General features: G+C 32.7%; 15 protein-coding genes across 20 annotated transcripts; 10 read left to right on the forward strand and 5 right to left on the reverse strand.

The window, feature by feature from the left end:
- Positions 1–12,089: 12,089 nt before the first annotated feature.
- Positions 12,090–14,935, forward strand: LOC129945050 (uncharacterized). Its single transcript, XM_056054711.1, has 2 exons — positions 12,090–14,789; positions 14,924–14,935. The coding sequence occupies exons 1-2, from the start codon at positions 12,090–12,092 to the stop codon at positions 14,933–14,935; spliced, it is 2,712 nt and encodes a 903-aa protein (XP_055910686.1).
- Positions 14,936–19,554: 4,619 nt separating this feature from the next.
- LOC129945694 (tyrosine--tRNA ligase, mitochondrial) lies at positions 19,555–21,460 on the reverse strand. Its single transcript, XM_056055553.1, has 6 exons — positions 21,348–21,460; positions 21,139–21,282; positions 20,717–21,049; positions 20,082–20,656; positions 19,832–20,020; positions 19,555–19,777 (listed from the first exon to the last, which is right to left on the reverse strand). Exons 2-6 carry the CDS (start codon positions 21,267–21,269, stop codon positions 19,614–19,616), a joined length of 1,392 nt encoding a protein of 463 aa, XP_055911528.1. The 5' UTR covers positions 21,270–21,282; positions 21,348–21,460; the 3' UTR covers positions 19,555–19,613.
- Positions 21,461–28,469: 7,009 nt separating this feature from the next.
- Positions 28,470–45,567, forward strand: LOC129945503 (N-acetylgalactosaminyltransferase 7). The gene is made up of 2 exons (XM_056055288.1): positions 28,470–28,964; positions 41,520–45,567. The coding sequence occupies exons 1-2, from the start codon at positions 28,781–28,783 to the stop codon at positions 43,088–43,090; spliced, it is 1,755 nt and encodes a 584-aa protein (XP_055911263.1). The 5' UTR covers positions 28,470–28,780; the 3' UTR covers positions 43,091–45,567.
- Positions 45,568–66,078: 20,511 nt separating this feature from the next.
- Positions 66,079–70,429, forward strand: LOC129948454 (uncharacterized). The gene is made up of 2 exons (XM_056059457.1): positions 66,079–66,470; positions 70,025–70,429. Exons 1-2 carry the CDS (start codon positions 66,251–66,253, stop codon positions 70,288–70,290), a joined length of 486 nt encoding a protein of 161 aa, XP_055915432.1. The 5' UTR covers positions 66,079–66,250; the 3' UTR covers positions 70,291–70,429.
- A 7,754-nt stretch (positions 70,430–78,183) lies between these two features.
- Positions 78,184–78,801, reverse strand: LOC129946598 (uncharacterized). The gene is made up of 2 exons (XM_056056847.1): positions 78,613–78,801; positions 78,184–78,499 (listed from the first exon to the last, which is right to left on the reverse strand). The coding sequence occupies exons 1-2, from the start codon at positions 78,743–78,745 to the stop codon at positions 78,240–78,242; spliced, it is 393 nt and encodes a 130-aa protein (XP_055912822.1). The 5' UTR covers positions 78,746–78,801; the 3' UTR covers positions 78,184–78,239.
- Positions 78,802–79,129: 328 nt separating this feature from the next.
- LOC129946599 (uncharacterized) lies at positions 79,130–79,674 on the forward strand. Its single transcript, XM_056056848.1, has 2 exons — positions 79,130–79,287; positions 79,341–79,674. Exons 1-2 carry the CDS (start codon positions 79,191–79,193, stop codon positions 79,607–79,609), a joined length of 366 nt encoding a protein of 121 aa, XP_055912823.1. The 5' UTR covers positions 79,130–79,190; the 3' UTR covers positions 79,610–79,674.
- A 9,560-nt stretch (positions 79,675–89,234) lies between these two features.
- Positions 89,235–89,758, forward strand: LOC129947837 (uncharacterized). Its single transcript, XM_056058565.1, has 2 exons — positions 89,235–89,392; positions 89,461–89,758. The coding sequence occupies exons 1-2, from the start codon at positions 89,287–89,289 to the stop codon at positions 89,724–89,726; spliced, it is 372 nt and encodes a 123-aa protein (XP_055914540.1). The 5' UTR covers positions 89,235–89,286; the 3' UTR covers positions 89,727–89,758.
- Positions 89,759–108,037: 18,279 nt separating this feature from the next.
- Positions 108,038–174,564, forward strand: LOC129945051 (uncharacterized). The gene is made up of 13 exons (XM_056054712.1): positions 108,038–108,549; positions 112,920–113,139; positions 113,294–113,367; positions 119,289–119,581; positions 119,644–119,827; positions 119,895–120,222; positions 145,778–146,031; positions 166,580–166,802; positions 166,989–167,831; positions 172,233–172,309; positions 173,393–173,682; positions 173,936–174,119; positions 174,186–174,564. The coding sequence occupies exons 1-13, from the start codon at positions 108,438–108,440 to the stop codon at positions 174,509–174,511; spliced, it is 3,408 nt and encodes a 1,135-aa protein (XP_055910687.1). The 5' UTR covers positions 108,038–108,437; the 3' UTR covers positions 174,512–174,564.
- Positions 174,565–178,568: 4,004 nt separating this feature from the next.
- On the forward strand, positions 178,569–197,522 carry LOC129947772 (serine protease persephone-like). The gene is made up of 6 exons (XM_056058463.1): positions 178,569–179,043; positions 195,687–195,930; positions 196,243–196,322; positions 196,485–196,774; positions 196,842–197,025; positions 197,088–197,522. The coding sequence occupies exons 1-6, from the start codon at positions 178,908–178,910 to the stop codon at positions 197,411–197,413; spliced, it is 1,260 nt and encodes a 419-aa protein (XP_055914438.1). The 5' UTR covers positions 178,569–178,907; the 3' UTR covers positions 197,414–197,522.
- A 7,190-nt stretch (positions 197,523–204,712) lies between these two features.
- On the forward strand, positions 204,713–357,025 carry LOC129946533 (uncharacterized). 3 transcript variants are annotated; one of them, XM_056056754.1, is made up of 9 exons: positions 204,713–204,984; positions 205,041–205,171; positions 313,998–314,084; positions 314,136–314,494; positions 320,447–320,626; positions 337,118–337,209; positions 339,746–339,871; positions 349,566–349,907; positions 354,735–357,025. In XM_056056754.1, the coding sequence occupies exons 3-9, from the start codon at positions 314,015–314,017 to the stop codon at positions 356,065–356,067; spliced, it is 2,502 nt and encodes an 833-aa protein (XP_055912729.1). In that variant the 5' UTR covers positions 204,713–204,984; positions 205,041–205,171; positions 313,998–314,014; the 3' UTR covers positions 356,068–357,025. The 3 variants fall into 3 exon arrangements, with proteins under 3 accessions (XP_055912729.1, XP_055912728.1, XP_055912730.1); XM_056056753.1 differs by having other exon boundaries at positions 204,713–205,171; XM_056056755.1 differs by having other exon boundaries at positions 204,713–205,171; positions 314,145–314,494.
- Positions 357,026–374,471: 17,446 nt separating this feature from the next.
- Positions 374,472–391,466, reverse strand: LOC129946236 (general transcriptional corepressor trfA). Of its 2 annotated transcripts, none has more exons than XM_056056359.1 (3): positions 391,320–391,466; positions 390,925–391,193; positions 374,472–375,176 (listed from the first exon to the last, which is right to left on the reverse strand). In XM_056056359.1, the coding sequence occupies exons 2-3, from the start codon at positions 391,171–391,173 to the stop codon at positions 374,613–374,615; spliced, it is 813 nt and encodes a 270-aa protein (XP_055912334.1). In that variant the 5' UTR covers positions 391,174–391,193; positions 391,320–391,466; the 3' UTR covers positions 374,472–374,612. The 2 variants fall into 2 exon arrangements, with proteins under 2 accessions (XP_055912334.1, XP_055912333.1); XM_056056358.1 differs by having other exon boundaries at positions 374,473–375,176; positions 390,925–391,213; positions 391,320–391,450.
- Positions 375,513–376,555, forward strand: LOC129946238 (uncharacterized). The gene is made up of 2 exons (XM_056056361.1): positions 375,513–375,673; positions 375,897–376,555. The coding sequence occupies exons 1-2, from the start codon at positions 375,587–375,589 to the stop codon at positions 376,485–376,487; spliced, it is 678 nt and encodes a 225-aa protein (XP_055912336.1). The 5' UTR covers positions 375,513–375,586; the 3' UTR covers positions 376,488–376,555.
- LOC129946237 (uncharacterized) lies at positions 379,262–386,139 on the forward strand. Its single transcript, XM_056056360.1, has 2 exons — positions 379,262–379,914; positions 385,286–386,139. The coding sequence occupies exons 1-2, from the start codon at positions 379,870–379,872 to the stop codon at positions 385,940–385,942; spliced, it is 702 nt and encodes a 233-aa protein (XP_055912335.1). The 5' UTR covers positions 379,262–379,869; the 3' UTR covers positions 385,943–386,139.
- Positions 391,467–452,500: 61,034 nt separating the features above from the next.
- Positions 452,501–460,130, reverse strand: LOC129948159 (uncharacterized). Of its 2 annotated transcripts, none has more exons than XM_056059037.1 (10): positions 460,040–460,130; positions 459,706–459,926; positions 459,449–459,608; positions 454,957–455,195; positions 454,760–454,892; positions 454,511–454,691; positions 454,218–454,451; positions 453,078–453,450; positions 452,876–453,007; positions 452,501–452,792 (listed from the first exon to the last, which is right to left on the reverse strand). In XM_056059037.1, the coding sequence occupies exons 1-10, from the start codon at positions 460,068–460,070 to the stop codon at positions 452,628–452,630; spliced, it is 1,869 nt and encodes a 622-aa protein (XP_055915012.1). In that variant the 5' UTR covers positions 460,071–460,130; the 3' UTR covers positions 452,501–452,627. The 2 variants fall into 2 exon arrangements, with proteins under 2 accessions (XP_055915012.1, XP_055915011.1); XM_056059036.1 differs by having other exon boundaries at positions 452,501–452,815.
- Positions 460,131–472,321: 12,191 nt separating this feature from the next.
- Positions 472,322–489,965, reverse strand: LOC129948120 (cuticle protein 16.5). 2 transcript variants are annotated; one of them, XM_056058970.1, is made up of 6 exons: positions 489,812–489,965; positions 477,082–477,204; positions 476,781–476,904; positions 476,178–476,552; positions 472,793–472,892; positions 472,322–472,627 (listed from the first exon to the last, which is right to left on the reverse strand). In XM_056058970.1, the coding sequence occupies exons 1-6, from the start codon at positions 489,821–489,823 to the stop codon at positions 472,567–472,569; spliced, it is 795 nt and encodes a 264-aa protein (XP_055914945.1). In that variant the 5' UTR covers positions 489,824–489,965; the 3' UTR covers positions 472,322–472,566. The 2 variants fall into 2 exon arrangements, with proteins under 2 accessions (XP_055914945.1, XP_055914944.1); XM_056058969.1 differs by having other exon boundaries at positions 476,178–476,591.
- Between the last annotated feature and the right edge of the window lie 71,068 nt (positions 489,966–561,033).

Here is a 561,033-nt window from a genome sequence, read left to right on the forward strand (position 1 = left end):
GAAATTTCCTTTGTAGGTTCCTCTGTTAAGTCCTAAGAGTTCGCATCTTGCTTTAAAAATTAAGGAGATTTCGTTGAAGCTCTGTGAGTCTTTGAAGCAATTTCCTTGATTTAAGCTCATATGGAGTTGGGAGTACAACACCCTACTGAGGGACTCGCGAGCAGTAGCTTTAAAACAATCCTGAACAGAGTTTTCGTGCTTTCCAATTATGCGATAGAGCTGCTCCTTAAAATCAACCAAGTTTCTTTCTTCCATCAAAACTTCTTCATCAAAACTGATTGCCATATTTTTCCATTTCCTCATCCACCAATCCTCATATCTTATTTCGTAACGCAGCATTTTTTTGGATAGGCGCTCATCTGGTTGATTAAAAATTTTTACGATATAATCCGCCTGAGTCTTTAATGTACTAGTAAACAGTTTAGGAAGACCTGTTTCCATGTATAAAGCATAGCTTGGAGTTTTCAGAGGCAGCTTAAAAAGTTTTTTAAAAAAATTTCGGTGTAATTTTCCAATTGCTTCGTATTCTTCCATATCCCATACTTGAGTAGCATAGCAAAGTGTAGTCTTCACAATACCGTCAAAATTTTTGTATTTAGCAGAGAGTGGGACTCGTTTGTTTGAGAAAACATTTTTCCATGATATATTTAGCATACTTTGGCAACTATTGGTTTTCTCAACTAAATGTTCGTCAAAGTGTATCTTCGTATTAAGTTTCACTCCTAAGTATTTATATTCGTTAACCACTTCCAGGAGGTTACCATTGAAGTACCAATTATAACGAATCTGACTCCTAGAAGATCTGGAAAATACCATGATCTTGGATTTATCAATGTTTATAAGAAGATCCCATTTGCAGCAATATTTCTGATAGACGATTTATCATCAGTTGTAAAACATCGGGTGACTCTGAAAGTAAAACCAAATCGTCGGCATACAACAGTACATTTATTGACATTCCAGTCATTGATGAAAAGTGAAAACAAAAGGACACTGAGGAGACATCCTTGTTTGACACCATTGTCTGTTGGAAACATTTTGAATAAACTGACCCATCCAAGACAGATTCTTGAGAATCAAAATACATTTCTTTAATAACATGGATTAGTTGAAATACCTATTTGCGAGAGCTTATAGAAGAGAGCATTATGATTCACCAAGTCAAAAGCTGATTTAAAATCTAGAAAGAATGCGTAGACCTTCTTGTTCCTGGCTTGGAAAGCTTTGACAATCGAAGTTATTGAGAAAATGTGGTCGGTGGTTGAATAGTTTTTCCTAAAACCAGCTTGAAATTTGGAAAGGATATTGTTGACGTCGACCCATGATTACAATCTGCCATTTAAAGTATTATTTAATTTATAAATCCATTTCCATTTTTTTTAATGTTGAAATTTCATTTAACTGAACAGCCTGCCAAAAGCCAAAAAGATTCCGTTTTGTTATACTGTTGGGGTTCCAATCACATTATAAACATTCTACCTGAGCGTCGAACTTTCGAGTTGTAGAAGCTGAGTAAGGTCAATGATTCTCGGGAATTATTTCTCCAGAAGAGCCCTGAAAATAAAGGTCGCTCGCCCCTTCCCTTCCCAATCCTTACCACCTCCTACGTCGGCTTTGTGCTACTATGCTGGCTGATGGCTCCTTATTCCCTGACCTGGGACGCTTATGGCTTAGTTGCTGTTCGTCTCTCCTTTTTCCAATACATATCCCTCCCTTCAACTTCCCAATTGGGCTGGATCTAAGGTGTTATACGACCCGTGCCGATGATCAGCCAAGCTGAGGGCCCAATTTCTAAAAATAGCTCAGTCGTTAACGGAGTATCCGGATACCAGGCGACCTCCGGATTAGCTAGCCTTATTTGTGTAAGCGAATCTCTGCACAGATGGACCCTGACTTTTACTTCGCCTACTCGTGGGAATCCAAATGTACAAACAAAAACAAAAACTAAACCCGAAGCAAAAATATCAAACCGGTACCGGTACTCCAGCTACACCGGGCCGAACTGCCGGCGGCAACGTTGGCTGTCGTTGCACCTGTGCCAAACATCGGAGAAGGGATTGTGCCAAGTCACTGCCTTTCTTCGTGTGCGGTACCCTCTTGTTCAAATGACATTAGTACAATGATCAGGATCAGCAACCCGAACCTCCCTTGTCACGACTGGAAGATCGCGAAACTGGAGGAGCCAAAGGGTCTTTATCGAAGTGCGATTATCGTAATCAATAAAGACTCTGTGGCTTCTCTGGCGCGAGATAAGATAAGATATGGTTTCGAGTCAATCACGCTCCGAGTATATAAAAAAGATGAGGCAGACGCTTCATGCGAGCCTCCACAACCTTCTTCGAAGGCTGTGTCGCCAGACGTAGGGGGTGCCATTGCTGCTATCACCTTCTCATCCTTGGATGTTGTTGATGATCTACCTGGGCCCTCTTCTGTCGCAGTACAGTCTTCTTCCGAAGCTGTGCAGCAAGGCGTAGGTGTTCCCAGTGCTATCATCATCCTCCCATCATTGGATGTGGATAAGTATGTGGCGGGGCCCTTTTCTGTCGCAGCACAGTCTTCTCCTGAAAACGTCAAAAGTTTATCCCTAATGGAGACCGATGACTCGATCGACAAAGCTCTTCCCAGTGAGGAAGAAGATGAAATATTAGGTTCCTCTTCGTCTGATCTGGATGAGTTGGATTTAACAGTGGTGGAGGTTGTTCTGCCTATATGTAGCCAAAATGCTGCAAATACTACAGATTAACCTCCAACACTCTAAAACGGCTTCGGCCTCCCTTTTTCTCCGCCTCACAAAAATTGGAGAAGATGTCGTTCTCATCCAAGAACCTTGGATTGTGAAATCCCTGGTTCGAGGATTGAGAACTCCTGACGTGCTATATGTAACAGGAAAAGGTAACCCAAGGTCCTGCATACTAGTAAAACGTAATCTAAATGTATTTTTACTCCCTAATTTCAGACGTCCCCACAGTCAGTATGGTAATAGACAACTATACCTACTGGCTGGTATCAGCATATTTGGGCCACGTTCACCAGGGTCCACTGCCTGGTACCATTCTTGAGAAGACGGTCGCTGAATCAACAAGACAGAAAACAAACCTAATTATCGGTTGTGATGCCAATGCGCACCATACTACATGGGGTAGTACCGATATAAATAACAGAGGTGAGTCTCTTTTTGATTATATTCCAACAAGTAATCTGGTAGTAAGTAATGTAGGTAGTGAACCAACCTTTGTCACAAAAAATCGACAAGAAGTTTTAGATTTGACTCTTGTCTCGTTAATAATAAAATATTGAATTGGAGAGTATCAAAGGAGAACTCGTTCTCCGATCATAGATACATCCAATTCTCACTTATTGAAGGAACCCCAAAACCGATCCAATTCCGGAATTATAGGAAAACAGATTGGCCAAAATATAGGGCGACTCTGAAAAATCTAATTAAACTAGAAGCCCTTGTGCGCTCTTGAACTCGATCAAAAGGTCGATGAGCTTACAGCAGCCCTCAATAAAGCCATAGAAACTGCAGTGCGGGGAAAGAAGAAACCATATTGGTGGGCTGCTGAACTAGATATACTCAGGAAAGGTTGTAGAAGGCTTTCCAATCGAACAAAAAAGACTAGACATCCCCAAGATTGGGACTCCTATAAAGAAAGTATAAACTAGAATTGAGAATAGCCAAACGATCCTCATGGAGATCCTTCTGTAATTCCATAGAAGAATCCTCGGAGGCATCAAGGATAAGGAAGATTCTCTCGACAAATCCAACCATGCCTAGTTGTCTTATAAACTTAGATGGTACATGGACTAACTCTTGCGAAGAAACGCTAAACCTGCTATTTGACACCCACTTCCCGGATAGCTCCCAATCCGTTAATACAACAAACAGTCCTGGGTCGGGTATTAACTTAATTTTTCCTCAAGGTCTGGTTACAAAAGAAAAATTGACATGGGCTCTGAATAGTTTCAAACCTTACAAATCTCCAGGTCCAGATCAGATCGTACCAGCTGAGCTACAATATACCATTGATATAACTTCGCCCATCATTGAGATGATCTTCAAAAGTTGTATAAATTTGTGTCTATATACCTCAGCGAATGCGGGATGTAAAGGTAGTTTTCATTCCCAAGGCGGGCAAATGCTCGTATGTCAACCCTTAGGACCTAAGACCTATTAGCCTATCATCTTTCATTCTCAAAACTCTGGAACGATTGATCGATATCCATATACGTAACAACATTGAGAAAAGACTATCAATGTCTCAGCATGCTTACTGCAAAGGGAAATCGGTAGAAATAGCCTTGCACACTCTGGTAAGAACTATCGAATACTCCCTAGATAAAAAGGAATACACTATGGTGGCCTTCTTGGATATTGAGGGCGCTTTCAACAACGTTGACACATCCGCTATCACTTCTGCTATGACGACCTTAAACGTCGAATACTCAATCTGTGAGTTGATTAATCTAATGCTAAACAGCAGGATCATCAACTCCAGTTTGGGAGATTTTTGCACAAAAAGGTCTGTCAGTAGAGGCACTCCGAAAGGTTGTGTTCTGTCCCCTCTCCTGTGGAACATAGTGGTTAACCAACTACTAATATCCCTTGAGAGGGAAGGCTACAGAGTGGTTGCGTATGCCGACGATGTTGCTATCGCTGTCACAGGGGAACATCCTAATACACTGAGAGACCTCCTCCAAAATGCACTCAATATGCTCACTAGACGGGCTGATAACTGCGGACTTAGTATTAATCCTCAAAAAACAGACCTCGTCCTTTTCACACGGAAATACAAATTCAATAAAAGGTATACCACTAATTTTTACCAATAAAGCCAAATACCTTGGTCTGATATTGGACAAAAAATTAAGTTCGAAATCCAATATACAGGAAAGAGTTAAAAAAGCTACAGTAGCTCTTTTCCTTTGCAAGAAAGTTATAGGAAGCAAATGGGGTTTTCAACCTCGCATAACCTACTGGCTATACACATCGGTCATCCGACCAATACTTATGTACGGGATTGCAGTATGGTGGACTGCACTAGAGAAAGTCACATACTGCGACATATTCAGGAGAGTTCAGCGCCCTGCATGTCTCTGTATAATCAGGGCATTGAGAACCACACCCTCAGCAGCGTTAGACACTCTTCTCCATCTGACACCCCTTGACATCTTCAGTAGACAAGTGGTAACGACTACAGCGATAAGACTCGACGCCTCATCTCAATGGACAAACAACAATGTGGGGCACTCCATCATTTTGAACCTCTTTGGTTCTATACCAAAGTACATAGGCTACACTATTCCTAAAACCCTATTTGGAAAAAACTTTCAGGTATCCATTTCATCCAGAGATGAATGGAAAGACAAACAACTCCTGGATAACGAAAGTATTCATTTTTATACAGATGGATGCAAGACAAATAAGGGAGTTGGTAGTGGTGTGTACTAAGAAAAGCTTAATCGAATCATCTCATTCCGCCTCCCTAATCATTGTAGCGTCTTCCAAGCGGAAATTTTAGCGATCAAAGATGTTCTCTCCTGGCTTAGAGAAAACGTGATTTCAACTTCTGATATCCGCATCTTCTCTGACAGTCAGGCTGCTTTCAAATCCCTTGACGGTGTCTCAACCAAATCTTTAACGACCCTCGATTATCGATCGTCTCTTATGGAGATGGCGCAGCAGTTTAACATTCACCTCTGTTGGGTGCCGGGCCACAGAGACATCACAGGTAATTGTAGAGCCGATGACCTCGCTAAAAATGGAACCGTCATACCTATTTCACCTGAAAGGGAGAAGATAATTATACCGATAGCTACATGTAAACTTATGCTAAAAGAAACAGCTTTTGCGATAGGAAATTCTAGGTGGCACAACTTACCAACATGCGCAGCCACAAAACTCATATGGCGTTCACTGGACCTAAAGCGCTCTAAGGACTTGTTATCTCAAAGCAGACTTCATATTAGCTCCCTAATAGGTGTCCTTACGGGACACTGTCTTATACGCAGACACGCAATACGACTTGGTGTAGCCTCAAATGACTTCTGTAGGAGATGTATGGACGAAGAAGAAGAGGAAACAATCTCTCATCTCCTATGCACTTGCCCTGCTCTTTCACTCAGACGCAAACTTCATCTGGGGGACTACTCTTTTGATAATCCCAGTGAACTAGCTAAAAAGGATATCAAATCACTTCTTCGCTCAAAATGGTTCGACTAGTAAGAAAGTAATTCTCTAGATTCATGTGGAATCACAATGGGCCTTTCTCTTGGCCTAAGTGTGTGGATTTTTAATCCGCAGCCACGTTAGCCTAACCTAACCTAACCTTATCTTGATGGCTGGGTCATGTAGAGTCATCAGCTCTTTAGCCCGAAAGGTCTTCGAATCTAATCACGAGGGACGACGCAGGTGGGAGAGAACCTCAAACAACTTGGTGTGCGAAACTGGGGACTGGGGACATCTTTGCCTCAATATACTTACCATTAAACAAATGTAAACATAAACATTGAGCTGAACAAAAATCGAGAGCCGTTCATGTTAAATTCATTGTGTGTAGGGCCCTTATGGGTCTTCATTTGACCGATTCTAGCTATATGTATTCAAACTCAATAAAAACCGTTTTCAACATTATTTTTATATTTTTTTCAACATATGCAAAAATTTGATGTTATAACCTTAAGACTAGGGAAAACAGTGTTTCTGTTAAGAACAGTTTTAGCTTAAAGTGTTCTTTTCCCTACCTATACCGTACTAGTATCGGTTCTCTAAGGTATGGCAGGTGAAGTTTAACGAATTTTATTAAAAGCAAAACTATTTCATAAATTAACATAGCACCTTAAAAACCTGGCGTGATAGATTCATTTTGAAGTGGGACTCGAACTAAAGACATCACCTTAGAAAAAGTATATTTTGAATGTCATCTACATTACCTTGTTGAACTTATTAGGTAAGTAACTCTAAAGAGCGAGTGGCTGTAAGAAATTACTTACAAAAACCCATACAAAAATAAATCAAGTTTCAAAAACTTGGTACACATTTTAACCTACCACTAGGAATCTTAGCTAGGCACCAATTATACTTATTCTACTTACATTTTAATTTTTTATAATTGGACCTTTTTAAATCAATATGGCTTTACTCTTTTCTAAGCTTTGAAATTAATAAAGGTGAAAGAATGTTGTTTTGTTTTATTTGGAAAAATCAAACTTAATAAATACAAATCTTTCAAGTATTGAAAAGGCATTTTCGGTTTCCGAGCACTGAAAGTTGATTAGTTTCCTGGATGCAAGTGCCACTCATGGATAGTGGCAGGAGACAACATTTAGTTTTTGAAGCATTACATTCTAGGACAACTCCAACCCGTCAAATCTTCGGTCGATAAGTCGATGGTATTAATCAAAACAACAATGCACAGGTGCTGTTCTGGTTGATTTGGGAAAGGCCTTTGACACCGTATGGTTAGAGGGTCTTTACCTAAAACTGAGCAGACTTGGCATAAGCAAGCCATTGTAGCATATACTTTATGATATGCTTAACGGTAGATAGTTTGTTGTCAAAAGTGGCAATGTAACTTCTACCACAACATTTACAATTAAAAATGGTCTTCGACAGGGAGCGGTGAATTCGCCGATTCTCTTCAGCATTTACACCAGCGATCTGATAGGTAGTCTTACAAAGGCAATTGCGTACGCCGACGATCTAATTGCGTACAGAACGGCCCGAAAGGTTGAGGTTATTAGAATCCTCTTGCAGCGTGATTTCGACAAGATTCAGCGATATTGCGACGACTGGAAAATAAATGTCCAGAAGTCGGAGACAATTCTGTTTCGGACTCCGTTGGCTAGGGCCACGAGGGATACGTGCAAGAATTGGCGCAAGATGGTCATCGTTGATCTTCATGGGCAGCCATTAGCAAGCAAAAGTGTAGTGAAGTACCTCGGTATCTGGTTAGATCAGTATTTATATTTCGACAGACATATAAATGGTGCTCTGACCAGGGCCAGAGGAGCCTTTGCTCTGACGAAACGGCTGTTTTTTAGCAGTCGGCTTGACCCCAGAGTGAAGGTAATTTGCTACATGGCCCTCATACGGCCAATAATCGTTTATGGTTGTCCTGTGTGGTTCAACGTTGCCCCTTCCCAGATGGAGAAGTTTCGGGTGTTCGAGCGGCAGTGTTTAAGACGCTGTACCGGCTTATATCGAACAGCCGAATCTTCTTATGTGCATTACTATTCAAACGAGGTCCTATACAACGGGGCTCGAATCAACAGAATTGACAATTTCGTGATAAAACTCGTTCGAGGTCACATTGCAAGAGCTATGTCTTCGACCAACAATTTAATTTTCGGGGCGTTCTATCCGAACGACGAGTATTTAGAGAGTGCACGCTTGAGCGGCTTCATTCCACCAGAGGCATTCCTCTTTTTAGACAAATGCGGTCTGATACAGGATAGATTGGCAGTTCCGTTAATCTACCACGTCAGACGAAGAACCGTGGATAGGCGACTCCTGTACAATCGGCACTTCATGGCACAAGGCGGAGCAGAGCTCCTTCGGTTCAGTAGGGCGGTGTCCAGTTTTGGTGGCTTCAATCGGCACTTAATAGTGGGTAGTCGGGATGGGGTTTTAAGCCTTGGCCGGCTTACATACTTGTTTTATAGTTTTAGGGTTTAGTTTTAAGTAGAATAGGCATGGTGGCACACAAAAAAAAAAAACACAAAAAAAAATTAAAATTAAACAAAAAAAAAAAAAAACCATGGAATATAAAAAAATAAAAAAAAAAAAAAAAAAAAAATAAAAAAAAAATATATAAAAAAGACAATCTATACTTCTATACTATTATATAAAAGCGAAACCATTTAAAAGTTTGTAACGCATGATCTCAGAAAGTAGTCAACCGATTTATTTGAAATATATTTTATTATTTTCTTTATTGTTATGAGATTATTTATGGCTTTAATTTTTTTTCATTAATTATTTGTCAAACTTAAATATTATTAATTTTACATTTTTTGTCCATTTTTTTTCATTAGTTGACTTATACAACCACTCATATCTTAAAACCTATACAATAATCGACAAAGATTAGCATTGCTTCATAAAGTCAATATTGTTGCGCAAATTTTAAGCCTAAAATCACTTCTAAGTTAAACATACAACCTGAGAAATAAATAAAAACATATTATAAAATTATAAACTTTTTGAATTTATTTTATTTATGAAATTAGATTTCATCACAATCGCGAGGTCGCTGCTTTGTTTCATTTCATTATCATTCCAACATTTTTAATTTTCTTTTCTTCCTTCTCTCTTAAAATGTGTTCCATTCAATAGTTACGTTTTTTCTCTTACCTACCTACCTACATATTCAATTTTTCTGTATTGTCTTTGTATATATATTTGAATAGTACTATTATGAGGAAGGAACGCTCGACCTGACATATTCTTACGACTTCCTAAACAATTCGTTCCACATGTTTTGCATGTGGAATCTATTGAGGTGGGGGCAAAAATGAGTGAGAATTCCAATATAAAATAATAAATTTCCAGATTATTAAAAAAACAGAAGATAGAGAAGAATGTATACAAATTCAGTGAAAGTTCGAGGGAGTCAATAAAAATAAATTCTTGTTATAATTTATTTTTTATATTTTGTATAATTTGTTTTTTTGATTGTTTGATTGGCAATGAAATCATTTAAAAAAAAAACACACACAGAACAAAAAATAGAAGAAAAATTAGAATATAAACTTTTTGTGGTTGCCAATTAGAAAAATTAAGGTTTTCCCTATTTTTTTCGAATCATTTTCATATGAGACAAATATTTTTAAACCATGTTAATAATAGTGCGGACATTTTAAAATTAATATAGGAAGTTATTGTAATGGGTCCGATTTGTCAAATTGAAAATGTTGACATTTCTCGACGTTTGAAGGTCCCTAGAGTCGAAATAAAAGTTTTTAGAGAGTTGTCTGTGTACGTGTGTACGTTCGCGACGTTTTTTCGTCGTCCATAGCTCAAGAACCAGTAGAGATATGGACTTGAAATAAATTTTGTTATACAGATAATAATGTAGAAAGATGCAAAAAGGGCTCTCAAGAAAATTGCGTGGGTGGTTTTTCTGACAGTTATTTGAAAAAAGGGTAAATATTTTGGTAAATCCTAAATATCTCACGAACGATACCAAACAAGTATATTTTTTGGAAAAATTCCAATTAACGTTTTTTTATAATACGAACAAACTAAAACTGAACTCTCCTTTTTCCTAAGAACGCAAGAATTAAGAAGAAGATAGTGTAGTAATCTTTAGCTATTTGTCCGTTTTGAAACAACCAAAATGAGGGTAAGGAAAATAGTAGGTTCTTAAACTAATTTTGTTACCTTTTTGGTTAAATATATTTTTATTTAACTTCCTTAAATTTTTATCTACGCAACAACCTGCCAACCTAAACAAATACTATCGTACTTATTCATATACCTATTTTAACTCCAAAAGGATAAATATAGAAAAATATGTTTTACAATAGGTAAACATGCATAAATTCTCATTTTTTCCAATTTTAACACAGTTGTTTCGCACTGCAAAATATTAAAGAAAAAAGTCTGAAGCTACTATTAGAAGGTCAACGTAAACGGCAACGCGTTGACACTTTGACGTAAAATAGACGTCATTTGCAGATCTACAATAATTAAAAACCACACAATAATTACGTAATATGCTTACACTGTACCAATTTTAACATTCTTTCACACCCTAATATGAAAAAAAAAATAAAAATAACGTTGGCTTAAATAAATATTATTTTGTCTAATCGTGTGATAATCAACATCTTAAGCATTGACGCTGTGAACGTTGACGGTGCGTGCGTTGATACAGAATATTTGCATGGTTTTATGACGTCACAGAGCCAACGCGTTGGCCCTTTAAGTTGATTGTTTAATTCTAGCTTGAGCCATCATCATCAATTCCAATTACGAAACGACTTAAGTCCTAACAATGCAGCTTAATACACACCAACCTCCTTAATACTTAGCTTTCTACATACCTACATAACCCACCCACTCCTTAACATTACATTACAATAAAAAAAAAAAAACAAATTTAAAAAATACCTACATCGAATGTATTTGCTATGGAAAAATTCAAAATATGGCAACGTAGCATTGTATCAAAACTTAAATTTGAAAACGTTGCTTTTAAATTTTCAGATTTCACAAAATTAGAAAATCTAAAATCAAATCAATACAATTTTCGGCTAGCAAATCTAAAACACATACAACTAAATGTATTGTATATGCATATCTTCTATACATTGATAGGTATGAATAAAACAAATCTCAGGAAACGTTGGCAACGACTGATTTTTGTTTACATTTGAGTAATTTATTTCAATATTTTTATACTTCCAGTCGCTCTTAGATTCCACACCAAATTTCCGTACACACAGCGCCCTCATGGTCCGCCTTTCGTACCAAAATTTTGGGTTCCATGATAATACTATTCAGTTTATATACAAAGTGCATAGGCATTCCAACAATTTTTCCTGCAACCGGTCAAATCAATTTAAATAAAACTGTTTCGTGCATGCAATTTTACTCCTATAGATTTATGGTGAGGGATAATGAAACAAATTTTCTGCTTTTATTTCGCAAGCTTTTCAGTCAGTTTGTTGTTGATATGGCCGCCAAAATGATATCAGAGAGACTTAATTTCATAAGAACACATCAGACAACTCTAAGAGCTGAAAATTATATTCACTTAAGAGATGCTGTTAACAATGACGCTAACGTCAACCCTCGGAATTTAGGTCAACAAATAATTTTACCATCTACTTTTACTGGATCGCCAAGATATTTGCACGAAAAAAATCAAGACGCAATGACATATGTGAGAAAACATGGCCGTCCAGATCTCTTCATCACGATGACCTGCAATCCAGAGTGGCAGGATATTAAAACTGAGCTTTTTTCGAGACAGAAATCTGTTGATAGACATGACATCGTTGCAAGAGTATTTCACCTAAAATATAACAAACTGATGGAATTTATTCACAAAAATCATATTTTTGGCGAGACAAAATGCTACATGTTGACCATTGAATGGCAAAAACGAGGTTTGCCACATGCCCATATACTGATTTGGCTTGCAAGTAAAATTCAGCCTGATGAGATTGATTCTATTATAAGAGCTGAGATACCTAATAAGGACGAGGATCCATTGTTATACGAAATTGTTTGCAAGCACATGATACATGGACCCTGTGGTGACCTTAATCCCCAATCTCCATGCATGGCTGATGGTAAATGTACGAAACGGTACCCACGGTCGTTGATACACAACACACAAACAGGTGATGATGGCTACCCACAATACCGTCGACGTTCCTTGGAGAAAGGTGGTGAAGTTGCTGTCATTGGTACAAAGGAAATAAATAATAGTTGGGTTGTGCCATATTCTCCTATTTTAAGTAGATGTTTTTCAGCGCATATCAATGTAGAATATTGCCACTCTGTAAAGGCTATAAAATATTTAACAAAATACATAAACAAGGGAAGTGACCAAGCTACTTTTGCAATAGAAGATCCAAAGAATGAGGTAGAAAAATACTTAAATGGTCGCTACTTGAGCACTTCAGAAGCGTTCTGGCGAATATTTAAATTTCCTATTCATGACCACTATCCTGCTGTGTATCATTTAGCTGTGCACTTAGAAAACGGCCAACGAGTTACCTTCAACGATGCTAACTTTCAACAAATATCACAGAACCCACCTGCAACGACGCTAACAGAATTTTTTAAACTTTGTAGGAATGATAATTTTGCAAAAACTCTTTTATATTGCGATGTACCCTCTTACTATACCTGGAAAAACAAACAATTTTACCGTCGTAAGCAAGGAAAAGTGGTTCCAGAATATCCAGGAATAAAACGAGACGATACTCTTGGCCGAGTATACACAATTCACCCCAATTCCGGTGAATGCTTTTTTTTGCGGATTCTGCTTCACAATGTTCGTGGTCCAGTTTCTTTTGAAATGATCAGAACTGTTAACGGCGAAATCCAACCAACATACCAAGCTGCGTGCAAAAAGTTGGGACTTCTCGAAGATGATGAACACTGGAAATACGCTTTGGTTGATGCCTCCGCAACACAGTCACCACGACAGATTAGAGATTTGTTTGCGATCTTGCTTATGTTCTGTCAGCCAACTGAACCAAAAAGTTTGTGGGAAGAATTTAAAGAAAGTATGTGTGAAGATATTTTATATCAAGCACGTTCTGAGCAAAGAAATAACGAGCTCCTATTTTCTGATGACATTTTCAATCAAGGTTTAATTTTGATCGAAGATAAACTTTTAATGTTAAGTGATAAGCGAATTGATGAGTATGGACTTCCAAAACCAACAAGGATTAACCAAATGGACTTACAGCATCAATATACAAGAGAAATCCAATACGACAAACAAAATCTACATCAGTACGTGCAGGAAAATTTACCAAAACTGAATTCGGAACAAAAACTTGCTTTCAGCCAAATAAAAGAAAGTGTAGATTTACATAAAGGAAAACTTTTTTTCATAGACGCGCCTGGAGGTACTGGTAAAACCTTTTTGATTAATCTTTTACTAGCGAAATATAGATCAGAAGGTAAGATTGTTCTTGCCGTCGCCTCTTCTGGGATTGCAGCAACATTGCTTAGTGGAGGCAGAACTGCTCACTCTACGTTCAAGCTGCCAATTAACATCATTGCCCATGAAGAAGCAACATGCTCTATTTCAAAAACCACTTCCATTGCAAAAGTATTCCAAAAAGCGGACCTTATCATTTGGGATGAATGTACGATGAGTAATCAAGCTCATATTGAGGCTGTGAATCGACTCCTTAAAGATTTAAGATCATCGTCAAGACTTATGGGTGGAGTCACAATGGTTTTTTCTGGGGATTTTAGACAGATAATGCCAGTGATTCCCAAGGGTACTCGAGCCGATATTATCAAATCTTGCGTTAAGTCGTCTTCTATTTGGCGATATGTACAAAAACTTCAACTTAAAATCATTATGAGAGTAAAGCTTACTAACAACACTGATACTTCTGAGTTCGCGTCTCTACTTCTAAGAATTGGTGATGGAAAACATACTTTCATGGGTCCAAATACAATTGAATTAAACGAAAGCTTCGGAAAAATTGTGTATAGCACAGAACAACTTATTCAGTGTGTGTATGGAGACCTGAACGCGTTAGAATCAAGACCATTTTCTTGGTTTTGCGAAAGAGCTATCGTGTCACCAAAAAACTGTTCAGTGGATGAAATAAACAGATACGTGCTTCAGAATCTTAAAACGGAGTCGCATAAATACAATGCAATTGACACTGTGGTTGATGATAATGATAGTGTGCACTACCCTCAGTTTTTAAATTCACTCAACCCAGCAGGCCTGCCGCCATATCAACTTAATTTAAAAATTGGTACACCAATTATTCTAATAAGAAATCTCAATCCTCCGAATCTGTGCAATGGCACACGACTCCAAATCAAAAAGCTATTAAAAAATATAATACAAGTTCAAATTTTTACCGGACCCGCAGTAGGAAAATATGCCCTGATTCCCCGGATACCAATGATACCAACAGATCTCCCTTTTCAATTTAAACGTGTGCAATTTCCCATTAAACCATGCTTTTGTATGACAATTAACAAGGCTCAGGGTCAATCGTTTAAATATATTGGAGTCGACCTTAGGGAAAATGTCTTCTCTCATGGTCAGCTTTATGTTGCTCTTTCCAGGGTAGGCTCAAAAAGCAACCAATGCATACTTCTTCCTCGCAGTAATATAACTGCAAATATTGTTTATCCGGAGGCTTTGAAATAAAAAAATATTTATAATATGCACAAACATGAACAAACTCTTTTTTTTTCAAGTGTGAAATCTAATTAGATACGGTACGTATATACATATAAACTAAAATTAATATTATTGTAGAAAATATGCTCAGTCCCATTGAGAAATTTTTCATATGCTAATACTAATATTCAAAAAATGTTCGTGGTTACAATTTGCGAAGCAACGCGAGCACGGGTCAGCTAGTAAAATATAAAAACAAAAAACATTAGATTTGCTGCTGTGGTTGTTCTAGTTTTAAGTAGTTTGTAGGTAGAATAGGTAGTTTAAGTTAGCTTTATGTTTTATATTAAGGACCTTATTTTAAGTATTTTTTAAGTAAAAATGAAAAAGGACCTTGATATTAGTTTTTTGTCATAATTTTCTAATAAATACAAAATAAATAAAATTTAAATTGAAGTTAAATAGATCTTAGGGCCGAAAGGCATTAGTAGTTAGTGTTATAGTTTAACTTAGAGTGTCCGTATGGGACCATTAAGTTAGTTGTAAGTTATGGATAGTTAGGCTAGTTTTATGAATTTTTGTCTAGCTTTAAGATAAGTTTAAGATTGAATAAATAAAAATGAATTATAGAAAAAAAAGTGTGTTGTCATTCCAGAGGTCTTGGGTTCGATCCCTGCCTTTTCCATCTAAAGTTTTTTCACGGGTACTGCCTCTTGCGAGGAATTGACAAATTCTCTAAGAGTAATTCTTGTCATGAAAAGTGCTTTCTCAAATTTGCTGTTCGGATTCGACTTAAAGCTATAGGCCCCCTCCATCCCTGACAACAGTACACGCAAACAGGAAAGGTTGAGAGTTGTAAGTCGCTAGGCCCTAGTTCTCAACGGACTGTTGCGCCACCCAATTTATTTTTTGTATTTACAAGAGATTTCAGCTTAGAATTAAGTATATAAAGTTATATAAGTTCTTATAAATGGAACTTCCAAATCCATATGACTTTGCTCCAGAGCCGGATTTAGGGGAGGGCAACCGGGCGAAAGCTCCACAAACGGGGGTCCCTACAAAAGAGGCTTGGAAAATTCAAATTCCAACTAATAAACACTAGTAAACATCATGATATCTTTTTTTTGCTCTTTTACCTTTACCTACAGTCTGCAGTACTTCGTACATGTATACATGATTATTTAATTATATTCATCTTAAATAACAGAAACCATTGATCTTTATTTGTTCACTCCAATCAGGCAATCAGTGAAATATCAAAATCTCAAATGGAAGCACTTCCAATTCACTACCCATCTTGGTGAGTGGGGTGGTACTTGCATGCAACCTCGGAGTTTGGGTATTCGATTCCGTGTCTCGGCAATTTTTCCATCGGCTGTTCGGTTCTTCGATTTCGTGCAGAATTTGTGCACGTTTTTCACAGCCAGTACAGAGCGGCATCGAATTCTGGTTGAGAAATTATCGGAGAAGAAAAGCGGCCAGTTTTTAGTCTTGAAAAAGCTCAGCGACACTCGTTATTCTTGTCGAGCTGAAGCTATTAAAGCCTTAGTCATCGGCTATTCGGAAATCAAAGAACCTCTCACAAGTATATCTTTCAATAAAGAGCAAAAAGGCAACGTGAGAAAAGAAGCAACGCACCTTCCACATAAGTTGGGTGGTCTCGAAATCGCTTTGTTTGCGACATTTTTGAACACTAGGACCATGGAACAAATTAAACGCCGGAACTATTTTACTACTAAATTTTCGAAAATCAAAATTTCAGAGCTACATTCCCAAACCTCGAAATTGCATTGAGAACGTATTTGGTTTTGATGGTAACAAATTGCACATCGAACCACGATGGGACAAAACCGTCTATCGAAGCTTTCTCTCCTGACCATTGAAAGCGATTTACTCCGAGTACTGGATTTCAACTAAATCAACAACGATTTTTCGGCGAAAAAATCTTGAAAGTTTCCGTTCATTAACCCTAAAATTTAATTTTTGATAATTCTTTTTTCCGTTTGTATTTATGTATACATACAGTCCCTGGCCATATTATTAGACGCACTGCAGAATTTTTGTAGGTACTAGATTATATACACAATATTTTTAACGTTCAAGAATGGATGTTGGGTTATATTTGTATGCAAGATGGAGCTCCATGCCACACAGCTTGGTTTATAAAAACTTATTTGAGGGAAGAAAACATCCTCTGTTGGACTGGCTGGAAACAACCCTAATGTGAACGCAATTGAAAGCATGTGGAAGCTGATGAAGAGGGAAGTAGCTAAAGATGCGGTCACTTATTGAAAGAGTAATTCACGTGTGGAATCACCACCCACAATTGAAAGAAACAGTCAAATCATGCATTGAAAGTATGCCACGCAGAATTGAGATTATTATTAAAGCAAAAGGAGGTTCAACAAAATATTGAAAATATTAATTTTAAAAAAAAAAATCTTTAAATCTGTTGCTTTATTTCTAGGAAGTAGTTCATATTATGCATACAAAATAATTTAAATGCAATACAATATTCGAAAACCTGATTAAAATAACTGGAGATTAAGATTTTGCATAAAATCTAAATTACGTCTAATAATATGGCCTGGGACTGTATATGTTTGTTCAATACTAAAGTAATCTACTTGGTTTCACAATAAATTATAATTATAGAATAAAAAATGGTTTACATTATTTTGAAAATAATTCGTGCTAGGGGTTCTCCGCTTCTTCATTACCCCGAGGCCTCTGGACCTCTAAATCCGGGGCTGCTTTGCTTAGTATTAGTAAAAATAGAGGTTGTATAAACATACTGTAATACTAACAATATGGAAAAATCAAACTGATAAGTTAAAAATCTTTCAAGTATTGAAAAGTGTCCTAGAAAATTGGTTAAACGTTTTTCAAAATGAAAATAATTTCCTGGATACTTTAAGAGTAAAATATTTGGCAATGTTAGAATTATTTCCAAGTCGTAATCAGTCGTATTTATTAGAAATCGTTTAAAAAACTCTCAACGGGGATATTGTTCGGTAAGTTATTTTCGCACTAGCCTACAAAAACGGTTATATAACTTAACCTTACTTACTTAAGGTGGCGCTACAGTCCTGTGTGAACTAGGGTCTCACCCAACAAACTTCTCCATCTAGCTGGGTCCCTAGCTAGATGTCTTCAATTTCGCGCTCCAAGTTGGGTGAGGTCAAATTCCACTTGTGCGCGCCACCTGATCCGCGGTCTTCCTCTACTGCGCTGCCCTGTGGGTGCGGATTCGAAGACTGCTGCTCTTGGGTTTTTTCCAGGATCTGCAGTAATGTGAATATTTGATCAAATGTGGACTTTCCTGGTCTAAAACCACACTGATAAGGGTCTATCAGGTTGTTGACGATGGGCTTTAGATGTTCACATATTACGGCAGAGGAGATTTTATAGACAATGTTAAGTAGACGTATTCCTCTATAGTTGGTGCAGTTTAGAGGGTCTCCTTTTTTCAGGATCGGGCAAACAATACTGAGGTTCCATTCATCGGGCATGCTTTCTTCCGACCATATCTTACAGATAAGTTGGTGCATGCTCCTAACCAACTTATATATAGCTGCTTTAAAGAGCTCGGCATTCAAGCCATCCACTCCAGCGGCTTTATTAGACTTCAGCTTACTTCGTCTAAGTTGGGAGGACGGGATTGTTAGCTTTCGTCGTCTATGTTGAATGGATCATCCTGCCTGACAGCGGAATTCAGTTCTTCGTCGCCGTTATACATTCTGCAAAAGTGGTTCTTCCATATCCTCAGCATCGACTGCGGTTTCACTATGATGTTTCCACTTTCGTCTTTGCAACCTTCGGTTCTAGGTTTATGTACCTGTGAATTTCGTTTCACCTGTTTATAAAACTTTCGAACTTCATTCCTGCTTTTAAACCTCTCAAGACCTTCGACCACACGCTTCTCATGCCCTCTCTTTTTCCTTCTGAGAAGTCGGCGTTCCTCTCGCCTCTTCTGCTCATACAGCTGATGAGCAGCTCTCGTCCTTTTATGCAGTTCCGCTTTGCGTGCCTGTTGTTTGGCTGCATTTGCCTGCCGACATTCCTCATCAAACCAGGGGTTCCTTGTTGGAGGCTGTTAGAAACCCAGCACATCAGAGGCGGCTTCTCTGATTGCATCTTGGCAATGTTGCCACTGGTTTTCGACTCGGTCGGAAAAGGATTTGGCGAGCTCTGGCGATTGTAGCCGTTCGACATTGTACCTTCTTGCAGCACCTCCCTGTTTTGTCTTGGGTCCGGAAATCCGAAGTGCTACCTTGGCTACGACGAGGTAGTGGTCCGAGTCGATGTTAGCTCCTCGGAAAGTTCGTACATCCATAATGCTGGAAGCGTGTCTGTCGTCGATCGCAATTTGGTCAATCTGGTTGACGGTAGATTGATCTGGAGAAGTCCAAGTTCCTTTGTGGATGTTGAGGTGTGGAAAACGAGTACTGGCTACCATGACGTTTCGCACCGCAGCAAAATCTATGAGCCTGAATCCATTGTCGGAAGTATATAACTTAACCGCTTTCTTCAATAATAACATGACTAGCAAACTTAATTAAGACTACATTTACTTTTAAAATGGGCTATTTTCGATTATTTTTGACTTAAAAAGTCTAATGCACTTTCGCAAAAAAATCCTATTAAAGCATCCATATCATTGCACATGGAGACTTCTAATTTTTGTTATAAAACCAAACTCATTCAATTCGAAAACAACATAACAAATTTATTGAATCTCTAACACAGCATCTGAAAGCATTTTGTTTACTTTAACCACTTAACAATATAAAAATTCCTTTTTCCGACCCTAAGCAATGAGAGGCCATTTTTAAGAACATGAATGCCATTCGTAATAACTTCGGAGAAGTTTTGCGTTCGCTTTTGATTGATGTAGAACCCTCCAGCTGTGATGATTCTCATGGCATCAGCTGTCAAGAGATTGTTAATTTTAAAATAAATTATCTATAATGCTTTTCACTTACTCTCTGTTGTAAAACATTTGGCTTTTAGTGCCAGATCAAGTATGGAAAGTCCAGGCTCTGAAAGAATCTCAACGACGGAAGCTCCAGAAAAAGTCTGTCGGATTTCGTTGTAATTTAATTCACCTAGTCCCTCAACATTGCCCTTATAGAGCGCTTCTGTGACTTTTTCAGCTTGTTTAAGACCCGCCTCTGGAACAAAAAAAACTTAAATAGCTAAAAGGGATGATTTGTTTTGTTTATTTAAAATCACCTCCATGGACTAGAAGCGTCACATCTTCAGCTAGAATCGTTTGTGCTTTTCTCTTTTCTGGTGATTTTTTGTGTTCTTCCATGAGAAATGCAATTTCTTTTAGTGGAATAAAAGTGAACAGCTTGAGAAGCTTCTCGACTTCAGAATCTGGCATTCTCAAAAAGAACTGATAGAGAGAAAATGGCGAAGTTTTTTCTTCATCCAGCCAAATAGCATTTCCTGCAGATTTTCCGAACTTATCTCCCTCTTCGTTGGTAACAAGAGGCAGTGTCATTCCAAATACTGATTTCTTTTTCTCTACCCTACTAATGAGTTCGTGACCAGTCATCAAGTTGCCCATTTGATCACTGCCTCCCATTTGGAAGCTGCAATCGTATTTCTGAAGCAAATGCAACCAGTCATAAGCTTGGAAAATTTGATATGTAAATTCGGTAAAGCTCATTCCAGCTTCACTCTCCAGCCGCGACTGGACTGATGATCTTGAGAGCATTGATCCCATGCGAAAGTGTCTTCCCATGTTGGCAACAAAGTCCACTACATTTAGATTTTCGTACCATGATGCATTGTTGACGACTCTGAAAGAAAGAATATCAAAACGATTTAGTTTTTAAAGCGCATGAGGTTTCTACTATTACCTAATAGGAGATAGGTCACTTTTGTTTTTATTAGTGTCCCAAAGTACATCCTGATGATTCTGAAATATTCGCTTAAGCTGTTTCTCTATAGCAATTAGATTTGTCTCAATGACCGACGACCCTAGTTGATTCCGTTCGGTTTTTTTGCCACTAGGATCACCGATGAGACCCGTAGCTCCTCCAACTAACGCAATTGGATTGTGTCCTTCTCGCTGGCAATGAAGGAGTCCCATTATTACCAGGAGGTTGCCAACGTGCAGACTATCGGCAGTTGGATCAAAGCCGGCGTAGATCGTTTGTTGTTTAGTTGTGAAGAGTTTTGTCATTTCCGGACTACCATTTCAATATAAACAGAATATCACAAATTTTTAGATAGATTAGATGGATAGATTTTATAAGCATACAAAAGAGTTATAACTTACCCAGCGGTGTCTGGAAAGAGATCCTGAAAAAATCCTCTATCAGCTAGAGCCAATAAATTTCGCTGGGAAATACTTCTTTGGATGTAATGAAGGCACGTTTTAGTTCGATGAAAAAAATGACTTCGGATCATTTTGTATAAAATCCTTTATAAAATATAGATAAAACAGTTATTAAGGAGTATTATTAACAACTTTGTATAATTTGTTACTTTTAAAATAAATGAATTAAGTTATTTCCAATTTGAGGTGTTTTTTTGTAAAAACATTTAATTACAAAACCACCAAGTTATTTTTAACTGTCAAAATGTCAGTTTACTTAAAGTCTGTGGAACAAAATGAAATTAAGACACTTTTAGATCACAGTAAAGTTATGTCAAGTTCACAATAGACAATAAATTGTCTCTTTTTATTTGAGTAGAAGGAAACCGTGTTTAATTCGGTAGTTCTGATTTGTTGGTTACTTTTTTATGATGTTAGCCTAATTATTGTTCCAAGTTTCCGACCCCGAGTGCAAAACACCAGATTTCCAAAAATTTCAAAGACAAAAATTAATTCTTGTAGTAACTTAGTAAAAAACGTTCCCTAGTTGTCAAACGGACTGTTGCGCCACCCTATTTATTTATTTATTTTAGTAATTAATGCCCTAAGATGGCTCAGCACTTCGTTGAGAACTAGGGCCTAGTGACTTACAACTTTCCTTGTGCGAGTAAAGTTGTCAGACATTTTTGTATAATAAGCTCACAATGAAGTTGATATTGAATATTGCAATGATTTGGAAAAGCACAGTGTGGTAAAGTAATTCACATTCGCGTAGTACGGTTTAGGAACGAATCTCTGTATTGGCAGTACGATGGAAGTAAGGCTCGAGGGTACACTGATGAATTCAAAAAATCGAATTCTCGATTTAGTCGTTTCTTCTGACGCTATTAGTACTCTTGTTCTAGAATCTAGATCAGCAATTACTAATATTGACAAATATCACCCCCTTTTTAGATTTCAGAAGAGCCAACTTCCAGCAGTAATCTGAAGAAATAACCATTTCTGGAATTGCTGATACACTAGCATTTTCTAACATTGACGAAGCTGTTTCAACATTTTATGGGATCCTTAATTATTGTTTTGAAAAAATGTACCGATAAAGAAATCAAGAAATACAAACTTTAGCCATCCTTGGTACACGAAAGAATTGCGTTTACTGCGTAACAAAAGAAATAAGGCATGGAAAACGTATCTCAAAACTCTGTCTCCAGTCAACTTCTCTTTTTATGTTGAACTCTTTAACGAATTTCAATCTCTTTCTAATTTTTTATATGCTTGTTATGTTACCGATATGGTCACCTCTTCGAAAGAGAATCCTAAAAAATTTTGGAATTTAGTAAACTCAAAGAAAAAATCAGATGGCTTTCCAGTTAAATTCACTTACAAGAACCTTTCGTTAGATGAAACTTTTGATATCTGTAACGCTTTCACAACAAATTTCCGTAAGTTATTTGTTAATAGCCCTTAAGAAGTTGATGAAGTATATTTTCATAATCTTCACCCCTTATCGCAAACTAGCTGTAGTCACATACCTGTGCTACAGACTACGGTCCTTGATCTTTTATCTGCGTTGAATGATAACTGCTCAGCCGGTTCCAATGGTATTCCCCCGATAGTACTTAAAAAGTGTATCAATGCTTTAGTTGAACCCCTTACGTTTTTATTCAAACATTCTCTAAAAACAGGCAAATTTCCCAGTATATGGAAGAAGTCAACAAGTTGGATATAAGCAACTACAGGCCCAATGCAAAGTTTTCATGCATTCCTAAAGTATTTGAACAAGTTGTTTGTAGTGTAGCATTTTTTAGTAAAAATATCATTTGCGAACAGCAACATGGTTTTGTGAAAAAAGATCAACCGTTACCAATCTCCTCACATTCTCCAACATATGTTCAAACGCTTTAGAACAAGGTTATGAAGTTGACTGTGTATACACTGACTTTTCTAAAGCTTTTGACGAACTAAGCCATGGAATTATTTTATTTAAACTTAAGGATCTTGGTTTTCCACCATTTTTCTTAGCTTGGATTAAGTCATACCGTGAAAACAGAGGTAAAATTTAGAAATTGTCATTCTGAACCTTTTGTTGCTCAATCTGGTGTTCCCCAGGGAAGCCACCTTGGCCCTTTTCTATTCATCCTGTCTATTAACGATGTATCGTCATGTCTAAGTTCAAGTGAAGTTCTCAGTTTTGCTGATGACATGATAATTTTTATGATTATAAAGTCCACCCATGATCGTATCCTTTTACAAGCCGACATTGCCTTGCTGGTAAAGGAGTTTAATGATCCCTATGTTACTCTTTTTTTGTACAGTTGCCATGTTTGTCCTCATCTTGAATATGCATCGCAAGTATGGACTCCTTATTACGAAATTTATAGAAAACGTATTGAATCAATTCAACATAATTTCATTTGCTTTGTCTTCCTTGGGAATATCCTTATGATCTGCTTTCCTATGAACATCGTATTCTGCTTCTTCAAATGCAGTCTCTCCATCAAACGCGTGTTAATAATGACTAAGTATTTTTTCATCAACTCATTAATGGTGAAATTGATGCACCTCATTTGCTACATTTGAACTACCGGGCGGAACTCATCACCTGCGCACATTTGATTTTATACATATTGACTTAAATAGAACTAGCTATGGGAAGAATGAAGCTTTAAGTCGGATGAGCATTTTATATAACTTAAGCTGTTCATCTTTTGATTTAAATTTAAATAAGGTGGGATTAAAATCATCGTTTGGAAACAGTGCCCCGCTATCGTAAACGTCCTTATTTTATATTGTTTCTACTGTAATAATTCATGTTAAATGTTAATAATTATTATGTTTTGTATTTTATGCGTGTGTTAGGCTATAATATGTATTATTTTCTTACTAACAACTAACACATGCATTTATGATGAGCCTCTGATCGTAGTTTGACGCTTGCTATAAGCTTACTACTCTTTGAAAATTCTGAAGTGTAAAAAAAAAGTTTTCACACTCCAGAGTTATGATTTATTTTATAGCAACATTTTGTTTGCTATTTTATTTTTGGTAAAAAGCGTATTTCATCTCATTTTTGAAAACCATTTCATTTTCAGGCACAGTTTGAAGTAAATTTATTTTCCCTAAGAACGTTGAATATGATTTTATTCAAAAAAATCTTAAAGCTTAGAAATACCAATAAGCTATTTTTGATCATTTTGCGTTCGGCACTTGAGGCCGAAAGCTGGAAACTTGGATTATTAATTAGGCCAACGTCTGTTTTATGTATATTCTTAGTTACTCAATTACTTTTAATAATCCAAAATACTATTTTCCCATTGCCAAGGAAAACAAAGTCTATTTACTTCACGATTGGTTTGAATCACCACTGTCATTCATTTCATGGTAAGTTTTATTAATAATAACGTGTTATTCGATTGTCAAACATTCAACTAACATCATACCACTTCATATGACATCTAAGGTTGACATTTATATCAAATTTCAGCGCTGATAACTTTAAACCACGAAATGAATCACCATACAAATTCAGAAACACATATTTTATAATACGTAGTTCTGGTGGTGTGTGTCAAACCCATTTTCCCACTTAAGCGCACAATACACAGTTCAATTCAAATGTCAAGTGAATCAAATCAATTGTAGAACAACCTGTGTGTGGCGTTGTCTTTTCATCGATTTGACAGTTGAGTGGTTGGTTGAAGAAAAATCACAAGATTTTGATTTTTTGAAGTTGAATATAAAGTCCTTCAACTGAATTGAACTGCATGTGGACGTTGATTTACTGTTAAAACAGCGTCAGTCGAATTTTTGAATTTAAAGCAAGTTGATCTATTGCTAAAAATGACCCTTAACGCGAACGTGAATATTTGGAAAGAAATTTTCCAAATATAAATAAAATAAAAGCGCCAAATATCGGAATAAAATGAAGAAATGGTATTTAATTTAAGAGAAGTATAAAGGATCTGACCCTGACGATAACATGGCCATAATTAAAAACAAAATAACTAATATCAGAACGTTCTACTGTGTCGATAGCTTAAAAAAGAAGCCGATTCTCTAAAATCTGGAGCTGGGAAGAAAATGTTTATATTTCCTCGTTATGGTATTTTTACGAGATGAATTTTCTTCGAGACCAAGAAGAGGCTTCCGAAAGAGTCTTAACAGTAGATTTCGATGTTGAGTCGTTCTAGGTAAATATTTGTAATTTAAGAATTTTTCAAATACAAATTCAAATTTGTTTTAGGACATTCGGCCTTACCGCAGCAAGAACAATCCAAAACAAGATTTTCTGCATAAAGCCTGCGCCCAACTGGAGTCTATAAACAAAAATGACGATGTAGATGATGCAACCATCCATGCAAAGTACTGGACATGTTCCTTCAGAAAACTTCACACTTACCAACGTCTTTATGCAAAAAAAATGCAGTTCATTACCACGAAAATACGTCTATTTGACCCAACAAAGAATTTTAAAAGTTGCACCCAGAAAATTTTTAATTTGCGATCAAAATTCATTGAAAACTCGATAAGGAAGACAAAACAATATTCAGGATTCATTACCCTAAAGCAAAGAAGACGAATATTCCAGCATTTCGGAACTATTTGAAGGCAGATAATTTTGTTACATTTACACTTTACACTGTCTTTGTCGCTTTTTCGGATCCCAAATTAATGGGCTTGAAAACTGTGAGCAAGAATACCAAAAGCATTTTCTACACGAACTCTTGTTGACCTAAGGCATTTGTTTAAATTCAGCTCTTGAGGAGATAATTGAGGACCTGAATACGGCATTATTATATACTCTTTTAATGGGAAAGCTTCCTCTGTCACGAGGAGGGTTATGGAGAGTCGCGATTCTGGCGATATTGCGTCCCTAATAAAAGTCGATTGGTGCACTTATTTTCATAAATCTTACGACTCTTTCATTTGAAAATTCTTTTTATTTTTTAACCAATTCCTTGTACAAATTGTACGTTTTTTAACACTTTCTTTTTCTTCATGTGTAATACACTCTGTAATGATCATTAATACTAATAGTTTGCTTTTTTCAATTATTCGTCACTTTAAAAAAAAAACACAAAGCCCTCACAAAGACAATACCGTTTCTACGACACGAATTGCTTTTTTGACAGTAGCAGCAATGCGTTTCAACTCAATCTATACAGTGTGTGCTCGAACATAAGGTTAGGTTAGGATAGGTTACAGTGGCTGTCCAAGATGGAAACGGACACACTTAGACCAGTTTAATGGCCCATTGTGATACCACATGAATCTTGAGGCTTCCTCCTAAGCTCAATGGAACCAGCTTGAGTCAGAAGCAGTTTACAAGTAGCGATTGGTATGCCAGTACTTGCCAAACGTGGTAGGATGGGCTTTACTGTACCGTTCCTGGCGAGTTCATCTGCCTTACAGTTACCTGGAATGTTTCTATGGCCCGGCACCCAGCAAAAGTGAATATTAAACTGTTGCTCCATCTCCATTAGAGATGATCGACAGTTATGGACTGTTATAGAGTTTGTAGAGACAGAGTCCAGAGATTTGATAGCGGCCTGGCTATCAGAAAAAATACGGATATCAGATGTTGATATCACGTTTTCTTTGAGCCAAGACAAGACTTCTTTTATCGCCAAAATTTCCACCTGGAACACGCTGCAATGATTGGGAATTCGGAATGAGAGACTTAATTTCAGTAGTAATGGATTGACTCATCCTTCAAGAATGTCCTATCCTCCCAAAAAGATCTGGTAGGTATAGAAATTTGGAAGTTTCTGTCGAATTGTAGTTGGGGGATGGTGTAGTCTGTGTGCTTTGGAATTGATTCTAAGGACCTTAGAATTACGGAGTGGCCAATGTTGTTGTTAGTCCACTGCGACGAAGCATTGAGGCGAATAGCAGAGCTTGCAGGTATGTGTTTACTAAATATGTCAAGAGATGTAAGGTAGAGCAAGGTGTCCAGTGCCGCAGACGGGGTCGTGTGAAGCGATCCGATTATACATAGGCAGGCTGAACGTTGGACTTTATTTAACTTATCCCTGTTTATTCCTTTCTCTAAAGCAGTCCACCATACTGCCACACCTTACGTTAAAATCGGTCTGATTACCGATGTGTATAGCCAATGCGTGATTCTGGGCTGTAAGCCCCATTTATTACCAATAGCTTTTTTGCAAGAAAAGAGAGCTACAGTAGCTTTTTTGACTCTTTCCTGTACGTTGCGTTTCCAATTTAGTTTTTTGTGTAAAACATGACCCAGGTATTTAGCCTCGTCTGAGAAATTAATTGGATTCCTTTAACAAATGGAATTTTGTATCTCCTCGAAAATAAGACCAGATCGGTTTTGTGTGGGTTAACACACAGTCCACACCGATCAGCCCAAAGTATTAGTCTGTCTAAGGCATTTTGTAAGAGTTCTTTAAGGATATTAAGATGCTTTCCTGAAACTGCTATAGCAACGTCGTCCGCATAAGCTATCACTCTGAAACCCTCCGCATCCAGACTAGTTAGGATTTCATTCACCACTAGGTTCCAGAGGAGAGGGGATAGAACACCACCTTGCGGTGTCCCTCTACTAACGAATCGTCTGCTAGAAGAGTTGCCCAGTTTTGAGTAAATTATTCTGCTAGTAAGCATTAAATGAATTAACTCCCGAAGCGAACTCTCTACATTTAGAGATGTTAGTGCAGATGTGATTGCAGATGTGTCCACGTTGTTAAAGGCACCTTCGATGTCAAGGAAAGCAACCATAGTGAACTCTTTATGATGGAGGGAATATTGGATGGTGCGTACTAAAGTATGTAACGCTGTTTCCACTGTTTTTCCTTTACAGTAGGCATGTTGAGATGAAGACAGAAGTCTTGTATCGATACGTGCCCTTAAATGGATATCAATCAATCTTTCAAATGTCTTAAGAAGGAATGATGATAGACTTATAGGTCGTAGATCTTTAGGATTGACTTGGGAGCATTTGCCTGCTTTAGGTATAAAAGCAACTTTAACTTCTCTTCATGCTCGAACACAAACCTCAGTTTACAATCGAGTTGCAATTTGTATTGGCCACTTAAGTTTTTTCATCCAAAATTTATTTCGAATTGACTTAAGGAATCAAATCTCACATCAAAACCCCACGTGTAACTCTAGTAAAATTTTAAATGAATAAAAATATATCATCAGTTCACAATAATAACTTTATTTCTCCTCCAACACACTCTGTTTCATTTCCCACAAAATTCCGATTCAAACAACAAATCTGATACCTGTCAAAATTTCCAAAACAAATGAAATTTCTCTCGCTCACTCTACTTCGTTTGGCTGCATTTTGGTTCTTCACTTTTGTTTATTCAGTTTGTGTATCATTACTGGATTGTGCTGCTTTTAAATCACAAAGTTAAATAGAAAAAAGAAACAAGTGCGGTTTGGTTGGACCGACACGTCGACAAAAGATTTTCTTAAAGCGTTTTTTCGTATCAAGCAACTCAAATTATTTATTACCGTCAAATAAACAAGAAGCACAATTTGAACTAAATCTCGGTGTTCATATTACACAAACAAACTCTAGTAACAGTTTGTAAATTCGTCTCGAGGAGCAACATCTCAAACAAAATAAAATATGCGTTTGACAAATTTTCGGAGCGGAAGAATAATCCGATTGATTCTTTGCGCTCTGACCATCCTGCCGCTGATCTACATCCTCGCAACATGGTCCGATGGTCACAAGAAGGTCCGGGAGGTCTACAACTCGGCCAAGCAGTCGGCGCTTCGAAAAACTGGTGAAGTACCAGTCCTAGTCACAGGTAAGAACTCGCCACCTACCGGCTGGCGGCTAGTGTAGTCAGAATTAGTAGACTTACAAGAGGTCATCGACTAGCCTTGACATTCCCAAAGAAATGTTCATAGACCGCACTACAGTATGACGGTATACCTGGTGAAAGCTTACTCGGTGTCTTTGATGCTCCATTTTTCTGTGACAAAACCCGTTCTCGATGAGATTCATCTAGAATATTTGTTTAGATATAAAATGAAAAAACTTGTCTTTTGTTCTTTCTTTATCTGCTTTATGGCGGAGCCAGCACACCGCCACGCAAGACCACCTTTGATAACAATATTTGTACACGTTGGAAATAAGATGTTGCCTAATTTTTTGTGAGGGAGTTATCTCTGTTGTCGACGTAGCCTAATGTTGGCAGGTATCTAAAAGCTAACTAACTTTGTGTATTCTTTTTACAGGTACCTGTTAACATCCTTCTTAGTTTTTAATGGGGCTAAAGATTCTCCTCTTTAACTTTCGCATTCATTGAACTCTTTCCAGTGAAAAATGACTGATTAGCCATCAATATATCAACAGAAAAGGCGACTTTTCTTTGTTTGCCGGTCATTAACAAGTTTGATAAAAAAAAATAAGTAACGAAGGCTTTAAGTCGTCATCACTTTAATTGCTAGTTTAACCTTTTCTGAGTGTAGATTAATAGGAATAGGTGTGATTAGAAAAACAAAACATTCAAGTGAAAAAACTGTTTACATTATTTCTATTGCCTTGCTTTTACTTTCAACTTGGTTGGTAATTAGTGAGCGGATAGCTTCGGCTTTCTATTTGCATTTGAATTTTGGGACTTAAAAAACATTTAATCTTATAAATAATGCAACTATCTTGAGTGTAAGAAAAGTAAATATACACAAATGGATAAAAAGTATTGCCACAGCTATGATTTGTACAACTAAATTGTTTCTAATTAATTTGATTACAAAATCATCTTTTTGCCGTTTCCCGCACAAAAGCTTTTAATTGAAAATTGCACATCCTATAATTACTTACTTAAGGTAGCGCCGGTATGGACCTGGGCCTTAACCAACATGCGTCTCTAGCCAGCTCGGTCCCTAGCTAGCTGTACCCTATTTCACACGCCCAGTTGGTTGAGGTCCTCTCCCAATTGCGTGCGCCACCTTAGTCGTGGTCTTCTTCTACTTCGCTGTTCCTCTGGAGTGGATTCGAAAACCTTTCGGGATGGTGGGTTGATATCCATTCGCTCTATAACACCCAGCCATGTAAGTCGTTGGGCTTGTCGCTGTACAGCCCGAAAAGTTCTTCGTTGTATCTTCTCCTCCACTCTCCATCTATGCAGACGGGACCAAATATTACCTAACGAATTTTTCTCTCCAAGACAGTTTCATCTTTCTTTGATAGGGTCCAAACGTCATAAATGATAACCGGGATGATATGCGTGTTATAGATGGTGATTTTAGATGCTCGAGAGAGGACTTTACTACTCAATTTCCTTCTAAGTCCAAGGAAGAAGCGATTTGCAAGAGTTATTCTCCGTTTGATTTCAGCGCTGGTGTCGTTGTCTGTGTTAATAGCGGTGTCCCTAACTACCTCAAAGCTATAGCCGCCCATGGTGACCTGTCCAAGATGTCGTGGTTAAATGTCGTTTTTTGATGACAGTGTATACTTAGTCTTGACCATTGATCACTAAATCCACCTTTTCTGCTTCCATCGCAATGCTCACGAATTCTCCACAGACATCACGCTTTGATGTTTCAATTATGTCTATATCATCAGCGAATCCGAGTAATTGAATGGACCTTTGAAAGATTGTGCCTCTAGTGTTGACGGTTGAGTTTTGACAAAACATTTCAAGAACGATGTTGAAGATATTTGACATCAAATGCATCGGTGAGATATTTTCCAAACTTGATAGAGCAGCGTGCATTAAGTGAGCAAAATAAAGCGTATGTAATTTGCAAAAGCTTTCAAAAGCGTCAACTAGGGATCCAACTGTTAGGATAAAGATATAATTTCCGCCGAAATACAATTTAGTATCTTTCAGAATGATATTTGAGAGTTCCTATGGCAAAAACCAAACACTGTTCTTAACAAACAAAATGTTGCTTCCAATGGTCAAGTAAGTAAGTAATTCATTTATTAACAGTTTGTAAAATAACAACAAACATTTGTTTTCGAATTTAAAAGCTGTGGCTTTGCCGTCAGCTCGACTAGCAACTTAAATTTTGTCTTACATTGGTCAACTTTGTTTTAAATTTCAGTTTTAATTATATTTTGATTGTTACATACAGTTGTGTTCAAAAAAATAGTAGTGCCGGTCCTTTTAGATTAAATCGTGACTCAAAAGTTGTATAATTTTTTTAAATTTATTTTTTCTTTTGTACAAAATAGGTAATCCAGTCTTTTATTATTATGCTTAAAGACTACTTTGTTTAAAACAATTAAGGTAGTAAAAACATGAATTTTGTCAAAATAAAGCCAAAACGAATTGTTCAAAATAATAGGAGTGAACAAAATAAAGTATAAAAAACTAAAAAAAATGTTCAATATTAAGATTTTTTTGTCAGTGTTTTGTGGAAAATCCTTGTTTTTTATAATTGCTGCACATCTGCGTGGCAACGCTCAACTGGAATTTGGTTTCATGTTTCCTCGAATGCGTCCCACAACTGCCTCGAATTCAAGGGTCTTCGTTGAGAAACACCCATTTTCACATCTGCCCATAAATTTTCGCCGATTGAGGTCAGGCGACTTAGCTGGCCAGTCTATGACCTCAACCCTATTGACCCGAAACCATTCCTTGGCAGACTTACTGGTGTGTTTCGGGTCGTTGTCTTGTTGAAATACCCATTTAACCGTCATATTCCAACTCGCATAAGGCAGCATTACACTGGACATTATATGCACATAAACGCGCTAGTCCATCGTGCCAATGATTTGATGTATGGGGCCAACACCAGCATATGAGAAACTGCCCCATGCCATCACTTTAGCACCTCCATGCTTTACCGTTTTAATGGTGTACCGAGGCTTAAACTCGGAATTTTCTGGACGTCGGACGTATTGCCTTCAGCCAGTTCCACCGAATAAAACAATTTTGGTCTCCTCAGTCCACAAAATGTTTCGCCATTTCTCTGCAGGCCAATTAGCATGGCTTCTTGCAAATTTCAAACGAGCGGCTACATGTTTTTTTGTAAGCATAGGCACTTTTCGTGGACTGCGAGCGATTGTATTCCAACAATCGCCTTCTTATTGTTACGCTACTTACTTCCAGTCCTAGATCTTCCTGGATCATCTTAGAGAATGTAAAAGGATTCTTTCGGCTGTAGCGAACAATACGTCGATCGTCATTTTCACTCGTTTACGTCCCCGAGTTTCGACTTTTTTTTCATATTTTACAGCATTGGCGATCATTTGGTCAGAGCACCCCAACATCAACTTTATATCCTTATAAGTTTTTCCTTCATTTCGCAACTTTTTTATGATTTCCCGTTTTTCGTCGGTGCAGTGCTTTCCTCGGCCCACTAAATAACCAAACTTGTTTAGATATTCGATATTCCAACTATTTAATATTTCTATTTTAATTTAGTTACTTACTGTTTATTTTTTTTTAATTTTTGATTTTTTTTTTACGTACAATATAACTCACACCCCTATTATTTTGAATAGACTGATTGAGAGTAAAGATCATTTGATCTCTGGTTACAAATGTAAACGGTTATGAATTCGAAACCAGTTCATTGTTTTATCATCTTTAATGTCCCGTTATACTTACCGGTAGAGAAATGGGCTGATTACCAGTATACACATGGTAAAAAAAACACTTGAGCAAATTTTGTAAAAGCACTCCTATTATTTTGAACACAGCTGTACATACAGGGTGTCCCATAAGTAATGGTCCAAACTATATATGATGAATGGTCAAGTCATGACCTACCAGAATTTGGTAACTTGTCTATACCGAATCCCAACGGTTTTCGAGTAATGGCTGTTTTAATGAAACTTTCAAAAACACCTACTTTTAGTCAGTTTTTCAATCACCTTGTCCACAAATAATTTTTGTTTTTACTATTCGCTAATATTTTACAATTCTATTTTTTTTCCGGCACTATTTCGTTAAATATTAATAGTTAAAATCATATATTTATCAAACTTAATTTTTTACATCGAACTTTGAGACAGTTTTATTTAAAAAAAAATATTACAAAATACTGGTTATTGTTTTTAAAAACTTGCTTGATTTTTTAGCTTATCAAAAAAATATACAACATTACGAAGCTAGCTTTCGTTTAAAAGTTATAAGCATTTCAATTTAATAAGTTACGATTTAAAAACCAAATATAAAAAGAAACAAAATGTGTTTCTGTTAGAATTTGTTATTACATACGTCACTAGAGACATCTTGTTTCCAATTCATTGGATACAATATGAACAATTTTCACAATTGGCAGGAAGAAAATCCACATTTAATACGAGAAGGAAGATATCAATACCAATTTAAAATTAATTTGTGGTGTGGAATTTTAAATGGACACATCATAGGACCCTTTGAATTGCCCGACACACTAAATAGTGATAATTATTTAGAATTTTTGGAAAACAGAATCTGTTTATTATTAGGTGATATTCCCTGCTGCAGACCATGTGGTTTAGCAAGATGGATGTCCCATCCATTATGGAAAAAATGTCAGAAGTTTTTTCGATAGAACTTTCTCCGAGCGATGGATCGGTCGTGGTGGAACAATAACATGACCCCCTAGGACACCGGCCTTGAATCCATTAAATTTTTGTATTGGGGTTGCCTAAAAGAGAAAGTTTTTGACCATCCAATGCGTAGTGTTATTAAACTTAGGCAGAAAATTGAAACTGCGGCCGAGGAAATAAGAAGTTTAGGACATGCCAGACGTTTGACAGCTTTTAAAACGTTGTCGAGTATGTTTAAATGCAGAAGTAGGTCATTTCGAACAATTGCTATACAAAAAATATGCGTAGAGATACACATCTTTTTTAACTTCCGAACAAAATTAAACACATTCCTACCTTTTATGATCATGCTATTCCAAAATTCTGGCATCTTACAAAATTTAAATCCCTTTTTTCAAAATGAAATAAATAGTTTTATAAATTGCATTCAACCATTTCTGTGCGGGAGTAATGTTTTCAGGGATAATGGCAACCTTCAGTTTAATTTGAATTTGAACGGCTACTTTTAAAAAGCACTTTCATGTCTACAATTACTCTTCGAGGATTTGTTAATTCCCCGCAAAAGACAGTACCCGTGAAAAAAAGTAACATAGGTAAACAATTGAACCCATACCACGAGTACTACAATAGTTTTTATTGCAAAACTGATATTGATAGATTTTTGGGTGAGCCATATAAGAAAGAACTTGGCTAAATATATCCGCTTAGTAAGTATTAATTTTGTAAATACCAGATAGAAATCCGAATCTTTTACATACGCTCCTTCGTGACGTTTAAGGAATTTTTAGTTATTTTCTTAAATTATTTCTTCTTTATAAAATAAATAAAGTACTGCACTATTATAGCTTAACAACTTCATTGGTTTAAAAACGGCGATAATACAAACAGCCATATTATTTCCGGTTAAAATTATAAAAGCGTTAGTACATGTACAAGACGTAGTAGTAGTCGTTAAGAATCGTTCCTTGATAAGGAAAAAGATCGCCATTGTTGCTTGTACTAAACTAATCAAATCACATTAAGACCCTTAAAAAACTGACTAAAAGTAGGTGTTTTTGAAAATTTCATTTCTGGTAGGTTATAACTTGACCATTCATCATATTCAGTTTGGACCATTACTTATGGGACACGCTGTATATACATCTACTAGTTGAATCATATTCTCTCATAATCATTTTTCTAAATCTGCAAATTTCCTTCAGATAGTTGACAAGATTTGTCCAATTTGGTCCATTCAATATTGGAATTGTTTCTTGTAGAGTGAGAGAGAATTTTTTAAAAAGATAAGAATCTCTTGTATTTGAAAATTTGACATACGCTTATAAAATGGAAGCAGTCTTCTTTGGATTTCTATTATTGCAGAGTGTACAGAACTGGTTGAAACTCCCATTGTATGGTCTATCGTTGAGACATAAGACTTCGCAAATAGCTTTGAAAATTAAAAAAAATATCATTGTAGCTCAAAGATTCATTGAAATAGTTATTGTTACTCAGATTAAATTTTAATATTCGACTTTCTGATTCAAAAGCTGTTTTAAATTGATTCCGAACCGAGTCTTCATTAAGCTGAATAATTGTATACATTTTTTCCTTAACATCAAGAATTTTACTTGTATCAATTTGCATATCTTCACCAAATGAAGTTGCAATTCGTTAACATTTGTCATACCATCAGTCTTTGTTCCTTATTTTGTAAAGCAATATCGTTTTGCTCTCTCGCTCATCTGGGAAACCTAAGACTTTAATAATATAATCCGCTTGTAGCTTCAAAGTGCTAGTAAATAATATTAGTAAGCCAGTTTCTAAGTAGATCGCATAGTTCGGCGTGTTGATTGGTAGGTTGAAGAATTTTTTGATGAAACTCCTCTAAAATTTCTCAATTTCCTCATACTCTTCCATTCCCCAAACTTGAGCTGCATAACATAATGTTTGCGATGTTTTGGCTTTAATGTCAAGGTGTTTACTAAAATTCAGTCCTGGGTTTCATGTTCACTCCAATGTATTCGTTTGTCACTTCCAAACTTCTTTCATTGTCCTTCCATTTACTTCCAGCTTCAATCCGATTCGCGAAACAACACTGATCTTGGCAATACAATAATTTTTAATCCCAATGGGTTTTGATGGCCTTAATTCAAATCCTACTTCAAAATGAATGTAGCACGTCAAGTTTTTGATATATTAGTTTTAAAATAAAAAAAAAACACGTATTTCTAAATTTATGAAATAGTTTTTTTCAATAACATCCATGATGGTTTTCCAAATCTATCATTCATTTTTTCAATATTCAATTGAAATTTAAACATAATTTGATATTTGAAAAATCTTTTCAAGTTGTTAAATTTGAATTGTCTTCCAACAATCTGAAAGAAACCATTTATGCTAAAATGCCTTTCAACAGAAAAAGGTTCTTGTAACAATTCTGTTGTCTAAACAATGATGTATATTATATCAAGTTTTTAAAATATATATTAAGAAATATACAAATAATGTTGAACATGGGTATTTTAAAAACTTGAAAAAGTAAGGTATTCATTCATTAATTTTCAAAACGATAATCGTCAAGAGATGATTGTTCATTATTCTGATACTGTAACATGAATGTCAAAATGAAAGATACTGCTTGTTCGAATAACTTTAAAACGTAAACAAGTTTCCAAAACTCGTTGTTTTTTCTATGGAAAATTGTGAAAATTTGCAAAAAAAATTCCTGTTACAAAACATACCAACTATTTTGTGTTTTTCTTTCTTGCCACCAAACGATATAATCAGAATTTTAAAATGTTAGCTATTTATGTCTGATATTATTTTACATTAATTGTAAAATTGGAAAATTCTTTTTAATTTCTATTTTTAATATTTTTTTCTTACGAATACATAAAAAGACATTACAACAATAAACAAAATGTAATATTAAAAAACAATTAATTATCTCAACATTTCATCGCACAAAAATCAAGCGTATACTTTGTATTTATGCTTCTTAAATCAAATTTTCAAAAAATGCACTGCTATATTGTTTTTTTTTTTTTAATTGATTTTGAAACCAATGTTCGTCGTAGAAATAATAAAAGACGTACGAATAATTTTAGGAAAATTTGAGGTAAACCTCAAAACGAGTTTACCAAACTGGGAGGCTAAAATGGTGACACTTATTGAAAGACTATTTTCAACCGAAACTGTTCGTCGCCTTCTTCGGAATAATGATTTTAACGGCAGAGTTACTCGGAAAGAACTTCTTATCCCAAAGTTTCTGGAACGATGTTTTGTTCTCGGACGAGACCAAAATTAACTTATTTGGGTCTGACGGAAAGCAAATTCTTTGAAGAAAGCTCAGTACTCAGTTCAAGACAGAGAATTGGCTTGCCACTGTTAAGCATGGGAGACGAAATGTTATGCTATGGGGGCAATGGTGGAAAATGGGACTGGGAACATTTAATTTATTGACACAATCATAGACAAGTGGACATTTATGGACGTTCTTAAAAGAAATATGCGTCAGTCTACAGAAAAACTGAATTTATCAGAAACCTTTTACTTCCAACAAGATAACGATACAAAACCACACATCGTTTTTTGTGAAGGAATGGTTCCTGTATAATGCCAGAAACCAGCACAAGACCCCACCTCAGTCATCGGACTTCAATTCCATCGATCATTTGTGGGAAAAATAAAGCGAAGGTTTGCAGAATTGCAACCCAACCAACAAAAGTCAATTGAAAGCGTAGATCACGGAATTTTGGGAAAATATAGCCTCGCTACTATTTGAAATTACTCACTATTTGAAATTTATGATTTTTCTTAATATTTGTTCTATTTACCGTCTCCTATTGAATATTTTTGATAAAATCGTTGCTTTATTTCTGAATTACCCTAGAATGACTCCACTTTATCTACAGGGGACATAACTTCGCTTCCATTATTTGAGGTGATGTGCTTTGTAAAAAACCGAGTAGAAAATCGTTGCCTGTAAAAGTGTAAAGCAAATGTCTGTCAAGATTATTGTTTCCAGTATCATGAAATCCAAGATGTATTACTTTTGTACATATTTATGAATATATTGGTTGAAAAAGATAGAGAGGGTCTAATTCGTCTCTTGAAAAAAAGGAAACTTTATTTTAAAATTGACTGGAAAAATTACGCCTTCAAATTTGTACTTCAATTTGCTTAGTTAACATTTGGAAACTAATGGCAGACGAAACCAATTTAGCTATCGTACAAAACGCTATTGTTTTGACGATATCATTTGGACGAATATCGTCTTACGTGAAGTGAGACAATCGTCAACACGCTATCGTCTTACGATAATCGTTTTACGGAATGACCCCCAGCACTAAAAATGAAAATCCAAAACGTTGTTTTCAAAACTATGAAAGTATTAAATCCAAGGTTTAAGCAAATAAAGACTCATAGTCATAACTAATGAGAATTTCCGGAAACTAAATAAGATACTAAAATGATTTAAATTGTAACTAGAAGAGAAAGATTTGTACTTTGTAAAATTTTCATTTAATTTAGGCTTAAAAACGACGTTTTTGATTGTATTGTTTTTTTTTTTTTTTAATTCACAAGCACTCAAGGATTTATTAGTCCCCTTTATATATTTTTATTTAGGGAATGATTTAAAAGGAGATACCGGTGCACATTGGTGTTAAAGTTCTGAACATTAAAATGGGAGGGAAAAACAGAGTTGGCCAAAGCATTCCACATTGTCGATGTGCGATTTAAGAAAGAATCTCTATACTTGACAGTACGCCCGTAATTGAGCTCAAAGGTAACCTGATGAGCATTCCTAGAAGTGCGAGTATTACGGCTGAATTGTTTAAGGGGCGGAATGCAACTGGCTAATTCGACAGAACATTGTTTGTAAAAATATCTATAAAATAACGAAAGGCATGAAACATTGCGACGGTGTTCTAGCGACGGTGTTCTAGCTTTGTAGATTATAGCCAGATCAAAAGGGGTGAAAATTTTTTTGTATCGTCGGAGAAGTCCTAAGCACCTGGCAGCATTTTTGGCGATATCGAATATGAGATCATTTCATAAGAAGTGATCTGTGATATTCATACCGAGTACTGAAAGTTGATTAGTTTCCTGGATGCAAGTGCCGCTCATGGATAGCGGCATCGGGGGTGGGTTACGCTTTAACGACAGGATACAGCATTGAGTTTTCGAAGCATTAAATTCTACACGGTTTTTGATTCCCCATTGGACAATGCTGTCAAGATCAGAATTTAATGCGCTTATCACACGCTGTCGTTGAAATTCCACATCCGAAAGACAAGGATGTGAATCTTGAAACGAATATGAAAAGCTGAGGGTACTGTCGTCGGCGAAACAGTTTAATGGATTAGAAGTGACAGACAAAAGATCTTTTATGAATATAAGGAAGAGAGTCGGAAACAAAACGGAGCCCTGGGGGACATCAGCATTTATTTTATGAATTTTAGACTTAAAACCATCCAATACAACTTGTATTGAACGGTTAGAAAGGTAATTTCTAATCCAACGAAGAAGAGATTCATCAATACCAAAAGCACGCATTTTCGATAAGAGAGCTTGGTGCCAAACTCTACCAAATGCTTTTGAAATATCAAGTTTACTTTCTCCAACACGATGTAAAGATTTGTTCCACTGTTCGGTGAGATGAACCATGAGATCACCAGTGGACCTATTGCTACGAAAGCCATACTGTCGGTCATTAAGAAGCTTCCGTTCTTCAAGATATTTCTTAAGCTGAAAATTAATCAGCGTATCCATGACCTTAGAAAGAAGGGACGTAAGTGCAATTGAACGATAGTTTGAGGGAGAGGAGGATTCGCCTTTTTTAGGGAGGCTGGACAAATGCAGTTTTCCATCCACTCGGGAAGAGACATGTAGAATAGGACAGGTGGAAAAGCTTATGCAGTGGTTTTTCCAGTGTTGAAGAACACCTCTTCAGAACAATAGGGGGAATACTATCCAAGCCAGCGGATTTGTGTATGTCAAGGTCTTTCACTACTCTTTCGACTGCACAAGTGCGAAAGAAGATTCGTCCCATACGCTCTCAAGTACAGGAGGACTCATGACACTATCCGGTAGCGTCGAATTAACAGCAAAATGTGCTGCAAGCAAATTATCTTTATCAATTGAGCTTACATAGGGAGTGTCATTGTGGACGAGCGTTGGAACCGAGAACGACGTGGTGTTTCGTACGTTTTTTACAAATGACCAGAAATTTTGACTACCTTTGGGACATTGTAGTATTTTTTGCCTTAATTCCTGATCATGCAAAAATTTGGTTCGTCGAATATGACCATTGCAGGTCTTTCTAGCTTGTTTGAACTTATTCCGGTTTTCCTTAGTCGGGTTGGCTTTATAAAACGGAAACTTACATCTCTGAACCTAATAACTTCTTTACAGCTCGAATGAAACCATGAGTACTCTTTGGGTTTGATAGATTTCACCCTATTCGGGATAAAATTTCTCATTCCACAAAGAATTAAATTTGTTACCATTTCTGCGCTGGAATCCACGTCACTATCGAGGAAGCATAGTGACCAGTTAAAGTTCCTGAAGAATTCATTGAGACCGTCCCAGTTGGCTTTCTCATATTGCCAAACGGTTCTCATAGAAGTTTTTTCTTTAACTGGGTTTTTTCGACACTTGAATTTTGCAGATACGATACAATGGTCTGATGTGCCTAGAGGCGCTAACACTATAATTGTGTATTTATTAGGGTCAGAGGTAAAAAACAAGTCTAGGGTGTTGGTGGATTGACGTCAAGGATTCGAGTTGGCTCATCGACATGATCGACATCGACAGATCTCAACAAATCTGTTGTTTGTGGACCACTGATATAAGATAGAATTTTAAGACCAAAAAACAATAATTTATGTACATTTATTTATATGTGGCATTTCATCCAAACACACGCAAATTGGAGACAAAATAATGACGTTATAAGAGTCTGCTATAACAGTTTCTTTATAAACCTTTGACGTAGTTTTTATATGAAACTAAAAACAAAAATAGTGTCAAATTCTTCCTGACTTCGAAAAAAGTATGCACGTACTTTTATTATGTTTGCAAATAAAATATACAGGAATGTCTGTTTTTACGTGTGTTATTTGTTAACAAATAAAAAAACACACGCCATAAACCAAACTTCAAAGCTGTGCAAGCTCATTAGTCATAACTATATTATCCAACCATTATTGACAATCATTTTTGTTTACATTAATATCTTTCGAAATCTTAAAGTCGAATTGTTTGTTTGATGCCGTGGCGTAACAAATATGAACCATTTTTGAAACTAAATATTTCTTATTCAAATGATTCTACAATTTTATAGGTTTTAAGTTTCTTAAATGTTGGTTAAAGCATTCAATTTTTGTGTACACACAAATATTGCATTTTATCTATAGTCGTCATAATGATACTTGAATTCTTTGACTTATTTTTACATAATGCTTATTGAATTGCTTTTCATTGCTACTTTAATAACAACAATTTAATTTGAATTAAAGAAATTATATATTTGCTCAACATTCTTAAGTGTCAAGGGCACTTAGTTTAACTAAATGCAGTGTGAAGTAAGTAAAGAGAATAAAATAAACATCTTGAGAATAATTGACTTAGAATTTTGAACTTCTCCTTTTGTACGCGTGTCTTGACAAAAAGTAGAGACATCTTAAATTGTTTGCCTATGAGCTATAAGAAAAATGATCTTACGCTGCAATTGTTGTGATAGGATTTAAAAGTTGTGTATGGTCAAAACTTGGACAATTTTCTAATACATGCATAGAATATAAATAATATTGATTTACGAAAGTTTTGTAATAGAGGACAGCTTTTGAATACTGACAATAATATCATATTTTTATTCTAGGCTTGGGCAACTTTGAGCCACGTGATCTTCCCAAACGAACTGGACCAGGTGAAGATGGCGAAGCTTACATTCTTCCCCCGGAGAAAAAGAACCTAGCCGAAGACTCAGAAATGGAATATGGAATGAATATTGCATGTTCCAACGAAATATCTATGCATCGTTCAGTTCGCGATACTCGTTTGGAAGAATGCATGCACTGGGATTATCCATATGACTTGCCAAAAACATCCGTAATCATTGTATTCCATAACGAAGGTTTCTCCGTTCTAATGCGAACCGTCCATTCGGTCATTGATCGTTCACCAAAACACATTCTCCATGAAATCGTATTGGTTGATGACTTTTCCGATAAAGCTGATTTAAAAGACAAACTTGACACTTACTTAGAACAATTCAACGGACTTGTTCGGTTAATAAGAAACCCCGAGAGAGAAGGTCTGATTCGAACGAGATCTAGAGGTGCTAAAGAGGCAACTGGAGAGGTTATTGTTTTCCTCGATGCTCATTGTGAAGTGAACTTAAATTGGTTGCCACCACTTCTGGCTCCTATCTATCGTGATCGAACTGTAATGACTGTGCCAATTATCGACGGAATCGACCACAAAACCTTTGAATACCGTCCTGTTTATGGCAATGGTCATCATTATCGTGGGATTTTCGAATGGGGTATGTTGTACAAGGAAAACGAAGTGCCCAAAAAGGAGAAAAAACGACGAGCACACAACAGTGAACCCTACCGCTCGCCAACACACGCTGGTGGACTGTTTGCCATCAACCGTGAATACTTCTTGGAGCTGGGTGCCTATGACCCTGGCCTGCTTGTTTGGGGTGGGGAGAATTTCGAATTGAGTTTCAAAATCTGGCAATGCGGCGGTAGTATTGAATGGGTACCCTGTTCTAAAGTTGGACATGTCTACCGTGGTTTTATGCCGTATAACTTTGGAAAACTGGGACAGCAAAAGAAGGGACCACTCATTACAATTAACTATAAGCGAGTTATTGAGACATGGTTTGACGATACACATAAAGAATATTTCTACACGAGAGAACCACTTGCCAGGTTCTTGGATATGGGAGACATCAGTGACCAATTGGCTTTGAAGGATCGTCTTAAGTGCAAGAGTTTCCAATGGTTTATGGATAATGTAGCGTATGATGTGTACGACAAGTTCCCAGCTCTTCCTGCCAACTTACACTGGGGTGAACTACGTTCAATAGCCACAGATAACTGCCTAGATTCAATGGGTCAGCAGCCACCAGCCATCATGGGCTTGCAGCACTGTCACGGAGCTGGCAACAACCAGCTAATACGACTGAACGCCGCAGGCCAACTTGGTGTGGGTGAACGTTGTGTGGAAGCCGATAGACAAGGAGTGAAGTTAGCAGTTTGCAGATTGGGAACTGTCGATGGCCCATGGCAGTACAATGAAGAAACACGACACCTCCTGCACAGGGTGAATAAAAAATGCATGGCATTGCATCCGCAGACATCACAATTAATGCTCAGTCATTGCGATGTCAATGACGGTTATCAACAATGGCGGTTTAAACCCATCAAGCCAAGATGGTAAAAAATTACTAAGTATTTAGATTTATTATCGAAGAAATGATTTTTTATTAAAAAAAAAAGAAAAACAAAAACGTCCTAAAATTATATAAAAATAATTTAAACAAAAAGCAATGCACTTTCTCTTGGAAAAATTATTTTGTTTAAAACGCTCGAAGGTTCTTCAATATTCTTAAATATTTTATATTTTAATTTTTGTTATTAGTTTGTAAGTAAGGTATTTAATATAATTAATGATTATATTTCGCTCTTAAATTTAACAAGAAAAATAACTTTAAATGAAAAACAAAACAAAAAAACTTTTTTATGTGATAAAATCATTCATGTTGTTCTTTAAAAGTTAAAAAAAATTAAATTACGACGATTCCGATAATGTTGGGGTTTATTTTTATTGAAAAGAATGCGAATGATATATAATCGTAAAGAAGTAAAATTAAATGAAATTATCTGAGATTTCCAGAACCTTTTAAGATTCAATCATCAATTTGACGAAAGGTGAATTTGAGGCTTTTTAATTTACTTTAGGTCGTTTCAGGAGTTGTTTTCTTAGTTTAAGGAAGTATTTTTTGACAAGCAGATATTCCTACATATTTAAAGGAGTCAAACAAATGTTCATGTACCAATGAAAAGCCTTCATCACAGCTTAATCTTGTCAAGTCCTTGATGAAAACAACAAATACTGCATTTCATTTGAAATCGTCCAATATTTATAAGGATATTACCGAAAAATATGTTGTAGCTAACTGTTACCGATGACCAAATCCTGCCATTTTCTTAGTAAGCTTTAATCATACTCCAAGTTATTATCGTCGTTGGTTTATAGACTGCCCAAAAAAGGATTATTTCTAATCGATTCATTCGAATAAGTGACAAATGGGTAAAGTTTAGAAAAATGTATTGAAAAGTCTTCATTTCACCACTTCACAATCTTACTGCCACAGGACGGAAGCGATGGTTGACTACTCGTGGGTCAAAAGCCTTTATTTTTTGTTTTTAAATGTGTGTCCTTAAATGCGGCATCATACTAAGGTTTTTTTGGGACAGCATATCTATAGGCAGAGACCCACCTAATCTTAATGAAGGCTACTTTTTTAGCATTACTTAATGGTTTCATTTTTGACTGAATAACTAACTTTTTTTAAACTATGCCTAATGTCATCGGAATCTTAATTAAAATATATTATAATAATATTATTTAGTTGTAAGAAAAGTATTCAGAAAAGCAATAAAATCTGCAAAATTAGTTAAAATGGTTAAAATAACAAAAATAAAACAGAAAACTTAACTTTAGTTGTGTATGTACAATTGATTAGTTTTAATTTATAATCAATTTTAAGCTGTTATATATATATACATATATATATATATCTATATCTACCCATCACACAATTTTTTATTTTAAAGATGCAATATTCTCAACTGCGAATATAAAGACAATCATAAAACAGTGAATAAATAATAATAATATATAAAACAAAACAAATGATCGTATTTCTTTTTCAATTTAAAAAACAATACCTACACATGTATGTATATTATATAATTATAGACTTGTGTAGGTGTACATCAAATTTTCCATTTTTTGAAGTCATTTAGGGTTGGATATTAATTTATTTAAAACACAATAATCTCTCAAAAAAAACTAACTAAATAAAACAAAAATAGTAAATTTTAAATTAACTTACGTTTTTGTTTGGTCTTTAATAAAATATTTATTAAACTGAAATGGGAATTATTATTAAACGTTTATAGTGTTAGACGATCTTTTATTTTTTACAAATATTTTACATTTTATTTTGGTATCTGAACTTTTACCGAGAAAACGATTGAAATTCGATAGAATTGAGGTATCAACTTTATTTTAACAACTGAATTCTTCTAATTTTGAGACTAAAATACTGATATGAGTGATAATTTCAAAGACAGAAGATTTAAAAAGTCATTTCAATCAAACTTAAATGATATATTCACATTAGTTTAAGGTATCGATGTAGTTTGTGAATTTCTTTAAGGGATTTTAGGCTTGGCGACCCAAGACATCAAAAATGGTGCAAGAGATGAAAAGAAACACAACACTGTGGACCTTAGTGCAACATTAAAACATTTGAACAAGCTTTATTTGAGGTTTAGTTGTTGGGGCATCTAATAAAGCCTTATCTTCTCTCCATCTCTCTCTCTATTTAGTGTTTGACCTCAAGTTGAGGAATTTTGGACTAACTTTCTCAATTTTTTGATAATGAATCACTTTCAGTTTTTTTTTTAAATTCTTTTAAAACCTTAATTTTGTACAAAACATACATTTTCTTTGCTCAAATTATAACAATATAATTTTTCATTTACTAGTTTATGGATGAATTTGTGGATACATTATTTTAAATTTAACATCAAGATTATTATCAATATCATAAACACCAATTGAGTAATTGTATTTAATTCATTCAACTGTGCCTTTCTCTAATTATATATTATTTTAAAACAAAAAGATGAATAAAAATAGCTAAATACATATGAATAACTCAATATAGACGATAATTTATTTAAAACGTTATTTATTAATTTAAAGAAAAGCTGAAAAACTTTTTAAACAAGGTTGAAGACACTTTTTGTTTATGTTAACTGATTGTTTTCAAAAACATAAAAGTGATGGTGATCGAAAAGCAATGAAACGAAAAAAATAAGTGAATGATACATACATAATATAATACTCAATGCATGTATAATCGTATAGATTTAAGTACTTATGTTTTACTTTAATTATTTTAACATGTAAATCATTTTAAGTTGCAATAAATCATAATTTATAAATGTGAATCCATGTTTTTTAAATCTATAGATTGTTAACACAACACATATTCAAAAAAGTCTTCGTATAGCAGCAATTTTCTTTGAGCAATCCAAACTTTTTGAAATTTGTACGATTTTATTTAAAAAATAAGAAATTTAAAAAGAAATCGTAGCTATACGAATTCTCATTTATCCATATCAGGGACATTCTCCGCTAGAAGAATCTCAGCACTCATATCTCAAAGGCAAGTCTACAAAGATGGCTGCATGAGGTTGTGCATACCATTCTGAAGACAATTCATTATAAGGAATATACTCTTGCCTTAATAGACATAGAAGGTGTATCCAATAACGTGCTTACTTAATCGATACACAAATCATTTACTCACTTTAGGGTAGAGGTTTTTGTTCAAGAATGGATAATTTCTATGCTTAGTTATAGAAGGATTTGTTAGGTAGCGCAATTTCTTTTAAACATGTGAATAGAGGAACATCCCAGGGCGGTGTTCTCTTCCCGCCCTTATGAATTTTAGCCATGAATAAAATACTCATAAAGTTAAAAGTTGTGGAGTGAAGGCGGTAGGTTATACTAATAAGCTGGTTTTACTGGTGTCGGGAAAGTCACAGTGATAAGCGAAATCACGGAGATGGCTCTATAAAAAGTAAGCTGCTGGGTTACGAACAGAGGACTTCCTTTAACGACTGTAGAAAAACTTTTAGTAAAAAGTGGGGTCTTCAATCGAAGATGATTTTTAGGACATACACAGCTGTTGTAAGTGCTACTTAGTTTCATGAATCGATTGTGTGGTGGCCTGCACTTAACAAGAAATGCAATATCGAGAAACTAAGGAAGTTCCAAAGAATAACTAGTTTCGGTACTGCAGGAGTCCTTCGATCCTCCCCAACAGATGCTTTAAATGTTATTCTGCACCTCCTTATATCCACCAGCAGTAGATCTACACATTAAAGGTTTAGTATCGTGCAAGATTTAGTATCAAACTATTTTCAGACCGTATGAGCATGTCAACACTAACGAACTGATTCCAGCTGATATTTTTGTGAAAGGCTATTGCGCCCCTGCTTGCCTTGAACCTTGAAGATTTTAAAGTCATCTTTCCTGCCAGAAAGGTTTGGGAGGATTGCATAGTTCCGAAAGACTTCTATGCCACTATCTTTACTGACGGGTCAAAGATGGATTGGGTCGGAAATCTTCTCCTTAGATGTCTAAAAGTAGTTTTGGATAACCTGATTGTGACTGTGGAATTAATAGCAATCAGAGAAGCATGTAAAATACTCAAATCAAACTCAAACCAAAAGATTAACACGACTATCTGCATTGACGGCAAGGCGGCTGTTATGGCTATCAATTCGGTCACAACATCCCCCATACTGGTCCAACAATATCGGGGTTAACTATCCAGCCTTAACAGCAACCTCCTTGTCATTCTTAGTGGTACTAATTTAAATGACTAGCTTATGAGTTGAACCGGCGAGGAGCGGATCTTCATAACTTACTCGCGGAAAGGGTAATTTTCCTCTTGGATCTTTGAAGACTAGCATTTCTCATTTTTTCTGACAGAAATCAGAATGCAACCTACCTTCAAAGGAAGGTAGACCATATCTCCCTTAATAACAAAAACCGTTATATAGAACTTTTATACACACCCAGGCATAATATAACCAGGATCACTGCAATATGTATTGGCCGATAGGAGAGCATGCAGCAAAGCTGAGCATACCTTACAATGTTCACTGCCGAAGCGGAAACTTACTCTATAAATGTTCTGCCCTTGCCATTTCCAGAATGATAAGCTTCGTTAGGACATTCCTTAAAGATCTTGATGAACTTTCTGAGATAAAAATCAAAGACCTGATATCCTTTCTTAATGCGAAGTAATGACTCGAGAATCGCTTATTTTGCCAATATAAATCCGTTGTAATATAATTTTTTTTATTTTGTTTTTCAATGCATAGGTCCAAGCGAGTTTATAGTTCCAAAACGGCTTTTTCCAGCGCTAATTGAATGGGCTGTTTGTGACTGCCATCTCTATGCTCTGAAGAAAGAGAATACTTTTATGCTAAAGTATTTCCGTTTCAGCTTAATATATCAAGCAAAAATAGTCAACGTGCAAAATAACATTAAGCTTTCAGCAACGCAAAACGCTTAAGATCTCGGCAACAGGAGGTTACCAACAGCAGATTGGTGTAGACAGGAATGGAGGGCTCACAACAAAAACAGTGTCCAAAATATTGAAGGCCGTACAAAGCTTTCAAAATGTCTTATCTTTAAAAAGTCAGGAATACCTGGAGTAATCGGAGCAGTAGATGGTGCGCATATCCAGATAGAGCAACTGATTTTAGGTGATCAGCTCCTCTATTTTAACCGCGTTGAAACGCAGCATTAACGCTTTGGTTGCAAGTTCTCAAAAATAGATATATTTTTAATTCGAAAATGATTTTTTTTGTAAATGGTCATAAGAGCAATTACTCAGTTACTGAGATTTTACATCCTGGCTTTTAGCTAAACTGGTATTCAATATGATTGGAGAACCAGGTTGTAGGCATAACCTTTTTTTATAAAATTCTGGGTACCTTTTAGTTCCTTGGATTAGGATTCCGTACCGAGATTCAGCTTAACGATCGTCTGAATTAAAATTAAATGAAACGTTTTCCATCGCATGATCAATAATTATTGAAAGAGCTTTTGGAATTCAAATTTTGTTGTGCACTTCACAAGCAACATTTTTATGAAATGCAGAATCGACTTCAGTGTTCCTTTAGAATACGTAGTTTTGGAAAATACTTCTCCTCGATGAATGTGAGGGATTTATGTTTTCATGGATCAAACTCAATTCCAGATAACTTTTCTTAATTTTTTTTGAAGTTTTCTTTTAGTGTTAGCTTTTAAATCTTTTTTTTAATATGGGAATATCACTTATGCTGAAATTTGTTTAACAATTTTCTACCTTAATACTTCACGCCCTGCGGTGCACCTTCAACGTTTAAATCATTTATTAAAACCGTCCATAAATATCTTTCTCATATATTGGAGCATAATATCAAATTGCAATGCCTTAGAATCGAATTATATAGTTGGGCTTCTTAAATACAAGTAGGTCTTCCTTTTTTCTTGATCACATCCTGCAATCTGTGTCTCATCGAATTCGCAGGGTTGGCCGTCGTATACAAATTTATCAATGGTGTTTTCCATGAGTACTTGAGGTGTTCAACGCCTGAAGATGGCTTACACCCCAACGTCATGACGTTGCCACCGCTCTGCTTCACAGTAGGTATCAAGTTTTTTGAGTTTAGAGTATAAGGGCGTTCACCACATCATACAGCGTAAATCTGAACTAAAGATCTCGTATTTACTGTCGTCAGTAAATATGACTTGATCCCTGGATCCAATTCTTTCTCTAAGCGTGGGATAGCATGCTGCAGGTAAGCTTTTTTTGGCTTTCGAATGAAAGGCTTCTTTTGGCTTACTTGACCATGGAAACCATTTCTAGTTTAAAGGTTTCTATTGGTTTGTGTTGAAACATCAATCCCTTGGTAAATTCTAAATTTGTCTGAGAGAACTGGACACTTTGCTTGGGATCCTCTACTATTTTCCTCAATAAATTGTACGAATGATGGACTAAGTAAACTTGAAATTTTAATTAAGTGCTATCGTTACAAAAATATTGAAAGTTGGACCTTGAGTCTCCTACTTATATTGAGTAGCTGCAAAATGTACTGCTAAAAGCAGTGTGGGGTCTGAATTAAATTAAATTAAATTGACGATTTCTAATAAGAGGTTTCATTTTAAGCATCCTATTAACTGGGTAGTTGTCAATTTAAAGCTTTCTTGTTTTGACATGTAATGAGTTAAGTCTAAATCTTACTTAAAATGGGAATATTTCATACAACGCAATGCGCTGAAATTGTTAGAATTGACTCCAAAAATAATGGATCGTAATTTGAATCTTTATTAGTGAAACTAAATCATTTACTCATCCAAGATAAGTAAAGATGGAAGACAAATTTGAGCTGATGGGACAAATTAGTAACGTAAAAACTCAAACGCTTCAATGATCTTTGGAAATAGTCACTAAGCAAATAATCGTATTTTGCACTAAGACATATGCCTCAAGGCTTTTATAGTTCTGTTAATGCAATAACTTTAAACGGTCGTTCATCACCAATGTCTGGTTTAAGTATGTACAATTTTAAAATTTAGGTCTTGAAGATCCAAAAAAATGTGTGTTGAAAATTTTTCAGTTTTTTAATTGTGATTGAACCTTATTTATTCGAAAATTACGACCGGTGCAACTGTTTCCTTTATTCTACCGAGCTATGATAAATTAATTTTAACCCGAAATTTTGAAGATTTTGATGTGGAAGGAAAATTTCGTGACAGTATTATTTTTGGTGATTTCAATTGGCTACCGAAATATCGTGAATTAACACCTTATCCTGTAGGCCAAGTTAAAACAGTGCATTAGGTAAGTTGGTAGTTGCTCTAAAAAGTTGAACATTTATAAGGAACAGAATATTTAAGTTAACTTAAACAATTTGCACACAATTCTTCTTTTGAAATACTTCTAGTTTCTGAGTATAGTTGGCGTCTAAACCGTCCCGTAATAAAATAAGCACTCCTAGCACTATAACATAAATTAAAAACTTTTGATTCGCAATAAATAATTAAAAATAATAACAACAGATACACAAATTACTAAATATCGAAGACAAAAATGTTACGTATACGCCCAAGTGAACCATATAAAACGTGCCCTATTTCAATTTTTGTTAGTGTTTTTTTTTTCAAGGTAAGTGCATATATCACTGATATATTCAAAGACAAAGGACTGTGATCTAGGAGTTTAAAAAGGCTTTCAAAACATAAGTCCCTGAGATTATTTTAATATACAGAAACAAATATGATATAATAAAATATTGCATCTATTTCAAATTAATAATTTCAACGTAATATTTGCTATATGGCTCAGTTTTATGAACGATAGATATAAATATTGACACTCTAATTTTTGTTTGCCTCTTACACTATTCCTAATAATATAATCTTAACTAATAAAAACGAAGTCATACCCGTAATTGACTGCTTTCTTTTTAAGAAACATACACTTCAAGACACTATAAAAGTAATACTTCCCATCCGCGCTTATAATAATAAATATAAATGAAAACAAAAATAAAATACTTCAAGAATTACCGAATAAAAGTGGCCATTAATATTGTTAATATTCTTTATTATTGCAAGAATCTACTACTATGAGTTACCTGCCGGAAAAACAAATACCTAAGGATTAATTTAATAACGCTCATATACATCGTCGTCGTCTCTTACGTGAGCCTCAGGTGATTTTCTTTTATTATTGTTCAATTAATTTTCATGACCTCAAGAATTTGTGATATTTGGATTATTGCAAACACTTTTCTTTCTCATGCAGCCTGCTAAGTTTCTAAATTGTCAAGGGAAATTACGTATTGAAATTGTTAATAAATTATTATAATACTATATTAATAAATTACTACTTATTTACAGTATATAGTCAAAAATGTAAAAATAATAAGTTGGAAAAAATTGATTGTGTGTAAATTTAATTATTGTGCCAATAAAAATATATTGTGATTAAATAAATTGAACCGAAAATTAAATATTATGAAATGAAAAAGTAAATATATCTAGTTTATTTTCTTTAATTATAATATTTTATTATTTATTGCGTTATATATATGTAGGCGCTGCACAAAAGGACCAGGGCGAGATCTACAAGGAGAAGTGGAAAGAGGTGCACCATCTCCTCAGAAGGTATAAAGGGAGCATGATAAGCATGCAATCGAGAAGATAGAGGAATTTTATAACAGAAATGAGGTTCGTAAGTTTTAAAAAAGGGCTTAAAAACTTCCTGAAGTTACCAGTCTTTAATCGAATGTAGCGACGATCAGGGGAACATCGTAGTAGAACCGCAGTCTATGCTGTGAATATGGATAGACCACTTATCCAAATTGTAAAACAATTCCGCCGACCCGACCTAGACAAAGTGGAGTTAGCTATATCTGAAGTTCCACAAAGCTGCTAGGGCTGACGGCCGCAGCATCGCTGCCTAATTATCCAAAGCTACAGGTGATAACTTGGAACGGAGCATGCACAAACACATCTACAAAATAGTTTTGGAAAAAAGCATTCACTATAAGCGGAATCTAAGCATAGTTCGCCCAATACACAAGAAAGGAGTTCGTCTCAATTGCTACTACAGATGCATCAGTCTCCTGAAAATCGCATATAACATCCATTCTGCCGTGTTTTGTGAACGTTTAAAGCTGTTGGTCAACAACCTGATAGATACTTATCAGTTTGGTCTCATACTAGGAAAGTTCACCATTGAGCAAATATTTAAATTACGGCAGATCTTGAATTTTGAACCATTGAACCCACGGATTTAAAGTCGATTATGACAGTATACGAGTATATAGGAAAGAGCTTTACAGAGCAATATCTAATTTTGGTATCCCTGTCAAACTTATCCGTTTGTGCAGAGTGAAGATGGAGAATGTACGCTGATTTATCAAAGTCGGAAAAGGTATCAACAATGATGTCAGAAAAGGCAAAACGAAGAATAGGGCAATTGAAGTCACCATCTATAAGACGCTTATCATCCCAATTTTCAGTTATAGCTCTTAGGGTTGGACTTTGTCAAAGAAAGATGAGAGCTTGGGATGCTTCGAGAGAAAAATTCTTTGGTGATTTTTGGCCAAACGCATAGATAGAGAATGGAGGGGAAGAAACAACGATGAACTGTTCTTGATGTACAGCGATACTGATTTGGTTGGAGACGCATGTTGTTTGAGGCACAGATCCGTTCCGGGCTGTAACACCACCTTAAGAAAGTAAGTAAGTGCACATAGCAGAAGCATTTTAAGTTCTTTGCTTTTCGAATAAATTTGCTTCAGGTTATTCTTCCCATAAACACCGCAGACTCAAACAGAAAAAAAAACGAACGAACAAATAAACTAAAAGCAAGCTCGAAGTTTGAAAATAATTAATTTTGTTTATGTCATAAAAATTATTGTAATTTGTAATAACTCTTTCATTTCTGGAGCTATAATTATATATGATCATCAGATTGTTAAATTAGTTTGATAAGTCAGTGAGCTGAAAATAGCTGCTAATAACCTGAAAAAAGCTACCTAAATACCTTTCAATGGGTGTGTTCAATTTTATTTGGGATATGCTATTCTGCATATGTACATAGGTGAATTTTTAAATAGTTAAATTGAGATAACTATCAAAAATTGAACAAAAATTTCAGACGTTCGAAAAAAGGACACAAACATTTAGGTTTCGAGTTCCAAAAATTAGTGTAAAAATATAAACATTTAAAACCATGTGCCTTCAAATTAAACCACATATTGATTCAGCTTTTCTAACCAACAGACATTTTTTGATAGCTGGCTTTGATTTCTTTTTTCACCAAGCCGTTTTTTATCAGCTTTATTTTGTATACACTTAAACCACTAAGGCACTAACAAAAAATCGATGAAAAATTGTCGGTTAACAGTTTATAATTTTTAGTCTGCAAAATTTATTATCAGAAGGTTAATTGAGTTAATTTCGCATTTTCGCTGAAGTCTGAAAATGGCTGAAAATAGCATTCCTGATCATATTGCCAGTCAAATTAAGGAAGGAAATTTGGGATAATTCTCTCATTGACAGATCTGAAATAATTACAAGATCTGTCAATGTCAAAGATATATTACTAATGAACAAACAACTATTTTGTGTGTTTACACGGTTGGTACAAACTGCCTAATAAATTTTCAGATAGTTGGCTGATTATTAATTAATAAATTGTAAAATATTGGTAAATTTTCTACTAATCATGTAAGAATTTAACTTAATTATTCAGACAATTTTAAGATAATTGTCTCATTGTCATTAACGTCAGAAATATCAGAAAGTACATTTTGTGTGTGTACGATTATCAAATGCAATTTTTCAATAATTACAAATAATTGTAACATAAGTTGTTGGTGAAAGTCCAGGAACATCACACATTTCAAACTTGACTAAAACACATAACTTAAAGATGACAACACTATTTTTCAGTTGTCATGTTTAGTTTGGAATTTCAACATGAAAAGACTGACGGAACGTTTCCAAATTGTGCAAATTTATATCTATAACCCTTTCGTGGTACACATGTGTATACCATCTAAAGTTCAAACATGCCTAACATTTCACAGGGCCCCCATAATCAAACCAAATTTGTACCAGATCGTTCGTGAGTATTTCGCGAACAAAATATAATGGCTGTTCTGAAATTTCAGTTAGGTACTGAACATTATTTTATTCCAAAGTTTTTACTCGCACAGAAACTCGAGCTTGTGTTCTTTTTTTGTAGTTTAGTGCATACAAATTAAGTATTTTGGGTAAAAACTGTGATTACATACATCATAAATTTATAAAATCTGATAATATTATAAAAGGTAAGTGATTTAGATCAAAATAGAACAATAATCATCAAATAAAAGTGGATGGTACAATAGTGTACCATTCTTCCTGTATGTTGGTACTTATAAGTTACGCCCGGAACTTTAGGCTACTGCATTATACTACTTTCATTCTTAGACTTTAATGGACCATGAAGAAATTGAAAGATTATTGAATGATGAAGGAGAAAATTCGAGTGGAGCAGACTTTTCTTCTGATAGTGATAATTCATTTCGACCAGATCCAAGTGATAAATCGTAAACAGAAGACAACCAGGATTCAAGCTCTGGAGAAGGTTTAGATGAAGATATATCTCTGTTCCTGAAATCGGTAATAACAATCTTCATGAAGACGTATGATTTTAACATTTACAGAGGAAAAGAGTAAGAAGCACTTGAGGGATCTTTGGGCTAGAAAATCGTTAATAAATTGGCTGGCACGATAAATGAAGTACATACATAGATGTAAACCTATAATTTGACCGTTTTTTCACATCGGTCAAATTATTTAAATCTATTGGATATCCATCGGTGGAAACCATTATGTCCAATCGAAAAAACGTTGCCAAATTTGGAAGAAAATTGCAGAGGGGTGAGCCTGAGTTCAAAGAATCTTCAGGTGGGCTTTTAAGCGTGAAATGGCTAGATACCAAAGAGGTTCTAGTGCTTAGCAACTGCCTAACAATGATATGGAAGTTGTTACAAGAACCTAGAAGACCGGTGAAAAAATTCAAGTTCCTTGCCCGAAAATGATTAAGTTTTATAGAGAGATTAATGGAAGGAGTTGCCATTCAAACCTTTTTTGGTAAATTTATCAGAGGCTTTGGTTGCTCAAAGACTCGAAAAAAGAGCGGTACGAAGATCGTGGTCGTCAGCCAGCGAAAAGAGTAGGATCTCGACATTTTCCAATCGAGGGCACTTCGAGACAGCCCCCAAAATTCTGAAAAAAAAATGTCTCTAACTTTATCACCTGAATAATCATATGTATTATGTTTAGAGATGGAGCTCACTTTTGGTTAAACAACCATGATGTGTTAGGGTTTCAACAAGAAGGCGATCGTATCGCCATTAATTTATTGAAGGAAAGGTTTAGTAACCGCATTGTTTCACGTTACGAATCCATGAACTGTCCTTCGACGTCTTGAGATGTAATGCCGCCTGACTATTTTCTTTGGAAATACGTGAAGTTACTAGTCAACGCCTAAACACCCGAAATAATAGATCACTTACAGAACAACAATTTTAAAAAAGTAACCGAAAATTGTTCCTTCAAATTAAACTACATCAGAAATTATATTTAAATTATAATACACAAAAATCATTTCTTGATAAAAAGTAAATTTTAGATCAAATAAAAAGAAACTCATATCTATTCAATTGCAAAGTTTTACACCTCTAAAAACACCCTTTATTTATATTATCATCGAAATATGTTTATATTTGTCAGAGAGTTCTTTTTTATAAAGTTGTAGACTCTATACTTCACAATATATCCATTTTATTTCTCTATTTTCATTCTTCTTAATAATTTTGATCAATGCATCAAAATATTAATAATACAATAATAATAACACAATATTCTTATTTTACTAGTTTTTATCGGTTTAATAAAAATGTAAGTAAAACAATGCACGTTTCAATTTAAATAAGAATATTCTTTTGTGCCTGGAATCACTGAATTGATTATACATTTTTGTATGTCTTTAAGATGTAAATAATTAACTTATATAAATTGTTATTTTAACATCAAGGAATTTTTTTTTTTATAATAAGCGCACACTCAAATGGATAACTACCCTTATTATGTAGACACAGTGTGAGCACTAGGAAAAGGAGAGAAGGGTTGAAAGGGGGTGTCAGCGCACATTGGTTTTTAATTCCTGAATATTGCAATAGCTGGGGAAGACAGAGTGTGGCAAGGCATTCCACATTCGCATAGTTCGGCTAAAGAACGAATCTCTGTACTTGACAGTACGAACGAAGTTGGGCTCGAGGGTATATTGATGAGCATTCGTAGAAGCGCGAGTATTACGGTTGAACTGTTTAAGGGGAGGAATGCAGCTAGTTATTTCTCTAGAGCATACAAAATTAAAATAACGGTAAAAGAGGGTGAGACAAGAAACATTTCTACGATGTTCAAGTGACGTAAATAATCTTATGATGGTAATATCACCAATCAATCTAAATGCTCTACGTTCAATACTATCCAAGAGGCTTAAGTAAGTTGCAGGAGCACCAGCTCATAAGTCTTGTAAATAACAGCCAGATCAGAGGGGGAGAAAAACTTCTTGCATCGCCTTAGAAAACCAAACATCTTGCGGCATTTTTGGCGACATCGCGTATGTGATCGTTCCACAAAAGGTGGTTGGTGATACACATACCGAGAACATCGAGATGTTCAGTTTCCTCGATGCAAGTGCCATTTATGGATAATGGCAAGGGGGGTATACTTCTCTTTAACGATACAAGACAGCATTGCGTTTTCGAAGCATTAAATTCCACGCGGTTTCTTATTCCCCATTGTACAATGCTGTTTAGGTCGGCATTTAATGAGCTTATAATATTTTGTCGTTGCAGTTCCACATCCGAAGAAGAGGGGTGTGAATCTGAAAACGAATATGAAAAGCTAAGAGTACTGTCGTCAGCGAAACAATGTATTGGATTAGATGTTGCAGACAGGAGATCATTAATAAAAATGAGAAAGAGTGTTGGAGATAGAACAGAGCCCTGGGGCACACCAGCATTTATTTTGTGGGTGTAAGACTTGAATCCATCCAATACAACTTGTATTGAACGATTTGAAAGGTAATTACTAATCCAATGAAGGAAAGGAGGGATTCATGCAAACTGAAAGCACGCATTTTCGGTAAGAGAGCCTGATGCCAAACCCTATGAAATGCTTTTGAAATATCAAGTGCAATAATCTTACTTTCTCCAAAACTATGTAAAGATTTGTTCCACTGTTCGGTGAGATGAACCATGAGATCACCAGTGGACCTATTGCTACGAAAGCCATACTGTCGGTCATTAAGAAGCTTCCGTTCTTTAAGATATTTCTTGAGCTGATAATTTATCAGCGTTTCCATGACCTTGGAAAGATGGGACGTAAGTGCAATCGGTCGATAATTAGACGGTGAGGAAGATTCGCCTTTTTTGGGAATAGGCTGGACAAATGCGGTTTTCCATCCGCTCGGAACGAGACCTGAGGAGTAGGACAGATGAAAAAGCTTACACTCGGTTTTTCCAGCGATGAAGAACACCTTTTCAGAACAATAGCGGGGATACCATCCGGACCAGCAGATTTGTGTATGTTAAGATCTTTTAGGACTCTCACTACAGTACGAGTGCGAAAAAAGATTTGCCCCATAGAATCATTAATTCGCTCAAGTACAGGCGGAGTCATAACACTCACTGGCAGAGTTGAATTGGTAGCGAGCTGCCTAGCAAAGAGATTTGCTTTCTCTAAAGAGCTAACAAATGGAGTGTCATTCACAACGAGCGTTGGAACCGAGGAAGAGGAAGAATTCCTCATATTTTTTACAAATGACGAAAAATTTTTAATGCCTTTGGGACATTGCAGTATTTCTTGCCGTAATTTTTGGTCATGTAAAAATTTGGCCCGTCGAATATAGGCGTTGCAGGCCTTCCTGGCTTGCTTGAACTTATTTCGGTTTTACTCAGTTGGATTGGCTTTAAAACAACGGAAACTTACCTTCTTGACCCTAAAAACATATTTACAGCTCGCATCAAACCATGCGTTTTCCTTAGGTCTGATCCCTATTCGGGATAAAAGTTCTCATTCCCAGGAGAATCAAACTTGTGATTATATCAGCGCTGGCGTCAACGTCACTATCGAGGAAGCATAGTGACCAGTTAAAGATCCTAAAATAATTATTGAGACCGTCCCAGTTGGCTTTCTCGTATTGCCAAACGGTTCTCTTAGGAGCTCTTTCTTTAACTGGAGAATTTTTACACGAGAAATTTGCTGATATGACACAATGGTCAGATGAGCCTAGAGGAGATAGAACACTAATAATGTACTTACCAGGGTCAGACGTAAGAAACAAGTCAAAAGTGTTTTCTGCTCGACCTACCACGTCCGATATTCGAGTGGGATCGTTGACCAGCCGAGTTAGGTGGTTTAATTCAGCGAAGATCTCAGCACACACTCCTTCTGGTGTTGACTGGCCCGAATGTTGAAGCCATGAAGAATTGTGTACATTGAAATCGCCCGTTACAACGATTTCAGTGCCAGGATAGGACGAAACAATTCTTTGGATGGAATTAGACAAAGCATCAAATTTACGAGGAGTTGACACTATGTCTAGATTGGGGCTTCGATTTAGGAAGCAATAGTGAATGATTTGCTTATTCACGGAAAATTTAAACCACATAAAATTGAAAAAAGAATTGGTGCAGAGACCATATTGGCAAAAACTGATAAGCAACATCATTCCTAATGTATATGGCGAGACCATGGTGGGAAAAGAATAATGGCACCAAGTTATACCCTTGAATAAAGAATGCAGCGGGATCGGAATCCTCACCCACTTGGGTTTCACTTAGTGCCAATACAGCTGGCCTGTTTAAAGCAGTATGGGAGTACGCAGAAAGAAAATTCGATCTAAGCCCACGAATATTACAAAAATAATAATAATTTGAGTTCCATTTCAGGAACTAGGCAACGGCCTAGCCACTGATAAAGCTTCGGTTCCCATCGATCACCGAGATCAAGCATCAGTGAGCGTGGTTAGTAGAAAGATGGGGGACCGTCTCGAAACCTACTGCGTGCTGTTGTCATGTGTTCGTTCTTTCTTTCTGTTGTTCTTTCTCTTCTGTCCTTCTGTCTTGTATTAATGTCTTGTGTTGTTATCACCTTACATAGCCTAGTTGCTCAAGGTGCTGTGTTCTCTAGTCTGCACATTTATGTGCAGAGTAGTGTGAAATGTAATGTAATGTAATGTAAAATAATTATAGAAGCAGTTTTTAATTCCAGGTTTTATCAAAAATTAAAGAAAACACATTAAATTTCTTGTGTATCAAAATCTCACTGATACTTTAAAGGTGGGGCTTAATTTTGTTTTTAGACATTTAAACTAATAATGGAATTATTTTTGTTTTCTTGATATAAACAAAGAAAGCTGAAATCAATACTTTTAATCTCTTCACAAATAAAAATAACCATAACTATTTTTAAACGTCTATTTATGGAATGGAATATTTTATACTAGCGTTTGATTTTGTTGATATATGGGTTACAATATTACTACTGATAAAAATGTATAAATGTTTTCTTATTGATGTTAATCGAGCTGATCAAAACAAGGAATTAAAAATTAAAAACTAAATATTATCAAAGTACCGAATTAGTTTTGAACGAGCGACGCGACGCCAAACTCATAGACAACAGATTTATATCTTATCAAAATAAAAGTCGGCTATTGTTTGCTAAAATAATTAAAAAAAAAAAACAAATACGCAAAGCCTACAACTTACGCTATTCATACGATCTAAAAGTTATTAATAAATTAAAAGAAAAAAAAGAATTCTAATATTAATAATATTTTGCTTTACGATGACATTTATTAATTTTAGTATCATTTCCTTGGTTTGACGCAGGTTCTTAATACGTTGTATTTGGTTTCGTTAAATTAGTTATTAGATACATAAAATATAGATTGCAAATCTAAAAGTTTCATTAGCAAACAGTGTTATCTGTTTAGTATGTTATGACACAGCTTATATGAAGTTGTTTTTTCTATAGGCTGCTATATGTAGTTCTTGCTCTTGGTTTAGTTGTCTTATGTGTCAATGCAAATCATGATAAGAAAATAACTCTTAACCATTTAAATCCTCTTAGAAAGGTCGAAAATAAATTGCTTAAAATTTGGAATAAACACATTTTAAAAATAGAGCTATGCATAAACATTTACGAGTATGTTAATTAACATTTTGTATTAATTTATCTTTATCATCTTACATAGTTTTTAAATAATTTCCGAAAAAAAATCAAATAAATGTTAACTTATCCAAAAAAATATCTACTCGTATGTGATGTTAGGAACTCTGGAATATATTTCTCAAGGGATCAGTCTACCTTTGCGGTTAAAAAAAAAAACGATTTTCTTGTTTGCATATTTCTAATGTAGACATAACTTAAAACATGCTCTGTAAAGGGTTTGACCAAAAGCATGCTGGTTTACGAGATATCGAGCATCAAACAAAGTTCTGTCAATCATGTTTAATTGAAACATTTATTTTTAAACACGTTTTCCTAAAAGTAGTGTTTTTCAAAACTGTTCGCACGATTTGACGAAACAGTAGACGATATCCTAATTCTGTAAAGCTTTACTCGCTAGGTCTAGATACAAGCTTTTTCCATTTTTTGTTCCGTTTTTTTACAAGCTAATTTAGATTGAAAAACATGGTCAAAAATGCAATTTCCTTAACTTTATAAAAACGTTTAGAACTTTAGTATTTCTTCACATCTAATCATTTTTAAATCCATTTTTGAGTATTAGGAATTTTAAATCTCGGTAAATGTACACAAGTACGTACATGCATATATATATTTATGTATATTTATAAGAAATTGGTTTCGTGTGCTGCAATCTATGATATCATGCATGCAATTTAAATTATACGAAGTATTTAATTGAACAGTTTCAAGATATCGTGTGTTTAATGGATTCAATCAAAAGAATATTATCGAGATGAAATATGCAATATTGACAAAAGTTTAGTATTTTTAACTATTTCTTCGAATGCATATGAAACACGGTAAATACGGACGTTTTGACAGACCATGCGAATATTGACTATTTTAAGTTGGATATTTTTTCTCGGCATAATTTGAACAGCTCTTGTGTCTATCTGTGCTGGCACAATAATGGTGGTTATTATAAACGTTAATCTGTATCACGTTCTCTCACCCATGATTGCGAAACATATGTAAAATAAAAATAAAGGGTTTAATGTTCAATGGGTTTAAATGCATACGTAACTTTAACGCTTTATGAAACTGTCAGCGTCTACGACATTTTAAACTATGTATCCTCTATTTATGAAAACTGTTTATGTTTATATATTTTGTAAAACTACTTTATTATTGCGCGTAAAAAACCTTGAAGTCTGAAATTTAATCCAAAACCGGAATGAATCTAAAACTAGGCCTTTCGAAAGAAGTTAAAATATTGCTAACCCAAGTTCTAATATCCTACACCCCATATTTAAATCCTTATAAATCGAAGTTCTATCTCAAACTGAGATCTAAATCAGAGTTCTAACGCATGAGCACTTAATGAAGAAATGACTTAAAACTCAATTAAGTTTTAAGACTAGAACTTTAGAGACTAGGACTTTGTCAAAAAAACTGGCCGTCGAAATATTGTTTTAAAACTAATCTGTCACTCAAGCATTTTTTATTTCAGCTCTGTTTGGACTAAGACTAAGATATGATAAAATTATCAAGACACTCTTAAACTAATAAAACACGAATCACATACTCTCCAAATTATTTAAAATGTAAGATTTAAAATGTAAGACTCAAAAACTTTGCTCCTTTACTTAACTGCATTCAACTTTGACAAACCTTGTTTTGAAAGTAGAAACATTAAATACAATATAAGAATATCGTCAATTCTACATAGTTTCAGAATATAATATAAATATTTTTTTAAAATCGAATCAGATAAACGTAAAGAAAAACAGGATGCAATTTTAAAATAGCTATCACTAAGTAATATGGTCAAAAGTTATAGGTACGCACTTTTCATTTATAATTGCTTTTATATTTTAAAAAACATTTTTTTTATAAAATAAAGTTAAACAAAAATTACAAACCACATTTCGAAAACCATGTCATTTGAATTTTTCTAAAACATCAACTTTAAACTACCAAACAATATTTTGCTTATGATTAAATGGTTAAATTTCAAAATAAATTTTAGTTAATGTGATTTTGAGTCGAAACACAATTTTTACCAATTTTATAAGAATTTCTTGAACTTTTTTATTTGATATGTAAACAAATACAGATTGGATTTTTCTTAAAACAATATCATCATTTTGAAGTGAATGCCTTCAATTATTCAAAAAATATGAAGAATCGAAAATCAATTACTTATTACTAATTTTATGAAAAATATTTGTGTCGAATTTTAATTATAATTTTACTGAATGTCAAAAACAATATTTTCTATAAAATGGAATTAGTTTGAAGCCAATATTTTCAATTTTTTAAAAGCTGTTTGAGGCAAAAATTAATTTTTATGAAGTTTTATTTTCAGTTTTTTGATTTATAAAAAAACCGTCAAAAATTGAACGTCAGTCAATTTTTTCAAAATTACATCAGTTTGGAATCATGTAACAATATATGTATGATATAATATATTTTATTCAAGTCGCTAGCGTTATTGGTTCGTGAGATATTTTGGGTTAACCAACAATTTCAATTTGTTTTTAAATTGCAGTGGAAAAAAGCACACATTCAATATTTTTGAAAGTCTTTTCTGCATCTTTCTAAATCATTATCTGTATAACAAAATGTATTTGAAGTCGATATCTCTACTGGTTCTTGAGTCTTGGACGCCGAAAAAATCTTCCCAAGCGTACGTAGATTCGAGGGACTTTGAAACGTCAAAAAATGTCAACAATTTTAAATTCGACAAACCGTATCGATTACAAATTTTTTCATCGGTTTAATATACAATACCAAAATCTACATTATAAAATGGCATCTTAGCAGACTTTTTGTTAAAATACCTGTGTTACACATTAACAGTGTTTTGTTGGAAAATCTATCAATATTAAAGTATGATTTTATACGAATAACAAAAACAATGTCCGCACTATGAAAGTTAAAGTAGAATATTACTACGGATGGGTTTTTGACATTTATACAAGTCTCGAATGGGTCTTATACGGTTTCGTTCTCTAATGTTGGTACGATTGATATTGTATTTGTATCTCGATGGCTGTGTTCGTTGAGTAGTTGTGCATTTGGAATCATGTGTTTTCCATTGGCGAACAAATCAATCTGTTGCTGTTGATATTACTTAGTTTTGTTAATGAAAATAGACAAACTGGGCTTATTTTGCAAGAATAGAAAAGATAATTAAGTTTTGCTATGTTTCCACTAAAGGATTATATCTTTTTGTTGTTTCCACCGGACAAGAAGATTTAAAAATGATTAAGTTTGACAACACTTTCTAAAATGCAAACGGTGTTTCGATGTTTCTTATGAAGTGCAAGTGAGAAAGCTTGATTCGTGTTAAACAATGAAGAACTGAATAGTTCAGCACCATATAAGAATATGCTACCTACTGAACGTGCATTTCTTATTAATTCGATGAAAACAAAACTGTATTTTTTGTACACAAACATGCAAAAAAGACCAAAATGCATTATCCGTAAAACCAACTCCTCCACACTTGTTTTTCTTCAGAAATTTTGACTTGACACCGATTCCCGACCGGAATCGAGTCGAATAAAGTTCATTTCAACTCGATTCAGGTATATAAAGAATTGAGGTGAACTTCAAGCTCGCTTCAACACCACATGTTACTGTAGTAGTCTACGAACAAACCCGCTTGTTGAAGTTTTTATTTTATGTCAAAGCTGCAATTGTTAAATGATTTTTTTTATAGAATCTCAATTTCCAGATTTTTTCTTCCCATTTCTTCTTGAAAATTAACCATTTCATTAGTTTTAGTTAGTTTTTTTGCTGAAGTTAATTTCAACTTTTGATTTTCACCAAACTTTCTTGTAGTTTTGTTTTTTTTTTTAATTATTATTCTGACAGATCTTTTTTCAGTAGTACCAATTTTTAAATACAAAAATCTGGATACTGCCGATGCATTTTCTTGGGAACTTTCTACTATACTATATAGAATGACAAAAAACACGGGCATTATATTAAAATTAATAATAATAATATCTTACAACTGATCCGCGAACACAGTCTTATCTTATTCTAAAAATTATAAATATTTTTATTCTATTCATGCATTTAGTCCATGAGCAACAATTTATCGAGTAATAACTGGAAGATGCTCACGAAAATCACTTGACAACAGAATCATGCCCCCACCACGAAGTTGTCATGAAGATCTTTCAACGTTCTGTCCAGCGACTCCGTGATCTTTTATGGGCCATTATTCATTCATTCCAAACAATCAATTTGCTTTCCTGTAAGATCTTGGCCATTGCGCTATTTTAGATGATGTTGCAAATTGGTGTTTAGTTGATTTGCATGTTTAGTTGTAATTTCAAGGCAGAATGTGCATGTTCGCCCGCCTTCTTGCATAGTTGCAGCTATTACACATGCAACCCATGCAAAAGCTCCATCATTTTCAGATTTGATCGTCACTGAAATCAATCAATCTAAGAGCGTTTTTCCCGTTTTCCGGAAGCATTAAGGAAATAAATTATACCAGTTTCACTATTGATAGCTTCTATCAAAGTACTCGTATCGTATGCTATTTTTTGTTACTGATCTTATTGTGGAACATTTGTACGAACTGTTTCGGCCAATGCTTTAGTGTCGTACTGGCGTTCTCTTTGCAACTCGTGGTTAAATGCATATTAATATTATTTTCTAATTAATTCACTTTTTAAACCTTCTCTGAACTTCCACGTTTTATAAAAACAACAATGGTTCTTGAGGCTACTTCGACTATAATTGGAAGGTGGGTAAAGAAGAAATAGAAAATCCATGTTTATTTTTCATTTGAATACCAACTATCGTTTTTAAAAGCTGTGTCATTTTGCTGACCTCTTAATAATAGGATACCCAACATAATCTTACGCAGCCTCTAACCTGCGTTTATAAAGGTTTTCCATACGAAAAATAGAATTGTGTGGTAGATTAAAAGTTAATTTATTTGATTTGTACGTTGAAATTAGACGAATAAATTATTCGAGTGCATTTTTTGTATAAAGTAATTTTTCCAAAAATGAAAGTATTATAATCTGTGGATCGCCTTTTGAGGATTCTGTTCTGTGAAATGGAGTAAACAACAACAACTAAACCCAAAATACCTTAAACCAGCTTTACAAATGGATACATATTTAAAATGTAGATCAGTAATTTTATTTGAATAAATAAGTTCAACAAAAGTCTTACTTTCAATTCAATTATAAACTTGACTATCAAGTTTTAACGCTAAAACATAGCTCATCGAGTGATTTAAAATGACTGACTCAGGGATCAAATATTAAATTATATCTTATACCTTTCTATTAAAAAAATGCCAATTTTAATTTCATTATCAAATTCGCTGTCTCAGTAACTTTTTTAAATGAAATTCCCGAATCTCGTATATTAGTCTATAAATGAATGGTATTTTGATTAGAGATATTGCAAACGAAAAAAACCCATCGAAATACCAAAATAATTATTATTACTTTCATTATTTCAGAGATCACCACAAACTGGACTATGGATACAATTATAATAACAATAATTAAAAATATCAAATAATTCACAAGTTATTTCGCTAATACATACTTATACCTATACATACACATAAAATACATAAACAAACCTCATAAAATACATTTTTCTAGAAGAAGCTTTTGAAAGAAATATTTTCGAAATCTTATCTATAGAATAAGGTGCAAAAAGAGGAGCTTATAATAATAATTGTTTCGCAAAACTATAATCAAAATTCGATTATGATCGAATATGTGATATCTTTGAAATTTAAAGGCCAAGTGATTCGTAAATAGCCAACAATTGGACACTTGTAAAGGGAGTTACTATTAGTCCGTCATACCATACGGAACCTCTCGCTCGGTGGCATATTTCATACATTTTTTCATTTAATTGAGAACGGTTGATATTTCGTTCCAAAATAAAAATATAGAAATAAAAAACAAAATAAATATGGCGCGTTTATTGTGGACAACTGTTGCGATCAACAGTGTTGTACTGATCGCAGTGATAATTTCAGCTAATTGCACGGAATTGGAATATTCGGATATTAAAGTTATTGGACAAAATAATTCTTATCAGTCATTGAATCCTCAGGCAAAATTTGATCTTTTCAATAAGATCCGTCATGTTAAAGGAAATATTATATTTTCGAAAGGACAAAGGATTGCTGGTAAGTTTGTGTGTGTGTTAATGATAATAACGAAAAGACTGCATCTTAGAAATTAATGAAAAGTGTAATTGTTTATTCTTCACCTGCAAATCACGATGAGTATAGCGACGGGACTGAAAATTTCAAATAAGTGTTTACTTTAAAAAACAACCAACGCGGCGGCAATTGCAAATGCAAACTCAAAACCGCCGTCGCCCCCTGTTTTTGGGGCGGTTCAAATTAGTAGTGAGATTATACTTTACCCTTTTTTAATTTTAATTCGTTAAAAAAGACCCAATACCTTCGTTTCGATTATTTGCTTATTTCAGAACTTTATAATATTTCTGATAAAATTTCAATAATATCTAGTTTAAAAAAGAAAAAACGTATCTGTACTGACATAAATCTTGAAAAAATGCACCTACTAGACTAGAAAGTATTGAACGTCTGTCGATTTTCTAAAACTGTGAAAAATATTAATTAATATTAACAATATTTCGTATAATATACAAACAAAATTGAAGTCAATATCTTTCTTTGTTCTCATAAAACTTGCGTCGAAAACGATTTCTTCTCAGACATTTACTCAAAGTTATTAACATTTTTATGAAAGAATAAGCTTGATTTTTATATCTGTTTTTGTTAAAGATAGTTTTAGTATAATTTTTATCAATTTTAAAACTTCTTATTTCTTATAAAATAAATACGGATTGGATATTTTTTAAGAACATTATTTTACATTAACAACAACATTTTGCATATAATGAAATAATTTTGAAGTCTATACCATTATCCATTCTTGAAATATTTGAATCGAATATCAGTTTTACCAACTTTGCGAAGTAATTTTGGAAGATTCTTATTTTTATAAATATACAAAACTATGGGGCAAATTCATAATCATATCTTAAACCCAAGTCTAATTGAACTAGAGCCTAAATTTAACAGCCAGTGAAGACATTCCTATTCATATAGAATTTTGCAGCTCTGTTTAGTTAGAAACTCGTTTAAGGAATAATAAACTACAATTCTAGTACAATTTTATTTTAACCAACCAGTAGAACCGATTTCTTTGAAATCCTTAAAATATTCTGCTGGTTTTTGATTAAAAAATGTCATGAAAGTCTTCAAAGTTATATTCCTTATGTCACTTTGGTAAATATTCTGAGCGAAAAAGACTTGAAAATTCGCAGTTGTTGGCAAAATCATTAAAATTCAATCTTCAATGTTTACAAGGTTAATAATAAACTTGGCAATTTTTGTTATAGAATGGATACCTTTTATAGAAATCGTCGTCATCCGTTTCAAATGGATTAAAAATAAAAAGAATGCAATATGTTTTTTTTTTTAAATAAAATCATTGGGCAATATTGAAAGTTCTTTGATAAGTTCTGATTTTGTCTTTGCTAAACTAAATTCCAATTTATGTTATTCATAGACAATTTAAACGAATTTTAAATTTAGTTTGGAGTCTAAAAATAAACACGACAGAACCTACATATGTTTAAGATGTTTTTAAATCTATAAAACGTCAAAAATAAAGAAACTAATTGATAAATTAAATTAAAATGAAAATGTTAGTAGACTTAAGCATCGATCAAGATGTTTTTATATGTTGGAATGCTACCACCGAATAGAAAACGAAAGCTGTACTTAACCCGAATTAGATGACGACAGTTTCTATCAAAGGTATCCATCCATTAGCTTAAAAAAAACTGCCAAATTTTGTATTGACCTTCGTAATATTGAATATCAAAATTTAATTAAATGTTTGTCATCAAAGTGGCATAAGAAATTTTATGTACGCCACAATAAATAAATATTTTGACGAGCATGAAATTTCTCAACAAACAGTAAGCAGAATAATTTCAAGGATTTCAAAGACTGGGTTTAAGTGAAACTGAAGTAAAATATACCTTAAAGATGTTTCTTCAGTTCTTCAAACAGACTCAGGTTTAAAATGTGACTATGAATATAAGATATTAATTAATTCTCAGATATTGAAGTCGAAAATAATTTTTTTCTGGTCCGTAAAGCTTGAAACACCACAAATTTTAGGCACTTTTTGTGCTTGACGTCAAGCTGGAAACACCACACCTTTAAGTTTATAATTTCAAAAAAATTTAAGATGAGGGAATTTAGGGTTTTTTTTTGGGCTCCTAAGTTAGTGAAACCCAATTTGGCATCTCAAGCCCTTATCCCCTTAATCACGTCGCACGGTTGACATTTTTGGAGACTTTCTAAACCAAACCAAATTTTAAAAATCTAATGATGGGGTAATTTAGGGCTCATTTTATTCTAATTAAGTGCTTTTATTCCGGTTTGGTTGAAAAATCCTTCCTCTATAAAAATTATTTCAAAAGTTCAAATAATTTTGTATTGCAATACCTTAAAAAAACAATTGGAGTTCCGCGAACTAAGGAGCTCTAAAATAGCACTTAATGAACCATCATTAGTTTTTTTAAATTTTGTTTGGCTTAGAAAGTCTCCAAAAATTTCAACTTTGCGACTCAATTTAGAGGAAGATACTAATTTGGAGGCCAAAAAGAGCCCTGAATTCCCTTATCACCAGTTTTTTGAAATTTTAAACCTAAAGGTGTGGACGAAGGGATTTTTGAACCAAGAGCACTAAATTAGCACAAAAAGAGCCCTACATTTCTACATCTTTAGAATTTCGAAATTCGATTATGGTGTTTTCAGCTTTACGGACCTAATTTTTCTTCGTAAAATATTTAAGGTGACACAAAATTTGTTCAGTCTTTTTTTGATTTATACTAAAGCCGTTGACAGATTTTTTTTCAAATTTTTTGGTATTATGTCACATTTTATAATATAGAATTAATTCAAGTCGCCGTGTTGGGTTCGTGATACATTTTTAGTCAAGCGATATTTCGACGAAACAATTCAAACTCTAAAAATCTTTGATTTAGATCTTGATCGAGAAATGTCAACATATTCAATTCGACAAATCGAACCAATTACAATAACTTGCTTAAGATATTTAAATAAATAAGTTATGAGTAAATGATTGTATTGTATTGTATTGTATTGTACATTTGATATGGTTGCCCTCATTTCAAAGTTCATTATTTTTAGGATGAGATGTCTTATTTCAAAATTTTTGTAGTATATTCCAACTCCATTTGCATTAGATGTTTGTTTTAGAACCAACAGTGCACTAAATTGAAGATTTCCGCCAGAAAGGAAAACATTCCTGAAAGTGGTCAATATTGGTTTAACTAAATGATTGTCTCAAGTGCTAGTGCCTTTTATTGTAATAGAATCTCAGAGAGATAAGGAATTTATTGATTTAAATTAAGATAAGAGAACATCATCATCAAATCTTCAATTTGTCACTAATTTCGCACTAATTAGATGTATAACAATTTCAAACTCAAAATCAAATATTTTGATAAAAATACTATAAAACAATTGATATATTATGGAGTTTTTCACCCCCAATTATGTGCTTTTCTTATTTTTATTTTTATTTTTGTAGTCTGGAAAAACAAAGCAAAATATTATATGGTCATAATTTATTTTCAATATAATAAAATTTGTTCTTTTATTTACAGGTGATCGTTTACTATCAAACCATCTAGACTCCGAACAATTCAGTAAACCTGAAGATGTTGAAGTTTTACTTCACTATCCCGCTGCTGGTGAAGGCAATACCATCACATTTGTTGAAGTTCTAGCAGATCCTGATGTAAGTGCTGAAGATGCAAATACTGGATTTATCCAAGGAACAGGAGGCATCAATAATAAAACATTTAAAATGTTAGTTCAATGTAAACGCACAGAACATTTTGCTTACGAAGTTTTTATCTATGGATATTAAACAGAAAAGCTGGGAATTGCATCTTGATTCTAGGAGGAACATTATTACATTTTTGATAATTCCTTAAATGCTTAAAAACATACATACTTGAGGCAAAAAAAACACTAATGAAATTCATTAAAAGAAGTCAAATCTGTGATCTGTTTATATTTTACTGTAGCTTTAAAATTTTATAAGTTTAATATTTATTTGAAAAAAGAAAAGAAAACAAAATATATTATGTGTATATATTTACATGAGTTAAATTTAGAAGTTTTTCAGCACGGCTATTTCTATTATTGAATTCGTTGCGATTAGTGGCCAACAGAAAACTATACTTCCACTAATCACAACTATTACACAAATTGGTCAATAAATTAACTCTATTATAAAATTCTTTATTATCTAATGAAAGTTCGATAGAAATTTGCATAGGCTTTGAAAGAAACAAAGAATATTTTGCGAATCGGTTTTAGTCACTTAGAAAAAAAATGATTTCGAAAGCATACTGCAAATTCGTAAGAAATTATAGTTGACCTCAACCACAATTTTTCTTTATTCGTTTAAAGTGACTTAAGACTTGACATAAATATAGAGAATGTTTTTAAAGGAAAATATAAATGGTAAGCTCTATTCCGTTCTATATTCTTAATGTCGAATTTCCTCTAAGCTATTTTAAAAAAATATGTTGTCAATAAGGTTTTATGTATTAATGTTCAAATTAATAACAAACTTATTTCTTGTTTTGTTTTATTTGAAGATTGCAAAGAATTAGGTATTGCGCTCCTTTATAAAGAATCGATTAGATTTGACCATTAATCTTATCGTACTCGCATTTCTTTTTAAGTTTTTATTTTCTGATAAGATATTTTCAAAAGGGTAACTCATTGTTGTGTAGGTTAAATTTTATTTAAGGTGGTAGGTTTCAAAATCATAATCTTGACATTGCATTTGAAATTCTTACTTTATAGATTAAAACAAAAACAATGAGAAAGCTTTTTGCTTGAGATTTGAGATTTGATTTATTCGAAAGTCTACATTGACACACGGATCTTGAAAAAGTAAATCGGGCCATGATACATAGTTCAGATAAAGTTAAATTATAAACTACTACTACTACTCCATAAAGGTTAGAGATAGAAATATTGAAAGATTTTTAATACGAGTTGTATGTAAAATGTCAATATATTCTTGAGATTTTCAAAATTTCATCATTTTATGAAATTAAGTATGTATGTACAATGAACATATGTATGTGATAAAGACGAATTTAGTGATCTGAATTTCGTATCGAATTTAAAATAAAATTTATATCATCACTTCCGAAAAGCTATTTTAAAGTTTGGATTTGAAAAAAATGATACACAATATAGTACCTCTCTGTCAGGATTTGCTAAAAAAACAAAAACGAAAGTGCGATTTTGCCTCATTCAGGCCTTAAGGGGAGGGGGGAGTATAGAAAAAATAAGGTAATAAGGCACTAAAAGGACTGCAATTCTTACAGAGGAGGTTTAACCAAGATAAGTATCAACCAAAGCCACAAGCATAGAAAGATCATTTGATGCAAGTCTATATGTGGAATCGTTAAATTTGAACTTGCTTCAATGTTAATAAAAAAGTTTTAAAACTTTTAATGTAAACATTACATATCACTTTAATAGTTAATATACATCAAAAATTATGAATATGATACATTTTTCTATATACAGGGTAGTCCACGGGAAAAGGGGCAAAAAAAACATATCTCATGATGTTTTAGACGTAGAATTATTTAACAAATATTTTATCATACACAAATAAGTGGTTTTTAGGTTTTAAAAAGAACATCGAAGAAAGAAGGTCCAGCAAATTTGAGTGCAGGCGTTGAAGCAAGTTTTCGCCTATTAATGCATTTCCCGTTTTTATTGCATCTTTTAATGTACGAGGTTTTGACTTGTAAATGTTGGACTTCACATAACCCCAAAGGCAAAAAGAGACTGGAATGCGACTCACTCTGATAACTTCCCATCCTGTCAGTCGATTTTTATTGTTTAAAAGTTTGTAGGTTTTCGTGTTGGGTTAAAAAAGTTGTCAGTTGAATTATTCTTAAAAATATTACAATTACTTACTTACTTACTTAAGGTGGCGCTACAGTTCTGTGTGAACTAGGGCCTCACACAACAAACTTCTCCATCTAGCTCGGTCCCTAGCTAGATGTATCCAGTTTCGCCGGAGCATTGGTTACCATACGCTCTACGTGACCCAGCCATTTCAGTCGTTGGACTTTTACCCTTCTGGCTAAGTCTACGTCGCTGTACAGCCCGTACAGCTCCTCGTTCCATCTTTTCCTCCACTCCCTTTCGATGCATACGAGACCGTAGATCACACGAAGAACTTTTCTCTCCAAGCGACTCAAGGTGCTTTCATCCGCTTTTGTCATAGTCCATGCTTCTGCACCGTATAGCAGGACGGGGATGATAAGGGTCTTATATAGCAACACTTTGGTCCCTCGAGAGAGGACTTTACCACTCAATTGCTTTCTCAGTCCAAAGAAACAGCGGTTAGCAAGAGTTATTCTGCGTTTGATCTCAGCGCTGGAGCTTAGGTAGACGAAGTCCTTGACTACCTTAAAGTTACGTCTGTCGATGGTGACGTTTTGACCAAGACGTCGGTGTTGTTTGTCCTTTCTTGACGACGGCATGCACTTTGTTTTGCCCTCATTAACCGTTAAACCCATTTTTGCCGCCTCTGCCTCAATACTCATAAAAGCCCCATTGACATCAAGCTGAGTTCTTCCGATTATGTCAATGTCATCAGCATATGCCAGTAATTGGACAGACTTTTGAAAGATAGTGCCTCTAGTGTTGAAGTGTGAGCTCTGCACTATTCTTTCAAGCACGTTGTTAAAAAAAATCACATGACAGCGCATCACCTTGTCTAAAACCTTTTTTGACATCGAAGGGTCTGTTAAGTTGTTTCCTGCACAAACGGACTAGTTTGGCAGGGATGCCAAAACTAGACATGGCTCTATACAGTTCGTCCCTGTAAATGCTGTCATATGCGGCCTTGAAATCGATGAAAAGATGGTGGGTGTCGATTTGGTGTTCTTGAGTTTTTTCCAGGATCTGCCGTAATGTGAATATTTGATCAACTGTGGACTTTCCTGGTCTAAAACCACACTGATAAGGGCCTATCAGGTTGTTGACGATGGGCTTTAGACGTTCACATATTACGGCAGAGGAGATTTTATAGGCGATGTTAAGTAGACTTATTCCTCTATAGTTGGTGCAGTTTAGAGGGTCTCCTTTTTTCAGGATCGGGCAAACAATACTGAGGTTCCATTCATCGGGCATGCTTTCTTCCGACCATATCTTACAGAAAAGTTGGTACATGCTCCTAACCAACTTATCTCCAGCTGCTTTAAAGAGCTCGGCATTCAAGCCATCTGCTCCAGCGGCTTTATTAGACTTCAACTTAGATATGGCAATCTTTACTTCGTCTAAGTCGGGAGGACGGGATTGTTGGCTTTCGTCGTCTATATTGAATGGATCATCCTGCCTGACAGCGGAATTCAGTTCTTCGTCGCCGTTATACAGTCTGCAGAAGTGGTCCTTCCATATCCTCAGCATTGACTACGGTTCCACTATGATGTTTCCACTTTCGTCTTTGCAGCCTTCGGTTCTAGGTTTATGTACCTGTGAATTTCGTTTCACCTGTTCATAAAACTTTCGAACCTCATTCCTGCTTTTATACTTCTCAACATCTTCAACCGCACGCTTCTCATGCCCTCTCTTTTTCCTTCTGAAAAGTCGGCGTTCCTCTCGCCTCTTCTGCTCATAGAGCTCACGAGCAGCTCTCGTCCTTTTATGCAGCGCCGCTTTGCGTGCCTGTTGTTGGCTGCATTTGCCTGCCGACATTCCTCATCAAACAAGGGGTTCCTTGTTGGTGGCTGTTTGAAACCCAGAACATCAGAGGCGGCTTCTCTGATTGCATCTTGGCAATGTTGCCACTGGTTTTCGATACATTGTGTTAACGGCAGAGAACTTCGAGAGAGGTTACTTGTAACTCGGTCGGAAAAGGATTTGGCGATCTCTGGCGATTGTAGCCGTTCGACGTTGTATCTTCTCCCAGCACCTCCCTGTTTTGCCTTGGGTCTGGAAATCCGAAGTGCTACCTTGGCTACAACGAGGTAGTGGTCCGAGTCGATGTTAGCTCCTCGGAAAGTTCGTACATCCAAAATGCTGGAAGCGTGTCTGGCGTCGATCGCAATATGGTCAATCTGGTTGACGGTAGATTGATCTGGAGAGGTCCAAGTTCCTTTGTGGATGTTGAAGTGTGGATTGTGGAAAACGCGTAAGTTAAGATTAACTTAGCAAAAAAACTAACTAAAACTAATAAAATGGAAAATTTTCAAGAAGTCGGGCCAAAATTTGCGAACTGCGTTTTGGTGCATGTTTGTGTACAAAAAATACAGTTTTGTTTAAATCAAAGTAAAAAAAAATTGCGCATGAGTTAGGTATCATAATCTTATACGTTTTTCATTGTTTAACATGAATCAAACTATCTCACATGCACTTCATAAAAAACATCGAAAGACCATTTGCATTTTAGAGCGTGCTGTCAACCTTAATCATTTTTAAATCTTCTTGTGCGGTGGAAACACCGTAAAGATTTATTTAATCTAAACTTAGATAAACCTTTGGTGGAAACATAGAAAAACTTAATTATGTTTTCTATTGTTTTCTCTTGCAAAATAAGCCCAGTTAGTAAAGTAGTCCATAGTAAAGTAGCATAGTGAGAAAAACACCGATAAAAGTTAGAGTAGAATCTCACTATGGATAGGTTTTTGACATTTACATATACGCGCCTCAAATTGATCTTATGTGATTTCGTTCTCAAATGTTGGTACGATTGATATTGCATTTGTATCTCGATGGCTGTGTTCGTTGAGTAGTTCTGCATTTGAATTCATGTGTGTTTTCCATTAAGGAAAAAACGAATCTATTACTGTTGATATTATTTTGTTTTGTTAGTGAAAATGGACTAACTGGGCTTATTTTGCAAGAAAAAACAATATAAAAGATATTTATGTTTTGCTATGTTTCCAAAATAGGGTTATCTCAGTTTAGAATAGATAAATCTCAACTCGATTCAGGTATATAAAGAATTGAGGAGAGCTCCAAGCTCGGTTCAACACCACATGTTAATGTAGTAGTCTACGAACATTCAACCATTCCTGTGTGTGAGTATTGTTGTCAGAGATGAAAGGGACTTACAGTTTATATGCCAAATCCGAACGGCTAATTTGAAAAAGCACTTTTCATGACAAGAATTTCAGGATTTGTCAATTCCTGAAAAAAGTTAGATGACACAGGCAGTGACAGTCCAACGCACTACCCATCACGGTACGTGTACTACTCTGTGCTGGTCAATGACTTAAATATATTTTAAACTCTGTAACTTTGTCTTTGCCAATAAAATAAAATGTCTATCTAAAACATTTCCACTTTACAAATATTTATTTGTATCCCTATTCCCGTCAACCACCTTGTATATACGAATTAATAGCTGTTTGTTAAACTCGCTAAAATTTGAGAACGGCTAATTTTAGTCTTGAAGTGCACAAAACGTTTAGAAGGTGAATAAATTAGAACTACCTTTGCTTCAGATGGTCTGGGGTCGATGAATAATGGTTGTTGTTTGTGAACGTGGTCCGATATCGTTTAAACAACTGTGTAACTTACCGTGAGTCAACTATTAATTTACTTGAAATCTTGAAACAAATCGCACTGAGAATCTCATAGATTCCGATTCCCCTCAAATCCATATGTCATATGTCATTTTGATTAAAGCATTAGTTAAAACAAGTGGTATAAATATTGAACACTTAAATCGACAGCAAAGAATTGCGTTCGACACTTTGATAGACGCTGTAAACAGTGGATTTGGTAGAATTTATTTCCGACTTTGTTAGAAGGCAGGTGAACTACACATTCTCTCTAGAAATTACCATTAAACATGGCAATTAACGAAACACAAATTTGTAACATCGCAAAAAATAGCTTTTTGACCAAGATTTTACAGTTATACAAAGTAATTGTTTGGGATTTAAGACCTTCGTGACAACCAGAATATTTTTGGCGGGAGCTTAATGCTGTTGTCAGGTGATTTTCGTTTGACTCTTCCAGTTATTTCCGCGATCAAGTGTTCCTGATGAACTATACGGAGGCCTAAATTTATCATATTTGTGGCGGTTAGTTAAGACACTCTAATTAACCACTAACGTGTGAGTATTCTTGCAACAAGATGAAACTGCAAGTGGTTAGACATTGGAAAAAATTAGGTCGTTTCCACAGATTTCTGTCACAGGTCAGACTCAAAAGATGATCTTATTCAGCATGTTTTCCAAGACATAGCGTAACAGTTCAATAACTTAATTAGAGTGGGGGGTAAACGAGCAATATTAGTGACGAAAAATAAGATGTTGAGGACCTGAATGCTGCCATTCAGAATTTTCTTCCGGGTCAGTTGGTTTTCACATTTAAATCAGTTGACATCGTAATAAACCAGGATGACGAAGTCAACTAGAATTGCCTGGATTACCACCTCACAATTTAAACAGTTAAAAGTAGGATAAGTTGTCATCATCCTGCTTACCATTAATCAACCTCGACTTCGCAATGGAATAAGACTAGCTTTCAAAGTAGGGTTGAATAACATCATTAAGGCAACAATCATAAAGGGAAAATACAAAGTAGAGGATGTCATGATCTTACGCATACCGATGATTTCAACGGATTTACTTTTCGATTTTGAATGTTTAAAATTTTAAGTACGCCTTACCTTTGCGATGACCATAAATAAATTGCAATAAATACTTGTAACCGCAAGTATTTTGCGAACGAAAAATGATTTCTGCAACAAAATAGTTTATGCAACAAAGAATAACAAAGAAATAATCTGCTATAATTTATGAAAAATCGAACCTACAGTAATTTTTTACAATGTTCGCTTCTCGATATGTCGTGAATAAATGAAAGTATTGAATTCATAATTAATTGTGTGCTAAATTTTGTTGTTACCAGAAAATAATGGTATTATTAAAAACTTTAAAAATGCTACTAAAATTGGTAGAAATTGAATTTCGATTAAAGATCTCGTTAAAAAACAGATAATGAAATTAAATGTATGTTATCATATTCAAAATGTTATTGCTAACTTTAAGTTAATGTTTTTTTAAAAGTCAATTGACAATTTTTTTTTTTAAACATACGAATCTACAAAGACAACAAAAAACAAACTGATTAGATATATTTCTCGACTCAAGCGTTATGAGAACAAAGAAAGATATTGACTTTAAATTGTGTATTAACACAAAATATTGTTATTAATATTTTGTTAAATGTAGAAAAATCAACGGACGGGAAAGGATGGGAAGTTATCAGTGTGAGTCGCATCCCATATTTTTGTATTCATATCCATTGACACTTCATCATCGAATTTAAAACTTTTACTCGAATGTAAATATATGAATCATGGAAAATGTTCCATTTACAGCGCTCTTAAAACCGCTGAATATTCCAAAAAATATAAAAACAAATTTAAGGCTACATACAAACTGTCTTAAGAAAAGATAGAACACGCAAAAGTAAGTTGTTCGTTTTATGATGAGGTCAAAAACTCTTCTGTGCCGGACATGAGGCACTCTAAATATTTTGAAAGAAATACTTTTCGTGAAGAAAGAAAGGAGTTATTTGATGGTGTATAAAAATCTTGCTTTATGATTCACACAGAAAAACTTAGATAATTTTAGATAAAGACCTATTATTCAGATATCTATATACCAAATTCTAGAAGCCGTGTATCTTAGACCAAAGATGCAACTCCATAATGGTATAATATAAAAACACATATTTTTCTATCTAAATAAGTAAATAGTTTTTTCTAGGTTTTGCTATCAATTTTTATTTAAAAAAAATCAATTATGGACTTCACTTTCCATAAATTGCAATATTGTAAGTGATTCTATGAGCTCCATTTGTGACAATTTTCAAATCGACATTCTTCTGCCCAACTCCACCACCTTGAATTGAAAATTGTGAGCTTCCTGAATCCAACATTGTGGTTGCTGAAATTTGCGTAATAGCGGCATTATTAATTTTTCCGTACTCTGGGAATGGTAATTCCATCGTAATAGCCCTGGCAAAATCAATTACTTGGTTTCCCTTTCCTGCCCAAATTAGTTTATCGCCTTAATGAACAAAAATAATTATTTACTAAATTATTCTTGTCTATGTGTACATTATAATGTACATAGGTTATTATTGGATTATAATATAGTTTCTTAAAACAAAATGACCTTACCAGGTTGCCTTTTGCCAGCATTGAAACTTTGAAGGCCACCATTGGATCGTTGGTGTTGTTGTGGAGTATCAGCGACTTGCTCAATGGCAAGGACCGAAAGGACCAAACAGAATAAACCAACAATTCTCAACATGATTATTTTAATGTTGTGTGTTAGACAGTGCAGCGTTTAACTTTGAAACTAATTTCAACTTACAAATAAATTACCTTTTATAGCTAAGCGAGTAAAGGTTTATCTGTTTGAGACAGCTCTTAAGTGAAGAGCTTTCATCAATTCAATATCGAGATGAATTCAAGTGCAACTATTTGTTTAGTTTATCTTGCAATTATTTGCTCACGTTCTACAAAATACTCATATACAAAACAACAGAACAATAAAACACCTGTCTAATTTAATTTGGATTGCATTGTTTGCTAAGAAGGGCGTTTTTTTAGTTGAAGTTCCACAATTTTTAAAGAGCTCTTGACAACATGTCATAAGAAATGTTAAAATCGTGAATAATTCACTTGTAGCACGAAAGTATAAAAGGTTTTCCAGAATAGCTTAATTCTCAAAATCATCGTAGTATCACCCAACCATGTTTCGTTTAGTGTTTGTGGCTTTTCTTGCACTTGCTGCAGCAAAACCTCATGCTGAGCCAGCTGAGTTTACAAACTATAGCTCCCGAGTCCCTGGTGAGTAGTTTATTATATTTTGCATTTCTAATCTAATTTGGATTTTCAAAAAGGTGATCAACTCATTTGGCAGTCTTCAAATGGCAGACAAAATTTGAATTTCTTTGGAAAATCGACTTTTGAAATTGATTATCCACAAAATGGTTCACGTTCACCTTACATTATAACACATATCAACATTTTGGCGCTTAGGGAAAATACAGGATTGATGGAAACAAGTTTGTACGGCGGAATTGGAACTGATTTTATGAGACTTAAACTCATTGCAAATAGTGTTCTTGATGGAGATTATAAAATTTCAGTTTATGGCAAAAAGAAGTGAATACATTAACACTCTAAAGATATGTGTTAATTTTAAATAAAATGGATTTAAAATTCAAAAAAGTATGTTTTTGTTTCAATTCGGTTGCGGTTTATGATGTGTTCGAAAAAGGATTCATTAACTTTTTATTTAAATCTTAAAGTTTTCCTTATGAACACAATACATTTATTTCACACTTTATTAATATTTTAATTTGTAAAGGGTGATTTTTAAGCTATTATCTTTTTGGCAATACTGGTTTAAGCAATTGACGTACGTTTCGTGTTTTGTTTCATTGTCAAACATCTTCAGTTTTTTCTATAATTTAACCATGAATCTTCTAACAAACCATCTTCAACAAATTAATGAATTTTATTATCAAAATGCGTGCTATCTTAAGAAAGTTCGAAGATCCACTTTTTTACCGAAAAATTGTGTTCAGCGACGAAGTTCATTTTTGTTTCAATAAGCAGAATTGTCGATTTTGGAGGGAATATCAGCCAGAAGATTGCAAGAGCTAAAAGGAAGGAAGAAAGGATAAATTCAAGCATTATATGGGTTTTATGAAACCAGGTCTATTAAATACAAAAATTGTAGACCAAGTCATAAATTCTTTCAAAACATCAAACAAACCAAAACCGTAACAGAGATTTCGATTCTATTGCACTTTTGGAAAGCCATAGTTATAGAGTTGGGTGGATTTTCTTACAAACTACTGAGCACTTTGCATATTTCCAAAAACAAAACTAAATAAAATGCACAACTGGGTCACACGAACTTGCTGTTATATCCAAAGAGTTCGTTTATAAATATTAGTTGTATTTTAAAATTTAAAAACGTACCTACGAAAAAGTTTGTTTTCAAAAATTTAAATGCTATTTGATTTCTCAAATAAAATTATTTGTCAAAATGTTTATAGTTTCGTTTTGCAGTAACTTAGAGCTTATTAATAAATGGTTTACGTTTTAATTTCGTAACAAAGTGATGAACCATTTTCGAGATATCGAATTTCAACAAAAAGTATTTATTATTTAAAAAAAAATCAAAAATAAAAACAATGACATTTTTGATCATCAAATATTTTTGAGTCAGTAGAGGAACTTGTGCAGACAAAGTTATCGAAATCGATTGATTAGTTTTTGAGAGAAGGTAAAAAGAAGCTGACATTGGAAAACATTAACAACAATATTTCTATGGCATGGCAGAACTTGGAAGTAAGTATCTTCTTTAGTACATTTTATTATTTTGTTTTGTTTCAGGATTTTGTTTTATAAAATGAAAAGAGTTTGACCTCAATCGTCAAAAATCAATTTTTACCAGTTCTAAGTTGTCAATCGAATGAATTTTCCAATATTAAAAAAGTGGTTGTGAATCTGAAAACTTTAACAAAGTGTTCATAACAATATCTTTCTATGTTCTTCTAATAATTGGATTGACAACTATTTCTTATCACTTTTTTGTTAATGGTTTAAGTTCCCTTAAAATCTAACAATTTGTATCTTAGTTAAATAAACTTAAAAACTGTTACATTATTTTTTTACTTTTAAATTATTAGTACGTGACATAGAGTTCTTAGTGCCTACTTATTTATCGATTTCTTGTATACATACTAAATAATATTTCATTTTTAGTACAATTAATTACTATTTACATTCGTATTGTTGTTAACTGTGTTTTTTCCATATTAAAGGAAAATGGGATTTAAAAAAAAAAAAACCTTTTGAAATCTTTATTTTTAATTTTTTTCTTAAAACTAATTCTTAAAAATACTTAAAAAACTAACTTACCTTGAAGGTGTCCTGTTATATGATCTCTAACCTTTCGAGATATAAGATCGACAATTGTTTCCAATTATCTAGCTTGCCTTCTCGACTGATCAGAAACCAAATATCAGAACTTCATGGTAAAAGGGATTACGCGTCTGCAACGACACACAAGCCACCAATATCTTAAGCGATTATAACGTTCCAAATTTTGTTCTTCTCTACTAATTCATAAGGTTCATATAGTATTCTTTTATCTGTAGCTCTTCTTGCCATATGGTATATTATCGGTACGTTCGTTGAGTCGGACAAATAGCCATGTGCACCCAGAAACAAGCCTCGGGAGGTATAAATCCACTCGTAAGTGTGTTTTTGAAGTATTCGGGGTTAAAATAGAATAACCCAGAAACAAGATCTTTCTCAACAACGTCTGCCGACCTCAGAATGACATTGTCAATTCTGGACACATTGGAAGTATCCAAAAGTTTCTTCTCGAAACGTAATGCAGAGAGTAAGAACGTGACCTTCTGTATATTTGCATGCAAGTTCTATCGAACTTAGGAATCTTTTCCATATACAAAGGATTAATATTCCACCATACTGCACTAGTAAGTCAGAATTGGACCATTTATACGTCCATTGATAGCAAATAATCTTCACATCGGTTCTGAGATAGTTGGAGAAGAAATGGCGTTTAAGCGACTCAAATGCCGCTCTTGCCTTTTGCAATTGATTGAAAGAACAAAAATTTGTTCAAAAGAACACCCAGGTACTTCACAAAAGTCTTTGATTCTATAGGGAGACCCGCCGAGTTTGTTATTTTCAGGCTTTTCCATTTTCGTCTCAAATTTCAATTTATGCGTCTTATTGGGCTGCGGAAACAGTATCGTTTCACACTTAGTATTGTTTATTTTAAGCTTCCACTCCGAGCAGAATGATTGCAGCTTATCAAATTGTCTTTGCAGTTCTGTTTGAATATCTGCAATTCTTGATCCACTTGCACACAAAGTGGTATCGTCAGCAAACGCTATCGAGTAATCGATTTCATTTAATATGTCAGAATCATATAAACTAAACAAGTGAGGTGCCGACACAGTGCCCTGTGGCAAACCATTCGTGATACTAAAAATCTTGGTTATAGTGTTTTGTCTATCGGTTACAACAAATTTCTTAAGTTTCACCGTAGATGAAATTACTTTAACAAGATTGGTTGTAAATTCGTACCGTATGAGTTTAAATAAAAGCCCGCTGATCCAAACTGTGTCGAAGGCTTTTTCGATATCTACTAAGCAGATAGCTGTACATCTCTTTGCGTCCAGATTCCAGTTTACATCTGACATCAGTTTTGAACTGCGTGCACTGCTGGGTGATTTCTCTTGAACCCAAAAGGGTTTCACGGTATGAACTCCTTTTCTTCGCACACGTACTGTATGGACTTACAAAAAACTATTTCAAAAATCTTCCCGATATTAGACAGAAGACTTATTGGTCTATAGCTAGAAGGATCAGAAGGATACTTTTTCTTTTTACTTGCGACATATAGGAACTATATGGCAAGTTTTGCATTCGTGCAAAATTTCGAACTCGAGATTTTAATCAAACATGATATTACGATGGTAGACAAGTCGAAAAAAGTGGGTCCCGCGATTCCGTCCGGTCGGTTTTGTCTGTCTGTCCACGCTCCTACAGCCTAAACCATTGGGTCGATTGAGTTCAAACTTGGAAGTTAAGGTTTTGAGCAGATTCGCGTTAGGCGTTTTTTTCATTTTTTTTTTAAGATCAAAACTAACAGTGGCCACCATACAATATTTTTGGTCAAAAAACGAAAATTCGAATTTTCTCAAAAACAAACCGATAGATTTTCTTTAAATTTTCTATAAAATTTTATTTTTTAACTTGGCTTTTTTCAATAAGAAAAACAAATTTTTGTATTGCTCAGGAAAGGTACCGCTCATAGAACCGTTATTTTGTTTTTTAATTTTCTCAGCAATTTATAAACCGATTTCAATAATTTTTTTTCTGAATAAGCTCTTATATTGCTTTAACAATATTTGATTATCAAAAGTGCAATTTTTTATTGTTTGGATTTTTAAAAAAATATTGAATTTTATTTTTTCAAAATTCGATATCTCAAAAACGGGTCAACATTTTTTTACGAAATTCAAACGTTTAGCGTATATTACCAATCTCTAAACAACTGCGTACCAAAAATATTTTAAAAACTAAATTGAAAAATTTTATATATAAAAATTTAATTTAAAAAAAAACCGCTCTAACGATTTTCAAAAAAAAAAAATTTCAAAAATCAAATGTTTTTTTATTTATAAAATGGCATTTAAATTTTTGAAGACAAACTTTTTTTTCGGGTGAAATTTTGAATCTTAAAATAGTTTTTTTTTTTAATATTTTAACTGATGAGCCCCAAAGAGCGCATTATTTTATCAAAATTGTAATTACATTCCTAGCTTTTATCTAAATTAGAGCATTTGGTACATCTTTATGTATTTTTATAACTAAAATTATTTTAAATACCAACGATATGGCCGCCCATGCAGCGAAACTGTATCGGATATGATATATTTAATCAACAATCTATTTTAAAGTGTCTATCAAGAAGTAATATCTTGGTAACTTTGTATATGTGATTTTAAAATATTATTCTTTACGAATAAGGTTGTTTCACACATGATTAACTTTCCTTCACCTATATAAAAGAATAAATACTTAGTACAAGTTAAAGAAACAGGCCAGAAAGAGTATATGTATTTTCTATTAAAATCACTTTTTCCAACCAATAGGCGATCGCTTTACAATTTAAACATTCATGGTCTGCCTCTTTCTTATCTTATTTATATTCCATCCTGGTTCTTCTAATATGAAATTACAATAAAGCTATCTAAAGGAAAAAAGCTTTCAAGGAACAAATTGAATCTATATGAATCTTATCGATAGAATAGAAACCATTTTTCATATACAAAGATCGTGCGGTTTTTTTGTCAAATCAAATGGCATTTATATCTTTGAAGACAAACTTATTTTACAGTTATGTTTTTAAATATTATAGAAGTACTTTTTTAAACAGACTCTTAGCATACAGGAGCAAGTTCGTGCGACCCAGTCGTGCATTTTATTATTGTTAAGCTTACGAAATATTTGTGTCAGTTCATTTTGTGTTATGAAGTAGTGCATGGTCCGTTGTACTGTAAGTTCATTTGCCTTAAGATTATCCGTAAATCTTAGCTGTGTCGGTATTTCGCTACTGTAAAATCTTGGCAATTTGCTATTGACCTCGTCAGTTTTGGTGCTAGGAAGTTCTCTAGCATAATTTAGCTCAAAGTGAGATCCTTTTAGAATGAGTTTATCTGCTTCAACATCTACGATAAAAGATTCATCGATGATTGGGCATTGTTGACTATCAATCCCAGCTTGAGAAAGTAGTTTTTGCGATGATAAGGTATTTTGACCTTATGCATTTTAACATTGTTACATTGTTTGTAAATCTGTTTTATTTTTGGAAACATGTTTCTTGAATTAGATCCATCTGTTTGACTGTCTGTTTTTTGTTAATATTTCAAAGTTAAGGTAATGCTTTTTGTTTTCAAGACTGAAAATAACAGTAATCCCCACAAAAAGTTGTTGGTCAAAAATCGAGATTCTTCAAACGAACAAATAGATTTTTAATAAAACCCTTTACGGAAATCAAATTTAAAAAAGGTTTTAACTCGATGTTTTGTTAATAAATTAAGCTTTTTTTTTTATACAATGGGATGTTAATTTTTGAAAACAAACTTATTAGGTCTCAAGTTGGGAATCCAAAAGGTTGCAGCGCTTCGTCATTGCTCAAGAGGACATAAGGGTGTTGTAATCCATCAAATTTCTTTTGATAGTATTGCAACGTCTAATTTTGTGGCTAAATCTTTCATGTTATCTTTGATTGTAACACAGAGAAAAGCTGGTTTTTGTAGTTGTGGAATGGTCTGTGTTGTGTGTTTTTTACTACCACTGTTGTGTTCAGGTGAAGTATCAGATAGGTATTCTTCTTTTGTTCTTCATAAGAAAATCCCAAAGTGCCGCATAATGAACATTTAAAATTGATGAAATTGTATGATGACTACAAAACACTTTTTAATTTGTTGTCAAATTTTTATTCTTTACTTAGAACCAAATTTAGACTATACCTTTCACAAATAATTCAGGGGAAAGTCAATCCTAACATTATTGAATTGCATGATCTTCACGTTGCCGAAATATAAAATAACGCGACCAGAAAACATCTCATGGAATGCAAATAATATTGTTCTTTGTATTCATTTTCTTATGAATGACTTTTAAGAGTATATTTTTGGTTGTTATTTGCTATGATTATTGAAATATTGTAAAGTATCATCATAAATATACATAATTTTTTCCTCACATGATGTTGCTATAAAGATTCAAGTCGTACAATTTTATTACCAAAAAGTCAATGATATTGTTTTTTTTTTTTTTTTATCCGATGGAAATCTTCAAAAGACACTCGGTAAGAATCGGTACCGAGTAGTGTGGGACACTTACCGCACTAAAACCACCGGTGAATCAGGACCAATCTATGAAAGATCGTCAAATGATTTTTATTTCTTAATTTTTAAATCGCAGGGGGGGGGAGTTTAAGGTTATAACACTTTCCCGTAGCTTTTAGCCCATCAGCTCATGAGGCTTGGTTCTTCTTGATCTCCGAACATTTTCTCGTACATTTAATACGGTGTCCATTTCAGAGTTAGTATGACTTTGCAGTCGCTAATTGTGTGATACAGCGTGTTTCTTAACCACTTCTGTAACCATTTCAATTTGAAGGTCACGATGTAGATCGCTATTTCTTATATACCAAGGGGCATTTATTATTCCACAAAGAACCTTGCTTTGGAATTTTTGGATGGGTTCAGCATTTGTTTTCTTTGTACAGCCCTATAGTTGGATGCCATATGTCCAAACGGGTTTCAATACTTGCTTATATTTATATAACATTAGTTTGTTCTGGATAGATAGGTCAGAGTTCTTTCCTATTAACCAGTACATTTTTCTGTACTTCAAGTTTAGTTCTTCTCTTTTCTTTTTGATGTGTTCTTTCCATTTAAGCTTTGCATCCAAATTCATTCCAAGGTATTTGGCGGTATTGGAGTAAGGTACTTCTGTACTGTTTATAAAAATTGGAACATTGTTTATGTTTTTGTTTGTAAAGTTTATATGCGTCGATTTTGTTTCGTATAATTTGATACGCCATTTGTGCGTCCAATCACTAATTTTATCGACTGCATTTTGCAAATTTTTGTGTAGCCTTCGTAACGGATTTATCTGGCACCAATATTGCAGTATCATCAGCAAAGGTGGCCATGATAGCGTTGATGTCCACTGGAATATCCCTTGTATATAACAGATATAGGGTTGGTCCTAGGACACTTCCTTGTGGTACACCGGCTTCAATTTTCTTAAGTTCCGAGTAATTTTGGTCGTACCGTACTCTAAAGAGTCGGTTCGTAACGTAGGATTTCAGTATTTCGTAGTACTGCCTGGGGAAGTCCCTATGCAGTTTGTACTCAAGTCCCAAGTGCCAAACCTTATCAAAAGCTTGAGCAACATCTAAGAATACAGACGAGCATACTTGTTTTTCTTCAAGTGCCCTTTCCACAACATCCGTAATTCGATGCACTTGGTCTATCGTGGAATGTTTATTTCTAAATCCAAACCGATGGCTCGGAATTAGTCTTCTTTCTTCAATTATTTTGCTTAGCCTTATCAGTAGCAGTTTTCCAAAAACTTTTGCCATGATTGGTATAAGCGATATCGGTCTGTAAGATGTAACTTCTGTTGGTGGCTTACCTTGTTTAGGTATAACAATGACTTCCGCAATTTTCCAATGTTGTGGCACATATCTTAGTTTAAGGCATGCGTTTATTATAAATTGGAGTTTCTTGAAGGCTATAAGAGGCATTTCTTTCAGAACCTGAGCAGTTATAAGATCGTACCCTGGTGATTTTTTGTTTGACAACTTATGTTGACACATGCTTCTTACTTCTTTGAGCGTGACAAAAGGTATTTCACATTCGTCGTTTCTGTCAACAAACTGTAAGGGATCTGTAGCTGTGCTTGCTGGGAATGGCTTGAAAACATTCGCGAATTGTTCAGCGAAGAGATCAGTCTTTTGTTTCGGGTTTCCGATCCATTTACCATCTTGAGATTTTATCGGCGGGTTTTGTGTCTGAGGTCTTTTTAGGAGCTTAGTTGCTTTCCATAAGGAGTATTCTGTAGAAGCATCTGTCTATTGTGCGCACAGAATTTTTAAATACAGTAGAAACAAAAAGTAAAAAAAAAACATTTTTTTTTTAAATTACTCTTTTTTAATTTGTTTCTTTACTATTTAATAACGATTTTCGTAACAGAATTTTCTTTGAAATATATTTTTCCTATTAAATTTTTAAATTTCCCTGCTTTATCTAAATCTAATACGTATTTTATAGCTTTTCAAAAAAGAAGCTCCTTCAGCTTTCTAAATGAAAAAAAAATTACGTTTCGATATTGATCAAATCAAAACAATGATTACACATAATGGAAATCACCTTGTTACCGAAACCCAATAATTTCCTTCAGGTATTTGAATTTATTTGAATGTAAAAAAGCAACTCAAGAGCGATTTTTGCTATCGCATCCTGATTCTCCTTACTGATCGAAAAACACATTTCTTAAGAAACTATATAACTATAAAACAATACTTACTAAAAATTTTAAGATGTCCCAAACTCGGTTTTATTCAGGTTTTAAAAATTTGCTCCTTTAAAAATGCTAAAAATAATCAAAAACTTCTTATTCAAGGCTCAGTTAAAACTCAAAATACCTCTTAACAATAAATTACATATTGACTTTGCAAAAAAGAACAAATCTTTCTCTTCTAGATCAAATTTAAACTAGAATGTTACTTAGCTTCTTGAAACTCTTATTAGTAATGGGTCTTTACTTGATTCTATATGAATTTAAAACTTATATGGTTTAAAAAACTACGATTTTGACTTAATTTTTAGTGCTGTTTTCCAATCCAAACTTTAACTTTAACTATTTGCTGAAGTTTTAAAGATAACCGTTTCGACATTATTTTATATCATATTTCTTAATATATTTCTAAAGATTGACATAATAGAATTGTTTAGACAACAGATTCATTTCAAGAACAAAACTTATTTCCAAACTGTTCTGCCTTTTTTATTGCATACTGTTTTAGCATAAATTGTTTAGCGTTTTTTTCGCATTTTTGTAAGACAGGCGAAATCTAACAATTTATGCAGATTATCAAATTTGGAAAACCTTCACGGATTTAATTGAAAAAAAGCTACTTCATAAATTAAGATTGCCTGAAAAAGGCTTGAGTATATCTGTTTTTCGAATTTTAAAAAGGAGTAACTATCTCAAAAACCTTACGTGATACATTCATTTTAAAGACAGATTTAAACTAAGGCCACCAAAACCCATTGAAAAAGTGTGTTTTTTTTTTAATAGTGCTCCCAAAATCCCAAATTCATACATGCCATATTTGTTCTTACCATGTGAATACTACGATAAATGAATTCCGTAAAAATCACCACCAGAAAACATTCTTCAGATAAATTGTGTAGGGTTCTTTATACTGTTGACAGGTGGAGCATCACTTCAAAACAAGCACAAATAATTAAAACATTTTTCCTGCCACGCGATGGACGAGACAGAACAGAAGAGAAGATAAATAAACCACTTAACTTCTTTTAGAGTGTTTTATAATTAAATTTGAATGAACTCTTATAATAATTTAATCTTAAGAAACCCCATTTTACGGCAGGCCAATTGTCTGATAAGCTCGTTTATAGCATTCTATAAAAACAATAGACCGAATTTTAAAAATACCAATATTCAACTGTAAGAAGTTGCACCAAAATGAGTCAAACAGTTTTGAAAATTTGTATTCTGGCTTTTGTGATAATTTCACAAACTGAAGCCAAATTCTATAACGATAATTTGAGTATCAACAGTAGAGTGCCCGGTAAGCGTTTTTAACATTCAATGAATTTTATTATGTGAGCTGATAAATTCCTCGTTTTTTTTTTGCAGGAGATCAAGAGATTTTACGATCAAATGCCGTTCAAAATCTTAATTTTTACGCAAAGGTATCCATTGAAGCACGTTATCCGGAGGAGCTTCCACATTCGGGTTATACATTGAGTCATGTTTATTTGACAGGACAAGATGATACTGGCTATATCGATGCTAGATTTGATCAAGGCGGCCCAGGTGAAGATTATATGAGAATGAAGATCTTTTTCAATTCCATTCAAAATGGAAAATTCCAATTATTCCTTTATGGAAAAAAGAAATAAATTGATGTTCTTAACTATTTTGTGAAAATTTATCAACAATTGTTTTATTTTTGTAACATGAGTGCAAAAATGGTCAATATTGAAATGATTTAACCTTTGAAATGTGAACAAGGTTTTTATTTAATATAATCAATTAATTAAAAAGTAAACGGGTTTAACTGTGAGTACGTCAGAGTTTTGTTTAAGAAACAATCAAAATACACGTTCTAGGTCTCGAAGTCAAGAATAAATATTTCGGTTAATGCTACCTTTGTGCAAGCGGTTTAGTGCAACAAGTTTCGGGAACAAAATAATATTATTTTTATCTAATTTTAGACCAAGTGTCACCAATTGAGCAAACTTAATTAATTTTCCAGTTTGTTTTGTTTGCATTTTATTGCAATGTTATTAAACTTTTTACCTCGTAAATTTATAAAAAATATAATCTATCAAAATATGACGATGAAATTAGTTTGTTTTTAAGAAAATTTAATTGTTATTGTTTATAATCTTACTATTTTTTTTGTATATCTATCATAATATTTGTGTTTTTAAGTGGCCGGTTGTTATTATACAACTATTTACTAGCTATGCGTTTCTGATTAAATTTGTTAATTATTCTTAATGATGATGAAGATATTTAAAAGAATAAATGTTTCATTGGAAAATTCAAAAGAAAAATATAATTTTCACAAGAAATGTGAAGAAATTTGAGGAAAAAACCAAGCAAGAGAATGTCAATAATAAATTAGACACATGGTTTCAAAACTTGAAAACTTTTCTTTATCGTGTTGAGTCCGCAAAAAGTCTCAAAGGTTAGTTAAAGAGTTGTCTTTACCATATAAAGCAAACTGATAAATACTTAAACATATGTAGATATGTTTGCATGTACATTAAAGCAAAGTCATTCAAAAAATTTTTCAAAAATTAGTTTTAAAATTGTAGCTTGTATTTAATATGTATTTAATATATTTCAAAAAACTCAGATCGACAACCTAGGTAAAATACTATTTACTTTTCTGCCTAATAGATCAAAAAGTCCAAAATTGAGGGTAACTACACTAAAGGTAGATCCACTACGACTAACTTAATTGAATCTATATCCAAAGTTTTGTCAGCCCTCGAGAATGGCAATGAAGTTGATGTTGTACACACTGATTACTGCAAAGTCTTTGATAAAATATCCCATAAGATAATTTATCTAAAACTAAGAGCTCTGGGATTCCCATCTATATTTATAAACTGGATAAGCTCCTATCTTGCGAATAGAACTTATAGAGTCCTTTCCGTAACTCAGTCTCCAGTCCTATGCATGCAACTTCTGGAGTACCACAAGGTAGTCACCTTGGCCCCCTTTTCTTCGTCTTATCTGTTAACGATGTCTGTCTTAAATTAAAATACTCAGACATCCTTATGTTTGCGGATGATAAGAACATTTTTAAAATTATCTGAACTCCATCTGATTCCTTACTTTTACAAAATGGTCTTCTTTTTTGTTTGGTACATGCATAATTTCCTAGAGTTAAATGTAGGTAAATGTAAACAATGACCTTTTCGCACAAACAAATCCCAACTCATAGAAATTACTACTTCCTTAATGACGCCGTCAACGTGGTCGATTCTATTAGAGATCTTGGCAAACACCTGAATTTCCATTCGCATTTTGACCAAGCCAATAGATATCTCGGTTTTATTAAGAGATGGTCAAAAGAATTTTCCAATCCCTAACTAAAGCGCTTTATATTTCCCTAGTCCATCCTCATCTTGAATATGCATGCTAAGTATGGTCTCCCTTTTATAAAAACCATTCACTCAGAATTGAAAATGTTCAAAGACGTTGCGTTCACTTTGCCTTACGTGTCCTCCCCTGGGATGATACATCTAACTTGCCTCCTTATGCCGATCGACTAAAACTGATAGGTTTGCAGCCCTTATATATTAGAAGCAAAAACGCTGGTATATTATTTGCTCACCAATTGTTAATGGGCAGTATAGATTCCCCGGCACTCCTGGGTGATATTCATCTTAACACCAACCCTCGAAATCTACGATCTGTCTTTGTAATTACGGCGACTTTGAACCAATGTCCAGAATTCTTCGTCACTGCAACGCTGCTATGCTAGTCTTCGACTTTAACATTTCCAAATCAAATGTACGATATATTTTAATTTTTGCCTTTTTGAGTCCGAATTACTTGTCCCTTTTAATTTTAAGTCTAATAAAATCAAAACTGTTAGTTCTTGTACATTAAAGATCTTTTTTAACACATGAATTAATGTTGACAACTGATAACAAGAACTTAAAAAAAAACTTGTTAAGTTAAGTTCTGTTAAGCTATAGCTTATATTAAGCTGAATGAATAAATAAATAAATAATTTTTTGCTTCAAATAAATAAGAAATTATATAATTTGAGCAAAAATATTTCAAGAGGATCATGGTCAAAATTTAAATTTTGAATTTATTTTTGTCGAAAATGTTGAGAGTTTTAAAAGCTTCTGCTGAAGTTCGAAAGTTCTATGAGCAGGTGAAACCGAAGGCTGCAAAGACAAAAGTGGAATCATCTTAGTGGAACCGCAGTCAACGCTGAGGATATGGAAGGGCCATTACTGCTATCAGGCAGAATGATCCATTCAATACAGACAACGAAAGCCAACAATTCCGTTTTCCTGACTTAGACGAAGTAAAAAATTACCATATTTAAGCTGGAGTCTCAATAAGCAGCTGTATTAGATGACTTGAATGCCAAGCTCTTCAAAGCAGATAATTTGGTCAGGAGTATGCACCAACTTATCTCTAAGAGACCCTCTAAACTGCACCAATTACAGGGCATCAGATTACTTAACATCGCTTACAAAGTCTTATCTGCCTTAATGTGAACGCTTAAAGCCCATTGTCAACAGCATGATAGGTACTTATCAGTGTGGTTTTAGACCAGGAAAGTCCACAGTTGATCAAATATTCCTGGATCCTGGAAAAAAAACCCAAGAACATCAAATTGACATCCACTATCTTATCATCGATTTCAAGGCCGCATATTAAAGCACCTACAGGGACGGGCTGTATTGAGCCATGCCTAGTTTTGGCATCTCCACCAAACTCGTCCATTTGTGCAAGATAACTATGGAGAATTCGCGTTTCCCCATAAAGGTTGGAAACTTTAGACAAATTGATGTACTGTCATGCGATTTCTTCAATATCGTCTTTGGAAGAATAGTGGTCCACTTGTTGATGACATTGACGTAATTGAAAGAACTCAGGGTGATGTCAATGGAGCTTTTGCTAATATTAAAGCAAATGCGTCAAAAATGATTTTAACGGTTAAGGAGGGCAAAACAAAGTACATGATGTCGTCAAGAAAGGACCTACAATATCATTACCACCATCGTCACCAGTTAATGACTTTGTCTACCTAGGCGCTGAGATCAAACGAAGGATTACTTTTGGTAACTTATGTTTCCTTGGACTAAGAAAGCAATTGAGCCCTCTTTCCAGCTACCAAAGTGTCTCTATATAAGACACTTATCATCCTGGTCCTGCTATACGGTGCAGAAGCATGGACAAAAGCGGATAAAAGCATCTTGGGTCGATTTGAAAGACAAGTTCTTCGCGTGATCTACGGTCCCGTGTGCATGGAAGCTTAGAGGAGGAGAAGAAAGAGGGACGAGCTGTACGGGTTTACAGCAACGTAGAACTAACCAGAAGGGTAAAAGTCCAACGACTGAGATGGTCACATAGAACGCATGGAATCCAATGTTCCGGCCAAGAAAGTCTTTACAGGCCAGCGCAGTAGAAGAAAACCCCGAATCAGGTGGAGGGCCCAAGTGGAAAGTGACCTCACTCAACTTGGAGTGCGCAACTGGAGGCATCTAGCTAGTGACCGAGCTGGATAGATTTCATATGTTATGGTTTCACAAATTATTTTTTATTTTCAACTTTCTATAGAAAGTTATTTTAATCCGTCTGATTTGTCGAATTGAACATTTTAACATGCATCGACGTTTCAAGGTCCCTAGAATCTAAAGAAAAGTGTAAAACTTGACTTGAAACAAAAATAGATTTTCAAATTAAACTTATGTTATCATATGGAAAATATTGTTGCTAATTTTTAGTTATTTTTTTAGTTTTTGTAAACATTATTATTTTAAAAAACCGATAAGAAATGGCTTTCGCTCAAGTATCAGGAGAACAAAGATCGAGGAAAAATGTTCATATCTTACACAAAATATTCTTATTATTATTTTGTTAAATTAAACAATGGACAGGAAGGCACGGATCGGAACTTATTAGTGTGGGACTCAGGTTCGTGAGTATACCAACAAAAGTTCGTTAATATATCATAGGAATATCTATAACAGTGACGTAATAATCAGGCGCGGGGCCCGGAGCAAGTTTTTTCAAAGAGGACTCCTTGATCTGCTTTAAGTTCGGAAGTATAAAGTCCTAAAAAACACTTCAATACTCAATTCTCAATACGTTTATTTGCTATCTTGAAATGACTATAGGCGCTGTTAGTACAAAAAGACTGAAATGAGATTTTCTGGCAATTAAGAATTATTTTGAAATGCAACTTACAATCGAAAACTGATGATTCTTTTTAGTACATATTTCAAAGTTAAGATTTAATACAAAGTATATTATAGTTTTAGGAATAACTCATGTTATATCTCATCAATAGTGTTCTTTAAATAATGTTTATATTTTATATTTATTTATCTGTTTCCTTATTATTTTTTAAACTTTTAAAAAGTAACTTTTCTAGATTTCATGTGGGTGAATTGAGAAATAATACTATTCGTATCAATTTCTCTGAGCAAAACTTGTTCTATGTATATTCATCAAAGAGAGATAATTCATAAGTTTTTGTGTCATAGTGTTTCTTGACTCATTTTGTATGCTTTTTAATGTCGAAAATGAACGTTCGTCACTGCAATGATGATCATGAGAGATGAATACATTCACAAAACAATTTATAAATTGGGGAAACATGATTATAATGAATTATCCATTAGGAATGTATAATATTGAATATCTAGAGCTTCGTTTTTCCTACAGTCAATCGCACCAGCCACATCCGTTTTGAGCATCTCAGCAAACTGCATTAATTTGCTTTCAAGGCTATCTTCCAAGTCATTTTCATAAGCACTGACTATAATTCTTGTTTTTTTTTTTAAACCTCTTCTGCTGTAATAGATTTTAACTGTCGAAATATTTCAAAAACACTAGTTAGTTTTTGATATGCTTTCATGCGTTTGTCTAAACACCTCAGTTTCAAACTGTTTTCCAAGTTTGCGTGTTTTCACTAATACATTCTTTCCATTAAATTTGATTTTTTTGAAAAAAAGGTGAGTAAATTGATATGTTCACAGAAGGTTGTACAAACATTGTAACATTAGGTAAGTAAAACCCAAAGTAAGAGTGACGGTAATAGAAATTGTTCATAAAACTGAAACACTATAAATCAAATTTATGAATTTTCCGGTAAAGTAAAAATAATATTTCTCGTTCATCCATACCAACAATTTAAATGTTTTAGTATTTTTATTTTCCAATACTGAGGCGTGGAGCTGAAAGGGTTTTTAACTTTTGTTTTTTACTTTTTGTATGAAGCAATGTATTAAAAAGTGTATAAAAATAAAAAATAAAAAGAGGCTGGGATGCGACCCACACTGATAACTTCCCATCCCGCCTGTCGATTTGTCTTGCTTAAAAGTTTGTCTTTATGTACTCGTATTAATTTTTACCAAATTTGCGTACTCTTTTTGTAGATTTTATTTTTTATATGAAAAAACGGACTGTTGGATTTTTATATAAAAATTACTGAATATCGAAAACAATATTTTCTGTGAAATAAAATAAGTTTCAAGCCAATATTTTTAAGTTTTGAAAAGCTATTTGAGTCGAAAGTAAATTTTTACCAAGTTTTAGTATTGTTTTTATTTTAGAGTTTTATTTTTTGTAAAAAAAACTGTCAATTCGATTTTTTAAAAATTTTACCAACAATATTTCTTATGAGATAAAATTAATTTAAAGCCAATACTTAAAATTTTTAAAGAGATATTTAAGTCGAAAATCAATTTTTACCAACTTTTATACATTTTTTTAGGTTTTTATTTTTTGTAAAAAAACTGTCAATTCGATTTTTTCAAACTTTAACTGAATGTTCACAGCAAGATTTTTTGAAAGATAAAAGTAAATTAAAGCCAATATCTCAAAGTTTTGAAAAGATATTTGAGTCGAAAATCAATTTTTACCAACTTTTATAAATTTTTTGTTTAGGTTTTTATTTTTTGTAAAAAAAAACTGTCCATTCGATTTTTCTCAAAATTTTTCAGAAAGTTGAAAACAATATTTCTTATAAGATAAAATAAAATTGAAGCCTTAATTTTAAGTTTTTGAAAAGATATTTTAATCGATATTCAATTTTTACGAACTTTGAGTAATGTTTTTTTTTTAGATTTTTATTTTTTATAAAAAAAAACTGTCAATTAGATTTTTTCAAAATTTTATCAGATGTCAAAAACATTATTCTTCGTTGCACAAAATTGTTTTAGAGATAAAATCATATTTCAGTCGTAAAATTTTGGAGGTGAAAATTTTTTTTTTAGTTTTATTGATTTAAAAAAAATACCGTTATATTGATTTTTTTCAAAAAATATACTTGTTTGGTATTACGTTACAATCTATTATATACAATTTAATTCAAGTCTCTAGCGTTTTTGGTTCGTAAGATATTTAGGGTTAACCAAAATTTTCACCTTTTTTTTAAACTGCTATGGTAAAAAAACCACCCACGCAATTTTCTTGAGAGCCCTTTCTGCACCTTTCTGCCTTATTATCTGTATAACAAAATTTATTTGAAGTCGATATCTCTTCTGGTTCTTGAGCTATGGACGATGAAAAAAATGTCGCGAACGTACGGTCGTACGGACGTACAAACGTACGTACACACGCACGCACAGACATCTTTCTAAAAATCTTTTAATTCGACTCTAGGGACCTTGAAACGTCGAGAAATTTAAAAATTTTCAATTTGACAAATCGGACCCATTACAATAACTTCTTATGGGAAGTTAAAAATGACCTTCTTCTACTTGTTTTTGGAAACGATCTCACGGCCACTTATGACACGTTTAAAAAAAAAATTAATATGAAACTGAAAACTTTTTCGGGTCATTTATGTTAGTTTTAATTGTTAATTACAAAAAAAAAGAAAAAAATGAAATCTACATATTATTTATGTTAACTTTTTTCACTTCTTGAATCAGACAAGAATATTATAAAACAAGAACAGCAACCCCGTTTGCCTTTTTGAGTATTTTTTTCTATTTTTCAAGAGCAATAAATAAAATATAATGAAACCAACCTGATGTCTCCTAAATTCAATTTTTAAACATTTAAATGTGTTTCAGTATTTAAAAATACCTAAATGTAAAAAAATAAGTCTTCGGTCTAAGGTTTCGGAACGCATCCAAAATCATAACTTCTAGGATTTTCGTGGTGAGTTTAAGAAAAACGTGTTAGAAAATTTCAAAATTCAGTCTGATCAATAGTTTAAAAAAACACCAGAGAGAATATTTTGTCAAGAATTTGAATTTCTTTGGTTCTGGAAATAGTTTATTCAATGCATTGCTTTTTATAAATGATCGTACTATATCAGGATTCCGACATGGTTACGATAAATTCAAGTGGAAGAAATCTCTTTTAAATTAATAAAATATTTTTTTTACTCATAACTTCTATAACTCAATACACTAATATTCTAGAAAATAGATTGTTGGTATATGGTTATTAAATTATACTAAAAATAATGTAGACGTTAATCTTACAAATATTTATATAATTTTAACAATTTAAATCTAGCCATTTTCTGCTATACATCTACACTAAGTGTCGGTAAGAGTGCTTGCATAAGTCCTGCTTTTGGTAGAGCTGATTATCAGGCTGACTAAAATGCTACACGTTTATAAAAGCAACTTTTTGTAGAACTTGTGTGTTTATTTACTCCAAGTAAATAGTCGGGTACCGAGTGTCTGACGCGGATTGTCTTAGTAGTTTCACGCAAGAAATGACGCTCAAGCAGATATAAGTGGGTTTGAATATGCGAGACCCTTTTGCGTGGGAGGCCCGTAGCAGTTGCTACTCTTGTTACGTGGTTAATCCGGCACTGATCCATAATAATGTTTGTAGGGCTGTGTCATCTAAAAGATTTGCTTTGGGGTAGAGTCAGCTAGCGAGGAATTGTCTTATCCTTCAAGATATATTCTTATCATGATAAGTGCTTCTTAAATAAGTCGTCCAAATAAAAGCTTACAAACGATAGCATTTTGTTTAGACATTCGATAGAAAATACTACGTCAAGTTTTCAGATAGATATGAAAAAAGGATTTCGGTTGTAAACAAAAAATATTTTATTCACGTGACAAATAGTTAATTAAAAGTAAATTAAATCCCTAATTTATTCAATTTACTCAAAGACTTGAACTTCAATCACCAATCATCATTCGTCATTAAAAAGACTGCAATAGTTTTGTATATGAGTTCTAGTTTGAACCCTTCAATAATATCCCAACTCAGATTTGAATAATGTGTATCGCATCAATCGAAATATGTAGGTCCTTGAAAAGTGAGCTTTGAACCTATTGCAGATTAGACATTAATAGATTTCATTGAAATACATGCGTTCTTAATATAATATATAATTACGCAAATGTATCTACATACATCCATAATCATGTGCATATTATAATTTCATAATAATAATTGACGTTTGACAACTGTATCGACTGTAAATATCAACTAGACCATAACAAGAATTCACAAATAAATCATCAATCACCAGCACGAGTAAGCCTTTTATTAATTCCTTAATGTCACTCGTGTGTATCATGTCTTCACAAATTAATATTAACATTTATAGACTCATTTTTGTTTTGCTTTAATTAACCATTTATTTTGCAAATAAGTTAAAAAGAATTAAGAAAAAAACCCGGTAAAACAAAGTAAAAACTCCGAAGAATATTGGGTATTTTTTTGTTTCATGAAAAAGCCGGTTAAACATCAACAGAGTACAGTTCGGTTCATTTCATTAGGTATTGACGATTTCAAAATATTTTTAGATAACATCCATGGCTTTATTACGTCATAAAATAGTGTATCGAATGTTGGCGCTTCTAAATGAAGGAAAGGTGTTTGATTCCACGAAAAAGTCCATTTTTTTAAATTATCGGTTTACGAAAACTTTGGCATGACTTGGGGTTTTTCGAACCACGTTTCCTTCAAAATTCCTGAATTGAAATGGCACAAAGAATGAAAACGAAACAAAAAAGCATTGTTAACTTCCCATAGGAAGTTATTGTAATGGGTCCGATTTGGCAAATTGAAAATTTTGACATTTCTCGACGTTTCAAGGTCCCTAGAGTCGAAATAAAAGATTTTTAGAAAGATGTCTGTGCGTGCGTGTGTACGTACGTTCGTACGTCCGTACGTTCGTGACGTTTTTTTCGTCGTCCATAGCTCAAGAACCAGAAGAGACATCGACTTCAAATAAATTTTGTTATGCAGATAATAAGGCAGAAAGATGCAGAAAGGGCTCTCAAGAAAATTGCGTGGGTGGTTTTTTTACCATAGCAGTTTAAAAAAAAGGTGAAAATTTTGGTTAACCCTAAATATCTTACGAACCAAAAACGCTAGAGACTTGAATTAAATTGTATATAATAGATTGTAACGTAATACCAAACAAGTATATTTTTTGAAAAAAATCAATATAACGGTATTTTTTTTAAATCAATAAAACTAAAAAAAAAATTTTCACCTCCAAAATTTTACGACTGAAATATGATTTTATCTCTAAAACAATTTTGTGCAACGAAGAATAATGTTTTTGACATCTGATAAAATTTTGAAAAAATCTAATTGACAGTTTTTTTTTATAAAAAATAAAAATCTAAAAAAAAAACATTACTCAAAGTTCGTAAAAATTGAATATCGATTAAAATATCTTTTCAAAAACTTAAAATTTAGGCTTCAAGCTTATTTTATCTTATAAGAAATATTGTTTTCAACATTCAGTAAAATTTTGAGGAAAATAGAATTGACAGTTTTTTTTACAAAAAATAAAAACCTAAAAAAAAATGAATAAAAGTTGGCAAAAATTGATTTTCGACTCAAATATATTTTCAAAACTTTGAGATATTGGCTTTTATTTACTTTTATCTTTCAAAAAATATTGTTGTAAACATTCAGTAAAATTTTGAACAAAATCGAATTGACAGTTTTTTTATAAAAAATTAAAAACCGAAAAAAAAATTAACATAAGTTGGTAAAAATTGAATATAGATTCAAATATCTTTTCAAAAACTTGAAAGTTAGACTTCAAACTTATTTTATCTTATAAGAAATATTGTTTTAAGCATTCTGAAAGATGTTTAGAAAAATCGAATTGACAGTTTTTTTACAAAAAATAAAAACCTTAAAAAAAAATTTATAAAAGTTGGTAAAAATTGATTTTCGACTCAAATATCTTTTCAAAAATTGTAGATATTGGCTTTGAACTGCTTTTATCTTTCAAAAAATATTGTTGTTAACATTTAGTAAAATTTTGAAAAAAATCGAATTGATAGTTTTTGTACAAAAAATTAAATACCTAAAAAAAATTTAACAAAAGTTGGTAAAAATTGATTTTCGACTCAAATATCTTTTCAAAACTATACAATATTGGCTTCAAACTAATTTTATCTGATAGAAAATATTGTTTTCAACATTCGATAGAATTTTGAAGAAAATCGAATTGACGGTTTTTTTACAAAAAATAAAACTCTTAAAAAAACAATACTAAAACTTGGTAAAAATAGCTTTTCAAAAATTAAAAATATTGGCTTCAAACTTATTTTATTTTACAGAAAATATTGTTTTCGATATTCAGTGATTTCTATATATAAAAATCCAACAGTCCGTTTTTCATAAAAAATTAAATCTATAAAAAATAGTATACGCAAATCTGGTAAAATTGATACTACTACATATAGACAAACTTTTAAGCAAGAGAAATCGACAGACGGGATGGGAAGTTATCAGTGTGGGTCGCATCCCAGCCTCTTTTTTTAAAATGTATTTCCAAATGGTGCTAGTGGATTATAAAACTTTTTTTTGTTTTAATTAAGTCTATATACTAATACTATAAATAAGAAAAGTAAGTTTGTTCGTTTGTTTGTCCATCCTTCACTTCACAGCGGAGTAATATTATGACATTATTTTTCGTGTGGTTGTAGTTATGGGGCTAGATATTGTTTTAAGCTACATTTTACCGCGGTAAAATAAATATCTCATTCACATTACAAATTCAATGTAGGTGCTACCTGCTTTTAAACTTATCATCATTGGTTATAATTAAACGTTTTTATCTTAGCGTTAGAATTCCCTGGAATTTAAGGGCCTACTATGGATCACAATTCAACTTTTTTAACTTCCCATAGGAAGTTATTATAATGGGTCTGATTTGTCAAATTGAAAATTTTGACATTTCTCGGCGTTTCAAGGACCCTAGAGTCGAAATAAAAGATTTTTAGAAAGATGTCTGTGCGTGGTGTTTTGGTTAACTCTAAATATCTTACGAACCAAAAACGCTAGAGACTTGAATTAAATTTTATATAATATATTGTAACGTGATACCAAACAGGCATATTTTTTGAAAAAAATCAATATAACGGTTTTTTTTATAAATCAATAAAACTGAAAAAAAATGTGTCACCTCCAAAATTTTACGACTGAAATATGATTTCATCTCTAAAACAATTTTGTGCAACGAAGAATATGGTTTTTGACATCTGATAAAATTTTGAAAAAAATCTAATTGACAGTTTTTTTTATAAAAAAATAAAAATCTAAAAAAACATTACTCAAAGTTCGTAAAAATTGAACATCGATTCAAATATCTTTTCAAAAACTTGAAATTTAGGCTTCAAGCTTATTTTATCTTATAAAAAATATTGTTTTCAACATTAGGACAAATTTTGAGAAAAATCGAATTGACAGTTTTTTTACAAAAATTAAAAACCTAAAAAAAATGTATAAAAGTTGGTAAAAATTGATTTTCGACTCAAATATCTCTTCAAAAAGTTTAAATATTGGCTTCAAACTAATTTTATCTTATAAGAAATATTGTTTTCAACATTTGTTAAAGTTTTTAAGAAATTCGAATTGACAGTTTTTTACAAAAAATAAAACTCTAAAAAAAAACAATACTAAAACTTGGTAAAAATTTACTTTCGGCTCAAATAGCTTTTCAAAAATTAAAAATATTGGCTTAAAAGTAATTTTATTTCACAGAAAATATTGTTTTCGATATTCAGTAATTTTTATATAAAAATCCAATAGTCCGTTTTTTCATAAAAAATAGAAAATAGTACGCAAATTTGGTAAAAAATTGATACGAGTACATATAGACAAATTTTTAAGCAAGACAAATCAACAGATGGGATGGGAAGTTATCAGTGTGGGTCGCATCCCAGCCTCTTTTTTTTATAATAAGCGCACACTCAAAGGGATAATACTATCCTTATTATTTAGACCACTGTGTCACTGTGAGCACTAAGAAAGGAGAGAGGGGTTGAAAGGAGATGTCGGTGCACATTGGTTTGGAATTCCTGAATATTGCACTGGCTGGGAAAGACAGAGTGTGGCAAGGTATTCCACATTCGCATAGTACGGCTAAAGAACAAATCTCTAAACTTGACAGTACCACCGAAGTTGGGCTCGATGGTATATTGATGAGCATTCCTAGAAGCGCGAGTATTACGGTTGAACTGTTTAGGGGAGGAATGCAGTTGGCTATTTCTCTAGAGCATAAACCATTAAAATAACGTTAAAAGAGGGTGAGACAAGAAACATTTCGACGATATTCAAGTGACGTAAATGATCTTATGATGGTAACATCACCAATCAATCTATATGCTCTACGTTCAATACTATTTAAGAGGCTTAAGTAAGTTGCAGGAGCACCAAGTGCCATTTATGGATAAGGTCAAGCATCAAATTCACGAGAAGTTGACACTCTGTCTAGATTAGGGCTTCGATAAAGGAAGCAATAGTGAATGATTTGTTTATTCACAAAATTTAAACCACAAGAAATTGAAAAATGAATTGGTGCAGAGACCATATTGGCAAAAACTGATAAGCAACATCATTCATAATGTATATGGTGAGACCATGGTGGGAAAATAATGATGGCACCAAGTTATACCCTTACATTAGTTGAGTTGTAATTAAGACAACTCAATTTGAAGACAACTACCATTATTATGGGAGACAGCTTTTTTCAGTTGAGTAGACCAAATACGTTGCCTACTTTTATGTGCTTGTTTTGTGTCAAAATCAGCTGTGTAAAGTAAAATACGTAGGAATTTCAAAATTTTGAATTCAGTGCAAAATTTTATAAAAATGACAAAATAATAAGAAATGGAGAGTTCTATTGATTTGTTTCTTGGAAATTCGGAAGAAGAATATCCCCTGAATGTTGTCTGAAGAGAAAAAATATTCGAGATCACTCCAATCCATTGAAACTTCCAAACAAAAAGTATTATTTATAAACAAATTCTTTGATGAGTGTTGATTTTAATGTCTTCGTTTTGTTTCAGATTCATAAGCTATTTTAGACTCAACAAAGACACATTTGTTTATGTGCTAAATGAAATCAAAGATCATTTGAAACAACCACAGCGTTCCTCCGCAATCCCACCAACTCTCAAGCTCTGCACTGCCATACCCTTCATTACAGAAAGAAGTTACCAAAATTGCAGTGGTAATGATTTTAATTAAGGCCTTGCTCAGCCTACAGTTTCGGTAGTATTAAAAGAAGTGGTAGACGTAGTAGAAGTAGAAGTAGAAGTAGAAGTAGAAGGTAGTACCCGTAGCATGATGGTGAGTGCGTTGGACTGTCATGAAAGGGGTCTTGGGTTCAATCCCTGCCTGTGCCACCTTAATTTAAAAAAATAATTTTCGCTGGTACTGCCTCTTGCGAGGAATTGACAAATCCTTCAAGAGTAATTCTTGTCATGAAAAAGTGCTTTCTCAAACTAGCCGTTCGGAATCGGCCCAAAATTGTAGGTCCCTTCCATTCCTGACAACAGTACTCGCACACAGGAATGGTTGAGAGTTGTAAGTCACTAGGCCCTGGTTCACAACGGACTGTTGCGCCACCCCATTTGATTTGATTTTGAGACGTAGTAGTAGTAGAAGAACGTATTGGGATGAATTTATCGAATATTCATTTTTACCAGAAAACCAGATTTCCTGGAGTAAGGCTCATACTGTTTAGTGTTTAGTAGTAGTAATTTAATTCATTAAAAAGCAGTTTGTCTGTCAAAAACAACGAATACATTTGTAATAATCTTAGGCAAATTTTGTTCGGTCAAAGTTGAATACAACTTGAGGATTTTGTTTTTCTTCACTCTTATTCTTATTCAGTTTATGTTTTCGACTGTCGATTTCCAACTTTAAAGTCAAGCAACAAAAACTTTAGAGTCAATCCAAACAAATTTAAGTTAAGAAGCATATTTGGGGTTTGACATGGACTTATTGACTTTTTTTTGTTCATTTTGGTGTACATAAATAAGACTAGAATTTTGTTTTAACATATCTGAAGTAAAGTTTGCTTATTTTAATTTTATTTAAAAGAAAATGAGCGGAAACACTTATTTTTCTAAAAACAAATGCAGTTTGTGACTTTCATTATCTACAGACATTTGAACAAACTTTTTGGAATCCCAAGGTTCCGTAATACTTATAAAAGCGTTTGCCTTTTCAATTGAACATAAAAGTCGGAAATTAAGTGCTTCCCAAAATGTTTACTTGGCTTCAATAAACAAAAAAGTTTAAAATAGAAAGTTTTCAGACATTTTGTAAAAAGACTGAAAATGAAATTCCGTTAAAAGAAACTAAATCAGAAAATTTTTTTTGTTAGATTGATTTTTCTGGCAAATGTTCTCATTTTCTGGCCTTTTGCATTTGTACTTTTTTAGCGTTTTTTTGCATTTATATACACCCATTGACAGCTAAGTAGAAACGATTTTGTGTTAAAATAAAAACATAGATTTTCTCATTCAATTCTTCAAATATTGACTTTTATTTATTATGATCATAAAATTTTAAATATTTTTTGTGAAATATAACCGTATTTTTCAAATTACCACAGGGACATATTGTTTTAAAAATATTTGTAAATTTAAACCTCTGATTTGGCTGAAACAACTAATTAGAAACTTAGAAAAATGTCAAACAAAAAGGAAGAAAACAAAAAATTCGGTTGGGTTTTTTGATTTTAAAGGGTTAATATTTTTTTTTGTCGGGTAGTACCCGTGGCATGATGGTTAGTGCGTTGAACTGTCATGTGCTTTCTTAAATTCACCGTTCGGATTCGGTCCAAAATTGTAGGTCCCTTTCATTTAACAGTATTTGGTTGAGAATTGTAAGTCACTAGGCCCTGGTTCACAACGGACTGTTGCGCCACCCAATTTTTTTTTTTAATATTTTGTCGGAAATCCTCTCGATTAGGTCTTGGCATCTTTTAACTGGAATCGCATACCAGGCTACCAGGCAGTATCCAAATTTTGAATGTTTTGAGTGCTTTTTGACTTCATCCCATAGATGCTCGATAGGATTTAAATTAGGACTTGACGATGGCCAGTCAAGTACTCGCATAGAATTTTGATCAAAAAAATGTTTTGTGAGTTTTGTAGTATGCTTCGGATCATTGTCTTGTTGAAAAGAGCAAATGACCGGCATATTTTCTTCAGCCCACGGTAGCATTATGTTTTTTTTTTTATTTATATTCACAAGCACTCAAGGGGTTATTAGTACCCTTTATATGTTTATATTTAAACACAGTGCGAGCGTTATTAAAATAGGGAAGGATTTAAAAGGAGACACCGGTATAAAGTTCTGAAATTGAGCTTAAGTGTAAACTGATGAGCATTCCTAGAAGTGCGAGTATTACGGCTGAATTGTTTAAGGGGTGGAATGCAACTGGCTAATTCAACAGAACATTGTTTGTAAAAATATCTATAAAACAACGAAAAGCATGAAACATTGCGACGGTGTTCTAGCGATATAGTTCTGTCGCCTATCGTTTTTAAAGCCCTTTTTTGAATTCTATCCAAGATATTTAAACTTGTTTTGGGGGCACCTGCCCAGATATGCGAATTATATTCAAGATTTGGACGGATAAAAGCTTTGTAGATTATAGCCAGATCAGAAGGGGTGGAAAATTTATTGCATCTTCGGAGAAATTCTAACCACCTGGCAGCATTTTTGGCGATATCGTATATGTGATCATTCCATAAGAAGCGATCTGTGATATTCATAACGAGTACTGAAAGTTGATTAGTTTCCTGGATGCAAGTGCCGCTCATGGATAGCGGCATCGTGGGTGGGTTACTCTTTAACGACAGGAGACAGCATTGAGTTTTCGAAGCATTAAATTCTACACGAGTTTTGATTCCCCATTGGAAAATGCTGTCAAGATCAGAATTTAATGAGCTTATCATACGCTTCCGTTTAAATTCCACATCCGAAGGACAAGGACGTGAATCTAGAAACGACAACAACTTGTATTGAACGGTTAGAAAGGTAATTTCTAATCCAACGAAGACGAGATTCATCAATGCCAAAAGCACGCATTTTCGATAAGAGAGCTTGGTGCCAAACTCTATCAAATGCTTTTGAAATATCAAGTTCAATAATCTTACTTTCTCCAACCTCTCTCTCTGAACCATGAGATCACCAGTGGACCTATTGCTACGAAAGCCATACTGTCGGTCATTAAGAAGCTTCCGTTCTTCAAGATATTTCTTAAGCTGAAAATAAATCAGCGTTTCCATGACCTAAGAAAGAATGGACGTAAGTGCAATTGGGCGATAGTTTGAGGGAGAGGAGCATTCGCCTTTTTAGGGACAGGCTGGACAAATGCAGTTTTCCATCCACTCAGGAAGAGACCTGTAGACAGGTGGAAAAGCTTACGCAGTGGTTTTGCCAGCGTTGAAGAACACCTCTTCAGAACAATAGTGGGAATACTATCCGGGCCAGCGGATTTTTGTATGTCAAGGTCTTTCAGTATCTTTCGACTGCACGAGTGCGAAAAAAATTCGTCCCATAGAATCATTTACGCTCTCAAGAACAGGAGGACTCATGACACTATCCGGTAGCGTCGAATTAACAGCAAAATGTGCTGTAAGCAAATTGGCTTTATCAATCGAGCTTACATAGGGAGTGTCATTGTGGACGAGCGTTGGAACCGAGGATGACGTGGTGTTTCGTACGTTTTTTACAAATGACCAGAAATTTTTACTACCTTTGGGACATTGTAGTATTTTTTTGCCGTAATTCATGCAAAAATTTGGTTCGTCGAATATGACCATTACAGGTCTTTCTAGCTTTTCCGGTTTTCCTCAGTCGGGTTGGCTTTAAAACAACGGAAACTTACATCTCTGATCCTAATAACCTCTTTACAGCTCGAATCAAACCATGAGTTCTCTTTGGGTTTGATAGATTTCACCCTATTCGGGATAAAATTTCTCATTCCACAAAGAATAAAATTTGTTACCATTTCTGCGCTGGAATCCACGTCACTATCGAGGAAGCATAGTGACCAGTTAAAGTTCCTGAAGAATTCATTGAGACCGTCCCAGTTGGCTTTCTCATATTGCCAAACGGTACTCATAGGAGTTTTTCTTTAACTGGGTTTTTCGATATGAGAATTTTGCAGATACGATACAATGGTCTGATGTGCCTAGATTGCTGTTAAACAGTGTTCTAAAAGAGTCTAAAAACTAAAATTGTCGCTTTAACCATTGAAATGTATAAATATATATATGTGTATTTAGTTTTTACACATTTTTGCATAGAGTTTTTACCTCTTCATATCTTTATATTCCAAGTTTTAATGGTAATGAGCAAACAATTATTTATTTGTTGTGTCTAAGCAAATAAACCGCAGTGTAGAAACAACTTATCCCTAACCAGTTGCTCTTGAAACATCTAAACTCTAATTATAAACCAACAACCAGCAGCAGAGTAATTTCTGATTCTTAGTATGCCTTGACTATGCGTCACAAACTTAGTTGGAACATTGGTGTAGAACCACATCATCCTTAGATCGTTCCAATAATTATTATTATTCGATGTTTGGGTGAGTTGAGAAGAGTTCAAGCTTCATACACACTACAGATTCCGAGGTTTCCAGATTCCGACTTCAAATAAACCAACAAAAACTTGATCCGATTTCAATGTTCCATGTACATATGTCTCGTAATATTTTCATCTTCACCAGAATCAGTTATCACCAACAAGCAACAAGTCTTTTGAGAAGTTTCCCATTCATAATTTTTCTTATTTAAATCCAATGCTGTGATCTTTGCAAGTTCAGTGGTCATCGGTAGCTTATCAAACTTGCACATGTTCGGTTCCGAAATTAAAAATTTAGTCTTTTTTTAGAGCTTATAGTTATGCGCCAACGCCGTCGCTGCTGCTGCTCTCAAATTATTTATTAATAATTTATTTTATTATTAATAAAAATAAATTAATAAATAAAAAGAATCTTAAGATACAGTTCAGTATATAAACGGGTACCTGTTTTATTTATTGCATTGAGCCGTTTCTGGTTTTGACTTTGAGTGCGTTTGGTTCGGTACAGTTTTTGGATTTATTTTTATACTTTTTTGAATTGCGTTAATAAGGCAAAAATGTGGCTAAAGAATACTTTCTGGGCGTTATTGTCGGTATTCCTGATGGTTCTTGGTAGCATTGAGGTTATGGCTGACTGGCAGTTTGATAAACAAGAAATCGGATTAAGATGTAAGTTTTCTTTGTTAAGGTGATCAGTTTGAATAAGTGCTTAACTCTACTTCTGTAATGTATATGTATATCTTAGAGTTTGGTGGTATTTCGTAAATACACATTTTTGTGCAATGAAAACTATTAAATTGCTTTATTTAAAAAAAAAACAAGCTAACATAGTTTTTCATTAATAATAATCTCGTGCACACAATACTCAATAGTTGTAAATTTGTATTGTATCTCTTTGGGATTTTGTTGTATTACCTTTATTGATAGTCTGCTGGCATGACGTATCTTTTGATAGAAAATATACATAAATTAATTTGAAGTAGAGAGACAATAATTGTGATGCATCTAATTGTTCTTGTCATTTATTTAATTAGCTTCACGAGTGATTCGCATGAAATAATTGCGTATTTTTATAATTTCAATAACGAATTCTGGTTTATTTAGAATTCATTTAATGCACATTTTTAAAAAAAACTAAAACTAATGTTAGACAAGGATATTTTCTGAATCATTTCTGTTATCTTTATTATTTACATGAAGGTCCATATAATTAGATACAATATTTTCAACCAATATACATTCCTAACTGTTAATATCATCCTTTATTTTGTTTACATGTGTTGATTAAAAGAGTCGACGACCTACTGCAAACCTGCAAACGTGCATTAATGAATGCCAGGCAGTGTTGCCACCTAAACAAAAATATAAAACATCAACTGCATTGAGTGTAGAAACTTTATATTCTTAATCAAAATAACTTGAGAAAAAATGCATACAAAATGGATAATTATTTTGGGCTCAGTAGGAAAGTTAAGCAATCCCACCGGACTAAAAACTTTAGACTAGTAGTTCGGCATTGTTTTATTGTTATTTAACAAGATTTAAAGGAGGTTTGGATGCGACCGACACTGATAACTTCCCATCCCGTCTGTACATTTGTCTTGCTAAAAAGGTTTGTAGGTTTTCGTCTTTTGTAAAAAAAAGTTATCAGTTAAGTAATTCTAAAAAGTTTTAAAATTACCAACAATATTTTGCATATTATAATAAAAGAGTTTGATTTCAAAATCTATTTTGGTTAACGAGATTTTTATTCGAAAACTAATTTTTACTAATTTTAGTAACATTTCTTAAAAGTTTTAATGTAAACAAATTATCATTATTAAACAAATATAAATTGGATGAGTGAAATTAATTTAAGGCCAATTAAATTTTCTATTAATCACGAGATATCGGGAATCGAACATCAATTTTTACCAATTTTGGGTTCTATTTTTTGTAGATTTTAATTTTGTATGTAAAAACTTACTGTTAGATTTTTATAAAAGAATTAATGAATGTTGAAAACAATAGAATTAATTTGAAGCCTATATTTTTAATTTTTAAAAAGATATTTGAGTCGAAAATCAATTTTTACTAACTTTTATTACTTTTGTAGGTATTATTTTTTTGTTAAAAAACTGTCAATTCTATTTTTCTCAAAATATAATCGAATGTTCAAAAAAAATTTCTTATAAGATAAAATTAGTTTGAAGCTAATATTTTTAATTTTTGAAAAGATAATTAAGTCGAAAATCTGTTTTTTACCAACTTTTATTAATTTTGTTTATGTTTTAATTTTGTTTGTAAAAAAACAGTCCAATCGATTTTTCTCAAAATGTCACTGAATGTTGACAATGATATTTTTCATAAGATAAAATTAGTATAAAGCCAATATCTCAAAGTTTAGAAAAGATGTTTGCGTCGAAAATCAATTTTTAAAAAGTAGATGTTTTTTTGAGTTTATTTTTCATAAAAAAAACTGTCAGTTTAATTTTTCTTAAAATCTTACCTGATATTAAAAACGTTATTCTTTGTTGCACGAAATTGTGTTGGAGATAAAACCATTTTTTATTCGTAAAATTTGCAAGGTGACATTTTTTTAATTTTTTTTTTGATTTATAAAAAAAAAAAACATTTAGTTGGATTTTTTTTCCAAAAATATACTTGTTTGGTATCACATTTTAATATGTTCTATACAATTTAATTCAAGTCTCTAGCATTATTGGTTCGTGAAATATTTAGGGTTAACCAAAATGTTCACCTTTTTTTTAAACTGCCTACCATGGCAGTAAACCATAAACAATAAACCACCTACGTAATTTTCTTGAGAGCCCTTTCTGCATCTTTCAGCATTATTATCTTTATAACAAAATTTATTATAAGTCGATATCTTTTCTGTTTCTTGAGCTACGGACGACGAAAAAACATCGTGAGCGTACAAAAGGAGGCACCGACATCTTTCTAAAAACCTTTATTTCGACTCTAGGAACCTTGAAACTTCGAAAAATGACAAAATTTTCAATTCGACAAAGCGGACCCATTAAAAACCAAAAGAAATATGGCCTCTCTGTGGTTAGACAAATTGAAGTGTGATGAGAAGCTTAGAGATTACCAAGAACTGCCATTCGACTTTGTGACTTATTTAAACTCTGTATACCCTCTATTTACTTTTAATATTGAATGTGATCTAAAAATATACCTACATGTGTTTTGGAGATACGATAACAATTAATGTAAATTTGACGGATATCCAGCTAGTATGAACTTTCAAAACATGTTTGCAGATTATCTTAAGACTGCCTTTGAAGATTTTTCTTCCACAAGTAAATCTTCTCCTATTTCTGCCAACATACAAGAATACAGTCACATTAAAACAATGAATTTTTCGTTTTCTGAAGCCTCTAAATGTGACAATATTTTAAAGCTGAATGAATGTCTCAGTTCTGGTCGTGAATACCATTATTTATGTTGACAAAATGTATGTCTTATGTTTCCTATCCATTGTTTCTTCTTTTAAACGAGTTTCTGAAATGGTCTTAGTCCCCAAATCTTTTGAAATATTTATTCCTAAGTCCTTACAAATTTTCTAAACATTTAGTTACAAATCATAGTTCCTAAATTGTTTGAATCCTTTGCCGGTGACATTCATCTGTTTTATTTAAAAATCAACAATTCCTAATTTATTACAACTCTCTGCTTTTTGTTGGGATGCATTCAAAAAAACAATCGCAAGTCGATTGCATCTTTACAGACCTTAGTAAAACATTTTACAGATTAAGTCCTTAAATTCTTCCTTATAAATTAACTGAAATTATCTTAAAGAAAGATACTATAGCGGCATGTTCAGGAGTAACAACATTTCAATTTAAAGTCAATTCTGGTGTACCTTAAGGGAGTCACCTTGGTCCACTGCTGTTTATTTTATTTGTAAATTATTTGACTTCTGTTTTAAATAATTCTATATCGCTAATCGACGAAGATGATGTTTAAATTTTTGGAGTTATTAACTTCATCGTTAAGAGCTACAAGGAAATGATGCAATAAAAACGTTTGATTTAAATATTGTCAAATATAAGACCATGTGTTTTACACGTTAACGGACTATAAGAAATTATGACTTTATGTTCAACTTGTCACGTTTGAAGAGAGATTTCAGTTTTTCTGACCTTAGTATTGTTCTAAAATCAAAATTAACGTTTAACTATAACAAAGCTTACAAAATACTTGGTTTCCCGTGAGTTTCGTGATCCATACGTTTTAAAAATTGCGTAAGTTTCTTTTGTTCGGTCCAACTCTTGAACACGCTTGGGTTGTATGGACGCCATACTATTCCATTCATTGAATAGAAAGTATTTAAACTAGATTTCTAATGGTTCTATTACATCCAAAGACTTCTTTCGATAAATCTCCCACTTCTTTTTGGTAACAGATAGTAATTGCAGTTCTGTTCTATAGCTGGTGTATTGAAGGGAACGATATTCTTTGTCTTTTGTATTTTATTCTGAGTCAGGATAGCTTAAGAAGAAAATAACCCCTTGGAACTATTTTTAGCATACCGAACTATGGCGCTAACAGTCCTCACAATCAATTAATCAATAAATTTAACAAATTCTCTATAATCATTGGTCTTACAAATGACAATTTCAAATCTACAAGCTTAAGATTTAATTTATGTTCCTATAAGTAGTTTAATTTATGTTAGTTTTAAGTTTATATTTAAGTAAATATTAGAAACTTAACGTTCGCATTTAACGTATTTAACAAATGTATCAACGTTTAAAAACTTTAGGTTTCTTGTCTTTCAAAAACTAATAGTGATGTAGAAAAGTTACAATTCATACGTCATTTGATAACGTTAATTAGATAACCTAATTTCTAAACACATCATACTAGAAAAACTAGTATTGTGTTAATACTTTGCGTTTAGGGCCAAAATGACGTTATACAAATTTGCCAAAACTGTATTTTTATGTGTGACAAAATTTGATTCCGAATTTAATTTTTACAAAATCAACAAAAAAACATACAAATTTTTTAATATAATTTCTTTTAAATTTTAGCCACACTGGAGGAAGGAGAAACCTGTCAAATAAAAACCGGGGAAGCAGGGATCTGTAAAAGACTTTCATCCTGTGAAGTATACTATGATGGATTAAAGCGGAAAACTATTCCATATAGTTTCCTTGTCCGGTGCTCATTCATTGATGTAGATGAAGTTATTTGTTGTCCACTTAATAATACAAGGCCAATAAATCTTGAAGAACCAGTCACAGCAATAGGGTAAGATAAAATTGATTCATAAATTATAATTTGTTTCGGTTAAAATATCATTCCTTAAAAAATTTGACAACTTGAAAATTTAATCAAATTCTTAATTGTGGTCTCATGTGTCATAAAAATTAAACAAAACTTGATTTTACTAATTTTTCAACAGAATTTCAAGAGCCACGAGATCACCACCTACTGAACCGCCCCGAAGGAATGGAGGCGAACGACCTTCTCAAGCAGGTAATATTCACTTCAAATATTTAAAGTAAATTAAATGGCTTGCAGTCATTGGAGATGATTCTTCTTATTTATATAAAACTTCAATATAAGACTTTAAAGATACGTATTTAATAATTGACAGAAAAGAAGGATGGAAGGGTTTTTTGTTCAATAATGTCAAAAATTTGTCTGTGTCCTTTTAAATCAACAGCTTGAGAAGTGACACATTTTTATTTCATAAGAATACATACGTAAGTGCCACAATTTTTCAGGAGAATAAAAGGAACTGGTTTTATTTTCACCTTGTTTGTTTTTATGTTTAAATAATTAATTATCAATAATTAAAAGATGCCTGTTGCAGTTGACTAATGTAGTTCCAAGAAAAGTGCCTTACTGCATTTTTTTATATTTTGTTGGTATAGCTGCCAGCTGCCAATTTAAATACAATTTTGCTCTACAATGTATTCTTTCTGAGAAATAGTGGCGCAACATTCTAAACAATTAAGAAAAATGTTAAGGCCATTTTTATTAATTTAAACGATTTTAACATCTCCTAACATAAAGTATGGTTAAAATCAGGGAATGGCTTTTTTTTTAACTTTTAGCAATTTGCTAAATCCATATGACATCTGTACAATTAATCTCATAATAGCAGTGGTTGGAAATGTCTAATCTACAGTTTTCAATTCTAATTTTAAGCTTTTTATTTCAACTATTTGTTTTTTAATAAAAAGGAATTAGAAAAATTACTAGTACGCAAAACGAAAAGAAAGGTTTAAAATTTTTGATTCCCTTAGTATATTATTAAACGTTTAGAAAATTTGATATACAATAAGGTAGCTTTCCTCGTGAAAGAACATATCTCACCATTTCAACACGGTTTCGTATCAGGAAGGTCAACAACCACCAATCTTTCTATTTTCTCTAATTTCATCTTAAATAAAGGTCAACAACCACCAATCTTTCTATTTTCTCTAATTTCATCTTAAATAATGGTCAACAACCACCAATCGTTCTATTTTCTCCAATTTCATTTTAAATAAACTCGAAAAAGGTCACCAAATTTACACAGATTTAGCGTAAGCTTTTGATAGAGTAAAACAATCAATTTTGTTGAGAAAATTAATTTCTTTTGGTTTTCATTCAAATCTTTTGAAATGGTTGGACTCTTACCTTAAGTATCGTATTCAATATTTAGAATTGAAAATATGGTTTCAAGTCCAGTTTTGGTAATCTTAGATGTTCTCCAAGGTAGCCACCTTGGGCCACTTCTCTTCCTAATTTTTATCAATTACTTACCTTATACTTTAAAAAATTCTGTTCAACTTCTATTTGCTGATAACTTGAAGTTTATAAGATGCATAAGGTCCATTACGATTGTAATCTGTTAGAAAATGATCTTGGCAAAATTTTCGGAATGGTGCTCTGTAAACCAATTATAATTATATATTTTGTCGTAACTTTTGCCAAATTCTCTTCGAATATAAGATAAATTGAGTAAATAATTGATTAATTCTTGATAGAGTTTGTGAAAAGGAAGATCTTGGCGTAATTTTCCACTCAAAATTAAACTTTTTCAAGCATTCTATAACATCCATTCAAACTGAATTGAAATGCTTCAAACTAAATTTACTAGGTTCGCAATTCGGAAATTAGGTTTGAACATGGACACTCCATCATATACTACCAGATGTCAACTTTTAGGTATGCAGTCAGTTGCAAATAGACGAAAAATGTATTCAGTTATGTTTATAAGTGGTATTTCTAATATATTGCTCTATCGCGACAACTGAGAGTACGTTCTTTATTTCGTGAAGATGATCATAAAGTTAACTTTGCAAAAAATGAACCTATAACCCGCTGGCGCTGTGTCAGTGAAACTAATTTTATTGTGTCTCATATTGAATTTGACTGTCATCTGAGTAGATCTTCTTTAAAAAAAGATTGGTATTGTATTGTCAATTTAATTGATATTTAATTTTACAATATGATTTTACAGTTGTCAAATTGTTAATGTTTATTTTTATTTTATTGTAAGTAATATGCTAATAGTCAATCTCGATGAATTAGCATGTATTCGAACTCGGTAGTCTACTTGTAGATTTAAAATCTTTAAATTAGTAAAATGTTAAATCCTTGACAATAGGAGTTTTAAAATTTTACGACAGTGTAAAAAAAAAATTTTTAATATTTATGGGCAATTCATTGTTAAAATTCCGATTCCAGAATTTTTGGAAGAACTAAGAAGATTGAAGTAGAAGTCACAGAACAGCTGGCGATGCGATATAGTGATATTTGAAAAGTGGGGATTGGGGGTTTGGGTTTTGAAAGAAGGCATACTGATGTGGTATATGAAGATGGGACTAGTTAAGCTAGGATGAAAGCAAGTAATTACACTGGTCGACAAGGTTTTTTTATTGGGAATAAAATTGCACCTTTCCCAAGGGTTTTTGGTGGCTTTAAATTAAATCCGACTTCAAAATGAGTGTATTATGTCAGATTTTTGAGATTCATATTTTTGAAATTTGAAAAACACGTAGGTATATAAAGCTTTTGAGATTACCTAAATTTCAGCACTAAAAATAAAGTCCTCATCGTATTTTTCAGAACTATGAAAGCAATTTAAGGTTTTCTCAAAACTGTAGCAAAACTAGTTAGCAAAAGAAAAGTTTACAATTTTCGAGTCACTTAGTTGTCTTAAATAATTAAATAAGGTGGCGCAATAGTCCGTTGGGAACTAGGGCCTAGTGACTTACAACTCTCAACCATTCCTGCGTAAATAAATAAATTGGGTGGCGCAACAGTCCGTTGTCACTAGGGTCTAGTGACTTACAACTCTCAACCATTCCTGTGTGCGAGTAATGTTGTCTGGAATGGATGGGACCTACAGTTTATATGCCGAATCCGCACGGCTTATTTGAGAAAGCACTTTTTCATGATAAGAGTTACTCTTGGAGAATTTGTCAATTCCTCGCAAGAGGCAGTACCCGTGAAAAAACTTAAGATGGCATAAGCAGGGATCGAACCCAAGACCTCTGGCATGCAAGTCCAACGCACTAACTATCATGCCACTGCGGTACTAAAACCATTCCTGTGTGCGAGTTATGATGTTAGGGATGGAGGGGACCTACAGTTTTAAGCCGAATTCAAACGGCTAATTTGATAAAGCACCTTTCATGACAAAAATTACTCTTTGAAGATTTGTGTTTTCTTCGCAAGAGGCAGTACTCGTGAAAAAAACTGTAGATGGAACTGGCAGGGATTGAACCCAAAACCTCTGGAGTGATAGTCATAAAGTTGTGTTCCTGAGAATAGAATTGCGTTTTTCCAATTTGTGTTGCTGCTTTCAAACTCGACTTCGAAATTCGTATATTACATCAGATTTTTGAGATATTGATTTTTAAAATTCTAAAAACACTTTTTAGTCTACCTTAATTTATAAAGTGACTTTTTTTAATATAATTCTTGATGGTTTTAAAAATGTATAAATCTTTTCTTCAATATTCAGTTGAAATATTTATATTTTTCATATAATATTCGAGAAATCTTCAATGTACTTCACAAGTTTCATAATAATATGAAAGAAACGTTCAACTATTTATGCTCAAACGGTTTTCAACACAAAAAGGACAAAGGTTTGAAAATTTACATAGCACAAATTATCAAATATAAAAACAGACAAATACCTAACCTTGAAAGTAATGATGAAGTTATTTATCAGAACTTAGATAAAGCCAGTATCTTTGCAACAACCTTTCTGAAAAATCATAGTGCATCTCAACACCTTAGTGATGATCCAACTAAAATGCTAGTAAGTGAAACAGCAAATACAGTTCACTCGCAAATCACTGAAACTCCTATGGATCAGTTTATATCCAGGAAGGATGTCAAATACATCGTTTCAAACATAAAAGTAAAAAAAATCTGATGAACTAGACAACATTAAAAACAGATATATCTTAAAAAAATTTCTTATATTTTTGATAAACGCGTTTTCAAAAACGCAATATTTTCAATTGAATTGGAAATATGCAAAAGTAATACCGATTTTTGAACCTGGAAAACCATCAAGATCTCAACAAGCTATCGACCAATAAGTTTGCTTAGTTGTATAAGCACGTTTTCGAATAAATTTTGAAATGTAAGATATTACGCATCGTTGATGAGCTTCAGATGTTTCGGAATGAACAATTTGGATTCAGAACGCATCACAGTACTACTCAACAGGTATTAAGAGTCTGTGAACATATTAAGAAAAATCTCTACTGAGCTTATTCTACTTGATACAGAAAAGGCATTTGACTGAGTTTGACACGATGGAGTTATGCACAAGATGGCATATTTCAGGTTTCCTTCGTATCTTGTAAAAATTACCCAAAGTTTTTTGTCCAATCGTTACTTTAGTGTTTTCGTCAACAACTGTTCGTCTAACTGTTAACAAGTCAAGTAAACTATGGTGTCCCGCAAGGATCAGTATTAGGTCCTTTACTGTACAATATTTATACTTCTGATATTCATAGATTACCAGGCTGTCAGATAGGCATATTTACGGATGATACAGGCATGTTTTCATCCCATGAATTTGGTCTTACCATTGAGAAAAATTTGAAAAATGCGATAGAATTGGTGAGTGGTGACTAATTACTACACTAAATGAAAAATAAAACTGAATGCTGGCTAGCTACAAGCCATATTTTTCAGCAGAAAAAGAAAATCTTGTTACTTACCAAGCAATGAATTGTATTGTTTACAATAAAGAAATACTTACCAAGCAATGAACTTAACGTTAATTGTGTAAATGTCAAATTTGAACCAAGTGTGAAATATCTTTACTAAGCCAAAAACTAAATTTCAGAGATCATATTGTCAGAACTCTGCAAAAAGTTAGCATTTCTATAAATATTTTATATCCTTTTATAAAAAGAAAGTCCTGTCTTAGCAAAGACAATAAAATGATAATTCAAAAAGTAGTATTCTAAGCAATACTTCTGTATGGATGCCAGGTTTGGGGGAAATGTGCGTAATGTCATTTTTAAAAATTACAAATATCACAAAACAAGCTTCTAAAAATGATGCTTTACCTTCCACCATAGACTTACATGAGAAAGCGAATGTTGAATTGATATCTCTAAAAATCAATAAACTGACTAACACCTTGTAAATTGTGAAATCTCTGAAAATCCGCTTATAAACCAATTGATTCAAAATGAGTCAAAATTAAGCTGCCTTTTCAATTTGAGTTGAAGGTTTTGTTTGTATTTTCCTTCAAAATTATTACTTTAATTATTATTATCTAAGTTCTATATACAAATTAATATACTTGTTCAACAGAAGGATATCATATAAAAATATCAAATCTCTGTATGTAAACTGTGCTTTAGCTTACCAAATGTAACTGTTAATACGAAAATAAAAAATATCTATCTCTGCATCTAACTTTTGTATGTATTTAAAAAAAATGATGAAAACGTTTGTTCTTGAGAAGATTAAATTCGAAATCAGCACTAAAAATTAAGTCCAAAACATGTTTTTTAAAGCTTCGAAAATATAAAATTTAAGGTTTTCCCAAAAAGAGTCAAATAAAGAATGATAAATAACGATAATTTCCAGAAACTAAGAAATCATCATACAATTTTTTTCTAAGAAATATTTTGAGTTTTAACTTAGTGTAAAGACCCCAGTTCTGGTTGTTTTTAACATGTTTAAGGGCATATATTATAAGAACCTGATGCGAGAGTAAAAATTAGATGCAAGATTTGAATGTATGATATCTTAATCCTTCAAAAACGTGTTGTTTTGTTAGTGTTATTTTTACTATCAAAGTTTAAGAGCTTCAGTAGCGATTTTTTCTTCATCAGACATGTTAAACATATTTATTTAAGTTCTATTTTGAAACTGAATCGTAAAATTAAAAAATGTTCCACATAAATATTACTTTTTAGCTTGTCGGAGATACAGTGGTGCTATTCTTGGTTTCCATATCTTAGATGGCCTCCCGGTGTCACCTGGTGAATATCCCCATATGGGAGGTTTGATAGTTCCTCTTGGTGGTGGAAATACGGTTGACAATCGATGTGGATCTTCGCTGATATCGGAGCGATATGTCCTAACTGCTGCTCATTGTGTTAATGATCCGCTAGCGCAGCCAACATTTGTGCGCTTAGGTGTAGTTGTATGGAATGCCACAGACGATGACAATAGTGACGGTATCCTTCCTGTTGATGTTGAAATTGAGGTAAATAATAATACGAAATAATTTAATTAATATGTAAATAAAAATTATTCTTGGTTTTTCAGAACATAACAATGCACTGGCAATACCAATCACACTTGCGTTACCATGACATAGCTCTAATTAGACTTCGCAAGGATGTTGAATTGTCACCTTTCATTCGTCCAGCCTGTCTATACACAGATTCTAAGGATATAGATTCGTCAACTCCACTCGTAGTCATCGGTTGGGGTGTTACAAATGTCCAGAGTGAGTAAAGAATAAAATATAATAAATAATACATTATTCATCATTTTGTACTACCATCAAATTTTAGCTCGTGTTCGGTCTGAAGTCCTTCTTCAAACTAATGTGACAACGGTTCCGATTAGAGATTGTAATGCAACACACATATCCTATGGTACATCCCGTGGCTATCGAAATGGCCTCAGCGATGGACACTATTGTGCTTACGACCCAGAACTGAGAAAAGATTCATGCGAAGCAGATTCTGGTGGTCCTTTGCAATTGGTCCGTAATCGAGAATCGACAATTGTTGGAATTGTGTCATTTGGACTCTCATGTGGAAGTGCCATTCCATCAGTGTACACAAGAGTAGCGCATTACTTAGATTGGATCGAAAGTATTGTTTGGCCATCTTCAGTGTGATTCAGTAACATTAATTGTTTGAATTAATAATTTATCTAATTTATGATCATTTTATGTTTGTTTTTATGTCATCACCCGATTTTGGATACTTATTTAATAAAACATTACGTTGTTAAGTTATTTATAGTGTTAGAAAACTTAAAAATAAAAGTTAGTCTGAAATGTTTTTAAGTATATAATTATATTTATATAGTAAATTTAGTTTTTTTCATTAATTTAATTCTTTTAATAAATCGGATAAGTAATATCAATTACTGTAGTCAATAATTACTTAGTGTCATATTTGATTCTTAGGTGTTTGCTAGGCAACATCATACCCTTAAGATGGAATATCTACTCATGTGTAAAAGAGATACCATTAAATTTGTTGTTTAAGGCGGGACATTTTAATAAAAAAACCCACATTCAATAACTGTTTTAACTCTATGCAAATCAAATCAATCTTTGAAAATGTATTTTTTGACAGGTGAGCAGGGATCAACTGAAGAACATTGCGTTCTCCTGGTATTTTAGAGAAGGGACCACAGAATGTTATTTTATCCCAAAAAATAGTAAATTTACTAAACAATAATTCAATAAAAAACTATTATTTTTTTAAAGTTAAACACCAATGTATACATATTTCGGTAGCATTTTATTAAAGTTTGTATTTTTATATAAATAAAATGCACAACTATATCGCGCTAGTATTCAAAGAGTCTGTAAAATAAATGTATTGACAAAAAAATTCAAATGCCATTTTTTTTTTTTATTGTTAAAATGGTTTTTTTATATAAATTTTTTCAATTTTTCTTAAAAAATATTCTTGCAAATGGAGTTATTTGGAATATTTTAATATAAATTTTATTTTTGATTTTTGTAAAATAAATTGAACCGTTTTCGAGACATAGAGTTTTTAAAAAAAGCTTAATTTTTAAAAAAAATCCAAACAAATTTTTTTTGACAGAAGGAAATCTTTAAAAGACACTTGGCAGTATTCGACACCAAGTAGTGTGGGACTCTTAACCACTAAAACCACCTCTTCATCAGGGCCAATCTTGAAGGATCGACTTTCGACTTTTCTTTCTTAACTTTGTACAATCACTTTTGGGAAAGTTTAAACTTTTAATACTTTTCCATGTTTTTTTTCGAGAAGAGGAGAACCAAGCCTATTTAGAAAATAGGCTTGGTTCTCCTTCATCTCCTTACATGGTTTCTTATATTCAAGACGGACTCTATTTCAGAATTAGTATGACTTTGCAGTCTCTGGTTGTGCGATACAGCGTATTTTTTAACAACTTATGTAACCATTTCTATTTGTAAATCACCAAGGTGCATTAACTATTCCACGAAGGACTTTGTATTGGAATGTTTGGATGATTTCGGTATTTGTTTTCTTTGTACAGCCCCATAATTGGATTCTATAGGTCCAAACAGGCTTAAGTACTTGATTATACAGCATTATTTTGTTTTAGATTGATAAATCAGAGTTGTCACCAAGTAACCAGTGATTTTTTCTTTATTTCAAGTTTAGTTCTTCTCTTTTCTTTTTGATGTGCTCTTTCCACTTTAGCATTGCATCCAAAGTCATTCCAAGATATTTGGCCGTATTGGCGTAAGGTACAGCTTGATTATTAATGATTATTGGAATATTGTTTATCTTTTTATTTATAAAGTTCATATGTTAATATTTAGTTTCATTGAGTTTGATACGCCATTTTTCGGTCCAGGCTCTCACTGTGTCGACGGCGCAGCATTTTGTAGTTCTACTACTGCCTTAGAGAAACATTTTTCGGATACCAATATTGCGGTATCATCTGCAAAAGTAGCCATTATGGAGTGATTACCAACTGCAATATCCTTTGTGTATAGTAAATACAGGGTAGGACCTAGGACGCTTCCTTGTGGTACACTGGCTTCTATTTTCCTCAATTCCGAGTATTCTTGATCGTACCTTACTCTAAACAATCGGTCTGAGATGTACGATTTTAATATTTCAAAGTATTGCCTGGGAAGATCCCTTTGCAGTTTGTACTCAAGTCCCTAATGCCAAACCTTGTCAAAAGCTTGAGCAATATCTGAGAAAATACCTGAACATACTTTATTTTTTTTTTCTAATGCTTTTTCTATTACATCCGATATTCTATGAACTTGGTCTATCGTGGAATGTTTATTTCTAAAGCCAAACTGTTGGTTTGGGATTAACCCTCTTTCTTCTATGATTTTGCTAAGTCTCTTCAGAAGCAGTTTTTCAAAAATTTTTGTCATAATTGGTATAAGCGATATTGGTCTGTAAGCCGTCATTTCTGTAGGTGGTTTTCCTTGCTTTGGTATGACAATTACTTTAATGGTGCGGGACATACCGGTGCTTAAGACATGCATTTATTATATGTTGGAGTTATATGAGGGCTTTCAATGGCATTTCTTTCATAACCTGAGCAGTAATTAGATCGTAACCTGGTGATTTTTAATTTGATAGTTGATGTAAACACAAGCTTTTTATTTCTTTAAGTCTTACAATTGGTATTTCACTTTCATCTATCTTATCAACAAACTGTAAGCTATTTTTAGCCGCGTTTGATGAGTATGGCTTAAAAACATTTGCAAGATGTTCAGCAAAAAGGTTAGCTTTTTATTTCGGGTTACCGAGCATGGCAAACACCCATCTTGAGAATTCAAGGGCGAGTTTTGTAACTGCGGTCTTTTCAGGCAGTTGGCTGCTTTCCATAGCGAAAAATAGCTTCAAGCATCATTCGTTAATTGAGATGCTCTTTAAAAGCTGTGTAAATCTTGTCTATATACCTCAGCGATGGAGAGATGTAAAGGCAGTTTTCAGGTGGGCAAATGCTCGCATGTCAACCCTAAGGACCTAAGATCTATTAGCCTATCATCTTTCATTCTCAAAACTCTGGAACGATTGATCGATATCCATATACGTAACAACATTGAGAAGAGACTATCAATGTCTCAACATGCTTACTGCAAAGGGAAATCGGTAAGAACAGCGTTGCACACTCTGGTAAGAAGTATCGAATACTCCCTAGAGAAAAAGGAATACACTATGGTGGCCTTCTTGGATATTGGGGGCGCTTTCAACAACGTTGACACATCCGCTATCACTTCTGCTATGACGACCTTAAACGTCGAATACTCAATCTGTGAGTTGATTAATCTAATGCTAAAAAACAGGATCATCAACTCTAGTTTGGGAGATTTTTGCACAAAAAAGTCTGTCAGTAGAGGCACTCCGCAAGGTGGTGTTCTGTCCCCTCTCCTGCGGAACATAGTGGTTAACCAACTACTAATATCCCTTGAGAGGAAAGGCTACAGAGTGGTTGCGTATGCCGATGATGTTGCTATCGCTGTCACAGGGGAACATCCTAATACACTGAGAGACCTCCTCCAAAATGCACTCAATATGCTCACTAGATGGGCTGATAACTGCGGACTTAGTATTAATCCTCAAAAAACAGACCTCGTCGTTTTCACACGGAAATACAAGTTCCCAGTAATTGTACCTCCTTCAATAAAAGGTATACCACTAATTTTTACCAATGAAGCCAAATACCTCGGTCTGATATTGGACAAAAAATTAAGTTGGAAATCCAATATACAGGAAAGAGTTAAAGAACCTACAGTAGCTCTTTTCCTTTGCAAGAAAGCCATAGGTATCCATTCCATCCAGATATGAATGGGAAGACAAAAAAACTCCTGGATAACAAAAGTATTCATTTTTATACAGATGGATCCAAGACAAATGAGGGAGTTGGTAGTGGTGTGTACTCAACTCATAAAAGCTTAATCTAAGCATCTCATTCCGCCTCCCTAATCATTGTAGCGTCTTTCAAGCGGAAATTTTAGCGATCAAAGAGGTTCTCTCCTGGCTAAGAGAAAACGAGATATCAACTTCTGATATCCGCATCTTTATTGACAGTCAAGCTGCTATCAAATCCCTTCACGGTGTCTCGACCAAATCTTTAACGGCCAAAACTAATATGGCCTTCACTGGACCTAAAGTGCTTTAAGGACTTGTTATCTCAAAGCAGACTTCATATTAGCTCCCTAATAGGTATCCTTACGGGACACTGTCTTATAGGCAGACACGCAATACGACTTGGCGTAGCCTCAAATGACTTCTGTAGGAGCTGTATGGACGAAGAAGAAGAGGAAACAATCTCTCATCTCTTATGCCCTTGCCCTGCTCTTTCACTCAGACGCAAACTTCATCTGGGGACTACTCTTTTGATAATTCCAGTGAACTAGCTAAAAAGGATATCAAATATCTTCTTCGCTTTATAAAAAGCTCAAAATGGTTAGACTAGTTAGAAGTAATTCTCTAGATTCATGTGGTATCACAACGGGCCTTTCTTTGCCATTGTCAACTCTCTTATCTCTAAAGGATATTTTATTTCATTCTGAAAATGTTGGAGTACTTTCTTCAGCTGCCTGTTGCACATCAGCAATAAATTGTTCCACTTCATGGTCAATTTGCTCGATTGTATCCATGGGAGATCTTAAATTTATAAAACTTAAAAGCCTTTCTCTAAAATCATTCCAGTTTGTTTTCTTATTTACAAGCTTTGGATTACTTTTTTCGAGTACTTCTGATTCACTTAGTGATAGAATCACTGGAGTATGATCTGATGACAGGTCATAATTACCTTCGACAGTAATGTGATTTCGTTTGATTCTTTTAGCTACGAAAAAGTCAATACCGTCTGGTATTTTGTTAGTATCGGAAGGCCAGTTAGTTGGCGACCTAGACGAATAGAATTCGTAATTGTATTTACGGCCTGCTCGGAAAAGTCTTTTGCCTTTTGTTGATATAAGTCTTGAACTCCAATGGGTGAATAGATCTGTATAGTCATCTTCTGTCGGGGAGCATCTTGGTGGTCAGTATATAGCTGCTATCTTAAACTCTTTCTTTTTCATACCAATACTAATAGTTGTCACTTGCATATTTTCACTAGTAACCTTGGTTACTTCATAATGTTTTAAGCTTTTTTTTATAAGAATCACCGATCCACCTTGTTACCTTGAACGTGAAGCGTTGTAACATGAATAGTTTTCTATAACATTACCTAGACTTTGCCTATGGGAGAAATGAGTTTCGGACGCCAGGCAAATATCGATATGTTCTAGATCTAAAAAGATTTTTAATTCGGATGAATGTTGTATAAGACCGTTTGCATTACAGGTAGCGATTTTAAGTGTTCTGTCCATCATCGTTTTTTAAGAGCGATTTTTTCGCTTAGCTGTTTGATATTCAAATCCTGTTTATCAATTTTTTGAAGAATAAGTTGTAGCATTTCTTTTATGGAAGTCTCTTCATTCTTCCGCACATTTTTAACAATCTGAGAATAGGCTTAATTTTTATCGCTTTTACTTTGAACAGCCTTTTTAGGCGGGTTGCTTTTTAGTATTGTTTTCAGCAGTTAAATCGGTGTTTACTGTGTTTCTGGGTTTGTCTATAGCAGATGTATTTTTGCTTCTGAACTCTTGGAATTTGTTGGCAACTGGGCAGCCTCTATAGCTTGCCGGGTGATTACTCTGGCAGTTCACACATTTTGCTTTCTGATCTTTGCTCATAGGACAATTTTTAGTTGCATATTTTCCTTCGCACTTTACACAAGCAAATTCTCGGTTGCAGTACTTTTGGGCATGACCAAAAGCTTGGCAACGTTTACACTGCGGAACAACTTTAGATTTTCGAAGTGGTTCAATTTTAACAGCTTTACCCAAGATTGATCTTACTTTATAAATCTCCTCGAGACTTTGTTTGCTGTCAAAAGTAAGCATGAATAAAGGTAGTAGGTACTTGTCATCGATTCTCCAGAGGATTCTCCAGAGGAGTTTTTAATTGTCTCATTCTTAAATAGATTAACTGCAACAAGGGCTTGTAAGCCTTGTTGTGCAGGATCTTCTACTACTTCCTCGGGAGAGCACGAGGAATGAAGACCTCTGGCTACTACTTTTATTGGCCTTGTAGCTTTGTTCTCATATGAGTGCCATTGTATTTGGTCTTTGCTCAGTTCTTCAGTGACAAATCTATACTCGTAAGCTTCTTCGACTGTGACTTTCCAGTTGCCTTTGTTGTACGATGTGCATTTGCAAGCTTTTTTAGTACATTTTTCTATTGTTTTCTTAACACGTTGAATGACACATGACCCACCGGTGGGTCATGAAAATTATTCCCGTGAGGCCACATGTACCACCGGTGGGTCATGCTCTATATGTTTTTTTTACAGCATTATTTCAGTGGTACAAGAGTAAAACATTATTTTTTCTTTCTGGGCACCTAGTTTAAAGTCAGTTATGTTACAATAAGAAACAAAAAGTCTGATATCTCGAAAATTTTGGATGTTATTGGCACTTGTAACGGAAGCCCCATCAAATATATTGATGAAGTCTAATCTCACCCAACAACCAGCGATGGTCTGCCTTTTTCCTATCAACACATCCAAGACCACAGGATTCCCTGGATGATATGCGGAATGTTAGGTGAGGTGTTCGATCAACAAGGTACGGTTCGGCATGCTTGCACCGCCATTGGTAGCTCGTCGGTGGGGTGGGTACTTGTACCTGTTATCGAACCGCCGTACATTTTTTTTCATGCCGAAATAAAATAAAGGGTGTTAAATAAAAATCTTATGACGTAGTTTTCGCGCTAGATATTAATAGTTCTTAGAAATTTGTGTTGGCAACCCTAGGTGTTAACAGGTGCCTGAGTATAACCCTCCCTCCGTCTACATTATAATGAGACTCCATGGCCATTGAGTCACTCAATGATTTCAGTTCAATGACCCCTGATCAAAGATGAAGTTTAAAAATTAAACTACAATATTCCTCTTCCCCATCATCCCTTCCTTTCCTTTCCCACGCACTCAAAACAAAAAAACTCAATAGCTCATCATTTGAGCGATTTACCTTTCAAACAAAAGTGACACTGAAAATGAGAACATACTGATTTGCCGTACGTTATAATAAGTATTTTTATTAAGGTAGTGATATCTACTTTATACAATGCGCTATGATAATTATAGTGATAAATCTATATTAATTCCATAATCATATTGATTATTATTAGAATTTAAAAAAATTAAATTGTTTTTCATTGTTTCAAAAAAATTTAAATAAAAAAAAATATATATAATAAAACCATTTAATAAAATAAAACAAATTCACAAAAGTTAATCATATGTTGTTTTACCCTATGATTCGAGCAAGTTAGTTTGTGAACACTTGTCACTCATTGAAAAAAAATTTTAGTACGAAACTTCCCGAGGTACATGAATTACTCAATACTTAACTATTTCTCATTTGTCACTTTTATGATTTTATGTATGTATGTGATTATTGTAAGATCAATCAAATTTTCTTTGGACTTACCCCACAGTAAAGATGTTGTGCACAGCAGCTTTGTTGTGTTGTATAAGTTGTATGTTTTGTTTATGTCATATAAATTTGAATTTTAAAGTGAGTGTAATGGAAATCTGTAGTGTGTAATGCATGCAAGTTTAAATGTGTAACAGTGTGCACGTATGAAAGTGTATATGTTTAATTTTGAGAATGATTTAGTATATGTATGTGTGACGTTTAGATTTTTAATATTTAACTAATAAAAAAAATAGCAAATATAATAATTAACGATAAAATTTAGTCAATGCATGAATCTAAATGCAATAATTTTTGTATGTGTGAATGTTTTGAATTATGAATGTGAGAATATATGAATTGAATTAATGTGTGATTGCATGAATGTAAAAGAATTTTTCATTAGGGTACATATTTATCTATTCATTAATTTTTTTTTTTTTTTTTTCCTTTTTTTTATATATGTACTTTTTTTGTTTTATTAGTTTTCTCGTTTGTTTTTGTTAATTCTGTGATACAAATTTTTTTATATACACATATAATTATTGCGTTTTAATTGATAACAAAATAAAGTTTGATTTTACATAAACTTTTCTTCGTTTATGTCTGCTATACATATTTTTTCTCGGTTTGTCACCTCCACGGTGTTTTTTTCGGGATCGAAGACGTCACTGTTAGAAAAATGACTGGATGGAAGACAGGTGGTTGCACCTGTTTCAGCCTCTAGGCGTCCGAATGGATGGATGTGTGTATGGATAACAGGTGATTGCCCCTGTTCCAGCCGTAAGACGTTTTTGGCAACGAGTGTATTTACTCTGGAGCCTTTCTTTGTATTATCACCTTATTATTATTTGTTGATAATTTTCTTTCTTTTTACGTTTTATTTTATTTTTATTTTCTTTTCTATTCTTTAGTTGTAAAAAAAAATTTAATTAAACTAATAACAACAATTTTTTTTTCTTTGATTAAGTTAGGGCTGACCTCTCTGTCTGAAGGTTGAAGCGAAAAAGAAAGAATTTCTGCTTAGCGGAAATCAAGATGGCTACCTTGGCCTTCTGGGAACTTGCCAAGTTTCTAAAACGAGAATCGATAACTTATAATCGATATCGATGAATGCGTTCAGCAGTTATTAATTTTGCAATTCGATTAGTTCGCGTTCTATTTATTGAATAAATATTTGTTTTGTTCCTCTTCCTTTTTTTTTTTGCCAAGTGGTCCACACACAACATTGCAAATTCATGTCAACATTGACATGAAAATGGAATGTAAAAGGACAACTTTTGAATTTTACCAAAAAAAGTAAGCATACGCCACAGTGATTGAAAAGTATATTTTTGTTGTTCTTCAGAATAATTTAGAAAATAGATTGAAATTAAGTTCGTATATCTTTAGCATGCACCATTCCTAATGATTTTCCGTCAAGGTCTTCTAATTCATAGAGATTGTTGCTGACAATTTTCTTAATTTTGGCTTGAATAAATTTTGGACACAATTTGGAGTTCCGATTTTTAGACTTATCGCTCAACACAAAGTTTCTTTTAAAAACTAATTGGCCAACCGAATAACGACATGTTTTGCTACGAGTGTTGTACGTTTTCTCATATAACTTATGAGCTTGTGCTAAGGACTCCTTGATGCGGTTGTGTAGCATGTTCATTTTAACAGCTTTTGGCAAGATATTGATTTCGGAATTGTTTAAAATATTTAGCTTCCGAAGCAGAGCATAGTCCGAGCCATGTTCTACTTTTGATTGCCCGAATAAGGCTTCAAAAGGAGACATGCCGATCGCTGAATGCACCGTGGATCTCAAAGCACTCAAGATTGAAACAAGACATTTATCCCAATTAGATTGTTCTGCACTTACGTATGCTCTTATAGCAGCTAGTATAGAGCGATTTACACGCTCACTCGCATTAGCTTGAGGAGCGTATGAAGCAGTTCGTATGTGTTTTGTCCCATATGACTCTAAGAACTTGGAGAACTCTTTGCTGACGAATTGCTTTCCATTGTCCGATAGGAGAGACTCTGGTACACCAAATAACGAAAATACATTTGTCTCTAAAAATTCTATAGCTGAATCGGAGGTTGCTTTTCTCAAAAGTTTTGCTAGGACGAATTTGGTGAATTGATCTAAGCAAACTATAATATATATGTTTCCCTTCTTTGACCTTGGATAAGGACCCAAAAAGTCTACGTATATATGTTGGAAAGGCTTATCCACAATGAATGATTGGCCCATAGGTGGTCTAAGTATGGAATTCGGAGCCTTGGTAGTTTTACAGACGATGCAGTCCCCTATAAATGATTTTACTTGAACCGCCATATTAGGCCAGTAAAATCGGTCTCTGAGGCGATACAATGTTTTCGTAAATCCACCATGCGAAGCTAGGGGTGGATCATGAGCTAGTCGGATAAGATGGTTGGTCAGCGCAGTTGGAATCCACAATTTCCAGGTACGATCATCTTCAATTGGATTTCCCGTTGAATGTTTAACCTTCTTGTACACATAGTTCTCCGAAACTTGGAGATCAGGTAACTGATTCTGGTTTTGTTGAATTGTGTCGATCAACTTCAGGTACTCTTTTGATTTAAATGAAGGATCCGACAAATCGATTTGTAGAACTTCGGAATTATTAACGTCGCTCTTTGAAATTGCTGCGAGTTCATCGGCTGCAAACACCCTAGAAAGAGCGTCTAGTGCAACATTTTGCGAGCCCTTTCGATGCTCGATTACAAAAGAAAATCGTTGTAACCTTAAACTCCAACGCGCTAACCTCCCACATAAATCTTTCTGGTTCATGAGCCATCTAAGACTCGAATGGTCAGTGATAATAGTAAAATGATGGCCTTCAACATACGGTCGAAACTTTTCTACCCCCAAAACAGCAGCCAAACATTCAAGTTCAGTAACACTATAGTTACGCTGTGCTTGGTTAAGTTTGTAGGAATAGTAGTAAATTGGTCTTTCCAACTCATTATCATCCAACTGACTGAGGACGCAACCTACGCCAGTTGAGGACGCATCACATGATATAATGAAGGGCTTGTTAAAGTCTGGATTGACTAAGACTGGAGCGGTAGTCAACGCCGTTTTCAACTTTTCGAAAGCCTCCATAGCTTCATTAGGAAATTCAAAGTTCTTATGTTTTTTTAAGGTGTCTGTTATTGGTGCAGCTAAGGAAGAATAATTAGGGACGAAACGTCTATACCAACCTGATAAACCTAGAAATCTTCTTACTTGTTTAGGTGTTTTCGGTATCGGGAAGTGTTTTATAGCCGAAACCTTGTCCGGATCAGTTTTAATACATCCTCCACCAACTATAAATCCTAAGTAACGAAGTTCCTTAAAACAGAACTTGGACTTTTGTATATTAATAGTAAGACCAGCTTTACGTAAGAGTGATGCTAATGCACGTAATATAGTAATATGCTTATCAAACGTTTCTGAAACCACCAAAAGATCATCCAAATAAACAAAGATGAATTGTTTCAATTCGTTAGGTACCACTTTGTCCATTAGTCTACAAAGGCGCTGGGCAGCATTGCATAAGCCAAAGGGCATGACTTTGAATTGATATAAGGGTCTACCGGGCACAGAAAACGCAGTTTTCTCTCGTGACTCTTCCGAAAGAGGAATTTGCCAGAAAGCGTCTTTTAGATCCACACTACTAATGTAATGTGTATCTGCTTGACGACTTAAAAGATTCTCTACGTTGGGAAAAGGATAGGCGTCATTTTTCGTTGCTTTATTGAGCTTCCTGGAATCGAGACACAAGCGGTTTTTTCCTGGCTTACGTACTAGAACCACTGGAGAGCTCCAAGCACTTTCACTTTCTTCAATTACATCTAACGCCAACATTCTATCCAGTTCCTCGTACATTAGTTTTTGAATCGCAGGAGACACGGGATAATGACGTTGTTTAATCGGCTCGATATCGCCTGTGTTTATTGTGTGTTTTTCGAGTGTTGTCCGTCCTAGCCCTTCTTTGGCATTAGACGGAAACAAACTTATAACCTGTTCCAATGCTTTGGTTTGATCATTTGACAGTTCGTGAGCGTTTGGATCACTTATTCTATATGACGACAACGGACAAATTTCCGATATTATCTGTGGAGCAATTTGGAATAGTTTCCAGAAGTTTATGCCAAGATATAATGGTTGTTCGAGAGATGGAACTAAGTACACCTTCATCTTCTTGGTTTCTTGTTTGTAGGTTATCTCGATTGTTAGCTCCCCTATAATTTGTTGCATCTGTCCACTCGCGGTCTTAACAATAGATTTAAAGTTTTTGTAGGGTAATCCTAAATTTTGAATAAGTTCTAAGCACCCTGTACCTAGACAACTAATACTAGCACCGCTATCTAATAGACCAAGCATTGGCTTTCCAAAAATTGACACATTTGCATATGGTCTTGGGTCTTCACTATTACAAATTATACTAGAACAGATTTCTTTATGAATTTTTCTTTTATTCTTAAAACGATCTCTCAACTTTGTTATTTTCTTAGAAATAGGGATCATAATTCGATTACGAGCTTCGTAATAATATCTTATCCTTTCATGAAGCGGTATGATATTTCTAGATGAACAAGAGTTTTGAATATTTTCGGCGAAAGGTCGTTTAAGAATTTTAAAATGTGTATTTTTGGATTCGGAATTATTAGAGAAATCAAGTGTTTTCGTCTGGTCAAGTGTTTTTTTAATTACAGGTTGATTGTTAATAGAAGGTATTTTTGAAGGTTGATTCGAAAAATCAAGAGTTTTTGAACCTTCCAATTCATTGGTCAATTCAGGTAAAGATAAGTCAGTTATATTATTAGGATTTGTTGTAAATTTTGAAAATGAATTATCTTCGTTTATTTTGGATCCGGATGTGTTCTCGCAGGACAAAACGCTCCGGTGGTCGTATTGCCCTGTTTCGGTTTTCCCGAACAGTGAGAACAGTTGGGGGTTGTTACGTTTTCCAGGCCGCATTTATAACAGAATAGATTCCGTTGAGGATCTGGGCACTGAACGAACGAATGACCCTTATTCTTGCAGTTCCAACAAGTGTACTTTGCTAAATTTGAATTCGAAATGTTTAAAGCATCAATTTCAAATGCCTCTTCTGAAACGGTTTCAATTTCACTGACTTGTTTTTTTATACTGTTTTGTAAAAATGGTTTCTGTCGAAAGTTTTCATTTTGCGTTTGGGCATGCTTTTCTATTGATCTACATACGTAAACCATTTCTGCCAAACTCTGGGTTGAGAATGTAATAAGAAGCTCTCCTGTCCTTCTTCTCACATTTTGTTTAATTAGATCGATTAGCTCTTTTCTCGATTTTGGAGAGTGAAGACGAGCATTCATTATTAGAATAGCATTATAAAATTCGTCAAAACTTTCATTGGGGCCTTGACGTCTGTCGAACATCTTTCTTGACAATTCTGAATCCGTCTCTATGCTTCTGTATTGCTCTATCAGAGCGAACTCTAGGCTCTGCCAGTTAGCGTCTGGATTAGTTTTCAGAAATGCCCAAAACCAACTTTCAACAGGTCCAGTTACAAAGAGGTGGAAGTGAAGAAAAATTTCTTCCCAGGAAGCGTTGTAGCTAGTCTTTAATCTTTTCAAACGGATTAGGAAATCATCAATCGTCATTCTAACGTTATCAAATTTCAAACCCCATTTGTGAAATGCCACCGCTCGAAACGAACCGTGAGATGAAAGTGCATTACCTGGACTAGGCGTTGGAGCATTCAAATTAAGATTGTTCAACTGGCTCAAAAAGTTTTCAGCATTTTCGCTTAAATGAGGATGCTCCACATTTTCATCTGAACTCCTACCTGGACGAACAGTACTGTGATTCTCGGGATGAGATAAATCAGGAAAAGGTCGCGAACGCGGAGCAGAAGTTGCAGCTCTCAAAGTATCCCGAATAGTATTTACGATTTCTTCGCGCATTTTTGTTCTCTCTACTTCGTATTCAGCCTGTCTAGTTCTCAAATCTTCTGCTCTACTTAAACCAATTGTCGCATTTGCTATATTGGTTATGTATCTTTGCAAACTTTCATTAAAATTAATTGGTTCATGAGCTTCAGTTTGTTCTGAATGATCATTGTTTTGACCATCATCGACAGGGTTTGGTTCTTGACCATGGTGACTCTGGTTTTCATCAACAGCGCTAGTTGATGGAGTCCTATTTGAGGATCCTGGTTCTGAGTTAAGCCCTATACGAGTACGTGAACTAGTGCTTGTTTTTTCTTTCGCTTTATCTTTCGATTTGTCTTTAGACTTATCGCGAGAAGGTGCCATTTTTTATTTTATAAATCAACAAAAGAAATTTAACGCAAATACCAAGAAAAGAAGTAAAATTCTTTTTACAAAAATAATAAAAATGTAACTAAAAAAACGTTTAAAGAAAATCGAATAAAAACGAAATTTTAATCAAGTAAAACTGAAGACTTGCAATACCAAATCAAGTTCAAATCAAATTTAAAATGTCAAAAAAATTCAGTACAAAAATCAAATGTAAAGATGTATGAATATATATGTGTATGTATTGTTGTGTATTTTATTCGTGCTGGGAAAAGTTAAAAAGGATGATGGTACACAAAAAAAATTTCTAAGAAATTAACGCTTATTGAATTCAAAATAAATAGATTATATGCACTACATATATTATCGCAACTAAGATGAACGTTAAAAACAACTTCTTCATTCTTAGGCCGTTAATATATATAAAGATATATTTCGCTGGATATTATGGCTTCATTATGTATGTATAAATATATATATCTTCGTCGATTCCTTTCAACATCAAGTGGGACTGTATGTTTTGTGTCGATTAAAGTTGCTTCGTTTGATAAGAACCTTGGGCGCAACAGTCGGATACGTGTTAACTTGAACTGCGTAATCCCGGTCGTCCATGATTATTGCTATCAAACAGATGTACAAAGCGTAAAGTAAAAATCTAAAAGGTCTATGCAACGGACAGAGATTTCGTAAACAAAGTACCTTAAAACTCTCGGACATAAAGCTTTTCGACTAGAACTCATTTAAAAAAAATTTTCTTTTTGTTTTCGGTAAGTTGAAACACTGCTCAAAGTAAAGCTTACTTATATAGCCGAAACTAAGGGATGTACCAACGTACGAAAAGTAAATAAATTTGAAAACAAACATTACAATAAAACTTTAGCACAAGCAATTGCAATCGATTTTAACTGGAAGAGATATCAAATGTACAAATAAAGTGATCTATACTTCTTGATCTGTTGGACCATGTAGGTCATATGCTTTCAGATTTTCATAAATGATATCCTTCGGGCAGTCGAGCCTCACTCGTTGGGCGCCACCTGTGTAACGGAAACCCCATCAAATAAATTGATGAAGTCTAATCTCACCCAACAACCAGCGATGGTCTGCCTTTTTCCTATCAACACATCCAAGACCACAGGATTCCCTGGATGATATGCGGAATGTTAGGTGAGGTGTTCGATCAACAAGGTACGGTTCGGCATGCTTGCACCGCCATTGGTAGCTCGTCGGTGGGGTGGGTACTTGTACCTGTTATCGAACCGCCGTACATTTTTTTTCATGCCGAAATAAAATAAAGGGTGTTAAATAAAAATCTTATGACGTAGTTTTCGCGCTAGATATTAATAGTTCTTAGAAATTTGTGTTGGCAACCCTAGGTGTTAACAGGTGCCTGAGTATAACCCTCCCTCCGTCTACATTATAATGAGACTCCATGGCCATTGAGTCACTCAATGATTTCAGTTCAATGACCCCTGATCAAAGATGAAGTTTAAAAATTAAACTACAATATTCCTCTTCCCCATCATCCCTTCCTTTCCTTTCCCACGCACTCAAAACAAAAAAACTCAATAGCTCATCATTTGAGCGATTTACCTTTCAAACAAAAGTGACACTGAAAATGAGAACATACTGATTTGCCGTACGTTATAATAAGTATTTTTATTAAGGTAGTGATATCTACTTTATACAATGCGCTATGATAATTATAGTGATAAATCTATATTAATTCCATAATCATATTGATTATTATTAGAATTTAAAAAAATTAAATTGTTTTTCATTGTTTCAAAAAAATTTAAATAAAAAAAAATATATATAATAAAACCATTTAATAAAATAAAACAAATTCACAAAAGTTAATCATATGTTGTTTTACCCTATGATTCGAGCAAGTTAGTTTGTGAACACTTGTCACTCATTGAAAAAAAATTTTAGTACGAAACTTCCCGAGGTACATGAATTACTCAATACTTAACTATTTCTCATTTGTCACTTTTATGATTTTATGTATGTATGTGATTATTGTAAGATCAATCAAATTTTCTTTGGACTTACCCCACAGTAAAGATGTTGTGCACAGCAGCTTTGTTGTGTTGTATAAGTTGTATGTTTTGTTTATGTCATATAAATTTGAATTTTAAAGTGAGTGTAATGGAAATCTGTAGTGTGTAATGCATGCAAGTTTAAATGTGTAACAGTGTGCACGTATGAAAGTGTATATGTTTAATTTTGAGAATGATTTAGTATATGTATGTGTGACGTTTAGATTTTTAATATTTAAGTAATAAAAAAAATAGCAAATATAATAATTAACGATAAAATTTAGTCAATGCATGAATCTAAATGCAATAATTTTTGTATGTGTGAATGTTTTGAATTATGAATGTGAGAATATATGAATTGAATTAATGTGTGATTGCATGAATGTAAAAGAATTTTTCATTAGGGTACATATTTATCTATTCATTAATTTTTTTTTTTTTTTTTTCCTTTTTTTTATATATGTACTTTTTTTGTTTTATTAGTTTTCTCGTTTGTTTTTGTTAATTCTGTGATACAAATTTTTTTATATACACATATAATTATTGCGTTTTAATTGATAACAAAATAAAGTTTGATTTTACATAAACTTTTCTTCGTTTATGTCTGCTATACATATTTTTTCTCGGTTTGTCACCTCCACGGTGTTTTTTTCGGGATCGAAGACGTCACTGTTAGAAAAATGACTGGATGGAAGACAGGTGGTTGCACCTGTTTCAGCCTCTAGGCGTCCGAATGGATGGATGTGTGTATGGATAACAGGTGATTGCCCCTGTTCCAGCCGTAAGACGTTTTTGGCAACGAGTGTATTTACTCTGGAGCCTTTCTTTGTATTATCACCTTATTATTATTTGTTGATAATTTTCTTTCTTTTTACGTTTTATTTTATTTTTATTTTCTTTTCTATTCTTTAGTTGTAAAAAAAAATTTAATTAAACTAATAACAACAATTTTTTTTTCTTTGATTAAGTTAGGGCTGACCTCTCTGTCTGAAGGTTGAAGCGAAAAAGAAAGAATTTCTGCTTAGCGGAAATCAAGATGGCTACCTTGGCCTTCTGGGAACTTGCCAAGTTTCTAAAACGAGAATCGATAACTTATAATCGATATCGATGAATGCGTTCAGCAGTTATTAATTTTGCAATTCGATTAGTTCGCGTTCTATTTATTGAATAAATATTTGTTTTGTTCCTCTTCCTTTTTTTTTTTGCCAAGTGGTCCACACACACTTTTATTTAAAAAAAATTAAAAACAATTCATAAATAACTGAATTACTTGGACTTTTATGCAAAAAATAAAAAAATAAATACTTTAACTCTTAGAAACATAATATAAGGCATAAGAATACATTGAAATTAATGTTTTTTGTTGAAGCATTCCAAACAAAGTAATGGTTTTCCTTCACAGGTATTGCAGAAAGTTGAAACTTTTTTGCTTCATTCCATTTCATAGTTTTTGACAACTCCTCGTAGAAGTTCGAACAACGTTTTCTGAGTTTGCGGTTGCTTAGGTCTCTTGTTTTGAATTCTTCGAGGGCATGAGAAGAAGAACGTTGTTGTTCCACGCGTACGTTGTTGCTTCTTTGGTCACACAATGGTTCACAAATTGATTTCCGAAATTCGACGATTCGTATGTTATTTTTCGTCTTTTCCTTGTAAGTTACTACAGATGTTGACAACAAATATTCGAATGCAATTTTGTGGTACCATCTTACTGTTTTTCTCAACGGAGAGAAATAGCATGCCATTTGGTCAGAGATGTCTATTCCTTGTTTGGCGTGGTTATATTCGACTATTACTTTTAGTTTTTTTATGACTTCATTATTTCGGTTCCTTTTTCCGGTAGGTATCACCTCAAGATCATGCTTTGTGCTCAGCATCAGAACTTCCCGCTTATCTCCTTATTTAGCTACTACCACAGATGTATTTTCCCGTCCGATAATATATCCTTTCTTTAGCTTTGCCATTGTTACGTCCATCGGATTTTTACGCAGGGTTCCAATCAAATGCGTCTTACAGGCAAGGAGAATTCTTGCTTATGCGACAGAAGTATACAAATTGTCAATCGCTATAGTTCTGCCTTTGTCCAGATAGCACTCCGCTAAATCTATAACTATTTGGGTACTATGCGATGTTGATTCCGATGCTACACCTCGTTGATTGAAACCGTTATTTTTCCAGCATATACGGAACTTGTAAAAGTGTAACCAGTAAGTCACATAGTTTGTAGATTTTGACCCCGTATTTTTGCGACTTACCAGGTTTATTGGTGGAAATGAAGCCTTCCGCGCAAGAGTATCATTGATTCATCCAATATATCCAGGAGACCGCTGACTTTACCCAGACGATTGTTTCCAACTGTTGAATTGTTGGAAAAGTAAATAAATCTCAAAATTAGTTGAAAGCGGTTTCAGGGCATAACTTGGGGGACAAATGAATTTTTGTAAAATGGATCCTTGTTCCAATAATCCTTTATACATGGATATTTGACGATACCCATGTAAATGACAAGTCCCAGGAACTTTTTTATTTCAGTGACGTCCGTATCGACCCATTTCTTCAGCCGTGAATTCCGCGTTATTGTTCTGCTGGCCAAAGTATTTTGAGCATTTTTTTTTGTTTTGAACAATCAGCTTCTTGGGTCACCATAAGAGAAAAAAAACATAGGGTTCTTTTCTATCACTGAAATCTACAACAGACTCTGAAGTCTCCTCGAAATGAAAATTTTTCAACGATTCTCCATGAACAGGTGTCCAAATATCAGCAATAGACACCTCCTGTTCCTCCTGTTCATCTTCATTCGAATCAATTTCAGATGGTACCATTGCGTTGCAGTCTCTGGAAGGTTCATTGGAATCAGTTGGCATATACTTATCATCTGAGTCCGATCCTTCAAAGTCCACATCGCTTTCTTCATTTGAGGCTGCGTTAGCAGAAGAAGAACCGTCAAATCTTTTAGTATCCATTTTTCAAATCCTAAAAGAAAAAAAAAATATCAAAAACAAAAAAAAAACATAAAGACCACCGCTGGGTCATGAGGCACTGTACACATCAATATAATTGTCAAGTGATGCCTTAAGCGTGAGATATTGATTAAAAATGTGTCTCAATCAAAAAATACCAATCTGATTTTTCTAAGACCATGCAAAATACACCATAATGTGCCTTACGACAGTCCTAATTTCTGAGAACCATGAGAAATCGACACACTCGGGTCTTCGGCGACACTCTCACTTAGACTAGCGATATTTTCCGTGATACGAGCGAAACGATGATGCACAGGTGTTGCAATCCAGTGTCTTAAAATTTGTTCACAATTTTCCCAATTGCTTGATTAGTTGGACGATTATGTAATACATATAATCTCTTCTTAAAGCACGGTATGTGTCTTTAGTAGAATCACCCTTTTTACTTGCGACATAGGTATAGGATCTACACATATGGAAGTTTTGCATTCGTGCAAAATTTCGAACTCGAGATTTTAATCAAACATGATATTACGATAGTAGACAAGTCGAAAAAGGAAGTCCCGCGATTCCGCATGCTCCTACAGCCTAAACCATTGGGTCGATTGAGCTCAAACTTGGATGTTAAGGTTTTGAGAAGAAAAGATAGATTTTTTCTTAAATTTTCTCTAAAATTGTATTTTTTATCTTGGCTTCTTCTTATAAGAAAAAAATATTTTTGTATTGCTCAGCAAAGGTACCGCTCATGGAATCGTTGTTTTGTTTTTTATTTTTTTTTAATTTTCTCAGCAACCTATGAACTGATTTCAATCATTTATTTTTTGAAAAAGCTCTTATGTTGCCTTAACAATATTTGATTATCAAAAGTGCAATTTTTTATTGTTTGGATTAAAAAAAAATATTGAATTTTTATTTTTTTAAATTCTATATCCCAAAAACGTGTCAATATTTTTTTACGAAATTCAATTGTACGGCATATATTTACAATTTTTTGATTATTTTAACTGTGCGAGAGCCCGCCTTATTTTTCAAAATTTGTTCCGTATGAGAGCCGAAAAAGCGAGACATGCTCACGAAATAATATATATGATGATTCGTCCAGACTAAATTTCTATTCAATTACTAAACAACTGCATTACAAAAATATTTTAAAAAAAAATGAAATTTTTTATATATAAAAATATTAATTTAAATAAAACCAGTCTAACGATTTTCAAACAAATATTAAATAGGTACTTTTTTAAACAGACTCTTTGCATAAAGGAACAAGTTCGTGTGATCCATTCGTGCATTTTATTTAAGTAATTTTTTAACAATTTGTATGCATGTTTTATATGCCATAGTTTTGCACACCATTTTCGTAAATGTCAGTTTTTCAAATGAAAAAAAAAAAATTGTTTTAACATCTTAGTTTAACAGACGTCGAATTCCAGCCATAAACTTTTGAAACCGGTAACTTTCTATCCTGTCTGTCGATTTGTCTTGAATAGAACCTTAACAAAATATTAATTTATTGAAAGCTTTTATTTCTCATAAAACAAAATACAGATTGGATTGTTCTAAGACCATTATCTTACGTTAATAACAAAATTGTTTTTGAATTGTAGTGATTTTGAAGCTTCGATAAATTTCAAATCGGATGGATTATAATAACTTCCTATGGAAAGTAAACATGATTAATTTTAAAACATATTTCCACAATTTTGTTTAGAAGTCAAAAGTTCTATACAGTTTTAAAAACATACCTTACAATTTTTATGGGTCTCCCCCAAACTTAACAAACAGCTTAATAATAACTTTTGGAATATTAGCAATGTTAATTATGCAGTATGTAGACCTGGAGAATCAACTGAAAGTACTGCAATGAAATTGTTTGAAAATCTTTAAAACAAAAATATAAGGAATCTATTTCTGGCAACATTTTTTTTGTGTTGGAGTTTTTCAAATTATCTAAAATACTGTTTAATTTTTTAGCCATGAAAACCTTGTGAGTGAAGACTACGTTCTTATGTTTAGATCTTTACAAAAATAAATAAGTAAGAAAATCCTCTACAAAACAGAAATAGAGCCACTGCTTTCTACTTTAAGTTGTTTCAAATTGAACACCCCTTACTTTTAAGCCAATTTAGGCTTATGCAAAATGTATTTAATTTTCAAACTCTCATCGAACTAAATTTCAATTATTTTCAAAATTATTGTCTACATGTTATCAATACCTAAATATTTCAATTCATTATTTATTAAAAAATATACCTGCATATAACTATCTCGTACCCAATTTGAATGGCGTTTATCATATTTGTCATAGAATTCAAATGCTTGAATGTAGTTTTTTGCTATCTAAAATTTTGATATCCAACAATTTCATATTTTAACTAAGCTAATCCCATTCTCGTGTTAATCAATACACTTTTTTATTTATTTACAAAAAATAAAATCAGTAAAAAATATACAAACACGCGAACTCTCAACAAAGCGATGATATTTTATTTAAAAATAAAAAGCCGGTTAAACAACCATTAAACCTACCTAAAAATATAACATGTAGATTAAACTCATCACTGACTACCTGTCCGGTTTCTCTAGACTGAGACTAATTATAAAACATGCCAGCAGCGATCTTTCTGAGCTGAGGTATATGAGCGTTTGTCACTGCTTTAAGAGTCCGAAAGCAAGTGTTGCATTTTAGATTAGTCGCTTTAAAAAAATAAGACGATAAGGGTTTTTCAATAAGAGGTTTCATTGTGATATTGAACAGAAAAATGAAGGGATATTCGTTTCGTTGTAGATAGTAATATGGCTTTCCATGAGTAAAAAAAATCAATTTATTTTTAATCTAGATCAGTCAAAACACAACAGTTGACTGTTTTTGCATTTCATGGGGCAAAATAAATTGATTTATTTTTGATTTAAGATCAAATCAGCAGTTCTGGACTTTTCAGTAGATTTAGCCCTCTTTGCATCAATACTAATAGAATTTTTGAAAAATGTTTAGCTGGGAATTTGACAGTTCTATTAAACTCGTTAGAACTCACACGAAATTACTCTGATACAATAAGAAAAAGAAAAACAATTCCAATCTTGTGGAACATCAGGAGGGCCAGGAATTTTTTAAAGAAATCTAAATTTACTCGTGGATATAGTTTTAACAATTTAAAATGTCATATGTCAAATTACTGTTACTGCTACGGTTGCAGCCCTTTACCTATAATTTTCCATGACTAAGTTTCATATTTGCCACTGGACAACTTTAAAAATTCATGAATTTTTTAGAACAATGGCAAAGATTAAATTTCACACTTGTCTTTAAAGAAACAAATTCTGATGGTTTTAAATCACAAGATCTTGGTGGTCTCATTAAAGAATAACATGGTCATCAAAAGGCGATTGATTCATGCAACTTCAATTCGTTCTTGAAGCATTGTAGTCTTACTTGTCAAAGGTTAACTGATGACAGCTGCCCAAATTGCAGGCTATTCAAATGAAAGCCTTTGTTGGATTTAATTTTAAATTTTGAAAACTATTTTTAACTTCTTATATTAAGTTATTGTAGGTGGTATGATTTGTCGAATTGAAAATTTTGATATTTGTCGACGTTTCAAGGTGCCTAGAATCAAAATTAAAGATTTTTAAAGAGATGTCTGTGTGTGCGTGTGTACGTGCTCTCGGGAAGTTTTTGCGCCGTCCATATCTCAAAAGCAAATGGAGATATAAATTTTGCTATACGAGTATAACAATGTAGACAGATTCAAGAAGGACCCTCAACAAAGAACGAACCAGTAGTCCTACCGATTTGAATTAAACTGCATATAACACTTCGTGCCACATAAATAGGGACAAGCTTTTTGCGTTTTTTATTTGCCGATATGTCTTAAACCCTTAGGCTTTTAAAACTAAAATGTGAAATGAATCAGGTATGTAAAGGATGTCCTAAAATTAACGCAAGATTTGAATTTGCCGCCATTTGTGCAGTGAAGTGTTGGCAACCCTGAAAAAAAAGAAAGTTGACAGCTAACAGTATAGGGTTATTAAAAATGGAGCGTTACACGATAGAACAACGTGTCTTCATTATTAAAGAATATTTCAAAAATAGTGAAAGCTTGGCGGCTGCAGTTCGAAAATTGTATACAAAATGTGGTCGGAATAGTGTTTTAACTTCGTCAGCTGTGAAGAGATTAATTGAAAAATTCATGGAGACTGGATCCGTTGGAGACGCCAAACACACTGGTCGTCCAAAAACAAGCCGTTCAAATGTGAATGTCGAAGCAGTGTGTGAGAGTGTTGCTGACAATCCAGGAACCTTAATTCGACGTCGTGGACAAGAATTGCAAATTTCAAGAACCTCTCTATAGCGTATACTCACCAAAGATCTGTGTCTTCATGCTTAAAAAATTCAATTAACACAACAATTGAAGCCTAATGACCATGGACAGAGAAGAGAATTCGTTGAATGGATTATTGAACATTAACAAATGGACCCTGATTTTTCGAGCAAAATCATCCTAAGCGATGAAGCACATTTTCATCTTGATGGCTTTGTCAATCGCCAAAATTGCCGCATTTGGGGTTCGGAGAACCCACATGTGATTGTCGAAAAACAAATGCATCCACAACGCGTGACTCTATGGGGTGGATTTTGGGCTGGAGGCATAATTGGGCCATATTTTTTTGAAAATGATGCTGGTCAAGCAGTGACTGTTGCTGGTGCTCGATATCGCAACATGATTACACAGTTCTTTCTGCCAAAATTGGATGATATTGATGTGTCCAATATGTGGTTTCAACAAGACGGTGCCACATGTCATACAGCCCGTGAAACAATTCAATTACTGCATGAGACATTTCCAGGTGGTGTACTCTCTCGTTTCGGTGATAAAAATTGGCCTACTAGATCGTGTGATTTAACACCATTAGACTTCTTTTTATGGGGTTATTTGAAATCACAAATCTATGTCAACAAGCCCACAACCACCCGTGCATTAAAGGAGGAGATTCAACGCTGCATCAACGAAATTCAGCCACATTTATGCAGAATGGTCATGGAAAATTTCAACAAAAGAGTGCGCATGTGCATGCAAAGCCGTGGAGGCCATTTGTCCGATGTGTTATTCCATACATAACCCTATCCTATGTACTTTACGAGTCAATAAAAATATAACTATCAAAAGACTAAAAACGGCGTTTTCTATTTAATTCAAATCTTGCGTTAATTTTGGGACACCCTTTATTAACTATTAAGATTATATTGCAAGCAAAAAAGTTTGAATTAAGTTCATAAATACAAGTTCTATGACGATTTTTCCGAAGAAGGCCATGAAAAGTACCTGTTTTTAGTGTAACATAAATAGGGACAAGATCGCAATGTACCTATTATTGTATTTAAAATCAGATGAAAGGATATTGTGATACTTTCGAACTTAGTACGTCTATCAATTTGATAGAATCAAGAAGTTTGGATAGATGTTAGGGTCTAACCAAGGAGGAAATAAGCCAAATCTGAGCTTACCGGGATCTCGGTTTTATAGCAAGAAGAAATTCAAATTTTGTATACAACTACCTCAAGGGTCTAGAGAGGTATGGAAAAAACACAAAGGTAAGTAAAAAACGAAAATAGTTTATCCCTATTCATGTGACACGATATGTATATGTTGTGACGTGATACCAAATAAATAAAATTCAACTAACGTTTTTCACATCGGTCAAAATTTTGAGACAAATTGAATTGAAGGTTTTTTTTTTTTAAAAACATTACTGAATGTTGATAAAAATTGATTCTCGACTTAAATATCTTCTTAAAAATTAACGATATTTACTTTAAACTTACTTCATCTTATAAAAAGTGTAGTTTTTGAGATTTCGTAATATTTTGAGAAAAATCGAACTGACTGATAAAAAATGGGCTTCGACACAACTATTTAGAGAATAAAGAAAGATGTTGACGTCGAATAATTTATCTCACACAAAATATTGAAATATGAATATTTTAAGCAAGACAAATCGACCGACGAAATGGGAAGTTACCAGTGTGGGTTGCATCCGAGCCTCTATATTATGTATTTTTTGCCTGTTGTATCACACATTTTTGAAGATATCAAGATACATGAATAACTCCGAAAAGTATACTAATATAGGCTATTTCGGAGTCGGTTATTATCATTAGTTGACAACTTAACTTCCTATACTATGTCGTTACTACTAATAATAAAACATCTTCAATTGGTGCAAATAATATTCCAATTCTCTCGCAATCAGCAATCTGTAAACAAATAAGCATAGGAAGAAACACCTAAACCATTGAAGCAACTTTCATAAAATACACTACTTGATTCGATTCCACAATTCCGTGTAATGAAGTATGGAATAATCTCTTGCAACCAGAATAAGTCATCAGGTCTGAGAAAAGCTTTCAATTCATGATTTTTTTCTTATTTAAAACCGATTGTCTGGGATCTGGGGCTTCCCATGCCAGTGGTCAGCCAGTTGCTAATTAAACGTGTACGTGTTCGGATCCCAATAAAATTCAGAACGCCAACAAACCTGCGAAAACGTGGAATTTGTATAGTTTATATTGTTTTTAATTAAATTGGATTTGTTGAATGTTTACACAAAAAGGTTAACATTTTTTCTGCCCGCTATCCCTGGAGTACTAATAATCAATTTGTTTTAAGCGAAACCCTTTGAGCAATATAAGAATACGATAAAATATCTCAATTTAATTAAAGACCTGTGGCAGTTAGACGGCCTGCGGTGCGGCGGGCGGCAGCGGCGGAAGAGTGTGTATTATTGGTATTAAATTGTGTTCGCACGTAATCAAAAAAATCACCAGCTTACTGAAGATAACTATAATTTAAATTAATGACTGTTTTGGTTTATAGTGCAGTTTAGTTTTTTTAAATTATATTTAAAAATCTTTACGGATATCTTGTGTCTGCAGTGACTAACATATTTCGAATTTATTTCGTGAGTGAGAATTGTTTAACCGCAACGCAAGTGAGAGGCCTCATTCATTCAAAAACAATGTTGTTGACCTTCGTCGTGGTGGATAAGAAGTCTATGTTGTGGTCTTCAACAATGACGCTTAAATTCCTGGTACTGATGTTGAGTGTTTTATTGGCCAGCGTCAACGGATGGGAATATGATGACACTGACTCGAAAAGTAAGTTGAATAGATTCTTGAAGGACGTTTGTTTTGGTTTTATTTTTAAGGTTCATCAACTTTATCAATATTAGTCATAGTAATTTTCAGGCTTAACATTTATGGGCGTACTTTTTAACTGAATTAAGAAAAAGATAATCCATGATTTGAATGTAATTTGATTAGAAATCTATCAGGGAAAATTTCTACAATCTATGTACACAAATTGAAAATTCATATTTTTTAATTCATTCAAACAATTTTTGTTTACGTAGTTTGTGGTTTTTATAGTGGAAATGTATTTTAACATGAGTAACATGATATGTTTAATTGCATGTAATTATTATTCGACAACAAAGAAGCAAAAACATAGATTATCTTTATGATTTATTCAATAGTAAGAATGTTTTTAAATCTGTTATTGTAACTTCATAACTATACTAACTTTTATTTTATTGAATCACTTATATTGTTGTGAAATGAAATAAAGGTTGTAAACAATTTATATTTTATTCTAGAATTTATTAGAAACAAGTTAAACATTTCGTTTTTGCACAAAACTTGTGTGGTACACAATTTTTCACAGTTGAAATCAACAACATTGAAAGAACATAATGTGTATCTTACATATTTTAAGGGCTAGAGTGACAATATAAGAATCTTAAAGAAAATTGCAAGGTATGATCTAACTATAAGGTGATTTTTTAAAAGCTATAGGAAAGTTTTTAAAAAAGAACACATTAAATTCAGAAAAATGCATGCAATTTTTTATTTGAAACGCACCAAACTGTGACTGTTTCCGGATGCATTGGTAGCTCTTGCAATGCTTCTGGCTGATTATCACTCCAAAATTTAGTTACAATAGCCCGAATAGCCGCTTCAGTGGGTTGATTAAAATGACCATAAAATGGAAGAAGCGCGCGATGAACTTTCTTGACAGATCACGCATTTTGATAGTAAAATTCAATAATTTCAAGCGGTGCTCGTTTGTAAGACGGTTCATGGTTAAATTATAGACCAAACTGAAGATGTTTGACAGTAAAACAAATCAAGAAACGTACTTCAGATGTTGAAAGCAGTGTTGCCAAAAAGGTAATAGCTAAAAAATCGCCCTTTATTTAATTTGGACGACTCCGTACAAATTAATGTATTCCAAGATTCCATAACAGTTTTCTAAATATAAACTATTTAAGAGCTTACATTAATAAGTTGAGAGGGGTTTTGAGCGCATTTCCTGCAGAAATGTTAGAATGTTGAAACGCAGCTTTATTCCAAAAATAATAAATTTTGTTCTTGTTGTCACTTCTATAAATGCGAAGAACGATTCAAAATCAAGATGCAAAAACCAGAAAATGAGAAAGTTTGCTAGAATAATTTAATCTTTTTGTCTAGGAAAATAAAACAGGGGTGGATTCGGCTAAGGTGATTTTTCATGAATGAAAATAAAAATTACTAATTTTTTTTCTATGTAAGGTGATAGTCAAATTGATAGCTAAGAACCTATTTTTCTTAATAGTGAAAACAGATTCTTAAACATTAAATCACTTTATTATTTTCTCCAGTTACTTTTTCGTTGAAAACAAAATATTCTTGTGACTTTCTAACGTAACTATATTCGACGAAAAAAAATTGATATTTTTATAGGACACACTCTAAAATTTTACCAATGAATTTTGACAATTCAAATCTAAAATTGTTTAATCGAATTGAATTGAGTTGAATCATCTGACAACGACAGAAAGCTCGGTGAAAGTCATTTTGACTTTCGAAAATGTGACAGCCATTTATCACCTTAGCCGATTTTACCCCAACATTTCCAAGTTTGTAGAAATTTCAGACTGTTTTTGGCATATTTTCTTCTGAGGCCATTGTCGAGAGTATATTATTACTATCGTAAGAAGACAAATTCTTGAAAAGTTATTGTTTTGCGTGAACTTTTTAGAAATATACAAAATAATAAACTTAAAAATTGGAGAAAAAAAATGTTTGTTTTATGATTTTAGTGAAATGGGCGCATTTTAGTAAATAATTTCTCTTAATATTAAAAACAAACAAACTAATGTGAACAAATAAGTTCGGATGAAACTTTAGAGTGGCACTCAAAAATTACGGTGGCAGAATGTTTTCTTTCTTCAATTCTCGAGAAATTCAAATTTTCTATATATTACATTAGATTGACGTCAGTATCACTTTTCTGTTTTTGGGATATTTACTCGAATGTTCTTGAATTTCATGTTCAAATCTTATTTTTAGAGCATCTAAAGCGAATTTAAAAAGTAGATTTTTTAAATTTATGAAGACATGAATAAGTATATAGAAAAATAAATAAACAAATAAATAATTTTAGTTCCAATTTTACGAACATTGATATTATTGACTTACTAAATTTTGTATTAACATAAAGGGTGCCCAAAATTAACGCAAGATTTGAATTAAATAGAAAACGCCGTTTTTAGTCTTTTGATAGTTATATTTTTATTGACTCGTAAAGTACATAGGATAGGGTTATGTATGGAATAACACATCGGACAAATGGCCTCCACGGCTTTGCATGCACATGCGCACTCTTTTGTTGAAATTTTCCATGACCATTCTGCATAAATGTGGCTGAATTTCGTTGATGCAGCGTTGAATCTCCTCCTTTAATGCACGGGTGGTTGTGGGCTTGTTGGCATACACTTGTGATTTCAAATAACCCCATAAAAAGAAGTCTAATGGTGTTAAATCACACGATCTAGGAGGCCAATTTTGATCACCGAAACGAGAGAGTACACTACCTGGAAATGTCTCATGCAGTAATTTAATTGTTTCACGGGCTGTATGACATGTGGCACCGTCTTGTTGAAACCACATATTGGACACATCAATATCATCCAATTTTGGCAAAAAGAACTGTGTAATCATGTCACGATATCGAGCACCAGTAACAGTCACTGCTTGACCAGCATCATTTTCAAAAAAATATGGCCCAATTATGCCTCCAGCCTAAAATCACGCGTTGTGGATGCATTTGTTTTTCGACAATCACATGTGGGTTCTCCGAACCCCAAATGCGTCAATTTTGGCGATTGACAAAGCCATCAAGATGAAAATGTGCTTCATCGCTTAGGATGATTTTGCTCGAAAAATCAGGGTCCATTTGTTGATGTTCAATAATCCATTCAATGTTACTTGAATTTTGTAAGCATGAAGACACAGATCTTTGGTGAGTATACGCTGTAGAGAGTTTCTTGAAATTTGCAATTCATGTCCACGACGTCGAATTGAGGTTCCTGGATTGTCAGCAACACTCTCACGCACTGCTTCGACATTCACCTTTGAACGGCTTGTTTTTGGACGACCAGTGTGTTTGGCGTCTCCAACGGATCCAATCTCCATGAATTTTTCAATTAATCTCTTCACAGTTGACGAAGTTAAAACACTATTCCGACCATATTTTGTATGAAATTTTCGAACTGCAGCCGCCAAGCTTTCACTATTTTTGAAATATTCTTTAATAATGAAGACACGTTGTTCTATCGTGTAACGCTCCATTTTTAATAATCCTATACTGTTAGCTGTCAAATTGCTTTTTTTTCAGGGTTGCCAACACTTCACTGCACATATGCCGGCAAATTCAAATCTTGCGTTAATCTTGGGACACTCTTTATTATTTGAATCAATACATCTTAGAAAAAATCTTTGGTTAAGAGCTTACATTTTTCTTGCAACTAGATGAACTCCAGTTTGTTAGTGTGAAAGTTGGGTGGAAAATGCCAAGGTAAATTTGCCATCATTTTAAACGCTTTGTTCTGAGAAACTTGTAACTTTTTAAAGTGCGTTTTTGCAAAAGTTACCCATACTGGGCATGCATAAACAATAATAGCTTGGAAAATTACTTTACAGATAATAATCTTATTGAATTTACTCAGCGGTGATTTCCTACTCATAAGTGGGTATATTACATATATATATAGTATATTTCAAAAATTGTATTAAATTATTTTGTATACATAAAATTTTTCAATTTTGGTTTAAAAATATTTGTGGTATGCAGTTATTTAGAGCTTACGTTTTTATATACGTTTTACAAACAATGAAATTTTTGATCATCAAATAATAATAAAATTATTGGAATCGTTAAATGAGTTCATAAGAAAACCTAAAATCAAAATAACGGTTCTATGGGGGGTTTCCTTCTATAGTAATACAAAAATATTTGTTTTTATACAGAAAATTAAAAAAAATCAATCGGTTTGTTTTTAGAAAGTTCGAATTTACAATTTTTTTAAAAAGAAAAACTATTTTAGAGAAAATTAAAAAAAAAATCAATTAGTTTGTTTTTAGAAGGTTCGAATTTTCGATTTTTGACCAAATTTGTATAGGAACTATTGTTATTTTTAGTCTTAAAAAAACCTTTACTTCTGCTTTGGGCTGTAGGGGACCGTACAGATACACAGGCCTACTGACAGTCGGAATCGGATGTCTACTTTTTTTGACTTCTCTACCATCGTAGTGTCATATTTGATTAAAATCTGGAGTTAGAAATTTGTACGAATGCAAAACTTGCAGCATGTCGCAAGTAAAAATAAGATTGAATTAAAGACGAGTTTCGGTAATTTAAAGGCAACTTTCGTTTGTGTTAAGAAAATAAAAAATGATATTTTCTCAGAGTATATGAAATTGAAGATCCATTTTTTTGGGTTGACTGTGCTAAGTTTTCTTCACGGGTACTCCTCTTGCGATGATTTGACTTATTCTTGTCATGAAAAGTGCTTTCTCAAATAAGCATTTCGGATTGGGCTTAAAACTGAAGGTCCCCTCCATTCCTGACAACATTACTCGCAAAGATATTGGGAGATATTTTAAGGGAAGCCGTTGAGTTAATGGAGGTAATAAAACTCTATGAGGCCAGGAAAAAAAAGAAGACAAAATCTACGTTTCTACGTGTAACACTTTCCATTCTATCAATAAATGAAATAGTATGGCACCCATAAAACGCAAGCGTATTCAATACATTGGCTAAACAAAAAAACACAGAATTTCAATAACATAGGGATAACGGAATTCTCGGGAATATCTTCTGAAGAAATCAAGTAAGCTTTTTTTATAGTTAAACGTTAGTTTTGAGTCTAAAACAACACCAAGGTTAGAAAAATTGGATTGTTTAAATTATATTATATTACGTTTTGAAAATATTTAAATTAAACGATTTTAATGGCACCATTCCCAAAGTTGACGAAGTTCTTGTTGTAGATCCTTACGATTTAGTTAGTAATAAGATTCATTTTAACATATCGTCTCCATAGATTAGTACATATAATTATTTAAAACAAAAGAAAAAACTTAACAATCTTCTTAGCTCAGCCGATTTTGAATTAAGATCCCTCCAATTAACAGTTGAGTCCCTTACAAATTGGTTTTATTTGATTCTTTCGTACTGTATTGAAGAATCAGTACCGTTCTCTCGTAGAAAAGATTTCACCTCTGCTCCCCCTTGGTACAACAGAGAGCTCCGTAGCCTAAGAAATACCCGTAACAAGCTTTGGAAGATCTTTTTACAGTCCAAATCTGATACTGATCACAACAACTATCTTCTCGCCTATAATTCTTTCTCTGAATTAAGGGAATCCCTTTATAACCATTACCTTAACCAAATGGAAAATAACCTTCTTTCTGATGCAAGGAAATTTTTCAAGTTTATAAATGTCAAACGAAAATCTGATGAGTTTCCACCTTCAATGAGATTCTCCAACATAATCTCCTCTGATCCAACAACCATATCAAATCTATTTGCTAATTACTTTAGCAAATCGTATACTGAACATCTGCATGATCCTGATCCACACTACTTTAGTTATTTAGATGGTTGCACTCAAACCTCCCTTTCATCGTTTACAATAACTGAAGAAATGGTACTTGCCAAAATCGTAAGCCTCAAAGAAAACTTTAGCCCTGGTCCTGATGGCGTCCCATCAGTTGTTCTAAAAAAATGTATGCATTCCCTGTCAAAGCCTCTAACTGTACTCTTTGAACTCTCTCTTTCCCAAGGTGTGTTTCCTCATATATGGAAAGATTCATTTATACTTCCCATTCATAAACAAGGCAATAAAACTGAAATTAACAATTATAGACCTATTGCTAAACTTTCATGCATTCCAAAACTTTTTGAAAGCTTAGTTTATGATTCCGTTTATTTCCATTGCAAGCCTTTATTCTCCCCCACTCAACATGGTTTTCTTAAAGGTAGATCCACTACGACTAACTTAATTGAATTTATATCCAAAGTTTTGTCAGCCCTTGAGAATGGCAAAGAAGTTGATGTCGTATACACTGATTACAGCAAAGCCTTTGATAAAATATCCCATAACATAATTTATCTCAAACTAAGAGCTCTAGGCTTTCCATCTATATTTATAAACTGGATAAGCTCCTATCTTGTGAATAGAACTTATAGAGTCCTTTTCCGTAACTCAGTCTCTAGTCCTATACATGCAACTTCTGGAGTCCCACAAGGTAGTCACCTTGCCCCCCTTCTCTTCGTCTTATCTGTTAACGATGTCTGTCTTAAATTAAAAAACTCAGATATTCTAATGTTTGCGGATGATAAGAAAATTTTTAAGGTTATCTCTACTCCATCTGATTCCTTAATTTTACAAAATGATCTTAATATCTTTTTTGTTTGGTGCATGCATAATTTCCTAGAGTTAAATGTAGGTAAATGTACACAAATGACCTTTTCGCGCAAACAAATCATATCTCATAGAGTATACTACTTCCTTAATGACGCCGTCAACGTAGTCGATTCTATTAGAGATCTTGGTATTATGTGTGACAAACACCTGAATTTCCATTCCCATTTTGACCAAATTATTAATAAAGCTAATAGATCTCTCGGTTTTATTAAGAGATGGTCAAAAGAATTTTCCAACCCCTATGTAACTAAAGCGCTTTACATTTCCCTAGTCCGTCCTCATCTTGAATATGCATGCCAAGTATGGTCTCCCTTTTATGAAAACCATTCACTCCGAATTGAAAATGTTCAACGACGTTTCGTCGGATTTGCCTTACGTGGCCTCCCCTGGGATGATACATCCAACTTGCCTCCTTATGCTGATCGACTAAAACTGATAGGTTTGCAGCCCCTATATATTAGACGCAAAAACGCTGATATATTATTTGCTCACCAATTGTTAATGGGCAATATAGATTCCCCGGCACTCCTGAGTGACATTCATCTTAACACTAACCCTCGAAATCTGCGATCTGTTTCCCTTTTCTATATCCCTCATCACCGCACTAATTACGGGCACTTTGAACCAATGTCCAGAATTCTTCGTCACTGCAACGCTGCTATGGTAGTTTTCGATTTCAACATTTCCAAATCCCATCTGAAAGATACCCTTTACTTTTTCCCTTTTTGAGTCCGAATTCCCCCTCCCCTGTAATTTTAAGTTAAGTAAAATCAAAATTGTTAGTTCTTGTACATTAAAGAGGTTTTATGTGGGCCTTAGGGCCCACATGAATTAATGTTGAAAACTGATAACAAGAACTGAAAAAAAAAAATTAAAAAAAAAAAAAAAATGTTAAGCTAGTTTTAAAGTTAAGTTAAGTTATGATAGCTTGTATTAAGCTAAATAAATAAATAAAAAATAATGATTTAATAAAATCAACAGCAATGGATCAAGTTAACTCCTTTAAGGTACATCCCAATTGACTTTAAATTCACATGAAGGGTTACTCCTCGCAAGTTAACGTGACGTTAAGTCCAATCTTAATAAAATTTACTTGGACGAATTTCCTGACTTAATTTGTCAAATGCCTTGCTTAAGTCTATAAATATGCAATTGACTTGAGAGTGTTTTTGGAAAGTATCGAAGCATAAAGCAATCATTTGTAAATTATTAGTAATTGAGGACTTTTTCAAAGGCCCATCTTGATTATCACATAGACCAGAAGAACAATTTAAAGAAATTATGTCACAGAAAAGGGATTCAAACAATTTAATAATAGCAGACAATCTTCGTGTTAGGACTTTAATTTGTAACTACATGTTTAGAACTTTTCTTATGGACACGTTAGGTATGAATATTTCTAAAGATCTGGGAACTTAGAACATAGTTGAAAGGGAGAAAAAATTATTTATTTTTTTGTTTTTGTTTTGATTTCACAGTTATAGCATTGGCTTTTGCCGTCAGCCAAAAGAAAGAGTATAATCTAAACAAGTGCAATATAAATAGAATTGTTAATACTTTCAAGTTGTATTAAGTTAATAAACTAAAGAAATTTGTATCAAGATTCATTATGTTCGTTTTGCAGGGTGGATTTCAGGTGCGTTCAGAAGGCTTCGTTCAGGATTTGGTATCTGTATTTTAGCGCTGTTTTGACGTAATTGCTCAACACGTTCCACTCCTGACCATTTAGGATTCCTTTGGCTTTATCTAAAGTTAAGACGCTCTTTCCCCAGTGTCCTCCTCTGATTGCAGCAAGAAAAGGACACACTGCTGGGAAGTGTAGTACGTCTTCTCTAGCCCTGTGCTTGCATAGGGTACACTCTGTGTTTTCATCCGCACAATATGGTCGGTAATTCAGATGTAGTAACTCTCCTCTCGTTTTAAAGATAGTAGGGATTGTCTCCAACGTGTAGCGGTCATCAAAATAGTTGCTGGCGTGGAGGTTGTGCTGCAGACCCTTGTACATACTTCGCGTGGTGCTTCGTTCTGCCATCTCGGTGAACTTACAATCCTTGCGAGTAGTGTAACAGTTCCAAGCATCGGTCCCACTTTCTAGCAATTCAATATTATGTGACTGCTCTAGGAGCATCCACTCTCTACAAAACTGCGGTTTTCGGTTAAGAAGATGCAGGGCAATGATCCTGGATAGACGATGACTTGGCAGAGCCATTACTTTCAAAATGTAGTTAAAATGCATTTTAAGAGTAAAGATGTACAACGGAGAAAGTCCAGTCTCTAGATGTAGCATGTAGTTAGCGGTGTTTTCTGGAAGCCAGAATATTTTTTTGTTGAAGTATCTCAAAAGTTTTTCTACTTGGTCATATTGAAGAAATCCCCTAGGGCAGCGTAGCACATTACCGATCTCATCACCGCTTTAAAGAGCTTATATTTGGCGCTCGGGGCTACATATTTTTTGCTGAGAACCTCCTTCCAATTGTAATTGATAGCTTTTTTTCGATTCTGTTAGTTTTGCATTGAAATGTTGGTTGAATGAAAGCTTTGGTGTTATAGTAACTCCAAGATACTTATACTCCTTAACCAACTCTAAGTGCACATTTTCCCATTTCCACTTTTCATATCTTGCGAATCTGCCTGGGCCATTTCTAAAGATCATGAATTTTTGATTTATTTGTATTAATGGTGAGGCTCCAGAGACGACAATATGCTTGTAGTTTATTTATCATTATTTGCATCAATTGCAAAATTAATTCCACCTGGCTGAGCTGATGTCAAATCATCTAGGAAGATAGAAAACAGAAGCGGGCTTAAAAGGCAGCCTTGCTTAACCCTCGATGTTTTATTGTTTTCGTACAGGCATTTTATTATTTTAAACATTTTTGTGGATATTCCCATGCAACTGAGCTTGTAGAACAATGCATCCCTATTGATTGAATCAAAAACTACTTTAAAATCAATAAAGAAAGCATATAATTTCGTTTCCTTATCCAGATAAGATCTTCCTATGCACGTTAGTAAAAAGACGTTGTCAACTGTCGAATAATCTTTCCTGAAGCCGGCTTGAAACTCACTCAAAAGGTTTTTACTTTTTAAAGGCTGTGAGCCTGTCTAGAATGCCGCCAGTGAATATTTTCATTATGGTGTTCAGAAATGATATGCCCTGATTATTTTTTGTATCGTTATTATCACCTTTTTAAATATACCCTACACCAAATAAGTAATTATATGCATCTGTAAGTTTTTCAATAAAGTTTAACAATGCGTTTTTGAGAAATTCATACGGTGCACGGTCTCCGCCTGGAGCTTTGTAGGGTTTCCATCTGTGTATCACATCCAGGACTTCTTGTACGGTGAAGACATGGTCCTAGCTTTCATATTCCGAATGTGGAGAAGCGTGAAGCATCAACTGGTTGGGGTTTGTTGGTTTGCTAAACAAGTTTTCAAAATGTTGTGCTAGGATGTTTATATCAATTTTTATGTTTTGGATGAAGGGTTACCATTGAGAGAGCGATCTATTTTCCAGAACGAGGTGCTGTTATTTACCTTTGATAATTTGCGCATTAGCTCCAGAGAGCATTTGCTTTGTTTCTCTTTGCACGTGATTTTGAAGACTTTATTAGCTTCTTGGTACATGCATTTTGCAAGGTTAGAGTTTGTTGCTCTTAGCAGTTTTAGATATCGAAAAGATTTTTTCCCTGCAGCTTCGCATTCTCTATCAAACCATGGATCTTTCCATTTTTGATTTTGAGCAAATTGGAATGGCTGAGCTACCTGGTTTATTCACGAAACCAAGATGTATGTGTTCCAGATCTCGTTGTTAGAGACGGAGGCCACCAAACTGTCTAGCTTCTTTTTGTATCGGTCCAAATGCGAATTTTTCCACTTAAGTTTTGGCAACAATTTCATGTCTCTGTTATTGCTGGATGATTCGTCTGTACGCCATATACAAGTAACGATAAACGGTAAATGTTCTGAATAGACTAGTTCATCGATTTTTAAATCTTCTACGACCTCCAGCCATTTTAAACGTACGAGGCAGTAATCTATTACGGAACAAGCCGTTTCTCTTATGTATGTTAAATGTCCATCCGGATCACTACTTGTTCGCCCATTCAACAATGTGAGCCAAATCGTTTCACACATTTCTGTGACTCTTCTTTCGTTGGCGTCAATTTTCAGATCTCTTGATGCCCTAATCTTCTCAGGGATGAACTCAGATTCCAGTTGTAAAAGCTGTAAAAGCTGTAAGTCTCCTACCGTTGCGTTGCAGTCTCCAATATCCATAATGTTTTCTTGTTGGAATTCGTGTAGAAAGTTCTGCAAGCCAGAGAAATCTTCTTCTTCTATTACAATTTATATAAACTATATAAACTGGAACTATATATAATTTTTCACTCATAAACGCCATTTCAATCAAAGTTCTGTTCATTTCATTTACAAATCGGAATTTTGTTGTTTTACTCGACGATGCAGTCTTAAAATAATCTGCAACATGTTCGAAATTGAACCGTCCTTTGTTCAAATTAAATTGACATCTTTAACTACCATTTAATTATAATACTTACTTTTTCCAAAATCACTGAAACTTTATTTTTTGATAAAATTAGGCAGTAAGTGGATTTGAGTTTCTTCAAAACTAGTGTTTCGGCAAAATTATTTTTACAAAGGTTTAGAGTTTTTAGTTTATACAAAATTGATTTGAACGTCAATCCAATTATTATTATTCAAATAATTCAAAAAAACTTAAAACTCAATAGTAATATATATTCTGAAAGTTAATTTTTGTTGTTACACTATTTCGAAACGTTTTGACATTTTGCGAACTCCGTACTTTTCTGAAAATGTACTAATTTACATTAACTTTGTTGTTAAAAATTACTATAATATCGACATTTAGTTGTGCTTGGTACGACCTATACGTAGGACATAAGTTAGGATTATAATTATCCTGTTTATATAAATGTTGACCTTTCACAAGACAGTGAATAATAATACAATCAAATTTAATCGTAAGCAAATCCAGTTTAAACAATATGCAAATTATTTAAAATTCAATTTAATTGTTGCTATTTATCTGAATATATTATATAAAATGAAAAAATATTCAGAACACTTGAATGCATGTTGGTTTGTTCACATTTTTTAGTATTGAACAAGAATACTCGTATACACGGTATATGTAGATTTAAAAATAAGTCAATTATTTGTATTACTTTTATTTTTTTTAATCGCAGTTCTTAGCTGATTTTAGGTCAGCTAAAAATAAGTCAAGCAGTTTATTAACCATTATTGATTACAATTTTGTACACAATTTTATTTTATTCGTAGAAGACCAATATTTTTATTGAATTTTGGTTTATTTTTTTCTTATTGGATATATCATAAGTAATTAAAATTTTATTTATAAACCTTAAAATTGTTTTGAAACTATTACAATCGCTTTGAAACGAGTCATGTAGTAATTTTCACTATCACATTACGCCACAAACGTAGGTACGTACATATGAATTGAACCGATCTGAACGTTAAATATATGTAAGTTAATATAATGTCTGTTTATGTTTTTTAACTTTTACATTAACATATTATTTATTTATTTACATTTGCTTGCGCCTGTAAAAAGTGTGCTTCTATTTCGTACAGAAAATAAGTCCCTGACCGGTATATTTTAAAATAAAATGTTTTTTTTTCTATTTCTTTGAGAATATTTTATTTAATGAATTGATAAGAAGTTCAATAAGTTGAAATTGATATTGAAAACCTCCAGATTAGAAGATATTTTTTTTCATTCGAAAGACAACGACTTTATCAATTATTATTAAAGTATGTGCAAGTGATAAGATGGGTTTAAGAAAGTGTTCGAACAAATTTACTCATTTCTTTTGATATTATAGTAGGTCACTGCGATAAACACTTTTACAAATTTGAAGGACATGCATCAAGAAATTGTCTGACATTTCTTTATATTTAAACTTCACATAAAAATAAAGACAATATGACACAGGCAAATAAAGTAAATTAAAAGTTTTTTCATTCCAAAATTGTAAACTCACTTACAACCTAATAATTAAGTCGCATTTCAGAAACAAAAAATTTAATCTTCTTTGAAATGGGTGATTTCATGAATTACAACAATCAAACTTAGAAACGAACGAAACTTATAGTTATTTTACTCACTTAAAACGGCAACAAATTATTAGTTTTTTAATTGATATTTTCTGAAACTGTAACCACTTTTTTTTTATTGAACAAGACTTGCTTCGTGCAATGGCGGATCCAGGGGTAGGTCGTAGAGGTCATAACCCCTCGCTGGGAATTTTTTTTAAATTTTCGTAGGAATTCTTTCAATACAAATCTAATCGTATTGCGTTATTCGATTAGATATGAATTATGTATATTTTAAATCATTTATTTTTTACATTTAAGAATATAATTTGTATTTTATGTTCTTTCCACTTTGTGGCAAAATGAATCAACTTTTGACAAATAGAAGAATAGAAGGGGTCATATGAGTAAAAATGATTATAAACAGTTTATTCGTATTAGCAAAGATTTCATTTAAAAATGTTCTTAGAAATTATTTAATGTTTTTTACTGCGACATATAGGAACTTTATGCAAGTTTTAAATTCGTAAACAAATTACATTACTATAATAGAGAAAACAAAAGAACTTGAACTTTGTTTTCCAAAAGTACTACTTTAAAAAGAGGACTGGATCAAGAACATAATATGAATCGGAAATTCAGCCCTCTTCCAATAACTCAGCACAAATTCATCAACTTTTGACCAATGGACGATCCAGGGGGGGCATATAAGCCAAAAAGCTTATGCGTTTAACTTGTATAAATAAATATTTCATATAAAGATTTGTTAGTAATTTAACTACATTTTCCAAAAAGCAGTTTGCTGTCAAAAACAACTAAAATTTTTGTTTCACTCAATTTAGAATTTGGAAAAACCTTAGCAAAGCTTTAAATTATTTTCATTAAATATGTTTCTAAGAAAAAGAGCAAATATTCAGGTTCTTAAAAAAAAGCCTTGAATAAGAGATCGTCGAATTGATAATAAGTTTCCTTTAAATACTGAACCTCGCCTTCAATTACGTATCGAAAATTCGTAATTCGTACAAAATTTCGAACTCGAGCTTCTAATCAAACATGACATTACGATTATAGAAGATCCATTTTTTAATACGAAAATTCGAATCTTTCTAATTTTTTTCCTTAATTTGGCTTCTTTCTACAAGAAAAACATATTTCGATATTGATCCAGAAAAGTACCCTTCATAAAACCGTTATTAACTTCCCATAGGATGTTATTGTAATGGGTCCGATTTATCAAATTGAAAATTTTGACATTTCTTGACGCTTCAAGTTCAATAGATTCGAAACACTAGAGACTTGAATTAAATTTTATATACTTAATTGTAACGTGATATTAAAGGAGTATATTTTTTGAAACAAATCCATTTAACGGTTTTTCTTATAAATCAAAAAAACTGAAAAAAAAATTGTCACCTCCAAAATTTTACGACTAAAATATGATTTCATTTTCAAAACAATTTTGTGCAACAAGGAATAATGTTTTTGACATGTGATAAAATTTTGAGAAAAAAAAATTAACAAAAGTTGGTAAAAAATGATTTTAGACTCAAATATCTTTTCAAAAATTGTAGATATTGGCTTTAATTTACTTTTATCTTTCTAAAAATATTTCACAGAAAATATTGTTTTCGATATTCAGTCATTTTTGTTTATATAAAAATCCAACAGTCCGTTTTTTTATAAAAAATAAAATCTACAAAAAATAGTACGCAAATTTACTAAAAATTGATACGAGACAAACTTTTAAGCAAGAGACATCGACAGACAGGATGGGAAGTTATCAGTTAGGGTCGCATCCCAGCCTCTTTTTTTTAAAAGATTTTTAAGATTTAAAATGAAATTATTGATTTTTTTTAACAATGCTCGATATCTCAGAAAGGGCCACCATGTAATATTTATATTTTTATAAGCACACAATTTAAAAATTGTATATGTAAAAATCAATAAAGAAACCACTCTATTGATTTTCCAAACAAAAATAAGTTGATCTAAGAAAATGACATTTAAATTTTTGAGAAAATCTTATTTTGCAGATACATTTTTAAACCTTAAAATATAATAAATATTTTTAAATAGACTTTTTGGAAGTTCTAGCGACATTTTCGTGCATTTGATTTAATGTCCCAAAAACAGCAAAAGTCACATTTTTGTTAAAATAATGGCAAATTGAAAAACAGAATGAACGTTTTATATCTATTGATATAAAGGCTTCGAATGTCTTGGGATTTGAAGTTAAAACAGATTCTGAAACGTGTAATTTGTGAGTGCCACATAAAAGTTTCTTCCCAACTTATTTGTTTAATTTGTTTTTGTTCAATTTTTAGAGAAATTATGTACTTAAATGCACCTATATCCTTAAATTCAAGAACTAAACATTTTTTTCTCTACAATTTTAAAGTTTTGTTGACTCCTTTAAGTTACAAATATTTACTATCATCTACGAGTTAGCAGACTGATAGCGATAATAATAAAATAATAGACTCCCGAAAATTGAATTCGAAAAAACTACGTCAGAAAATTAAGTAAATTATTCATATCAGATCTTTTCTCATTTTATTGGGTTTTGAATTTTTGTAGCGTTCTTCGTAGTATTAGAAATGGAAACAAGAAAAGTTTATATTATTTTTAAAAAAAAAAGGAAAGTTTCAAAACAATTTGTTACATTTCTGCGTGAAATGCACCAAAAACCCTCTTAACTATTGAGTTTTAGCTTTTGAATATGGCATATTTACAAAACTGTTGGAATGTTGGAATGCTTTCATATGTATTAAATTGCCCAAATTAAAAAAAAATTGACCATACCTTAATATTATTTTATACTAAAGTTGGCACTTCAGCCCTTGAAATGTGTAAATGTAAGGTTAAGATGCACACTATGTTATTTTAATTTTGTCATTTTTCTCAAAAAAAAACATTTAGATTTTTTTAAATTTTTGCTTTAATTTCTTTGCTTAATTTGGCTTCTTTTAATAAGGTTAAAATATGTTTGTATTGCTCCACATTGTCATTGTTGTTATTTAAAAAAAAAATATGATTTTTTTTCGAAATTCTATACCTTGAAAACAGATCTTAAATGAGTTCAAAATTGAAATGTTAAACGTATATTACTAATTTCTGATCAACTGCATTTTGAAAATATTTTAAAATAAAATAAAAACATAAACAAACAAATTAATAAAAGTTGATAAAAATTGGTTTTCGGCTGAAATATCATTTAGAAGCTTTGAGATATTGGCTTTACATTACTTTTATCTTTTGAAAAATATTGTTGTCAACATTCAGTAAAATTTTGAGAACAAATTTTTTTTCAAAAAATAAAAACCTAACAAGAAAACATTACTAAAACCTGGTAAAAATTTACTTTCGATTCAAATAGCTTTTCAAAAACTAAAAATATTGTCTTCAAACTTTTTTTATTTCACAGAAAATATTGTTTTCGATATTAAGTAGTTTTTTTTATAAAATTCCAACAGTCCGTTTTTCCATAGGAAAAATAAAATCTACAAAAAATAGTACACAAATTTGGTAAAAATTGATGGTCGATTCCTGATATCTCCCAAATTAATTTCATTCATCCAATTTATAAAAATTTAAGAACTAAATAAATTTAATTAAGTGGCGTAACAGTCCATTGAGAACTAGGGCCTAGTGTATATAGGTAGGTAGAAATGGTGATCTCAAGGCAACCTAGCCTGAGGTCCAATTAGTGGAGTAGTGCGCCGTTTTGATACCAAAAATTCGTTTGTCCTGTGATAGAAAGGGAAAGATTTATAGAGAAGCTTCATAGTGATTATGTTAGAGCCATTTTGCCGCATTGAGAAAAAAGATTAGGTCTCTAATCTTTGTCTCAGATAGCTCATCAAGTTCTTGAAAGAATACTTTTCCAAAGTATTTCATTCTAGTGTTTTCCAAAGCAGGACATTTGCAGAGGAAATGGATTATCGTTTCACTTTCTCTTTGGTCACTAACTACGGCAAAAGGTGTTGTAAGATTTACCTAACTTCTCTGCATAAACTTACTAGTAACTTACTATACTCTCAACCATTCCTGTGTGTGAGTAATGTTATCAGGGATGGACGGGTTCTACAGTTTAAAGTCGAATCCGAACGGTTATTTTGAGAAAGCACTTTTCATGACAAGAACTACTCTTGGAAGAATTGCCTATTCCTCGAAAGAGGCAGTACCCGTGAAGAAAACTTTAGATGGCACAGGCAGGAATCGAACCCAGGACCTCTGGCATGACAGTCCAACGCACTTTCTGTTTTTTTTTTTTAATTCATTTTTATTAATTCATTCTTAAACCTATCTTAAAGCTAGACAAAAATTCATAAAACTAGCCTAATTATCCATAACTTACAACTACCTTAATGGTCCCATTAGGACACTCTAAGTCAAACTATGACACTAACTACTAATGCCTTTCGGCCCTAAGATCTATTTTACTTCAATTTAAATTTCATTAAATTTTGTATTTATTAAAAAATTTTGAAAAAAAAAACTAAACCCTAAAACTTTAAAACAAGTATGTAAGCCGGCCAAGGCTTAAAACCCCATCCCGACTACCCAATATCAAGTGCCGATTGAAGCCACCAAAACTATTTCTCCTGCTTCACCCTATCAGGTCCCGTTCGGACACAGCCCTACTGAACCGAAGGAGCTCTGCTACGCCTTCTGCCATGACGTCCCGATTGTATAGGAGTCGCCTATCCACGGTTCTTCGTCTGACGTGGTAGATTAACGGAACTGCCAATCTATCCTGTATTAGACCGCATTTGTCTAAAAAGAGGAATGCCTCTGGTGGAATGAAGCCGCTCAAGTGTGCACTTTCAAAATACTCGTCGTTCGGATAGATCGTCGGCGTACGCAATTGCCTTTGTATGACTACATATCAGATCGCTGGTGTAAATGCTGAAGAGAATCGGCGAATTCACCGCTCCCTGTTGAAGACCATTTTTAATTGAGAATGTTGTGGTAGAAGTTACATTGCCACTTTTGACAACTAACTTTCTACCGTTAAGCATATCATAAAGTATATACAACAATGGCTTGCTTATGCCAAGCCTGCTCAGTTTTAGGTAAAGACCCTCTAACCATACGGTGTCAAAGGCCTTTTCCAAATCAACCAGAACAGCACCTGTGCATTGTTGTTTTGATTTATTCCATTGGATATCAGAAACGAGTTTAGACGCAGCATGAATTGTGTCATGACCCGCCTTGAACCCGAACTGATTATCCGGAATTATTTTGTTGTCCGCAGCCCACTTAGTCAGAGCCCTATTAATGATTTTTTCGAAAACTTTGCTGATGCTTGGAAGAAGACTTATCGACCGAAGATTTGACGGGTTGGAGTTGTCCTTTCCCTTTTTCGGGAGAGGATGAACCACAGCGGTCTTCCAATGCATTGGATAATATGCATTATTTAGTGCATTGTTGAAGAGTGTGGTGTAAATGTCAATTGCTTCCATCGGTAAATGTCTTAGTACAACGTTGGATATACCATCGACACCTGCTGACTTTTTATTTTTTATTAACTTCCCATAGGAAGTTATTGTAATGGGTCCGATTTGTAAAATTGAAAATTTTGACATTTCTCGACGTTTCAAGGTCCCTAGAGTCGAAATAAAAGATTTTTAGAAAGATGTCTGTGCGTGCGTGTGTACGTACGTTTGTACGTCCGTACGTCCGTACGTTCGCGACGTTTTTTCGTCGTCCATAGACCAAGAACCAGAAGAGATATCGACTTCAAATAAATTTTATTATACAGATAATAAGGCAGAAAGATGCAGAAGGGGCTCTCAAGAATATTGCGTGGGTGGTTTTTTTACTATAGCAGTTTAAAAAAAAGGTGAAAATTTTGGTTAACCCTAAATATCTTACGAACCAAAAACGCTAGAGACTTGAATTAAATTTTATATGATATATTGTAACATGATACCAAACAGGTATATTTTTTGAAAAAAATCAATATAACGGTTTTTTTTTAAAATCAATAAAACTGAAAAAAAATTTGTCACCTCCAAAATTTTACGACTGAAATATAATTTCTGTCTAAAACAATTTTTTGCAACGAAGAATAATGTTTTTGACATCTGATAAAATTTTGAGAAAAATCTAATTGACAGTTTTTTTATAAAAAATAAAAATCTAAAAAAAAACATTACTCAAAGTTGGTAAAAATTGAATATCGATTCAAATATCTTTTCAAAAACTTGAAATTTAGGCTTCAAACTTATTTTATCTTATAAGAAATATTGTTTTCAACATTTTGAAGAATGTTGAGAAAAATCAAATTGACAGTTTGTTTACAAAAAATAAAAACCTAAAAAAAAAATTATAAAAGTTGGTAAAAATTGATTTTCGATTCAAATATCTTTACAAAACTTTGAGATATTGGCTTTAATTTACTTTTATCTTTCAAAACATCTTGTTGTCAGCATTCAGTTAAAGTTTGAAAAAAATCGAATTGACAGTTTTTTTACAAAAAATAAAAACCTTAAAAAAAAAAAATTTATTAAAGTGGGTAAAAATTGATTTTCGACTCAAATATCTTTTCAAAACTTTGAGATATTGGGTTTAATTTACTTTTATCTTTCAAAACATCTTGTTGTCAACATTCAGTTAAAGTTTAAAAAATACAATTGACAGTTTTTTTACAAAAAATAAAAACCTAAAAAAAATGTATAAAAGTTGGTAAAAATTGATTTTCGACTCAAATATCTTTTAAAAAATTTTAAATATTGGCTTCAAAGTAATTTTATCTCATAAGAAATATTGTTTTCAACATTTGGTAAAATTTTTAAAAAATCGAATTGACAGTTTTTTTTACAAAAAATAAAACTCTAAAAAAAAACAATACTAAAACTTGGTAAAAATTTACTTTCGACTCAAATAGCTTTTCAAAATTTAAAAATATTGGCTTGAAACTTATTTTATTTCACAGAAAATATTGTTTTCCATATTCAGTAATTTTTATATAAAAATCCAATAGTCCGTTTTTTTCATAAAAAATAAAATCTTAAAAAAATAGTACGCAAATTTGGTAAAAATTGATACGAGTACATATAGACAAACTTTTAAGCAAGACAAATCGACAGACGGGATGGGAAGTTATCAGTGTGGGTCGCATCCCAGCCTCTTTTTGAATTGAAGATGAGCTGGAGCTCGACCTTCGCCACTAACAACAGTCCAACGCACTAACCATCATGCTGCGGGCACTACAAACAAATTTAAGAAATGCTACTTAAATTGTTCAAAATTTGTTTTCGACTAAAAATCTATTTAACAAAACTAGATTTTCAAACTGAACTATTTCTTTATATGAAAAATATTGTTGGTTATTTTAAAATTTTTAAGAATAATTCGATTAAAAACTTTGCTACCCCAACACGAAAACCTACAAACTTTTAAGCAACACAAATCGAAAGACGGAATTTGAAGTTATTAGTGTGGGCCCTATTCAAGCCTTTTTTTTCTCTGACTTTATTTAACGAGACCCTTATAGCTGTTCAGTAATTCTCCCATTTTCTTTTGAAATTGAATAAATTTACAAATTTATAGTAGAAAGAAATGTGCACTATTAGTGTGTGTGAACATCTAAACAAATCTTTCATAACAAACCCCAACCACAATAAGCTTCCAACACAGCATAACTTAAGACTAAGACTCAAATAAAACTTAAAACACCGTTTAAAAATATTGAAATTTAATGTTTGTTGATATGTACCATAATTACGATAGTGCTCCTATGACCAATATGAAATTTAACCTTAATACAAAATGTTTTATCATTTCAGCAACGTTAGAAGAAGGGGATAATTGCAGAACCAAAACCCGTGAACCAGGTATTTGCAGAAGGCTTACATCATGTGGAGTTTATTATGAAGGCTTGAAACAGAAAACCATAAAATATAGTTTTCTTGTTCGTTGCTCATTCATCGATGCTGAAGAAGTTATCTGTTGTCCACTTGAAGACAACCAAGTACCAGGTCCTGAAACCACAACAGGAACATCTGTGGGGTAGGTTTAAAATTAATTAATTTATCATCTACTATTTTGTGTAAAACACATACTGTATAAACATTAAATGTAAATATTGACCTCTACTTATCATTTCCCATTCTACTCTTTTTTTCCTGTTTCCCACTTAAATTTTGTAAATATAAAACGTTCCAATAATTTTATGTTAATACAATATGTACTTAGTTGGGGAAAATTTGTAGTGACTACAGAAAAATTATCAGCAAAAACAACTACAACTATGAAACCGATTGTGGTTAATGGAAAAACCATAACAGGTAATGAGCCATTTTTGGATTTATCGAAATTACTAAAAAGTACAACCACAAAGAGACCGCAACAAAATAGACTAAATCCTGAAAATTTTGTAATCAATAATAATGGTCGTGATGGTCGACCAGTTCAGCAAGGTTTTAACACAGCGGGAGCAGCTCAAAACCCTTGGATTGTATCCGGTAATATAAATAATCAATGGCTAAACCAAAGACCACCTCAAAATCAGGAAAGACCATTGATTCAACAAAATAAAGTACGTTTTCCGACAGAACCTACAATATGGAAGCAATCCCAAATAATGCCATTAGTAGTTGATCCAGATGTAGAGGTTTTCAATACAATCGACACAAACAAGGACTCATCATCAGCTAAGCTTGTTCAATTTCCTGGTCAAATGACGCTGTCGACTTCGCCATTACAAAATTCACCTCCAAAAGCCGAAACAATAATTGCCCAGCATAATGATGTTTTCGAACAGTTCAAATTCCGTCCTAGTGTTGAGGATACAAATGTGGTAGAGAATACTGGAAAGGCTTGGGGCTGGTCAACTTCAAATAAAAATTTAAATTCACAAAGACCTGAGGTAACAACATCCCGAAGGACAACGTCAACCACTACGACGACGACCACTTCAGCACCGATTCTTGCTGATTGGATGATAGATGCTTTGAAACAAGCATCCGCTGCAACAACGACATCAACTGCGAGGCCTTCACCATCACTGACACCGGTGACCGTCATTCCCTTTACAACGTAAGGTGGTGGGTTTCTGTTGGCTTTGAGTTGTGTTCCAAGCATTTTTTTGTGTACATTTATGTAGTCAAAGTAGTTTTCTTTTAAAAATAATTAAAATCATTTATTTTATACAATCATTTATATTAGGGTATTTTTTTGAAACCAGTTTTTGAAATATCGAATTTGAAAAAATATTAATGCATTCCTGAGAACATTTAAATACCCGTTTCTGATACAGGGAGTACCCCTCTAGTGCAATGCAAAAATATATTTCTTATATTGAGATGAGCTAAGTTAAGACAAAAATGTATCATCTACAAATTTATCGTGCAATTTTTTAAAAAAATTGAATTTCGATATACGACTAAACATTTTGTATGTAAAATACTGTTACAAAAATCTGCTTAAAACTTTAGTTTTCAAAATTGAATTCAATCAATCTAATGGCTTAGGCTGGACTAACTTTTTTCGACTTCTGTACCATCACAGTACTTGCTACGTTAGTTCCTATATGTCGCAAGTGATATAATTTGGTCAATCCCTAATATTTCTCGAATCTATAATATTGTGTTTACAAATTGTGACATCATACAGAATTAGTATAGATTCCCAAAAGAGATCAGAAAACAGAATCAAATTTTCATTTTAACTGAAAATGAAATCAAAAGTGAAAAACAATTAAACATTAACGCTACTGAATTATCGTCTTTAAATATGTGGAAATTGTGAAATGCTCTATTGATTGAATGACTTAACGAAGTTTTTAAAATCAATTGAAATGTTTAAACAAAGTTAAAAAAATTTAAAACAAAAATGACAGTTTAACAAAATATTACAACTTATCAAAAATACTACTTTGAACTTTGAACTTTGATTTCTTTTTAAAGTTCTGTTTTGAAACAAATATCGTTTTTTGAATGCAAAGTTAAATTTCAAAATAAACAATAAATTATATGATGATTCTGTAAAGTGCAAATGTAATAATGTAGATACAATTTTAATCATTTAAGTATCTTATTTTGTTTGTAGAAATTATCATAAGTTTTGAGTCTTTACTTGACTCGAATAGAAGTTCTAAGCAAACCTTGAGTTTAATACTTTCAAAGTTTTGAAAAATACGTTTTTAACTTAATTTTTAGTGCTGATTTCGAATCCAAACTTTAATTTTGACTATTTGCTCAAGTTTTAAAAATTCCAATTCGAAATTATTTAATATATTTTAAAAACTTCAAATAATGGAATTGTGCAGACAATAGATTCGCTACAAGGAAAAAACTAACTTTCAATCCGTTTTATCTTTTTGTTTTGTGTTGAAAACCGTTTAACATAAATGGTTTAGGATTTTTTTTAGATTTTTGTAAGCCAGGTGGAATCTAAGAGCTTTTAAAGATTTTTCAATTATAATATGAAATAATATAAATCCATCCCTGACAACAGTACTCGCACCAGGAATGGTTGAGAGTTGTGAGTCACTATGACCTAGTTATCAACGGACTGTTGCGCCACCCAATTTATTTATTAATATAAATATTTCAGCTAAATATTGAAAAGAAGGATCATAGAAAAGAAAAAACCTGCTTCATACATTTAGATAGCCTCAAAAAGCCTTATATATGTGAGTGTTTTTTTTTTCGAATTTTAAAAAGTAATAATTCAAAAACCTGATTATTAATTTTGAGGTCGGATTTGAATTAAGGATATCAAAACCGATTGAAAAAGTTATATTTTTTTGCCAGAAAATCCTTGCTGACCAGTGATAAGAAGAGTATATCGAGTCAGCGTAGGTCGCATCCAAGCCTCATTTTGAAACATTAATTTGTATGTATCCAAACTAGTTTTACAAAAATTGTTTCCTATTTTGCAGACTTTCATATAGTAACATCTTTAAACTTTAAAAAGCCCGTAAAATTCTATTAAATAAGATTTTGTCTTTGAAAATTAAAAGGAAAAGCAAATTTAATTACTATAGCTACAACTCTTAGAAAATCTTAGATCGATTTATTTTTGTGCATGTTTTTCGTTTTATAGTATGTTGTAAGCATCTTGTACGATATTTTTAAGTTTTCATTGTAAATCTTTCATTTTTATATAAAAAATGGTTTTCCAAAAATTTAAGCCTACAACTACCAACCTTGTTTAAATAGTGTCCTCTACGCTATCGGTGCTTGAAAATAGAAATGGAGTTGGTATAATCTCCACTGGCAAAGCCTCCGACAAAATTTCCTACAAATTTATATTCTTTAAGTTTTATATCATTGGCTTTGAATAGATTCCTTCTTTTCTTCTTTAGATACGCTCTCTCCCAACTCTCTCTTGCTTCCTCTAGCGCACCACAAGTTAACCACTAAGGTCCTCTTATTTTTATCCTCACAATTAATTATATGGATTGGTTTTCGAAATATTCCAATATCTCACATTCAGCTGACGATATAAAACTTTGATAGTCCAATACGTCGATACATTAAAACTTTTGTCAAAATATATTCCAAGAATTGAGAGCCTAAGTGTGTCCGATTCCATCATGGACAGCCACTTTCCTAGCCTAACCTAAGACTCTGGAAAAACGTTGACAGATATCTGATATGTTTATCTTTCGTCTGTTTTCTGGCTCTATTAACTGGCCTTACGTTTCCACCCATCAAACCTCTTATGGTTCAAATGAACCCATTACTCTCATGGCAATACAGAATATCAATTTGAATGAATTTTTTTAAATTCTTTTAGGTACACTTCTTGCTTAAGAAATTGACTCCAAAGCTGTCCCTTCCTCCTTTCTAGGGATCAGTTAAGTTTAGTTTATAACTTAAACAAGTCAGATAAATGAAGGTGTCCCCTAATTATTAAGTCGTAACACAAGTTTGAGAGATAAGAAGTTGCATATTTGCTAGCTATTGTTTTTTTTGACCTGGTACCGGTTACCAGATTTACCGCTAAACTTATCCAGAAAAAGTGTTTTTTAGATTCCTATCAGGCGTATTTTTCGAAGAATTCCTGGTAAAATACACCAGAATATACCAGGGATGTACCAACATTCTGGGGAATGTTTTCGACTGGTAAAAATTCACCAAAGTTCTGGTAAAATATATCAGGACATTTTTTTTTCCTTGTGCCAGTAATCTGGTGGGATATACGCGAAATATTTGATTTGATGGTAAAAATGTACCAGAATTCTGGTAGAATATACCAGTATTTTTTTTACACAATAGCTGAATTCTGGTAGAATATTAAGCTCTTCCCGATAAATTATAGTAAGCGCCTTATGAATTATGCATAGCATATATTTAATTGTATTCTTCCTATTCCTTCTAAAAAGAACACATAAGATATAGGTTATATTCCTAAAGAAAACATTCACTACAACATCGTTTCTAAGAAAAAACGAATAAAGATATTTCTCTAAACTAAATTATCGGAATAACCATGTAGTTTACGACAATTCGGAGGGAAGGGCTTGATAGGTATACCCGGAATATTTTTTTTCTGTACTAAAATTTGCTGGTAAATGTTCCAGAAGTATGGTTTTAACTACGAAGAAAATATATACTGGACAATGAAATTAGTGGTTTTATTTACCCAGAATTTCTGGTATTAAGTACCAGAAAACTGGTTTTATCTACCAGGAAAAAATACATATATACGATAAATGTCCCGTTTCTATTTATTAGATTCCAGATAATCTTCATTTTAGCTGGAAAAAAAAACTTTTACCAGGACGCTGGTAATATTTACCAGAAAATTTTCTGTCACCAATTTTACCAGGAAACCAGATTTCTGGTAAATGAAGCCAGATTTCTTTTTACTACGATATCTGGACTATTGTACCAGTTTTTTGGCTAGCATTTTCTACCAGATTTTGTGTACCAGGAACATTTTTTGAATGTAAGGTTCATAATACTCAGACCATGCCAAAAATCAGTTCCAGAAATATTTTAATAATTGAACGCTTTTTTCTAATTCTAATTATAGCACATTTACGCCTGGTGCTGTTTATGAGAACTGTTTGTTCCTTTAACAAAATTTAGAAACTGTATTCATGCAAATTATGTATCATTAGCAACTTTACCATAAACATGTAACTCATATTCTTTTGTTAATTTTTTATAAAAAAATCAAGTTCATTTCCACCTCTAAAATATTAACTCATTTCATATTTATGTATATCGTTCATTACTTTCAAAATTATGTACATTAATATTTTCAAACGTTGAAGAAAAACACTTTAAAGTTCAGAAAAATGCTTCGAATTCAACTTGAAACTTTACAGTATAAGACCTTTTAGTTCTTTCGTCCTACTCTTTGCATGAATTTCATTCCTAAATGTATAACGTACTAACTCTTATGTTGCATGTCAAAAAAGAATTACTTTTTTATTCAATATTAATTGACGAAAATTGTGTGTTTTTTTAATATTATTTTTAGACCGATTGTAGTAACAAGGTCACCTCCTGTCGAAACAGTAACCAGAGGTAATCGAGCTGAAAGACCCTCACAAGCCGGTAAGTTGAACGTCTAAAACGAAATAATGTAATGTTTTAAACAACTCAATAAAATGTTAAAAAGATTTTAGTTTGTCCCTAAAGCTTAAAATTTATGTTTGATAATTTTAAATGATTTTGGAATATTACTACTCTAAAAATTGTATGATAGATAAAATCACAACACCGTTATTTTAAAATTAAGTAATTTGTTAAAACGATGTAACTTTTGATATTTCGAATTAAAAGGTCCGTTCCACAGTTTCAGGTTTTTTTAACTTCCCATAAGGAATTATAGTAATTGGTGCGATTTTTCGCACATTTGACATTTCACTACGTTTCAAAGTCCTTAGGATCTTTTGAATTTTGAAAACATATTTAATTAAATTTAATTTAAGAAAATCATTTTTTTACCACCAACAAATTATTAATACAACGAAAAATAACATTTTTAAAATAAAATAAAATTTTGAAAAAATATGAGTAACGTCTTTTTTACAAATTTTACAAAAAATTAGCAAACAATTGTAAAAAATGATTTTCGACTTTTCATCTTATAAAAATATTGTTTTCAACATTCAGTTAAAAAATTTACAAAAATCCAGCCAGTTTTTTCATAAAAATTGAAATCTACAAAATTGGTAAAAATTGATGTTCGATTCTTGATATCTCTGGAATTAATGAAGGTATTGATTTTAAAATGTTAACATAAGATAATGGTCTTAGAAAAATCCAATCTCCATTTATTTATGTTAGAAATCAAAAAATTGAACAAAATGCCTCTAAAATTGGTTTTCGACTAAAAACGTCTGGTACAAAAACAGATTTTAAAATCATACTTTTTTTATAATACCCTTTTTACAAAACACGAAAACCTAAAAAAAAACAACAACAAAATGATAAGAAAAGGGCATTGACAAAAAAGATTTTGACTTCAAATATTGACTTAAATTTTTCTTGTCATTGAAGACGTGTTGAACCGTTTTTGTAAAGGTAAAGTGTAAAATATTAAGAAAACTGCTAACAAGTAAAATCCTAAGCCTTTAACGATAGGTTCTAAAATTTTGTACTAATCGTAATTTAAAACACTTACTTTATTTATAGCATGTCAAACTTTCAGCGAGGTTAATCCAGCCGGTCTAACTTTCCACATCTTAGATGGACTTCCTGTTGCACCCGGTGAATTTCCTCATATTGGAGGTTTGATTTTTCCACAGGGAGGTGGCACTGATGTCGATAATCGATGTGGGTCATCATTAATATCCGAGAGATATGTCTTGACCGCTGCTCATTGTGTTAATGATCCATTAGCGCTGCCAACAGTTGTACGGTTGGGTGTTGTTGTATGGAATTCCAAAGATGAAGATTATCCTCCGTTGGACGCAGAAATCGAGGTATTTACACATTCGTTTGTTATTCAAGATAAATTACATTAAATATAAAATTGACGGTTCTGAACGTACTTCACAACAGCAAATTAAATTACGCATTCGAATAAAAGTAGTTATGTGCATATTCAGTATTTTTACCGCATCAATTTAGCAAAATTATATTAATCCTGTTTAATTATTGTGAACATAATTTGTCTATTAATTAGGAAAACCAATTAAGAAATACCAATTGTATCCTTATTGTTTTTGATTTCAGAATATAATTGTGCACCCTGAATACCGATCCCACCTGCGTTACCATGACATCGCCCTTATTAAGCTTCGCAATGACGTTAAATTTACCGCTTTCATTCGACCAGCCTGCCTCAACTCAGATCTGCGGGATTTGGATTCCAACACTCGACTCGTGGTTATTGGTTGGGGTGTAACAAATGTCCAGAGTAAGATAGCAACTCTTAAAAATCTAAACAATATTTTTTTAATATTGATTATTTCCTGTTTTACAGCTCGTGCCCGTTCCGAAATTCTTCTAATGACCAATGTAACAACAGTTGCTCTACAGGAATGCAATGCCACCCACATTGCATACGGTACGTCCCGATCCTATCGAAGTGGACTTAATGAAGGACACTTATGTGCATACGATCCGGAATTGAAAAAGGATGCATGTCAATCGGATTCTGGTGGTCCATTGCAATTGGTTCGTAACAAGCAATCGACTATTGTTGGAATTGTGTCATTTGGACTGTCATGTGGAAGTTCTGTTCCGTCGGTTTATACAAGAGTGGCCTTCTACCTGGACTGGATTGAAAGTATTGTTTGGCCATCGTAATTCAGTGTCAATTGTTTGCAAATAAATGTGTAAACTACAGTCAAACCTTCTTACTTGAAATTTTTTTTTGTATACTCGTAATCTGATACAAAACCCACATTTTGCGTTAGATTGGTATTTCTATTCGGAAAATTTTGATAAAATTTAACTTTAATTTAAGAACACTATTTTATGAACAAGGACGCTAATTTGAATTGAAGAGTATGTAAAAGTTCGCTTGTTCATTTTAATATTATTGCTCACCACACTTAACTTTATTGAAATCTTAAAGTCATAATTTTAAAATGGAGTCTTCTTGCGTGGTTTTTCCTGTTATAAGATCAATCAAATAATGTTTAATTAAGTTTATATAAGTAGGTTTTACTGTAAAAAAAGAAGACTTATACGAACATATTTCTCAGTTTTTGATATTAATTTTAGATATTAAACCAATTTTGTGTTAATAAATTATTTATAGAAAATATGTAGGTAATAAATAAAGCGTAAAAAGTAAAAACTAGAAGTTTCCTGTTTATTTTCGAAAAAAAGTATTTAATTTTGTATTTAGTTTTACATAAATATCTATGACCAAAATAAGAGGAACTACTTGTTTAAATTAAAAAAATTAATATTTTCTTAATGTATTATTTTTAAAATTTGTTTAAATATGTAAAATTTGTTATCGAATTTTCTCAGTCCGTTCAGGTTTAAACTTAAAAAAACAATATGCATACATAAAAAGTGTCACTTTATTTTCTTAAAAAAAGTATTCAATATTTATTTCAATAGCTTTTAAAATCTTTTTTAAGACACCATTAATTCTATTTAATTTTTTAAAATTCGATTTCTAACAGTCATTTTGTACGGATGTGTTTTGGTTTCTTTGGAGTTTTTATTTTTAAAATATCATTGCATAACATTCCAGTAAGGCACTTCTCCTTATCCAGACGTTAGCGAAGGAAGTTTCAGTTATGTACGTTGAACTTTACTTTACAAAATATTTGGAGCCCAAACCCATAAGGAGCACTTGATCCGGCTCCCCGTTCTAGGCTTCGAGTTTGGGGTTGTGTCATCGGGGTGACTTCCTTACCACATTTGTTACGAAGCACCAATAAGTCTCAGATAAAGAAGGATTTACTGATGACGAACCAAGGAAATGAAATAAGGGCAACGAACTTCGGATATGTACGTGGAATGTTATGTCCCTTAATGAACCACGTGCAGCCGAACAGTTAGCGAAAGCCCTAAGCTGCTGCAAGGCAAATATTACCGCCATCTAAGAAGTGGGATGGGATAGACAGGGCAAACGCAAATTAAAAAACTTCGATGTACACTACGGCTACAGCTACTGAGAGCAAAGGCAGCGTCTATTTCGGTGTGGATTTCTTGTATGAACTAGACTCAGTGTTGAGTTTCAAAAGTGTGAGTGAGTACATCATGTCAATCCGCATCGAAGGTAATTTCGTCAGCTTAAGCCAAATAAATGCCCCAACAGAGGAGAAAGGTAAAGACATCAAAGAGCTATTGGGCAATACATATGGGCCTAGCTATGACATTAAAATTGTCTTAGGAGATTTTAACTGCAAGCTAAGAAAGAACGCATGATGAATGGAATTTTAGCATAGGAGGCTCTCTGAATTGTGCCAACTAGAGATGCATCAGTCTCCTAAACATTGGCTATAAGATTCTTTCTGCCGCATTATGTGAACGTCTGAAGCTGTTTGTCAACAAACTCATAGGCCCTTATCAGTGTGGCTTCAGAAGAAGGAAGTCCACATTTGACCAAATGTTCAAATTACAAGATCTTGGAAAAAAAACCAGGAACTTCAAATCAAATCCTCTTTATCGAATTTAAAACCGTCTATGACTACATCTATAGCTTCTTTACATGGTTTTGGTGCCCCTATAAAACTCATCCCTTTGTGCAGATTAACGATGAATAATGCACGCTGTTCTATCAAGGTCCGAAAAGAATTCACCGATACATTTGATGTCAAAAAGGGTTTTAGACAAGGCGATGCACTGCATGCGAATTCTTTAAAATCGTCCTGCAAAGAATTGCGTGAAACTCAACCGCCAACATTATCTCGAAAACTATTTGTTGTATCAAAAAATGTTGTTTCACAAAACTAAAGCTCATTAAATTTCATAAAAAAAAGCTTCCATGATTAGTTTTGGTTTAGGTTTTGTTCTTGATACTATGAAGCTCAGTTGTTAGAGACATCAAGTTTTAGCCACACGCGACCAGATTCTAGCGGTACATTTAACCAATTAGTAAAGGAATCGTTGTCGCAGCTTCCTCTGGGTCCCATCTATCAATAGTAGTCAGATTGGGTGGATTTCACCTGTTAATGTCCTATATTGTTCCAATAGGTTTTCTGATAAGTGAAAGTGAAATGCAAGAGTTATAAAATACTATATACGCCCCCGTTTCTGACGTTGAAAAGATGCTGCAAGGAAAAGCTTTCGTTAGAGCAGTTTGTGTTTTAGTACGGCTACAGGCATCTTTAGCCAATGTAATAATGGAACAAGTCGACATAAGTCAACATGAATTAGGGCAAATCCAAAATCTCATGAACAATTTTCTTGATGAGTCTCCTTCTGTAAACAACCTAAACAACCTTTATTTGATCCAATAGTGAGAAACTATAAACCAATCTTAAGAAACTGAAATCTAATGGCCTGACTGCTACTCATGAAATTTTCTCATCATTCCAAGAATTCACTGGCGTTTCCTTTTCTACTAGTGAGAATCAAGAAGATTTTGGGGAGGCACGTAAAATTAGAGATAATACAAATATTGCAAAGCTGTCAAATTGGTTCCAAAGTCATACTAAATATTCAGTTACAAATGAAATCATGTCAATAGCGAATGGCATCTTTTGAGTAGATAAATTAACTTGCTACAATGAATACTCTCTAGGCATGCAGGCAATGAGCCATTCAGTGGGCCAACGAGTTTCAGAAGCAAAAAGGGACATACAAATTGAATACTAAATTTTTTTTGTTGACAATTACTGACACGTGTAAAAAAAACACATGCTTTCCTTAAACGCCTATAGAGTTATTTTACAAACTAAAACTAGTACAAGCTTTAAGTAAAAGATTATTTTTGATACGACCAATAGTTTCTAAGATAAAACCCAGTTTCTCTTAACTGCCGCTAGAGCTCACGTCGGATTCTTGAGGACTTTTTTTGGGTCATCAACAGTCATGCCTTAGTAAGTGTGCCAAATTGTTGGTTTTTTTTGGAGTGGAAACTTTTATTAACTTGACTATAGCGCATACAAGTGGAAAAGGACCTTAACCAACTTCATTTTTCCACAAAAAATCCAGCTATTGAAGTAGTTTAAAGTTTAAAACATTATGGTATAACTTTTGAAGTATTTTTTTACTTTCGATATTTTTATGAAACAGATAAAACTTACCATGATGATTGAAAGTATATGGTGAAAAAATACTCTGATATTATTCATCATTTCCGAGACATTAAAACAAAAAGTTACACTCTCCAAAAATGCATTGTTGCAACATAAAGTTTATATTTTATTACTAAAGCACATGAACAGAACAACAATTATTAAATAAATAATAAAAGCCTATATACGAGTAAGTCATTATTAGAAGTAAAGTTGAAAAAAAAACTTACATATTTTTATTTGTTTAACAGAAGTTCAAGCTTTGAATATAATACTAGTAGGATATTCTTTATTCATACAATTGCATACTTTATTTAATATAAAGAAATTAAATATACATAAATTTAAATAACTTCTGATTATATTCCTTTGAGAGAAGAAGGAACTTTTTAACAATCGGGTTCAATCGCTTAGGTCATAGTTTGTAGTTTCCTTTATGTAAATAATAAAAATAAGTTCCTCATTGTTCGGATTTAGTCTGAAAATGTGCTCTTAGCTTTCTCTGTGTTTATAACAAGTTTTTGATTCATCAAAATCGCTTAGAATCCACAGTTCAGGTGTTATTCATTTAATCTCTTGTCTAGAATCAGTCTGAGAAAAGCTTTCAATTCATAATTACAATTATCTCTAGGTTTTTCCTATGGGAATTCTAACGATACCAACATCAGTTGGTAATCAAGTGTCTATAAGTTCGGATCAGAATTGAAGTATACTTATAAGTAGGCGTGTTAAACAGTGCAAAGAATGACTTCGAGCAAGTCAAAATATTAAGCCAAGAAGATATTTCAAACCATCTTATACCTAGTTAGTTAAAAAGTGTCCATGTTCTTTGAGATATATACGCATACATATATCAAATTATCTTAAATTTTGAATATCTTAAAATTCAAGATATTGGAATACAAAATATATAGTTTTGTAAAATCTGTTTTAAGTCATTGAATTTCTTGACAGTGAGTGAAGTTCATACAGGTGTAGAGAGGTGTTATTAAAAAACAATGCTGGTGACCTTCATGAACAAAATGTCTGTTTTTTTGTCTTCATCAATGACTGTAAGATTTCTGGTACTGCAAATCTTAATATTCGAAATTGTAAACGGATGGGAGATCGATGAAAAAGGTCGTGGGGTTTCGGGTAAGTTATGTGTTATTGGTGCATATTTAAAAATTAATGTTTTAGATTCTTTCGAAACTCTACTTAATAACATATTCAATTTTTAATCATGTTTTTAATTAAAACAAATTCTTCGTTCTTTTAGTATCACAAAATTCGGTAGACGTATCTAGTTTGTCTTTAAAAGTAGGCACCTGTTTTTCTAAATATTTTATATATTTGTATTTTTGTTTTGAAACAATAAAGTTATTCTTTTTTGTATCGTTACATCAAAAAACAATTGCTTAACATAATATTACTTGCGACAAAGCACAAATCAATTACTTGTAGAGATTAGCATAAACTAGAATCAGAAACTAGTTGTGATATTTTATTACAGGTATGTAAAAAATATTTGTAATTAATTAGCAATGATCAAGTTGATTTTCATTCTGTAATTTGAGATTTTTTATCTTGTTTGTTTGAAGTCTTTTATGTACAGTATAATCGATTGAAATGAATGTTTGTAGGTGTTAAAGTCTTTATTATAAGATACACACGAGGTATATTAGTAAGAGGCGTTAAGATGTTAATTGGTCATATTCCCGGCGGTATTTCCCTCCAAATGATGTAAAGTTTTTTTTTATTTAAAATTTAATAAATTATAAAAAGTAATTGCAAGCTGAAAATGTTGAATGTTAGAAGGTCCAATAACGCCAAGATCAAGAAACGTTAATTGTACTAATGATTGAAAGAGAAGAGAACAGAAGAGTTTAACTTGAAAACTACGATAAAAAAGTATCACACAATTAATGGAAAAATAGGCTGGGATGCTATCCCCATATGTACCCGCTAGAAATTTTCAAATGGTATTTTTCTGTAACAAAGCAATTTTATTATTAAGAAAAATTGAAAGAGTATTTTAAAATCAAATATTTAAGTTTAGGCGTTTTATGTGGAGATACATGCGAGGAGTTAAATCAGCTAAATCTATAGAAATAATCTATTTTTCCTTTTTAATAGAAGCTAAGATTCTTATTTGATTATAAGTTATTTTGCGCTTTTCTGCAAAAACAAAACACATTGCGCAAAATAGTGAAATAGATTTATGTTGCACTTCAAATGAAATGGGGTGGCGCAACAGTCCGTTGTGAACCAGGGCCTAGTGACTGACAACTCTCAATCATTCCTGTGTGCGAGTACTGTTGTCAGGAATGGAAGGGACCTACAATTTTAGGCTGAATCCGAACGGCTAGTTTGAGAAAGCACTTTTTCATGACACTTTTTTTTTGTTTAAATTAAGGTGGCACAGGCAGGAATTGAACCCAAGACCCCTTGCATGACAGTCCAACGCACTAACCATCATGCCACGGGTACTACTTTATGCTGCATTTAATTTTCTTTTTTATTTCAACGATTTTTCTCAATCAAAATTCATTTCATGTATTAACAAGAAAATAAGAACAAAAATTCAACGTTTAGATATTATGGGCTTGGCGTTTATATATGTACAGTGCCGCTCACTTGAATAGCACCCCCCCTTTAATTCGAGTTTAAAGCTCAATATCTTTAAAACAAGTAATGAAAATGACTCTTTTTTTTCTTTTAAATCAAGTTTATTAAGTTCTGTAAAAAAGGGAAAGAATGGAATGTATATTTACAGTGGTTATTTTTATATTCATTTTAAAGTGATGTGACTCAAAAAATTTTAATCGAATTTTAGCTCACTTGAATAGCACCTCTTCATTTAAAATTAATTTATTAATATTTTCAAACTTTTAAACAAATTTAAATTATAAGGAACACAATTATTAACATTAATTTTATGAATAAAAACAAAAATTAGTAATGGGTGGTCCTGCCTTGATTATAAATAACCTCATACATCCTGTTCGGTAGGGAATCATACAAGTTTTTGATATAGGACAGTGAAATCGAGGCCCAGCTACACTTAATGGCTTCTATTAGCTCATCATTACTACCATATTGTTTCCCAGATTCATATACTTTTCGAGTAAGCCACCCCCAAACATTTTCGATAATGTTTAGGTCTGGCGAATATGGTAGCCAATCTAACAATGAGACATTTTGGCGCTCTAGAAATAGTTTTACTACTCTTTCATTGTGAATGGGTGCGTTATCCTGCTGCAATTTCCATGAGAAGTCACCAAACAATTCCTTAATCGAAGGAAAAACCTCCTCGAGTACCTCAATGTATGATTGCGCATTCATACGAGGAGTCAAAAACTGCAACTCCAAAGTTCCATAATAAGTAATGGCTCCCCAAACCATAACACAGCCCACTCGGCTGTGTAAACGATCCAAATGATGTTCCTCTTTCCGCAAATCATGGAAGTAATAGTTAAATCCATCAGGCCCCTCTAAATTAAATTTTTTTTTCGTCAGAGAAAACAACACGGTACCATTCCTTGCTCCATGTCATGTTAGCTCGACAGAAACTAAGGCGTTGCTCTTTACGGGACGGGTAAAGCGGTGGCTTTTTCTTAAGCTTTAATCTTTTTAAATGTGTAGCATTAGAAATTACCCGTTTTACGGTAGATACACTTGCTTTGACACCACTTTTTTCTTTTATTTTGGGGGCAGAATCATGCGAATTTGACGCGAGTCGCAGGACTGCTCTTTTGTCAGCAGCGCTAACGACACTAGACGTTCGGCCTTTCATATTTTTACCATAGCTGGACTCGTTCCGTAAAAATATGGATATAACTTTGCGGCTTCGTTGCGTTTTTTTAGCTATTTGGTGAATAGACAGGCCACACTCGCGATAAGCTTTAATTTTAGATTTCTCGTTCTCTGCCAATGATTTACCACGACCCATTTTGACTGAAATTATCTAAAAGAAATGGAAAAATATTTTTTAATAACTATCTGGCTTGTAATCCACGCGAAAACTGATAATATAGGGGGTGGTGCTATTCAAGTGAACCTAAATAAAACCACGTTTTTCACAGTAGTTAGTTAAAGTTAACAAAAACTATATTTAACGGAACATTTCCAATGTATGAATTCGGTCACAGAGAGAGCAATTTAAGAGATAATTAAAATACACAAATATTGCAACGGTATACTGACTCGGAGACCCGAATTCTATACAGTTACATATTGCATAGTGGGGGCGCTATTCAAGTGAGCGGCACTGTATTTAAATTTTGTATTTTTGATTTATTTTTTTCTATAAAGATTTTATACGAATTCTTATTTACAAAAAATTCAAATTTTTGCTTTTTTGTCAGCGAACTCTCGGACTAGACTGGAGAAATTTATATTTTCTGCAATTTAATTTTCAATCGACAGTAAAGTCAAGCCTTGTTTGAGATATACTAGATAGTTTTGAGACCTAGATTAGTTTGTTGCCTTTCTATAGACACGTTAACAGCAAATTTTCATCCAAGAATGGCTGAGATGTGGACGGATCTCAAATTCTAAGAGCTGATTTTGCGGGTAATGGGTTCAGCTATGAACCGAAACATTACGTGATGGCAGTCGAACCTCTTTACTATGCTTACACTGCACTAAATAATGGCGTTTTTAATTAACAATCTGGTAGTTAAAAAAAGCATTCCTAATGCGTTTAATTGGGCAAAAGTGACTATTCTGATTTTTAAAAAAGAGAATTCCCCTCTGATTTTAAAACCAGAATGTTTTTTTTTATTCCATTATTGCCGATTAAAAACTCTTTACGATTGATTTTGCTGAAAAAAATATTAAAGTTCACACTCACCGAAAGTAAAACTTTATTCACATTCATGAAACTCAATTTAGACACTTTAACCTCTTTTTTTAGATCCAATTTTTAATTGCACTTTGATGAAATAATCAATCACTACATTAAGATCTGTTCAAATTATAAAATGTTTAAGACAAACACCCCTGATCCAGGTCAATCAAGCACTCAAACTGTAGCGATGTCAGGGAAGGTGGTTTTTTCAACGATGCAGAGTACGGGTTTATTTTCATATGTTTTCCATAATGTTCAAGTGGAGTTTCTCTGGAAAAAAGTGGGGGAAGCTATCCAGAAAACCTACTACGTTGATATGAAACTCATTGAAAATATCATCGGGAATGTCCAAATCTATTTCTTCTTTAAATTCTTTGAGCATTGTTAAGCTGTTTAGGTTTCGATTTTTCATAGATTCAGTCCAATACTGGATTTTATTTTAAATGCTTCTATTTTGTCACCGGCATCACCGGCATCGAAAACAGATCTTGACTTTCCTTAAAGTGATACACTCATATCATTTTTTTTTAATATATCTGACAGATACGCCAATTTCAATAACCAACGCTCATTACACAACATGTCCCCCAAAACAAAGTTGTAGTCAATGAGGAAGGTTCTAACTTCAGCTATCATTTTGAAAAGCCGCTTCAGTGTTTTTCCGCAAGAAAGCCACCTAACTTCCATGAGAAGAAGTAAAGACGTATGTAGACTACGTATGTCATCATAAGTAGGCTTGTATCTTTTGGTCGTGTTTTAATAAATTTGATTATTTTAACGCTTTCATCTAACGCCTTTTAATGAAGACCGGCATTTTTTTTCATTGCGAGGGCATGGGGTGGGGATGTAGAACGCAATGGCTCCTATACTAATTTGCTTTATTCTTCCCACGAAACCGGACGCTTTTCCAGTCATGGCCTTGGCACCGTCCGTGTATACATCCACGTAGTTAACCCATGGTATATGTTATTTGCAATTTGTCAATCAAATTAAAAATTTCAGCACCAGTTGTAGTAATTGTCAACGGCTTGCAGAAGAGCAGATCTTTTTGAAAGTATTGTAGATATTGATAGCGCACAAATACTATGAAAATAGCCAACCCTGCAACATCCGTTGATTCATCTATTTGCAGCGCAAATTTTGTGACTTTTATTCGTAAAAGGAAAGTAGCTTTCACATTCTCCGCTAACATTGCACTGTTTGACAACACTTTACTGCAATTAACGAATTGAGGTTTGTTCCTTTTAACTGATTTTACTAGTCAAACTATCAAACTCAAAACCTTCAGAAATCTCTAACACCTCTGTGTCTTTTGCGAAAATTTCCGCAAATCATTGAAATCATTTTGTACGGTTAAATTCTTTAAAAGCAGAAGTTATTAACCGGGGACTACTATTTTACGTACATGAATTATGATTTTGTTCGGAGATACTCGTCAGTTGGTGATTCTTCGGCAGCTTTATATTAACTTCACCGTTTTACGTTTAAGAGTTTGCATTAACTGACCAAAAACTGTTTTTATATCAATCGTCACTCTCACTAGTCTTCGTAGATGCTAAAGTGTTTCTAACAACTACAAAATTATACTTCTTTTTGTTGAAAAAACAAAAAAATAATTGAAATTTGTTTGTTGTAACTTATGCTTATTTTTTTTTAAATGAGAATTTCAATTCGACTGCTGCGATCAAAATTACAAGATCAGATGGCCAAGACTAACTATGTAGTTACTAGCCCGTCTTAGAATTTGTATGTTTTTTTCAAATATTTTAGCGGAGTACTTGGATATTCTTCACTTTAACTTTGGGAAACCCGACTATAGAGTGATACTTTAAATGTACACTCTTATGAAAAAATATGTACTTCAAATTTTAAAATGAAGATCTTAAACCGATTCGAAATTACTCTTCGGTCACTCAATGAGCGTGCATTTCGCCTAGCTTATTAGTTGTAAATCGCGTTCCTACTTTTAGATCTATAATAAGATTGAGAAACCGTAGATTTGGTGCACCCCATAAATCGCCAGAGGGAAAATAATGGTGAAATTCATATTAAAAGCTTCTCAGATATCCAAATGGATTTTGGCAATATTTTCGTATTTAGTACCGTCTTTTGATTTGCTGTTGGAAAAAGTTTAACTAAAATTAAAAAGATCAAAGCAAGCAATTAATCCAGAACAACGGCTGAATCCAAACGGATTCATGTCGTCTGTCGATTTGTCTTACTTTAAAGTTTGTCTATATGTACTCGTATCAATTTTTACCAAATTTGCGTACTATTTTTTGTAGATTTTATTTTTTAAGAAAAAACGGACTGAAATTTTATATAAAAATTACTGAATATCGAAAACAATATTTTCTGTGAAATAAAATAAGTTTGAAGCCAATATTTTTAATTTTTGAAAAGATATTTGAGTCGAAAGTAAATTTTTAACAAGTTTTAGTATTGTTTTTTTTAGGTTTTTATTTTTTGTAAAAAAAACTGTCAATTCGATTTTTCTCAACATTTTTCAGAATGTTGAAAACAATATTTCTTATAAATAAAAATTAGTTTAAAGCTACTATCTCAAATTTTTGAAAAGATATTTGAGTCGAAAATCATTTTTTAACAACTTTTGTTAATTTGTTTTCGGTTTTTAATTTTTTGTAAAATATTGTCAATTTGATATTTTTCAAAACTTTACTGAATGTTGATAACAATATTTTTTGATAGATAAAAGTAGATTAAAGCCAATACCTCAAAGTTTTGAAAAGATATTTGAGTCGAAAATAAATTTTTACCAACTTTTATTAATTTTTTTTGGTTTTTATTATTGTAAGAAAACTGTCAATTCGATTTTTCTTAAAATTTTTCAGAGTGTCGGAAACAATATTTCTTATAAGATAAAATAAGTTTGAAGCCTAAATTTCAAGTTTTTGAAAAGATATTTGAATCGATATTAAATTTTTACCAACTTTGAGAAATTTTTTTTTAGATTTTTATTTTTTATAAAATAAACTATCAATTCGATTTTTCTCAAAATTTTATCAGATGTCAAAAACATTATTTTTCGTTGCACAAAATTATTTTGGAGATTTTGAAGGTGACAAATTTTTTGTTACTTTTTTTGATTTATAAAAAAAACCGTTAAATGATTTTTTTGAAAAAATATACTTCTTTGATATCACGTTACAATATATTAAATAAAATTTAATTCAAGTCTCTAGCGTTTTTGGTTCGTAAGATATTTAGGGTTAACCAAAATGTTCACCTTTTTTTCAAACTGCTATGGTAAAAAAAAACACCCACGCAATTTTCTTGAGAGCCCTTTCTGCATCTTTCTGCCTTATTATCTGTGTAACAAAATTTATTTGAAATCGATATCTCTTCTGGTTTTCAGCTATGGACGACGAAAAAACGTCGCTAACGTACGGACGGATTGAATTCAAATTAATTTCATTCATCCAATTTGTATTGGTTTATATACGAAATATTATTATATGCATACATACATACATACATACATACATTAATACATATTATTTGCTTGCCTATGTTATCATTCCCTAATACAATTCTCAAATCATCAAAAATATAAAATCTCAACCAAGAATATAAAATTCCTACACGAAATCGCAATTCTCCTGCTTTTGGCTTATAATCTTTGTATAGAAAGTCTACCATTTTGCGTATGGAAAAAAATAACCAAACCAAAATACAAACACAAGGAAACAAATATTTATTCCTCTCGCACTCAGATTTTCGTTAATTCACTATAGTCTTTCTCTATTTCAAATTATAACATTTAAAAGTCTCCCGACTGCAATGGATTTTTCCATGAATGTCTTCGCTAGACGTTCCACAAAAAATATGTAAATGCCGCCCTATTCGACTTCCACCATGAGAGTACTATGGTTTTTAAATACAAAGGCATAATATTTTCCGAGTATTTCATACTTTTATTATAATAAAAAGTTAAGTTTTTTTAACAAATTATAAACTAATGTGCAATAAAGCACAATTAGCATAGTCTACTAAAAATTCTCTTTGTTTTGGCACTTTATTTGTTAGAATTAGTTCCGTATGAGAGCTAAAAAAGGGAGACATGGTAACGAAATAATATATAAGTTAACGACAACAATATCAAAATAAAGATGACAACAAACACCTCACATGAGTCGTCTGAAAATGCAAACAAGTCGGAAAACTAACACCGTTCGTGGGAACAGCATTGCAACAATATTTGCCGCGTCGTCAAATTCCATCACGTTCGCGATGTTACCTGTGGGAACCATCAGCAGGGAAAATAGTATTTAAGCTCTAGTTTTAAGAATAAATTTGTCAATTGTATTCAAATCAGCGGAAGCGCTGCCCAAATTAAAAATAAAGTTTTTTTTAATAAAAATAATTAAATAAATTATTTACTGGCGCCCGAGCAGGGACCGGGAAGTGCAGCCACAAACACTAGTGAAGAAAAAATATATCGCCTCAAGAAGCCGTTAACTACTAGTAAAACATAATACATATTAAGTAGCCGTTAACTACTAGTAAAAACTTAACGCTGTCACTAACCAGTCACACCCATCCCAAAAGAAAAAGTGCAAAGTGCAAATAAAAGAAACAAAATATAAACAGTGCTATTTTAGAGTGTGGAGAAACTAAAGGGCCCCTAAGTAGCCGTCGTTAGCTGATAACTCAACAACGGAAGAAAAGGAAGCTTAAAATCAAGCTAGCCGCTCCACCAAATTTACATAAATTTTTCGCCGATGGATTTCATCGTTTTAATTTTGTAAGTTTATAAAAATTGAAAACATTTTATTTTAGTAGTACCTACCTACAAGTCAAAGAAAAAATCATAAATTGAATTCATATAATTATTAGATAAGGAATACAAATAAAATAATTGAAATTGAACATAGTGAGAAAAAAAAGAGAAGTAAAAATTGTCTTAATTTTGTAAGAAAAATTTAAAAAACTTTTTAATTTAAAAGTGTAGGTCAAGAAAAATTCATAAACCAAATTCATAATTATTAGATACAAAAAAAAAAACAAAATAAAAGAAAAATTATAATCTTAAAAAGCTAATAGCAAACAAATTTTTTTTTGCCGATCTTTAAATTTAGAAAATAAAATCAATAATAAATGTCAAAAGACGATATTAATTCAGTTGAAAATCTTTTAAAAAATATGTCTCTTAAATCAAATGAACTAACGGGTAATACAAGAGCCCAAACATCCTCTTCCAATCCACAAAACCAACTACCCCCTGACCTAACAAAACAAATAAGTGAATTAGTCATAAGTACAATTAAAAAATTAAATAATCCTTTTATCGACTCAGAAGACGTAGAACAACCTATTGACTTTTCAACGAACACAAACGACATTGACAAAGTACCGGACATAGTGAAATGCCTAAGAGAATTTTCAGGAAAACCAGGCGAGTTTAATTCATTTAGGAAAACTGTCAAACGCATCTTTACAATGTACGACAGTTTAAGGGGTACCTCTAAATATTATGCAATGCTCCATATGGTTCGCCATAAAATAGTAGGAGAAGCAGATACTGCTCTAGAATCCTACAGGACACCACTAGATTGGGGCAAAATTAAGCAATGCTTAATGATGCACTATTTTGATAAGCGTGATATCGGTACACTGGAATACCAACTAACCAGTCTTGCACAACGCAACCAGTCCATTACGGACTTTTACCAACAAGTTTACCAACATCTTTCGTTGATATTGCATAAAATCGCTTGTTTGGATTTAGGTGATGATTCTTTAAGGGCAATGACTAATGCATACCGTGACAAAGCGCTTGACACATTTATCAGAGGACTAAACGGGGATTTACCTCGATTATTGAGTATAAGAGAACCAACTTCCTTGCCTCAGGCCCTACATGTGTGTCTCAAACTCGATAATATGACTTACCGAATGCATTACGCCCATAATAGTCTAGGAAATTTCAAACGATTAGCTAACACACCAACACCCCAACTAAACCCGCTGCAAAGCCAAACAAAATTTTATCCCGAATTAGCACACGTATCTTATCCTCAACGACAAAATTTCCAACAATATCATTACCAAAACCGGCAACCCCAACAGTCTCACCAATACCAAGCACCTAACTACAACCGTGTTCCGCTTCCTCCCAAGCCACAACAACAACCAAAGGTAACACCAATGGAACTGGGATCATCTACACAATCACGTAATATCAATTACCGAAATAGACCAACATTCCAACCAAACTATCAACAAAACTACCAAAGAAACTATCAGCAAAATAATCAACAACCACCTTACGCACAAAAACGACTGGCATCCCAACAAACGCACACACCAAACAAGGTCCAACGTACTTTTTACACAGAAACAAATCCCGTACCCATCGAAGGTGATAACGCTTCTCTTGAAAAATATGACCCAGATCAACATGATGATGTCAATGGAATCGAAGAAAACCTTGTCGGTTACATTGCACCAACAGAAGGAGAAGAAATTGAGTATGGTGACAATTTCGACAATATTAATTTTTTAGATTAAACTGCTCTTCAATCCCATACTTTCAATATAGGATGAAGAGCGGAAAAATTCTTAAATTTCTCCTAGACACAGGATCAAATAAAAATTACGTGAAGGCTTGTTACATTCGTAATCCCATTAAAAACACTAAAGAATTTTTTGCTCACTCAGTAGGCGGGAAAGTTAAAATTACACACCATGCAAGAATAGATATTTTTGGTTCTCAAATTGGAAAATTACAGTTTTTCATCCTCCCTGGACTAGAAACTTTTGATGGCATTGTCGGAAACGACAGCCTGAAAGAACTCGGTGCAATCATTTATACCGAAAAGAACCTCTTCACCTTAAAAGATAAATATAAGTTTCCCCTACAACAATTAGAAATAGAATCAGTAAACAACCTCAATATTAGATGCTCTCACTTATCCCAAACTCAAAATTTTCGATTAAAACAAATGTTAAGATCATACCCAAATCTATTCGCTGACCCTGATAAAAAACTCACTTTCACTACGAACGTGAAAGGAGAGATACGAACATCGACTGACAACCCAATTTATACAAAATCGTACCCATACCCTATGGCCTTGAAAGCCGAAATCTCGCCATAGAATTCTCCTGTGTGGATAGTCAGTAAGAAAGAGGATCCCAATGGTATAAGGAAATACCGTATGGTAATCGACTATAGGAAATTAAATACGGTAACAATAGCCGATCGCTACCCTATACCCGAGATAAATTAAGTTCTCTATAACCTAGGGAAAAATAAGTTTTTCACCACTTTGGACTTAAAAAGCGGATTCCATCAGATTTTATTAAAAGAATGAGATAGAGAAAAAACCGCATTTTCAATAAATAACGGAAAATACGAGTTTACTCGTCTTCCCTTTGGGCTGAAAAATGCCCCTTCTATTTTTCAACGAGCTCTTGATGACGTACTCCGTCAACACATTGGTCATCGATGTTATGTTTATATCGATGATATTATAATTTTCGGAAAAACTGAGGAAGAACATTTCCAAAACCTTGAAATAATTATTTTAAGAACACTCGAAAAAGCAAACCTAAAGGTACAAGTAGATAAGTGTGAATTCTTACAAACAGAGGTCGAATTCTTGGGATTTATCATCTCCCAAGAAGGCATAAAGACGAATCCAAAAAAGGTTAAAGCAATTCTGGAACTTCCACCACCAAGAACTTTAAAGGACTTGAGGTCCTTCCTTGGTATGTCGGGGTATTATCGCAGGTTCATACGTGATTATGCAAAAATAGCCAAGCCCCTTACATCTCTTCTTAGAGGGGAAAACGGACGTTTGTCAAAACACATATCTAAAAATCAATCAATCGATGAAGCAAAAGATGCATGGAACAAAAACAAAAATGCCCTAGTATCAAAAGAAGTATTACTTTCCTATCCAGACTTTACAAAAACTTTCGAGCTTGCAACAGACGCCTCCAATTTCGCCTTGGGAGCGGTCCTATCCCAGGAAAACAAACCTATCGCATTCTTATCACGAAGCCTTAACAAAACCGAAGATGATACGCGACCAACGAGAAAGAGATGCTCGCTATTATTTGGGCACTCACTTCGCTCAGAATGTTTCTTTACGGATCAAAGAAGGTCAAAATTACTACAGACCATCAGCCGCTCACGCACGCACTCAGTAACAAAAACTCAAACTCCAAAATGAAACGCTGGAAAGCGATTTTGGAAGAGTACAATTATGAACTTTATTACAAACCAGGCACTTCCAACATATTTGCAGACTCCTTATCGCGTCCACCGAACAATCAAATTTTTTCATTAACCCCTACTGAACATAGCGACGAAAGTTCGTCGCAAAATTTAATACCAATAGTCGAAGCCCCCATCAATGTTTTTAAGAGTCAAATATTTCTTAATTTATCTGAATCCTCTAGCTACCAATTTAAAACAGTCTTTCCAGGATACCACCAACACATTATTAACGAACCCGAGTTCAATAAAGAAACTCTTACAGCTATTCTAAAAAAATATCTTAACCCTTCAGTAATTAATGGGATAAAAACAGGAGAAAGAATCATGGGTCTTATTCAAGAAGTTTTCCCACTACATTTCAATAACTATAAAATAAGATTCACACAACAAGAAGTTAAAAACATAGACAACGAGCAAGACCAAGAAAACTTGATAATTGAAACCCACAATAGAGCTCACAGGAATCCACAGGAAAACCGACTACAAATCTTAGAAAAATATTATTTTCCCGGTATGGCAGGCAAAATTAAAAGAATCGTAAACATCTGTACAGTGTGTAAACAAAATAAATATGAAAGACATCCAAATGATCCAGAACTAAATAAGACACCTATGCCAAACTTTCCTGGACATACAGTCCACATTGATATTTTCTCTACGGAGAAAAAACTAGTTATGACTGCGTTAGACAAATTCACAAAATATGTACAGACAAAAATAATTAAAAGTAAGTCGACAGAGGACGTCAGACGTCCACTTAGAGACATAGTATTTTTCTTTGGCGTTCCGAAGTCCATCGTTATTGACAATGAACGATCACTAAACTCTGCATCAATATTATTTATGTTGAAAGACGAACTAGGCATACATGTTTATACAACACCTCCATACAGGAGTGAAGCTAATGGGCAAATCGAAAGGTTCCATTCAACCCTATCAGAAATAATGAGATGCATTAAAGATAATGGAACACATAAAGACGTCGAGGAACTTTTAGAAAAATCGGTGAATGAGTACAATCACAGTATTCACTCTACAACAGGCAAAAAGCCTGTCGACTTATTCTTTGGCCGTAATGTAGAATTTGGACCTGACGATTATGACAAGACTCGACAGAACAATTTACAGAAACTTTTACATAAACAACAAGCTGACCTGAAACAACAGAACAAGACGAGACATAAAATTAAACAGTATCTGCCCGGACAAATAGTTTACGTAAGACAAAATAAGCGACTAGGGACAAAACTTTCCAAAAGATTTAAAGAAGAAATTGTGAAAGAAAATTGAAACACAACAATACTAACGGAATCTGTGAAAATCGTCTACAAGGGGCATATTCGCAACTAAAAATTTATCCTTTAATTTCAGATCTTTCCTAACCCTCACCTTGAGCAACGGGGAAATCCAAATACTAGACTATACTAACTCACAAATGATAACATTAGGAACGGGGACGGCAAAACTACAAACTGGGACTTTTAAAATAATCCATACTATAGACCTTAGCCTATACCAAAAATTGATTGATGACATACGACTGATTATTAACCAAAACATTAGCACTAGCGAAACCCTCTATCCATACCTTTCCCATGAAATTTCAATAATCCAATATCACCTAACTCGATTGAAACCAACAACGAAAACTAAACGTTTAATTGACTTTATAGGAAGCGCATGGAAGTGGATTGCTTGTAATCCAAACCATGAAGACTTCCAAATAATTAGTAGTAAAATAAATAATGTTCTAGAAAATAATAATAAGCAAATTGTAATAAATAAATTGTCTTTCGAGAAAATTAATCAAATTACTAATGTCACGAATGAAATTTTAAAGAAACTAAGAACAAGCGAAATTGTTAAAAATGAATTAATATCTAATATTAAATATAAGATCAAGATCATAAAAGAGGAGATTATTAATATTGATTATGCTATCCACTGGGCTAAAGCCGGTGTAGTAAACTCCTACATTTTAACAAATACAGAAATTAATGTAACAAAAGAAATTTTAGAGAAAGAAAATATGCCTTATGTAAATCTTGAAGAAGCACTAGAATTTGGTGACGTTAAAATTGCATCTGATCTTTCTACAATTATTTATATTTTAACTTTACCAACAACAGAACTTGAAACATGTGAAACAATTCTCTTAAAACCTGTAAAAAGGGTAATTTTATAAATAAAATTCCATATGAACATGTACTGAAATGTAAACAATAAAAATCAAACTGTAAAAAATTGTACAATCTTTCAATTTGTAGTCATAAGAACCTTATTAACATAAGTAATTCAACTTGCATTACGAACTTATTAAGAAGCCAGCCACCTATTTGCACCAGAATAAATAACCAGCACGTTCCCACAGTTGAAGAAATTTCTAACGGAATATTACTCTTAAATCAGTATAACAGCAGCATTTTGATCGAGAATGAAGAAATAAAACTTACCGGCACTTTCATCATTCAACACCACAATCAAACCATTACAATAAATAACCAAACCTATGTTTCAAAGGAAGAACCACCAAACCCTTACCCGCGATAATGCAACCGTTTTCAAAAAATGGAACATTTAAAGAACTCTTATCCCTAGAGATGATAAAAGAGCTGCACACAAATAACATTAACGACATATAATTACTGGAGTACAAAAACAAAATAAATTTATCAAGTAATATTGGCCTATCAACGTTAATAGTCATACTTATCCTGTTCATTTTCTGTAAATCTTGCCTTAAAAAGAAACAACAACCCATCAAAATTAATACAGTACTCGAAACAAAACCAATAATTTTGGATGAAACACGCTTTAATAAAACAACAAAACCATCATCACCAAAGGTTTCCAGCATTAACCAAATTCCGTTATTTTAAAAAAAGACCAATCGAACGAGGACGTCCGATTTTTAACGGCGGAGGAGTTAACGACAACAATATCAAAATAAAGATGACAACAAACACCTCACATGAGTCGTCTGAAAGTGCAAACAAGTCGGAAAACTAACACCGTTCGTGGGAACAGCATTGCAACAATATTTGCCGCGTCGCCAAATTCCATCACGTTCGCGATGTTACCTGTGGGAACCATCAGCAGGGAAAATAGTATTTAAGCTCTAGTTTTAAGAATAAATTTGTCAATTGTATTCAAATCAGCGAAAGCGCTGCCCAAATTAAAAATAAAGTTTTTTTTAATAAAAATAATTAAATAAATTATTTACTTATATGATGATGTTACGTCCAGACTAAATTTCTATTCTTGAAACAAAATTTCCCTCCGCCAGAAGCGTACTATTTGCTTTTGCACCCGAAAAATATATACTTCAGGCCCATTTAAATACTGTAATTTTTTGGTGAAAAAAATCATTTCTTATATTTTTTAATCTTATACAGGTACTTTTTTAAACAGACTCTTTGCATACATACGACACAGTCGTGCATTTTATTTAATATAACAAACAAGAAATGTTAAAAAAAATGCTGCTTAAGTTGGCAAACATGGGTTTTCAACTTAAATCGATGATCATATGCAAAATATTGTTTCTAACTTTAAGTTAATTGTTTTTTTTTGGAAAAGTTAATGTGGATAATTTTTTTACAAAACACGAAAACCACAAAAAATTGTTAAGAAATGATTTTGGACTCAGGTATTATGAGAACAAGAAAAGACATTCACTTACATTTATTTTATACAACACAAAATGTTGTTATTAATATTTTGTTGAACTTTAAGACAAGTCGACAGATAGTCACGTTATCAGTTATCAGTGTAGGACCTCTATTCCAGCCACTTTTTATATATTAATATATAAGAAAGATATTTCGCTTAAGATTTCGAAGACTTTAATCCACACAATGAGACTTCCTAAGTTATTTCGATTGATTAAGGAATTTTCTGTTAATTCAACGCTACCTGAAAATTTCCTGAGTCCTGTTTTTGAGATCGTAAATGATTTTATGGGGGGAATCTTCTTTTGCACTCTCGCAGTTGCAAGAGAAGTGAACGACCTTAAAATACGTAAATTCGCTGGCCCGGATAGTAGTGGAACAAATCTTTACATCGTTTTGGAGACAGTAAGATTGATATTTGATATTTCAAAAGCAATTGATAAAGTTTGGCACAAATCTCTCTTTTCGTAACTGCGTGCTTTTGATATTGATGAATCCCTTTTTCGTTTGATTGGAAACTATCTTTCGGGCCACCCTTCACAGAATTAAGAGTACTCTTACTTCCAGAAATTCTCATCAGTTTACCCTTAAGCTCAATTTCGGACGTACTGTCAAGTATAGAGATTCTTTTTTAAACCGCACATCGAGAAAATTTAATGCTTTGGCCAATTCTGTTTTTCCCTCCTATTTCGAAGTTTAGATATACGCCGGTATTTCCTCTTAAATTCTTCCCTATATTCCTAGCGCTCGCAATGTGTTTTAATGTAAACATATAAAGGGTACGTATAACCCCTTAAGTGCCTGCAAATTATGAAAGTAAAAAGCAATGTGGAATTATTTTAAGTTAAAATACGTATGTTACTGCCGAGGTTATGTCTAATTTTTCTGAAAATATTTATGTATGTTTCTATATATTCTTGCATCCAATGACTTATACGAGTATTTATGTTTTATAATAATAAAAGAATATTTTTGTTTTGTTTTTGTTTTAATAAATTGATTTAATTTCTATTTATTCCAATTTTAGTGCATAAAAAGGAAGGAGAAAACTGTAATATTAAAACTGGTGAATCAGGAATCTGTACGAAAATCTCATCGTGTGAGGTTTATTATGAAGGCTTGAAACAGAAGACTATAGTTTACAATGAACTTGTTCTCTGTACATTCAAAGATTCAGAAGAAGTTGTTTGTTGTCCACTTAAAGCATCAGTAAGCCCACAAATATCAACAACACAAAATGCAAACGAAACAACGAATAGGGTATCCGATGGGTGAGTTTAAACTAAATTCTATAATTTATTAAAAAAATACCATTTTACGGCTTTTATTTACATAGCTATTAGCACAATTCAAATCAAGTCAAATATGTTTCTCTTTGTCAGAGACATTTCAATATATTTTCAACTTAAATATTGCTGTTCCTTTACTCTGAAGACACTGTTTCTTTCTATATTTCTTTAAATTGAGAGCAAACATTTTTGAAATAAGGAAGACTTCAGTAATATTTTATTTAGTGTAACCAAAGACTGAAATTAAGTATATTTTTTGTAACTTTCATTTCGCATTTCGGATTCTATTTCCAGAACACCTAACGAATTACCATCATCAATTAATTCGAAACAAGGCCAAACTACAAGTGATAGTGAGAGACCGTCACAAGTTGGTATGTATGTTGTATGTTAGGTCTCACTAAAAAATAGTATCCTTTTTGAAAGGTTGAAGTTCCCTAAATTTATCAAATAAAATTAATGCTATACAAAAATGTATTACTTTGATAAAATAAGTTATAAACTTATTTACTCCCTGTTTTTCATAATTGCTCTAGCTTGTCAAAAATATAGGGCAATCAATCCGGCTGTACTTGCGTTTCATATCATAGGTGGAGTTTCCGTAAGTCCTGGAGAATATCCTCATGTGGGAGCTATGATCTATGAACTCGGGGGTGGTAATGATCTTGAAACTCGATGTGGATCATCTTTGATATCCGAGAGATATGCCTTGACTGCTGCACATTGTATTAAAAATCCACTCTTACAGCCGATTTTTATTAGGTTTGGCGTGGTCGACTGGAAGTCTGTTGATGATGATTTAACTCCGGTTGATGCAGGAATTGAGGTTAGACTCAACTAAATTGCTTACTTAATTCTTAACAAATAATTGTATTCTTTTACTTTACCAACAGGAAGTTATAATCCATCCCGAATATCGCGGTCACTTACGTTACCATGACATTGCCCTTATAAAGCTAAAAAATGATTTAAAATTTACACCTTTTGTTCGTCCAGCATGTCTGTATTCTGATCTCGGTGACCTTGACCCAGACACTCAGCTTGTGACTCTCGGTTGGGGTTTCACAGACGTCCAGAGTAAGTGTCACATATTTTAATAATGTGATTTTGAGATTGTATTAATTTAAATCGCATCGCAGCTAAGGCCCGCTCCGATGTGCTTCTTATGGCCAATGTAACAACAGTTGATTTAAAGGAATGCAATGCCACACACATTAAAATGGGTACAGATCGGAAATTTCGTAGTGGCCTTGACGAAGGGCAGTATTGTGCTTATGATAAGGATTTGAATATGGATTCTTGTGAGGCAGATTCTGGTGGTCCATTGGAATTGGTTCGCAATAAAAAATCAACTATTGTTGGAGTAACGTCATTTGGACGTTCATGTGCAACTACAACTCCGTCAGTTTATGTTAGAGTAGCACATTACTTGGATTGGATTGAAAGCATTGTTTGGCCATCATAATTTTAAAAAATATGAAAAATTTTGATTTTGATACATGTACAATTAATTCTATTTTTTTTTTAACAAACATTCATATTTTACTTTTGAAATAAATGCAAATCGAAATTCGTCCAATATTGTTATTCCAAACTCGTGTTGTGCGGGTTAAAAAAGAATCTCTGTACGTATATGTACGTAGTTCGGAATTAGTCTCAAGGGTAAACTGATGAGCATTCCTGGAGAGCGGATATTACGATTGAATTGTTGAGGAATGCAATTGGCTATTTTAATAGAGCATTGTTTATACACGTTGCAGCTGTGTTTAAGAGCAGTTTTAGAGCCCTTTTTTGATTATGTCCAAAAGACTTAATGTGTCATTGCCGCACTAGCCCAACTTTTCAAGTTTTGGACGAATAAAAGCCATATAAATTATAGCCAGGTGAGAAGGGGTACAAATGCTTGCATCGTCGGTCGGAGAAAACATAAACACTTAGCAGTATTTTTGAAGATATCACAAAAGATGGTTTGTGGTGCGCATACCTAGAACTGAAAGCTGTTAAGTCTTCCCGAAGCAAGTACCACCCATATAGTGCCATTGCTGAAGTTTTACGATTTTGCGACAGTAGACAGTATTGAGATTTGAAAGCGTTAAATTCTACACTGTTTTTTATTTCCCAATGCTGTTCAGATCAGAATTTAATGAGCTTGTCATGCGCTCCCGTTAGATCCGAGGGACAAGGATAAGAATCGAAACAAATAGGAAAGTTGAGGGTACGAAATTATAAAGTCCGTTAGAAGTTAGTTTCAAACAATAGATCATACATTATATGAAAATAAGTAAGAATGTTGGAGAATTATCGAATCCCTGAGGCACACCAGTATTTGTTTTGTGGATATCAAAATTTAACCCGTTATATGTATAATTTTGAAATAATTAGTCTGAAAGGTCATTTTTATCCCAACAACTATTCATTGTTCAATATACATAATGTATGTATGTAAAAAGAATGTGCTTTTGATAAAACTTAATGCCAAGCTCTATCAAATCTATTGACAATTATATATCAAATTTCTGAAAAAAAAAAAATTAAAACTGGAAACGTATTTAAACTAGGTATATCGTCAGACGAGTCTTAAAGAAGCATCACAAAATGGTCATAAGAGCATCAATGACCCTATTACAGTACGCGAGGTAAAATGATTTCAACCCTTAATAAGTTCATTTTGAAGGTACTTATGTGAGGTATGAATATTTCCAAAGATATGGAAACATTAGAACATTTCAGAGATTCTTTGAGAAGAAGGAACAATTGATAGGAAACATAAATGATGGTATTCATGACCAGGGTTGAAACATTCATTAAGTTTTTAAATATTCAAAGGCAGCCTTAAAATAAACTGCAAACATATTCTTCTCCACACTTAGTATTATGCCTTTCCAGCATGGCTTTGTGTCGGGCAGGTCGACAAATACTAACCTTTCTATTTTCACAAACTACGTTCTACTTAAAATTGAGGCAGGGTATCTGGTTGACGTCATCTATACTGACTTTGCAATGGCCTTTGATAGAGTCAGCCACACTACTCTACTGAACAAACTATCAAGAATTATTTTGTATTAAAATATTTTGCAATGGTTGAGATATTATGTTATAGAACGCATTTAATTCAATTTGTTTCCATTCGTAATTTTCTCTCTACTCCTGTACATGTGTCATCAGAGGTCACTCAAGGTTGTCACCTTGGACCCTTACTTTTCCTATTTTTATTAATGACATGCCAGATATTTTTCATAATTCCCTTAGACTTTTATTTGCTAACGAAATTAAGTTATATAGATGTATAAAACAAACTGTTGATTGCCTCCTCTTGCAAGATTATCTTAACATGCCTATTGAATGGTAAAGAAAAATCAATTATCTTTAAACGTTTCAAAATGTCAATGTTTTTCATTCTATTGTTCTTACTATCCTTCTTTCTTCTAATATAAAATTGGTAGTAGTGTTCTTAAAACAGCTAACTCCATGCTTGGTTTTATTAAGATAAATTTATCAGACTTTTCAGATCTTTATACTATTAAATCTCTTTTTTTTGCAAACGTAAGATCTATTTTAGAATATTGTTGTATGGTTTGTGAACCCAAACTGTAGGATTCATTCATTTAGAATTGAAAGAGTCCAAAAGAATTTCACTAGGTTTGTTGTATGGAAACTTGGATGGAATATTGAAAATCCTTCTTATGGTACGATATGCAAAAAAATCGGTTTTATTTATTCGATATTCCGTCGCATCATATCAACGGCCCATAAGACTTATCTTTATTTGAGTTAAATATACCTTCTCGTCAACTAAGAGATTATCATCCATTCCACGTAAGTTACCATAATATTAATTACGCAGTTAATGAACCTATAACTCGCTGTGTTAGGGAAACCAGTTCTGCCTTTAATATAACTGAACTTTATTTATTATTTATTTATTTTTTTTCTTCGTTTGAATATTAATTTAATTGTTATTTTTAATTTTAAGTAGTTTGGATAGTTAATGCATTCTCTGTTTGATAACTAAACTAAACTAAACGAAATGAATTGAGAGTACACAACGTGTTGAAAAAGAGACTCGGGTGCGACCTACTTTGATAACTTTTCATCCCGTCTGCCGACTTCTTAAGAATGTTTTGTATGGGATAAATAATTTAAATACATAAGATGACTAAAAAAAATTATTTAATACTTGAGTCGAAACTAATTTCATATAATTTTTTGTTAGTTTTTCTTTTTTTTAAAGTTGTTTTCATATGATGAAATACTTAGTTTGATTTCAAAATCCATGTTGTTAGTGGAAAACCAATTTTAGTAGCATTTGTATTCTCACATAAAAAATACAGGCTGGATTTTTCTGAGAACACGTTACGTTAATGAAAAACTTTAGCACAAAATGAAATCATTTGAAGTCATATATTTTGAGTAATATTTTTGTAGATTTTAATTTTTATGAAAAAAACTGATTCTTGGATTGTCAAAAAAAATTACTAAATTAGTTTGAAGCCAATATTTTCAATTCTTGAAAATATATTTGAGTCGAAAATCATTTTTTAGCACCTTTCAGTAGTGATTTTTTTAGGTTTTTATTTTTTGTATAACAAACTGTCAATTCGATTTTTAACAACATTTTATTAGATGTCAAAAACTTTATTCTTCGTTGCATACAATGATTTTTTGTGGTGTTCCGAAAAAACCGAATCGAGAAAATATCCGATACTGTGAAAATATCGAATCGTGTGAACGGGCTCTTAAGTGTAATCGAGAGAGATTCGGCATCCTATGTCTATGGCAGGGGTCTGACCGGAAAAGTAGTGTCTAATGTGACAATACCAATGCCGCACTTCAACTGGGCTCATATTGCTTTTTCTAACGGGGCTCCAACGACTCCAAGAAATTCGGACGATAAGTCAGAAAACGAAAATGTGCTCAAGGAGCTTCTTTCAAATGACAAGGACATGTATTCCAGAATGATTGCTCGAAAGTGAATGCAAGTCGTTCCAGACAATGTAGCGAACAAAATTGTTGTTGAGCTAAACACCTCAAAAATCACTTTGCTGTTCTGGAGGGGGAGAACGATGAAAATAAGAAAAGTTCCTTAGGTACCCCAACGGCCAAGAATTTCAACTTTGCTGCTAATGTCTCGGCGGGCGCATGCAAGGATGGAAACAACAAAAAAGACGACAGCAACAACTGGTACTCACCAGTCTTCACAAAAAGCGTTTCATCGAAAACTCTAATGGATTTCTTAAGTAAGACTAAGTTTAGTTTACACAATATTCAGTTTATTTCAACGGGTTTTATTAAATTAAAAATATGTGTAAGGGATGTTAAGTTATATTCCATTTTAATAAAACGCTGCACAAAGTTTAAGATTGAAGCGTTCTCCTTCACGCCTAAGCAAATCAATAAACATATCGTTATTTTGAAAGTATTATCAGGAAATTTCTCTCCTCTTGAAGTTTGAGAAAAGTACATAAAGTAGGACCCCTACTTAATATGCTTGTTAAAAAATTTGAGACAAAATGGTCAAAAGAAAATGTCTTTCCTCTTGACATTTTCCAGTGTGTCCTGGAGTATAAGGAAAGTTTTAAAAAGTAAAAACTTTCATGGTGTTGTTCAGACAAAGCATCAAATGGGACTCAATTAGAAATTCGGGCACAATTCAATGCTACAAGTGTCAACGTTAGGGCACATATATGAGTACTGTTCGTTCGCATCTATATTCGTAAAGTGTTTGAACGACCACAAACGTGGAAAGTATGAGTTAGACGCAAAAAAAGAAAACGACACGGTAACTTGCTAGCTATAAAGGCTGCCCAAAAAGATTAGATTAGATGCAATTGTGAGCTTGGTTAATCAAAGTGTCCAAACATTCTTTCTCTTATGCTCACGTAATTAGATGTGGTTAGGTTTCTGCTCCGGTTGTGCAGGTGCTCACTGACTTAAACGCTTAAATAGAAGTGTGATGTCTAATTTTGTTGAAGAATCTCAAAAACTGTTTGTTGTACCCATTCTCCAATTAATTTCAAAAAATTAGAGAATTCTGGCCTAATTACTTAAAGCTAGAAGAACACAAAAAACCAGGTGCTTACCTGTGTTTTATTGCCTCCCTCAACCCCCTTCACAATGAATTTAAATTTGATATTTCATATTTCATCCGACAAATAATTAAGTTATCCCAACCAGCTGGTTAAAAGAAGAATTTCAGCTATCCAACATCATGACAACTCAACAGTATATATCCCGAAGGATAGACATATTTTCGGAAAACACAAATGTCTCTATTGACAATAGATTCTTTTTATTACCAATTTGCATTTTGAATGAAGGTTCCAACCTTGAACTCCATTTTCAAGGAAACGCTCAATCAATAACTATGATGGCTAATAATTATGCTCAACATCCCAAAAAAAATATATGTGAACTGTAATAGTATTTTACGTATTTAATTATACATAACAAAAAAAAAAAAAATTAAATACTTGTACCTTAGACGTGTCTCCGCTTTGAATGATGAATGCTCAGTCAGTCCCGATGGTATTCCCCCGATAGTATTAAAAACGTGTAGAAATGCTTTAGTTGAACTCCTTACGTTCTTATTCTATAAAAACAAGCAAATTTCCCAGTATATGGAAAAAGATTTCTGACACTAATTATCAAGAAACGTAACAGGGTGGATAAAACAAACTACAGGCCCACTTTTGCATTCCTAAATTAGTTGAACAAGTTGTTTGTGAAAGTGTAGCATTTTTTAGTAAAAATTTAATTTGCGAACAGTAACATGGTTTTGTGAAAAAAGCTCAACCGTTACTAATCTCCTTACATTCTTAAACATATATTTAAACGCTTTAGAACAAGTTTATGAAGTTGACTGTGTATACACTGACTTTTCTAAAGCCTTTGACCAAATTACAAAAGTTCTTTTTATTTTTTAAATTTAATAAGCTATTGATTTTCCACCATTTTCTTAGCTCGGATCAAATCATACCTTGAAAACTGATCCTATGAGGTAAAATTTAGAAATTGCCAATCAGAACCTTTTGTGGCTCAACCTGGTGCTCCCCAGGCAAGCCATCTTGGCCCTTTACTATTCATCCTTTCTATTAACGACGTATCGTCATGTCTACGCTCAAGTGAAGTTCTTATTTTTGCTGATGACATTAACAGTTTTAAGATAATAAAGTCCACCCATGATCGTATTCTTTTACAAGCCGACATAGATAGTTTCACATTTTGGTGTGGGAAAAAAAGCCTTACCTTCAACCCTTTAAAATGCCAAACGATAACTTTTACTAGAGACTAATCAGTGGCGTATTTGACTACTGTATATCACAGCAAAAACTTTGTCGCGTCTCCATATTTAAAGATCTAGGTGTTTATTTCTGTTCCAACTTAGAGTTTACACATCACATTAATTTTATCGTTAAAAAGGCTTGGTTTTATAAAACGCTGGGCAAAGGAATTCAATGATCCTTATGTTAATCTTTCTGTGTATAATTGCCATGTTCGTCCTCATCTTGAACATGCTTCGCAGGTATGGAGTCCTTATTACGAAATCAAATTCAACATAATTTCATTCGCTTTGCCCTAAAGGGTCTTCCTTGGGAAGATCTGGATAAGGGGACTGTAGGTCGCCTTAATCCCTGACATGAATCGAATTCAGGAATGGTTGAGAATTGTAGACTAGTTCCTAGCTCTCTGGTTCCTGGTACGACTACAATTTGCCCCAAAAATCTTTATTCAAAACTGCACCGTCCATTTCCGTCTTTAATTTTAAAACTTCCATAAAAATTAAGTTTATATTTTTAACCAAATTATTCCTTTACATAATCATAACCATAACCTCTTTTTATTTTATGGTCGGTAATAATAACGTTGTCTTCATAATCATGAAACGAAAAAAAAAAAGAAAATAACAAAATCATAAATCAAAAATTCATAAAGTCCATCAATCTAGAAAAAAAGGGAAAAAAGTCTCAAACCACAAGGAAATTCAGAAATCAACCGAGATAAAAAAGTGATAGCCTAGTACACGACTTGTTTATAAATTTCCAAACAAGAATTTAATTCAGTTCATGGCTCTCAAAGTTTAAGTTATGGAACCATTAACAAAAAACAACACAACACGGGTATACAAAAGCAATTTTCTTTAACTTTCGAAAATATTATAGACTTATTGCGCCTTTGGTCAAAGAAAATATTTAAGGACTCAAACACATTTGACAGATAAATTCCCAGAAGCAATTTGTCCTTCATTCCTTGTCAACATAAAAGTGAAAAGTCTTTTGAAAGTTTTAAGCTATCTCGAAAGGACATATCCTCCCAGTCCAGTTAGGGTTTTATGTTTTCTTTTAAAATTCTTGTTCCTTTTGCAAGGATATTCGACCAAACTACTTTGATCAACTGGGCTTACCTACCAACAAACTCAAAACCGATAACTGTAACTACCTACTATCTCGTTGTTGTGTGTTATTAGGTATTTGTGTTATCTGAATTTTGAAACACAACCAGCCGATTAAGGTATCCATATCCTAAAGGCTGTAGCTCGCCTCATACCTTCTTCGGTCCCTGTCCTAGGCTAAGGCAGAGCAACATGTGTGACACAGTAAACAACAAATAGATGACATGCGCCATTTTGTTTCCCCTCAAATGAAAGTTTCTCTACGGCATTGCCAGCATAGAGCTTTTTGAATGTAGGTTAATGCAGCCGGCTCGAAAAGTCTTTCGATGACCGAGAGTGCTTATAATCAACCTAAATTCGCTGCATGACTTTCAGTCCATCGTGATACTTCGAACGGTAACAAACTAGTCGTCGTCGTTTCGTCGGGAATAACGGATATTGAGTGCCCGTTTTATAACAGTTCATTCTAAATAATCAAACATATTTTGTGCAGAAAAAGAAAAAAGTTATTGTGAGTGAAGTGCTTTAGAAAAAAAAATCTAGACCCCCCAAAACCTATTAACCAAAAGTCCTTAAAATGGGCTGATAAAAAATTATTGTCTGCTACTTCTCCGCCCCTTTGAATGCAAAGTTCTTGTTCATAAGAGGTTTCCTTGTTTTCCTGAGAGTTTGAAGTTTTATTTTAACAACTGTTTTTTAAAAGGAACCACTCCTTTCGGATTACCATCATAAGATTGTTAGGAAAATTAAAGGATAACTCCACTCCTACATCAGAAATAAGGATACGATTTGCTGCACTACACATTACACGCCAAAAAGGATTAGCACATTGCCGTAAGTTGTGTTGATTTAAAACTTTCATCTTTAGAGAAAGGAACAATTATGTACATACATATATACGAAATCCAGGTGTGAGTTATCCCAAAACCGTGCACATCAAAGCTTAACGAGACACTCTTGTTTATCTGTTTACTGTTATTACAGAAGTATACTCAACCCAGCTCTTCATACCCCCCTTATTGTGTTATATGGTGGAGTGTGGTTGTGGTATAGAATCATATGGAAGTTATAATTATGAGCAATGGTTTCTGGCACATTTATTAGGTGCAGTCGAGGGTTGGGAGGAAACATAGGGATCTGTTCTCTGTGGACTGAGGGATTTGTGCCCAGGTTTTATATTGTTGTTCACAAAGTCTATTCTTTATGGATTTTAAGCTAGGTTAAATATTTTGATTCTAAATGGTGTTCTTATGGATAACCATTCGGGGTGTTATGTTTAAGTTACCGTTAATTACACTCAGGAAGCTTGATTTAAGATTTCATAAAACTTAATGGAATTAAAATTAAAAAAGTATTTCAGAAAAAGACTCCCACTGCCAAAAATTCTAGCCAGGTTAGGTCTAGGTACCCAAAACCTACCTATCATAGGTAGTTATACGAAGGTTGGTCAGGTGAAGTATGTCTTATGTTTGTATAGATATACGTATTATCTATACAACATCATGAGAAAAGTAGGTGTGTGTGGTATCGATTTTATTTTCCAACAAATTAATATTTTATATAATTTCTTTCAACAAAGTGGTAAATTGATATACCTAAGATATCTTATAATATGTTTTATTATTTTTTCTTGTTTACTCATAGAACTTGGATTGTCGTTGTTTATATGTCCTCTTGAGTAAGAAGAATTAAATTGTACTAAATTTTTATTTTAAAAACTAATTAAGTATAATTATTTTGAGAAATCAATTTTTGTTTATTATAAGAAAATATTATTCGATTTTCGCAGCTTAACGAAACTACCTTTCAAAATAGATTTATATAATCCCGGGTTTTAATTACTACCAGTATGAACAACTCATAGGAAGTTATTGTAATCGATCCGAGTTTCCAAAATCTATAGAATCCAAATCAAAGATTTTTAGTTAGAGAGATGTCAGTGTGTGTGTGTGTATCTACAATTTTACGTCCGTACATTCGGGATACAATTTTTTGTCTTCCATATCTCAAGAACCAATAGAGATATCGACTTTAAATAATTTTTAAAACAGATAACAACACAGAACGGGTGACTTTTTTTACTACAGCTGTAAACATTTTTGACCCCAAAATATCTCACGAACCTCTAACGCTAGCTACTTCAAACTTTTATTTTGTAAATTGTGACGTGATACCAAAATAGAATAGTTTAAAAAAATCAATTAACGTTTTGTTTTGTTTTTATAAATCAAAAAAATTGAAAAAAATATATTTTTTACAAATATTTTACTACCAAAAAATGATTTTACCCCAAGGTGATCGAAGAATAACGTTTTTGACATCTAGTAAAATTTTGAGAAAAATCGAATTGACAGCTTCTTAACATAAAATAAATACCTTAAAAAATTAATAAAAGTTGGTCAACATTTATTTTCGGCTCAAATATCTTTTCAAACATTTTTTAAATCCATCTTATAATAAATGTTGTTTTGAACATTCAGTAAACTTTTTATAAAAATCCATCAGTCAATTTTTTCATCAAAATTTAAATCTGGAAATGACGTCCATAAATGATGGTATTGAGTTCAAAATATCATTTCATTCAATGCTAAATTCTTTTTTCAACGGAACGTAATGGTATTAGAAAAATGCAATCTGTATTTTTTATAAAAAAAATAAAAGCTTGAAAACAAAATGCTACTAAAGTTCATTGCATTAGGCGAAAAGGACTTAAGTCAGAAATAGGTCACACCTTCTGGATGAACCTAAGACGTTAATATCAAAACAAAAAAGAATTTGTCCGTCTTATTGTCTAAGGACGAAATTAATACGATATTTAGCATTTGTTCTACGCTCAAGTTGTAAGTATTAAACGCAAGAGAAAAAAATGGCTGTTATACGAAATTCAAAACATGATTTATACATTTTTTACTGAAGACCATTTTAACTTTTGCCAACAAATTGGTTTTCGACTAAAAATCTCGTTAAATTAAAATCAAACTTAGTACTTATTTCTTTTCTAGAAAATTTTAAACAACAAGGGAATTCATTGTATTAAAATTTGTGTGCATCTAACACAAAATATTGTTATTAATATATGAAATTTTATCTTTGTGGGTCGCAACCCAGCCTCTTTTCGTCGAAGGTGAAAGTCAAGACAAAATTACAAATTTTTTGGAGTTTTTTTTTATTATAAACAATAATAACATAGAAAAAGTGAAGTTGTTAACCTATTTTAAATCTATTGAAGTCTTCTATGCGATAATTTATTTTATCCAAGTTCTTTTTGTATATAGAACTTGTGCATTGTTCAAGGCTGGATAGCAATAAAGCCACATAGTTATCGATGAAAAAAGTTGAAAAAAAAACTTACCTCGTAAAATAAAGATTCGATGGAAACAGTTTCCTTTATGAATATTTTTTTCCAAAAGTGACTCTAAGAGTCATCTTTTTTGCCACTAAAAATAGTTAAATTTCTCCTCTAGCCTTTAAAAAAGGCATATCTCTGACAAATTGAAATCAAATCAATTATGACACCTAACACTCGGTGTTAATGGTGGACGTACGGATGCATATACATGCATTGCACAGACGTATTCTTTGATCGTATGTAGAAATATTGATTTTTGATAAAAGCATCGTTTTTTTGAACACACTATAGCAAAGAAGAACTTAAATTTTCTTGCTCACTTTGTTTTCTTTTTTTGGCTATTTTTTAAGTTTTAAGCATTGTCCTACAACAATTATTTTCATTCCATTTGACGAAAATTAGTGTTATGAGGGCAAAATTGCTTAACATTTATACGAAGGTCAAACTGTGGAGAAAGGTGACATAAATGTAGCCGAGATTTATAGAGGAATTTCCTGAACTGTTCATTAAAGATTTTTTCATAAGTTCTTTTCAAAAGACTTACAACATGGGCTTAAAGAGAGAACCTGCTTACTGATTTTCAGGCTGGATCTAAGCAGAATCATTCAACCATCGACCAAATTTGCACTCTAATGAATATTACGCAATGGTTCCAGGAACAACATTGGAAACTGTATACTTTTTACGTCGATTTTAAAGCAGCTTTTGATTCTATCGATAGAAGGTCACTATTTTACAAATTTTCATTGATGGGAATGTCCACAAAGATGCTAAATATTCTAAAACTCTTGTACGCGGATACACAATTAGCAGTTTGGAATTTAAAGATACTTTCGGAATGGTTTCCAACGAACATGGGAGTAAAACAGGGGTGTGTTCTAAGTACTCTTTGGTTCATTCTATTTATTGACGACCTGAATGATGTACTTTGCTATGGAATTTTGTGGGCTGGAAGGAGAATTAAAGTGCTTATGTATGCTGATGAAATAGTTCTTTTATCGGACACGACTCAAGGACTAAGTCGCATTATTTTGGACATTGAAGAATACTGCGCAAAATGGAATCTCACGGTGAATTTGAAGTAAGTCCAAAATAATGATATTTCGAAAGGCCGGTGGGCGGTATGCCCAAAAAAGTGGACATTTGTTGGTGAAGGTATTAAAATCGTCAAATAGAACGAATATCTTGGCATGAAAATATCATCAAAAATATATTTTTGAAAAGTCATCTTTCCAACATGCTTCAGCTAGCTAAAACGGCACTGAACTCTAAGTGGAAATCCTGCATTAATTCGAATACACTCAGTTAAAGTATAAAGATAAACTTTTTGATGCGACTTTTAAATCAGTCATGTCTTACGCTGCTCAGGTTTTGGGTTACGAAGAAAGTGAAGAAAATGAAAAATTACTTACATTTTTTCTCAAGAGATTGTTCAAACTCCCTTCGAACTGGCCAAATTATATATTTAATTATATTATATTTTTATTAGAAACGGGATTGTCACCATTATTTACTGCATTCTTGAAGCTTCACTTCGATTATATGTATAATGAAAGCAATGTCGCAGCCCTTTAGCCTTCTGACTAGGCTTGTTGTAACGCATGCTACATCTTTTGGTAATAAGATACAACCTGGATCTAAATGTTAATTACGACTTAAATGGATCCAATTATTTTCGGGATGAAAATAGTACATTCAACATATAAACCATTTTTAGAGCAAGAGGACGACTGCTCAACATGAATTTCAAAACACACAGGGATGATCTTCCCTTATTTTGCACTTTATGTAACCTTGGATCTCGAGAGGATGTATCCCATTTTAAAGCAATATTCCCGGTTCTCAGTGAGAGAAGAAGGGTTTTTTGCGACAGCTCGAAAATAACATTAGAGAGAACAACAAATATTTTAAATGGATGTGAAGGATAGAAGGCGCTTGCTGCATTTTGTAAGGAAGTTGCTAGCTACAAACCAAAATAATAGTAGAGGAATTTTAAAAAAAGTTTACCACAAACAAAAAAAAAAAAACAATCCATGTACTAAATATTTATTTAAAAACAAAAATTGTTTCTTTGAAAAAAAAAAAAACGTAATATTATAAATTGTTTTAGAAAATGTTATTTTACTTGCCATCCTTAACCTTAAAACTATTGTACGCTAAATAATTAATGTTAAATATGTAATCAAAATTACTTTAAATTAAATAAATCAACAAATAAATTATGGAGAAAAATAAATACGTGTTTTCAATTTTGCACTTTATTATACAAAATATGTAAGTACATTTTTGAACAACTTGAATTACATCGACACAAACATTTTTTTAAAAATAATGTTAAATATTTAAAAAAATTAAAATGATATTAAGCATTCGTTATTCAAATTATCATAAGCCATTTTTTAGTTTTAATGCTGTCAGAAAATGAAAAAAAAATCTGCTAAAAACCAATCTAATGCTATCATTTCCAAGAAAACTTTTAAAATCATTATTTGATTAAAAAAGTGTACATAGTAATTAATTATTTATTTTTAGAGTTCTTAAGTTAAGAAGATGAAGTTTAAAGATACAAAATGTAAAGAACAATTTTTTAGGTATTATAAAACCTTGATAAAAGAAGGAACTTTCGCCAATAGTGTATTTTTACTCGAACATAATATTCTTTATATTTATTAGATACATTAAGTACTAACATTAAGTTTACAATATTTACTTAATTCTAAACTTAAAACTATTATCATCTCAACAACTTATAGCAGTGAAAATGTTAACTTACAGAATTGAAAAAATCATTTGTAAAGTAAATGAGTAAAGAAAAATTGTTCAATTTACTATAATTAAGAGGACTGTTAGCGCCATATTTCAATCTGCTAAAAATAGTTCCAGTGATGAATTTCTTCTTAAGATAGCCTGACTTAGATTGAAATACAAACGACAAAGAATAGATGGATATAAAATCGTTCCATTCAATACACTAATTGTAATTAAAAAGAGATTTTAAATTTATCAAGGGAAGCCTTTGAGTGCTGAACATCTTTAAAATACGCGTTAAATACTTTCTAATTCATCAATATAAACGGCATAGCATGACGCCCATACAATCCAATCGTGTTCAAAAATTGGCCTAAAAGAAGAAACATACACAATTTAAATAACATATCTCTTTTGGCGAAATCATGTGTTTTGTAAGCTTCTTTTTATAGTAAACGTTAATTTATTATATTACGTTAGCGTGTAAAAAAAAATTGTCTTAAATATTGTTCAATATTAAAATCAATGGATTTTTACTGCACCATTCCCAGAATTGAATTAGATCGTCTTGTAGCTCTTTTTACAAAAGGCAAATCATTAACAAATTAAATAAACAGCAATAGACCAAGGCGACTCCCTTAAGGTACACCAGAATTGACTTTAAATTTACTTGAGGGGTACTCCCGAACATAAAGTTTAGTCCAATTTTACTTAATTTGTTATATTCTTATTTTTCTATATCATGGCTAAATTTGTCACATATCTTGGTAAAGCCTGTAAAGATGCAATCGGCTTGAGAGTGATTTTTGAATGCATCCCAACAAAAAGTAGAGAATTGTAATAAATTAATAATTGAAGATTTGTTTCAGTTTGACATAAAATAGAAGAACAAATGAAAAATTATGTAACAGGATTCGAACAATTTTGGAGAAGGGAGAGGATTTCGCTTTAGGACCACAATTCGTAACTAAATTTTTAAAACCTTTTTTATGAACTGGCGTTAGGTACGAATATTTTCAAAGATCTTAAGACTTAGAACATTTCAGAGATTCATTGAAAAGAAGAAATAATGAATAGGAAACATAAGAAACACATCAGGACCAGGACTGAAACATTAATTTAGCTTTGAAATATTGTCAAGTATAGAGCCTTCAGAAATCGAAAAATTGATTACTGTATTCTTGTTTAATAGAAGAACTAAGAGAAAAGGTGCTTGCAAAAGAAAAATCTGCAAAGAAAGTTTTTAAAAAAATCTGCAAACATGTTCGACATTAGCTCTGGAAGATGGCTTAGAGAATCTTGAAAGCTCATGGTAACTGGATATCTGTCAAATGTACGTTTAATATTAACGTATATTGTTTATAATTTTATTAGACATGGTTTTTAAAAGGCTTTCCATTTTATTTTCAATGGTAAGAAAAAGCAACAAAATTATTATGTTAAAAAGTTATTTTTTACAAACAAAAAGAGATAAAGTATTTTTGAAATGAAGGCTATAACAAGTTACATGGCTATGTTTTTTTTTCCATGTTTATCTTGCTTATATTATTTTATGAAAATATTTTATTCTCGTATAAAATTTATTCTTTTAAATATGATTCACCTCTAGAGTTCAGATTGAGCATACAGAGAATATTCTGGAGTTCATGCGAGTGAATTTTAAGATAACCTTTATGTATGCTGTTCCTGTTTACTTTACATTCGATAAAAAACAATATTCAAAATCTTTAAAACAAAATGTGTATGTAAATATAAAGTATAATAATTAATTTTTTTAATGTTTAAGGAAGTGCAAAGTTTGCAACCTGTGCGAAGAGCAAACATTATAACCCTTTGAATTCTATTGTGAATTTTGTGAAGTTTTTGAAGAAAATAGATACAAAATACAAGTCACAAACGCCGTTTTTTTTAGATTTTTTGTTTGTTTAATCAGTGGTGACAATATTTGTTCTGCCTGTTTGTTTTTTTTTTAATTTCCATTTTGATTCCAGCTGCAAAATAAGAGCATTCACAAATTCTTTTCATATCATCAGAATCAATCTACAAAACAGTGTGAAAATTCTCTTGGAACAATGTGAAATCAGTGTTATGCTTATGAAAAAGCTTTCTCTGTTCAAGTTTCATGAGTAAATTATGGACAATGGAATTTCAAAATGGATACAAAATTCTTTAAACATGTTTTTCTTTCAAAATACCCATTTAACAATTTCATGAATACTTGTATAGAATTTATATAAAATTCTTGCTGCAAACTCTCAATGCTTTATAATTTATCTACATTTTATTCTTTATTTTCTATTCGCTGCATATTGATAGTTTTCTTGAAACTTGTAGCTTCACATTTTCGTAAAATATATGAAGAAAGGAATTGAAGTTAAGGCTTTTGGTAGAAATTGAAAAGATTTTTTATAAAATGACGAATTTTTAGGTAAAACATTGTTTTACTTACTGATATGTGTTTTTTGAATTTCAATCAGAGAATACCATGGAATTTAAGGTTTTTAAGGCACAACGTTGCAAATTTTTTATTTCAAAACCATTCATAAGTGAAAGTTCTTTTTAGTTCTGAAAATCATGTAATTCAAACACTCTGAAACTCCGATTTCTTTTTTGTATAAAAAATCGGGATATATTTGAACTTATGAAATATGTGACGTTGAAGTAAATAAGAACAATTGCTTAAACGTTCTAGATATACAAACGCTTGTACATTTCTTCGAATTTATTTATTCGAAATTAGGCTTACGATTCTAGCTCCCAAGAGTGAACCAACCCCTACCGTTAAATTGCCGACACAGGTTAATGATTTTACATACCCAGTTTTATTAAAAGGCAAGATCCTGTGGTGCCACATTTGGAAGTTACATGTCATTCAAATATGTCAAGTAATTGGTCATTGATTTTACTGGTCGACAAAATTCCTTTTTTTTTCCATCCCACAAACAAAACAATACTTTTTAAATGATTGAAATTTGTTCTATCACATAAAGTTTTCAAAATATGTATCTTTAAAACAATTTAAACAACCAAAAATGGGGTTTTAACGCGGGGGGTTCGATCCCTGCCTATACATACCACGGGTACTGCCTCTTGCGAGGAATCGAAAAATTGACATCCATACAAAAACGAAAAACAAAACTAAAAAACACTGCAAAATTGTGTTTGAGAATAAAAATATAATTTTTACCAAAAGTGCTTTCTCAAATCAGCCGTTCGGATTCGCCCTTAAACTGTAGGTGACCTCCTTCCATGATAAACAGTACTCGCACACAGGAATGGTTGAGAGTTTTCAGTCACTAGGCCCTAGTTCTCAATGGACTGTTGCGCCAAGCAATTTATTTTTTTTTTATGAAGTTTTGAGCAAACCTTGAATTTTATTTTAATTTTCGCTATATTAGCTCAAGTTTTAAAAATATGTACTCGTTTTCAACATTATGTTGGGATTTTTTTTAACATTTCAAAAAACTTGATATAAAAGAATTTCCTAGACGTCAAACTCGTTAGAAGAACAAAACTTACTTTTAAAACCGTTTTTCCTTTTCGTGTTTAAACTGTTTAAGTATAAACGATTTAGGGTTTCTTTGAGATTTTTGTATAAATATTTCAACAGAATATTGAAATAAAAGGATTACAGATTTGGAAAACCATCACGGATTCAGTTGATTTTTTCCAATTTTAAAATGTATTAGGAATCTCAAAAATCTAAAGTGATACGTAAAATTTGAAGTTGGGGATGAATTAAAGAATGAAACCCCATTAGAAAAGTTTTTTTTAGAAACAAAAATTGCAACGGTCCCTTAATTGCTGTCATCGAATTCAACTTTTAGCCAAAAATTATAACTGATTGTAAACGCCATTTTTTTTAATGTTTTGACACAAAATGTTTGATTATTGGTTTAAGTGTCTATTCTCAGTAGAAGTCTAAAGTTTTGTAGCCCTTTTAATGGAAAAATAAATTATTTAGAAAACCATGGTAACAGATTAGTACATTATATTGTTCCATGCATTCGTAAAAAACAATCAAGTCAACTAATTTTCTATTTCATAAAAACAAACTTTTGAAAAATGTTTTTTAAAATGAGTTCAAGAAGATAGGTCTTCATTAAAATCAAACAACTGTTCAGAACAAGCATTGCACCAAAAGAATAAATACAATTTTAAAATAAATATAAGAATTCACGTTTCAAAATATTCACTGCAGGAACTTCAACTCTTATATACATACCTACATTTGTACATAAACTGCTTTTGTTTACAAAATAAATGAAAACAAATAAAAATAAACAATTTTCATAGACTTGTTCTAGGTATGTAAGTTGACAAGATGAAATTGCAATCCTTCTCTTTTCGAACATCTATATATTTATGTACAACCATTCCAGAACTTGCTTTATAGAGTCTTAAAATGCACGAAATCAAATAAGAGAAAAAAAATAGGAACAACAAAGCTTATATTTTTAGAGTAGGTATAGAACAGAGAAAATACCTAATGAACAGTTAAACGTGACTGGATTTACTTAGTAGACGTCCCAGCGACAAATTTCCACTTTCATATTTTTATCACATAATGGACACGTTTTTGATTTTTCTTAAATAAAAAAATAAATATTTAACTTATTGGAGTTTTTTAAGGAGAAAAAAACATAAATTTATTAGGCTTTAAATGGGGTGATTTAAAAAAGGCCTTGTTTTATTTTTTTTAAAACAATTTTTTAGACTTATGAATTGTTCGTGGCCCTGCAGATGGTCTTTTTACCTAATATATTTTTCCTGCTATTATAAAAAAGTACGTATACGCCAAGATATACCATCTTGATTTACTGTCGTCGTTCGGGCTTAGTGGTTTTTAAAATAATGTTTATGGAGCAAGGGTGATTTATACATTTTTCTAAGCAGTAAATAGCCCTTATCGTGAGCGAAATTTTCGATAAAAACAGAAAATAATTTATGAATGTATTTTCGTACCACTTGAAGTTAGGAAACTTGTTGTCATAGTTTGGTTAAGGTACTGTTAATAATATCCAATACTGACTTTAGGCACAAGAAGTTTCATGGACCAGCTCTGAACTTTTGATAGATTCCTTACAAAACCAGTTTTTTGTTGGCGTTTATAGTTTTGATGTGTCTATTCAGGATTCGTAACTCTTATCTCGTGATTTAAGCCAGACTTGATTTAATCAGAACATTGCTTTCTAAAATAAGTCGATCTTGTTACTTGTTGAGAGTTATAATATTTTTATTTTGCAAAATATTGCTCCACTTTTACCAACTATCTTTTTAATTCTCGGTAAGACAGAAGGTCTATACAATTCTTTACTATCTAATATCTCCAGAGTCTGTGACCAATGTGTTTAAAAATATAATTGGTATGAAATAGAAAGTACCTAAGGTGGAATATGTTTTTGTGTGTCAATTGTTTCCAAAATTTCTTTCTTGAGCTTTTGGAAATATTTTTTTTTGAACTAGGTTCACTCAAAAAAGGTTGTTACTTCTTTTATCACGCGAAAATTCACTTGGAAAATGTGTCTTATAAATTTATATGGATTAAGAGGCCACTTATAGCTATCATTGGTTTTCATCATTGAAACTAATCATTGGATTTTTGTGGACAGGTCGTTTCTCGCGTCATAAAGATAATTGAAATTTTCTGTCATTTTTCAAATTTCCTGACTAAAATCAATTGGAAATTATTTTCTGACAGATTTCGGAATTTCACAATGTAGGATATTGAAAAACAGATCAATAAAACGTTTTTTTTTACACTTTTGGACACACTTTCGCAATACACTTATAACAAATTATAACTGTACTTGTTTTTGTTTGTAATTAAATTACTTATTGAAAAAAACTATGCTTGATCCTATTCTTTTTCCACTGTGGCACGATAAATGAAATTAGAAACAAAGAGATGGGTAAGGTTAAGAAAAAAGGGAAAAAATCATCTCACAAAAATATTTGGAAATTGTATTATAACGAATATATTTTGATATAAATGGAATGAATGTAGCACAAAACTTTGACATTAGGTTTATCACGCATACCTTGGATTAGATTCAATGCAGTATTCGTGTTATCCCGTTCTTGAATCTTGTTAAATAAACTGTATCGAGACGTTATTGGAAAAATGGGCAGAAAGTCTAAAGACACAACCGTGGAAGAGAGAAAAATTATTTTTAAAATGCGTGATGACGGTAAAACATTAAAAGATATTGCTGTTTGTGTAAATAGAAGCATATCAAGCGTTCATAGCACTTTACAAAGAAATTCTTTCCAAAATTTACATCGTTCTGGTAGACGAGAAAAATTAACATATAGAAATAAATCAGTGATAATATGAAAAGTGAAAGAAAAACCGCGTACCTCTTCAACAGAAATCAATAATGATCTCGCTGAAAACTATGGAGTTCATGTAAGTGCCGAAAATATTCGAAAAACGCTTAGAAGTTATAATGGGAGAACTCCACGAGTTAAACCCTTTATAAGCAAAGTGAATCGTAAAAAACGTTTAGAATTTGCAAATAATTATTTAAACTGCACTGAAGAATTTTGGTCAACTGTTATATTTAGTGATGAGCCTAAATTTACCATTTTTGGTCCTGATTGTGGAAATAAGGTTTGGCGAAAGAAAAATACTGAGTGGAATCCTAAAAATACGAGATCATCACTCAAATATGGGGGTGACAATGTGATGTTGTGGGGGTGTATGAATGCAAGTGAAGCTGGTAATATGCAATTTATTACAGATGAAATGAATCATTAACAGTATATCCAAATTTTAAAAGATAATTTGGGGATAGGTGCCGAAAAATATGGTTTTTCGAGCCGTTATCGATTTCAACAAGATAATGACCCAAAGTACATTATGCATAATACAAGGCTTTGAATTCTTTTTAATACACCAGACACTTTAAAAACACCCTAGATCTTAACCCTGTCGAACATTGAACGGTCGATTAGTAAGCACCCGATCTTATCAAAATATACTCTAAAAAGAGCCATTGTGGAAGAATGGAACAAAGTTTCTTAAGAAAGAACACGTAAGCTAGTTTTATCGATGCCCAATCGAGTAAGGGAAGTCATACGACTGAAAGGATATGCCACAAGATAATAAACCATTCGCAACACATGGAGATTATATCGACATAGAAACTGAATTCCGAATAATTGTTTATTTTGTTTTATGTAACTTCTTTAAACCATAATTAAATTTTTTTTGTTGTACTTTTTTCTTTATAATTTTATTTCTATTTGTGTTGAAATATTATGAAGTTATTAATTTTAAAGTTATGATGAATAAAAACCCCTTAACATAAAAGAAAATTCACGATCTATTGATATTGCGTTTATTAGCTGTTAGGAAAATAATTTTCCGTTGAAGAAAAGAAAAATACATTTTTAACAAAAAAATATTGGGAACCAAACATTTTTACACAAAACTTTTTGTTAGTGATTTCCAACCGATCAGTATATAATTTGCATTTCAATCAAAAGGAAAAAACATTTAAATGTCTATTCCCAAATTTTTCAATTTCAATGATAGCTATGTGGTGGTCTTGGATGTTTACAAATAACGCTATCAACTCAAATCAAGTTTTATTTTACACTTTAAAACATTATATTTAATTAATATGAAAACGCAAAAAGAGGCTGATAACTTTCAATCTGTGGCCGTCTGTAAATATTTCTCAAAGTTTTATAGAAAACGATTTCTTTGCCAGCTTCTTGTTGTTTCTGTAGGTTTGTTAAAAATGTTCTCAATTAAATTTTTCTAAAAAAACTGAAAGTTGGCAACCCCCTTTTCCATATAACAAACTATATTTGACTTCAAAATGTGTTTTATTAACGAGATTTTTGTTCAAAAACTATTTTTTACCGATTTTGGTAGCATTTTTTGGAAGTTTTTATTTCTTTTTTTAATTTTTAAAATTTTGCATATTATGAAATCATTGTGAAGTCAATAGCTTCATTTATTGAAGTGATATCGAAAATCAAAGACGCGTTATGTGTAGTTTTTAATTTTATTAAAAAAACTGATAGTTAGATTAAATAAAAAAAATACTGAACATTATAAACACTATTTTCTATAAGATTAAAATAGGTTAAAGCCAATATCTTAAATTTTGAAAAATGTATTTGAGTCGAAAATCACTTTTGGTAAACTGTCACTTCGATTTTCCTCAAAATTTTACTGAATGTGAAAAACTGTACAATATAAAATAAGTTTGAATTTAATATCATTAATCTTTGAAAATTGAGTCGAAACTTAACTTTTACCAAATTTTAGTAATGTTTATTTAGATTTTGTATTTTTAACTATTGTCAATTCGATTTTGCTCAACATTTAATGAGATTAAAAAAATATTTTTCTTTGTTGCACACAACTATTTTGGAGGTAAGATCATTTATTGTTTGTTAACAATTCAAGGCGACAAATATTTTATTTGCAGTTATTTTAATTTATGAAAAAATTGGTTAATTGATTTCTATTTTTCAAAATTATACTAGTTTGGAATTGTTTCGTGAAATATTTTGGGTGAACCAAAATTTGTACTACTTTTTAACTTTTCATAGAAGATTTTAAGGGAGATATCTCTGTGTGCGTTTGTACGTACGTTCGTACGTCCGTACGATCGCAAAGTTTTTTCATCGTCCATAGCTGAAGAAGCAATAGAGATATCGACTTAAAATAAATGTTGTTATACTGATAATAATGAGAAAGATGCAGAAAGGACTCTCAAAGAAATTGCGTGGGTTGGGTTAAAATAGTTGTTAGTTGAATTATTCTTAAAAAAATTAAAATTACCAACAATATTGTTGATATAAAGAAATGTTTTAGTTTGAAAATCTAGTTTTGTTAAATAGATTTTTAGCTAAAAACAAATATTTACTAATTTAAGTAGCATTTCTTAAATTTTTACAAATTGGATGAATGAAATTAATGAATATCAATTTTAACTAAATTTGCGTAGATACTATTTCGTTCAGATTTTATTTTTTTTTTATAAAAAAACGGACCGTTGGGTTCTTATAAAAACTACTGAATATCGAAAACAATATTTACTGTGAAATAAAAAAAGTTTGAAGACAATATTTTTAATTTTTGAAAAGCTATTTGAGCCGAAAGTAATTTTTTACCAGTTTTAGTATTGTGTTTTTCTTATGGTTTTATTTTTTTGTAAAAAACTGTCAATCGATTTTTCTCAAAATGGTACTGAATATTAACAACAATATGTTTTAAAAGACAGAAGTTGTGTTAAGCCAATATCTCAAAGTTTTGAAAAGAAATTTGGGTCTAAAATCAATTTTTACCAACTTTTGTTTAATTTTCTATTAAGTTTTTATTAAAAAAAAACTGTCAATTCGATTTTTCTCAAAATTTGTGCGAATGTTGAAAACAATATTTCTTATAAGTTAAAATTAGTTGAAAGCCATAATCACAAATTTTTTAAAAGATATTTGAGTCAAAATTCAGTTTTTATCAACTTTTAGTAATATTTTTTTTTAAGTTTTTATTTTTTATAAAAAAAAACTGTCCATTAGATTTTTGTTCATAATTTTACCAGATGTCAAAAACATTATTCTTTGTTATTCAAAGTTGTTTTGGAGATACAATCATATTTTAGTCGTTAAATTTTCTAGGTGACAAATTTTGTTTTCAGTTATATTGATTTATAAAAAAACGTTAATTGGGTTTGTTTCCAAAATATACTTGTTTGGTATCACGTTACAGTATATACTATACAATTTAATTCAAGTCTCTAGCGTTGTTGGTTCGTGACATATTAAGGGTTAACCAAACTGTTCACCTTTTTTTAACTGCTATGGCAAAAAATCCATCACGAATTTTTTTTGGAAGTCCTTTCTGCATTTTGCTGCATTACTAGCTGTATAACAAAATTTATTTTAAGTCGATATCTCTTCTGGTTTTTGAGCTATGGACGACAAAAAAAACGTAGAGAACGTACATACATCTTTCTAAAAAATTTTTATTTCAACTCTGTGGACCTTGAAACGTTCGAGAAATGTCAAAATTTTAAATTTGACAAATCGGACCCATTACAATAACTTCCTGTGGAAAGTTAATAAGAATCTATAAAAATATTACTAAAAGTTGGTAAAAATTGATTTTCGATTCAAATATCTTTCCAAAAATTAAAAATATTAACTTTAAATTAATTTTATTTCACAGTTTTGATTGTTTTCAACATTAAGTAATTTTTTAATTAAAAATACAACAGTCAGTTTTTTTTTATGAAAAATAAAATCTACAAAAAAGCACGCGAATTTGGTAAAAAATTAATGTTCGGTGCTTGATATTTCTCAAATTAAGTTCATTCATCCAATTTTTGTTTGTTTATATAAGAAATAGAAATATATAGCTTTGCTTCTAAAATTGGTAAGAATTTGTTTTCGACTAAAAATCTCGTTGACAAAAATAGATTTTGACATTTCATTAAATGCAAAATATTTTTTCAATTTTTGAATTTAAAAAAAAATTTAATGCGATAATTCAAACTGATTACAATAACTTTATAAGGAAATTAACCTTTAAAAATAGTAGAAGCTCTTTTTTGGGATCGAAAATCTAATTAAAATAGTAACTGCAAACCGATTTCGCTTTTAACAAAATATTTTTCTTGAGAACAGGTAATTTTTTTCAGAAAATTTGTTTTATTTTATAATAAAAAAACATTATTCGAATTGGAATTTTCGTCTATATTTGTATTCCCTCATTGATTTTACATAATTTTTAATTTCGAAAAATGTTCTAAGAACGGTCGGGTACCAAAAATAGTTTGGTTTTTATTTAGATGTGTGCCAAAATTTATATTTGGTGTTAAAGTTTCTGCTTCTTTTTAATGACAAAGCAGTTCTAAATGGTTTTATTATAACTTAACCAAATAATTCATCAATTAACTATTCTTTAACGCATTATTATCCATTTAGCTTCAAAGATATAAGCAATTTATGACTCATTGAACTTTTTTAACATCAATTAAACTTTGAAAAATTTGCTCTTCAAAATTTTATTTATATCATCCATTCTTTAGAAAATAGAAAATGATACATAACTGGCCTTGAAACTTTGTTCCTATCACAATCACTTTTTTAACTTTATACATTTTTCTTGGAATCAATATTCATATTCAACCTTCCAACCAGCAGCGCTCGTGTCATCACAATCCTCTAACACCATACCACCGACCAAACTGATAAAAGTTCGGAATTGTATAACTTTCACCTGCCATTTTCAAATTTGTTTCACTTTGCATCATCGCCATGCAATACTGCATGCAAGGTAAAGTTGAAACCACACTCTTGAAGTGTTCACATTCATTTTTTTGTATAAAGAAATAACCACTTCTCTCAAATACCTGCGTTGTTTGTACATTATTTTGGTTCTGTTACGTGTATAGTATATTTAACCTATTTAATATTAAGTACCACATTGGAACATTTTGATTGATTTTAAATCAAAATTTTACTTTAAACTTTAAGTTTAAGTTGTACGATGCGCCGTATGGTACGTAGTATATCGTATAGATTTTATATCCTGTAATATTGAGGATGTCAATATGTATGTTTGTATGTTTTTATAAAAAAAACCCTTTCCTTTCCTTGAATTTTAATGGTTAGATAAATTAAAACTAGATAACCTTTTAATATTAACAAAATAAGATTGAATGTTGGGTGTACTAAACAAAAACATTTAAAGTTATTTAACTTTACTTAAGGAAGCTTGTATAATCAATTTAAATTCTTGGTTATGGTATCAAAGACGCAATTGACTGACATTTTCAAAAAAACCTTTTCACATTTTAATAGGCAGGTTCTTTGTACCACCAATGTATAGATGGGTAAAAATAGAAATGTCTATTTGAGAGTACTTTCCGTATAGAGGACTTCTCAAAGCTATCTAACCTTTCTAAACTAAACTACTGCTATTGCTACTAGTAGACTAGTTTAAATGTAATTTCCACTTTAATCGAAACGTGCCTTGATAGAATAAAAGCTTCATATGTATAAAATGTACACATCTATAATAAATTTAATGTATTCTATTTATATTATATACGTATTAAATGCAAATTGGAAAACAAATCAAAAGAAATGTTTGCACAATTTTTCTGACAAATTGACTAAATTAATAGTAAATTAGATTACTGTCACACGTTGTGGCTTATTTATTGTTAAGTCGCAAAATAGAGTGACAGGCTAACAAAAGCCAGAAACAACCCCCAATAGTGTTGTTGAAAAATTATTAAATTATTTATGCACTACATATGTGTGTATGTAGATTTTAAAATATTTTATATTGTTCGCTAGTATTGAATTTGGACCATACCAACTTAACTCGCTTTTTCAATGAATAATTTATTATCTTGTATTGAATGATTTCTGCTCATTTTATAGTTTAGTTAAATGATGGATGTAAAATTATAATTATATAAGATATGTTTAAGTTTTATTTATTACTTTCATTTGTTAATTGCCATCACCCACGTATTTATTGCCATTTTCAAAGAAATACTTATAATTCTCTTAAAGTGGTGAAATTTAGCAGAGACAAAGTGGTAGTGGTAGGTTAGGTAGGGTGAGTACGACACATTAAGGCCAGTTTATTGGCTCATTGTGTGATTCTTGAGGTTTTTTACGTAACTTGAAAGACTCGTTATGTTAATATGAATAAGATCGTTATAGAAGAATTGTTCTAGGTAAGCCTTGAGTTTTTAAGCTAGAGCAGGGCACAGTGAAAATTGTTTTTTCCTCATAGCTTCTTCAAAAGTCATTTGAGAATACGCCTAGTCGCGTGGCGTTCTTTCGCATTAGACAGTGCCCGGTTATGACACCGATTATCGACCTTATATGCTATATGTTTAGAAACAGCAATCCGTACGCCAAAGATTTTTCTTGACCCGACCCGTTGTGAGGTTATTCCACCTGATGTTTGCCTTCCTCATAGTGTCTTGCATTAGCAATAGTTTATGTGTAGCGATTGGTATGCCAGCATTTGAAGAACGGGGTAGAATAGGTGGTACCATTTCTGTACTATTTCTGGCAAGTTCATCTGCTTTACAATTTTGCGGAATGTCTCTTAGGAACGGCACTAAAAAAAGTTGAATAGTTAATTGTTGTGGCATCTCCATTAAAGATGACCGATATGGACTGTTATAGATTTTGTAGATACCGTTTCCAGAGATTCGGAGAAAGTCCGGATATCAGATGTTGATATCACGTGGACAAGACTTCTTTTATCGTTATGGGTTGACTCGTCATCCAGGAATGCCTTATCCTCCAAGAACAATCTGGAAGTTATAGGAATCTGTATTTTTTTGCGAACTGCAGTTGGGGAATGGTGTAGTCTGTGTTTTTTAGAATTGATTCTAAATTCTGATCAGCTCAAGGTACAAGTTTGTCTAAGGCGTTTTGTAAGAGCTTTTAGGGTGTAAAAATGCTTTCCTGAGTCCGCTTAGCAACGTAAACCCCATATTCAATCACTCTGAAACCCTACGCATCAACACCAGTTAGGACTTCAATTACCACCAGGTTCCAGAGGAGACTGGATAGAATACCACCTTGCAGTGTCCCTCTACCAACGAATTTTATAGCAGAAAAGTTGCATAGTTTTGAGTTAATTATTTTCCTAGTCAGCATTAAATCAATTAACTTCAAAAGCAAACTCTCTAAGTTCAGAGATGTACATAAGTGTAATTTCCACGTTGTTAAAAGCACCTTCGATGTCAAGCAAATTAACTCTCTATGATGGAGGGAGTATTCTATGGTGCGTATTAAGATGTGTAACGCCTCCGTTTCCACCGATTTACCTTTAAAGAAGGCATGAGAGTTGAGACGTAGACAAAAGTCTTGTATCAATACTTGCCCTTGATTGGATATCAATCAATATTTCTAAGGTTTTAAGAAGGAATGAAGATAGACTTATAGGTTTGCAGATCGTTAAGGTTTCCCTGCTTCAGGTATAAAAACAACTTTCAATTCTCTGCATGCTGAGGGAATATGGACCAGATGGAGACAGCTATTAAAAATTGCCTCAAGGATTGGTGCAATTATGTATGAGACTTTTTGTAGTTCGGCCGGTATAATACCATCTGGGGCAACGGATTGTAACAGTTTGAAGCTGTTGAGAGCCTAGTATAGCTTATCTCTTGTGACCTTGTGGATATTTTACATTGGAACTTGAAAGGATATAATTGTTACAAGTTGCGATTAGAGAGCTACAAAGAAAGTGAGTTACCAATGGTAAGTTTAGCGATTCTTCAGTTCAAAGTATACAGGAGCAAGCTGCATTTTTCAGACAGTTTGACATCGTTGGACTTGTTGAAAGTATTTTTCGTAGAGAAGAGGTCTCGGGTCGCGGTTTTCGTGTTTTGTTAAGAAACTTATCAATTGAATTATTCTAAAAAATTAAAAATTAATAACAATATTTTGCATATGATGAAATAGTATGGTTTCAAAATCCATTTTTGTTAACGAGATTTTTTAGTCGTTAATCAAGTGTTACCAATTAAGTAGCATTTCTTAAAAGCTTTTATTTCTGATAGATTTTATTTTGTTTTGAAAAATTCACTGAATGCCAAAAATAATATTTCATGTGAAATAACATAAGTTTGAAACCAATATTTTTAATTTTTGAAAAGAAAATTAATTTTTACGAACTTTAAGAAATGGTTTTTTAGGTTTTTATTTTTTGTAAAAAAAACTTTTAATTCGATTTTTCAAAAAAAATTACCGAATGTTCAAAACAATATTTCCCATAAGATAAAACTATATTCAAGCCAAAATCTCAAAGTTTTGAAAAGATATTTGAGTCAAAATTAAATTTTTACCAACTTTGAGTAATGTTTTTTTAGGTTTTTAGTTTTTGTAAGAAAACTGTGTATTCGATTTTTATCAAGTCAATATCTCTATTGGTTCTTGAGCTATGGACGACGAAAAAACGTAGCGAACGTATAGACGTACGAACCTACGTACACACGCACGCACAGACAACTTTCTAAACCTTGAAACGTCGAGAAATGTCAGAATTTTCAATTTGAAAAATCTGGCCCATTAAAATAACTTCCTATGGCAAGTTAATAATCTGAAATTATAAGTCTTGGTATCTTTCCACTTTTATAAGAGCAATGCTGTCAATTGAAACACATGACATGTTCTGTACAGTGATGTGGTCTTGTATGCAAACATATTCGAAAACTTAATATTTAGTATTCTTGGAGGTGCGAGTTTCTCTGCAGTAAGTAGTTAAACCACACCAAAAACATAAAAGTTATAAAGAAGAGCCGAGTTCTTCAGTAAATAATTGTGCACTTGAATATAATGAGACCTAAAAATGTTCAAAATTTTAAATTTAATAAGGTGGAATAGAGCTTTTAATATTTAATAAAATATGTATGTGTACGTTAATACGCTGCAGCAGAAATATAAAGTTAATCAATACCTGAGAATATAACATTTGGCCCTTTAATTTTGTCTTACACAACACGCACAATACAAGTTGTTTTGGACGGACTCAAGTCAGATAGCACAAATATAAATGCTGATGTCCCAAAGAGCTCAAGAACCAAAAACCAGAAAAGTCCACAGTTGATCAAATATTCACATTACGGCAGATCCTGAAAAGAACTCAAGAACAATAAATCGACACCCACCACCTTTTCATCGATTTCAAGGCCGCATATGACAGCATCTACAGGGACGAGCTGTATAGAGCCATGTCTAGTTTTGGCATCCCTGCCAAACTTGTCCGTTTGTGCAGGATGACCATGGAGTATTCACGCTGCTCCATAGAGGTTGGAAACAACTTAACAGAACTTTTCGATGTCAAAAAAGGTTTTAGACAAGGTGATGCGCTGTCATGCGATTTTTTAAACATCGTGCTTGAAAGAATAGTGCAGAGCTCACACGTCAACACTAGAGACACTATCTTTCAAAAGTCTGTCCAATTACTGGCATATGCTGATCACATTGACATAATCGGAAGAACTCAGCGTGATGTCAATGGGGCTTTTTGTGAGTATTGAGGCAGAGGCGGCAAAAATGGGTTTAACGGTTAATGAGGGAAAAACAAAGTACATGCTGTCGTCTAGAAAGGACATACAACACCGACGTTTTGGTCAAAACGTTACAATCGACAGGCGTAACTTTGAGGTAGTCAAGGACTTCGTCTACCTAGGCTCCGCTGTAAACGCAGAAAACAACACCAGCGCTGAGATCAAACGCAGAATAACTTTTGCTAACCGCTGTTTCTTTGGACTAAGAAAGCAATTAAGTGGTAAAGTCCTCTCTCGAGTGACCAAAGTGTTGTTATATAAGACCCTTATCATCCCCGTCCTGCTATACTGTGCAGAATCATGGACCATGACAAAAGCGGATGAAAGCACCTTGGGTCGCTTCGAGACAAAAGTTCTTCGTGTAATCTACGGTCCCGTATACATCGAAGGGGAGTAAAGGCGAAGATGGAACGACGAACTGTACGGGCTGTACAGCGACGTAGACGTAGCCAGAAGAGTAAAAGTCCAACGACTAAGATGGCTGGGTCACGTAGAGCGCATGGAAACCAATGCTCCGGCCCGGAAAGTCTTTGAATCCGCACCCACAGGACAGCGCAGTAGAGGAAGACCGCGGATCTGGTGGCGCGCACAAGAGGAAGGTGACCTCACCCAACTTGGAGCGCGAAACTGGAGACATCTAGCTAGGGACCGAGCTTGATGGCGAAGTTTGTTGTGTGAGGCCCTTGTTCACTCAGGACTGTAGCGTCACCTTAAGTAAGTAAGTAAGTCAACGTTTGGTAAAATTTTGAAAAAAATCGAAATGATAGTTTTCTAACAAAAAATAAAAACTTAAAATAAAATTTAACAAAAGTTGGTAAAAATTGATTTTCGACTCAAATATCTTTTCAAAAATGTTTGACTATGGATTCCAACTAATTTAAACTTATAAGAAATATTGTTTTCACCACATGGAAATATTTTTAGAAAAATCGAATTGACAGTTTTTTTACAATAATAAAATCCTGAACAAAAAAATTAATAAAAGATAGAACAAAAACATTTTTCGACTCAAATATCTTTTCAAAAATTTGAGATTTACTTATAAGAATTATTGTTTTCACCATTCTGAAAAAATTTGAGAAAAATTAAATTGACAGTTGGTAAAAATTGATATTTGGTTCTTGATATCTCTCCAATTGATTTCATTCGTCCAATTTGTTAAAATTTAAGAAATGCTACTAAAATTGGTAAACATTTGTTTTTGACTAAAATCTATTTAAAAAAACTAGATTTTCAAACTAAACTATTTCCTTATATGAAAAATATTGTTGATACTTTAAACAATTTTAAGAGTAATTCAACTGACAACTTTTTTAACCCAACACGAAAACCTACAAACTTTTAAGCAAGACAAATCGACAAACGGGATATGAAGTTATCAGTGTGGGTCGGATGCCAGCCTCTTTTTTATATAGAATTGCAACGATAAAATATGATACGCTCATTAAACCCCTCAATATTTTCCTTAATTAGTTGTGCGCTAAATAAAAAAAGTATTCAAACATTTCATCTATTTTTGAGGAATAAAGAATAACAATCCACACACAGTTATGACCTTGCAATTAAATATAGTTCCAAAATTAAATTCTGTTAAAAAAGCATTGTGTTGTATTTTTAAATTCGAAACCAAAAAACTCCAAGAAAAACAAAACAACAATGTATTGAAATTGCGAATAATAAATTTTAAAAGTTTTATTATTACAATCATGAGAACTTGAAACCTGCAATTTCTATAGCCTTTTATTTTATCTTGAATTGAACGATGTATGTATCCCTATCTGCGTGGTACGAGTTTAATATTCTCTTTCCCTCTGTTGACGTTAGCAACACAAAAGTCCTGAGTGGAGTGCTGAAAAAGTACCAACTGCTATTATTTCCATAAAAAAACTGATATTCATACATGCATTAGGGTGGTCATCATTTTGACAAATTTTTAAATTCTTATGAGCAAAAATATAGGCGAAAAATTGTCTAACAATTTTAAATTTCTATCTTGATATCAGACATCAATCCATGAGAGTTTGCAACGGAATATTCTCCAGGAAAGTGCCTATTAGCTTTTGAAACAAAATTTATTTAATCTTAACAAACATGTTATGTTTAAAAACTATGAGTCTTACTAAATCCCATACAAACACCAGCTTAAAAGTCATTCCACCTCTTTAGCTATGTCTGCCACGGAAATAGGTTTAGCGGAAAAGATTATAATTAATTTTTAAAATCCGTCTTGTTTCCTTGTGTTAATTTTCTTCTTTTTTTAAAAAGCTAAGGACATCTTTTATAAAATAGTTTGATAAAATAAACTAAAAAAGGACCTTAAAGAATAGATGATATTTACGCGAAGTTGGCTACAAACAATATTAGACTTTTAGTGAAAAATAACCAATATTTCTCGAAGTTTTTTCAAAAGTTTGTGTTCCTTAAGTTTGAAGAAATAGCTATAAATCTAAAAAAGCTTTTTTTTTAAATAATAACCACCCAAAGATACACTTATTGATATTGATATGTATGTTTATGTATATACAAAACAATGTATCAAATGGCAGGTTAATATTCGATTTGTTTTGCTAAAATAGCTCCTAGCCATATATGAATATGGTTATCCTTATCAGAACTCTATCACGAAGGGGAGCACATTTAACGAACAGGCTAATTGAAATAGATGGCTTACACTACACATGATTTATATAACTAATATACTCAGGTAAATATTTATCTATTCACATTACATATGTACAATGCAAATGTTATGAGGAGTTCAGAGATTAGGAGTTGTTTACTTCAGCAATATGTTAGAAAGGTTATAAATCTGTGGGATTTCAACGTTAATTTTGTTTTTTCATAAAATTGTCTACGTTATGCATAAATTTATAGCTTTTCTATTTTTAGAATTATGGGTTTTAACAAGACACAGAAGTGAAATCAGTTTATGGAAAAATATTTCCGACACTGGTTGTGTACAAGGTTTTTTTTGTTAGGAATGCTTTCACCCACAACCACAGCAAACTTTGGTAAGATTACTCATAGTTTTTCATTAGAAAAACTCCATAAATGCAAGGAATTCTAAAATTCCTTCATTTTAAACCCTTTTCGTGGGCATTAAAACATAGATTAGTTGGAATTATAAAGGATTTAGGGTTTCCTTTGAAGTGTTTATGTATTATACATAAATTTATTACACTAGATGAACATCAAAACAAGAACATATGGGAGACACATATAAAGGTTGATTTTTTCTAGAAACGTGGGTTTCAACCGGGTAACATTTTTTCGGAGACACTCTTTTTGACAGCTGTCACTTGATATATTCGCAGTTTGGTTTGACATTTCAGAATATACCTACTTAGACACAATTGACGAAGAGAGAATTCGACTTCTTGATATAGGTCCCGAATTGCTGTAAAAAAAGTTGAAAACTCCTAAAATTATTTTGAAAACATAATGTCAAATGTCTTATCTTTATAATAAATGTATGTGTTTGACCGTAACAACAACATTTCTAGCTAGCATATACATATTTGCATTATACAATATACATATGTAAGTTTTAAGCTCGAAAGGTCTGAAAACTAAAATATCTGGGATTACATACTTATTTAAAACAAAACCGTTATACCTACAGCTGAAAATGGTCATTATCATAGTCAAAATAGGGAATGAAGCGGTATATGTTTTAGGATAGAATCATAAGAATTTAAAATCCATTACCGTCAACTATCTGTTCCAGGTGAGTTATTAAACAGACATTTCACACGCTGCGCTGTCTAGTATTGGTCTAAGTTTTTTTTTTAAATATTTGACTCGAAACATCAAACTTTAAAAATGATAGTTGCTCAGAAATAGAATGATGAGAAATCTATTTTGTTACAAGTTGCTAAACGTCTAGGTACCAAAACTGCCAGCACCAGATTCTCGTAATTGTGTTTCAATAAGATTCATTGTCATAAGTTATAAGTCAAACGTGCGAAGTGAAGTTCGGCAAAAATATTCTTCCTGAATAAGAACGAATAATATATGTATGCTATCTTCTAGTTTTCTCGCCACTTTGCCGAGAATGTCAACAAATATTAAATCAAGCTAAGTTTTCCATAGCTTACTTCCATACGAAGATGTGGAAAGAATAGGCTGAAGCGTCCATTCAATTCGTGAAAAGTTGCTGCTCTGTTATTATTCCTAAGGGTTCTCGTATACATTATTATTCTATTTTTCTAAAATCTTATTAATTTCCCATAGGAATTAATTGTAATCAGTCCGATTTAACAATTTCAAATTATGAATTTCTTGACTTTTCAAGGTATCTAGAATCTGAATTAAAGATTTTTAGGGAAATGTATGTGTTTGCGTGTGTACTTAAGTTCAGGATACCATTTATTATCTTCCAAATCTCAAGAACCAGTACATACACCGACTTTACAGATGTGTATTAACACAGAAAGATGCAGAAAGGACTTTAAGACAAAAACTGACGCAAAGTATTTCACAAACCAATACAAATCAATTATCGGTTCTTTTGTCACGTCAAATATTTTACGAACTAATTGTTTTTCGTCAAAAATAACGTTTTTGACATTTATTACAATTTTGAGAAAAATCAAATTGGCAGTTTTTTCACAAAAACTAAAAACCTAAAAAAATTTCTAAAAATTGAAAAATTGATATGAAAAATATCTTTTTGAAAACTAAAGTTATTGGCTTAAAACTAATTTCATCTTAAAAAAAAAGACTGGGATATGACCCACACTGATAACTTCCCATCCTGGCTGTTGACTTGTGTTGCTTAAAAGATTTGTAGGTTTTCGTGTTTTAATAGAAAGTCGTCAGTTAAATTTTTCTATAAAAAATAAAAATTACCAACAATATTTTGGATATGATAAAAGAGTTTGATTGAATCTATTTTGATCAACGAGACTTTTATAGGAAAACCAATTTAAATAGCATTTTTAAACATTTTTATTTCTTCTGTATACAAATAATTAAAATTAAATTGGATGAATCAAATTAATTTAAAGTCAATATCTTCTTTTATTCACGATATATTGAGAAGCGTACTATTTTTGTAGATTTTATTTTTTGTAAAAAAAACTTTGGATTCGATTTTTATCTAAATTTTACCAGATGTCAAAAACGTTATTTTACGTTGCACAAATTATTTAAGAGATAAAAGCAATTTTTTTTGGTAAAATATTGGAGGTTTTCAGTTTTTTTTTTATTTATAAAAACATCGAGAACTTTCAACATTTTCAATTCGACATATCGGACCAATTAGAATAGCTTCCTAATTTAAGTTAAGAATATGTTCTTTTCAATACTCATTCAAATTTTTATTGAAATCCAACAATTCAACTAAAGGTCCCGTTAACAAAAACTTAAACTTATTTTATCACATGAACAATATTGGTGCTAACTTTAAGTTATTTAAAACCGAAAAAATGAATTAACAGCTCTTTTACAAAACACGAAAACTTTCAAAAACAACATAAATCTGATAAGAAATCATTCTCTAAATAAATTTACTAAAAATAGTTTCATTTCAAAATCTATCTTTGCTAACAAGATTTTAGTCAAAATAAATTCTTACTAATATTAGTAGAATTACTTGAAACAACTACTAATTGGATGTTTATAAAAAAAAACTTTAATTATATTTTTTTCGAAATTGTCAAGTCTGTAAATCGGACCTATAATAATAACTTCCACTGGGTATTTATTTGATAATAATTTAAGATGGAGTTTTATAAAATAGAGTGTTTTCTCCATACCAGCATTTTGATAGAATACATTCCTATTTTATTTAGAACTATGTTTAAGCATTACTTTACAAAATTGTGTTTATTCAACTTGGACCAGCACCCATTTAATGGAGGTACACTCTTAAAATATCCATACCATCTCCATTGAGGATTTTTACTTGCGACATATGGGAGCTATATGGCAAGTTCTGCATTCGTGCAAAATTTCGAATTCGAGATTTTAATCCAAGATGATATTACGATGGTAAAGAAGTCGAAAAAAGTGGGTCCGGTATGTCCTGTCTGTCCACGCTCCTACAGCCTAAGCCAATGGGTCGACTGAGTTCAAATTGGAAGTTAAGGTTTTGAGCAGATTCGCCACGGCCACGCTTTGAGCGAGCGGCGAAACACAATTTGGAGCGCCGTTCAGCAACCAAACCTGTTTTAATTTTTAGTAAAGTTCTGAGCGGCAAGAAGTAAAGATGGCCAAACTAAACATTGAGTTGTTAATTTCGTGTGTGCAATCTCAACCAAATTTATAGCAAGATAGAAATGCCAATTTTAAAAATAAAAATATTGCCAAACTCCGATCTTAATCAGCTAATCAAATGAACACCAAGTTGTCTTCTTTTTTGTATACGTTTAAGTAATTTTTACACATACAAACGATTTTCCGACAATTAAATACGGCGAACTGTTCTTGACAACGGCATTTTAACTGAGGCCCAGGCCTTAGGCGTTTTTAAAGATCAAAACTAATAGAGGCCCAATGCAATTTTTGTTTAAAAAAAAAAAAAAAATTCAAATTTTTTCACAAGCAAACCGATATATTTTTATTTTAAATATTTATTACGAAAAATATATTTTTGTATTGCTAAGAAAAAAACCAAAAATGGTTCAACATTTTTTTACGAAATTTAAATGTAGAGCGTATATTTATAATTACTAAACGACTGCATTCCAAAAATATTTTTAGAACAAAATTGATAAATTTTATATGTATATAAAAAATTAGTAAAAAAAAAAACGATCTAACAATTTTCAAAAGAAAAATTGAAAAATCAAGGGTTTTTTTGATTTATAAAATGGCATTTAAATTTGTAAAGACAAACTTATTTTTCAGGTAAAATTTTGAATCTAAAATCAGTTTTTTTATTAAATTATTTTCCTTGTAATGTAATCATCTCACCTGATTAAATCTTGTGCATGATTCCTGAAAGTGCGCATTATTTCGACAAAATGTTGATTCTATAAATATTATAAATACCAACTATGGCCACGTAGTGCCACCGCATCGAATTAACGAATGTGATATGTTTAATCAACAAGTTTTTTTTTAAAGTGTCTATCAAGAAGAAGTATCTTATTTCCTTTGTATATATGGTTTTAAAATATTATTCTTTAAGAATAAGGTTGTTTCACACATATTTTACTTGCCTGCGCCTAGATAAAAAATGAATACTTAGTACCAGTTAAAGAAACGGGCGAGAAGGAGTATTTTATTTTCTATTATAATCACTTTTTTAACGCATAAACATTATACTAAGTGTAACCAGTACAACTACTGCTTACGTGTCACTTCATAACTAAATTCCAAAATGCAGAAGACTCTGACTGTAAACAACACTTGAATAGCAACTTCTTGTACCTGTTAGTATGCTTGTTTTTTTAACTTTAACAAAAAATAGCTGAACGTAATAACCCCATGTTTGCGCTGAAAACTTGAAGGAAGAAGGAATGTGATTGGATTGTAATAAGCCTAAGTACCTTCTACCTACTAATAACATCCATTCATTATCATCATAAAGCATGCCATTAAACGATTCTTTATCCGTTGTATATACACCTACATAACTACACAACCAATAAACGATCGCTTTACAATTTAAACATTCATGTTCTTCCTCTTTCTTATCTTCACATAATTTATTTTGCATCCTGGTTCTTCTAATATGAAATTAAAATAAAGCTATCCAAAGGAAAAACCTTTGAACTAACTAGTTGAATACACAAACAATTGTTTTTGTTAAGTATGCTTACAAGTATTTTTCATTTCAGGTATGAGTTGTGTCTTGGGATGAAACTAGCTTACCGACAAAAAATGGTGTGTTTTCGATAATTTCATTCAAATACACAAATCATTTCCCTTATAATAACATTTTATATTTTTATTAAAGTAAAAAGTTAAGTTTTTTTTCAAAAAAATTACAAATTAATATTCAATAAAATACAATTGGCATGGTATACGGAAAATTCTCATTGTTTTGACACTTTATTTGTTGAAATTAGTTCCGTATGCATTCATATCTTTGAATACAAACTTTTATTACAGGTGTATTTTCAAATCATATATAGGTACCTACTTTTTTTAAACAGACTCTTTGCATACAGAAGGAAGTTCATGGGACCCAGTCGTGGATTTTATCTCTAAAAATGTTTAATTAAAAGGACATCATATTTTCTATATTCGTGAATTTCGTTTACATTTGTTAATGATTTCAATTTAAAACAGATTTTCAAAATCCAGCCTATAAATATGTATATGTAATCAATTCAAAAAGTTCTCCTCCTTTTTAATTTAATGCTTCACATTACTTCTGTCTGGTATAGTTTCATACCTAAATATTCTTTTAAGTTCATTATTCTGACATAACATACGCTAAGAAGCTTTTCTTCAATATCTATGTACAAGTACATATACATAACTTCTAAGGAATTTTATCAGGGGTTAAGTAAAATTAATTGAAAGGCATCATGTTTTTATTAAGATAAAACGTAATGTTCCCCATTGAAGCAATCTTCATTTAACTAATGAAAGCCTTCAAACTAAAGTCGCATATAGCCCAAATAGGTTGGCTAAATATTTAGCTTCTCTCTCGGGGTTAATGAAAGCATTAAATTAATATCAAAAATTATAATCATACTACTTTTGGTGCGTAGATATTAATGAGAAGTATTTAACAAAATTGAATGTTTTCCCTTTTCTTTTATAGTTAAAGGAAACGTAATATAAATAATGGCAAGAAGGAGTATTTATTTTGTAATTTAGGTGAAAACGAGCTGAAGATGTTTAAAGCCTTTTCTTAAATATAGAACATCTAGAAATAAAAGCAGTGTCCTATGAGGTGGCTTTGGCATTTTCAGAATCTTTAAACATTTGTTTGGGTTCTTTATTTTTTAAAATATACAAAGTCTGGCATATTTCATTCCTCAAAGTAGTATATATAGTCTTTAATTTCTTAAATTCAAACCATTTGTATCTGAGGCCCATTCAGAAGATTGGAATGATATTAAAATTGTCGAAAAATTTTAAAAGTCATTTCGTTAAAGCCAACACAATACTTTGGTCCAAGCAATCGATAATACCATAATAGTTTTCTGTTGAGGAAACAGTATTTATTTTACTAGAAAGCTTTAGCGTTAAGAGTTTTATTTTGTCTAAGATTCAAAAAATTTGAAAATTGTGTTGAGAAGTTGTTCGCTTTAAGAAATACAATTTCAAAGGTATGAAAGAGTTAAATGGGGAATTAAATGATATGGTTTTCAGTCCACGACATCACATAAATACACAAAAAAGTTTTAAATGTTGTCTAATTCTTATTTGAGTATTCCTGTTATAAATTTCTTAAATGTTTGGGCATCACAAAAATCAAACTTACAAAGAAATTTAAAGCAAAAAATAACAACAATTAAAAATTAAAAACTGATAACTTTCCATAACGTCTGTCTTGCTTAAAAGTTTGTCTATATGTAGGTACTCATATCAATTTTTACCAAATTTGCGTACTATTTTTTGTAGATTTTATTTTTTATGAAAAAACGGACAGTTGGATTTTTATATAAAAATTACTGAATATCGAAAACAATATTTTCTGTGCGATAAAATAAGTTTGAAGCCAATATTTTTAATTTTTCAAAAGCTATTTGAGTCGAAAGTAATTTTTTACCAAGTTTTAGTATTGTGTTTTTGTTAGGGTTTTATTTTTTGAAAAATAACTGTCAATTCGATTTTTTTCAAAATTTTACAGAATGTTGAAAACAATATTTCTTATAAGATAAAATTAGTTTAAAGCCAATACTTCAAATTTTTGAAAAGATATTTGAGTCGAAAATCATTTTTTACCAACTTTTGTTATTTTTTTTTGTCGGTTTTTAATTTTTTGTAAAAAAACTGTCAATTTGATTTTTCTCAAAATTTTATCAGATGTCAAAAACATTATTCTTCGTTGCATAAAATTGATTTGTAGATGAAATCATATTTTAGTCGTAAAATTTGGAAACAAATTTGTTTTGATTTATAAAAATACCGTTAGTCTTTAATATCACGTTACAATATATTACATAAAATTTAATTCAAGTCTCTACCGTTTTTTGTTCGTAAGATATTTAGGGTTAATCAAAATGTTCACCTTTTTTTCAAACTGGCATGGTAAAAAAACACCCACGCAATTTTCTTGAGAGCCCTTTCTGCATCTTTCTGCTTATTATCTGTATTACAAACTTCATTAAAATCGATATGTCTTCTGGTTCTTGAGCTATGGACGACGAAAAAAACGTCGCGAATGTACTGATGTACGGACGTACGAACGTACGTGCACACGCACCTTTAAAAGAACAATTCCAAAGGAAAAAGAAATACATGTTTGTATAATTTTAAGAAATTAAGTAGTAAGAGTGGATTTAAAAGATCCCCTTAGGACGGTGCCTCTTGTGGTGAGTTGTTTTTAAAGACAGGATTTGTTTAATAGTAGTCAACATTTAATTTTAGTTTTTTTCTACAATAGTTTTTAGAACATTTATTAACTTCGCATAGGAAGTTTTTATTTATAAGACTCCAACAGTCCGATTTTTCATAAAAATATAAAATCTAGAAAAAATTGTACGCAAATTTACTAAAAATTGATTTTCGGTTATTAATATCTCTCAAATTAATTTCATTCATCCAATTTGCAAAAATTTAAGAAATGCTACCAAAATTAGTAAAAATTTGTCTTCGACTTAAAATCTTTTTAATAATCGGTCAGATTTGTAAAATTAAAAATTTTGATATTTCTTGAAGTTTGAAGGCCCACAGAAACCAAATCCAAGATTTTTAGAGAGATGTCTGTCTGTGCGATTGTACGTCGGGGTAACATTTTTCGTCGTCTATATCTGAAGAACTAGTAAACATCAACTCAATTTTGTTTTACTAATAATAACATCGATACATTCAAAAACCAGTTATACTTACTTTTTCCCTCAAATTTTATATTGTAAAATGTGACGTGATACCAACCTAGTGACATTTTGGGAAAAAAATCAATGAGCGGTTTTTAAATAACCGAAAAAAAAAACGGAAAAAGAACAAGTATTTTTCATCTCGGATATTTTACGAACAAATAATGTCATTTTTCCAAAATAATTTTAGGAAACGAAGAATAACGTTCTTGAAATTCTATAGGATGTTGACAAAAATCAAAATATCAGTGTTTTTACGAAAAAAACCTAAAAAGTTGCAGAACTAGATGTTGGTAAAAATTGATTTGCGAATTGAATTAAGACGCAACGTTAAAAGATGTTGGCTTCAAACTTATTTCATTTTATGAAACATATTGATTGCAAATAGACACTTGTGTTATAAAAATTCAAAATATATAAAGAATACTACGCGAAATTAATAAAAACTTATGTTTAATTTGAACTTTTCGAGAATTAATGAAGGTGTTGACTGCAAAATTCTTTCATTCCATGCAAAATTTGAGTGTTGTCAACGGAAGTTAATGTTCTTAGAAAAATCCAATCTGAATTTTTTAGATAAAAATAAAAACTTTCAAAAATGCGGATAAAATTGGTTTTCGACCAAAGTGTAGGAAACGAAGACAAATATTAAAATTAACCTTATTTTGTTACATTCAAAATATTAGTGCTGAGTTTCAGTTAATTTAAAAGAAAATCAATTGATAACTTTTTTTATATGTAAAATACGAAAACCTACAGAAAACTGGTTGGAAATGGTTTTCGACACAAGTAGAAGTATTTTTATTATGAATTACACGAGTTTCCTAGAACCGACATTTTGTTCTAAAGTTGTTAGGGTAGACACATTTTTTCTGTCATATTTTCACATTCATTGGATTTTGAAAAAAAAAAATACATTTTCAAAAAACAATATTATTTCATAGATGTTATTTTAAACGATTTTTTTAATACATTAAATTTTTAGAAATTGGCATTGGTAAAGTATAAATATGGTTTTATCGACATAAATGTTATGTTAAGTTAACTTTTTGTTGAAATTATTAATTTTGATATTATAAATTTACTAAGCCATGAAGTATCCTTGAAGCTTGAATATATTGCCCTTCTTCCTATTCTTAACAGAGTCACTAATATGTACCTTGATTTTATTTGACTCTTTACGGGTTTTAATGACAATAAAATACACATCCATAGATAAAAAAATTGCTTTAAATTTTGTAATATGTAGATAACATAAGTCGAGGATTTATAAAAGGATTAAGTGAGTGCTTCGTTGATGTCACCATGAATTCCTATGATATTGTCAGTTTTGTTTTTATTTTTGAGGAACAAATATTTATATAATTTCTGTGTTCAAAAGGTAAAAGCTTTTAAGCTTTGTTATAAAATATCTTAAGTTAACAAAAGCGATTTTACTTTTTATGTTTGGCTTGTAAATATACATACGTAATTATATATATAACACAGACGATATAAGGATGTTTTGAAAACGAATGAAGTATTCGAAATGGCAGAGAGATGTTTGTAAAATTAACACAGCTCATTGACATTTTTTTAAAAATTGTATTAAGTAATCAATGTTTTCCAAAAAGTTTATTTATAGTCACACAATGGTGAAATTATGACAGTTTAAAATTTTTGGAGAACATTGTACACTTAAACAACAAAAAGGATTTTGAGTAAAAGTACAATACCTTGTCATAAGGTTATTAAAAATGTCAATGTACTTTGATGGTTAACAATAAATATTTACTATAGACAAGTTGAATGGTTGTTTTTCTTTTCGATTCTGTGTAGAAAATAAGTTGCATTCTAATCCTAAAAAATTCACCCGTAGTACTCGCACTTCCAAGTATGCTCCACAGTTCACTCTTTAGCTCATTTTTGGGCGTACTGTTAAGTTTAGAGATTCTTTCTTAAATCGCACACCAAGAATGTAGAATGCTCTGGTGAACTTTTTTTTCCTTCAAATTTTGATGTTTTTTGTATTTTTTTCTTTCTAGTCTAATCTTGTGGCGCATGATGTCAAAGTATTTTTGAGCACAAAATAGAAATAATCCAAAAATCATTTTGAATTGATGATAGAAACTAAGACTTTTATAAATACATAGCAGTTGCTTCCAATAAAAGCTTTTGCTTAATTTGTTTTAATTAAATGTATAATATAGTTATTCGTCAGCACGCCATACACTTTTTAATATTGCTTTCGTAATTATTGAATTTAAAAGGAAATCATTTTCACTAAAAGACCAACAAATTGCACATACGAAGTTTTGACTGTTCAATATTCGACTTCCACGTTGCTTGATATCAGACAAAAGGCAAAATATCCCTTCGAAAAAAAAAACAGAACTAAATTATTCATAAATATAATGATACCCTCTGTATTATTCAGGACATATTTTTCTTTGTCATATTCTCAACCAACAGGAGTCAAACTATGCATATTTAACTTATATGAGGCCGCAAAATAGATACACATCCTCTCATCTAAATCAATCTACATCCATACCGTTGATAGGTATATGGTAGAAAATATCCTTTGTGTGGGTTTTTTTTCTTTATTATTCTTTTACCCCTATATTATATGGAGCCTGGAATCCCTTGATGAAATCTTATCTTGAGGATATTGCTCTCGTTTACGGTTCTACACTTTTATGTGTGTTGATTTATTAAATGCAAGCTCTAAAATTATGATAAAATTTTATTTAATATTTTAGATTCATTCACCTTTTGTATCCTTTGTTTCAATTCTTAGAAGGACATGAGTAGTGAGTAGTGTAGTGTAAAAGTTTTCTCTCCTTTTATGGTTTAAGCCTTGAAGATTCAAAAGTATATGAGTATCTTGTTACATTGTTTCCAAAGTATATTGCTCTACACCATCAACCTTTTACTACCTTTACTTTTATGTCTTGAGGTTGAGGTATAAATTGTGGGAACCAATTATTTTGCTTCTTTTGTGAAAGGGCTGTAGCTCTAACAAACCTTGCCTTTTTAAGTTGCAAAGAAAAGGTAAGTTAAATTGGTTGCCATATAAAAGTTTTGAAATTTTAGATGTGCTTAATTTAGCTGACACTGCTGCAAGGTATAAAAGTGAGTTTTGTTATATGCTGGGTTAATGAACCAAATTTAGGATTCCTTGATTAAATTAGTTTTAGTTTAGATGAAGGATTGATTAAAAATTCTTGCATAGGAGGAAGTTTTATGATATTCTTTTTATTTCAATACATCGTTCAGATCAAAAAGACATATCGGCTCAGAAAAATCAGCATATTGGCGAAATTGGTACATGCACTGAAGAAATTGCTGCTATCAGTAGTGACAAAAATGCTCCAAAAGTCCCAAGTGACCATAAGAAACAATTAATGTTTTTTTTTTTGTAAAAAATGTCAGCTTTTAAGCTGTAAATTTTGAACGATAAATGTTACAAAATAGTTTTTGAGCAAGAGTTTGTAGATCATGAGATGTACTGCAATATAACTTGAATAATACTTTTATATTACGAACATGCTTTTAGAAGTTACAGTGTTTTCAGAGTTTTCAAAACATTTTTCCAAATAAGTAACACAACAAAGTTTGCTATGCGAAATGGCCTACAGCTTCTTAACAGTTCTCTTCATTGATTTTTTTTCTTGGCAGTTTTCTTTAATTTTATTTAGTCGAATTGATTCGAAAAATGTTCGTACTTATTGAATTTGTTCAAAACTAAAATAAAAGAGTTTTATTTTTTGTTCATAAAATGTCTATTTGCTATCATCAACGAACTAATGTGACCATTTTTTCATTTGAGCTAAAATTAAGAATAAAAAGTACGTATACGCCTGAGTATACCATTTTAACTAAAAGAAGTCCAGTAGAAAATATTTGTGTACCATTTATAAATTATTTTAAGTATTTATAGCTTAAAACAGAAATTTTGGAAAAATAAGTCCTTACTAACTACTTATGCCCACTTTAGGGACTTTTTTGTCACTTTTAATTAACGGTGTCCCCAGTGTTTACCCAATTTTTATCGATATGCGAATAATTGCAAAGTTTGACGAATTTCATATCTATTTTGAGTGAACTATATGGGAGATTTCTTATTATTATTTCTTTAAAAGCGAAAAGGCTAGCAAATTTGAAAAAAAGTTAAACTTTTGGTTAAGCCAGGATATCTCACGAACCAATTGCACCAGAGACTTGAATTAAATTTAATATTATATATTGTAACGTGATACCAAACAAGTATTTTTTTTGGAAAAAACTCAATTACGGTTTTTTCATAAATAAAAAAAAACTGAACAAAAAAAAATCGAACTGAAAGTTTTGGTACAAAAAATCAAAAAGCTTAAAAAAAATTAATAAAAGTTGGAAAAATTCGACTAAAATATCTTTTTAAAACTTTGAGTTATTGGCTTTAAACCCATTGTTTTCAGTATTATGTTACATACAAAAGAACCTAAACAAAACATTTCTAAAAGTTGGTAAAAATTGAGGATTAAGTAATTTTCGAATTCAGTTTCAGTTTATTTATTTATAACGCTTACACAGTAAGATAATAGATATTTTATAAATTTGTGAAAGCCTATGAGTTGACTTCATATAACAATTCATTTTTTTTAAAATACGGTAAGAAAATAATATAAAATTAAATTATATACAAAAAAGAAAATAACAATAATTTATAAATAAAATATTAATTGACGTTAAAATAGAAATAATAGAAATAGAAGAAGGAAAAGTTAAGTTAGTTAAAGTTAAGAAGAGAAGTTAAGTTAGTTGCTTTGGTTCGAAAAGAATATTTTATTACTTTTTTGGAAAATATGTATATCACTTATATCCGCAAATGAGTTGGAAGTGAGTTCCAGAGGCGACATGCAGCGATGAAAGATTTCCTTTCTGAGGTCAAACACGAAAAGCATGTCAAAATTACCGATGTCGATCTATTCGATGTTGACATTCTGATTTTTACTAACAGATAAGCTGGTTGGCGTGTTTTCAAGATTTTAAAAACAGTATCAATGTTCGAAGCTTCATGAATTCATTAAAAGGCATATTAAGCAGAATCTCTTGCAAATGTGAAATATGGTCGTATGGTCGCAGTTGTAAAAAATTTCGCATCCATGAGTGAGAACAGGTATTACAAGGGTCCTTGCAAGCATTAGTCTGGTTTTAAATGGAGTGATATTTTGGACGGTCCACAGCGTTCTAAGCGTTCCATAAGTTTTACCTACTAATTGGTTAATGTGGTCATTCCAGGTCAATGTTTTATTGAAGATTACTCCTAGATTTTTACTGGAATTACGAATTCTAATTCTTTTCTTGATATAATCAGGCATTTGCATTTGTTTGCGTTGAGAACCAACCCATTGCACGACGCCCAGTAGGATATCTTTTCTAGTTCTTGGTTCAGGGTGAAAGCGCAGTCGTCAATCAAACCCAAAGGACAGCTTTTGTAAATTTGAATGTCATCGGCATAAAAATGTTTTGATACTTCATTTATAATGAAACCGATTTCATTCACATATAATGAGAATAGAAGGGGGGATAAGATTGATCCTTGAGGAACTCCTTGTTGAACCTGAAGAAAACCGGAGAGATTTCCATTTAAGAAAACGGCTTGTATTCTATCATTCAAAAAGGAAGAAAGTAGTTTAATAGCTTCTGAAGACATGTTGAACCTGTGACGCAGTTTATTCAGAAGTATCGAGTGATTCACATGTCGAATGCTTTTGAAAAGTCTAATAGGACTAAAAAAGTTACATTATTTTAGTCTTCAATTATTTTAGTTAGTGCCGTTGCACAGCTATGGTGCGAACGAAAACCTGATTGAACATCGACTAAAAGGTTGTTGCGACTGACGAAGTTGCTTAATTGTTTTTGCATTATCCTTTCACATACCTTAGACAGAAATGGAAGTATTGAAATTGGTCTAAATTCATTGCAGAGCGAGTTTTTGGGGATGGGAATTATTTTTGCTTTTTTCCATTGATGTGGGAAAATGCCAGTCGTAAGGATTGAATTTATTACATGTCTAAAATAGGGTAGAAGCAAAGGAAGAATAGCTTTAATGAAAATAGGATTCAAATCATCAGCACCAGTGGCATTGGACTTTATACTTATACAATTTTCAAATATGTCTACGGCGTTCACACAATCGAAATTGAACAGAGTGTCTGTAGAAGGTGGAGGTATGGTATAAAGAGATACATGGTCTCTTAGAGTTATTATAGGTGTAGAAACAAATTTACTGTTTAGCTCATAAATATTCAATTCAGCTGGAAAATTATTTCTTTCTTTGCCTATTCCTAGCTTGCGGAGGTTGTTCCATATCCGATTTTAGTTCTAGACGTTTAGAGTAGAACTGTAATTTTGCGTGTCTTACCTCTTGAACTACTTTATTTTGCAATGATTTATACAAATTACCGAGCTCGTAAACACGGAACCGTTTCCAGCGTCGGTATACTAGATCACTGTGATTTATAAGTTCTTTAATACTACTAGTAAACTATTGTTTATTTTCGCGTATTCTAGTTTGTGCTTTCAATGGAACGTGTCCATCAAATAAAATATTAATATTTGTGTATAGAAACTCGACTTGGTCATTTGGTCAAGGCATTAGGAAAATGTCATTCCATGCTATCATGGTTATATCATTTTCAAGATGTGTTTTATTGATATTCTTAAAATCTCTAAACTGAATTCTAGAAATCACTTGGCTTACACTTTAATTAAAATCGTAGGTCAAAAAAATAAGATCATGTCTAGAAAAAACTGGTGTTTCAAGCTGATCATTTAACAGTACTCTATCTTTTTCACTTACATAGTAGTGGTCTAGTAGCGTACTGGGAAAAGTGGGTAAGTTGAGTATTGTTCACTGAGTGCAAGATGTTTTCAATTAACCTTTTGTCAGTTAAATGGTCACAGTTAAAGTCACCGCATATAAAAACGTTTGAAGAGGTAACAGTAATTTCTTCAATAAGTCTATTGATTTGTTCCAAATCGATATACCTATTAGGTCTATAGATAGTTCCCAAGAGAAGATTATCTTCACTGCCTTTAGCCTCCAAAAACAAATACTCACAAGAAGAGCTGGGTGACGAATAGTATAACTTCTTACAGATAAAGTTTTCCTTAACATATATAGCAACACCTCCTCCGCGGTTGCACCTATCAGAACGGAAGATATTATATCCACTAAGAGAGTATGTTGCATCTTTCACATGTGCAGAGAACCACGTTTCTGAAACACAGATCGCGTCGATATGTGAATCTTCAAAAAGTAATCTAAATTCATCAATCTTTTTCATCAAACTCTGAGCATTGATATGAACAACCTTGAAACCGTCACGTCGACAACTCAAAATTTTTAACATAGTTCGCAATATAACATCACTGGTGTATCCTATTGAGCCCACCAATTGCTCATTCAACTCTGCAACGAGTAGTTATAAGGTGAGATCTAAGTAACATACATATAATATGATGGGGAACAAAGCAACAACTTTTACAAAAGGGTTTCCATATGGTAGCAATAATAAATATAACAAGGAAAATAAGATAGAGCATAAAAAGAGGAAAAATAGAAAAAGTGAAAGGTAATAGTAATAGTAAAAGAAATAATATTTCATACAATAAAAATTGGTTCATCATGTTGAGTGCTGGTGAAATTCTTCTTCTTCTTGACTGTCTGTCACAGCAGAGGCAGCGAGTATAGTTTTCAAAGTTGTATCGTTGTTGATGTGTATTCAAATCAAATATTGTTTCAAAATTTGAGATATGGCATGAGATTAATTTTATTTTGAAGAAGTATTGTTTTTAACATTCGGTAAAATTTTAAGACAAATTGAATCCACACAAAAAAATACTAAAACTTTTTAAAAAACTACTTTCGACTGAAATATCTTTTCAAAATTTTAAATCATTGGCTTCAAGCAATTTTTATCTCACAGAAAATACTGTTCTCGACATTCAGTAAAATTTTAATAAAAATCCAAAAATCAGTTTTTTCATACAAAACTAAAATCTACGAAAAATAGTACGCAAATGCTACTAAAATTGTTGAAAATTGGTTTTCAAGTCTCGTTAACAAAAATTTCACTATATGCAAAATATTGTTCGTAGTTTTCAATATTTTTAGAATAATTCAAACGACAACATTTTTAACAAAACACATAAAACATACAAACCTTTTAAGCACGACAAATCCACAGACGGGATGGGAAGTTATCAGTGTGGGTCGCATCCCAGTTTCTTTTTCATTTTTAATTCAGAAATTAAAAGAATCGCAAAAGATTTAACTCCTATTATCAAATTGATTGTTAGCTTTTTTTGAACTTGGGAATACTTTTCCATAGTAGCATCTGTATTGAAGCCTTGCCTTGTATTGAAGGTTACCGATATTAAATAGATTTAAAATGCAACTGCTGATCAGTGCACTGATTATTAAACAGCTTTTCCTTGAGGACGTTATTTTGAGATTATAAAACGAAAAATTACAAAAAACTGCGTAATAGTTTATATTCAGGAAAAGCTACTGTTTACTTTTTCCAATTCTTATTCTTATGATTATTTTAATACATTTAAATTTTCAGTCAACCAAACAAGATTATTTTTATGAAGGTCTGCTTCAATATCAAAACTTTTTCTCAAAACTCGATTTTGATCCAAATTGCACAGCACACCCTCTTATACCTTCATTAGATCATTAAGTGATACTGTTTTTTAGTGTATCACTTGAAATAACTATTGCGAAATATTGGTTACTGTTTGCTGAGAAGGTTGTGTTTAGTATCAGTTAGACATTTATATGTTTAGAGAATTAGTATACTTCAAATGTTTCAAAAACAAAAACCAATACCAATTTATGTTCCACATAGTACGACAGTTCTTAAATTATACCCTCAAATGCCAAATTCACATAAGATTGTGATTTAGCACCATTTGTAATTTAAGTAACGCAGCGTCTGAGAAACCCCAAAAATTCATTTTATTTTATAAAATTAAGGCAACGTGTGGTTGAAAACGAAACCTTTATATCCTAATTTAGGTAGCTCGTAAAAAGAAACGTAAACGAACAAAATGTTCGTGTTTTATATTTTGAGAGGAGTTCAATATAATAAAACAAAAAAAATCAAACCCTGTGTTTCATGAAAAGGTTCAAAAATAAAAATGTAAGTAAACAAAATCTCATATAAGTTTGTTAGTCATTGAGTTTGAAAGGAAAATGTATTGCCAAAAAAGGGTAAGATAAATAAAATGAATCGCAAGAAATAAGTTTTTCGTAAAATACAAACTCACAAAAGGACTGAAATGTATATACTTGTATAGTCTGAAGAAGATACAAAAGCATCGTGTTGAAATATCTTAAGGCTTTTGTGCAAACATTTATTGAATTTAACTTGCAAATATTTATTTTTTTGGGGTGTTTTATACTTTTATAGTTCACATAAATTGTGTATGTATATATTTGATGCAAATTTATCCCAGATATTTAATTAAACAGTTCTAATAGAACTTGATGAATGAATAAATGGAGTTTCAATAGACAGCAGTGAGAAGTCATTAATAATTTTTCTTTTCTTCCATTGATTAATTAATGGAATCTTTCAATCAGCATTTCTGTAATTTTAGTAGAATTTTAAGAAGCCTATTAAGTTTTTGAAGTACGAATTCTCGTAGTTATAATTATTTTATCGTAATTTATAATTCTAGGTTAATAGAAGTAAAATGAAAGTGTTTTTTTTTTCAAAGTATTTTAAAGCATTTAAAAAGGGTTTAAGGATTAGATGTTCGAAAGTTAAAATTCGGGACCAAAACCTTCTATCTCATTGTAAGTGCACAGTCTCTCGCAGAAATGTTTCCAGGAGTGAACAAAGATTATAACAAAAAGAAGAAAGAAGCAAGAGTTACTAAAAAAAACATCAACTTGACAAAACAAAGCAGGACAATTTTTAACAATACTCAAAAAGTTGTTAATAGTCCAGTTTAAACTAGGTAAGGAAAATGGCCTAACATCGAATAAATTGTTGAAACAAGACTCATTTTAGAGGTGATTCAGAGCAAAATAAAAAAAGGGTTTTTTGTATTAGCCAAAGTAAGAAAGGTAGTTGAAATTCCATAGACAATTTTTTTTAAATATACTTTGAACCACTATAACTTGCGAACGAATTGATGTACTTCTTTAAAAATGGTGGCATTTCCAAACTGGTTCACTCTAAAGTGCTCGATTTTAATAGAAAAATTCTTTTTTTTAGAAGCCCAAAAATAAAAATAATTCTACTCGCAAACATAATGAAACTACATTATTCGCCGAAATATGCTGCATCTTAATACTTTTGACAGTTTCTCTCCAATCCTTCAATTGCATGAACAAAATTGTTTGCAATGTAACAGCAGTTTCATTTTTATAAAATAACTCAGCACCCAATTTTATTTGCAACTGGAAATTAAAGGTTTAAGGTTCAAATATCTGTAGGCTGGAAAAGCCAACTAACTTAAAAAAAGTACACACGATTCTATGATCTTCCAATACTGACCGAACTGTCAAAAGACTTCAAATTATGTAGGTGACAATTGTCATTTACTATGAACTATAAGTTGTCTATTTATACAGTTGGTTAATTTTATCTAAATATTTGACAATTTGTTTTAAGAAAATCGGATATGATGACTTTGGTCAATCGAGGGAGTGCTTTTCTACTCAATTGCTTTTCTAGCCCAAAGAAAAACGGTTATCAAGAGTTATCCTTCAATTGATTTCAGCGCTAGTGTCGTTTTCTGCGTTTATAGCGGAGCCTAGGTAGACGCAGTTCTTGACTATTTTAAAGTTACGTCTGACGATGGTGACGTTTTGACCAAGAAGTCGGTGTTGTAGGTCCTTTCTTGTTGACAGCATGAACCGCTAAGAACATTTTTACCGCCTCTGGCTCAATACTCACAAAAGCCCTATTGACATCACAATGAGTTCTTTCAATTATGTCAATGTCATCCGAATTTGCTAGTAATTGACAGGGTTTTAAAAGATGGTGCTTCTAGTATTGATCTGGGAGCTCTACTCTATACTTTGAGGTTCGATGTAAAAGAAATCGCACGACAGCGCATCACCTTGTCTAAAGCCTTTTTTGTCATCGAAAGATTCTGTTAAGTTGTTTACAACGTTTATGGAGCATCGCGAATTCTCCATGGTCATCCTCCACAAACAGCCGAGTTTGGCAGGGATGTCAAAAGTAGACATGGCTCTATACAGCTCGTTCATGTAGATACTGTCATATGCGGCCTTAGGTTTAGATTAAATGTTTCTGGTTTTTTTACAGGATCTGTCTTAATGTGAATATTTGATCGACTGTGGACTTTCCTGGTCAAAAATCACAATGATAATGACCTATCAAGTTGTTGACGATGGGCTTAAGGTGTACACATAATACGGCAGAGAAGATTTCGTAAGCGATGTTTGCTAGACTGATGCCTCTATAGTTGGTGCAGCTTAGAGGGTCTTCTTTTTACAATCGAACAGCTTCTGCAAAAATCATTTCCAGCAACTTGAAGACTACCTTTTAGGCTGTGTCCATTCCAATTTACCAAGGCAAATGAGTTGCTTTGAGCGTTTAGTATCAAGTTTTGGTCAAATTAATTTGTATGCATATAAGTGGTTTTGAATTCTTGAATATTGTAATAACTGGAAAAAACAGAGTGTGGTAAGACATTCTACATTCGCCTTGTACGGCTTAGGAAAGAATCTCTGTATTTGATAGTACGATCGAAGTTGGTTTTTGGCGACATCGCTTGTGTGATTCCACAAGACTTATATTGAAAATATCAATATGCTCAGTCTCATTAATGAAGGTACCATCAATGGATAATGGAAAGGGGGTAAATCTCGTTTTAACGATACAAATCATCATTATGTTTTTGAAGCATTCAGTTCCACTTGGTTTTCTATTCCCCACTGAAAATTGCTGTTTATGCCGGAATTGAATAAGCTTATCATATTTTGTGGTTGCAGTACCACATCCGAAGAAAAGGGAAGTGAGTTTAAAAACGAATATAAAAAGCTAAGAGTGCTACCAATGTATTTGATTAGAAGTTGCATTCGAAAGATCATTGACAAAAATGAAAAAGAGTGTTGGGCCCTGGGGAATACCAGCTTTTGTTTTGTGTTTATTATATTAGAATTCTTTTAATGTAGGACGTCGTCTAAATTAAATAGTAAGAGTAAGCCTTGTAGCCAATAGTGTTCTTGAAGAATCTAATAACAAAACTGTTAAGATCATAATCAACTAAAGAAATCTGCATTGGTGTTAATTGGTTTTGAATTCTTGAATATTTCGATGACTGGGAAAGGCAGAGTGTAGTAAGGCTTCTCACATTTGCCTTGTACGGCTTAGGAAGGAATCTCTGTATTTGAAAGTACGACCGAAGTAAGGCTTAAGAGTATACTGATATATACAAATTTAAGTACTAGAACATACTAACCGGTGCCCTAGAAGTTTATGTGAAGTGTGTGATTCCCCCATCTAATCAAACGTCTCAAGATTTCCGTCAAAGTTCAAAGGTATATGGAGTCCTAAATGGCTGCGGTGAAGGGTGCACTTACCCCTACTTTCTTGGTAATGAAACAATTTCTTTATATAATTATTTAACTGAAAAATATTTTCATATTACTTTTCTCAGTCTATGTTTTTTAACAAATAAGCTTCACGTTATTTAAGTTTCTCTAGTTGTAGTAAATGAATACGACTTGTTTCATATTAGTTCAGTTTTATATATGTATTTACAAAATTTCTTCAAGAATAACATTGTTCACATGGGTTTCACTTTTTGTTATAATGCCTTTTTTAAATACTACACGGACCGCTTTGATCCTATTGTTTTCCTAGAAAGTACAAGTTATTGTTTCTGATTCACAACTAATAAATATATATTTAAATTAAGCACATCAAACAAATTTTAAGTTATTTTCAAATAAAAACAACCTTAACATAAATATTTTAAAAACCTTAATATATAGAATATGTGTACTGTTTCAAATACAAACAAAAATAAAACCTACCTTTTTTATCTCATCTTTGCAAACATAACGAATTATATTATTTATGGTATTGACCTTTTATATCATAAGAACGTTTCATATATAACATAAAAAATACCTATTATTTGTTTTTTGTATAAAAAAAAGTCTTCCTCCTAAGTTCAAATTTAATATTCAAGGGTTCGATGGAGTATTTACAGATATAAAATATGTAAGAGTTCCTAACCTATTCCCTTATATAGCATTTATATAGCTTTTAGCATTAAATTTAATCTTATCAGCCATCAATTTCAATTAATATATACTTCTGAAAGAACAACTGTGTTAAACATATTTATCAAGAATGATCCTTTTTTACTAGATATACTCGTATATACACAAGGATACAAGGCTCGGATGTGTTTGCTAAAACTGTATTCCTGTGATTTATTGTATTTTTTGTTTACTCAATTCGGAAGATTTTCTTCTTTAAGATTAAGTGTTAAGCTCGAGAACAGATATTGCCGCTTAACATGGTTTGATTAGGTTAGGTTATATGTACATTATGCAAGTTGTAGTCTAACAGGAAATTATGTTACAAAATCCAAGATGAAAGTTTTGAGGCAATTTATTTTCATAGTAAATTTATTTGTTTGGTCTGAATTAATATGTTATTCTATAGTTCACTATACAATTTATAATGCAGTTATAATTATTTTTAAGATTCAATCACTAAAATAAGTTTCAAGTATAAGGTTATTCAAAAATATGAATAAAAAGAAACATCTTTAGAACTTATATCAAAGCAAGTCTTAAACGACGCTGTTTTTAAACTGCTAATTTTATACTTGAAATGTTTTTTCAAATTTTAGTTCAGTTTCTATAGGTATACATAAGGCAATCCGTCAAATCCAGTAGTTCTGATTTTTTTGTTACCTGTCTTATTGAATGAATAATAATCCAAGTTTTCAACCTAATCGAATTAAAAAAAAAAACATATTTTCTTAACGTTTTTATTGTTGGTTTTATCATGAAGAATAATTTAGTTTTCAAAATAAATTTGTTAAAATACGATTTTTACAAAAATTGGAAAACAATAAGATAACATAAATTTACGCCTAAGGTTGTGTCTGTAGATTTAACGGTTTTCAAAATGCATTTGTTAAAATTAAGTTAAAATACTGATAATTTCCTATCCCGTCTGTTGATTTGTTTTGCATAAAACTTTTACAAAATATTCATAACAATATTTTGTATGAAATAAATAATTTGAAGTCAATGTGTTTTTTGTTATCCTAACTTCCTTCTCCTTTAGTAGTTTTCAAGTTTTGTTAAGAAAGTTGTCAGTTGAATTTGTTCTAAAAAAAGGCTAAAAATTAAAAATTAATTTGCAAATGATAAAAAAAGTTTGCTTTCGAAATCTGTTTTTGTTCCCGAGATTTTAAGTCAAAAACCAGTTTTTACCAATTAGTAGAATTTCTTGAACATTTTTATTTCTTATGTAAACAAATACATATTCCTTTTATCTAAAAACAATATACATACTTCATTAACAAGAAGATTTAATGAATTCATTCCTTCATTTATTCAGAAAAAATCGACAGTCGAACATTAATTTTTACCAATTTTTTGTATATTTTTACTGTACTGAATGTCGAAAAATATATTTTTTTTAAGCCTAGTACGCAGCTGAAGTGAAACGAATTTTTTCGGCGGTCTCCAAGTGCAGAGCAAAATGAAAACGAAAACCACTGCGAAAAAATATTTGTGGAGAGTTCTGTCAGCTGTCAAAAACAATTGACAAGTTCTGACATTCAGCTGCTAGTAAATAAAAGTTAAAAAGAATTATGTTTATTGGCATTTTGTTGAGCAGCTTGTACATGTTTTTTTCATTTCTGCAGCTATATTACTCCAGAGGCTCGCAACGGCTGAATTATTTTTGTGAAGCCCATGCTCCAACTTCCAAACAGCTTCACTGTCTTCGACCAACGAAGCCGGTTTCTTTTTACTTGCGACATATAGAAACTATAGGTTTTGCATTCGTGCAAAATTTCTAACTCGAGATTTTAATCAAAAATGATATTACGATGGTAGACAAGTCGAAAAAAGTGTGTCCCGCGATTTCGTCCGGTCGGTTTTGTCTGTCTGTCCACGCTCCTACAGCCTAAACCATTGTGTCGATTGAGTTCAAACTTGGAAGTTAAGGTTTTGAGCAGATTCGCGTTAGGCGTTTTTTTCATTTCTTTTTTTAAGATCAAAACTAACAGTGGCCACCGTACAATTTTTTTGGTCAAAAAACGAAAATTCGAATCTTCTCAAAAACAAACCGATAGATTTTCTTTAAATTTTCTCTAAAATTTTATTTTTTAACTTGGCTTCTTTTAATAAGAAAAACTATTTTTGTATTGCTCAGGAATGGTACCGCCCATAGAACCGTTATTTTGTTTTTTAATTTTCCCAGCAACTTATGAACCGATTTCAATAATTTTTGTTCTGAATAAGCTCTTATATTGTTTGAACAATATTTCATTATCAAAAGTGCATTTTTGTATTGTTTGGATTTTTAAAACATATTGAAATTTTTTTTTTTTAAAATTCGATATCTCAAAAACGATATCTCAAATGCATAGCGTATATTTTTAATTTTTAAGCAACTGCATACCAAAAATATTTTTAGAACAATTGAAAAATTTTATATATACAAAATTAATTTAAAAAAAAACCGCTCTAACGATTTCCAAAAAAAAATTTGAAAAATCAACGGTTTTTTTATTTATAAAATGGCATTTAAATTTTTGAAAACAAATTAATTTTTCAGTTAAAATTTTGAATCTTAAAATATTCTTTTTAATTATTTTTATTTTTAGTAAATTATTTTGACAAAATTTTAATTACATTCCTATCTTTTATCCAAATTAATGCATTTGGTACAATTTATGTATTTTTATAACTATAACTATTGTAAATAATACCAACTATGGCCGTGAAACGATTATGATATGTTTAATCAACAATCTATTTTAAATTGTCTATCAAGAAGTATTATCTTGGTACTTTTGTATATTAGATTTTAAAATATTATTCTTTAAGAATAAGGTAGTTTAACACATATTTTACTTGCTTTCGATAATAAATACTTAGTACTAGTTAAGGAAACGTACAACCTCTACAACTACACCGTGTCACTTTATAACTAAAATCCAAAACGCACAAGAGCCTGACTGTAACCAACACATGAATACCAATTTCTTGAACTTCAACGAAAAAAATAAACTGAACGGAATAACTCCATGTTGGCGCTGAAAACTTGTAGGAAAGAAGGATACCTACCAATGACATTCTTTCACTATCATCATAAACATGTCATTATCTATCTATCTGCATAAAGCTGAGCACGCGAAGTGAACTATTTTATGTTCGTTTTAGACATCTACTTAACTACACAATCAATAGGCGATCGCTTTACAATTTAAAAATACATATTCTTCCTCTTTCTAATCTTCAGATTATTTACTTTCCATCCTGGTTCTTCTAACATGAAATTAAAATAAGGCTATCCAATTGAACGAAATAGTTGAATACATAAACAATTGTTTTCAATAAGTACGGTTACAAGTATATTTCAATTGCGGGATGAAATGTCCTAGGATGAGTTGTGTGGATGAATTGCTGTTTTTTTTTGACAAATCAAATGGCATTTATATATTTGAAGACAAACTTATTTTACAGATATATATTAAAATCTTATATAAGTACTTTTTTAAACAGACTTTTTGCATACAGTAGCAAGTTCGTGCGACCCAGTCGTGCATTTTATTTTTTCTTCGGTTCATTTTTTTGAAATTGAAGTTCACTGCTCGTCTTCATCATTTCCTGCACATCACCAATAAAATTGTTAACATCCTGACCTTCCGATTCAGAAATGTATTGTTGGAACATATCAGACAAATCCATTTTATTTTAAATTTTTAATTAAATAAAAACCAAAGTCAAAACACCGAAAGTCACGAGTAAACAATTTTTTTCAATACAAAAATTAAAGCAATTAATATATCGGACAATTAAATTGAGAACGGAAAGAGTGGAGAATTGTACTCAGAAATCTAGTACAGCTTTCCACTCAAATGACACATTTCGTCGTTTAGCAGCGTACTAAAAAATGAAAAGCCCAGCGAAATTTTTCGTTTCAGCACCGTACTAGGTTTTAAGATGAAATTAGTTTTGAGCCCATATCATTAATTTTTAAAAAGATATTTAAGTCGAAAAAAAAACTAACCAACTTTAAGTAATGTTTCTTTAGGTTTTTATATTTGATGTGAGAAAACTGTCAATTTGATTTTTTCAATATTGGACGGATTACAATAACTTCTTATTTGAAGTTAAAAAGTGAAAATTTAGTTCGACGCAAAATATATCTCACGAACTCGACATTTCAAGGTCTCTAGAGTCGAAATGAAAGGTCCAAACACTCTAATTAAATTTTATATTATATATTGTAACGTGATAACAAGTATATTTTTGGAAAAAAACAACTAACGATTTTTAATAGATCAAACAAAACTCAAGAAAAAAAAATTAATCGACACCTCTTATATTTTTGGAACAAAAAATGGTTTTATCTCGAAAAGTGTTTTGTGTAACGGAGAACAACGTTGTTAACATCTGGTAAAATTTAGAGAAAAAACTGAATTGATATTTTTTTTTATAAAAATTAAAACCTAAAGAAAGAATTACTAAAAGTTAATAAAAATCAAATTGACAACACTAAAACTTGGTTAACTTTACTTTCGACTTAAATATCTTTTCTAAAATTTAAAATACTGGCTTAAAACTTATTTTATCTCATACGTATTTTCATACAGAAAATAAAATCTGCGCAGTACGCAAATTTGTTAAAAATTGATGTTCAGTTTTCGATATCTAGACACACAAAACAAATAAGAGCAATAAATTCTAAAGTAAAAACAATAGTAGATAATCTTGATGTATTGAAAAATTACACTTTAAACCTTTTTTCAACTTTTTTTTATTAAAATTTTAATTTAAAGTTACTTTTTTCAAAAACAACACATAGTTTTGTCTTGATTTCAAAACTGGCTAATAAAACACGACAACCTAAAAACTTTTAGTCAAGTCAAATCGACAGACGAGATGGGAAGCTATGTGTCCTATGATAGGTTTCTTTTAAATTGATATAATAAAAAATTAATCAGCTTAAATTTAAAAAAAAAAGTTTTACTAGGGTTCAATTGTCCTTGAGACGCAGAAAAACATTAATTGGCCAACTAATCCACCTCAGTGGCTTTGAATGTGCAAACTAAAAAAAACCATCACGTTATCAAAGTTTGTAAGAATCTTGAGCTTTATGTTCAACGAATTCAAAACTTGTTATATGACATTAACATTAAAAAAGGTTAGTAGAATCAAATGTTGGGCGTTATAAACTTGTACAGTGTAAAATGTTTTCTAGGAAAAATATTCAAAGCTTCAGTGAAGATTCAGTTATGAGCACTTTTAGAATTTGCATCTAATTCAATTTTATTGCAAACAAGCTCAGTATAAAACAAAAGTAAAAAACATTTCACTTGAAAGTTTGCTGTTCTTGCTTTACTAAGACAAAAACTCTTACCCAAATCTTTTAAAACGATATTCAATTTGTTTCAAAGTTTCAATTTATTTTGAGCTGGTGTCTAGGAAGATATTTGTATGTACATTGTACACATGTCTTATCTTTTTTCAAATTTTATTTCCTCACAGCGTACACAAGAATTCTAATAACAAAATCTTAAACAATGCGATAAAAAGGTACGATATATTTTATTTGACTCAAAAACCAAAAGATTATATGCAAATGAATGACCCTGTTGTATTCAATCCTGTTTTGAATGACGTATGTAAATCAAAAAACTTTTTATTCACGAAAACTTAACTTAACTTCTGCTTCCTCAATACATTTTTTCAAGGAATATTTTTGTAATAATTTTGTATTCTCATTTTCATAAATAAATTAAAGTCGAAACAAACAAAGTTTCTTTTTTGTTGGATTACTTGCTAGAAATGATAAATGATTGAAGAAGTAATTCTGTTAAATGTTGACGCTTGGAATACCTTCAGGGAGATAAAGAAGATAAATTATACTTTTATATCCGACTATGAAATCAAAAATTAGTGGAAAACTGATGGAAAGCTCTAATCGAAAATGACACACAAGGGAATTACACACACAAAATTGAAATTAAATTTAAAACAAATTTATCAACCTTTCTGACAGATGAGCCACAAAACTTACATGTATGTAAATTATACACAAAAATGGGATGTACTACAAATTAAATTATTGATTTCATGGTCGAAATTATATGATTTTCAATAATTTCACTCCATTAATCACTAAAGTGAAACAATTTCACATATTTTACAACTATAACATGTTAATTGATTTGTTGTCAAAAGCAGGAAGCAAAAACAGAGCATAAATTTGATCAGACAATAAAATAAAACGTTCATGGATTTTAATATCAATATACATCTTTTTGTTTCTTTAATATTTCACATTTAAATAAAATTCAAGAAACACAACTTTGGTTTCTGATTTACTAGCTTTTTTCCTTTCTCTCTACGAAGACTTCATCAATGAATAATTTACATAGAAGAAAATTCAATTTCTATATAATTTGTAGCGTATATAGAGAGACGAAGGGGAGGGATAGTTTTAATTACATTACTTCGATAAAATTGAAACGGAAAATGTCAGGTAAAACTCGTGTACTAAATTGTCTTGGTAGATAACTATAGGGTATGTCTCGCGTTCCTGTTAGTAGCCTTTTTTCTTAAATTGACAGTTGAAGGTTAAATTGTTTCGACTAAGTATTGATTTGCAAGAAACTATTTTACAAATTAAAAGGGTGGCATAGACATTTAATTTTTTAATGGTTTCCCATAACTTCCCTGACTAAATAATAAGTGAAAGAAAAATCAGAACATTTCTTATAAATGGTTTTCCATAATAAGTTTTTTTATTTTGGGGAGCCCGTAGTTTTAGATAGCTGCTTCTACGCCATTACTAAAAATAGAACAATCAATAAAGCATTGAATTTTTAAAAATTGTTAGCCATTTTCTTGTATTAGCAGGATGTCGGGTGGCAAACGTTTTAAACAGTTGATTCAATTCGACGCAAGCCTTTGGATGACATGATGTAAAGAAATTGAAATCCACATTATAAGTCGGTTGTTTATAAAAAAATAAATTGTGTGGCGCAACAGTCCGTTGAAAACTTTGGCCTAGTGACTTACGAGTCTCAATCATTCCTCTGTGCGAGTAATGTTGTCAGGAATGGAGGGGACCTACAATTTATATGCCGTATCCGAACGGCTTATTTGATAAATCACTTTTTCATGACAAGAGTTACTCTTGGAGAATTCGTCTGTTCCTCGCAAGAGGCAGTAGGTACCAGTGAAAAGACTTAAGATGGCACAGGCAGGGATCGAACCCAAGACAGTCCAACGCACTAACCATCATGCCACGGGTCGGTTGTTTAATATATCAAATAAAACAGTATAACAAATAGATTTTTGAATTCAGTTTTGAAAATTTAAATCTGAAGCCAGACAACCTGCATATCATTTTTGCATTTGTTAATAACATTAATTCTTCTTTTTTATTAACTCTTTAAGAATTCTCGTGTTTTGAAATATTAAAATAAAACCTCTGCTTGGGAAAGCTCAACCTTAAATTAAGACGTGCCCACTTATAAATTAATACACATAATGTTTATTTTGTTGACTTATTTTAAGAGGCAACTTGGTCAAGAAGTTAAAGAAACTTCTATCAATGAAGAGTGTTTTACACTTTTTTAATTTACAACTAAACTAGTAATAACTTAAAACATTCTTTTATTAGCTAAGACGAATTTATTTGACGTAAAACTAACTATAAGCATACCTATAAGTATAAACATAAAATTTCTATTTTACTGCTTTCTGCTTTGAGGCAAAAAGAGTTACTTTTAACTGAGGACTGCCCCAAGAACACAATATGTTGAGTTAAGCAATCCATCTCTGCTGACTTATAGCAGAAAAATAACTAAGCTCCAAGAAGTGAAGGTTCTTTATAATAGGAGTGCCATTGTATTACTCAATAAAGACTCAATTGTTCCTCTAGCGCTGACCAAATATTCGATCAATTATGGATTTAGAACGATTAGCAATCCTAGAAAAAAGATGAGGCTGTTGAATATAGAGGGACTTTAGAAACACTCGAAAGTGAACTCGCGGTTGGAAGACCTGAACCGTCGCCTTCCCTTCCACCAGTAATTGGTGGTGTACTTTTGCCCCTTTCGATTAAGACTCGACCATCTACTAATGTCGACAACAGCCATACCTCTATGGGGACTGGGGACTACCTTTATATGATTTTTGTTGTGAGGACAAAACACATAGTCAGACTAAGAATATCAAAACATATGACCGTGGCGTAGGTTGACCTGACTAATAGGAGCCAAAACGCTGCAGTTAGTACAGATTAATCTCGAAATCTTTACATTGCTTTGGAGAAGGAAAGATTACTGAAATGATTGAAAACCTCAAAATAAGTGCTAGTACCCCAGGGCTCTGTACTACCTCCAACACTCTCTCTCATTATTATTAATGATCTCTTGTCTGCAAATTCTTATCCAATTTCGCTATTCCCGGTATGTGCGTCATCAACCGACTCTTGTGCAACGATCACATACGCGATGTCGCTAAAAATGTCACAAGATGGTTTTCAAAGGCGATGCAAGAAGTTTGTCTCCCCCTCTGATCCGGCTATTATCTACAAGACTTATACACATCCAATGCTTCAGTATAGCTCCCATATTTGGGCTGATGCCCCATAAGTCATAAGTTCATTTACGCCGCTTGAACATCGTCTTAGTTTCTTGGTTTATTCTTTAGAGAAAAGGCCAGCTGCATTCTTCCCCTTAAACACTTCAATCGTTATACTCGCTCTTCTATTAATACGCATTAGTATACCGTCGAGTCCAATATCGCAGTCAAATACAGAGATTCGTTCTTCTTCCGTATTACGGGAATGAGGAATACTTTACCACACTCTGTCTTTCCAAGTCATTGCAATATGTAAAAATTCAAAAAATTCCCGACATATCCTTTCAAACCCTCTCTCCTCTTTCACTGTGTCTCTGCATAACAAGGCTAGTAATATCCCCTTTAGTGTGTGCTCTCATAAAAAAAATGAGCAGAAAAGGGGGTCCAATGGCCATGAATTGTGAGATCCATTGTTCGAGGACTCAAGACTCCCTCGGTACTACACACAGACTTCTTTTTATAAAAATATTTGCAAACGGTCCAAGCAAACAATAATTTTTTAAAATATGTCTTTTAGCATCAGCTCCAATCTAAGAGTAAGCAGACTGAAAATGATAGTGGTAATAGACTTTCGAAAATGGCTTGAAAAAAATATCAATTTTGCTTTTTGGTTATAAATTTGTAATTGTTGCGTTTTTCGCATTTAAGAAAAGACAACAGGAACAGAATAAAGTCATTATTTTTGGAAAAAAAACTAACTTTTAACTTCTTCCTCATTAAAGGTGTGGATCCGCTCTTGAAACTAATAGGTATAAAATCAATATCAACATGTTTTGATCAATCACCCTAAAAGCGAAATAATAATTCAGTTGTTCCCATGATTATATTCTCTATATTCAAAGTTTTGATTGTTTCACCACAATTATTAAGACAGATTGTCAATAACTTTGTTCTTAGGAAATCAAGCAACAACAAGTGATTTCACTTCAACTATAACGCAAAACTCTCAAAGAATATAAAATCAAACTCAGAACATTCGTAAAACCAGCAGACATTATGTAAAATTTCTTATGCAAATTACTTATAGCCTGCAAAGTTATAAATTTTTAAATCCCATAATCACCATAACAATTGATTTGAATTTTAATGATACGTATGGTTCTTTACAATTCAAAGTCAAAAAGGACCTTAAGTTTCTGTGTACTTATATGTGGTCGCTGTTTGTATTTTGTATATAATATATGTAAATCCTTGAACTTTCCAACAGTACGAGTAATTTTCCAGCATTTTGAGTTGGAATATAATATTTTAGTATCCATTCATTTGTGTTCCTCATAATTGTGTGAAAAAGTTTCTTGAAAACATCTGGTGTATATATCGGTAAGATATGAGTTGATAGTTCGAAAAAGTAGCGATTCAGGGTTAATTCCTTAACAAGTTAACCCATAAAGTTCACTTACATATCTTCATGGAGGTAAATTTGAAAATATGTAAAGTAAGCAAACGTATGGACTTTTGGATTTTGTTTCAGAAGTACTTTTCTTTTTCGACCTTAATAATGCACAAAAACTTTGAAGATTTTGATAATAACTGACGGCTTAATACCAAACACAAAATAATCAAGAAACTTTTTCCTGGGCAAGTCTATGTGTGGAAGCTACAAGTAAGTGCCTTAATGCAGAAACACTGTTTGAATGTATGTTATGAGCACTTAGAAATGTAGCCATAATTACATTAATCAGACAGATGAGAGATGAGAGTTTTGGGTTCCATAGGGTATTCTACTTTTGAACTATGGTTACCGTAACTTTATTTTTTGAAAAAAGTTTTATATAAAAAAAAATGTTAAATGATTGGTAAAGATAATTTGTGGTTCTAGTTTCGTTCGTGAATTCAAGTCTCAAAATTTTCTAGAAGTCGAGGATTTCATGTCACAATCATGGTTTTATCAAAGTTAAAAATCAACATTAATTATAATAACTGAAGCTATTTTTTCGACACATAGAATTTATATGGGAAGTATTGTATTTGTAAACAAATTTTAACAATATTTTAATCAAAAATGACGTTACGATGGAAGATAAGTCAAAAAAACGGGGCGATTCCGTCAATCTATCTATCTGTTCAGGCAAAGAAATTGGGTCGACTGAGTTGGAACTGAGAAATTAAGGTTTTAAGCAGATTAGCGTTACGTGTTTTTGTTTATTTTTTTAAGACTTAAAATGTTTGGTCAAAAATTAAAAATACGCTAGATTTTTATTAATTTTTTTTAAAGTTTGGCTTCTTTCAATACAAAAACTATTTTTGTACACCACAAAGTTTTCCCATAGAAAGGTTATTTTGTTTTAAAGTTTTCTTAAGAACTGACAAATTTCAATGATTTTTTTCTGCACAAGCTTTTATGGTTAGGTTAGGTCAAAGTGGCTGCCCGTGATGGAGGACACACTAAGGCCAATTTAATGCCCATTCTGCTACCAAATGAATCTTGAGGCGTTCTTCTAAGCTCAATGAAACCAGTTTCAGTCCCTTAAATAACGTGAGAGGCTGAATATGTAAATATGATTGAGATGGTTCTAGACAAATTTTTCCAGGTTAATTTTTGTGTTTTTGAGCTAGAGCAGGGCATGTACAAAGGAGGTGAAAAACTGTTTGCTGATCTTTCTCATCTATACAGCTTCTGCAAAAGTCATTTGAGAATACGCCTAGCATAGTGGCGTATTTTCATTTTAGATGTTTTTTGTGATCATTTGGTGATGTTATTCCATCTGATGTTTACCTTCTTTATAAAGTCTGGCATTAAGTAAAAGTAGCCAGGATTAGAGAAACGTGGCAGAATGGGTTGTATTGTACCATTTCGGTCGAGTTGATCTGCCTAACAATTTCCTGGAACGTCCCTAAGGCACCGCACTCAGAAAAGTTAAAGATTAAACTTCGGATGTTGATATCACGTTTTCTTTAAGTCAGAACAAGACTTTTTTTATAGTTAAAAACTCCGCCTAGCATACGATACAAATTAAAGATTTAATTTCAGTCGGTCAGAGTATACACCTCCACCAACCTCTTTATTTGTTTTCGATACATCTGTATAAAAGGGCACTGAGTTGTCTTTCAGGAATGAATTATCCTCCCATAAAGAACTGAAAAGTATAGAAATCTGTAAGTTTCTATTGAATTGCAGTTGAAGGATGGTGTAGTCTGTCTTCTTTGAAATTTATCCTAGTTACCTAAGAATAACGGATTAGCCAATGTTGTTGTTAATCCATTGCGACGAAGCCTTGAGGCGAATAGAAGAGCTTGAAGCTATTTGTTTGCTTGATAAATCAGGAAGTGTTAGTTAGAGTAGGGTGTCCTGTGCCACAGATGGGATCGTGCAAAGCAATCCGCTTTAAAAAAGAAAGCAGCAGCAGGTTTATTGTTTTTTCTAAAGCAATAAACCATTTCGCCACACCGTAGGTTAAAATCAGTCTGATTACCGATGTGTATATACCAATGCGTAATTCGGATCTGTAAGCCAAATGAAAGAAAAAAGAGCTACAGTAACCATAATTTATCGAACCTTTGGTAAGTGCTAGAGGAGCAAGGGATTTTTGTATTGAGTACCACAATGGCACTCCTATAAAGACCCCACTTTACCTCTTCGAGCTTGGTTACCTTCCAATTAAGAGATGGACTGCACACCTTGATTATTTTGAGAGTGTTGTCGATACCAGGAGGTTCTTTTGGAATCCCAATACTGGCTTTCGGTTTACTAGGACTATTTCCTTAGCAACTCCTTTGAGTTTCGCCCTTGGCCAAACTGCACCTAACCGGCTGAGAGCATTTATACATGTCATAAGACCTCTTATCACTACAAATCATGAGTTTGGCATGACCTGGTGCCAACACTCGTTCCTTACAGAAGGAAGTGGTCCTGGAAGCTCTCTCAAAATGGTTAAAGATCCACTTAGAGCTTTTCTTTGACCGACCTCCAAAGATCGGACGAAATTGTGACATTAGCATCGCTTTTGTTTATGACCGTAATCAGGGCTTTGTCTTGGTAACGTTATTGAAACTTTCCCCAGAGACATTTCAAACTTATAGGTAGAGCCTATCCTGGTATTTGCTGCAACAAGCTCGTATACTATCTGCACAATGTTTAAAAATAAAATAAATTAGAGGACCCAACAGTCCGTCGAGAACTTTAGCCTTGTGGCTTACAACTCGCAACCATTCCTGTGTGCCAGTAATGTTTTTAGGGATGGAAGGGACCTACAGTTTAAAGCCAAATCCAAAAAGCTAATTTGAGAAAGCGCTTTTCATGACAAAAATTACTCTTAGAGGAATTATCCAATGTGATAAAAAATTTAGATGGCAAAGGCAGGGATCAAACCCAAAACCTCTAACATACATGAAAGTCAATTAGGGTCATAATAAATTGAAAAAAATGTACTTTTTGAAGTAAACTGCTCTAGAATTGATATTTAAACATGAAATTCACGAATACAAATGTCCTAAACATAGAAATTATCTTCTAGCATTAGCTCCAATCTATGAGATAGTAGACTAAAGTAATGGTAGTAATAATAGACTTATTTTCTGGCTTTTTGTATTTAAATTTATATCTTAGCATTGTTTCCATTTTTTGGAAATAGCAACAGGAATGGAAAATACAAATAATTTTATCGCAAAAGCTACGTTTAAACACAATTTCTAACATTTCTGCATAAAATGATCGCAAAACCTTCAAACCCTATTGTATTGTAGGTCCTAAATGGGGCATATTTAGAAAACAACTGGAATCTTGAAACGCTCTCATAAATAGTCGTAGTTATCGCATGCCTTGCTGGACAACAGTGACTTTAAAAATCTGATGATTACAGTTCTAACTTTAGACCTTGAAATGTGTAAATAGAATGTTTAGATACACAAAGTTATTTTAATTTTGTCAGTCTCTTTTCCAAAATATAGACGCCTTTTAAGCCTTGCCCAAAAACTCGTCTCAATGTTATGTGTGCGACCACCTCTTGATTAAAAGTCTGGATTCACCTCTGCTTTTTTGATTTTTTTATTTCAAGAACTAATAGTCGCAAACTATTAAAGGCAGTGTGAGTAGTATCGCAATTTTTTTTTTAAGTAACTTGCTTATAACTCTGATGATAGGTGGGTAATGGGTATACTACATACATACATACACCCTTCGGCTCCTAATTTTGTCTTACGCAAATGAAAGAGCAAACAAAGCTCTATTTCATCAATAATTAAGGTAAACATATGCCATACATAAACACACAACACCAGACAACTCCCTGCCATTTCGTATATTGTAACTTAACTCCTTCGACAGGACTCATCTTACAAATACTAAAAGTGTACTATATACCTACATATATAAGCTTCTGGTGCTTTATCATTCTTGATGTTCACTTTTCTTTTTTATTTAATTTCCCATACTGATCGGTTTGTGATTATAAGTTGAGAGCACTCAAAAAATCGTTTCATTTTATACATGTCCAACTGACCCAGCATACTTGACCGAATCAACTTCGAATCCTTTATGCAGAAACGAAAAAAAGAAAAATGTGTGTCCTCCATTAACTTTTATGGTGCAATTGCCTGTCCTAGCCTGGCCTGGCCTGGCAGCCTACAGCAAACACCACCCTTTCAAATAATATCCCGTTTCAAAAAAAACATCGATAGAGAGATAATGACGGCAAATCTAGGGCATATACAGTAGGTACCTATAAAAAAAGGAGACCCACATTCGGCAAGGATTCCACAAACATACAGAACAATGTGCTGTATACATAGATTGAAATTTATCGTGTTTCGTTTAGGCCATAGTGTACCATTGTACCCTACGAACGAACAATGAACTGAACATTGTATTCACATCAAAATCAATAAGTAGGTGTCTTTGTACAGGACATGTACGAGGAGATGTACTTTATTATAAACATGTAAGAAAAAGGAACAATTTATTCGGAATTTGTACACTGTTCTACAGTGTACCATACATCGGCTCTTATGTGTGTTTTATTTTTATACATTGTCAAGCCAACACCATTTTAATCTTTATCTTTGAAATATTGCTCTCGTTTTCATTGTACAAGCCTTCTGGCGAGGGTGTTATTAAACCAGCCTTTATGTTATAAATGTTTGTATAGATATTGAAGTATTACAGCCTGCAGGTTCGTTCACCTTTGTCATTAAATTCGATTGGCAAGGATATTTTTGTTGTTGTTATTTTGTTATGAAAGGTTTTGTAAAAATGTTTTTGGTGTATGGTTAATCCTGTCAGGACTGACAACACGTTCGAGTAAACAATTTTTATGATGATTTTATTGGTTTGAGTGAGTTGAATTAATAAGCCTTTCTACCTATGTATGTGTGTGTGTATTGTGCTTTGTCGCCTTCGCACCTCAACCAACCGCCCATTTTTCCACTTTTTTAACGATGATTTTGAGCTATTATAAAGGCTTTTAATATTCTGAACACGTTGTTCTTTTGGATGACTGAGCAATCTTATGCAAACGAAAAAATAAAGCTTATCCTTTTCTTTATGAAAATCATAGAAGAAAAGAAAGAAGGTGAGGTTTTGGTTATTGGCGTTGTGTTGTTGAAAATAATGAACACAAGGATAAGAAACCATAAGCCATTTTCACTTGTGTTGAACTTAAATTAACTTAGTTTAGAAGCAGGACTTATGTAGGTTATTTGCATTCAAGGTGCGAGCTTGGAATTTTAAATAAAATGCAGAAAGGTAGGTACCTAACCTATAGCGAACAAGAATTAAGGACTAAAGAAAGGTTTTCGTCATTTTAAATTTATTTAATTTTGCGAGCGTTTGGGATCAAAACGATAACACCTTCCTTTTTGAAAGGGTCGAACTTTAGCAATCAAGCTGTCAAGTCCTCCATCAATATTTGAACCCGTAGCACTTAAAGATTTTTACATAAGGTGAGTAGGTAAATGTAATTTATTACTCATTCGTGATGGAGGTTTCACTGACACATCAGATAAAAAAAAGTAAAAAAATGGATTTATTACGAAATAGGGAACAATTAAAATAAAAAGTGGTTGTGATGCGACCCACACTGATAACTTCCAATCCGTGCTCGTCTGTCGATTTTTCTAAAACTCTAAAAAAATGTTATTAGGAAAATTTTGTGTAAGATACAAATATTTGCAGTCAATGTCTTTCGTTGTTATCATAACTACTTACTTACTTAAGGTAGCGTAGTGTGAACTAGGACCTCACACAACAAAACTTCTTTATCTAGCTTGATGTCTTCAATTTCGAGCTCCAAATTGGGAGAGGTCACTTTCCACTTGTGCGCGCCACCTGATTCGTGGTCTTCCTCTACTGCGCTGTCCTGTGGATGTAGATTCGAAGACTTTTCGTTGGATGCGCAGCAGCGCATCACCTTGTTTAAGGGCTTTTATGGCATCGAAAGGTTGTGTGACCAACGTGAATTCTCCATAGAAATTCTGCACAAATGGACGAGTTTGGTTTCAGAATCCGGCAAACAATACTGAGGTTCCATTTATCGGACAAGCTTTTTTTTCGACTATATCTTCAAGATAAGTTATTGCATGCTCCTAACAAAATTATCTCCATCTACTTTGAAGAACTCGGTACACAAGCCATCTGATCCAGGGGCATTGTTAGCTTAGATATGGCAATCTTTACTTGCGTCTAAGTCGGAAAGACGGATTTTCGTCTATATTGAATCGACCATTCTGCCTGACAGCGGAATGCGGTTCGTGGCCGCCGTTATACAGTCTGCAGAAGTGGTCCTTCCATATCCTCAGCATTGACTGCGGTTCCACTATGATGTTTCCACTTTTGTCTTAGCAGCCTTCGGTTCTGGGTTTATGTACTTGTGAATTTTGTTTCACCTGCTCATATAACTTTCGAACTTCATTCCTGCTTTTAAACCTCTTAACATTTCGACCGCACCGCACTTCCTTCTGGAAAGTCCGTGTTCCTCCTCCTCACACAGCTTGAGAGCAGCTCTCGTCTTTCAATGCAACGTCACCACTTTGCGTGCCTGTTGTTTGGCTGCATTTGCCTGCTGACATTCCTCATCAAACCAGGAGTTCCTTGTTGGTGGCTGTTTGGGACCCAGCCCGTCAGAGGCGGCTTATCTGATTGGATTTAGGTAGAACTTCGAAAGAAGTTACTTGTAACTCGGTCGTTGTATCTTTTCCCAGCATGGCCCTGTTTTGCCTTGGGTCTGGAAACTCCAAGTGTTACTTTGGCTACAACGAGGTAGTGGATCAAATCGATGTTAATTCTTGGGAAAGTTCTAGCATCCATGATGCTGGAAGCGTGTTTAGCGTTGATTGCAATATGGTCAATGTTGGCGAATGTTGACGAATGACCAGATGGTCATGAGGCGCTCGTTGATGCACCTATAACTCAAAACAAGTTGCCTAAGTATCGCTCCAATGACAAAGCCGCATCCAAACAAGTGTTGTTGGTTTTCTCGTTTTTCACAATAGAAAATATCGCAGTTTTTCATCCTCTTTTTGCCCGGCCCATCCCATCGTATTTCCTGGATGGCGGTGATGTCTGCTTTATAGCAGTCTAGGGCATCGGCTGCTGTAGAGCGAATAGACATTAACGCTCCAGGCCAGAAGGTGTTCGAATCAAATCCCGAGGAACAGCGGAGTAGAGGAAGACCGCGACTCAGGTGGCGCACTGAGGTGAGTGAAGACCTCAACCAACTTGGCGTGCGAAACTGGAGACAGCTACCTATATGGATTGAGCTGGCTGGAGACACATGTTGGTTGAGGCTCAGGTCCGCCCCTGATTTTAGCGCCACCTTAAGTGAGTAAGTAAGTAAGGGCCTTGGCTGGATGTGGTCTGTTAATGGACCTAACTTTCCACGTGCATATCTGAAGTTCGTCGTCCTTAATTCGATTGCGTGGGTTGTAAACTGTATCGTAGCCCAGCTTACCTTTTATAAAACAGAAACCTTCGAAATCAAAAGTAAAACACAATGCTTTTTAGAGTGGAAAAATATATAAAAAACCACTATCCATCTTTATTCAATTGAAACCTGCGACCGTCCTTTTTGCAACTTATATTAAGACTAACTCAAAAACTTATAGAAACGTTTTTAAGAGCTTTCGTTCACAGAACGAACACTTCCCCTTCGTTAAGTTATTTACAATATTTACATAAGTTTTATTTACCTTCTATTTGTTTCTGGAACCATCGACTGCTGAGGTTGTAAATCTCATGCAGTTCGATACATAAACAGTAAATCCATCCGTATCCGAGGCTTGTCGGTGCTTCGAAACTAGTTTTCCTTTATGTGGTCAGGAAGTCACCTTGACGCAAGACCTTTAACCTTAAAGACCAGGACCTTGTTTTAACTCCAAAGGCGAGACCCGGCATACACGCTTCTTACATGCCTAGGCTTCGAATATGTTGTAGTAGCTTTATAAGGTGTTTACTAAGTAGTTCAGCCTAAATGGAACTGTAGACGCCACCGTTGACTCCAACTTCGGAGGGGTGCCCAAGTGGAAAACACTTCTCTCCCCTTTCTTGTTTTGCTACTCCCAACAACTTTCCACTGCGGTTGGAACCCAATCTCCTGTTGAGGTACTAGACACCCAATATTCACCACGGGGAGGTGAGAGTAAGAGTTGATAGACAGAGGTGGGTTTTGAGAAAAACCTGTGGGTCCTTGGGTCCTCTTAAATGCACATGGGTACCATTTGAACATTTTTTGTCGTTCTCATTACACTCAAGTCGAAAACCATTTCTTATAAATTGTTTGTTGTTTTTGTAGGTTTTCGTGTTTTATTAAAAAATATTTAATTTTTCATCAATTGTATGAGGATTTTTTGAAAGTTTTTATTTCTTATAAAAAAATACTACCTAATTGGAATTTTGTGCAAGAATTATCTTACGCCAACTAAAATATTAAGTATAGAATGAAATAATTTTAAAGTCAATATCTTTTTCTATTCACGAAGTATTGAGAATCGAAATACCAATTGTGTGTAGTATTTTACGCATATTTTAATTTTTATAAAAAAAACTGACTGTTCGATATGTTTGCATAAATTACATTAGTTTTTACAAAATAAAGTTAATTCGAAGCCAATATTTTCAGTTTGAGCAGAAAATCATTTTTTAATAACTTGTGATGTTCTTATCTAATAAAAATATTTATTTGAAGTCGATAACTCTACTGGTTCCTGAGATATGAACGACGGAAAATGGTACCCCGAACGTATACGAAGGCAATTTGATTCCAAAAATTACCTTAATGTTCAAAAGTTCACAAGCTTTATTAAAACGAAAACTTCAATGTATAAACACACTCATGAACATATTCCTATCAAATACTTTCTTAATCTGTCTGTTACTGGTAACTGATACAACTTATAAGTTAAAACCGCACTAAAATTCCGCTCAAGGCCACAGTACTTACTAATTTGCAAACCTCTTTCCCTAAACAAAATATCGTATACAAGATAGTATATCTTTGAATTTGTGAAATTTTGACGCTGTGAAAGTATATCGTCTCGAGAAAACTTTTCCAATTATATCCTCACAGTTTGAGTGCTTGGGTTTAAATTTGCATTCTTATAAGACTTTTGCGTACGATAATCTGCTGCTGATGCTGCATAACTCTGCATAGTTCTGGATAATGTATTTATTTGAAAGTTCACGGAAGACAGCAACTTTGAATGTAACCATATTTGTGTGGAAAATATAATATTTGTTAGAATATTTGCGATAAGCCGAGAACATTTTCGGAATACCTATAGACATCTTAAAGTAAGGTGAATTTCAGCAATGCATAATGGTTTCTTTTTTGGTAAATTAAGTGAAAAGAAAAATTTAACCAAAATAAGGTTCATACTTTGAAAGTTATATTTTAATTTTGTATCCCGGTGGCTTTAAACGTTCAGGATTACATATGAGGCACATAAGTGAACCATTATTTTTAAGCTGAAAATAAAAATAGTTTTTTAGTCCTATTTTTTAAATAAGGGAATTTAAAAAAAATACAAGAATAATCTCGTTGATGAAATTCATATTATTCAAAATGTTCTCTAATGTTCATATTTATAAATAAAATATTTTCACTGTTCATTTTAAAATACATCTTAGTCATTAGCGGTTTAACTCGAGAGATACCTGGAAGACGCAAACACTGACTGATGAAAATTAATTTAGATATTTTATAGAAAAACATCGCTGTCAAATCCAAAAACTGTGCATATTTTCACCCATTAAGAAATTACATGTACATACATAAATACAAATTTAGGGTTTCAGATAAAAACGGATATTGCCTCTAATGAGTACGTCAAGCCTTTTGCTTATATACACTTCCAAAATTTCAAGTCTCTATGACAGTGGCATATCTTGATTAGAAATATCTTAATTAGAATTTTTGTCTGATATTATTAGAGAGATACATCAAATTATTATATATATGTACATGTACAGGTATGTACATATTCGTACGTAAGTAAGTCTTCTATAGCACGTTTAATGTTAATTACTAATCCCAGATAAAATAATTATGTACACGGAAAAAGGAAATCTGTGAGTGGTAATTTCATACGATGTATGTACATTGTACATGTGCTCGTATGTACATAGATAAATATGTATAAACGTTTTAGTTTTCGAAATTATGCTCAAACTTTTGGCAGCAAATACATACATACACAACAACATGTGTATAACATAATTTAATCAAACCGAGGTGACATATTTTTCATTACACTGTTAAAATATTTCGTAGTAATTAAATTAAAGCTTCTAAATATCCTAACACAAGGATGCATGGCATGATTCTTGGTAAATTGCCTTTGATGACAAATGACACATTAACTTCAACAATTTCATCCAATGGTGGATCTAGGGTGAAGTACCACACTTACACCCTTAACCCCTGGAAGACTCATTTTTTTTAATTTCGTCGGAATTCCTTTGAATTCAGTGTTAGTAAGGATATTCCAGGAAGTCCAATTTTATAAATCAGAAGAAAATGTAATTCAACAAAATTTAACAAAATGTGTTCCATAGAAAAAAATATGTTCGAATAAAAATAAACTGAAAAATATCAAAGTTCAATATTGTTCGATATTAAAACTATAAATATTCAAATCACAAGTGTTTTATAGTAAAGTTTTTTATATACAAATAAGTAATTATGTATGTATATAATAACAGCCCTTGTTAACTTCACCGTTCTTAGTTAGACCAGCCAGGAGTGCTAATCTTGATTGTTTAATATTCTGTAATGGTTTCCTAAGAATGTCTGCTATCATTTCTTCAGTTGAATTTAACTTCTTTAGATTTTTTAATACTACGAAGAAGCTAGTACTTCACATCTGTATGTTTAGTTCGAGGATTTATCTTCTCTGAATCCAGTAGTTTTAAACAACTTCGATTGTCTTCGAATTGATTGTAACAACTTCTAAATCAACTTGTAGGTTTTGAAATAATTTTCTTATCCAAATTAGTTCTTGAGTTACTTCTGCTAAAGCGACAAGCTCTGCCCCAGTTGATGATAGTGCAATTAATCCTTGCTTTTTACTTGCTTAACTGATTGTAGCTTCTCCAAATTTGAATACGTATCCGCTTGTGGATTTTTGTCCTTTAACGTCTGTAGTCCAATTTGCATCGGCATATCCAACAAGTTTTGAATTTCTATTAAGTCCAACACAAAACTGTAGCTGTTGAGTTACTTTGAAAGTACCCTAAAATGCGTTTTACTTCGTTCCAATTACGGTGAGTAGGACAGGATACTTTTCTGCTGAGAATTGAAACAGCTAATGCTATGCTAAGTTAGTCAATACCTTTTTGATACATTTCATTGCCGTCTAAAAGATCATCATCCGTTGTTGGGTTTTTGAAACATCCAGTATCCAAAGGTATTTTAAACGTATTCGCATCTCATATATTGAGGGTACCAAGTATTTTTCCCTATGTATTTTTCTTGAAAGAATGTCTATACTTGACAGAACGCCCGAAATTGAGCTCAAGGGTAAACTGATGAGCATTCCTGGAAGTCCGAGTATTACGGCTGAATTGTTTAAGGGGTGAAATGCAACTATCTAATTCGACAGAATATTGTTTGTAAAAATATCTATAAAACAACGAAAGGCATGAAAAATTGCGGCGGTGTTCTAGCGATGTAACTGCTTCAATTATAGTTCTGTCGCCTATCATTTTTAGAGCCCTTTTTTGAATCCTATCAAAGAGATTTAAACTTGTTTTAGGGCCACCTGCCCAGATATGCGAATTATATTCATGATTTGGACGGATGAAAGCTTTGTAGATTATAGCCAAATCAGAGGACTTAAAACATTTCTTGCATCGTCGGAGAAATTGGTAGCACCTGGCAGCATTTTTGGCGATTTCGAATATTTGACCATTCCATAAGAGGTGATCTGTAATACACATACCGAGTACTGATAGCTGATTGGTTTCCTGGATGCAAGTGCCACTCATAGATAGTGGCATCGGGGGGGGGGAGGGTGTGGGGTGCGTTACGTTTTAACGACAGGAGACAGCATTGAGTTTTCGAAGCATTAAATTCTAAATTAAATTTTAACGGCAGGAGACAGCATTGTGTTTTCGAAGCATTAAATTCTATACGGTTTTTGATGTCGTCGGCGAAACAGTTTAATGTATTAGAAGTGATAGACTAGAGATCATTTATGAATAAAAGGAAGAGAGTCGGAGACAAAGCGGAGCCCTTGGGGCACCAGCATTTATTTATGAATTTCAGACTTGAAACCATCCAATACAACTTGTATTGAACGGTTAGAAAGGTAATTTCTAATCCAACGAAGAAGAGATTCATCAATACCAAGCACGCATTTTCGATAAGAGAGCTTGGTGCCAAACTCTATCAAATGCTTTTGAAATATCAAGTTCAATAATCTTACTTTCTCCAAAACTATGTAAAAATTTGATCCACTGTTTGGTGAGATGAACTATGAAATAACCAGTGAACAGTGGCTACGAAAGCCATACTGTCGGTCATCAGCGTTTTCATGACCTTGAAAAGAAGGGACGTATGTGGCATAGAAGTACTTTCTTAAACCAGGAATGTTGCTAAAATCCACCCTGAATTCACCCAACATTCTAATTTTCAAAACTAATTAAACACAATTCGGACAGTTACCTATAATATATGTATATTTATATATACTTTACATTTCACTTTTCAATTAGAATTCCAATATACAACTTCAAATTTCCCATGTCAGTAATTTAAACATGTTTTCTAATATCTGTTATTAAATTCTGTTCTTTTGAAATAACCAGGATATCATCAACATAAACAAGTATGTATATAATTTTGTCACCTTTGCCTTTTACATACAAACAACTATCAGCTTTACACCTTCTGAATTCAAAGGTAATTAGAATCAAATTAATCGTTTGATTCCAACATCTCTCTGATTGTTTGAGACCATATATACTTCTATTCAATTTACATACCTAATTTTGTTGTTTCAAATAAATTTAATTTTCTAGGTTACCATTCAATAATGCAGTCTTAACATCTATGTATTGTACTGTCAAGAGTTATCTGCTTCGCCACTGAGAAAAACACCTGGTCTTAGTCCTGACCATATTTCTACGAAGAACCTTTAGCCACAAGTCTTGCCTTTTTGATTCATCAGCTAATGTTTTGATCTTAAATATCCATTTACAGCTTATAATATTTCTACCTTTCGGTAACTCCACCAACTCCCAAGCATTGTTTCCTTGCATAGCCTGCAGTTCTTCTTCCATGGCACATACATACCCATTGCGCACTGTCAGAACTTTCCAATGCTTCCATATAAGTTGTGGGTTCATCCGGGTTAGCTGTTTTAAAGCCCTATCTCTTAGGAGGTACGCCTTTGTTGGTTCTTGTTGATTTTCTTCAGAATAGTAAATGCTTCCATCTTCTGATAACTGTTAATCAAAATCAACATTATTTTTATCTTCAACAATTTCTTTATTTTCAATATTTTTTTATTATTTTATCAAAGTCTCTACATTTTAAAGCTAGAAAAAAAATATCTTACTGGTCCTATGCGGGCACTCTAAGCTAATACATTATCTTATAACTACTGCCTTTCGGCCTAAAAACAATATTAATACTAAATAACAATAACTTAATATAAATCATTATTTTTTTAATATAAAATTTAAAACTAAATAAAAAAACCGAAACCCATTATAATACTTAAGCTAATCAAAGCCAATAATTCTTCTTAAAACTACTTTTTTTTTGTATGTGTATAGTTTTTTGGTGCAACCCTGACTGTCCATAAAATAATCCTTAAACCTATGAAATTTGGCAAAGACCAAACGCCCTACACAAACTTAAATGACATTCTCAATTTGAAGCCACCAAAACTGGTTCTCCGGCCTCACTCTATTTTTGCGGTCCCTATCGGAAACAATGTTTTTGAACCGAAATAGCTCGGCTTCGTCCAGTGCTAGGACGGGGTAGTAAGCCCCCAAATTAAAGCTGTTAGTCGACGACATCGCTCTCGCAATGTGACCCCCAACAAGCTTCAGCAAGAAATTATCAATACTGTTTATGTGGGTTCTGTTGTAAAATGTTGGAATAGTAATGTTTGAACTCTGATTCTGGTGTTCTGTGTAGTCCAAGGCAACGTCACAGACATTGTCGCTTAAATGCACGAATCTTTTCCATTTGAGATGGGGCCACGTTAATCTTAGTTTTAACCATTTTATTAATAAATAGCTTTAAACATAAATGTCTACAAATATGGGAGGTTTTTTTGCTGGACCCTGTACAAGGACTGATCCAACTAGATGCCAAGAAACTTTACTGCACTTTTATTCACCAGTGGCTGTCGATTTGGCCCAAATATCACTAGATTTTGCCTGTTCTTTCTCGTATCCCTTGAGGATCCATACAGCGCAGTCCTGAACAGAACAGTTTCGCTTCTCTGAAAGTTGATTTTCAACTTCCAGTCATCGCATTATTGCTGAATCTTGTTGAAGTCACCCTGAAAAAGTGTGTTGATAGCTTCAGTTTTTGAGGCCGTTCTTTACGCAATTAGGTCGTCGTCGGCGTATGCTATTGCCTAAGTCAGACTTGCTATCAGATCACTGATGTAAATGCTGAACAAGATCGGCGATTTAACCGCTCAATGTTGAATTTTTAATATCAAAGATTTTGGTAGATGTTAGATTAGAAATTTTGATAATAAACCAGACGTTCTAACCATAAGGTGCCGAAGGACTTCTCCAAGTCAACCACTGGATATCAGAAACTGGATATCAGCATGAATAGTGTCATGTCCCGCCATATAGCCGAATTGATTATCCGGAATTATTTTGTTGTTCTCAGCCCACTTGGACAATATCTTACTGATGCTCAGCAGAAGACTTATCGTTGTGCTTTCCCTTTTTCGGGAGCGGATGTACCAAAGCTGTCTTCCAACTGACCTGATAATATGAGGTATAAATGCCCACAGCTTCCTGAGGTAAATTTCGTAGCACAATGTCGGATATACCATCGACATCTGCTGAATTCTTTTTTTTAATGAATCGAAGATAAACTGGAGTTCTATCTTCGTGCCTACTAGGGTATTAGTCCCGTTCTGTTTGGCGATGATGGCATTTGCCAAGTTTTTGTAATTGAACCTGGTAAAACCGGGGTTCTCGGATTGCCACTGTGTTATGTCGTATACAGGTAGAAGTGATGCTGCAGGGCTCTATTCTCCAAGTCGTGATTAAGGCGAATGTTAGGATTAGCCTTGTATACTTGCTGGAAAGCAGCTCCACCGCTTCTGCTTTCTCCAAGCGATTGTCGACAGCAAAAAAGTCATCGTCTAAGACGGCGTCTCCTTTATCTATTCCTGCTGTCAGAAGTTCGTCTCTGTCCTTTGTCGTCCTCTGAAGCCTAAGACAAGCAAGGTCGTTCTGTTCATTTCTTCTCAAGATCTTGTTTTTTCGTAAACATGCTCTGGTCACTAGAATTAACGGCTCGAATTTTCTTGTGCCAGAACAAATTAATATTTAGTTTATAGTTTTCTTTGATTAATTTGCTTACGTTTTTTATCGACTATTTCAATGTCCTAATCTCCCGATTGTTTGGGTCTATCTCGGTATATGTCAAATTCCTGTCAATTGGTGGAGAAGGGGATATGTTTCTAGACCGAAATTCTGTCGCTAAAGTGTTGGTGAAGTGCGGCCACTGAACCTTACTATAATTGTAAGAGTGCACCGGCAAGTATTCCTCCAACTCCACAAGCTCGGTGGCGAGTCCGCAGTGGGCACTGCCGCACTCGATCATTCGTATGCAGTTTATTGGTCTTTGACCCACAGTCACGGTTATTGTCAGTCTTGAGTTTATTAGCAAAAGATCTTTAAGATTTCTATTTAATTTCCCCAATATGCATGTTTCGCATTTAAATCAACGCCCGTGAGATAAAAGTTCTCTTCCGAGTTCAGTTGCAAGTACTTAATAAGTTTTTTTGTGCGAACAAAACTCGTCTTTATGATTTAAACTCTGATTAAAAGTCTGGATCCAACCTGCAGTGATGCTTGCGATGCAGAAAACATTGTGTCATATGTAATTCAAGAGTTTCGGTTTGAACATAAAAGAGTTCATTTTCATTAACTTCTAAAGATAAAATTCCATACAAATTTAATTATAAATTGATTTTTTTTTCATACACTTATGTTATCCTCGTTGTATCTACGATACAACTTCTTCCACGAAATAAAGCATTCATACCAAAATTTTCATTTGAATCTCCAAAAAAATACTTATTCAATCTCATAAATCCTCTCGAATTCCCTCTTGAATTTCCAATTTTCCATTTTATTCAGATGAAAGGGATCTATTTCAATGATATACCTATGCTTTGAAATGCCTTTGAAAATAAATAAATATACTTATAGCCTACATAATAAATAAATTTTATTTGTGATCCTTATACAGTCATCTCCTTACCCTATGCCTTAAACTAAAATGTGTATGAAAAGACGATTTCAAGACCTATATAGAGCATATAAAAAATTCTTATTATATGCAAAAGACTTCCTCAATATCTCCATCTAAGTTATACATGTGTGTAGTTCTATAAAATTTACTCATTCAGTCAATCACTTAAGTTCTTATATCCTATATTTTTGTCTGTATTTGTGATATTTTATTTTGCAGAGTTGAATGTTTTGTTTTGGTTCCATTCTGGGAATTTAAATAGGAAATGTTTTGCTAAAAGGATACTTTAATGTAAGGACGATTGGTTTTATGTAGATTTTATAGCCACACAAAGATTCGATTGACAATAGAGCTTATTATATGGAATTATGAAGCCGTTGCTGTCATGGGTTCTCGAGGAGGGTATAATTTATTTTCGTCTGAAAATTCAAAAAATGCTTACCAAAATTATGTCAACATCAAATATAATGGAAATATGCCTACGCATAAATCATAAATTGATTCATTCAATAGGTCTACAGGTCGATTTTACAATCTGTTGAAAATGTTTTTAGTATGAGACACCACACTAGTGACAATATCAGGATTCTTTTTCCTTCCAATTATGCTAATTGTTCATCCGAAGTTACTCTAAAGTTTGTAACAAATGTTATCGTATTTGGGTATGGATAAAATAGTATAATTGGCATGAGTGGCAAATACTTCTGAAATGATTCAAAATTTCTCATGAAAATATTATTATTATCACCCAAAAGTTTATAATCTCCAGAAGCCTTATTATACAACAGGCGGATATTTATGTTTTTAAAAGGAAGTGAGGGTTTTCACATTCTCTATAGAACACAGCAGTACACTTCTTTCACTTAAAAAACAAATGGACACAACAATTTCTGTAGCATCAAAAAGTTGTATCTTAAACAAAAACACGTAACCATAATAATACGCTTGATTGTTTAAAAGCTTTTTCTATTTCGAGAAAATAGGAATTAGTTATAGCGCCAGAAATCATGAGGAAGCACTTTACAAATTTTAATTTTAAATGGTGTCGTTTATCATTCAGGATAGTATTAAAAATCTATATTAAGTTATATTATATTAAGAGTTTTTTTTGGTTTAATTTTCTAGCTTTGAAAAATATTTAAGTGCTTTTTTAATTGTTTTTTTTTTTTGTATGGCGTAAACTAAATTTGGCATTATTTTTGTGAAAACGAATTGTGTATTTGAACAATATTACACCTCAAACATAAATACAATTATAAATATGGTATCGTTTTTCATCAAATGAAACCTTAATTATGAAAATCATTTTTTAAAAAGTATTAAAGATAAACGTTGAACAAATATTTATTATGAGCATTTTGTTAAACGAAGCAAAAAAAGATACTGTTCTTTTGTTTTCTTAATTCATATTCTCAAAATTAAACATCTTCTATTTCCTTCCTTACTTAAAAAGTCCTTGGAATTAATGTTAGCCAAACGAAAAGAAAAGCATGGTCTTATAGGAAGTTTCCAATCAGTTGATAAACAAACCTAGTTCTTAGCTTTGTAACTTTTAAAAAACTTGTGTTTCATTTAACTTCAACTACGTAAACAAATTTCATTACTATATATGTATAAAATTCATCTAAATAATCGATAAAGGATGTTTCCTGATGGCACATTACATTTGGAAGTAAATTTAATTTGCGGTTCGGTCAGTGCCTTACATTGATTACCAGTTCAACTGATTATTTCGTTTTCAACTGAGGGTAACCACTCTATTTTCCTAAATCTATTACAAGGTTTCACGTAATTAAATGAATTAACATGTGAATGGAAAGGTAAAGGATAAGTTAAATTCATTAAAACTGTGGCTTGGTTTTGTAAGTGAAATAGTACGACCACAGTGAGAGAGGTGTACTGTTTGCTTTGAAAGTGATAGATTGACATTTTCTCGTTTATTGGGTGCAAACGACGATACATTATGATTCATTGTGATAGTCTAACATTTTCTCAGGTTTGAATTAAATTATACAATAGCCAAACAAAGTTTGGAGTTTGAATTTTATGTGAATCAAATAAATAAGTCATAAAGGGTTGATCTGTATGTTAATGTTAATGTTAATGTTAATGTTAATGTTAATGTTAATGTTAATGTTAATGTTAATGTTAATGTTAATGTTAATGTTAATGTTAATGTTAATGTTAATGTTAATGTTAATGTTAATGTTAATGTTAATGTTAATGTTAATGTTAATGTTAATGTTAATGTTAATGTTAATGTTAATGTTAATGTTAATGTTAATGTTAATGTTAATGTTAATGTTAATGTTAATGTTAATGTTAATGTTAATGTTAATGTTAATGTTAATGTTAATGTTAATGTTAATGTTAATGTTAATGTTAATGTTAATGTTAATGTTAATGTTAATGTTAATGTTAATGTTAATGTTAATGTTAATGTTAATGTTAATGTTAATGTTAATGTTAATGTTAATGTTAATGTTAATGTTAATGTTAATGTTAATGTTAATGTTAATGTTAATGTTAATGTTAATGTTAATGTTAATGTTAATGTTAATGTTAATGTTAATGTTAATGTTAATGTTAATGTTAATGTTAATGTTAATGTTAATGTTAATGTTAATGTTAATGTTAATGTTAATGTTAATGTTAATGTTAATGTTAATGTTAATGTTAATGTTAATGTTAATGTTAATGTTAATGTTAATGTTAATGTTAATGTTAATGTTAATGTTAATGTTAATGTTAATGTTAATGTTAATGTTAATGTTAATGTTAAACTCCTACTCTTTACAATGCCTGAGCTACTTATATCGTTGAATTAAATGAACACTGAAGCTGAAGGATCAGACTGTATTCCTATAGAGTTTTACAAGAATTCAACTAACGAATTTTCGGAATACATCCTTGTTAATCGAGGAGACCTGTAAAAATTGTATTATTTGTTAATGACAGATGTTTTTGTTGACAACCCGGTGAAACTTCAGCTTCAAGTAAATAAGTTAAGGTGTTTTGCGATTTATGGGATCTAAAAATAGAAAAATCAAAAAAAAAAAAAAGATATTTAGAAACTCTAGGTCTGGCAGAAACTCTAAGACCTGTACATTAGATGACACCAGTATCGAAGTTGTCCATGAATTTAATTACCTGGGTTTTGTTATTTCGCGTAATTTGAGTATCAGTCCTCATATATGTAAAAGTCAGCAGTTATTTCAATATGGTCACAATTTTTTTCGCAGTTCTTTGTGGACAAAACGTCAATTCAAAGCGTTAAACGCCACAATTAACACCTGTTTCTGATATGATAACGAAGTCTACGACTATCAATGGATGAAGGATATTGACAAAAATCAAAAAAAAAAAATGTCTTGAAAAGAGTATTCAAATTACACTCGAATACTCTAAACTATGATATCTACGTTGAGTCCTGTTTACCTCTAATTTGTGTACAATTTAAGCGACTTTTTAACCAAAGTTATTAAAAGAGCTGACAACAACTTTATTCTTTTTTCAATTCTCACAGTCTCAATCAATGTTGAAGAATGGCAAAATATTTTGTATCAGTGCATTGCAATAGTAGACGAAAAGAAATATCTGATGCACATTGATAAGGCTAGTGAGTCTACCTCTAGGGGCTTCTACCTGAGCGTCGGACTTGTCGAGTTGTAGAAGCTGATTAAGGTCAATGATTCTCGGGAATTATTTCTCCAGAAGAGCCCCTTACCGCCTCCTACGTCGGCTTTGTGCTACTATGCTGGCTGATGGCTCCTTATTCAGTGACTTTATGGAGGTAGAAATGGCGATCTGAAAGCAACCTAGCCTGAGATTCAATTAGCGCTGTAGTGCGCCGTTTTGATACCAAAAGCTCGTTTGACCTTTGATTGAAAGGGATAGATTTATAGAGAATCTTCATAGCGATTATGTTAGAGCCATTTTGTCGCATTGAGAAAAAAGATTAGGTCTCTAATCTTTGTCTCAGATAGCTCATCAAGTTCGAGAAAGAATGCTATTCCAAAGTATTTCATTATAGTGTTTGCCAAAACAGGACATTTGCAGAGGAAATGGATTATCGTTTCACATTCTCTTTGGTCACTACAGCTACGGCAAAAGGTGTTGTAGGAGATACCCAACTTCTCCGCATGAACTCCTATAGGCCAATGTCCGGTACAAACCGCAACAATACTGGCTTGCAATCTTGCCTTGGCCTGCATAGAAGATCGTTTGTACGGGTTTTATTATAGGTGGGCCATATCTTCCTAGATATAATGCAGTTGGGTAAATTGCTCCACCTTCGGTTTGATTCAGTTTGGTAGATAGAAAAGATTTTACCCTTCATAGCACCAAGAGGAATGTTAACCATTTCCGGAAGTGAGCTATAAAGGGCCGATCCTTGCCTGGCTAGCTCGTCAGCCCGTTCATTTCCCACGATACCCAGATCAGGGTGACACCGAGGTTAATATTCAGGTTCGCAAGCTCATCGCGACATTGCTGTACCAATTTAGATGAGGATATGGCCGAGTTAATGGCTTTGACAGCTGCCTGACTGTCTGTAAAGATAGCCACATTTCGGCTTTGGTTTAGGTTTTGTTTAAGTATCTTACATGCCTCCCTTATTGCCAGCAGTTCAGCCTGAAAAACGTTAGCAAAGTCAGGAAGCCTAAAGGATTTGGCTATATTTAGAGACTCAGAAAAGATCCCAGAACCAACACCGCACTCCACCTTTGAGCCGTCAGTAAAGATGGTTGTGTTGAAACCTATCGACACGATGTCATCCTCTCAATCTTTTCTGGATGGGAAAATAACCTTAAAACCCTTACTGAGGCTCAAAGTAGGAGTGCAGTAGTCAGTGTCTACCGAGATAATATCTGAGGGAATCAATTTCGTTGTGTTGCTGTGACCATAAGGTTTTGACAACCAGCTGTTTGATTCCTTCAGCCTGATAGCGCTGCAGAAAACTATATATTTAATAAAAAGGTCGATTGGTAGAAGATCCAAAATAACGTTTAAGGCGTCCGTTGGGCAAGTGCACATGTCTGTCAATACCCTGTTTCCTTCCTGGGACGCTTATGGCTTAATTGCTGTTCGTCTCTCCTTTTCCAAAGCATATCACTCCCTTCAACTTCCCAATTGGGCTGGATCTAAGGTGTTATACGAACCGTGCCTATGATCAGCCAGGCTGAGGGCCCAATTTCTAAAAATAGCTCAGTCGTTAACGGAGTATCCGGATACCAGGCGACCTCAGGATTAGATAGCTTTATTTGTGTAAGCGAATCTTTGCACAGATGGACCCCCCCTTTACTTCGCCTACTAGTGGGAATCCAAATGTATAAACAAAAACAAAACCCGAAGCAAAAACGTCAAACCGGTACCGGTACTCTAGCTACACCGGGCAACGTCGGCTGTCAAAAAACAATCTCTCACCTCCTATGCACTTGCCCTGCTCTTTCACTCAGACGCAAACTTCATTTGGGTGACAACTCTTTTGATAATCCCAATGAACTACGAGTAGCTAAAAAGGATATCAAATGTCTTCTTCGCTTTATAAAAAGCTAAAAAGGGTTCGACTAGTAAGAAGTAATTCTCTAGATTCATGTGGTATCACAATGGGCCTTTCTTATCAATCTTTAAATCTAAATCTAGGTGAAAATAATTATTTAGAAGGGACCTTTCGAAGTGGTATTAAGAATTTTCGTGGCTTGTAAACTTCAATCAAAATGAAAACGTCTATCATTTCTTAACGATTACTCCAATTTTGCAATAAATTCCCAGAATTTATTGATTTCAATAAAAGGTTATCTTTTGTATAACGAGTTTATCAGTGTCCTCAATAGGGAGTATGATTGTAAGTTGCTGGTTTGAATTTTTCGTAAGTAATACGTAATGTATAGAATTTGGTATTAGGTAAACTAAAAGCTCTTATGAACTTTCGAATAAACGAGGAACTATGTAACTCGAAAGTAGAATTCAAAACAAGGCAAAATCGAAAATAATCACTCTACGTTTTGATATGGTTTGCTGTGCACGTCAGTGTTCTTGTCACCACCAGAACTTCAATGAACGATAGTTCTTAACAAAACTATGTATTTTTCATTAAGAATGCGTTCAAATATTCTACCGTATACATATAGATAGGGTCCGCTAAATAACTTCTTTTTTTTTTTAAATGCTATAAACACATCCAGTGTAGCTTCGGCTTTGTGGCACGTAATGCCGTCCTGTTGAAACCAAGTTTTGCGAATATTCTCCACCTCCTTTTGTGAACAAAAATTCGTTTAACATGGCCCGATAACGATCGCCATTGACTGTAACAGCCACTCCTTGCTCATTTTCGAAGAAAAATGGCCCAATTATGCCTCTGGACCAAAATCCGCACCAAACAGTGACTCGTTTTGGGTGTATCGGCTAGTCAATGTATGCCTAGGGTATTTCTGTGAACCGCCAAGATCAAAATGAGCTTCATCTGAAAAGACATGGGCTAAGTGTAACCATTCACGAAATAAGCAATAGTTTAAAAAAACGTTCTCTTGCGGACCCTATACCTTCAAACCTTTTCTCACTCAGCTCCATTGTTTTGGAATTATCTCTTATTCTTCTGCTTTCATTTTCCTCGTACCTCTCTTCATTCCATTGCAAATTAAACCAAATTCCAACGGTGTCCATTTTTTTATAATTATTCTTGTCCAAAAATTTGATGTTTTTTTTTTTGATTTTAAAAACTGTCAAACGATTCGATACACGTTCGAAAGTAGAAATTTGTTTAAAAATAAGTTGGTATAACCGGAATTCCATTCTACTTTCATACGTAGTACGATTTGAAAGTAGAATCGGAAATGAGTTTCGAATAGAATCAAAAAAAGAATCGAATTACATAGTAGGGGCCCTGTGTTTAAGATCTTCCAATTTTTGTCTGTTTAACCATAGGTTTTAAAACTGAAACAAATATTTAAAACAGTCAAATTTTTTATATTTCTTTCACATAAAAGCAATGAGTAGAAAATTGAAATTATTCATTGCCTAATTTAGTATAGAATGTTTAATTTACTGAACTTTGTAATCTCTTAATCTAATCTATTTTTAGAAAGCTGGAAAGAAATCCGTTTTCGGTTGTTTTCAAAGGGACATATTTTAAAAACCTGATGCTATAGAAAAAATTAAGGGTGTGATTCGGAGTAAGGACATTTTAATTGTTTTGCTTGTGGTACATAAAAAGAAGATATTTTGTGGAATGGTGTCTTTTTATTTTGTTAAAATTAAACAATGTTGTAACAATATTCATAACATAATCACGAGTAAATCTAAAGGGTCTACCACGATATCTAGAAATTAATTATCTAGAAAGTAAAAATCTTGAATATGAAAATCTCGAAAACAAAAATCTAGAATGGAAAAAATCTCGAAAACAAAAATCTCGAAATGCCAAAATCTAGAAAAAAAAATCTCGAATGCAAAAATCCAGAACGCATGTTTGAATTTTTGATTCAATGTTTAAAATTCGCGCGAATTTTAAACATTGCCTCAAAAATTCAAACATGCAGTCTGGATAACTTACTTCTCTTAACAAACTTTAAGTTGACAAGTAACATGCACCTTTCCTATTGTTTGCAAAATTTTTTTTTTCTTGCTCAGAAAATAAAATATTGGGTAAACTGATGTATTTGTGTTTTATTGACTTTTAAGTGTTAAAATACAAAAAAAAAATCTCGAATTTATATTTTTTTTCGAGATTTTTTTCTAGGTAGAGTCTTTCGAAATTTTTGTTAATTCTGGATTTTTGTGGATTCGAGATTTTTGCGTTCTAGATAATTTTTTTTACTTTCGAGATTTTCGGCATTCGAGATTTTTGGCATTCTAGATTTCGTCATGATCCCAAATCTAAAATATTAGAATGAGTTTTTTTCGAAATTTTTAGAAAATTGTACGCACTTCAGGAGAAAACGAAATATTGATACAAAAATCCTCTTTCTAACATATCAGCTATTTAAATCTATTTTTATAAAATAAAAATCTAATAAGTTAATCATAAAAACTATTCCATAATATTTCCTAGAGTGCCAAAAATGTTTGCTTTTGTTGTGAGATGAATGAAAACAAAGTAAATTATTATTTCTACGGTGGAAAATTTTATGTTATTTTCAAATGATGTAGCGATAAATTTTACTATCTTTCTAAGATAAAACAGAACACTGTGTTCATAAAATACAATTTTGTAAAAAGAATTTAATTTCGTGAAATATTGGGTGGAGGACAGGGACCAATTAATTGTACTAATGTACCGCACCAAACAACAATTATCTCTTTATGGTTCCCTCTAAATCATAATAAACTGGTTATGTTTTATCAAGTTTAAAAATGTTTCAATTTAAATAAAATTCCATACAAAGATGTGCCAACTCCAGATTCTGTCTTTCGCTCTCGATGGAAGAGGCACAACAACAGGCCTAACGTTGACTTTTGAATTTGGATTCCTCCAAACCATTTGAGTCAAAGAGTCGAGTCGTTATTCCCTTATCGGCCATATATATGTATAAAAGATGAACGATTCTCTCTGCCATATTCATTCGAAGACATCTCCATCGCCACGACATTTGACACCACCCACCATACTTCCACCGCTATATAACTCTCAAAAATGTACTTAAATCGTGTCCTACAGAGCACCTTATGACACTGACACAGTATGTACCGCCATGAAATTATAGCACTTGCAGTAATATCATCACTTGTCTTCCATATCTTTCAAGAACACACATAAATTCCTGTATAAGAGTGAAGCCCTGTCCCAAGGACCCTTTTTTGTTTTCGTTTTCATCTCATTTTACAGAATGTAAATTGTATATTTTCAAGGCAATTCCTGGAATACTCTATACTGCCATTTGTTCATCTGAGGAATCATTTTGAAATATTTCAAAAATATTTTACTAAATTTTGTAAGCAAATTCAAAAAGAGAATACCTTTGTTCATTTGTGTATTGATATTTTTGTTTGGAAAATGAATGCATGCAAATAATTTGTTTCATAAATAAAATCATTGTGATGTTTTTGCAGGCAACATTTTTTTCAAGAATTGTGCTTAAAAAACTTCGTGATTATTTGGAACTATATTTCGAACAAAAAAATAAAGAAAAGTACGAGCAATTTACATGCATACATACATTATGTACTGTACATTTTTATTGTGTAAATATTTGGGAAAAAATAAAATACCGACCTAATGTTTTGGCCTGTTTATCAAACCAACGTATTTGATTTGTATGTCAAAGTCAAAGTCAATTTAATAATTTTAAAACTGATACGACTCATAACTATTTAAGTTCCACATAAGTAACTAAGTTCTGCTCAATGGTTTGCAAAGAATTCAACGTTTCACATAAATGCACCTAAGTGAAACTTATTTTATGGGTAGGAAATACTAGGGCATAAAATCTTAAGTTGCATTTAGGAGAATATGTTGTGTGATGACATTTCAGGAAATAGTTGTGCTAAAATAACAAGTTCTTTCTTAAAACTTAAGCAAAATAATTAAAATTAATTTGGTATTGCCCGATTTGTTGGAAGATGATGCGTGGAGGTTCTTGAATTGATTGAAGTTGGTGTCCCCCGTCAAGTTTACGATAGGAATGAGTACTTTTTTAGTTTTGATGAATTGGCCTTCTACAAAAGATTTTGCTTGAATAAAAATATGACTATCCATGTATTAGAACAAATAAGGAAGGATCTAGAAGAGCCGTAGAACAGGATTGATACATGACTCTTATAACAAATAATTGAACAAAATGTTTCGTCTTCTAGAAATAATTGAATTGCACCCATAAAACAACTATTGGTTGTGAGAAATGACATTTTTTAAACAGAAATATAGTACATAGATAATTAAAAATTAAAATTGCGAATACGCAAGCGTGTCCCAATATTATTTGTTGTTTAATTTGGTATGATGAAACAATGTATGAGAGTGTATAACAGTTTGGAAATTGGAATGAAAAGGTTTTTGAAGAAGCTAGTAGGTTGATGCATACTTTCAGGGTGACATCTTTTCGGAATTGTTTTGTTTTTTTGAATGCATTCATGTAATTTAGTTAAAGATCGTCGTATAACGATAATGATCATGACGAACACAATTCACAATAAAAAAAAAGGAAAGAAATTTACGTGAAGGATGAGGAGTGGGTTTAAGAATTGTTAAAGGAAAAAAATGTAAAAATGGAAGAAGTGGGATTTGAACCCGAGGAGTCTGGTAGTGATGATAGGATCCAGCGTCGAGACCACTAGACCATGGTCAAGGACATCGAGAAAAAATCAAAAATGAAAGTATAAGGCAAAACACTTGAAGGAGCAACCTTAAGGATGTAGAAAATAAAAGAAAAACAAAAGAGAAAAAGTAAAAAGGAATCGTGATCGGTAACTAATACAAAGAAAATCATTAGTATTGGTTTCGTGTGGTCTTGCGTGTTTTCTTAAATTTCAAGAATTTTGACTAAAATTACTAAATTATATCACACTTATGTGAAGAAAAATCCATTATTCAATCCTGAAATGCAATTGAATTTTTCTAAATAAAATATAGGGTACAAGAAGTAAAAAAACAAAGACCGGATCCACTTCCATCTTTAAATGCCCAGTTTCGTCGAATAATTTCGACAATAGAAAAGCCGAAAAGGGCCAGGACAAATCGTTCATTTGGTTCCTGGTGCGCGACGAGATAATATCACAGTGTAAGCTTTAAGAAAAAAGTAGTAAAAAAAAAAAAAAAAAAAAATTTTTAAGTGAAGTTTTACCTGCAACTGCAGAAAAATTAAGATTGAAGATAATAACATCATTAACTTCACATTTTTTTTAAAAAAAAAGGTACATATATACTGCAGAGAAAGAAAGACAAAAAGATGTGAAATAATAATAATAATAAAAAAAATTCTTTTCTAATATTGTTTTTAAAAAGAAAAGTGATCAACAAGACCCATAGTCTAGTCGCCACGAGGGACCAGGAATTTTAAGGGCTGACGGGATTCGAGCTAAAGAAACGCCACTGAACTATTTGGTCAAAGAAAGCCCATAAAAGCCAAGAAAATCATCGTCGAAACTACCTCGACCATCACTCGACACCAACAACAATCAAAAGGTCAAAATAACCATCCATCAATCCATCCGCAACAACAAGAACATCCAACCAGGTATCACCAAAAACAACACTACATCCACCATCCGCATCCAAAATCCGCATATACACCAAAACCAGCAAAATCATACAACCATCCACACATTCCATTCATCCACATCAGCAACATCATACGACCACATCAGCAAAAGTGCACAACAGAAATAGCAAAATCATACGACCATCCACATTCACTCCATTTGTAACAGCAGCAATATACAACCTTCCACACACGCACAAAATCTAACAGCAAGTTTGTACGACCATCTATACCATACTTCATTTACCAACAAAGTCCAGAATTTAATCAAAACCACTCATAAAGCTAAGTACCAGGTTATCTTATTTTATGTTATCTATTTTTATCTTATTATTGCATTTTTTTTGTGTTTATGTCATTACATAATATGTAAGAATTAGAGAAACTAAAGTAAAAAAAAAATTAAAATTTTAAAACAAAATATCAAACTTAAATATAAAAAAAAAAATCAATTAAACTAAAGTAATTAAATCAAATTAAAAAGAAAATTAAAGCAATTTTTCAATATATTAAATTCAATCAAATTTAAAATCTCATTGAAAATAGGTACATTTTATCGTTCAACGACCATTACTTTGGATTATATGCTTATCCTCGAAGCGGTGCACCACCTCGACGGCTAAAACAACAAAAACAAAATCCATTGATCACCACAATAACAACAAGGTTACATTTTTTATAATTCCATAAATTTGAAAAGCTCGGTAAGTGATTTTTGCTTATTTAAATTTGATCGTGAATTTTATTGTTGGAAATTGCTTTGAAACATATACGCTCAATATATACATAGTTTGAGAACAAAACAAAAAAAAACTGAAAATTACAAGTAAAATTGCCTGAAAGTAGGCAATAAGAAAATAAAAGAAAAAATATATTGTCTAAAAGTAGGCTTTTGTTATCAGAACAGAAATAAATTTGTTTAACTAATTCTCCTAAAATAATCCTAAAAATAAACGAAGAAACAATAAAAAAGAATACAAAAAACGAAGAAATTAAAAACGAATATAAAAACAATACATTTATGTTAATAGTTTTATAAAACTCATACAATAACATACAATTTAGTAATAGATTTTTCATCCTAATTGCACATTATTATTTTTAGCTCATTTTTGTTCTTTAGTTTATAGTTTTTCTCTCCTTTATGTATGCATATTTTATTTATTGTTTTTGGTAAAATAAAAGGGAAATTTATAACGTTTTAAGAAAAAAAAATAATGAATTTCGACTTTAAATTGATAAACAGATGAATTTTACGAGTTAGTAATCTTCATGGATTGCTAAGATATTATTCATAGGGTAAATGTGACCATTTCAGAAAACCTTCGGTAAGTCACCACATATGAAGTTAGGGGGTTACTGCAAACGACATCGAGGTAGCAGTAGCCAAGGTCGTACCACATTATAGTGATGCGTGGGTGGGATATATATACCTCATATGGACATAACATCGCGTCCTTCCTTCTCTAAGGTTGTTTCTTGAAATATTTTTCTCTATCAATCCTTTCAATTTGTCAAAATTCGAATAGTAATTCATTTGTTTTTCTTAAGGATGAATTTAGGGTCCTAAAATTTTTTTTTAGATCCAAATTAATGTGTATTATCTGTGTTTTTATACCTACAACTCGGCATGATTTTACGTTACACACGTTTTGGTATCCCTTGGCAAGAACCCAGCCATTTTCGACGAGCTAAGCCTATTGCAAGCATGCCAGCCAAAGAGATACCGGAACACCCTTCATTCCTGCTTACAGGACTGGACTATAGCTTCCTGTAGACTATAGTTCATAGTGTGAACTTAAAGGATGAAGGGTGAAATCTAAAGGATTCGTTACAGGTGGCGCCCAACGTGGGGCCCGAATTCGTCCTTAAAGAAAAGAAAAAGGATATGCCAAAGGAAAAAAAAAAATGTTTTTTTTTGTATTTTTCGATTTTCGAATTATTTTTGTTAATTTACTTTTGCTGAATCCATTGTAGCTAACAGTTGACGACCAGTGAGTGGATGATTGTGTCGCTGCTCAGTCTGTAGCGCTCAATGTAGGTATAGTGGTTAATTCGTTAAGTGTAGACAATACTTTGTTCATTTGTTAAATTTAATCCGAATTTTGGATTGTTTTGATCTGATTTTTTGCCGTTGAATTTGGATATTTGAATAAAGAAATTTGAAGAGAAATTATAAGTGCTTGTCCTGAAAATATAAAGTTATAGAACTAGTCTTTAGTAGCGAGTACCTTTAACCTTTCAAAAAAAATTTAAAAACAAAAAAAAAAATTTACAAATCTGACTTATTTTTCTTTCAATGGTGATTGTTTGAATTTTGGCAATTTAATAGGATTGAGAGAGAGGAAAAGAGAGAGCATACTGGAGAAGAAAAGTGGTGATAAACCTAAGTTTATGATAAATAAATGAAAAGGTTTTGATTTGGCACATTTACCCTTACACTTTATGATTGATACAACAAACATTTAATTTTGATTTTGTTTTATTATTTATATATTTATATTTTATAGTATATTTTTTTATATATTACTTGATTATATTTTTTTTTCTCTTTTTATTTGTCAAGTTCAAAATTCTTTAGGATAGTGAATTATCCTTGAAGACACTTATCAATACCAGTTTTATTTATGAATTTTCTTTGACATTGGATACATTTTTTTTGAATATCTATTATATTATTCTTTCTGAATTTACAAAACAGAGTTGAAATTTGTGGTGGTAATAGTTAGTTTAATTTTATAAGGATTTTTTTTGCTTTCTTTATTTTTTTTATTATTATTTTTTTGATAGTTCGTAGGATTTTTAAAGAGTGTCTGAATTCAAAACTACAGAATTAGTTAGATTTAATCGTAGATTCAATCCTTTTTATTTTTTTGTCGGATATAATTCATTGATAGAGGTAAAGATGGGTAATGAACGAAGACTGACTTTAGGAAAGTACAGAAAGATACATGCTTTGCGTAGTAATACAAATAGAGGTGCGGGAAATCAAGATGAAAATGTGACGGATCAACACAACAGTGCAACGGAAGGAAATGACAGAGATTCGTTGAATAGAGTGCAAGAAGAAGGTGCGGAGTCTTTGTTGACTCAAGCGGAAAGAAGGATTCGAAGTTTAAACCTTGGGATTTCTCTTGAAAATAGAGACACACAATTGGATGCTGAAGAAAACGAAGATGAGTGTGATGAAGATCAGGTTATAGGAGGGTATATTGAGCAAGTGGTAACGGCAGCAATAGGGATAAATCGCGCAAAAGACATGGAGTTATTTAGGGCGGAGGCAGAACGAAATAGGGTTCACCTAGAAGAACAGGTTGCAAATATCGTGCGTAGGACATTGTCAGCAGTTACTCCAGAAAGGTATAGTGCGGAACGGGGAGAATTATCAGTACCTAGGAGTACCCAGCCGAGAAGAGAACGAACTGACGGTCTTCCACCAATCAACCCAACCATACCGCATAATTCAACGAGAGATGATCGTCCACAGCATGACTCTACAGCCCATCATCATGGCGAGAATCATTCTACAAATGCAAATGAATTTTTGAGACAGCTGAACAACATGTCCTTAAGTGATCCTGTAGAAAGTATGTACCAACCTGCTCAGGCACTTCCACCGACAAAACGATACCATAATTTCCATAAATGGGGGTTGAAATTTGATGGGAAAAGAATGACGGTTGATGACTTCCTTTTTAGACTGAATAGGGTGAGGTGTAGTTACAACGTTTGTTGGGAAGAGATAGTTCAGAACTTTCATCACTTTGTGGCAGAGCCAGTTGAAAGTTGGTTTTGGGTTTATATAAACGCAAACCCAACTGCAGATTGGAACGCGCTACAAACTGCTTTAATAGAGCAATATCGTAGTTTAGAAACGGACTCTGAGCTTTCTCGAAAACTTTTCGATCGAAGACAACAGTCTTCGGAATCTTTCGATGATTTTTATACTGCGATACAACAATTAAACCATAGATTACGAGTACCGAAACAACCTAAAGAGATTGTAGAGTTGTTAAAACTAAATGTCAAGCGACGTATAGGCGAATTGCTAATAACTTTTCATACGAATAGTTTACCTGAAATGGTCTACGTTTGTAGAAAAATTGAAAAATACCTAAACAATTCTCAAGACTCGAGTTCATCTAGAAGTTTCAAACCGCAGTTCCAGCAACCCTTAACAAACCGTAGGAACGTTTCCGAAATAGAGACAGACGAAGTTAGTTTGATCGATCCAAATATAGAAGCCTTCAATTCAGGTAGGGATGTTCGAAACTTCGTATGTTTCAATTGCAAAGAAAAAGGACACACTTACTTCGATTGCCAAGTGCCGCAAAGAAATCTCTTTTGTTATAAGTGTGGATATGAAAACACTACCGTACCGCAATGCCCGCGTTGTTCGGGAAACGAGGTGAAGAACAGTCCCATGTCCAAGGGAAACTGTTCGAAAAATTAGAACCTGGACATAAAAGTGACATTTTTAACCCAAACATTTCTTATGAATCACAGATTCAAACAAAAACTACAAATGAACCAACACATCCAATTTTAATTCTAAAACCCGAACATAGACCAAAGACAATAGAAACAGACAAAATTCAAAAACCTGACGAACCTCGAAAAACGTTACACGAGAGATTAAAAAACTATTATAGAGTTAGGAATAGAATTTTTGACAATCCTGAAGCGAAGACACCAGTCTCTGAAAAGGTGACGAAACTTAGACAAAAATTCAAAAGTAAGAAACAAGAGTTCAAAGCGATAGAAGCTTCGGTATTGTATAATGCGGAAGATCCTAGACCATATGCTACAGTGAAAATTTTTGACGAACAGATGCAAGGTTTGCTTGATAGTGGAGCAAGTATTAGTTGCTTAGGAGCAGGGGGTGTTGATATGTTACGCAAGAAAAATATAGAGTACAGCAAAATATCTCAAAACATAAGAACCGCTGATGGTAAGAATCAGGCTATAGTAGGCAAAGTCTTGGCCAAGATTTCTTACAAAGGTATCGAGAAAGAATTGTACTTATATATTGTACCATCACTTCAACAGAATTTATACCTTGGTATACATTTCTGGAAAGATTTTAATATAGCCCCTGACCTCATCTCAGAGCTTTCGCTGAACACAACGACGTCAAAAGAGTTAGATCCGAATGCCCATGAATTGACGGATGTGCAGTCAGAAACATTAAGGAAAACCATCAACATGTTTCCATCTTCTGCTATTTTAGGCCTTGGGAAAACTTCACTGACGGAACACAAAATTGATACGGGAGATGCAGAGCCAATCAAACAACGTTTTTACCCGATTTCTCCAGCAGTGCAAAAACTGATGTATGAGGAGTTGGATCGTATGCTAGAGTTAGGTGTTATAGAAGAGAGTTCTAGTGCATGGAGTTCTCCAGTAGTTCTGGTTCGGAAGCCAGGAAAGAATCGACTTTGCCTCGACTACAGGAAAGTTAACGCGAAGACGAAGGGAAATGCGTATCCAATGACTCATATAGAGGGTTTGCTATCTCGTCTTCCAGATACTCGTTGGATTTCAAGCATCGATTTGAAGGACGCGTTTTGGCAAATCCCTCTGGAGAAGTCATCAAGGGAAAAAACGGCGTTTACGGTTCCAGGTAGACCATTGATGCAATTTAAGGTCATGCCATTTGGCCTTAAAAACGCGTGTCAGACAATGTGTGAAGTTATAGATAAAGTTGTACCGGTTGAACTACGAGAACAAATATTCCCATATGTAGATGATTTGCTAGTAGTGTCAAGCTCATTCGAAGACCATATAAAACTCTTGAAAGTGTTAGCAGATAGACTTAGGCAGGCAGGTTTAACTATTAACGTTCAAAAGTCCAAATTTTGTTTCAAGGAAGTGAAATTTTTAGGTTACGTGGTAGGCCATGGTTGTATTAAAACGAATCAGGAAAAAATTTCAGCAATAGTTGACTTTCCAGTTCCTAAGACACCAAGACAGGTCAGACGATTTTTAGGAATGGCAGGCTGGTACCGAAGATTCGTCAAAGACTTTTCAACTTTGGCCAGTCCGCTTACGGATTGTTTGAAGAAAGAAAAGAAATTCGAATTTACAGAAGAAGCTGTAAAAGCTTTCGAAAACTTAAAAGCGACATTGACTTCTGATCCTGTTTTAATCAACCCAGATTTTAGTAAGGAATTTATAATCCTATGCGACGCTTCAAACACAGGCATTGGCTGTGTTCTCTGTCAACTCGACGATGAAGGTAACGAAAAACCTATATATTACCATTCACAGAAACTGAATAAGGCACAACGCAATTATAGCGTAACAGAACGCGAGTGTTTAGCAGCAGTGGTCGGAGTTAAAAAGTTTCGAGCATACGTGGAAGGTCAAGCGTTTAAGATAATAACCGATCATGCAAGTTTAAAGTGGCTGATGAGTCAAAAGGACTTAAGCGGTCGTTTGGCAAGATGGAACCTGAAGCTTCAAGGGTTTGACTTCACAATCGAACATCGGAAAGGTTCACAGAACGTTGTCCCTGATGCTCTATCGAGGGCATTTGAAATAGAAGCACTGGACCACGATGTTTCGGTTGGGAACGAAGACTTTGACGCGCTGCACATAGATCTTGAAGACCCCAGTTTTCAATGTGAGGAATACTTAAAGATCATTGACACAGTCAGAAATCAAAAGAACCAGCTACCGGATCTTCAAGTATCGAACAATTTCGTTTATAAGAAGGTCCAACATTGCACAGGTAATCCGTTGGAGGATGACCTTGTTTGGAAGCTCTGGGTTCCGGAAGCCTTAACCGATCGTTTGATAGGATTGGCTCATCGGCCGCCAAGAGCATCGCATGGCGGTATATCGAAAACCTTGTACCGATTACGTACTCGTTTCTTTTGGCCTGGCATGGCAACACAGGTGAAAGCATACATTGCACGTTGTGATGTTTGTAAATCATGTAAAGCACCGAACAGTTCCCTCAGACCACCAATGGGAAAAGCCTTTACAGCAGAGAGGCCATTTCAAATGCTATACATTGATTTCTTAGGTCCTTACCCTCGCTCGAAAACCGGAAACACACATATTGTTATTGCTTTAGATCAACTAACGAAATTTGTCTTAATTCAGCCTTTAAGAAAAGCTACTTCGGAAACGGTAATAAAGTTTCTTACTGAAAATGTTTTATGTCTGTTTGGTGTACCGGAAACAATTCTTTCCGATAACGGAAAACAGTTTACAAGCAAGGAATTTGAAAAGCTCATGGTTTCGTTTGGAATTAATCATGTTAAAACCGCAGCTTACTCCCCTCAAGCTAACGCAAGCGAGAGAGTAAATCGGTCAATTTTAGCAGCAATTAGAGCTTACATCGATCAAGACCAACGTAATTGGGATTTACATCTCCCCTCAATCGCGTGCGCTCTCCGCACAACAATACATTCAGCCACAAATGTATCGCCATACGAGGCATTGTTTGGCCAGCCAATGGTTGAACATGGTGCAGATTACAAACTTCTGAAAGATCTCAACGCTCTTAATAATTCCGAGATTAAAACATTGTCAAAGGCATCACAAATGAACATTTTACACTCACATATTAAAGAATCCTTAGCGAATGCTCACACCAAATATGAGAACGCGTATAATACTCGCAGTAAATCTATCAAATTTTCCGTGGGTGAAGTAGTTTTTAAAAGGAATTTTATATTGAGTGACGCATCCAAGAAAATCAGCGCTAAGTTATCTCCGAAATTTCTGAAAATGAGAATAAAAAAGGTTATAGGAAACAACCTGTACGAACTAGAAGACATGAATGGAAAACGTGTAGGAATATACCACTGTAAGGACATACGAAGATAAAGGTCATATCTCATATGCCCGGCAGTCAGTCTGTGCATGAGTCTCTTTTCTTTTTTGTTTTCTTTCCTGTTCCTTTTACCTCATTAGCTTTCGGAAAAGTAAGCAGGTTTGTGAGAAATGACATTTTTTAAACAGAAATATAGTACATAGATAATTAAAAATTAAAATTGCGAATACGCAAGCGTGTCCCAATATTATTTGTTGTTTAATTTGGTATGATGAAACAATGTATGAGAGTGTATAACAGTTTGGAAATTGGAATGAAAAGGTTTTTGAAGAAGCTAGTAGGTTGATGCATACTTTCAGGGTGACATCTTTTCGGAATTGTTTTGTTTTTTTGAATGCATTCATGTAATTTAGTTAAAGATCGTCGTATAACGATAATGATCATGACGAACACAATTCACAATAAAAAAAAAGGAAAGAAATTTACGTGAAGGATGAGGAGTGGGTTTAAGAATTGTTAAAGGAAAAAAATGTAAAAATGGAAGAAGTGGGATTTGAACCCGAGGAGTCTGGTAGTGATGATAGGATCCAGCGTCGAGACCACTAGACCATGGTCAAGGACATCGAGAAAAAATCAAAAATGAAAGTATAAGGCAAAACACTTGAAGGAGCAACCTTAAGGATGTAGAAAATAAAAGAAAAACAAAAGAGAAAAAGTAAAAAGGAATCGTGATCGGTAACTAATACAAAGAAAATCATTAGTATTGGTTTCGTGTGGTCTTGCGTGTTTTCTTAAATTTCAAGAATTTTGACTAAAATTACTAAATTATATCACACTTATGTGAAGAAAAATCCATTATTCAATCCTGAAATGCAATTGAATTTTTCTAAATAAAATATAGGGTACAAGAAGTAAAAAAACAAAGACCGGATCCACTTCCATCTTTAAATGCCCAGTTTCGTCGAATAATTTCGACAATAGAAAAGCCGAAAAGGGCCAGGACAAATCGTTCATTTGGTTCCTGGTGCGCGACGAGATAATATCACAGTGTAAGCTTTAAGAAAAAAGTAGTAAAAAAAAAAAAAAAAAAAAATTTTTAAGTGAAGTTTTACCTGCAACTGCAGAAAAATTAAGATTGAAGATAATAACATCATTAACTTCACATTTTTTTTAAAAAAAAAGGTACATATATACTGCAGAGAAAGAAAGACAAAAAGATGTGAAATAATAATAATAATAAAAAAAATTCTTTTCTAATATTGTTTTTAAAAAGAAAAGTGATCAACAAGACCCATAGTCTAGTCGCCACGAGGGACCAGGAATTTTAAGGGCTGACGGGATTCGAGCTAAAGAAACGCCACTGAACTATTTGGTCAAAGAAAGCCCATAAAAGCCAAGAAAATCATCGTCGAAACTACCTCGACCATCACTCGACACCAACAACAATCAAAAGGTCAAAATAACCATCCATCAATCCATCCGCAACAACAAGAACATCCAACCAGGTATCACCAAAAACAACACTACATCCACCATCCGCATCCAAAATCCGCATATACACCAAAACCAGCAAAATCATACAACCATCCACACATTCCATTCATCCACATCAGCAACATCATACGACCACATCAGCAAAAGTGCACAACAGAAATAGCAAAATCATACGACCATCCACATTCACTCCATTTGTAACAGCAGCAATATACAACCTTCCACACACGCACAAAATCTAACAGCAAGTTTGTACGACCATCTATACCATACTTCATTTACCAACAAAGTCCAGAATTTAATCAAAACCACTCATAAAGCTAAGTACCAGGTTATCTTATTTTATGTTATCTATTTTTATCTTATTATTGCATTTTTTTTGTGTTTATGTCATTACATAATATGTAAGAATTAGAGAAACTAAAGTAAAAAAAAAATTAAAATTTTAAAACAAAATATCAAACTTAAATATAAAAAAAAAAATCAATTAAACTAAAGTAATTAAATCAAATTAAAAAGAAAATTAAAGCAATTTTTCAATATATTAAATTCAATCAAATTTAAAATCTCATTGAAAATAGGTACATTTTATCGTTCAACGACCATTACTTTGGATTATATGCTTATCCTCGAAGCGGTGCACCACCTCGACGGCTAAAACAACAAAAACAAAATCCATTGATCACCACAATAACAACAAGGTTACATTTTTTATAATTCCATAAATTTGAAAAGCTCGGTAAGTGATTTTTGCTTATTTAAATTTGATCGTGAATTTTATTGTTGGAAATTGCTTTGAAACATATACGCTCAATATATACATAGTTTGAGAACAAAACAAAAAAAAACTGAAAATTACAAGTAAAATTGCCTGAAAGTAGGCAATAAGAAAATAAAAGAAAAAATATATTGTCTAAAAGTAGGCTTTTGTTATCAGAACAGAAATAAATTTGTTTAACTAATTCTCCTAAAATAATCCTAAAAATAAACGAAGAAACAATAAAAAAGAATACAAAAAACGAAGAAATTAAAAACGAATATAAAAACAATACATTTATGTTAATAGTTTTATAAAACTCATACAATAACATACAATTTAGACATAGATTTTTCATCCTAATTGCACATTATTATTTTTAGCTCATTTTTGTTCTTTAGTTTATAGTTTTTCTCTCCTTTATGTATGCATATTTTATTTATTGTTTTTGGTAAAATAAAAGGGAAATTTATAACGTTTTAAGAAAAAAAAATAATGAATTTCGACTTTAAATTGATAAACAGATGAATTTTACGAGTTAGTAATCTTCATGGATTGCTAAGATATTATTCATAGGGTAAATGTGACCATTTCAGAAAACCTTCGGTAAGTCACCACATATGAAGTTAGGGGGTTACTGCAAACGACATCGAGGTAGCAGTAGCCAAGGTCGTACCACATTATAGTGATGCGTGGGTGGGATATATATACCTCATATGGACATAACATCGCGTCCTTCCTTCTCTAAGGTTGTTTCTTGAAATATTTTTCTCTATCAATCCTTTCAATTTGTCAAAATTCGAATAGTAATTCATTTGTTTTTCTTAAGGATGAATTTAGGGTCCTAAAATTTTTTTTTAGATCCAAATTAATGTGTATTATCTGTGTTTTTATACCTACAACTCGGCATGATTTTACGTTACACACGTTTTGGTATCCCTTGGCAAGAACCCAGCCATTTTCGACGAGCTAAGCCTATTGCAAGCATGCCAGCCAAAGAGATACCGGAACACCCTTCATTCCTGCTTACAGGACTGGACTATAGCTTCCTGTAGACTATAGTTCATAGTGTGAACTTAAAGGATGAAGGGTGAAATCTAAAGGATTCGTTACATGGTAGATCTACGATTCTTTAGTAAAGGCAGTCATCTTTTAAGTATTGCTGATTTTGTAGGGATGCATGTTTCAAGAATAGTTTCAAGAGTTGCAACAGGAATTGCAAAGCTGTATAGGAAATATCAGAAGTTTCACAGGTTAAAACGGATTTTTTTGATAAAGCACCTCTTCCTTCTGTTATTATTGGGGCTGTTGACGGAACACATGTTAAAATTCTCCAGGTAAGATAAAATATGGTTTTATTTCACACGAAATCCAAGTTTGTCTCAGGGGGATCCAACTCAGAAATATTAAAGAATAAAAAAAGCTATTTTTCAAGAAATGTACCAGGAGTATGTACTGCAAAAATGGTGTTTACTAATGTGGTTGCAAGATGGCCTGGTTTTGCTCATGATGCACCAACTTCTAATAGCAGTAAAAAAGAGCCAACATTTAAAGTATAGATTTTACAGACAAAAACCATATTTGAAAACACCATTCCTCAGATTCCGTGACAGCGTAGAACAACTTTACAACAACTTGGCAACATGTGTTTTGTACAACATACTTCGATATAATTGTGTGTCATTAGAACCTCATGAAAGCTTGAATTTTGACCCAGAGGAAATTCAAAACGCAATAATTTCAAAAGAGATCTCATGGAAACAATTTTTTCAGTAGATTGTAAAATCGTAGAGATAACCTGAAAAAACATAATTTAATTGGAACTTGATTTTTAAATATACATTTAATTTATAAAACAAAATAAAACTTTAAAAAAAAGGATAATGTATCCTTGGAATTAAATATCTATATGCTTAAGTAAAGTATTCACATTTTTATTATTTAGGATTAAAGTTTCCCAAATAACTCAAATACATCCTCATGTTTTTTTTCAATTTTGGATGGACCCGGTTTTTTAATTGACATTTGAGATTCCTTATTCTTAGTTGCTCCATCATCCTGTATTTCTTGAATCTGTGAATTCAAAGGAGAACTATGTTTATGATAAAGTAAACAAAAACGAAAATATATTCTTCTTACAACGTTTGTACTGGTACCGGGTTCTTTTTCGAACAACTCATCCGCACCATCACCGTCAAAAATGTTTTCATAGTAAGTTATTGTTTTTGGATTCATAATGGATATGGCACGATCAAAGTTTTCATCGCGTATATTTACGGCCTTCCAAGCTCTAGTTTGAATACTTGACATTTTTTCATTTGTGGCCACCTAATTTCTTTTTATATCCTTGGTAACATTTTTTGAGTGCTTCAACGGTCTTAGCTGTTCTGTTCTATAAAAAAGACTTTGTTTTTGCAAAAATATACACAGGTGGTATACAAGTCTTGAAATATTAATTTGTGAAAGCAACAAGCTTAAGATAACAATGAGAAAAAAAAGCTCTAAAGTGGAACACACTGATAATCTCCCTTTACTGCCCTTAAAAAATTGTAAATGATATTTTTTAAAGAACTTTAAAAAATTATAATCAACAATTAACTTGTTCCGACACTTATGACCATAAGTGAAATTCGTATCTTTTCTGGTAGGACCCCTATTTGGCGTAGACAAATTTAATAGGAGCTATACGTTATGATATGATCAAAGAATTTTCGATACACAAAATGTGCTCATGCAGCTCATCACTACTATATAGTTTAAGTAGTTCGTATGGTTAAAAAACAGTAACATGATGGACTATACTTATACAAAATAATAAAAAAGTTTTAGTTAAAAGTTGATAAATAAAGACAATATCATTATTAACTCTCCTATGAGATAGAGGCTGTATTTGAAAAAGCTTTGTACCATGGTAGTTTTTTTAAGACGAAACGTATAGAGTTGCGTTACACATATTCTAACCTATTCTTTTGGTTTTAGTAAAAAAGAGTCCATACCTGGGATGTGTACACGAAATGTGGCGAAGCATAGTGTTATGAAGCGAGAGTAACGAAAGTTATTGCCTGGCACTTAATTGGGTTAATGTTTAACCCATTCTTTTTGCACCAAATATTAAAACTATTAATCGTTTATAGTTTTATACTTTTGACGATTTTTATACCATCTGCATCAATAAAAATGTTACTGTTTCGTAACAAAGGGGTACCTATATCATTGATAGCTAAGATTAGTAGAGGTCCTTAATGATTACCCTTGGGATTTCCTCATAAGGCAATGAAAGTGTAAGGTAACGAACTTCTTAATTTAAATTAATAAGACTTATTTTGAAAATGAGATGATATCAATGTGATAAATTGATTAGGAAAGTAAATTGTCTTAAGCTTTTTTTTTATATTAAGCGCACACTCTGCGTTTATTGTGTACACACAGTGTGAGGAGTAGGAAAGGGAGAGAGGGGTCGAAAGGAGGTGTCGGTGCGCATTGGTTTTGAATTCCTGAATATTGCATAAACAGCTTAAATGATAACATGAGAAAATTAGTCAAAAACTTTAGAATAATAATCAGTAAATATAACGTCGAGGTCTTGGCCGATTTCAATCGTATTTAAACAGTTATACAAAAATGCAAATAAACTAGTAACTGTCGAAAGTTTGGTTTGAGATTGGTCTGAAACTACTTATATAGTCTTTGTAAAGACTGGGGTAAAAAAAGAATTCATTCATATAGTTGGGAATTTACCTGAGCTTAGAGATATTGTTAATATGCGAAGAAGGGGAGATGCCTTTACTGGCTTATACTTTATTAAGTGCTGTAATGCAAGCTTTTGTCAAACGTCATTTTTATTTCGGTCCCTAGCTAGATGTCTCCACTTTCGAGTTCAAAGTTGGGTGAGGTCACTTTCCACTTGTTCGCGCCACTTGATCCGCGGTCTTCCTCTACTGCGCTGTCCTGTGGGTGTGGATTCAAAGACTTTCCGGGCCAGCATATTTATTTCCATGCGCTCTACGTGATCCAGACATCTAAGTCGTTGGACTTTTACCCTTCTGGCTAAGTCTACGTCGCTGTACAGATCGTACAGCTCGTCGTTCCATCTTCTCCTCCACTCCCCTTCGATACATACGGGACCGTACATAGCGGAGCCTAGGTAGACGAAGTCCTTGAATACCTCAAAGTTTCGTCTGTCGATGGTGACGTTTTGACTAAGACGTCGGTGTTGTATGTCCACATCTTTGGTGGAATAATCGGAAAAAACATCCTGCACCACAAAACTTCCAACAACGGATTCAGGCTCACAGATTTTATTGCAGGGCAAAACTTCATGGTAATCAGTACGCGATTTCCACACCTCAACATCCACAAAGGAACTTGGAGCTCTCCAGATCAATCTAACGTCAATCAGATTGACAATATTGCGATCGACGCCAGACACGCTTCCAGCATCATGGATGTCCGAGCTTTCCGAAGAGGCGAGAGGAACACCGACTTCTCAGAAGGAAAAAGAGAGGGCATAAGAAGCGTGCGGTCGAAGATGATGAGAGGTTTAAAAGCAGAAATAAAGTTCGAATGTTTTATGAACAGGTGAAACAAAATTCACAGGTACATAAACCTAGAACCGAAGCTCATGCTTTAATGCTGCAAATATTTTGTACAAGATGAAATAAGTTTTAAGTGAATGTCTTTCTTCATTCTCAAGAAAATTGGGTCGAAATTTAATTTTCCAAAGTTTAGCAATTGTTTTTTCAAATTTTTCGTTAAGCCAATTTTATGTTTGTATGAAAGTTCGGATAAATGTGAATTCAACTTCATTCTGCGTTCTCATGATAAAACCCCCTAAATTAAGTTTAACAATTTTTTTTTGCAGAAAAGTAGGTAGGTCTTAAAAAAACCATTGGATTTTTCCCAAAATTTACAAACAAAATTTTAGTGTGTATTTCTTGTAAAAATATTGTTTGTCCGATTTCGCTTAAAACTACACCATACATATGTCAAATAAATTATTTTTCAATGTCAAAAACGTTATTTTTTATTTCCAATAATTTTAAGTCTTTGTACATATCACTGTAAGAGTTTTAAAAATCGTAGATACTGTAAATCCACAAAACTAAACAAAAGGCAAATGTTTTATCATGTTTCTGTTAAATAATTTTCAAAGGTTTTGATTGACCTAATGATTGAAAACACTATGCTTAAATTTCTAAGTAAGTAATGTTTTGCGTTTGTTTCGTTATTTTTTGTAGTAATTTTTAGTAATTGTTTTGTTTGTACTTGTCCAATTTTAAAAGATTTTAACTTTCAAATTGGTGGTTGATGGAGAATAGGAAAATCCTGGAGCTTCTTTGGTTTGTACTTTATGAACTTCTCAGTTGCTGAAACGAAAATTAACAAATTTTAGCTAATAAAAGTCTTGGGACATGTGCCAATTTCTTTTTGCTTGAAGTTAAAAATGCGCGAGTGAAAATACATATCATACTAATTAAAATTAATTTTTAAAACGCATAGGCACAATATATTCTCTGAAAGTATACTTTTTACAAAACCTCATTAGTTTAATTGCATTTTTCATAAGAAAAGTCTGGGTTCTTAGGCCTCCTAAAATGTGATTTCAATCAAATAAAAAAAAAGACTTAATTTAACCTTTCAACTTCATTTGCTCGTGTTTCGAATACTTGGGAGATTTTATTTCATTCAAAATTTAAATATTACGTAACCTAATTATATTTCCTACCAGCACATTTATTCCCTGTTGACTTCTCAAAACTCGAATCCATCTTCACCTTAATATAATAAACATAGGAAAAAATCGTTTTTTTTTAGGTACCTAACTACCACCTACCTTAAAAAACTTTAACCGAAGAGTAAAGTGAATCCTTATAGGAAGTGGGGAATTAAGTATTAATTTAACTTTGAGGTTTTGTTCATTTACCAGTCAAATGAACTTGAAAAATGTTTTAATTTATGAGATATAAATATAAATTTTGAAATTTAAACGCAACCTTTAAACACAAAGTCAAAATTTGTAGTAACTTCTTGAGTGTTTTGAATACTACATGAGGAATATTCATAATAATAATTAATTTCAAACAATTTAAAAAAATATCATATACATATGTTCGCTTTGTTCCTCTGATTTTTGTATATTTTTTTTTTCATTTTGTCTGTCTACTGATTGCAGATCGTATTAACACGTATCGTCAAATTTAATTAAAACGATACTAATGCAAATTTTAAGATTGGAAATGTTTTCTTTGAGATACATTCAAATAAAGTAAAAAAGATGGAAACGGAGTTAAAAACAAAGAAACCCTTTTATTTGACACCAAAACTATTTATAGAAAAGATGAATTTAAGTAATAGACCAATACCAAAGATTTAAACCACCAACTGTAAGCAACCCTGGATTGGGTCAACGTGTGGCTATACCAATGGTGAATCTAGTGGGGGAGGGGTTCGTAAGGGTCTAGGTTAAGGCTTTCTTAAAAGTTTCTTGCTTTTAAATATTAAGAAAATGAAGTGAACTCTCTTCGGATGATCTAGATATATAAATGTCAAAAACACAACAAAAGTGACACTTTCGTTAAACAATTGGCTAATTGAAAAAAACAGTGAACGTTTCATATCTATTAATTTAATATAAAAGCTTTGAATCTCTCAGGAACTGAAGTGGAAAGAGATTCTGCAACGTGTAGTTTTTGAGTCGCACACAAAAGTTTCTTTCCAATTTATTTTTTTACAAGAATTTATTTTAATTTTTAGAAAAACTATGTATGTACTTCTATGCACCTACTTCCTTAAATTCAATTTATTATTATTTAGAATTTTGAAGCAGACTGATAACGATAGTAATAATAGACTCCCTCAAATTAAGTCCGAAAAAATACGTGAAAAAAGAGTTTCTGCATACATATTTTTGAAGCGTTTTTCGCATTTATAGAAAAGTCGACAAGAACAGAATATATTATTATTTTTGGAAAAGTCTACTTTTTTAAACAATTTTTGTATTGTAATTTAGTTCTTAAATATGGTATATTAAGAATCCTGTTGGAATCTTGGAATACTTTCATATGTAGGGAGTGGTCCAAATTAAATAGTTAGGCCATATTTTGCTGGACAACAGTATTCTAAAATAATCTTATAACTAAAGTTATCGTAAAAAACTCCGGGCTACCCCATGTTTTGGTTAGGCAATCCTTGATTGCTGAAAATGGAATTATATCAAGAATATTGATAGTAAAATTGGTAAAAATAGCTTTTCGACTAAAAATCTCGTCAACAAATTATCAAATCAAACTATTTCATAATATTCAAAATATTGTTGGTATTTTTAGTTTGTATTTTAGAATAATGACACTGACAACTTTTTTAACGAAACACGAGGGCTTACAATCATTTATTAAGACTTATCGACATACCCGTGGTATGATGGTTAGTGCGTTGGACTGTCATGCGAGAGGTCTTGGAATCGGTCCCAGCCTGTGCAACCTAAGTCTTTTTCACGGTTAATGGCGGATCCAGGGGAGAGGGGGTCGTAGGGGTCATGACCTCCCCCCTGGGAGATAATTTGTTTGCTTTTTCGTATGAATTCCCTTCAATTCAAAACTATTCGTATTGCGTTAATGGATATGACCCCTATTATATTTTGAATTATTTATTTTTTGTATATGAAAACAACATTTGTATTTTACTTCCTTAAACTTTGTTGCTAAAGGTACTACTTTTGACTGAAGATTGGACCAAAAACATAATATGAATCACATTTTCAGCCCTATTCTTAGCTTATACAGTTATGTTGTATAAGTAAATATTTCATTTAAAGATTTATTATTAATTTAACGACATTCACCAAAAAGTGGTTTGCTGTCAAAAACAACCAAAATTTTGATTTTCGCTCAATTTAGAACTTGAAAAACTTTAGTCATGCTTTAAATTATTTTCATGAAAACTGTTTCTAAGAAAAAGAGCAAATATGCAGGTTCTTAAGAAGAAACCTTTAATGAGAGATCATCAATTTTATATTAAGTTGCCTTTAAATTCCTTAAACTAGCCTTCAATTTTATTATTAAACTTTTTTGACACACATAGATATTGAGCATTGTAGTGATTTTTACTTGCGGCATATACGAACTATATGGCAAGTTTTGCATAATTAATCAATTTCGAAGTAGAGCTTTTAATCAAATATGACATTACAGCGGTAGAGAAGTCGAAAAAAGTGTGTGCCTCGATTCCTTCCGTCTGTCTGTCTTTCCTGGCCCCTACAGTCCAAACAATTGCGTTGATTGAAATTAAGATTTTCAGCTGATTAGTGTAAGGAGTTTTTATCATTTTATTAATACGAAAAACAGCAGTCCCCACACAAATTTTGGTGCAAACATGTGATTTTGCTAAAACTTTCTCTAAATTTTGTGTTCTTAATTAGGCTTCTTTCTACAAGAAAAACATATTTTCGTATTGCTCCAGAAGGGTACCCCTCAAAAAACCTTTATTTAGTTTTTAAGTTTTCTCAAGAACTAATGAACCGATTTCAAAATTCTTCTCTTTCTGTGTAAGCTCTTGTCAATAATCAAATTAATGATTATTTTTTATGATCAAAAATGTATTTTTTGTATTTATAATAAAATACTAATTTTGTTTACAAAACTCGATATCTCAGAAAGGGAACAACATTTTTTTACGAAACTTAAATGTAAAATGTTCATAAATTTATAAGCTCTTTATTTAGTGCTTATACCATTTTTTTATTTATTATTTTTAAGACTAAATTTAAAATGATTTTCGAAAAAAATAGGTAAAACTAGATTTTTTGACAAATAAAATGGCATTTAAATTTTTGAGAAAAACTTATTTTGGAGGTACATTTCTAAATCTTAAAATATAGTTAATATTTTTAAACAGACTTGTTGGAAAAAATTATCAAGTTCTTGCGACTTAGTAGTGCATTTCATTTCTTTCAAAATTGGTTTCTGTTGAATACAAAAGATCTTACAAAATTAAATAAATATACTTTTGAAGTGAATTTGCTTTGGATGCTCTAGAACTGAGATTTAAACACGAATTTCAATAATACAAATGCCCCAAAAAATCAAGTGACACTTTTGTTAAACTAATGGCTAAGTGAAAAACATAATAAACGTTTTATATCTATTGATATAAAAGCTTTGAAACGTCTAATTTGTGACGGCTACAAAACTTTTATTCCCAACTTATTTGTTTACTTACCTTACTTTAACTTAATTAAATTTTTTTTAGAGAAATTATGTGCTTAAATGCAACTATTTCCTTAAATTTAAGAACCAAACCTTTATGTCTCTACAGTTTTTAAGTTTTGTTGACGACTTTATAAGATCCAAATACGAGTTAGTAGATTGATAACGATAGTAATAAGAGACTCCCGGAAATTAAGTTGGAAAAAACTACTTCAAAAAAAACCCCGACATTTTTACATTTCAGATCCTCTTCAATTTTCTGGATTTTTAAATTTTTGCAGCGTTCTTCGCATAAATAGAAATGAAATAAAGAAAAATGTGTTTTGTTTTTGGGAAAACGTGCGGGAAATGCACCAAAAACCCTCTAAGCTACTGTATTTTAGCTTTTAAATATGGCATATTTAGACAACTGTTCGAATCTTGGAATGAGTCATCCAAATTAAATAGTTAGACCATAACTTGCTGAACAACAGTGTTCTAAATAATTTGATAACTAAAGTTGTCATTTTAGCATTTATTAAATTTTGTTAGCATCCTTTACAAAACATTAAAAAACATTTTTAAGCGGTGAGTAAAAGCTCATCTAAGTGTGTGACCCCCCACCTGATGAAAAGCCTGGATCCGCCCTTGGTTACTGCCTCTTGCTATTAGTGCTTTCTCAAATAAGCTGTTCAGATTCGGCACATAAACGCCATCCCTGCAATTACTCACACACAGGAATGGTTGGAAGTTCTAAGTCAATAGGCTGGTTCTTTTCGGACTGTTGCGCCACCTTATTTGTTTATTTTAATCGACAGACGGGATGGGAATTTATTAATGTGGGCCGCATCCCAGCCTCTTTTTAAAAATTGGTATAGTAAAAAAACAACTCACTCACTTTTTTGAAAGTCATTTCTGCATCTTTCTGAGTTATCATCTGTATAACAAATTTTATTTGAAGTCTATATCGCTTATGGTTCTCTAGATATGCACGAAAAAGTTTCCTTAAAAAATAAACATACGTGAAAAAGCACACGCAGACATCTCTCCAAAAAAGCTTTGATTTAGATTCTTGGGACCTTGAAACGTCGGGTAATGTCAACATTTTCGGTAAAAATCGGATCGATTACAATAAGTTCCTTTTTGAATTAAGCATTAATATAACTTCATTCCTTATTCGTACATTTACAAAAGTATAGGGTTTTTTAATAAGAGAATTTTCGTTATGTAGTGCTCGCTGTTTACGGTGACCGCCTTACTAACGTTTTCAAAAAAGAACGCACCAATTACGCTGTCGGCCCAAAATCCACACAGTAACTTTTTGAGGATGCCTTATCACCTGTTGAACCTCGCGTGGGTTGCTGTCGTCCCATATACGAAAATTTGTGCTTGTTAACACAGCCAGTCATCCAAAAATACTCCTAGTCAATAAAGATGGTTTTTTGAACAAAATAAGGGTTCTCTTCCAAACGATTTAAAGCCCAGTCAGCGAACAAACGGCGGCGTTGTCTATGGTTATGAACTTTAATCTCTTGGATCAGTTGGATTTTGTAAGTGTGTAGGCCCAAGTCCCGAATCATAATTCACCAAGTTGGCCGAGTTCTTGTGCATGGCGAGGAATAGACTGCCTCGGGGTCTACTGTACACTTTCCCGGACCGCGGCGCTGTTTTCAGCCGATCTTGCGTTCCTTGAACGTACGGGTGATGGCTGATTGTTTAGTGAACCTGACGTTTGAAATTTGGCTACCTAACGTTGAAGAGTCAACTGGGCGCCACCTGTTTCCGTTAATGAACCCTCATTTTGATAATAAAGTTTTATCATTTGAACGTGCTGTTCAATCGCTTAGATTGCCATGATGAATTGGCATAGACAACTGAATAATGAACAAAAGTTTTGACAGATGTCAGCAAAACAAAATGTCCACCACGGGGTTGCCAAAATCTACCCGCGCCAATTTAAAAATTCTTTATATAAAGATGTGCAGGCTTTTAAAATAATAAAAACCTAAAACTTACAAATAGACAAAACATATAAATGAAAATTCTTTTATTTCCAAGTAATATATTTTGTAGTTTTACCAGTTTGCTGGGAAACCAATAACTCAAAAATATAAATACAGAGTTCAAGTATTAAAAACTTAACCTTATTTTTTTAAACGGTACTTAAGAACTTTTACCCACATCTATCGTGATTTTAAAATATTTTTCATTGACCAGAAACTGGCTCGTCATTGAGTTGGGTGACAGTTTGCCATTAATTTGCCAGACTAACAAAAGGAGACCAAAAACCGAACTAAATTAAACTACTTCACAGCATTTTGGCATTGATTCAAGTTTCAATTTTTACATTCTTGCTCCACAAAAAAGAGAATGATAAAAAAATGTGGTTTGCGGTATGAAATCCCTTCCTCCCTTCCAACTTCAAATTTTTAAAAAAAGATTTCTTTAGCCAAACTCGATGTGGATTTTGAGGCAATATCAAATGAATGTATTATCTCTTATACACTTAGCAAAAAATTCTAGGTTAATTTAACTTCAAGAAATATTTTTTGATATTCACGGTCAAATTTCAAAAACAAGAAAATTAAATTATTACAATTTAATGTTTAATGTTCTTCAATTAATAAAATACAGAAAAACAATTATTTGACTTAAGTAATAAGTTATCTTTCATGTCTTTGAAAAACTAAGACTGACTGAATACTAAACAGAAAATGGTAAAGTTACTTTTAAGTAACAAGGTTTTCTTCCTAGAAATAAAATTGAACTCTCGTGATTGGTCCTGAAGGCATTAATTCAAATCTGACTTCAAAATGAATGTATCACGTCAGGTTTTTGAGATATTAATTTTTAAAATTTATTATAAAAGGCTTTTTGAGGCTATCTAAGTTTTTTTGTGTCAATACAAACTAGAAAAATGCTAATCGGTTCAGTATAGTTCGATAGAACGAAAAAACCTGTAATTGGCTTACAACTTTCATGTGGGTGCGGTGGCGTAGTGCACTAGCTCCTTACTCGCTAGATCGCTTGTTCAAGCCCAGCTCGGGCAAAAGTTCTTCAAAAATTAAATTGAACATAAAGCGATTAAGCACCACTAAAGGAGTCTGATGATCTTGTTGGTCCCCGTGAAATAGCTATAACTCCAGCCTATGAACTTGGTGGTAGCAAACACAAGTTGTTGTTGTTTCATTTTAAATTTTCAAAAACTTGACTGTTTTCCAAACATATGATCCCTTTTTCCAATAATCTGTTGAAATATTTATTTTATTTCATATAATATTCGAAAAAACTTCTTCTGACTTAAAAATATTTGAAAGAAACACTTAAACAGCTATCAACAGAAAAAGGCAAAACGGTTTGAAAGTATGTTTTGTTCTTGAAGCGAATCTGTTGTCTACACAAGTCTTTTATATCAAGTTTTTAAAATGTATTTAAAAATATAAAAAATAACGTTAAAAACGGGTGCTTTTGAGATTTGAGCAAATAATTCAAATTGAAATTTGCATTCGAAATGAGTACTTAAGATTAATTCCAAAATGTAGTTTTCTAAAACAATGAAAGTATCAAATTCACAGTTTATTTTTAAAACTTCATATATTGTGTAGTACCCGTGGCATGATTGTTAGTGCGTTGGACTGTCATGCAAGGGGTCTTGGGTTCAATCCCTGCCTGTGCCACCTTAATTTAAAAAAAAAAATAATTTTCGCGGGTACTGCCTCTTGCGTGGAATTGACAATTCCTTCAAGAGTAATTCTTGTCATGAAAAAGTGCTTTCTCAAATTAGCCGTTCGGATTCGGCCAAAAATTGTAGGTCCCTTCCATTCCTGACAACAGTACTCGCACACAGGAATGGTTGCGAGTTGTAAGTCACTAGGCCCTGGTTCACAACGGACTGTTGCGCCACCCAATTTATTTATTTTTAACTTCCCATAGGAAGTTATTGTAATGGGTCCGATTTGTCAAATTGAAAATTTTGACATTTCTCGACGTTTCAAGGCCAATAGAGTCGAAATAAAAGATTTTTAGAAAGATGTCTGTGCGTGCGTGTGTACGTACGTACGTACGTTCGCGACGTTTTTTTCGTTGTCCATAGCTCAAGAACCAGAAGAGATATCTACGCCAAATAAATTTTGTTATACAGATAATAAGGCAGAAAGATGCAGAAAGGGATCTCAAGAAAATTGCGTGGGTGGTTTTTTTTACCATAGCAGTTTAAAAAAAAGGTGAACATTTTGGTTAACCCTAAATATCTTGCGAACCAAAAACGTTAGAGACTTGAATTAAATTTTATTTAATAAATTGTAACGTGATCTCAAAGAAGTATATTTTTTGAAAAAAATCTATCTAACGGTTTTTTTATAAATCAAAAAAACTGAAAAAAAATTTGTCACCTCCAAAATTTAACGACTTAAATATAATTTCATCTCCAAAACTATTATGAACAACGGAGAACAATGTTTTTGAAATCTGATAAAATTTTGAGAAAAATCGAATGGACAGTTTTTTTTTTATCTAAAAAAACATTACTCAAAGTTGGTAAAAATTGAATATCGATTCAAATATCTTTTCAAAAACTTGAAATTTAGGCTTAGAACTTATTTATCTTATAAAAAATATTGTTTTCAACATTCGATAAAATTTTGAAAAAAATCGAATTGATAGTTTTCTTACAAAAAATAAAAACCTAAAAAAGTAATAATAAAAGTTGGTAAAAATTCATTTTCGACTCAAATATCTTTTCAAAACTTTTAGATATTGGCTTAAATTCACTTTTATCTTTCAAAAACTATTATTTTCAACGTGCAGTAAGATTTTGAAAAAAAAATCGAATTAATAGTTTTTTTTTACAAAAAATTAAAAACCGAAAAAAAATAACAAAAGTTGATAAAAATTGAATATCGACTCAAATATCTTTTCAAAACTTTGAGATATTGGCTTTAATTTACTTTTATCTTTCAAAAAGTATTGTTGTCAACATTCAGTAAAATTTTGAATAAAATCGAATTGACAATTTTTTTACAAAAATTAAAACCCGAAAAAAAAATTAATACAAGTTGGTATAAATTGATTTTCGACTCAAATATCTTTTCAAAACTTTGAGATATTGGCTTTAATTTACTTTTATCTTTCAAAAAATCTAGTTGTCAACATTCAGTTAAAGTTTGAAAAAAATTGAATTGATAGTTTTTTTACAAAAAAATAAAAACCAAAAAAAAAAATGTATAAAAGTTGGTAAAAATTGATTTTCGACTCAAATATCTTTTCAAAAATTTTAATAATTGGCTTCAAACTAATTTTATCTTATAAGAAATATTGTTTTCAACATTCGGTGAAATTTTGAGAAAAATCGAATTGATAGTTTTTTTACAAAAAATAAAAACCTAAAAAAATGTATAAAAGATGGTAAAAAATGATTTTCGACTCAAATATCTTTTCAAAAAATTTAGATATTGGCTTCAAACTTATTTATTTTACAGAAAATATTGTTTTCAATATTAAATGATTTTTATATAAAAATCCAACAGTCCGTTTTTTCATAAAAAATAAAATCTACAAAAAATAGTACGCAAATTTGGTAAAATTGATACTAGTACATATAGACAAACTTTTAAGCAAGACAAATCGATAGACGGGATGGGAAGTTATCAGTGTGGGTCGCATCCCAGCCTCTTTTTTTATTGTGAAATAGAAACTCATAACATAACTCAAAACCCCGTTATTGGTTATTTAGCATTTTTTAACCTGGTGGGATAGAAAAATGTTAAGATTCGAATTTGGGACATTTACAAAATTTTAGATGAAATTCGAATTAAGGACATCTGAATCATTTAAAAAATTATTGCTTTGTTAGTGGGACAGAAAACAAACGTAATTTTGTTGATCAGTCCATTTAATATTGGTGCAGGTAATGTATACTGTTTAAAAGATTTTAATATATTTTACTTCATATGTTCTTTATTATTGAACTAATTTAGTGCTGTATTATACTTGAAGAGTATAATTTTTTTGAGTGTTCTTTGAACAAATAAAATTCTTCATGTGCTGAATCTTTTATTGATATATTATTTTCAATTGTGAAGTGTGATAAATTAAAATTCGACATTTCCACAAAAAAAAAACCCAGCGAAGCATTTTTTTCGTATTCATTCCCTTGGGAGAGATAAAAGCAACACTCTTATGAATCTACGTTGATTAAATATTGGAAGATAGAGACAGGACACTTTGACATATTGACAAAAAAGTCAATCAATAACCTGGAAATTGAATAAAAAAAGTATTTATTTAGAACTCCAAACAAAACACAACGAAGACTAAAAAATTCCCTTTTTTAATATTCGTTTTTCTTTATCTTTGTTCAATTTCAGAAGATACAAGACATTCAATGCCAACAAAGGCCGCAGGGAGCCTCCGCAGCACGTTGCCTGCCATCAATAATGGCGGCAATGACGAGGGTAGGTTTTCCAGATTCTTAACATAATCAAAGTACTATTTAAAGTTAATAGATCTTGCAGATCAATATTTTATAATAATGGCCAGGCTAGTTGCTGGTCATATAAATGATACAGTGGCTTTTGAGAAGTACAACAGGCCAATAATGAAGTCAAGCATCAAGTCGATTTATTGGATCTTTTTGTTGCAATATGCGATTCTGGCGATTTTGGGTATCGTGATGAATGTTTCGATTATTGCTTACGTAATGTACCATAAACTTTACAAGGATGTCACGCATGCGTTTATAACAAATTTGGCACTGTGTCATTTTGTGCAGTGTGCAATTGTGCTGCCAATTTCGCTGACAGTGATGATGATTCAGAACTGGGTGTTTGGGAACTTTTTGTGTTTTTTCCTGCCAATGCTACAGGTAAGTCAATTGTTTACAACAAATATCATAATGTTTTTCCTAAAACTAAAATAATGCAAACAATTTGGGGTACACTGTATACAATGAAGTACCTAGTAGAAGTCCGTCTGCGTCAATCTTTTATAAATCTATAGATGTCAACTATCAACACTCAAAATATTTGTCGTACCAAGAATGAATACATAGGTTAGGTGAGGTTCGCAAGAGACACAAAACAGTCTTGGTAGAATATGCCCATGTTTAATTTTTGTATTTCTTACAAACAGACAATACTGGTGTTATATAAAAGAAAACTCTTCATCTAGATTCAAAGATGTCAATAACAATATAACATTGCAATTGCAATATGATGTTCTTAAGGGGGTATTCTGGTCTTGAAATAAAAAAAAATCTATTTTTTTTTTGTTTCATATTTTCACACTTTAACTATTTAAGAATATGTCTACGAGAGGATTTTCCCGAATTCAAATTATTTTCGGAGAAATAAGTATTTGGCTGAGCAGCCATCCAAATCGGTTGGGCTGCAACTAATAGAACAAAAGACATAATGGGGTACTTAAAACGCGTTTTTCTCAGAACTGTCTTTTTGATTCTGATACCCACGATTTCTCAGGTTCTGTTTAACCGATTTACTTGAAATTTTAAGAGAGTCTTCTTTAGAGACTTGTCTACGTCCGGAACTACGGCTATCCCCAAATTTGTATTTTTACTATTTTTAACAAATCGAAGAATGTTCAAAAGAGTGGTACATTTTTTTTTTGTTTAGGCAGTCGCCATTTTGTAAAAAAAAATGTTTGTAACTTTTCCGTAGTTCCAGACATTGCGACATTATTGTAGATCTTTTTTAGTTTTTGATTTCAGATTTCTAGGAGAGTTAAAATCGTGGGTATGGTTACGCACCAAATTTTTGAGACGGACCACTCCATCAGCTGAATATTGATTTTTTTTTACTTTTTATTTTTGTTTATGCTTCTAATGTGAATAAATAATGTATAAAAAAATGTATGGTAAAATTGTTGCTTGCTTTTTTCTACAGCACTTCAAAAATTACCTAAAATTCATGTCTCTAGACCAGAATACCCCCTTGAGACACAAACTTTTGTTTCTTTATGTAAACTAGTCTTGTCTGTAGGTGAACATTGTTCTTTCCCAGTTATAATCCTTTTCTTGTTTATTTATTTCAATTCATAAAATTATAACAGGAACAAGATTTCTACATACCCTTAATTCATTATTCTAAGCTGTTAAAGGTCATAGTTTTAAATTTAATGCATTTGAGTTTATCATTTATAGACCCTATACAAAAGTAACATTTATTATATATTGAAATCAATTAATTCAGGAGGCTATTTGCACCCTAGTTTGGTTTACTGAATATATGGCAGAAGTTGTGCCGTAGTCTTATACATGCTCGACAAAAATTAAAATTTAAGTAACAGAAAACCGATTGTGATGATATTGGCCCATTAATTATTAAAATTATAAAACCAAATTGCAAAAACCTTCTATGACTAGTGAGTGTTGGAAGGTTTATTAAAGCTATCCTCTGAGAGTGAGGGGGAAAAAGAAGAAAAAAACGCATACATTTTCTCTGAATTTCTTCAAACTTTGTTATATGAATCAAGTAGTAAGGTGATCTCACTATACAATTATAACCAAGTACAGATCTTACAAATGAAACAAAGAGAAGCTTAAAAACGTAAGTGTCATGGACACAGAAAATAAGTTGTCCTATTAACGATCGTCAACTTAAAATTTGGCCAAATTGTCACATTGACTACCAAACTAGTCAATATGACAACCTTATTTTAAAAAATAGACTACTGGATAATCAATTGAACAATCTTAGATTGTTAATTTTTGTAGTCAACAAAATAAGTCCATAGAACAACTTCTGTAGTCAATATGACAATTTGGTTGTCATAATGACTACCAAAATTGACTATCGACGATTGTTATATTGACTACCCGGTAGTCAAACTAGATTTCGGTTTTCAACAAAAATTTCCATATTGACTACCGCAATTGTCGTATTGACTACCACATCAGGTAATATGACAATTTCCTTCGATCCAAGTTGTCAAACTTTAAAAAAAACTTCGGATCCCAAAAGTGACAACCAAAAATTGTTTTTTGGACTATCGCAATTATTGGCGGAATATTGACTACCAAATAGTCAATACGATGACTTTTTTCGTTCTGTGGAAAACGCGACCGAATCGCTTCATAAATGCTAGGATCCTACTAATTAAAAGTTAACTTGGGATCAAGAATAATAAATTAATCAGAAAACATATAGACTCTACATGTAGCAAACGTATAATTAAAATCAAAGCGAACTTTTTGCGTCTAAAACTCATGGTTTTACACTTGTCAACATTTAATACCAAACGATTTTTACTGCACCATTCCGTAAATATTAAAAAATCTACTTGCAAAAGAAAATAGTCGGAAATTGATTTTATACTTTTTAAAAACCTAATGCTATCCGTATAAAATTGGACCTAAATGGCTTCCCTGAGAGATGCCAGAATTTACAACTACGATATAAAAAACGAATGTACTGTATACTCGTAAGTACGATGAAAACCCATTTAAGAAGTTTGTAAAACTTTGATTGAAAATAAATGTATCTTGAAACAACTTGTAAAAGGCTCTACTTTAATCACTAAGTACACAATCGACTTATTCACGCTTTTCAAACAAAAGTACGTGAAATTGAATAAATTGGAAACTCTTGATCTCTGTTTCATGAAACCATGCTGAAAATTTTATACAATGAATGAAAATAATGGAATACATAAATAATTTTTATTTTAATATTAACAACAGTGTTTTTTCTTTTAAATATATTTTTTGTTGTCTAAATTGACCTGACAATTAGTATTACTTCAATAGTTTTTAAAGTTATTGAGTGAGTAACTCTGACTCGATCGCATGAATATGAACGAACAAAACCCATCAAAAAGAACGTTTATCGAAATGTCTTCACCAAAATCGAATTCATCGAGTACTACATTCAAAAATAAAGCACCGCCGGTTGGGAACTTGGCAGTTTACCTGGATAAAATTTTACAGAATTCCATGGCTAATTTGTTAGATGTCAAGCTAAAAGAAGTTGCAACCAAATCTGATATTGAAGGAATCAGAACAGAGATTACTACTTTTAAACAAAGCAATGCAGAATTGGCGACTCAACTGAACAAAATGGAGTCCAGATGTGTTTCGCTCGAGAAACAGGTAAAATTACCTGAAAAGAAGGAAAATAAGAGGAATGTCATAGTGCATCTGCAACCTCCGACGGCTAATACCCAGTGCCAGGATGCGGTGGAGAAAGCTAAAGAAATTTGTCTAGATCTCTTCAGACATCTAATACATCTAAAATAACTACTGCACATCAAATAACTCTAGTTGAAATGTCCAACAGAGAAGATTTATTCTAGGAACTTCGTTCAAAATCCAAGCTTACGTCACATATAAGTTCTCGAAATCTGAATATCAAAAGTCAAATGAGAGGAGAAATGCTTTTAATTTGTAGTAAATGGTTTGTTGATGCTCAAACAGCTGGATGGTGACACTTATGATTGGACAGCTCTTGAAGATCGAAACAGCGATGGTGGAAACCTATTGCAAAGTGACAACATAGCTTCTCAAACTGTGGCGAGTGTTCACACGAGAAATTTTGTATTGTAATGCCCTCCGCCATAATGGCATAGACTTCGCCGGATAAATAATAAAAGAATTGCTGTTTGCGGACGACATTGTTCTTTTGGCAGCATCACCCGAATCGTTACAGTTAATGATAAACCGCCTTTATCAATAGTTTGGGCTTTGGAGTTTGATGGTTAATGTTAATAAGTGCGAAATTTTGATTTTTGAACTGGAGGAGACCGCGAAGGAAAAATGGATCTATAATGGAGCGGTCGTTGAAGTTATCACGGAATTCAAATTCCTTGGAGTTCACTTAACTAAAAATTTGGGCGTGGAAATTCATCAAAGAGAGAAACTAGTTAAGTCTAAAGGTGCAATTAGTGCAACTTGGAAAAGATAAAAGTATAGAACATAGCAGCAAGTTCAAGATATTTGAAGCGGTATCTGAGTCTGTCATGTTTAACGCGGCACAAACTTGGGGAACGAAACAATTGAGAAACTTCTCCAATACTTTATAAAGCGAATTTTCAAATCACCCAACTATGTTATTATGTTGGAATCAGGATTATCACCTATGTTCATACGAACCCTGAAAATGCAAGTCGATTATATCTTGAGAGTTATGGTGACGAGCAATAATATGCTTCCGAAGATAGCAGCGCTTCAAGTAATACGAACCAAAACAAGTTGGTGTGCTGGTTGGATACATTTGTCAAGAGAATGTGAAATGGAGCTTAACCTTTTGTTTAATAATCAGGGTGATTTAAAGGCTTCTTTATACTACCTCATTTCCGTAGTGGACATAAAACAACGAGAGAAATACTTGAATGACGCCACATCACCTATATACAGGTAGCTCTACTGACAACTAAATCACAACTTGTAATAGAGGAATTATTTAGGGACAATAATAGCATTGTCGAAATTTCAATGATGGTTTAATTGAGAGGTGAAGTTATGCAGCTGAATTTTATACCTTTTAGAGATAACTTACCAATTATATGGTTATTGTGCAATTTAAAGGGAAGGAAAGATGCTTTTTATTTTTGGTTTGTAAACTTTATAAAAAAAAACTTTAAATTAAAGTTATCAAAATAAAAACAGATAATTAAGCTTTAGGTCTGTAGTGCATTACTTAATTTTCAGGACCATTTTCACTTGAACACTTAACGGATATGATAAAAAATCAACATTGATGGTACACCATCATGGCCTGGACTAAAACACTTATCCAAATTTCGTGATATTCTGCGCAACAGTATCTCCGTTTATTTCAAAATTATTTGAATTCAAGTGAGGAAAATTTCATTCAAAAGAAGTAGAAAAACTGTAACTGTTGTCATCTTTTGCATCTATGAGAGCTTCTTTAAAGAAGCTTGCAAAGATGTTTGCGAAAACCTGACGCTCATGACTAGTTGACGGTGAATCTGACATAGTTTTGGTAGCCAAGTTGTGTTCCTTTTATTTTGTATGTTTTTGAGATGTGAATCAAACCATGGTGTTATAATTGGAGTTACTACGAGCCTTTATAAGAGGAATTGCTATGTTAAAACAGCTTAAGAGTTTATTATAAAAAACGTTACACTTATCGTTAATATTGCAATTAAAAAACACTTGATTAGAGTTGCAAGTTTAAAAGTTCTGTAAAATTACACGTACTTAAATTAATCTCAAGTTTGTTTAAAGCATTATTATATGGAGAAGGTAGGTTTCAGTTAAGCGCAATATCTAATGCGGGATAATGTAAATCTTTATTTATTAGTTTTACAGCTAATACTGGACTTTCAGCACCCAGTGTTTGGCCTAAACGATTTTTCACTTCTTTGAACTGACTTAGTCCACATGATGATACCATCAATTGATGAAAGATCAATATTACTTATCGCATTAACATGAACGTAGAAGTTATCGTAATCAATGTTAACTTAATTCAAGTTTGGTAGGTTTGTCTTTAACATTTCAGAAGTTCAAACATTTTTAGGACACTCTTTGAAAAAAAAAACTACACATACAAGGTGTGTAAACGTCTGCCTTTAATTCTTACATTTAAAAAGATTAAGTTTTTCTGACAAAATGTTCCTTCTATAATTTACAAGGTACAAACAAATGTCATTGTTTATAGAGCCTTAAAATTTGGGAAGAAGAAAATAATTTGATTGTAATACAAAACAGATTTATACAAAAAATAATCAATATTAATTGTTTTTGTTTTTACTTCCATATTACGGCACTAACATTAAATAAACACATATTTTTTCGTACGACGATGTCCAATATATCAACATACATAAAACTTAACAGGATATACCCTTGCATGTGGCCATGATTTCACACATCCTCATTGCTTGGGACAGGATGAGATGGCTGAGTGATCCAATGCGAGGTCGTTTGCCAGCTTTCGTTTGTTGTTGTGCAACATGGCTTACGGGAATGGTTATAGCTTTACCATATCCAATTTACATCATGTACGTTGAGCTTGGGGTAAGTACGTTTTTTTTAACATATAAGCATTTACTAAGGTCTTCAAAACCATCATAAATAAAGCACTGGAAATATTCCAATGTTTTCTAAGTGCTTTATTTAGAATTTAAAATGTAATCCCTTTGAGAAAAGGCAATTTATTTTTTTGAGTAAATAAATTAAGGTTAACATCAGACAATTAAGTAAGAACGTGACAAATACAAGCCATAAAAAGAGTTAAGACAAAGATGTTGCATACATTTTATGTATATTTACCAAACAAAATTCTCGTAATCTAATACAATACTGACTGAAAAACTCTAGAAATGATTTTAAAATTTTTTTTTCGTTTCTTTATATTATAACTTCTTACAATACTTACAAAATATGTATATGTATGTATCCTTGAATTGAAATCGGTTAAAATTCTTATAACAAACTGGGCTGGTCAAAGTCTAAGTCTACTTTTTTTTCTAATTCCGATCTACAAGATTAAGGGAAAATAATTTCTTGAATTTAGTAATAAGAGATTTTTTCGGAATAAAGTTTTAATTTTGTATGCAAATTTCCAAAGTGAGCGCTTTCCCATATTAACTTCCCATAGAAAGTTATTGTGATCAATGTTTCAAGGCCGAGATTTCTTGCATACGATAAAATAAAATAAAAAATGAGGTTGGGATGCGACCCACACTGATAACTTCCCATCCCGTCTGTCGATTTGTCTTGCTTCAAAGTTTGTAGGTTTTCGTGTTGTGTTAAAAAGTCATCAGATGAAATGTTCGTAAAAATTTTTAAATTACCAACAATATTTTTCATATCAGGAAATAGTTTAATTTCAAAATTTAGTTTTGTTAAATAGATTTTTAGTGGGAAAAAAAATGTAACCAATTTTAGTACCATTTCTTAAATTTGTTTATTTTTTTTTATGGAAAAAGGACTAGTGGATTTTTATAAAGAAAACTATTGACTATCGAAAAAAATTTTTTTGGTGTGAAATAAAAAAAACATTTGAAGACAATATTTTTAATTTTTGAAAAGCTTAAAAGTTTTGGTATTGTTTTTTTTAGGTTTTTATTTTTTGTAAAAAAAACTGTCAATTAAAATTTTCTCAAATTTGTATTGAATGTTAAAAACAATATTTTTTTAACAGAAAAAATTAGTTTAAAGCCAATATTTCAAATTTTTAAAAAGACATGTAAGTCCAAAATCAATTTTTACCAACTTTCAGTAATGCTTTTTTTAAATTAAATAGTCAATTCGATTTTTCTCAAAATTTTACCAGATGTCAAAAACGTTATTCTTTGTTGCAAAAAAAATTGTTTTGGAGATAAAATTATTTTTTTGTATTCGTAAAATATTGGAGATGACAAATATTTTTGTTCAGTTTTTTTTTTTTTAATTTAGCTCGTGTTTTTAATAAAACATGACATAACGATGGTAGAGAAGTTGAAAAAAATGGGTTTCTCGGTTCCGTCCGACTATCTGTCTGTCCTAGCCTCACAGCTGTGGGGTTGATTGACTAAACATTTCTAAATTAAGGTTTTAAGCAGTTTCGCGTTAGGTGCTTTTTGAAAGCTTTTTAGGACTAAAAATAACAGTTTTTTTTGTCAAAAATCCAAAATTAGAATTTTCTCAAGAACGAAATTATATATTTAATTTGGCTTCTTTCAATTAAACCAAAATATGTTTGTATTGCCCGTGGCATGATGATTAGTGCGTTGAACTATCTGGCCAGTAAATATATTTCAACGGACATATAAATGCTGCTCTGAAAAGGGCCACAGGAGCCTTCTTTCTGACAAAACGGCTGTTTTACAGCAGTCGGCTTGACCCCAGAGTGAAGATAATTTGCTGCATGGCCCTCATACGGCCGTTGATGTTTATGGGTGTCCAGTGTTCAGGTCTTCGAGCGGCAGTGTTAAGGACGCTGTGCCGGCTTATATCGAACAGCCGAATCTTCTTACGTGCATTACTATTCTAACGAGGTCCTACAACGGGGCTCGAATCAAAAGAATTGACAATTTCGTGATAAAACTCGTTCGAGGTTACATTTAATTTTCGGGGCATTCTATCCGAACGACGAGTATTTAGAGAGTGCACGCTTGAGCGGCTTCATTCCACCAGAGGCATTCCTCTTTTTAGATAGATGCGGTCTGATACAGGATAGACTGCCAGTTCCGCTAATCTACCACGCCAGACGACGAACCGTGGATAGGCGACTTGTGTACAATCGGGACGTCATCGCACAAGGCGGAACAGAGCTTCTTAGATGCAGTAGGGTTGTATCCGAACGGGACCTAACTGATAGGGTGAAGCAGGAAATCCAGTTTTGGTGGCTGCAATCGGCACTTGATAGTGGATAGTCGGAATGGGGTTTTGAGCCTTGGCTGGCTTACATACTTGTTTTATAGTTTAAGGGTCTAATTTTAAGTTTTGGTGGCACAAAAATAAATTAAAAAAAAATATTGAATAAGGAAAAAAACGTTAGATAGTTAGATTAGCTCCTGTGGTTGTTCTAGTTTTAAGAAGTTTTTAAGTAAAAATGTAAAAGAATATTGATACATATTAGTTTTTTTTAATTTTCTAATAAATAAGATAAATAAAATGAATTACAGTAACATAGATCTTAAGGCCGAAAGGCATTAGAACTAAGTATTATTTTTTAACTTAGAGTGTCCGTATGGGACCAGTAAGTTAGTTGTAAAATATGGTTAATTAGGCTAGTTGTATGAATTTTTGTCTAGCTTTAAGATACCTTTAAGAACAAATTGATAAAAATGAATTTAAAAAAAATACAAACAAAAACAGTGAGTTGGACTGTCATGTGAGAGGTTTTGGGTTCGATCCCTACCTCGATATCTCAAAAATTTATCATCGTTTTTCTACAAAATTGTAGTACCCGTGGCATGATGGTTAGTGCGTTGGACTGTCATGCAAGGGGTCTTGGGTTCAATCCCTGCCTGTGCCACCTTAATTTAAAAAATTAATTTTCGCGGGTACTGCCTCTTGCGAGGAATTGACAATTCCTTCAAGAGTAATTCTTGTCATGAAAAAGTGCTTTCTCAAATTAGCCGTTCGGATTCGGCCTTAAATTGTAGGTCCCTACTATTCCTGACAACAGTACTCGCACACAGGAATGGTTGAGAGTTGTAAGTCACTAGGCCCTGGTTCACAACGGACTGTTGCGCCACCCCATTTGATTTTTTTTTTTTTTCTACAAAATTGAAATGTAACATATTATTAACTGCATACTTTAAATATTTTTAAAGTCTTAAGTTTTGTTTTAAATGCAAACAAATGTGTTTAAAACGCTCTAAATATTTTCAATTTAAAAATTTGAAAAAATAAGATTTTTTTAAGATATTAAATGACATTTTAAAATTTTGAGACACATGGAATATTTTGAAAATATCTTGAAAACAAATTTTAAGTCAATATCTCTACGGGTTCTCGACTTTTGACGATGGAAAAAAAATTTCCCGAACGTACTTACGTATAAACATAGAAACCTTGAAATATCAAGAAATGCCAAAAATTTCAATTCGAAAAATCGGACTGATTAAAACAAACATCTTATGGGAAAACATTTGTTTTCATCATTTAGTACTTTTTTATAAATATCCAACTGTCAGTTTGTTCATACAAATTAGAGTCTACAAACTAAAAAACTACATTCAATTAATATTTTGAGAATAAATGAAGGTATTGACTTCAAAATTATTTCATTTTTTTCTAAATTTTGTTGTTAATAGTCTTAGAAAAATCCAAACTGTATTTTTGTATGCAAGAAATAAAATTCTTGGGAACGACAACAGATTTAAATTGTTTTTGCTGTTTATTAGAAGACTTCAATTGACAAATTTTTGTACTAAACAGAAACTGTTAGGAAGTGGTTTTCAAATCGAACAAAAAAAGTTATTGACTTTAAATTTTGTATCACACACAAAATATTGTTATTAACATTTTGTTAAACCTATACACAAATCCAAGATAGGATGGGAAGTTATCAGTGTGAGTCGCATCACAGACTCTTTTTTATTTTATTTGCAGTGATTATTCTTATTTAAAATAAAATTATTAAAAATGATTAGCTATAAAAAAGTGTAAAAAACACATCTCCAATAGTAAAATAAAAGTGTTAAAAAGATTATGTACACGAACATTTTCTTTTTTAACGAAAACATTCTTTCAAAACACGTGTTCTATAAAAACTAAAATAATTTTACTCAGTAAAACCTTAAGTGGGTTAATGTTTTAATATGAATTTAAATAGATATTTAGACCATTTGAGTGTAAAATATTTCTGTTCTTAAGAAATTCATATAGGTTCGTGAGACCCAGTTCTGCAATTTATTTGCTAACTTATCTAAACTGCACTTAAATATTCTCAATAAAAACCAACTATCTTTGACTACAGGTAACTTTTGAATTTTAGGTTCCGCCTTAAAAAATAAGTAACATAGATTATTTTTAAAATTTCAACTTGGAAGTAACATTTTCAATTTGCTTTCCTTCGGATCAACCTCAAAGCCAAAACCTATATAATATCCTAAGGGATGTAATAAATTCACACAAACTTTTAAATTATTTACATACATACAATTTAAAATATTAAGAAGTAAGAACCACAGTAGATGTTAGTATAATGTATATGTATATTTGCAGATTGAAGAATTGTAACCATTTGAAAGCCAACTTCAACATATAGAAGCTACTTACATAAATTATTGATTTTTATAATGGAATTTTGGTTCGGTAAACACCATTTTGTTGAGGTTATAAAAATAATATCAAAAATTTAATTGAAAAGTTTAGTTATGGAAAGAATTTCAAAAGTTTTAATGTACATGTTTATTACGAGTATATGCATACTTATTCGAAATCAAAATGTCGAAAAAGGAAAAAATGATTAATTGTCTTAAGATTATAACATTAATTTAAAAAATGTTTTTTTTTGTTGTGAAATTCAATTATTAAAACGAAATATGAATGCGAAAACTTAAATTGATATGAAGTCCGTCACTAAAGATAGTTAAAAGGAATAAAAAATGACTGTTTGAAATAATCATTTTGCAAAAGTGTGTATATAGTATTCCCTTTTAATAACCGAAAAGCCACATTACTTCGAAGTGCAACTACAATATTTATAGACTGTTAACAATTTTTTAGAAGGATAGATACACACCAACTGTAGATAGCTTTACCTTTACCAAGCCATGTCCTCGCCACATTCACCTCTCATCGATTATATACGAGGCCAAGAGGCATTCTACCTTACTAAAACCAACATCCTTGTATTTTGTTCACAGATGCTGCTTTATAGGATGTTTATGTTTTCACTTTATATATCCTACCTTGTTTGGTGTTGTGGCGAACCACTTGTTTCTATAGTTTGGTAGTTTGGGGGTAATAAATTAAACAATGTTCATGGTTCACTATAACAAAAACAATTTATTAAATCACAAAAACTTTAACTTTAATTGCTTCGTAAGTCTTTATCAGGTAATAAAGTTGCATCAAAAACACATTGTTGGACGGTGTGTTCGTTGGGTTGGGACTTGGGGCTTTATTTTCGTATAACATTCAAGGTTTTGCTGCACTTTAAAGGTTTCAAAGTTTAAAATATATAAATAAAAAGATGCTCTGTTAAAATAGTAAGTGATATCTTAGTCGAGTTGGGTACGATTTACGTTTTTTTTTAAAACACCAATTTAAGGAAATTTATTAACATGACGCAACAATTAATACAGATTATGAAAATGACATAGTTAGTCTTAGATGAATTGTTCACTTTAAAAATAGTTAACTTAAATTGTTGATTTTAACAGAGTGAACAGAGTAAAATGAAATGTATCTATATAATTGCACAAATCTTTGAAGTAATTTTTAACAGCTGTTTACAAATGGTCCGCGTTCTCTTAAAGGTTGTTTTTTTACCCAAAGCAGGAAAATGCTTCCAAGTCAACCCTTAAGATCAAAAACTTATATAAAATTGATTGATATCCATTTAAGGGCAAGTATCGATACAAGACTTCTGTCTTCGTCTCAATATGCCTACTGTAAAGGTAAATCGGTGGAAACAGCGCTACACTCTAGTACGCACCGTACTAGCTACTGTAGCCCTCTTTTCTTGCAAAAAAGCTATTGGTAATAAATGGGACTTACAACCCAGAATCACGCATTGGTTATTCACATCAAAACTTAGGCCGATTTTAATGTACGGTGTGGCAGTATGGTGGACTGCTTTAGAGAAAGCTATAAACCGTGACAATTTAAATAAAGTCCATCGTCCGGCTCCTAAGAATAAGTCGATCGCTTCGCACGATGCCATTTGCGGTACCGTTTTGAAAAGGCACTCTGCTTCACAGCTCTAGATATATTTATCAAACACATAGCTGCGAGCTCTGCTATTCATGCTATTAGTTTTTAAATATTTAGAATCAATTCCAAAGCACACAGAGCACACCATCTCCTTCTGGGGTGATAGGGCGTTCCTAAAAGATCAGTCAGTACAATTTTACAGAGATGGATTAAAAACAAAAGAAATTAAATCTGTCATTCCACTTTCCTTATAATTGTAGCGTGTTTCAGGAGGAACTTTTTGTAATAAAAAAAGTCTTGCCCTGGGTTTAAGAAAGCGTGATATCAACATCAAGTATCCGTATCTCTGGACTCTCTCTCTATACAAAATCTATAAAAGTCCATAACTGCTGCTCGTCTCTAATAGAGATTGAACCACTGTTTGATATTTACCTTTGTTGGGCCGAGTCAAAGAGACATTCCAGGAAATTGCAGGTCAGATGACTTCGCTAGAAATGGATTAGTTCAACCAATTCTACCACGTTGCCAAATGCTGGCATACCAATCTTTTTATGTAAACTATTTCTATTTTAAGACGCTATGAAGAAGGCAATCACCACGTTTCAGGTCACAAAAACATCTGGCCAACTTTTAGCACTTGAAGCAAATTGCAGATGTAAGCTCGATAATCGGTGTCATAACTGGGCACTATCTAATGGGAAAGCACGCCACGTGGTTAAGCGTAGTCACAAATGACTTTTGCAGAAGTTGGATGAGGCAAAGGAGGAAACAGTTCTTCACCTCATCCGTACATGCTCTGCTCTAGCTCAAAAACGCAAGAACTACCTAAGAGAATTCATCTATAACGATTTGAATGATCTCAACCATATTATTAACATAATCAATCTTTCACGTTTCTTTAGGGACTCAAACTGCGGTCCTTAGAAGAAACCTTCAAGATTCATGTGGTATCACAATGTTTCAATAATGAACCTGAGCTGTGTCCTACTCCATCACGGACAGCCACTTTAACCTAACCTAAACCTATAAACCAAATAGTCGATTGATTGATGGACTAATGACGAAAGATTCAATGTCAATGTTATCGAGATATTGACACATTTTAAAGGTATTAAGAAACGATCTTCCAAAACTCTTAAATAACACACTAAAGTATCTAGCTTTAAGATCAGAATATCAGATTTAAAAAAAAAATGCTGTTATATGAGTTGAGAATCAAAAACTTCTTGAAGAGTACTATTGGACTGCTTTGCTTTTAAATTCCTCTTATTAAACAAATTGATGCAAATTAATACGAATGAATGCATAACTTACGTACTTACTAATAATTATACAAAATCCACAAAGTCTAAATGATTGATTTTGGTTGTTTTTAAAAATCTACCTATAGTTTCAAGACTGTTTAACACTTTTATTTTTGTAATATAATTTATATTAATCGTACAACCTCCAGTTCTTTAGTAAAGATAAACTTACTATCCCATCATTATATAAGCAGGGAAGGCTAGGTACATATTTGTATTTCTTCGAATTCTTGGTTTTGATTCCATTTTGATGTTTTTATCTCTGAGGCATGAATATTTAAAAAGCACTCATCCACATTAGTTATGGTTCCTAAAAAGTGTACCTATATCTTCCATGGAATTTCAGCTACGACATAACGATAAGAGGATTGAAGTAGAAAAGCTGTGTTATTTTAAACATATTTTTGTTTGATTACCAAAAAGTATACATTAAGAGCTGCATTATATTGAATAAAAAAAATGAAAACGGTTTGTTTTTCATAGGATTCACATCTTTCCGATTTGTCGAATGGACATTACATTTTAATTTCTCCACATGTATATAGCCCTAGAATCTAAGTCGATTGTTTCTGGAGAAATGTCTAGGTGTACACGTTATACGTCTGTACGAGCAGAACTGTTAAATTATTAAAAACAGTTTTTGATTCGACCTCCTAAATGCGAACATGACTTTTTGTTCGATTAAACTTTAATTTATTGATTGCATAGTTTTTCAAGAGACAATGCGGCTTATTCCGGAAATTATCAACTAACTTATGAGTGCGGATCGCATCCTTGCCTGTTTTTTGTTCCAATCTATTTTGTATTTGTGAAGTATTAGTATACAAATGATATTTATCGTTTTCTATTTTGAAATACATACTTTATAAATATACTAAGCACTTAATTCGTTCTGACGTTTTAGACTTTCAAAAGTATAAAAAATACATCTCTTTAACTCTTTGTTTGAACCAAAAGTAATAACATTTTCCGAATAATGGAAAACATTTTAATTAAATTTTGAATAAGTAATCTCTCCAATTTACAGCTTTGAAAAAAGTATGTTTTCTATGCATACATATATTTTATGAATATAATTAATTCTCCTAAAATGGGTTTGATTGTTTGACAGCAAAATTTTAGTGTAGGATTGGCCCGTCTTTCAACAGTTTTCATATTTCAATAACAGAAAATAAGCAAAGAAAATGTTTCCACCACAATACTGACAGCATGTTGATTTTTGAATACAAATATCTCATTTTTTAAAGTTTATTCTTAAAAAAATTCTCATCCTCTTTCTGTTTGATTGACACGAAACTAATTAAACATCTTGTATTTTGTATTCAATAAGGTTTCTACAATGTTTCATCTAAACTACACAATATTGAAAATTCGTCCTTTTTCGAATGGTTTTGATTTGAAATTTAACGATTTGTATTCTATTTCTGTTTGATTGACGAGAAAGTAATTATGCGTCTTGTATTTTCTATTCAATTAGATTTTTATAATATTTCATCTATACAAAATAATATTGAATTCGTCCTTTTTTGATTTGAAATGATTGAAATAAGAATAATTTGATCATTGAACTTCTTTTCATCGAAATCAAATTTATAAATATATGAAAATTATATCTAAACGAAGGTTAAAGGTTCCTTATTCATTTCTCTAATCCTTTATTAATGACAAAAAGGTGTTGTGTCAAATCAACTGTACAATAGAAACTTAATGGCTTCTTGCATCAAATTCTCCTGAGGGCAGAAGATCTGTATGCAGATGGTTTTATTTTTCATCAGCTTTTCAATAGAAATATTATCACAAAGAAAATTGATTCTATTGTATAAATTAAATACACTTGTTTTATATGTACATATGTAGGTAAAGTACATATATATATTCTTTTGAAAAAAATTGATTGAGTATTGTTCGATCAATTTGTGAATATGGCTTCCTTAAAGAAATGGAACTAAAATTTAGCTTTGAATACGATTTGTTTGCAAAAAAGAAGACAAGCATTCTAAAAAGGCTTCTAATAACAAATGTAATCAAAAACAAATATAAATCAATTATGTACGCCGTCACTATTTGACTTGAAAGTTCGTTTCAGATTCATTTACGCATATTTTGGTAATGTGCCCAAAATAAACAGCCTCTTTTATGAAAATTGTTAAAGTTAAGATGGTAACACTCTTAAAAACTAGAAACAAAAATAATCAACAAAATTGTGTATGGAAAGTCTCTTATAACCTTTTATAACTTTGGACCAATTTTCTATAGTTAAAAACATGGATTGTAAAGTATTACAAAAAATTTGTTGTGATTAATATCAACGTAATATCAGACAGAAATTTTAAATTGCAAATACTTACTTCTCGATAAAGTCCTTCTTACTGACTTACAGCAAACAAGCTGTATTAAAAACTCAAAAAATCGAATTCTCGATTTAGTCTTTTCTTCTGACGCTATTAGTACTCTTGTTCTAGAATCTAGATCAGCAATTACTAATATTGACAAATATCAACACCCTTTGGACATTTTTTTTGACTTAAGTAATCACCTTACTAATCACAGTAATTCTTTTGATTGCTTATATAATTTTGATTGCAGAAGAGCCAATTTCCAGCAGTTGTCTGAAGATTTAACCATTTCTGGAATTGCTGATACACTAGCATTTTCTAACATTGAAGAAGCAATTTCAACTCTTTATAAGATCCTTAATTATTGTTTTTAAAAAAATGTACCCATACAGAAATCAAGAAATACAAACTTTAGCCATCCTTGGTACACGAAAGAATTGCGTTTACTGCGCAACAAACAAAATAAGGCATGGAAAACGTATCCTAAAACTCTGTCTCCAATCAACTTCTCTTTTTATGTTGAACTCTTTAACCAATTTAAATCTCTTTCTAATTTTTTATATGCTTGTAATGTTACAGATATGGACACCTCTTTGAAAGAGAATCCTAAAAACTTTTGGAATTTTGTAAACTCAAAGAAAAATTCAGATGGCTTTCCAGTTAACTTCACTTACAAGAACCATTCGTTAGATAAAACTTTTGATATCTGTAACGCTTTTGCAACAAATTTACGGCAGTCTTTTGTTAATAGCCCTGAAGGAGTTGATGAAGTATATTTTCATAATCATTACTACTTTTCGCGAACTAGCTGTAGTCACATACCTGTGCTAAAGAGTACGGTTCTTAATCTTTTATCCGCGTTGAATGATGACTGCTCAGCCGGTCCTGATGGTATTCCCCCGATAGTACTAAAAAAGTGTAGTAATGCTTTACTTTCTTATTCAATCTTTCTCTCAAAACTGGCAAATTTCCCAGTATATGGAAGAAGTCATTTCTAACACCAATTTTCAAGAAAGGTAACAAGTCGGATATAAGCAACTACAGGCCCATTGCAAAGCTTTCTTGCATTCCTAAAGTATTTGAACAAGTTGTTTGTGAAATTGTAGCATATTTAAGTAAAAATATCATTTGCTAGCAGCAACATGGTTTTGTGAAAAAAAGATCAACCGTTACTAATCTCCTCACATTCTTAAAAATATGTTCAAAAGTTTTAGAACAAGGTAATGAAGTTGATTGTGTATACACTGACTTTTCTAAAGCTTTTGACCAACTTAGCCACGGAATTATACATTAATTTAATTGTTAAAAAAGCAAGTTCTATGCTTGGTTTTATAAAACACTAGGCAAAGGAGTTCAATGATCCCTATGTTACTCTTTCTTTGTATAATTGTCCTCATTTTGAATATGCTTCGCAGCTATGGAATCCCTATTACGAACTTCATATAAAACGTATTGATTCAATTCAACATAATTTCATTCGCTTTGCCCTAAAAGGTCTTCCTTGGGAAGATCCCTGTGATCTGCCTCCCTATGAACATCGTATTCTACTTCTTCAAATGCAATCTCTCCATCAAAGGCGTGTTAATAATGACTTAGTATTTTTTCATCAACTCAGTAATGGTGAAATTGATGCACCTTATTTGCTTTCTTGTGTACATTTGAATTACCGAGGCGGAACTCATCCCCTGCGTACATTTCATTTTACATATTGACTTGCATAGAACTAACTATGGGAAGAATGAAGCTTTGAGTCGAATAAGCATTTTATAGAACTAAAACAGTTCATCGTCATTGTTTAGAACCAGTGCCCAACTATCTTAAACGTTCTTATTTTATTTTTTGTTCTGAAATAGTTAAATGTTAATTATATTTTGTATTTTGTGCGTATGTTAGGCTACAATTGTATTATTTTCTTAATAACAACTAACACATGCACTTATGATGAGTCTCTGATCGTACACGCTTGCTATAAGCTTAATTCTTTCTGAAAATTCTGAAGTGTAACAAAAAAAAAAGTTTATCGTTGAAATACATCTTACAAATCAAAGCAGCACATGAGCGGATCGAGAGTTTTTGGACACTTTTAAAAAAATATTCTTAAATATTCTTTAAAGAAGGCTGAAAAACTTCAAATAACATAATGCGTATTTTAACCTTATTTACTTCAGATGGCGCTTAACCCATTTTTGCCGCATATGATTCAATACTAGCATAAGCCCTATTGAATTCACACTGAGTTCTTCCGATTATGTGAACGTTGTAAGCGTATCGTAGTAATTGGATAAACTTTTGAAAGATTGTACCTCTAGTGTTGACGTGCAAGCTCCATATTATTCTTTCAAGGACGAGCATAAAGAAATCGCATCGCAGCGCATCACCTAGTCTTAATACATTAAGGTTAAGTTGTTTTTAATCTTTGTGGACGACTTTGGCAGGACTGCCAAAACTAAACATTGCTCTATACATCCGGTATATGTAGATGCTGTCATTGTATGTTAGCCCTTTAGTAGTTTATATTAAGATACATGTAGGCAAAAAGTTACCCAATTTACCTTGCTGGACATCAATGTTTTAAAAGAAAATCAAATAACTAAAATTTTAACCCTTGAAATATGAAAATGTATGTTTTAGACAAGGATGATACATTCAATATATATGACGAAAGCCAACGAAATAAAGATTAAAAAATCTAAGCTGAAGTCTAAAAAAACCTGCCCGATGAATGGAACCTCAGTTTTGTTTGACTGATATTCAAAAAGAACGGGTTTGTGTGCGTTTCCTGCAGATATTTCAAAAATTTTGTTAAAACGTAGCTTTTTTCAAAAATAACATATTCTTTTTCTGTTGCCATTTTTATAAATGGGAAAATAGTTTCAAAAGCCAGAAAAGGAGAAAATTTAATACAAAATTTTAAAAATTTTTAATAAAAATTAAAACAAAATCTGATATAAACAATTTTCTATTTTGATAAAAAAGGAGTCAACAAAGCTTAAAAATGTAAGGGAAAAAGTGTTTGAATTTAAGGAAAATGTAAATTCAGGTACATAATTTTTAAAAGAATTTAATAAAAAAGAAAGTAATGTAAGTAAATAAATTAGGAAGAAACTTTATAGCAAATTTATAGCACTAACAAATTACTCGTTGAAGAATCATTTTTCACTTTATTTGTCGAGGGATTTAAGTCTTTTTTATTTTGAATTAAAAGTTATGAAATGTTTACAATGTTATTAAATTTATAGTTAGTTTATTGAGAATAGAAGGTTTGCTGTTTTTGGAACATTTATATTCTTCTTAATATTCAGTATTTAATATTTCAATTCTAGAGCATCCAAAGCAAATTCACTTCAAAGGGTAGATTTCTTTAATTTATTAGGATCAATTTTGAAATTAAAAAACAACTTTAACAAAGCCTTTCACTTTTAATGTTCGTCAAAAATGAGATGGCATTGAAGACGGGCTTCAGGAATTTAAAGGTCACTTTAGTTTATTTTCTGAAAATAAAAAAAATGCTCTTTTCGTAGAATATAATATCAATATGACCTTCTCTTATTCAACGTCTCTTCTTTAAAAACTGAATATTTCCTCTTATTCTCAAAAAAGTGTCATTAAAATTATTTAATTTTTATATTATAAAGTTTATTATTTATGACAAATATTATAATTATTCAGGCAAACTCTTATTTAATTTACTAACAAAATGTATTTCTTACATATAAAATTACTCTATCAAAATTTGTTTAAAATAGGTAACCATCTTTAATGATTTTAAAATTGTCGTAACAACTTTGCATATAAATCTAAGTTAAAAAAGTTTAGTCAAACAAAAACTTCAGTAGTTAATATCGCCGTACCTACTAGGTGCAGCCCTTATAAAAACGAACTATTTCAGTACTAAAGGTTTTATATACGAAGGCGGTGTAGTTGATTTTGCAGATAATAAAGGGTGGTGCACTAGCCTTTACTTTAGAGCAATTCTGTTTGCTGTAAATCATGATAAAAACTTGAATTTTTAATAATTACTACTAAGGATAGTCGATAAAATGCACTTAAACAAACGACGTCGGCTTGTTTTTTATTTATTATTTGAGAAAAATCGAATTGACAGTTTTCTTTTATAAAAATAAAAACCTAAAGAAACATTACTCAAGGTTGGTAAAAATTTACTTTCGAATTAAATAACTTTTCAAAAATTAAAAACATTGGCGTCAAACTTATTTTATCTCACACAAAATATTGTTTTCGACATTCAGTACATTTTTTATAAAAATCCAACAGTCCGGTTTTTTCATTAACGATTAAAATCTACAAAAAATAATACGAACATTTTTTTAAAATTAATAATCGGTTCGCATTTGTTTATAAAAGAAACAAAAATTTTAAAGAAATGCTACTAAAATTGGTAAAAATTGGTTTCCGACTAAAAATTTCGTTTACAAAAGTAGATTTTGAAATCGAACCATTTCACCGAAAAAAAAAAACCTAAAAACTTTTAAGCAAGACAAATAGACAGATGGGTGGGGAGTTATCAGTGTGCGCCGCATCCCATCCTCTTTAATTGTATTATAATTATATTTCTTTATATTATATTGTTCCAGAGCCATTTCATCGCATTCAGAAAGGAAATCGGGTTTTTGACATTCATCTCGAAAAGTTCATCGATACGTTTAAATAACGGCCTTAAACTTTAGCTTTATAATCTAGAACTGGCCATGGCAGAATATTAATACCAAGCTTTGCTGCATGCTTCCCTATCAGATAATGTCTGGTACATATTGCCGTGACTCTGGCTATATTATGCCTGGGTCTTCATTAGAGTTTGATTGAACTGTTATAGGAATGCCATATTCTCCTGAATATGGTACAATCTGTTAGAGTGTTTCACCTGCTGCACAGGTCCAAGAGGAATATCTACGCTTTGTACAAGTGCTGATCCTTGCCGGGCCAACTCATCGGCCCGTTCATTTCCATCAAGCTAAGAGGAACTGGAACCCAAATAAGAGTGACACGGTGATTGATGTTGAAGCTGAAGAGGTTATCCCGACATTTTTGGACGACTATAGAATTTGTATAGGTGTAAATAACCGTGTTTCTATTTTGTTTGCTTTAAGTTTGATTTGAGTATTTTGCAAATACACTGACACTAACAGGGAGCTGTCTTAGAGATAATTAATGACTCACAGAAGATTCTCGACCCAACTTCACACTCCGTTAAGATAGTGGTTTTGAAGTCTGTGGAAACCATGCTATCCTCCCAATCCTTTCTGGCATCAAAGATGACTTTAAAATCCCTGCTGGGGTTCATTGCAGGGGACGGGTGCAGTAGCCAGTGCCCATCGCAAAAATATCCGCTGGAATCAGTTCATTGGCGTTGCCGTGTACATTGGGCTTCAAAAACCAACAGTTTGATTCATTAAGCTTTAGAGCGCTACACAATACTTAATATGAAAGAAGCCCTACTTCTTATCTAATGTTTTTTTACAAGAGTCAATGCAAGCCCTCTTAACCCGATCTTCAATGTTTATTTTTCAGTTAAGTTTAAGATCTAGAATGGCACCTGGATATATCACGCTGGAGGATTAAGACAGGATTAGACTGTTCAGTGGGGCTAGGGTGAAAGCAGGTATTTTAGTTTGGGTCGTACAGAGCATTAGTTCAGTTTTGCTCTGACTAACACATAGTCCATTGCTTTTTGCGCAGGTGCTAACTTTCTTGATGAGGCATCTCCGAAGAAGAATACTTTCTGGGATACAGCCAGCACTTAAATAATCGAATCTATGAAGCACTTTGCGTCATCGTAGACACTATAAAAGAAATTCAAAAGAAGGTCTTCGGATTCAACGAAATCCCCTAGTCCGAAATTTATTGGTTTCGAAAAAATTTGGTAATAAATCATTCAATGCTTAATATCGGTCCATATTTGTCCGGTACACATAAATATGAATCAAGATATTTATAAATGAAAAAAATAAAATAGTTGCGCTGCCCAAGGTTATCAATTTACACCATGTTAATTTCTCTTATACAAGTTATTCAACCCCCCCCCCAGGAAACAAATTAAAATCACTTCATATTGTTATTTAAAAAAGTAAAGTTAAATATTGCTAAACTTATTTACATTCCGGAAAAATCATTCAAAGAGTCAAAAATATTTATTTATGTTAAATGTATAAAATGTAGGACTATATTGTGAGTATACCTTCAATTGGAGTTTAAATGCATATTATGTAAGATTTTTTGATATCATTCGATATTTTTAAAAAGCGTAAAACGAAAAAGGGAAGTTTGAAAACGAATGAAATAAATTCGTTCTAAGAAAAGCCTTACAAATTTGCATAACTTAATAAAATGATAATTTTTTATAACAACATATAACAGGAATACATTAACTATAGCCCTTACCAACCATCCTGTAACTACACAAAAGGATATTACATTGATTGATTGCATTGTTTGTGTATACATACGTAGCCTTACACTTATATGTATAAGCGATAATATCTGATTCAATTGTTGTTCATATGTACCTCTTTTCTTTTACATATATTTTTAAGGACTATTCAATTCATTTGAAAGGCAGTGGACTTTGCGTGATCAATTTAATGGATGACATGCATGAGTACATGCGAGGACTTTTTGTGTTGATGTAAGTGGGTGTTATATTTTTGTTTCATTGTTATAATAATTAAAAAAAATATTTCCAATCTGCATAATTAGGTGATTGCAGAGATTTTATGCAGGTCAATATTGTGTGTGTTTGTAAAAGAATTTTTGTTTATGTTTTGTACATTTGACGATTCTATCAACATTTAAATGTAAAAAAAGAAATTAATTGTTTCTATTTTTGTCGACATTTTAAATTAACAATAATATTAACACAAAATGTATAAACACATTTGTATATTTTTAATCATTTACTTATGAACACATTGACACATGTTTACATTAATGGTGATGAATATATTTATTTATTTAAACAAATTTTATATTTTATTTAGATATTCTAAAGGTATTACTTATTTGTATTTATGTGATATAATGTATTTTAAAATAGAAAGTTTATTTTTTTATAATTTACACATACTTGAATTGTTACTAGTACCCTTAACATGCTTAAAGCTTTAACACAATGCAAGCTTTAGGGAAATAGGAAAGGATTTTAGGTAAGATACTGGTGCACATTGGTCTTAAAGCCTTGAGTTGGGTAAAACATTCCACATTCTCAACGTGTGGTTAAAAAAATAACTTCTATACTTGACAAAAATTCCGAACTTCAAATCAAGAGCAATTTGATGAGCATTCCTGTGCGAGTATTACGAAAAGGAATGCAATCGGAAAAACAACGAAAGGCATAAAACATTGCCTAGGTGTTTGAATGATATATAAATGCTTTGATAATTACAACCTTATTGGAAATCCTAAATAAAATATGTAATCATTCCACAATAGGTGATCTGTGAATGTAATACAAATACCGAGTTCTGAAAGTTGATAAGTTTCCTCAATGCAAGATAAGCTCATGGAAAGGATTATCGTGTGTGGGTAGAGATTTAACGACAAGTGACAGCATTGAGTTTTTGAAGCACCTAACTCTACATATTTAATACTACCCATTGGAAAATGCTGTAGAGATCGGAATTTAATAAGCTTATCATAAGCTGCAGTTAAAGTTCAACATTTGAAGGACAATTATGTGAATCTAGAAACGAATATGAAAAGATGGGGGTATTCTCGTTAGCAAAGCCTTTTAAAATAAGATTAGAAGTTGCAGACAAAAGATTGTTTATGAATGTAAGAAAGAGAGTAGAAGACGAAACGGAGCCTTGAGGAATGCCACCATTTTGTTTATGAATTGAAACCATATAATAAAGCTTGTATTGAACCGTTAGAAAGGTAGTTTCTGATCAAACGAAGAAGAAAATAAAGGATTAATCAGTAAAATATATTCAGCAGATAAGATACTATACAATAGGCTGTGATATAAGGTGTATATATAAGTGAAGGTAGGTAGGTAGAAATGGCGATCTCAAGGCAACCTAGCCTGAGATCCAATTAGCGCTGTAGTGCGCCGCCGTTTTGATACCAAAAACTCGTTTGACCTTTGATTGAAAGCGATAGATTGATAGAGAAGCTTCATAGCGATTATGTTAGAGCCATTTTGTCGCATTGAGAAAAAAGATTAGGTCTCTTATCTTTGTCTCAGATAGCTCATCAAGTTCTTGAAAGAATACTTTTCCAAAGTATTTTATTCTAGTGTTTGCCAAAGCAGGACATTTGCAGAGGAAATGAATTAGGGTTTCACTGTGAAATCACTGTTGGCCAAGTGCAATTAGACCAACATTCAAAAATGGGCCTTCTTGCACTTTACAACAAATAATGCCAATTTTTAGCAGCTGATCATATTGTAATTTGCTGCAGTGAAATAAGGCCAAATTATTGTGAGAAATAAGACAAACTTATTTTGACGATGGGGTATTAAACGGTGGCCATGCTGCCTCACTGCAACCAACTCCCGCTGCTGGGGAACACTATAATAGAATTTGGAGTAGATTCGAGGTTGAAAGTATGAAAAGTGTAATCAGTTTTAATTTGAGTGTGTTTGACATTTTTTCCGTCAAATTTCGATTAGACCTGTATTTTAATTCCATTAATCCTCAAATTACGGTGGTCCTTTAGCCATTTAACCCAGTGCCTCAAATTCATCATGAATTAACACTTTTCATATTTTAGGTTTCATTTTAAAGCTGACATTTTGTGACATTTGATAAATAAAAATTAGGCCATAACTGAAAATAGAACGATACACTCTTCTTAAAAATGTTTAAAATTAAGCAGTGAGGCACCAATAACATGTAGCAACCATTTGGAGAATATCGTTTGTCATAGTAACCATCATAGTTTCCTCTTATTGGTAAGCCCTGTTGCGTCAAAGTAATACCTATTTCCAAATCAATTTCTTGGATGCATTTTACAAAACTCCATTACACTATGAGTTTTAAATAAAAAAACAAAGAATATTCGTTCATGTTATCACTAAACACATCTTTATTTTAATTTGTTATTTGTATTCTTTTTATATTCAAGTAAGCTTTTAGGAAACTTACTAAACATTATACATACTCTAACAAGTCTATACAAAATTGATTTAATAATAAATTGTGCTTAATTTTTGAATCTTTAAGGTATTGTGGGCCAACGATTCTTTTGGCATATCTGTACATAAGAACATCACAAGAATTAAGGCCACCAGATGGGCCATTTGCTGTTATGATGTTTGAACATCGGGCTGACCTACGATTCCGTCAGAGGTAAGTCTTGAAAGTTTTTTTTTTGTTTTAATGAAAATTAAGGAATAAATATTAGACAAAAGTTCCAGAACTTTTTTTTTAAAGTTTTATTTGTTGCAAGAATGTTGAGTATATTTTTGAACTCCATAAAAAGTGTTTTGCTCAACGTAGCTGATAACGACGGTATTCAAAAGATTTGTTGATATTGATTGAAACCTAGAACTGGGAAAATTTTACTTTAGTAGTAAAATACTTTTTTTTAATGTTTGACGGCAAATGCCAATAAATAAACAGGTTCCTTTACAGAAAATTTGTGGTTATGTTTTTACTCTCAGCAGATGAAAGTCAATTTTAAAGTCTATGTTTCTATTTTTTTTTGTATTGGAGATACCTTATTCTGCCATATTAAACTTCATATCTTCACCAGCTAAAATGCTAGCTTTACTAATACAAATTAAGACAATCTTTCTTTGATTGTTCTTGCAAGACTCTTTAAAACGTTGCTGCTTTTATTTTCTTTAGAAGTAATGAATTGCAGACATGTTACGAATGTCGTTATAAAATTCCGTAATGATATTCATTTTAGACACACCAGAGTAAAAAACTCTATTTTCTATTTTTTATTACAAGACATTGGATATTTGTTGAAAGAAGCCACAGGAAAAGAAATATCTGCCCTTAAATCGCTGTGGTATAAAATTAAGATTTAATATTTCTCCTCTTAATCGAAAGATTGTAATTACACGTATCAGTTTTGTTGAATGGTTTGCTAAGAAAAAAGTATTTAGTGCTCCAATTCACTTTATCATCATTCTACACAATCTGTTTCCAGTCTTCTTCAGCAAGTCATCTAGTTTATGTTTATGTGATTCCGGTTGTTCATCGGTTGTTATGAGTAAATTAATTCCACTCCCGAATACAACCTCCTCCAGTTGACATTAAATGTGTAAATGATATTTTTGGTATCCTTTGTTCGTGCATTACCAAGAGTCTTACTATATAGTTGAAGTAAGGCTTAAGGGTATTCAAAACATATTCAAACAAATACCGGGGTCTAAGTGAAGAATATAATTTGGTGATTTTCTTGGTAATTTAAAGTATCTCTTAGTGAAGTAACGAAGAAACTTTTCAACGACTTCAAAGGATTTGCACCCTCAGGCTTGCGGTCTATAAAGGAGAATGATAAAATTGCGGTTGCACGAAATATATCTTATTTTGAGGTATGTGAAATACTTTTATTTTGTATATAACTACCCCAGATCACTCGCTTGTGATTCAGCAAATTTGACTTTGAGATGCTTATTCATGTTTATGTTCGACGTTACTATCACTCCGGCATATTTGTATTCTTTTACTTTTTCTATTTCTTCTAATTGGAATATGTACTTTTCCTTCTGTTTATATCTCTCTCTACCATTTCTAAGAAGCAGAATGAAGAATTTCTTCAAGTTAATTGTTAGGTTAAGTCTTTAAAATAATGTTCTCCATGTGCTGCACGCTACCAACTGTCCTTGCAAAGAAGACTATATCATCCGCAAATAACAAACCTCGGTTCAGTTTTTGACATAGCTCAATTCCACCTTTTACAGCATCCGTTATGTCATTGTTATATAAGATGAAAAAAAGAGTAGTTAGTAGGTAATCTTATTTTACTTCTACAGTTTTTTCAAATTCTCCAGACAAGCACTTTTCGTGCTTTAATATCTTGATATAAGGTCCAAACTTGTGAGATACGGAGTGTTGGAGATAAAACAGAGCCCTGGGGAACACCAGCATTTATTTTGTGGTTTTCAGACTTGAATCCATCCAATACCACTTGTATTGACCGATCCGAAAGGTAATTACTAATCCAATGAAGGAGTGATTCATGAAAACCAAAGGCACGCATTTTCGATAAGAGGACCTGATGCCATACCCTATCAAATGCTTTTGTTATATCGGTCAAATCAAATGCTTTTGTTATAGCGGTGTAAAGATTTGCTATATTGTTCGGTGAGATGAACCATGAGATCGCCAGTGGACCTATCGCTATGAAAGCCGTATTGTCAGTTTTTAAGAAGCTTTCGATCTTCGAAATATTTCTTGAGCTGATAATCAATGACCGTTTCCATGACCTTGCAAAAAAGGGAATTGAGTACAATCGATCGGTTATAAGAGGGTGAGGAAGATTTGCCTCTTTTGGGTAGAGGCTGTACAAATACGGTTTTCCATTCGCTCGGAACGAGACCTGATCAGTTGAACAGATGAAAAAGCTTACGCAGTGGTTTTGCCAGCGTTGAAAATCACCTTTTCAGAACAATAGCGGGGATATGAGCCGGACCAGAGGATTTATGTATGTTAAGATCTTTTAGGAATCTCGCCATAGTACGAGTGCGAAAAAAATTGGCCCCTTTGAATCACTAACGCGCTCGATGACTCACTCACTGGCAGAATTGAATTGGCGGCGAACTGCCTAGCAAAAAGATTAGCTTTCTCTAAAGAGCTAACAAATGGAGTGTCATTGACAACGAGCGTAGGAACCGAGAAAGATGAATTCATCATGTATTTTTACAAATGACCAAAGATGATTTCTGCCTTTGGGACATTAAAGTATTTATTGTCGAATTTTTTTGTAAAAATTTGGTCCGTCGAATATGGGCGTTGAGGGCCGTCCTGGCTTGCTTTAATTTATTCCGGTTTTCCTCTGTTGGATTGGCGGCTTTAAAACAACGGAAGCTTACCCGTGATAAAGATTTCAGTGCTAGGATAGGACGAAACAATACTTTGGATGCAATCAGACAAGACATCAAATTCATGAGAAGTTGATACTCTGTCTAGATTGGAGCTTCGATAAAGGAAGCAATAGTGAATGATTTTCTTATTTACGATAAATTTTAACCTCATAAAATTTAAAAAAGAATTGATGCAGAGACCATATTTCGGCAAAAACTGATAAGCAACATTATTCCTAATGTATATAGCGAGGCCAGGGTGGAAAAAGGATAATGGCACCAAGTTATACCCTTGAAAAAAGAATTCAGTGGAGTCGAAGTCCTCACCTATTTGGGTTTCACTTAATGCCAATACAGCTGGCCTGTTTAAAAAAGTTTCGGAGTGCACCGAAAGAAAGTTCGCTATAATAAGCCTTTTGTACAATACAGTTGAAAATAGTTGGTCGATATATTAAGAAACAATATGCCTATCTTTTTTTGTATTGGATATATAATTAACTTGAGAAAATATCCAGGAACTTCAGCTGTTTCTAAAAAAAACTCTGTTGAATGTTTTTGTAAGTAGTGTTTTAAAATTTGGGGTACAATTTTTGTACAATTCAAACAGAAAACCATATTGGTACTTTTGTATGCTTTAAACTAAAAATGGTTATTTCTACTTCGATCAGAGAGATTGGAGAGTCTAACACAATATTCAACCAATAGAAAAGGCGCTGCGTATACAATCGGAAATTAGTTGAGGAGCTGCAGGCGTTCAGCAAGAAGTCCCTGATTAAAAACATTTCTTTTTTCTGTGATCAGTCAACCTACTTTACAAAACTTTTCTGGGGACCTGGCAGCATTGATATACTGATGATTTGTTCAATTCACAGCCTTTTTCTTAGTTGAACATACACTTTTACAGCTTTTATTAGCCATTTTGTAGTTAGCTCGAAACAAAAAACGGTTTTTATTTTTTCAAAACAATATTTTTAAATTTTTGTTTATATTTTTTTACAATTCTTATTCAAACTGTTATATTTCTTTATTATTTCCCTTAACTTCTCAACTTCTATAACTTCTGCGGATTCTCTCAAAACACCTAAAACTTCAATCTGAATACTGAGATTTCGTTTATGAATCTCGTCATCCCTATCTCTTTAAATGATTTTTGAGATTGGTTCTATGTGTGAGTTATTCACCTCATCAAGACTTCCAGAAACCTTAAATCTCTGACGGACTGTGGTCTGGAAACGTTTTCGATCTCTGAAATATGCAAACCACTTGTATACGAGAAGTCCAAAACCGAACTCGCTGATCTTCGTATAAAAGTGTATTCTCCTCAAGAGTATCCACTAAAGCTTCCATTAAGTACCTAATAGTCAAAAGCAACTGTTAGGTCCAAAATTTTAGCACCCTTAGCATCGATTGTATATACATACTAAAGATTTTTGGATGGGAAATATTGTTGACGTATATCTTCCTGAGGTATAACATTTTTTTTCGACAAACCGCTTCATCCATTAAACTCACCAATTAGCATAAATTCTATTGATCCCTGAATATTTAACGAGTCCCTTAACTTATCAAAATCAAGTTGCCAGTGCTTTATTGGACTTCGTTAAAGGGACTGCCATTATGCAAGCAGGAACGGAAAATGTAAAACACTAAACAAATCCTTTTGAACATACATATTGGCAATTATGTTCATCTTTTTGACAGCTGACAACTATCAATTATTTAATACAACGGTCGATTTATTTAAAATAATAATACTTATATAGAGCAGTCACTCAATAAACATGAAGAAATAATGTTTACTGAACTCCATTACCATTTCTTTTTCAAGGAACTACGATTTAGACAATGTTCTATGTTATGTTTCTTACCACTATCATGTATTTAGGGCTCCGTGCATGAACTGATTAGTTGCCTATTACATACATATATTCAGACTTTCAAAGTACCTTAAGTCCTAATAAAATAATATAAAACGTGTTCTTTTTATATCATGTCTACTACGTTCAAAGTTACACTTCATCAATGATTGCCTTGTTATTTGTAATTCTGTTATTTCAAAACCTTGCCAGTTGTTGTTCTTGAAAATTTTTCATATGTATGTAAAATCAATTCTGATAAATAATTCAAAAGTAGATATACACAGATACATAAGTATACCTGCCTACCTAAAAGCCATATTTTTTGTCCTCCTTGTATAAACCTTGTTATACCTTTAATTTTTTTCTTTCGTACATATTGAATTGATATCCTTGTTATTTAAGATAACCTTTATCAACATGCTACAGAATCACCTCTAACCTCTACATAAATGCTCACGCAATGTGCTTAATAGAAATTGACATCGAAAGTCATGACTCAAAGCTCCATGTAGTCTTACACTTTGGAAATTATGGCCCTATATAAAAATTAGATCTCGTGTCTGCTCAACAAACAAAAAAAAATACCCAATTCATCTTAACTTTTTGAAATTGGAATTTAATATCAGAAGAGAGACTTGGTATTTAATTGAGCTTTTTAGGCACTTACATATTTCACATTACATGATATTTTGATATTGAACAAAGAACAATGAAAATTATCGAAAACAAAATTTTAAAGAGTGTCATAAAGTCATAACACTAGCGACTTGAATTAAGTATTGTATTTTTTATTCTGACGTAATACCAAATTTGTATCTGTTCGAAATAAAATCAACTAACAGTTTTTTTATAAATCACAAAAACTTTCGTTTCGAAACCATCAAACTAATGTTATGCATTAAAGATTATTGTTTTTGACATCTGGTAAAATTTTTCCAGAAATCAAAGCGACAGTTATTGTTTACAGAAAATGAAAACCTAAAATACTAACAAAGTTGGTAAAATTTAAATTCTGTCTCGAATATATTATAAAATGTATTATTCTTAACATTTAATAAAATTTAAAAAAAAGACGGCGACATTTATTGAATTCAATTTGGGTGCTCGAAAGTGTATTTTTATTACAAAAATGCTGGTTTCTGTTAATTACTTCAAAATATGTTTCACATTCTGTGGTTGTAGAAAAATGGGTTGCAATGCACATTAGGTATTGAGGAATTCTTTTTGTAGCGGCTGGAGTTCTTAAAAAAATTAATTTAACTTTTTTTAATGTTTGTATATTACCAAAAATATTTTATATAAAAAGAAATAATTAAGTTTGAAAATCTGGTTTTGTTAAATAGATATTTAGTCGAAAACAAATGTTTACCAGTTTAAATAGCATTTCTTAAATTTCTACAGAATGAATGAATGACATTAATTTGAGAGATATCAAGAACCGAACATCAATTTTAACAAAATTTGCATACTATTTCTTGAAGATTTTATTTTTTTTTAAGAAAAAACCGACTGTTGGATTCTTTTAAAAAAAACAACTGAATATCGTAAAGTGGAGAATTGGAGAGTTTCCCCTTTAAATTCGTTTTCGGATCACAAGTGGATTCTTTTTCAAATTAATTTCGAGTCGAAAAACCCTCCGCTTTATAAAAATCCCAAAAGAACTGACTGGAAGAAATTCAGTCAAATTGCGAATTCCAAACTAAGCAACTTTCCGAATCTCACGGAATCGATAGGAGATCTAGAATCAAAGGAGAGTACCTTTGAAACTTCTATAAGTAAAGCTTTTAGAGTCTCTTGCCCAGTTAAATATAGCCGTAAAACCCTTCCTTCGTGGTGGAATGAAGAACTGTCCAGTCTTAGGAAAATGACGAGGACAATTTTCAATATCTGCCACAAACATAAGTTTTACTAACCGTATAAAGACTCTCTTAAAATTTACAACGAAGCCCTATCATCAGCCAAAAGACAAGGCTGGAGAGAATACTGTCAATCAATCTAAGACATCCTTCATTTCTAAAAAAGCCTGATGGAAGCTGGACAGCTTCCCCAGCCGAATTTCTTGGGCTACTGATGAAGACGCACCTTCTGGGTTGCGAGAATGATAACCCCGAATCGCTTGAAACCACAGATATAAACGTAGCTCATGTGGAGCAAGTCAATTCCGTTATAACCAGAGAAAATATTTTGTGGTTCATCAATAATTTTTCTCCATATAAATCCCCAGGCATGGATGGCATACAGCCAGTTATGCTTCAAAAGTTGCAAGATGTGGCAGCTCCATGGCTGGAACAAATTTTCAAAGGATGTCTCCTTCTCAAACACGTGCCCATGTCGTGAAGACAGGTCAAAGTAGTTTTTATCCCGATAGCGGGTAGGCGAGGTCACGAATCCGCGAAGGATTTCAGACCAATAAGCTTAACATCTTTTGTGCTTAAGACCTTGGAGCGCATTCTTGATTACCATATTAGAGAAATCCTAGTTGGACGACCTCTCGAAAGCTCTCGGCATGCTTATCTTAAATCTAAATCTTAAATCAAATCTACGGAGGCTGCCTTCCATAAGGTTGTGCGTACTGTAGAACAAACAATCCATTACCACCTTCCTAGACATAGAAGGTGCTTTTAACAGAACAGAACTAAAGTACCGCCCTTCACGCTAAAGTACCGCCCTTCACGCTACCTCGACTCAACGGGCAAATCATATCATTGTCTTCCAGTGCAAAATATTTGGGAGTTATACTCGACCCTAAACTAAACTGGAAACTAAATATTGAAGTACGGGTTAAGAAGGCCTGTGTTGCCTTCTACGCCTGCAGCAAAACTTTCTGCAAAAAGTGGGGACTTCAGTCGAAGATGATTTTATGGACGTACACAGCCGTAGTACGTCCAATTTTAACATATGGTTTGATTGTGTGGTGGCCTGCTCTTAGCAAAGCCTATAATATTGATAAGCTTAAGGAGGTGCAGAGAAGAGCTTCCGTGGGCACCACAGGGGGCAAGCGTACTTGCCTAACGGACGCCTTAAACGTTATTTTGGATCTTCTAATTGACCTTTTTAATAAATACGTAGTTTCCGAAATTGATTCCCTCAGATATTATCTCGGTAGACTACTGCACTCCTACTTTGAACCTTAGTAAGGGTCTTAAGGTTATTTTCCCATTCAGAGAAGATTGGGAGGATGACATCGTGTCGATAGGTTTCGACACAACCATCTTTACTGACGGCTCAAAGATAGACTGCGGAGTTGGTTCTGGGATCTTTTCTGAGTCAATAAATGTAGGCTTCCTGACTTTGCTAGCGTTTTTCAGGCTGAACTGCTGGCAATAAGGGAGGCATTTAAGATACTTAAACAAAACCGAAATGCGGCTATCTTTACAGAAAGTCAGGCAGCTGTCAAAGCCATTAACTCGGCCATATCCTCATCTAAATTGGTCCAGCGTGGGAAATGAACGGGCTGACGAGCTAGCCAGGCAAGGATCGGCCCTTCATAGCTCACTTGCGGAAATGGTTAACATTGCTCTTAGTGCTATGAAGGGTAAAATCTTTTCTATCTACCAAACTGAATCAAACCGAAGGTGGAGCAATTTAAACAACTGCATTATATCTAGGAAGATATGGCCCACCTATAATAAAACCCGTACAAACGATTAAACCACTCACGCAATTTTCTTGAGAGACCTTTCTGCATTTTTCTGCGTATTATTTTAAGATTTAAAAATGTAACTGCAAAAATTAAAAAAAATTTAAATGACATTAATTTTTCAAACTTGAAAATCGTTAAAACGGTTTATTTTTTAATTTCTGTTTTAATTATTTTTGTATAGAATTTATTTGAGTTTAAACATATTTTTGGTATGCAATTGAAATTATATAGAAGTTATTAATATACTTCCTACATTTCAATTTCGTAACAAAATTATTTAATTTTTCGAGATATCAAATTTCGAAGACAAAATGTTAGGTAATAATTTTTTTTTAAACAGTGGCATTTTTAATCATAAATATATTGAGACAGTGTAGAAATATTATTGAAAGCGGTTAATTAATTTTTTTCGAAAACATAAAAACAAAATAACGGCATTAAAGGAATTCATGTTAAGAACAAAATTCTAGACTAAAAATCTGGTTTGTTTTTTGAGAAAATTCCAATTTTTTATTTTATTACTATCCTTTGTAGTCTTTAAAAATTAAAAAATGGGTCTAACGCGAATAGGCACAAAACCTTAATTTCCAGATTTAAAGTCGATCGACGCAATACTTTGGACTGTAAGGGCCAAAACAGACAGACGGACGGATTGGGGACCCATTTTTTTTGGTGAAATGCTGTGAATATGATATCTAATATAATAATTAAACAACAAAACTTTAAAAAAAATCTCACAAAACTTAAAAACAACAATATTCAAAGATGCTTAAAACACGCAACAAACAAAATGTATTGAACCGTATGAAGAAATCATAAGATTTAATACATGCCAATTTTCATGTCAAGAGTAATTCTTGTCATGAAAAGCGCTGTCTTAAATCTTCCGTCGGATTCGGCTTAAAAATGTAAATTCCCTCTATCCCTGGCGAAAGTATGTTTGAGAGTCGTAAGTCACTAGGCCCTGGTTCTCTGAAGAACATTTCAATTTCTTTGTATTCCCATTTGCAAATTTTGCTTTCAATAATGATCAACTATTACGCATACGCCTCCCATCATGTCTTTGATGCTTTATAAGGTATAGACGAGTTCGTCAAGAGACTGGTACGAGATTGATTCTTGTTTCGCAGCCAGCTACTGTAATACTTATCTGCATCCGTCAAATGTTCTTTTTAATAATATTTACTTTTTCACTAAAGCTGAAGAGGTCATTTAATTAATGTTTGATGTTTAATAACGCACATCTTTTCTCTTGAAATTAATTACTAAAGTACTATTCCTAAAAAATCTGAGTCCGGTACTTAACATACCAATTGCTAACCTAACATACACAATAAAATTTGAATATAATTTGTTTTCTGAGAAAACAAACAAAACCTCTATCTTTTAAAAATGAAACCATGCATGTTCGACACAAAAAACAAAACTAAAAACATATACCTCTTGATAAAAAGTTTTATACCAACTAAATACATTAAAACTTTGCTTTCTTTTTTCCCCAGAAACTCATCAACAAATTCATCAGTAGAACGAATTCCTGGCCGAACTGCACCTTCAAGACCTTTGGATATTAAAGGTTCATCAGCAACGAGGTCATATGACTTGTATAATGCTGAAATGGATATTTGTCGAGAGAAGAGGAAACAGAGAAATCTTGGTTCGATGGCAGCTGCCCAGGTTGTTTGCTTGTGTCCACTTATGATCCTTCGGTTAGCACGAATGGTTATGGAGGAAACCTACGAGAATGCTAAACATTTTGATATCACTTTTCTAATGTTTGTTTGGATTGCTTTTCTGCCTACAGTTATATTCCCAGGAATTTATGCTTCACAGATTTTACCAAGGTATGTGTGTGTTGTTTATATACGACGACGTTCGTTTCATTTGTATGTATGTTGAGTTCTTTTGGTGGTAAATATTTTAATTTATTTTTCTGGGACGTGATAAGTTCTTAATTTGTTTGCTAAGAACGATTTGAGATGTAGACATCATGTGACATCAATCAAAAGTTTAATGAAAAGATAAAAGACTTTTAACAATAAACATTACTGCGGCGGTTTGTCTATGTCAATTGACAATTTATTCTATAAGAATGCTTTAATGCGGTTTGTCTATGATGGCTTAAAAGTCTATTCCAGATAGAAAAGAGAACACCTTTTTTTAAATGGTTCTGCCATATTTTTTTTGAAAAAGAGATATTTTAAGAAGTTCAGACTTTTAAATTATGAGTGTAATCTTAAATAAGTTGTAGCCTTAAAGTAGAACTCATAATTCTAAAATTTGTTAAAGAATATTAAAACAAAAATTAAGAAAACAAATATTCATGTATTTTGAAAATAAAAGTTAAATAAAGTTAAATCAGGAAAATGCCATTAGTATTAAACCAAACATTGAGTGGCTCTTATGTTGGGATTTTGACTCACCTTTCAATCTTTTGGATCTTCAAAATTTCTTTTGTTGTTAACGCATTGCTGAGACACCGATATATATAATATCATATGTTATTCAACTAGTTTTCAAAACGTTTGCTGATCTGGTCAAAACTTTTGAGCAAATGAGTGAATGACGAAAAAATCTACATTAAAACGCCCCTGTTATGTTTTTTTTACACTTCAGAATTTTTAGATAGTAGTAAACTTATAGCAAGCGTCAAACTACGGTCAGAGGCTCATCATAAGTGCATGTAGCATGTGTTAGTTGTTATTAAAAAATAGTACAATTATAGCCTAACACACGCACAAAATACAAAACATAATTAACATTTAACTATTACAGAACAAAAAATAAAATGAGAAAGTTTACGATACTGGTTCTAAACAATGACGATGAACAGTTTAAGTTATATAAAATGCTCATTCGACTTAAAGCTTCATTCTTGCCATAGTTAGTTCAATGGAAGTCAATATGTATAAAATCAAATGTGCGCAGGTGATGAGTTCCGCCTCGGTTATTCATATGTACACAAGGTAGCAAATAAGGTGCATCAATTCCACCATTAATGAGTTGATGAAAAAATACTAAGTCATTATTAACTCGCCTTTGATAGAGAGATTGCATTTGAAAATGCAGAGTACGATATTCATAGGGAGGCAAATCATAAGGAATGAAATTATGTTGAATTGAATCAATACGCTTTTTATGAAGTTCGTAATAGGGATTCTACACCTGCGAAGATTATTCAAAATAACGACGAACAAGTCAAAGAAAGAATACCATAGGGATCATTGAACTCCTTTGCCCAGCGTTTTATAAAACCAAACATAGAACTTGCTTATTGACAATAAAATATCACAATAATTCGTAAATTCTAAGTTGAAACAGAAATGAACACCTTAATCTTTAAATGTGGAGACGCGACAGAGTTTGTGCTGTGATATACAAACAATAATCAAATAGACTACTGATTCGTTTTTTTTGTAAAAGTAAGGTAAGGCTTTTTTTTCACACCAAAATGCGAAACTATCAATGTCGACTTGTAAAAGAATACGATCATCTTTATAATCTTAAAAATGTTCATGTCATTAGCAAAAATGAGAACTTCACTTGAGAGTAGACATGACGATATAGGGTTAATAGACAGGATGAACAGAAAAGGGCCAAGATGGCTTTCCTTTGGAACACCAGATTGAACAACAAAAGGTTCAGAATGACAATTTCTAAATTTTACCTCGTAGGATCTGTTTTCAAGGTATGACTTAATCCAAGCTAAGAAAAATGGTGGAAAACCAAGAGCCTTAAGTTTAAATAAAATAATTCCGTGGCTAAGTTGGTCAAAAGCTTTAGAAAAGTCAGTGTATACACAGTCAACTTCTTAACCTTGTTCTAAAGCGTTTGAACATATGTTTGAGAATGTGAGGAGATTAGTAACGGTTGATCTTTTTTTCACAAAACCATATTGCTGTTCGCAAATGAGATTTTTACTTAAAAAGGCTACAATTTCATAAACAACTTGTTCAAACAATTTAGGAATGCAAGACAGCTTTGCAATGGGCCTGTAGTTTGCTATATCTACCTTGTTACCTTTCTTTAAAATTGGTGTTAGAAATGACTTCTTCCGTATACTGGAAAATTTGCCTGTTTTTAGAGAAAGTTTGAATGAGAACGTAAGGGGTTAAACTGTAGCACATCGGGAAATGATTTTTTGTGAAAGCATTACAGATACCAATAATTTTATCGAATCAAAGGTTCTTGTAAGTGAAGTTAACAGGAAAGCCATCTGATTTTTTCTTTAAGTTTACAAGTTTTCAAATTGTTTTATAATTCTTTTACAAAGAGTCAGTAACATAACTAGCATATACAAAATAAGAAAGTTCAACATAAAAAGAAGTTCATTGGAGACAAAGTTTTCAGATAAGTTTTCCAAGCCTTATTTTTTTGTTGTTACGCAATAAATATAATTCTCTCGTGAAGCAAGGGTCGCTAAAGTATGTATTTCTTGATTTCTTAAATACATAGGTAAATTTGTTTTCAAAGAACAATTTATTAAGGACCTTATTAATATTTAACACTGCTTCGTCAATATTAGAAAATGCTAATGTATCAGCAATTCCAGAAATGGTTTAATCTTCAGACAACTACTGGAAATTAGCTCTTCTAAAACCAAAATTATATAAGCAATTAAAGGAATTTCTGTGTTCAGTAAAGTAATTACTTAAGTCAAGAAAAATTTCCAAAAGGGGGTGATATTTATCAATATTAGTAATTCCTGATCTGGAGTAGAGTACTAATAGCGTTAAAAGAAAAGACTCAATAAAGAATTCGATTTTTTGAGTTTTTAATACAGCTTGTTTGCTGTAAGTCAGTAAGAAGGACTTTATCGAGAAGACATAGTTTCAATTGTGAAGAAGAAGGAGAGGCTTAAAGTCAGGATTTGTCTTCTGAAGGAATCCAGTCAATATGTGCTAAATTAAAATCACCTAAAAGTAAGATATTGGTGTCAGAGCTGGACAATTTTTTAAGATATCTAATGCCAAGGAGAGAACGTTATAAACAGACTCCAAACTTTTTGGAGGAATGTATACGTTTAGAATGAAAATAGTTTTAGTCTGTATCATTATCTTTAAACATACCAGTTCAATTGATAATTCAAATGATACAGAAGTTGAGAAATATGTATTTTTTACCGCTATGAGAACACCTCCACCTAAATCCTTTTCATTACCAATATGACGATCGTTTCTGCAAACTTCGAACTCTTGACTGAAAAGTTTTGTGTCGGAAAATTTTGAATTAAGCCACGTTTCTGTCAAAACGAATACGTCGGTCGTGTGGAAATGATTGGGAGTTAAGAAAAATGTCAGCAGACTTGCTACGAAGTCCTCCTACGTTTTGGTAGAAGAGCGCAAGCCTGTTAAGTTCTTTGACTTGGTTTTCAAAGAAACACCTTGTTTTTGACTTTGAGTAAATTCTTTGACTAAAGTCTCTGCGGGCCATATATTGTGTTTAAATAGAATCAAAGAAAGTGAGATTCGTTATTAATTTAAAAGAGGAAAAAAAGCTATTTGGTTTACTGATCTTAGTACACCTAATGGATGAGCTGGAATGTATGCTCTATTGCTCTTGGTAAATACTTATTTGGGAAGTTATATCTTCTATCATTGTAACTGGGTCCAGACGAGATATACAAATTATTTTTGGTTTCGAGACAGCTTTGATAGGGATGGAGTTGCTTATTACAGTTCCCGTAACGGAGTCACTATTGGAAGCTAAATTTGAATGTTTATCAATACTCCAATAAAAAAAAAAACAATTTCTTCAGAAAATGTTGGGATGCATTTTGTAAAAAGAAATTATATTAACTTTTGTATATTTATATCTCCTATAGTCAAAAACGAAAACATATACTAACATAATTATCAGAAATTTCCCAGGCTTCACAACGAATTTTATAACTTCATCAAATTATGCGACAAGATGCTAAATATTTAAAAATATATAAATAAGAAAATCCAAACGAAAGTTGATAAAATGGAACATTTGCCAGAATAATTCAAAACAAAATTGTAAAAAACTTGGCGACATTCAGATCAAAATTAATTTTAGATTAATAAAATGAACAATTTTTAAGGCGATATGGTTAGAAAATGTTTTATTTGTCATGTTTTTCAGTGAAAGTGAAAAAGTGAAAGTCTTTCGTATGGACACTTATATATGATCATAATCATCAAGTATCAAACATTATAAACATCTGGGATTGAAAATCTCGAAAGTTGCTGTTCGAATAAAATTTCTATTTACAGCAGGATTTCACTTGCACTTTACCTTTAGTCGACAGGATTTGATATTCCATTAAATGTTTACTGAACTACATGTGAATTTTTCAACAAAAAAAAAAAACTGAAGAATTTTCGACTTAAATTAACCTCAACCTCTGGAACCAATGAATTTTTTCTGGGACGAGTCTTATAAACATTTTGTTGGAAATAACTTTATTTATATTATTAAAGTTCCATAAATACGAATCAATAAAAAAATCAATTTCTTTTAAGTTTGGTCCCTGCAAATTAAATTAATCTCGTCACCACCAGTCAAGTTTATAAAACCCAAAGTTCAATCATATTAGGATCGATAAGTCCGTCTGTATATGTACCCATACACCAATTAGATGTTGAATAAATTTTTAATGCGACTATAAATATTTTTTGTTTACATTTATCATTTATCATTTGCAGAAACGAACAGAAACGTCTTCGTGGCTACCTTCGTTTGTCAACGAGACATTTCAGAAAATCCCGCCAAGACAGTCAAGAGGAATCTATTGAAAAGGACGACAACACCACCACCACCCAGACCACAACAATAATCCAAAACGGTAGTTGTATTGGCAACAATGACGGTGACACCAAACAGAAACATTACAGTCGCAGTGACTCATCAGTGATTGAATCCAAGGATCCGATTGCCAGCAGTGCAGAAACTATTAAAATAAATGTCATCGGTGGTGATGGCGGCAGCGGCGGCATGAAGAAAACCAACTCTCGCAATAATGGCTTCGTCACAGGAACCGGAATCCACTCGAAGATGGCCAAGTCGGCATCCAGTCGTAAGGTAAGTAATGGTCTTCGGATGGCCAGTGCAGGCAGTCGCAGGGGGAAGAACTCAATCGACTCAATTGATAATTCATGTTCCAACATAACGGCAAGCACGTTTTGCAATAACAGCGTGCTCAACGACACCGGGAGCGGCTATGATGGTGAGACTTCATCCATTGTGAGTGGCACGATTGGCACAATCGACAAGGATATCTACTTTCAGAAGAAATGGGAGAGTGTAAACGGGGTGTTGCGACGGCACAAGGACTCGTCCTTCTCCGATTGTGGTTCATTCTCACGAATGGACTCGTCGAGTACCTTGAATCGAGATTTAGAAATCATCGATTTGTTGGAGCGTGAGCGCAGCATGGACATCCAAGACATGATGGAGCGTGAGAAACGCGATGAAACCATGCGGCTAATAAGCGGCAGCATTAGCGGTAGCAGTGAAAGACGTCGCTTGCCCGACCTGGAGAAAATATGCAAGTCACCCAAACTTAAGATCGATGCATATTCCTATGAGAAAATTGCTTCGTCAAATGCAACGACACCCAAAGAAGTTCCCATCACAGCAGATGCCAAGAGTTCTATCGACGGAGGCGATGAGTTCGATTTGGTTAAGCCCTCTGACTTTTTCAACGAAGAATATCAAGCAATGCCAATTGCTGCAGTGCCCACTTCCCATTACCATCACTCGAGGCGGACGAGTCGCAGGAGCAACCACTCCAACCGCTCCAAGAGAGACAGCTTTAATTCCCTCAATAACGACCTGATGGCAGGTGCATTTGCCGAACTGGACCCAACTCAACCATTGAATAAAATGTCTGTGATAGAAAGCCGGATGCGTCGAAGTAGTGGCCGCACATCGAGCATTTCATCTTCGGGAAGGAGCTCTCTCAAGTCCAGAGACCACCAGCCGCAGCACTCACATCCTGACTTGGACTTCAGAGAGAATATATTCGCGGAACTGTAAGAAGAGTGGTGGTTTTAATTTTTGAGCGAATTTTAAATTTTTATTTGCGGCTTAAGTTTGAATAGGACGAAAAACTAGATCGTAGTTTTATATTTGAATGAACTTTTTCTAAAATTCACGAACGTTTGACTAATGCTAAGGCTAAGTATAAAGCTGTTTTTGTAATATGACACATATTTTTACACAATAAAATTACTACATGAATGAAAAATAAAAACGAAACAAAATATTTTTTTACATTTTTCAAAAGAGAAAAACAAAAAACCCTACTGGTAAAACTTTTTGTATTAAAACAAATTTAAAAAAAAAGTATGACATTAAATAATAATATTTTAAATTGATAAAATTTAAACATAAATTTTATTCAAAGTTGATACATAAAGTAATATATTTGTCATTGGTATGTGTTTGTATTTTGCATAAAATATAAATATCATAGCACTCTTGCAATTGTTGTTTGTAAATTATTAAACTAATATAAAAATTTGTGAATAATATTGTTTAAATTTATGAACAACAAACGTTCAACATAAATATAAATGATAATGTTTTATAGAAATAAAACAAAATATATATGAAAAAATGTTATTTAAGGTGCATAATTTAATTTGATAAGCTAAGCGTTTTTTACTGTGCCAATAAAATATATATGTATAAAAGAAAAGTTGCATTCTCGCAATTATAATCAATTTCTAATATAAATAATTTACATACTGAAAAAGAGATTTATTAAGAAAAATGATCTAATAACGTTTTTAATAAATGTCAGTTTACGAACGTAAAAAATAACGAAGTATTCAAAACAAATAAGAAAATATTTAAATATAGTTCTTACGGGCCCCAGAATTAATATAAATATAGCTTAAATGTTTAATTAACTACATTATAAAAAAAATTTAAAAATGTTGGATCAATATAAAATGAAATACAAATAATTCTGTTTAACTAATAAAAGAAAGTTTATTGTTTTATTTTAATTGTATGGACGGAAAAAATGTGAACGAAATTAAAGGTAAGTTTTCACCAGCAAATGTTTCACAACTGAAAATAAAAAAGTAGCCTTCCTAACTGACATATTAACGTGTTCTTGTTTGAAATGAGTAAAAATAAATGCTTCCAGTTTTGAGTTAAGAATATTAAAACAATTATTCAATATATCAACATTTGAAGGTTTTCAATTTACTTTTATTATTCTTAATAATTAATCTTTAACTAGGTTACTAGGCACATTATTTTTCTTTTTAAGAGAGGAATGGAGTTTTAACAAACTTAAAAAAATACGGTATGTATTTTACGTTTATTTTAACAAGATTCGAAAACGTAAGTACTAGGTATATCAGGATCAAACCTCGAGGTCCAGTATTTATACGACCAACGTCATAACAATATACATTTAGAAATAGAAACTGTAGTAGAATAAATAAGGATTTTTGGAGTTTTATTAATATAATTTTATAGGACATTGTTAATTTAAAAAAAATATAACCTCATAAAATAAAAAAAAAGTTGTTTAAATGGTTTTTCTTTAGATTATAGTTTTCCATATCAAGTTGTTGTAAACCGTCTGTCGATTTGTTCATCATAAAAGGTTTGAAGGTTTTCGAATTTTGTTAAAAAAGTTGTCCGTTGAATTATTTTAAAAAAATTAAAAATTACCAATAATATTTTTCACATAATGAAATAGTTTAATTTCAAAATTTTAAATCAAAACCCAATTTTTAACAATTTTAGTAGCATTTCTTACAAGTTTGTATTTCTTATATAAACAAATACAAATTGGATGAACAAGTTGTATTCTATTGTTCACTAGATATCGAGAACCGAACATCAATTTTTACCAAATACTACTGTATACTATTTTAAGTAGATTTTATTGTTTTGCTATGAAAAAAAACGGACTGTTAAATTTTTATAAAAATGTATTGGGTCTCGAAAACAGTATTAACTGTGAGATTAAATTAGTTTGAAATCAGCTTTTATCAATACTTGTTTGGGTTTTTAAATTTTTGTTAAAAAAACTGTCTATTTGATTTATCTCAAAATGTTGCCAACGATATTTGAGTAATGTTTTTTTAAGTTTTTATTTTTTGTAAGAAAACTGTTGTTCGGTTTTTCTCAAAATTATACCAGACGTTAAAAACGTTATGTTTCTTTGCACAAAATTGTTTTGGACATAAAATTATTTTTTGTTCGTAAAATTTTTTTCCCAAACACATTTTTTTGGTATCGCATTACAATGTATAATATAAAATTTAATTCAAGTCTCTAGCGTTATTGATTCGTGAGATATTAAGATTAAAATCTTTTATTTCGACTCTAGGGACATGAAACGTCGAAAAATGTTAATATTTTGAATTCGAAAAATCGGACCGATTTTAATAACTGAAAAAAAAAATTAATATATTCCACATCTAAAATCTTACGAACAATAAACGGATATCATCTCCAAAATAATTTTGTGCACCGAAAAAAAAACGTTTTTAACGTCTGGTAAAATTTTGAGAAAATTCGAAATGACAGTTTTTAATAAAAAATTACTAAAAGTTGGTAAAAAATGATTTTGACTCAAATATCATTTCAAAAATTCAAAACAATTGACTTGGAGCCAGACATAGGCAAGAAGTCTTGAGCTATAGATGCATCCATGAGCGCCTCATAACATCAAGGCTTAATTCGTCAACATTTGACTGATATGCGCGCACTCCCCCACAGAAGAGAAAGATGACTACACCAAAGATATATTCTTCGAGCTCTTAGACAAAACATATGAGCATTGTCCTAAATACGATATTAAAATTGTCCTGGGCGATTTTAATGCCAAGCTATTGAGGGAATACATCTTTATTGGAATAATCGGGAAAAACAGCCTGTACGACAACACTTCCGACAACGGATCCAAGCTCATAGATTTTTCTGCGGGCGAAACGTCATGGTAGCCAGTACGCGTTTTTCACACCTCAACATCCACAAAGGAACTTGGAGCTCTCCAGATCAATCTACCGTCAACCAGATTGACCATATTGCGATCGACGCCAGACACGCTTCCAGCACCATGGATGTCCGAACTTTCCGAGGAGCTAACATCGACTAGCACTTCGAGTTTTCTGACCCAAGGCCAAACAAGGAGGTGCTGGGAGAAGGTACAACGTCAAACGGCTACAATCGCAAGAGATCGCCAAATCCTTTTCCGACTGATTTACAAGTAACATTGGATGATCCATTCAACAAAGACGACGAAAGCCAACAATCCCGTCCTCCCTACTTAGACGAAGTAAAGATTGCCATAGATTGCTGAAGTCTAATAAAGCCGATGGCTTGAATTCCGAGCTCTTTAAAGCAGCTGGAGATAAGTTGGTTAAGAGCATGCACTAACTTATCGGTAAGATATGGTCGGAAGAAAGCATGCCCGATGAATGGAACCTCAGTATTGTTTGCCCGATCCTGAAAAAAGGAGACCCTCTAAACTGCACCAACTATAGAGGAATAAGTCTACTTAACATCGCCTACAAAATCTTCTCTGCCTTAATATGTGAACGTCTTAAGCCCATCGTTAACAACCTGATAGGTCCTTATTAGTGTGGTTTTAGACCACGAAAGTCCACAGTTGATCAAATATTCACATTACGGCAGATCCTGGAAAAAACCCAAGAACACCAAATCGACACCAACCATCTTTTCATAGAATTCAAGGCCACATATGACAGCATCTACAGGGACGAGCTGTATAGAGCCATGTCTAGTTTTGGCATCCCTGCTAAACTCGTCCGTTTGTGCACTATGACGATAAAGAATTCACGCTGCTCCATAAGGGTTGAAAACAACTTAACAGAACCTTTCTATGTTAAAAAAAGGTTTTAGACAAGGTGATGCGCTGTTGTTTAAACATCGTGCTTGAAAGAATAGTGCAGAGCTCACACGTCAACACTACATTCACTATCTTTCAAAAGTCTGTCCAATTACTGGCATATGCTGATGCCATTGACATAATCGGAAGAACTCAGCGTGATGTCAATGGGGCTTTTGTGAGTATTGAGGCAGAGGCGGCAAAAATGGGTTTAACGGTTAATGAGGGAAAAACAAAGTACATGCTGTCGTCAAGAAAGAACATACAACCCCGACGTCTTGGTCAAAACGTCACCATCGACAGACGAAACTTTGAGGTAGTCAAGGACTTCGTCTATCTAGGCTCCGCTTTAAACGCAGAAAACAACACCAGCGCTGAGATCGAACGCAGAATAACTCTTGCCAACCGCTGTTTCTTTGGGCAATTGAGTGGTAAAGTCCGCTCTTGAGGGACCAAAGTGTCGCTATATAAGACCCTTATTATCTTCGTTCTCCTATACGGTGCAGAAGCATAGACTATGACAAAAGCGGATGAAAGCACCTTGGGTCGGTCCGTGAGAAAAGTTCTTAATGGGATCTACGGTCTGCATCAAAGGGGAGAGGAGGAGAAGATGAAACGACGAGCTGTACGCCTGTACAGCGAAGTAGACTTAGCTAGAAGGGTAAAAGTCCAACGACTAAGATGGCTGGAAACCAATTCTCCAGCCCGAAAAGTCTTCGAATCCACACCCACAGGACAGCGCAGTAGAGGGAGACAGCGGATCAGGTGGCGCGCATAAGTGGAAAGTGACCTCACCCAACTTGGAGCGCGAAACTGGAGACATCTTGCTAGGGATCGAGCTAGATAAAGAAGTCTGTTGGGTGAGGCCTTAGTTCACACAGGACTGTAGCGCCACCTTAAGTAAGTACGACTTCAAACTTATTTTATTTCACAGGAAATATTGTTTTTGACATTTAGTAATTTTTTTATAAAAATCCAACAGTCAGTTTTTTCATAAAAAATCAAAATCTAAAAAATGTACAATTGGTAAAAATTAGTTAACGACTAAACATCTCGTTAGCAAAAATAGATGTTGAAATTAAACTTTTTCATAATTATGCAACATTCTGACGGTTATTTTACATTTTTTAGAATAATATACGAAAACCTAAAAACTTTTTAAGCAAGACAAATCTACCGACGGAATGGAAAGTTATCATTGTTGGACGCATCCCAACCTCTATTATCAATTTCAATTTGAAAGTATTTTCTGTTTATACACAATTCACTTATGGAACGAATTTTTATAAATAAAAAATTTTGAGCATTTTTATTAGAACATGTGCAACATTCAAATGGACATCATTGTCGGCGCTGCGTGGCATGTGTCAGCCACGTTTTATTCAAATGGAAATTCACTTTACCTTTTTTTTCCATTTTATATTCACCTTTGAAATATTGTTGTATAATTTGATAGAAATTGATATTTTATGGATTCGTGTGTGCAATTTCAACTTTTGAAACGAATTCAAATGGATTGATACGGATACGAGTAACAAGTAAAATATTTACGGAGAATAAACCCCAGCTATATGCAAATTTGTAGGTGTTTGCTTTGAACGGAAACTTTGTAAGTACACATGTTCTACTCGAAGTCATGCAATAAAAAAAATTGTATTTAACCTATAGTTCGAGATTCAAATTGTAGTATTTCACAAAAACATAAGGGATAAACTTGGCACATGTAAAACATTTAACTTTGATCGGAGCAAAACGTCCACCTAGATTTTTTTCTTATTCAAGGTGCTTTCTAATGTCCTTGAATCTCAAAACCAGATAACACCTAATGATATGCTACTAATTAGTGTTCGACCAATGGGTCTGCTCGAATGAGCTGAGAATGAGATATTTTACCGCGGAAAAAGGAGGGCTTAGCCAGTCTTCAGTCTTGTTTGTACATAATTACCTCCACACAAAAAATCATGTCATGTTGCAACGTGGAGGACGGACAAACAAACAAGCAAAGTGACTTCCCCATTTATAACATTAATATAGATTAAATTACAAAAAAAGCTAAGTAACTTTGACGTTAAATTCCAACTCTTTTAAATAGTTGTAGATTTCCTTCTAAGTCCAAGTTCTATTTTTAAATGACGAATTCTGATATTTTTTTGTTAAAAGAGAAGTTATTCTTAGTTTATATTTGCTCTCCGAATGTAATTCAATATATATTTTTGTATAATTTCAATTTACATTTTTATTTTTATTTTTTTTCTTACCCACTTCTTCCACTAGCAACAGATTTTTCTAAAGGCCATTTGCATTTAGATATTCCACAAGCTGCTTGCAAGTCAAAAACTCAATGCACTTGTAAGACACAGTTTTATTTTGATTTAAAAACAAAAAATCAAAGCAACTAACTTTTAACAAAATTCAAAATTCAATGTCCATATTATTTTCTCCTTCGGCAACAAAAAGGACGCAAGAGAATACCATCATCCTGTCCCCGAATCTTTTTGATCAGCAGTCAGAACTTTTTATAGACTGTATCAGTATCTTACTATACATAATTATTACATAGTCATGGTACCATGAGGAAAAAGGATTTTTGTCTTTGATGTGACATTTTTTATGAAACCCCTTAAATGTCTTCACTACTGCTATATTGCCTTAATAGAATTTTAATTTCTGCGGTCTTTCTTAATGATTATTATAGAAAAGAAGTCTAATTAGCTTTTATAACTTTATTATACGGTTTAACCCAGAAGTGAATAAATTGATTTTGATTTTGATATTTCTTCTTAGGGAATATGGATATTAAAAATTCTAATTGGTTTAAATGACTTAAGTTGTAATTCAAAAATATTAAATATGATATGACTCTTTTTTATTTTCGTTACAAAGTGGGTATTATTACCATATTAAAAATTAGCTTAATTAGTCCAGTTATGAAACTGAAACCCGAGAGTTTTTAGGGAGGAAATTTTGTTTAAATTATTGGAATTTATTTTCAAAATCTTTATAAGAGAATAATGTCAAAAATTCTCGAGATGTTCGGTTTCAGATTTGAGTTTTAATTTGTCTACTGACTCTACCAAAGTTAGTACTAATAAACGGAAAATATTTTTCCAAAAAAAAAAAAACCGACCTAGTAAAAAGCAAAAATGGTTTGACATTGAATTCATGGCAGCCCGAAAAAATCATTCCAAGTGTCAAACTCTGAGTGGTACCTTAAAGCAAATGCAGCTTGACACACATAAGAGCTAATTCAAAAATCATCAATCATGCTCATTAAGTTAAATATAAAGTTCGAAGCAATTAATAGCTCTGTTTCAAGAGAATACTTTTCAATAATTCAGAAGACGTATTATTTCCTAGTGTTCTACAGACTAGAACTATTGGCAAATTCTTAAAATATCTTATCAGACTGGAGTCAGAAAAAACTTTTTAACATTAATATTTTGTTACAACAGGAAGCTTTGATGAATTTTTTCAACTAACAGTCAGCAGAATGGTTTTAAGAATTTCAAATAAATTGGCTCTACCGGTTTGTTAAAATGAAATTGTTTTAGAATTGTAGCAGATTGTACCTTAAATCAGTTTCTTACTAAACTGAGCAGCCAATTTTAATATGAATAGGAGCTGTATCTTAACTGGATGTTAAATTAAGGCTCTAATTTAATTAGAATAGTTTAAAATATGACTATGAATATCCCCAATTTATAGTCGATAGTATTATCAGTTCTTATAATATTTCAGGACAACTTAATTGTTCACTTTTTTTTTAATTTCTGCAATACTAAATCCACCGAACTTTCAAAACATTTCCTTCATATTTTGATACTATTATTTGTAAAAAAATACTTATTGTTGTATTGGTTACAAACATTCTCGGATATTCGAAAAGGTAAGAAGCTTTAACAATATTAATTTTGACCGATTACCAAAACTTCCAATGGAAAGTTAAACAAAAATTAAAATAATAGATTTTTTTTTAAATCCACTAGCATTTTTCAAAATCTGAAATACAAATATACTACGGACATGTGCTTGGTTACTTTTATTTAAGAAAAATTCTTTTCTTATTCCAAGAAGTAGGTCAGTATCCCAACGACTCCAAATAATGTACTAAGATTTTTAAAGTTTTGAAAAAATAAACTCAGTGAAATTAACCATTAATTTAGAAAAACATATTTGTTTCTTTTTTGTTAAAGTTTTGAGTATTATAATGAAACTCTTCCTGATTTTCATAAAAGATTTCACGTATTTAACGATTTCGTCCAAAAACACTAAACGAGTTAACGGTTCACAGAAAAACTATTGAATTAATTTTTTAATTTGTTTATTAGAGTATAATCTTATGTTTTACTAAAGTTTTGCTGTTCAAATGGTAGACATGTGCATTCAAGAGGACACAAGCGTGCACAGGTTTTTGTCAAAACCCATCTCTGTCTATCAACTCCTACTCTTACCTCCCCGCGGTGAACATAGGGTGCCTAGTACCTCAACTGGAGATTGGGTTCCAACCCTAGTGGAAAGTTGTTGGGGGCAGCAGACGAGAGAGGGGGGGAGAGATGTTTCCTCTAAGGCACCTCTCCTTAACCAGGCGGCAGCAGACGAATTCTCGAGATGGAATCAACGGTGGCGTCTAGAAATCCAGTAAGGTTGAACTACTCAGTGAACACCTTATAGGGCTTCTTCGACATATTCGGAGCCCAGTTTATCCGGCTTCCCTTCTTGGAGTTTTACTAAAGATTTGGCCCTCCAGGTTGGGGGTTGTGCCGTCGGAATGACTTCCTGGGTGAATACCTTTAGTTTCGAAGCACCAACAAGCCTCGCATACGGACGGATTCACTGTTGAAAACCCACGCAAACGAAATAAAGACAACGAACTTCGGATATGTACGTGGAATGTTAGGTCCCTTAACAGACCACGTGCAGCCGAACAATTAGCAGAAGCCCTAAACTGCTGCAAGGCAGAAATTACAGCCATCCAAGAAGTGCGATGGGATGGACCGGGCAAACGCAAACTAAAAGACTGCGATATCTACTACGGCGACTGCTACCGAGAACAAAGACAAAGGGTGTGGATTTGTTGTTGGAACTAGGATCAGGCCAAAAGTCTTGAGTTTCAACAGTGTGAGCGAGCGCATCACGACAATCCGCATCAAGGCTAAATTCAACAACATAAGCTAATATGCGCGGATGCCCCAACAGAGGAGAAAGATGAAGACACCAAAAGACATATTCTTCGAGCTCTTGGACAAGACATATGAGCAGTGCTCTGGCTATGACTTTAAAATTGTCTTAGGAGATTTTAATGCCAAGCTATTAAGAGAAGACATTTTTTGTAGCATAATCGGGAGATACAGCCAGCACGACACTACCTCCGACAACGGATTCAGGCTAGTCGATTTTGCTGCGGGGCGAGACGTTCTGGTAGCTAGTACGCAGTTTACGCATCTTATTATCCACAAGGGGGCATGGAAATCTCCTGATCAATCAACCGTCAACCAGATTGACCACATTGCGATCGACGCACGACACTTCTCCAGTATCCAGGATATCCGAACATTCCGAGAGGCCAACATTGACTCGGATCACTACCTCGTTGTAGCCAAGGTACGGCTACGGATATCCCGATCCAAGCCAAAACAAGGAAGTACTGTGAGAAGATTCGACGTTAGACGGCTACAATCACAAGAGACTGCCATGTCCTTTTCCGATCGCGTCTCTAATAACCTCTTAAGGAGTCCTATGCTTCCTGCATTTAGCATTGAAAACCAGTGGTAACATTGCCTTGAAGCCATCAGTGATGCCGTTTCTGAAGTGCTAGGTTTCACTCGGCCACCACAGCGAAACCCCTGGTTTGACGACGAATGCCGCCAAGCTCACGCAGCGAAAAAAGAGGCATACAAAACGGTGCTGCAAAAAAGGACTAGAGCTGCTCGCGAGCTCTACGAGCAGAAGAAGAGAGAGGAACACCGGCTTCTTAGGTGGAAAAAAAGAGAGCATGAGAAGCGCGTGATCGAGGAGAAAGAGGGATGTCACAACAGGAATGAGGTTCGTAAATTTTACACAAAAGGTAAAAAATCCTCCCAAGGGTACCAGCCACTAACCGAAGCCTGTAAAGACGATCAGGGGAACATCGTAGTAGAACTGCAGTCGATGCTGAGAATATGGAAAGGTCACTTCTCCAAATTATATAACGGCGATGACGAACCGAATTCCTCTGTAAGGGAGATAGAATCACTCAACCTTTGCGACACAGATCAACAATTCCGCCTACCCGACCTTGACGAAGTGAAGATAGCTATATATAAACTTAAGTCAAACAAAGCTGCTAGAGCTGACGGCATCGCTGCCGAACTATTCAAAGCGACTTCAATGCTAAACACACCCAATGGGGATCTAGGCTCATAACAACAAAAGGTAAACGGCTATACCAAGCAGGCCGAAAATACAACTGCGAATTTTATTCTTCTGGTTCGCCAACATATTGGCCATCTGATACTAACAAAATACCAGACCTTATAGACTTTTTCGTAGTTAAAGGTATTAAACGAAATCATATAAGTGTCGAAGGTAATTATGATTTATCATCAGATCATACTCCAGTAATTTTATCACTGAGCGAAACAGAAATAATAGAAAAAAGTAATCCCAAGCTCGTGAATAACAGAACAAACTGGAACGAATTCAGAGACAAACTTGAAAATTTTATAAACCTAAGATCCCCTATGCAAACAATTGAACAAATTGATCATGAAGTAGAACAATTTATTGCTGATGTGCAGCAGGCTGCAGAAGAAAGTACTCAAACTATTTCGAATGCGAGAGAAAAAGAAATAAAATATCCTATCGAAATAAAGGAGTTGATATTGGAAAAAAGAAGAGCTAGAAGAAAATGGCAATCCACGAGATTCCCAGATGATAAGGTAGTTTTTAACCGTCTTAACAACGAATTAAAAAAAAGAATCTGTGAGTTTAAAAATGATTCACTAAGTAGATTCCTGAAAAGTCTGACGAAGGATGCTTCTACAGAATACTCCTTATGGAAAGCAACTAAGCGCCTAAAAAGACCTCAGACACAAAACCCGCCGATAAAATCTCAAGATGGTAAATGGATCGGAAACCCGAAACAAAAGGCTGATCTCTTTGCGGAACATCTCGCGAATGTTTTCAAGCCATTCCCAGCAAGCACAGCTACAGATCCCTTACAGTTTGTTGACAGAAACGACGAATGTGAAATACCTTTTGTCACGCTCAAAGAAGTAAGAAGCATGTGTCAACATAAGCTGTCAAACAAAAAATCACCAGGGTACGATCTTATAACTGCTCAGGTTCTGAAAGAAATGCCTCTTATAGCCTTCAAGAAACTCCAATTTATAATAAACGCATGCCTTAAACTAAGATATGTGCCACATCATTGGAAAATTGCGGAAGTCATTGTTATACCTAAACAAGGTAAGCCACCAACAGAAGTTACATCTTACAGACCAATATCGCTTATACCAATCATGGCAAAAGTTTTTGAAAAACTGCTACTTAAAAGGCTTAACAAAATAATTGAAGAAAGAAGACTAATTCCGAGCCATCAGTTTGGATTTAGAAATAAACATTCCACGATAGACCAAGTGCATCGAATTACGGATGTTGTGGAAAAGGCACTTGAAGAAAAACAAGTATGCTCGTCTGTATTCTTAGATGTTGCTCAAGCTTTTGACAAGGTTTGGCACTTGGGACTTGAGTACAAACTGCATAGGGACTTCCCCAGGCAGTACTACGAAATACTGAAATCTTACGTCACGAATCGACTCTTTAGAGTACGGTACGACCAAAATTACTCGGAACTTAAGAAAATTGAAGCCGGTGTACCACAAGGAAGTGTCCTAGGACCAACCCTGTATCTGTTATATACAAGGGATATTCCAGTGGACATCAACGCTATCATGGCCACCTTTGCTGATGATACTGCAATATTGGTGCCAGATAAATCCGTTACGAAGGCTACACAAAAATTGCAAAATGCAGTCGATAAAGTTAGTGATTGGACGCACAAATGGCGTATCAAATTAAACGAAACAAAATCGACGCATATAAACTTTACAAACAAAAACATAAACAATGTTCCAATTTTTATAAACAGTACAGAAGTACCTTACTCCAATACCGCCAAATACCTTGGAATGAATTTGGATGCAAAGCTTAAATGGAAAGAACACATCAAAAAGAAAAGAGAAGAACTAAACTTGAAGTACAGAAAAATGTACTGGTTAATAGGAAAGAACTCTGACCTATCTATCCAGAACAAACTAATGTTATATAAGCAAGTATTGAAACCCGTTTGGACATATGGCATCCAACTATGGGGCTGTACAAAGAAAACAAATGCTGAACCCATCCAAAAATTCCAAAGCAAGGTCCTTCGTGGAATAATAAATGCCCCTTGGTATATAAGAAATAGCGATCTACATCGTGACCTTCAAATTGAAATGGTTACAGAAGTGGTTAAGAAACACGCTGTATCACACAATAAGCGGCTGCAAAGTCATACTAACTCTGAAATGGAGACCGTATTAAATGTACGAGACAATGTTCGGAGATTAAGAAGAACCAAGCCTCATGAGCTGATGGGCTAAAAGCTACGGGAAAGTGTTATAACCTTAAACTTCCCCCAATGCGATTTTAAAAATTAAGAAATAAAAATCATTTGTCGATCTTTCATAGATTGGTCCTGATTCACCGGTGGTTTTAGTGCGGTAAGAGTCCCACACTACTCGGTACCGATTCTTACCGAGTGTCTTTTGAAGATTTCCATCGGATATAAAAAAAAAAAAAAAAAAAAAAAATAAAAAAAAAAAAAAAAAAAAAAAAAAAAAAAACAAAGCTGCTAGAGCTGACGGCATCGCTGCCGAACTATTCAAAGCAGCAAGCGATGACTTGGTACGGAGCATGCACTCATCTGCAAAATATGGTCGGAAGAAAGCATGCCCGATGAGTGGAATCTCAGCATAGTGTGCCCGATACATAAGAAAGGAGACCCTCTGAACTGCGCCAACTACAGAGGCATCAGTCTCCTTAACATTGCGCATAAGATCCTCTCTGCCGTATTATGTGAACGTCTGAAGCCATTCGTCAACAACCTGATTGGTCCTTATCAGTGTGGCTTCAGACCAGCAAAGTCCACTATTGACCAAATATTCACACTACGGCAGATCTTGGAAAAAACTCAGGAGCTTCAAATCGATACCCACCATCTCTTTATCGATTTTAAAGCCACGTTTGACAGAATCTATAGGGAAGAGCTCTACCGAGAAATGTCTAGTTTTGGCATCCCTGTCAAACTTATCCGTTTGTGCAGAATGACGATGGAGAATGCTCGCTGCTTTATCAAGGTCTGGAAAGATCTCACCGATGCATTTGATGTCAAAAAAGGTTTTAGACAAGGCGATGCACTGTCATGCGACTTCTTCAACATAGTTCTGGAAAGAATTGTGCAAAACTCAACCGTCAACACTAGAGGCACAATCTTCCAAAGGTCCATCCAATTACTCGGATACGCAGATGATATTGACATAGTCGGAATATCAAAGCGTGATGTCAGTGGAGCGTTTTTGAGCATTGCGACGGAAGCGAAGAAGATGGGTTTAGTGGTTAATGAGAGCAAGACCAAGTATATGCTGTCATCAAAAAAGGACAATGAACGACGACGTATTGGACAAAACGTCACCATGGACAGCTATAACTTTGAGGTAGTTAAGGACTTTGTCTATCTAGGCACCGCTATTAATGCAGACAACGACACCAGCGTTGAAATCAATAAAAGAATAACTCTTGCAAATTGCTGCTTCTTTGGACTTAGAAGGCAATTGAGAAGTAAAGTCCTCTCTCGAGCATGTAAAATCACCATCTATAAGACACTCATCATCCCGGTTCTTTTTTATGGCGCTGAGGCCTGAACCCTGTCAAAGAAAGATGAGAGCGTCTTAGGATGCTTCGAGAGAAAAATTCTTCGGGTGATTTTTGGTCCCGTGCGCATAGATGGAGAATGGAGGAGAAGATATAACGACGAACTGTACGGGCTGTACAGCGACACTGAGCTAGTTAGCAGAATTTAAGTCCAACGGCTTAGATGGCTAGGTCATGTAGAGCGGATGGACATCAACGATCCAGCCCGGAAGGTCTTCGAATCCAATCCCGAGGGACAGAGGAAGACCGCAACTCAGTTGGCGCACCCAGGTGGGAGAGGACCTCACGAATTAAGGGACCGAGCTGGCTGGAAACGCATGTTGGTTGAGGCCCAGTCCGCCCGGGCTTTAGCGCCACCTTAAGTAAGTAAGTAAGTACTAAATTTGTGGAATTTTATCATTTCTATGTCCTTATTGAAGTCTGAAGTACTTTTTTCTCTAAAATTTTAGCTAACACCGAAATTGTGAACAAATTGCAGAAATTTACTAAGGTTTTCAAAAGAATGCTTTTCTACTTCCCTTCAATATTGAAAACCGTCAAAATCTTATTTAAAACCGTATTTTAAATGGGCATGATGAATCTGAATTAATGTCGAATTATTTTTGTAAAATAAAAATGTATATTCTGTCGAAATTGACACGGGATCGTAACGAAATCCTGGCGAACAAAATCCCTCGTAATGAAATGGGGCATGTACAGAAAATGATCACAATAACGAAATTCCACCGTCCACCGAAGGTATTTCTACTCCTTTTTAGTTAGATTTTTAGTAAGATATGAGTGGTTTCTTTGAACAAAATATTTTGTATCTACTATTAAATATTATTCCTGAAAAAATATTTATTAGGCAACGGCCTAGTCACTGATAAAAATCGGTTTCAATCGATCACTGAAGTCAAGAATCAGTGAGCGTGGTCAGTAAACAGATGGAGGACGGTCTCAAAAACTACCGCGTGCTGTTGTATTGATTGTTCTTTCTGTCTGTTATTCTTCCCCTTTTGCCTCGTATTAAATAAACTCTTGTGTTGTTATCACATCACCTAATATAGTCTTACTCGCTCGAGGTGATTCGTCTCCTTTGTTCATTTATGTGTTTGAAGTATAAATTCTTGATTTTGAATTTATAATGAAGTTGGCCTTAAACCACTTTGCCAGAGTATTTGATTCACCGAATTCCAGAGCCCCATATGCAGTCTCAAAGTAGCTCTGGACCTTACCTGGGGTACAAAGGCCAGTTCCATTGTGAAGCTTTCAATTTGCCTACATTTTGGACTTTCCACCAAATTATTTAACCTAATGAAAGAGGCAGCCGTTCGTTTTTGTGTTTGGGTAAAATGTTTGGGCGGACCTTCTGATAACAATTTCAAAATTCGATATAATACGTTCTACATTTTCGCGATTTATACAAATTTAAAACTATTCGTTATTTTAAAGAACTGAAAACTATGAAAAAATGGAGGATTCAACTTGAAGACCAAGCTTATACTTTGGTGTATACCCTGATTCATTTTAGCGGTTACTTAATAATACAAATTATACACTTATATAAAATTCGCTTTTTAAGTTAAATATTGTCGTTTTTTTAAGTGTGTTTGAAATACCCAAAGTGTTGACTCTTTTTTATGATTCCATTCATTTGGGCATCCCAAGATCTTCATTTGAGCATATCTACATGTTGGCCCAGCCTTCCTGTTCCAGCGAATAAGTTAATATCTTAAATGTTTGAATTTCGAACTGATAGATGTATAAACAGAAAAAACATATAAATCTTGCGTGTAAGAGTTAAGACTTAGCTCTAGTTATAAAGTCGCTTAGATAACTGAAAAAATATCGCATGTTAGCAACTTTCTATAGTGCAGTATATACTACATTGATAAATCATTTGACGTGTTCAAAAACACCGGATTTTCCACACGCAATTTAATCCTTGTTTTGTTGATTCATAGATACTTTGACAATTAACAAGTGTGAACTTCAAAAACATGAATAATATCCATAGGAAACTAATAAACTTTTGGTAATAGCACTTCACTCAATAAATAAAATATTTCATACCTATTTATTTAGTGCTGTGGTTTGCGTTATTCAATGTAATAAATCAATATTGATTAGACGTAATGAGTGACGACTCATTCTTTCAGCGTTAAGATCTATAATAATTATTTTGATTCAATGACTTAATTTTTCGTGTTTGGTAAAATTTCACCAACTTATAAAAGAATTGTAAACTAATAATGTTATAATGTATTAGCAATACAGAATTATTTAAAGCAGAAGGAAAATCCTGAACAAATAAAATAACAACAGCAATGGACCAAGGTGATTCCCTTGGGTCACACTAGAATTGAATTTAAATTATCATGAAGGGTTACTCCTGAATATGGCGCTATAATATCTGCCTTTAAGTAATGACGAAATACACATAACGAGACGGTCGTTAAGTCCAAATTTAAATAATTTATTGAGAAAAATTTCATGACTTATGTAAGTTGTCAAATGCCTTTCGAAAGTCTGTAAATAAATAATCGACTTAAGAGTGTTTTTCGAATGCATCCAAACAAAAATTAGAAAATTGTTAGATTATTTTCACAAACCCATCTTAATTGCTCTTGAAAGAAATTTTATCACAGACAACGGATTCAAGCAATTTAGGAATATCAGACAATTTGGTTATGGGACGATAATTCGCAACTAAATTTTTAGAACCTCTTTTATTGACTGGTGTTAGGTGTGAACATTTCCAAAGATCTTGAAACTTTGAACATTGCAAAGACTCGATAAAAACAATGAACAACATAAAGCACATTGCTCGTCTAGCAGTCACTAGGTCCTGGTTCCTTCCAAGCTGTTGAGTCACCTTTTTTATTTAATAATATTTATTTATGATTTCTATTTCATTCTGACTCTAACTCGCCTTAATTGTTTGAACTAAAATCCATTTCTATCTAATTCTATGTCCATATTTCTGTTTCATTGGATGCGGAAAGAGTGTCGTAATCTTATGAATGTTTTGAAGTTGGTTCCAAAGCTAAAGATTACAAACTGAGTTGGACCAACTTTAAGTTTACAATCAACGCTATGCTATTAGAAAAATATCTAATTATCTTTTCATTTATACCAAAAACTGACTGAACACATGGGATCGATTTTCTACACTTTGCAAATGTTTAACATTTCAAAGATAGACAACCTTGGCCAATGCTAATGCTATTCGAAATAGAACTAAACAATATTTCGTTTGACAAAGAATAAAACAAATAAACTATTAGGTTAAATTTACTTAACAGACCCACCTTTTATTATCTTTGCTAAATAACAGATGATGGTATAAAAAAGTCCCAGAAGTACGCGACCTGACGTAAATATGGCGGTTGTTGTTTAAAACTACGGTAAAGAGTATCACTTAAATTTATAACGCTTAAATTTTAAGTTTGATGTTTGATGATACTTTGATCAGTGTTTGTTTTGAAGCCATTAATAGTGAACAGTGTCAGAGAATTTGTAAACTTGGACACATTTGGTGACCGTTATGTGATCAATACTTTCAATTGAAAGGAGAGTTTGCTTCTTCAGAGAGATTAAACTAGGTCGTAATAGCTACCAAGACGTATATCGTAGGGGTCGACCAATGAGGTGACCACACTAGGAATGCTGAAAAAATCCACAAATCGGTATTTGGTGGCCTAAACATCGACTGAAGTATTATTATTTCAAAAGGTGCAGTATACATCGCTAAGTTCTTAAAAATTTAGACAAATGAAAGCTGTGCGAAATATGGGTGACGCGAATACTCACAATAGAACAAAAAAAGCGTCGTGAAGATGTTTCAATCGAATCAGCATTAAAGCAGAGTTTTTGCGTCTATTTATAACCATGTATGAAACAAGGGTTCATTACTACACACCTAAAACAAAGGAACAGTCAAAACAATGAATTGAAAAAGGAGAATCGGCTCCAAGGAAGGCGAAGATCTGCGCAAGGTCATGGCGTCAGTTTTTGGATGTGGGATAATTTTGTATTGATTGTTATCTTTGTAGTTAGTACCCGTGGCATGATGTTCAGTGCGTTGGACTGTCATGCCAGAGGTCTTGGGTTCGATCCCTGCCTATACCATCTTAATTCTTTTCACAGGTACTGCCTCTTGCGAGGAATTGACAAATAAGATACAAAAAAGAGTATCTTGTCATGAAAAAGTGCTTTCTCAAATTAGCCGTTCGGATTCGTCCTAAAATTGTAGGTCCCTTCCATTCCTGACAACAGTACTCGCATACAGGAATGGTTGAGAGTTGTAAGTCACTAGGCCCTGGTTCACAACAGACTGGTGCGCCACCCAATTTATTTATTTTATTTTTTGAATTGAAAAAATAGTTCGGTGGTAAAATATTTGCCAACAATATCGAATACTTCAGGGACTATCCTTTAGATATTAACTCTACGTATCTTTGACTACACTTGAATAGCTAATCTCACCCCGAAATTTAATCTAGAATAACTTCAGGTGAAGCCACAGAAGGGCTATTAACGATCCTTTGCAATTGGTTTAGTACTATATTTTGCAATTTTACACCCTATAGTGTAATTTAATAAAACAACTTTGTTTAATATATTTGTTCATAAGTATACAATTTTTGTTTAATTTAATTTTAATAAATATTGTTCACAATTCAAAGTTATTTCTACAAAAATAGATTTCAAAATTTCTTCTCAAATAGGCTCTTTTCCTTTTAAATAACTCAAAGGTCTTGATTTCTTAAAAATTATAATTCAATCCTCCGCTGGAGAATTTAACATGGGAGACTTGGTTTGATGGTGAATACTGAATTCCCAATAGGCTGGCTTCAGTAGTTTCAGCATTTTCAGCTGGAGCAGCAGATGTGGCACGTTGGGCAGCTGCTGTTGGCTGAGGTTGGGCATATTGAGCTTGTTGCTGTTGTTGAGGTTGAGGTTGAGCAACTTCAGCCTGGTTATAGTATTGAGCTTGTTGCTGTTGTTGCAAGTATGCGGCATATTCTTGTGCGGTCAGATATTGCTGTTGATCTTGAGGTTGAGCTTGAGGTTGAACTTGAGGTTGGGGCTGAGCGAAAGCGGAAGGGTTTTGGTATTGTGGTTGGTATTGTTGAGCAAAAGCACCTTGGTACTGAGGTTGATATTGTTGGGGTTGGTATTGCTGTGGTTGGTATTGTTGTTGTTGGACTTGTGGAGCTGCTGCTTGTGGTTGCTGTTGGGGATAATAGGTTGTTGTAGCAGCTTGCTGTGCTGGTTGATATTGAGACGGTTGCTGGAAGCCAGTGTAGGTCTGTGGTGTTGCTGCGAACTACGAAAAATTAAGCAGAAAAACAAAAAAGTTAAATAAATAGGTACACAATGTTTATATCATTTGTATCGTTTTATTGCATGATAGATAATTAAGAACTAATTAAAATTGTATTCTTTTTGTGGGTCGAAATTAACAAAAAATATGATAATGTGATAAGTGTTCATTGTCTTTTAGCAAGTTAATATTATAGATACCATAACATGCAAGCCTAAACACAAAGCACAAATCTTATCATCAGTAATCTTTAATAAACAGGAAGCTATTGTAATTTAACAAATCTTGCAGAACAGATTTGTATGAAGGTATGTGAAATAATCTGGAAGCTATATAAATAGGACTGTCAGAATTGTGTCTCGAATTAGTTTGAAATAATAAAATAAAATCTCTAGTAGAATCACTGACAAGCTATGAAGTTGGATATAAATTGGAATATACAGTTCGTGACATTTGGATTAATTGCTGGGTTCGTGAAATGTTTTCCAATGGACATGGATGTAGGTTATTTTAAAAAATGTATTATAAACTTGTATAGTTCGTGTGTTATTTTAGAGTTTCGTGTAAGCACAACGCAATGATTTCTAGCAGTTTTTGTTTCACATTCTCAAACAAATTGTATTAATCTTGGAAACCAAAAATATGATCTTTTAAGTTCTAAGATATTGAACTTCCATTTATTTACTAAAATAGAAAAATCTAAATTTAATTATTTCTTTATAGTCGATTAAAGATGGAATTCAAATGGGTGCATTGACTGCAGTTGGAATGGCAGCAGATTTAGCTGAAAAAGCGAACGCGCATGCAAGTTTCGATGAAGAAATTAGCGTTGGTTCATTTAAGTTGAAGAAAAAATTTGATGCCGGTGGCGGACTTATGGGTAACGACGACGGTTTTTCGGAAGAAGAAAGCAAAAAGCGACGTCGGCGATCACCATGTTTTGGCCGAAGACGCAATCAACAAACTACTGCAGCACCTGCTGGTGGCGGTGGAGCTTCGGGTGCAAATGGTGGAGGTGTACCTGGTGGTGGTGCTAATGGTGGAGCTCCAGGAGCAGGAGATGCAGGTGGAGCTGGAGCTCCTGGTGGTAATCCTGATGATCTTCGTCGTCGTCGCAAACGTTCTCCTGACTATGAAATTGATGCCAATGAAAATATTATCCCCTATCAAAAAACTTTTGCTCAAACAACTCAAGAAATCGGTGAAAGAATGCGTCAGATGATGAAAAACGTTCTAGATGCTTTAGCCGGTGCATTTGAAAATCTCAAGAGGAGTTTTGAAAACGGAATGAGTAGTTCATCTGACATGCAATAAATAATAAACATGAACATGAAATGAAACTCTTAATAAAACGGTTCCTTATTTTTACTAACAGCTTTGAATCTTTTCTTTTATTTCTATTATTTTCACCACCAATTTAATAAACATTATTTTCTTTTTCATATAAACTAAAATGACATAAGAATGAGTTCTTCAAAAGTCTAAAATTACTCTTTATTTCAAAAGACTAGGTACATGGAATGAATAGAGAGAGATACAAAATTGAATTATTTTAGCAGAACTACAATCTGATGGTGTTGTTGGCAAGAATTTAAATTCAATTTGAAATTGCATTTCCTTGAATAATATGTCTCATAATATTAAGATTTACTTAAATAAAGTAACCTTAATTTCTTTGTTTTCATGAAAAGAGATAACTTTATCTTTGTGCTTGAATGTTATTTATTTATTTGAAGATATATTTTAAATAGATTTCAAGACTTTGTTTCGTTTGAGTGCCTTCTTTTGTCTAGGTCATAGCTTCACAATTAAAATGCTTTGAGAAATTTCCTAACCTCAATCTTAGTTTGTAATTCCATTCTAGACTGATGATAAAATTATACTTGAAAATAAAATATCAAGCTTATATTAGTAGAAATATGCAAGTTGGTACAAATGGTATACAATATTATACTATGTAGTAGACTAAATTAAGCCCTTTTCTGATACTTAAAACAAACAATTCTTTAGTAAAGTTTCTTTCATGCTATTAAATTACAAAATAAAGTGTAATTGTTTGTTTTTGAAGCTTGGGTAAATGAAAGCTTAGGCCAAACGACATTTTATATGCAGATTTTGCTTAAACTAATACTAAATAAAATCGCACTTAAAATAAGTTTTTCAAAAATTCTCATTACTTTTCGAATCCTATGCTTTCTTGATTAAAAATTAAATATTTTGGAGTTTTTTTTCAGGTGGTGAAATTGTATTCTATTTGCTTTTAATATCTAACAAAAACTTTCTTAAGTCGATAGATTCCAAAATAAAAAAACCTTTTTAAATCTAATTTGGCGTTTTAACTATTTGAACTATGTTGGCCAAGTGAAGACTTATGAAAGTTCTTTTTAATTTAACAGAAAAATACTTAAAATATTTATTGACCACAAATTTGTAGTGCCCGTGGCATGATGGTTAGTGCGTTGGACTGTCATGCCAGAGGTCTTGGGTTCGATCCCTTCCTGTGCAATTTTCAAGAGTAATTCTTGTCATTAAAATGGCTTTCTCAAATTAGCCGTTCGGATTCGGCTTAAAACTGTAGGTCCCTTCCATACCTGAAAACATTACTCGAACACAGGAATGGTTGTAAGTCACTAGGCCCTAGTTCTCATCATACTGTTTCGCCACCTTATTATTTTTTTAACCACAAATTTTATTAAAAAAACTATTTTCTAAAGTGACAAATTGAAATATAATCCTTCGAAGTAACATTCAAAATCCTTAGGAAACATTCTTTTATCGCCTTTACAATTCTTTAATTTATATTTGTCGACATTAGATTTGTATACCTGCTAAGTTGCTAAGTAATCACATGCAATTAGTTGTAAAAAGCAAAATAATAACAATACTTTGTGTTTACCAATTATATTTTTTACATTTGTCGTGATAATATTATTTTTAAGTCGTACTAAATTTTAAAGACGCTTTTTAAACGTGGTAAACAAAATTTAACCCATTTAATACTTAATTGAAAATAAACTTGTCAATATTTCCCAGGAAACTCATAAAATGTTAAGCTTTTTCTATGAACATGAAACATCAACGATCATCATCAACTATAGCAGATTCATTATAATATCTTGGAATATATTCTTAGCGAAACATCATGTAAGGTATTATACGTTATGTTAAAATAAAATTAATATTTCTCAGAAGAGAGAAACACTGATGAGGATGACACAGCGGGCGGCTGTTGGCGGATGTCTCAAGGTAGTGTTTTTTCCATAATTAGTTTTCTTGCTTTAAGATTGTATATACATAAGAATACGAATTTAAGGTTTAAGACAACTACGATTATGTAGTTTGTTTAATACTAGAATATGATTTGTATAGGCTTCATTTATTTATTTAAAATCTTTTGAATGTTGAAAAATCAAGTTTAAATCTTACAGCTCGCATAAAAGTGATCATTCAATCATCCAGAAAACATCAGAGGACTACAAACTTTCCATAGAAAGTTATTGTAATCGGTTCGATTTGGCGATCATCCTAAGAATCTAAATCAAATGATTTTAGAGATATGTCTGTGTGTGTACGTTCGTTAGTTAGAGATACCTTTTACCGTTGACCATATTTCAAAGATTAGTGGAGATATCGACTTCAAATAAATGTTGTAGTAACTTCAATAAAATAGTGTCAATGGATTTAAAATATAACAGTTTAAAAAAAGCCTAATATGCAACCTATACTCTTCCAATTGGTACCCGCTAAAAATTTGCAAGGGTAGTTTTTGTAACAAATCAATTTTATTATAAAGAGGAATTATTGAAAGATATGCAATCCAAAACTTATGTTTAAGGTGCTTTATGTGGAGATGTATTCGAAGAGTTAAATCGATAGAGACATTTTTAACAATTTAGCTTAAAACACGATTTTAACATCTTACTATCTTTTTAAAATGTCCCAAAGTTAAAACCACGGAACGGCTACTTTAGCTTTAAGAAAATTTTCTAAATCCGTATGACATCCTATGTTTCGTTAGTGAAAAAAAATTTATAAAATGAATTTTAAATCATAAATATTGAATTTAACTTAAAAGTAAAATACATTTATATCAGTTAAAAAAATTGCACTATTGTGAACTGAATTGCATGAATTGTAAACTGTATTGGTATAAATTTCAAACTTCCCGCCCATCCGGCCATATTTTATTTAAAATTTATAATTAAGAAGAAAAAGGAAAAGAAAATGAAATGAAATAAAACCATTCCACACGATAGTTCCGCACAGTTAACACGCGTTTTATTTAATCCGTACTTTTTCGCTTGGTTTAAAATTCTTTAATTTCCGAAGTTATTTAACAGCTCAAGTAAGAGCTAATTAACAAAAAAGCTTGTTAAATTTTCATGGCGCCCGAGCAGGGACAAATTTAAACTAATAGTTTGTTCCAATTTTAATAAGATTCGCGCAGTGTTCAATCTATACATATATCGCACATATATGTACATTAAAAATACATACATTCTCGCGTGTGAATTTTATTAAAAAACAATTAAAAATTTAAATTTAAAACAAAAAAAAAATATATCAAATCGGTGGAATCATAAATTCGTGCGTGAGTGCAAAATTGTGTACAAAAAACCACCCCCATAAGGATTCATTGCTGCAAATATCGCCTGCAGAGAACAACAACACCAAAAGGAGCTCCAAAGTCACCCCAATGTCAGAGGACAAAAGCCCAAGGGAAGTCGACACAGAAACTGAGGTATCCACAAAAACTGAAAGTTATTAAATTTAATTTACTGCATACAATTGCAAATATTTGTTAAATAATAATTAATTCCAATTGATATAATTGATAGCAAAAAATTGCAATATTTTTGTTTTAATAATTAAAACAACAGCACAACTTTCAGTTTTTGTCATTTTTTGCAACACATATATACACATACATACATATATTTATATTATATTTGGTGAAACAAACAAAGTGCGGTTTTTTATTTAAAATTTTGTATTCTATATTCTTTAAACTCATAAGTTACAAAATTAATAAATTTAATTCAATAAAATTAATTGCATCTCGATCTGCTGCCGCGCCGCCGCTGTCGCCGTCCGTCGTATACATCGATATTTTTTTTTGGAAAAACACACTCGTTATCTTCGTGATAATCGTTTGGAACTTTACGTTCATAAAATTGTACACGCGATTTATTAAATTAAATATAAAATTTACGAAATATTCATTTCATTTAATTAAATTAAACAATTTATGTAAATAAAACCGAAACTCTGGTAGAGAAATTTGTTTACAAATTGTTTTGTCATTTCCCTCGTTTGACAATTGACAGTTCGTTAAGTTCATACTCTCTTTCGTTAAGCTTTCAGCTATCAAGAGTGATCGTGTTTAGTGACGCAAAATAATTTCCAAATTTATTATACGAAGAGTGTGTTCAGCCAAATATTTATAAAAAATATTTTATTTTCAAACAACTTCGATTTGAAATCAACAACTTTCGGCAATTTGCACATACAAAGTTTTTTTTTTAAATTTATTTATTTTCGAGGAATTTCGTATAGAAATAAACTAATTTTCTAACGATTTTCCAATTTTTGTAAATTCAAATACTGAAGTGCAAATTGAATAATTTGGATAAACTAATTCCAATAAATAAATTATTTTTCGAAAGATACTAAATAAATAAATTAATTACAATGACGGGCAAGAAAAGGCAGCAATCACCAAAGAAAAGCGCAGATCTTGAACATTTGGTTCATCAGCGATTACAAATTAAAAATAATATAATTCGCATTAAAACGGGTCTTGAGGAAAAAACTTTATCGTTAAATCCAATTGAATTAGAATGTCGATTTGATATTTTAAATTCATATATTGATCAATTAATGAATTGTCAGTCGGAAATAGAATCCGAAGATCGTGCTGATGATTCTCGCGGTGAATTGGAAGACATTTGCGTTGGTGCTAAAGCACTACTTATTTCACATGTCAATAAAAGACGAAAGTCTAGTGTAGTTGATTATTCATTCAGCAACCCACACCATTCACGACTTCCAAAAATGTCTTTGCCTAAATTCAGTGGAAAGTACTCTGAATATAAAAATTTTATCAGCCTTTTCGAAAGTTTGGTAGACAACGATCCAATGCTTCCAGATATTGAAAAGTTCAATCATTTAATTTCCTGTTTATCAGGTGCAGCTTTAGGAACAGTTAAAGCTTTCCAAATTACAGAACAAAACTATCCAAAAGCATTAGCAAGTTTAAAAAAAGTCTACGATAATAATTGTCTAATCTTTTTCGACAATGTTTCCACACTTTTCGAATTGAAAGAAATTTCCAAACCATCCGCGTCCTCATTGCGAAGCATGATCGACACAGTGTCTGCAATTTATGATTCGCTTCTTTCATTGGGTGATGAAAAGAATATAACAAACGCGATCATTATACATTTAGTTATGTCAAAGGTGGATGCAATCACTAGGTCAAAATGGGAAGAACAACTAGATTTCAATACTCTTCCTTTATGGAAAGATTGTGAAGAAGCTCTTAATAAAAGATATCAGCATCTTTCTGCTGAAGAAGCTTCAAGTGCAAAGTCAAAATCTTCCGATAAGCCCTCCAAAACTAAACAAGATTCAAGTCGTTTAAAACATTCAAGGTCCTCATTTGCTTGTGTAAACTCGCAACAAAATAAATCCAAATGCCTATATTGCAAATCAAACGACCATTATATAACGACGTGTCAAAATTTTACTGCGTTGCCTGTCCAGCAAAGATTCGAATATGCTAAAAGTGTTCCTATTTGCATTAACTGCCTTCGAAAAGGACACACAGTTTCGAAATGCAAAATGAGTCGATGCAGCGTTTGCAATCGATCTCATCACACATTATTGCACCAGTACGAATCAACTTTTAATAGTTTACCGGCACAACCTTCAACAAGTTTTCAAGCTATGCATGCCTCAGTTTCGGCTGATAAAGTTATTCTTGCCACTGCACTTGTGCAAATAAAGGGCAGTTCTGGAGAATACATGATAGCTCGGGCATTACTTGATTCTGGCTCTCAATTAAACTTCATAACAGAAGAATTAGCCCAAAGATTAAAACTTCGAAAGGAAGAAAAACCTTTGAATCTGCTTGGCATTGGAAAGGCAAGTGCTACAGTGAATAAAAAAGTACATGCAGAAGTAAAATCAAGATTTAATGATCATTCGTTTTCTGCTGATTATTGGGTAATGAACTCAATATCGTCTTATCAGCCGGATCAAGCAATAAATACTTCGGATTGGAATATTCCTTCCAACATTCAACTAGCTGATCCATATTTTAATAAGCCACAAAAGATTGACCTACTTATTGGAGCAGACACATTTTTTGAATTGTTGTCGGTTGGTCAAATTAAACAAGGTCCCGAATTTCCAACTATTCAAAAGACAATTTTTGGCTGGATAATATCTGGGAAATACCCCAAGGGTACAAATAACAGTACCAAGCATTGCAATCTAGTATGTCAGTGTGAAGATTTATCAGATTTAGATGAAAAGATACCAAAACTCTGGTTATTGGAAGAATTTCCTGGCGAAACGAAAAAATATTTTACTCCAGAACAACAATTGTGTGAAAAACACTTTGTTGAAAATACAAAACTTTTGCCGACAGGTCGTTTTGAGGTTAAACTTCCCTTCAAATTATCCTCAAACTCGCTTGGATCATCATTCGAAACTGCCAAACGTAGATTTCTTGCACTTGAGCGCAAATTATCCAAAAACAGCGATTTGAGAGGAATGTATATGGATTTCATGAAAGAATACATTTTGTTGGGTCATATGTCACCAACAAATAATGAAATTCCAAAGGGCCCGCACTATTTCATTCCACATCAGTGTGTTTTGCGACCGCAAAGTACAAGTACTAAGTTGAGAGTTGTTTTCGACGCCTCAAGTCGAACATCTTCTCAACTATCACTGAATGACATCTTGATGGTTGGGCCAACCATTCAAGAGGAGCTGTTTTCGACGTTGCTCCGTTTTCGTACACACAAATATGCTATTACGGCTGATATTACGAAAATGTACCGGCAAGTTCTTGTTGCGGAAGAGCACACGAATTACCAGCTCATAGTGTGGAGGCAGCATCCGTCCCAACTATTGCAAATCTTTCGCTTAAACACAGTAACGTATGGTACGTCTCCAGCGCCATTTTTAGCGATACGGTGTTTACAAATGTTGGGCGATGCTAACGAATCTTCTTTCCCCACGGGGTCAGATATAATTCGAAGAGATTTTTACGTTGACGATCTCTTAACTGGTGCTGATAATCTTGAAACCCTTAAAATAATGAAATTCGAGATTCAAGAAATCCTCACAAAAGGAGGGTTTCAATTAGCCAAATGGTTTTCAAATCATCCAGAGTATCTAAATAAGGATAGTTCTGAAAAATCAATTAATTTTAATGATTCAGATTTCACAAAAACTCTGGGAATGTGTTGGCACCCTAAAGAAGATACATTCAGCTTCAATTTGGACAATAATTTTCATGATCTACGAGCTACTAAGAGAAACATATTATCAGTCTCAGCTCGTCTTTTCGATCCTCTTGGTTTGTTATGCCCCATAGTAACCAAAGCCAAAATCTTATTACAAGAGCTTTGGGTTGCAAAGATTGAATGGGATGAGTCGATTCCATTGCGCCTTGATACAAGTTGGCAAAATTTCAAAACCAATTTATCTCAACTTGGCGAGATAAAAATTCCAAGATTTGTCGAAACTCATTCGAACGCAAAAATTCAAGTTCATGGGTTTGCCGATGCTTCGACGAGAGCTTACGGTTGTTGTATTTACATCCGAAGCCAAAGCACAGCCGGTATCAAGTCGACGCTATTAACTGCAAAGTCTAGGGTGGCCCCTTTGAAAACGAAATCGATCCCTCGATTAGAACTTTGCGCAGCGCATACTCTTGCTAAGCTATGGACAAGAGTAGAGGCAATGTTGAGTCTTGACATCGACCAAGTTATTTTCTGGACCGATTCCGAAATAACTTTGCATTGGATAAAAACACATCCATCTACGCTTGCAACCTTTGTTGCAAATCGTGTGTCCGACATCCAAGAGTGGACACAAAAAGTATCATGGAGACATGTACCAACAAAACAAAATCCAGCAGACATTCTGTCAAGAGGCTGTAACGTTGAAGAAATCAATGCTTCAATTTGGTTCAAAGGTCCACAGTTCTTGCTAAACGAACAATCATCGTGGCCGGTCAATTCGCATTTTGAATTGTCTCCAGAAGATGAAGCTTTAGAGAAACGAAAAACAAACACGGCTCTAATAGCAGTAGAAAAACCTCGAACTAAACTTCTAGAATTTATAGAAGAAGAATCCTCATATAACGACCTTATTACTACGTTTGCTTATATAATGCGATTCTTTAAAATATCTAATAACAAAACAGAAAGAACATTTGAAGAATTGCCAACGGCAAAAGAAAGAAACTTGGCGTTTCTAAGAATAGTTGAAATCGTCCAAAGTTATGAATTCCCAGAAGAAATTGAAAAACTTCGTAGGAAAATAACTCTTCAAAATAGTTTTCAAAAACTTAATCCGTTTATTCATGATTTTCAAGATAACGAATTTTCATTTTCGCTGATTCGTGTAGGTGGCCGTCTTTTTAACGCCCCAATTGAATACGATACAAAATTCCCGCTTTTGTTAACCAAAAATTCACCATTTTTAAGAACGTACTTAACGTATTTGCATCGAAAAAATTACCATGCTGGACGTCAAGCTATGGTAGCATTGCTTCGTGAAAAGATTTGGCTAATAAATGCAAAAGATGCTTGTCAAAAGGTTGTGCGACAATGTATAAATTGTTTTAAGTACAAACCAAAATTACTCACACAAATAATGGGTAATCTACCGGCGGATCGATTGCGAGCGCCACGACCGTTCTTAGTATGTGGCGTAGATTTCTGTGGTCCGGTACACACCACCCTTAAAATTCGTGGCCGGTCACCCAATAAAACTTATATTTGCGTCTTTGTTTGTTTCGCCTCCAAAGCTGTACACATTGAATTAGCTTCTAATTTGTCGTCTGAATGTTTTATTCTCGTCCTTAAAAGGTTTATCTGTCGCCGAGGACTTCCGAAGACGATCTACTGCGACAACGGGACGAACTTTGTCGGAGCTCAGACGATCTTGAGGGAAATTCAAGAGGAGATAGAGCGAGGAGCAAAAGCTGTTCGACGGTACGCAGCAGAGGAAGGCTTCAACTTCGCCTTGATACCGCCCAGGGCACCGCATTTCGGAGGTCTATGGGAAGCGGCGGTGAAAGCGGCGAAAACGCTGTTACAGCGTACCGTGGGCAACGCACTTCTCACAACAGAAGAGAAGCCCTCACCCCAGCGCATCTACTAATCGGCAGCAGCTTACGATCGCTGCCCCCAGAACCAGTTCCGGAACGGCAAACGGGCTGCTTGAAAAGATGGCAGCTTCTATGCTGGCTCAAGCAGCAGTTCTGGCTGAAGTGGTCCAAGGAGTATCTGCTTGGCCTACAAGCGCGATCCAAGTGGGTACAGGAGCAGCCCAATCTCGTCGTCGGCAAACTAGTTCTTATCCACGAGGACAACTCGCCTCCTCAGCGGTGGAAAACAGGACGAGTTATAGGGGTCGTCGAAGGGCAGGACGGCAAGGTCAGGGTCGCCGACGTCAAAACATCAAGTGGTGTACTCAGACGCCCAATCGTCAAACTGGCCCCACTTCCCGATGAAGAATATTGAAGCCTGCAGCCTTTCAACGTGGCCGGTGTTTCGTTAGTAAAAAAAAATTTATAAAATGAATTTTAAATCATAAATATTGAATTTAACTTAAAAGTAAAATACATTTATATCAGTTAAAAAAATTGCACTATTGTGAACTGAATTGCATGAATTGTAAACTGTATTGGTATAAATTTCAAACTTCCCGCTCATCCGGCCATATTTTATTTAAAATTTATAATTAAGAAGAAAAAGGAAAAGAAAATGAAATGAAATAAAACCATTCCACACGATAGTTCCGCACAGTTAACACGCGTTTTATTTAATCCGTACTTTTTCGCTTGGTTTAAAATTCTTTAATTTCCGAAGTTATTTAACAGCTCAAGTAAGAGCTAATTAACAAAAAAGCTTGTTAAATTTTCATCCTATAAGATGAGAGAGTCGAATGGTCTAGTTAAAAGTTGAGAATTTATTGCTTATATTCACAAGCTGTCACTTTTTAGAGACATTTTTGGATGCTTGATTTTTAATAAAAGGCAATTAAATAGTTAGCAAAACGAAAATAAAGGTTTAAAATTTTGGACTCCCTTTGTAAATTCTTAAAAATTTTTAATAAAGTGCTTACTATTCAATTGATAAACCCTTTACAAAAGAATAAAAGAATGTCATTGTCTTTAAATATTTCATAAACAGGCATACAACAATTTTTCAGTACCTCGTTTTATTCTCAAGATATTTAACTCAAAATATAATTTCTAGTACCTTTATATTATTTTGTTTAAGGTTTTTATTTAACACTCAATTGGTAAAATTGAATTGACAATTTTAAAAACATAAAAGAAAATTTTTCAAAGTTGGTAAAAATTGAATTTCGACTCAAATATCTTTTCAAAAATTTGAGATTATAACTTCGAACTTTTTTTCACTTATAAGAAATGTTGTTGTTAAAATTTGGACAAATTTTGAGAAAATCGAATTGACAGTTTAAAAATAAAATAAAAACCTGCACTGTATATGAGTTAAGTTCGGGGATATTACACTTAAAGTCCTGTTTTATGCTGACGATCTAGTGATTTTATCAGACAGTCCGCTCACTCTACAGCTCCAGATAAACAAGCGAAAACAGTTTTGTGATCTGTGGGATCTAATAAATACCACCAAATCCAAAAAATAGATCAATTGGCTATGGGCGGAATTGGACTTTAGATGGTGAGATAATTGAGGTCGTAAATGAATTTAAGTATCTTGGGTATACATTGACATATAATCTTAACATTCAAACCTTTATAACAGAAAAAAATAACCGCTGCAAAAATTGCAATAAATACAATGTGGTCCCAGTTCTTCGCAAATAAACTCGTAGATCCAATCTCAAAATTCAAAGTTTTCGATGCCACCGTGAATATTATGGTAATGAAGTATATGGTTTCGAACAGTTGGAGGAAATGGAAAATATACAGAGGTATTTTTTCAAGCGAATTTTTAAGTTACCTATCAACACTCCTAATTATGCTATTCACCTAGAGTCAGGCTTACCTCAAATTTTCTTGAAAAACTAAAAGGCTTACGCCAATTTTATGATCAAAGTTATGAAGCGGTCCGACCGAAACTTGCAAAAAGGACTTTTATTTGTTTAGATGTGGATATAGTCCAGTCAAAACTGGTATGATCTTGCTGTAGTACATAACCTTTCAATATCATTGCCTGTGGACAATGTGGAAGCATTAAACAATGCACTATATGAATATATCTCTGTTATAGATGACTCGATGTATAGGCTTTTTGTTGGGCGAGGGACTGCATCAACATCCAGGAATATATACAGACAACTTAATCTGAAACTTGGTGAAGGAAACTACTTTCGAGAAGAGTTTACAGTTTCTGAAATGAGCTTGATCTTCAAGATCAGAACGGAAACGCTCGATTTAAATTATAGACCACATAGAACAGACTTAAACCCTGTGTGTTCCCTTTGCAACCTTGGTCAAAACGAAGACGTTTTGCATTTTTTAGCACTTTGTCCTATATTACAGGAAATCCGAAGGCTCTACTTTTATTCTAGTTTTCTTTCCCAAGAGGAATGTGTCGGTGTACTAAACGGAGATCGTGGCTGAAAGCCTCTTATACGCTATGTCTCACATGCACATTATGAAAATAATAATTAAAAAAAAATTGTCTTTAAGATTTATATTTACATATTTTTAACTATGAAACTTATTTTTTGAAATATTCTTTCCTTTTTACTAAAATATTGTATTTTGTGTCTGCTTTTTTATTTAATTAGTTATTTTCTTTAACGCAGACGGCTTATAAAGCCATGCTTTGTATATCTTTTATTATGAAATGTTGTACTTATAAGAAAATTGAAAAAAAAAAATAAAGAACTTATCAATCTCTATCTATCTATACAAAAAAATTAATAAAAGTTGGTAAAAATTAATTTTCAATTCCAATATCTTTTCAAAACTTGGAGATATTAGCTTTAAACTACTTTCCTTTTTTTAAAAAATATTGTTGTCAACATTCATTAAAATTTTGAGAAAAATCGAATTGACAGTGTTTTTACAAAAAATAAAAACCCAACAAAAAAAAAACAATACGAAAACATGGGAAAAATTTACTTTTCAAAAATTAAAAATATTGTCTTCAAATTTTTTTTTTTCTCAGAAAATATTGTTTTCGATATTTAGTACAAAATGATGTTCGGTTAAATCTCTTAAATTAATTTCATTCATCCAATTTGTAAAAATTTATTTTCGACTAAAAATCTATTTCACAAAACTAGATTTTTAAACTAAACTATTTGATATGACTTGATATGAAAAATATTGTTGGTAATTTTAAATTTTGTAAGAATTATTCAACTGAAAACTTGTTTATTTTTTAACCCGATCACGAAAACCTATAAACTTTCAAGCAATATAAATCGACAGACGGGATGAAAAGTTTTCAGTGTGTGTCGGCCTCTTTTTATTATTTTGTTTAAGGTTTTTATTTAACTCTCAATTGGTACTAAATTTACAAAATATTTTAATAATAAAACTTCGTATAAGATGAAGAAAGTTTGAAGTTTTGTCTTGCAGCCTTTTTGCTTCCCAAAAATTATGTAAATATCAACAACTTTTTTTTTGAGCAGAATCAATTAATTTTTAAGTTAAAACTTAGAATTTTTAACAACTTTCAGTAGTATTTTTGCTTTTTTTATTTTTGTTTCAAGTTTATTAAATGTTAACAACAATGTCTCTTATTAGATAAAACTATTTTGAAGCCAATATCTACAGTTTTTGACAAGATATTTAAATCGAAAATCAATTTTACCAATTTTTAGTAGTTATTTTCTAAGGTTTTTATTTTTGAATAAAAATTGCATTTCGATTTCTAAAAAGTTGTTGTCACATATTGAAAACGTTAATTTCCGTTATATACAAAATTATTTTGAAAGTTAAACCATTTTTTGTTTGTAAAATACTATTTGCAAAATTGTACTTGGTATGTAATCTAATACAGAATTTAATTTGGTTCTTGAGATATTTTGGGTCAACCAAGATGTTCACTTTTTGAAATTGCCTTTGTAAAAAAACAACCTACTAACAACCTACTCAATTTTTTGAAAGTCGATGTTATTATCTGTAAAGCAAAATTTATTTCAAGACGATATCTTTACGAGTTCTTGAGATATAAACGATGAGAAATATTATACCAAACGTAAGTACACACTCAAACACAAACATCTCTCTAAAAATCTGTTATTTAGATATTAAGGTGCTTCAAAGAAATGTTAAGATCAAAATGTTCAATTCGACAATTTGGACCGATTATAACAAAAAAAAAAAGAATAATTTGTTATAGCTTAAATATCCTTTGAAACAATAACGCTAGTAAACTTAAATTTAATAACATTTTAAACATTGTGACGTGGTAGGCAAATGCTATAAATTAAAAGAACAAAATTGAAAAATAGTATTTGTGACATCGAATATTTTACGAAAAATATTATAACTCCAAAACAACTTTGTGCATTGAAAAATTTAATTTTTGACATTTGGTACAATTATTAGAGAAATCAAAATGATAGTTCTCACAATAAATACTAATTTTAAAACAAAGTAGTGTTAAAAACTAATTAAAATTTAATATTATTTTCGACTCAAATATCTTGGCAAAGACTACAGATTTTATTTAAAAAAAAAAAAAAATAAGAATATCTTTGAAATATGCAATAATCACTTTTTTATTAAAAAACAAAAAGCCTCAAAAAATGCTATTAAAAACTGTTTAAAATTGGTTTTTAATAAAATATCTTAAGAAAAAAAAAACAGATATCAAAATCAAACATATTTTATCATATCCAAAATCTTGTTGTTAACTTTTAATTAAGTTTACATGAATATCGAATTAACAACTTTTTTTCAAAAAGAACGAAAACCTACAAACACAACTTAAAAGTAATACAATTGCCTTTTGATTAAGTATCTTGAGAACAAAATAAAAATTAATATTGACTTCAAACTTGTAGAAATATGGATTGGGAAGTTATCTTTCCATTGAGTATAACTTATTTTGGAAAGGTTCTATACACAAGATGTCTTACAGGTGTTGAAACACATGCAGGTCATTTACTGACTGCGAAATTAAACCATTGAGCAATAAAAAGTTCATGTTGCTCTATCGACTCAAGTATTAAAAGTTGTTTTTGCTGTAGTAAATATTTACAAATCTTCCTAAAATACATCAGTAAACCAAACGAACCATACCCAAAACCTTTATATAGCTCAATATAGTAGCTAAGCTGGTAATTATAGTAAACATTATTTTCATCAAAATTCCCCAAAGCAAACTTAGTAACTTTACACCTCTCTCCCACTATATTGTCAGAGTCGGGAGGAACAATACAAATATAATTAATTTGATATCCTAGTATTCTGAACTATGCGCTTTTCCCAAAGTACCATCAATTTAGTATAACTTATTCTTTGGGTTTTGGTTTAAATTGGTTTAAATACCTGTGACTGTTGCACTTGTGGCTGTTGAGCCAGTTGCTGTTGTTGTTGTTGTGGTTGTTGTTGTAGCTGTTGTGTCTGTTGACGTTGTCCACCGTAATAACGGGTAAACGATTGCTGCAGACCTGGAGCCTTCAATGTAAACGAGTTGGTATGTGCATCGGTGTGGAAGGCCAATTGTGCAGCTGATGGCTGCCATGTGGCAAGAGCGACCAAGGTCGTCATTAAAAGGGTTGATGGCTTGGTGAACATTTTGTTTGTTGTTTTTGTGGCTTGGAAAGGCAGAGATATCCTTTATTTTTGTGCGTGAAAGGATGTTCGGCAATGCAAGGAAATAGAAGATGTTTCTTTTATTTTAATAAAATTCACAAAATCCGAATAAGTAGTAATAAACTTACACAAAATATAAAACCGAATCACAGTGATTATAAACGCGCCGCTTTTTGTGTCGTGAACTTAAACAAATCACGATTAAATAGTATCTGACTTCGATCACCTACCACCAAGTGTGTTTTATATTATTTCTCTGCTAACTAGACAATTAGCCCGGTGCCGGTAGCCATAACCTGATGCCCCTCCGAGACGACATTATACCCAAAGCTGACTGTCTTCAAAACATACCCTACCCATCCACCCACCCCTCTTCAGTGTGGCTTTTGTTTTATTCATGGCGAGTTGTCAACTTAATATGTGGGCCAGTAAAAGAAGTAACAAGAAGTAAATACTCAGAGCCAAAGAAGATTAATAAAACAAAAACAAAAATCAAAAGCTAAGTAGGCAGGTAATGCGAATGGTTAATAAAATTTACTGCGTAATCTACAGTTTATTTTTCACTTTCGATTTCATTTTGTTATTACCTATTACTCTTTTTTATTTATCGTTCAGCACATAGAATGGCGAAATAATCGTGAGGCGGGCATTTGTAAATGGTAAAAGGTTGATAATACTGATGATACAATTTTACAAACTTACGTACTTGTAGTATACCCAAATTAATTTTACACTTAGACAAAATACGATAGGTTTTGAGAAGAAAATTTATTTAAAGCTTGGGAATAAACCTATAGACCTTTTTCTATGAAACTATTTGAATTAAGTTTCTGTTTTGGTAGTGTGACGCATCAATTTTAGTTCTGTTATTGCAATTTTATACCTAAAACGACATGTTGAGTTTTAACTTTCATTTATAACCTTATTATTAAATTTAGTATTATTTGCATTCTATTTCATTAAAAAAAAAACTATGATGATACCTTTATGAAAATTGCACTTTAAATCATGTCCACTACAGGATACAATTTCAATGATTAAAAAGTCATCACATCTTACGTCCTTTTAAAATGCTAACAAAAATCAAAAACGCATAAGTGAAAACTCAAAATATCTTTTAACAATGAATTGTTACAGGTTTTAAAAAGTACAAAACTCTAAATAAAATTCAAAAAAAGAGGCAGGGAAGCGACCCATACTGATAACTTCCCATCCCGTCTGATTTTTTGAAATTTCTCGATGTTTTAGTGTCCAAGAGTCAAAATAGTGCGTTCGTTCGTTTTTTCGTCGTCCAGAGCTCAAGAACCAGTAGATTAATTGACTTTAAATAAATATTGTTATAGAGATAATAATGCAGAAAGATCTAGAAAGGGCTCTCAATAAAATTGAGTGGGTAGTTTTTTTACGTTTTGTAACGTGATACCAAACAAATTTATTTTTGAGCTTTTTGTAAATTAAAAAAATACTTGTCACCTTGAATATTTTATGTAAACAAACGGTTTTATCTTGAAAACACTTTTATATAACGAGAAATAACGTTTTTGACATGTGATAAGATTTTGAGAAAAATCAAACTCACTGTTTTTTTAAGAAAAATAAAAATATCTTTTACAAAATTTGAGATTATGGATTTAAACTAATTTTGGCTTATAAGAAATACTGTTTTAATTATTCGGTAAGATTTTGAGAAAAATCGAATTGACAGTTTCTTTTACAAAAAATAAAAACCTAAAAAAAAAACACAACTTGGTAGAAATTAACTTTGACTCAAATATCTTTTCAAAATATAAAAATATTGGCTTCAAACAAATTTTTTCTTGCAGAAGAAATTTTTTTCGGAAATTTTTGACAAAAATGGAACAGTCCGTTTTTTCATACAAAATTAAAATCTACACAAAAATAGTACGCAAAATTGATTAAAATTGGTGTTCGGTTCTTGATATCTCTTGAACTGAAGATTTTCATTTCAAATTAATTTCATTCATCCAATTTGTATTTGTTTATATAAGAAATAAAAACTTTTAAGAAATGCTCCTAAAAATTGGTAAAAACTGGTTTTCGACAAAAAATGACGCTTAGAAAAATGGATTTTGAATTCATATGACACCTTTTTTAACAATACACAAAATACACAAAAACCTACAAACAAAATACACAAAAACCTACAAACCTAAGCAAGGCTAATCGACAGACGAATGGGATGTTATCAGTGTAGGTCGCATCCCAGGCTCCTTTTTTAAAATTTGTATTGGCTTTAAAAGTATAGGATTCTGAAACACAATATCGTTCAAGCGCACCTAATTGATGGTTCTAGTGCTTGAATGATATGGGCTTTAAGTACTTCAGTGGTTTCCAGGTTTTTAGCATCCATCACTGTTATTTGCAATTTGGTGCCTAAAAAATTCATTGTGAAGTCGTCAAATGTACAAATCAATTTCTTCAATATCAGTAAAAACAAACGCCTTTAACATTGTTCCGAGCCCCATTTTATAATACAAAATGGTCCAGTTATGCGACCACTTAACAATCTACATCAAAGTGTCAACTTTCTGAAACAATTGCCTTGTTTACGAAGCCACAGAAATAAATATGCAACCCGTCAGGATAGGGCATTTTTCGGCTAGAACCTTTGTCCACCTCAAGCTGGTTCAAGGCTATAACTGCGAGGTGGTTACGAAGCGAAGGGTTTAGCGCATTCAGACCTTGATAAAAATGTACAGCTTTTTTTCAGTGTACAAAATAAGAAGGTATTAATTGCATTCACTTTTTTAGTATTTTTTCTTAACTGATTTTAATTACATATTTTTTTTTAAATCTCCGATTTAATTTAAAATTTAGGTTTTTGATTTAAATTTAACGTTTAGCAATCAAATTGGTTATTGCAGTGATATATTTTCTAGATCAAACAAAGATTAATTTAATTTTTAAGTCAAATAAAAATACATAATGAATGTTCCAAGGTCCTATAAGTTGAAAATAGTACAACCCTAAAATATACTTGAAAACTAAACTCAGCTCACAGCTCTGGAGGAGAATATTATCGTCTCAAGAATATCCATCGCTTTTGAATTTTGTTTCTACATTTGAATATTTAAAATGAGGAAATAAAACTTACTGTTTTTGTTATTGCCTATTTTAAATTGGACGATTTAATCAAACATACCCTTGCATTTTAAACAAAAAAAAAACATAGATAAATCAAATAAGAGCGTCCTTGAAAAATATAGCTCAGTGAATGGATTGAATTAGGAAAATAAAACAAATTGGCACTGATGACAGATTTTCTTGATGGAGATTATTTTGGCAAACCATACATGATTTTACTGCGAAACAGAGGGTGGTGTCTGTAGTCTCACCTATTTTGCTGAACGTTATGTGCTCAGAGTTAACAATTATCCATAAATTGTGAGAGCTTCGGCTTCAACAAGCTGTAGGAATATCAATTACCTTTGGTGGTGCTGTGACTGGTAACTGGTGATGGTGATGGTATATTCACTTAAAAGAGATACAAAATCATAAAATGAATTAATGAAGTTGTTCGTACCTTACCTACTTATACCCACCTTTTCGGCGGTATTAATTTGCGTTTATACTTAAATTATGTACATTATGTATGTGCTTACATATGTGGGTGGCACACAGATGATTATGGTTTTTTTGTCAATCATCATCATAATAAAATCACAATAAAGCTTAAAAACCCCAGACGATTTTAAATTAAGCTTTTTTGCATGGTGATATTATCCCACGCGCTGGCTGTACAAATCCTAGGAATTATCAAAGTATAAAGGGTGAATGTAAAATGTATTTTGTAGATATATAGAATATCAAAATAAACCATAATATTTTAGAATTGAAAATGATTTTAGGATGGATTTTTAATAATACCTTTTTTTTGTAAAGAGAGACTTTAAGTGGAAGCAAGTTTAATCTTGGATGTAAGAGCGGTACGTGAATACAACCTGGTTTAATCAATCGAAGAGTGATGAGACGCTTCACTTAGAGTTTATCAAAGGGTGAATATAAGATGTATTTTGTAGACACAAAATATTCTAAGTTCCCAGATCTTTGAAAATATTCATACTCGTACCTATAACCAATCCATGAAAAAGGTTAAAAAAATTGAGTTTAAGGAATTGTCGTCCTATAACGAAATTGTCTGCCATTCCTAAATTGTCTAAATGCCTATTTTCTGGCTAAATTTCTTTTAAGAACAGTTATCATGGTTTGGCGAAAAAAATCTAAAATTACTAATTTATTACAGTTTTCTACTTTTTTCTAGGATGTAAGATGCATTCAAAAAACACTCTCAAGTCGATTGCCTCTTTACGGAACATAGCAAGGCATTTAAAAAATTAGCTCATGTTATGTGGACCTCGTTATATCTTAAAGACAGACATTATAGCGCCATGTTCAGGTGTATCACTTTATATGAATTTAAAGTAAAATATGGTGTACCTCAAGGTAGTCATCTTGGTCCATTGCTGTTTGTTTTTCTGTTTTAAATAATTACTTACTTAAGGTGGCGCTACAGTCCGGGGCGGACCTGGGCCTCGACCAACAAGCGTCTCCAGCCAGCTCGGTCCCTAGCTAGCTGTCTCCAGTTTCGCACGCCAAGTTGGTTGAGGTCCTCTCCCACCTGGGTGCGCCATCTGAGTCACGGTCTTCCTCTACTGCGCCGTCCCTCGGGATTGGATTCGAAGACCTTCCGGGCTGGAGCGTTGATGTCCATCCGCTCTACATGACCTAGCCACCTAAGCCGTTGGACTTTAATTCTGCTAACTAGGTCAGTGTCGCTGTACAGCCCGTACAGTTCGTCGTTATATCTTCTCCTCCATTCTCCATCTATGCGTACGGGACCAAAAATCGCCCGAAGAATTTTTCTCTCGAAGCATCCTAAGACGCTCTCATCTTTCTTTGACAGGGTCCAGGCCTCAGCGCCATAAATGAGAACCGGGATGATGAGTGTCTTATAGATGGTGATTTTACATGCTCGAGAGAGGACTTTACTTCTCAATTGCCTTCTAAGTCCAAAGAAGCAGCGATTTGCAAGAGTTATTCTTCGTTTGATTTCAGCGCTGGTGTCGTTGTCTGCATTAATAGCGGTGCCTAGGTAGACAAAGTCCTTAACTACCTCAAAGTTATAGCTGTCCATGGTGACGTTTTGTCTAAGACGTGCGTCGTTGTTCTATGTTCGTTTTTGATGACAGCATATACTTGGTCTTGCCCTAATTGACCACTAAACCCATCTTCTTCACTTCCGTCGCAATGCTCAAAAACGCTCCACTGACATCACGCTTTGATCTTCCAATTATGTCAATATCATCTGCGCATCCAAGTAATTGGATGGACCTTTGGATGATTGTGCCTCTAGTGTTGACAGTTGAGTTTTACACAATTCTTTCCAGAACGATGTTGAAGAAGTCGCATGACAGTGCATCGCCTTGTCTAGAACCTTTTTTGACATCAAATGCATCGGTAAGATCTTTTCCGGCCTTGATAGAGCAGCGTGCATTCTCCATCGTCATTCTGCACAAACGGATAAGTTTGACAGGGATGCCAAAACTATAGACATTGCTCTGTAGAGCTCTTCCCTATGGATGCTGTCATATGGGCTTTAAAATCGATAAAGAGATGGCGGGTATCGATTTGAAGCTCCTGGGTTTTTTCCAAGATCTGCCGTAGTGTGAATATTTGGTCGATAGTGGACTTTCCTGGTGTGAAGCTACACTGATAAGGACCAAATAGGTTGTTGATGAACGGCTTCAGAAGTTCACATAATACGGCAGAGAAGATCTTATATGCAATCCTGTAGTTAGCGCAATTTAGAGATCCTGACTTCTTATGTAAAAGGAGACTTTTTCATAAACTATTGACATAAATAATTCAAATTAAATTATGGACTTGTCCCTTTCAAAACTGGTAAAGGATTTTTTTTTAAGTAGTGCCGTTATTCATTAATAGATTTTTTTTTTCAAACCCAGTTATTCTTTCTAAAATTGCCCCTAACTCCTAAGCGAAGAGAAATAGACCTCCGTTTCAATAATAAAAAGTGGTAGTTTTTTTACCAAATCTTGGCGGCTATGCTATCGTACTCTGCTATTATAATATCACTTGTCTCATGTTTTCTCAAGCATCATTAAAACTTTGCTTCTTCGCAAACTTATCTTGGATTTTAAATTTAAACTGATTTTTTTTGTTTGATGAATCTTTGGAACAATTTGATTTGAGTAATTTTGGATAGGAAACAAGTTTAAGAATTTCGATTTTGGAAAAGAAGTTGCGGTGTAACATTTATTGTAAATTTTTTATACTAAACATTGTAAGGAGCGAATCTCTGGAAAAAACATTTTGAAAGAGCTCCGGAACAATTGGGAACATATTTTGGAGTTTTTAAAAACGCCGATAAGTGTTATTTGGACTTAAAATCTTTATTAACTTCCCATAGCAAGTTATTATAATGGGTCCGATTTGTCGAATTGAAAATTTCTCGACGTTTCAAGGTCCCTAGAGTCTAAATAAAATATTTTTTCATTCCATAGCTCAAGAACCAAAAGAGATATCGACTTCAAATAATTTTGTTTTACAGATAATATTGCAGAAAGACGCAGAGAAAGCTTTTAAAAAAATTGTGTTGTGGTTTTTTGATCATAGCGGTTTAAAAAACAGGTGAAACATTTAGTTAACCCTCACGAACCAATGATGCTAGATACTTGAATTAAATTTTGTTTTATAAATTGTAACATGATACCAAATCGTAACATTTTTGTACAAAAATCCGATAAACGGTTATTTCATCTGCAAATCTATTTTTGTAACGAAAAATAACGTTTTTAATATCTGGTCAAATTTTGAAAAAAAAAAAAACAAATTTACAGTTTTTTTATAAAAAATAAAAACCTAAAAAACAACATTGCTCAAAGTTGCTTAAAATGGAATTTCTACCTAAATATCTTTTGAAGAACTTGAAATTATGGCATTAAATTTATTTTATCTAATAAGAAATATTTTTGTCAACATTCATTAAAATTTTGAGAAAAATGGAATAGACATTTTCTTTTTTACAAAAAAATAAAAACTTAAAATCAAATTTAACAAAAGTTGTTAAAATTGATTTTCGACACACATATTTTTTTCCAAATTTGGGATTATAGCTTCAAACTAATTTTATTTTATAAGAAATATTGTTTTCAATATTCGGAAAATTGTTGAGAAAAATCGAATTGACAGTTTTTTCTACAAAAAATAAAAACTTAAATCAAAAAATTATTAAAAGTTAGTAAAAATTGAATTTCGATTCGCATTTCTTTTCAATAGGTACTTTGAGTTATTGGCTGTTAAATACTTTTATCTTTTAATAAAATATTGTTTTTAACTTTTAGTAAAATTTTGAAAAAAATCCAACTGATAGTTTTTTACAAAAATTTAAAACCAACCAACAATACTAAAACTTAACTTTCAACTCACATATTGAAAATTCCTTATTCCTTAAGACTTTTTTTATTAAATTTGGTAAAAATTGATATCTCTCAAATTTATTTCACCATCAATTTGTAAAAAATTGAGAAATGATACTACAATTACAATGGTAATTTTCACCATTTCGACTAAAAATCTATTTAACAAAACTAGATTTTAAAACTAAACTATTTCCTTATATCAAAAATGTTGTTGTTAATTTAAAACTGTTTAAGAATATGTAATTCAACTGGAATTTTTGTTTAACCCAACACGAAAACCTACAAACTTTTAAGCAAGACAAATTGAAAGACGGGATGGGAAGTTATCAGTGTGGGTCACATCTTAGCCACTTTTTTTTTTTTAATTTTTTAGTGGATATGAAATTATTTTTTAAAAATTGTGTTTTTGAAAAATTGAGGTTGTAAGCGTTTTTTGAATATTAGCATAATCATTATTTAATTTTTAGAATCAGAAGAGAACAAGAGCATCAGAGAAGCCAATATAATGTTTAAAAAATATAAGAAAATTGAGATATTTCTGATAGTTCGATTACCTGCGTAAAAAGCATTTTATCAGCTAAGTTTTGTTTTCACATGTGTTTATTCAAGTTTTAATAAAATGTATAGTTTAAAAAATTGGGGAGATGTATTTTTGAACAAAAAAGTCAAGGACAACATCCTTTTAAATTTAATTATTTTAAATTTGGAACAATTTTTAAAAGATTTAAAACAACCTGCAACAATTTTCAAAAATTCGGTTTTCGAAAAAAGTCGGTCTAGCTAAAATTAATTTTTTGGCTCTTAAGCCCCATTTTTAGGTATGTTTAAAAAAAAGGCTTTGGAAGAATGCGAAACAAACTGGAAACAACCTGGAACAACTTTAAAAATAGGAAAATCGAATAAGGTGGTGCTAACTTCACGCACTCGACACCATTGATCTGATCACCCTAAAAGTTTCTGCTCATGAGAGCACTATGGTTTTCATATGTATACAAAGGTTTAAAGGAGAAACAATTATTAGAAAATTTGATGACGACAACTAAAATATCCAATGCATATGGTTTAATCAGAACAATGCATACCTTGTTTTTCATACAAAAGATGGTGCGAAATTCAATATCCCTTCTATGGCTTTGGTATAAAGGAAATACAAATGTATGTGTTAAAATCACACTTTTGCTTGAATAGAAACAAGCACTATTCTCACAATCAAAAGCTTTAGAGAGAATCACTTCAGGTAAGTTAATGAAATAACTTTTTTGTTCTTTCATATTTTCACCGACAATGAATAATAGCAATATTGAAAACAGTGCTCCGAAACAATGAATATTGCAGACAATCAGTTTTATCATCCGTGCTGTGTTGGAAACAAAGTTTAGCACTTTATATTAAAAACATAGGATATTATACAAAAATGATATGAAAACTGTTATTTTTTGTAAAAAGTCCCTGATTGTCAGAACTTGTAACCAGATTTTGAGAACTTTTAACTACTGACCTTTAATTTGTCAAGTGTAGCCAATGAATGTACTTATGTATATGAAAACAAAATCCGTCGTCCTTTTAAAAGCAGCCATTGACAATGTAAATCGTCAACTTTATAATCACATAAATTCACAAATTTAAATTTTGAAGTTTTTGGATAGGTTGTGGAGCATTGGCTAGACGTTATCTTTCGAAGGAAAAAGTCGTAGGATGTTAAATAATCAAAAATTTGCGTTAGCAATATTTCGAGTTAACTCGGTTTGATATTTTTAACTCTGGTTAGATATAGTTCCCACCGAATTGACAAATAACCCTCTTTGATTTGTAAAGCATTACTTGAAAGCAATTGGTGCACATTTCAATGCTGTCTTTCAATTTTGAACTTCAGTCAGTTTTCAAAGTCAATTTCAATCAACTTATAACTTTAAAATCGGACAAATCTTAAGCCACCAAGTCAAGTTACGTTTGACAGTCAAGTTGCGTAAAGGATGCAATGACAGGCAGTGAAACCCACTTAGATAAATTTTATAAACGTATGAAAATCAAAAGTAAAAAAAAAATTAAAATAAAATAATATAATATAACAATAATTGGTTTTGTTAAATTTCAAACAACATCAAAAAATTCGTATCTATGCACGAATTTTAAAAGTATTTTACTAATAACTATCAATTTTTTTTTTTAAATTTTTGTTATTGTGGACAAAATTCAATATTAAAAATCAACTATCCCGAAATATTTTCTTTCCTAAGCCCTTTTTCCGTCATTTTGTCTAAAAAGCAAAAAGAATTTGACCTACCTCGACTTTGGCTTTGAGACAAATATTTTTTTCAGTTTTTTGATTTATAAGAAAAACGTTAGTTGGATTTTTTTTCCAAAAATTCAATACTTTGGTATCAGTTACAATATATAATTTAAAATTTAATTCAAATCGCTAGCATTATTGATTCGTGAGGTATTTAGGGTTAACCAAAATGTTCACCTGTTTTTAAATTAAAAATATATAAATTGGGTGGCGCAACAGACCAACAGTTTTTATGCCGAATCCGAACTGCTTACTTTAGAAAGCACTTTTTCATGAAAAGAATTACTTCCGAAAACCAGTTTGAGTCCCTTACGAAACGTGAGAGGCTGATTATACTGATATGATTTAGATCGTTAAAGAAGAATTCTCATAAGTAATTCTTGCGTTTTCGAGCCAGAGCAGGGCATGTGCAGAAAAGATAAGGAACTGTTTCTTCCTCTTCCTCGTCAATACAGCTTCTGCAAAAGTCATTTGAGAATACACCTAACCTCGTGGCGTGCTTTAATATTAGACAGTGTGCTGTTAAGAAACCTATTATCGAGCTTTTATGCGATCTGCTTAGAGAGAGCAAGCACTCCAGTGTTGGCCAGATGTTTTTTTTTGACTTGACACGTGGTGCCTGCCCTCCTCACAGCGTCTTGCATCAGCAACAGTTTACAAGTAGCGATCGATTGATATGCCAGTCCGTGCCAAACGTGGTAGGATCGGTTGTACTGTACCGTTCCTGGCGAGTTCATCTGCTTACAGTAACCTGGAATGTCTCTATGGCCCGGCACCTAACAAAGGTGAATATTAAACTGTTGTAACATTTCATTTAGAGATGATTGACAGTTATGGACTGCTATAGAGTTAGTAGAGACAGAGTCCAGAGATTTGATAGCAACCTGGCTATGTGAGAAAATACGGATATCAGATGCTGCTATCACGTTTTCTTGAAGCCAAGACAAGACTTTCATTATCGCCAAAAGTTCCGTCTGATTGGGAAGGCGGAATGAGAGACTTAATTTCAGTCGTTCAGAGTACACACCTCCACCAACCCCTTCTTTTGTTTTTGACCCATCTGTGCAAAAATGGATTAACCCATCCTCCAAGAATGTCCTATCCTTCCAAAAAGATCTGGGAGGTATAGAAATCTGAAAGTTTCTGTCGAATTGCAGTTGGGGAATAGTGTAGTCTGTGTGCTTTGGAATTGATTCTAAATACCTTTGAATTACGGAGTGGCCAATGTTGTTGTTAGTCCACTGCGACGAAGCTTTGAGCAGAGCTTGCAGCTATTCGTTGCTAAATATGTCAAGAGGTGTAAGGTAGAGCAAGGTGTCCAGTGCCGCAGACGGGGTCGTGCGAAGCGATCCGCTAATACATAGGCAGGCTGAACGTTGAACTTTATTTAACTTATCTCTGTTTATACCTTTCTTTAAAGCAGTCCACCATACTGCCACACCGTACGTTAAAATCGGTCTGATTACCGATGTGTATAGCCAATGCGTGATTCTGGGTTGTAAACCCCATTTATTACCAATAGCTTTTTTGCAAGAAAAGAGAGCTACAGTAGCTTTTTTGACTCTTTCCTGTACGTTGCGTTTCCAATTTAGTTTTTTGTCTAAGACAAGACCTAGGTATTTGGCCTCGTCTGAGAATTTTAATTGGATTCCTTTAATGTAAGGAGGGTTGACAAATGGAATTTTGTATCTCCTCGAAAATAAGACCAGATCGGTTTTGTGTGGGTTAACACCCAGTCCACACCGATCAGCCCAGAGTATTAGTCTGTCCAAGGCATTTTGTAACAGTTCTTTTAGGATATTAAGATGCTTTCCTGAAACTGCTATAGCAACGTCGTCCGCATAGGCTATCACTCTGAAACCCTCCGCATCCAGACTAGTTAGGATTTCATTCACCGCTAGGTTCCAGAGGAGAGAGGATAGAACACCACCTTGCGGTGTCCCTCTACTAACGAATCGTCTGCTAGAAGAGTTGCCCACTTTTGAGTTAATTATTTTGCTAGTAAGCATTAAATGAATTAACTCCCGAAGCGAACTCTCTACATTTGGAGATGTCAGTGCAGATGTGATTGCAGATGTGTCGACGCTGTTTTCACCGATTTACCATTACAGTAGGCATGTTGAGACGAAGACAAAAGTCTTGTATCGATACGTGCCCTTAAATGGATATCAATCAATCTTTTCAGGGTCTTAAGAAGGAATGATGATAGACTTATAGGTCGTAGATCTTAAGGATTGACTTGGGAGAATTTACCTGCTTTAGGTTTAAAAACAACTTTAACTTCTCTCCATGCCGAAGGAACATGGACCAGGTAAAGACAGCTGGTAAAAATTGCCTCAAGGATTGGTGCAATTATATCAGAAGTCTTTTGTAATTCGGCTGGTATTATTCCATCTGGTCCTGCAGCTTTAAATGGTAGCTTATCCTTTGTGATCAGACCTTGTGGAAATGTTGTATTTGAACTTGAACGTATATAACTGTTGCAAATTTCGGTAAGAGAACTACCAGGAAAGTGAGTCTCCAATAGTATGTTCAGCGATTCATTACTTGAATTTGTCCAGGAGCCGTCTGTATTTTTCAAGCAGCTTGGCATAGCTGGATTAGTTGAAAGAATTTTCCGTAACCTAGAGGCTTCAGAAGTTTCATCTATCATGCCACAGAAGGATCCCCAAGAAGATCGCTTTTATTTCCTTAGTGCCTTCTTGTAGATTCTTAGTGATTTTTTGTAGGAGTCCGAATGAGAGGCTAGTCCTGCAGCTTTGGCCCGGTTGAAAAGTTTCCTGCATTCCTTCCTGAGCGAGTCAAGCTCTGAGGCCCACCATTGTGGTTTCCTCTTTCCTCTTATGTGTATAAGTGGACAAGCCATTTCTAGCGATCTGTTCATAGCTGAGGTAAGGTCAAGTTTGTTGTCAAGTTCATTAGCGTTAGAGGAAGGACTAGATAGTCCAGTTTCTAGTAAACTCTGTAATGAGTTCCTGTATGAAGCCAAGTCAGTTTTCCGACAGTTTCGAAAAGTCAATGGACTAGGGTTATCATCCACATTTATATTGAACTGGATATATCTATGATCAGAGAACGAGTGTTTTTTGGATACTTTAAAGTCCAAGATCATATGTTGTATACTATCTGAGACAAGAGTTTTGTCTTAGACTTCTTGTTGAGTTGGTTGGTTGGTTCATTTCCAACATTACTTACTACTTAGGTTAGTACCAAGAATATAATCAAAAAGAGACTCACCTCTGTCGTTGATATTCGTACTACCCCATACAGTATGATGAGCGTTAACATCGCTCTCAATAATTAGGCAGATCCTTTGCCTTTCCGCTTTAGCAACGACTTTCTCCAGGGTTTTTCCAGTGAGAGAGCCAAGATGGTCATGGCCAAGATACGCTGACACTAGCCAGAAACTTTCTTTGGTTGTTTCCAGCCTAACTACGGTGGTATCTTTGTCACTGAAATGATGGAGTAAAAATACATTAACGCTACGTTTCACTAGAATGCAAGATCTAACTTCACCTTTATCTGTCACACACAGGAGTCCTTAGTCTTCGAACCACAGATTTCACAATCCATGGCTCTTGCATCAGGACAATGTCTTCCCCGTTTCTTGCTAGACGGAGAAAAAGTGAAGCCGAGGCCTTTATGGAGTGTTGGAGAGTTGGTTAGTGCGTTGGACTGTCATGCAAGGGGTCTTGGGTTCAATCCCTGCCTGTGCCACCTTAATTTAAAAAATTAATTTTCGCGGATACTGCGTCTTGAGAGGAATTGACAATTCCTTCAAGAGTAATTCTTGTCATGAAAAAGTGCTTTCTCAAAATAGCCGTTTGGATTCGGCCTAAAATTGCAGGCCCCTTCCATTCCTGTCAACAGTAATCGTACACAGGAATGATTGCGAGTTGTAAGTCACTAGGCCCTGGTTCACAACGGACTGTTGCGCCACCCAATTTATTTTTATTTATTTAATTGCAGCATTTTGGCTGCAATTAGGCCGATCAGCCTTCACCACAGTTTTGTCTGAGGATGAGGATGAACCCAAGAGTTTGTCCTCACTCAAAAGGATGATATTAAGGTCGTCCTCATTCTCTAATAAGGATGGACTTTCTACGACATTTGTAGAGGGTGGAGTCACGATAGGAGAGGGCATAGGTGCATCGTCACCCTCTCTTAGGAGAGAAGATGACGTCCCAGACCCACCAACCGCTAGTTAACTTCATCTTTTTTTATAGATTCTAATTATAATGGATTCGAAGCCATAGTTTATAGAGCCTTTCTTTAAGGCTTGAGGAGCCAAGGATTCTTTATTGAGTACCACAATGGTACTCTTATAAAGACCCTTCAAGGGACGGGTTACAAACTCTGAACATCTCGAGAATGTCCTTGATACCAGCAGTTTCGATTGGAATGCAAATGTGCGCTCTAGGTCTGCTAGGAATGTCTTCCCTAGCGACAACTTCGAGCTTCGGACCCGGCCAAACAGTGGCTGAGAGCAAGCTTGTATAAGTCACAAGACCTCTGGTCGCCACAAACTATGAGTTTGACATGGCCTTGATGCCAACCCTCATCGCTTATGAAAGGAAGTGGTCCTGGAAGCTGCCTCAAAATGCTTAAAAAGGCACCCGAGAGCTTAACCTTGACCAACTGCCAACGATCAGCCGATATTGTGCCATCATCATAGCTCCTGTGAATGACCGAAACCACGACTTTGCCCTTCGCGACGTCACTGCAATTGGATTGTTTCTTGATGGTATTGAGGGGAGTGCTGGTATTGTGTACTGAAGGCCGTTTTGGTGTCGTTACGGCCTTACGGTCCTTACTGGTCCTTGTTGTAGCAAGTATGCTTTTAGCCCATTCGACATAAGCGGTGTCCTTTTAGCGCTCGATGATTCCCCAGAGGCCTTTAGGATTTTCGCCGCTTTCCGCTTTTGTCTATACCTAAAGGCTTTTTAAAAGTTTCCCCTTTCCATTTCTGGATATACTCTCATTAATAGTGGTAGCCCCAATTTTTCACAACCCTGCCACTACTGAAATTAGGTATCACTACCAACAGCAGAGGAGGGTCCATGGTTAGCCACTACTCCCTTCTCTGTGTTGGCCGCAGGAGATACGGCAACAGGCTTTGACGCCAAACTGCCGCCCGGTCCTGAAGAGATACCGGTCTCATCGTTCTTTTCATTTTTGTGAAGAAAAGAGGTCCGTCTGCACAGAGATTCGCATATACAAATAAGGCTTGTTAATCCGGAGGTGGCCAGGTATCCGGTTTCCGGATACTCCGATAGAGACTGGGCCATTTTGGAATTGGGCCCCCAGCCAGGCTGATCATCGGCACGGGTCGGTTAACACCTTAGATACAGCCCAATAAAGATGAGACGTGGTTGGGGAGGAAGAGATAGGGTGAGGAGTCACTTGATATTAAATCATCATTCTGATATGTAATTAAAAAGATTGGGATTCGGTAACAGCAATTTAACTAGGTTACCTAGAAGAGTAAAAAGGACCATAGGAGATAGAAGCACTGTTAGCTTTTTCGCCATCACAACGTGGGAGGTGGGATGGGAGTTGGTGACATAAACGTAGGCTGATATGCCTTGTTTATGTGGGAATGCGTGATGATTCTGAAAAGGTGGTGAACGTCCTTTAGTATTAGGACTTATCTGGAGAAAATTCTCTAGAATCATTGACTCTTATCAGCTTCTACAACTCGACAAGTTCTACGTTCGGAGTAGAAGCAAAAGAGACCATTGCTTGCTGTCATTTTATAGCAATTAGTTATCTTAAGTGAACTGCGGAGCCAGCATTTGAATGATGGAAAAAATTGGATTCAATATGCGCAAATTTAATTAAGAAAATCAATAATAAGGGTGCATTGCTTAGATGAAAGAGATATTGGAATAAAACAAGATACTTTTCGGATAATTTTGCTTTAAATTGTTTTTACATTTGAAATCTAAAATTTTGTGTCAAGTGGCTTTTGTTTAAAAGTTTGTTTTTTTAGTGGCTTCTTAAATAAGGTTTAGGTCTATAGTTCTTTTACATTACAATCACTGAGAAAAACTACAAGAACAGTGTTATATTTGTTCGTCAGAAAATTCCGTTTTTTGTTTACTGGTGGAGAAAAAATTTCATAATTTTTTTGTTTTTACACAACATGAAATATTAAGGTAATTTTTCCGTTCTTGGTTTGTTTGTGTCAAATGTACCATGTTTTATGACCCAACCAACCAGTTTCAAAGCTCTCAGCCCTGACCATAATCCTGTTTTTGTGACCTTTTACCGTCGGGTAAATGTGCTATTCTTTCAAAATAAAAAAAAAACACACTGGTCTTGTTCTAGAAGCCAAATCAAAAAGAAAATCTAAAGTTGTCCTACACAGCTCAATATAAAATATTAACTGTAAAGATGAGGTAGATCTTCTGATTCATGGCTTTACAGAAAACATAAAATCTCCAATAGATGAAAGTGTGCCTAGTACAGTAAAGAGAGAAACTTACATTCAAATTTACCATCATGCTTCGAAAGCGCAATGCTGTCTTGTATCGTTAAAGCGAAATATACCCCCCCTGCCATTATCCATAAATGGCACTTACATCGAGGAAACTAAACATCTCGATATTCTCGGTATGTGTATCACCAACCATCACCATTTGTGGAAAGATCACATACGCGATGTCGCCAAAAATGCCGCAAGATGTTTGGGTTTTCTAAGGCGATGCAAGAAGTTTTTCTCCCCCTCTGATCTGGCTGTTATTTACAAGACTTATATACGTCCAAAGCTTGAGTATAACTCCCATATCTGGGCTGGTGCTCCTGCAACTTACTTAAGCCTATTGGACAGTATTGAGCGTAGAGCATTTAGATTGATTGGTGATATTACCATCATAAGATCATTTACGTCACTTAAACATCGTCGATATGTTTCTTGTCTCACCCTCTTTTACCGTTATTTTTATGGTTTATGCTATAGAGAAATAGCCAGCTGCATTCCTCCTCTTAAACAGTTTAACCGTAATACTCGCGCTTCTATGAATGCTCATCAATATACCCTCGAGCCCAACTTCGGTCGTACTATCAAGTACAGAGATTCGTTCTTTATCCGTACTATGCGTACTATTCCAAGCTATTGCAATATTCAGGAATTCAAAACCAATGTGCACTGACATCTCCTTTCAAACTCTGTGTCACTTATTACAAAAAAAAAATCTAGCATAAAAGAACTGATTTAATTGGAAAAAATAAATTTTCAATGTTATCTTCAACTCTTGTAAAATAATGGTTTCGTATTTCAGTAAAATGATTTCAAATGAACTTATGAAACATCGAAACCATGAATGGAATAAAAACCTCAGTTCCCTAAATAGAAAAAAGGAATATTAATGTTCTCTTAAATTGTAAAGTTAAGCCATATAAACTTAAATTTTTGTACAAAAGTAAAAATAATAATTTATTATGCAAAAACCACCCCCAGACACAACAATCATAATATTATTATTTTTACTATATCCCACAGGAATAAATCCAACTTAACTCTAGAATAACCTTGTTCATAGTATTACTCTTACTTTTCCTTACTTTGTCCTTATTCCCAAGCCCCCATGAATCTATGATTATACGAGTGTATCGCGAGAAATGCAACAATAAATCCATGACAAATCCGTCACGTTTTCCGCCTTGGTTATTTTCCTAAGGGCATCTTGGCAATAAAGATTCCACTTCCTTGGCTTTCTTGTTCAAGCATACAAATTGACTCAGAGATTGTGTAAAAATGGAACTGGCTTTCTATGGATGTTCGTTCAGGGTTACCGACGACGACGAAGACCGAACGGAGATGAGAGCTGTATAGAATAGTTCTGTGTTCCGATTTGCTTTATTGTCTTGATAAGCATACTTTAATCTAGCTATGTATAAACCCAGATACCACTCTTGACACCCTATTTATCGTACAACTTTAGGGCATCTATCAGCAATTAAACATTTTATTATGTGTTTTTGTATAATGTACTGTTTACTGTACTCTCTGTGCAACGCTTATGTAGATGTACTTTATAGTTATTGCTATTCAATAAGTTCATTAGAGATTCTCCTTGCAATTTGTATGCAATTGGGAAGGATAATTGCTTAATGCTGACTGTTAAGTTGGTTGTGATTATTGCATTTCCTTCTTGATCTTTTGTCTGCTATTTGTATAATGCCGTAAAGCTTGTCATATAAAAAGGACATAAATCTGGTCATTTATATGAAAATAACTTGTTAGTCCTTGAACTAAATTTAACTTGTTAAAGAGGATTTATTGCCAAGTAATAGTAAATATATGATTAGAATTATAAGATTTAAAGATTTCTGTATGCACTGGTTGAACAAAAATGGTTACTTTATTCCTTTAAAGCTGAATTGTAAATTATATAATTTTGCAGGAATTTAAACAAAAATTGCTCTATAAATGGTTAATATATTTGACTTCCATAGGAATTTATTGTAATCGGTCCGATTTGTCGAATTGAAAATTTTGATAGACGTTTCAAGGCCCCTAGAGTCGAAATAAAAGAATTTTAGGGATGGGTTAAATGGCTGAATATCGTAAAAGATTTTTTAGTATTGCCTGCTAACTACTCAAAGCCTATCTATGTCTGTGAGTTTAAACCTCAAGAAAGTTTTATTAGAACTCGCGAAGAAAATTTTAATAAAAGGCTTCGTTGGAACGAAAAAAAAAGTGAAGTTTACAAAAGTAACTTAAATCAGTATTCAGCTAATTTGCTAAATCAAATAACGTCCACAATAGATGTAGCTACAAATTTTGTTTTTCAAACTGTCTTCGGTCAGCTATTCAAACAATAATAGAACAATTTTTAAATCTAGCTGGTATGACAACGAATGGATACAAAGTAGAGAGAGATCGTTTAAGTTCTTAAAACTCTTTAGAGACTCAAATGATGTTTTTTATAAGATTTTATATCTACATTATAACAACGCTTATAAAGATTTATGTAAGAAAAAAAAAATTAAAAAAAAAATAACTGCATCAAATTTGGTTGGTAGTCATGACTCCAAAGCTTTCTGGGCCAATGTGCGCATTTTGAGTGACCGTAATAGGTCAGTTATAAATCCCATTGGAGTGGATATACTGGCATTGCACTTTGAACAACTTTTCATAGCTGATCCATGCCAGAAGTCTATAAGCTTTGCACTTCCTTTTATATATATTGAAGAGTTAGATGCTCCATTCTCAATGTTAGAACTGGTTGTAGCGCTAAAAAAAATGAAGAACAACAAGGCTGCAGGGCTGGACGGCCGGCATACCAGCTGAGTTCTACAAGAACGCCACCTTGCAGTTTTTAGAATTTATTTTAGTGCTCTTCTACAAAATGTTTGAGGAGGAGCAGTTTCCAGGAATTTTCCAGTCTTCATCTATCTCTGCAATTTTTAAAAAAGGTGACCCTATTTTACCTGTAAACTATAGAGGCATCGCTTAGTTCTCTAAGGAAATTATTCACCCAGATCCTCTATTAAAGGCTTGTAAGATGGGTCGAACAAAACAACAAAATAAGTTGCTTTCAGGCGTGCTTTCGAGCTAATCTTTTGATAATCGACCAAATTTTCACTCTCACGAGTGTTGCTAGGCGTTACTTAGAGAAAAAAAATAAGTCTACTCTTTTTTCGTTGACTTTAAATCAGCATTTGACACCATTAACAGAAGATCTCTACTATTTAAACTTGCAGCTATCGGGCTATGGACAAAATTTATCCGAATCTATGAGCAGCTGCTCTCACATATGACATTTGTAGTTTCAAATAGTAGTAGCAAATCGACACCGTTTAGTTGTAATACATGTGTGCCTCAAGGCTGTATTTTAAACCCGCTTATCTTTTCACTATTTATACATGATATTGAAGATTATATCCTTGATTGTGTTACTTTTGGTGATTTATCTATTAAAGTTTTGCTCTACGCCGATGTGGTAGCTTAGATGAAGTGTCGGTTAGGATAGAGCGGGGTTGTCCGCAGGGGTCGATTGCAGGTCCATTTATTTGGAACCTGATGATGAATCCCCTGCTTGTAAGTGTTAGCACTGAATTTGAGGGCGTTAGTTGTAGCGCTTTTGCTGATGATCTCCTTGTTCTTGTTGAAGGCCAATCTCGGGCCATCATAGAGCGCAGGGGCACGGAGGTCATGAGTAGAGTGCGTGCTTGGGGCGAGAGTGTAGGTGTTGAAATAGCGGTCGATAAGACGTCCATGATGTTGCTCAAAGGCAAATTATCGGACACAAGAAATCCTACTGTGAGAGTTGGCGAAGTTTCGCTAAGCTATGTGAAGGAATTTACGTATCTTGGTATCACCTTTGGTGAGAGGTTGAATTTTCTCCCACATTTCGCCCGGGTGAAAAATAAACTGAACGCGGTCGTGCAGATGGTTAGGCGCATTCTCGTTAAGGATTGGGGCCTAACCAAGAGGGCAGTTCGCCTCATTTATGAGGGGCTATTTGTTGCTTGTGCAACATTTGGTGCGCCAATCTGGTGTGACACTGCCAAACAGGTCTTGGGTAGGAAGAAAATTCTTTTCTGTCAGAGGGTCATGCTCCTGGGTTGCTTGCCAGTATGTCGCACTGTCTATACGGTGGCATTGCAAGTATTGGCTGGGGCGCCACCTCTTGACCTGGGGGTAGTACGTCTTTGTATTGCCTTCAGGTTGAAAAGAGGAATGAGCTTGGCTACAACTGACTGGGAAGAGGCTTCAGGTGCTGTAGGTTTGAGAAGTAGGGAACCGAAATTCTTTCTCCAGGAGTGTGTCCTTGCTAGATGGCAATCTAGATGGACTAGTTGTGAGGAGGGAAGGACCACTTTTGAGTTCCTTCCCAATGTTAGGCAGGCATTTGGTAGGAGGAGCATTGGTTTTTTGTTGACAGGGCACGGCTCTTTTAATGCTTTTTTGCATAAAATTAATCGTGCTTTGGCGTCTGGATGTTCCTGTGGAGGGGCGTTCGAGAATTGGCTACACGTCATTACTGAATGTTCCCACTACGAGGATATGAGGGATCTCTCTGCTATGGGAGTAGAAGGTTCCGATGGAAGCTGGAATTTCAGTGGCATCCTCTTCAATGTGGAGGCTACTGCAAATCTAGCAGCATTTGCCAATGAGGCCTTCAGGAGAAGGAGGCTTGTTAGGTTGCTTTAGGTTGTTCTAGGCTGTATCATGTAATTGTCGCTGTTCTCTTTTGTTGTTTATTTGCGGTGTGATGTTGTCCTGAATTACTACCAGTACTAAACTGGTGGTCGAGCAGGATAACATGAAGGCTGCCAGGACTTGGACTGTAAGGAGTCTATCTGGAGGTAACCTTAACGGTTGCGAAGCTCGACCTGAAGCTATATTCGGGTACCACGGGAGACAGGCGCCCTGTTTTTTTGTAGTTCTAGTGTTTAATATACACTGGGCTATCTGATACCACCTGTCTGTGAGGTAGGCCCCCTAGTGGGAGCATCGTGGTGGCTGTGGTTGCCGTATGCGGAGCTAAATGGTGTTCTAAAGGTTCTGTTTAACACCTATGGCCCTTAGAATACAAGAGATGCAAGATAGACCTCGCTCTTTAACAGTGGTGAAAGAATTTAAATATTTAGGCTACACATTAACTCATAACCTGAATTTTGGTGTTCAAATAAAAGATAAGGTGAGAGTTGCAAAAACTGCAATAAATTGTATGTGGTCAAACTTTTTTAATAACAAACTTGTTGATCCTACGTCTAAGTTCAAAGTGTTTGAAGCAACTATCAAAAGCTGATTGTTTTATGGCAACCAAGTCTATGGGTACAAGCAAATACAAGATATCGAAGCTGTTCAAAAATATTTTTCAAGCGTATCTTTAGACTCCCAACTAACACGCCCAATTATGCTATACATATCGAATCGGGACTTGCTCCAATATTTATTATGAAGTTAAAAGCAAACGCTGATTATTATATTGAAGGTAATGCAAAGGTCGGCCAACAATTTGCAAAAGAGGGTCCTATCAGTGTGTTTTAGATGCCGGTATACTCCATTTAAAGACTGGTATGATTTGATCGGCACACAACTTTCCTCTGTCTCTATCTTTTGATAGTTTAGATACGTGGAGAAGCGCTCTCTACGACTGTATATCTACCATTGATGATCACTCATTCCAAAGCTATCTAGATAGGGCGAGGGAGTCTGTGTCGAGATCAATTTACAGTAAACTTGCTAAATTTTAAAATCATTAATTGCTAATCATTAAATTCCTTGAGATATCTTTCTTTTTTTTTTTTAATTAAATTCCTTGAGATATCTTTCTTTTTTTTTCGTTTTCGCCAAACCAAAAGTCCAAACCGCATTTGAAATTGCAAATTATTTATGATCTATGTATCCTCTCTTTTGTTTTAGCCAAACTAAAAGCCCTTAGAACATTCGAATCAATTGTTTAACACATATTGCCATAATTAAATGATTGCTGTTTTTGAAAAACTTAATAATTTTGTTTTAGCTAAACTAAAATCCCGAATCAGCTTTTGTTTATATTTTTTTTATAAATTTATTTATCTATTAAATAACTACACCATTAAAACGAATATTTTTTTTCCCTCTGGCATTATTCTTTTTTTTTTCAATTGCAATTTTCTTTATATAACCAAATGTTTGTACTTTCTCTCACAAAATGTTTAGTTTATAAAAATATACCGCAGACGGCCCATGAGCCATGCTTGTAATCTTTAGTTTTAAGTTTGTAAGTTTTTGAAATGAAAAAATAAAGATGATGATAATAAGTATACCAAGTATATGCCGTCATCGAAAAAGGAAATTGAACGACGACGTCTTGCAAAAAAAAGTCACAATGGATAGCTATAACTCTGATATAGTTAGGGATTTTGTCTAACTAGGCATCGCTATAAAGTCAGAGAACGAAATCTGCGATGAAATCAAGCTAAGAATAACAATTACAAATCGATGCTTCTTTGAACTTAAAAGGCAATTGAGTAGTAAAGTCAACTCTAGATCACCTAAGGTCACCGTCTATACAATCTGATAATCACAGTTCTTCATTTGTGGCGCTGAATCCTGGTCCCTGAGAGCGTCTTAGCATGCTTAATGAAAAGATACGACGACGAATTGTACTGGCTGTATAGCTACACTGACCTTGTTTAAAGAATAAGAGTCCAACAACTTAGATGATTAAGTTATGCAGGGCGAATGGACATCAACGCTCCAGCAAGGCAAATCTTCGAATCCAATCCCGAGAGACGGCGGGCGTAGTAGAGAAAGACCGCAACGAACTGAGCTGGCTAAAGATTCGTATAAATTGAGGAGCATCGTGTTTTTTCCAGTTTTTGGTGAAAAGAAAAACGCAATTTTCCAGATGTATGTTTTCGAGAAGGTCATGTTCGGTGGAAACAGCACCTGGATGACGATCTTGTAGCTTTTTTTTTTATTAAGTATTTATAGACTCCTAAGATATTTATAAAGCTATCTTCGTGACGAAATTGTGTTTTACGACATTTCCATTTCGAAGACACCTAGACAATACTAGCAAAAGTATCGTCGTGTCTCGAGTAATCAAGCGATTCTGTCCCTCATTTGTTAATTTTATTAATTTAACAAATAAAAAGAAAATAAACAAAATATCGCACTTCTTTAATAACAATTTCATTTTCATACTACTGACCCTTTGTTCAAAATTAAAAATCTGTTCTGCCTCAGTATATTTGTTTTGACTCTTTTGTAAATAAATACGCAAAAACTTTTTTGTAAAAAAGACAAACAATCATATACATATCTACATTCTAAAAACAGCTCAACAATTTATAGTTACATTAAATCCAGGCACGTGTGCTACTTTGATAACTTTACCGAAATGAGTGCGAAAATATTTTTTGAAGTAATACGACACTTTATATACAACATTCAGGTAAAAAGGAACATATTTTATTCTTTGAATTCTGGATGGAAGTTCACGCACTGAGAAAAAAAAATAATTTATGAGGACATTTTGGTTGAGGGTGGCAAGATTAAATACAAGAAGAACAAGCCTCCATTTGTATCCTTGCCATATCGTTATCATCAAAATATTGTTTCACTTTCCATATAACTACAAGTATATTATATAGTATGTTATATAAGGTAACATAAAAGGAGATTTTAATTAATGATAAAGAAGACATGTGGGATTTTTAGTGGATGAAGATAATAAAAATTATATTAAGGCAATTGTGTATACAAACTCATGATTGTGTTTCTCCTAAAGATGAAATTAAACGTGATTTATTTCTTTTTTCTCACTCAAATTAAAAAAAATACTCTTATCTTGAGTTAGAGGTAAATTTTTAAGAGACAAATTTAATAAAATAAAGTCAATATAAATTATCGTAACTGACCAATAAGGTCAATTGAGACTTTTATACATTTTTTTTTAAATGAGCACAACTTAAACAAATAAAACCAGGTTAGGTAGTTCATAATCAACTATTAAGAAATTCATTACTAAAAAATGATTTTCATTATGGAGGAAATTTCTAGATTAACTTTTCTCCAAATTTCAGGATTAAGCCTTGAACTTACCGGCCAGTGTTAGGTATCACAAGCCCCATAAGGATAGGTCGGTCAAACCGATCATTCAAAATTTCTATCAATGACAAAAAAATATTTAAACTTTACTTTTTTCATCACTTTTATCCCGAAAGAAAATATTTAATGATATGAAACTAATGATATCTCTATATATGTGGCCTAAAAGAGCAGTTTAAGAGCTCTTAAACATTTTTGAAAGTTTATAGCTTTAATGACTTCTTCCAATATAACAAAACGATGTGGTGTCCAAAATTTTTTTTAGCATCGAGTGCCTCGTTGAAATCTTTTTCGACATTCATAGAGGTGCGCGCCTTCTCCATCGTCATTCTGCACAAAGGCATAAGTTTGACAGGGACGCCAAGCCTACATATTGCCCTTTAAACTCTTTCCTATAAAAACGATTAAGAGATAGTCCGCATCGATTTGATATTCCAAGATCTGAGATATGTAAATATTTCGTCGATGGTGGACTTTCCTGGTCTGAAGCCACACTGATTTGAACTTATTAGATTGTTGACGAACGGATTCAGACGTCCACATTATAAGGAGACTGATGCCTCTGTAGTTGGCGCAATTCAAAGGTCTCCTTTCTTGTGTATTACAGGCATGATTCCTCATAGTCAGCAGGTGTAGCGGCGTTAAACCAAGAATTTTAGAATAAATCTTTTTTTGCAATATGAATATTATTTGGTAATTGAATAACTAACCAACTCAACAGTCAACCATTACGTTAAACAATTCGGTTGAACTATCAAATTTCACACATTCTACAAAAACAGATTAATATGTACATACATACATTGAAATTAAAGGCTGTACAAATAAGTAGAAGGGTAAGCGCAAAATAATGCGATAACCAGGCGAAGTTTGCAGGTACACATTAAAGACACACCAAAGAGGAAGACCTGGCTCGACCAAGAGTTTGATGTCTTCTCTCTTAATTAACTTCCCATCGGAAGTTATTGTAATGGGTCCGATTTGTCAAATTGAAAATTTTGACATTTCTCGACGTTTCAAGGTCCCTAGAGTCTAAATACAAATTTTTTAGAAAGATGTCTGTGCGTGCGTGTGAACGTACGTTCGTACGTTCGCAACGTTTTTTCGTCGTCCATAGCTCAAGAACCAGAAGATATATCGATTTCAAAAAAAGGGCTGGGATGCGACCCACATTAATAACTTCCCATCCCGTCTGTCGATTTGTCCTGCTTAAAAGTTTGTCTGTATGTACACGTATCAATTTTTACCAAATTTGGGTACTATTTTTTAAAGATTTTATTTTTTATGAAAAAACGGACTGTTGGATTTTCATTTTTTACACAAATTACTGAATGTCCAAAACAATATTTTCTGTGAAATAAAATAAGTTTGAAGCCAATGTTTTTAATTTTTGAAAAGCTATTTGAGTCGAAAGTAAATGTTTCCAACTTTTTCACATATTTTTTAGGTTTTTATTTTTTGTAAAAAAAACTGTCAATTCGATTTTTCTCAAAATTTGTCTTAATGTTGAAAACAATGTTTCTTATAAGAAAAAATTATCGATTTTTTTCAAACTTTAACTGAATGTTGAAAACAAGATTTTTTGAAAGATAAAAGTAAATTAAAGCCAATATCTCAAAGTTTTGAAAAGATATTTGAGTCGAAAATCAATTTTTACCAACTTATATACATTTTTTTTAGGTTTTTATTTTTTTTTAAACTGTCAATTCGATTTTTCTCAACATTTTTCAAAATGTTGAAAATAATATTTCTTATAAGATAAAATAAGCTTGAAGCCTAAATTTCAAGTTTTTGAAAAGATATTTGAATCGATATTCAATTTTTACGAACTTTGAGTAATGTTTTTTTTAGATTTTTATTTTTATAAAAAAAACTGTCAATTCGATTTTTCTCGAAATTTGTTCAGATGTCAAAAACATTATTCTTCGTTGCACAATATTGTTTTAGAGATGAGATCATATTTTAGTCGTAACATTTTGGAGGTGACACATTTTTTTTTTCAGTTTTATTGATTTATAAAAAAAAACGGTTATGTTGATTTTTTTCAAAAAATATACCTGTTTGGTATGACGTTACAATATATTATATAAAATTTCATTCAAGTCTCTAACGTTTTTGGTTCGTAAGATATTTAGTGTTAACCAAAATGTTCACCTTTTTTCCAAACTGCTATGGTAAAAAAACCACCCACGCAATTTTCTTGAGAGCCCTTTCTGCATCTTTCTGCCTTATTATCTGTATAACAAAATTTATTTGAAGTTGATATCTCTTCTGGTTCTTGAGCTATGGAGGACGAAAAAAAACGTCGCGAACGTACGGACGTACGTACACACGCACGCACAGACATCTTTCTAAAAATCTTTTATTTCGACTCTAGGGACCTTGAAACGTCGAGAAATGTCAAAACTTTCAATTTGACAAATCGGACCCATTACAATAACTTCTTATGGGATGTTAAAAAATGTCAATATCATCGGCGTATCGTAGTAATTGGATGGACTTTTGAAAGATTGCGCCTCTAGCATGACGGTCGATTCTTTCTAGAACAATGTGTTGACTAAATCTTTTTTGACTTCGGTACAATCTTTTTCGACCTTGATAGAGCAGCGTTCATTCTCTATTTTCATTCTGCACAAATTTAAATGTCTGTCAGGGATGTCAAAACTAGATATTGCTCTGTAAAGCTCTTAACTATCGATTTGATATTCCAAGATCTGCCGTAATGTGAATATTTGGTCAACTTTCCTGGTCTGAAGCCACACTGATATGGACTTATTAGGTTTTTGACGAACGGCTTGGGACGTCCACATGATAAGGAGACTGATGATTCTGGCGCAATTCAGAGGGTCTCCTTTCTTGTGTATGCGGTAAACTATGCTGAAATTCCACTCATCGGGCATCCTTTTTTCGACCATATTTTACAGATGAGTTGGTGCATGCTTCTTACCAAGTCATCACCTGCTGATTTGAATAATTTTGCAGCGATGACGTCAGCTTCAGCAGCTTTGTTGAACTTGAGTTTCGATATAGCGATCTTCACTTCATCCAATTCAGGTAGGCGGAATTGTTATTCTGCGTCGCCTAGGTTTAGTGCTTCTATCTCCCTTACTGCGGAATTCGGTTCGTCATCGCCGTTATATAATTTGGAGAAGTGGTCTTTCCATATTCTCAATATAGACTGTGGTTCTACTACGATGTTCCCTTGATCGTCCTTACAGGCTTCGGTTCGTGGCTGGTACCCTTGGGAGTTTTGTTTTACCTTTTGGTAAAATTAACGAACCTCATTCCTGTTGTGACATCCTTCTATGCTCCGTTTTTTCCATCTAAGAAGTAGGTGTTTCTTCTTACATTGGTGGTAATAAACAGTAAGTGCCTATTTTAAGTGTTTTCCAAAAAGTCTAAAAACGTCGAAAAAATCATTTTCGGCAACCTGCACATCGTAATTATACCAGCCCTTGGTAGGCGTCAAGATGCAATTTTTACTTTTGATGCATATTTTCTGAGCAAAGGCATCAGTCAATATCACCATTGCTAAGACTACCTGCAACTTTAATATCTTCTGGTTTCCTTTAAAGTTACAAATTTGCCATCAGCTAAGAGTTTTATGAATAATATATAATTATTCTCGACTTATGTACAGTACATACTTAATGTTTATGGCTTCAAAATAGCTCTATTATGACTTAAATGTGGTTGAACTAAGTTTTTATGGGAAACTTGACGGGTTGAGTTTAAGAATTTTATCTGAGTTCATGAATTTCTGACTTCCGAAGATAATTTGTTGATATAAGTTTAAACTGATATCTTCTTCCTTGTCTGCTTCCAGGCAGTGAGTTGTTGTTGTAGAACAAAATATACAAAGTTCTTCCCTACGACGAGCGATAATGTGGTACCTAGTTTAAAATTCTAAAGGGACTTATGGTCTTATGACAGCACGGGCAGGTACCTAAATATATACGTATATGTTATGTTTTATATAACTTTTCAGTTCATATAACAAAAGCCGCAATCTAGCCAAGAGGCACAAATTACGTGCTTTGCATATTTTGTAGTTATAATTTTTTAGACACATAGGTTCGTTGAACACGTTGAACCACTGTGCCATCGTGCACTGCCACCGCACCGTAATCAACCTCGGTCTTCATTCACTATCATACATGTTTTGAATTATTGCTGCCCTTTTCGAGACTCTTGTTCAAAATAATTTAAACACATTTTGACTGAGTCACAATATTAAACTAAGTGAAATTTTACTTTTAAGGAAAATTAGTTCATTAAAATGTATGTCTGCAATGTTTTTTTAGGAGAAATTATTATGGAAAGAGTTTAGCAAAAATTCAAGTTGTCATAATTTTGTGTGACTTAATAGATACCCTACCCACCTACGTTTTTAAAATTAAAATTAATTATTTTTATTTGCTTTTTATATATCGCATCAACATACCCCAACCAGAAGGCATTAGGTTAGGTAAAGATTAGATAATTTGAGCTTTAACAAATCATTTGAAGGCATGGGTATGTAATTAGTTAATAATTGTTCATTACGTAAGGAGGTTGTTTTTTGTTATTGAAAGGTGCAATACAAATACAAAATTTTAAACAGAGTATAAACGCGACACAATTGTATTATAACAATAGCAAACTTTTTTTCTAGCTTTGGGTAACTATGGAATTTGAATAAATAAAAATATAGCCGGTGTATCTTCTCGAGGTATAAGACTTTTGATGTCGATACCTTACCTTTCTAATATTGTGTTTTTCCAGTATACTCTATCAAATCACCATGGAAAGACACACATTTAAAAATCGTAGCTCTGTTCGCCAATCTTATACATCATTTTTATATTAAAAACAACTTCTTCATCCTAAAGATTTATTTATGACTAAACGGGTATTTACGGACTTAATTTTCATGGTTTTAGTAAGTACAATCCTCTTTTAAATCTGGAAACTCGATTTAATACGGAAAAACAAAGTTTGGAGCAGTTAAAATGCAAAAGGAAGCATCAGCCATTTGTGTTTGAATCTGAAATCAGTTTAAACATAACCATGAAATTGAATATCATTTGGATGATTGGATCCAAAAATACCACGTGCTATATAGGTATGGTAATTCATTTTTGAACCAAACCTTTAGTAGCCAAATCATCTTAAGAAATAGACCCGTAAATGGGACTACTCGTTTGTGTGATCTGATTCCTCTGGACTACTTTTTGTGAGAGTACGTCAAGTACTTGGCCCATAATGATAATCCAGTAACGATTGATCATTTGGAATTAGAATTATAAATAATTTTTTTTTAATTAAATGCCATAAAAACAAAGTTTCATGCCTCTAAAAAAACACCCTGAACTCTTATATCACACATCTTTTATTTGGAAGAAACGTGTTTTCAAAATGCTTCCTTTCGTTTGAAAATGAAAATCATTGTGCACGAGAATAATTTGTTCTCTATTCTGGGAAAAAAGGTTTACTTGTTTTGAACAATAAACACTCATGTACACATGTATGTATTGATTTTATACTGAATTATGGAAAATTAAATATTTTTTTTGAAACTTTTTTCTTGACACAAACTATTGTCATGGAGAATCTACATATTTATTTTAAAGAATAATAAAAATATATTAAAGGTAGTTTTCATAATCAAAATTAAACTTATAACCAATAACAATTCAAATGAGAAAAATCTTTTTCTATAAGCTCTTTAGAGTATTTCGAATTTTGATCGCAGATGGTGATACAATCAGCATCGAATATCATCTATTGGGATATATTTTTAGAAATCTATTATAAATTGCCGTTCCAATTTAAAGTAGAGTAAAGATTTCGTCTTCAAAGTTAGTGGAGAATGATTTTGACGTTTCACAATCAGCTGTTGGGGTAAGATACAAAGAAGAAGTGACATTTGCAACATTTCCAGATATACATATGTACATATGTAAGGACTCAAAGTTTTGAGTTCAGAACTTTTTTCATAATACAATATTGGAAAGTGTTGAACAATAATAGCTGTTTTACAGTGTAACTTTTAAGTTTTCGCTAGGCATCTACAATCATGTTAAAAATGCAAATTGGAAACGATTTAAAAAAGAAATAAAGTCAAAACTTAGAACAATGCCTGTTGATTTGAGTTGTTCAAAAGATGATATGGACATACAGATCAATGCTCTTTCTAATACTCTTTTAGGAACAATAGAATCATGCGCTCCCAAGAAAATAAGAAAATCTTTTGTTTTTAAGATGCACTTTCTTTTAAGAGACAAAGGCAACGTCATCGACTTCGTTTATATCGAATTCAAGTTAAACTTTACAATAAAAAAATAACTGAGGAAATTCAAAAGTTTCGCAATAAGAAGTGGAATGCAAATCTTAGCAAACTAGATAAAAATGCGAAGCCATTTTGGAATATTGCCAAAATAATTAAAATCAAAAACAGACATATTCCAAATCTAGAAAATGGCAATGATTTAGCTTACGAATACTCAAAAAAGGCTAATGTCCTCGGCACAACTTTTTTGAATAAACATTTAGTGTCCCAACATCTCAGTGATGATGAAACCAAAAACATTGTAAGCCAATCAATAAGTTTTAAAAACACACAAATTGTTGATACACCTGTTGATCAACTGATCACCATAGAAGTCTGTTGGACTAAACAAAATCAAAAACGAATATATTAAAATGCTACCCAAGGCTGGGCTTATATTTTTAGTCTTTTTTGGTCAATGCAAGTTTTTAAACACAATATTTTCCCAAGCTTTGGAAAACAGATAACGTTATACTTATTCCAAAGCCTTTGAAAAACTTGAAACTTTCACAAAGCTATCGATCAATAAGTTTGTTGAGTAGTCTTAGCAAAATTTTGGAACATATTTTAAAAGAAAAAATATTAGAAATTGCTCATCAATTGAACATTATTCCTAATGAACAATTTGGGTTTAGAAAATTTCACAGTACTACTCACCAGTAGTTGCGAGTATGAGTAATCAACTGGCCTCATTTTACTAGACATAGAAAAAGCTTTTGATACTGTGTGCCACGATGGAATGGTCCATAAACGAACTTGCTTAGGCTTTCCAACTTTTCTAATAAAAATTATTCAAAGTTTCCTGTCTGATAGTTGTTATAGTGTTTATGTCAATAACTGTTCGTTAAATTGTTACCATGTTGAACATGGTGTTCCACAAGGATATGTATTACAATATCTATACGTCCGATATTCCCAAGCTTCCTGAATGTCAATTAGCTATTTTTGCTGATTGTGATGATGCTGCGATTTTTTCATCGCATGAATTTGGCCTCAATATAGAGACAAATTTAACCCATGTAATTGATCTCATAACTCAGTATTATTCTAAATAGAAAATAAAACTAAATGCTGCTAAGGTGCAAGCGCTCTTTTTTAGTAGAAAAAGAAAGTCTTGTTTTCTTCCAGGCAACCAGATAAATGTTTACGGTTTTAACATAAACTGGGAAAGGAGTGTAAGGTATCTAGGGGTTTGCTTAGACCAAAAACTTATCTTAGAAAGTATTAAAAAAAACGTTAAGGAAAGTTGGTATTGCAATAAAGCTTCTACATCCCTTTATATACAATAAAATTATAATTTATAAAGTGGTTTCTCAGCCAATTCTTTTGTATGATTGCCAGATATGGGGAAATGTGCAAAGTGTCATATCAAAAAACTGCAGATATATCAAAATAAATTGCTTAAAATGATGCTTAAGATTATTGTTATTATTCTACAGCCGACTTGCATGCAAGAGCAAATGTTGAAAAAATGTTTGATAGAATTGAAAAGCTGAATAATTCATTTGTATTAAAATTTGATTTTTCGGATAATCCATTGATCAACGAACTTATATCCTAAGCATTTTTCTGCCAACTACTATAATTTTCTGTTAAAACTTGTAATTTTATATTGTTATTGTTAAGTTTCATTTTCCTTTTGTTTTTTCATGATATTTAAATTATGTTATTTACTTATTTACTTAAACACAATGTGATATTAACTTATGCTTTATAATTTACTTATTTGATTTAATGTTTATTTATTATTTATTAAACTCTATGTGAGTTACACAATTATTTATCTACTTGTTTTTAATGTATTGCAATCAATTAATTTATTTATTATATATATTTATTTATTTATATATGTTTGTTTATTTATTCATCAATTTATTTGTGCAGTAATATTTAAATAACTAATAGTTTGATTGTTTGTTTTGTATTTATTAAATTATTTATTGAATACCTAATTTATTTATTATTATATTTATGTATTTATTTAATTTATTACTTAAAAAATAAATTGTTTATTTAATACATTCAATTATAAAGTCACTAACTCATACTAAAATATAAACGTAAGTATATTTATGCATTATTTATGAATTTTGTTACTAACTCAAAATACTAACCCATTTATTCCAAACAAATATGTATAATTTTAAAAACTATCTTAAGACACACTGTACCTGAACCCTTTTTTCATATTGAAGGTTTTTTTGTACTTTCCTTCAAATTTTTATATTACCATACAATTCTTAATTTTATTAATATAAATACTGATTCAGTAGAAAGATGTAATGTATCTATCTTATATCCAATCTCCGTATATGTAAACTGTGCGATAGCTTAGCAAATGTAATTCAACTACGAAAATAAAAAATGTACTCTAAGAAAAAAAATTGCCTTCAAAATAATTTCATCTCGAAGAAAATATTGTCTTCGACATTCAATTAATTTTTATGAAAAATCCTACAGTCAGTTTTTCGTCAAAAAAGATTTCGGAAATTTGGTGAAAATTTATAATCCATTCTTGATATCTCGTGAATTAATTAAGGTATTAACATAAAAATGATTTCGTTCTGTGTTAATTAAAAAAAAAAACTAAATTTATTTGTTTATATAGAAATACAAAATTTCAAGAAATGTTTCTAAAAATGGTAAAATTTAGGTTTCGACTAAAAATCTCGTTAACCAAAATAGATTTTGAAGAGACTGTTATTGACTTAAAATTATTTATCTCACACAAAATAACCTCTTTTATATTATAAAATGTGACATAATACCAAATAATTGTAATTTACAAAAAAAAAAAACAATTAACGGTTTTTTTAGAACTCAAAAATTGAAACAAAAATGTTTTTTCATCATTAATATTTACGAACAAAAATCCATATTTTATTAGAACTAAAAATAACGCTTCAGACATCAGGTAAGATTTTGAGGAAAATCGAATAATCAACTTTGAAAACAGAGAAAGGTGTTGACTTCCAATTTTGTATGTGACGGATGGAGCGGATGGAAAGTTACCACAATTAAAGAACAAACTACAAGTTCTCAGGAATTAGTTAATTATCTAATATATAAAATTCTCCTGTAACAGTGAAATGAAATTTTGCATGTACAGTCGGTAGGTTTAAGAATATCTATTTTTCATATTCCTAAGTGCTATAGTAGTATTCAGTGACGCTATGTGCAATGAATCATTAATTGCTTTGAGAATCTTTGAGTTACCACTAAGTCATTTCGGTAAGCATTCACCAAATCGAAATGCATTTGAATTGAATCGTAGGCACTGAATTGAATTGTGAACTACAATACAATAATGTAGAAATGGCAGCGATTGTTTCTTGCTATGTCCCACTAAAAAATGAAGAACAAAGAACTTTTTATGACCACGATCGCAGATTCGGCAGAATAAGGTGGATTCTTTTTATTTTTTTGGTGCAACAGGTGGAACTGGCAAAACGTTCCTTATTTCGCTAACTCTAGCTACGATCAAATACTGGTTTCGCATTGGCTGTTGTATCTTCTGGGATTGCGGCAACTTTATTGGATGGAGGCAGACCAGCTCATTTAGTACTTTAACTGCCACTAAATATTCAAAATAACCCAGACGAGGTGCGCAATATAAAAAACAGTCATCCATGGCCACAGTTCTGAAACAGGGTATAATTATCATCTGTTATGAATGCATTAGGTCACAAAAACATTCGCTTGAGGCGTTGAACAGGACATTGAAAGATATGAAAAACAACGACAGCACTCTTTTCAGGTGATTTCAGACAAAATCTCCGTTATAACGCGTTCAACGTACGCCGATGAGATCAACAAGTGCTTTAAATCATCGACACTGTGGTGTAATATAGAAAAAGTACAACTGAAAGTAAATATGTGTGTTTAAATACTTCAAGATCCATCAACAACAATCAAGAAACAGAATTTGTTGCCAGGAGACTTGGTGTCATACAAATATTGACATAGTTTGTGATGCTACTGAAGCTGTAAATTATCCAACTTCAGTTGTAAATTATTCGTGCCACCGCATAATTTACAACTGAAGGGTGTATCTCCGGTAATTTTGCTCCGTAATTTGAACCCACCACGGTTGCGCAACGGCAAGCGATTAGTAATTAAAAAAATTGATGAAAAATGTTATCGAAGCCATAATTCTAAATGGCAAATTCCGAAGTGAAGATATTGTATTATCGCGAATCCCTATTATGCCCACAGATATGAAAATTCAATTCAAAAGCCTTCGATTTCCAATTCAATTGGCATTTGCTATGACTATCAATAAGTCATGAGGCCAAACGATGTCTGTCTGCGGCTTAGATTTGAGCAATTAATGTTTTTTACACGGAAATTTAAACGTGGCATGCTATCAAGTGCACAAACCATCCAGTTAGTTTGGTTTGGCGAAATATGGGATCACAAAAAATATTGTTCACTCTGTAGCATGAAGGGATTGATATTATATGATATATAGCGACATGTATATAATTTTAAAGAATTAATTTTAATATAATAATACTAATATTTTGTCACCGTACAAAGTTATTTATTTCTAGCAAAATATTCTTTAGAAATTTTGTATATGACAAAGCAACGTTTGTCGGTTCAACTAGTTTTTATAATATAGTAACATATATTTTAAATTACATGGCAATATAACGATTTAAGGAATTTTGTAAGACCTGCTTCAATAAAAATGACCTCTATACCAAAATCAATGCTTCAAAAGTCCCAATTAAAGCTAATATCTTCGAATGATTGCTTTTTATTTGAAGGTAATAATTTAAACTGTGCAAAACCCTTCTAAATTTAAAAATAAAACAATATAAAAGACATATAAAACAGAAATTCCATCACTAATAAATCTGCAATAATCTCTGACACGTTTACATGGTTTTTTATATCCGTTATACACATTCGTATGAGTTCAAACAATAATTTCAAAAATATAATAAAAAAAAAAGAAATTAAAAATTGTATATACTTTTTATATGAAAAGGAAAGCCATTGCTTTAATTTGTTCCCAGCAAAAATTGTTCTAGTTTTATTTTCTTGCAATCCTTTTATGATGAACAAGGCCATGATAAAAGCAATTAATCTCACTGCTGACCTCCATTTGTACAACAATTATTTCGCTCACCTATCACACCCGAGATACGAGTATCATTTAATGAGTTTGTGAGAAAAATTTTGTGCCCTTGTTCCTCTTGAACGCTAAATTAAAAACGAAGGTGACTCAAATAAAACAAGAACAAAAGATTAATCGCTTTGCTCTGAATGCAATTTAAAAAGGTTCCTGATAAGTATTATTTTGAAAATCCAAAATTGTTATGTTAGAAACATATAAAATTTGTATTGTATTTCAGTTTATACGTGGGTATCGAAATCTAATTAAATAAAATCAATTTTATCCAAAGTTTGGTTTTATCTTTTTAAAATACGCTTTTCTAAGGGTTAAACTTTGTTATTTCTGGTCTTGAAAATCCTGAAAACCGTTGTTACATTTTTAAGAAGAAAAATACTCGAGCTGTTATTATTACTTAATGACTATTAATAACAGCTCGACTTTGTCAGGCTAAGATCACGAACATATCCGCTAGGTTTTGTTTGGTGAAACGTTTTAAGTATTAGAGAAAAAGCATACGACTAACATTCAAAGTGCTTTTTTCATATAGATTCTTTTGTAAGAAAGCTATTTTGAATGAAATTTCAAAAGTTTTTGAAATGAAATGTATTTTGAAAAATAAGAAGTTCTATATCGGAGTAAACTTAAAATTGGGACTTTTTTTACATCTTAAATGGAATTTAAAACAAAACGGATTCTGTTATATTTCTAGAAATAGTTCAAAAAACATTTTATTTTATTATGTTGTGCTGAAATTATTAAAGTTGAAAAGCCTGGAGTGCGTGAAGTTAGCCCCCTTTTTTACGATTTTCCTATTTTGGAAAGTTTTTCCAGGTTTGTTCAGATTTGTTTCAATTTTTTTTTGTTGAAAAATACCCAAAAACGGGTATTTGACATATATCTCCCTTTTTCCAAAATCGTTTTTTTAGAAATTGTTCCAGGTTGTTGTGAACATTTTTCCAAATTTTTGGACCTCTATGATCAAAAATTTAAAAGATATGGGCTAAATTTAAAAAAAATTCTTCCCGCAATTTTTTTCGAAATTCCAACTGTTTATATGTTTTTTAGATTCTAAAAAGTGTTCTTACCATATTGCCTCACAAACAAAGGGTCGTGAAATGTATATTTAAAAAATATTGCCTCCGAATTTTTCTTTCAAAAATTCAAAATACGTACGCCCAGTTTGTGTTTTGGTTTTGTTTTAAAGCCTAAATTGTTTAAAAACTTTTCGTACTAAAAATCAATTTTAAGAAACGAATCTCTGGAACAATTTAGAAGAGCCATTGAACAATTGGGAACAAGTTTTGAAATTATAAAATTAGGGGAGGGGGTAGGTATTATTTGGACTCAATACCCTTATTTTTTAACTTATTCGAATTAAACCTTACAACTATTTAATCTGAGTGATTATGCATGTAAAAATATTAAAAAAAAAAGAGGCTGGGATGTGACCCACACTGATAACTTCACATCCCGCCTGTTGATTTGTCTTGCTTAAAAGTTTGTCTATATGTACTCGTATCAATTTTTACCAAATTTGCGTACCATTTTTCCTAGATTTTATTTTGTATGAGAAAACGGACTGTTGGATTTTTATATAAAAATTACAATATTTTCTGCGAAACAAAATAAGTTTGAAGCCAATATTTTTAATTTTTGAAAAGCTATTTGAGTGGAAAGTAAATTTTTACCAAGTTTTAGTATTGTTTCTTTTTTTAAAGTTTTATTTTTTGTAAGAAAACTGTCAATTCGAATTTTTTCAAAATTGTATCGAATGTTGAAAAAAATATTTCTTATAAAATAAAATTAGTATGAAGCCAATATTTCAAATTTTTGAAAAGATATTTAAATCGAAAACCTCTTTTTACCAACTTTTGTTAAATTTTGTTTAGGTTTTTAATTTTTTGTACAAAAACTGTCAATTCGATATTTTTCAAAATTTTACTGAATGTTGATAACAATATTTTTTGATAGATAAAAGTGGATTAAAGCCAATACCTCAAAGTTTTGAAAAAATATTTGAGTCGAAAATAAATTTTTACCAACTTTTATTAATTTTTTTTGGTTTTTATTTTTGTAAGAAAACTATCAATTCGATTTTTCTCAAAATGTGTCCTAATATTGAAAACAATATTTCTTATAAGCAAACATTTTTTTGTTGGTTTTTATTTATTGTAAAAAAACTGTAAATTCGTTTTTCAATATTGTTCAGAATGATGAAAACAATATTTCTTATAAGATAAAATAAAATTGAAGCCTAAATTTCAAGTTTTTGAAAACATATTGTAATCGATATTTAATTTTTACCAACTTTGAGTAATGTTTTTTTTTAGATATTTATTTTTTATTAAAAAAAAACAGTCAATTCGATTTTTCTAAAAATTTTGTCAGATGTCAAAAACATTATTCTTCGTTGCGCAAAATTGTTATGGAGATGAAATCATATTTAAGTCGTAAAACCGTTAGTTGGATTTTTTTCAAAAATATACTTTTTTGATTTCACGTTATAATATATTATATAAAATTTAATTTAAGTCTCTAGCGTTTTTTGTTTGTAAGATATTTAGGGTTAACCAAAATGTTCACCTTTTTTCAAACTGATATGGTAAAAAAAACCACCTACGCAATTTTTTTGAGAGCCCTTTCTGCTTTATTATCTGTATAACAAAATTTATTTGAAGTCGATATCTTTTCTGGTTCTTGAGCTATGGACGACGAAAAAACGTCCCTATCGTACGGCCGTACGTGCACACGCACGCACAGACATCTTACTAAAAATCTTTTATTTCGACTATAGGGACCTTGAAATGTCGAGATATGTCAAAATTTTCAATTTGACAAATCGGACCCATTACAATAACTTTCTATAGGAAGTTAAACAATTAATTTCCTAGTGTCGGAATCTTACAGATCTTTTCGTCTTTGGTGAAAGTCTTTGGCTTAAAATTTTAAATTCTTTTAAGGGAGACACGAGGGAGGGAAAACTTTATTATTTTTGTTTTTGTGCACCGTTAGCTATATTTGCTTATTGTTTTGGACGAAATTAGGATATGAACTGCGGGAAATATTGTTTGACTTTGAACATTTTATTTTAAAAAGATGAGTTAAAATCAAGATAATTTTTGAAAGTTCGATCATTTGCGTAAAAAATAGTTTAAAAGCCAAGTTTTGGTTGCTGTTTATGTGATTATTCATGTTTTATTAAAATAAAAGCTTTAAAAACAAACAACAAGAAAACGTAACGAAATGTGGAGATCTGATATTTTTGAAAACAAAATTCGTGGGAAATATCTTTAAAAATATATGTTTCACGACTTTTAGTTTTTGGAATAATGGTTAGAACACTTTTTGAATCTAAGAAAAATATAAAAAGTTGGAATTTTGAAAACTTTGCACATATCTTTTAAAATTTTGATCATAGAGGTCCTAAATTTTGGAACAATGGTCAACAACAAGAATAACATGGAACAATTTTCAAAAAAACGATTTTCCATTCCCATTTTCGATTATTTTTCATAAAAAAAACTTTGAAACAATGTGGAACGAACGACGAGGAAAATCGATAAAGGAGGGCTAACTTCACGCACTTAAAAGCAGTCTCTTCCCAAAGTGTTGCTTTTAAATACTTAATTAAAATTAGGATAAAACGCTGGGATGCAACTTACAATGATAACTTCCCATTACTGCCCATCCGTCGAATTGTCTAAAAGTCAAATAAAACATAAATAAAAACATTTCTTGTGAGATGAAAACATTTGAGGGAAGTATACTGCTTTTTTGTAAGTTTCATGTTTGCTAAAAAAAGTTTCGAGGAGTTAAAATAAGTTTGATTTCAAAATTTGTTTTCGTTAACGAGATTTGTAGTCGAAAACCACCTTTAGTAACATTTTTTGAAAGACCACTATCTTAAGTTAACAACAAAATTAAGCAAAGAATAAAATCTTTTTAAAGTCAATACCTTTATTTATTCACAAAATATCGAGAATAGAACATTCATTTTTACCAATTTTGTGTAGTATTTTGGAAATTTGAATGTTTATGAAAGAATTAATAGTTAAATTTTTATAAAAATTATGCTGAATTTTTAGAGCAACATTTTCTATAAAAAGTAAATTGAAGTCAATATCTTAAATGTTTGAAAAGCTATTTAAGTCCAAAACCAATTTTACCAAATTCCTATATACAGATAACATAGTAATTTAAAAACTTTTAGTTTTTTTCAAATATAAAAAATAGTTTATTGAGTATTTTTCGGAAATATATTAATTTGGTATCATGTCACAGAATTTAATTGAAGTCACCTGCTGAACATTTTGAAAGTACTTTTTTGCACCTTTGAAATTTCTACTGGTTATTGAGGTCCCTGCCTGTGTCACCTAAAGTTTTATTCACGGGTACTGCCTTTTGCGAGGAATTGACAAATTCTCCAAGAGTTGTTCTTGTCATGAAAAATTATTTTCTCAAATAAGCCGTTTGGATTCGTCATATATAAACTGTAGGTCCCCTAAATCCCTAGAGGGGACACATAGGAATGGTTGAGATTTGTAAGTCACTAGACCCTGGTTCTCTATGGACTGTTGCCGCACTTAATTTATTTATTTATTTATTTATACTTGAAGTAGGGAAGACGAAGTTACGATCGTACGTTCACACGCATTCAGATATCTCTCTAAAAATCTTTGAAAAAATTATATTAACCTTAAAACGTGGGGAAATGTCACTATTTTAATTTCGACAAACCGGACCGATTACATTAACTTCCCTTTTCACCCTAAACATAAAACCGCAATATACATTTCAAACTGTTCTAAGTTATTTGTACTCATCTCCGAAAGAGATCTTAAAAGGAAGATTGTTTTTGTAAAACGAACCCAGTTATTTAAAAGCCGATAGCTATGCATCATTTGGAATTGAATTAAAGCACCCTTCTTTGAGAATTGAGATCCTTCTTTGACTACTTAATTCACACTTAAATGCCCAAATGTAATATCGATACGAATTGTATAACGTGACGCAGCATTTACAAGACTTAGCTATTCCACACGCTGCACAAATGGCTTTGTCTTCTTAAGTAGCTTTCTATGATGCACACCATGTTCTCTTCTGGAATGGCGTTTATTTTATCATCTTCTTTATCTGCAACGTTGTCTTTATTTGCGAAATGTAGGTAGGTATATAGAGACAAACTTCGTTAGGTGTTTTTGTGTCTATCCTTGGCAACTTTATCCTTAAATACCTCCCCCTGTAGTCTATAATACCTTCACTTTTTACAACAGACTGGCCTGGCGGGTTGGATAAAGTGGATTTAAAAGGAAAAGCTGGACACAACTATACAACACCAACAATACAATAAGTTTGGCATGAAGCCAAAACTGTAATTTCCTGCAGAACATGTCCATAAGTCCATTGAAATGCTGCAGTGGCACATCGCACATTGTTATAAGTTGCTCTATATTCCACCGCATTCCACACACACACAACTTACTATCTGTATTCCGGAACAACAACAATTTCTGTAGCTAAAATAAAAAAATGTTTTCGTAAACAAAGGCGCTCAGACTTTCTATGTCCCCTTAGATGGTGGGGAACAGTTTCTGGAAGAGGACGGGTAGGACCATACCATAGTTTTCTGTGAGCAATTCCCGAGGCAGTCTTCTTTGACTTCTACATTTGCATAATCTTTTTGGAAAGCATAGACAAACAGCCAAGATGCTTTCTTTATGTCTTCAAATTAACATATTGTGAACTGACGAATGTTTTTTAGCCCAGCGGTAAATTCCTGGGATGTTTTATATTGACGCGACCGCGATGGTAATGCAATGAACTTAGGGAGTGTTTGGCTTGAACTTATAGACTGATTATGGGTGGCTTATAGAGACTTGTATGTTTTTCTCTTGGTCCTTGAATAAAAATCGAAAAATTTCCCATAATGGATGTTAAAATAAATAAAAGTGATGAATTATTTTGGAATACTTTGGGTAATCGGTTCTACTTGAAGTTAAAAAACTAAATGCATAGTAGTAAACTATGGAATTGGAACTCCTAATGTTTAAAGAAATTAAGTCGGAGAAATACTTCTGAACTTAAACTGTTGGGATCTATTTTGAAGATAAAAACAAATCAAATTGACTTTCTATTATACTTGGTTTTTCGAGATACATGTTAAAAAACAAAATAATTTGAAAGTACTGGAAATTTAAGTGAAAGGGTTTTTATGGTTTTAAATGGTTAAGACTTCCTAAATAGAATCTCGGTTTAAATTTTCCTATCACATCACGTTTTTTAAATATGCCTTATTTTAAAATTCTATAAACAATCAAAAATGGGATTTTTAAGTCTAATTAAAAGCAAAAAATATCAAAGTCCTGTTATATGAATGGAATAGTAAGGTGGCCACACTACACAACTGTTTTCAAGTATTTGAAGATAATGAATCTTAGGATCCAATTAGATTCCAGCTTTCTTGGGATCATGAATGACACATAAATCAAAAAACGCAAAGACTGTACTTAAATGACTTACATATATCAAATGTATAATTAAAATCAAAGGTAACTTTTTTGCGTGTAAAACGCATGATTTTACACTTCTCAACCATTCCCTAAATATTAACGACAGTATATTCTTGCGAAAGTAAACAGTCAGAAATTGATTTTATACTTTTGGAAGGCTTAATGTCATCAGCATAAATAAGGATTGACAATATTTGTAATGATACAAACTAGTATTTTATAAATAAAATAAATAAAATTGGGCCTAATTGGGTTCCCTGAGGAACGCCAAAATTAACAACAAATTATACTTTGATTATTTAGCTTTAAAATAAATTTATTGTGACTCAACTTGCCAGAGGCTTTACCAAAATCATTAAATACACAATCGACTTTTATACGTATCACAGATAATTTAAATAATAATAATGAATGCACTTTTTCAGATTTAATGAAAAAGAGAACTGTTTAAGGACTAATTAAAGAGAAAACATAACGGATATGATAAATAAGCAACCCTTTTTTTTAAGATGTAGGATAGTACACCATCAGGACCTCTACTAAAACACTCATCCAATTTCGTGATACTCTGAGCAACAATATCTTCGTTTATTTCAAAATTAATTGAATTGAAGTATGAAAAATTACTTTTATTTTAATTAAAATTTTTGAAATCCATAAATATGCTTCAGAAAACTTCTTAATTTAATTAAAACATTCATACAACTACATCTTCATGAGAGATGATTTTCCGAAAAGCTTCCGGAAGAATATCATTTTCTCAATATTCAGAAAAAAACGGACGTAAAAGAACCAACAAACTATCGGGGCATACCTTTGATGAACTCTGTTATGAAAATCTTTACAGGTGTAATTCTAGACAGACTTACGTTATGGGTTCAAAATAACAATCTGCTAAACGAATACCAGGCTGGTTTCAGAAAAAAATACTCAACGGTGGACAATCTATTTTCTTTGACGTTTATCGCCAGAGCATTCCTAACGAAAGGAAAGAAGTTATACACAAGAAATGTTCAATACGCTGAAAAGACTACGCGAGCAACCAAAAAACGGTATGGAATGGAACAGAAAATTCAGAATAGTTTCACACAACACCAGGTGTTAAACAAGGCTGTCTTCTGAGCCCAGTTCTATTTTCTCTGTTCCTAGATGATATCACTACATTTTTATTTGGTGTTATTAGTTTTTCCGGCACCACAATTAAAGCACTGTTATAAATGCAGATGATGTTGTTACATTTGCAGAGATTCCAAATATGTTGCAAATAATAATAAACAAACTGCAATCATACTGTTACCTATGAAATCTGACTGTTAATACCAATAAATCGAAGGTAATGATTTTTTGCAACGGAACAGATCGTCCTGCAAGAGAAGAAAAATGGGAATGGAAAAATGTAGATCTTGAGGTGGTGAGGGAGTCTAAATATTTGGGGGTAATTATAACGCCATCACTAAATAAATAAATTGGGTGGCGCAACAGTCCGTTTGAGAACTAGTGCCCAGCGACTGACAACTCTCAACCATTCCTGTGTGCGAGTACTGTTGTCAGGAATGGAATGGACCTACAGTTTTAAGCCGAATCCGAACGGCAAATTGGAGAAAGCACTTTTCAAGACAAGAATTACTCTTGGAGAATTTGTCAATTACTCGCAAGAGGCAGTACCTGTGACAAAAACTTTAGGTGGCATAGGCAGGGATCGAACCCAAGACCCATGACAGTAAAACGCATTAACCATCATGCCACGGGTACTAACGCCATCACTATCTCTACAAAATATCTGTAGGCAAGGCTAATCGAAGCAAAAAAAGCTGCTACTGGAAAGGAGTATTAAGCAAGAAACATATTGCCCCAAGGACCCAAGCACAAAGTTTTAACTATTTGACGCCGTAATGCAATCGATATTATGCTATGCTGGCCAGCTATGGCGATTTTAGCAGTATTATAGGTAGAAAAACTTTTAAGATATTTTATTAAAAAAATGTTCCGGCTCCCAGAAAATACACCTACTTATATGTTGCATTTAGAAACAGGAGTGGCACTACTCTATATCTTCACATTGAAGATGCGTATGCAATATACATATATTAAAAGTTACAGAGCTACCAAACCATCGGCTAACTAACATAATCGTTAGATATCTGCTTTCTGGGAAATCCCAATTCTTTGAAGAGTGGACTTAACTTGGTCTTGAACATGACATCCACTTGCTAGAATAAGGTATAGAGGATTGGAAAACTTTATGCCCACTATATTGCTTGGAAAAATTGAAGCATCCTTTTTGGCAAAATTTGGAGAGTCGGCTCAACAGAGTAAGTCCCGAATCGTTATGGACAGTTAAATTACTTCAGGGGTGTGAACAATTATTTCGACGATCGATATCCAATTAGTACAATAGCCTTAATTTTCAAAACCAGAGGGGAATTGTTGCGTTTATATTACCAACCACACGGCTCCAACGACAACACTCGGTGCACATTATGTAATCTCCATGAAACTGAAAATAACGCATTTCCTAGGAAGATGTCCTATATTTCAGACAATCCGGAGGGCTTGGCGGGGAAAAAACATTATATTAATTCTCAATGGTGAAAACTGAACAGCATTGTCCAATTTCGTCCGCACAGCGCTGGACTATAAAAAACAAATTATCAATCAAGCTTTTTAATAAATAATAATCGAATACCTCATTCAATTTTCTTTTTGACATTAAAACTATAATTAGTATACATTTTAAACTCTTTTTAATTGCGACAAATAGGAACTATATGGCAAGTTTTGCATTCATGCAAAACTTCGAACTCGAGATTTTAATCAAACATGATATTACGATAGTAGAGAATTAAAAAAAAGTGGGTCCCGCGATTCCGTCCGGTTAGTTTTGTCTGTCTGTCCACGCTCCTACAGCCTAAGCCATTGGGTCGAATGAGTTCCAACTTGGAAGTTATGGTTTTGAGCAGATTCGAGTTTTTTTCACAATTTTTTTAGTCAAAACACGAAAATGCGAATTTTCTCAAAAACAAACCGATAGATTTTTTTTTAATTTTCTCTAAAATTTTATTTTTTAACTTGGCTTCTTTTAATAAGAAAAATATATTTTTGTATTGCTCAGGAAAGGTACCGCTCATAGAACCGTTATTTTGTTATTCAATTTTCTCAGGAACTTATGAACCGATTTCAATAATTTTTTGTGAATAAGCTCTTATATTGCCTTAACAATATTTGATTATCAAAACAATTTTTTTTTATTTTGTGGATTTTTAAAAATATGTATATTGATTTTTTTTTCAAAATTCTATATCTCAGAAACAGGTCTGAAATTCAAATGTAGAGCGTATATTTACAATCACTAAACAACTGCATACCAAAAATGTTTTAAGAACAAAATTGAAAAATTGTATATATAAATAATTAATTTAAAAAACGAATTTAAAAAAAAAAAATGAAAAATCAAGAGTTTTTTGATTTATAAAATGGCATTTAAATTTTTGAATACAAACTTATTTTTCAGGGAAAATTTTGAATCTTAAAATAGTTTTTTCCAATTATTTTAACTGTACTAAATGTAACCCATCTCAACGCATCAAATCCTATGCATGAGTCCGAAAGAGAGCATGATTTTGACAAAATTTTAATAGCATTCCTTTGTTTTATAGAAATTAGTGACATATTTATGTATTTTTATAACGATAAATATTGTACATACCAACGATGCCAAGACGTGTAGCGCCACTGCATCGTATTAACGAATATGATATATTTTATCAACAATATTTTAAAGTCTCTATCCAGAAGTATTATCTTTACCTTTGTACCTTTGTATATATGAGTTAAAAAAATAATTGAACATAGATTCATTTTATGCTTTTATTCAATTTTTCCTTAAAGTCGTTATTAGAACTCGGAGAAATGTAAGCCGATATAATAAATAGATCCCCAGACTCCAGTTTAATCTTCACTACAATATCGGTGTACATTGACATTTCTCAAAGTTTTAAGGTCTTTAGAGTCTGCATAAAACATTTTTAGAGAGATGTCTGTGCCTGCGTGTTGACGTAAGTTCCGAGAAACTTTATTCAACAAACAAATTTTGTTATACTGGAAATAGGCAAAAAGATGTAGAAAGGAATCTCAAATAAATTGGTGGTTTTTTTTACTAATTTGAAAAAAGTAAATATTTTGGTTGACTCAAAATATCTCAGAAACAAATAACGCTTAAAAAAAAACTTAAAAAAATAGTTGTCACTTAGAATATCTTACGACCAAAAACAATTTTATCTTCAAAATAATTTTATGCAAACGAAAAATGATATTTTTAACATCTGGTTTTGAGAAAAATTGAATTGACTGTATACAGAAGATAAGTTGATAAGAAATTATTTTTGACTCAAATTTTTTAGATATTGTCTTCAAATTAGTTTCACTTACAAAATATTGTGCTCGAAATTCAGTAAAATTTTTATAAAAATCGGACATTCAGTTTTTTTTTATACAAATTAAGATCTATAAAAAATGGTGCGCAAACAATGGCGGATCCAGAGGGGGGGTTCGTAGGGGTCATGACCCCCCTGGGAGATAATTTGTTTGCTTTTTCGTAGGAATTCCCTTCAATTCAAAAATAAACGTATTGCGTTACCCCCATTATATTTGGAATCATTTATTTTTTGTATATGAAAACAACATTTTTATTTTACTTACTTAAACTTTGTTGCTAAAAGTACTACTTTTGACTGGAGATTGGACCAGGAACATAATATGAATCGGATATTCAGCCCTATTCCAAAAACACAGCACAAATTTATCAAGTTTTGACCAATTGACGATCCAGGGGAGGTGGTCATATGAGCCAAAAAGCTTATACAGTTAAGTTGTATGAGTAAAGATTTCATTTAAAGTTTTATTAGTGATTTAACGACCGTCACTAAAAAGTGGTTTGCTGTCAAAAAAAACTCAAATTTTTATTTTCGCTCAATTTAGAACTTGAAAAAAATTTAGTCATGCTTTAAATTATTTTCATAAAAAGCAACTAAGCGCCTAAAAAGACCTCAGACACAAAACCCGCCGATAAAATCTCAAGATGGTAAATGGATCGGAAACCCGAAACAAAAGGCTGATCTCTTTGCTGAACATCTCGCGAATGTTTTCAAGCCATTCCCAGCAAGCACAGCTACAGATCCCTTACAGTTTGTTGACAGAAACGACGAATGTGAAATACCTTTTGTCACGCTCAAAGAAGTAAGAAGCATGTGTCAACATAAGTTGTCAAACAAAAAATCACCATGGTACGATCTTATAACTGCTCAGGTTCTGAAAGAAATGCCTCTTATAGCCTTCAAGAAACTCCAATTTATAATAAACGCATGCCTTAAACTAAGATATGTGCCACATCATTGGAAAATTGCGGAAGTCATTGTTATACCAAAACCAGGTAAGCCACCAACAGAAGTTACATCTTACAGACCAATATCGCTTATACCAATTGATATGTATGTATGTGTTTCTGTAAACTACATAAAACACTCATTCTCTTTCTCTTATAATTTAAGTTCTTGTTAGTTTTAAGAACTTTTATAAAATAAAGAACTTTAGTCTTAGCCGAGATCTTAACGTGTTTTATTGCAAAAGCGCAACCTCCTTAAGACATTTCAGTGGCGACGAGGAAAATTAATTGATAGCGCGTGGTCGAGTACGGCATTTAATTTAAAAAAAAAAAAAAAAAAAAAATTAGGAATAAATCGGACGCAATATTTTTATAATTCGTATCGAACTATAATTAAATAAAGTTAAGTGGCAAAATGACGGAAAGTGCAAAACTATTTATGGGTACAATTGAATCGTTCACATTAGGCGAAGATTTCAGTTTATATGCACGTCGATTGGATCATTTGCTTTCGTTAAATAAAGTTTCAATTGATTCAGAGAAAGTGTCATTTCTTGTAAGCCTCGGAGGTCCAGATTTGTATAAAATCCTAATGTCTTTAATTGCGCCAAAATTAGAAACTGATTATACATATGTGAAATTGATAGAAAAGCTTAAATTACATTTCGCGCCTAAAAAGAACAGTTTAGTAGAGAGCTTTAAATTTTTCAAGAGAAAACAAAACCAGAGTGAAAATATCAGTGACTACATAGTTGAATTGAAACAATTGTCTAATGAGTGCGAATTTGAGAGTTTTTTGGAGAGGGCACTATTGATACAATTTGTGTGTGGGCTAAGTGACTCAAAAATTCAAAACCGACTCTTAAATGAAACTGGACTAAAAACATTAGACAAAGCAGCCGAAATTGCTCTATGTATGGAAATGAGCAATAACAATATGGATATGATGAGAGGGAGTAGTGTCAATTATGTGACAAATCACCAGCAAAGGAACAACGACAGCAACAACCGCCTCAGTAGACCTAGTTCTTCACATCATGCAGATCGAAGAAATTCACCACAGATCCATAGGCAAACCAAGCAAAAGACAGCACATAACTCGCGGGATAAAAGCAGCAGTAGAAAGGGTGTTAAATGCTTTTATTGTGGTAAAATAGGGCATTATGCTAGATATTGCTTTCAAAAGAAAAATAAAACAACAAATAATGTAAATAACATCGATGATTGTGAAATAAATTCATTTGGCTTACGTTATTTAAATGTTATGGAATATGGTGGGAAAAAGCCTTTAGTAATTGATATATGTGTCGAAAATGTAATGTTTGAAATGGAAATTGATACCGGAGCTTGTGTTACTGTGTGTCATGAATCCGATTATTTAAAGTATTTTAAACACTGTGAAATGGTGAAAGAAAATATACCTTTGAAGCTTTTATCAGGTGATAACGTGGTTGTGGCTGGGAAAATTTTTGTGCATGTTAAAATTGATGAAGAAATACATGACCTTGATTTAGTTATTATTAAGAGTAAGCATGTTTTTAGGGCTCTATTAGGAAGAAATTGGATAGAGATTATTTATCCGGAATGGAGAAACTATTTTTTTGCGAAGTGTGGAATGGTATGTAAGATTGATACATCAAATGGTTTGCCAGGTGCATATTTGCAGGTGCCATTATCAGAACGATCACAAGAATTGATGACAGTAAACACACACATTGGATTGTTCAAATTTACAAGGCTGGTTTTTGGGCTGAAAACAGCTCCTCAAATATTCTCGAGTATTATTAGTGAAATTTTGAAGGGAATCGAGATGGTTCATATATATTTTGATGATATACTGGTGGGTGGTAAAGATAGAGAAGACTGTATGAATAATTTATTATCGGTGTTAAATAGGCTTCTTGAATTTAACGTTAAGGTAAACTTGAATAAATGCGAGTTTTTCAAGGAGGAGATAGAGTACTTAGGACATTGCATTGGTGCGTTAGGTATCAAACCAAGTACCAAAAAGTTGGAAGCAGTTTTGAAAGCACCGGAACCAGTGAATAAAACTCAGTTAAAGTCATACCTAGGAATAATCAATTATTATAACAAGTGCATTCCAAATTTGTCGGGTAAGCTTGCAGCTTTGTATGAGTTGACTTCAGTTAACAAGCCATGGATTTGGAATGAAAATCTTAAAAATGTGTTTGAGAAAAGTAAAGATTTAGTGTTAGCAATTGATGTTTTGACGCCCTACGATCCTAGAAAACCAATTATTATTGCGGCAGATGCTAGTCCATATGGGGTAGGTGCAGTTTTGTCCCATTTGATCGACGGAGAAGAACGACCAGTGATGTTTGTGTCTAGCACACTTAGTGTGTCTGAGAGAAACTACTCGCAATTACATAGGGAAGCGTTAGCAATTGTGTTTGCAATTAAAAAATTTCACAAATATATTTATGGGCTAAGCTTCACAATTTATAGTGACCACCAACCACTACAAGCTATCTTTGGAGACAAAAAAGATATTCCGGCAGTGGCAGCAAATAGGCTGCAACGATGGGCCATTATGTTGTCCATGTATAAGTACTCTATTAAGTACAGGAAAGCTTCGCAGATGGGAAATGCAGACGCATTATCGAGGTTGCCGCTTTTGGCAAGCACTGAAGTTGAGGATGATAGCATTAATTCTTTAAACATTTCTGATTTTCCACTCAAGCTTGATGATGTACGCAAAGAAACGAAGAGGGATAAGGTGTTAGCAGAGGTCTACAAATATGTCATAAGTGGTTGGCCAGATAACATTTCGATAGATGTGAGACCTTATTTTTTGAAAAGGGATTCACTAGCAACGGAATCCGAGTGCATATTTTATGGTGAACGAATTGTTGTACCAAAAATCTTGGTAAATAAGGTATTAGAGCTGGTACATGACGGACATATCGGGGTAGTCCGCGCAAAGTCGTTAGCTCGCTCATATGTGTGGTGGCCCAACATTGATAATGATGTTGAAAAGTTCGTTTTGCAATGTGAAGTGTGTCAAGTAACACAAAACTCTAAAAAGAGTAATTTGAGTAAATGGCCTGTGTCTAGTTTTCCATTTGAAAGGATCCATTTAGATTTTTGCACAGTTGATAGAATGACAGTTTTGATCCTAGTTGACACATTCTCGAAATGGATAGAAGCATTTCCTATGACCACTACTTCAGCCAAAAGTTTAATTGAACGACTTAGATCTGTTTTCAGTACTTTTGGATTACCAACATTCATTGTTAGCGACAATGGACCGCCTTTCAATTCAAAAGAATTTATTTTGTTTTGTTCATCAAATGGGATTGAAGTCTTAAAGTCACCACCTTATCACCCACAGTCCAATGGCATTGCGGAGCGTGCCGTTCAAACATTTAAAAGCTCCATTAGAAAAATGTTAGTAGATCCAAAAATGCAAAAATTGGATTGGAATTTAAAATTAAATAATTTTTTAATCAAGTATAGAAATACTCCTTGCACCGTTACAAAGTTATCACCTGCCAATATGTTGTTCAAATTTAAACCTAAAACATTGCTTGATTTAATTGTACGTCACCAAAGAGATAGTAATTTAGCAAATAAAGAAACAAAAGCTATAGATCATATTTCAAATCCACAGTCACACAAGCCGGTTATCGAAATTTTTAAAGTAGGTGAAACTATATTGTATCGAAATATTTTTTCAAATTATGTAAAATGGATACCAGGGAAAATAATTAAAAAACTCAGTAATTATAGATACTTAGTTCATGTTAATGGAATAAATAAACAGGCACATATCGATCAGATTAAAAGAAAAAAATTTAAACAAGTAAGATTTTTATCTGGTCCAATTATCTTAACAAATACTAATAAAAAGAGACGTCATTATGACGATAGTGAAAATATTATAAAATCGCATATGACAAGAAGTAAAACTAAAAAGTTAAAGAAAAACTGTATGAAAAGCGATATCTACAATAAATGATGCATTGTAAATATATTTTGTTTTTTTGGTTGATATTTATACTTATATATTTATTAGATTATAAAATATGAATTTTTTTCAACATATCTATACATATATAAAGATGCATATATATTTTCAAATTCAAATTAAATTTGTTATTTATATAATTATCATTTAGAATTATATTATTTTTCATATGTAATAGATATCTATAAAATTTTTATTTTCTACGTGTTCTAATACCATTTTTTAAAAGGGGGAGGAAATGATATGTATGTATGTGTTTCTGTAAACTACATAAAACACTCATTCTCTTTCTCTTATAATTTAAGTTCTTGTTAGTTTTAAGAACTTTTATAAAATAAAGAACTTTAGTCTTAGCCGAGATCTTAACGTGTTTTATTGCAAAAGCGCAACCTCCTTAAGACATTTCACCAATCATGGCAAAAGTTTTTTGAAAAACTGCTACTAAAAAGGCTTAGCAAAATAATTGAAGAAAGAAGACTTATTCCGAGCCATCAGTTTGGATTTAGAAATAAACATTCCACGATAGACCAAGTGCATCGAATTACGGATGTTGTGGAAAAGGCACTTGAAGAAAAACAAGTATTCTCGTCTGTATTCTTAGATGTTGCTCAAGCTTTTGACAAGGTTTGGCACTTGGGACTTGAGTACAAACTGCATAGTGACTTCCCCAGGCAGTACTACGAAATACTGAAATCCTACGTTACGATCCGACTCTTTAGAGTACGGTACGACCAAAATTAATCGGAACTTAAGAAAATTGAAGCCGATGTACCACAAGGAAGTGTCCTAGGACCAACCATGTATCTGTTATATACAAGGGATATTCCAGTGAACATCAACGCTATCATTGCCACCTTTGCTGATGATACTGCAATATTGGTGCCAGATAAATCCGTTACGAAGGCTACACAAAAATTGCAAAATGCAGTCGATAAAGTTAGTGATTGGACGCACAAATGGCGTATCAAATTAAACGAAACAAAATCGACGCATATAAACTTTACAAACAAAAACATAAACAATGTTCCAATTTTTATAAACAGTACAGAAGTACCTTACTCCAATACCGCCAAATACCTTGGAATGAATTTGGATGCAAAGCTTAAATGGAAAGAACACATCAAAAAGAAAAGAGAAGAACTAAACTTGTACAGAAAAATGTACTGGTTAATATGAAAGAACTCTGACCTATCTATCCAGAACAAGCTAATGTTATATAAGCAAGTATTGAAACCCGTTTGGACATATGGTATCCAACTATGGGGCTGTACAAAGAAAACAAATGCTGAACCCATCCAAAAGTTCCAAAGCAAGGTCCTTCGTTGAATAATAAATGCACCTTGGTATATAAGAAATAGCGATCTACATCGTGACCTTCAAATTGAAATGGTTACAGAAGTGGTTAAGGAACACGCTGTATCGCACAATCAGCGACTGCAAAGTCATACTAACTCTGAAATGGAGACCGTATTAAATGTACGAGACAATGTTCGGAGATTAAGAAGAACCAAGCCTCATGAGCTAATGGGCTAAAAGCTACGGGAAAGTGTTATAACCTTAAACTTCCCCCAATGCGATTTAAAAATTAAGAAATAAAAATCATTTGTCGATCTTTCATAGATTGGTCCTGATTCACCGGTGGTTTTAGTGCGGTAAGAGTCCCACACTACTCGGTACCGATTCTTACCGAGTGTCTTTTGAAGATTTCAATCGGATAAAAAAAAAAAAAAATTGTTTCTAAGAAAAAGAACAAATATTCAAGTTCTTAAGAAGAAACCTTGAATAAGAGATCATCAATTTTATATATTAAGTTGCCTTTGAATTCCTTAAACTAGCCCTCAAAAAAATATTTATTTTGTTTTTAAGATTTCAAAATTCTTCTCTTTCTGTTTAAGCTCTTGTCAATGATCAAATTGATGATGATTTTTTATGATGAAAAATGTATTTTTCTTATTTTTAATTAAATACTAATTTGGTTACAAAACTTGATATCTCAGAAAGGGGACAACATTATTTTTTGAAATTTAAATGTATAATGTTCATATATTTATAAGCTCTTTGTTTAGTGCTTATACCAACAATATTTACATAGTGTGGTTGTCTCCGGTTGTGGTGTAATTAATTTAAAAATGAAAAATAAAACGAACGAGGTATGTACTTTTTTAAATCTTAAAATATAGGCAATATTTTTAAAACAGACTTTTTGGACAAAAATTATCAAGTGCGATCCAGTCGTGCATTTCATTTCTTTCAAAATTGGTTTTCTGTTAAATACAAACGATCTTAAAAAATTAAATAAATCTACTTTTGAAGTGAATTTGCTTTGGATGCTCTAGAACTAAGATTTAAACACGAATTTCAATAATACAAATGTCCCAAAAAATCAAGCCATAGTAAACTAATGGCTAAGTGAAAAACATAATAAACGTTTCAAATCTATTGATATAAAAGCTTTGAAACGTGTAATTTGTGAGTGCTACAAAACTTGTCTTCCCAACTTATTTGCTTACTTACCTTTCTTTGTTTTAATTTAATTTTTTTAGATAAATTATGTTCTTAAATACAACTATTTCCTTGAATTCAAGAACCAAACCTTTTTGTCTCTACAATTTTTAAGTTTTGTTGACGCCTTTATAAGATCCAAATACGAGTAAGCAAATTGATTACGATGGTAATAAGAGATTCCCGGAAATTGAGTTCGAAAAAACTACGTCACAAAAAGCCCGACATTTTTACATTCAGATCCTCTCTCATTTTCTGTATTTTTAAATTTTTACAGCGTTCTTCGCATTAATGGAAATGAAAACAAGAAAAATGTGTTTTGCTTTTGGAATGAAGCAATGTTTCAAAACAATTTCCTACATTTCGGCGCGTAATTCACCAGAAAACCTCTAAGCTATTGCATTTTAGCTCTTAAATATGGCATATTTAGACAACTGTTCAAATCTTGGAATGCTTTCATATGAGTGTTCTAAATAATTTGATAACTAAGGTTGTCATTTTAGCAATTATTAAATTTTGTTAGCATCCTTTACAAATCATTAGAGAACATTTTTAAGCGGTGAGTAAAAACTCATCTAAGTGTGTGACCCCCCGCCCCCTGATGAAAAATCTGGATCCGCCCTTGTTCGCAAAATTGGTAAAAATAAATGTTCGATTCTCAATATCTCGTAAATATGGACTTCAAAAGGATTTCATTTTGTGCTAAATTTTCTAAGAAAAATCCAATCGATAATTGTTTATATAAGAAGTAAAAACTTTCCAGAAATGCTACTAACATTATCAGAAATTGGTTTTCGACTAAAAAACTCTTTAACAAAAATAGATTTTGTAATCAAACTGTTTCATCATATGCAAAATATTCGTATTTTTCATTTATTTTCTTAGAAAAATTAAATTTTTTAACAAAACATGAAAACCCACAAATACACTAATAAAATGAAAAAAATTGGTTTTCGATCCAAGTAAAAAGAAAAATATTGACTTCAAATTAAAATTATAATAATTAAATTAACTTACACAAAATAATGTTATGAACATTTTGTTAAAGTTTTAAGTCTGACATATCTAAAGACAGGATGAGGATATACCAGTTTTCAGTGGCAAACTGTAATTTTCACTCGTTTTCAATATTGTTTTTGTATTTTTTATTAATATTTTAAAAACTTGATATAATATAATTGTTTAGACAATAGATTCGTTACAAGAACAAAACTATTGAAAATCGTTTGAGTTATATAATTTCTCATATTCAAACTGTTAAAATATTGTTTATTAAACTTTGTATATCTGCTGAATTATGTCATAACAATACTATTTTGTTAACAGCTTAAACAATATTAAGTTTGTCAAATGTAAAGCTTCTGTTAATTCTTACTTTCTTTTTTTTACTTCCTTTTATCTTGAATTCTTCACTTTTATCTCAACCCTTGTAGTGTAAAGAACTTGCTAATAAAACTTCTCTTTTATAATCGACTTTTCTTTCGATAATCTTTTAATTATTTTAACAGGTTATGGGCCCAGACCCATTGTATTAGAGTAATTTATAGAATCGCGTTTATATTCTTTTAATTTTAAAAATCAATAAAAATGACAACTTTCACCGGAAAAATTCCATTATTAAATGGAGATAATTTTGAAACGTGGAAGCCTCAGATGGAAGCGCTTCTGCATAAAAATCGCCTGTTAACAATTGTCAACACTGCCGAGACAGAAAGACCCACTGATGCAGCAAAATTGGAAGAATGGAAGAATAAAGATCAGGATGCCAGATGCGAGATAATAATCTGCATGGAACCAGCCCAGGTATCGTTGGTGAAATCGATCGCCACTTCCAAGGAGATCTGGGATTTTCTTGAAATTACTTACAATAGGAAAAACACTCGAACTAAAGTCCAGGAATTTCGTAAGTTAGTTAATATAAAAATGAATGAAAATCAAAGCATGGAAAATTACTTAATCCAATTTAATTCTGTTGTGTCACGCCTACTTGAAATGGATGCTAAACTGGACGATAATTTGTTGGCTGCACTATTGTTGGATAGCCTACCCGAGAGCTACAAGGACATTCAAGCTGCATTCGATGCTGCCTCTGATTTCCCAAAAATTGATGTTCTGCGGGCACGCTTGTTGGAAGTTAGTCAAAGGAAAAAGCAAGATGGTGAGATAAGAGATGAAGCCCTAAAGGTTAAATTCCATCCTAAAAAACTGGATAGTCAAAGACCAGGTATGTCAAATGCATTTCAATATAGTTGTCATCGCTGTGGAAAAAAAGGGCATATGAAGAAAGATTGTCGTGTCAAACTTTATAAAGAAAGGTTGCATTATGCCAAAAATGAAAAGGCAAATGAGGAAGGTTTCGTAGCGTCTGAACTCATTGAACGCTGTAATTGTGCGCCAACCCAAAATTCGTTTAATAATTTGGAGGTTAATGAGCATAAAAATTGGTACATAGATAGTGGTGCCACTTCACACATGTGCTGTGGTGAAGATGACTTTATTGACCTAGACACAAGTTATTCTGGATTAGTTCAGGTAGCCAACAAAAAGTTTGCGAACATCAAGGGAATAGGAACTGTGAAGCTCCACACAATAGTTGATGGGAATTTAAAATCGATCTTTCTTTACAAAACACTTTTTATCCCAGAATTAAGAAGCAATTTAATCTCTGCAAGTAAGGCAACTGATAATCACTGTAAGGTTGTTATAGAAGGAAAACATGCATATATTAGTAAAAATGGAAAAGTGTTATTAGAAGCTATAAAAGTCAAAGGACTTTATTTGATTAATAAGAATGATGCTAAGGAAGATTGTAATTTAGTTCCACAGACAAACAGTAATTTAGAAATGTGGCATAGGAGATATGGACATTTAAATGTAGCATCACTTCGTCAATTAAAAATCAATGGTATGGTTAGTGGCCTTCCAAATTTTGAAGACGTTAAACTTGAGTGCTCAACTTGTTACAGAGGAAAACAGACAAGACATTGTTTTCGTGCAAAGATCGAAAAGTCGTCAAGATTTTTATTAGATATCGTTCACACAGATCTCTGTGGACCAATAAATATTGAATCGATACAGAAGAGTCTATATTTCGCAACTTTTATCGACGATTATTCACGAAAGATCTTTGTTTATTTTTTGCGCAAAAAGAGCGAATATCTACAAGTTTTTAAAGATTTCAAAGCACTGGTAGAAAATCAAACTAACAAAAAAATTAAAACATTAAGAAGCGACAACGCGAAAGAACTAGTTTCTCAAGAATTCTCTAAATTTTTAATTGATAATGGAATTAAACGACAGCTAACCGTAGAGTACACACCGCAACAAAACGGCATTGCGGAGCGCATGAATCGTACTCTGGTCGAAATGGCTCGTTGCTTTATCATAGAAGCAAATTTACCATCCTTCTTGTGGGCTGAACTAATCAATACTGCTGCCTATGTACGAAATCGTTGTCCAACTTCATTGAATTTCAACAGAACTCCAGAGCAAATTTGGACAGGGAGAATTCCAAATATTTGTCATTTGCGGCAAATTGGTAGTAGTGCTTTCTCTTTAATTAAAAGCTCAAATAGAGGCAAATTTGATCAAAAGAGCGAAGAGTTTGTATTGATTGGGTATTCGGACGAGTCCAAGGCCTATCGTCTTTGGAAGAGGGGAACGCGGACAGTCATAAAGAGTCGTGATGTTCGTTTTATTGAAAGTTCAACTCAGGGACCAGATCAATCGAGAGCGTATGAATTTGAAAACAAAACTTGTGACGTACATGCTGACGAAATAAATAATGTTTTCTCGAATTTAAAACAAGAACAAAAGGAACATGTGCATGCAAATGAAAATATTAGCTTAGAAAATTTTAATACATTTTTAAATTCAAATCAAAAACAAAACGAGCATGCAGAAGATAATGTTAATTTAGAATACAATCAAAAAAATAAAAATATTAATTCAGAAAATTCGAATAAAGAAAAAGTAAAGAAAGGCGAACCTAATGATGAAGAAAAAGAAATTAATTCTAAGAAATTGAATTCAGGTAAACAACTTTCAAACAATAAAGAAGAGGAAGAATATGAAAGAATAGCTCATCGTACAAGAAGCCGCCAACATCACAATGCCAACAATATGATTGAAAAAGCTTTTCATGCACAAGAAAATGATCCGTCAAGTTTTCAGGAGGCAAGAGATTCACCGAATGCTGATGAATGGCTTGAAGCAATGAATTTGGAATACAACTGCCTTATGAAAAATAATACTTGGAATCTCTGTGATCTACCGGAGGGGCGAACAGCCATTGGGTGTAGGTGGGTTTATAAGTCAAAATACTTGCCTAATGGAGAAATAGAACGTAGAAAGGCACGTTTAGTAGCGAAAGGCTATACGCAAAAATACGGTGTTGACTATTTAGAGACCTACGCGCCTGTAATACGACAAAGCTCTTTACGTCTGATATATGCCTTGTCAATGGAACATGACTTAAAACTTAATCATTTTGATGTTTCGACAGCTTTTTTAAATGGAAAACTTGATGAAGAAATTTTCATGAAGCAGCCGGAAGGGTTTACTGATAAAAAATATCCACAGAAAGTCTGCAGTCTTAACAAAGCTTTATATGGTTTAAAGCAGGCAAGCAGGCAATGGAATAAGACTTTGGACATCCACTTGAAAGACATAAATTTCATACAATCGAAGTATGATCAATGCATATACTTTAAAATTGATGATGACGAAATAACTATTATTGGAACATACGTTGATGACATCATCATCGCATCCAATGCAGAAAAATCTATTTCAATCATTAAAGAAAAGCTTAGTTCAAGCTTTGAAATAAAAGACCTGGGAGAACCGTCTTTATGCGTAGGGTTAGAAATTAAGAGAAATAATGAATTATTATCAATTAATCAAACACGTTTAATTAATAACTTAGTTTTAAAGCATAAAATGAATAATTCTAAACCTGTTTATATACCTATGCAGGCAAAATTAAAACTACAAAAGGAACCATCTATCCCTGGAGAACGGATTGCTGTTGAAGTTTTAAAATATCAAGAGCTCATTGGGTCACTGATGCACTTAGCAGTTTTCAGTCGCCCTGATATTTCATTCAGTGTAAGCAATTTAGCCCAATTTTCACAAAGTCCTCGAAAGCAACACTGGAATGCAGCAATACAACTCCTTCAGTATCTAAACACAACTAAGCATGCTAGAATTGAATTTCGTAAAACCGGGTCACCACTTATAGGCTTCGTAGATGCTAGTTGGGCTGAAGATGTAAACGATCGTAAATCTCAAAGTGGTTTTTGTTTTACACTTGCAGGTGCAGCCATCAGTTGGGAGTCGAAGAAGCAGCGCACAGTAGCAACCTCTAGTGCTGAAGCAGAATACATCGCCTTGACTGAAGCATCAAAAGAAGCTTATGCACTTCGTTTCTTACTAGAGGAGCTAAAACTTGGGTATAACAAACCGATTGACATCTACTGCGATAACCAGAGCGCACAACATATCGCAAAGTATGGAGGAAAGTACTCGAGAACTAAACATATACACTACAAGTATCATTTTGTGAGAGAAGCAATAGAAGAAAGCGTTGTTAATTTAAAGTATCTACCAACTGAAAACATGGTCGCAGACGCTCTTACAAAAGCTGTTCCGAAGCATAATCATATGCTTTGTTTTCAACAATTTGGAATTAATTTTGACTGCATTAATATTGAGGAGGAGTGTTAAAATATTGTTTATTAAACTTTGTATATCTGCTGAATTATGTCATAACAATACTATTTTGTTAACAGCTTAAACAATATTAAGTTTGTCAAATGTAAAGCTTCTGTTAATTCTTACTTTCTTTTTTTTACTTCCTTTTATCTTGAATTCTTCACTTTTATCTCAACCCTTGTAGTGTAAAGAACTTGCTAATAAAACTTCTCTTTTATAATCGACTTTTCTTTCGATAATCTTTTAATTATTTTAACACAAACTAAATGTTTAAGATTATAGATTTGGAACATCATCCAGCCTTTATTGAAAAAAGCTACTTCAAAAATTAAGATAGCCTAAAAAAGCTTTTTATACGTTCTTTTTTCAATAGAAATGTTTTGTCTCAAATATCTGACGTGAAACATGAATTTTGAAGTCGGATTTGTATTAAATATATCAAAATCCATTCCAAAAGTTAAAATAAAATAGAACTCCATTCAATAAAATTACACAATTGCTGAAGTGTCCTATCAACACGGTAAACTTTTTGTTTGAAAACAAATCTGATTTTATTTATGCATGAAGTTTAATTGTGAATATAGCGCTTGTTTCAATAAATTTTACGGAACTAAATAAAAAGTCCCTACGTGCAAAAAATACCAATCGAGTTACTAGAGTGACAATAAAAACAAACATATGTTAGGACAATAAACTAATTCAAGCTTTGATAACCCGATTGGTTTTTTATGAATTCTAGTGTTATTATTTCACAGTCGTTCTGAATTTCTATTGAAATCTGTTCATATGTTTTTAGAAATGCAATTTTCTAAAAGTTAAAAATAATGCTCTGCTGCTTCCTTTTGTCCTATTCCTGTTTCTGCATTTATTTCAATTCTTTTGTCATGCATCCTGATAATATTGTTTAAAAACAGATTCCACTCATATACTGTGGACAATTGCTACCTTACTTTAGGACTATTAATTAAAATCCGACCTCAAAGTGAAGTAGATACTAGAGACCAACTCCTGCAGATACGTAGATATGTCATATCCATGATACACAAACTGGAAATATGATATGCAAATTCTCTTTTTAAGGGAAATTTGCAATTTCGTAGGTTTGGGAAGATAAGGCAATAGCCTTAAGTTGGAAACATGTGTGTTCCTTACGAAATTGTATTAAAAATGTTTGGCCAATTTCCATAGGCCATATCATTGGGTTCTCTGATAAATAATGCAAACATCGTGTTGCAGAAAGAAGCAATATCTTTCAACACAGACCTTCAAAGAGCTGCACGTTTTACGTTTTACGTATAACATATAATTTCTCTGGGAAGTGAAGGTTGTGTTTCAAATTTTGTCATCAAAGACCATAAAGATAGCAGCTAACAAAACTGTTTGGTCAGCTTCAACACTGCGTTGCATCTTGGGTTCCGTACGATGATAATTTAGAGGTAATCAAAAGGTATCCGGGCAAAAAAAAAGAAAATGTAAAAAGCGTTTAATGGGCTTTATTAATAATTGATTAAAAACCAAAAGTTGTAAGCGAATTTTGTTTGCTTTTCTTTAAATTTAAGAGTGAGATTTCTTCGTTATTTGTGCATGCTTAGTAAATTTGTTACTTCCATTTGCAAACATTTCCGATATCAATACAATTAATGCCATCCCATATCCAATAGCTAAGGCCCACAATGGTCCAGAAATATTTGCAATAGTTAGTGGAATTGGTGGAAATTTCTGCAAATGTCCTGATGCAAGATTGAACATTATTCCTTGAGTTTTTCTATCCAAAAAATAATAAACATGCTAAAATACAAAAGGTGTATATTCACTCGTAAAAGTTGTCATACAAATTAAAGTTCATACCTTCTTTTCCCAATAATTATATAGCCCATGTTCTAAGCACCATAAAATATGTGTATTAAAAGTATCCATAAGTGGCCAACCTCTTATAGCAAAACCTCTAGAATAGTCATAGTACAAATCATCCTTTGTCATCTATTTTAATGTTGAACAAAAAACAAACACATATACATCTGTTCAGTTAAAAACAAAATAGAAAACTTACAATTAATTTATCCAAATTGCCATCTTTTATATAATTACCAAAACTATAAATTCCTCCATGCAAACGTTCCAATCCAATGCCATAGTTTCCTGTGTAAGATGCATCTCTCAATTGCTCATAGCTCATTTCCACGAATTTCTCAGTCATAATTTTTTCATGTGGAATATCCGAAAAAGCTATCGAAAATATCCAAGCTCCAGATGGAGAAGCCCACTGCCAATCGGTCTTTGCGAATTTCTGGATTGTGTCTACAGGTTCTGTCACAGCAGGAATGGTTAGAAGAGATTTCAGTTGACCACTGTATGTGTTTTCCAATGTTATCCCAGCTAGCAGTAGGGTACTCAAAAAGAAGCGTGTAGCAAATCGATCCAATCTGAAAGTGGTAACAGTGAAAAATTTGAAAGATACTCAGAAAAATAAGCTTTTAGGTCTTAATACCCTTTTCATCAATTTGAAAAGCAAATGGTATCCTTTTGCCAATTTACATATTTTTTTCAACGATTTTCTAATAAAATATTTAACGCAATTTACAACAAAATTAGGGTTTTGAAAGAACGTATTAAACGTCCTGTTTTTGAGATATTGCGATTTTAAAATTTGAAAAACACGTACATAAAAGATTTTTTGAGGCTAACTAAATTTATTGGGGAGTTTTGTATTTGTCAATATAATCTGTAATGTTTTTTCAAATCTTTAATCCTTTTCTCCAATATTCTTTTCAATTTTTTATATTATTTCATAAAATATTGGAAAATCTTAATACCTACGTTGTTATATTTAACTTGTCTTACAAAAATCTAAAAGAAACGCTAAACCATTTATATGTCTAAACGGTTTTTAACAGAAAAGGGCAATAAGGGGTCTCTTTGGTCTAAACATATTAAAAAATATGAAAATAATGTTGAAAAATGGTATTTTTAAAACCTTAACAAAATGTTAAAATTGAAGTTCTGATTCGAGCCTTCAGTTGTTTTTTGCCTTTTTATAGCTTGACGTTTTATTTGCTTGACGAACTTAACTTAACTTTGTCGACTAGTGAAATGGATCCATGATTTATGTCTCATAGTGATGCTTTCAAATCGTATCAAATCATCTTATTTTATTATGGAAATACTATAATACCTATCTGATGGCACTTACTTTGATTGTGAAAACGATTGTTGAAAAAATATTGCAACCATTTGAAATTGCGTTAGCTCGTACGATGATGCATGATCAAAATGAAATTTTGTTGGATCTTCACGATGTTCCATATAAGTGTTGAAATACATTATCACGTGCATTACAATTGCACTTACAAATATCGAAATTATAATCATAGTCCAAATTAATTTGTTGAAGGGCAAAATGATTGTCATATAAGCCGGGTAGAGGCTGTTATAAGAAATAAAAAATTGTATTTTGAACCATTTAAAACGAAGTTAAATTATTACGATGGTGCTGGGGCTAGTATTGGAACTGCTGATTTAGCAATAGCAATAGAAGTTTCAAAAAGATCATTGAACCAATTATAATAGCAACCAATTCCGAATTCAGTTTCATGTCGGAACACTGAACCAATTAAACCATCTGAAGATCCATTATCATAGACTCCACCCCAGTTATCGTTGCCACCTACAAAATTAAACCCATATCAATCAAAATAGAAAGTTTTTATTTTAATATAAATTGTTTTAACTTACAAGGCGTAACTCTTATCGTACAATTTCTGAGACGGCAGAATGACAATACTATATCAGCTTCAGTTCCAGTATAGATAACACTTTTTTTCGGTTGTTCTGGATCTAAGTTGTCAACATCGCCCATACCTTCAGCCTTAATAGAAAGGTCTTCATTAGTACATTAAAGTAAGGTATCGATCTCAAATCGACAAAATTACCACTGAATAACTGACAACATACGGAATGTATGTTACCGAAGCTACTTCTAAAATTCTTCCAAACATATTAAGAAATTTATTTGGATAGAGTTCAGCATTTTTGGTAAATTCTCCATTTTTTAAATAAGTATCCAAATGAATTGGTTTGAGGTTATCAGAAGCGCCGACAAATTTCTGTGTCCAAAAAGTTATATCAGATGAATTTTTAACAAAAGATACGAAGAGGTGGTGAGGGTAAACTGTAGAAATAAAAGTTTAAAAAAATCGTGAAAAGATTTTTCTCTCTATAAAATTTAATAGTTTTGATTTATTTGAATGCTGATGAATATTTAAAGTGAAAACTTAACCAATTTTGATTAAAATATTAAGACCAAATATTTTCAAACTATCTGATTCTACTTTGTCTGAAAGTTGTCGATGGATAGTCTCATTCTAGATTTTTTAATGACGTCTGCTTTTCTGAATGGTTTATGACCGAAAGGAAAGCCGCTGTAAGTATGGGGAATTGTTCGATATATAATGGTAAAACTGGTGGAAAAAATTATGCTTTTTCTCTGTTCCACAAACAAAACAAAATTTCGTCGTTAAATTTTTCTATCACATCCAGTTTTTATAAAATCCTCTTTTGAAAACTATAAAAACAATAAAAAACAAGGTTTTTCATACTAAACTCAAAATATCTCTTAACAAAATATCTCTTATTAACAAATTGTTTGATTATTTTGCAAAGTACAAATCTTTCTCTTTTAGACATTTTAAATCATTTTATTATATTACTAAATTTCTTGAAATTTTCCTAAGTTATGAGCCTTTATTTGACAATATTTGAATTTTTGAAAAAAAAACCTTAAAATGTAATACTTTCAGAGTTTGGAAACATCCGTTTTGGAGTTGATTTTTAGTACTGATATTGAATTCAAACTTTTATTTTTAAGTATTTCAACAACTTGGTATAATATAACTGCTTCAAAAATATACTTATTAAAAAAAAATTTTTTTTAAACCATTCTGCATTTTTGTGTTATAAACCGTTTAAGCATAATAATTTAAGCGTTTAATAATAATGTTTGTAATGCGACCCAGGTACCCGTGGCATGATGGTTAGTGCGTTGGACTGTCATGCTAGAGGTCTTGGGTTCGATCCCTGCCTATGCCATCTAAAGTCTTTTCACGGGTACTGCCTCTTGCGAGGAATTGACAAATTCTCCAAGAGTAACTATTGTCATGAAAAAGTGCTTTCTCAAAATTAGCCGTTCGGAGTCGGCATATAAACTGTAGGTCCCCTCCATTCCTGACAACATTACTCGCACACAGGAATGGTTGAGAGTTGTAAGTCACTAGGCCTTGGTTCTCAACGGACTGTCGCGCCACCCAATTTATTTATTTATAATGCGACCCACACTGATAACTTCCCATCCCGTGTGTCGATTTGTCTTGCTTAAAAGTTTTGTAGGTTTTCGTGTTTTGTTAAAAAAGTTATCAGTTATCTAATTTTATTAATGATGTCCGTATTTTCTCAGATAATCAGGCTGCTATCAAATCACTGGACTCTGTCTCTTCAAACTCTATATGAGTCCATAACTGTCGATCATCTCTAATGGAGATGGCACAACAGTTTAATATTCACCTTTGCTGGGTGCCAGGCCATAGAGACATTGCAGGTAACTGTAAGTTAGATGAACTCGCCAGAAACGGTACAGTGCAGCCCATTCTTCCACGTTTGGCACGTACTGGCATACCAATCCCTACTTGTAAACTGTTGCTAATGCAAGACGCTGTGAGGAGGGCAAGCACCAGGTGGAAGAACATCACCACACTGGATTTAAAACGTTCAAGGTGCTTGCTATCTCTAAGCAGATCGCATTTAAGCTCGATAATAAGTGTCATAACCGGACACTGTCTAATTGGAAAGCACGCCACGAGACTAGGCGTATCCTCAAATGACTTTTGCTGTACGGACGAGGAAGAAACAGTTCTTCATCTTCTCTGTACATGCCCTGCTCTGGCTCGAAAATCTAAATCATATCAGCATAATCAGCCTCTCACGTTTCGTAAGGGACTGGTTCCATTCAGTTTAGAAGGAAGCCTCGAGATTCATGTGGTATCACAATGGGCCATTAAACTGGCCTAAGTGTGTCCGTTTTCATCTTGGACAGCCACTTCAACCTTACCTAACTTAACCTAATGAGATTTTTAGTCGTTTACTACTTTTAAAAGTTTTAATTTCCTATATAAACAAATGTAAATTGTATAATCGGAACTAATTTGAAGTCAATGTTTTCTATTATTCCACGAGATATCGAGACCCAAACATCAATTTTTACCAATTTTGCGTACTATTTTTGGTAGGTTTTAATTTTATAATGAAAAACTGACTGTTGGATTATTATAAAAAAAAATAAGTTTAAAGCCAATGTCTTAAAGTTTTGAAAAGTTATTTGGGTCGAAAATCAATTTTCACTTACTTTTATAATTTTGTTTGTAGGTTTTTATTTTTTGTAAGAAACTGTCAATTCGATTTTTCTCAAAAGTTTACCGAAAGTTGACAACAATATTTCTTATAAGATAAAATAAGCTGAAAGCCATAATCTCAAACTTTTGAAGAGATATTTGAGTCGAAATTCAATTTTTAACAACTTTGAGTTATGTCTTTTTTGTATGTTTTTATTTTTCTCAAAATGTTACCAGATATTAAAAGCGTCTTTCTTCATTTCACATACATAATTACAATCATTTTTTATTCGTAAGCTGACAAATATTTGTTTCAGTTTTTTGATTTATAATATAAAAAAAAGTTAATTGTATTTTTTTCCAAAAATATATTTGTTTGGAATCACGTTACAATATATAATATAAAACTTAATTCAAGCCTCTATCGTTATTGGTTCGTGAGATATTTAGGGTTACCCAAAATGTTCACCTTTGTTCAGACTACTATGGTAAAAAACCACCCACCTATTATTACCTGTATAGCAAAATTTATTTTAAGTCGTTATCTCTACTGGTTGTTGAACTATTGACGGCGAACAAAACGTCGCGAACGTACTTTATTTCGACTTTAGAGACCTTGAAACGCCGAAAAATGTAAAAATTTTCAATTTGACATATCGGACCTATATTAATAAGTTAATAAATATTTCAACTACATATTGAAAAATGTCAGTATAGATTTGGCAAATCATCACGGATTATATTGTAGATTCCCTCAAAAAGCCGTATTTTCGTGTTTTTTCAAAGAGTAATATCTTAAAAACATGACGTAAAACATTCATTTTAAATACAGATTTGAATTAAAACTACCCATTAAAAAAGTTCAAATTTGTTGTCACGAAGAAAATCTTGCAGACCCGTGTATTGGCCAAGTTCACTTCTAAAATGAAAAACTATCTTAAAAAATCGTTAGATAAATATTTATAGCATTCTAATTATGCAATACAAAATTAAGTGCAAGACTGGATCGCACAAACGCCATTCAGAAAAAAACCTTCATTTTTAAAATTGTGCTTTCAAGCACCGTACCAAAATGATAACCCGTTTTCGAAATATCGAATTTTGAAACAAATCACATTTTTTTAAATTAAAAAAAAAAAACAATATTATTTTTGATCAGACAGGGTTATTTTTGATCTGCTCAAAACCTTAACTTCTAAGTTTAAAATCAAAATATCAATACCCTAAATACCTAAATTCAGAAACCAAGTACTTAAGCATTTTGTCCACCTATAAAAAAGTACCAGGGTACCATTTAAAATATGAAATAAATGATTTTCAAAAAATTTAAAAACTTCAAAACTCACTTTTAGAGTAAAAAGAAGATACCTTAGGTATTAATATCCTCAAACTTACTTCTTGAAATTTAATTTAAAAAACGTTCTTTGTTTTCTTAAATAAGGTTTCTATAATAATAAATATAAATGTATAAATAAGCTGGCGCAACAGTCCGTTGAGAACTAGGGACCCTCAACCATTTCTGTATGCGAGCATTCTGGTCAGGAATTGAGGAACCTAAAGTTTTTAAGCCGATTCCGAACGACTTATTTGAGAAAGCACTGATCATTACAACAGTTACTCTTTGATTATTTGTCATTTCCTCGGCATTACCGGAAAAAAAACTGTAGATAGCACAGGCAGGTATTGAACCCAAAACTCGGGCCGTGACAGTCTATAATATTTTTTTTAAATAAACATATTTTTTAAAGAATTAACTAACTGGAATGTGATACCAACAACAGTGTCACACATCGTTTCTTTCGCAGAACTCTCTTCGTCTTAGTATTTAATAAATATCGAAAATACTCTTTTCCCTAAATAAATCCTTGTTTCTAAAGTAAAATGTTTTTAAGTAATAGCGCTCGTTAAAATACGTGCTATGAACACAAAAAATTCATTTTTTAAATTTGAATATAAAATGTTTTGGGGGAACTTACGAACACATCAGCTTTAACTTAATGTCTTAAATATAGGCAAATATTTCTCTAAAAATAAAACTTACGTTTAAGAATTTCGTTTGTCAAAACATTTTCTGGGTTTTCGTTTTCATCCACAGACAAAAACAAATAATATTTATCCTTCAACCGTAACACTGAATTCTCTGTTGCATACAAACGGGCGTTTAGAAATTCCAATAGACTAGGCAATATAGTGATGTAGCCCTACATTTTATTTGATAAAAGGAATAAAGACGCACACAATTCTTATTCAATAAGGGAATATAAGCAGCTTATTTGTATAATATCGATAAAATCGAACCTCTATGCCTATATCAGCATTTTGGAGAAGCAACCCTCTTAGGTCTTCCTGTTTTGCCAAAACATCAGTATCAATCCAATTTATACCAATGAAATGTCCTTGTTGAGTGAGATTTTGAAAGGATGCCTGAACAGAATCCAAGAACAGGCCACTTACTTCACTTGTTGACGATGAGTTGTAAGTAATAAGGACACTTATCAAATTTGAGAAGTACTTGTTGACTAAAAGAAATTCAAAAAAAAGGAAAAGCTCAGTTGTGGAAAATTAATTTTCTATTTTTATTCATACAAAAATGTAGGGAGGTACATTTTTGCAATGTTTTTTAGTTGCTTACCTAAAAAAGTCACAAGTTCCGCAAGACTCATGGTTGTGGACTAATGATCTCCAGGATGAATATGCTAGCTTTTTATGGTTTTCATTTTGTCAACATGGTATTTTAATGGTGGCATGGGGCTTCGAAGGATATAATTTAATTGAACTTACCATAACAAATCATATATAATTGAATAACCTCTTATTTTGTATAACGATGAATAAATATTCAAAAATAATGAGGGGGCAACAACATATTGTATAATTTAAACTGATTGAAATATTTTGCAAGCTTATGAAAAATGGAGCAAAGCTATTGTTTCGGGAATGTCCTTAATTTAGCTATTAACTTAATTCCACACAAACAACAAATGTTTCAGGAACATGACATAGATAAACGTAAAGTTAAAAAAAAAATACTTCTTCTTAATACAAAATTTATGGAAATGATACAAGTTACAAAACATACAATAACTTACAGAAGATAGGGCGATAAATCGATTAATATATTGGTTAAATAGCTTTCGTTTTAGTAATTTTTCTTCAGCGACTGATTTTCTTTATAATAATACTTGAGTTTTTCTTTTTTGAATAAACAATTCTGCACAACAAATTTAATTTGAAGCCAAAATCTCCCAAGACTCTTGAGATATGGCTGACGAAAAAGATTTCCGAATATTCGAACGTACGGATACATTTTCAATTCGAAAAAAAGGACTGATGATAATAAATTCGCGGTGATGACTTTCATAATAGTTGTCTATTTTCTAATTACTATTTAGTAGACTACTTACTTACTTAAGGTGGCGCTACAGTCCGGGGCGGACCTGGGCCTCAACCAACAAGCGTCTCCAGCCAGCTCGGTCCCTAGCTAGCTGTCTCCAGTTTCGCACGCCAAGTTGGTTGAGGTCCTCTCCCACCTGGGTGCGCCACCTGAGTCGCGGTCTTCCTCTACTGCGCCGTCCCTCGGGATTGGATTCGAAGACCTTCCGGGCTGGAGCGTTGATGTCCATCCGCTCTACATGACCTAGCCATCTAAGCCGTTGGACTTTGATTCTGCTAACTAGGTCAGTGTCGCTGTACAGCCCGTATAGCTCGTCGTTATATCTTCTCCTCCATTCTCCATCTATGCGTACGGGACCAAAAATCGCCCGAAGAATTTTTCTCTCGAAGCATCCTAAGAAGCTCTCATCTTTCTTTGACAGGGTCCAGGCCTCAGCGCCATAAATGAGAACCGGGATGATGAGTGTCTTAAAGATGGTGATTTTACATGCTCGAGAGAGGACTTTACTTCTCAATTGCCTTCTAAGTCCAAAGAAGCAGCGATTTGCAAGAGTTATTCTTCGTTTGATTTCAGCGCTGGTGTCGTTGTCTGCATTAATAGCGGTGCCTAGGTAGACAAAGTCCTTAACTACCTCAAAGTTATAGCTGTCCATGGTGACGTTTTGTCCAAGACGTCATTGTTCAGTGTCCTTTTTTGATGACAGCATATACTTGGTCTTGCCCTCATTGACCACTAAACTCATCATCTTCGCTTCCGTCGCAATGCTCAAAAACGCTCCACTGACATCACGCTTTGATCTTCCAATTATGTCAAAATCATCTGCGTATCCGAGTAATTGGATGGATCTTTGGAAGATTGTGCCTCTAGTGTTGACGGTTGAGTTTTGCACAATTCTTTCCAGAACGATGTTGAAGAAGTCGCATGACAGTGCATCGCCTTGTCTAAAACCTTTTTTGACATCAAATGCATCGGTAAGATCTTTTCCGACCTTGATAGAGCAGCGTGCATTCTCCATCGTCATTCTGCACAAACGGATAAGTTTGACAGGGATGCCAAAACTAGACATTGCTCGGTAGAGCTCTTCCCTATAGATGCTGTCATACGCGGCTTTGAAATCGATAAAGAGATTATTGGTATCGATTTGAAGCTCCTGGGTTTTTCCCAAGATCTGCCGTAGTGTGAATATTTGGTCGATAGTATACTTTCCTGGTCTGAAGCCACACTGATAAGGACCAATCAGGTTGTTGACGAATGGCTTCAGACGTTCACATAATACGGCAGAGAAGATCTTATACGCAATGTTAAGGAGACTGATGCCTCTGTAGTTGGCGCAGTTTAGAGGGTCTTCTTTCTTATGTATCGGGCACACTATGCTGAGATTCCACTCATCGGGCATGCTTTCTTCCGACCAAATTTTGCAGATGAGTTGGTGCATGCTCCCTACCAAGTCATCGCCTGCTGCTTTGAATAGTTCGGCGGTGATGCCGTCAGCTCCAGCAGCTTTGTTTGACTTAAGTTTAGATATAGCTATCTTCACTTCGTCAAGGTCGGGTGGGCGGAATTGTTGATCTGCGTCGCCGAGGTTGAGTGGTTCTATCTCCCTTACAGCGGAATTCGGTTCGTCATCGCCGTTAAATAATTTGGAGAAGTGATCTTTCCATACTCTCAGCATCGACTGTGGTTCTACTACGATGTTCCCTTGATCGTCTTTACAGGCTTCGGTTCGTGGCTGGTACCCTTGGGAAGTTTTTTTTACCTTTTGGTAAAATTTACGAACCTCATTCCTGTTGTGACATCCCTCTATCTCCTCGATCGCGCGCTTCTCATGCTCTCTTTTTTTCCGTCTAAGAAGCCGGTGTTCCTCTCTCCTCTTCTGCTCGTAGAGCTCGCGAGCAGCTCTCGTCCTTTTGCGCAGCGCCGTTTTGTATGCCTCTTGTTTCGCTGCGTGAGCTTGCCGGCATTCGTCGTCAAACCAGGGGTTTCGCTGTGGTGGCCGTGTGAAACCTAGCACTTCAGAGGCGGCATCTCTGATGGCTGCAAGGCAATGTTGCCACTGGTTTTCAATGCTTAATGCAGGAAGCATAGGACTCCTTAGGAGGTTATTAGAGACTCGATCGGAAAAGGACATGGCAGTCTCTTGCGATTGTAGCCGTCTTACGTCGAATCTTCTCACAGTACTTCCTTGTTTTGGCTTGGATCGGGATATCCGTAGCCGTACCTTGGCTACAACGAGGTAGTGGTCAGAGTCAATGTTGGCCTCTCGGAATGTTCGGATATCCTGGATACTGGAGAAGTGTCGTGCGTCGATCGCAATGTGGTCAATCTGGTTGACGGTTGATTGATCAGGAGATTTCCATATCCCCTTGTGGATATTAAGATGCGTGAACTGCGTACTAGCTACCAGAAGGTCTCGCCCCGCAGCGAAATCGACCAGCCTGAATCCGTTGTCGGAGGTGGTGTCGTGCAGGCTGTATCTCCCGATTATGCCACCAAAGATGTCTTCTCTTCCTAGCTTGGCATTAAAATCTCCTAAGACAATTTTAATGTCATAGCCAGGGCACTGCTCATATGTCTTGTCCAAGAGCTCGAAGAACATATCTTTGGTGTCTTCATCTTTCTCCTCTGTTGGGGCATGAGCGCATATTAGGCTTATGTTGGCGAATTTAGCCTTGATGCGGATTGTCGTGATGCGCTCGATCACACTGTTGAAACTCAAGACTTTTTGCCTGAGCCTAGTTCCAACAACAAATCCACACCCAAATAGACGTTGTCTTTGTTCTCGGTAGCAGTCGCCGTAGTAGATATCGCAGTCTTTTAGTTTGCGTTTACCCGGTCCATCCCATCGCACTTCTTGGATGGCTGTAATATCTGCCTTGCAACAGTTTAGGGCTTCCGCTAATTGTTCGGCTGCACGTGGTCTGTTAAGGGACCTAACATTCCACGTACATATCCGAAGTTCGTTGTCCTTATTTCGTTTGCGTGGGTTGTCAACAGTGAATCCGTCCGTATCCGAGGCTTGTTGTTGCTTCGAAACTATGATGTTTTTACGTGGCCAGGAAGTCACCCCGACGGCACAACCCCCAACCTGGAGGGCCAGATCCTTAGTATAACTCCAAGGAAGGGGAGCCGGATGAACCGCTCCTTATAGGCCTGGGCTCCGAATATGTCGAAGAAGCCCTATAAGGTGTTCACTAAGTAGTTCGACCTTACTGGAACTGTAGACGCCACCGTTGATTCTATCTCGAGAATTCGTCCGCTGCCGCCTGGATAAGGAGAGGTGCCTTAGTGGAAACACCTCTCCCCCCCTCTCTCGTTTGCTGCCCCCAACAACTTTCCACTGGGGTTGGAACCCAATCTCCAGTTGAGGTACTAGGCACCCGATGTTCACCGCGGGGAGGTGAGAGTAGGAGTTGATAGACAGAGGTGGGTTTTGAGAAAAACCTGTGGACGCTTGTGTCCTCTTGAATGCACATGTCTACCATTTGAACATCTATTTAGTAGACTCATTATTTCATAAAAGTTTAAAGGAGATAAACTGACCAAGCATAGACATTTTTGAGACATCTGAATGAACGTCTTTATAAACTTTGAAGTAGAACAAACTACACATTTTGTCATATCCAAAAGGTTTGTGAAGATGGCCTTAGATTATTTAAATTACCAAAGTTTTCTTTGACTATCTGATGGCTTGTAATCAATTCTAGGACCAAATTTATTTATTATTTGCATACCTGAATCTTAAGGCCTGTCTAGTTTTAAACTAATTAAATCATAATTGTACCCTTGTTTTGATGTGATTTTTTCAGATGCTTAAAACTGTACGTCTTCTCCATCCCTGATAACAGGTAAGTCCCTAGTTCTCTACGGATTGAGGCGCTACTTAATTTATTTATTTTTAAAACATAATTCTAAGATTTTTGTTTTTTAAGTTATTGTGAGGCAATGTGTTTTAGATCAAATATTGTTATAATTGCATACATTTTGGCTAAATAAAGTATTGAAAAGTCCGCCCAGCACATGCAACTTGAAAACTTATATTATAGGTTGCTTTTTGAGAAACATAATTGTATTTTCCGGGCAAAATCCTTTTGTTGTCAGCCTTCCTTATCAAAACACCATTTTCTAAATTATTGAAAATCGATAAATTTCCTGAAAGTGTGAATAAAAAATGACTGCCCAATGGCGGATCCAGTTGGTCGAAAGGTCATGAACATTATATGAACGAAAATTCAGCCTTTTCCAAACTCACGATCCAGGGGCGGTCATATGAGCCATAAAGCTTATTACAGTTAAGTTGTATAAGTAAAGATTTCATCTATAGATTTATTAGTAATTTAACGACATTCACCAAAAAGTGGTTTGCTGTTAAAAACAACATTTTTGTTTTCACTCAATTTAGAATTTGAAAAAAACTTTAGTAATGCTTTAAATTATTTCCATGAAAACTGTTTCTAAGAAAAAGAGCAAATATTCAGGTTCTTAAAAAGAAACCTTGAGTAAGAGATTATCAATTTTTTATTAATTTGCCTTTGAATTCCTTAAACTAGCCTTCAATTTTATTATTAAATTTTTTTGATAGGTACACATAAATAGTGAACATTGAAGTGATTTTTACTTGCGACACATAGGAACTATATGGTATGTTTTGCATTAGTAAACAATTTTGAACTAGAGCCTTTTATCAAAAACGACATTACGACGGTAGAGAAGTCGAAAAAAGTGGGTACCCCGATTCCGTCCGTCTGTCTGTCTTTCCTGGCTCCTCCAAACAATTGTGCTGATTGAAATTAATTTTTTCAGCCGATTAGCGTAAGCGTTTTTTTTTTCATTTCATTAATAAGAAAAATAACAGCAGTATGCAAAATTTGGTTAAAACATATGATTTTTCTAAATTTTGTGTTCCTAATTTCGCTTCTTTCTACAAGAAAAACATTTGCTGGTATTGCTTCAGAAGGATACCCCTCAAAAACCTTTATTTTGTTTTTAAGATTCCTCAATAATCAATAATCAAGAAATAATAATCTTCTCTTTCTGCGCAAGATCTTTTTGATGATCAAATTGATGATAATTTTTAATGATCAAAAATTTTTTTTTTTTATTTTTAAAAAAATATTAATTTTGTTTGACGAAATTTAAGTGTTCAATAAACATGTATTTATAAGCTCTTTATTAAGTGCTTACCAAAAATATTTGTAAGACAAAATTTAAAATGATTTTCGAAATAAGTTAATCTAGATAAAATGGCATTCAAATTTTTGAGAAAAACTTATTTTGCAGGTACATTTTTAAATCTTAAGATATAGAAAATATTTTTAAACAGACTTTTGGACGAAATTAGCAAGTTCTAGCGACTCAGTCGTGCATTTTGTTTATTTCAAAATTGATTTTCTGTTGAATACAAAATATTTTTAAAGATTTTAAAAAATTAAATAAATCTACTTTTGAAGTAAATTTGCATTGGATGCTCTAGAACTAATATTTAAACACGAATTTCAATAATGTAAATGCCCCAAAAACAGTAAAAGCGACACTTTTGTTAAACTAATTTCTAATTGAAAAACATAAGAAACTTCTCATATCTATTGATATACAAGCTTTGAATCTCTTGAGATTTGAAGTGAAAAGAGATTCTGAAACGTGTAATTTGTGAGTGCCACACAAACGTTTCTTCCCAACTTATTTGTTTACATAAATTTGTTTTAATGTATGTTTTTAGAGAAATTATGTACTCAAAAGCACCTATTTACTTAAATTCAAAAACCAAACATTTTTCTCTCTAAAATTTTTAAGTTTTTTTGAATCCTTTAAGATAAAAATACGAGTAAGCAGACTGATAGCGATAGTAATAAAAGACTCTCGAAAATGGAGTTCGAAAAAACTTCATGAAAAAAGCCCGACTTTTCTTCATATTACAGAACCATCACTTCTCTCATTTTCTGGATTTTTGAATTTTTTAGCGTTTTTAGCATAAATAGAAATGGATACAAGAAACGGATATTTTATTTTTGGAAAAAACTACGTTTTTAAACAATTTCTTACATTTCTGCATGAAATGCAGTAAAAAACTTCTAAAATATTGTGTTTTAACTCTTAATTATGGCATATTTAGTAAGCTTTTGGAATCGGGGAATGCTTTCAAAGGTAGGGAGTCATACAAATTAAATAGTAAGACCATACTTTGCTGGACAACAGTGTTCTAAAATAATTTGATAACTATAGTTATCATTTTAGCAATTGGAATGTGTAAAAATGTGTGTACACATTATGTTATTTAAATTTTGTTAGCCTCCTTTACAAATTATTAAAGAACATTTTAAAGCGGAGAGTAAAAACTCATCTAAGTGTGTGACCCCCACTGATTAAAAGTCTGGATCCGCCCTTGATACTGCCCTTAAAAATGTGACTAGCCTTTGGAAAAAAATGAACCTGTTCATTCAAATTTGTTAGTAAATACTGCTTTAGTACTACCTTTAAAAACTCGTCAAGCAATCTACCAGAGTCAGTTTCGAACATGTTAGCAGATTATTTTCAGATTGCTTTTTAAGATTTGTCTTCTTTAAGCACCTCTTCTCTTATTTATCCTAATAGACAAGAATACACTCATCTTATCAATTTGTCGACTTTTGTATCCCGGTCCTGATGGAATTATTTATGTTAACAAAATGTGTGTCTCATATTTTCTATGTATTGTTTCTTCTTTTGAATTAGTCTCTAATATGTTCTAAGTTCTTAGATCTTTAAAAATATTCATACTTATATCCAGTCCATAAAAAACGTTTTAAGAATTCAGTTACGAATCGTTCTATAAGGAAATTGTCTGCAATTCCTATATTGCTGGAATCTCTTGTTTGTGATATAATTTGTTTGAATTGCTATTCTGTTCTATGTGAAAATTCACATGTTTTGTAAAAAAAAACTACAATTACTAATATATTACAATTCTCTAATTTTTGTTTGGAAGCATTCGAATTGAATTTTCACAGAATTCAGCAAGGCATTTGACAAAATAAGTCGTTGATTTCATCATATTTTAAAGTTAGATGTTATAGCGTCATATTCAAGAGTAACACTTCATGTTAATTTAAAGGAAATTCTGGTGTACCTCAAAGGAACCATCTTGGTCCACTGATGTTTATTTTATTTATTAATTATTTTTCCTTCGAATAGTTCCATGAAGATTATATTAAAATTGTTTGAATTATTAATTGCATCAAGGATTTTCACAGGGTTTTTCTTAAAACCCACCTATGTCTATCAACTCTTACTACCACCTCCCCGCGGTGAACATCGGGTACCTTATTTGCAAAGCACCAACATGCCTCGGATACGGACGGATTGACTGTTGACAACCCACGCAAACGAAATAAGCACAACGAACTTAGGATCTGTAAGTGGAATGTTAGGTCCCTTAACAGACCACGTGCAGCCGAACAACTAGCTGAAGCCCTAAACAGCTGCAAGGCAGATATAACTGCCATCCAAGAAGTGCGATGGGACGAAAACAAAAACAGCGTCAATTTGAGTATGGATTTGTTGTTAAAACTAGATTTAGGCATAAAGTCTTGAGTTTTAACACTGTGAGCAAGCGCATTATAACAATTTGCATCAAGGCTAAATTCGACAAAAATAATAACTCTTACAAATCGCTGCTTCTTTGGACTTAGAAGGGAATTGAGAAGTAAAGTCCTCGAGCATCTTAAATCACCATCTATAAGACACTCATAATCCCAGTTCTCACTTGTGGCAGTGAGGCCGGGAACCTGTCAAAAAAAGATGAGAGGATGCTACGAGAGAAAAATTCTTCGGGTGCGACTTTTGGGCTACATAGATGGAAAATAGAGAAGATATAACTACGAACTGTACGGGCTGTACAGCGACACTGACCTAGTTAGTATAATTAAAGCCCCACGACTTATATAACTGGGTCATGTAGAGCGAATGGACATCAACGCTTAGCGTGCGAAACTGTAGACAGCTAACTATGGAACGAGCTTAATGGAGACGCATGTTGATCTTCGCTACAAGATCTTCTAAGAACATAATTTGTTTTACACGCAAATGTTATTTAAAAAATTATGAATGTACTATGAATTCATCGCGATAGAAATAGACCAGTGTATTTTGACAAACAGCATGTATTATTATTTCGACCACAAGCTAACAATTGTCGAAATCAGCTAGATTTTGAATAGTCATAATATCAGTTATGTTTGCTTTTTACGGTAACTGATCGCTCAACAACCCAACTACGCTTAAAAATGAAATACTACTTTTTACAAAAGTGGATGTAAAAACGTAGACAAATTTTTCTCAAAAATAGTGCTGCTAGTTATTTTACACTCAATGGCAAGCACATAACTTTATAATGAAATATCATTTTCATCAAAATATTGTGATTTTTTTTAACGTTACTAACAAATTTGAATGAACAGGTTCATTTTTTTCCAAAGGCTAGTCACATTTTTAAGGGCAGTATCAAGGGCGGATCCAGACTAGCGGGCAGTATCAAGGGCGGATCCAGACTAGCCTTTGAAAAAAAATGAACCTGTTCATTCAAATTTGTTAGTAACGTTAAAAAAAATCACAATATTTTGATGAAAATGATATTTCATTATAAAGTTATGTGCTTGCCATTGAGTGTAAAATAACTAGCAGCACTATTTTTGAGAAAAATTTGTCTACGTTTTTACATCCACTTTTGTAAAAAGTAGTATTTCATTTTTAAGCGTAGTTGGGTTGTTGAGCGATCAGTTACCGTAAAAAGCAAACATAACTGATATTATGACTATTCAAAATCTAGCTGATTTCGACAATTGTTAGCTTGTGGTCGAAATAATAATACATGCTGTTTGTCAAAATACACTGGTCTATTTCTATCGCGATGAATTCATAGTACATTCATAATTTTTTAAATAACATTTGCGTGTAAAACAAATTATGTTCTTAGAAGATCTTGTAGCGAAGATCAACATGCGTCTCCATTAAGCTCGTTCCATAGTTAGCTGTCTACAGTTTCGCACGCTAAGCGTTGATGTCCATTCGCTCTACATGACCCAGTTATATAAGTCGTGGGGCTTTAATTATACTAACTAGGTCAGTGTCGCTGTACAGCCCGTACAGTTCGTAGTTATATCTTCTCTATTTTCCATCTATGTAGCCCAAAAGTCGCACCCGAAGAATTTTTCTCTCGTAGCATCCTCTCATCTTTTTTTGACAGGTTCCCGGCCTCACTGCCACAAGTGAGAACTGGGATTATGAGTGTCTTATAGATGGTGATTTAAGATGCTCGAGGACTTTACTTCTCAATTCCCTTCTAAGTCCAAAGAAGCAGCGATTTGTAAGAGTTATTATTTTTGTCGAATTTAGCCTTGATGCAAATTGTTATAATGCGCTTGCTCACAGTGTTAAAACTCAAGACTTTATGCCTAAATCTAGTTTTAACAACAAATCCATACTCAAATTGACGCTGTTTTTGTTTTCGTCCCATCGCACTTCTTGGATGGCAGTTATATCTGCCTTGCAGCTGTTTAGGGCTTCAGCTAGTTGTTCGGCTGCACGTGGTCTGTTAAGGGACCTAACATTCCACTTACAGATCCTAAGTTCGTTGTGCTTATTTCGTTTGCGTGGGTTGTCAACAGTCAATCCGTCCGTATCCGAGGCATGTTGGTGCTTTGCAAATAAGGTACCCGATGTTCACCGCGGGGAGGTGGTAGTAAGAGTTGGGTGGGTTTTAAGGAAAACCCTGTGAAAATCCTTGATGCAATTAATAATTCAAACAATTTTAACATAATCTCCATGGAACTATTCGAAGCAATAATAATTAATAAATAAAATAAACATCAGTGGACCAAGATGGTTCCTTTGAGGTACACCAGAATTGACTTTAAATTAACATGAAGTGTTACTCTTGAATATGACGCTATAACATCTAATTTTAAAATATGACGAAATCCCCGACTTATTTAGTCAAATGCCTTGCTGAATTCTGTGAAAATTCAATTCGAATGCTTCCAAACAAAAATTAGAAAATGTAATATATTAGTAATTGTAGTTTTTTTTACAAAACATGTGAATTTTTACATAGAACAGAATAGCAATTCAAACAAATTATATCACAAACAAGAGATTCCAGTAATATAGGAATTGCAGACAATTTCCTTAAAGAACGATTCGTAACTGAATTCTTAGACCCTTTTTTATGGACTGGATATAAGTATGAATATTTTTAAAGATCTAAGAACTTAGAACATTTTAGAGACTCCTTCAAAAGAAGAAACAATACATAGAAAATATGAGACACACATTTTGTTAACATAAATAATTCCATCAGGACCGGGATACAAAAATCGACAAATTGATAAGATGAGTCTATTAGGATTAATAAGAGAAGAGGTGCTTAAAGAAGACAAATCTTAAAAAGCAATTTGAAAATAATCTGCTAACATATTCGAAATTGACTCTGGAAGATTGCTTGACGAGTTTTGAAAGGTAGTACTAAAGCAGTATTTACATGAGCGCGACCAACGAACGACGAATGAATTACAAAATGTGAGTTTATATACGTTTGAAGACATATTACCACACAAATTCTTAACAAAAACAAAGCAATATTGTTCCTATTTGATTTATGATGCATACTTTTACTTTTCAATATCGTATATTAATAAATTTAAAAAAATGTATTCGTCGCGAAAAAAAATTGTAGTTGATACGAACTGTTAAACTTTACTCGTGTTCCACATTATCCACACTTGCAACGAATAAAATAACCACACGTGCTTTTTTGCATTAAATGGATGCACATGAAATCTTTTTCTTGTTGTGTTTATTAACAAGGACACCAATAACTTTTTTTAAACAAGTACAGCTTCGTGAGTATTTTCTCAATCGTTTGTTTTCAAAACAACTCACAATAATGATAAACACAAAAAAATTAAAAATATTTGTCAAAGTCAAACTCCATTCGTGACGAATTAAAAACTCTCATGTGAAATAAATGTCAAAATCGACGAATATTCGTTCATTCGTTTGTCGTTGGTTGTGCTCATGTGAATAGTTCTTAACTACATACATATATATTCGTCAAATTTACGTATCTTCAAAACATATGGGTTTCATTCTTAGGTCACACTCAGTGTTCGAAATGAATTGGGAGTGCAAAAGGTTTGAATAAGTCACAAAATTATATCGAAGTTCTTGGTAAAGAACTCTCCAATAGATTGAACTTTAACCAAGCTTTCATTTATTTTTAAATGCAGATAAAATCAAGGCTTCCAACTATTTAATTCTTTTAATTCGTAGTAGTATCAAAAAACAATCAAATAAGATTTCATAAAATTGAAAAATCATTTCATATAAATACAAACTTTGAAAGAATGCACCCAGTCGTTTGCGAGTTAATTAATTATAGCTGAGTAAGGTTATTTTGAAATAACTTTTTACACCTTATCGCAGACATACTAAATGTTACAAGTTTTCACCTTTTTCAACATTTTAGGTTAAAAAATAAAATAAAAACAATTTTTTTTTTAAATTTTCTTTTATTTGTTTTTATGTTTGTTTCTCTCATTCAACCGCGATTTTGTTTTAAGCTTAAATTAATATAACAAAAACTATACAAAAAAATCTTATAAAACACACATCCTTTACAACATTCCTTTCGACATGTTCATGCTTTCGTTCCTTTTTATTTTTCGTCTCAAGTATAGTGGTACTGTTTGAATTACACACACAGCACCATGATAAAGCCAACATTGTTATTTCGTTTAGTATGCATAATGGATGCCATGTCCGGCAACGGATGTATGCACTAAAGCTGGGGCGGCTCTGATGTTCATGTTAAATCAAGGGTTTGAAAAAATGGAACATTATAATCACATTGTTGGTACCATCACGAATATGAAAGTAAAAAATAAAATTATATTTGCATAAATGAGTAAAATCTTTTTTGTATGAATGTTTTGATGTAAAATTATTTTTTTTTGATCATACTTGATAATTGGACCAGGAGCATAAGCATGGGCAGCATAAGCTGGAGCAGCATAGGCGGGTGCAGCGTAATGGGCAGCAGCTAATCCAAGACCATGTGGAGCTAAAGAAGATATAAATAGAAAATGAAGAAAGGAAACTTTTTAGCACTTTTTGTTCATTTTAACTTTTTCTTTTATTTTGACATTGACATTGACAAAATGACAACACCGAATAACATAAAACTTCTACCGATGTAACCATCCTTTCATTTTATTTCATTTTTTTATGTAAATGTAGCTAGATTATTTAAATTTTAATTACAATTGTTTTTTTTAAATTCTTTTAAGGGCCGAAGTTGAATGTGTTTCACACCTAAACGTCAAGTTTTCTTCTGCATTTCATTTGACAATTCTCTAATTCAGAATAACTCAATTTAAGCCATGGAAATATTCATAGTCGAGCATCGTGTTAAAGTAATTCAGGCAAAAAAATAAAGACTTCCATTTACACGCTTGTAAGGTTTACTAGACTCAAGAACTGAGGCCTCTTAAGCATTTCAAGCGTTTCAGCAATGGTTAGAATGGCAACAAGAAATGGCAACAGTGGATGATCAATTTTTTCAGTGATGAGGCACATTTTTACCTCAGTACATTCTTCAATAATCCGAATTTTCACATTTGGGCGAATGAAAAGTCAAGAGCGACTGTCGAAAAAATAATGCACCCACAAAGAGTGACTGCTTGGTGAGGTTTATGGGCTGGCGGCATCAATGGGCCCTATTTTTTTAATTGGGCCGATTAAGTAGATACAGTGAATTGTGGTCCAAATTGGTAGATATGAATGTGGACGATATGTGGTTTAAACAGGACGAAGCCACTTGGCATCCGGCTAACGAAACAATTGTTCTTTTCCGCGACAAAGTCAGTTCTCACGGAGTCAGAATATCAATTGACCGAAAAGATTATGTGATTTTACACTGTTGGACTTTCTTCATAATTCAGCAATGTTAATATTATCAAAACAAAAAGAAATGACAATAATTTAATAAATAATTTGTGTTATATTTCAAATAAACATCGACCCTTAAAATTTAACAACTCTTTATGTAAATGTGGTATCTAATTAATTACGACGAAATTATGAAAATTACGAAAATAACTTAATTAAAAAAAAATTGATGAGATTCATGAGCTATGTACCTCAAAATATTTTTGTTTTGTGGTTTTCTAAAAGGAAGTTTTCAATTAAAAGTAATCGAATTGATTTTAGAAATATGTAGGTCTTCTTCAAGGAATTCAAACATGTGCTATGACTACCGTTATATTATTTTCTAAGAATATCAAAACAGTTTTTTAAAGGACAAATAATACTTATTGTAATAGTTTAACTACTAAGAAAGTATTTAATGCCTTTTTTTGTTGTCATATTTCATTTCGTTGATCGGATTTTATTTCAACTTTAATTAATTTGTTTTTATAAGTTTGTTCCTTTTTTTTAATAGGGAATAACTGCAGCCGTGTGGTAGCATAACCAAAATGTTGTAATATTCAAACCCATGGTTAATATAATTTGTCATCATAGGTTTAACTCAAATGTAAATGTTCAATTCTTGTGTATTTATTGTGTATGATCCCATTACAAATTATTCAATTGAAAGATAGAAAGAAAGATTTTATATTCAGTATAATTTTATAAATCCTATTTACTATGGAAATAAAAGATAACTTTAAACATCTAAAGAACCGTCAAATCATTGATCAAATTTTAATAAGACAGTAATAGTTCATTAGCTCCAGAGAATATTTAAAAAATTGAACTTCGCCGCTTTTTAAATAAGCAGCTTTAAAAATGCTTAAAACAGCCAAAAAGTTAAGACTCACACTGTCTCTTAACAATAAATTGTATGATGATTTGAAGTGGAATTTTTTCTCTCTAGACATAATTTAAATGATTTAGTATTTTCAAATCAAATGGGGTGGCGCAACAGTCCGTTGTGAACCAGGGCCTAGTGACTTACAACTCTCAACCATTCCTGTGTGCGAGTACTGTTGTCAGGAATGGAAGGGACCTACAATTTAAGGCCGAATCCGAACGGCTAGTTTGAGAAAGCACTTTTTCATGACAAGAATTACTCTTGAAGGAATTGTCAATTCCTCGCAAGAGGCAGTACCCGCGAAAATTATTTATTTTTTTTTTTTTAAATTATGGTGGCACAGGCAGGGATTGAACCCAAGACCTCTTGCATGACAGTCCAACGCACTAACCATCATGCTACGGGTACTACTAGTATTTAGTATTATAGTGATTTTAAATCCAACGTTTAATTTAAGTTTTTGCTCAAGTTTTAAAAATACCCGTTTAGTAGTTTAAGCGTTCTTTTAAAAGTTGTTACCAGCATTCTTTTTTATCTTTCTAGATTCTAGGTGACTGATAGACAAATTAATCAGTATCAGTTATCAGTGTTGTTATTGGTATCATCTAATAATGAGAATTATTTAAGGTTAATATTTTATTGTACTCTCAACTAAAATTCCTTTCGAACACGTCTCACTATCGTAAGGGTCTCAAATTGGTTTCGATGAGCTTAGAAGAAAGCCTCAAGATTTATGTGCTATCACAATGGGACATTAAACTGTGTCGTACTCCATCACGGGCAGCCACTTTAACCTAATCTAACCTACAGCATTGGAATTTTGTTCACAAGTTAATAATGTTCTCACATCAATTCACTTTTATTTGTATTTATGTCTTACGAGTGATATTTCTACAACTTGAAAAAGTTACGAGTTAATGAAAAAAGGAAGTAGCAGCTGGCTAAAATCCAGACTCATGAATTTTTAAAATAAAATTGCAAAGAGATCTGAAAATATAGTCAAAGGTTGAAAGTATCAACTGGTGACACTACGAAAAATATTTATTTCTATACAAAATTTAATGTTTATGACTAAGACTCATCATCTGTTTTTGGTTTCAATTTTTTAATGTACATAAAGCCTTGATAAAGAGTTTCTTGTTGCCGTAAAAATAATTTTTAATAAAGTCACAGCACCCATCTCCCTTATTATTATTATTCTTTTTCCCTTCTTTAAACAACTTCCTTTTATTTTTGTCAACATTTGTCTTAAGTATTTTCCAAGTGGTTTTGCTTGTATTGTCCTTGAAAGGAAAGGAACATTTGTATGAAAAATATTTACACACTTAATATTATACATTATTTTAATTTTTCATAAGATAAATCCAAGAGATCCTTACTCTAAGTGCAATTATATACATCATAGCTTGTGTGTGTGTGTGTTTAAGTTGTGTTTTTCGGTGCTTTTGTGCAAAAAGTGAAGCTTATTTTAAGCAAAATATTTACAAAACAGGAGTTAAAAAAAATATATGATTTTTATTGAAGAAGTCTTACCATGGGATCCGTAGGCGATAGCTGGAGCAGCTATCTTATAAGCAGACGGAGCAGATACATAGCTTTGAGAGTAGGCAGGAGCATGTGAGATGTAACCGGAAGCGTAAGCTGGAGCGGCAGCGACTTTTACAGCTGCTGGGGCGGAAGCAATGTACGAAGAATAAGCTGGTGCTGCATAGGAATGAGATAAGGTGGCTGGTGCATGAGAAAGATAACCATGTGACAATGCTGCACCGGCTGAAATGTAACTTGGAGCTGCAGCAGCATATCCATGAGACAATATTGGTGCTGAAGCTGCATAGCCATGCGACAAAATTTGTGCTGGAGCAGCAGCATATCCGTGGGAGATGGCTGGAGCATAACTGTGGGCAATTGCTGGGGCAGAAATAGCGTGTGCAGCTTGAACTAAGTGACCTTATTTATATATGTACATTTGGGTTAGGAAAATAAATTTAAAGCGGTGCAAAAGTGAAAAGCATTCTATGTCCATATACAATATTTTACATACCATACTTATATATGGTTTATGGTGCTGATTTAAAACAAGTATTTACAGCTGCTCTTACAATTCATATACATTTTGGTATATAGCTATAAACTTACCACCATAACTTGGAGCAACAACAGCAGCATCGTTTGTGGTACTTGAGCGGGAAACATGTGAAACAGCATGACCAGCAGTAACTTGGCTAGAATAGTCTGATTGAGAATTTTGTCCATAATGTCCCTGAAAATTTATGAAAATTCCTTTTGTTAAATTTCTTTTTGTTTTAGTTTTATGCATTCGCATAAACCTTTTTTTATATTTAGGGGCGGATTTTAGAAATCCTTTGTTTACGAATTTAAAATAGCTATGAATTTAAAAACATAGAATTTAAAACCAGCGAAAATCTCAAAAATTTACCTTAACAGTATGTTCTTGTGAATTTCCTACTGATCCATGATCGATACTTGGAGCAGAGATCGAGTAAGCAGCTGGACCGCCGGCTTGAACGCATGCAACGATAGCTGAGATAACGAAAATAACCTGAAAATATATTTCAACCAAATAATGTTCATTTACTAAACTTTTTTTAATTAAGAAACAATTCATTTTTAAGTTGATACAAACAGTTTATTTAAGCAGTAAAAAAAAGTTATGCCAATAAACTTTAAGAAAAATATAAGATCAAAGAAGTTTTTTTACCTCACATTAATTAATCTTAAATTCAGACAATTTGTATTCAAAAGATAAAAACAGAATCAAGAATCTATTCAGTTTCTAAACTAAAGATTCAAAGAGAGTATACGAATATTACAAGTTTTCAACTTGAAAGTAAAGAAATACTCTTCCTGGCAATAAAATTAGACTTTTCCAATGGGTTTGGATGAGATTTTTGAGAGATTACTTTTAAAAATACGCATTCTTTAGCTTTAGCTTTCTTTCAATAGAATCCATGATGGATTTTAAACTTCATAATGTTTTTATTCAATATTCATTTGAAAAGTTTGTATGATTTCATATGATATTCAAAAAATCTTTATGAGTTTTTAATTTCACCTGTCAAACAAAAATTTGAAATAAACGCTTAAGCATTTATGCTCAAGGTTTAAAGTAAGTTTGGTTCTTGTAACGAATTTGTTGTCTAAGCAATTGAAAAAAGGTATTTTTAAAACTTGAGCAAATATTTAAAGCTCCAAAACTTATTTTTCAAATTTATGAAGGTACAAAATTTACGATTTTCCCAAAACAAAATACAGAATCAAATAATGAGAGTTTTCATAAAATAAGTAAGATACTGAAATGATTTAAATCGCATCTAGAAAAGGGAAATATTTTTGTACGATGCAAAATCATCATACAATTTATTGTTAAGAGTTATTTTAAGTTTTAACTTAGCCTTTAAAAACCCGTTTTTGGTTGTTCTGAACAAAAATATTAAAAATCTTAAAAAGACCTTTGAAGCTAATCATTTTGTATGATTTTATTTCTTAAAGATAAATTTGTTCTGTTTTAAGAAATTGATTTTTTGGCAAGACTTGAAAATTCAAACAAAAATGAGGAACAATAAGTTTCTGACCTTTTTATTTTCAAATAAATTTATTTACATACATTGATATATGTATGCATACACACAATACCTAATATGTACGATGTGAAGCTGTATGTGTAGGATAGTTGAGGATAAAGGCAAAATTCAAAAGGGTTAGCAATAAATAACAAAATAAACACAACATATTCTATTCATGTCGACGTTCAATTAATTTATAATTTATTGTTTTATTTATGGCCGCTTATTTAGAGGAACTTCTAAGCACACAATGTACATAATGCGCTTTTCGTGACGACGAAATTCAGTCAATTAATCGACCCTTTACTTCTAAGTGGTTTTGGACTTTTGGTGGGTTCATAGTGGAACCAAGTGAACTTCTAAGAACTATAATAAAGTATTAAAAAGGTACTCATACAGAAACATTTCAAACAAAATGAAATTTCAAAAAGCTGTAACATCTGACAAAAATGTGAGATTTTAGAAGTGAATGTACATACAAGCAATTTAATACATCTATACTAATATGATAAATGGGAAATTTAGTTTGTTTGTTTGCTTGTTTGCCCGTCCTTCATGTCGCAACGGTGCAATATAATGACATGATTTTTTTGTGTGAATATAGTTACAAAGCTTGAGGGTATTTTAAGTTGCTTTTTACAGCGGTAAAATATCTCATTCATAACTAATTTGAGCAGATCCGCTGTTAACACTTATAATAAAATATTCAAAATATTCTTTTTTTTAGAATAATAGTTTGTAGCATACCATTAGGTCCTACTTTTGGACCTATTATCGTTGTCTATCATTAGGAGTTTCTTACAACGACACTAACACAGGAAAATATGCTAAAACCCTATTATTAAAAATGTAATCGGGGTTAAAAAGCAATGCCGAAGGCTATGTGACACTAAGGTACGATTTGTGTTATTTAGCTCATACAAATGTTGAATATATGCAAGTATTTTTAAAAAATAACATACATGACACCAATTTCCATGTCACTGACTCTAGTACCAAGAAACGAAGCTGTTTTGAAATTAAATTTAAACAGATTGAATAAAGTTATACATGAAGTTATACATATAGAGCACCCAGTAGAATTTCTTTACTCACTTGAGCTGTCCGGTGTGCTCTTTTGAAAGCTGCAATTTAAATTAGGCCTGCCAGTAATGCCTATGCGAAATGTAGATGCTCCACGATTACGGAAAGGCCGAAAAAGCAATTATTCCTCGAATCCGAATAATTCCAACAGATTTACCATTCTCATTCAAAAGGCTTTAATTCGCGCTAAAACTTAGTTTCGCTATACCAATAATAAGGCCCAAAGGCACTTTAACATTAGGCAGCGTTAACTTTGGTTCCGTTTGGATTGTTTTGATTGTGGAAAGCCTACCAACTAACACATGAATTATTTTGATTTTCTTTAATCAAGCAGGCAAAGCCGCAGGCAACATTTTTAACTCATAGTTTAAGTAGATTGGGTGATATTCGATTGATTGAAATTTGATTTTCTTGTTTTTCAAAAGTAACTTACTTTAAGTATTTAAAAACTTAATAGAAAATAAATAATTATTGAATTTCTTTTGAAAAAGCATGGGTTTTTTCGGTAGAGTCTCGAATCCTTCTTGCTTTTTCAATCGGGCACCAATACTTTTTTGAATTATTATTCCATATAAGAGTGGTGCCATATTCACTTCAAGGGACATCGAAATCTTATATCTGAACTTGTTAACAATTAATATTAGAATTAATTTAATGCAACAATATTCTTCGTACTTTTATTTAAAAATAAAAAAAAAAACTAATGTTAATTAATTTTGAAAACAAAATAAGTTCTTAAATGATTTTTAAAAAGTTTAATAATTTTACACAAAACTAAATGTAACTGCGTTGTTCAATAGTTTCAGATGCTATAAAAACGGCACAGATGTAAAATTTGAGTAAAATGAAATTGAAATTAAATTTTCTCAATATTTTTGCTAGAAGTTATATTATTGGAAACCCATATGGCTACAATTCCGACCTTGTATTTAATTTGAATTATGTAGTACCTATAGAAATAAGCAGATAAAAATAGCTTTGAGTCCTTAGATTTGTTTTTAATGTATTTAAAGCCTGTTGTACAAAACCGTTTTGTTCCATTGTTTAAATATTCAATTTTTTGTCAATTAAGTTTTTCTGCCTACACATAATTTGAGTCTAAGTCAAAAATAAACAACAAGGAGGAAAAACAAAAACGAGGCATTCAACAGCTAGTTGCTACATCTACAGCTGCTCCTAGCCAAATTCATTTGACAAGAAGCCAAAAATATTTTATCGTTTCCACTTAAGGAAGGTTCTCTCAATAAACGATACACAAATGTTATTCTTTCAGGAATCGCTCAGTACTGTATGTGTATAATGTAGCTACTTTAGATTGGTAGGTAGCTACTTTATTTTTATGTACAAAAGATATCAAGGACTGAGCCTCGTCGTAACCATGGGAAATATTAAAAATGAACCTACTTGAACAAGTGAATGGTTTTAAAGGTTTTAAGTATGCAGTATACAAAAAGAAATAAGAAAAAATAACTCAATCCAAAGTGTTTAACCTTGAAATTGAGGAAAAATGGAAACATGAGGATATTTTTATTAAATTAATGGCTAGACAATTTTTTTTGTATCTACTTAGTCAATGGGTTAAAAGAGAAAGAGGAACAAAATGAAGCCACATCAAAAGCCTTGTATTAAATCCACGTGGCTGGCCAAAGGACCATACTCATCATCATCATCATCATTATGGTTACCATCACCAATATTGTATGTCTTCCTGGCCTGGAGATATAATATGTTGATGGCGACGACACGACGGATAGACGTCTGCCTGATGGGGTTTGTATTGCCAACTTTGAATAGGACCTACCCTACATATGTATATATTAAGCCACAGTATTCCACATTAGTGAATCAAAATACATGTGCACAATGTATACATAATTGTAATTAATTGGAATGATAACCCACAACTTCAGGCAGAGAATTGCTATAGTAAGGGAAAGTGTTGGCAAAATGTATTGATAGATCTTAAAGATTCTATCGGAAGTGTAGAACCAATTTGGAGTTCGCATAAGCAGATGATTAGAAAACAAAAGAAAACTGGATTTTAATTTAAGAGGAAGAATTATAAATTTTTGAATTTTTGTTCAGGATCAAAGTTTCTAAAAAGTCTCTTTTTAAGATTCATGAACGTATAATATGATGGAAAACATCAGAAACCATTGCCTTGCAGGGGATTGTTTTTAAACTCAAAAAAAGTTACACATGGTATTCAAATCATCAAAACAATAAATGTCATGGATGCAAAAATTGTATTGGGATTGTATAGTATCGGCTTTCGGACTGATCCTAGGATTTCCGTCTCAGGGATGACATATACATATATATGTTTTTATCTTTATTATTTTGTTATTCTTTCTTCATCTTATAATTCATAAATCAATAAGGATATCTTAATTTAAACCAAGCTTCAGGCATTATGTTTAACTAAACAAAAATCGTGCAGGAAACGTCAACATTTCTAATATTTTTCTGAGAACGGTTTCGGCTTTAAATGTTATTCTAGCCTATTGGATGGTGGTTTTTCGGTTCCTAGAAGTTTTATGTTTTTGTCTATGGAAAGGTATGTATTTAAAGAATTTTAATTTAATCGTCGTTAAAGTAAAAACGGCTTTTCAGAGTCTTATTACTTTAATTTCCTCAAAGAAATTTTTAATAAAGTTAAACTGCTACGTTTTTTAAAAAATGTTACTTAAAATAAGTATATGCTTACATATGTAGTGTACTGAACATATTTTATAAAAAAATATGTATATGTATGCAAAATTATATTTCATTTCATGAATTTTTGTATTTAAGAAAGAAATAGTGGCTAGGACGCGACCTACACTAAGAACTTTCCATCCGTACCTGTCTCTCGATTTGTCTTGCTTAAAACTTTAACAAAAGTATATACAAAACAATATTTTATGGGTTAAATAACTTGAAGTCAATATATTTTTTTTGTTTTTCTAAGACTTGAGTCGAAAACTATTTTTTATCAGTTTTTTGTTGTTTGTTAAAAAAGTTGTCAGTTGAATTTTTCTGAAAAATAAACAAAAAATTACCAACAATATTTTGCATATATAATGAAATAGTTTTATTTCAAAATCTATTTTTTTACACGAGGTATTTTTAGTCGAAAACCAATTTTTGCCAATTTAAGTTGCATATCTTGAAATTTTTGTTCCTTATATACAAAAACACAGATTTGATTTTTCTGAGAATAATATAAATGAAATCATTTTGAAGTCAAAACTTACATTAATTCCAGAGATATCGACAAACGAATATCAATTTTTAGTAACTTTTCGTACTATTTTTTGTAGATTTTAATTTTTATGAAAAATGTACTGAATATCGACCTGAATATTTTCTGAAGGATAAAAATAGTTTAAAGCTAAAATTTTTAATTTTTGAAGCGATATTTTTGTTGAAAACCCCTTTTTACCATGTTTTTTTTTTAATATTTTTATTTTTTGTAAGAAAATATGTCCATTCAATCAGGTCCATAAAGCTGGAGCCACCACTACGAATTTCGAAATTCTCATGATGGGGTGATTTATCCCTAGTTGGTTCAAAAATTCCTTCCCCTTCCCCCTCGAACTTCAAAAAGCAAAACTTTACTAATCAATTTTAATTTACGCATAAAAGTAACTAGCATAAAATGATCCCTAAATTACCCAATCATAAGATTTTAAAAATTGTGTTTGGTTGAGAAAGTCTCCAAAAGTTTAAGGTTTAAGACTTAAGTTTGAGGATATGGGCTTAAAAAAACAATTTGCAGTTCCGCGATCTAAGGAGCCCAAAAAGATCACTTAATGACAGAATCATTAGTTTTTTTTTTAATTTTATTTGGTTTCGAAAGTCTCCAATAAATTTCAACTTTGCGACTCAATTTAGGAAGTAAGGGGTGGAGATACTAATTTCGAGTTTCGCTAAAATAGGAACTCAAAAAGAGCCCTAAATTCCCTCATCATCAGTTTTTTGAAATTATGAACCTAAAGGTGTGGTGTTTCCAGCTTGATGTCAATCTGTTACTGTTACTGTTTTTTTAGGTACTTTCTGCACTAAAATTCGTAAAAAGAGTTATTTTAAAGAGTGGGGGTAAATTGCTCTCACAAAATGACAAAACTACAAAAAAGTAAGCGAACGGGAAATCAACACATTTTTCCCACAGTTTGAATGTCAAAAAAATAAAAAAATTAAAACATCATCGTTTCATTTCGTGTTTAGAAATTATTTATTGTTTGTTGTAAATGTAAAAAATCAAGACAACATCAAACAACATCATGCTGGCCCATTGTTTTTTTCTATGAAAAAACTTGATTCAATTGAAACTTAAAAATTGCAATCTTGTTTCTGTTCTTTGGAAAAGATTTTTTAATTTTATAAGTGACAACAAAAGCGAGCAATTTATTTAAAGTTCTATCAAATTTGACACTTTTCTCAAATCAGCCGAGCCCAAAGAAATTTCTTGGCCTAAAATTCGTAGGTTGGGGAAATATTTTACTCATTCGCTCTCTTTTACAAAAATAAACTACGAAATTTTTGAGTACGCGAAAATTATTTAGAAATTTTGGAAATTTTTGTAAAATTAGAATGTTTTAGGAAGTTACCCGAACCGACCGAATGTATCATACAAAATTTAATTCAAGTCGATATCCATTCTGGTTCCCTAACACACAGACATGTCTCTAAAAATATTTTATTTAGATTCTAGGACACATCGAACAACGTCGAAAAATGTCAAAATTTTGAAATCAACAAATCGGGCCGATTATAATAACTTCTTATGGGAAGTTAAAAACGATTAAGGCTAATTTATAGTTGCAAGTCCTTACGACTTGATCCTTGTATCGAAGTGTTAGCATTCAGTTAAAATGACTAAAAGATGGTAAAAAGTTAAAATCTAAAAACTCTCTTAATATGTAATTAATATATATTTAATTTATTTAATTCGACAGAAGATAAACCTATTTTTTTTTAAATTTATTAATTTTGTAGTTCCATTTCAAGAGTTTTGACTTTTCTAAAAATCAGACGATAATTATGTGAAAACAAATATGATGCATTTTTACACTCACAATTTTATTGATAAATTACCCAAAATTGTGCCTGCTATTGCCCCTAGCTTCTTAGTAAATAAAAATATGATTTCGAAAATTAAAATAAATGTTTAAATATTGAGTTAAGCAAACAAATTGCATACTTTCATAAGCAAAATTTGAAGTTGAATTTGGTTTAAATCCAAACCACGTTTAAATGCATCACATGTATGTCCAAGAAATATTAATATTATAATATAATCGTATTATGATGCTTTTATTATTATTTGTTTTTGTTAAAAATGGATTTTGATGGATATTGATTTCCTCAGATACAAAACTAAACTTCTGTAAAAATATTATCTATTCTAATCGAAACTATAAACATAATAAGACCAAAATATATAATATAATAGACTCTTGCATTTATGTTATTGAATTACATTGTTAGTTTGTTTTTCAAACACAAAAATCACTTCTATTTAGTACATGTAGTTCGAACACATCTATAGAAAGAATGAAGCTCTTCAAGCTTTCATTATTAACTTTTTTCTTATCGATTTCGTTTTTAGAAATTCATATCTGTAAAATATTATATTTCAATTTAAAATTCAACTTTTTAATATCATAACCTAAGGTTATGTTATGAGCTTTAACCTAATTATATTTTAAATACAAAATTCGAATGAAATAATAATTCAACCCTTATTTTCGGACGTAGAATTCCATTTGCAGAAAATGGATCTAATAACACATACAGTAAAGTATACAATGATATTTTATTCATAAAGTTTGATTTTGATGAGAAAATCCAATTAATATAATTATACAAAAATCATATCAATGTATCCCTACATTTATGATTATCATCAGAATTGAAAAATTGTAATAATAATTGAATAATTAAATAGCAATGAATTACATGCAGATGGTTGATGATATTTGATATTAAGGATGGATTTTAAGTTACAAAAAATTATATTTCTGTCTGATTCATAATTTGCCAATAAATTAAAATGAAATTGTATGCAAACATAATTTGTATGAAGGCAATTTTGCAACATGCGATAAAAACATTTTTTAATTTTAATTCTTTCTTTTGAAAAACACATTTTTTAAGAAAATTAATGTTTAATGTTCATATTTAATCACCAACCAACATTATTTCCAAATAAATTACACCAATCGAAAAATATTAATTCTACTTTCAATATACTCAACATTCTCTTTTGCAATAATTCGAAATGGAAGTCAATAAGCTAAATAACAATAAAACTAAACATCGTATAAAAATTAATACACGTTACATAAAGTAGGAGTATCGTTTTCCATTTGTAATCTGCTTTCTTGCAATTTATTGAATTCACATTGAAATTGAATTAGAGCACTGTTCGCAATAAGATTTTATTAAATGCATTTTTCTTTCATGGATCGATAAATGCGTGCAAATGCTCCATAACGCCATAACGATAACGTGAGGAAATTTTAGATTAACATTATATTCCATTACTCATGTCATTTTGTAAAATTGATTGAATTGTGAGTGTGGATGATGTTGTTATGTAATGTTATATCGTATATGGAACTATGCCACACTCAGATACTAAGGAATGTTCAGATGAGGCTGAAAAACTGGACATTATAGTATTTGTTTAAATGCATGAATTCATTGAACACATGTTTTAGGTTATATATTTAAAGAAGGCACACAAATGATGCTTCACTTTTTCAGTAAGTATTTAATGAATTTGATTGTACGTTAATGTTTTCTTTAATTATTAATCTAAATAAATTAAATTAAAAAAAAAGATGCGAACCACACTGATAACTTCCCATCCGTACCCGTCAGTCGATTTGTCTAAAACTTTAACAACAAAATAAAAACCATAATTCGTGTTGTCTTCGTGTTTTGTAAAAATGATATAACTTAAATTTGTCTATAATACTAAAAGTTAGCATATAAAAAATAAGTTTGGGTTTAATTTTTTTTTTGTTCTTATGATTTTTTGTCGAAAAACAATGTTTACCAATTTTAGTAGCATTTTTTTAAGGTTTTTATTTCATATTTAAAAAAGAAAATATCAATTGTATTTTTCTAATACAATTAAATTGTACCAACAGCAAAATTCAGCATTGAATTAATTCATTTTGCATTTTCGTAGATTTTAATTTTAATGAAGAAATTGGCTAGTGGGTTTTTTTATCAACATTTTACTGAAAACAATATTTTTTGCAAGATGAAATCATTTCAAAGCCGAAAGTCGAAACTCAATTTATATCAACTTTAAATACTGGTTTTTGGTTTTTATTTTTTGGAAGAAAATAATAATTTGATTTGCTTAGAATTTTACCAGATGTAAAATATCTTATTTTTCCATGAAATAAGTTATTTTGGCGGAAATATTTGTTTTTAGGTCAAAAATATAATTTTTCAGTTTGATTGATCTGTTCCAAAATTTAAATTTTTGGTATCACGTAAAACTTTATGAAATAAAAATGAACTGACTCTAAGCGACCGATATTAGTTCGTGAGATATTTAGGGTCAACCAAAATGATTCCTTTTTCAAAAATTGCTATAGTAAAAAAACTACCCAAGGAATTTTTTTGAAAGTCTCTTCTGCAACTATGCACGTTATTATCTCTGTAAATAAATTAATTTGAAGTCAACATCTCTACTGGTTCTTGAGATATGGATGAAGAAAATTAGTATCCCGAACACATGCACACACATCTATCTCTCTAAAAGTTTTTGATTTAGATTCTACGGATCTTGAAAAGTCGAGAATGGTCAAAATTATCAATTCAACAAATTGGATCGATTATAATTTTTGACTTATTTTTAATTATGTACAATTTACATTGTTTGGAAAAAAGACTCTATGAAAGTATAAGGTTTTTGAACTGCCAGAAAAAAAATTGAGGCCGGGGTGCGACCCACAGTGATAACTTCCCATCCTGTCTGGCGATTTGTCTTACTTAAAAGGTTTGTGGGTTTTCGTGTTTTTTTAAAAAAGTTTTAAGTAAATTATTCTGAAAAAAATTAAAACTAATACAAATATTTTGCATTAATGATGAAATAGTTTGATTTCAAAATCTATTTTTGTTAACGAGACTTTTTAGTCGTTAACCAATTTAAGTATCATTTTTTAAAAGTTTTTATTACTTATATAAAAAAATACAAATTGGATAAATGAAATTAATTTGAAGTCAATAACTTCTATTGTTCACGTGATATCGAGAAATTAACATCATTTTTACCAAATATTCGTACTGTTTTTTGTAGATTTTATTTTTTTTTTATGAAAAAACGGACTATTAGATTTTTATCAAAAATTCACTGAATTTCGAAAACAATATTTGATGTGAGATAAAATAAGTGTGAAAACAATATATTTGAGTCAAAAGTACATTTTAGTACTGTTTTTTGTAGGGGTTTATTTTTTGTTAAAACAAAAATGTTGTCTAATGTTTAAAACGATATTTCTCATAAGATAAAATTAGATCTAAGCATAAAGTTTTGAAAAGTTTTGTTAACTACTTTTTAGATTTTTAATTTTTTACAATGTCAATTTGATTTATCTCAGATTTTTTGATTAATAAAAAAAAACTGTTAATTGGATTTTTTTTTTCAAAAAATATACTTGTTTTGTATCACGTTACAATATATTATATATAATTCAATTCACGTCTCTAGCGTTTTTGGTTCGTGAGATATTTAGGGTTAACCAAAATGTTCAACTTTATATGGTAAAAAAAAAACCACGTAAGTTTCTTGAGAGCCCTTTCTGCATCGTTCTGCTTTATTATCTGTATAACAAAATTCTTGAGCTATGGACGACGAAAAAAACATCTTTCTAAAAATCTTTTATTTCTACTCTAGGGACCTTAAAACGTTGAGAAATGCAAAAATTTTCAATTTGACAAACCGGACCCATTACAATAACTTCCTACGGAAAGTTAAAAAACAATAAAATAATATCTTAAAATACGAAACCCGAAGACACACATTTTGAAAACGTTACCTTTGTTTTAATTTCAAATTTGTTTGTAAACATATTACTGACAAAAACCACTTGTAATAAAAAAATATTTTTGTTTTAATTGTAATTAAATCAAATAAATTAATAAAACAAATTCCATATACAAACAATTTAATTTGATTGAAGTTTAAAAGAAATTTATGAAAAAATTATTATTCGTTCGATATTTCTTTCAATAAGTCAATTGCATGTTTATGTTTATTTCAATTTTTTGTTTTAGTCTTTTATTTTAAAATAAGAAATAAAAAGACTGAATCATAATGTTTGAAAATGGAATTTGGAAAATAAATCGGATTTATACTAAAAATGTCAAACACATAAGTAACATTTTATGTCAATTTAAAAAAAAAAATTAAGGTGTAAAATATTTTTACTACATTCCAAATTGTTAATAAGGAACATAAAATTAAGTTTATCGTGAAATTACAATAATATAACAAGAAAATTATAGGTAAAACAATAATCCCTCTCTTCAATATTTTGGCTGTTTTTAGCATATTTTAAGGGACATGTCTTTAAAAAATTCTTTTAAATACCAAAAAAGTATTGTTTTGCTTAATGGGATAGAAAAAAAAAACGGAATTATGTCGACCAGTGCAACGAGGACAAATTCTGTGAACAAATCTGACCGTTTTACATAAAACCATTAAACAAAGATGAATTGAATAAAAGGAAAGAAAATTGTATAACTATTAGATTTAGTTAGAAAAAATCTTTTTTATGTTGAATGTTATGTACTTTTCCACTTCAAATTATTGTAAAATTGTATTTAATGTTTATTATTCTATTACTTTATAATAGTTAAACATTATTATAGTAAAATAAAAAAGTAAACATTTCAAACCATAAATTGCAATAAAAAAAATTAAAGATTGTTTAATACAAAGCCAATGTACTTAAGTATGGAATTATGTTGAACATTTATGTATAAACTAATTAATGAAAATTTTGATTCGTTAAGAATACATTTTGTTTTCCTGGCTAAACATAAATTTTAATTTATGGATTTTGAAACACTGACTTTTATTTTGATATTCATATTAAGGATTTAAGAAACCATTTGCTTTAATTTAAAAAAAATAAGTGTCAACAATTTCAAAACATTCAAAATTTGAATTTATACCACACAATATACAAATAAATTAAAACAAATTTGACAAACATTTGGTCTAGAATGGATACAAAATTTTGGTAACTGATGCGATTTTTATTTTATTTTGTTATTAACACTGTAAAATATAAAACTGCATATGCGATTCTTTATCCTCAATTTCAATCGAACAGCGAATTTGTCAATTTATGAGCACATTTAACTTAAATTTTGAGCATATCTTAATTTTTATAAATATCACCGCTACAGTTAAATTTAATTTAGAAAAAAAAAAACAAATGTTCACTTATTTTAAAATTAAGTTCTTATAAATATTTCAAAGCGTACCTTAAATGCCATTTTTAATGTATTTAATAAATATTAACTTTTTATATATCACAAAAAAGATGTTTTTATTTTTTAATCAAAACTAAAACGTTTCGTTAAGTCAGAGATTTACTATGCAGTATCCAGTAACAAAATTAAACTGATTCAAAGTTGATTCTTACGGTTTTATTTATAGGTGGTTTGGATTAAATGAAAATCGTTTGACTGCAACATCAAGAGCAGCAGCGGTGGTGGTGGTGGTGGTGATGGTGACGTTGTCTAGCATCTGTACCACGTGGTCCACGAAGAGGTGGAAGCTTTAGCTTCAGATGCAGCTACCACCACCTTGCCAAATTCAATCAATGGAAATACCAACTATAGAAAAAGTCCAGGGAGTTAGTGGATGTGATCACTGCACCATCATATAGACTGAGACCCGTTACGTGAGGTAAAGTTAAAGCCATGGGTAGCTCTTGCAGAGTGAAAAATAAAAAAGTATAACAACAAAAAAACTGCACGGATACACCTATCTATAAATGCATTGTACCTGAGGTAGTTTAGTTTATCTGAGGCAACACATGGAACCATGTTCCAACTGAAAAAGTCGATCTTTGGGAAAATTGCGATTAAATCGACCGGCGGCATTGCGGCTCGGCTCGGCGCGGCGTGCCTATGGTGTTTGATATGTTTTTCTTTTATTTTGTTTTTTTGTTTAGTTAAAAACTATTTTGACTATTTTTTATTTAAACATTTTCTGTATGTCCATTGTGTGCAGTATGAAAATGGGGGTCTTAATGGTCTCATGACATGGTAAATAAAAAAAAATAAAAAAAGAAAAAAAAATGATATGATTGGATTGTTGGCCTACAACTTTTTGCTTTTCGTACAGACTTAGGCCTATATAGCTTGATACTTATAAATCAGTCGCAGTTTTTCTAGAGCTCAAGACAAGATTTATATTTTGAATTCAATTGTCTGAGAAACATAGTCAGCTAAGAGTTTTGCAAATGCGTGTATATAATTAATGCAAATTGAACTTTTAACTCTGTAAAAAGTTCCTTTTGCAGAAACCACATACTTTAGAAGGGTGCAAAAATTTGGGGCTAGGCCGCTTGTCAAAAAAAGTGATAGCTTGAAGAATTTTTATAGATTTAATGACAGTTCTCGACAAAATGCAGAAGAAACCTGTTGAAGGAGTTTTGTTCGTTTGTTATGTTTTATTTTGCTTTTTGGAAGGAGTTCTTATGGTAAATTTCGAAAGTTGTTTTAGGCTTAAATTTTAAATGCGTAAGGCGTTGTGGGTATGGTTTGATTCGAATATTCTGTTATAAGCATGACAAAAAATATTAATATATAAAAATAAAACAGAAAGTGTCTTGGACTAGATCTAGATCTTTTTTTTGTAATTTTTTGTATTAATGGTCGAAAAAACTATTTAATTAATTTTTTAATTGATTTGATTATTTTTAAAACATGACATGCCAATTTACAACTTATTTCTCGCTACTCACAGTAACAGAAGCTTATCATTTTCTGATATCTACTTAAGCAAAATCAAATTTATCAAGTTTTTTTATTATTTAAAGTTACTATTTAATTTTTCTTTTATTTTGTTTTTATTTTTTTTGTAATTATTCAAAAGCGTGCTCAATTATCTGTCCCACAAGCATTTTCTTATTCAAATCAGCAGAAAGAAATCAATAAGTTTAAACGAATTCCTAGAATTAATAATTTTCCCCCTTGTTTTTGTTTTTTTTTTTTTTTTTCTACATAGAAGAAGCTTACAGTTGAACTTGCGTTTAAGTGTGAAAAGAGGAGTAAACAAAGGAGAACCTACTCAAAGAAGACATTTCAAAATAATGTAATCAGTCATTCTATCTAATTCGCAGGATTATAGTCCAATACCTTAGAAAGTCAAGAAATTTCTAGGATTGTTTGCTTAAAATCTTTTTTTTCCAATTCAAAGCAGATTTTTTTTAAATTTCACTCTTAAATTAAATTGTATATTTTCTTATGTTGTGCCCTGTGGAAGTAGCTCACCAGAAACTAGGCAGTTCACTACAGATGGGTAAAAGGGTATCGGATTGAAATTCATATATTTCGTAATATTATAGGAATTTATTAACGTATAATATGGTTCATAATTTAAATTAAATGGTCAAAAATATTATGTCATACAAGAATCAAATTAAATTTTGTTTCTTTTTAATTGCAAGATAATCGGTCATGACCCATACCTGAGAGCATATATTTTTTTGCAATTTTAGTAGGAACGCATTTGTGAATTCAACACCACTTATATTCCGTGTAGCAAACGATACTCAACAAAAAAGTGGTTTTGTCAAAAACAACAAAAGGCTTACAGTTATTCACAAAATTCAAATTTTGGAAAACATTAGTAATGCTTTAAACTATTTAAAAGACTTTTGAGAGAAAGAGCTCGATGATTTGATATTATATTCCGAGAAAACAGAATTTTTTGTATTTTCTTAACACAAACTTAAATTCCCTTTAAAGTCCCAAATCTCGTAATATCGTGATCACTCAAAGGGATTATTACCCTTATTATGTAGACACAGTGTAAGCACTAGGAAAAGGAGAGAGGGTTTGAAAGTAGGTGTCGGTGAACATTGGTTTTGAATTCCTGAATATTGCAATAGCTGGGGAAGACATTCCACATTCGCATAGTACGGCTAAAGAACAAATCTCTGTACTTGACAGTACGACCGAAGTTGGGCTCGAGGGTATATTGATGAGCATTCCTAGAAGCGCGAGTATTACGGTTGAACTGTTTAAGGGGAGGAATGCAGCTGGCTATTTCTCTAGAGCATAAACCATTAAAATAACGGTAAAACAGGGTGAGACAAGAAACATTTCGACGATGTTCAAGTGACGTAAATGATCTTATGATGGTAATATCACCAATCAATCTAAATGCTCTACGTTCAATACTCAAGCTTTGGACGTATAAGTCTTGTATATAACAGCCAAATCAGAGGGGAAGAAAAACGTCTTGCATCGCCTTAGAAAACTCAAACATCTTGCAGCATTTTTGGCGACATCGCGTATGTGATCGTTCCACAAAAGGTGGTTGGTGATACACATACCGAGAATATCGGGATGCTCAGTTTCCTCGATGCAAGTGCCATTTATGGATAATGGCAAGGGGGGTATACTTCGCTTTAACGATACAAGACAGCATTGCGTTTTCGAAGCATTAAATTCCACGCAGTTTTTTATTCTTTATTGTACACTGCTATTTAGGTCAGAATTTAATGAGCTTTTCATATTTTCTCGTTGCAGTTCCACATCCGAAGAAGAGGGATGTGAGTCTGAAAACGAATATAAAAAGTTAAGAGTACTATCGTCAGCGAAACAACGTATTGGATTAGGTATTGCGGACAGGAGTCCTTTAATAAAAATGAGAAAGAGTGTTGGAGATAAAACAGAGCCCTGGGGCACACCAGCATTTATCCATCCATCCAATACTACTTGTATTAAACGATCCGAAAGGTAATTACTAATTCAATGAAGCAGGGATTCATGAAAACCGAAAGCACGCAGTTTCGATAAGAGAGCCTGATGCCAAACCCTATCAAATGCTTTTGAAATATCAAGTTCAATAATCTTACTTTCTCCAAAGCGATGTAAAGATTTGCTCCACTGTTCGGTGAGATGAACCATAAGATCACCAGTGGACCTATTGCTACGAAAGCCGTATTGCCGGTCATTAAGACGCTTTCGATCTTCAAGATATTTCTTGAGCTGATAAATAATCTGTGTTTCCATAACCTTGCAAAGAAGGGACGTAAGTGCAATCGGTCGGTATTTAGAGAGTGGGGAAGATTCGCCTTTTTGGGAATAGGCTGGAAAAATGCAGTTTTCCATCCGCTCGGAACGAGACCTGAGGAGTAGGACAGATGAAAAAGCTTTGGGACATTGCAGTATTTTTTGCCGTAATTTTTGGTCATGTTAAAATTTGGTCCGTCAAATATGGGCGTTGCAGGTCTTCCTGGCTTGCTTGAACTTATTCCGGTTTTCCCCAGTTGGATTGGCTTTAAAACAACGGGAACTTACCTTCTTGACCCTAATAACCTCTTTACAGTTCGCATCAAACCATGCGTTTTCCTTAGGTCTGATGCTTTCAACCCTATTCGGGATAAAAGTTCTCATTCCCAGGAGAATCAAACTTGTGATCATATCAGCGCTGGTGTCAACGTCACTATCGAGGAAGCATAGTGACCATTGCTAAAGATCCTATAATAATTATTCAGACCGTCCCAGTTGGTTTTCTCGTATTGCCAAAAAGTTCTCTTAGGAGCTCATTCCTTAACTGGAGAGTTTTTACACGAGAAATTTGCTGATATGACACAATGGTCAGGTGACCCTACAGGAGATAGAACACTAATAGTGTACTTACCAGGGTCAGAGGTAAGAAACAAGTCAAGAGTGTTCTCTGCTCGACCTACCACGTCCGATATTCGAGTGGGCTCGTTGACCAGCTGAGTTAGGTGGTTTAACTCAGCGAAGATCTCAGCACACACTCCTTCTGGTGTTGACTGGCCCAATGCTGAACCGATGAAGAATTGTGTAAATTGAAATCGCCCGTAATAACGATTTTAGTGCGAGGATAGGACGAAACAATTCTTTGGATGGAATCAGCTTAAACTCCATCTTAGTTTTTTGACAAACATAAAGATTGTAAGGCTTTCCTAAAAAATGTTTTCCTTACAAAATTTATTGTCTATTAAAATCACTTTTGAGGTAAATTTTCATTGAATGCCTAAGAACTCTGATTTTCACATGAATTTCAAGAACATAAATGTCCCACAAACAGCAAAAGTAGCAATTTTGTTGAATTAATAGCTAATTGAAAAACATAATGAAAGTTCCATATCGATAAATATAATATTAAAGGTTTGAGACTCTTGTAAATTCAAGTGAGAAGATATTCCGAAACAGTATATTTTTTAAATTTGTGTAGAAATTATGCGCCTGAATACATCTTTAAATACAGGAAACAACATTTCTCTCTCTCCAATTTGATCCAAATATTTTCAAGAGGTCACTCAAAGCAGTATTTTTTTAAAAGTTTGTCTTCTAACATCAGTTGCAATCTACGATAAAGCAGATTGGAAGTGGTAGTAATTATCTAGATTCTCGGAAATTTCTTTAAAAGAAAGCTATTCTGGCTGGTTTCGTAAGGGACTCAAACTGGTTTCGTTGAACTTAGATGAAAGCCCCAAAATTCATGTGGTATTACAATGGCCCATTAAACAGGCCTAAGCGTTTCTTGATAAAACTTTAAAACAAAATAACGGTTGGGGGTTTTTAGGAAGTTTAATTCTTTAACAGTTCAAAAATATTTATTTATTGAAAGAAGCTAAGATACAAAAATGGAGAAAATTTAATAAAAACTATTAGTTCTTTTTTGAATAAATTGGAATTTTTGATTTTTGAGCAACAAAATTGTATTGGGACTACTATTATTTTTAATCTTAATACAGAAAAAAAACACAGAAAGAAGGCCTAACGCGAATTGTCTTAAAAATTTTAATTTCCAAGTTTGAACGTAAGCGACCATGGCTGGGGTTGTAAAAGCGTGGACAGATAGACACGAACGGAATCGGGGGACCCTTTTTCCGATTTCTCTACAATCGTAATTTCATTCATGTTTGATTAAAATCTTGAGTTCGAAATACTTTACGACTGCAATACCTGCCATAATGTCGTAAGTAAGAAATCTTTTAACAAATATGGTCACTTTAATTTTTGAAAATATGTAAACGTATAAGGTTAAGTTAAGATGCCCAATATTTCATTTTAATTTTGTCAGCCCCCTTTACAAAACATTTTAAAGCAGTTTCCAAAACCTCTATATGTCTATGTGTTAAGTGTGTAACCCCCCTGTCGACTTATTGCGAAGTGATCAATTTGGTTTATTTTGTTACTTTGTGACACGTCTTGTGCTCAAACATGATGTCTTCAATCATAAGACAGTTAGCGTTGCAGAAGTCCATAAACTTCTCACGATTATCGTTGCAGCTACCAACTCCGTGCTTTTCCATGACGTGCCTGAGCCTTTAATTTCTTGTGCCAACCTTTAGCATTCCGATCTTATATTACGATTATGATGTCTCCAGATGATGTGTTGTTGTAGGCGGAATTTTGCCGTCTGTATAAGCATTCTTTATATCTGTCCGGTCCGAGCTCCGTTGAAGCTTAAAACTGTGGGATATGGTGACATTCGCTAGGCGCCAAGTTTCGATATTATTAGCATATTCAATTCAAATATGAAGAATGCCAGCTTTTAAAACCGATCACAGAGAAACCTAAGAGCTCCACGCTTACAATTTTAGCTTGGTAGGTTATAGAGGAGCTTGAACTTCAGCGTTATTTACTACCAACACTTTGTCTTATTGACAGGATATGATCACTCAACGAATATGTAGGTACACTTAAATGTGTACACTGACCTTGTAATAGGAGTTGACGCTCTTTAAGTTGCGTTCACTAACTCCATAAGTTGCTTTTCGGTAACTTTACCACGATGAAAATGTTTAGTATACTAAATAAATTATCAATGACAGTTCGATGATAATTGAAAGTGTTCCTTCGCAATTGATTAGAAAGTTTTCAATCCCCTTTTATAAAAAAAAAACTATGATTACCGGCATCGAGATGTAAGGTAAGCACATCGTCGTGGCTTAAAGTTGAGCTGCCAAAAGACACGACGCAAGTCACAAAGGGTAATTTTTGCTAAAATACATTTGATCATAATTTAATCTTTTTATTATTTAGTAAGAAGTTGTTTCTTATATCTATTAATTGTTAAAATATCTTAATTTGAAACGTTAGTGAATGCAATCTTTTGGTTGATTTCAATTAATAATAATGATTGTTTTTGTTTGTCTAAATAAAGACCTCAAGATACAAACATTTATTTCTACATTAATTTTTGCTTTAACATTTCTTTTTTATGATTTAACATTTACAATTGTAATTTTTTTAATTTAAAACAGAAAATATTATGATGGGAAATAATTTCGCCATAACGTAAAATAACTCATTTTCGCACTACTGACTTGAAAAAATCCTTTATTACTTTTATAAAATTTAAGAAGAAAAATTCCTATTAAAAATGATAGATCCCACGTTCTGGCATCAGTGATGTTGATATGTTAGACTTATCAGCTTTTATGTCCATCACTATATAAAAAATTAAATTTAAAAATTTGTTGTTAAAAATAAACCAACACCTTTTCTATTCATCGAAGTTTTTATTCGAATTTGCAGATACATCAAAAGACAAAAATGTCAAAAATTCATATCATCTTCACTGAGGCATACAAATTATTTAATTAATAACGACAGCTCATGCGATGTAATTTTTAGCACACAACACCAAATCTGAAGTCCTTCATATTTTACACTTTACACACAGTGGCTGAGTGCTATTATCTCGGAGAAGGAGAACAAACCATCCCACTCTACCATAGCTGTCGTACACTATCAGCTGCTGTCAAAAGTGTTTCAGTAAACACAGAGAAATGACATTTCGCCTATGTAATATGCCCTGCCCAATCCCCATTTCCATGCCCACACCCGACTCGACACCACCCTACACAGAAACACCATCAAAAGGTAAAACATTACCACAAGTTGTTATCGGCTGGCTGCTATTCATTTTGGCTGTGTGCACCGACTTTCCCATGGGTCTCCATAAATTACTGCAAATTGGGTCATAAAAACTAATAACAACAACAAAACAGGCACAAATCTATGCAAACTTGATATGTAGTTATATGACAGCGACATGTTGCAGGTACATAGCATTTGAAGTTGTCCTTTCGCTGCTTCAGAATGCATTTGCCTATTAAGCCCCAAATGTTTCTCTTCCGAAAGTGTTAGAGCAAAACTTAGTCATAAAGTTAGTCCACTGATGTTGGCTGACATCTGCACATGAAATTAACTACTGACCTCGCAGCCGTCGTCGCCGCCATCCATGTGATGCAGTTTAAAAATCTTTAAAGTTTTATTTGTATTAATTACATTAGCTGGATGCTGCCATTTCATCCACTATTGCCACTTTCGTCATTTGTTACCAAATCTGTTAATTACTCTGGTTGCACTTTCCCAATGGGTTATGAAGACTTTAATTAAAGTCCGACTTCAACATTAATATATCTCGACAGGTTTTTGAGATATCACTCTTTTAAATATTAAAAAATATGAAAACAACGTTGAAAATCGGTATTTTTGAAACTTGATCAAATAGTTAAAATGAAGGTTTAGATTTGAAATCAAAAAGAATTAAGTTTAAGGTTTCTTCAAAACTTCATAAGGAGTCATATAAAGACTTATAACTAATGAGAACTTCCAGAATCTAAGTAAGATACTAAATTAGCCTTAAAAACCAAGTTATTGTTTTTTTTAAATGGACATTTTTTTAAAAACTTGATGTGATAGAGAAATTTAAAAGGTGAGATTCGAAGTTAGGAAATCTTAATCATTTAATAAAGTATTGTTTCGTTTGTGTAACAGAAGACCAGTGTTATTTTTTCCTTTGATCTTAGTTGTAAAAGTTCTGCAATACTATCCAAATGACGTTTATAAATGTTTTTGAAGAGCACAAGCAGCAAGTTAAACGATAGTCAGTTTGGGAGTTATGATTAGAATTCGTGTTTCCATGGACATTTGGGAGACTAAACATTACCTTTAGTTGATTATCTGATAAATCTGTCCATTTAATGAACTACAATTATATTGTAAGAATAACAAATTTTAAGGTACAGCTTATTTTCTTAAGAGAACAATTTTTGACAAGCTTCTAAATAGTGAGAAGAACTGTCGCCCTCATATCTATTTGAGGCTGTCCACAACTTGTTTTATTTCTAAAATGGTTCATTTAAAACAAACTTTAAACTTACAAAAAAAACTGTTGAGAATACAACAAGGCTTGCTGAAAACGTGGACCTGGTCATTCAAAAATAGCTTTGAAAAATGTCAATCGATGTTGGTTTTAAGGAAATTTGCATTTAACAGGGTTTTAGAAATTTTCACATTCAAAAATATTTGCCCTAATTCTTCGGTTTTTTTTTCATCAGCACATTTCTTCCACTTTGTGTTTCATGTTTTCAAAAACGTTTTTTTCGCAAATATTAGTACAGGAAAGATGTCCCCAGACCAAAGAAATATTTTAAAGCAATTCAGAAACAAATAAATCAGAATAATGTATGGAATTTTTTTTAAACAAATGGGTAACTTTTTTGATTTAGTTCAATTTTCCTTTGGTGTGGGCGCACCTTAAGCTTAAACAAATTTAGTTCATAGCCATTTTGAACAGCAAATTTATTTTCAAGTGGCAACCGTGACTGCAATAGTGCCATATAGTGGAGTTGGAAATAAATTTGATATCAAGAGCATTCGTTTTCTTGTGTGTTGTGTATGTATGGTTCTCTTCATATTGTACATAAATGCATCTCTGAGTCGTATGTGCTAATTCAAGTGCCGTGAAATAAGTGTAACTTTATGAAACTGCCGTAATTTCACTTTGACACTTGTGAAAAGTGCAATTAAGCTTACTTTTAACATTGAAATTTGGCTTATTTAACTATCATCGTGATTAATAGACGACCAACTTGAGTTCTAACTAAATTTTGAGTTGATTTCACAAATATTAAATATCATATGAATGTATGAGTCATTTTGGGATTAACCAATCCGGGAAACTGATTCTTGAAAAGAAAAAAATAGCAGCAATACTCTAGTATCAATACAATTACGACCCTTATACATATACCAAAAGTATGTAAAGAAGAAGTTAAAAAACTTAAAAAAAATCCTTTTTTGTTTTTAATGTCGACAAGACCTACTTGTGTTATTTACGTTGAAATTTTAATCCGTCACGATTTTCGATTTGAAAAATTATTACAAAATTTTTTGTTTATCGCTGTCAAAATAAATTATGAGAAAAAGAGGCTGGGATGCAAATTACACTGATAAACTTTCACTTCGTATCCTTCTGATGATTGTTCTAACACTTTCACAAGATATATGTAAATAACAACATTTTGTGAGATACAAAATTTCAATATATAAATATTTAATTCTCCAAATAATAGAGTCAAAAACAATTTCTTATTATTATTTGATTTTGTAAATAAATGTTTCTAATTTAATGTCTCCAAAAAATTAACTAAAAGTTAGCAACAACATTTTGCATATGACAAAAAAAAATTTGGCGAAATTCAATTTTTATCAAATTTAGTAGCATTTTTTTAATGTTTATATTTCCTGTATAGGTACAATCAAATGCACGACTGGGTCACACGAACTTGCTCGTGTATCCAAAGAGTCTATTTTAAAACATTAAAATTTAAAAATGTACCCGCAAAAACAGGTTGTTTTCAAAAATGTAAGTGCCGTTTTATTTCTTAAAGAAAAATTATTTTTGTTTTTAATTGTTATTTGAAAATCGTTAGGGCTTTTTTTGTAATTATTTGTTTGTATATTATATAAAATGTTTCAGTTTTAGTTTACAAATATTTTAAGTATACTGTTATTTAGAGCTTATTAATATGTGAACGTTTTCGATTTCAATATCATAAGAAAAAAACGAGCCATTTTAGAGATATCGAATTTAAAATGTTTAATATATATTTTTGTTAAATCAAAAATATAAACAATGACATTTTTGTTCACCAGAAATTATCGTAAAAGTATAAATAAATAGATGAATAAATTAGATGGCGCACAGTCCTTAGGGAACCAGATCCTAGTGACTTACAACTCTCAAGCATTCCTGTGTGCGAGTCATGTCAGCCATGGAGTTGATCTAAAGTTTCAATACCTTTTCATGACAGCAATTACTCTTGAAGGATTTTTCAATTAATCGCAAGAGGAAACATATGTAAAAAATTTAGATGGCACAGGAAGGGATTGAAAACCAAGACCTCTCGCATGACAGCCATACGCATTAATTATCCTGCCAATAGTACAGTTGAAATTATAAGTATATAATTTTTGAAATCGGTTGATAAGTTCAATAAAAACTTTACAGCAAAATAAAGGTCTTCTGGAGCAATACAAAAATATTTTGTTTATATTGAAATAGCCAAACAAAGAAAAAATATTTACACGAAATAAAATAAAAACATATTGGTTTGTTTTTGAGAAAATTCGAATTTTTTAATTTTGCTCAAAAAATTTGTATGTAGTCCCCATTTTATTTTGCTATTTTTAGTCTTCAGAAATAAAAAAAACCCTTAACGTGAATTGGCGCAAAACCAAATTTGAAGTAAGGCAAGGACTGACAGACAGACTAACGGACATCGCTATAAATAAATTGGGTAAAGCATCAGTCTGTTGAGAACTAGGGTCTAGTGCCTTACAACTCTTAACCATTCCTGTGTGCGAGTAATGTTGTCAGGAATGGAGGGGACCAACAGTTTATATGCCAAATCCGAACGGCTAATTTGAGAAAGCATTTTTCATGACAAGAGTTACTCTTGGAGAATTTTTCAATTCCTCGTCAGAGGCAGTAACCGTGAAAGGACTTTGGATGGCATAGGCAGGGATCGAACCCAAGACCTCTGGCATGACAGTCCAATCCTCGAACCATCATGCCACGGGTACTACATCTATACCATAGATTAAAATCTCAAATTCGAAATTTGTTAGGAATGCAAAACTTGCCATACATGTAGTTCCCATATGTCGCAAGTAAAAATACAGATTGGATTTTTCTAAGACCATTATTTTAAGGTAGCAACAAGATTTAACATGGATTGAAATCATTTTGAAGTCAATACCTTCATTTATTTAGAAGATATCAAGAACCGAAAATCAATTTGTACCAATTGTTTGTATTTTTTAATTTCTATGAAATAAATCACAGTTGAATTTTATAAAAAATTAACTGAATGTTGTAAAATGCAATTAGTTTGAAGCCAACATCTTTCTTTTTTGTCAAGACATTCGAGTTTAAAAATTTATTTTTACCAACATTTAGGAGTTTTATTAACTTCCCATAGGAAGTTATTGTAATCAGACTGATTTGTCGAATTAAAAATTTTGACATTTCTCGACGTTTCAAGGTCCCTAGAGTCGAAATAAAAGATCTCAATCAATTTGAGTGATTGGTTTTTTTACCATAGCAATTTAAAAAAAAAAATTTAAAAATTTGGTTAACCCAAAATATCTCACGTACCAATTTTTAATTATATATTGTTACGTAATACCAAATTAGTATATTTTTGAAAAAAAAAATCCAATTAACGTTTTATTTTTATAAATCAAAAAACTGGAAACAAACATTTGTCACCTCGAACATTTTACGAGCAAAAAATGAATAGAATAGAATAGAATAACGTTTTTTCCATCAATTTAAAAAAAATGAATTGACAGTTTATTAACAAAAAAATTATCAAAAGTTTGTAAAAATTGATTTCCGACTATGATATCATTTCAAAAAGTATGAGATTTGCTTTAAATTAATTTTATTTAATAGAAAATATTGTTTTCAACATTCAGTAAAATTTTGAGAAAATCCGAACTGACAATTTTTTACAAAAATTAACACCTACAAAAAAAACGTTACTCAAAGTTTGCAAAAATTAAATTTTTGACTCAAATAACTTTTCAAATAATTTAAGATTATGCATTCAAACTTATTTGGTCCTATAAGAAATTTTCTTTTTAATATTTGGTAAAATTTTAAGAAAAATCGAATTAACAATTTTCTTACAAAAAAAGAAAATAAAAACATACAAAAAATTCCAACAAATATCTTTTTAAAAATAAAAAATATTGGCTTCAAACTTATTATATATCACAGAAAATTTAATTTTCCACAATCAGTAAAATCCAACACACAGTTTTTTCATAAAACAATAAAATCTACAAAAACTAGCAAGGAAATTTGGTAAGAATTGATGTTCGATTCTCGATATCTCGTGAAGAATAGAAGTTAATTTAATTCATAAAATTTGTGTTTTTAATATAAGAAATAAAAAAGTAAAATTGGTATTGATTGGTATTTTGATTTTTTGACTAAAAATCTCGTTAAAAAAAATAGATTTTGAAATCAAACTATTTCATTATATGCAAAATATTGTTGGTAATTTTTAAACTTGTAAGAGTAATTCAACTGACAACTTTTTGACAAAATACGAAAACCCACAATCTTTTAAGCAAGACAAATAGACGGGATGGAAAGCTATAAGTGTGGGTTGCATCCACTCCTCTTTTGTTTTAAGTATCTGTTAAAAAAATGTCAAAAACGTTGTTTTCGTTAAATATTCGAAGTGGCACACGATTTTTTTTTAATTTTTTTGATTTAGAAAAAAACGTCAATTGCTTTCTAAATGTTACTAGTTTGGCATCACGTTACGTAAAATCATATAATATAAAATACAAATATAATGGCTAGCGTTATTAGTTCGTGAAATAATTTTAATCAAATGTTGGTTGCGAATAAATAAACGAAATTTTAAAGTAGAGGTAATAAGAAGTCGAAACAAGGTAAACTTTATTTTTAAATACATATAAACTTGTGAGTTAAATTATATTTGTAAAAAAAATTAACTCAACACCTTACATTCGTCATCAAATGGGAGAATAGTTTCTATCATCTATCGTACGCTCTTCAAATTGAAAATGACAATTTCAAGCGAAACCACATCAAAGTTAAATACAAAACAATTATGAGAATAATGTTCACCTATGATTCAAAGTAAAATAATAACATTAAAACAATAAGTCTCAAAGCTTGCTGCCAAAACACAACGTAATTATTTTGCAACACATTCATTTCAATTTCACAAGATTAAGACGTTGTCAGTTTCTGTCGAATTTACAAATTTTTGGGATAGAAAGGGTTGTCAGTGTCGAAATAATAAAAGAGTCAAAAACAATTCTCTTTAATTTACTTCGAAAGGTACTTTCACATTTCACACTTCTATTTGTTTCTAATTTGTTTGTTTACCGAAAGAAATATCCCAGGAAATTAGAAATCCTAGAATATCACAGCATAAAATTCTAATTCTATTTGTATTTAAATGTAAAACAAAACGATATCTCATTGAACTGGAAAAGTCAGTTAATTAATATTTTAATTTAATCACATCTTGTAATCTGATAAACCTATTAAATTATTTTTATGGTGAAATTCACTTGATTATTAATTTGCTATTTAGGCTTTGATTGTGCCATTTAAAGTTCGTATATTTGCTCTCCTCAAAAAGATTGTTTATCAGGCTTTTAAATAGGTAGTTACGAGTTTCTTGGAATTGTATTTTCCGGTAGATAAATTCCTTTTCATTAACAGAAGTTACTTCCGAAATTGGTGTCAAAAACAGCTGCCCGGAAAGAGTAAACAAAATCAAGGCGTTATGTACATACATAAATATATGTAACTGTTGATAGACAGTACCTATAATTTATGTATGTATAAATATTAGGGCGCTTTTTTCGGAGACTAATTTTTTCGACATCTCAAGAAAACAACTCCCTCCAACACTTGAACACCTTATATTAATATCACTGGTCGGTAAAGGTTTCTTCGTGTCAATAAAATTGCAATGGTTTTTTTGGGCCTTAATTCAAATCCGATTTAAATAAATGTATCAAGTCAGGTTTTTGAAATATTACTTTATTTTATTACTAGATTTTTTTGTAATAAAATCCGTTATGGTTTTCCATATCAAATTTCCATATCAAATATACATAAATTCAACGTTTAGCTAAAACTTTAAATAGAAAACCCAATGCTGTTTAGGTCGGAATTTAACGAGCTTATGAGGCAAACCAGCAATAATTTTGTGGGTTTCAGACGTAAACATATCCAATACTATTTGCATTAAACGGTCCGTAAGGAAATTACTAATCTAATGATGGAAGGATTCGTGAAAACGGAAAGCACGAGTTTTCGATAAGAGGGCCTGATGTCAAACCCTATCAAATGCTTTTGAAATATCAAGTGAAATAATCTTGTAATGAACGATGCAAATATTTGCTCGACTGTTCGGTGAGATGAACCATGAGATCACCAGTGGACCTATTGCAGCGAAAATTGTACTGTTCCTCGTTAAGAATTTTTCGATCTTCGACATATTTCTTGAGCTTATAATTAGTCATCGTTTCCATGAGCTTGGAAAGAAGGGACGTAATTGCAATCGGTCAGTAATTAGAGGGTGAGGAAAATTCGCCATTTTTGAGAATGGGCTGGACAAGTGCTGTTTTCCATCCTGAGGACAGAAAAAAAAAATGCAAGTGAAGACCACTTCTTCAGAACAATAGCGGGGATACCATTCGGACCTACGGAATTATGTGTGTTAAGATCTCTTAGGAATCTTGCCACAGCAAGATTGCGAAAAAAGATTGGTCCGATAGAATCACTAACACGATCAAGTTCAGGCGGAGTCTTAGCACTCACTGGTAGTGTTGAATTGTCAAAGAGATAAGCTTTTTCGACCACAGTATTTAAAGTTTCCCTCATATAAAATGGACTTTAAAATTGATTTTTTTTTTATTGTATTTCTATAGCTCTCGCTTAATAAAGGGTTTTTATCAGAATTAAACGCTCTTCAGTCCACTAAACCGTTGTTTTCATAAAATTATCTCAAAAAGCACCCTAATAAATAATGAGTACTTCCATTACGAGAAAAGCGAATCTTAAAGCTGGAAATCCAATTAATTGAGGGTAAAGTTGGTTAAGTTTGTGTTGTCGTTGTCGTTGTCGTTGTCGTTTTCATTTTTATTGTCTTGGACTTTGTTTATCGCGAACCCCAAACTTAATATACAAAAACAGCGAAAAAAGACACACCCATAAAATGAATAAAAGTTCAATTGGGTGCGCACAATATTGAACATTCAAATAGATATATCTCAAAACATTGAACATTTCTTCAGTTCAGATTTAGATTCATCAACCTTCATAACAAAACTGACAAAAAGTAGGTCTCCCCTTGTGGGTTTGGATATTAAAGTCAGGAAGGCAGCATCAAGCAGGCGGGGTTCGGATTGTGTAGTTGAAGACATACTGATGGTAGACAGACATCAAAAGACTGTTCGCATTCAAAACATGCACCATCAACTCCCACTCTTTGTCTTCGTATCTTTAGTAGATGTGAACGGTCTTGATGGTGCAAAAATAAAAGGCCATTAAATGTTTGTGTTGATTTTTGTTATAGGATTTGAGATAAAACGACGCGGTTAATGGGAGTTAGGGATTTTGTGGCTTTGAATTTAATTGGAATAAGTGGTAAGTGGATAGCAATTTATGGATTTGTTGAAAATTGTTGGTATTCTTATGTATGAAGGTACCTATACAACTCAGCTACAACCAACCTACAAACTGTTTTCTTAAAGTTTGTATATGGATCTGGGTGGCGGGTGCTGATGTTGACTGCTCACTGTGCACACACAAATAACATTTGTAGAGGTGTATTTATTGTTTCATTATTTGCCAACCGTTAACAGTGATTTAGGATATTTATTTTGCCATAAATATTATTTAAGGTAAGTGTATGCAAAAAGTAATAAATCTCTTTGCTTGTACAAGAGTTTCTTTTTTTGTGTCGTCCTGCGGAGATGTTAATACAAAAGTGCTAAAGATGGATTCTGAGGTGGATATTGTAAAGACGTTAAGAGAATTCTTGTGTTTATTTTACATACCTACACATATTATGTTTCTACCTTTCCCCCCCCATTTTCATTATCTTGTGGTTTAGATGGTACGGTGGCTACGTATCTCTTTGTATTCAAGATAAATAGGTTAATGTTTTGGTGAAGAGTTATGGACTTGAGCAAAAGGTAAGGTTTTTTTTGGTATGTACTAAAAACATAATTATTTTGAATGATATGTTTAATTTTAGTGAATTGGCTAAGTGATTCTTTTGTATACGAGGTCGAGGTGCATTTGAGGACTCGAAGTCCAGGGTTCTTCCATAAAAAAATTCTTTGTCTAAAAGTACATGTTCTAACAATACTTGAGTCGTTTTCGTGCTTTTTAAAAAAAATAAATTTCAATATCTGTTTTTCATCTTGAGATTTTTAGTAGAAAACCGATTTTTGGATTTGGATTTTTAAATTTTTCTAAGACCATGATCTAAGTTAGAAATACAATGTAGCACAGAATGAAATGATTTTGCGGTCAATACCTTCATTTATTCACGAGATCTCGCGAATCTAACTTCAATTTTAATTTTTTTCTTTACAGAATTATTTATCGCTTATAAGAAACAAGCTAATAAGAAAACATCTCTTAGAAAAAACTGTAACAAAAGTATTTTGTACTTTCTCGTATATAAAGGGTTGGTTGAATTCAAAAAGCTTGCAAACAAATCAAGAAACTCAAAAAAATATGATAAGGCTCTTAAGAAAAAACCAAAGCAATCCATTCAAATGTCATTTTAATTACATTTGAAATCCGTTGTGTTTAGATTTGTTAAAATTAGGTATTTTAATTGCCGTGTGATAAAAGGGTTAAAAGAATTAATTTTTGGCACTTCTGGGTTTCTTGGATCCATTTAAGAAACTGTTTCCTAATATCCGTTCTGAGAAATTGAGTTAAAAATAAATAAATTATTTAGCAATTATCAATCCTCATATGAGGCAGTACCCGTGAAAAACCTTTAGATAGCACAGGAAGGTATTGAACTTAAGACCTCTGGATTGACAGTCCTACTAAGGTATTACCTTATGAGAAGTTAATAAAGCAAGTGATATAGACAAAATCTTGTCTTTCTTATTAGACAAATATACGTTTATCTTTATAAGTTAAAAGCTTTTAAAAGTTAAAAGTAGAGTTTAAGTTTACTTCCTAACTTACAAATTTAAGGTGGAGCTACAGTCCGGGGCGAACCTGAGTCTCAATCAACATGCGTCTCCAGCCAGTTCGGTCCCTAGCTAGCTGTCTCCATTTTTGTACGCCAAGTTGGTTGAGGTCTTCACCCACCTGGGTGCGCCACCTGAGTAGCGGTCTTCCTTTACTGTGCCGTCCTTCGGGATTGGATTCGAAGGCCTTCCAGGCTGGAGCGTTGATGTCCATTCTCCCTACATGTCAGGGTCGCTGTACAGTTCGTCGTTATATCTTCTACTCCAAAAATCACCCGAAGATTTTTTCTCTCGAAGCATCCTATCTTCAGCGCCATAAATGATAACCCGCATGATGAGTGTCTTATAAATGGTGATTTAAGATGCTCAAGAGAGGACTTTCCTACTCAATTGCCGAGGTAGACAAAGTCCTCAACGACCTCAAAGTTAGAGCTGTCCATGGTGGCGTTTTATTCAAGACGTCGTTGTTCAATGTCCTTTTTTGATGACAGCATATAGTTGCTCTTGCCCTCACTAACCAAAAAACCCATCTTCTATGCTTTAGTCGCAATGCTCAAGAATACTTCACAGATATCACGCTTTGATCTTCAAATTATGTCAATATCATCGGCGTATCCGAGGACCATTGCAAGAGTGTGCCTCTAGTGTTGACGGTTGAGTTTTGCACATTTCTTTCCAGAACTATGTTGAAGAAGTCACATGACAGTGAATCGTTTTGTCTAGAACCTTTTTTGACATCAGATATTGCTCTGTAGAGCTCTTCTCTATAGATGCTTTCATACGAAGCTTCAAGATCGATAAAGAGATTATGGGTATTAATTTAAGTTCCTTTGATTTTTCCAAGATCTGCCGTAGTGTAAATATTTGGTCAATAGTGGACTTTGCTGGTCTGAAGCCACACTGATAAGGACCTATCAGGTTGTTGACGAACGGCTTCAGACGTTCACATAATATGGTAGAGAGGATCTTATATGCAATTTCAAGGAGAATGATGCCTCTGTAGTTGGCGTAAATAAGAGGGCAGTTGTCATATTGACTACCAAAATTGACTATCGAGATTTGTTAGATTGACTACCGCAGTTGTCATATTGACTACCGCAGTTGTCCTATTGACTTCCGCGGTTATCATATCGACTACCAAAATTGACTTTCGAGAATTGTTATATTGACTACCGCAGTTGTCCTATTGACTACTGCGGTTGTCATATTTAGTCAATATGACAACCGTAGTTTCAATTTCCTTAAACCAAAGTTGTCATATTGACTACTTAAGTTGTCATTGACTACAAAATTGTAAAACAATTTCCGATTCCTAATTTGACAACCGAAAATTGTTCTTTTGACTATCGTGGTTATCGGCTGAATATTGACTACCAAATATCCATATTGACTACCAAAATAGTCAATAGGATGACTTTTTTCGTTCTGTGTATCTTCACTTCGTCGACCCCCTACAGCGGAATTCATTTCATTTCATTTCATTTATTTTATTTGCATAAATTTACTCAGTAAGATACAATACCTTATAAATTAGAGTAAAACATCAGTATAATAATACTATTTGTACATTAATTGTGCTTTTCTAATGTGGTTTTAAGATACAATAGAAAATTGAAAAAGCTAATTCATTCGCTCACTTAATGTTAAATATAAATTGAAAATTTTAAAAATTACAAAAAAAAAAAAATATATAAACGAAATTTATTTATATAAACAAAAATGAGTTACCTTAAAAAGAAAATTTTATTCAAAACAAAAGAAAAAAAATATATTTGATTGTCATCATCACCATCAACATCCACAAGATAATTAGGAGAAAAATTCTTTGAGCATCCTACAAAACAGGGTCGAGCTGCTTATTATTTTTAAAGATTGAGGGAGGGAATTCCATAATCGAGTGGCATACACATAAAATTGGCGTTCAGATACTAAAAATGAGCAGCGTATTGGTATGAGATTGCAAGATCTTACAGATCGTGTATGGTTAATTTTATTGTAAAGGTATTCCGGCTGATGGGTTTGCAGAATATTGTGAAATAAGGTTAGTGTTCTAAGTTTAAATAAATTATCTAGGGTAATACCATAAATTGATTTAGAGAAATTAGAGATGTGATCATATCTTCTTAAACCAAAAACATAACGCGCAGTACTATTGTAGGCTACATTAAGTTTCCGTTTGTGTTCATAATCACAATTGCTAAAAATCTCACAACAGTAAAGCATTTGTGGTATTATCAGGGTTTTAGCCAACATTAGTCGGGTTTTTAATGGGGTTATATGATGAGATGCCCAAAGCATTCGAAGACTTCCATAAACTTTCCCTATCGAAATTCTAATATGGTTATTCCAACTGAGCGTTTTATTAAACGTGAGACCAAGGTTTTTCGCAGTATCAACAAATTCAATAACTGTATTATTTAAATAGATGTCAGGGAAATATGAAGTGTCAATTACAGTCCTGGAAATTACTAAGCACTTTGATTTCTTAGGATTCAAACAAAGATCATTTTTACGGGACCAGATAACGATTTCTTTCAAATCCTCATTAACTTCATGCACACCGTTCTCGAGCATACCAAGTGGAAAACTATTATACAATTGAACATCATCTGCATACATGTGTACAGATGAACTCAATGGGCAAGATGGTAGATCATTGATATACATGGAGAACAGCAAAGGGCCCAAAATAGAGCCCTGAGGGACACCTCTCTGCAGAGGAAGAAAACATGACATAGAGTTGTTTGCAAAAACTGCTTGAGATCTACTGGTCAAGTAGGAAAGAATCAGTTTTACTGAAGGATTTGAGAAATGAAATTGATCCTTAAGCTTTTTACAAAGTATATGGCAATTGACGGTATCAAAAGCCTTAGAGAAATCCAAAAGTGTAAGTACAGTTATTTTTCCATCATCCAAAACACTTCTTATATTTTCTGTTACGTCAATTAACGCAGTAGTACAACTATGTTTAGGCCTGAAACCTGATTGGTTGATACATAGCAATTTATTTCTGTTTATAAAAGTGCGGATTTGATGATTCATTAGTCTTTCCAAAACTTTAGAAAGAAATGGTAATATGGCTATGGGTCGAAAATCATCTGCATCACGATTTTTAGGTATAGGAATAACCTTGGCTTGCTTCCAAGCAGAGGGGAAAGTGCTTGTCATAAAAATAGTATTGAATGCATAAGTAATGTATTTGAGAACAGAAGGCAGTATAGCTTTTAAAAACACCGGATGGATACCATCAATTCCAACAGAGTTGGATCTTACAGAAAGAACACTTTCTAAAACATCAACCTCATTAACAGGTGAGAAGCAGAAACCACCTGTAGACAGATGGCCATTTAAAATATCTTCTTGTGATTGTGTTTCAATAATTTGGGATTCAGAAAAAGAGGAATTAAGAGTAACAAAATTTTTGTTAAGCTCATCACAATCGATAGATACGATTTTGTTGTTAATTGTTTTACCTACACCTATCTCTCTCAGATTCTTCCATAGGTTTTGCTTAGCTAGAGAAGGGTCAAGCTTTGGAGCATAAAATCGTTGTTTAGCTTCACGAATTAAAAAGACTACTCTATTTCTCAAAGATTTGTATTCACTATGCAATTCGTCAATCCTGAAAGTTTTCCACCGCTTATATGCACGATTACGTTCTGTTACAAGCGACCTAATATGGTTATTAAACCAAGGATGAGCTTTAAAACGAGATTGCCTTGTAACTAGAGGAACATGTAAGTTATAGAGTTGGTTTATATTATTTTGTAAAAATGAAACCTGGTCATCGACAGATGGCATAAGATATATTTGATGAAAATCAAGTGAATTCAAATCAGCTTCCAACTGCTGTCTGTTGACATTTTTAAAATCACGAAAGGTGAAGGTAGATGAAGATATCAGGGAACATTGAAAAGTAAGATAAATTAGATCATGATGAGAGAAACCGGGATTGGAAATTTGGTCATAAAGAAGAACTTTTTGTAAATGACTTACAAAAAACATATCGATTAATGTACTACTCTCCCTGGTAAAGTGAGTTGGGGTTGAAACATTTGTAGGAAATAGATTAAAAGATCTCATTCTATCTACAAGATCAGAGCTACTTAGAACATTATGATTAAAATCTCCCGCAACATATTGCGATTTGGACGATAAACTGAACCTAGCAAAATTTTGTTGTCGTTACATTTTAACTCGACAAATATATATTCGACACCACTTCCTGGCTGAGACTTTCGAATTATCTTGCAGCTCAAGCCACTGCGAGTAAAAATCGCCACACCACCACCCACACGACCAACCCTATCGCAACGAAAGACGTTAAACCCTTCAATGCAACAAACGGAATCTGTAGAAAACCAAGTTTCACAGACGCAGACTACATCAATGTTTGAATGTTCAAACAAATAACGAAATTCATCCAGCTTGGGACCTAAACTCTGAGCATTAATATGGCAAACTCTCAAGCCAGTGTGCTGCGCACCTAAAATTTGAATCAAAGAACGCGTAGAATCATGTGAACCCTCGAAAACCGAATTCCTGTTATGATTATTAGAATCAATCATTAATATAGATATTGAAGCAACAAGGACCCAAACTAGTCCAGCAAAATAAGTAAAAAAGCTGCACGACCATATCATGAAAGAATTTCAAATATAGAAGGACGACGATTACGATGACAGTGATAACGACAATGACAATGACAAATTTATATTTTTCTATATTAATATTCATTTTTTATTCTATTTGTTATTAAGGTACTATAAAAAATAATAAAAAGAAAATAAACTTTTTTCTCTTCTTCAAGTCTATTCTTTAATCAGCTGTTTCAGTTCTCATAGATGATTTGGTGGCAAAATCAATTAGAATATCGTTGTTCTCCACGAAAATAGCTTTATCATTGCGGTTCTTTTTAACGTAAACAAACCCGCGCATTGTAAAGGCTGAGAATAGTTGCCCTTCATTCTTCATTTTGATTGCACTTTGCAGAAGTGATCGATTCCGTTGCGTAAGACATTCATGTATATATACAGCATTGTCAGAAGTATGTCCAAAGTCTCGAAGAGTGAGTGCTTTTTTTGATTTAGTGCGGTAGTAGGATATCGATCGTAGTAAGGTGCTTTTGTCGCGTGGTGAAAGAAATTTAATTATGACGGGTGGATTTAAAGCAAATTTATTTGTTTTAATTCGGAAAATGTCTCGAATAATGAGTGGCTTTATTTCTAAAGTTTTGCACAAGTGATTGAAACTTAATTTCAAATCTTCATTTTGCAGTAATGGAAGACCATGAACCAGAGCATCACTCTCTGTTTGTTTATAAAGGTTCATTTCTTCATTTCTTTCAATGCGTGTGATGATTTTTCGAAGAGCATCATCATGCTGTTTCAGTTGTGCTTTAATTGAATTGTTTTCTTCTTTGATGACGTCAATTTCGGTTAACTTGGTTTCAATAGTTTTAATACGGTTAGTAACGTCATCAATAGAGATCTTTAGTTTGGATATGTCAGTGTCAATTTTCGACATTCATTTCATCATCGCCATTATATAATTTGGAGAAGTGCTCTTTCCATATTCTCATATTTCGTTTGGGTGGGTTGTCAACAGTAAATCCGTCCGTATCCGAGGCTTGTTGGTGCATTGCAACTGAGGTATTTTTACGTGGTCGGGAAGTCAGTCCAACCGCACAACCCCCAACCTGCAGGGCCAGATCCTTAGTATAACTCCAAGGACGGAGAGTCCGATAAATTGCTGCTTATGGACCTGGGCTCCGAATATTTCGTCGAAGCCCTATAAGGTGTTCAACCTTACTGGAACTGTAGACGCACGCCACCGTTGTTTCCATCTGGAGTATTAGTCCGCTGTAGTCTGGATAAGGAGAGGTGCCTTAGTGGAAACACCTCTCCCCCCTCTCTCGTTTGCTGCTCCCAACAACTTTTCACTGGGGTTAAACCGAAACTCTTGTTGTGGTACTAGTCACCCGAACGTTCACCGCGGGGAGATGAGAGTAGGAGGGGATAGACATAGGTTGGTTTTAAGAAAAACCTGTGGATGCTTGTGTCCTCTTGAATGCATATGTATACTATTTGAACCATTTGAGTTTACACATCACGAACGGAGGAATTCCTAATTTTGGTTGACATTTATCTATCAAACAAAGTAATAGCTGCATGCAAAATATATACGGATGGAAAATAAGTTTTCATATTTTCAAAAATTTAAGGTATTAAGTTTGCTGATGTGTAAATGATTTGTTTTCTTATTTTGGGAGACACATGCCAAAAAATAAATAACACATAATCTTGGAGACCAGTTGATATCCCCACGACTAGATGTGTGGCGTGTCTCCGTTGAAACAACATATTCTCGAAGTCGTATTCTTTAACAGTAGGAAAAAAAAATCATGTATAATGTGACCATAACTCTCCAAAATGTCGGTGACTGTCGTTCCATCGTCGTTTTTGAAGCAGTAAGGTCCAGTCACACCTCCGGACCAAAGAGCGCACCAAACAGTGACTTTTTGTGAATGTAATGGATTCCAAGAACCGCAAATTAATACAATTTTGTTTTGTAAAATACCCACCAGGCACCGAGTGAGAAAAGTGCTTCGTCACTGACGAAAATTTTGTTCGAATTTGACGTATCTACAATGTTGTGAATGGTCAGGTGGCTTCAGTTTTTGTATGAGCTCGATTTTATATGAATGTAGGTGTATATCCAAATGCAAAATACGTCATAATGACTTGCAAGACATTACTTATTCCGGAGAACGACGAGAGATCGACACATTCGGGTCTTTGGCAACATTTTCACTTACAGCAGCGATATTTGGTAGGAGCGAAAAAATGATGCATAGGACTTACAATATCCAGTCCAGTCTCTTCAAATTTCTTCGCAGTTTTGCTAATTGCTTGCGTAGTTGGACGATAATGTAAATAAAAATTGGTTTAACAACTTAGTTTGACAGAAGTCTAATTCCAGCCCCATACTTTTAAAACCACAAAATGGGTAACTCGTTATAAGAATTGGCCGATAGTATAGCAAAAGTTAAATATTTCGGTAATACATTTCTAATTTCAATTTTGTTAATTGTTGCAGTAAATTCCCATACCACTATACCTTCAAACATAACCTTATTGTACACAATATATTTAATTGAAATTATGGTTATTACCCAAATTTAACTACAACTATTACTTGTTAATTATTTCAAAACTTACCATTTTATTATATTAACAGTCTGAGGCAAACTTAATTTATGGCATTTAACCTTAGACATAGACATCAGCACTACCCTGATTTCACATGATTTGACTCAATTAGAACAAATTTACATAATCAATGCCAATCCTCCTGGGAATCCTCTTCAACGGCAATAAACATACAACCCATGCGTTCTATGTACATTATACGAGAAAATCTATAAAACTATTATTGAAGTATTATAATTGTATTGTTGTTTTCGAGACTATAAGGTGCAAAATTGCAATTGAATTTATTTAAATGCAAACATGAAAAAAAATATTCTCATAAAACCACACCTGTTTGCTGCAGCACGTTTCTCAATTAATCTTTCCACGCTGTTTGAAGTTCTTTTTTTAAGTTTAAACGCAATTGATAGCAAATGCCCGCCCCTATACATATAAGTTTGCACACAGTTTTAAGATATCTTCAAACACTAAAACTGCAAGAAACCACGCAAATCGAACTGAATACGATTTCAGATTCACACATAAAACAATATAAAGAGTTAAACTTCAGTAAAAGGTAAAATACAGTGGGTCTTAAAAACATTTTTACCCAAAGAATCATGAACAGTGTAGTATTGAAAAGGTTATTAAAAGTTATAAATTGTCTTTTTGGTTCGTTATAAGGTCAAAACCCCTAACTTGATGGTCAATGCGTTTGATTGTCATGCCAGAAGTCGACCCCTGCCTGTGCCATCTAAAGTTTTTTCACGGGTTCTCCCTCTCGCGAGGTTGTAAGTCGCTAAGCTCTAGTTCTCAACGGACTGTTGCGCCACCTAATTCATTAATATTTATAAGGTCAAAACCATTTAATTCAATAGATTTTTAGAAAAATATAAGGATCGAAATCTATAAAAGTTGTTGAAATTCAATAAAATGGGGTGAAATTTTGTGGCCAGTATTTTTAATTTTTGAAAAGCCATTTTAGTCGAAAATAAATTTTTACTAAGTTTAAGTATTGTTTTCTTTAGAGTTTTATTTTTTGAAAAAAAAACTGTCAATTCGATTTTTTTCAAAATTTTACCGAATGTTGAAAACAATATTTCTTATAAGATAAAATTAGTTAGAAGCTATTATCTTAAATTTTTGGAAAGATATTTGAGTCGAAAATTATTTTTTACCAACTTTTGTTAATTTTTTGCAAAAAAAAACTGTCAATTCGTTTATTCTCAACATTTTTCAGAATGTTGAAAACAATATTTTTTATAATAAATAAAATAAAATAAGTTTGAAGTCTAAATATCAAGTTTTTGAAAAGATATTTGAATCGATATTCAATTTTTACCAACTTTGAGTAATGTTTTTTCCGATTTTTATTTTTTATAAAAAAAAAACTGTTAACTCGATTTTTCTGAAAATTTTATCAGATGTCAAAAACATTATTCTTCGTTGCACAAAATTGTTTTGGAGATAAAATCATATTTTAGTAGTAAAGTTTTGTAGGTGACAAATTTTTTTTTCAGTTTTTTTGATTTATAAAAAATACCGTTAAATGGATTATTTTCAAAAAATATACTTCTTTGATATCACGTTACAATATATTATATTAAATTCAATTCAAGTCTTTAGCGTTTTTCGTTCGTAAGATATTTAGGGTTAACCAAAATGTTCACCTTTTTTTCAAACTGCTGGTAAAAAAAACAATTACGCCATTTTCTCGAGAGCCCTTTCTGCATCTTTCTGCCTTATTATCTGTATAACAAAATTTATTTGAACCAATAAAACTGAAAAAAAAATTTGGTAGCTCCAAAATTTTACGACTGAAATATGATTACATCCCTAAAACAATTTTGTGCAACGAAGAATAATGTTTTTGACATCTGATAAAATGTTGACAAAATTGAATTGACAGTTTTTTACAAAAAATAAAAACCTACAAAAAAATGTATACAAGTTGGTAAAAATTGATTTTCGACTCAAGTATCTTTTAAAAACTTTGAGATAATAGCTTCTAACTAATTTGTTCTTATAAGAAATATTGTTTTTAACATTAGGACAAATTTTGAGAAAAATCGAATTGACAGTTTTTTTACAAAAAATAAAACTCTAAAAAAAAACAATACTAAAACTTGGTAAAAACTAACATTGGCTTCAAACTTATTTTATTTCACAGAAAATATTGTTTTTAATATTCAGTAATTTTTGTATAAAAATCCAACAGTCCGTTTTTTCTTAAAAAATAAAATCTACAAAAAATAGTAAACAATTTGGTAAAAATTGATACGAGTACATATAGACAAACTTTTAAGCAAGACAAATCGACAGACGGGATGGGAAGTTATCAGTGTGGGTCGCATCCCAGCCTCTTTTTATTTGAAAGGATGTATGCCATTAAATGTAAAATATGACATCATTGAAATGCCTGCCTCTGATTTTTACAGTGGCACGGATCCGAGGGGTCCAATTTTCAATGACTCTTCCGCATAGATCCGGCTGAATTTGTTCAATGGCCTGTGTTATGTTCACCTATAGGGTATCGTTCGATTGTATTTAATTTGTTTGCATAGTCCTTCGACTTCAAGAAACCCCACAGGAAAAAGTCTAGCGGGCTTAAATCGTATGACCTTTGTGGCCAATTCACATCACAACTGCGAGAGATAACGTTACCCTAAAATCATTCATGGGAAATGTCAATCGTGGCGTTTGGTGTTTGGCAGCGCCGCCGGCCGTCCTGCTGGAACCACATGTCGTCTAGGTCCATATGGTTCAATTTTTGGACATACGAAATATGTAGCGCTCGCTGTTGACGGTGACCGCCTTATTATGGCCCAAAATCCACAACAAACAGTAACATTAACCTGGTGAACCTCGCGTGGGTTGGTGGTGTCCCATATACGGTAATTTGACTTGTTAACACAGTCATTCATCCAAAAATGCTTTTTGGTAATTTTTCGTTCAAAATTAGGGTCCCCTTTCAAACGATCCGAAGCCCAGTAAGCGAGCGAACGACGTTGGTCATGAACTTTGAGATCCTTGGTTAGTTGAATCTTGGATGGGTGTAAACTCAAGTCCCGACGCAAAATTCGCCAAGTTAAAGTCTGCGAGAGGCCAAGTTCTTACGCGCGGATAGACTGCCTCGGCTTCTTCTGTACGCTTGCAATCGTGTAACATTGCTAATGATTTGGCCTCCACGGCCAATTGAAAAACCCTGTACTTTCGGATTCGGCCTTAAATTGTAGTTCCCTTCCATTCCTGACAACAGTACTCGCACACAGGAATGGTTGAGAGTTGTAAGTCACTAGGCCGTATTTCACAACGGACTGTTGCGCCACCCCATTGGATTTGATTTGAGAACAAAGAAAACTGAAAAGAAATGGTTTTTGACTCAAGTATTAGGAGCATAAAGAAACATGTTGACTTCAAATTATTTATCTTACACAAAATATTGTTATGAATATTTTGTTAAGATTGTAAGGAAGAAAAATTGACAGACGGAATGGGAAGTTATCAGTGCGTTTCGAATACCATCCTCCTTTTTTTGAAATTCTGATTAAGTGACGAAGTGCCATCCCAGGCAATTATTTATCAACGGTTTTTGTTTCATACTGTTAAGACTGGACTTATGCAAAAGTTATTTGCAATTAATTGATATTTTACACCTTTCCTTACTCACCATTTCAATGAGTATGTAGACCAATCCCAAAATAATGTTATATTAGCAAACATCGTTTAATAATCAAATACTAAAAGCTTAGAATTCTCTGCTGAACTTTAGGTTTTTAAAATTTAATACAAATTTTAAATCGCTTTAAATATTCTATTTTTTTAAACCTTGTGTTTAAAAGTTCGTTTAAACTTTTTTTCAATTTGTTTTTTTTTTGACACAGACTGTCTCACTTCAACGAACTAGACATTTTATTTCAACCCACTACCATCTTTCGTACCATTGTATGTTTGTTCATTGATATCCTCCTCCTGGATTACAAACTTGGCATACAGCATCGTTATTGCTGTCTCGTGAACCTAAAGAGCTATGCCAAGTAACACACTGGCCTGAATCACACAATGCTCGCCACACCTTAACTGTTCAGTGTTAGCCGTACCAGGGTTACATCATAATACAACATCTAACAGCTGAACAACCTGCCCCGAGACGGGAGTTCAATGATTGATTTAGGCCTCTCGATTCACTTTTCTGAAATCCTCGCCCAATAGAAACTAGATACACTATTATATTATTATACCTGTTCGGCGTTAGCTCTTCAATGGGGCTTCGGACCAAAAAGGTTAACAGGGCAATTCAAGACGTCATTCAGCTGGCGAGTAACCCAAGACGAAGCATAGAAGTGTCTTTCTCTAGTTTTCTATACACATAAGAGGTGTATTGGAAGTCGTAAAATGCAGTTCCGTGATCAGATTCAATTGAAAATTATTTCAGCTATAAATTTCCATGGCATCTTCTAAGCGGTCGAGAGGGTGTCTTAGCTCTTAGGTCCCGAATAAGTTATGGTAAAAAGTATCTATAGCTTTGAACATATATCTGAGTGTGTAATGTTCACTGATGTAAGACAACTTGTCGTCTGATTGAGAGGGTATCTACAGCAGTGACATTCTATTGACTGAAGTGCTAATTGAGAAATGGCAAAAAGTTTTGACGGCCAATTAGCTGGTGGTAGGGCTAGGTCGGTTGGGTTGAGGTTTGTTTGCGCAAATGCGGAATTCTGAATGATTTATGAATTTGTGTTATGAATTCTATTCTTTATGGGTTTAATGCTTTTAGATATAGAATGGAAAAGTTTAATTTAGGAAACAAGTAAAATGGGGAAAAGTTATTGGTATTTGTTTGTTTAGTTTATAAACAACGTAAGTAAAAGTTTTGTTACCATCCAAACTTTTCAACTAAAAACATAACAAAGAGCTTTTGATTAAGATTTAATACGTTATAGATTTTCGGATATAAAGAACAAAAATCAGAGTACAAAAGTATGAGCTAATGGACAAAAACTTATATTAAGATAATATTTGACTTTGCCGTAAGTTTAATAATGAAATGAAAGAGTTTAAAAGGATGTGTATATTTTGGATTATGTCGGAAAGTTTTGTATTAATCAAATTGCTAAGATATGGTAGCTACGTTAAATTATTAATATAGGGAATCATTTCTAATCTAATTTAATGAAATTTGGTAGAATTTAATCTCTTGAATTAAATTTACCAAATTTCAGAGCTGCTCCATAATTGGGAATGAAATGAAATTACGTTTTCCTGGATTTCCATCTACAATTTGAAGTAGAAAATGCGTTGTTGAAATTTTTGTTTTTCCAAAAGATTTTAAAATATAGATATGAAAAATAAACCTTAAAACCTAAGTAAATGTGCGGAAGACGGGTACATCGACAGAAACAACCCATACAAGTATAAAAAGACATGAACTAGGTACTGCGAAGTTTGAAACCGAGGCCAATCAGACGAGCGTCGCTTCGCTGATTTTGTTAAAAAAGCTTCTTTTTTATATTTAAGTATGACCAATTAGTGTTGAAAACTTTATTACCTTCCCATAGAAAGTTATTGTAATCTGTCCGATTTTTCGAATTTAAAGGTCGCTAGAGTCGAAATAAAAGATTTTTAGAGAGATGGCTGTCAGTCCGTGTGTCTACTTTCGCGAAGTTTTTGTCGTTGTCCATAGCTATTATTTTGTAATTTTGTTATACAGATGATAATGCAAAAAGACGTATAAAAGGTTCTTAAAAAAATTGAGTGGTTGGTTTTTTTTATTCAAAGCAATTTAAAAAAAAGGTGACAATTTTGGTTAACCCTAAATATCTCACGAACTTAACGCCAGAGATATAAATTAAATTTTGTATTAAATATTGTAACGCGATACCAAAAAAATATATTTTTGGATAAATTCCAATTGACGGTTTTTTATAAAACAAAAACAAACTGAAACTTTAAAATTTTACGAACAAAAAATGATTTTATCTCCAAAATAATTTTATGCAACGAAGAATAACTTTTTTGACATCTGGTAAATAAAAACCTAAAACAACATTACTAAATGTTGTAAAAATTTAATTTTCGACTCAAATCTCACTTCAAAAATTTGATATTTTGGCTTCAAACTAATTTTATCTTATAAGAAATATTGTTTTCAACAATGAGTTAAGTTTTGAGAAAAACCAAAAAGATAGATTTTTCTTACAAGAAATAAAAACCTAAAAAAATCATTACTAAAAGTAGGTAAAAATTGATTTTCGGCTCAAATATCTCTTCAAAAATTTGGTATTATGGGTTTAAACTTATTTTTTCTTATAAATGAATATAATAAATAAAATATTATTTCTAACATTCGTTACAGTTTTGAGAAAATTCAATTTAACAGTTTTTTTATAAAAAAATAAAAATCTTAAAAAAAAACCAAAAGTTGGTAAAATTGATTTTTTTCCTAGAGTAATACGGATTTTTCAAAAATTTGAGACTATGGCTTCAACTAATTTTGTCTCATAAAATGTTTTTTTTCAACATTCGATAGAATTTCAAAATCGAATTGACAGTTTCTTAACAAAAAATAGAAACCTAAAAAAAAACATTACTAAAAGTTCGTAAAAAGTTAGTTTCGACTCAAATATCTTCTCAAAAATTAAAAATATTGGTTTTAAAACTATTTAATCTCACAGAAAATATTGTTTTCGACATTTATTAATTTTTTTTAAAATCAATCAATTCGTTTTTCCATAAAAAATAAAATCTACAAAACGCAAATTTGGTAAAAATTGATGTGCGGTCTTCGATATCTCATGAACAATAGACAATTTTGACTTCAAATTGATTCCATCCATCAAATTTGTATTTGTTTATATACAAAATAACAACTTTTAACAAATCCTACTAAAATTGGTAAAAATTGGTTTTCGACTAAAAATCTCGTTAACAAAAATAGATTTTGAAATACAACTCTTTTATCATATGCAAAGTATTGTTGGTAATTTTAATTATTAAAAATAATTTAACTGATAACTTTTTTAACAATACACGAAAACCTGGAAAACTTTTAAGCAAGACAAATCAACAGACAGAAGGGGAAGTTATCAGTGTGGGTAGCATCCCAGCCTCTTTTTATTTTTTGTATTATCAATATTATTTTATATTGTTTGTTTTTAAAATGTTTTGCTTCTTTGGTTCTTATACATTTCGAATATTAAAACTTATATATCGTTTTTCAACACAAAGTATAACTTAACAAACATTATGGCTTCTAAAAAGGACATAATTTCCACACAAACCAATTACCTTCTTTAAACAGACAAATGGTATACCACTTTTGAAATATAAAGCTATTTCTTGACAAATCGTCCATTATTTTTATGTTCAGAGTAATCAGAAGTATCTGACCATTAAAACTTACTAAGAGTTAAAAACTTTTCTAAACCAAGTTCTAATCTCAGACTAAATCTATATCAGATTTCTAACGCTCGAGAAGTTGATGAAAAAAAAAGTTAGAGCTTAACTGAGTTCCAATTATTCAATTAACCGAGTTTTGGAGACTTAAACTTTGTCAAGTAATAGGCCATAAGTCAGGTTAACTTCTATATTTTTTTTCATTTAATGTGTTCATGCAAACTTATCACCACTCTCCTAAACTTATCACCACTCTCTAACCATTAATTTAAGTAAATGGCTAATATTATATTAAATCAAGTCGTGCACCCTTTCCTATGGTAAAGGACTTCATTAAGAAAACAAAGAGACCCTGTTATTCCACACATTAAAAATAATGAAGTACACTTTTACAAGCATTACGCAACATGTAATTTGTAGGTTATTTATATTATTATCTATAAAAGGATAATGCATAACTTCATTACATACGCACAACTCGATTACTTTCGTCATAAATATGTATAAGTATCTGTATCTGTTTTTTTTCTCTGAAACCTCTTTTGTGAGATAAAAATGTATCCTTCTACGCACTTACGAAATACAACAATGTATCTGCATACGAGTATGTTTAAAAAGGAATTTAAATGAAAATTAAATAACGCCCCATTGATTCGTCGGATTATATACACATTCTGATGGTGTCCTGGGTCCTCTGACTCAATTATACAATTGTAATGGCTTGGCACCTTGCATAGTTCCCATAAATACCGTAATCCAGCCAACCAAAAGCAATTAATAAAATTAATGACTATTCCCTCGTTCCTCACGCGTAACTTAATTGCATTACAATTTTTTTTTTTTTTATTTTAGTTGGCGTGGCCGGCTTACAACGAAGCGCCGGAATGCCATCGTCGTCCGTTTTGGCCGCGGCAATATGTTTGCTTCAACATTTGGTATTGTGCACTCTGCAGTTCTGAGAATTGTTGGCTTTATGGCGTTGATGGCGTCGCGTCGCCATTTGCCCATCTCGTACTCTCCATTATCCATCAAATGGCAATTATCTGGGTGATATTTTAAAATTTTGCTATTAAATCGATAGAGCGAAATGCTATGTCCCCAGTGCAACCATATGGTAAAGACCTCAACGTGTATATAATAGAGATGTGGATACCAATAGATATACGAATAAAGGAAAAAACTGTAACACAACCAGAAGGCTCACTTAAAACAGTCGGTAAGCAGTCGCCAATAGCCATAATCGTGACATAACAAAAATGAAAGTTTAAATGCTGCTCTAGACCTGAAGTAGGTTACTATATACGTTTACTATACTGGGACACAAAAAATGTCGGTCTTTTCCCCATTCTTCAAATATATATAGACCAAAATTCGAGACATTGTGTCTTTTCTATCCTGGCAAACAAACAATAGTGTTTCTGATTGCCAGTTAGCTCTGAATACCGCCCACTATTTACATGTATGGATTTCCTTTTGAGATATAGGTATACCGAGGTAAAAGTGAACTTGTTGCCTGCCTCTACGTAACACACAACAAAAACACTTCGATCACATTGTGTTAATTGGTTATTAGTCATAGAAAAAGACCATCATTTAGGTTGTGTTGCATGGTCACAAATCAAAGCCCAAGTTGATGGATCCGTTTATTTCTTTTGTGACTTGAAATAATGTCAGGAATGGCACTTTGATTTTTAATCAACTTTCTTACCTATGTATAAAATTGTCACTTTCGTAATTTCAAGTCGTTAATAATAGAAAAATGATTTGTGATTTAGACGTAGACAATTTTTGTGCAATACTTTTATATATTATTACTACACAATGAATATTAAGGGAGTCTTTAGCAACAGGCTACGCATGAAATTCAAGAACTATTAAGACATTTTTCACAAAGTCTCTGCATCATAGTAATATTCTCTTAGTCGAAAATATTACAGAATTTATTGATTTCCGGAATAATCGGTTGGGGGTATGTTCCCTGTCCTTAGCAGCAAACTATAGAGAACAATCAGTCGACGTAATCCTTGAAGGTAAGATGCTTTTAAGAAGGCATGGAAAATAGCATTTTGGGTTTTGAGAACCATAAACTGGGAGACAGCTCTGTCATCGAGATACGAGGTGATGCGCTCGATATTTCTATGCTTGAATGTAATCGAGACTGGCATACCCAAGTTATCTAAAGGCATAAGAAGAACTTGTGTTGAGATATCACCTACATATTTGAAATATCCTGTATAAAGATGCTGTGAATGGACAATAGGTGAATAGAAAACCCTATGCAATACATATTTCCTCTTTAGCTTTCTATGTGTAATGGTCAAGCCTTCTGCATTGGCTTGTTTCACGTTTAAGTGGCTCAGGTCCAGGATGATAGAGGAAAAGTGTAACGATTCGTTACAATATACTTTTATTTTTTTGTGTGGCAACTCCAAACAAATTAAAAACGTTTCTTAAGTCGTGTGCGCAATACCGCTCGAAAGTCCAAAGTATATTTGTGCAACTATGCAACTAATGCTCTCCAAAAAAAAACATGTATTGATGGGTTCCAATAAGAGTTATTTGCTATGACACTGTTATTGTTTTTTGGTTTTCAACATTCAAGCAAGTTAATTTTGTTGAAAGTAATTTGATGAAAGAGCTAATATTACACTGGTCGCAATGGGTTTTGATGGCCTTTCAAATCCAACTTAAAAATTATTTAAATTAAACAAGTTTTTGAGATATTATTTCTTAAAACTCGACAAAAATCACGGCTTTTTGATGCTGTCTAAATTTATGAATAAGTTTTTTTTTTAAATAATCCTTGATAGTTTTAAAAATCAATGATAGCTTTCTTCAGTATTCAGCTGAAATATTTATATTATTTATAAAATATTCCGAAAATCTTCAGAAAAAGTTAGATTTCACTTCTCTACAAAGAACTGGAAAAACGCTCAACAATTTGTGCTAAGACAGTTTTCAACACAAAAAGGTTAAACAATTGAAAAATAAGCTTAGCTTTTGAAACGAATATATTGTCTACACAATTTTATTACATCAAATTTTTAAATATATTAAAAACTATAAGAATAATGTTAAAAAAGTGTGCGTTTTAAAACTTGAGCAAATAATTAGAATTAAAGTATTTTTCAAAACTATAGGTATTTTTTTTTGGTTTTGGTTTTTGGTGGCATCTATCAAATCTTTTGTTTATTATTCCGTTGCTTATGCCAAATCATCGTGGAAAGTTACATGGTTGAACAGCAAGTTCAAACGATAAAACTTTATTATCAAAATTAATGTTTTTTAACGCAAACGTTGCGTGCATTGCACCCATTTTACGGTAGACGTGGACAAATTTGAGACGGCTGGTTCAGTAAACAATAAGCCAACACCCGTATGTTCAAGGAACGCAAGATCGGACGAATACATCGCCAAGGCGGCGGCGTAATTGTTAATGAGGCAGTCACTGTCAGCAGCGAACGCTACATAACGATAATAACTAATTTCTTATAGCCCAAAATTGAACCATATGGACCCAGAAGACTTGTGGTTCCAGCAGAACGACGCTACGTGCCACACAGCAAACGCCACGATTGACATTTTTCATAAATGGTTTGACGGTAAGGTTATCTCTAACAGGGGTGACGCTAAATTTATTCCTGTGGAGTTTTCTTGAAGTCGGAGGCCTACGCATATAAAGCCCAATCGACCGATGCCCTAAAGGTGAACATAACACAGGTCATCGCTCAAATTCAGCTCGATATATGCGGAAGTTATTAAAAATTGGAGTTTTTAAAAATTTGATATTTTGCCTTCAAACTAATTTTGTCCTATTAGAAATATTGTTATGAACATTCTGTAAAATTTTAAGAAAAATCAAATTGACAGTTTTCTTGCAAAAAATAAAAACCTAAAAAAACATTACTAAAACATATTTAAAATGGATTTTTAACTCAAATATTTTTTTAAAAATTAAAAATATTGACTTCAAAATTCATTCTGTGCTAAATTTTGTTGCTAAAGTAAGATATCATTGTTATAGATATCATGCAAGATGGTTCCTGTTTTAAATAAAATCTTTTATTTTCTTCTTCAATCCAAGAAGCCTTTTTAAAGAAGAAATTTTTAGAAAGTATAAATGAAACGCAGTACCGAAATTCATCTCAATCACATTTTTAAAATTAATATCAAATTTTTCTGATTTAAAAAGTGTTTAAGATTCGTGGGTAATACTTTCATGTTATTTAAATTTTCGGAACAAAATTTTAATTATATTGGGACTCGATGAAACTCATTCTATAATCTATAACCTATGTAACATACATTCTTAATTGCAAATATATTGTAAGCATAATATCATACCTAAGCAACTACAATGTAGTGAGCAATAAAGTACATTAAATGTTTGCTTGTTTTTAAAATGTATAGCTGCAATTTCAGACTGAATGGTGTTTTTATTCCAGAATATTTTCTTTACCTTGTTTTGTTAGAAAACAATGTATGTCCAATTATTGGTTCTTGCTGCTTTTTATTAACCTCCTTTGATGTTTTATTTCTATACTTTTAAGTTTATATCAGAAGTTCTGATTAAACTTCCAAACAAAAGACGATGCTACTTCCACCATTAATCAAATACCTGAAGCAAAATGATTTTACTATTGCAACTATGAGGCCAAGTCTGAATCATACTAAGGCGTCTTCGCATATAGAATTCCCCATACTTTTATTTTTCCCTACAATATCTTAATGTAGTAAACGTGACGCGAGAATTTAACTGTTCTTTATAGTCTAAGGTCTTTAAAAAGTCATCGCATCTCTTGAACAATCAGAGCAAATAAGTAATTGTAGAACTTCTATTTCAGAGCTTCACGGTTTCAGGAAAGATTATATCTTTTGAATGCAGTTGTTACTTAACTTATTTATTATATTCGTTGTTATGTTTTTATTTACTTTTGTTTCAATTAATGTTTATTTATGGTGTTTATTAAATGAACAATATATATTTTATTTTCATAGGACACAAAAATTGATCTAAGAGCAATAAAATTGAAAGAAATGAGAGGGCAAAAATCCCAAAGAATTCAGAAAAAATGATGAGCATGTCTGAATCGCACGAACTTGCTCTTAAAGTTGAAGTTTAAGTGTTTGAGTTATTAGAGGATTCTTTCCATTTATTTTGTTCCGCTGTTAGTTGACACTTAAAGTTATAGTTTTTAACTCTAGAGCTTGTACGGCTTGTGTTTATTTTGCATTAGATATTTGTTCAACTTACTTACTTACTTAAAATGGCGCTACAGTCCTGTGTGAACTAGGGCCTCACCCATAAACTTCTCCATCTATCTCGGTCCCTACCTAGATGTCTCCAGTTTCACGCTCCAAGTTGGGTGAGGTCACTTTCCACTTGTGCGCGCCTCCTCTCCAGTTAGATGCATGCGGGACCGTAGATCACACGAAGAACTTTCCTCTCGAACCGACCCAAGGTGCTTTCATACGCTTTTTTCATAGTCCATACTTCTGCACCGTATAGTAGGACGGGGATGATAAGGGTTTAATATAGCGACACTTTGGTCCCTCGAGAGGGGACTTTATAACTCAATTGCTTTTTTAGTCTAAAGAAATAGCGGTTAGCAGAGTTATTCTGCGTTTGATCTCAGCGCTGGTGTTGTTTCCTGCGTTTACAGCGGAGCGGTAGACGAAGTCATTGACTTCCTCAAAGTTACGTCTGTCGCTGGTGACATTTTGACTAAGATCATTAACCGTTAAACACATTTTTGCCTCCTCTGCCTCAATACTCACAAAAGCCCCATTGACATCACGCTGAGTTCTTCCCATTATGTCAATGTCATCAGCATATGCTAGTAATTGGATCGACTTTTGAAAGATAGTTCCTCTAGTGTTGACGTATGAGCTGTGCACTATTCTTTCAATTACGATGTTAAAAAAATCGCATGACAGCACATCACCTTGTCCAAAACCTTTTTTGACATCGATCTACCGTAATGTGAATATTTCATCGACTGTGGAATTTCCTGGTCTAAGACTACACTGATAAGGACTTATCAGGTTGTTGACGATAGGCTTTGGACGTTCAATTATTACGGCATGTAAAGTAGACTGATTCCTCTATAGTTGCTGCAGTTTAGAGGGTCTCCTTTTTTCAGGATCGGGCAAACAATACTCAGGTTCCATTCATCGGGCATGCTGTCTTCCGACCATATCTTACAGATAAGTAGGTGCGTGCTCCTGACCAACTTATCTCCAACTGCTTTAAAGAGCTCGTTATTCAAGCCAACTGCTCCAGCGGATTTATCAGACTGTAGCTTAGATATGACAATCTTTACTTCGTCTAAGTCGGGAGGACGGGATTGTTGGCTTTCATCGTCTATGTTGAATGGATCATCATCCTGCCTGACAGCGGTATTCGGTTCGTCGTCGCCGTTATACAGTCTGCAGAAGTGGTCCTTCAATATGATCAGCATTGACTGCGGTTTCACTATGATGTTTCCACTTTCGCCTTTGCAGCCTTCGGTTCTAGGTTTATGTACCTGTGAATTTCGTTTCATCTGTTCATAAAACTTTCAATTTCATTCCTGCTTTTAAACCTCTCAACATCTTCGACCGCACGCTTCTCATGCCCTCTTGTTTTCCTTCTGAGAAGTCGGTGTTCCTCTCTCCTCTTCTGCTCATAGAGCTCATGAGCAGCTCTCTGCCCTTATACTTTTTCAACACTGTCACAAAAAAACTATTTTTGAGAGAACTTGCCACCATTATCATCAGAAAGTAAAAAATTATAAAGAATTGGGAATTGAAAGAAGACAGTTCAAAATCAAATTACTTGATTATAGAACAAACGCGACTTTGTTAAAAAGTTAATTGTGATAGTATGTTTTTGATTTATTCGGAAATTTAAATATATCTACATCATAATTTTGCTATCCTAACAGATTATGAAGCACGTTTTTATTCCTGCAGCTACGTTAATAAACAAAATTGACAACAAAAACATCACACCCTGTTGTAAAGAAGCCAATTTATACACAGAAGTCAGCATCATTGGACTATTTTTATCTCTAAAAAGAGGTTGGGTGCGATCACACTGATAACTTCCCATCCCGTGTGTCGATTTGTCTAGCTTAAAAGTTTGTATATATGTATGTACTCGTATCAAGTTTTACCAAATTTGCGTAATATTTTTTGTAGATTTTATTTTATAAAAAAACTGACTGTTGGATTTTTATAAAAAAAACTAGTGAATATCGAAAACAATATTTTCAGTGAAATTAAATAAGTTTGAAGCCAATATTTTTAATTTTTGAAAAGCTATTTGAGTCGAAAGTAAATTTTTACCAAGTTTTAGTATTGTTTTGAATGTTGAAAACAATATTTCTTATAAGATAAAATTACTTTGAAGGCAATATTTCAAATTTGTGAAAAGATATTTGAGTCGAAAATCAATTTTTACCAACTTTTGTTGAATTTTTTTTAGGTTTTTATTTTTTGTAAGAAAACTGTCAATTTAATTTTTTTCTCAACATTTTATCAGATGTCAAAAACATTATTCTTCGTTGCACAAAATTGTTTTGGAGATGAAATCATATTTTAGTCGTAAAATTTTGGAGGTGACAAATTTTTTTGTCAGCTTTTTTGATTTATAAGAAAAAAACCGTTAAATGGATTTTTTTCAAAAAATATACTTCTTTGATATCAAGTTACAATGTATTATATAAAATTTAATTCAAGTCTCTAGCGTTTTTGGTTCGTATTTAGTGTTAACCAAAATGTTCAATTTTCTTGAAAGCTTTTTCTGCTTTATTATCTGTATAACAAAATTTGTTTGAAATCGATATCTCTTCTGGTTCTTGAGCTATGGACGACTAAAAACACGTCGCGATCGTAAGGACGTACGAACGTACGTACACACGCTAGCACTGACATCTTTCTAAAAATCTTTTATTTCGACTCTAGGGACCTTGAAACGTCGAGAAATGTCAAAATTTTCAATTTGACAAATCGGACCCATTACAATAACTTTCTATGGGAAGTTAAAAAAAAAAGAGTCAGAAATACTTTCTGATCACAGTACCCGTAGCATGATGGTTAGTGCGTTGGACTGTCATGCAAGAGGTCTTGGGTTCAATCCCTGCCTGTGCCACCATAATTTAAAAAAAAAAAAAAAATTTCGCGGGTACTGCCTCTTGCGAGGAATTGACAAATCCTTCAAGAGTAATTCTTGTCATGAAAAAGTGCTTTCTCAAACTAGCCGTTCGGATTCGGCCTTAAATTGTAGGTCCCTTCCATTCCTGACAACAGTACTCGCACACAGGAATGGTTGAGAGTTGTAAGTCACTACGCCCTGGTTGATGGTTCACAACGGACTGTTGCGCCACCCCATTTGATTTTTTTGAATACTTTCTGATCATGCCACAATTAAGTTTTAACGCATCAGACTCCCAATTTTCGTAATCAGTCGTCTTAAAAAAATCAATTTGGTTCAATCGCATCGGCAAGGTATGAACTTTTGTGTGCAAAAACGCAAAAAACCGATTCAATTTTTTTCAACAAAAAAATCGTTTTTGACGTTTAGTAAAATTGAATTGACAATTTTTTTACAAACTTAACTCTTGACGTCGTGGCTACATCCAAAAACTATGAACAAGGCATCGGAAAATTGAACTGCGAAGATAGCCGACTTTGTGTTCCATAAATTATGAGTATTTTTGGTTCTACTAATGAACCCATTTTAAAGTTAATTAATTCATTTTTTTTTAATTTATTGCAGTTTTAATAAGGAACTTTAATTTGACCAACCCCTTATATGTTAAAGTCTATTTGTTTATATTAACAACATTGAAAAGGTTACGTTTCGAATATATATTAAAATATTCAAAATGGTCATAAAATTCCCACGTAATATTTTAAAAACTTTAAACAGATCAATAGTTAAATTCGAACTCGCATGAGTTAAATGCTATGCAACTGAAAGAAAAAATAATCATTTACTGGGCTTTCAACTTTAAGTTTGATATAAATGTTCATCAATTATGAGTTTGAGAAAAAAATTTGTATTTTATTTCCTAAATTTTGTTGCTAAAAGAACCACTCTTAACTGAGGACTAGACCAAGAACATTATATGAATCAGAAATTCAGCCCTATTTTAAAAGCTTAACAAAAAATCATCAAACTTTGACCAATGGACGGTCCGGGGGATCGATCATATAATCCATTAAGCTAATACAGCTCAGTTGTATGAGTAAAGATTTGTTAGTAACTTAACGACAAAAAAAAACTAAAATTTTTGTAACTTTATTTTCATAAAATTTGTTTCTAAGCAAAAGACCAAATATTCAGGTTTTTGAGAAGAAACCTTAAATAAGAGATCGTCAATTTTATAAAAAGTTGCCTTTAAATTCCTGAAACTATCCTACAAGTCCATCTTATTTTTTTGATACACATAAAATAGTGAACATTGAAGTCCCTTTTACTTGTAACGTTTTAGTTTAAAATCTAAAAATTCGAATTTTTTCAAAAATGAACCGATAGATTTGTTTAAAGCTTTCTCTATTTTTTTCTCAATTCGTCTTCTTTCTAGAAGAAAAACATATTTTGCTTTTGCTCCAGGAGGGTACCTCTCATAAAACCGTTACTTAGTTTTAAAGTTTTTTTCAAGAACTACTCGACCGATTTCAATAATCTTCTCTTTCAGTGCAAGCTCTTGTCGATGGTCAAATTTTTAAATTGATGATGATTTTTGATGGATCAAAAATGTAATAATTTTTTTTTTAAACTTGAAAGCTCAGAAAGTTACATTTTTAACGAAATTTAAATTTAAAATTTATATTTATAAGTACTAACTTACTGCATACCAAAAATATTTTAAAGACACAATTTAGAATTGTATACATATTCATTCATACATTTTTACGTCGTCCAAAGCTCAAGAACCAGAAGAAGTATTATGCAGAAAGATTCAGAAAGAGCTCTTAAGAAACTTTACCATAGCAGTTTAAAAAAATGTGAAAATTTTGTTTAGCCCTAAAAATCTCACGAACCAATGACGCTAAAGACTTGAATTAAGTTTAATATTATATATGGTAACGAGATACCAAAACAGGATATTTTTGGACAAAAATCCAACTAAACGGGTTTTTTTATAAACTGGAAAACTGAAAAAAAAATTATTATATTGAAAATTTTACGAATACAAAATGATTTCTTCTCCAAAACAATTTTGTGCAACTAAAAAAAACGTTTTCAACATCTGGTAAAATTTTGAGAAAAATCGAAATGACGGATTTTTTTATAAAAAAAAATAAAAACCTAAATTTAACAAAAGTTGGTAAAAATTAGTTCACCAAAACCTACAAACTTTTAAGCAAGACAAATCGACAGACGGGATGGGTAGTTTTCAGTGTGGGTAGCATTCCAGACTCCTTTTTAGTTATTCTTTTTGGAAAAATCTTAGTTTCAAAACAAACTCTTACATTTCTTCGTGAACGTAAGAACAACCCTCTAAACTATTGCGTTTTACTCTTATATAATATGGCATATTCAGTAAACTGTAATAATCTTGGAATGCCTTTATATGTAGAGAGTCGACCAAATTAAATAGTAAGTCTATATGTAACTTGTTGGACAACAGCGTTATAAAATAATTTAATAACTAAAGTTTTCGATTTAGCCCTTGGATTAGGATACATACGAGTATTTTGTTATATAAATTTTGTTAGTTTAAATTACCAGTGGCGTAGGACTGTCATGCCAGAGGTCCTGCTTTCAATACTTATATGTGTCACCAAAAGTCTTTCTCAGCGTTACTGCCTTTAAGCTCGGAATTGGCAAATCCTCCACAAGCAATTCTTGCCATGAAAGTAAACGTCAGAATTCGGTTTAAAAGTGTACACCATTACTCGAACATAGGAATGGTTGAGAGTAGCAAGTCACTAGGCCTTAGATCTCAACGGATTCTTGTGCACCGTTTTATTTGTATTTACTTTTTTACTTTAATTTTAAATTAATAATGAAAAAGTTCTTCACATGGCTAAAGAAGGGCCCACAAAACAAGTTCACTGTTAGTAAAATAAACATCTAAACATTACTTTTGTTTTATATTCTCTTTTGAACAGTTAATTTATCGCGTAATACACCATAATTTTGGCATTCTTGACAAATTGTTGGCCATAAAGAAGGATTAATAGCAATGAATGGCTAAAATATTGCAAAAATGATTGGATTTCTTCACTTGTGTGTAAATTCATGATATAAAATACACATTTTCTTTAGGCAGGAACCATAAGCAGGCTTTTATACCTACAAATGTATTTATACACTATACAGTGTTATTTATATTTATATACACTTTTATTTTATGAATGGATTTCTATGCAATTTTTCGATGATAGGCAGCATATGGTAGATGTTCAAGCTTGAAAACTACCTCAAACTTTGTATATTGCTGTCAAGTTTCTTGTCACTTTTTGAATTCTTTAATTGTGCGCAAATGAAATTCACAAATTAAAAAAAATTAGAAGAAAAAGCTTTTTTAAATTGAAATTCTCAGAATAAATAAAATAAAACTTTTTTTAATTAAATAATTAAAATTGTAAAACTTAATTTTCCTTAAAGCTTTAAATATCGTACTATAAATATACGAATTCACTTACGTTATTAATGTATTGTTTATGTTTTGTTTGGAATTAAAGTTTCAATGGGTTTATAAGATTTGAAAATATACATTTCATTTGCTGTAAAAAAATGATATAAAGTACAGCATGAAACCTACCTTTTAAAAGTAAAAACTGTACGGGTTCAGAGAGGAAGTTTTCTAATTTGTATCTCTTGCTCTACTTGAATAATACAAAATTGTATATGCATTCAATTCTGCCCCCACAAATGTCCTCATGAACTATAACTTATACTTAACATGCTTCCCCGATTGATGATAACAGCTTTAGTTAAGATAAGTTATTCATGCCGTAGAAAAATATAAAATAAAAAAGAGACGACCCACACTGATTTGTCTTACTTAAGACTTCAATAAAATAATTAAAACATTATTTTGTGTGAGATAAATAATTTAAAGTAAATATCTATCTTCACTGCTCCTAATACTTAAACCGAATCGAAAACCATTTCTTATAAGTTTTTTTGTTGATTGTAGGTTTTCGTGTTTTGTTAAAAAAGTTGTCAATTCAATCAATTTGTACCACTTTTTATTGTTAGGTTTTTATTTTTTGTAAGAAACTGTCAATTCGGTCTTTCCCAAAAGTTGACCCTATGACAAAAAACTTGGAATAAAAATAGTTTTTTATTCGTTAAATATTCGAGGTGAGAATAATACTTTTTTCTGTTTTTTTTTGTTTTTTAGCTGAGTTTTTGTCGTCAATCAAGTTTGCATTAAAATCAGCTATTAAGTACATTATTTTTAACTTCCCATAGAATAATGAGTCCGATTTGTTAAATTGAAAATTTTGACATTTCTTGACGTTTCAAAGTCCCTAGAGTCGAAATAAAATATTTTTAGAAAGATTTCTGTGCGTGCGTGTGTACGTACATTCGCAAAGTGTTTTAGTCATCCACAGCTCAAGAACCAGCAGAGATATCGACTTCAAATTAACTTTGTTTTACAGATAATAATGCAGAAAGATGTAGAAAGGGCTGTCAAGAAAATAGCTGAGGTGGTTTTTTTTCCATAGCAGTTTAAAAAAAGGTGAACATTTTGGTTTATAATAAATATCTCACGAACCAATGATGCTAGGGACTACAATTGAATTTTATATTATATATTGTAACGTGATACCAAACCGGTATAATTTTGAAAAAAAATCAAATCAAATTTTGTTTTTATAAATCGAAAAACCTGAAAAAAAAACTTGTCATCTCGAAAATTTTACGAATACAAAATGATTTTATCTCAAAACCAATTTTGTGCAACGAAAATATATAATATATAAATATTTAGTAAAATTTTGAGAAAAATCGAAATGACAGTTTAAAAACAAATAAAAACCTAAAAAAAACATTACTCAAAGTTGGTAAAAATTGAATTTCGACTTAAATATGTTTTCAAAACTTTGAGATTATGTCTTCCAACTTATTTTATCTTATAACAAATATTGTTTTCAACATTCGGTAAAATTTTGAGAATAATTGAATCGACAAAAAGAATTAAAAGAATTTTTAACAAAAGTTCGTAAAAATTTATATCTTTTTAAAAATTTGAGATTATGCCTTCCAACTTATTTTATCTTATAAAAAATATTGTTTTCAATATCTGATACAATTTTGAGAAAAATCTAATTGACAGTTTTTTACCTAAACAAAAACATTACTCAAAGTTGGTAAAAATCCTTTTTCCCCTCAAATATATTTTCAAAAATTTGAGATATTGGCTTTAAAATATTGTTTGCAGTATTCAGTAAATTGTGTATACAAATCCAACACTCAGTTTTTTTCATAAAAAAAATAAAATCTAAAAAAAATAGTACGCACATTTGGTAAACATTGATGTTCGGTTCTCGATATCTCGTGAACAGTAGAAGATATTGACTTCAAGTTCATTTCATTCATCCAATTTGTATTTGTTTATATAAGAAATAAGAAGTTTTATGAATTAATTTTAAGTTTAAATTTTTAAGAATAATTGAACTGACAGTTTTTTTTTAACAAAACGCAAAAACAAACAAATGTTTTATGTAAGACAAATCGACAGACGGGATGGGAAATTATTAGTGTGGGTCGCATCCCAGCCTCTTTTTTAAATTTTGAGTTATATTGATAAAACATAAAAATGTTCTAATAGTTTTCATTAAAATGTTATAAAAACGAATAGAAAATTTAAGAAAATATAAAGTTTTTGCTCGCCTGTAAAAATTTGATGCAGAGGAATTACACACTTTGCACACGTCTCCGACGATAACCAACTTTTAAAGTCAACTAAATATCTAATGATAATAATTTATCAAACTTTATCGGCAAATACATCTAAAGGCTCATTACTCTTATTTTTTATAAATACTATGACATACATGTGACTTAAGCTGGAGATTAAATACTTTGGATTTATGTTATTTGTAAGAAATATTAGTTTTAGCAAACAACGTCAAAAACACCATAAACTTATTCTTGAGATTCAATAAGCTATATTTGTGGACAATTTTACAAGTTTGGGTACTTTTTTTTGTAAGACAATTTGGCTTTACTTTGGTGGTAAGAGTTGCATCAATTATTTTATTGGTTAAACGGAATTAATCGATACGAGTGTAGGAATGTTGACAGGAAATCCTTAACACGTTGTTTTGGAATTGGAATGTGTAACGGTTTAGTACAACTTTTATTATTTCTCGCCGTTCGTGTTTGTTTGTTTGGACGTTTGTTGAATAGGAATTCAAATCGGAAGTGACCAAACATGGTTCGGATGAAAAGAAGAAAAAATACAACAACTATGGTGATTAATTCACTCAGCGCCAGCAGCAGCGGTGCGTCGTTGATGGCCGACATGATGAAAAAGGGAATGAAATACGAGCTGTGGTTGTCATCGTTAAATCGCTTGTGGTGATGTTGATGATTGTTGTTCCGGAACAAGATTGGCTGCGGGAATTTAAGTATCTAGGTTGGGTATTGGGTTTGGTTGTTTCTTTTTTATATACGTACCTATATATGAAAATTCATTAAAAAGTTGCGTAGAATTAAGGTAACAGGAAGTTTTTTTTTGCTTATTTGAGTCTTTTCCGATTTTTATGTGGAAGTAAATATTTAATAAAAGGACACGTGTTTTAGTAATTTTCTTTAAATTGATTAAAAATAGGAAAAATAGCAATTTTTATTTTTATCATATATGGCACAGTGTGCAAAAAAGGAACAAACATCAATTTATCTACTTATTCTAACAATTATTACGTATAAAGTAGCGTAACCCAGTTTCTTTTATCAATGTGATCGAAGTTAACTTTGCACTTTTAACACTACAAAAAATCCCCAATTGTATTCGAGAAACTTACAATGCTGTCTAGAAGTACTTATAGGCTAGTGATCTGGTTTATTTAACCTTGTGTCCTGGTTTCTTTAGTAAGATACAGTTTTCCATAGAACTCGAGGGTCATCCAGGCTGATACTCGTAAGTTGAAATTGGTGTGCTGACGTGGCACACGTTTTCATCTAAAGTGAACTTGAAATTAGTTGAAGACATCAATAGTTCGGAGCTATCAAGATTCCTTCTATACAAAAGTCACTCGATATGCTGATTTTGGGCAAATTGTTATCTGATTGCAGCGTTTCTTGACATATATTATATTGCACTTAGTACAACATTTGTATATTGGTGTGGTACACTTTTTCATTATAATATGTTTGTCAACTGCCATATATTCTTCCTTAGGAACTTATTGTAGCAACTCCCTTAATTCATTTAGAAATGGTCAGATTTTGTGTATTGGATCATATCCAGGTTGATCTTTATATGTAGTTACTTGAGTTCGAGTTAAAAAGTAAGAAACATTTGATTTCTCCAAACCTATTTTATTGTATCACATGTTTTTTATAGGCATAAATATTTGTTTCCTGTTCTATACGCTGGAACAATTTTTCAGAGAATAAGTAGTGGAACAAAATTAACTGGCAACTCTCGGCTACTTATTTCCACTGGTAAATTAAATTGCCAGTAAATACAACTTCAGATTCATCAATTTATAAAAATCTGTCGTACATTTTTTGCATGTCTTCTTGAAAGAGCTGCCAATTAAGTGAGAAAAATATCATCTTCTAAATTCCAAGCAGATCTATCCGATTCTGGAAAGCATAAAAGTAGATATATACCTTTGACCTAGACCACAATATTGTCATCTGGCCAATCTTCAATACTGGTCTTGTCAGGGAAACTTTTAACGCTTGTTGCAATTTGTCGGATTGATTTCTGCAATGTTATTTTTGTATAAATAACTTTGAAATTAGGATGCAACATTTTAACACCATGCCTAATTTTCACTCAGAAACGTAAACTTTTTCGCCACGCTTTGACACATTTTTTAAATCTTGCCAAATATATGTATTTAAGCAATGTTTTTTTTTTATAATTAAAAGTTTGTCTGAAGACAAAACCTTTATTTGCTGTTAAGATATTCAATTTTACCAAATTAAAAAAACGTTATTCTTTGATGCATTTAATTATTTTGGTAGTATAGGGTCCGCCAAAAAACTTTTTTTTTAAATACTATAAGAACGTCAAATGTTGCCAATATCTCTCTCTTTAATATTTGTGTGAACGAAAGTTCGTTCAACATGTCTCGATAACGATCGCCATTGACTGTAACGGCCACTACTTGCTTATTTTCGAAGAAAAATTACCCAATTATGCCTCAAGATAAAAATCCGCACTGTAACGAACTTCACACTCCTACTACCGACCGACACCAATCAACCGCCATCTGCATACCCACCAAGTGATGGGCCGTTGCTCCATAGCGTGCTCTTGTGTTATTCCCCTTCACCCTTCCGATGTCGATGGGCACTTGCTGAATTATTGTGTTATTCCCCTTCACCCTTCCCGTGTCGATGGGCACTTGCTGAATTATTGTGTTATTCCCCTACCCCTTCACCCTTCCGGTGTCGACGGGCACTTGCCGAATTATTGTGTTATTCCCCTTCACCCTTCCCGTGTCGATGGGCACTTGCTGAATTATTGTGTTATTCCCCTTCTCCCTTCCGGTGTCGACGGGCTCTTGACCGTAGGGTTAAGTTTGTATATAATAGGTTTTATTATTTATAGGCATCCTATTGTTTAGTCTTAAGCCCCTTTTTTGGGTTAGAAAAAAATAAAATCTGAAAAAGGAAAATCTAATTCTTTTAATTTAGAAAAGAGTAGTTTAGTCAACTCTCTATACTCTAGTTTCGTGCTTTCTCGAGACGACCCTGGAGTCCGGCGAGCTTACCTCAGCCTAAGAAAAAGAAGCATCACACATTTTTTATTTTTTTTTGTTTTAAATAATTTTACAAAAAAATTGTTCAGTCCTTATTAAAAAATAAAAATAATAATTAACAATTTATAATAAAAAACTTATGTCATCAATTCGGTACGTTGATTGTTTTTTTTTTGGTCTCCGAAAGCTCTCGTTCCTTTTCGGTTCATGAGAACCATTACTGGACCCCGGGGCGATGGATCATAAACCTTCTTTGGTGATTCCTTCCCGATAGTTGGATCCCCTCGAAAGGATCACTTGGACTCGGCCCAGTTATTTCACTTATATCACAACATGCCATTGCTTGGCGACTGGCACTGCGTTGGTGTTGGTCCGTAATGGTTGCATCCGGTTGGTTTGTGACAACAACCACCTCGTCCATCTTCCGTTTCTCCTTGTAGGCTCGGAGGGCCTGTTCCCGCTGCTCCCGGACTTTTGCCAAGGTGGAGCTCACCGGAGATTTTGGCACGATGGGTTGGGATGCTGCAATATGGTGTCTCTTCTTCACTCGTATTGTCAGCAGTTCCTCTAGTCGGGGAGCTTCCAGGATCGGTCTTGGCCGAGTCCAATCCTTGGACCTCTCTCTCCGCTGGGGCTAGGTGGCGGTTGATCCTATTCATCCTGATTGCTGGTTGACTTGGTTGGCGAGGTCGACTTAAAGCTGGCGATGGTCTGTTCAGCTCGGTGGTCGGTGGTGGGTTGCTGAATGATTTCAGACAAATTCGGTGAGTCAGTCTTAACTGCTAAAGCGTTCGCACCATGCCTTTTTATATCTCGGACATGGGCTCGGAATTTTTGTTTGTTCTCTCCTTTTTTCTTAAGGAGAACAATAACTGGGGAAATAAATTTTAATACTTCGTAAGGGACCTGATACTAGGCTTCCATGGGTGTCGTCGAAAATTGTATGCTTTTGCTTGAATTTGGCTCGCTTTCTGTAGGTTGACACGTACCACTTCTTACAGCGCTTGTATACGCTCCATTCTTACGGTGAGGTTATGTTCATCCTAGGTCCGTTGGTTTCTCTCGACGTATTGGGCGATCAGGGTCTTAATTACACGATTTACTCTTTCGGGTGGGCTTTCCTGCGGTGTATATGGTGCGGTTAGTAGATGCTTTATGTGAAAATCGTTGAGGAACTCCTTGAATTGGTTGCTGGTGAACTGCGTTCCATTATCTGACAGGAATGTTTTCGGTACACCAAAGCGAGTGATGACACGTTCTCGTATGGCTTTGATTAAAAGCGGAGTAGTAGCAGATCTCATAGTCACTGCTTCGACCCATTTGGAGAACTTATCCAACATAATTAACATCGTTGTGTTACCCTTCATGGAGCGGGGCAGAGGTCCAACAAAATCGGCGCACACAACCTCCTAAGGTTCGGCAGTTTGGCTGGTGTACATGAAGCCACTAAGTTTTTGCTGTAGTGCCTTGTATTGGTTACAACTCTGACAGCTGCGTACATATTTTCGTACGTTACGGAACAATTCTAGCCAGTAGTATAGTGTGGCCAATCGTGACGTAGTTTTTGCTACTCCCAGATGTCCGGATGTGATTGCATCATGGTTCTCTTACAGGATTTTTGGTCAGTCTGCTTCTGAGACACAGAGTTTCCACTCATCATCTCGTGGATTAGTTAGTGGGTCAGGGGTCGTAAAACGTCGGTATAGTCGGATGTCTAAAAACTTATAATCAGGATATCGGCTCGGCTCGTAGGTAACTCTATCCATCATATCGTGGATCCATTCAAGTTTGGCATCGGCGGCAGCGGCTAGTTTGTCGGTAGGAGTGATTGGCAATGGGTCGCGGGACAGGGCATCAGCGAGTACTAGTTACTAGTATCCCTGTTTGAAATCGATGGTAGACATGAACTTGTCTCCTCGAAGTCGGTCGAGTATGGAAGCGATGTACGGCAGGGGACATGCGTCTTTTCTTGATACTTCGTTTAGCTGGCGGAAAGCTACACACATTCTCCATGATCCTTCTTTTTTCTTGACCAAGACAATCGGTAAACTATAAGGACTTTTAGACGGCCTGATTTTTCCGGTTTTTGGAAGTTCGTTGACTTCGTCGTCTATAACCTTTTGCAGCACCAAACAGTTACTCATTTTGGTTGTAACGGCTTTTCAATATATGAGTGCGGGTTTTCTGTGTTCCAAATGCGCCTATTTTGCTTGTTTACATACCCGCCAAGATCGAAATGAGCTTCATCTGAAAAGATGATTTTTTGGAAGAATTGGCATCTACTCTAAACGTTGTTCCCAGCATTGTTTAAAAGTATATTTAATCATATTCGTTCAGCAGAATAATACAACTAATTATCTGTCCAATCAGAAATGAGCTAAGTGTTCACGAAATTAGCACTAGTTGAAACAAAAAAACGTTAGATGGCGGACCCTATTCAAAATCTTCTGCCGTATAGTATGTCAATGTCTGCGGCTTATCATCAACAACCTGATAGTTTCTTATCAGTGTTGTTTAACACTAGAAAAGTTAAATCGAAACCCACCATCTCTTCATTTATTCGATGCCCATACGAGAGTATATACTATAACGAGCTGCACAGAGTCATGTCTAGTTTTGGCATCCCTGCCATATTTGTCCGTTTTTGCAGGATGACTATGGAGAATTTGTGCTGTTTGGAAACAGCTTGACAGAACCTTTTGATGTTTGAAAAGGGTTCAGACAAGGTGATGAATAGTGCAGAGCTCACGCGTCAACAAGAGAGACACTATCTTCCAAAATTCTGTCCAATTACTAGCATATGCTGATGACATTGATATAATGGGTAGAACTCAGCGTGATGCCAATCGGACTTTTGTGAGTATTGAGGCAGATCCGGCAAAAATGGGTGATTAATGAGGGCAAAACGAAGTACATGCTGTGGTCATGACGTACAACAACGACGTTTTGGTCAAAACGTCACCATCGACAGACGCAACTTCTAGGTAGTCAAGGAAGTCGTCTACCTAGGCAGAATAACACTTGCTAACCGCTGTTTCCTTGGGCTAAGAAAGCAATTGAATGGTAAAGTCCTCTCTCGAGCGGCCAAAGTGTTGCTATATAAGACTCTTATCATCCCCGTTCTGCTATACTGTGCAGAAGCATGAACTATGGCAAAAGCGGATGAAAGCACGAAAATGAGTCAACATTTTTTATGAAAATCAAATGTACAATGTCCTCTTAAAAACTGCAGACTACATATTTTTAAAAATAAAACTGAACAAAAATACGTGTAGAAAATGAATTTAAAAAAGTGGCTGGGAAGTAACCCACACTCATAGTCATAACTTCCCATCCTGTCTGTTCGTTTTGTCCTACTTAAAAGTTTATAGGGTTAAAAACATTGTCAATTGAATCATTATTGAAAATTTTAAAATTACCACCAATATTTTTCATATAAAGAAATAGTTAAGTTTGCAAATCTAGTTTTGATAAATGGATTTTTAGTCGAAAACAAATTTTACCAATTTTAGTAACATTTCTTAAATTACTTATATATTTTTTTTGGGTTTTTATTTTCTGTAAAAAAACTGTCTCAAAATTTTTCCGAATGTTGATATATTTCTTATAAAATTAGCTGAAAGTCATAATCTTAAATTTTTGGAATGATATTTGAGTCAAAAATCAATATTTACCAACTTTTGTTAAATTTTTGTAGGTTTTTATTTTTTGTAAGAAAACTGGCAAATTCGATTTTTCTCAAAATTTTACCGAATGTTGAAAACAATATTTCTCATAAGATAAAATAAGCTTGAAATTCTAATCTCAAATTTATGAAAAGATATTTGAGTCGAGATTCATTTTTTATCAACTTTGACTAATGTTTTTAAGGTTTTTATTTTTTATAAAAAAAAACCGTTAATTTAGTTTTTCTCAAAATTTTTCCAGATGTTAAAACCGTTATTTTTTGTTGCAAAAAATTGTTTTGGAGATGAAATCATTTTTTTTCGTAACATTTTCAAGGTGACAAATTTTTTTTAGTTTTTTTGATTTATAAAATAAAAAAGGTTAATTGGATTTTTTTCCAAAAATATATTTGTTTGGTATCACGTTACAATATATTTCTTTCAAGTCTCTAGAGTTTTTGGTTCGTAAGATATTTAGGGTTATTCAATATCTTCACCTTTTTTTAAACTGCTATGGTAAAAGAACCGCCCACGCAATTTTCTTGAGAGCCCTTTCTTTATCTTTCTGCCTTTTTATCTGTATAACAGAACTTATTTGAAATCGATATCTCTTTTAGTTTTTGAGCTATGGAACGAAAAAAACGTCACGAACGTACAAACGTACAAACGTTCTAAAAATCTTTTATTTCGACTCTAGGGACCTTGTCAAAATTTTTAATTTGACAAGTCGGACCCATTACAATTACTTCCTATGGGAAGTTTAAAATGTTAATAACAACATTTTGTATAAGATACAAAGGTTAAAGTCAATATTCTTCTTTGTTGTCCTAATGCATGAGTCGAAAACCATTTTTTATCAGTTTTTGTATTCTTTCGTGTTTTTTATAAAATGAAATTGTAAATTGAATTTTTCTAAAAAAATAACTTCAGTTAACAACAATATTTTGCATATTATTAAATAAGTTTGGATTCAATATCTGTTCTTTTTTACTTATAAGAAACAATACAAATTGTATTTTCCATAAAAGTCAAAACCCTAATTTATTTTGGTGATATAAACACTCGATATTTTTTTAGATTTAAATTTTTATAAAAAAAAAAACTGATTGTTTTATTTCTTTTAGTATTGGGCTTTGAGATATTTAAGGTCATCCAAAATTTACACTTTCACAAATCCCCTTTGAGATGTTAAACAACAAATAAAAACTTTTTTGACAATTGGTAACATTTTAAGAGAAATCGAAGTTAAAGTTAATATGTACTACTTTTCGCATTGAATATCTTGGCCACTATTGTTTTAAAACAACATTTAAGACCATGTTCATAAAAAAACACTCTAACGATTTAAGAAAAAAACTGTTTTGAAAAATTATTTTTTTTTGTTTGAGAAATCAAATGACATTCAAATTTTGAAGAGAAATTAATTTTGCAGCTATGTACATTTTTAAAACTTAAATTAGAGGAACATTTTCTAAGCACTCCCATTGGATACAAAAGCAAGTTCGAAAAACACTATCTTGCACTTTATTTTCATTAGCCTATGGTGTGGTAAGGTATTTAAACATATCAATTTTTCTAATTTTAATATTAAACAGAAAAAAGTAACTAAGTTCAAATAATAAATATGTTTATAAGTTCAGAGTTTGAAAAGTTTTTTCAATTTAATTATATTGCAGAAGTTATAATCAGAGTAGTATAGTATTTAAGTGCATTTGAACTTTAGTAAATAGTTATTCAATATAACAGTACCCTGTACTTGAACTGGTACTGTACTGATACTTGAAAATGTACAACTTTGTGTCCAATTTTACAAGCATTGGAATGTAGGTTGTTAAATCTAGATTTCATATAGATATAGGTATTTAAAATAAGTATACTCTAATAAATACTTTAATATAGGTTCAGACCAATATTGATGTTATGGTAGGTAGAAATGGAGCTCAAGGCAACCTAGCCTGACATCCAATTAGCGCTGTAGTGCGCCGTTTTGATACCAAAAACTCGTTTGACCTTTGATTTAAAGGGAAAGATTTATAGAGAAGCTTCATAGCGAATATGTTAGAGCCATTTTGTCGCATTGAGAAAAAAGATTAGGTCTCTAATCTTTGTCTCAGATAGCTCATCAAGTTCTTGAAAGAATGCTTTTCCAAAGTATTTCATTCTAGTGTTTGCCAAAGCAGGACATTTGCAGAGGAAATGGATTATCGTTTCACTTTCTCTTTGGTCACTACAACTACGGCAAAAGGTGTTGTAAGAGATACCCAACTTCTCTGCATGAACTCCTATAGGCCAATGTCCGGTACAAACCGCAACAATCCTGGCTATGTCTTGCCTTGGCCTGCATAGAAGATCGTTTGTACGGGTTTTATTATAGCAGGGTCATATCTTCCTAGATATAATGCAGTTGGGTAAATTGCTCCACCTTCGGGTTGATTCAGTTTGGTAGATAGAAAAGATTTTACCCTTCATAGCACCAAGAGGAATGTTAACCATTTCCGCAAGTGAGCTATGAAGGGCCGATCCTTGCCTGCCAGCTAGTCAGCCCGTTCATTTCCCACGATGCCACTATGAATATTGATGTTATACTCTATTGTCATATTTCAATGCCATTTGAAGATTACAATATTTATTCAAGTATATACCGAAGTAAACTGCTTCGAAAATAAATGAAGCCTTCTAATGCCACAGAATTTCAAAAAAGTTCGCACCATCGCCGCACCCGTTTGGCTTTGAAATCTCTCATTATTTTGAATCGTAATATTATTTCTAAACTAAGAACGAAGTGTACAGGTAGCATCCATGTTATTATGTTTCAGCTTAACTTCCTCCTCCGCAATATTCTATTTATTACTCATAATATCGTAGGCAGTTAGGTATGGAAACATTAAATCAGATTTTCTCAGAAAAAAGTTTCTTGAACTCCTTATAATAACTTATACGCACTCGTTATTTTTATAATTAAAATCCAAGCTAACAAATCATCGGCCCACTTCAATTACCCACTGCGAACATTTCAACTAAATTGTAGATACATAACCTAGCTTTGCCAATTGCTAATCTCTCTTCGCATGATTTTCTTGTGAAAATCTTCACCTTGCCTGTCCGATTATGTCTTTGATATAAATTATAACCAACCTCTCCCTAATGACAAAAGTAAACTTAATCTTTAATTGATTAATTAACAGATTTGTTCATTCAGCATACGTCGCGTCGCTTTTCGGTCGTCTGAAGTGTCTCGTGTGGCCCAAAGTCCTAAAACATAAAAGCCAACACCCGTCGAACCACTCCCGGTCCCAACAACGCCGCGTCGCCGCCACCAACATCCAACGCACGACGCGAGCCACGATGGACGTTCAATTTGAGCTACATGTTTGTATTGTATATATATAGATACATTGCGTGACAATTTGCGGCATGAGTCTTTGGAACGCCTTGCCTGCACCAAAATTTCATGACAGCTCTGGATCTGTCACAGTGTAATTTTACTTTTTTTTAGATCCAATTTTATACAAGTATTCTTGCTGGTGCGACAACTATCTCCAGCGATTGCCACACAAATTAAGACCACCCCAAATCTGGCTATACGACCTTCGTTAACATAAATTCAAAAAATCCAAAACATTTAATGATTTTCTTGCCTCGAAAGGCTGAACCAACATAAAATTCGCAGAACTTTAATCTTTTTTTACTAAAAAAAAACATAAAAAAGGTTGTCTGATATTTCCTTTAAGAAATAAATTTCCTTGGCTGCGGAGCTGCCGGCGCGCCGCGGTGGAGGGGTGTTGCAAGGGAGGTGGGATATTGCGTGCACACAATTATTGGTTGCGTAACTTTGAAATTTACAACAGAAACAAGGGGGTAAAAAGTTCAGCACAATATGTTGGCTATGGTTATAAAAATATGTGTACAGGTAGAAATAGATACCATAGATACAAAACTTGTTTTAGTCGCTGAGATTAAACCCATAAGTATAAAGTTAGCTCCATTTAGGACTTTCGATTTTGTTCAAATAGACGTCCACCATAACAACGGACCTTCAATGCTTTGATTTATAGTCTGAGAATAAGAGTTAAATTATAAATAAGGCATCGTAATATTTTATAGTACAATTTTTGTGAGAAAGAAAGTTATAAGAAACAACGAACCTATTGGTCTTTTTTGGTTGTGGGCTAACAAAGGAAGGTTCATTAATTCGTTTTTCGTACATCTTGTGGAACGAATGACTTCTACATAATTATCTTTGCTGATGGCTTAAAATGGTTTAGTTCAGGAATTCAGTTCGAGTTTTTAACTTTACATAGATCTTTTCCCCTTCTGTGTCTCCTAAAGTTTTTTTCACAGGTACTGCCTCTTGCGAGGAATTGACAAATTCTCCAAGAGTAATTCGTGTCATGAAAAGTGCTTTCTCAAATTTGCAGTTCGGATTCGGCTTAAAACTGTAGGTCCGTTCCATCCCTGACAACAGCACTCGCACACAGGAATGGTTGAGAGTTGTCAGTCACCAGGGCCTAGTTCTCAAACGGACTGTTGCACCACCCAATTTTATTTATTTAGATCTTTTCCCCTGCAATCATGACTTTATCTGGAATGATAAAGTCATAGAATATATACAAAAACCTTGAAATGTAAGGAGGTCAAAATTAAATCATGAACAATTCTTGATGCTTTTTATAAAAGAATACTTATGCTGAAAAAGTCATTGGCATTTGTGTCTTCCTGCAAAATTTACATTACTTCAAAAGTGTTGTGTTAGCGAAACAGGGCTAGAAGAAGAAGTTTAGGAACCGCGAAGTACCAAAAATTACAAGGTTAATGTATTTTAGTCAAAATAATAGGAGAACATGCATTTTGGTCTACTTATTGCCCACAATTTAGATGTTCTCGTTTACCTTTAGTAAATCTTTTTTTTTTGTATGGACATAAAGCTTGCAACTATGAGGCTTAAGCAGTATTTGTTACCAAAGAGTTCAATTCGAGCAAATGGTGTTCTGATGTTTCATCTCACCGAACAGCGAAACAAATCTTTACATTGTTTTGGAGAAAGCAAGATTATTGCACTTGATATTTCAAAGGCATTTGATAAAGTCTGGCACCTTGCACTCTTATCGAAAATGCGTGCTTTCGGTATCGACGAATCTCTTCTTCGTTGGATTAGAAATTTTTTCTTCGAACCGTTCAATACAAGTTGTTTTGGACGGATTCAAGTCTGAAAACCATACAACAAATGCTGGTGTGCCACAGGGCTCCGTGTTGTCTCCTACCATTTTCCACATTTTTATAAATGATCTCCTGTCTGCTACTTCTAATCCAATACATCGTTTCGCTGACGATAGCACTCTTAGCTTTTCATATTCGTTTCCAGACTCACAACCCTCCTCTTCGGAAGTGAAACTGCAACGGCATTGTACAATGGGGAATAAAAAATCGTGTGGAGTTTAATGCTTCGAAAACACATTGCTGTCTTGTATCATTAAAGCAAGATAAACCCTCTTTACAACCACCTTTTGTGGAGCGATCATATGAGCGATGTCGCCAAAAACGCCACAAGATTGCGAGGTTTTTTCAGACGTTGTAAGAAATTTTTCTCTCCCTCTGATCTGGCTACAATCTACAAAACCTATATACGTACGAAACTTGAATATAACTCTCATCTCTGGGCTGATGCTCCAGTAACTTATTTAAGCCTCTTGGACAGTATTCAAAGAAGAACTTTTAAAATGATTGGTGACATTCACATTATCAACTCGATTACGTCACTCGAACATCGATGCAAGGCTTCTTGTCTCACCCTTTTTTATCGTTATTTTAACGGACTATGCTCTAGTGAAATAGCCAGTTGCACTCCTCCCCTTAAACAATTTAAGCGTAATACCCGCGCTTGCTTGGAATGCCTGACTTCTTCCACGTTAAATTGATGTTTACGATAATAAACGAGGCGGACACTTGTGTAAAGAGTTAACGTGCCATCTTGGTGATATGAAGGCTAAAATTATTTTATATTTTAGGTTAGGTGAAGGTGGCTGACGAAAAAAGCCAACACACATAGCCCAATAGTTCGTCCGTTGTGATACCACATGGATCTATTTGTGGAAGCTATGAAGCACTTGAGACAGTAAATGTCGGAATATCTCAGATCAATAGTAGAAGTCTATTAAGTGGAGTCTTCGTCTTTACATAGAAGGAGTAGCACTATCTCCTCTATTATTTTTCATCCACGAAGCTTCTGCGAAAAATCATTTGTAGGAGCTTCAAAACCATGCCTACCAATCAGCAACTTTAGAGCAGAAATGTGATGCTTGAAGAGTTTAGCATCAAGCATCAAAGTGAATGTCGAACTGTTCTGCCATCTCCACAAGAGATAATCGATAATTTGGCGCCAAAGTCCAAGAATTGTATGGCAGCTTTGATTATCTGAAATGATGCGTATACCAGTAGCTATATATTTGATGGTCAAAAGTTCTTAAAGGCGAATCGGCTCGTCTTCCAAAAATAACTCATTCTTCCAGGTAAAACTGGAAGCTATGGACACGTTTTTGTTGAAGTGTTGATTGGAGGTTAGAGGTTATGCAGTCGATGTTACTTCATATTTAGATATCTGAACGAGTTCAAAATATCGTCATTGATTCACTGAGAGGATTAAGGCGTAGTAAGGAAGGCAAGTTTGGTTTTGTGAAATTCGACTCAACCATCAGGTAGTAAGCTTGTTTAAAGTATTTTGTATAGTAGTTCCTTTTGAGTGTGAAGATGTTTTCCAAGTATCACTAATAGCAGCAAGGTCTGCATAGGTGATCAGTTTAGTCCCTCCAGGGGATTGAAAGGTTCTTCGAGTATTAAAATCACCCAACTTTGAGTTGACAAACTTGCATATCAGCATATTATCACTTACTGATCGACTTTTTTTCCATTAGAGATGACAGCGCAGATATGATACTAGATGTGAAGACATAGTGCAAAGCTTCTTCTATCCTTAGGTAATCAACTAAAGTAAAATCCTAGTGATGAAAAGAATGTTCAATATTGCGAAAAAATGTATGAAGATCGGTTTATTTTTCTTGTAAGCTTGTTGTGCATTGGACATTGAAGATTTATTTATGTTTGCTCTCAAGTAAATATCAACCGGATGTTCAAATATCTTTAGAAGAAATGATGATAGGTTCATATATCATTAATCTTTTTTGGTTTTCCATGGCTCGGTTTGCATGCTTCAGGTATACAAACAAATTTTACCTTAATCCACGATAATGAATTGTGAGCTGGATTGTTGTAACTATTCAAGATGTTGGTAAAAATGGATATTAAAATATTAGTGTTTTTCTGCAGTTCGTTAGTTATTCGATCTGGTCCTGAAGATTTGTGTGGCATCGAAGCATATCAATTGGCGATATTAGTTTTTCCTTTAGACCTTGTGGCTTAGAGAAGTTGTTTGGGTCAGTGTTGTTAACATAAAGTGGACATCAAGGAGCAGGTTGAGTGTTTCTGCACTTCAGTCTATCCAGGAACTAGCAGAATTGTTAACGTTACTTAAACACTAAATAAATACAAATATTTTCTTAAATATAGTTTCCATTTTAGGTGGAGCTAGCAGATCCAGGCTAGATATTGCTTTAATAATCGAAACTTAATACAATACGTATGTTCTATCCAGGAGCTTCAAACCAAAAATAACAATAATAAAGAACCAACTCAAATGTACATTGTACTTGTACCTGATTTACAACTTAACTTCTCAGATTACTTTCCTATTTAGTTTTGGCCATTTTTCTCTTTTATGGCTTGGCTACTTCTGTTTGGGGTTATTAGCTTTCAGTAACTGATGATGACAAAGGACAGACATTAAGATTTTTGTTGGATTTGTTTTGATGAATGATGGATTTGTTCGTTTTACACAAAACACAAAAATACATAAACAGTAGAGACTTTGTTTCCTTGATTCATTAGTAGATGACAGTCCAAGATATAGTTCTCCTATAAATGTCGAAAAGGAAGGAAAAACTGATACATATCTAAGATTTCAGCAGTCAGTTGTCTGTCCATAATACAAATATTCCTCATGCCTATGTCAACAGCAACAGGATTTCAAGTGTAGCTTAATGAAGTGCATAGCTTTTCCAAATAAAGACAAGAAGACAAGACCAAAAATCTGCTCTTTTATACATTTATGAACGAACGGTTAATAGACTAACACAATTTTTGTTCAAATGAGTGAAATAATGATTTCGTTGATAGAAAATAATTACATTTTCTTTTCCTTGTGATTAATAGAGCAATAAATGATTTCTTTTAAAAACAATTAAGAGCCAGTTAAAGAACACTTCGCTGCTCTGGAAAATTAGCCTGTTAGCTTGATAAATTTTTATGAACATTAAGCTGGTGATTTGTTTAAGGTTATTTTTTGATTTGTCGTTAATGGTTTGTTGTGGTTAATTCCAACAGTAGGTATACCAACTTAATCTTTGTTTGTTTGTAAAGTTCCTTCTTTTCTATAGTGATTCAAAAATGCCAGCCATGAATCATTTCTTAAAAACAATAACAATAGAAAGATGGAAAGATGGAAAGGTGACAAATGATTATTGTCCTTGGAGGGATTTAACTGTTTGTGCACGCAATTTAAAACAAATAGCATTTCATTTATCTAAAAATTTATGAGAGGCAAAATGTAGGTTAGATTAGATTGGCTGCCATAACAAGATACCAACCAAGGCAAAAGAAGCTAATTTCTATTTTAATTATGATCATTTGTGATTGGTAATTGTTTGAATTTCATTCATTTGAACGATATCACCAACAAGGCAAATTTGTTTACCTAAATGTTAAGGAATTATGCCAAGAAGTGATGCGACAATTCTATCCTCTCTAAAGAGCATGTACATTGGTTTTAATAAAACAAAATGAGTTAAATTTGTTAAACATAAAAGAACGTTTATCGGTTATCTGTGTTTAGGAACAGAACTTCGAAAAACATTCCGTTACACATGAATAGGGACAAGCTTTTTTGTTTTTTTATTTGCCGATAATTCTTAAACCCTTTTGCAAAAACCCAAATGTGGAATGATGTAAGTTTATATTGCAAGCAATATTTTTTGGATTAAGTTGATGTATACAGTTTTATAACAGTTTTTTTTTCGAAAAAAGACATAAAAAGGACCTGTTTTTTTGTGTCACATGGATAGGGACAGATCTAAATTTACCTGTTAGACCCTTTAAAGTAAAGAAAACACCAACAAATCTTATGGTTTAGGTAAATCCTGGTATTATTGAAAGGATTAAAATAATTGTTAGTAATGTTTGCGGGTTCCTTATTTATGAATTACTAAAAGTAACCTGTGGTGTATGGATTCATAGAGTGCTGTCAGATAATTGAGAGAAATTTGGGTCCAAGGCCATTTTATATAGATTCATTAATTTCTTCGATTTTTTAGTATTGGCGTCATCCTTTGTAGACTTTTCTTTAAAGCTATCCCCAAACGTTTTAGATAATATTCAGGTCAGGAAAATATGTGGGCCATGATGTTTCACATTTTGCCCTTGAATTCAGGCTTTTGTTGTCCATGCGGATGTATTGGTGCACTACCTTGTTGGATAGTCCATCGTTGTCCACCAAATAATGCGGAAAAGCTCGTTCCATAATAGATTTTTAAAGGCTTTGAAAATCAAGCTCCACGGTCCCATAACTGGTGATTGTTCCCCATACCTTTACACCGCCTCCTTAACTGTGCTGTTTTTCAAGATTGATTTATTCCTTTTTTAAATCATTTAAATAGCAGCTGTATTCATCAGGTGCGTCCAAATTATTTTGTTTCATCTGAAAAGACGACGGTATGCCAAACTCGATTGCACTTACTCTGAGTTGTTGCAAAATAAATGCGTTTGATCTTGCGTGCAGCATTCCATGGTGTTTTTTTTTTTCATTTTTTGGTGTCATTTAACCCAGCTTTATTTATGAATTGAGTTGGATTTTGAATTTGAAGCAGCTCTCACTATCGACCGCTTTTTCGGAAATGATTTAGCTTTCTTGACTCTTCTTTTATGTTTTTTTTTTTTAATAGCTCTCTGGGTCCTTAAAGTAGTTGTATACAACATTTGAAATTCTTCTAATTTTGCTGGCTATAAAACGGATAATTTTGCCAAGATCCCGGTAAGCTCGAATTTGGCCTACTTTCTTCTTGGTTAGACCCTTACCTCTATATCTTGGTTAAATTAATACTCTTACTTAACTCCTTAACAATAAGTGGTTCCTTGTATCTTATTTTAAATACGCTAATTGGTAAATTTAGATCTTGCCCCTATTTATGTTACAAAAAAACAGGTACTTTTTATGACCTTGTTCAGAAAAATATCTAAACTAGTATTTATTCAGTAAATCCAAAAATTTTGCACAGTAAAATGAATACATAAGAGTTTAAGAAATATCGGCAAAAAAAAAACGAATAAAGCTTGTCCTTCTGCACGTGATACGAAGTGTGCATTAAATCAAATTAAATAAGAAAATTTGAGAAAGCACTTTTCATGACAAGAATTACTCTTGGAGGGTTTGTCAATCCTTCGCAAGAGGTAGTACCCATAAAAAAACATTAAATAGCACAGGCAGGGATTGAACCCAAAAGCTCTGGCATTACAGTAACCATCATGCTACATTTTATTGGGAAAAAAAACACTTTTTCAAAAGTAGCCTTATTTCAAATCCGACTTTAAAATGAATGTAGCACGTCAGGTTTTTGAGATGTTACTGTTTTAAATTCGAAGAAAACACGTGTGCGTATAAAGCTTTTTGAGGGTTAAAGTTTTTTGAAGTACATTTAAAAAAAAAAACGATTTTCAACAGAAAATGGCACAACGATTTGAAAGTAAATTTTGCTCTGAATCTATTATCTTTACAATTTTACTACAACCAGTTTTTGAAATATATTTAAAATATAAAAAGGGCCTTTATTGCGACAGACACTGATAACTTCCCATCCCTTCAGTCTGTTAGTCTTGCTTAAAACTTTAACACAGTATTAATAACAACATTTTATTGAAAATAAAAAACTTGAAGTCAGTATCTATCTTTGTTCTCCTAATACTAGTCGGAAACAATTTTGTATCAGTTTTTTATTTGAAGGTTTTCGTGTTTAATTTATTATAAAGAAAACTTATTGTTGAATTTTTTATAAAAGTTTTAGTGAATGTCGAAACCCATATTTTCTTTAATATGAAATTAGTTCAAAGCCAATATTAATTAATTTTTGAAAAGATATTTTAGTCGAAAATCAATTATTACCAATTTTAAGTAGTGGTTTCTTAGATTTTAACTGTCAATTCCGTTTTTCTCAAAATTTAACCAGGTGTTTTTTTATTTTATAAAAAGACAGTTTATTTTTTTTAATTATATTAGTTTGTTATCACATTAAATTATACAATAAATAATTTAATTCGATTCGGTAGCATTATTGGTTAGTGAGATATTTTGGGTTAACCAAAGTGTTTACTTTTTTTAAACTTTCTAAATAAATAAATTAGATGACCCCACAGCCCGTTGAGAACTAGGGCCGAGTGACTTAGAAGTTTTAACCAAATCTGTAAATGCTTTACGTGGCAAGAATTACTTTTGGAGGCTTTGTCAATTTATCGCAAGAGGCAGTATCCTTAAAAAAAACATAAGATCGCCCAGTCAGAAATTAAACTCAAGAGACTGGCATGGCACTAAGACGCACCAACCCAAAAGCCACGGCTATTCAATTTTTAAATCGCTATGGTAAGAAAGCCACCCCTCAATTTTTTTACAATCTTTTTTGCCTCTTTGTGTTTTATGTTCTGTATAACAATATTTATTTGAAGTCGATATCTCTACGGGTTCTTGAGATATGGACGACGAAGAAAACTTCCCGAACGTACAAAACATCGATAAATTTCAATCCGACAAATCGGAACAATTACAATAACTTCCCATGGGAGCACTTTTAATGAAAATAATGTGGAATTTTTAAAACGTTGGTCAATACTTAAATTGGAGTTTCGATTGGAATTCAGCACTAACTGCAAAACGAATTTTTAATGCAATGAAAGTATTAAATGCAAGGTTTGCTCAAAACTTCATATAGAGTCAATTAACTACTCATGAAAAATGGGATTTTCCAGTAACTAAGTAAGATACTGAAGTCATTTTAATTGTATCTAGAAATTAAATTTGTACTTTGCAATAATACAATTATTTGATGTATTTTTATAATTTATTGTTAAATTTTAAATTTTAATTTAGCCTCAGTAAGGATGAGTACAGGCTGTCGATTCAACGTAATTTCTTACGACTCGGTCTTAAGGTTTAATTCAACTTAATTTTAATTTAATTTAATATCACGAAACAAAATATTTATATAGAATCGTTTGAAACCCTTTAATCTTTTTAGCATCACTTTTAATGAAAGTTAAGTTATTTTTTATTTCTATAACATTGAATCGTTAAGATCTTAAGCTTGGAATTATAGTTTTAATGAGTTAATTTAACAATAAATTAAAAGGTGAACATTTTCGTTTATTGTAAACACTTTCAGATATAAGCACTCATTAAGAATGATGTTTTGAGTAGTTTTGAGCTGACGACTCTCATAAATACAAATATATAAGTGAAGAGGTTCTGAAGAAGAAAGTTTTGTAAATGAAAGTAGAGAAAAAAGTGGAATAGTTCACTTCAATTAATCATACTTAAGTCGTTTTTTTGTTGTATGTAAGGTTTGATTTCGTTTGTCCGTATTAAATGTGCTATTAAAGTAAATAAGTTAAGCTCATTTTACTATTGATTTTGTTATATACATTTTAATGTTGTATGTATTCAAACATCCATATTTCATTTAACGTGTAGGTAAGGTACTTGTTAATAGAATGTAAGTTTTTCACAAAGGAAGGCAAAATCAAAATTAATTATTTTAAAATAAAAATTGATTTACTTTCACAGTAGTTGAGAATGTCACTTGCTTTATTTTTATTATTCTCTACGTTTTTTAAACTATAGAAACGATTAGTTACGTCGTGAAAATAATTTGAACTCGACAAAATTACAGACACTAAATACGTATTATTATTATTTTATTTTTTTCTAATTAGCTATTTTTTAATTTTTTAAAGTTGCTTTCGTGAAGGGTGAAAAAAATGTTTTAAATATTTTTTTTTGCTTTTGGACTGCATCTTTAAATTTAAACTTTTAAGAATATTTTACTTTGGCAAAACTCTGACAAAAACTGTTATAAATATTTATTTTCATTTGTGATTATAAATATATAGAAACAATATAAGCAAATATTTTGGTGACTTTCTATTTCCAAGCACAGTTAACCGTTATAAAGAGAAAACAATGTGAAAATGTTAATTTCTTGGTTTAAATGCTATTTTTTGTAATACTTTTATGTTAACTCACTATACACGTCCACACCAAGTTTTTTTTTTTCTTACGTATCTTACCACGATTTTGATCTAAGGATTTTAACTCCCTTTTTGCAACATGTCCCCCTCACGCCAATATCAACTATTTTTCTCAAGAAACGTACCTCTTGTTCGAACACGCAAAAGAAGATATTTCCCAAAATTCCTCTTAAAATTATAAAAAAAAACTTTTCAGAAAATAGCCTAAAAATAGAATAACAATATATTCATATGTGTTTCTAACAGGTTATCCGGTTTGAAACGTTTGGGGCTGAAATTTGACATCTGTCAAACTAAGTTTTCAAACCATTTTTTTTTTCATTTGAAAGTCTGACATTTATGAAAATGGATCGCTTAACTATCGCACTACGCATTAACATTTTAAAAACCTGCAGCAAAAATGGTGATTCTGCCGCAGCCACATATCGTGCTTTAAGAGGAGATTATGGCTTTAATAATCGTACAACTACGCAAGCAATTGGCAAAATTGTGAAGAAATTTGAAGAGACTGGATTGGTTATAGATATTGTAAGGCCATGTGATCGTTTCGTTCGGACCATTGATATGGCTGCTGTAATTGAAAGTGTTGCTGAAGACTCGAATTTGTCGAGAGCTTGTCGTTCTTAGGAATAAGGACTGTCTTACGGCACATTATGGCGTATTTTGCATTTGGAACTACACCCAAGTCCAGCTCACTCAACAACAGAAGCCAGCTGATTATTCACTTCAAATAAATGTTGTTTAACAAAGATAAATAACCATACAAAAAATTCTACAAATGATTTTCAAGAAAATGGGTGGTTGGTTGTTTAACTATAGAAATTCAAAAAAAGGAACGACTGGGTTACATGAACTTGCTCCTATAACTAAATAATGTTTTAAAAATAGTGCCTTTAATTGCAGATTTGAAAATATGTAGGTACATACATGATAGATAAAGATATTTACAAATTAAAACTTTGTAAATTTGTTATTAGCAGATCGATAAGCTTTGAAAACGTCGTTAAGGATTGTTTGAAAATGAAACAAAAACAATAAATAATTTTCGTCTAGTGAAAAGTGAATCGATGAGAATTGAGAATTGAGAATCATCGTAGTTTTTCTAGAAGCAAGTCGTTGTGATTCACATACGACCTAGACATTTTAAACAGCCCTTTTGATTATAATTTATTATAAAGGTCCTTCTAGGCCCTTTCATACATAAATCTTAGAAATAAGTGTGACTTGTAAAATTTAAATTTGATTGCTCAAAACAACGTTAATTTTACAAATTGTTTGAAAATCGTTTAATCGTTTGTTTTTTCAATTAATTTGTTATTTATAAAATGTTTTAATTGTAGCAAAGAAATCTTTTTAGTATGCAATGATTAAGAACTTATAAATTAACGTTTCACATTTGGTTAAAAATTGTTAATAACAACATTTTGTGCAAGATAAAAAATTTAAAGTCAATATCTTTCTTTGTTTTCCTAATACTTTAGTCAAAGGTTTCCCAAAGTGTGCTCCGCGGAGCACTCTGTGCTCCTCGAAGAATATCCAAGTGCTTCGCGGAAATATTTGAAAAAATATATATATTTAAATACGGACTAGTAACTTGTTAATTTTGTGATCTTATAATTTTGATTGCAGCAGTCGGATTTGAAATTCATATTTAAAACAAAAAAAAACAGATAGGTAACTAAAAACAAATTTAAATTAATTTTTTTTGTTTTTCCCACTGCAGGCAATTACAATCAGTCGAATACCGAAAAAAGACGGAAAAGTAATAATTTTTTAGTTGTAAGAAACACTTTTGCATCCACTTGAAACGGTAAAAACACAGTCAGGGACAAATTCCATTTTTATTCCATCGTACTCGTATAAATTTAAATACAATACCACGAAGGCTATATTGAGAGTGACTATTAAAAAAGAAACAGCTTTTGTTTTCGAATTTCGCGCTCCAGCTTCGACCATACATTTTCCATGGCATTTAGGTCTGGTGACTGGGCAGGCGATTGCATGACATGAGGGCAGCTCCAGATTAACCAAGTTTGTACAATTCCAGACTTGTATTTAGGTCGTTATCTTGATATAGTCGAAAACTGTCCTTGATATTGGGTTTTTCATTATTTTGCAAAAAGTTTAGCTTCAAAATGTCTATAGATGCATATTTTTGTCCATATTACTTTTGATAAAAACAAGGTTTCCTACGGCAGCAGAAGACATACAGCCCGACACCATAACATGCTCTCCACCGTGTTTCACTGTCCCACGTAAATTCTTCAGCTGGAGCTCCGTATTTTCTTACAATCCATCGGCAATCACTATCGGAAATTTTTTTATTTGGAGCTTCTTTTGACTTACTGACCACTCGATTTTCACGGATATAACGTTCAATTATATGTTGCACTGTTGAAGAACTACTTTTTACCATTCCTGCAATTTTTTCGTTGGCTTTTTCCATCTTTTAAATGTTTAATTATTAGTTCACGGGTTTCAATACTCGTATGGTGTCCCATTTCGAGAACACAAATTCAAAATATTTAATTATGCGATTGAAACACGAACGAAATTGAAAAAGAGCTGCTACTTCTATTTCGTTATACAACAAAGTCAATACAGTATACATTTTACCGTTAAAACTGATTGCATCATTTTAGCTGAGACATTGTTTCTAAACAAAATAATTATTATGACTGGTTAAGCTATTAAAAATTTATAACTTCTTCATTTTTCTTTAAAACCACAATTGGAAAAAACTTAATAAATAATATAACGTATGGTTTTCTGCTTTAGCCGAAAACTATTTTGTATTAGTTTTTTAATTCTTTCGTTCTTTGTAAAAAAAAGTTCTAAGTTTAATTAATTTAAAAACATGTTCATAAAAACCATACAAATGCGCTAGGACACTTTAACAGGTAAATAGGTTGCTTAAAGTGTTTAAAATTTAAACAGGAATTTTTATATAACTGCTTAAAATAGAGTCGGATTTGTTTTGTAAACGAGATTTTTTTAAAATTTGCATCATTGTTCTTGACACTTGGTTATTTTTTTTTACAAAAAATACAATTTTGATACAGTTCTTTAATAAACATAAAAAATCTCAACGAAAAACTCGACAATATATCGATAATAAATGACAACATCTATACAAAATATTGTTTACTCAACTTTAAGCTTTTCGATCTCATCGGGTTTATAAAAATGCTTAAACCCAACAAAAACTGTGTTTTTAAAACTGAGTACAAACATAAGATATGTCTTAACAATAAATTGTGTGATGATTTTACAAAGTACAAATTGTTCTCTTCTTGAACCTTGAATTTGACACTTTTAAAGTTTTGAAAAATACGTTTTAGACCTAATTTTTAACAAACTTTTATCTAATATATAAAAATTTCCTGTCACAGTGCTAGTTGCCATACTCCTCCGTAACGGCTTAACCAATTTCAATGAAATTTTGCATATACATTCGGTAGATCTGAGAATCGGTTTTTATCTACTTTTGATATTCCCACGTGCTATGGTTTAATTACACCAACATAGTACACGGTGCAACGATCTTACTTACAATAGTATTGAGTAACGCTATGTAAAATGAACCATTGATTTATAGTGAGGATCTTTGCGTTATCATTGCCAACTTACCACTCAGTCATTTTGGTGTGCATTCACCAAATCAATTAATAGACACTGAATTGAATCTTAAACTACGATACAATATTGTAGATGGCAGCGATTGTTACTCGCAATGTTTCACTAATGAATTAAGAACAAACAACCGTTTTTGACACATCAGGCACGCAATTTCGGCAGAGAAAGGTGGATGTTTTTTTTTTAAACCAGGTGGAACTGACAATACGTTCCTTAAAAAAAAAACAATCATTCATGGCCACAGTGCTGAAACAGTGTAAAATTATGATTGCAATATGGCACACTAACATTCGCTTGAGGCGTTGAACAGAACCTTTCAGGTGATTTCAGACAAACACTTTCCATTATTCCGTGTTCAACACACGCTGATGAGATCAACGCGTGCTTAAAATCATTGCCACTGTAGCGTAATAAAATTAATAATTCACAAGATCCTCTCATAGACCAGATGTTTCCCGATGTACACAAACAATATACAAATTGAAAGATTCTGTCAGAAGGAGAAATTTTAGCAGCGAAAAATGTGGATGTCAACGAATTAAATCTCAAGATACAACATTTGTTACCAGTAGACTTGGTGTCATACAAATGTTTTGAAACAGTAAGTTTTTGAACTCATTGGATTTACCAGGCATGCCACTGCATAATTTACAACTGAAAGTTGGATCTGGGGTAATTTTGTTTCGTAATTTGAACCCACCACGGTACTGTTGTTCAAAGGCCCGCGATTAGTAATTACAAAATTAATGAAAAATGTTATCGAACCATCCAATACGTTTGTATTAGCGAAAGATGTGATCACAAAAAATATTGTACACTCTGTTGCATTAAGGGATCGATATATTTTAAGTTATTTATTTCTAGCAAAATATTCTCTTTAAATTATTTGTACGACAACACAACGTTTGGCGGGTCAGCTAGTTTTAACTATATGCTCAAATTTTAAAAATACCCGTTTTCAAAACTATTTTTATGTTTTTTGGAATATTTCACAAACCTTACATAAGAAAAGTATTTGGACAGCTCTTACTCTCAAACTGTTTTCCTTTTGTCTGTTGAAAACCATTTTAGTATTAAAAGTTTAGCATTTCTTTCTTTCGAATTTTAAAAAGTATTATCACAAAAAGCGGAATAATTTTAAAAATCGTGCTCGAATTAAGATAACTATCATTAAAAAAGTGCAATTTTATTCTCAGTAAATAAATCTAATCCACCACTGTAATTAACTACG

The sequence above is a fragment of the Eupeodes corollae genome, chromosome 2 (genome assembly GCF_945859685.1).
Source record: "Eupeodes corollae chromosome 2, idEupCoro1.1, whole genome shotgun sequence".
In the NCBI taxonomy this organism is placed as follows: Eukaryota; Metazoa; Arthropoda; class Insecta; order Diptera; family Syrphidae; genus Eupeodes; species Eupeodes corollae.

Coding starts and splice junctions, on each gene's coding strand:
- LOC129947772 (XM_056058463.1), top strand. CDS start 178,908: ATGCTGGTGACCTTCATGAACAAAATGTCTGTTTTTTTGTCTTCATCA. Junction 179,044..195,686: donor AAAAGGTCGTGGGGTTTCGG/GTAAGTTATGTG, acceptor TTCCAATTTTAG/TGCATAAAAAGGAAGGAGAA. Junction 195,931..196,242: donor ACGAATAGGGTATCCGATGG/GTGAGTTTAAAC, acceptor TTCTATTTCCAG/AACACCTAACGAATTACCAT.
- LOC129946599 (XM_056056848.1), top strand. CDS start 79,191: ATGTTTCGTTTAGTGTTTGTGGCTTTTCTTGCACTTGCTGCAGCAAAA. Junction 79,288..79,340: donor CTATAGCTCCCGAGTCCCTG/GTGAGTAGTTTA, acceptor ATTTTCAAAAAG/GTGATCAACTCATTTGGCAG.
- LOC129946237 (XM_056056360.1), top strand. CDS start 379,870: ATGTCAGAGGACAAAAGCCCAAGGGAAGTCGACACAGAAACTGAG. Junction 379,915..385,285: donor AAGTCGACACAGAAACTGAG/GTATCCACAAAA, acceptor CGTCCTTAAAAG/GTTTATCTGTCGCCGAGGAC.
- LOC129947837 (XM_056058565.1), top strand. CDS start 89,287: ATGAGTCAAACAGTTTTGAAAATTTGTATTCTGGCTTTTGTGATAATT. Junction 89,393..89,460: donor TATCAACAGTAGAGTGCCCG/GTAAGCGTTTTT, acceptor TTTTTTTTGCAG/GAGATCAAGAGATTTTACGA.
- LOC129946533 (XM_056056753.1), top strand. CDS start 314,015: ATGCCAACAAAGGCCGCAGGGAGCCTCCGCAGCACGTTGCCTGCCATC. Junction 314,085..314,135: donor TAATGGCGGCAATGACGAGG/GTAGGTTTTCCA, acceptor TAAAGTTAATAG/ATCTTGCAGATCAATATTTT. Junction 339,872..349,565: donor GACCTACGATTCCGTCAGAG/GTAAGTCTTGAA, acceptor TTTTTTCCCCAG/AAACTCATCAACAAATTCAT.
- LOC129945503 (XM_056055288.1), top strand. CDS start 28,781: ATGCGTTTGACAAATTTTCGGAGCGGAAGAATAATCCGATTGATTCTT. Junction 28,965..41,519: donor AGTACCAGTCCTAGTCACAG/GTAAGAACTCGC, acceptor TTTTTATTCTAG/GCTTGGGCAACTTTGAGCCA.
- LOC129948454 (XM_056059457.1), top strand. CDS start 66,251: ATGGCGCGTTTATTGTGGACAACTGTTGCGATCAACAGTGTTGTACTG. Junction 66,471..70,024: donor GAAAGGACAAAGGATTGCTG/GTAAGTTTGTGT, acceptor TTTTATTTACAG/GTGATCGTTTACTATCAAAC.
- LOC129946236 (XM_056056359.1), bottom strand. CDS start 391,173: ATGTTCACCAAGCCATCAACCCTTTTAATGACGACCTTGGTCGCTCTT. Junction 375,177..390,924: donor CACAAGTGCAACAGTCACAG/GTATTTAAACCA, acceptor AATTTTTCGTAG/TTCGCAGCAACACCACAGAC.
- LOC129948120 (XM_056058969.1), bottom strand. Junction 476,905..477,081: donor CACAAGAACATACTGTTAAG/GTAAATTTTTGA, acceptor ATAAATTTTCAG/GGACATTATGGACAAAATTC. Junction 476,592..476,780: donor TGTTGCTCCAAGTTATGGTG/GTAAGTTTATAG, acceptor TATATAAATAAG/GTCACTTAGTTCAAGCTGCA.
- LOC129946238 (XM_056056361.1), top strand. CDS start 375,587: ATGAAGTTGGATATAAATTGGAATATACAGTTCGTGACATTTGGATTA. Junction 375,674..375,896: donor GTTTTCCAATGGACATGGAT/GTAGGTTATTTT, acceptor ATTTCTTTATAG/TCGATTAAAGATGGAATTCA.
- LOC129948159 (XM_056059036.1), bottom strand. CDS start 460,070: ATGAGTCTTGCGGAACTTGTGACTTTTTTAG. Junction 455,196..459,448: donor GACAAACGAAATTCTTAAAC/GTAAGTTTTATT, acceptor TTATTTCTACAG/TTTACCCTCACCACCTCTTC. Junction 453,008..453,077: donor GCAATTTGGATAAATTAATT/GTAAGTTTTCTA, acceptor ACATTAAAATAG/ATGACAAAGGATGATTTGTA.
- LOC129945694 (XM_056055553.1), bottom strand. CDS start 21,269: ATGATCCGAAGTCATTTTTTTCATCGAACTAAAACGTGCCTTCATTAC. Junction 20,657..20,716: donor AGTGACCTATCTCCTATTAG/GTAATAGTAGAA, acceptor TCTTTCTTTCAG/AGTCGTCAACAATGCATCAT. Junction 20,021..20,081: donor GACGCTTCTAGTCCATGGAG/GTGATTTTAAAT, acceptor TTTTTGTTCCAG/AGGCGGGTCTTAAACAAGCT.
- LOC129945051 (XM_056054712.1), top strand. CDS start 108,438: ATGTGGCTAAAGAATACTTTCTGGGCGTTATTGTCGGTATTCCTGATG. Junction 108,550..112,919: donor ACAAGAAATCGGATTAAGAT/GTAAGTTTTCTT, acceptor TTTAAATTTTAG/CCACACTGGAGGAAGGAGAA. Junction 113,140..113,293: donor GAACCAGTCACAGCAATAGG/GTAAGATAAAAT, acceptor ATTTTTCAACAG/AATTTCAAGAGCCACGAGAT.
- LOC129945050 (XM_056054711.1), top strand. CDS start 12,090: ATGTTGACCATTGAATGGCAAAAACGAGGTTTGCCACATGCCCATATA.
- LOC129946598 (XM_056056847.1), bottom strand. CDS start 78,745: ATGTTGAGAATTGTTGGTTTATTCTGTTTGGTCCTTTCGGTCCTTGCC. Junction 78,500..78,612: donor TGCTGGCAAAAGGCAACCTG/GTAAGGTCATTT, acceptor TTGTTCATTAAG/GCGATAAACTAATTTGGGCA.